The sequence below is a fragment of the Schistocerca nitens genome, chromosome 12 (assembly GCF_023898315.1).
Source record: "Schistocerca nitens isolate TAMUIC-IGC-003100 chromosome 12, iqSchNite1.1, whole genome shotgun sequence".
Lineage (NCBI taxonomy): Eukaryota > Metazoa > Arthropoda > Insecta > Orthoptera > Acrididae > Schistocerca > Schistocerca nitens.
The window spans coordinates 16,630,185-17,183,750 of record NC_064625.1 but is presented as its reverse complement, the minus strand read 5'-3'; the positions used below and the strand labels follow the sequence as shown (position 1 = coordinate 17,183,750).

General features: G+C 43.0%; 2 protein-coding genes and 1 pseudogene across 5 annotated transcripts; 1 reads left to right on the top strand and 2 right to left on the bottom strand.

The window, feature by feature from the left end:
* Positions 1 to 37,525: 37,525 nt before the first annotated feature.
* On the bottom strand, positions 37,526 to 106,110 carry LOC126215320 (multiple epidermal growth factor-like domains protein 10). Its single transcript, XM_049942001.1, has 5 exons — positions 106,057 to 106,110; positions 86,183 to 86,314; positions 53,025 to 53,236; positions 40,205 to 40,451; positions 37,526 to 37,610 (listed from the first exon to the last, which is right to left on the bottom strand). Exons 1-5 carry the CDS (start codon positions 106,098 to 106,100, stop codon positions 37,526 to 37,528), a joined length of 720 nt encoding a protein of 239 aa, XP_049797958.1. The 5' UTR covers positions 106,101 to 106,110.
* A 24,194-nt stretch (positions 106,111 to 130,304) lies between these two features.
* Positions 130,305 to 526,922, bottom strand: LOC126215383 (protein draper). 4 transcript variants are annotated; one of them, XM_049942079.1, is made up of 20 exons: positions 526,733 to 526,922; positions 306,542 to 306,667; positions 239,326 to 239,452; positions 229,986 to 230,154; positions 224,474 to 224,720; positions 219,071 to 219,191; positions 214,575 to 214,712; positions 207,554 to 207,765; positions 205,672 to 205,838; positions 198,256 to 198,384; positions 180,085 to 180,192; positions 176,064 to 176,228; positions 171,484 to 171,690; positions 166,834 to 166,989; positions 158,944 to 159,120; positions 147,749 to 147,859; positions 145,162 to 145,362; positions 139,881 to 140,081; positions 137,680 to 137,835; positions 130,305 to 132,145 (listed from the first exon to the last, which is right to left on the bottom strand). In XM_049942079.1, the coding sequence occupies exons 2-20, from the start codon at positions 306,643 to 306,645 to the stop codon at positions 132,009 to 132,011; spliced, it is 3,033 nt and encodes a 1,010-aa protein (XP_049798036.1). In that variant the 5' UTR covers positions 306,646 to 306,667; positions 526,733 to 526,922; the 3' UTR covers positions 130,305 to 132,008. The 4 variants fall into 4 exon arrangements, with proteins under 4 accessions (XP_049798036.1, XP_049798037.1, XP_049798039.1 ...); XM_049942080.1 differs by lacking the exon at positions 526,733 to 526,922 and adding an exon at positions 374,623 to 374,794; XM_049942082.1 differs by lacking the exon at positions 526,733 to 526,922 and adding an exon at positions 363,165 to 363,263.
* Positions 249,346 to 249,464, top strand: LOC126215545 (5S ribosomal RNA; annotated as a pseudogene).
* Positions 526,923 to 553,566: the final 26,644 nt, after the last annotated feature.

Here is a 553,566-nt window from a genome sequence, read left to right as displayed (position 1 = left end):
TTTGTAGACTTAGAGAAAGCTTTTGACAACGTTAACTGGAATACTCTCTTTCAAATTCTGAAGGTGGCAGGGGTAAAATACAGGGAGCGAAAGGCTATTTACAATTTGTACAGCAACCAGAGGGCAGTTATAAGAGTCGAGGGGCATGAAAGGGAAGCAGTGGTTGGGAAAGGAGTGAGACAGAGTTGTAGCCTCTCCCCGATGTTATTCAATCTGTATATTGAGCAAGCATTAAAGGAAACAAAAGAAAAATTCGGAGTAGGTATTAAAATTCATGGAGAAGAAGTAAAAACTTTGAGGTTCGCCGATGACATTGTAATTCTGTCAGAGACAGCAAAGAACTTGGAAGAGCAGTTGAACGGAATGGACAGTGTCTTGAAAGGAGGATATAAGATGAACATCAACAAAAGCAAAACGAGGATAATGGAATGTAGTCAAATTAAATCGGGTGATGCTGAGGGGATTAGATTAGGAAATGAGACACTTAAAGTAGTAAAGGAGTTTTGCTATTTAGGGAGTAAAATAACTGATGATGGTCGAAGTAGAGAGGATATAAAATGTAGACTGGCAATGGCAAGGAAAGCGTTTCTGAAGAAGAGAAATTTGTTAACATCGAGTATAGATTTAAGTGTCAGGAAGTCGTTTCTGAAAGTATTTGTATGGAGTGTAGCCATGTATGGAAGTGAAACATGGACGATAACCAGTTTGGACAAGAAGAGAATAGAAGCTTTCGAAATGTGGTGCTACAGAAGAATGCTGAAGATAAGGTGGGTAGATCACGTAACTAATGAGGAGGTATTGAATAGGATTGGGGAGAAGAGAAGTTTGTGGCACAACTTGACTAGAAGAAGGGATCGGTTGGTAGGACATGTTTTGAGGCATCAAGGGATCACAAATTTAGCATTGGAGGGCAGCGTGGAGGGTAAAAATCGTAGAGGGAGACCAAGAGATGAATACACTAAGCAGATTCAGAAGGATGTAGGTTGCAGTAGGTACTGGGAGATGAAGAAGCTTGCACAGGATAGAGTAGCATGGAGAGCTGCATCAAACCAGTCTCAGGACTGAAGACCGCAACAACAACAACAACAACAACAACATATTCATGTGTTAATGACAAGAAAACCTTTATAAATTTTCTGCCTTATTGTAAGACTAGTGTGCTTTGAGATTGTTATCCAAGGCTCAGTGGGATTTATAACTGCCTAATAAGGCAGTTAACAGTGTGTGAAGTTTTTATTTTATGAAGTTGTAATTTTTATTAACTAGTGTCCTACATAAAATCGAAGGGAGAGTTTACTTGTGTATAAAATACTTTGAGAATTAATCTTTTTGCTAAGAACTGAGTAATACATCAGAACATCATACAACTGTCCAGCAATGTTGATTCCCATTTGGGCTACTAATGTCAAATAAATGTTTTTAAAAGTTTCTGATGATATTCAGTGAACCTTCAGAAGTTCCACCTCCCTAAAGCTGTGTCCTGCCATTGTTGTAAGGGTACACAATGACATTTCAATTACTTAAATTTTATTAATCATTATACAACATGTTGAAAATCAAATTTTGGTTTCCCCTGGAAGCTGTTAGATATGTAACTTGCAACTGTTACCTTGCACAATGAACCAGATTAACTGTTCGTCAATATACAGGGTGTTACAAAAAGGTACAGCCAAACTTTCAGGAAACATTCCTCACATACAAATAAAGAAAAGATGTTATGTGGACATGTGTCCGGAAACGCTTGATTTCCATGTTAGAGCTCATTTTAGTTTCATCAGTATGTACTGTACTTCCTCGATTCACCGCCAGTTGGCCCAATTCAAGGAAGGTAATGTTGACTTCGGTGCTTATGTTGACATGCAACTCATTGCTCTACAGTACTAGCATCAAGCACATCAGTATTTAACATCAACAGGTTAGTATTCATCACGAACGTGGTTTTGCAGTCAGTGCAATGTTTACAAATGCGGACTTGGCAGATGCCCATTTGATGTATGGATTAGCACGGGCAATAGCCATGGTGTGGTACGTGTGTATCGAGACAGATTTCCAGAACTAAGGTGCCCTGACAGGAAGACATTCGAAGCAATTGATCGGTGTCTTAGGGAGCACGGAACATTCCAGCCTATGACTCGCGACAGGGGAAGACTTAGAATGACGAGGACACCTGCAATGGATGAGGCAATTCTTCGTGCAGTTGACGATAACCCTAATGTCAGCGTCAGAGAAGTTGCTGCTGTACAAGGTAACGTTGACCACATCACTGTATGGAGAGTGCTACGGGAGAACCAGTTGTTTCTGTACCACGTACAGCGTGTGCAGGCACTATCAGCAGCCGATTGGCCTCCACGGGTACACTTCTGCGAATGGTTCATCCAACAATGTGTCAATCCTCATTTCAGTGCAAATGTTCTCTTTACAGATGAGGCTTCATTCCAACGTGATCAAATTGTAAATTTTCACAATCAACATGTGTGGGCTCATGAGAATCCGCACGCAATTGTGCAATCACGTCATAAACACAGATTTTCTGTGAACGTTTGGGCAGGCATTGTTGGTGATGTCTTGATTGGGCCCCATGTTCTTCCACCTATGCTCAATGGAGCATGTTATCATTTCATACGGGATACTCTACCTGATCTGCTAGAACATGTGCCTTTACAAGTACGACACAACATGTGGTTCATGCACGATGGAGCTTCTGCACATTTCAGTCGTAGTATTCGTACGCTTCTCAACAACAGATTCGGTGACTGATGGATTGGTAGAGGCGGACCAATTCTATGGCCTCCACGCTCTCCTGACCTCAACCCTCTTGACTTTCATTTATGGGGGCATTTGAAAGCTCTTGTCTACGCAACCCTGGTACGAAATGTAGAGACTCTTTGTGCTCATATTGTGGATGGCTGTGATACAATATGCCATTCTCCAGGGCTGCATCAGCGCATCAGGGATTCCATGAGATGGAGGGTGGATGCCAACGAAGGACATTTTGAACATTTCCTGTAACAAAGTGTTTGAAGTCACGCTGGTACATTCTGTTGCTGTGTATTTCCATTCCATGATTAATGTGATTTGAAGAGAAGTAATAAAATGAGCTCTAACATGGAAAGTAAGCGTTTCCGGACACATGTCCACGGAACATATTTTCTTTCTTTGTGTGTGAGGAATGTTTCCCGAAAGTTTGGCCGTACCTTTTTGTAACACCCTGTAGATGAAATTGTAAATGCCATATGTAATAACATATACTGTTTCAAGCATAAGTTCAACTTTTAGGCAAATTATACCTCATTTCAGGCTGTTGTGAATCAGCTGTCCATAAATTCCTGTTACATAGTAGTGTTCCTTCAGTAAAGATTCCATAGTGTTTGTCTTCAAACACTGATTTTACACATATGGAGTTTTAAATAAAAGAGAAAACACACATCCAAATTTTAGAATCTTCTTTTGTAGTTGTAACCCTTCCAGTTGGGTTTTATCTACCGTAAAGTTGATATTTACTTGATTTTAAACCAAGATATCTTCACTTTCAGAAGAACAGTAAAGATGAGCACAGTTTGATAACTACACATGTTGTGGTCTAACATGGTATTCTTAGGAATAACATATTCCACTTTTATCCTCTTAGGCTAATGAAAGATGTTCGTGAGAACTGGAAATTTAGTTTATCAGCTCCAGACATCAGCAAGGTGTGGCAGTGAATAAACCTCTCCACCTGCTGTGTTGGAATGCTTGTCTTTGGGGGTCATAGCTTGGTGGTGCCTTGGAAGTCAAGAAGCAAAAAGGCATGTGCAAGAATGTACAAGGGTTGGAACTTTCATAGTGGCAACTATTTATTTATAGCTCGTACAAATTACACACATGTTTCAAAGTTTTGCTGACCTTCATAGTAGTCACCAGCATTGTGTATAAACCATTCCCAGCAATGTGGAAGGATACTCTTAGCAGTGCCAGTTGTGTTGACAGTTCGAGCGGTGCGGTCTATTGCCTGACGAATTTGTAGCAGTTCTGAAGCAAATGCTGTAAAGTGTTTCCTTCAATTTAGAAATAGAGTTGAACTCATGAGGGCTCAAGTCAGGGGAGTGCAGTAGGTGGTATAGCACTTAGCAGCGCCATCAGTTAAACAAATCAGTAACAGCTTGCACTGTACGTGCTTGAGCATTGTCATGCAAAATTATGGTCAGGTCCTGCAGAAAGTGTCGTCACTTCTGTCTCTAAGCTGGATGTAGGTTGTGTTCCAAAAATTAACAGCATAGATACAGAAGTGATGACACTGTATGCAGGACCTGACCATAATTTTGCATGACAATGCTTAAGCACGTACAGTGCAAGCTGTTACTGATTTGTTTGACTGATGGGGCTGCTAAGTGCTATACCACCTACTGCACTCCCCTGACTTAAGGCCCTCGTGAGTTCAACTCTATTTCTAAACTGAAGGAAACACTTCATGGTATTCACTTCAGAACTGCTACAATTTTGCCAGGCAATAGACCGTTCCGCTTGAACCGTCAACACAACTGGTACTGCTAAGAGTACCCTGTAACTTCCACATCGCTACATCGCTGGCAATGGGTTATACACAATTCTGGTTACTACTTTGAAGGACAGTAAAACTTTGAAACACTTATCTATTTTGCATGAGCTGTAAATAAATAGTAAATAATAGTAAATAAATAGTTCCAACCCTCATACATGATGATAAACAACTGAAAAATTGTTATAAGAATTGTCTTTATCTAATCACTCATGTCAAAGCAAGACATGTATATAATAGAATGAGATTTTCACTCTGCAGCGGAGTGTGCGCTGATATGAAACTTCCTGGTAGATTAAAACTGTGTGCCGGGCCAAGACTCAAACTCGGGACGATTTATATAATAGTTTGTCATGAGCTATAAAGTAAAAATTCTGTTGACGCATCATTGTAACTGAAGCTGTTTGCGAAAAACATTGGTTGTAAAATACAAAAGAGTTACCATTAAAGTTTTTTAATCATCTAGTAGCTTGGACAGATTGGAGGACTCTTCCAGCACCAGCACATTGCAACAAGGCGAATAAATGCAATGGTATGGTTCTGCTGCACTATGCTGCAGGATCAAAAAAGGAGTTAACTTTGATAATGGGAACTGTAAATTAAAGTTGAGGTAAAATTGACAGACACACCTCATGCTGACATATAGTACATGAAGTAGAATTCAAACCAGTCATGTAACACTAACAGTTGAAGACAGATGTCCTTGATGATGCATGCTGGAGTTGGTGACATTTGGTCCCACCTGTCAGAAAGTATTAAAACAAAAAAACAACATTGATTGTTAAGTAGGTTTTGGTTTGGAAACCATTTCAGTCATTTGTGCTACACGGTTTCCACAGAGATGTAAAAAATACAAAGTTGTACGGTGATTTCCCTATTTCTTCTGGACTGGAAGACGTGGTGAGATTAAAGCACATTCAGGTGCTGTTTTTGGTGATCCTTTGCCATCGGTGATAACTGTGAGCCACTGGTTCAATCAGATACACTCTAGGCATTATGAACTGGACACAAGTAAAACAGGTAATCTGGATAGGGAAACAACAAAACAAGAATACTCATGACAATTCAACATGCAATCGACCCTCACAGAGAGGTCAACAGGTTACAGCTTGCCAGGAAAGCAGGCCGTGGAGGACTTTGAGGACTTTGAGCGAGTGAGATGGAAGAAGAGAAGCTTGCATTGGCAGACCATGGGCAAGATAGCGAAATTCAGCTCTGAATGGAGACAACAACAGAAGGTTTCTCAGAGTCCAGCAAACAATGAACCAATACTGGAGAGCTAGTATTCCAATTGTGGACTGACAGCCTGTGCAGTAAAGTGTTGTGTGAGTAGTTGCTGGAGAAGACTGAGGGCAAAATAAGTAAGGAAAAAGCTGATCTTGGTGGTTCAGTGGAACCCTAAAGAATGAAACTGAAGGACTGACAAAAAGCTGGAAAGGAACAAGCCATCATAACTAATTCCGTCAGAGACAGAATCAAGAGATCAGCAGTAGACCCAAAGTGCAGACTCTAGAAAGAAGCTGAGGAAGCAAGTGATCATTTCTTGAGCTGTTGCAAAAGGATTGCTTAGACTGATTGCAAGCAGATGCAAAGAATTGGTGGGGCCACAAGACAGAAAAGTTGCCAAAAGAAACATACCAAATTACTGAGATACTTCAATATTTATGACTGTTGAAGAAAAAAACGAGGAAAGAAAGAAAATGTGGATCATTGACAGGTGGTAGCAGAAATAATGAGAAACAATTCGGAAAACCAGCCTGATATGAGGAGTCCAAAATCGAACTGCAGCAACTCTGGTTTAAACAAGCGAAAGTGGTCCCCGTGGTCCTTGGCACACTGGGGGCATAGCCAAAAGTTGTTAGTAGGCACCTGACAACCATTGGCAGTGCTACAACATCCACGTGCAACTACAAAAAACCACTTTATTGGCAACTGCACACATTAAACACCAATACAGCACCCAGTCCCACATACGTCAAAAGTGTCCGAATTGTGATAAAATACAAAATCCAGCATTCTGAACAATCAGCTGTATTTACTGTAATAATAATAATAATAATAATAATAATAATAATAACAATAATATATTTAAAAAAGATGATGTGACTTACCAAGTGACTGGTAAGTCACAGCATCTTTTTTTAATATATTTTTGCCATATGGAATGTTTCTTTCTATTATAATAATAATAATGATAATAATACAAGTAACAACAACAACAATAACAACACTGTCATCATCACTGCCACTATCACCATCACCTTCGCCACCAATTTCAAATACACTACTATGTTGTTACGGTTATTTGTAATACTACTATCACTACTAATCCTACTGCTGCTTCCACCACCACAACCACCACCACCATTACAGGAGTGCTTTGGTGGGCATCTGTCTACATGACTGGTAAAAACCTTTTTTTTTTCTCAGGAACAGATACATATATCAAGTTGAAATTTATGTCACATACTGAGGTCTATGTACCCTTGGTGGTGCAAAAATTTAAAGCTTCTATCTCAACGCAATCAAAAGGAACCACCATTTGTATCATATATTTTAATACTCATGGACTCATTAATCAAAACCTATGTTGTTGTTCCCAATTACATAGAATCATGAAATTTGGCGAGAAATTTGATTCACCACACAAGTAAAGGAAAACATCTGATAACTGTTAATTTGTAATCACATCATACAAAAACATTTCTTTTCTGCATTTTGGGTGATGGGGTCACAGTGCTAAAATTCAGACATCAGTTAAGGAATGACTTTACCCACCATCAGATATTCAAGAGTGATTACTGCACAAAGACATTGTGTTTCAAGTCTTATGTGAAACAAACATTCATAGACTAGACTGTGTGTGTGCGCAATAATCACTCCTGGATATCTGATGATAAATAAATTTCAAAATCAGCAATCAATGAGCAATAAAATCATAGCTTACCTGATATAGCAGCGTGGTCTGCCTGAATGACAAACTGCTGATTATCAGAACAATGGTTGGCTGCCTCCTGCGTGATTTCATGTCACATTTATATCATTGAAATCTCTTGGAGTTGTATCTTCCCAGTATCAGTCTTGATAACATGCAAAAATGCTCAAGATTCTCGATTCCCAGAATGAATTAACTATCTGTTCACATAATTAAGTTTGTACAGAACCCACTGTGCGAGAGTCATACTCGCACCTGGCCAATTTTTTTTCTGAAATTCAATTTTGATGAATTAAGGCCTGTACAGTATGGTGAATTAAGGCCTATGCAGTACCCCAAACCGTGGTCAAGTTATGTGTGAAAACTCCATGAAAACTGGTCTAGTAATTTTGGAGATAAATGTGTCCAAAGGCAAGCATACAGGCACGATATTTTTAAAGATTTGTTATTAGTATAGATTATGCCTGTTTCATAGCGAGAACAGGTGTTTTAGCACTTGTGGATGTGGGACCTACCCTGTCTCCGCTGAAACCAGGCGCACACTCACAGGCGCCGGTGATGTGGTGGCAGGAGGCTCCGTTGAAGCAGTCGCACCTCTCACTGCAGTCGCGGCCCCACAGCCCGGCAGGACAGTGGTTGGCACACACTGGACCCTAAAGCAATGTCACTGTGATGAGCACTCATCTTGCAATGCCACTCTGTTGCACATTTTGAGAGGATTGACAACTTATTATCATCTCATTTTTGAAACAGAGATAAATAAATAGAGAGAGAATCTTGAAAGTGAATATTTGTTTAAATATTCTAATTTTGTATTTTTCAGTTTACTGAACTTATACTGCATGAACTGTAAATTTTTGAAATTATGAAATGTTTATTTAAATGATAGAAACTCCATTTAAGGAATGCCAACAATGTAGGAAAAAAAAGATTGCTACTTACTGTAAAGATGACACATTAAGCTGCAGACAGGCGCACTTAAAAGACACATAAACAGCTTTTGGCCACAGCCTTCATCAGTGGAAGAGAAACACACACCATTCATACACACAGGCAAGCACGCCTCGTGCACACATGACCGCCACCTCCAGCATCTGACCTGATATGCTGGAGGAGGCAGCCATCTGTGCATGAGGGGAGCTTGCCTGTGTGTATGAATGGTGTGTGTTTCTCTTCCACTGATGAAGGCTGTGGCCAAAAGCTGTATATAAGTGTCTTTTAACTGTGGCTATCTGCAGCTTAATGTGTCATCTTTACAGTAAGTATCTTTTCCCAGATACACTGTGCGATCAAAAGTATCCAGACACCTGGTTGAAAATGACTTACAAGTTAGTGGCGTCCTTCATCAGTAATGCTGGAATTCAGTATGGTATTGGCTCACCCTTAGCCTCGATGACAGCTTCCACTCTCACAGGCATACTTCCATTCAGGTGCTGGAAGGTTTCTTGGGGAATGGCGGCCCATTCTTCACGGAGTGCTGCGCTGAGGAGAGGTATCGATGTCGGTCAGTAAGTTGGCATTCCGAAACATCCCAAAGGTGTTCTATAGGATTCACACTAGGACTCCGTGCAGGCCAGTCCATTACAGGGACGTTATTGTCGTGTAACCACTCCGCCACAGGCCGTGCATTATGAACAGGTGCCCGATCATGTTGAAAGACGCAATCACCTTCCCCGAATCGCTCTTCAAAAGTGTGAAGCAAGAAGGTGCTTAAAACATGAATGTACGCTGTACACCTGTGCTGTGATAGTGCCACACAAAACAACAAGGGGTGCAAGTCCCCTCCATGAAAAACGCGACCACTTCATAACACCACAGCCTCCAAATTTTACTGTTGGTACTACACACGCTGGCGGATGACGTTCACCGGGCATTTGCCATATCCACAACCTGCAATCGGATCGCCACATTGTGTACCATTATTCGTCACTCCACATGACGTTTTTCCACTGTTCAATTGTTCAATTTTTATGCTCCTTACACCAAGTGAGGCGTCATTTGGTATTTACTGGCATGATGTGTGACTTATGAGCAGCCACTCAACCATGATCCAAGTTTTCTCACCTCCTGCCTAACTCCCATAGTACTTTTACTGGATCATGATGCAGTTTGGAATTCCTTTGTGATGGTCTGGATAGATGCCTGCGTATTACACATTACGACCCTCTTCAACTGTCAGTAGTCTCTGTCAGTCAACAGACAATGTCAGCCTGTATGCTTTTGTGCTGTACGTGTCCCTTCACATTTCCACTTCACTATCACTTCAGAAACAGTGGACCTAGGGATGATTAGGAGTGTGGAAATCTTGCATACAGATGTATGACACAAGTGACACCCGATCACCTGACCACTTTCGAAGTCCGTGAGTTCCGCGGAGTGCCCCCATTCTGCTCTCTCGCGATGTCTAATGACTACTGAGGTCACTGACATGGAGTACCTGGCAGTAGGCAGCAGCAGAATGCACCTAATATGAAAAACATATGTTTCTGGAGGTTGTTGTTGTTGTTGTTGTTGTGGTCTTCAGTCCTGAGACTGGTTTGATGCAGCTCTCCATGCTACTCTATCCTGTGCAAGCTTCTTCATCTCCCAGTACCTACTGCAACCTACATCCTTCTGCTTAGTGTATTCATCTATTGGTCTCCCTCTACGATTTTTACCCTCCCCGCTGCCCTCTAATACTAAACTGGTGAACCCTTGATGCCTCAGAACATGTCCTATCAACCAATCCCTTCTTCTGGTCAAGTTGTGCCACAAACTACTCTTCTCCCCAATCCTATTCAATACCTCCTCATTAGTTATGTAATCTACCCATCTAATCTTCAGCATTCTTCTGTAGCACCACATTTTGAAAGCTTCTATTCTCTTCTTGTCCAAACTATTTATCGTCCATGTTTCACTTCCATTCATGGCTACACTCCATACAAATACTTTCAGAAATGACTTCCTGACACTTAAATCTATACTCGATGTTAACAAATTTCTCTTCTTCAGAAACGCTTTCCTTGCCATTGCCAGTCTACATTTTATATCCTCTCTACTTCAACCATCATCAGTTACTTTGCTCCCCAAACAACAAAATTCCTTTACTACTTTAAGTGTCTCAATTCCTAATCTAATTCCCTCAGCATCACCCGACTTAATTCGACTACATTCCATTATTCTCGTTTTGCTTTTGTTGATGTTCATCTTATATCCTCCTTTCAAGACGCTATCCATTCCATTCAACTGCTCTTCCAAGTCCTTTGCTGTCTCTGACAGAATTACAATGTCATCGGCAAACCTCAAAGTTTTTATTTCTTCTCCATGGATTTTAATACGCACTCCAAATTTTTCTTTTGTTTCCTTTACTGCTTGCTCAATATACAGATTGAATAACATCGGGGAGAGGCTACAACCCTGTCTTACTCCCTTCCCAACAACTGCTTCCCTTTCGTGTCCCTCGACTCTTATAACTGCCATCTGGTTTCTGTACCAATTGTAAATAGCCTTTCGCTCCCCGTATGTTACCCCTGCCACCTTTAGAATTTGAAAGAGAGCATTCCAGTCAACATTGTCAAAAGCTTTCTCTAAGTCTACAAATGCTAGAAACGTAGGTTTGCCTTTCCTTAATCTTTCTTCTAAGATAAGTTGTAATGTCAGTATTGCCTCACGTGTTCCAGTATTTCTACGGAATACAAACTGATCTTCCCCGAGGCCGGCTTCTACTAGTTTTTCTATTCGCCTGTAAAGAATTCGTGTTAGTATTTTGCAGCTGTGGTTTATTAAACTGATTGTTCGGTAATTTTCACATCTGTCAACACCTGCTTTCTTTGGGATTGGAATTATTATATTCTTCTTGAAGTCTGAGGGTATTTCGCCTGTTTCATACATCTTGCTCACCAGATGGTAGAGTTTTGTCAGGACTGGCTCTCCCAAGGCCGTCAGTAGTTCTAATGGAATGTTGTCTACTCCCTGGGCCTTGTTTCAACTCAGGTCTTTCAGTGCTCTGTCAAACTCTTCACGCAGTATCGTATCTCCCATTTCGTCTTCATCTACATCCTCTTCCATTTCCATAATATTGTCCTCAAGTACATCGCCCTTGTATAGACCCTCTATATACTCCTTCCACCTTTCTGCTTTCCCTTCTTTGCTTAGAACTGGGTTTCCATCTGAGCTATTGATGTTCATACAAGTTGTTCTCTTATCTCCAAAGGTCTCTTTAATTTTCCTGTAGGCAGTATCTATCTTACCCCTAGTGAGGTAAGCCTCTACATCCTTACATTTGTCCTCTAGCCACCCCTGCTTAGCCATTTTGCACTTCCTGTCGATCTCATTTTTGAGACGTTTGTATTCCTTTTTGCCTACTTCATTTACTGCATTTTTATATTTTCTCCTTTCATCAATTAAATTCAATATTTCTTCTGTTACCCAAGGATTTCTACTAGCCCTTGTCTTTTTACCTACTTGATCCTCTGCTGCCTTCACCACTTCATCCCTCAAAGCTACCCATCCTTCTTCTACTGTATTTCTTTCCCCCATTCCTGTCAATTGTTCCCTTATGCTCTCCCTGAAACTCTCTACAACCTCTGGTTCTTTCAGTTTATCCAGGTCCCATCTCCTTAAGTTCCCACCTTTTTGCAGTTTCTTCAGTTTTAATCTACAGGTCATAACCAATAGATTGTGGTCAGAGTCCACATCTGCCCCTGGAAATGTCTTACAATTTAAAACTTGGTCCTAAATCTCTGTCTTACCATTATATAATCTATCTGATACCTTTTAGTATCTCCAGGGTTCTTCCATGTATACAACCTTCTTTCATGATTCTTAAACCAAGTGTTAGCTATGATGTGCTCTCTGCAAAATTCTACCAGGCGGCTTCCTCTTTCATTTCTTAGCCCCAATCCATATTCACCTACTACGTTTCCTTCTCTCCCTTTTCCTACTACCGAATTCCAGTCACCCATGACTATTAAATTTTCGTCTCCCTTCACTATCTGAATAATTTCTTTTATTTCATCATACATTTCTTCAATTTCTTCGTCATCTGCAGAGCTAGTAGGCATATAAACTTGTACTACTGTAGTAGGTGTGGGCTTCGTATCTATCTTGGCCACAATAATGCGTTCACTATGCTATTTGTAGTAGCTTACTCGCATTCCTATTCATTATTAAACCTACTCCTGCATTACCCCTAATTGATTTTGTGTTTATAACCCTGTAGTCACCTGACCAGAAGTCTTGTTCCTCCTGCCACCGAACTTCACTAATTCCCACTATATCTAACTTTAACCTATCCATTTCCTTTTTTAAATTTTCTAACCTACCTGCCCAATTAAGTGATCTGACATTCCACGCTCCGATCCGTAGAACACCAGTTTTCTTTCTCCTGATAACGATATCCTCTTGAGTAGTCCCCACCCGGAGATCTGAATGGGGGACTATTTTACCTCCGGAATATTTTACCCAAGAGGACGCCATCATCATTTAACCATACAGTAAAGCTGCATGCCCTCGGGAAAAATTACGGCCGTAGTTTCCCCTTGCTTTCAGCCGTTCACAGTACCAGCACAGCAAGGCCGTTTTGGTTATTGTTACAAGGCCAGATCGGTCAATCATCCAGACTGTTGCCCTTGCAACTACTGAAAAGGCTGCTGCCCCTCTTCAGGAACCACACGTTTGTCTGGCCTCTCAACAGATACCCCTCCATTGTGGTTGCACCTACGGTACGGCTATCTGTATCGCTGAGGCACGCAAATCTCTCCACCAACGGCAAGGTCCATGGTTCATGGGGGGTGTCCGGATACATTTGATCACATAGTGTAGTTGAAACTTTTATTTAAGATGATATGGAATAGGGTTTATTATTTAAAAGTTTGGTTGCATTACCTCGTTAAAATAATCTAACCACTCTAAAGAAGAATATGCTATTAAAAGAAAATTCTCATAAAGTTGTAACTTAAGCAAGTCACTTTCCATACCATTTCTATGTAGTAAAAGTGTTTTTTTTTTATTTAATTGTCATGTATCTTATTTAAAGGCTAGTATTTTTTTAGACCAAAGTTTTACTCTGTTTAAAAACAGATTAGTTTAAAAGCTACTGATATACAAAATTCCATGTACCAGAAATTTCTAACTCTAAAATGAAATTTCTTCCAGAATTCATTATTATAGTTTTATTGTCCTGAATTTTCTGTTAATGAATATGTGCAAGCTTGTTAAAATTGATATTTTCACTATTCACTTTACAGTCATTGTAATTCTTAGTTTCTGGACTCTTCTCATGCCAAAAGATAAACACAGGACGAGTTGATTGACATTATTACACAGTTCGAAATCACCCTGACTACTGTCAGACGATTAGTGGCTGTTGTGAAGTCTCCTCTGCAGAAAGTACAGGATCTATCATCACCCATCCACTTGACTGCAAATGGCTTGTCAATGGTAGATGCAGGCATCCTGTACAGGGTGGACAGGGACCAGGGAGGACTCAGGGTGTTGTACCTATCCCCCTAACCAACCAGTCTGAGGTGCTGTCTTGCAGTGAAACTGAGCCAGTGGGACTCACATCACCTGTTTTGGCGAAACTTAGTTTGTCTGGTGTCAGGAGGAAGCAAACCAAAAGTGCATGGGTTTATTAATCACCTGCAGTTCAAATGTATGGCGAATGATGGTACTGCACTCAGTGTGTGTGTGTGTATATGCCTTCAGTATGCTGAAGAAGCTATTCTGGCTGCCACTTTGGGAACAGGGTGCAACCAACTACAGATTGTGGTGCACATTGGAACGAATGATGCCTGTCATCTGGGATCCAAGGTCATTCTTGGGTCATTCCAGGGACTGGCACAGAAGATTGAGAAGACAAGCCTCGCATGTGGAGATTCAACAAAGCTCACAATTTGTAGCATTGTCTCCAGAACCGTTTGTGGTCCTTTAGTTCTGAGTTGGGTGAAAGGTCTGAACCAGAGACTTTGAAGGTTCTGTGAAAAGCTAGGCTGCAACTTCCTGCACTTGTGACATAGGTTTGAGAACTGTAGGATTCACCTAAGTAGGTAAGGTGTGCACTACATATCAGAGGCTGCGACAAATGGGAAATGGAGTTGGTGAGTTTGTCACGGTGGAAAAGAAACTCAAATCCACCAAGGTAGAAATATGAGATTGTCTGGGCAAGACTCAATATCAGTGGTGGGCATAAAATGAAAATTTGATCCTTCTATTGCCCACCAGACTCATCTATTGATGGAACCAAAAACTGTAGAGGAAACCTCAGTTTAATTGTGCGTTAGTTCCCCAGTGGAGACTTTGATCATCCAACAATTAATTGGGAAAATTACAGTTTGTTAGTGGTGGGCGTGATAAGACATCCTGTGAAACTTTTCTAAATGCCTTCTCTGAAAACTACCAGGAACAGGTAGCTAAGGGCCCCGCTAATCAAGGAAATATATTGGATTTAATGGCAACCAATAGACATGACGTCTTTGAGGATGCCTACATTGAAACTGGTCTCAGTGACCATTATGTTGTTCTGGCAACAATGATTACCAAAGTACAAATGACAACTACAGCAAGCAGGAAGATATATATGTTCAGTAAACTACATAAAATATCAGTGAGGAACTTGAAACTTTCAGCACAGGACAGGAGCATGTAGACAAACTCTGGCTGAAGTTTAGAAGAATAGTTGACTATGCACTGGGTACACAGGTACCCAGTAGAACAGTTCATAATGGGAGACAACATCCACTGCATACAGTCACTGTAAATAAACATCTAAAGAAACACAGAGTACTGCATAATAGGTGCAATACAAAGCATAGGGTTATAGATAGAGAGACGCTGAATGAAATGCGTTTGGCTGCCAAGGCAGTAATGTGTGATGCCTTCAATGACTACCATAGCAGAATATTGTCAAATGATCTTTCACAGAACCCAAAGAAATTCTGCCCATATTTAAAAGCCTGTTAGTGACACTAAAGTTAGTGTCAAGTCCCCAGTGAATGAGACAGGAACAGAAGTTGAGGGTAGGAAAGAAAAAGCTTAACTCCATTTTCAAATGTTCTTTCACGAAGGAGAACCTGTCAAATTCTATAGTGAACTTGTGGCTGAATTAGCCTGTCTTCTATCTATAATTTATTGTAGATCCCTCAAACAAAAAACCATGCCCAGTTCATGGGAAAAGGCACAGGTCACAACCATCTACAAAAAGGGTAGGGGAAGAGATCCACAAAACTACCGTCCAATATCCTTGACATAGATATGTTGCATTCTGAGTTCAAACATAATGAGACACTTTGAACAGAATGACCTGCCCAGTACCAATGAGCATGGATATTGGAAACATCATAATGTGAAACCCAACTTGCACTTTTCTCACATGACACACTGAAAGCTTTGGATCAAGGCAGTATTTCTTGATTTGCAAAAAAGTATTTCACTGAGTACCACACCTACACTTATTGGCAAAAGTACAATCATGTGGTGTATCAAGCGAACTTTGTGACTTGACTGAGGAATTTTGGGCAGGGAGGATGCTAACTGTGATTTTGGATGTAGAGTCATCGTCAGATGTAGAAGTAACTTTGGGTGTGCCCCAGGGAAGTGTGTTGGACCTTTGCTTTTCATATTATATATTAATGACCTTGCAGACAATATTAATATTAAAATCAGAATTTTTGCTTATGATCAGTAGTTTATAATGAAGTACCATCTGAGAGAAGCTGCATAAATATACAGTAAGATCATGATAAGATTTTAATGTGGTGCACAGGATGGTAACTTGCTCTAAATGTTCAGAAATGTAAAATTGTGCATTTCACACAATGAAAAAATGTAGTATCCTATGACCGTAATATCAATGAGTCACTGTTGGAATCAGTCAACTCATACAAGTAACTGGGTGTAACAATTTGTAGGGATATAAAAGGGAATGATAACATAGTTTCAGTCATGGGTAAGGCAGGTCGTAGAGTTTGGTTTATTGGTAGAATAATGGAGAAGTGCAATCTGTCTACGAAGGGGATTGGAGAAGTGCAATCTGGCTACAAGGGAGATTGCTTAGAATCACCTGAGCAACTGGTTCCAGAATTTTGCTCAAGTGTGTGGGACCCATACCAGATAGGACTAACAGTGGATATTGAACATATACAGAGAATGGCAGGACAAATGGTCACAGGGTTGTTTAATCCGTGGGGAGTGTCACAGAGATACCGAAGGAACTGAACTGGAAGACTCTTGAAGATAGAAGTAAACTATCCCAAGAAAGTCTATTAACAAAGTTTCAAGAACCGGCTTTAAATGATGACTCCAGGAATATGCTGTAGCTCCGTACATATTGCTCTCATAGGGACTGTCAGGAAAAGATTAGAATAATTACTGCATATGCAGAAGCATTGAAACAACCATTCTACCCACACTCCATATGTGAATGGAATGGGTAGAAACCCTAATAACTGCCACAATGGGATGTACCCTCTGCCATGCAGCTTATGGTAGTTTTCAGAGTACAAATGTAGATGTAGGTGTAGGTGTAGATAGCTTATAAATACTAGCAAAGTGTGGCAAGATGTGTCCAAGCATCAGTCTTTCGTCTGCATCACATAAACATTGTATCACTTCTCTCAGTTCTGTATTCTGTGATGTTTTTTTTAGCAATACAGAGACAGAAAAAACAATCACAACATCAAGGAGGAGTTGTGAGACAAAAACAAAAGTTGGTAGGTATGTTTCTGTGGTGTCACCACCAGACACCACACTTGCTAGGTGGTAGCCTTTAAATCGGCCTCGGTCCGTTAGTATACATCTGTTGATGTCTTTGCTACATCCGCTGCATCAGGTTCCTGTGCAGCGGCAGACACCTGCTTTTGCCCCAGGCGACGTTGTCTACTACCGCCACTATCGAGGTTCACGGCTTTGACTCGAAGGGCGCATTCTTCACTACCTCGGACGCACTATGTATCTGGTTTTGGGGGCCTCTGGTGAGGTGCGCTGGCATCTCACTCAGCTGCGCCTCTGTCGTCGCACGGGATCTGCCGCTCCCCGTCTGCTTTCAGCGATGGTGCCGTCCGGTCAGCACCCCGGGGACCCATCTACTGGCTCACCTCAGCCCCGGGTGTAACGGATGCTGCCTCCCATTTTGCCCCATGGCGACGCACCGCCGCCGCCGGCGACGCACGCAGTGGACGCGTCTCTGCAGCCGTCGGGCGCCTCCCTGGGCCATGCGCCGCCGATCGCTTCCAGTGACCAGTTGTCCTCCGACATGGAACTCTTGCCCGCTCTGGACCATATGTCGTCTTCGCCCGTCGGGTGCCCCGGCCCGATGGAGGTCGACCCTTCGGGCCCTCCTGTCTCTCTACGGGCGCATACACCGCATGTTGGCGTGCACCCTGGAGTAGGTTTTCAGGCGTTCCCTAGCTCCCTGCGGTCCGAATGGCAGGGTGCAGGTGGCACAGCCTCGCCTGTTGTTAGGCTCCCCACCTCGTTGCATACGTACACATGGTGTCTTCCCCAAGGCGGGCGGAGGCCTTATACCACAACCGTATGCCGATTTGCGGGGGGAGGAATGTGGTGTCACCGCCAGACACCACACTTGCTAGGTGGTAGCCTTTAAATCGGCCGTGGTCTGTTAGTATATGTCGGACCCGCATGTCACCACTGTCAGTGATTGCAGACCGAGCGCCGCCACATGGCAGGTTAGAGAGAGTCCCTAGCACTCGCCCCAGTTGTACAGCCGACTTTGCTAGTGATGGTTCACTGACTACTTACGCTCTCATTTGCAGAGATGACAGTTTAGCATAGCCTTCAGCTACGTCATTTGCTACGACCTAGCAAGGCGCCATATTCAGTTACTACACTGAACAGATAATATTGTGAATCATGTACCATCAAGAGCGACGTTCATCATTAATGGATTAAAGTTAAGTATCAAAGTAATTACGTCTGCTTTCTGAATTCTAATTCCTTGTCATGTTCCAGACCTCACGTCAGTGTAGTTCTTCCCTCCTCATGCCAGCCTGCGTGAGCTAAAACTCGTGCATTTCGGCCTCCTCTTGTAACACGGTGTTGGCTCTTCAGCTGACACAACAGTTTCTACATCTGAAAGATGTCTCTTCAAATTTAATGCCAGTCGCTAAGAGTGGCACTAGTATCACCATTATGAAGATGCAAATCAGGTTTGCTTCAAATACATGCTGTTAACAGTCACGATCATTAGTTACCTTTAAGACTGGAGATAGTGAGTTGATGTCAGCCATTATCAACACCTCACCGAGTTTGAATGGGGTCGTGTAATAGGGCCATGAGGAGCTGGATTTTCATTCCACGATATTGCAGAAAGACCTCGCAGGAATACAGCCACTGCACGTGATTGCTACCAGCGGTGGACAGAGAATGTACAATCGCAAGAAGATTAGAGTTCCGGACCGCCACATGGCACTACCGTGAGGGAAGACCATTGTGTTCTGCGTGTAGTTCTGGTACAGCCTACTCCATCTGCAGCAGCAATCTGAGCAGCAGTTGGCACCACTGTGATCAGTTGCTTAAAGGACATCTCTGAGCCAAATGCCCTGTGGCACGCATTCCACCAACACCAAAACACTCCAGCGGCATCTAGTGAGAGCTCGCCGGATGGTAGGGTCGAGGTCTGTTGTGTTTTCTGATGAAAGCTGGTACTGTCTCGATCCCAGTGATGGCCACGTGTTGGTTAGAAAGACGCCACATAAGGGTCTGCATACAAGACACACTGGACCTACACCTGGTGTTAAGGTCTGGGGTGTGATTTCATATGACAGCAGGAACACTCACGGTTATCCACACAACCTGACTGCAAAATTGTATGTAAATCTGGTGAATTGACCTGTTGTTCTACCACTCATGGACAGTATTCCAGGGGATGTGTTCCAACATGAACACTCACCCATATACCACTGTTGTAACCCAACACGCTTTACGATCTGTCTCCAATCGAGTGCGTATGGGACATCGTCGGATGACAGCTCCTGTGTCATCCACAAACAGCATTAACCGTCCTCGTGTTGACTGACCAAGTGCAACAGGCATGGAACTCCATCCCACAAACTGACATCTGTCACATGTAAAACACAATGCATGCATGTTTGCATGCTCACATTCAACATTCTGGCAGTTATACTGGTTATTAATGTACCGACATTTCAGATTTTCAATGGTTTATATCACACTTACATTACCTGTTAACTTACAATCTTACTCACTTAAATATTTTCCCTAGACAAATGTACTCCCAAAATTTCATAACTCTACACTAATTATTTTTTGGTGTTGTGATTTTTTTTTTTCTTACGATGTATTTTTGGAAGAAAACAAATGTCAAGAGAATTACTGCAAAATGGTGGCCGAATTTACTCAGTAAAAAATATGGGACCTAAGGCATAGAAGCCTACTAACTTATACAAACAAACTTCTAAACAATGAGAAAAAGCTAATTACAACATAAATGTTACTTGTACTTACTTCCCACAGAGATATGTCAAATGCTCAGATTACTGTTATCTATGCTAAAGGTGCACATAAAATTATCCATATTGGATGTTTTCTGTAACACAGTTTAGCAACATGGAATCATTTGGAGATTAGAGGAAATGAACATTATGAGGGACACAGTCATTTCTGAACCACTTTCCCTGACATCAGTTCATGTCATTGCACTTTCCATTGACTTCAGCCCTACAGCGCTGGTTATTTTTATGTACATACCGTCCATCCGGAGGTGCAGTAGCACTGGTGAGATGTGTGGTTGCAGATCCCACCATTCTGGCAGTGGCAGTCCAACTCACAGGCCTCCCCATGCTTGCCTTCTGCACAAGGTTCCTGGCACCTGCAGAGCAAGGCAAAACATCATTCAAACTGTGCTAACATGTAATGTATACATACCACATTGACAACTACTGACTGAGATATTACTGTAGAGCATATTTATATCTATATCTACATCTACATACATACTCTTCAAGGCCACCACACGGTGGACGAGGGACGGTACCCTTTACAACTTTTTCATTTCCTTTCCTGTTCCACTGGTTTGTGTGCCCCCATACGAGCACTAATTTCTCTCATCTTATCTTTGTGGTCCTTATGCAAAATTTACACTGGCAGCAGCAGAAATGGTCTGCAGTTGGCCTCAAATACCAGTTCTCTAAATTTGCACAATATTGTTTTCCGAAAGGAGTGTCGTCTTCTCTCCAGATATCCCCATTTGAGTTTACAAAGCCTCTCTGTAATACTTTCATGTTATTCAAACCCGACTATAACAAATCGAGCAGCTCTCCTCTGAATTGCTTTAATGTCTTCCTACAGTCCAACCTAGTGTGGCTCCCGTACACTTGAGCAGTACTCAAGAATGGGTTGTACTAACGTTTCATATGCAGCTTCCTCAGATAAACCACACTTTCTTAAAATTCTCCCAATAAGCTGAAATTGATATCTCGCCTTCCCTACCACAATACTCACATGCTCATTCCATCTTTTATCACTTTGCAACATTATGTCTACATATTTAATCTATGTGACTGTGTCCATCAACACATCACTAATGCTGTATTCGAAAATTATGGGCTTGTTTCCCCTACTCATCCCCATTAACATACATTCCCTGCATTTAGAGTTATCTGCCATTCATCACACCAACTAGAAATTCTGTGTAAGTCATCTTATATCCCCCTACAGCCACTCAATGACAACACCTTCCTGTACACAACTACATCAGCAGCAAACCACCATAAATTGCTGTCCACCCTTTCTGTGAGATCGTTTATACGTATAGCAAACAATGGTGATCCTATCATACTTCCCTGCAGCATTCCTGAGGATACAATTGTCTCTGACGAACACTTGCCATTGAGGAGCACATACTGGGTTCTATAATTTGAAAAGTCTTTGAGCTACTCACATATCTGGGTATGTAATCTGTATGCTCAGACCTTTGTCAACAGTCTGAAATGGTGCACCACATCAAACTATTTTCAGAAATCTAGGAATACGGAATCTGCCTGTTGCTCTCCATCCATGATTTGTAAGGTAACATGTGAGAAAAGGGCAAACTGAGTTTTCCATAACAATGCTCGCTTGATATATACTGCTTTGTGGACAGATCTTTTTCTGTCTTGATGAAATTTATTATATTAGAACTCAGGATGTCTTTAAGAACTCTGCAGCAAACCAGTGTTAAGGATAATGGTCTGTAATTATGCGGGTCCATTCTTTCATCTTTCTTATATACTGGAGTCACCTGTACTTTTTCACAGTCACTTGGGACTTCACACTAGGTGAGAGATAAACTAAGTAAAAGAACAATGCCACAAAATACTCTCTGTAAAATCAAATTAGGATTTCATCTGGATCTGGTGAATTATTTGTTTTCAATCCCTTCAGTTGCTTCTCTATGCCACAGGTGCCTATATGTATATCCTCTATGTGGGTATCTTTGTGTATACACAAATGGTACAATGAATATGTGACTAACAAAACCTTGAATGTACTACAGAAATGAAAATAACATCCGCTGTGCTCTAAGGAATCTTAAAAACTTCTAGTATTGTCCATATACGTCAACAATTTACCAGATAGTGCTGCTGATCCTAGTGATGATACATCTGATTGGTTTTAACAGTGGTCTGGACAGCCAATTGTTACTTTCATTCAGTCAGCGTTTTCAGTTGACTGAAACAACTGAATGAAACTAGTGTTTGTTGCCATATCAGATATATGATTGTTTTTTCATTCACTTTCCAGGTTTCGGTGGTTTCACTTAATGAGAGAGAACTGATCAACACAAATTTTCTCTAACTCCAAGTTCCTGTGGTCACAGTTACACAATTTTTCAGCCTTTTCAATTTTACATGAACCGGGACTAGAATATCCAACCTTTTAGAGCCAAATGATGTACCATATTTCAAGGAGAGGTGAATAAAACTTACGTTACTAAATATTTATTTATTTCCAAAATTTATGTCTTCACTTGCTTGAAAATAAAATTTTTGTGCTAATGACACTAAATGCAAATTTGTGGTTGTTTTAGAAGGTTAATAACAGGTGCCCCATTACAAATTTATGTTCAAATGAATAATTACTTTTTCATTTAAATTTATTGAAGCTCTGCCTCTTCTCACTGGTTTCCACAAATCACTGATAATTGCTTTGTAAGTAAGTACTATTCTCAGATTTTTTTCATTTTTGGGAAAAATATTTGTGATCATTCATTACTTTTCCTTAAATTTCTTTTATTAACATAGTTTCAGAATGCAAATCATCCTGGCAGATGGTGTGTATCACAATGAATTTATCTTAAGGATCACTGTTTACCCAGTCATATAATTTCTTCCATTTCCAGATCACTAAGCATTTTAGTATTTTGATCCAGACTCTCAGTTCACTATTAAGTAAATGCCTATTCATAAACATGGATGAAAAACTGAACTGAAAGATGGTTATTGACATTCAATGAAAGTCAATTTGAAACAACAATAACAGTGACAACAGATGGTAACAGAGCGCAGTCAACAATAATGACTTAAGTGCCAAAATGATCGAGCATTTCTGCTCAGAACTGAATGTGCAGGGATGAAGATTGGTTGCTGCCACATACTGATGTCCCTCAAAAGAATTGAGGAATAGTCCAACAGATATCTGAAATTGCAACCATCTAAATCAACTGTCTTCATTTGGTTGCTCCCAGAGTCTGATTTCACTCAAAAGAATGAATGAATAATCTAACTTATACATAAGATTACAACCAAATGAGTTGACTGTTTTCCAACAACTGACTGAATCAATTCTTTTTAGTTATTCCCAGCAGTAGCTGATACTGTCAGATTGTTAGTCAACTGCACTATTATCTACAGAACAGTGTTGTCATTGGATACGATTTGTCATGTGGTGGATGAGGTGCACTGAGAACACAGCCTAGATAAATAATGCACAGTAGTAAGTACACAGACCAAAATCTCCTTCCTGGAGTTAGTTAACTACAAGAACTCTTTGTAGTAGTTGGTGGTAATTGCTGAATTCCCTCATGTTTGTAAATGGGCAAACGGCACAAATAATGGATAATGTTGAAGTCTGCGAACATTCCATAGTGGAACAGAAGCAACATAAGATAATGTAAACAGCCAATACCAAAGTCCTCAGCAGTCTCGAATGTAAAGACAACTTCTTGGCAGCTCCTGAGGAGGTCACTTGTGGCTCCGCATTCAACAGTGACTGGTGGTGGCTAAACGTCCAAAGTTCCATAGGTTTGTTTAACAAGAGCTCCGACCAATGGCAGCTGCGACGGTCAGCACCTGGCCCAGAGGATCTAGTTGTGGTCACCTGACTCGTGGACCCAAACATGTCCACTGGGTCTGTGACCTCTTGTGGCACTCACCATACTGCCTGTCAGCCCCGTGAGCATGTACAATCTGTCATCTGCTGGTGTGGCCCCTGTGACTCCACCAGGTTAGGCCACACAAATGACACAGGTGAGAGGCTGGTTGCCAGTAGAAAGAGAGCACAGCACAAACCAATTGACACAATTGTAAAAGGTACATTTAGATGGGTCCGATTTTGCCAAAATATTTGGCCTCAATACCATTGGGCATCACTGCAGCAATGTAACTGCAATACATGGCAATGTTGTGGTAGGAATGGAAACATTACCGATGTTTCAAGCTGTTGCAGGTAGCTGCTGATGTATTGCTGAGGGGTTGCCCTGTTATCCACCAAGGGTGGAGAATATTTTGTATTGCAGTGCAATATCTCCCCCCCCCCCCCCTCTCTCTCTCTCTCTCTCTCTCTCTCTCTCTCTCTCTCTCTCTCTCTCTCTCTCTCTCTCAAATACACAAAAATACTTAAAAAAAAACACACACAAACCAACAATGTAGAAAAAGATACGTCACTACTGACCATAAAGGAGACACATTAAGTTGCAGACAGGCACAACTGAAAGACACTTACAGGCAAGCTTACGGTCCCAACCTTTGTCAGACAAAGAGGAACACACACCATTCATTCACAGAAACAAGCACACCTCATACGTGCATGACCAACACCTCCAGCAGTTCGGGCCAACAACTTTATGGTAAGTAGCAACCTACCTTTCCTATATTGTTGATATTCCTACCTGGAGTTTCCATTGTCATAAATCTAAGCTCTTCAGAATGGTTGTGCATGTCCATCCTTTCCCGTTTGTCCGTCTTGTGTGTTCGTGGGCTGCTCACATTTGATCCCGCCGCACTTTCATTCGTGGCCACCCCGCGACCAGAACAGTCACAGTTACAACATTTTGGTGATGAGGTAAACGGTGGTAGTTGTTGGCAAGGAGGTGAAGTGGGCCTGTCTTCTGGAGCAACAGCAGCAGCTCGTGTAGCACCAGTAGCTCCAGTTAGACATCTTACAGCAGTCGCTGCAGTTGCTAATGGACAAAGTTGATGCATGGGACACACTACCACAATACCACAACAGCTTCCGAGTCCTCAGGTGTCCGATGCTTTCCCACATCTGCTGTCATTCCCCCCATTTAATGACGCTAAGGAAGACTGGGAAACATACTTACATCAGCTGAAACACTATTTCACGAATTTTCAAGTCACACACGACTCCTTGCAGCGGTCATCGTTTTTGTCTTGGGCCTCCCCAGACACGTTCTATGTTCTCCGCACATTGGCACCGTTGTCCGATCCTGTGGCTCTCTCTTTCCAGAGATAAGCCTTTTGCTGATGAACTATTATTCACAACGCTACCATGTGGTCGCTTCTCAGCTAGAGTTCCACCAGTACCATAAACATCCTGGTCAATCATATCGTTCCTGGGTCACGGACTTGCAGGGTCTCAGCCATCCATGTGATTTTATGCGCACCAACCAGCAGTGTAAGGCTTCGTATGCAGACTCCCTGATCCGGGATGTGATGGTTCAGCTGGCTTCCGATCCTGAGGTCTGCACTGCGGCGCTGAAACTCGATAACCCCTCCTTGGAAGAGATTCTCTGCATTACCCACTCATTTGAAATTGCTCGAGCAGCTAATGAGCATCTCACGGTGCAGCCGTAAGTGGCAGTGATCGATGCGTCTCGGCGGGTTTGACCCTCGCGACGTAGACGTGGCCGTGGCCCAGCCAACGGAGGCCAGCGCCGTCGGGACTCCTCTTTGTCCGACGTCTCTACGGCATCGGCGCCTCCGGTCACAACTCGTCACTGGTCGTGCGGCCCACATCCATCTTGCCCACAGTGCTTTACCGCACATTTTCGAGCTGAGTGTCCCCACTGCTGGAAAACGTGCACACTTTGTGACAAGGAGGGCCACATCCGATCAGTTTGTTGTAGTCGCTGGAGCTGCTCCAGTCCTGCCCCTCCTGGGCCTCAAGATACCATACATGCTCTACAGTCTATTGTCCCACTGGATGACCCATTGCAGCAGGATCTTTTCCTCACGCTCCGCCTTTTCATTGAGGATGTCAGTTTTCAGGTCCACACTGGGCCCACTGTCTCCCTGATTAATATGGCAACATATTGACTGGGCTCTCCTGAATTGTCACCTCCCTCTCGGTGTATGGTTGCCTATGGCAACAGTTCCATTCCCCTTCACGGGCAATTCGTCATCCAGGCGACGTACAAACATGTTCCCCGGCTCCTTACCCTATTTGTCATCGACCATCCGTCGGCTTCAAATATTTTTGGCCTGGATGCGTTTCAACTGTTTGGCTTTTCAATTTCCGTTGAAGTTAAGGTTGTTTGCAAGGCTGTTCCTTTTCAGGACTTGGACAATCTGTGCTCAGCTTTTGTGTCGTCGTTTGCAATGGATCTCGGACGTGCTTCAGATTTTCAGGTACACATCACACTTTTGCCGGATGCACAGCCTTGCTTTTTCTGGGTCGGATCCCTTCCAGTAGCCTTGCAGCCAGCAGTCCAGGAACTTGAATGGCTCAAGGCTGCTGGCATCATTCCTCAACAGGAAGACCTTCTCGCCAAGCTTGCCAGGTGAGAGTACTTTTCAAAGATCGACCTGGCTGAGGCATACCACCAGTTACCCTTCAATGCAGATTCCCAGTACATCTTGGTTATCAACACACCTTTCTGATTATACAAGTACAAGCGCTGTTGTAACGGCGACCGGAACAGTCGCGGGGTTGAAGTGACGGAAAACTCGACAGGACCCGTGGAGTGGCCCGCGAACAACAACACAACGAGAGAGGACGGTCACGATCGACGAAGGACTTTACGACAACAACAAGAACGAAACAACAGAGTCAATAAAACCTAACTAGACAACCACGTCCACTCGTAAACAAAACACAAAAGTAAATACGGTGTCTAAGGCGAGGTGATATAACCCCAGGACGTACGCAAGGTTAGACTGGCAGGCTGAGCGAGACGCAGGCGCTTAAGTACTCTATCGGGGAGGCCGCTATTCTCTGCTGTGGCGTCTTCACTCTAAATGCGGGCCAGGAGGCGCACGCCGCCACAGCTTACGGCGCAATGGTGCAGAGACCTCTAGGGATCTTCGACGTTCGTGACGTCTGGCGGGGGTTCAAATTCCGTGGTTTGTGGCACCAGATCCCTCCCCCCTTAAACTTGCGTGTGGGGGCGGAAATGCCGTGGATGCTGCCGAGGTGGGCGGCAGTGGGGAGAGGAGCCGGGCAGGCGAGGAAGGGATGCCCAAGGTATCCGTGACAGTCCGGGCCAGGGGAGGGAGCTGCCGATCCACCCAGAGGCGGAGAGGGCCGGTGGCAGGCCCTCGGGGAGACGGCAACCGGGGGCCGGGACTGTGACTCGAGGACCGTGTCCGTACCTGAAGGAGGTAGGGAAAGAGGCGGCGGCACGAGTCATGTGGTGGCACGCGGGTGGAGCTGATTATGATAGTGGCACTCCAACCCTTTCGACGTCACACGCCGCCCATGGGCCGTGACGACCGTGGCGGGTCTCCAACCCGCCTCGCGTCCTTACTCGCGGGCCAACACAGCCGTGCGAGGGGCATACCGATGCGAGGGCCAGGAGTTGTGGCGGGAGGAGGATGGCATTGGCAAATGGAGCAGGGTCCGCAGCTGTCTCCCATGAAGGAGCTCTGCCGGACTGCGTCCATCAATTGGCGTAGTGTGACAGGTGCTCAAAAACAGGGTGAGGGCCAACATTGTTGGAGATGTGTCAACCGCCTTAGTCAACTGTTGTTTAAAAGTGGGGACAAGCCTCTACGTCGCGCCATTGGATGAAGGGTGGAAAGGGGGGCTACGGATATGCTCGATACCGTCGGCCTGACAGAAGTCGTGGAAGGAGGACGCCGTGAATTGGGGACCATTATCGGAGACCGATGTGTGTGTGGCAAACCATCGATGGCAAGAACCTGTGCCAGGGCCATGACTGTAGCCTCCATGTTGGTGGATGCCATTCGTACAACATATGGGTATTTGGAGTAGGCATCAACGATGAGTAACCTCGTGGACCCCAAAACTGGGCCTGCAAAATCGATATGGATGCGATCCCAGGGCCAGCGAGGCACAGGCCAGGGTGCAAATGACTGAGGTGTCTTGCCTTGTGACGCGCACAGATAGTGCACCCACAGACCCGGTGCTCAACATCGCCATCGATGCTAGGGCCAATACACATGCTGGCGAGCCAAAACTTTCATACGGGACATACCACAGTGCCCGCGGTGTAACAAATCGAGCACCCAAAGCCGCAATTCTGGAGGGATGGTCACCAGATGGGCATCCGACTCCGTGGCCAACAGAAGGACATCATCGACGATGGAGAGCCTGTGGGACAGGTGGCGCCAGGGACTGAAATCGGACTGCATCCGACAAGTAACATAGAATGGCCACCCGTGGACCAACAGTTGAGAACCTGCCGCAAGACAGGGTCGCGGCGGGTAGCCGCAGCAATGTGAGCAGCCATAAGAGGCAGACCGTCCAGCGCATCCCAGTAGTCGGAATCAATGTGAAAGCAGAGGACCTCCTGTTGGTCAAAGGCAGGATTGGGGCCCACTGGGAGACGTGACAAAGCGTCCACAATGGTGGGTGGTGGGCTTATACTGGATGGTGTAAGCGTAATTACGTAAAAACAATGCCCAGCACTGGAGACGTTGAGCCATCCGCTCTGGAAGGTGAGAGTGGGGTCCGAAAAGTGTAAGCAAGGGTTCATGGTCTGTCAGGAGGCTGAACTTTGCCCCAAAGAGATAGGTGTGAAATTTTTGGACAGCGAACACGATCACCAGAGGCTCCTTTTCAATCTGGGAGTAGTTCTGTTGTGCTGGGGTCAATGCCTTAGAGGCATAGACGATGGGCTGTTCGGAGCCATCAGCATTCCTGTGCGCAAGGACAGCCCCAATGCCATATGCCGACACAACAGCTGCCACAACGAGGGGGCGGTCCCGAGAAAAGGGAGTAATGCAAGGGGCGGACTTCAGCATTGCCTTTAAATGGAGAATAGCCTGGTCAGAGGCAGGAGTCTAATCAAAAGGTACCCCTTTGTGACGCAAGTGATTGAGGTGTTGAGCAACGGAGGCAGTCTGGGGCAAGAACTTTAAGTAATAAGTAACCTTGCCCAAAAACACCTGGAGTTCAGACAAGTCCTTGGGAACAAGGAAGGGCCTCAATGGCTGCGACATTACGACCCAAAGGGCGAATGCCATCTTTGCTAAGCCAGTAGCCTAAGTATTACACTGCCGGTCGAAAAAAACAACACTTGTCCAACCGACAACATAAACCAGCAGACTGCAAAGCATGTAATAAGGCACTGATGTTTTGCTAATGTTCCTGGCGGCAATGCCCGGTGACCAAGATGTCATCCAGATAATTCACACAGGCAGGGTAGGCTGTGTAAGCTGCTCCAGGAATCGCTGGAAAATGGCCGGTGCCGAAGAGACACCAAAGGGAAGGCGCTTGTACTTTACAATCCGAAAGGCGTGTTGATAACAATGCTGTTCTGAGATTCGGTATCCAGGAGGAACTGGTGGTATGTTTCAGCCAGGTCGATCTTGGAAAAATACTCTTCCCTGGCAAGCTTGGTAAGAAGGTCTTCCTGTCGGGGAATGGGGTAAATGTCAACGAGGGACTGAGTATTTACTGTGGCGCGGAAGTCCCCCACAGCAAAAGGGACCCATTGGGTTTCTGTATGACCACCAGTGGTGACACCCATCCACTGTAAGTTACAGGCTCCAACACACCAGCGGCCTGGAGGCGATAAAGTTTTTGCTTAACTGCCGGTCATAAGGCCACTGGAAGGGGCCGGGCCTGGAAAAAGCAAGGCTGTCCATCCGACTGTAGGGTGATGCGTGCCTGAAAGCTGGAAGCACATCCGAGATCTGGGGCAAACAACGACGCAAAATCTGAGCACAGATAGTCCAAGTGCTGAAAGAAACAGTCGTGGAAACGACCTTAACTTCATCGGAAATTGAAAAGCCAAATAGTTGAAACGCATCAGGGTCAAAAATATTCGAAGACGATGGGTGGGCGACGACAAAGAGGGTAAGGAGCCGGGGAACACGCTTCTACGTTGCCTAGACGTCGAACTGCTCACGAAGGGAAATGGAACCATCTCCGTAGGTGACCAAACGGCAAGAGGGAGGTGACAACGCAGGAGAGCCCAGCCAGGTATATGTCGTCATATTAATCAGGGAGATGGTGGCCCAGTGTCGACCTGAAAACTGACATGCTCAATGAAAAGGCGGAGCGTGAAGAAAAGCTTCCGCGCTGACGGGTCGTCCTGTTGGACGACCGATTGCAGAGCATGGACTGTATCTTGAGGCCCAGGAGAGGCAGAACTAGATCGAGTCGAGCGACTACAACAAACCGATAGGATGTGGCCCTCCTTGTTACACAGCGTGCACGTTTTCCAGCGGTGGAGACAATCAGCCCGCAAATGTGCAGTAAAGCACTGTGGGCAAGACGGAAGTGGGCCGCACGACCAGCGACGAGGGGCGACCGAAGGCGCCGACGCCACAGAGACGTCGGACATAGAGGAGTCCCGACGGTGCTGCTTTCTGTCGGCCGGGCCACGTCGACGTCGCGAGGGCGGAACCCGCCATGACGCTGCGATCGCCGCCACCTGCGGTCCCGCCACAAGACGCTCGTTAGCCGCTCGAGCAATTTCAAAGGAGTGGGCTATGCGGAGAATCTCTTCCAAGGAGGGGTGGTCGAGTTTCAACGCCACAGTATGGACTGTTTACCTTGTCGCCAAAATGTAATTGCGACCAGAACAGTCACGGGGTTGAAGTGACGGAAAATGTGGCGGGACCCACAGAGTGGCCTGTGAAAATTAACACAATGGGAGAGGACGGCCACAACCAACGAAGGACCTTACAACAACAACAACAAGAACGAAACAACAGAGTCAGGAAAACCTAACTAGACAACCACGTACCCTCGTAAACAAAACACAACAGTAAATACACTGTCTAAGGCGAGGCGATATGTCCCGAGACGTACACAAGGTGAGACTGGCAGGCTGAGCGAGAGGCAGGCGCTTAAGTACTCTATCGGGGACGCCGCTATTGGCTGCTGCAGCTACGTGTTCCACTGTAGCGCCCTAACTCTAAATGTGAGCCAGGAGGCGCGCGCCACCACAGCTTATGGCGTGATGGTGCAGAGACCTCTAGGGGTCTTCGACGTCCATGCCGTCTGGTGGGGATTCAAATTCCGCAGCACACAGTACCAGAAGCGCCTTCCATTTGGTCTCTCTTCAGCGACGGCCATTTTCCAGCGGTTCCTGGAGCAGCTTACGCAGCCTATCCCTGCCTGCGTGAATTATCTGAATGACATCGTGGTCACCAAGCGTTCCCGCCAGGAACATTTGCAAAACATCAGCGCCTTATTTCACGCTCTGCAATCTGCAAGTTTATGCTGTCATCTGGACAAGTGTTGTTTTTTTCAACTGGAAGTGGAATACTTAGGCCACAGGCTTAGCAAAGATGGCATTCGCCCTTTGGGTCGTAATGTCCCAAGGACTTATCTAAACTCCAGGTGTTTTTGGGCAAGGTTACTTATTACTTAAAGTTCTTACCCCAGTCTGGCTCCATTTCTCAAACGCTCAATCATTTGTGTTGCAAAGGGGTACCTTTTGATTAGACTCCTGCCTGTGGCGAGGCTTTTCACCATTTAAAGGCAATGGTAAGTCCGCCCCTTGCCTTTCTCCCTTCTCTTCAGATTGCCCCTCGGTTGTGGCGGCTGACACGTCGGCATATGGCATTTGGGCCGTCCTCGCGCATCAGAATGCCAATGGCTCATAACAGCTCATCACTTAAGCATCTAAGACGTTGACCCCCAGCACAATGGAACTACTCCCAGATTGAAAAGGAGGCCCTGGTGATAGTGTATGCCATCCAAAAATTTCACACCTATCTCTTTGGGGAAAAGTTAATCCTCCTGACAGACCATAAACCATTAGTTACGCTTTTCGGACCCCACTCTCACCTTCCAGAGTGGACAGCTCAATGTCTCCAGTGCTGGGTGTTATTTTTACAGAATTACGCTTACACCATCTGGTATAAGCCCACTGCCCACCGTGCTAACACGAACGCTTTGTCTCTGCTTTCACATTGATTCCGCCCACCGGGATGTGCTGGACGGTCTGCCTCTTATGGCTGCACACATTGCCACAGCTACACGCCGAGACCCAATCTTGCGGCAGGTTCTCTGCTACAGGATCCACGAGTGACCCTCCTATATTACTCGTCGGATGTGGGCCGACTTCAGCTCCTGGCACACCTATCCCACAGGCTCTCCGTGGTTGATGAAGTCCTTGTGTTGGCCACGGAGTCGGATGTCCATAGGATGGTAATCCCTCCAGATTTGCGGCATCAAGTGCTCAGTTTGTTTCACCGCAGGCACACGAATGTTTTGGCTCGCCGGCACGTGTATTGGCCCAGCATCGATGGCGATATTGACCGCCTGGTCTCTGGGTGCAGTGTGTGTGCGTGCGTCACCAGGCGAGCCCTCCTGGCCCATCGCCCCCTGACCTGTGCCTCGCCGGCCCTGGGATCACATTCATCTTGATTTTGCGGGCATGTTCTTGGTGTCCAGTGGTTACTTATCGTTGATGCCAACTCCAAATACCCATATGTCATCTGCACGGTGTCCACCACCACGGAGGCCATACTCACAGCTCTGACCCAGGTTGAGGGCCTGCCACACACTGGTATCCGATAATGGCTGCAATTCGTGGCATCCCCCTTCCACAACTTTTGTTCAGGCCAATGGCATCAAACATATCTGTGGCCCACCTTTCCACCCTTCCACCCTTCCTCCAATGGTGCGGAGGAGAGGCTTGTCCACACATTTAAATGACAGTTGACGAAGGGCGACTGAAACCTCTCCAACCACGTCAGCCTGTTCTTCAGCACCTATAGCACCACGCCAATTGATGAACGTAGTCCAGCAGAGCTCCTCCATGGGTGACAGCTGCGGACCCTGCTGCATTTTCTGATACCATCCCCCTCCTACCCCACTCCCAGCCCTCTCAGTGTTATGCCCCTGGCGCAACCGTGTGGGCCCACGTGTACGGGAGCAAGGTGGGTTGGACGCCTGCCATGGTCGTCGCAGCCCGTGGGCGGCATGTGACATCAGTGCAGCGTCGAAAGGGTTGGAGTGCTGTCATCATAACCAGCTCTGCCCATGTACCCCCGCAGGACTCCCGCCACCTCCTCCTCCTCCTCCTCCTCCTCTGCTACCTCCTTCAAGTACAGGCGTGGTCCTCGGGTTGCCACCACTACCCCCAGTTGCTGCCTCCCTGCCTTCCCCACCCCCAGGTGGATCAGTGGCTCCCTCCACTGCCCTGGCCTCTGGGTCAGCCGTCCTGGACACCTTGGATGTCCCTTCCTCCCCACCTAAGGCGGATGAAGAGCCCAGGTCTTCTAACACCTGCCAACCACCACGGCACCGTCTGAGGCGTTTCTGCCCCTACGCGCGAGTTTCAGGGGGGAGGGATCTGGTACTGAGTGCCACAGGTTTTGAATGCGTGCCAGATGGCATGGACCTGGATTACCACTAGATGTCTATGCAGCCGTCTTGCCCTAAGCTGAGGCTGCGCGTGCTCCTGGTGCGTGTATAATGTGAGGGCGTCACTGTGGAGCACGTGGTCCCAGTGGCCAATAGCGACATACCCTATCATGTATTTAAGCACCTGCCTCTCACTCAGTGAGGCAGTCTAATATTCGTGTGAGTCTCTTGATATCTCGCTTACAGACATTGTGTTTACTTTGCTTATTTCCATGTACTAGTGGACGTTGTTGATTTCATGAGGTTTTCGCTTGTGACCCCGTTGCTTCTTGAATGGAGGTGTTCTTGGTGTCTTGCTCAATCATCTTTCATTGTGCATGTCCATCCTTTCCCTTTCATCTGTCTTGTCTGTTCGCGGGCCACTCCCGTTCAATCCCGGCGTGCTTTCGTTCACAGCCACCCCGTGACCGGAATGGTCATAGTTACAACAGAGATGATTTGTTAATGTTATTAATGCAGCAAACGAAAGAAGCAAAGGAACAGATGGGATAGATTAGGCAAGAAGCAAAGGAACAGATGGGACAGATTAAAGATATTGGTCAGCGAAGTCTATAGTTGAGTTAGCAATTCAGTGAACAAATGGCGGAATTAAAGAATATTGTTACCGAAAATACTAAACAGACAAGGGAAATCCAGAAGGGTTTGGGGGCACTAAGAATTCCTGTTGAGACAGGACAGGGTGAACTCAGTACTCATGTAGGAGCAGTAGAAGGAAGGTTAGAGATATTTGAAACTAATTTCGCACAAGAGTTGTCCAAAAATGAGGAGAGATTAGAAAAACTAGATAAACATGTAGAAGTAGTAAATTCTAAGTTTAAAGTAGAGGTTGTTCAGACTAGGAGAATCTTAGAAGAAACAGAAGCTTACAAAAGGAACTCTGAGTTAAAACTTACAGACATTTCAAGCCAAATAAGTAATGCGGAACTGAAGTGTGATGCAAAAATAGATTTGTGTAAAAATTATGTTGTAGATTTAAGTAAGAAAGTTGTGGAATTACAAGAGAGCGTAGCTCAAAGAAATTTTGTTAGCAATATTAATTGGGTACGGGGTGGCATACCTTTAAAATGCTTTCCAGGAGATGGGAAATTGCATCCTGTTGATTTTTTACAGCATTGTCAGGATAATTTCAGTAATGACACGACAGACAATGTTAAAATTAAATTTGTTAAGCGATTTTTGGATGGAGAAGCAATCTCATGGGCCAATCAGAATGTAGATTCTATCATGTCATATGATGAATTTGAAAGAAAGTTCTTAAACAAGTTTTGGTCAGAATCTGAGCAATCTAGGATTAAAAGTGAGTTTTTGAATGGTCGAATGTATAGGGAAGGTGATGGTAGCGTGAAGTGTTTTTGCAAAAACCAATTGAGGAAATTAGTAAACTTAGACAAACCTTTTGATGAACTAATACAAATAGATGCTTTAAAAGGAGATTACCAAAAAGAGTACAGTGGGAGCTGATTTATGGTCCAGATGACTCTGTAGATCAGTTCTTGAGTTACGTAGATAAGTTGGGTAGAGCCTTTGAGAGAAATGAGAGGTTAAATAATGGCAGATTTGGCAGATTTGGCAATCAACCACCTGAGGGGTGGAATCACAGCAGGAATCAAAGCAAGAGTGGTAATGAAAATCAGAATAATAATAGTGGTTACAATGGAAGTGATAATAGATGGATCAACCATAGGAATGAGAATGGAAACAGAGGATGTGACAACAGGGAGAGACCTTGGGGGAATAGTAACAGACAATTAGATAATCGCCAATCAAGACAAGGCAATGTAAACTGACGGACGCCTCATTGGGAGCCTGTCAGTTTGGGGCGAGAAATACGTACCAAAATCAGGCTAAACACCTCCAGCCTAGAGACATTGAAGGTAGATACATAAGACAGAGTGATCAAAGATATTGCAATGGAAATGACAAAACCAATGTAAGAAGAGCACATCAGATTAGCAAATTACAGTTTGACAGCAATTTCTGGAAAAGTATGAATGAAAGTATACTTGAAAAAAGAGACAGCATTGGTCGTATATTTTTTATTATTGCAAAATCGATTTTCTGTCACTGAGTGACCATCTTCAGTGCTATATTGTATACCTTAAATTGGGATGCACTGTTGTCACTAAGCTTACGGCAATGTGATTGCCGTAAGCTTGGTGACAACAGTGCATCCCAATTTAAGTTATACAATATAGCACTGAAGATGGTCACTCAGTGACAGAAAATCGATTTTGCAATAGTAAAAAATACACGACCAATGCTGTCTCTTTTTTCAAGTATACCTGTTATCTGGTCGTAGTGCACAAGACAACATGGAGTCGCCAATCAATGAATGAAAGTGTTGAAGATAGAAGTAAAAGCATGGGTAAGAATGTTGAAAAAGTTCCCTTAGAGGAGGAAACTATGTCAATTCTATATAATCAGTGTGACAAGGAAGTTTGCAAAGAAAATGTTGGTTGTGATAATAATATTGATGAGTTTGGATTAAGTAAATTAATGGAGGAACAACCTATCCCTGTTAAGCACTTAAGGGATGATACTTGTATTAGTGTACTTGTCAACAATTCTGATGATCATTGTAAAGATGTTGTAGAAGTGTCTAGTATTGGAGATGATAGCATGTGCGGTAATATTGATAGTGGAAGTGTCAGTAGTAATGATGAATGGGAGGAAGAATTAGATGGCATGGTGTATATGGAGGTTCAAGAAGATTTAATTAATGGTGAAGATGATGATGTCAGTACTATTTGTGAAGAATATGAGAACCAGATTGTGCCAATGGAAACCGGGAAGGTGTCGTCAGTAAGGAACATGTGGAAAGCCAATATGATTTAAATGTGACGCTAGAAACTTTAAAGGATACTTACAAGGGTTATAGTGACAATGACAGTGTAAAAAGGGTCATCAAGATTATTTGTGAAGGACTGCATTCCAACTGGGAAGGTATAACCAATCAGCAGGCTTACAGTGAGATCAGTTCTGGGAAAAATAAACAGCATGTAAAAGAGGGACATGACATCAAACAGTCATCTGATTTAACTCTAAGTAAAATACAGACAAGTAAGAGAAATTGTGCAGGCAAGAATGGTATAAATGACTGACTTTAGAGAGATTGAGGATGATATATTGCACGGTGATGAAGAATGCAGTGCGAAGACAAGTATGCTGAATTAGTGGCCACCAAACTAAAGGAAGCTGGGAGTCTAGAAAAAGAGCAGACAGATCAATTAGGTAGTTTGGTGTGGGAGTACAAAGATGTGTTTAGTGAGAAAACTGGGAAAGTGAAAAACTATGAATGTAGACTTAATCTAAAACCTCATGAACCATTTTTTATCAAACCATATGGAGTGGGTGTCAAAACACCAAGAAAAAATAAGATGATGTAAATGCCCTCAGGAGGACACCACATCTTTGTATCAAGTGCATGGCGAGCACTAGGTCTCCGAGCTACGTAGCATCCTATTTTCTTCTTTTCGTATTTGGATGCTACATCTTTTACTCCTCTATAAACCTCTAATGAAGTTATCTCTTACATTAATACTATACATTCCCTGTAGTATAAATTTTCTGTATGTAATATGAATTTTGAGTGACATTACTTGAGGAATAATTTGGAAATGTAAACTGTATACTAAAGTACTACTACAGTAGTGATTGAACAATTATTGTAGTTACACTCTGCAGAGCTTGTATTTGATTTGTGGGTGCTTCTTTGAGAATTACAGACATGATCATGATTTTATGAGATGTACATATGGACAATGCTAAAGATGTACATGTGTTAATAAATGGACAAGTTGCACTGTGACAAAAGACATTTTGTGAAAAGTTTCTCATTACAAGGTGATGTGATGATGAACAGTCTGTGAGTTTATGTTTGATATGATAAAGAGTTAAATGAGATCTGGAATAGTGGAATGTACTGAAATATTAATCAAAAAGAAAAGATTTTTGTTCATTGACTTTAATCTGTATATAGCTAAATGTTTACAGTTTATATATCCTTATCTTTGTGTAATTTTGTTTATAAATATGCTAATAGAATAGGATAATATGTGAATGATTTTGACATATTTATACCTGATGTGCCCTTAATTGTAACCTGCACGAGTACCTTGAGTAATGAGTTCATCCCTGTTACTACCTAGAGAACTGTATCCAAGATCCTTACCTGACCTGGAAGTAAAAATTAAAAAACTGTAAAACTAATAGTGGACTGTGCTATTGCAGCATAGAGACTGCCAGAAAAAGAGGGGTTGCAGACACAAGATGTGCACAAAAAGACTGATGATTGTGAGCTGCCAACACCTTAAGATGTGCATTGTGAACCAGTGACTAGAGTGACAGCTAAGAATTTTTTTTTATATTTTTTCTATGAAAATATAAATGTACTGGATTTTATGTATGTATTTATGAGCCATTCATACAAGTAATATTTGTAAGAGTGGCTGGAGAGGTGTATAATGATACAGCCTCCACCAAGATTAATATGCATCCGGGCCGTTATCGGACGATACCATGTCTCCTAAGGGCTTGTATGTGTATCTTTATAGGTATCAACCTATCAAATTTGCTAAAACACCAAATATTTTTGTGAAAACATATAGAATATTCTGGAAGGATGCATAGTCGCAATTGTCAATAGATTGTTGTCATTAAAAAAATTATGTACAAATGCTACATCAAATATCTAATTGAGAAATTGAAGTAACAAATATATAGCAATAAATGTTAAGAGGCTGTGGAAATGTTGGCATAAATAACTAACACCTCTAATTGCCATAACTGCACTTGATTAATGAGTTAACACAGAAAACCTCACTGTCTTGAGAAACAGCTTAAAAGTTATTACCAAGTGATGTGTTTTTGTTTGGTAGCTATTTTTATTCCCGGTAATTAATATTCTTTGAAATTACACTTCTAATTAACCCTCCAATTGTTTACATCACACAAATTTTCGATTTCCACAATTTCGGGCCTTATTTGTGCATTTTATGAATGTAATCAGATAAAGCACTGAATGTTGGTAACCAAATCCAAACTGTAATTAATCACGTAACTAAAATAATACAAGCGAAATTATTGTTATTAAAGTTCAGATTGATTTTCTTATGGAAATCTAGAGCTATTACTACAAAAAATTAAGCCATTCAATAATATATTTTTTACCTTATTCGGCTGTAACATCAGTTTCTTTACATTTTGTAAATTTTAATTGTAACATCAAATATGCACAAAATTGATAATGGGTTATTTTGAAATTTATTGTTAAAATTCTATATAAAGCAACACAGTGATGCTGCAAGAAGGTCAGTCAGTCAGTGTTTTGTTTACATGTGGAGTGTCTAGTTCTGTTGTCAATAAATTACGTGAAGCTTGAACTCTTGTTTTCAATCATCAACGAATCCCAGGCAAACGAAATTTAAGTTAAGTGTTAACGATCCGAGGAGAATGTTACAGCTGCATCAAACCAGTCTTGAGACCCAACAATAACCTATTTTTAAATTACATGCAGAAAAAATTTTAAATTTGTTGATTAGTGTTAATGAATAAATTAGTTCTCTTCTGGGTATGTTTACAAAGGAAAAGACATCCGTCTCTCTACCTGTTTAAACAGCGGCCCAAGACTGAAGCTGGCCATCAACAACATTATAGTGTGAATAAAGTGGAAGGAGCCCCTTTTAAATTTATCTTTAGTCTGATCTCCATTATTTGGTGTTATCCTTCATAATATTTGTATCCCAAATATCATTTCAGTACATAAAGATTTGAGACTTCACGTTACATAAAACTGAGTGCAACATCAACAGCAGATACATCTACATCTACATGATTCCTCTGTAATTCACATTTAAGTGCTTGTCAGAGGGTTCATCGAACCACAATCATACTATTCCACTCCCGAACAGCACACAGGAAAAACCAACACCTAAACCTTTCTGTTCAAGCTCTGATTTCTCTTATTTTATTTTGATGATCATTCCTACCTATGTAGGTTGGGCTCAACTAAATATTTTCGCATTCGGAAGAGAAAGTTGGTGACTGAAATTTCGTAAATAGATCTCGCTGCAACGAAAAACGTCTTTGCTTTAATGACTTCCATCCCAACTCGCGTATCATATCTGCCACACTCTCTCCCCTATTACGTGATAATACAAAACGAGCAGCCTTTTTTCGCACCCTTTCGATGTCCTCCGGCAATCCCACCTGGTAAGGATCCCACACCGCGCAGCAATATTCTAACAGAGGACGAACGAGTGTAGTGTAAGCTGTCTCTTTAGTGGACTTGTTGCATCTTCTAAGTGTTCTGCCAATGAAACGCAACCTTTGGCTCGCCTTCCCACAATATTGTCTATGTGGTCTTTCCAACTGAAGTTGTTCGTAATTTTAACACCCAGGTACTTAGTTGAATTGACAGCCTCGAGAATTGTACTATTTATCGAGTAATCGAATACCAACAGATTTCTTTTGGAACTCGTGTGGATCACCTCACACTTTTCGTTATTTAGCGTCAACTGCCACCTGCCACACCATACAGCAATCTTTTCTAAATCGCTTTGCAACTGATACTGGTCTTCGGGTGACCTTACTAGACGGTAAATTACAGCATCATCTGCGGACAACCTAAGAGAACTGCTCAGATTGTCACCCAGGTCATTTATATAGATCAGGAACAGCAGAGGTCCCAGGACGCTTCCCTGGGGAACACCTGATACCACTTCAGTTTTACTCGTACGTTACACATCAGATAACGGACAGCACAAACTCACAGGGAGCCGGTCCAGCCGGGCGCACAGTGGCAGGCACCCGAGATGTGGTGGCAGGAGCCGCCGTTCTGGCAGCGGCACTCCTCGCTGCAGTCCTGGCCGTAGTGAGAGGGCGGGCACTCCTCGTCACAGAAGGTGCCGCGCCAGCCCTGCGTACAGTGACACATCCCACTGTACGGGTCGCAGCTTGCGTTGTTGCGGCACTGACACAGCTGGTGGCAATCCGGGCCCCAGTGACCCTCTGGGCACGCTGTAGGCAAACAGAGCACTCTGTTAGCCGACTCACGTAACATTATTTCTGCAAAAAAATACATTTCAACTCACAGGTAAATCACAGAACAGGACACTGAAAGTAAGGTAATCGAACAATGGAGAACCTGGGATGGAATAACACTACATATAATAGAAATGGATGTATGTATATGCACAGCTCAAAAAAAATTAGCACTGTTTCTGAATAGCACAAGCTCTTCCTATACAGGGTGTTACAAAAAGGTACAGCCAAACTTTCAGGAAACATTCCTCACACACAAATAAAGAAAAGATGTTATGTGGACATGTGTCCGGAAATGCTTAATTTCCATGTTAGAGCTCATTTTAGTTTCATCAGTATGTACTGTACTTCCTCGATTCACCGCCAGTTGGCCCAATTAAAGGAAGGTAATGTTGACTTCGGTGCTTGTTTTGACATGCGACTCATTGCTCTACACTACTAGCATCGAGCTCATCAGTACGTAGCATCAACAGGTTAGTGTTCATCACAAACGTGGTTTTGCAGTCAGTGCAATGTTTACAAATGCGGAGTTGGCAGATGCCCATTTGATGTATGGGTTAGCACGAGGCAATAGCCGTGGCGCGGTACGTTTGTATCGGGACAGATTTCCAGAACGAAGGTGTCCCAACAGGAAGACGTTCAAAGCAATTGACGGCGTCTTAGGGAGCACGGAACATTCCTGCCTATGACTCGCAACTGGGGAAGACCTACAATGACGAGGACACCTGCAATGGACGAGGCAATTCTTCGTGCAGTTGACGATAACCCTAATGTCAGCGTCAGAGAAGTTGCTGCTGTACAAGGTAATGTTGACCACGTCACTGAATGGAGAGTGCTACGGGAGAACCAGTTGTTTCCGTACAGTGTACAGCGTGTGCAGGCACTATCAGCAGCTGATTGGCCTCCACGGGTACACTTCTGGGAATGGTTCATCCGACAATGTGTCAATCCTCATTTCAGTGCAAATGTTCTCTTTACAGATGAGGCTTCATTCCAACATGATCAAATTGTAAATTTTCACAATCAACATGTGTGGGCTCACGAGAATCCGCCCGCAATTGTGGAATCACGTCATCAACACAGATTTTCTGTGAATGTTTGGGCAGGCATTGTTGGTGATGTCTCGATTGGGCCCCATGTTTTTCCACCTACGCTCAATGGAGCACGTTATCATGATTTCATACGGGATACTATACCTGTGCTGCTAGAACATGTGCCTTTACAAGTATGACACAACATGTGCTTCATGCACGATGGAGCTCCACACATTTCAGTCAAAGTCTTCGTACGCTTCTCAACAACAGATTCGGTGACCGATGGATTGGTAGAGGCGGACCAATCCCATGGCCTCCACGCTCTCCTGACCTCAACCCTCTCGACTTTCATTTATGGGGGCATTTGAAAGCTCTTGTCTATGCAACCCCGGTACCAAATGTAGAGACTCTTCGTGCTCGTATTGTGGATGGCTGTGATACAATACACCATTCTCCAGGGCTGCATCAGCGCATCAGGGATTCCATGAGATGGAGGGTGGATGCTAACGAAGGACATTTTGAACATTTCCTGTAACAAAGTGTTTGAAGTCACGCTGGTACGTTCTGTTGCTGTGTATTTCTATTCCATGATTAATGTGATTTGAAGAGAAGTAATTAAATGAGCTCTAACATGGAAAGTAAGCGTTTGCAGACACATGTCCACATAACATATTTTCTTTCTTTGTGTGTGAGGAATGTTTCCTGAAATTTTGGCCATACCTTTTTGTAACACCCTGTATATCAGTTATTGACCTGTACTGAAACACCCGTATTAGTACACTGTGTAGCCTCGACAGGCAGCAATGCAGGCACTGACACCAGCATCCAGTCTATCATACAGACAGTAAATACTGTCCCGGGACACATTATTCCACGCCTGCTCGATCTATTCACGTAGTACCGTAAGACTGCCGGTCGACAAGTCACTCGAGTCACTTCTCGTCTCATCAGATCCCAAACGTGCTCAACTCGAGACGTGTTTGGAGATTGTGCCGGCCAGGGAAGTTTCTGCAAGCCTTGCAGAGCATGTCACGTTTCACAGACAATGTGTGGATGAGCATTATCTTGTTGGATCGACACTTCACCTTCCTGTTCCAAGAACGGAAAAAAAAACGGTTCTAATGACATTCTGCACATACTGAGCACTGTTTAGGATCCCCTCTAGAAATACCTAAGTTGAATGAGAGTTGTACCTTATCGCACCCCGGACTATAAGGCCCAGATGGAGCCAGAGTGTCTTCCACAAATGCACTCTACAAGACAGCACTCACCAGGTCTATGTCGTACGTGGAAACAACCGCCACTTGCGTGCAGGCAGAGTCTGCTTTAATCACTGAAGACCACAGCACCCATTCCATCTTCCAAGTGTAGTCGCGCCACCCACGTTGATGCTGTGGTGTGTGTGGAAGACAGGCTACTAGAGGTGTGCAAGCCCGTAGTCCAACTGCTAATAATCGGTTCACAGCAGTTCACGTTTACACATCTCAGCTCACAAACCATCTTATCTGTGTTGTGGTAGCTGTACAATCTTCCACCGCCATTCTTACAACAGAACAATTCTGGTGTGCACCTGTGTTGCGTGGATATCCAGAACTTCGTCTACAAGTGTGAGAATGTTCGTGTAGCCACTGATACCGGTATTGTCACACGACTGATGTAGCACATCCAGCTCATGTGGCAATTCTCCAAAAGAACCATTCCACTACTCGGAAAGCCACAATTTCACCTCTTTCAAACTCACTCAGTTTGCTGTAAGAAGCACAAGTGCATCTCTGTTGCGTAGCTGTCTCCTTGATTCACACTGAGCCTTCTGGCTGGCTGAGAATATTCCCTATTAAAGGGCAGATAGAGATGGTACTATGGTAGCTACACACGACTGGACAATACCGAAACTGATATCAGTAAACCTACTACTCTCAGGTGGCATACACAGTCATCGAATCAAAACCAACATCATCTTTCCAGGTTTACGAATTGTTTTTTGGCACTGTCATTTTACGTTGATGATGCATGCTTTGTTTACTTATTGTTATATCTTTGCAGTTTTCAAGCTGCTAGGTTAGTTTTGTTATCACTGCCATGCTGTTAATCGAGACTGCTCCGCTATCTATCTGCACCAAAGAAGAGCAACATTCAGTGATCTGTTTTTCGTGATCAGAAGGTGTATCGGGAGCTGAAGTTCGTTGAAGGCTTTTGGTACAGTACAGAAACAGTGTTTTGCCACAATGGAGTGTCTAGGAATGGATTGAAAAATTCCGAATTGGTCACCCAAGTGTTATACATGATGAAGAAGCCGAATGACCATTTACTGTCACAAATGAAGAAACCATTGAGCGCTCACGTGAAATGATTCTCTTAGACAGACAATTAACTATTGACAAAGTGGCACATCGTCTGCAAATTGGTCACAGTTCTGCCTATGAAATTATATGCAACAGACTTGGGTTACATGAAGTTTGTGCAAAATGGGTCCCAAAACAACTCACACAGTTGCATAAAAATATGCACTTGGACATCTGCAAAAAACATTTGGATCGCTATGGTAATGAAGCGGACAACTACTTAGACAGGATTATTACTGGAGATGAAACATGGATCCATCATCATGAGCCAGAGAGTAAACGGCGGAGTTTGGAATGGAAACATCCAAATTCGCTGTGCAAGAAAAAGTTCAAGACCCAACCATCTGCAGGAAAACTGATGCTTATGGTTTTTTGGGAATTGCAAGGTCCAGTACTGGAACATTATGGGGAAAGGGGGCACAACAATAAACATTGTACATTACAGTGAGATGCATACTGCCAGGCTAAAGCCTGTAATTCCAAGCAAACGCCGAAGATTGCTGTCAAAAGGTTTTGTGTTGTTGCACGACAGTGCCCGTACACATACTGCTGCCCACACTGCTGAAATGCTCCAGAAACTGAAGTTTGAAGTACTGGATCATCCTCCATATAGCCCCAGTCTTGCCCCTTCTGACTATCACTTGTTTGGTCCACTCAAACGGGCATTAAGGGGCAGTGAAAGGAGCGATGCTTTCCTGGCTTGCAGCTCAACTGAGAACCTTCTTTTATGAGGGCATCAGGAAGCTTGTACAATGATGGACCAAGTGCACTGAAACACAAGGAGACCATGTCGAAAATTGATATTCTTGTAAGTTTCTTATTTGATTACAATAAAATTTTATAACTACTTCGTGGATAATAATTGACTTACCCTCGTATATATGTATCTATGTATATATATACCACATCTCCTCCTAAACCATGGGACCGATTTCAACCAAACTTGGTACATGTGTTCCCTTACTTCCAGGCAACAATTGCTGTGGTAGTCAGAACCACCTATCTATCATAGCTTAGGAGAAATTGTGTTACAAACATGGAGATGCCTGAAAAAATACCGTATCATGCATGAAGATTTAACACATTCATTCTTTACTACTAAGACACGCCTAAAGTCAAGTGAACGTAATGAAATCCCTGACACATGGCAGCATTTTTGTGTCATCTTTCAACTGTTAAGCACAAATGCCTGTAAGCAAAAACAACATCTGGCTATAGACCTATCAAGAGGCATAGCCACAAAGACTTTACAAAATCTCATTGTGGACATGCAAAGCAGCTGCACCCACCCTATAGAAACTGACTGGGACCATTTCACACAGGCCTACTGCAGGAGTAGATATAAGGTTTCATTTCTAATAGAAAATTGGCAAAATGTATACCTGGGCAATGCTGACTCTGTCAGGTAGTAGTATAATAATTTTCTTTGGATGACCGCAATCTGCAGCACCTATGAGGGCAGTTTGAAAAGTTCTCAGAACAGAATAGAAAAAAAGTAATTGCATCACTGAAACTTTTTTTTATTTTTCAATGTAGTCTCCTTGTAGGTTAATGCACTTGGTCCAGTGACGTTCCCGTGCCCTGATCCCATCTCAGAAATGAGTTTCCTCCAGGCCTGCAAAATATTTGTCATCTCTTGCTATCAATTCTTCGTTTGAAGCAAATCTTCATCCACCAAGAAAAATTTTAGTTTTGGGAAGAGATTGAAGTCTGGTGGAGCCATATCAGGTGAATAAGGAGGGTGTGGCAACAATTCATACCTTAAGCGGGTATTACACAACGATGCACTGTGAAGGGTACTGATCTAGCAAGACAGCCATCTAATGGTAGAATGGGTGAAACTACAAGAATAAGCAGACACATTATCCATTCTAAACTGTTGTCAGTCCGCACATGTGCACTAGGTGTCAATAACTCGTGCATGTGCAGAAGTGGATGTCTCAATGCTTTCTGCTTGTTAGTTGCTTATTGTTTGGTGACTAGCAGCTAATTTCAGTTTTTGTGTTGGGGATTTTATGCGTTTTTTTTTTCAATAACTAGTTTTTCATAAATGCAGAAAAAAACTTTTTTTTGCCAGTAGACTTTCTTTAATACTACCTGTTTATGAAAGCATTTTTCTTTCCATTACTTCACATTATAAAAATGAAATGGAGCAAAGAGGCATTAAGCATCTTAATTCAGGCATACTGCAAGGAAAGTTGTCTATATTACCTGCAATATCATAATACAGTATGTTGGCAATCGTTCCTTTCTGAGTAATATGCGCATAACGTTGCATGGTGACTTTTCATTTGTATCGTAATGCCTTAGTTTATGAAAGTACATGTTTGATTTGACTGCATCTCTTACTTTATTTTAGCATGCCAGAAAAGAGAAAGTCTGTGCAGTTTTGTCCAGTGTGACCAACAACTTTTGAAAGGGTGGGCTGTGCTATTCTGTGGCTAAAAGCCACACTCTTAAATGATTCCCAGCTGCCAGGTAACAATGTTACGACCAGCGTGCAACATAACAGGGCACGTGCTGGTATTTTATTAATTATCTAGGTTGGTATGATCACAAAACATATAAACATATGATTTAATTCTTACTTTCAAGAAAGTGAGATAGCCTTCCTCACGACTGTGTCACAGTCGCTAGTTCCATCTTCTATTATAGACAGCAGCTTCTCGAAACAGGTGATGTCCATCTTCACGAAATTCTAAAATTCTTGCGGATCTTCGGGCCTCAGTTCTTTCATAAACAATATAATCCCCTGCCTTTGTTCCTTCTTTTCAGCCATCATCTGGCTTTTCGTTTTTGTCATCGTTCTGCCCTAATCCAAAGATTTACTGTCGCTGCCAGGGCAATAAATCCAAAAACAAGTGGGTCCACCACGTTCAAAATGTAAATTTAGATACACATGTACCTGTGTAATCAAGTGTCATAATAGAAAACTAACTTTTGAGTCTTTTATTCAGAACAGTAGTATGCTACATAATAGGTTACAATTACTTAATAAATAATGATTAACAACAATTTATTATTAAATAGGAACCTTGAGCTCACTTAAATAGTTTGAACGAATGACATTCCAATATGTCATACAGTCCCCCATGTGTTATAATGGTAGAATGAATGACTTTAATGAGATCAGATGGTTCTATTTGTGTTTTGCACATTATTATTGTCTACTGTGCATGTGTGTCAGATATATCCTGCACGGATGGTGTAATCGGGTCTACATGAACCAGCCTGTAGTTACAGATATACACGCTTGGGGCACTGGTGCATAGGTTTATGGCTAATGCACATCATGTAATAGAGACTTTAGTTCATGTAATTTTGCCATGGCGACAGCACATGTGTGCGGGTGCGCATCAATAATCGTGGCACCCATGTTGCAGATAATTTTTTCGTTTCTAATTCTTCTGTTAAAATGTGATATACCCTTTCAGATGACATCTGGCAAGCGTGAGGAATTTCACACGCTTTCAATCAGTGATCCTCCATGACCATGATTTCTGGAGTAGTCACACATCTTGGATGACCACTGCGGGGATCATCATCTACACTCTCCCAACCAAATTTAAATTCAAATGTCCACTTGGCAACGGTTGAATATGAAGGAGCAGAGCCCCGAGTGTATTCTGGAAATTGGCACGAATGTCCTTTTCTTTCATACCTTTCTTTACAAAATGCTTAATCACTGCTCAAATCTCAATTTTTTCCATAATCGCAAATCACTATCTGGGAACAACAGAGCCACATCACCACCACAGCTCTCCTCCAAGAGCACTGATGTGGCACATGTTTACAGCCAACAAAAAATGGCTCTGAGCACTATGGGACTTAACTTCTGAGGTCATCAGTCCCCTAGAACTTAGAACTACTTAAACCTAACTAACCTAACAACATCACACACATCCATGCCTGAGGCAGGATTCAAACCTGCGACCGTACCAGTCGCGCGGTTCCGGACTGTAGCGCCTAGAACCGCTCGGCCAATTTGGCCGGCTACAGCCAACAGTCCAATGAATATGTGCTAGTGCTGACCTCTCATGGTGATTCCAAGAACTTTTCAAACCACCCACTTACTAATACCAATTGAGGCCTACAGCACACCTGTCAGTGATTTTGATACTGTAGCATGTATCATCGCCTGACGTCTGCTGATCTTACATTGAACCAGATTTATCTATATCTGTAGTCCCACATGGTATATATGAATATTCACAAAAAGCTGTCTCACTGATTTCTAGAATATTCATTTTGATATGGGCCCAAATCACAAAACACTATTTTGTTGCTCTGTGTTGCTAAATTGTAAATGTTGTGTTTACACCATGTATGCTGTAGTAATACCACATAATCAGATGTGTGTCAGAAGCTTTATCTGAACCTGAACTCATAAATGTGTTTCTTGAAAATGACAATAACAAGGACCATGATGTGTTAAAATAGGTCATAACTGTGTGTATGGTGCACTTATTATCTGTTCTTTATGTTCTGTTCTTGTTTCACATTTTATTTTACAACTATGATCAGATCCATAAGAGGAAAATAAAAATAAAGATGTTTCATAACATGGAAAATTAGTAAACCAATGCCTTTACAAAAGCAGTTAACACAGACTATGCTTGATCACCAAGTGAACTGCGGGATGAATTTTTACTCTGCACCAAACCGTAAGAAGATATGAATATTTCCTGACACATTACTGTGGTGTGCCACACGGGAATTCAAACCTAACACCTTTACCTGTCGCAGGCAAGTGCCTCAAACTAGGAAAGGGGTAATGTCATAAGTAAAGCTTTAAAGGTGTGTCATGGGTGATGCCTAGAGATCTCAGTCAGTAGATCATTTGCCAGTGAAACTCAAAGGTTCTAGGTTCAAGGTACGATCAGGCTCACCATTAACTGAAGTGATCAATGATGTAAGTGATATTTAAATAATGAGTAAAAGCTACAAATCATGGCACTAGTAGCTATGGGGAGCTAACAAAAGTCCAGCCTTCACTCCCCTCTCACTTACGACACCGCACCCGCAGCACACAACACACACACATATTTTCCACAAGGACTGCTGCAGAATATAAAATGTCTTACTTACACACATTACAGATGGGTCCGCCATAACCACGGGAGCACTGGCAGGTATCAGGAGCAACGCATGTCCCGTATAGACACTTGTCAGAACAGACTGCAATGCATTTGTCACCTGCTGAGCTTTTTGTGTACCCATGACAGCAGTCTTGTACTTGCCTGGTTTTCACAAGAGTCTGGAAAAATACAGAGAACAAAAAGTATGAAAATATTAACTGCTTTTGACAAATGTCAAACAATATTAAATCATCAGAAAAACTGGCACATTAATGTGAGCCTTGGCAGATGGGATGGGGTGGTGAGGGCGGAGAGGATTTGATAAAACAAATTATTGCAGTTAAACACAGTTCAACTTCAAGAGTTTCTTGTAACTCCAGGTACAGGCAAAAACCTCAAAAATGAAACCTTGTTGCGGACAGGTAAGTACGGTGTGGAATGAAATAGCTACTATAGAAACTCAGTCATTATATATCAAATAAAAAAAAATTGTGTACATATGTTTTGCTGCAAACTGAATTATTCAGGCTTCATTTCTGTTCTATATACAGTGCATACTACTCTGAAACCACTAAAAAACTATCATTTCACCTGTAATCTTGAAATATAAGAGAGATTTCTTGAAAAATGTTGGTATCAAACATTAAAGCTGCACTGTAATCTGAGGAAAAGACTTCTTCTGAAGGTATCTGTCTGGAATATAGCCTCGTCTGACAGTGAGATGTGGACTATAATCAGCTCAGACAAAAAGAGAACATGAACTTCTGAAATGTGGTGTTACTGGAGTAGGTTAAAGATTAGACGAATAAATCAAATAAATAATGGGGCTGTACTGAATCAATCTGGCGAAAAGGAAATTTGTGGCACAAATCTGTGATATAGTAGACTAGGGCAATATTATTTTTAACAGAAAGTACGATTCCATAAATATTGGAGAATGTGACACTGCCGTGCAGTATTTACTTGAAGTTGCATAAATGCTAAAGCTTGAATTGTAACACTGCTGGATTATTATGTTGATGGGAATAAGTAGACTTAAGATAAACTGTGATCAATTAAGATGGATTCTGATTAATTTATACAAACAATACATACCAAATTAAAAGTAGGTCAGAAACAATGTTTTATAATTTATGACAATATAATAAAAATGAGCAATTGCTTATGACCATATAATTTATACAAACAATAAATACCAAATTAAAAGTATGTGAGATACAATGTTTACAAAATTCCAATTTATAATTAATGACAATATAATAAAAATGAGCAATTGCTTATGACCATATTGTGAATATGTGGAATTGCAGGCCTTCTGGCTGAAAGCTTAACTCTTTAACTGTCTCTTTGTTATGCCTGTCTATAACTCAGAATCTCCACTATACAGTGAGTAGCAATCTATCCTTTTCATAATGCTGCTGTTATTCCACCCTGAATTTTCCGTTGTTTAATTTATAGTTTGTGGAATTTATATCAGGGTTGCCCAAGTTTTCCCACGTGAAATTCTCTGATATTTCTCCGATTTCCAGATGAGTTTTAGCTTTTTTCCCTGACAAATTTTGAGATCTCAAGGGTAAGTAAAGATGTAAGTTGATAACAGATCTTTGCAGATACAGCACAAGAAAAAATAGACCCAAATAAGGAAATGTCTAAATAAAACTTGCAAGCAGATGGCATTTCCTAATGTAAGCAAAAATCTGAAGTACTAACATCAACATCTTTTGTAATGAACTGTTTTTAGATGCAGAAAGCAAGCCAAATGGTATATGTGTTTCATTAAGACCAGTGAAGTTATTTTATTTCAATAAAGCAAAACCCATTTGGTGACAAAAATAAGCAATTCCTTGGTAGAGCAAGACACATTTAAAATACCTTCACTGATTCCAGAAATAGCCACAGAAAGAAACAGGCCTCTTGAAAGAAATGTATAATATGGGGAAGATATAGGTGACTGCCACTAAAATGTTGTTACTACCATGTTCATTATTGTTAGTTACTGCCCACTGTGTTATATCTATTATTTTACAGGTATTAGTGTGTTTTCTTTTGAGAAATATTTGAGTACACACTGTACAAACTGCCAGCGACTGCCACAATTTTCTTCTTCTCATTGCCCATACTTTCTAATATATAAACCACTTTCAAAGTGCCAAAATGTACTCGAATAAATAAAATGTCTATAAAATGCCGCACTGCACAATGTATTTGTGGTGAACAGTTGCAGTTTCTGAGATCCATCACCTGTGGCCTCTGGCCTGCCGAGGAGCACTGCAATCCTCGGTCCACAGATAAATTGTGAAAATCCACTGCATTACACAACATACAAACAGACCGGGCCTGCGGGCAGTTGAGTGAGACTACATCTGATGGGCAGGACCTGTACATTAGTGGGTCTCAACGGTCTCATCGGGTTAGGGAAGGATGGGGAAGGAAGCCGGCCATGCCCTTTCAAATGAACCATCCCGGCATTTGCCTGGAGGGATTTAGTGAAATCACGGAAAACCTAAATCAGGATGGCAGGACGCGGGATTGAACCGTCGTCCTCCCGAACGTGAGTCCAGTGTGCTAGCCACTGCTACATTAGTGGGAAACGAAGGGCTTCAGATTGGCATGCTCAATCCATTAGAGATACCCGCAGAAATGACCTGCGGTTTTGGCCCGTCTGAGAAATCCACTCGTGTGGCCAACTATTCTGGAGTCACAGACAGCGTGTTGATGAAATGGGAATGCAGTGATCAATCCATGCAACAGGTAACTTATGCAAATACTCTGAGAATCAATAATAATGACAATATGTAGCAACTTACTGTAAAGATGATCGCTGAGCTGCAGACAGACACGTAGGAAAGACAATCGCTCTCTCACAACTAAATTTTCGGAAATAGCCTTTGTCAGAAAATGAGAGCACATGCACATTCACACAATCACTCACACACAACTCAGGCACACACAACTGCCATCTCCAGCCGCTACATCTACAGTCTCTGAGAATCAGTTCCGAACAAACCACTCCTCGCGCCTCCCTACCTCTCTTCAGCAGCTGCTAGGCTAGCAGCAAGGTGTGGTGGCAGCACTGACTGCAGGCTGAGGGGAGTGGTAGGGAGGGGGGAAGCAGTAGTAACGAGGGAGCAGGGAAGTGGTGCATGTGCTCAGCTACATCCAGCCAGTGACTGTGCATATCTCAGTAAGCAAACCATTTCATCTACTGAGGCAAAAAACGAGATTTTTTTCAGTGTTTTTTTTTCCAAATCCCTGATATTTCCTTGATTTTCCTGACATGTTTGAAATTCCCTGATATTCCCTGAACCTGTGTCAACCCTGTATATAGAAAAGTTGTGGTAATTACAATACAATCCCCTCTAAAGGCACAGGATTTCTGTCATGAACAAAAGTTACATTACATTTGTAGGGTAATAAACACAAGTAATTCAGACATTGTTGTTGATGCATTTTATACATAACTTTAACACGAGAACTGTAATGTTTCAACTTGATAACTGTTTCAGAAAAGTTGTTATAACGAGTTTTGAGAAGGAATCAAAATGTTAGTTGCAAATTCAATTATCATCAAGTTGAACAATGTAACTTTGTAATTACTGGAACCTATATAAGCACCCATGGTGGTGGACACAGGGCACCAGTCTTATTTTATCTTTTAGGCACAAAACTCATGCTAGTCTTTCCCCATCTCTCTACCCCACAACCTCCTGACACTGTGCCCATTAACAGTCTAGTCCCTCCACATTTCACCAGACAGCATTCGTCTCTCTCCCCACCTGTGTGCTACTATCCCTTCCCCTTCTCCTTCCCCACTCCTTTCAGATTGCTGCTTGCACCCCACATGATGTTGCACTCCGGCCTGAGATGTTGGAGTTGGGGATCACATGTGCATGACGCATTTTGCTTGTGTGTATATGTGTGAATGTTGTATTTGTGAACCTTTTACTGATGAAGGCTGTAGTCGAAAGCTACATGTGAGTGTCTTTATTTGTGGGTCTAATAGTTCCTGTAGGTATATTTAGTCAACATAAAATATGAACATACTATTGTGTTATTCACAGCTGTGACATAGCAGATGGTCTGCAAAACACATACATTCGCTACGAATAATATGCTGCCCTAGGGAGACACTTTTGAGCAAGTAAACAACAGAATACTTCTGAATATCATAGAAACTTGCTTGAGTCTTGTAGACAGTCTTGAAGTTCAACTTGTACTTTGAGCACCTCGGTGGGATGTTGAAGCACCACGTGTGCTCTCTCACTTGGTAGGCCTTGCGCTCAGACACCCTCGTTGTCGTCGTGTACCTGAAAATTATTTTTAAAGATCTGCAGTTATCAACACCCATAAAAAAGACAAAAATAGTACCACCTATTTACAGGTTCTGGTCACCATTAACTGAAATGGGTCTTCTCTTACAGTAATAATAGTGATGTCTAACTGCTTACATTTCCCATTAGGAATAGCATCAAATTGTACTTCAGTGTCCTATACTGATGCAGCAGGCTGCATCACACCAGTCACAAGCCTGATGATTTAAAGAGAGACTAGAGAGTCTTAAAATGATACATTATTTTTTTATCGTGTATTCAGCGAAAAAGTCCTTCCTTTATGTTTTTCTATAGTCTTTGTAAAAGCAACATGGTTAGTAACTGATTGCAAGAATAGTCTGACAATAATACAGAATGGCTGTCACAGCCATTCTGAGGTAGCCTCCATCATGTTTAACATGAATGATGTGGTAAAACCCACAGAAAAAGTATTGGGGGCTGTCAAATGAAAATGAGACAGATGGAAAAAAGCTGTGAACTGTTTATTATTTCGAAAGTAATCACCACAACTGCTAATACATTGACTGCACTGACAACCAAGATGGTTAATGCCTTCATGGAACAAAATATTTGCAATTTGCCTACAGAACCATAATTGTACCCAGGTGTGCACCTCTTCATCCAAGGCAGATTGGTGGCAACAAATGCCTTTCTTCAGGGCTCTGCAAATGCCTTTCTTCAGGGCTCCCAAAGTATGGAAATTGCATGAGGAGAGTTTCATTTGTATGGAGGCTGTGTTGAGGTTTCCCACCCCCACCCCCAAAACTTTTGCAGCGTAGCCAAAACAACCTTCTTAACATGTAGGCAGGCATTCTGTTGACAGATTGTTTCAGCTAAACTGCAAAAGTTTTGGGGGGAAGCTCAACACATCCTCCGTACAATTCCAATCTCTCCCCACACAATTTCCATAATTTTGAAGCCCTGAAGGAAGACATTTGTTGCTGTCAATTTGCTGCGGACAAAGAGGTGCACGCATGGGTACAATCGTGGTTCTGTGGGCAACTCCAAACATTTTTCCGTGAAGGCATTGACCATATTGTCTCACATTCGCATATATGTATTAACAGTTATGGCCATTACTTCTGAAATAACAGAAAGTTTACTACTTTTCCTCCATCTGTTTTGTTTACATCTGATTGCCCCTTACATCATTTTGGTTGAAGTTGGACTTGAACCTTACTTTTGCTCTCATAAAATTAACAACTTACAAAATTCCACTTCTTAATGAATACCCATGAAATAAGTTAAAAATGGTTGTTTGCAAGGTTAAAAACTTCCTCCTCACACAAATGAGAAATAAAGTTATTTTCCTATTTAAAAATACATATAAATGTGATTTCAACATCCATCACAAATTTCAGTTTTGCTACAGACAAAAGCAAAATCCCAGTGATTCCTGGAATTTAATTACAATGTAGAACAGCAAATGTGCTCCACAAATTTGTGTGTAGCCATAACTGTGAGCATTGCTGTTACAATGTGAGCATTGCTTCTGTCAATATAGAAATTTACTTTTTTGGGTCATCACCCTACTGGCAAGTTTGCAGCTTCCCACCACAATTTTCTCTCCTGTGCCAACCTCTCATCTCAAAGTATCACTTGCAGCCAAAGTCCTCAATCATTTGTTTGAAATATTGTGATCTCTGTTTTCCCCTAAAATTTATACAATCCAAGGTGCCCTCCAGTACCATCGAAGTTATTACCTGCTGTCTTAACTCTCAGCCTGTGGGTCAACTGTAATGTGTGATTCCAATTCTCTGCTTTGGGTGACGATATCTTACGTGACGTCACGAGTTGACGAGAAGGATGTCAGTTATTAAATGTTATATTTTGTTGTAATTTTGATTAAACATTGTGTCTGTATTTATAATGAAACTGACAGCTCTTTTCAACAGATGTATGTTGTTGTATATGGAACCTGATATAAATGTTTGGGTGTTACTGCAGATTATCGCAAAAGTCACATATGCGGCAATAACACAAAATGGACTACGATGTTTTCATGATCTTCTGAAGGTCTCGTATGGCAGTGGCAGAAGGATAATTTGTGGCATTCAATCAAGTATGGATCAAGGTTAGAGGGACCCCCCCTTGGGCGAAACGATAAAATACCTGACGGCTTACCAGAGAGAACATCAGCATCGTTGATAAAGAACGTCCGTCCTCAGAGACCAAAAACAGGAAAAGTTAACGTAATATTGGTAAACTGCAGGAGTATCCAGGGCAAGGTTCCTGAATTAGTATCGCTTATTGAAGGAAATAGTGCGCATATAGTATTAGGAACGGAAAGTTGGTTAAAACCGGAAGTGAACAGTAACGAAATCCTAGACACAGAATGGAATATATACCGCAAGGATAGGATAAACGCCAATGGTGGAGGAGTATTTATAGCAGTAAAGAATTCAATAATATCCAGTGAAGTTATTAGCGAATGCGAATGTGAAATAATCTGGGTTAAGTTAAGTATCAAAGGTGGGTCAGATATGATAGTCGGATGCTTCTATAGACCACCTGCATCAGCAACCGTAGTAGTTGAGCGCCTCAGAGAGAACCTGCAGAACGTCGTGAAGAAGTTTCGTGATCATACTATTGTAATAGGGGGAGACTTCAATCTACCAGGTATAGAATGGGATAGTCACACAATCAGAACTGGAGCCAGGGACAGAGACTCTTGTGACATTATCCTGACTGCCTTGTCCGAGAATTACTTCGAGCAGATAGTTAGAGAACCAACTCGTGAAGCTAACGTTTTAGACCTCATAGCAACAAATAGACCGGAACTTTTCGACTCCGTGAATGTAGAAGAGGGTATCAGTGATCATAAGTCAGTGGTTGCATCAATGACTACAAGTGTCATAAGAAATGCCAAGAAAGGAAGGAAAATATATTTGCTTAACAAGAGTGATAGGGCACAAATCGCAGAATATCTGAGTGACCACCATCAAACGTTCATTTCTGAGGAAGAGGATGTGGAACAAAAATGGAAAAAATTCAGAAACATCGTCCAGTACGCCTTAGATAAGTTCGTACCGACTAAGGTCCAAAGCGAGGGGAAAGATCCACCGTGGTATAACAATCATGTACGAAAGGTACTACGGAAACAAAGAAAGCTTCATCATAGGTTTAAGAGTAGTCGAATCATAGCTGATAAGGAAAAGCTGAACGAAGCGAAAAAGAGCGTAAAGAGAGCAATGAGAGAAGCATTCAACGAATTCGAACATAAAACATTGGCAAACAATCTAAACAAGAACCCTAAAAAGTTTTGGTCATATGTAAAATCGGTAAGCGGATCTAAATCCCCTATTCAGTCACTCGTTGACCACGATGGCACCGAAACAGAGGACGACCGAAGAAAGGCAGAAATACTGAATTCAGTGTTCCGAAACTGTTTCACTGCGGAAAATCGTAACACGGTCCCTGACTTCAGCCGTCGCACGGACGCCAAAATGGAAAATATTGAAATAAACGATATCGGAATTGAAAAACAACTGCTATCACTTAGTAGCGGAAAAGCATCCGGACCAGACGAGATACCCGTAAGATTCTACAGTGATTATGCTAAAGAACTTGCCCCCTTTCTATCAGCAATTTATCGTAGATCTCTGGAAGAACGTAAAGTACCTAGCGACTGGAAGAAAGCGCAGGTCGTTCCCATTTTCAAGAAGGGTCATAAATCAGATGCGAATAATTATAGGCCTATTTCGCTTACGTCAATCTGTTGTAGAATAATGGAACATGTTTTATGTTCTCGTATTATGACGTTCTTAGATAATACAAATCTCCTTCATCATAACCAACATGGATTCCGCAAACAGAGATCATGTGAAACTCAGCTCGCCCTATTTGTCCAAGAAATTCACAGTGCCGTAGACACTGGCGAGCAGATTGATGCCGTATTCCTGGACTTCAGGAAGGCATTTGATACGGTTCCGCACTTACGTTTAGTGAAAAAAATACGAGCTTACGGAATATCGGACCAGGTTTGTGATTGGATTCAGGATTTCCTAGAAGAAAGAACACAACATGTCATTCTTAACGGTTCAAAATCTGCAGATGTAGAGGTAATTTCGGGAGTACCGCAAGGAAGCGTGATAGGACCTTTATTGTTTACAATATACATAAATGACTTAGTTGACAACATCGGTAGCTCCGTGAGGCTATTTGCAGATGACACGGTTGTCTACAAGAAAGTAGCAACATCAGAAGACTCGTACGTACTCCAGGAAGACCTGCAGAGGATTAATGAATGGTGCGACAGCTGGCAGCTTTCCCTAAACGTAGATAAATGTAATATAATGCGCATACATAGGGGCAGAAATCCATTCCAGTACGATTATGCCATAGGTGGTAAATCATTGGAAGCGGTAACGACCGTAAAATACTTAGGAGTTACTATCCGGAGCGATCTGAAGTGGAATGATCACATAAAACAAATAGTGGGAAAAGCAGGCGCCAGGTTGAGATTCATAGGAAGAATTCTAAGAAAATGTGACTCATCGACGAAAGAAGTAGCTTACAAAACGCTTGTTCGTCCGATTCTTGAGTATTGCTCATCAGTATGGGACCCTTACCAGGTTGGATTAATAGAAGAGATAGACATGATCCAGCGAAAAGCAGCGCGATTCGTCATGGGGACATTTAGTCAGCGCGAGAGCGTTACGGAGATGCTGAACAAGCTCCAGTGGCGGACACTTCAAGAAAGGCGTTACGCAATACGGAGAGGTTTATTATCGAAATTACGAGAGAGCACATTCCGGGAAGAGATGGGCAACATATTACTACCGCCCACATATATCTCGCGTAATGATCACAACGAAAAGATCCGAGAAATTAGAGCAAATACGGAGACTTACAAGCAGTCGTTCTTCCCACGCACAATTCGTGAATGGAACAGGGAAGGGGGGATCAGATAGTGGTACAATAAGTACCCTCCGCCACACACCGTAAGGTGGCTCGCGGAGTATAGATGTAGATGTAGATGTAGATGTAGACAGACTGAATGGGACTTGTGTTCCCTTATTATTCTTGTTATCATTCATTATCAGGTTTACCATGAGGTTTCTGAAACTACTGTTACTGGTTTTCCTTTTTTAGAGAGGTGTGTGGGGAGTTTATTAAGTACTGAATATTATTAGGAGGCTTGAGAATCACAGTGGAGGTGGCCAAGTCATGTTTTGGGAAGAGGAATTCGTAAGGGTGCAGAAGGTTAGGGGTTTCTGGAATAGTTGTTGCTGGGGGCAGGATTGTGCTGATGGAGTTTTCTGGGTAGTAGAGAGTCATACTGAGCTGGTTTTGGCATCCAATCCCTTTTGCTGCTGCGGGCATGTACACAAATCATGCTATAATCTTCACCAGGTATTGTGATCATGTATATGCACACCACTTCGGTTTTCCTGCAGTGCTACAGATGTATGAATGCATCCTGAGCCACCAAAGCTCTCACTGCCATGTACAAGCTACTTCCATATCTTGCAGTATAAAAAAAGTTTACCGTATTTATCATACAACATATACTGATTAGCCAGAATATAATGACCAGCTACCTAATAGCCGGTCAGGCATGGATGTGTGTGATGTCCTTAGGTTAGTTAGGTTTAAGTAGTTCTAAGTTCTAGGCAACTGATTACCTTAGAAGTTAAGTCCCATTGTGCTCAGAGCCATTTGAACCAGTTGACCACAGGGGCACTGTGGGGCGTGGTCACCGGACAACAGGTAGCGGTGGCTAAATCAGCAATGCCCAATCCGCAACCTGGCCAAAATTACCTCCTCTCGCCGGGAAGGGAGTGAGGAGGTCATCCAAGCTGTCGGGATTGATGCGTCGGTTTGATGCCCTCTCATGGAGAGAGGAACAAGCCTCATGCCACAATGATGCAACGCACCGACAAAGAACCCCACTAACATCAGTTGATGGGACACAAAAGGAAGCTGTCCGTGGCAGCAGGACAGCATCCTTGGCCACCTTCGTTCCCAGGCACACCAACGTGGCCAGGAATCCACAAAAGGAGGACACGAGCGCCGGTATCAGCTAGCGACTGAAGGGACCGTTGAATTCGTTACACGAGAGGGTGGTCCGAATATGGGTCACGGAGACTCTGAATGGCGCTCAAAGAATCAGAGCAAATGGCATAGGGAAAAAGACGATGGTGGCGGATATACTGAGCAGCCTGATAGAGAGTAAAAAGCTGAGCTGTAAAGCTCGAACATTGGTCAAGGAGCAGGTATAGAAAGGTATCATTCCCAACCACAAAGGCACATCCAACACCAGATGTAGTCTTGGAGCCGCCTGTGTAAATAAAGACGTTATTAGCGAGCCTCGAACGAAGTTCGACAAACCTCGAACGGTATATCGAATCCACGGTCCTCTCCTTTGGGAGCGAGCTGAGGTCAAGGCGAACGCGAACCCGAGCCTGGAGCCAAGGTGGCGTCAGGCTCTCACCCACTCGAAAAATCGTAGGGAGGGTAAAATCAAATTGCTGAAGCAGGCGACGAAAGCGAATTCCAGGAGGTAACAGAGCAGAGACATACAGCCCGTATTGGCGGTCGAGAGAGTCGTCAAAGAAGGAGAAATATGACGGGTGGTCGGGCATTGACATCAGTCAGCAGGCGTACCGACAAAGCAACATATCGCGCCGATAGTTTAGCGGTAATGCGGCAGCTTCGGCATACAGACTCTCAATAGGGCTGGTGTAGAATGCTCCAGTCGCCAGACGTAACCCCCGATGGTGGATTGAGTTTAGATGGCGTAAGATGGACGGCCAGGCAGAAGAGTAGACAAAAGTCCCATCATAATCCAGCATCGATCGGACAATGGACCGATATAAGCGAAGCAGGACCATTCGATCTGCTCTCCATGACGTACCGCTGAGAGCACGGAGGACATTTAGGGAATGGGTACAACGAGCAGCCAAGTAAGACACATGTGGAGACCAGCAAAGTTTCCTGTCAAACGCAAGACCTAAAAATTTTGTTGTCTCCACGAATGGGAGAGCAACGCGACCGAGATGTAAGGTTGGTGGAAGAAACTGTTTGTAACGCCAGAAGTTCATACAGGCCGTTTTCTCACCAGAAAAACGGAAACCGTTGGCGACACTCCAGGAATATAGACGGTCTAGACAACACTGAAGACAGCGCTCCAGGAGACATGTTCTCTGAACGCTGCAGTAGATCGTAAAGTCATCCACGAAAAGGGAGCCTGAATCGTCAGCTGGAAGGCAATCCATTATTGGATTGATAGCTATGGCAAAAAGGGCCACGCTCAAAACGGAGCCCTGGGGCACCCCATTCTCCTGGCGAAAGGCATCTGACAAAACAGAACCCACACGTACCCTGAACATTCGATCCACTAAAAATGCATTAATAAAAAGAGGGAGGTGACCACCAAGGCCCCAAGTGTGCATGGTGTGGAGAATGTCCGCCCTCCAACACGTGTCGTAGGCCTTCTCCAAATCGAAGAACACAGACACCGTCTGGCGCTTACATAAAAAGTTGTTCATAATGAAGATCGACAAGGTAACTAGGTGGTCGACAGCAGAGCGGTGCCTACGAAATCCACATTGGACATTGGTTAGGAGGCGTCGAGAATCAAGGAGCCAAACCAATCGAGAATTGACCATGTGCTCCATCACCTTGCAGACGCAGCTGGTAAGGGAGATGGGGCGATAACTGGAAGGAAGGTGTTTGTCCTTTCCTGGTTTGGGTATGGGAACAACAATTGCTTCACGCCAGTGTGTAGGAGCATGACCTTCAGTCCAGATGTTGTTATAGGCGCGAAGAAGAAAGCCTTTACCTGCAGGAGAAAGGTTCTTCAGCATCTGAATATTGATACCATCTGGCCCCGGAGCAGAGGATCAGGACCGGGCGAGTGCACTTTCGAGTTCCCGCACAGTGAAGGTGGCACTGTAACTTTCACGATTCAAAGACTGGAAAGAAGATGGTCGTGCCTCCTCTGCTTGTTTTCGGGGGAGGAAGGCAGGGTTGTAATAGGCAGAGCTCGAAACCTCCGCGAAAAAGCGGCCGAAGGCATTTGAGACATCCTCAGCACCCACTAGGACTGAATTCGCTACAGTCAAGCCAGAAATCGGGAAGTGGACCTTGGTGCCAGATAGCCGGCGCAGGCCACCCCAGACAACCGAAGGAGGAGTAAAACTGTTGAATGAGCTGGTGAAAGCCATCCAGCAAGCCTTTTTGCTTTCTTTGACAACACGACGACATTGCGCACGGAGTCATTTGTAACTGATCGCCATCGTAGGGGTGGCGTTGGAAGGTGCGTAAAGCACGTCGCCGAGCACGAATAGCGTCGCTGCATGCTGTAGTCCACCAGGGGACAGGGACTCGACGTGGAGAAGATGAAGTACGAGGGACGGAATATTCAGCAACAGTGAGAATAACGTCCGTGAGGTATGCGACCTGACTATCGCAGCTGGAGAAGTTTTATCATGGAAGGTCGCCAGGGAGGTGAAAAGCCCCCAGTCGGCTTTGGAGATGTTCCAGCTAGTGCAACGTGGAGAAGGGGTGTGATGCAGGAGATGGATTACGCAGGGGAAATGGTCGCTCCAGTATGTGTCAGACAGAGCATACCACTCTAACTGATGTGCAAGTTGGATAGTGGATATTAAGAGGTCCAAGTAGGAATAGGTATGCGTTGCGTCCGAAAGGAAGGTGGTTGTTGTTGTTGTTGTTGTTGTGGTCTTCAGTCCTGAGACTGGTTTGATGCAGCTCTCCATGCTACTCTATCCTGTGTAAGCTTCTTCATCTCCATGTACTTACTGCAACATACATCCTTCTGAATCTGCTTAGTGTATTCATCTCTTGGTCTCCCTCTACGATTTTTACCCTCCACGCTGCCCTCCAATGCTAAATTTGTGATCCCTTGATGCCTCAGAACATGTCCTACCATCCGGTCCCTTCTTCTTGTCAAGTTGTGCCACAAACTCCTCTTCTCCCCAATTCTATTCAATACCTCCTCATTAGTTATGTGACCTACCTATCTAATCTTCAACATTCTTCTGTAGCACCACATTTCGAAAGCTTCTATTCTCTTCTTGTCCAAACTATTTATCGTCCATGTTTCACTTCCATACATGGCTACACTCCATACAAATACTTTCAGAAAAGACTTCCTGACACTTAAATCTATACTCGATGTTAGCAAATTCCTCTTCTTCAGAAACGCTTTCCTTGCCATTGCCAGTCTACATTTTATATCCTCTCTACTTCGACCATCGTCAGTTATTTTGCTCCCCAAATAGCAAAACTCTTTACTACTTTAAGTGTCTGGTTTCCTAATCTAATTCCCTCAGCATCACCCGACTTAATTCGACTACATTCCCTTATCCTCGTTTTGCTTTTGTTGATGTTCATCTTATATCCTCCTTTCAAGACACTGTCCATTCCGTTCAACTGCTCTTCCAAGTCCTTTCCTGTCTCTGACAGAATTACAATGTCATCGGCGAACCTCAACGTTTTTATTTCTTCTCCATGGATTTTAATTCCTACTCCGAACTTTTCTTTTGTTTCCTTTACTGCTTGCTCAATATACAGATTGAATAACATTGGGGAGAGGCTACAACCCTGTCTCACTCCCTTCCCAACCACTGCTTCCCTTTCATGCCCCTCAACTCTTATAACAGCCATCTGCTTTCTGTACAAATTGTAAATAGCCTTTCGCTCCCTGCATTTTACCCCTGCCTCCTTTAGAATTTGAAAGAGAGTATTCCAATCAACATTGTCAAAAGCTTTCTCTAAGACTACAAATGCTAGTAACGTAGGTTTGCCTTTCCTTAATCTTTCTTCTAAGATAAGTCGTAAGCAGTGTGCGATTTGCAGGGGGGGATGGAGGGGATTTCCCCCTCTCTGCATCAGACCATCCCCTCCTCTGGTTTTAGTTTATGCATCCAAACCTGGGATGTTTGTTTCCCACGCACTGGAGTAAAACTTTACATATAATTTAAATTTGTGGAGCGGAACACTGAAAGTTTTTATACAGTCTTACTATTAATACTATTAATATGTTTGCTTATTAATTTTGAAAAAGTGTTATCTAGTAGTTATTGTTGTTGTCTTCAGTCCAGAGACTGATTTGATGCAGCTCTCCATGCATGTAGTAGTTAAGCACTTCAAAACGTTTAGAACTAAATCATCATTAACATCTTGTCATTGTTGCTTTCGCCTAAGGTGCGTCATCCGTTTACTTGCGAGCTTGTATCATGATGGACGAAAGTACAACGGTTTCCAATAAAACTTGTTTAATAATATACATACGTTTGTCCTTTGAGGGCGTTGCTTGTGATTATTTTTTTGACATTGTTGAATGAGAAAGTGGGACAGGAGAATGCATTTTCAGCACACTGTTACAGCTCTTGAAAAGTATGTCATTACAAATGATGAACTAAAAAACCACCTTGTAGGTGTCGCAACAGATGGTGGCTCAACAATGCTTGCACCTTACAAAGGCGTAGCCGCTCTACTGCGTAGTCATTTACATAAGGATTTAACTGTCGTTCATTGTATGAACCACAAAATGAAATTAGCTGTCCACGATGTTATGAATGATGTAGCAGATGTATACCATATAAAGGTTTTTTTAGATTCCTTATATTCTCTGTTTTCTCGAAGTCCCAAAAATCAGACTACTACAAAGTATTTCAAAAGAATTATCCTCGCAGCTATTAAAACTAGGCCATATTTTTCGCGTACGTTGGGTTGCTTCCTCATTTAATGCTTTTCGAGCTTTTCTTGAAAGTCACAGTTATCTTGTCCATCTCTTTGAAAAACTGAGACATGATGGTTCCTGATCAACTCAGGAGAGATCTAAATTTGAAGGTTTACTAAAACATCTCACAAAATGGCTTTTCTGATAGTGCATACGCGTGAATAGTGAGTTTCGGCATTAACATCTGTTTATAAATAACTGTTTATCCATGGGTAACGCCACGGTCCAAACTAGTAACATATATAATTATACTAACCCCCTAAGACATTCCTCCCCCCCCCCCCCCCCCTGGTAAAAGCACAAATCGCACACTGGTCGTAAGATAAGTATTGCCTCACGTGTTCCAACATTTCTACGGAATCCAAACTGATCTGCCCCGAGGTCGGCTTCTACCAGTTTTTCCATTCGTCTGTAAAGAATTCGTGTTAGTATTTTGCAGCTGTGACTTATTAAACTGATAGTTCGGTAATTTTCACATCTGTCAACAGCTGCTTTCTTTGGGATTGGAATTATTATTTTCTTCTTGAAGTCTGAGGGTATTTCACCTGTCTCATACATCTTGCTCACCAGATGGTAGAGTTTTGTCAGGACTGGCTCTCCAAAGGCCGTCAGTAGTTCCAATGGCATGTTGTCTACTCCCGGGGCCTTGTTTCGACTCGGGTCTTTCAGTGCTCTGTCAAACTCTTCACGCAGTATTGTATCTCCCATTTCGTCTTCATCTACATTGTCTTCCATTTCCAGAATACTGTCCTCAAGTACGTCGCCCTTGTATAGACCCTCTATATACTCCTTCCACCTTTCTGCTTTCCCTTCTTTGCTTAGAACTGGGTTTCCATCTGAGCTCTTGATATTCATACAAGTCGTTCTCTTATCTCCAAAGGTATCTTTAATTTTCCTGTAGGCAGTATCTATCTTACCCCTAGTGAGATAAGCCTCTACATCCTTACATTTGTCCTCTAGCCATCTCTGCTTAGCCATTTTGCACTTCCTGTCGATCTCATTTTTGAGACTTCGTATTCCTTTTTGCCTGCTTCATTTACTGCATTTTTATATTTTCTCCTTTCATCAATTAAATTCAATATTTCTTCTGTTACCCAAAGATTTCTACTAGCCCTCGTCTTTTTACCTACTTGATCCTCTGTTGCCTTCACTATTTCATCCCTCAGAGCTACCCATTCTTCTTCTACTGTATTTCTTTCCCCATTCCTGTCAATTGTTCCCTTATGCTCTCCCTGAAACTCTCTACAACCTCTGGTTCTTTCAGTTTATCCAGGTCCCATCTCCTTAAATTCCCACCTTTTTGCAATAGATTGTGGTCAGAGTCCACATATGCCCCTGGAAATTTCTTACAATTTAAAACCTGGTTCCTAAATCTCTGTCTTACCATTATATAATCTATCTGATACCTATCTCCAGGATTCTTCCATGTATACAACCTTCTTCTATGATTCTTGAACCAAGGAAAGGAAGGTAGGTGCACTGGTATTTAAGCAGACTAGATAGAGGTGGTTGAAAAGGTCTGCCAAGAGGGAGCCTCTCGGGCAGGATGCTGGAGAGCCCCAAAGGGGATGGTGGGCATTAAACTCTCCAATCAACAAAAATGGTGTAGGAACCAGAGCAATCAGTTGTATCATGTCTGCCCTAGTAAAGGCAGACGATGATGGAGTGTAAACAGTACAAATGGAAAAAGTGATAGTGGGGAGAGTAATTCGGACGGTAACTGCCTGCAGATCCGTGTGCAATGTGATTGGATCTTAGCAGACATCATCCCGAACCAGCACCATGACTCCTCCATGAGCCGGAATACCTGCCACGCGGGGTAGGTCAAAACGCACGGAGGTATAGTGTGCCAGGTAAATACGATCGCATGGGCGTACCTTCGTTTCTTGGAGACCTACGACAAGCGGGCAGTGCATTCGAAGGACCAATTTTAGTTCCTCTCAGTTGGACAGAATGCCGCGAATATTCCATTGAAGAAGTGCCATTGTGAAAACGAAAAGAAAAAGAAGAAACAAGAAATGGTCACTTCGATGGCCGCTGAGGGCCTGGCTTCGAGGGGCACTGATGCTGCAATCGATAGGTGGTGAGTCACGGTCCATCAACTCAACAGTTGCATCTGCCACCTGCCTGAGCTGGTCAGGAGGGGCAGCTTGCTCCGTCGGTGAAAGGCCAGATGATCGGCTACCAGCAGTGCGGCCTGGCGAAACAAGATGGCCGGAGACGGCAACCGCTGGGTGGCGCAGGACAAGAAACGCGCCTCGGCGGTGATGGAGAACTCTTTTTTTTTTTTCCTATGAGCCTTCTTTGAAGAATTACGTTTTGTCGAAAGAACAGTTGATGGCTGTGAAGTTTGTGTACGCAAGAAATCTTCGCGAGAACTGCGTGACCGTTGGCAAAACTGCGAAGATGCCATTCCGCTGTTACGCGTTGGCTTTTGATTTCGTTCCTCCTTGCCGCGCTTCCCCCTCATCACAGGAAACTAAAAAAACTTTACAAGGAATAGTGAGTGGCCCATGCGTATTATAAGTTATACTTCTAATTTGCATGGAAATGACATATGCGCTACAGATTGTTAATCAGCAATTCAAAAACTGTTAAATGTAATACTCAAGGAGAACAGATCTGTTCTCCATGGTAATACATCAGACTCGTTCATTTCCTAAATATGGCGCAATGTTCTCTAAAATTAGCGCTTCTGTTCGTAGATTTTTGTGCTTTTTAGTTACAGTTCAAATTTCTAAAACTTTGACATAAACGCAACATGCCTGTGAATTTCCTATTACTAAATAAAATAATTGTTTCATTGTAATAATGCAATTCATAAAAAATAATTAGTTGGTAAAGCCTATCTATGGAATTCATTTCAACTAAGTTTCGAATTTTGCGCACTACATGGCAATGAGCACGAGGAAGCCCAATGGAAACAAAATATTTTTTTCTCATTGGTATTAATTTTCGTTTCAATGGCCTTCAGTCCCACAAAAATTGACCGAATACTTGCAATTGTTTACTGAAAGTCTGGGCTAAGCTATCCCTAAATAAAAAGTTATTTAACTGGAATAGTCTACTCTATGGCTAGTTCGCCGGGAATCCGCGTGGAACAAATTCCGTTTTTCGTATTTGATGTCTCTGACTGCCACAAAAGCGAAAATACTACTCAGCCAAGACTAGATGGCCCCTTCCCCCGACGCTTACCGACAATTACCGAACTGAAATCATACGCTGCCAACATATGCAGTCTAACTAGCGTGGTGCTGTATTATTTCAGTAGGTGTTTCATAATAAAGTAGCCACACAATTGAACATGATCACATATGCAACGCTCTTTAACGAAATCAGGCGATCATTATGGCGATGTCAGGCCTGAGCTCACAGTGCGTCAATAGTTCAGCGCAGGTGTGTTTCCGGCGCTGACAATAGCCCGCCTCACCGTATTTTCTCTGTTCCTTACGTGTAGTATTGTGTCTCTTGTGTAGTTGTTTGTGCTACATATTTACCTTTTTTTTTGTCATCAGTCTACTGACTGGTTTGATGCGGCCCGCCATGAATTCCTTTCCTGTGCTAACCTCTTCATCTCAGAGTAGCACCTGCAACCTACGTCCTCAATTATTTGCTTGACGTATTCCAATCTCTGTCTTCCTCTACAGTTTTTGCCCTCTACAGCTCCTTCTAGTACCATGGAAGTCATTCCCTCATGTCTTAGCAGATGTGCTATCATCCTGTCCCTTCTCCTTATCAGTGTTTTCCACATATTCCTTTCCTCTCCGATTCTGCGCAGGACATCCTCATTCCTCACCTTATCAGTCCACCTAATTTTCAACATTCGTCTATAGCACCACATCTCAAATGCTTCGATTCTCTTCTGTTCCGGTTTTCCCACAGTCCATGTTTCACTACCATACAATGCTGTACTCCAGACGTACATCCTCAGAAATTTCTTCCTCAAATTAAGGCCGGTATTTGATATTAGTAGACTTCTCTTGGCCAGAAATGCCTTTTTTGCCATAGCGAGTCTGCTTTTGATGCCCTCCTTGCTCCGTCCGTCATTGGTTATTTTACTGCCTAGGTAGCAGAATTCCTTAACTTCATTGACTTCGTGACCATCAATCCTGATGTTAAGTTTCTCGCTGTTCTCATTTCTACTACTTCTCATTACCTGCGTCTTTCTCCGATTTACTCTCAAACCATACTGTGTACTCATTAGACTGTCCATTCCGTTCAGCAGATCATTTAATTCTTCTTCACTTTCACTCAGAATAGCAATGTCATCAGCGAATCGTATCATTTATATCCTTTCACCTTGTATTTTAATTCCACTCCTGAACCTTTCTTTTATTTCCATCATTGCTTCCTCGATGTACAGATTGAAGAGTAGGGGCGAAAGGCTACAGCCTTGTCTTACACCCTTCTTAATACGAGCACTTCGTTCTTGATCGTCCACTCTTATTATTCCCTCTTGGTTGTTGTACATATTGTATATGACCCGTCTCTCCCTATAGCTTACCCCTACTTTTTTCAGAATCTCGAACAGCTTGCACCATTTTATATTGTCGAACGCTCTTTCCAGGTAGACAAATCCTATGAAAGTGTCTTGATTTTTCTTTAGCCTTGCTTCCATTATTAGCCGTAACGTCAGAATTGCCTCTCTCGTCCCTTTACTTTTCCTAAAGCCAAACTGATCGTCACCTAGCGCATTCTCAATTTTCTTTTCCATTCTTCTGTATATTATTCTTGTAAGCAGCTTCGATGCATGAGCTGTTAAGCTGATTGTGCGACAATTCTCGCACTTGTCAGCTCTTGCCGTCTTCGGAATTGTGTGGATGATGCTTTTCCGAAAGTCAGATGGTATGTCGCCAGACTCATATATTCTACACACCAACGTGAAACGTCGTTTTGTTGCCACTTCCCCCAATGATGATATTCACCTATAAAATGGAAATGAGCGTGTGGCATTGTTGGCCGGGAGGGCCCTATTCATGGAAGTTCGGCCGCCAAGTGCAAGTCGTATTTCAGTCGACGCCACACTGGGCGACTTGCACGCCGGTGATGACAATGAAATGATGATGAGGACAACACAACACCCAGTCCACGAGCGGAGAAAATCTCCAACCCAACCGGGAAACGAACTCGGGCCCACTTGCATGAGAGGTGAGAACGTTGCCACACAGCTAAGCAGGCAGACACCTATTCACCTATAATTATGAGTGATTGTGAGGAAAACAGTGATCATTCGTGTACTCTAACTACACAAAAAAAAAGGTGGCTGGACAAGAAAAAGGGAAGGTATCGCAGCGTCTCTCACAAAATTTTAAACATCAGTGATTAAAGGATCAGGCTTTTAAGGACTGGCTTTTGCCAGACACCAATGATTCAACTAAAGCCAAGTAGCTGAAATATCTAATTTGAAAACTCACGCCACTACCAAAAAACATATAAATAACAAACCTGGTTCCACAAAATGAAGAAAAAGCATGTGCAGAAATTAAACTTGCCGCTTTTTTTTTTTGCGAGTATAACATTGCATTTTCGATTGCTGACCATATGATACCGTTATTAAAAGAAGTTGCGACAGATTCTAAATTAAGGAAGTAGAGGTCAAACGAACTAAACTAACAGCAGTGGTAAAGAACGTTCTTGGAAGTGGTCATAAAGCAGAATTAGCCCAAAAACTACAAAAAAATAGATTTTCGGTCATGACGGACGAGACAGACATTTTAACGGTCAAAACTGCTTGCGTTGTGGTACGCTATTTTGATCACTATGCTCAAAAAAACATATAATACATTTTGGGAGATGCACAAAGTTTTTAAGGAAAGAATCGTTGCTGCTTATATTCCCATAGCCAGTGCCGTGTGTTTATACAGATCTCTTATCGATTCATTCACCAGTTACAATGTTCCACTGAAAAATGTTACAGGCTTTCGCTCAGATAGGTATAACGTCATGATGTGTGGAAACGACTCCGTAGAAACTAGATTACAACGTGATTTTATAGGAATCACAATAGTGAAATGTGTTTGTCACTCAGCCCATTTGTGTGCCATCGAAGCATGTGAACAGTTACCTGAAGCCGATGTGCGAAATCGGGCCGCATTTATTTTTGAAAAACTCAGCAACCTATTCTACAAACTTTATTTTTGTTTCCTTGAATGGTCCATATGTTAAGCGGCAAGCCGACAAGTCTAAATACGTGTGCAAGCAAGAAGTTAATCGATTATGGAAAGAAGCTAAGCTGAATTTCGCCAACAATAATTGTGAATCAAGAGATACAAGATCGTAATGATATAGTCCATAGGAAGGTACACAGTGTTGTCTTTCATCTGAAAAGTAAGTAAAGGTTCAATGACATTTAATGGGTGTAATATACCAATAAAAATATTATTGTTTAGCGATTCATCAAAACTTAATACTACAGAGTGTATAAAAAAATCATTTGATTTTAAAAAATCGTAACTATTACGTTATTTGAGATATTTGAGTGAACAAACTCTCGAGTTTTACATGGTTCCCGCTGGGCAGCAATGCGCGCACTTCAGTTCTAGTAAAAATGGGGTCAGGACAACACAAAGCGTTTTGTGCTCTATGCTTTGCGCAGTGCGATTCAGTAATAACTGTTCAGCGTCACTTTCGTACTACGTATGGGGTGGATCCTCCTACAGCACAGAGCATTAGGCGATGGCATGAACAATTCTGAGAAGCTGGTTTTTTGTGTAAAGGCAAATTGCCGGGCCGTCCCCGAGTCTCTTGACGCAGACGTCGAAGGCATCTGTCACAGTTTCACAAGGAGTCCGCAGAAATCCGTTATCCGTGCAGCTCGACAACTCAATATGCCCTCGATGCCGTGTTGCGTCGACGTTTACGCATAAAACCATACAAAATTTAGCTACAGCAAACTCGTCGTGAAGATGACAAACAACAACGTGTGGAGTTCTGTAGTTCCGTTTTTCGCAAGATGGAGTATGACAGTTTTCTTCTATGCTTAGTGTTTCGTGATGAGGCAACATCCCGTTTAAATGGAAATGCGCACCGTCATAATGTGAGAATATAGGATACGGAACAACCACATGAAGATGTACAACATGAGAGGTACTAACCATAATGTAATGTATTTTGTACAGTTTCATGGGAAAATGTTTATGGTCCATTTTTCTTTGCCGAGATCACTTGCGTGAGAACTTTCTTTTCCCACGCTTGGAGACCGATTCCAACGACTTCATTTACCAGCAGGATGGAGGACCACAACCCTGGCATCTGAACGTGCGGGTAACTTTTAAAGCCGGCCGGTGTGGCCGTGCGGTTCTAGGCGCTTCAGTCTGGAACCGCGTGACCGCTACGGTCGCAGGTTCGAATCCTGCCTCGGGCATGGATGTGTGTGTTGTCCTTAGGTTAGTTAGGTTTAAGTAGTTTTAAGTTCTAGGGGACTGATGATCACAGATGTTAAGTCCCATAGTGCTCAGAGCCATTTGAACTATTTAACTTTTAAATCAAAGGATTACTGGACGATGGATCGGTCGCACTGGACCAAATGATTCAGCCTCATATTACTTGGCCTCCAAGGTCCCCGGACCTGACTGTCTGTGATTATTTCTTGTATGGTTTATGGAAGATTCTGTTTATGTGCATCGGTTACCAACAACAATGAATGAACTGAGACATGGCATAGCAGCAGTTGTGGAAGCGGTAATTCGAGACATGCTCGTGGGGGAACATGCCCTGTGGGAACAATTTGAATACTGCGCTGACATATGCCATGCATCAAGGGGGTCATATTTAACATTTATTAAGAGGTATGAAAAGAAATTAAGTGAGTTCCCCGTTATTGAAGAAACAAAATTCATTGTATGTGTTTATTAGTTGACGTGCCAAATCAGATGATTCTTTTTGATACATCCTGTATTGTCGTGGAGCTTTGTTGTTCGTCTGTCAGTCCCTCTGTCTGACCGAATATTGCTTACGGTTGTCATGTTTAAACCAATGTGTTCTTTAATACAGTCTACAAATAAAAAACGGTTTTATTGAGTTTGTTGTTGTTGTTGTTGTTGTTGTTTTGTGGTCTTCAGTCCTGAGACTGGTTTGATGCAGCTCTCCATGCTACCCTATCCTGTGCAAGCTTCTTCATCTCCCAGTGCTTACTGCAACCTACATCCTTCTGAATATGCTTAGTGTATTCATCTCTTGGTCTCCCTCTGCGATTTTTACCCTCCACGCTGTCCTCCAATGCTAAATTTGTGATCCCTTAATGCCTCAGAACATGTCCTACTAACCGGTCCCTTCTTTTTGTCAAGTTGTGCCACAAATTCCTCTTCTCCCAAATTCTATTCGATACTTCATCATTAGTGAGTATTTTGATCAATTTTTAAAACAAAAAAAATCATTTTAGATACTTTTACCCGACCACACGGTAAACATCACATGAGGAGGATGGAAAGGGATGCGGGGGGGGGGGGGGGGGTGTCCCACCACATTTCACCAAGAGGGGAGGGAGGAACCAAAATTTAAAGAAAGCTCCACAGTAATTAATAGACATCCCCTAAACATTAAATTTTTTTGCTTTCATTCTTTTGTGGGGGTGAGGGGGGGGGGGAGTGGAGGGCTGTCAGTGAGAAAAAGTTTCATGAAGGTGCGAAATCATATGTAATGTTTGTTGGACGTCGCAAAGTGCTCTCAATCTCAAATACCGAATGAATCATGACCCGTGATGACCGTTTAGTGATACAGGTCGAAGGTTGTGCGAGCCCTCTCCGCTTCGACACTAACAGTACAGAGGAACTTCCTCTGCTATCTTGTTTACTTTTGTTGTTGACATGAGCTGCGTCAGGGATTGTGTGGACTATCAGATATTACTACAACGTCCATACGAGAGTTAATAACGAGCATCAAAACCGATTCAAGGATTAGTGAACACAGGGTTGTCGTAGCGAGATTGAATATTGTAATCCCCAAATCCCCGAAAAAAAAAGGGGGAAAAATATACCTATTCAAAAAAGGAGATAAAAATTCACCTTACGCCTTACTGAGAGACAATCTCCACTCGTTCCAAATTAATAATATAAGTGTAGACCAGATGTGGTTTAAATTCAAAGAAATAGTATCGGCAGCAATTGAGAGATTTATACCAAATAAATTAACAAACGACGGAGCTGATCCTCCTTGGTACACAAAACGGGTTAGAACACTGTTGCAGAAACAACGAAACAACCATGCCAAATTTAAACAGACGCAAAATCCCCAAGATTGGCGATCTTTTACAGAAGCTCGAAATTAAGCGCGGACTTCAATGCGAGATGCCTATAACAGTTTCCACAACGAAACGCTGTCTCGAAACCTGACAGAAAATCCAAAGAGATTCTGGTCGTATTTGAAGTATGTTAGCGGCAAGAAACAATCACTGCCTTCTCTGCGCGATAGAAATGAAGATACTATCGAAGACAATGCTGCCAAAGGAGAGTTACTAAACATAGTCTTCTGAAATGCCTTCCTAAAAGAACGCAGTAAATATTCCAGAATTCAAATCGAGAACAGCTGCCAACATGAGTAACGTCTAAGTACATATCCTCGGAGTAGTGAAGGGGCTTAAATCACTTAATAAAAGCATGTCTTCTGGTCCAGACTGTGTACCAGTAAGGTTCCTTTCAGAGTATGCTGAAGCAATAGCTCCATACTTAACAGTCATATACAACCGTTCGCTCGGCGAAAAATCCGTACCTAAAGACTGGAAAGTTGCACAGGTCACACCAATATTCAAGAAAGGTAGTAGGAGTAATCCACTAAATTACAGGCACATATCGTTAACGTCGATATGTAGCACGATTTTAGAACATTTATTGTGTTCGAACATTAATTACCTCGAAGAAAACTGTCTATTGACACACAGTCAACGTGGGTTTAGAAAACATCGTTCCTGTGAAACACAACTAGCTCTTTATTCACATGAAGTGTTGAGTGCTATTGACAAGGGATTTCATATCGATTCCGTATTTCTGGATTTCCGGAAGGCTTTTGACACTGTACCACACAAGCGGCTCGTATTGAAATTGCGTGCTTATGGAATATCGTCTCAGTTATGTGACTGAATTTATGATTTTCTGTCTGAGAGGTCACAGTTCGTAGTAACTGACGGAAAACCGAGCGAGGTGGCGCAGTGCCTAAATCGCTCCAGGCAAATGCCGGGATGGTTCCTTTCAAAGGGCACGGCCGACTTCCTTCCCCGTCCTTCCCTAATCCGATGAGACCGATGACCTCGCTGTCTGGTCTCCTTCCCCAAAACAACCAACCAACTAACGGAAAGTCATCGAGTAAAACAGAAGTGAATTCTGGCGTTCCCCAAGGTGGTGTTATAGGCCCTTTGCTATTCCTTATCTATATAAACGATTTGAGAGACAATCTGAGCAGCCGTCTTCGAAAAATGGCTCTGAGCACTATGGAACTTAACATCTGAGGTCATCAGTCCCCTATAACTTATAACTACTTAAACCTTACTAACCTAAGGACATAACACACATCTATGCCCGAGGCAGGATTCGAACCCGCGCGGTTCCAGACTGAAGCGCCTAGAACCGCTCGGCCACAGCGGACGGCAGACGTCTTCGGTTGTTTGCAGATGACGCTGTCGTTTATCGACTAATAAAGTCATCAGAAGATCAAAACAAACTGCAAAACGATTTAGGAAAAATATCTGAACGGTGCGAAAAGTGGCAGTTGACCCTGAATAACGAAAAGTGTTTCATCCACATGAGTGCTAAAAGTAAGACGCTAAACTTCGGTTACACGATAAACCAGTCTAATCTAAAAGCCAGATGGTAGAGTTTTGTCAGGACTGGCTCTCCCAAGGCCGTCAGTAGTTCTAATGGAATGTTGTCTACTCCCGGGGCCTTGTTTCGACTCAGGTCTTTTAGTGCTCTGTCAAACTCTTCACGCAATATCGTATCTCCCATTTCATCTTCATCTACATCCTCTTGAGTGACATGCCAGCAACTAAATCGCAAAAATTCTGCTATGCAGATGTCAATGCAATAGTCACTCAGAGCAAGACATTCGAAGAGGTGGAAGCTACTCTGTCAACGGACCTTCAACTTCTTAACCTATTTTATACGAAATGGAGGCTCTGCCCAAATCCAAATAAAACTGAGGTAAGCGTATCCCACCTGAACAGTCAGGGGGCAAGACGATAGTTACAAGTAACTTTCTGCAATGAGCGACTGACGCACAACAGCCATCCAAAATATCTAGGAATCACTCTTAACCGGTCACTAACCTATAAAAAACACCTAGAAATAACCAGTCAAAAGATGCAAAATCGAAGTAACATACACTCCTGGAAATGGAAAAAAGAACACATTGACACCGGTGTGTCAGACCCACCATACTTGCTCCGGACACTGCGAGAGGGCTGTACAAGCAATGATCACACGCACGGCACAGCGGACACACCAGGAACCGCGGTGTTGGCCGTCGAATGGCGCTAGCTGCGCAGCATTTGTGCACCGCCGCCATCAGTGTCAGCCAGTTTGCCGTGGCATACGGAGCTCCATCGCAGTCTTTAACACTGGTAGCATGCCGCGACAGCGTGGACGTGAACCGTATGTGCAGTTGACGGACGTTGAGCGAGGGCGTATAGTGGGCATGCGGGAGGCCGGGTGGACGTACCGCCGAATTGCTCAACACGTGGGGCGTGAGGTCTCCACAGTACATTGATGTTGTCGCCAGTGGTCGGCGGAAGGTGCACGTGCCCGTCGACCTGGGACCGGACCGCAGCGACGCACGGATGCACGCCAAGACCGTAGGATCCGACGCAGTGCCGTAGGGGACCGCACCGCCACTTCCCAGCAAATTAGGGACACTGTTGCTCCTGGGGTATCGGCGAGGACCATTCGCAACAGTCTCCATGAAGCTGGGCTACGGTCCCGCACACCGTTAGGCCGTCTTCCGCTCACGCCCCAACATCGTGCAGCCCGCCTCCAGTGGTGCCGCGACAGGCGTGAATGGAGGGACGAATGGAGACGTGTCGTCTTCAGCGATGAGAGTCGCTTCTGCCTTGGTGCCAATGATGGTCATATGCGTGTTTGGCGCCGTGCAGGTGAGCGCCACAATCAGGACTGCATACGACCGAGGCACACAGGGCCAACACCCGGCATCATGGCGTGGGGAGCGATCTCCTACACTGGCCGTACACCACTGGTGATCGTCGAGGGGACACTGAATAGTGCACGGTACATCCAAACCGTCATCGAACCCATCGTTCTACCATTCCTAGACCGGCAAGGGAACTTGCTGTTCCAACAGGACAATGCACGTCCGCATGTATCCCGTGCCACCCAACGTGCTCTAGAAGGTGTAAGTCAACTACCCTGGCCAGCAAGATCTCCGGGTCTGTCCCCCATTGAGCATGTTTGGGACTGGATGAAGCGTCGTCTCACGCGGTCTGCACGTTCAGCACGAACGCTGGTCCAACTGAGGCGCCAGGTGGAAATGGCATGGCAAGCCGTTCCACAGGACTACATCCAGCATCTCTACGATCTTCTCCATGGGAGAATAGCAGCCTGCATTGCTGCGAAAGGTGGATATACACTGTACTAGTGCCGACATTGTGCATGCTCTGTTGCCTGTGTCTATGTGCCTGTGGTTCTGTCAGTGTGATCATGTGATGTATCTGAATGTGTCAATAAAGTTTCCCCTTCCTGGGACAATGAATTCACGGTGTTCTTATTTCAATTTCCAGGAGTGTATTAAGGAAGCTGACTGGAACCTCCTGGGGAGCTCAAGCTATCACCCTACGCACCGCACCACAATCTCTTGTTTACTCGGTGGTAGAATACTGCGCCCCAGTCTGGTACAAGAGCACACGCATACGAATAAAATAGATATCCAGCTTAACACCACCATGAGGATTGTCTCAGGAACTCTGCAATCAACTCCACTTCCCTGGCTTCATGCCCTTTGCAATATAGCTCCTCCCTCCCTCGGAAGGCAACAAGCAGCTATCCGAGAATGGAAGAAAAATAATGACCCCTCTGTCTCTGGAGATATACCTATCCGAAAAATATTGGACCGTCTACCAACTACCCGCCTAAAATTTCAGGAAACTGAAAGGTGGCTACACTGAGTCATAGCGCCAGAGATTGCGCCAAAGAGTTTTATTCCGCCGTCTCCACTAACAGTGCTTTTTCAGAAGTTGTGGTGGTTAGTGCTTTGCTGAGAGGATGTTGATAGCTGTACTTTTTGAGGCCATGTCGTGTGCAGTTGTTTTGATGGGCTAGACACCAGATGTTGTTCGAATGGAGATGTTGTAATGATCAGAGTGGATTTTTAGTCAATATATATGTAGGTAAAAAACATTTTTTTTAATTTTTTTTAAATTTCCTAACTAACAATGCCTCTTGGTCACAGGTTCAGTCAACAAAGCATCTGGCTTGTGTTCATGTATTAGACTGTAATTCGGGTTTCTATGTGCAATTATAGTATTTCAGTTTTATTTAATTAATTCAGTGTAAATGGTATTTAAAATATCTTGTCTTATTGAGGAAGAACCGTGCCAGATGTGTACGTTGAATGACACTTCCACACACAGAACAGTTACACTTGTGCTTGTTGTTCGTAGTTTTTGTTTCGTAGCTTTTATAGTTGCTGGGGACTTAATTAATTAATTGTGGTAACGGAAATTTCCTTTCATTCTTTGTTGTTATTCTATGCAGTCAGATTGCGTACTAATACTAGTCAGGGCCAAACGGTTACGAGACTTCGTAATCGGACAGTCAGCTACTAAAATTAAAAATATTTGCATTCTAAATAATTAAGCCCCCATGCACGTGGCGACCGCTGCTTCGGATCGTCCTTTGGAAATCTTCTGATAGTAAAATAGCAGACAGTAGTATTGTTGAAGTAATTTGTAGTTTAGTAATTGTAGTCTATATTGCATGTGTAGATTTGGTAATTGAACATTTGTAGTTGTCTTTCTTGTAATGGTATTTTTGCAGAATTTAATTTTTGATGTCTTGTATACGCGTTTGACAATTTTGTGCAATTTTGAAGGTTTTAATTGTTCGTTAGGCGTGTTTGTCGGGAAGCATTTCGTGTGAATGGTATTGTTGGTGATAAAGTGTTATATTGTGTGTAATTTTCGTATAGTGACGAGTTTTGTACATTTTGTAAATGATTACGCGATCGATGAAACAGGCAAAAATGATGAATAGTGAGAATGACGAAATTGGTAACATGGCGAACTCGCCAACACAGGAGAACAGTATGATGATTAATGAAGTAGAAAACAATTTAATAAGTCGGGAAAATAGTCCGGAACCAGTTCAAAATTTTTCACAATCAAAAAATTTACAGAATACGAGATTAACGACAGAAGATTCTGGAATAGTGTCGAACACAGATAGCATTACAGCTTTGACGGAAGAAGTTGATTTTGCGGGAAATGTTAGGGGCGAAAAGAATTTCGAACAAGTTAATATGGAGCAGTTGATGAGTGCAATATTAAATTTGGGATCACGGTTAGGATCACAAATAGGAACAATTAAAACTGAGATGGGATCAATGGAAACACGGTTAGACTCACGAATAGGGACATGTTTCAAATTATGAAAGATGAATTAAAGAAAGAAATTAGAGAAGAAGTACAACCGATTTTGAATGCTCACAATAATAGATTAATTTCAGTAGAAATTAGACAAAAGGAACAGGATTGAGAACAGGAAGAAAGAGATCGCGTGATAGTACAAAAATTTTCAGAGTTACATTTACAATGTGCACACGATAAGGAAGAAATATTTGAAAGAATCGAGGAATCAGTACCAATTGACAGAATAAATAACCTAACACAACAATATGAACAGTTAACTACTAAATGTGTCAATACTGAAACCAGAGTTGCGACACTTACGGAAGACGTAAATAAACAGAAAGAAAAAATAGGTGACTTATCGGAAAGAGTTGAGGAGATTTCAGATAAATTGACAAATCTTAGTTTACATGGGGACAGAGATTCAGATGATACAGCTCCATTGCCATTTGCAGAAACAGAAGAGTACCAGAACATAAATAAACATGTTGAAAATCAGGGAAAATTTAATGAACGCGTTAAAAGGGAAATTGAGGCATTACGAAAGCAAGTCAAACAAATTGAAGGCGAGATCGTAGGAAAAGACAGCAGAAGAAATTTAGAATCACAGATAGCAGAGGGCTTTGAAGAAAATAATTTATTTCATTTACGAGATGCAAGAAGAGAGCGCCAGGCGCGCGAACTTGACAATAATCGACATTCGGACTGGGACAGACGCGGTAGGTCTTTGTCGACACGAGGCGAAAACTTTGACTACAAACACTTTTTAACCGTTCGGAAATTTAAGATCTTACGCAAGTCTAATAATGACATACATCCATGTTCATGGTTAGATCAATTTATGTACGCACTTCCACCAAATTGGCCACTAAGTCACAAACTGGAATCTATGTGTGGCTATTTGGGTCCTCAGGCGATTCATAAACTAAGTGAATATGTGCCGTAGCGTGCACAGGGCCCCAAGCTGTAGTGGTGCTATTTCCCTTTTAGTTTTCTGCACCGCTGCCTACTCTTTTACTATCCTTTGAATCTATCAAAACAACTCTTCAACTATCAATCTATCTAGAGAAGGAGTCAATCACTTTAAGATATGGATTGCACATTACTGTCAGTCGCGTAGTTTAAATTTTCATTTCGAACGTAAATGCTCCAGTTGCTATAGTACGTTGTTGTCAGGTGCGCTTTGTCTGGTGTTTCGACAGACATTTGTTTAAAGCATAACAAAATTTTGGATTCATTATTTAGTTCGCAATGATATTCTTTTTAAACGAAAATCGGTCGACAACTCTGTTTGGTTAGTTTGTATTCCTGATGAGTGGGTTAATAAATTGATTTGGTATACACATTTCAGTTATGCACACTTTGGTCCCAGAAAATGCTTTCATAAATTACGAGAAAATTGCTACTTCTGTAATATGGAAAAACGTATTCGATCTGTTCTTGCCAAATGCAAATTATGTCAAAAGGCTAAGCCGCCAACTATTTCTCACAGAGCACCGTTGTTTCCAATCATTCCAGTGAAATTAAAGGAGATGGCTGCAGTCGATTTGTTCGGTCCAGTGGTTCGTTCTACTAATGGTTTTGCGTATATTTTGGTAGCAGTGGAATTGACACCAAAATATGTGTGTTTTACACCTTTACGTAAAGCAACAGCTCGTTCAGTATCTAATGCTTTCATCAAATATTTTCTTAAAGAAGTGGGTCATGTTGATAAGGTTATATCAGATAATGGATCACAATTTCGCTCTAAAATTTGGCTTCGTACTCTACGGCGTCGTAAGATTAAACCAATTTTCATTTCACTTTTTCACCCTCAATCTAACGCTTCAGAGAGATGGATGAAGGAAATCAATAAATTGTGTCGACTTTATCGTCATCAAAATCACAGAACATGGGATCAGTATCTTCATATTTTTCAAAACATTCTGAATGAACTCCCTAATGATTCAACTTCTTTACCGCCTATATTGATATTAAAAAATAAAGCACCGACAAATCGCATTTCTGAAATCGTTCCTTTTCCGCCTTCACGGAAACTGCGGCATTCTGAAGTTGTGAACCTGGCTCTGCAAAATATTGCATCTGCGGCTGCTAGAAGAGAGAAATCAGCTAAACTTCCTGGTCGTTTAAAAACCTTGTCAGTTGGTCGAAAGGTGTTAATTAAGTCTCACCGTTTGTCTCACAAAGGAAAAGGCTTGTGTCGCAAATTTTTTCTGCTTTATAACGGTCCATATAGAGTTCGCAAAATTATTCATGATAACACTGTTGAAGTAGAAACTCTTAAATCTCGGCGCTCTAAGGGAATACATCATATATCGAACGTTAAAATTTTTGTGGAATGACATACTTTTGAGAAACTAACAGTTATACGTAAACACACGGAGAGTACAAGGATACCGCGCCGTGCTCCGGCGGCGGCACATACTCAAAAGCAACAGTCAAGTCTGCGCGGCGCAGAAGGCAATCGTTGACCGCAAACAATTACTTCCTACGTCACGCGTACCTACAGCTGATCGAGCGCTCAGTGCGAATGCACTGACAGCCGTAAACAAATACACAGTGTAATTTCTCCGATTAAATTCAGTATAAAGCTATAGTGAGTTGATAAATTATGTTATTAACGTTCAGTATTTTTCAGGATACGGTTGTATAAAATATTTAAGAACTTCAGGTAAATTCTGTGTGTGTCCGACGTTAAGAGGACTTGCTATCGAGAAAATTTCAGGAAGAATGTAATTTCGAAGAAGAAAGTAATAAACTAAAAAGGTAACTATTAATTGAGTTTATTTTTCAGGTAACATATTTCCACTTAGGTACGTACTTTAGACATAATTTGCTGCTCGCGATTACGTGATTTATACTTTGTGCTAAATTTTATGTTCTATGAATTTACTTGTGAAGCGACGTGCTTGCGTACATTTGCTGATTTTTGTCAATGTTTTATTAATGAACAGGGTTGTTACTTGTGTATATTATGCATCGCTTGGCTGCACTGCTTTTTCACTGATGTCATATTTTTTTATTGTGTGCCTGCTGTGCTTATTTATTTAAATTATAATTGTCACATGATTAATTGTGCTGATATGGTTATGTATGTAAGTTATACCTTGTGATTTATCTGCTTGCGCCTTCATGTTTACTTATTAAGATTACATATGAACATTTATTTGCTTATGCTGATATGATGCTAATGACCTGTTCATTATGTAAGATACATATTTGCTGCTTTGCGTATGGATTTCATATTTATACATTTCTGTTTGTTGTCAAAACTAGTCTTTAATTTGGTATATAGAAATGCTGATACGAACATGGAGTTTAGGCCACAGTATGGTGTTAATTATAGATTGTTCGCCTGGCAGAGCCTCGTTGTAGGGATTGTGCTGCATCCACTTGTTGACATTCTGTTCTCTACTGGTATATTTACTCGCTATTGCATGTTTTGCTTACGCTCAGTGCCTTATATTTTAAGATAAGAAAATGAACTGCTATAATGCTACGAACGACATTAGTACAAGAAACTTCATTGAAGTCACATGACCTGGAGGTTTTATGGAAGCTGTATAAATTTATGCTAATAGGAAGGAAGCTAACGACATGACACACCAACACTAGGTTTAGACCATTGACAGTTATTACACTGCATTCTTCGTGAGCAATTGAAATAGCAAGTGACACTTGACAAGAGAAATACTCCACATGTTTGCTTCTGTTTTGCCATGATTCTTAAAGTGGTGTACACACTGTGAATTATTACTATCCTTAATACTCCGTACTCGTACTTACTTACTGAAAGTTATTCAAACTAAAGGCTGTTAGAGGTCATGTATGCATTTCTTTTATTTCATGATGGACAAGGTAACCAAAATGTATTTTATGATTCATAATGAGTAGAAGATTTGGGTCAGATGGATTACACAGAGGTTGTGTGTGGACATTGTGTCTTCGGATTGTATGGGATGATGAATTGAAGTTTGCACTAGAATTTTATCTGTACTTGTTCGAGGAGACTGACTAGAGGAAAGAGTTGTTATAGAAGTGAAATGATATTGGCGATAAGGTTTATATGTATCAACGTATTGAAGAGGTATTATTGAGGTATTGAGATTGTGTGAAGTTGATGATAAGGTTTATATGTATCGACGTGAGAGGTATTATTGAAGTATTACGATTATGTGATGCTGATGATTATTGGAGTTTTGGTGGATAAGAGGTAAAGTAAGTGAGGAGCATATTTTTTTTTGATGGTTTATATGGAACAAGGAGGATGAAGATGGCAGACTAGAACACTCAAGTGGAAGGAAGATTGTCTACACTTTGTTAAATCACTAAGCAGTATATACTTTTTTTTTGAGAGAGGAAGCATTTGCATATCTTGGCACACTGACAGTTGTTCAGCAACTGTACATTTTGATCTGGCTTGGCAAACATTGGTCTTGACAAGATGACTATGACGTTGACTAACTATTATTGACTGTTATACACTGCTGCCACTACTACTTGATACACATGTCGAACATCAAATCTTTGACAGAATTGCATTTAATCAGTTAACACTATTCAATTACACAGTAGTACTTAATGTGGATGAAAGGTGAGTGTGTGTGTTTTCCTTTCCTAATCCCAAATAATTGGTACCGACCTATCTCCTAAATATAATTTTACTTGTTTGTTGTGGCTTGCACTGACACCCATGAATATTATAGGTTTACTGATATTTGTGTATTTGTAATATTTAATATGACAATTATCTGATATCATTTGTGTGTTTATTATTATTTTTGTTTAGTGTAAGAGCATTGATGATAATTTTGTAAAAGCAATTGTGTGTGCATTCAAACTGTTATTCGTGCTTGCACCTATTCAACATTGATGGGTGCCACTTACAATGTTTAATTTATGCTAATGAACTCTTATGAACTGTCTAATTAGTGATAGTGAATATTATGGACTGTTACCTGCACTTGTTCAACATGATGGGTGCCACTTAGAAATGTTTAATTTCTGCTGATGAACTCTGATAAACTGTCTGATTAGTGATAGTGAATATTATGGACTGTTACCTGCACCTGTCAACATTACTGGGTGCCACTGATGGAACTGCTTCTACTGAAATAATGTCACTTGTTGGTGTTTGCACCTGCTCAACATTGCTGGGTGCCACTGATGTTACTGTTTCTACTGAAATAATGTCACTTGTTGCTGTCTGCACCTGTTCAACATTGCTGGGTGTCACTGATGGAACTGTTTCTACTGAAATAATGTCACTTGTTGCTGTCTGCACCTGCTCAACATTGCTGGCTGCCACTGTTGGAACTGCTCAACCAGTGATGAGATGTCACTTGTTGCTGTCTGCACCTGTCAACATTACTGGGTGTCACTAATGGAACTGCCTCTACTGAAATAATGTCACTTGTTGCTGTCTGCACCTGTTCAACATTGCTGGGTGTCACTGATGGAACTGTTTCTACTGAAATAATGTCACTTGTTGCTGTCTGCACCTGCTCAACATTGCTGGGTGCCACTGTTGGAAATGCTCAACCAGTGATGAGATGTCAACCCCAAAGCCAATAATCGCACGGACTGAGGTCTGGGGACCTGGGAGGCCAAGCATGACGAAAGTGGCGGTTGAGTACACGATCGTCCCCAAACGACGCGCGTAAGAGATCTTTCACGCGTCTAGCAATATGAGGTGGAGCGCCATCCTGCATAAACATCGTACGTTCCAGCAGGTGTTTATCAGCCAGGCTGGGGATGATGCGATTCTGTAACATATCGGCGTACCTCTCACCCGTCACGGTAGCAGTTACAAAACCAGAATCGCGCATTTCCTCGAAGAAAAAAAGCCCGATAACGGTAGACGTGGTAAATCCAACCCATACCGTGACTTTCTCGTCGTGCAATGGAGTTTCCACGACCGTTCTAGGATTTTCGGTAGCCCAAATTCTGCACTTGTGGGCGTTGACAGAGCCTCGGAGCGTGAAATGGGCTTCGTCGGTCCATAACACGTTACTCAACCAATCGTCATCTTCCGCCATCTTTTGAAACGCCCACACCGCAAATGCCCTCCACTTCACTAAATCGCCAGGTAGCAGTTCATGATGCCGATGGATTTTGTACGGATAGAATCGGAAGGTACGCCTAAGTGCCAACCAAACAGTAGTGTATGGAATGCCGGTGCGACGTGCGACTGCACGAGCGCTGACTTCCCCGTGCATAGACGAACCCGCTACAGTCTCCATTTCTTCCTGAACGCCTTGTGCTCGGTCGGCCACTACGGGGTCTATCGTCTAAGCAACCCGTGGCTTCGAACTTCGAAATCATTCTCGCCACAGCTGCATTTGTCAACGGACCTTTACCCGTTGGAATCCCCTTCCTATGGCGATAAGATTGTAACGCTGAACTAGCACATTCCCCATTCTGATAAAACAACTTCACTAAAAGCGCCTTTTCAGGTAACGTCAACATGCTGCGACTGCTGGCGCATCTGATTCTCTCTCTTATTATAGCTCCTTTTATACACGATTGTCATGCGCAGTCACTGACGTTTTGCTGTTCAGCGTCACCTGTCGGACATTTTGTGAACTGTTTTTTTTTTTTTTTTGGTTCTAATAAAACTCCAAGTAATTCCAAGCATGTGTGTCAATTTTTACCTATCTAAATTATTCCGTGGTTTATTAAGTTTTCAAATTTATACTGACTTTTTGATCACCCAGTACATTTATACTGGCGCGAATCAAGTACGTGTTGCCTACGAATATTTGCTAACAAAAGTTGCCTTTTGCCAGTCAGACAATAGGATGAGTCTAAGGGTCAAATACTGTCTTTCGGTAATTTTACAATGCCAGGAAATGTTGGTATCAATGAGTAAATCAATAACTTTGGCATAACCGAAGAGGTACGATCTTGTACGAGCTATACCGACTGCACGCTCAAGTTACAGGTTGTGCGCCATAATCAGCACTCGTCGATAGGATGCCTTTCGATCTATTCATGCGGTAGACCACGCTCTTGTGCCATTAATAGTTAGCTTATGATTAGAATGAAGAAGTTCATTTTACGGTGTTTCTTAAAAAATGCACAATAATGGCATCCTATGTAAAAATTATGTGCATGAAAAACTTCTTTCCGCTTCATTATGTAAAACGTAGACAATAGTATTTACATTTTCAGGATCCGACGGCTCTGCTACGGTTCTGTGACAAGACAAACTACGAGAGCATCTCCACTTAATAGGTAGGAAGAATTCCTGTGTGGCAGCTCACTAAATCAGTTCAAGGACGGACTGGCTTAATTATTGCGAAACTCAGATGGGTAAGGGCCATTTGTGGATTCACCGGCTGAACTGAGTCATTTCTGGAGGTTTAGTAGGAGCGGAGCGTTCTTGCAAAGTTAAGTGCGCCGTAAAGCTGTTGCAGCGTATTATTGCTGAATCGATGTGTGCGTAATGCACAGCGTAAAAGGTATCCTTTATAACGTACTTGACTGTACTCGAGACTGCTTCGTTTGCGCTCCACGTGGAACGAAATCCAGTGAGATTCCAGCAAACGCGGAAGTATACATAGTGTAATGTTTACGTTACGTTTATTCTTACGATAAAGGCAGTGTAGTTAGTGTAGCTCCTTACACTACTACAGAGTGTACTCACGGCTCGTCCCTCACACACACGTTTGGTCCCTCTAGGCCGGACACAGGAGCCGCTATGACGCACACCAGCGCCACCACTAACGTCGCGGCCGTCGCTGGAAACATATTGCTGCCGTTGCCCCGTCTCCTGAAACTAAAGAACGCGGACTGGTTAGATGATGGGAGACAGTTACCGAAGTACGTGCACACCGCCTCTGACAGGACAAAACGGGATGTGGACGAATATACCCAAGAGCTTAATTACGGCTGGAAAGGCGTTTCGGCTCCTCCTATGGATAATTTTTGTAACTCACTGGCAAGTCAGAACTGGAGATTTGAAAACGTATACGGTTATTACACTGAGGTCACAAAAGTCATGGGGTACCTGCCAACGTGATGGACCACCTCTTGATCGACTCGACGTGGTATAGACTCGTTGAAGTTCCCCTGCAGCAATATTGAGCCATGCTACCTCTAAAGCTGTCCATAATTGCGAAAGTATCCGAGTGCAGGATTTTCTGCACAAACTGACCGCTCCATCACGTCCCATAAATGTTCCATGGGATTCATGTCGGGCGATCTGAGTGGCCAGATCATTGGCTCGAATTGTCCACAATGTTCTTCAAACCAATTGCGAATGATGTGGCCCAATAACATGACACCGTTGTTTGGGAACATGAAGTTCATGAATGGCTGCAACTTGTCTCCAAGTAGAGAAACATAACCATTTCCAGTCAATGACCTGTTCACTTCGACCAATTCATTCCATGTAAACACAGCCCACACCATTATGCAGCCACCACCAGCTTACACAGTGCCTGAGAAACTGAATCCAAGGCGAGAAACTGAATCCAAGGCTTTGTTGGGTCGGCACCACTCTCGAGCCCCATCATCAGCTCTCACCAACTGAAATCTAGTCTCATCTGACCAGGCCACAGTTTTCCAATAGAGTCTAACCGATATGGTCACGAGACCAGCAAATGTGCTGCAGGCGATTGACGACGCAACCTTATCCGTGCTAGTAAAGGGTTTAAATTTTTCACCCACTCCGAAGAGTTTGCCGGTAGTTGATTTTATTCGTCCAATTGAACAGGCAGTTTGCAAACTACCTCCTGACGCTGCAGAGGAGGTTAGGAGGGAGGCACGCCGTGTTTTGACTAGGGATCGTCCACCCAAGACTAATGTAACAGCAGCAGAGAGGGCTGCTTTCGCTCTCTCAAAGTTGATCCTCATATTTTACCTGCGGACAAGGGCAATGCCACCGCTGTTTTAAATAAACATGATTATGTACGAAAGATGCAACGTTTGCTATCTGATTCAGCGTATCGCAGAATCGATGCTGACCCCACAAAAAGTGTTGAGAGAAAGACCAACAGCCTCCTGAAGAAAAGTGGTTTGTCTCAGGACACTATCAAAACACCTATACTGCTATTCCCCCTAGGTTATATGGCCTTCCGAAGGTTCACAAGGAAGGGGTTCCTTTCCGTCCTATAGTGAGTAACATCGGCGCTCCGACATATCGTGTAGCCAAGCATCTTGCTTCTCTGTTGAGTCCACAAGTAGGTCGGTGTGAACATCATATCAGGAACTCAGCTGATTTTTTACGTCGTTTGGAGGGACTGCAGTTGAATGACTCTGATATTTTAGTGAGTTTCGATGTGGTCTCTCTCTTCACTCGTGTTCCTCTGTCTGGTTCGTTGCGGTTAATTGAGGCCAAGTTTGTTGCTGAATTAACTAATGTCTTTCAGCATGTGTTGACATCCACTTTCTTTTAATTTAATGACCAGTATTACGAGCAGACAGATGGAGTTGCGATGGGTAGTCCGTTGTCTCCTGTGATAGCAGCCGGCCGGAGTGGCCGTGCGGTTCTAGGCGCTACAGTTTGGAACCGAGCGACCGATACGGTCACAGGTTCGAATCCTGCCTCAGGCATGGGTGTGTGTGATGTCCTTAGGTTAGTTAGGTTTAATTAGTTCTAAGTTCTAGGCGACTGATGACCTCAGCAGTTAAGTCGCATAGTGCTCAGAGTCATTTGAACCATTTTGTGATAGCAAATTTGTTTATGGAAGACTTCGAGGAACGTGCATTGGAGTCGGCGCCTTTGAAACCCGCCTGTTTCTTTAGATACGTTGACGGTACCTTCGTTGTTTGGCCTCATGGTAGGAAGAATTTGAATGTCTTTCTAGAACATCTGAACTCGATCCACCCGAACATTCGCTTGACGATGGAGGTGGAAGAGATGATTGCCTTCCCTTTCTTGACGTGTTGGTTAGGAGGAAGGATGATGGATCATTGGGACATGCAGTCTACAGGAAACGTACTCACACCGACTTGTACTTACAGGCTAATAGTTGTCACCATCCGGCTCAGCGTGAAGGGCTACTTCGTACCTTGGTACACAGGGCACATGTCGTTTCTGATGCTGAGTGTTTGCCAGCTGAGCTGTCCCATCTTGAAGTTACATTTCGTCAAAATGGTTATAGTGATAGGCAGATTGAACGTGCGTTGTGCTATCGGCCAACAGTACATCGGGTGGTTGATAATAATTCTGAGTCGACACCTAAGTCTACTGCCTTTTTGCCTTACGTAGGAAACACGTCCAACAAGGTCGGTCGTATTTTACGGAAATACGATGTGAAATGTGTCTTCCGACTTCCATCTAAAATTACAGCACATTTGAGTTCCGTTAAGGATGATCTTGGACTGTGTAAGGCGGGTGTATGTCTTATTCCTTGTAGCTGCGGCATGGCATATATTGGTCAATCTATCAGGACCGTGGAGGACCGATGTACTGAGCATAAACGGCACACACGATTACAGCAGCCACGTAGATCTACTATTGCCGAATATTGGTTGGATACTGGTCACCCCATGTTATATAACAACACCGAGATATTGGCATGCCCGTCCAGCTAATGGGACAGAGTTATTAGGGAGGCAGTTGAGATTAAATTAACGAGCAACCTCGTTAACAGGGGTGGAGGTTTCTGTTTAAACTCTGGAATCCGGCTCTCTCCCTTGTAAAAAAACGGACAGAGTCAATGCTACCTCACCTGCGAATACATAGTCTCAGTATCGGTAGCTCTGACTTTGGTCATCTTTGGTGGCACTAGTGTTCAGTGTGTGTTATCTTTCCTGCTTCAGTCCGAGTATCGAGGTTTTAAATTTGCATGCACGCCGCCTGTCCGTTGCAGTTTGTCTTGAAAATGGCGGGGTGTTCTCCCGCCGAAATATCGGCGGTCGTGAAAGTGTTACCTGGCTGATTTCCCGGAAGTTATTTGAAAGATGTCATGCTGTTAGGAAAGGTACTCGTGTCGGTCGTCTGCTGCCAAAGCCCTTTAACGTCGAATCTAACAGCACCGTCGTAACGTATACGGTCATCGCACATCCCACATTGTTTTTTGCCATTATTTCATGCAGTGTCGCTTGTATGTTAGCAATGATAACTGCACGCAAACGCCGTTACTCTCGGCTGTTCAGTGAACGACGTCAACCACTGCATTGTCCGCGGTGAGACTCTAGACATTGTAGGTCTCCCAAATATTGAATTCGTTAACGTTCTCCGGAATGGAATGACCCAAGCGTCTAGCTCCAACTCCCATTCCGTGTTGAAAGTCTGCTAGTTTGTGACATGTGACCATAATCACGTCGGAAATCTTTTCACATGTATTCACCTAAGTACAAATGACAGCTCCGCTAATGCACTATCCTTTTGCACCGTATGTACGCTACTTATGTGCATATTGCTACATAACTTTTGGCAGCTCATTTTAAACCGCAACCTAACTGTAAGCTGAAACTTTCTGGCAGATTAAAACTGTGTGCCGGACCGAGACTCGAACTCGGGACCTTTGCCTTTCGTGGGAAAGTGCTCTACCAACTGAGCTACCCAAGCACGACTCACGCCCCGTGCTAGTTCTGCTAGGTTCTCAGGAGAGCTTCTATAAAGTTTGGAAGGTAGGAGACGAGGTACTGGCAGAAGTAAAGCTGTGAGGACGGGGCGTGAGTCGTGCTTTGGTAGCTCAGTTGGTAGAGCACTTGCCCGCGAAAGGCAAAGGTCCCGAGTTCGAGTCTCGGGCCGGCACACAGTTTTAATCTGCCAGGAAGTTTAGTATCAGCGGACAGTCCGTTGCAGAGTGAAAATCTCATTCTGGTAACTGTAAGTAGCCGCTGCACGAACACCCGAAACAACGTGACGTGATGGGCGGGGGCCTGGGATGAGATACTCTGTGTGTGTGTGTGTGTGTGTGTGTGTGTGTGTGTGTGTGTGTGTGTGTCCGCGAGAGCGTGGCACACCCAAGATAAGTTGAGCTACGTTCCGAAATTGTCATCAGCACACATCGGTAACATTCGTGTCGACTGTCTTCTTTCGACTCAGAGACCTACAGTAATAAGTGGCCCCTAGACGGTCAAACATACTGTGCAATATTATTGACTTCCTATAGTGTTATTTTTAATTCTACTACAATGTGATTGTCACCACTGCTGTCGACTCTCTGGTGTTTGTCTAACTGGGCTTTTTATTACTTTTTGTGTTTATACGCTAAGATCTTAATTTTGCACTATTCTGCTTTTTTTAATACGTTTCTTTCGCACTTTATAACCGTTTTTGGCTGTATGGGCCCTGTAACCAAAAGCAAAAAAAAAAAAAGAAGAAATAAAAAAAAAAGTTGACTTTCACCTTCTTAGACTGCTCAGTAATATTGTCAATCATGTTGTACAATAACACCGTGGTTCGGAGTGCTGGAAGAACAGAATACTGTGATAATTGCTCTGCTTTGTTGCAAGCAGCTGAAAGGTGGATGAAAGTTGGTTCAAGGAGCGTCAAAGATCACTTTCGAAAACTTTTTCGGAGAACTGAGGTTGAACAGAAAGAGATTATCGTAACCTTCCTGTGTTGATACAACACTTGATTCATTATTGGAAAAGGTTCTTCCATACACTGCCAACCCCATACATACGCAAGTGCCCTCAAATCCCTGCATAAATTTCTGATTTGATTTACACTACTGGCCATTAAAATTGCTACACCACCAAGATGACGTGCTACAGACGCGAAATTTAACAAACAGGAAGAAGGTGCTGTGATATGCAAATGATTAGCTTTTCAGAGCATTCACACAAGGTTGGTGCCGGTAGCGACACCTACAACGTGCTGACATGAGGAAAGTTTCCAACCAAGTTCTCATACACAAACAGCAGTTGACCGGCGTTGCCTGGTGAAACGTTGTTGTGATGCCTCGTGTAAGGAGGAGAAATGCCTACCATCACGTTTCCGACTTTGATAAAGGTCGGATTGTAGCCTATCGCGATTGAGGTTTATCGTATCGCGACATTGCTGTTCGCGTTGGTCGAGATCCAATGACTGTTAGCAGAATATGGAATCGGTGGGTTCAGGAGGGTAATACGGAACGCCGTGCTGGATCCCGACAGCCTCGTATCACTAGCGGTCGAGATGACTGGCATCTTATCCACATGGCTGTAACGGATCGTGCAGCCACGTCTCGATCCCTATGTCAACAGGTGGGGACCTTAGCAAGACAACAACCATCTGCACGAACAGTTCGACGACGTTTGCAGCAGCATGGACTATCAGCTCGGAGACCATGGCTGCGGTTACCCTTGACGCTGGATCTCAGACAGGAGCGCCTACGATGGTGTACTCGACGACGAACCTGGGTGCACGAATGACAAAACGTCATTTTTTCGGACGAATCCAGGTTCTGTTTACGGCATCATGATGGTCGCATCCGTGTTTGGCGACATCGCGGTGAACGCACATCGGAACCGTGTATTCGTCATCGACATACTGGCGTATCTCCCCGTGTGATGGTATGGGGTGTCATTGGTTACATGTCTCGGTCACCTCTTGTTCGCATTGACGGTACTTGGAACAGTGGCCGTTACATTTCAGATGTGTTACGACCCGTGGCTCTACCCTTCATTCGATCCCTGCGAAGCCCTACATTTCAGCAGGATAATGCACGACCGCATGTTGCAGGTCCTGTACGGGTCTTTCTGGACACAGAAAATGTTCGACTGCTGCCGTGGCCAGCACATTCTCCATATCTCTCACCAATTGAAAACGTCTGGTCAATGGTGCCCGAGCAACTGGCTCGTCGCAATACGCCAGTCACTACTCTTGATGAACCGTGGTATCGTGTTGAAGCTACATGGGCAGCTGTACCTGTACACGCCATCCAAGCTCTGTTTGACTCAATGCTAAGGCGTATCAAAGCCGTTATTACGGCCAGAGGTGGTTGCTCTGGGTACTGATTTCTCAGGATCTATTCACCCAAATTGCGTGGAAATGTAATCTCATGTCAGTTATAGTATAATATATTTGTCCAATGAATACCCGTTTATCATCTGCATTTCTTCTTGGTGTAGCAATTTTAATGGCCAGTAGTGTAGTCATCCATCTTCATTTTCCATGCAGTTAATGTCATTTTACATACATTGTATTGCTTAACATGTTGATAATATATATGGTTTATACTGGACACTCTTATTTTAACAAGAGAGATATGCTTCACAGGACATGCTACTCATTTCTAAAGAGGCCCATGGCCCATGATAAAAAATAATATAATACAATGGGAGACGCGGTTCCAGCAAGTCAGCGTAGCTATATGTACTTTTATTCATAGCTTTGCAATGATTAAATTTTTTTAAAACATCTTCCTTTGCGGCCGTTCCCTATACATTCTGAGTAACAAACCATACGATTCATCATTCTTAGCATCTACATCTACATGGATACTCTGCAAATCACATTTAAGTGCCTGGCAGAGGGTACACCGAACGAGCTTCACAATTCTCTATTATTCCAAACTCATAAAGCGCGCGGAAAGAACGAACAACTATATCTTTCCGTGCGAACTCTGATTTCCCTTATTTTATCGTGGTGATCGTTCCGCCCTATGTAGGTCGGTGTCAACAAAATATTTTCGCATTCGGAGGAGAAAGTTGGTGGTTGGAATTTTGTGAGAAGATTCCGTAGCGAAAAACGCCTTTCTTTACCTGATGTCCAGCCCAAATCCCGTATCATTTCTGTGACACTCTTTCCCATATTTCGCGATACAACAAAACGTGCTGCCCTTCTTTGAACTTTTTCAGTGTACTCCGCCAGTCCTATCTGGTATGGATCCCACACCGCGCAGCAGTATTCTAAAAGAGGACGGACAAGCGTCGTGTAGGCAGTCTCCTTAATAGATCTGTATATTTTTCTAGTGTCCTGCCAACAAAACGCAGTCTTTGGTTAGCCTTCCCCAGAACATTTTCTATGTGTTCCTTCCAATTTAAGTTGTTCGTAATTGTAATACTTTAGGCTGATTTATCGTGTAACCGATGTATAACGAATCCCTTTTAGCACTCATGTGGATGACCTCACACTTTTCTTTTTGTATTCATGTGGTCTAACATTCCACAATGCCGGCAATGATTTATACATTTCAAAGCAATCCAATAATAATGCTCTTTCACCTTGTTTTGAACTAAGGTTCCAGACAACAACAAATATCTCAACGTGAAACCTCCTTGGCCTATGGAGAACGTGACTGACTGTGAAGGGTATTATTGCCAATACTGCCCACAGACGGTACAATATTTCCAGGCAGGGCAATATATTTCCAGAGTTTTAGATGTTTTCAATATAATTGAGCAACCTCGTAATGGTTCAAATGGCTCTGAGCACTATGGGACTGAACTGCTGTGGTCATCAGTCCCCTAGAACTTAGAACTACTTAAACCTAACTAACCTAAGGACATCACACACATCCATGCCCGAGGCAGGATTCGAACCTGCGACCGTAGCGGTCGCGCGGTTCCAGACTGAAGCGCCTAGAACCGCTCGGCCACCCCGGCCGGCGCATTAGTGCACATCCCGTAAAGTAAACATTTGAATAAACATGTAACACCATGTCTCATCGTGTTTTGTTTTTCCCCAAGTCTTCGAGAAGCCGGAATTGTGTGTGGGTCCGATGGGCCAGTAATATCATCTTCACTCGTCGCTAAATGCTTTACAGTAAAGTGGAGAAAGTCATGGGATAGACATATGCACATATACAGACGACAACAATATCGCTAACACTCGGTATAAATGGGCAGCACATTGCCGGAGCTGTCGTTTGTATCCAGGTGACTCGTGGGCAGGTGTCCAACCTGATTATGGACGCACGAATGTAATTAATAGACGCGATAGTTCGAGCGAGACACCTCAACAGGTTACTATGTGGTGTGCGTTGTCCACTCACGGAATAATCGGTGCGATGTTCCTTGGTAGTATGGTGACAACCGAACGGTACGTGAAGGTTTTGGAAGATGAGTTGATCCCTATTTTATATATATATATATATATATATATATATATATATATATATATATATATATATACAAAAAAACGAAAAAAGAAAAACCAAATTGGGGTAATGCAGGAGTAGGTTTAATAATGAATAAAAAAAATAGGAGTGCGGGTAAGCTACTACAAACAGCATAGTGAACGCACTATTGTGGGCAAGATAGACACAAAGCCCACGCCCAGTACAGCAGTACAAGTTTATATGCCAACCAGCTCTGCAGATGATGAAGACATTGAAGAAATGTATGATGAAATAAAAGAAATTATTCAAATAGTGAAGGGAGACGAAAACATGGATAGTCATGGATGACTTTAATTCGGTAGTAGGAAAAGTGAGAGAAAGAAACGTAGTAGGTGAATATGGATTGGGGCTAATCATAGCTGACACTTGGTTCAAGAATCATAAAAGAAGGTTGTATACATGGAAGAAGCCTGGAGATGATAAACTGACTAAACCAGAGGTTGCACAGAGTTTCAGGGAGAGCATAAGGGAACAATTGACAGGAATGTGAGTGAGAAGAAGAAGAATGGGTAGCTTTGAGGGATGAAGTAGTGAAGGCAGCCGAGGATCTAGTAGGTAAAAAGACGAGGGATAGTAGAAATCCTTGGGTAACAGAAGAAACATTTAATTTAATCGATGAAAGTAGAAAATACAAAAATGCAGTAAATGAAGCTGGCAAAAAGGAATACAAACGTCTCAAAAATGAGACCGACAAGGCCGACAAGTATGGCCATGCGGTTCTAGGCGCTTCAGTCTGGAACCGCGTGACTGCTACGGTCGCACGTTCGAATCCTGCCTCGGGCATGGATGTGTGTGATGTACTTAGGTTAGTTAGGTTTAAATAGTTCTAAGTTCTAGGGGACTGATGACCTCAGAAGTTAAGTCCCATAGTGCTCAGAGCCATTTGAACCTTTTTTTTTTTTTTTTGGAGATAGACAAGAAGAGCAAAATGGCTAAGCAGAGATGGCTAGGGGACAAATGTAATGATGTAGAGGCTTATCTCGCTAGAAAAATTAAAGAGAGCTTTGGAGAAAAGAGTACCACTTATATGAATATCAAGAGCTCAGACGGAAACCCAGTTCTAAGCAAAGATGGAAAAGCAGAAAGTTTAAGGAGTATACAGGGTGTTACAAAAAGGTACGACCAAACTTTCAGGAAACATTCCTCACACACAAAGAAAGAAAATATGTTATGTGGACACGCGTCCGTAAACGCTTACCTTCCATGTTAGAGCTTATTTTATTACTTCTCTTCAAACCACATTAATCATGGAATGGAAACACACAGCAACAGAACGTACCAGCGTGACTTCAAACACTTTGTTACAGCAAATGTTCAAAATGTCCTCCGTTAGCGAGGATACATGCGTCCACCCTCCGTCGCATGGAATCCCTGATGCGCTGATGCACCCCTGGAGAATGGCGTATTGTATCACAGCCGTCCACAATACGAGCACGAAGAGTCTCTACATTTGGTACTGGGGTTGCGTAGACAAGAGCTTTCAAATGCCCCCATAACTGAAAGTCAAGAGGGTTGAGGTCAGGAGAGCGTGGAGGCCATGGAATTGGTCCGCCTCTACCAACACATCGGTCGCGTACGAACACTTCGACTGAAATGTGCAGGAGCTCCATCGTGCATGAACCACATGTTGTGTCGTACTTGTAAAGGCACATGTTCTAGCAGAGTATCCCGTATGAAATCATGATAACGTGCTCCATTGAGCGTAGGTGGAAGAACATTGGGCCCAAACGTTCACAGAAAATCTGTGTTGATGACGTGATTGCACAACTGCATGCGGATTCTCGTCAGCCCACACATGTTGATTGTGAAAATTTACAATTTGATCACGTTGGAATGAAGCCTCATCCGTAAAGAGAACATTTGCACTGAAATGAGGATTGACACATTGTCGGATGAACCATTCGCGGAAGTGTACCCGTGGAGGCCAATCAGCTGCTGATAGTGCCTGCACACGCTGTACATGGTACGGAAACAACTGATTCTCCTGTAACACTCTCCATACAGTGACGCGGTCAACGTTACCTTGTACAGCAGCAACTTCTCTGACGCTGGCATTAGGGTTATCGTCAACTGCACGAAGAATTGCCTCGTCCATTGCAGGTGTCCTCATCGTTCTAGGTCTTCCCCAGTCGCGAGTCATAGGCTGGAATGTTCCGTGCTCCCTAAGACGCCAATCAATTGCTTCGAATGTCTTCCTGTCGGGACACCTTCGTTCTGGAAATCTGTCTCGATACAAACGTACCGCGCCACGGCTATTGCCTAGTGCTAACCCATACATCAAATGGGCATCTGCCAACTCCGCATTTGTAAACATTGCACTGACTGCAAAACCACGTTCGTGATGAACACTAACCTGTTGATGCTACGTACTTATGAGCTCGATGCTAGTACTGTAGAGCAATGAGTCGCAAGTCAACACAAGCACCGAAGTCAACATTACCTTCGTTCAATTGGGCCAAATGGCGGTGAATCGAGGAAGTACAGTACATACTGACGAAACTAAAATGAGCTCTAACATGGAAATTAAGCGTTTCCGGACACATGTCCACATAACATCTTTTCTTTATTTGTGTGTGAGGAATGTTTCCTGAAAGTTTGGCCGTACCTTTTTGTAACACCCTGTATAGAGGGTCTATACAAGGGCGATGTACTTGAGGACAATATTATGGAAATGGAAGAGGATGTAGATGAAGATGTAATGGGAGACACGATACTGCGTGAAGAGTTTGAAAGAGCACTGAAAGACCTGAGTCTAAACAAGGTCCCGGGAGTAGACAACATTCCATTAGAACTACTGACGGCCTTGGGAGAGCCAGTCCTGACAAAACTCTACCATCTGGTGAGCAAAATGTATGAGACAGGCGAAATACCCTCAGACTTCAAGAAGAATATAATAATTCCAATCCCAAAGATAGCAGATGCTGACAGATGTGAAAATTACCGAACTATCAGTTTAATAAGTCAAAACTGCAAAATACTAACGCGAATTCTTTACAGACGAATGGAAAAACTGGTAGAAGCCGACCTCGGGGTAGATCAGTTTGGATTCCGTAGAAATATTAGAACACGTGAGGCAATACTGACCCTACGACTTATCTTAGAAGCTAGATTAAGGAAAGGCAAACCTACGTTTCTAGCTTTTGTAGACTTAGAGAAAGCCTTTGACAATGGTGACTGGAATACTCTCTTTCAAATTCTAAAATTGGCAGGGGTAAAATACAGGGAGCGAACGGCTATTTACAATTTGTACAGAGACCAGATGGCAGTTATATGAGTTGAGGGGGCATGAAAAGGGAGGCAGTGGTTGGGAAGGGAGTGAGACAGGGTTGTAGCCAATCCCCGATGTTATTCAATCTGTATTTTGAGAAAGAAGTGAAGGAAACAAAAGAAAAGTTCGGAGTAGGTATTAAAATCCATGGAGAACAAATAAAAACTTTGAGGTTCACCAATGACGTTGTAATTCTGTCAGAGACAGCAAAGGACTTGGAAGAGCAGTTGAACGGAATGGAAAGTGTCTTTAAAGGAGAATATAAGATGAACATCAACAAAAGCAAAACAAGGATAATGAAATGTAGTCGAATTAAGTGAGGTGATGCTGAGGGAATTATATTAGGAAATGAGACACTTAAAGTAGTAAAGGAGTTTTGCTATTTGGGGAGCAATATAACTGATGATGGTCGAAATAGAGAGGATATAAAATGTAGGAAAGCGTTTCTGAAGAAGAGAAATTTGTTAACATCGAGTATAGATTTAAGTGTCAGGAATTCGTTTCTGAAAGTATTTGTATGGAGTGTAGCCATGTATGGAAGTGAAACATGGACGATAAATAGTTTGGACAAAAAGAGAATAGAAGCTTTCGAAATGTGGTGCTATACAAGAATGCTGAAGATTAGATGGGTAGATCACATAACTAATGAGGTGGTATTGAATAGGATTGGGGAGAAGAGAAATTTGTGGCACAACTTGACTAGAAGAAAGGATCGGTTGGTAGGACATGTTCTGAGGCCTCAAGGGATCATCAATTTAGTATTGGAGGGCTGCGTGGATGGTAAAAATCGTAGAGGGAGACCGAGAGATGAATACACTAAACAGATACAGAAGGATGTATGTTGCAGTAGGTACTGGGAGATGAAGAAGCTTGCACAGGATAGAGTAGCATGGAGAGCTGCATCAAACCTGTCTCAGGACTGAAGACCACAACAACAACATCCAAAGTGACCCTGATTTCGACAAGGTGTGTTTCATGCAAGACGGAGCTCGACCCCATCGAAGCAGGGGAGTGAAGTCCTGGTGGAGCACTTCGGGGACCGCATTCTGGCTCTGGGATACCCAGAGGCCACTGGCTTGGGCGTCCATTGGCCGCAGTATTTTCCGGAACTGACACATGCGACTCCTTTTTATGGGGCAATATTAAAGACAAGGTGTACAACAATAGCCCCAAATCTATTACTGAGCTGAAAACATCCGTTCAGGAGGTCATCGACAGCATCGATACTCCGACTCTTCAGCGGGTCAGATAGAATTGCGCTATTCATCTGCGCCACACCATCGACAATTATAGTAGGCATATCTAACACATCATAGCCTAAATCCGATTATCTGTAGTGACGTTCACATGTGAATAAAGTGTGTCCACACAGTAGTTTGTAACTAATTTACGTTTTTCTCATGTAGTTCAATAACTCTCACCCTGCATGTTAGACTGTGCTATTGCTGACAGCCGACAGAGGTTCATTCCACCGCCTCCATCGGCTGTTGTAGCTGGCCGCGGCAGTGTACAACTTCATGCTGACAACACGGCCGAAGGCGCACGGGCTCATTCTGGCGGAAAATGCGGGACGCACTCTCCGCGAAAATGCTCTACCGGCTTTCACAATTTGCTAGTCCTCGGCTGTCCATCACTACAGAGTCTTACTAAAGTTTAAAAACCTCCAAAGTGACGTAGATCATATTAAGGGCTTATTTCAACAATGGTACAAATTCATTACCTCCACGTTTTTGTCTATAATGCTTCTGAAATCGATGATCCAAACAGATTGATTGGATTGAAGAGTTTCTAGATAAGAGAACGCAACATGTCATTCTCAATGGAGAGAAGTCTTCCGAAGTACGAGTGATTTCAGGTGTGCCACAGGGGAGTGTCGTAGGACCGTTGCTATTCACAGTATACATAAATGACCTTGTGGATGACATCGGAAGTTCACTGAGGCTTTTTGCAGATGATGCTGTGGTATATCGAGAGGTGGTAACAATGGAAAATTGTTCTGGAATGCAGGAGGATCTGCAATGAATTGACGCATGGTGCAGGGAATGGCAATTGAATCTCACTGTAGACAATTGTAATGTACTGCGGATACATAGAAAGAAAGATCCCTTATCATTTAGCTACAATATAGCAGGTCAGCAAATGGAAGCAGTTAATTCCATAAATTATCTGGGAGTACGCATTAGGAGTGATTTAAAATGGAATGATCATACAACGTTTATCGTCGGTAAAGCAGATGCCAGACAGATTCATTGGAAGAATCCTAAGGAAATGCAGTCCGAAAACAAAGGGAGTAGGTTACAGTACGCTTGTTCGCCCATTGCTTGAATACTGCTCAGCAGTGTGGGATCCGTACCAGATAGGGTTGATAGAAGATACAGAGAGGATCCAACGGAGAGTAGCGCGTTTCGTTACAGGATCATTGAGTAATCGCGAAATCGTTACGGAGATGATAGATAAACTCCAGTGGAAGACTGCAGGAAAGACGCTCAGCAGCTCGGTACAGGCTTTTGTTGAAGTTACGAGAACATACCTTCACCGAGGAGTCAGGCAGTATATTGTGTCCTCCTACGTATATCTCGCGAAGAGACCAGGAGGATAAGGAGAGATTAGAGCATACACAGAGGCATACCGACAATCTTTCTTTCCTCCAACAATAAGAGACTGGAATAGAAGGGAGAACAGATGGAGGTACTCTCCGCCACACACCGTCAGGTGGCTTCCGGAGTATGGATGTAGATGTAGATGAAAGAAAGGTTCATCTCTAGCAAGAAGCCATATGCTTGAATATTTCTGATATTTCAACTGCAGATTTTTCAGCGCTCATTTAACTTTACGACACTGTATCTCAAAATGAACTAAAATGTGACTTGTACCACTATTGAAATAAGACCTTCATATAAAAGGCAATATCCTGATTGAGTCATCATCGCCCAGCCTAAACCGCTTAGGACAGAAAATTGAAATTTGAAGACTGTGTTGACCTTACGCTATGGGCATCGTTTAAGTAGGGATTTTTGGAAACTCTACTCCTAAGGTGGAAATAGGGAATGAAAGGTTTCTTGAAAATACGTCGCTGTTTAAAGCAATTTTGAAGCCATACCTACGAATAGTAGTATTTGGTCTCTCGGTCAGAAATAGAGAAAAACATGTTCATCGTTTTTGGAAATCCAACCACTAAGCAGGTAAAATTGTAGGTGAAAAACCATTTTTAAATAAATTATTAAATAACTAATAATGTATTTTTAAAGCTATATCTATGAAAACTTGCAATTGTCATCTCGGTTACAAATAAAAATATACGTGTTTCAGTAATTTTGGAAATTCAAACCCTATGGTTGTGAAACAGGGGATGACATGTTTTTCGGAATATTTCATTATGAAAGCATTTTCCAAGCTAAGTCTTTGAAAATTTGAATTTGTCTTCTCGGTTAGAAATTAAAAAACCGGTAATTCACTGTTTTTGGAACTTTAGTCCCTATGAGGGCGAAACAGTGAATGAAAATTTTTATGGACACATTTCATTATGCAAGCATGTTTTAAGCTATAACTATAACGATTTGTATTTGCATTCTTTGTTAGAAACAGAAAAATACGAGTTTCATTGATTTTCAAAATACAACCCCTAAGGGGGTAAAATAGTGGGTGAAATGTCTTATGAGAATATTTCACTATGGAAGAATTTTTGAAGCTAAATCTATGAAAACTGGTACAACAAAAACCTGCCGTATTTCGTCACAAGTAAATGAGTTTAAGCTTCCGAAATGTGTCATTACTAGTAAATAGCTTACGTTTTCCTTACTAAATAATGTATGTGAACAAAAAAGAAGGAACAAAAGCAAAGAAACTGCTTTTACTTCGTTGCAGTGAGGACAATTTTGTGAATAATAGCTTTACAACAGACCATATTTACAAAAGGTGTTCGATATTTGCACCTTTTGGTCAAAAGCAAATACTGCGTCTCCGTCATCCCTTCACACCCAACCCAACCGCTGCACGCACACCGTGGGATGTCATCCATTTTTGGGTCATTTCCCGACATTTGCAGCCCCTTGTGTCTCAAATTACTTGTCTCAGCGTCATCTATGTTGCTTCGGAGGTTTTTAAACGTTAATAAGACTCATCCTGTATATGAGGATGACATACGGAAAGCTTGTAAGGATGTTGCAGGGGACATTCTGCTGATAAATAATTGTTAAGCAAAATATTCTATACGCTCCTCCGTTTCCGAGTTATTTATCACTGAAGTTAGCTTATCAGGTCGTAGCGCGCGCACATCCAAGCGGCCCGCATTCGGGAGGAAGAGGACAGATCCACACACACGTTCGGCCAAACTGATTATATATTCCGTGATTTCCCTAAATCACTTCAGGCAAATGCCGGGATGGTTCCTTTACAAGAGCACGGGCGATTTGCTTCCCCATCCTTCCCTAATCCAACAGAAACGATGCCGTCACTGGTCCCCTCAACAAATAGAGCGATCTAACTGCCGATCGGTCAGTCAGTCTATCATTCGATCAAATGATAATCTATTAATAGATCTATCGACCTATCTACCGAACTACTGATGAATCGATACATGAATCGGTCTATCGCCATCTACCAATAGATCTAACGACGTATCAATATCCACATGAAGCACGTTGTCTTTATATCTATCGACAAATGAATAAATCGTTTTTATCAGTCGAACTATGTATCAGTATATCAGTCGATACGTTGTACATAGCAATAATTAAACCAATCGACCTATCTATGCAATGACCTAACGATTTATCCAGAGATCCATCTATCCGTTAAACGACGTGATGGTCGATTTAATAAACTATCGATGAACAAACATATTCAGCTATTTACGAACAAATCTATCGATATACCGTCAAACAATTCTATGTATAGAGAGAATTATCGGTTTTCTTTGGTCTGTCAATCAGTCGATCAATACATCGCTTACCAGATCTATAAATAGGTTTTTCGAACTATCAAACTGTCTGCCTATCTGTGTTTATTGACCTATCTACCGATTTTCCGTACATCTGTCGGCTTCTCGTCCCATCAGTGTATCGATATATTGATCTAACTGCCGATCTATAGATTTATCGAGTTATTGATGTACCGACAGATTTATCGATAGGCCCCCTGACTTATCGATCCATTATCGGCCTACCGGTTTTTGATCGCCTGGTCCGTCCGACTTTAGATTTATTTATCTACCATATGTAATCTACCAACTTATCGATTCATTTGTCGAAATTAACGGATGTGTATCGCTTTATCGATCTATTTCGATTCATGGGTCTATGTATAGGATTATAGGTCAATCAACCGATTTATTGACCTATCTAATGATTTATCGATCTATCAGCTCGCCAGTGAATCCACTCATCTGTCGATTTATTGATGTTTGGGTTATATATCCACCTGTCGATTCATCGATCTGCTTGTCGGTTTAGCGGTTTGCCGGCCACCAACATTCCGTTCTCTGTGGAAACCGACTGGAAAACACACACACACACACACACACACACACACACACACACACACACATATATATATATATATATATATATATATATATATATATATAATCGGAATGTAGTATCTATATGGCTAATTGGCTTTTGTTTAGTATACTACTATAGGATCTGAATTTGTAATAACAACAAATTAAGGCTATAGGTCAGAGAGACGAGGGAAAAGGAGGTGAACAGGCAAGGGAGATAGGAAATGGATGTAGAGAGGGGTAGGGAGGAGATGGACAGAGAGAGATGGATGAGAGCAAATGGACAAAGACAAGGGGAGGAAATGGCGGATAGACAGAGAGAGGGGGAGTAGGATGAGATGGACAAAGGGAGGGGGAGTAGGAGGAGATAGATAAAGGGAGAGGGAGTAGGAGGAGATGGACAAAGGGAGGGGGAGCACTGTGGGGTTCGCTAGGATATAGTAAAAGCACGATAGCGTTAAATGTTTAGATATGAGAGGATACGTTTCTGCTGTTCTGTTTTAGTTTGTCTAACACTGTTCAGGATGGGAACATGCGAGCTTCCGACTATCTTACTGCCCCACCTTTGTTAATATTCTACCACAAAGTCTGAGAGGAATATCTGTTGCATACGGCGGAACTTCGAAAGGAGGAACAAATTCCAAAGCCAGCAGGACTAACTATAACTTCACTAATGTTCCCCAATGACAAGGGGGACCACATGGCAATCCGATTTTTGTGTTTTGTTTTTATATTTATTACATTTTATATTTATTTCAGAGCTCTAATATCAGTCATCAAAAGTAGTTTGATCGAACTCAAAAATTCTCGACAAAATCGAGTACGAACTTCTCCGACCACCTTTAATATGCTAAGGACAGGTCGATTTATCTCGACAATAGTCGGGCGGTGTCGTAAAATGGTCACCTACCACGGGACTGGACTGGCGCAGTATATTCCCATGCCCGTCAACATTTTAAACTAAGGTGCATGTTCCATTAACATTTCCATGAAGCGTGAAACACGCAACGAAGAAAAAGAATTCAATTTGTAATATTTTTTAAAATTTAAACAAGCTTTTATAAACGATCAGTAATCATATGTATACTACAATGTAAAGACAAATAGGTGTTTAACGATGTTGCGAAAAATCTCTAAAAGTCCTTCACCGATTTACTTCAGATGTTCACACGATTAATAAACATTCGACAGACATAGGTAACCTGTTTTTTAATCAACAAGGTACAGGTTTCGTATTATAATCAACTGCGAGGAAGAAAATGCTGTGCTGCAAAATGTTTGGTTTCGTCTTGTTTCTCGCAGTCAGTTCAACTACAGTAGCAGCACAGATTAGAACTATTCAAAAATCCTATCATTGTAGCTACTATCCTTTAATATCCAGTAGCAGGAGGGGTTTATCATAGCCTGTATACTAATGATACTAACCGATTAATGCATTCATTTTAAGCAACTTCAGTTCCCAACAAATGTTTGTTGCCCCAATAACAAACAAGGATCAAGGTCAGAGAGAGAAGGGGGAAGGCAACAGGTGGACAGAGATTCACAGAGGAAATGGACACAGACAGGGGAAAGAGAAGATTGACAAGGAGGGCAGGAAGTAGGAGATTGTCAGTGGACGGGGAGGGGGAGGAAGAGGTGGAGATAGCTTGAGGGAGGGGGGAGGAGGAGATGAACAAAGAGAGATCGATAAAATGCGGGGGGGGGGGCAAGGAGATTAGGACGTATTTCGAATTCCAGTACAAATTTAGCAATGGTGAATCATTGTCGATTTTACTGGTCATTTATATTTAGAACGAAAACTGAACTTTTGTGTGATACGTAATAAGAAATAATACGACTAGTATTTTTCATAAAAATAACAATTTGATATATGTTAACTAGCAAGTGTGAGATTAATTGTACATCTGAATGACGTAGGTAGTCGAACTGAGTATTTTTCCGTGTAATATAGTTACGAATTAACACTTGTTTATTTTTTTCCCTTTATTTGTACTTTGGAGCCTTTCTTTCTGTCATATTCTGTGGTAAAGGGTTAACGGGAAGTGCCCCATAGGTTTTGAGGAGTAAATTTGCGAGAATCGTAATATGTGGCATAAATGGCCGCATCTTTCAACCGTATTGATGTAGAAGCTTAAATGGTTTGGAACACCGAGCGACTGTAGACCTTAGTACAGGACGTAAATTTCGACTTGATAAGTCTACACGTTCCTAAGAAAAAGGGTTTTTAACAGTCGGACGGACAAAGTCATTTCTTAACGGTTGTGTGTTCTGCGGTTGCGATACGGCACACTAAAAGAATAAATTTAAACAAGCCTCGTGAGATAATTATTAATGTCACATTTTCAGGAAAGAGATAGGCTACACTTTTGTCTTCATATAATCACCGGGTATTTCATGTGCAGGCCTGCAGAACAGAAGCTTTCCAAATGTGAATTTTCAGCTCTAAAATGGCCAACGGTACCTGGAGGATGGTAAATTCATTCATTTGCTTCAATTTCATGCTAAAACTGCTTCTCATCGCACGGTTGTTTAGAATCATACACTAAACGAAGAATTTCAGTACACACACCGTGATGCCAACATTAAGAACAAGATAACAGCAAGTAACCCCAATTATAGTAAACCTTCGAGTGCCCAAAGTTTCGATCAGAAGAAAACTTGATTGTACGTTCCGTCAGATAATTCGTATTATTCATTCTAGTAGCTCACAGGAACGCGCCTGTGAGCAGAATTAACAGCCGACTAACCTCGCAAGCTGCGTCCCGTTTCTTCGCCACACGTCCGTCCCCATCGACGGCTGCCGTTCAACTGTCCGACAACGCTAGGCCGCCAGGTCCGACGTGCAGCACGACTTCGTCCATATCGGTTGTCTACTGAAACATTTAGCCGAAAAAGCCCGTATAAAAATAATTACTACTAAACTTTTTTATTATAAGCAGGCACACGCCACAACACTGATACAAAGATATTTTTATCACCTTTCCGTACATCAATCGGTAAAATCGGAACCCTTACTTGATCGTTCTGTTGTCCGTCTGTCTCTCTTTCCGCGCTGTTGTTAAGAACCCTTTTTTTTTCTCAAGAACAGATATACCTAACGACGGCCCCATGGTGGTGTAAAAATAAATAAATAAATAAATAAAACCCTCATAAGGCAATGCAATCGAAGGCTACCGCCATTTAAGTCACAAATTTTGATACTCGCAAATTCAGTCATCAAAATCAAATCAGTCCGTCTGTTAAGACCCCCTTTTCTTCTCACGAACAGGTTGACATATCAAGTTGAAATTTACGTCACATACGAAGGTCTGCGGTTCCTTGGCGGTATAAAAACTATAAGCTCCTAAGACTATGAAATCAAAACTTGCGGTCATTTAAGTCACACATATATTGATACTCGGAAATTCACTCGTCAAAACCTGCAGGATACTCCCTGTTGACCTAGAGTCATGAAATTTGACAAGAGGTAAGGTTTCACAGCACAAGTAAAGGAAACCCCCCGAAAGTGTTAATCTGTAATTATTTCACGTTAGTTGTTACATAACTGTCTGCCCATCAGTTAAGATGCCATTTTCTCAGGAACCGGTAGACGTATCAAGATGAAATTTGTGACAGATGCTGGGGTCTACGGTCCCTTGGCGGTGTAGAAACTTTAAGCTTCTACGTCAGTGCACTCAAAAGATACGGCATTTTTTTGTCACTTGCAAACCCATTCAAAACTACCTATAGGCGTCTTCATTTACTGTATGTGGCCATATTGTCCGTAGTTGCTTTACAAATTTTGAGAGTATTTTTGTTCTATCGCTGCAACTACAAGAATGCGTCCTGCAGAACAACTAAAAATTAGACCAAAATTATCAGTGTCTAAAGAAGAAAAACATCAACGATGTGCTAGCAGGCGGCATTTCCCGATGTAAGCGGGAAATCAAGCGAAAATCGCCGGAATACAAATCAACATATTCTTAACGATAGTTTTTGGATCTTAAAGCGAACCAAAATGTAAATAACTTGATTACAGACCACTAATGATGCTTGACCTCAACAAAGCGAAACACGTCCGGTGAAAAAAAAAAATAACGTATTTTTGTAGTTGCAACGACAGAACAAAAATACCCTCAAGAATCTATAAGGCACTTCCCATTCACCTAGAACTATGAAATTTGACAGTGAGCGAGGTTTCACAGCACAAGAGAAGAGAAAAATCCAAAAACTGTTAATTTGTTATTACTTCCATAAGAAATATTAATTGATATTATAAACTTACATAGAATGTGTAACCCGTTAATGTCAGGAACTACAATACGGGCTTTGATCTGGTTTTCAGTAATAGGTGGAGTAATTCACTAGGAAGGGCTGTGTGTACAGTTCACAAATATTTCGTGCTAATTGGCTGAGCTACGACGAACTGAAGTCGCCCACCGCTGTGAAACGACGCCTTTGCCATCTAGCGGTGACGGGCGGGTGGTCGTCCAACACGCTGACAGTCTATACCTACGATAATGTTTCTATCCAAAGTAACACTGGTAACTGATTCAGGGTTACAAGTCCATTGTTTGGGATAAGGTTACGATATCCCGTAAAATATCCCCTGAAGCTTTCCACAGAGCAATTCGACATTTACGTAACAACAGTAGCCCAATGGCCGGTTGTACTATGTTCTTCTCCGGATCACTTACGTCAAGCCGGCCGATGTGGCCGAGCGGTTCTAGGCGCTACAGTCTGGAACAGCGCGACCGCTACGCTCGCAGGTTCGAATCCTGCCTCGGGCATGGATGTGTGTGATGTCCTTAGGTTAATTAGGTTTAAGTAGTTCTAAGTTCTAGGGGACTGATGACCTAAGAAGTTAAGTCCTATAGTGCTCAGAGCCATTTTGAACACGTCAAATCGTAGCAGTAATCGCAACACGGACGAGAGTAGACCAAGTCAACTCACCTGCATTGCTATTTAACATAGCGTGTTAATGTGACTCAAAAAATTAACAATTACAGTAGCAAATAATCAATTTCTACGGAACCTCCCTGAATTGTTTCACCTACATATTTAAAACGTGAAACTCGTTCAATTTTGTCACATTTAGCGCGCGTGAGCTTTAGTGCTTGTTTGTTGCACGTCACGTATTCTGCCCTTTCAAAAGACTTTCTATATTTCAGTTGTTTGTGGTGCTTAAATAGCCTGGTCATAAATGCAGTTCTGTTGCCATTTACGGAGGAGTAAAACGCCTAAGTTGCATCAGGAAGTGGTCGCTACGCTTCGTCAGTGTTAACAGTATGTACACCGATGACGTTCACATCTCCACCTATTCGTGTACAGTCACTCATAGTCCATAATTAGGCTTCCGTCTTCTGACACGAGATTTTCGTACGCGTGCCGTTAATCCCAGTCTAATCTGTTGTGTCGGTAAACACATGCTGATTACTCACACAGCAGTCGTCAGTCGATAAATATTTGCTTTTTATCAGTGCTCTTGGCATGCACAGACAGAAATGTGTAGAGCAATGGCCGTCAAACTGCGTGTCGCCAATCACATATGCGTGTGGCGCACGGCTCTCAGATATATTCTATAACTAGGCGAACACGACAATGCTTTGCAGCTGCTAAAAATGTATTGGAATCTCTTTACATATAAAAGGCAATATCCTGACTGACTGACTGACTGACTGATCATCGCCCAGCCCAAACCGCCAAGGAAATAAACTTGAAATTTGGAGGGGAGTGGATCTTATACCGTAGGCGGTGTTTAAGAATACATTTTTTGAAATTCCATCCGTAAGGGGCGCAATAGGAGATGAGATTTTTCACGAAAATATTTTATCATCAAAGCGTTTTTAAATTAAATCTATGAAAATTTTAATCTGGCTTCTCAGTTAGAACTAAAAAATATGTGCTTCACTTTTCTTGGAAATTCAACCCCTATTTAGGTGAAATGGGGGATGAAAACTTTCACGGAAATATTTGATTGTGCAAACATTTTTGAAGTTAAATCTATGAAATTTATTTGGCTTCTGTGTTAGAAGTAGCCGGCCGAGGTGGCCGAGCGGTTCTAGCCGCTACAGTCTGGAACCGCGCGATTGATACGGTCGCAGGTTCGAATCCTGCCTCGGGCATGGATGTGTGTGATGTCCATAGGTTAGTTAGGTTAAAGTAGTTCTAAGTTCTAGGGGACTGATGACCTCAGAAGTTAAGTCCCATAGTGCTCAGAGCCATTTGAACCTGTGTTAGAAGTAAACATACGCGAGTCACTGTTTTCGAAGCCGCACGGGATTAGCCGAGCGGTCTAGGCGCTGCAGTCATTGACTATGCGGCTGGTCCCAGCGGAGGTTCGAGTCCCCACTCGGGCATGGGCGTGTGTGTTTGTCCTTAGAATTTAGGTTAGGTAGTGTGTAAACTTAGGGACTGATGACCTTAGCAGTCAAGTCACATAAGATTTCACACACATTTGAACTTTTTTTTTTCGAAATCAACCTCTAAGGGAGTAAAATAGTGGGTGAAAGTCTTTTTGAAAATAAATAACTACTAAAGAACTACTAAAGGAGTTTTAAGGCTACATCTATGACAGTTGGTATATGGTTTCTTAGTTAGAAATAAAACAAAAACTGTTTCGCTGTTTCTGGAAATTCAACCACTAAGGGCGTGCAACAGGGAACGAAAATTTTTAAGAAAATATTTCCTTATATTAAAAAATTTTAAAACGTAAATTTATGAAAATTGGTGTTTCACCTGTCGGTTAGATATAAAAACTATTTGTTAGGGGATGAAAGTTGCTTTGGAAATACCTCCACAAGAACACAAAAGGCATGATTAAGAAAAACTTTAGACTCCAGCTACCAGAATCGCATTTTGGTCAGAGGGACATGCGAAAAAGACCATGCTTCTACGGCCTTCATTAGCGTGAAAAGCGTAGAAGGTGTTACGATTTGTTAGATGTTCATGAAGTGCGCCCTAGATAATAGAGCGAGGCACGCCTCCCAATGGGCCTGTGTGTACTCAGCATGGAAGATACGGGCTCACAGGCTACGTCCATCTGCTAAAACCATACCAGAATATCGTATCACTTGTCGAGTATTAGGCTTCCATTGCTAATAAGTGGTGGAAGAGAGAAAATGTACGACACCATTCGTACGTACAAACATCGCAATACCAGCAAACAGATACGGGAATCTTCGTTTGGAAAAAGGTAAAAAACCATGATACGTATCCAGGGTTGACAGTACTGCACAATAAGGCACACAAAGACGACTAAACTAATGCAGCCTACAAAACGACTCGAACCACACAACTGACCGCAGACCGCCTAATGGTAGGTAGTACTGTGGATATCTTAATACCCTGCCAACACTTTTGACTGAGCGACAATGCAACGGCTGTGCTAATATCCGCACCCAAGCGTCGCGCAGCGCTTCCTAGACAGGTGTTTATCTCGGAAAGTATGCGTTTCCGGGCCCATGTTTAGTGGACTTATTTTTCTTGTTTCAATTAGTACTGCCATCTCTCGAAGTATTCGAGATTTCTTTTTTTAACACCCTCTATAAAATCCCGTTCCAGTGTGCAAAATCACACATTAGCCAGACGGTCTGCACTGTTAGAGACAGATGCGATGAACATAAGTCAGCCAGAAAAGTTTGTTGTTGGTGAACAACGTCTTGACAAGGGACGTAGCATGAGCTATGGAGAAACAAAGATTATTTCGTCCACCTCCACCTACTGAGACCCGCTCATTAAGGAACCAGTCGAAATACGTACAGTGCGCAAAAAAGTGTAACTTTTCGAAACCCCATAATTGTCTCCCATTGCGACGCTTAAGTTTGAAATTTGGCTCGAAGGTGCCTACAGCATTCCTCTGAAACTGTGCGACTTCATCCTCTGGTTCCGCGAGTCTTCGAACACCAACTTTTCGAAATATGCGAAAAAAAAGTCCAAAACTTAGAAATTCATGTGAGCTGTAAGGCGCGTCAAAGATCTCACAGTGGCACCAAATTTCATCAGAATTCTGCCCAGCTTCACCGAGGACGTCTCACACTAGGAAGGAAACCCCTCTTACCCACATTTCACCCCTTCTTTTGCCGCCTCTGCTATCAAGGTCAGAACCGCGACACCCATCGTTGAAGTCACGTGATTTTCTGATGTGTGGCCGAGAAAAACATTTCAGAGACACCGCCGCCCTCAGGGTGTCAATGAAACCACCCCTTTCCTTGTGGCGTTGACTCTCATACACAGTGGCGGATTAAAAAATTTGCGCCCCTAGGCACACCATATTATATGTCCCCCCCCCCCCCCCAAAAAAAATGGTTTTAAATAATAACTATTACCAGATCACGTCACAATTGCCGTTTTGGGTGGGAGCGTTGTAAGCCGTTTCCGTATTCTGCTATTCGTTGTTCTGAGGCTACGGCCACACGAGCGTTTTTTTCACGCGCGTTTCTGCCGGCGTTCACGCCGACATCATAGACCACTGCGTGTTGAATGGGGCTGGCCACAAGAGGCGTTTTCGCACCCCGCGGGCCCTTAAACTTCGGCGTTCCCGCCGAGCGAAAGCTCTGGGGTGCATTCGTTTTGCGTGTTTTCCACGCTGGGCGCTGGCCACACGGGCGGGAGACACACTGCGGCAGAGTCCGGAACCTCAGCCCTTTCCTCTGACGCTTACCGACAATTACCGAACTGAAATCGTAGCGATGCCAACATATGCAACAATGCGTGGAGCAGTATTATTTCAATAGGTATTTCCTAATAAAGAACATATGCAGTCTAACAATGCGTAGTGCGATATTATAAAAAGTAGGTATTTCATAATGAAGTAGCCACACATGACTTATTTTTGGTTTTATAGCATGTCAAATGCACGATAAATGTACGTGGTTTGAAAGCCAAAGTACGAGATTTTAGTTGTTTATGTACGAGGAAAAAAGTTCTATGGTTGGCAACCCTGCTCGGCAGCTCGCTGTTCAGTTTACGGACAGACTTTGCCGTCCTCGCTTCGTTGTTATTGTAGCAGTCTTGTATTTTATAAAGTGCCAGAATGGAGCGTCTGGACAGTGAAATCATTATTATGGAAGTGCAGAAACATCCATGGCTGTACAATACAAGGGATCCGGAATACAAAATTAGAGAAAGAATAAGAGAATCGTGGCGAGCAGTTACAGCGGCCGTTCTGGGAGAAAAATAGGGTGGAATGGATAACAAGCAAAAATCAGATCTAGGTAATTACAGACAGTAAATATTTTATTAATTGGTATAAACAGTGTACAATAAAATTTATACATGATAAAAATGTTAACAAGCCAATACAAAAATTCATCCGAAGACGTTTGCATAATGATCTTGCCATGGTACAAACCCTTGAGGGGAATAGAAGTAGTTGATCTGTCGCTTAATATGGGATGAATCCAGTATTTTTTTTCCTGCCGTCGTTTCCGACGCCTATGTACAACTAACGCAGCACATACTGCAAGAACTGCGTTCTTGTTTAATGTATTTCCGCTCGTAGTTGACACAAAACTGCGCACAGTGGATGATGTCACAGCTTGCACCAAAGCACTACTGGCGTTTCGCTGGGCTTCACGCCGCGTGACAGAGGCGGCCATGTGGCCGCGCGTGTTGCGTGAATTCTGGCAGAAACGATCGTGGAAAAAACGCTCGTGTGGCCGTAGCCTGAAGGGCGCGTCAGCGGTCTTAAAAATTGGTTCAAATGGCTCTCCCTGTCTATCTTCTGCAATGATGTTTTCATTATTTATCATGTCAGTAAAAAAAGAAAGTAAATCGTTGCAACCTTTTCTTTTAAACAAAAAAAAAGAGGCTCGGATTATTGGCGACTCGAACTACCGAGACTCTAACTACCGAGACTCGAACTACCGAGACTCGAACTACCGAGACTCGAACTACCGAGACTCGAACTACCGAGACTCGAACTACCGAGACTCGAACTACCGAGACTCGAACTACCGAGACTCGAACTACCGAGACTCGAACTACCGAGACTCGAACTACCGAGACTCGAACTACCGAGACTCGAACTACCGAGACTCGAACTACCGAGACTCGAACTACCGAGACTCGAACTACCGAGACTCGAACTACCGAGACTCGAACTACCGAGACTCGAACTACCGAGACTCGAACTACCGAGACTCGAACTACCGAGACTCGAACTACCGAGACTCGAACTACCGAGACTCGAACTACCGAGACTCGAACTACCGAGACTCGAACTACCGAGACTCGAACTACCGAGACTCGAACTACCGAGACTCGAACTACCGAGACTCGAACTACCGAGACTCGAACTACCGAGACTCGAACTACCGAGACTCGAACTACCGAGACTCGAACTACCGAGACTCGAACTACCGAGACTCGAACTACCGAGACTCGAACTACCGAGACTCGAACTACCGAGACTCGAACTACCGAGACTCGAACTACCGAGACTCGAACTACCGAGACTCGAACTACCGAGACTCGAACTACCGAGACTCGAACTACCGAGACTCGAACTACCGAGACTCGAACTACCGAGACTCGAACTACCGAGACTCGAACTACCGAGACTCGAACTACCGAGACTCGAACTACCGAGACTCGAACTACCGAGACTCGAACTACCGAGACTCGAACTACCGAGACTCGAACTACCGAGACTCGAACTACCGAGACTCGAACTACCGAGACTCGAACTACCGAGACTCGAACTACCGAGACTCGAACTACCGAGACTCGAACTACCGAGACTCGAACTACCGAGACTCGAACTACCGAGACTCGAACTACCGAGACTCGAACTACCGAGACTCGAACTACCGAGACTCGAACTACCGAGACTCGAACTACCGAGACTCGAACTACCGAGACTCGAACTACCGAGACTCGAACTACCGAGACTCGAACTACCGAGACTCGAACTACCGAGACTCGAACTACCGAGACTCTACTGTACATGAGTATTTCTGGTATCTCAACTGCAGATTTTTCAGCGCTCATTAAACTTTAGGACACTGTATCGCAGAATGAACAAAAATGGACTTGTATCACTATTAATTGAAATAAGCCCTGCAAATGAGCAAACGAAAGTTGGTTTCTTCTTCTTTTCTTGCCACAAAAAGTAACTAAGTAAATAAATAAATACAATTCTTAAAATGTTGTGAAATACATTTCACACATTATTAGATATTTTGCCAATGTTCTTTTCGTTAAACATCTGTTTAAAATGTAAAACATTCCCAGTATCAACATGTTTTGTTAAATGGGTGTCACTAAATCAAAGCTCAGATATTGAAGGCCACAGAGCTTTCACATTAGTTACAGTAATGAAGGGTTGACTTGATACTTCCCCGTAATTTATACAACAAATTTAAGTAGAGTCGGCTTTTACATACTGAATCTTTCTTGATCTATTATGGACTGTTGGACAACGGCTATCATATATTTTTTGGTGCAATAATTTACCAACAGCCGTATGTATTGCAGAAATTTATGAGATTTACGTACTGGGGCTAACACATGTTACAGTCTGCTGATTAGTTTATCAGAGCTTTTGAGGTGTCCCGGTATTTTCAAGGGGGAAATATGGTAGGGTTAAGTAGAAGCCGACAACATTCTCGGAATAATAACGTTTCAAACATTGTGTTGTAGAGTGCCGTCCTGACAGCTTACTTAAAAATATTTTAAACAATCATGAAGATGGTACCGGACCATTCAGTCACCAATTAAACTATGTACATTTCCAAGCTTGTATTGTCGAATTTCGTTCTTAAGGCTTATTTAAACTAGCAAGCTGTTCAACAATTATAAAAATTTTGTCGTTTTTAAGCGCAGTTATTTTAAAACTTAAAAAAAGGTTAAAATGAGTACAGAGCAAAAAATGCCCCCGTGCCTAGTGGGCCTGTAAGTAAATCCGCCATTGCCCACACATTTCGCGGTCTAAAACGACAGTTCGCAGTCCAGTGAGCAATAGTACGACGTCCTTTTACAGTATTCGACGCTGCTGATCCCCCCCTCCCCCAGACGATTTAACTGTGCTACCCTGCTCTAAGGACATGGTGGAACTACAACCCCAACCGACGTACCCAGACCCATTTGTAGTGCGACAGAAATTTTTGCTCTGGTATACGGGGTAGAACCACTATGACCGATCAAAACGATTCGACGAAATTGAACCTGATTCGCAGCAGCAAAGGATGTTCATGCTGTTTCAGTCCCCCTGTTTCGCAGCCTCCTGTTGCGTGATCATGGACTGGTGCAGCACTGACATGTGCGTAAAAAAAATGGCAAAGGATGCTCCTAAGAGTTCCCAGTTGGGCAACATCCTCGGTGCCACACGTGCACCCTTACTGAGCACATCAAATCTGCACTTGTCAGAGACTTTCACACAACAACTGCCACCACCCGACTTCCCAGAAACTTCGCTCAGTGGCAGAGGGTCAAAATAAGCGAACACGTGTCAAGGCTTATCATAGATACTCGATCGTTTCTGAAAAACCGACGGCCAGTTTTCGACGTATTTTCCAGGTACTTTATGTACGTTTTACCGCATGATATCATCACACGAAATGGTGGCACAGTGGTTAACATCGTGGCTTCGTAATTTTACACCCCATGTTCGAAACTCGATTATTACTTTTATTTTTGTTTTCCATTTAACTGCCCAAGTCTGTAGAAGATTACTGCACGAATGTTTTGCAGTGAATACTGATATAACGTTGTCCTTATTCATCTACTAATTGTATGTCGGATGAATGAATATACAAACAAAGAGAAAATTATTTGTAATTTTTTTCGCTTATATTCCTGTAGTATATCTTGATGCATTTCGGAAAAGTGATCCATAATGCATGATTTTCCGCGAAATTATTAACAACGCGCGAAATCTTCGCCATTGTTAACGACGTTTCTTCCCTGAGTGAGATTCATACGAAGAAATGTCTCTGTGGCAAACCTGCTGTCGTGATATTCATAGTATCTGTGTTTTGAATGTGTCTATGATCGGTATCAACTGAAGGAATGTACCAACTCTTCCTGAAGAATAAACATGTGAATAAAATATAAGATTAATATAAGAATTGGTATCAGAACGAATTTTTTAAAAAATTCTCATATTCTGACATTTCTTTGTCATACCAATTCTTATATTAATTCTTATCTTACAATCTTTTTGAGTGTAATCCCTCAACATATATATATATATATATATATATATATATATATATATATATATAGACACACACACAGGTTATATCAAAAATTTGTCATACTTACGGTTGTAATGTTACAAGAAATCATTTTATGAGAAACATTCGTATACTAGGCACTAACCTTCTACGGACATGGGTAGATAAATACAAACAATAAAAATAAAACAAATAAAATATAATCGGGTTTCGAACATGGGGCGCAAAATTATGAAGCCAAGATGCTAACCACTGAGCACCACCATTTCGTCTGAGGATGTTGCGCGGCAAAAAGCACATAAAATACATTGTAAATATGTAACTTCCTGGCAAATTAAAACTGAGTGCCGGACCGAAACTCGAACTCGGGACCTTTGCCTTTCGCAGGCAAGTGCTCTACCATGTTTTAAATTTTGTTCTATATTGATCGTTGAATTTGTTCGGGGCGGACGTCCGATGACACCCGTTTAGGTTCTTCGTTGATCTATTCACTCTGAGCTACCCAAACACGACTCACGACCCGTCCTCACAGCTTCAATTCTGCCGGTACCTCCTCTTCTACCTTCCAAACTTCACAGAAGCTCTTGCCCGCGAAAAGCAAAGGTCCCGAGTTCGAGTCTCGGTCCGGTACACTGTTTTAACCTGCCAGGAAGTTTCATAAAAACGCACACTCCGCTGCAGAGAGAAAATCTCATTCAGGACCATGTAAATGCCTCGAAAATTTTATCGTCGTTTTTTCAGAAACGGTTGAGTATCTACAGATAAAACTAGATATGTGTTCGATTATTTTGACAATTCTTACACTGAACAAAATTTCTAGGAAATCCTGTTATAGTACTTGCCATTTCTCCCTCTTAGTGGTGCCTCGCAGCTGCTCCCGCGCAATCCCACTTGCAGGCTGACCAAGGGACCTGTTTTGCTTGGCCGATTGTGAGCACCGAGCATTTGCAAACCGGCCAATAACTGTGCGCACACGTCATCGATTTGTTAGTCTGTCAACAGCGGTTATAGCATTCTCGAAAGTAGTGGAGAATATTTCACAGACATCTCAAACAAATACAGAGTTTTGTGAAAGCTTTATAAAAATCTGTTACATGCTTCATAATTTCTGAGACAACATGATGGTGAACATATGGAAGACAAGGACAACATTCCTGCAGAAAACTACTTCTTGGATATTTCCGCAACAAATGGATGTGCTTCATGAGTGACTCAAGATAATTGTAACTATTGTTCTGAATATTTTACTTCACCAGCAGGATCCGTTCATTGAGAATATGACCATATATACTTTTATCAGTAATGTGTTTTATAATTTACGTTCCGAAATATTTAAATGTAACATAACTGTATTGCAGCACTCCTCAATGATTTATCCAACATTTGGTGTATAAATTTAATATACATGTATGGTTAATAGGTTTAGTAAAAATGTTTGCATTTTTTCACCAGAGATTAGTTTGGTGCATCTTGGTGTCAAAGTTTCACAGGTTTCCAACCATAATCTATCTTTTACTTGGCAATCACTATAACATTCCAATTTTGTGACATACAGCATGGATCGATATTCAGTCCAAAGAAATTAATTCCTTGTTATTAATATTTTCCACTTTTAGGGCTATAACATTGTACAATCAACAGCCAAGCAAAAACAACAGACGCATGTCTCATCATGCAATATTGTATGTGTTACTTCTTTGGCTGATAATTTTGTGTCTTGCTACACACTTTTTTGTTGGCTATTTGATAGGGCATGCACCTACTAGTAGTATTGTAAAAAAAGAGTGGGCACAGATAAATATCTTATCACATCTGGTGCCATGTTATGCACCCAGTATCAGGTTATCCACTTGGGAGACTTATCTTCAAAGTCAACCACACTCTCTTGCCGCCCCGGGGAACCACCGGAAAATGATCAAGGGACCCAGGAGAAATCTCCTCTACCCACCCCCCTCCAAGGCAATTGTTCGAGTTATACAAGGGCTGTTCGAAAAACTGGTCATGAAATGGAAACCACAGTGAAAATTAAAAATGCTTTACCTGCAACAGTTTGCTACACTTTCCAGCTGCTTCTCTGCATAGTTGCCGCTCAGACTTAGAAACCTGTCATAACACTGTACCAACTTCCCAGTAGCCTCATCATAGATCACAGCAACCTGTGCTTTCTGTTGCTTCTCTACACTGATCTACAGTTCACTGTCTGACCGAAAATGTTGTCTTTATAGCCAGGGTTGGTTTCACCAGAGATGAACATCAGGGAACCATGTCCAGGCTGTACTGTAGGTGACCATACACTTCGCATCAAAAACGCTGTAGGGGTATCCTCATTGCTCGTGCAGTGTGCAGCCGAGAATTGCCACGAAGAAGAAAATACATCACAGTTACATTATATGGGGGCTGCTTGAAATCGGGCAAAACCTCTCAGTGGACACTTGCCGTTAGAGACTATTGTTCCAGGCATCTTTACGTGCTCACTTCTGCTCAGAACTGAAAAGAGCAAGGTGGTACGTTCAATGGGCATGCTACAAACACTGCCCAACACGTCTGTTCACAGCTTCATCAGTTTTTCACTGTTGTTTCCATTTCGTGACCATCGGATCTTACTTTCTGAATAGCCCTCATATTCAAGGTCATGACATAACTTGATAGTGGTCATGTAGTCCTAGCAACACTCCTCATGCAAGTGGACCCAATACTAATCATGAGATATAAACTTGGCGGGAAACCCTCTCAGTCAGTGGGAGCACAATAAAATGATGGAAAATTCATCCCATCCCCATGAACCACTGAGGATCAAGCACTGCCTCCTCCGCCTCCTCTCCTGTTCCCTCTCTCCATTTTCATTGTTTATAACTGGGACACTTGAATGGGTGGAGTTCACTCAGAAGTTGGGTAGCATAGGGAGAGAATCAGGCTGTGCTATTTGTTAATAATAAATTACGTTAAGTCACATCACTTGTATTCCAGGGTGTTGCTGTTTGTTACTAACAATTTCATATTATATCATTTGAGAATCCAAAAGATACCACACCCTGGCAGCTATGTAAGTACTCTTATTCTTCCATAATTTTACATACTTATCCATATTTTCCATATTTTTTTCATATTTTCCTCAGTTATATGTACCTGGTGATCAAAAAGTCAGTATAAATTTGAAAACTTAATAAACCACGGAATAATGTAGATAGAGAGGTAAAAATTGACACACATGCTTGGAATGACATGGGGTTTTATTAGAACCAACCATATTGCTAGACGTGTGAAAGATCTCCTGCGCGCGTCGTTTGGTGATGATCATGTGCTCAGCCGGCACTTTCGTCATGCTTGGCCTCCCAGGTCCCCAGACCTCAGTGCGTGCGATTATTGGCTTTGGGGTTACCTGAAGTCGCAAGTGTATAGTGATCGACCAACATCTCTACGGATGCTGAAAGACAACATCCGACGCAAATGCCTCCCCATAACTCCGGACATGCTGTACAGTGCTGTTCACAACATTATTCCTCGACTACAACTATTGTTGAGGAAGCGTGGTGGACATATTGAGCATTTCCTGTAAAGAACATCATCTTTGCTTTGTCTTACTTTGTTATGCTAATTATTGCTATTCTGATCAGATGAAGGACCATCTGTCGGACATTTTTTGAACTTTTGTATTTTTTCTGTTCTAATAAAACCCCATGTCATACCAAGCATGTGTGTCAATTTGTACCTATCTATATTATTCCGTGATTTATTCCGTTTTCAAATTTCTACTGACTTTTTGATCACCCAGTATATTTCCACATTTCTCTTATTTTATCCAATTATGCAAGCTCTGTCCCACTATTCCCAATGTTCTGTGGATGTAATGATGCTCTCAGGCAATTATAATGTGCCCGAACTGGTTATCACTGCTATTGAAGAACACCTCTCCAACTCCACATTTTATAACTTGGGCACCACAGGGACAGGTTGTAGGCTGTGTATGTTTTTTAATAACAAATTATATTAATTCACTTGAGGTCTAGGCTATGACTGTTTTTTAATAACAATTTAATATTTCATCATTAGAGGCGCCAGCAAAGGCTCCATCCAGGCAGATATGTAAGTTCTCTCATTCTTCCCAAGTTTTAGGTATTTTTCAGGATTTTCCACAACTGTATGCATTTTATTCAATTAAGCAAATTCCAACTCACTGCTCTCAATGTCACGTCAACACTGTATCACATCGCATCATGACATCCTATCACAGCATCGTGCCACTTCTCGCCTTGCTGCAGAGTCACATCACAATGCATCGTGTTGACGTCATGATGCTCTCAGCCAAGCACAGTGCAGCATGGTCCTAATTTATGTATCAGTGTTAAATCACTAACACATTGCTAGTGTGTGTGATGTCATAGTATGGGTGTTAGAATTGAACACATCAGTAGAAATAATGACATCATGTCATACTAATAATGTCATAGCAAATTGTGTAAGCACTACTGATTTCTAACCAAAGTTAGTGTATGTATAAGAAATACCACACTGCAGTGGGCAAACCCCTGCCAGACCCCACTACATTACTAAATTGCATGACATCACAGTAAAATTCTGGTGCTTCTATCCAAAGATACTATTTGTGTAGCACAGTGCTACAAACTACACCTCTAGAGAGGTGAGCAATATCTGCAACAAATGAATGCATGTCATCTGCAGGACAGTTCACCACTTGAACTTCATTGCTAGTAATGGCTGAGAAGACTTATAATCTTCTCCGGTCTGGTGGCTTACACAAAAGGCATAGGCGCTTTGTCAGTTCTGACTGAGGCATCTCCCACCCACAGTAATAATGACAAATAGATCTCAACATGTCAGTGGATATATTGAAGATGGCTGCCAACACACACCTAGATTACAAGGAACTCCCACCGCATTAGCAAGTTGAGCAAGGCAAGTCAGATGCTGGTAATGTATGGAAATCCTCAAGTGGCCACAGCCACAGCCACCATGGAAGCCCTTGCTGTGAACGAGAGATCTCCACTTATCTGCCCAACACTAGCCAGATCATCTCCCCAGGCATAGTAGAGAAATTTGCATTATTTAAGCAACATGTATGTGTAATCATATTTGATCTGCTAGCTGGCACAGAAGACACACAGTCATTCAGGGAGAGGGCATACCATCTAGGCAAACCAATCATAACTGTGGACACCTTTGCATGTAAACATTCCTAACAGCACCAAGCACCCCCCTTCCCTCCACCCTTTCTTTTGGACCAATCAGAAACAAGATCCTCCTCTTCCCCCAACCATCATGTTTTTGAAACATGCATCGGTGACCTACTTTCATCAAGGTAGCATTCCCAGGTGGAATGAAGACACACAATTATAAATATGATATCGAAGCAAAATAAACCCTGTAATATTATTACTAAGAATGAAGATCAAAAAGTAATGCACAATACTTTTATCACCAAAAGGATTAATAGGTAACAAAACAAAAAAAAAAACACAAATGAACTTACATCTCTTACCTACTTTTCTACATAGTCACCAATATTTTCAACATTTCTTTCTGTTGTGGTACCAGTTTCAATATGACCTGTTCGTAGAAGTCCATTTGGTTGGAGTACAGCCATATGCAGACTGTTGATCTCACATCAGTATCTATCGCAAAGTGTTGGCCGGTCAAGAATTTCTTCACGGGACTAAACAGATGGTGTAAGGGTTGGACTGTACGGAGGATGCTGGAGCACCTCCCAACCAAATTTGGTGATTTTCTCACTAACAGGAGTTGCAACATTGGGGAGAACGTTGTCATGAAGAAGTTGACACCATCAGCATTAATGTTGTGGCATTTGTTACAGAGGGCATGACACAGGCTAACGAAAGTTTTGATGTAAGCTGCAGCATTCACAGTGGTCCTGTGTCCAACAAACTCCACCAATAACACCATGAATATTGCAGAACACTGTCACAACCACTTTCCTAACAGACTAAGTCACTATGAATGTTTTTTGTACTGAAGAACCAGCATGTTTCTACTCTGTAGAGACCTGCTTGGTTTGGGCTTGCACTGATACAGCCACAACTCTTAATTCCTTTCAGAAAGTCATGGCTTTTGCAGCGTAATACACGAAGTGATCCAAGTTTGTCATTTGCTGACCCTTATGGCTGTCCGTCAGGTTCTTAGGCACCCGACAAGCACAAACATTATGAAATTTCAGTGTTTCATGAACAATACTGTACACTGTACCACAGGAAATGTTCAACTGCTGTGATCAGGTTCATTCATTGCAGCTGCTACCAGCTGCTCCGAGTGTGGCGAATCACTAAGGTTCACAAGGCCCTCTTGGAGGAATGCATACCACCTGGAGACATTGTTACACTCCATCCAGTCATCCCTGTAAACTTCACTCAGTTTACGCCCTTTGGCCCACCAATATTGACCCACACTTCACTGAAACAGTACCACATTTGCCATGTCTGCTTTGTAGTTCAGGCTTCTCTCATTAGTGCTGTACATGAAAACAAAATATTGTCTGTAGCACAAACTTCGACACATATCATGGTGAAATTTTGCATTTGAGCTGCAATACCAGCAGAGAAAAGAATTATTCTGCTTTACTTTAAGTCTCATATATTAATTGCAGTGAAATTTGAATACAGACATTGCTATGAACATAGTTTTGACAGGTGCACAGAATTCCAAAGACACATGCAGGACAGAAAGCATACTGAAGTACTTAAAAAATTACTGCTACAAAAACTTATCTGCGCATTAATAATGAGTGGCATCGCATAACACAAATGAGTCTGAGCAATGGTGACAGTGCAGTAAAAATAAGCTGTTATACAAACAAGGTCATAGAGTCACGGAAGTCACGATATCTGTTTTGCTGTAATATAAAATGCGAGCTTAGAGAGCTGCAGAGTTTGCACATCTTCAGTCAATAAGCATATTCTCTAAAATACCAGTTATTACATTTAACCTACCACCAACATGATTCAAATTGCGAACAACACAAGCACAGTTACTGCTGGAAAAATGAGCTGCACATACCTTATAACAGCAGAAACGACACCACATTTATGATGATATGCTGCTTCTCTCTCTTGACACTTCCAGTCCAAGGGCTGCAGGCACTGATGTCAATACTGTGGGCCTGCAGCCAGACATGTGAATACTGACCAGATTTCAGCCATACAAGACCCTTCTCGCTAGTTCCGCAGAAGAGCCATCTCACTAGTTCCAAGTACCCACGAAAATTATTCCAAAGAAACTGAGAAAGGCGGGGGGGGGGGGGGGGGGGGGGGGGGAATCACCAACATGTATACCAGCCTAGTTAGCAACATCAACATGTGTGAAAGCCTTCACAGCTTAATAAGATGGTTTCAAAAATGTTCAAATTGTGTGTGAATTACTAAGGGATCAAACTGCTGACGTCATTGGTCTCTAGACTTACACACTACTTAAACTAACTTATGCTAAGAACAACACACACACCCATGCCCAAGGGAGGACTTGATCATCTGACAGGAGGGGTCACCCAATCCATGACACGATGCCTCAAACCACACGACCACTCCATGTGGCTAGATGGTTTCCCTGTGACTGTCAAGAGAAAGAGAAGCCGAGAAAAACCAACTCTTTGCTGGTATCTGAGGAAGCCAGTGCTTGATAAAGTTGACAGCGTGTATCTCCTGGCAAAGATCAGCGTCAGCCAGAGGAAACTGTATGAATAAAAACTGAAGTTCTCAATTAGGATGAATGGGCATAGACTGAGGGTGTATACTGGCAACACACTGGCCTCCCACAAGACCTCAATTTATGCTAATTTCTTTGGTCTCCATATTTCTTCTGAGTAACTATTACTTTCTTCATTCCATTTTAGTTTTCTGTATCTTCTATTTTCTGAACCGTCTGTTTTTTTTTCCACCAACTGGCTCTAACACATACAATGCAGTTGGCTTTCCACTCTCATTAACTTATGCACAGTACGTTGAGGTGACAAAGAACATGGGATATCAACGTGCACATAGACAGATGGCAGTAATATTGCATGCACAATGTATAAAATTGCGGTGTATTTGTAGAGGTATGATTTGTACTCAGATGATTCAGTTGAAAAAGTTTCTGATGTGATTATGGCTGCACAACGGGAATTAATAGACTTTTTACGTGGAATAGTAGTTCGAGCTAGGAGCACAGGACATTCCATTTTGGAAATCCTTAGGAAATTCAATATTGCGAGATCCACAGTGTCAAGAGTTCACTGAGAATACCAAATTTCAGGCATTTCCTCTCACCGTGGATGACACAGTGGCTGACGACCTTCACTTAACGACCGAGAATGGCAGCATTTGCATAGTTGTCAGTGCTAACAGACAAGCAACACGGTGTAAAATAACCACAGAAATCACATCAAACATATCCATTGGGATAGTGCGGTGAAATCTGGTGTTAATGGACTATGGAAGCAAACGAAAATGCCAGTGCCTTTGCTAACATCATGACATCGCCAGCAGTGTATCTGCTGGGATTGTGACCACAGCGGTTGTACACGATTGGAAAACAGACCGCCTGGCTAGATGAGTCCCGATTTCTTTTGGTAAGAGCTGATTGTAGCATTTCAGTGTGGTGCACACCCCATGAAGCCATGGATGCATGTTTTCAACAACACACTGTGCAAGCTATAGGTGGCCCTATAATTGTATGGGCTGTGTTTATACGGAATGGGCTGGATCCTCTGGAACAACTGAACTGATCATTAACTGGAAACGGTTATCTTTGGCTATTCGGTGAGCACTTGCATCTAAACAAAGATGGAATTTTTGTGGATGAAAGTACACTGGGTCACAGTTGTTCACAACTGGTTTGAAGAACATTCTGGACAATTTGAGCAAATGATTTGGCCACCACGGTCGCCCGACAAGAATTCCATTGAACACTTATTGGACATAATCGAGATGTCAGTTTGTGCACAAAATCCTGCACTGACAACACTTTCACAATTATGGATGGCTATAGAGACAGCAGGGCTTAATTTTTCTACAGGAGACTTCCAAAGACTTCTTGGGTCCATGCCAAGTTGCTGCACCATGCCAGGAAAAAGGAGATCTCACAACGATATTAGGAGATTTCTTCTTCTTCTTCTTCTTCTTCTTCTTCTTCTCCACACTTCTCGGTTATTTGCTGCTCTTTTCCACCCCCGGACTCCCATATTGCTGATATCCATTATTACCTCATCGATCCATCTTCTTCTAGGTCTCCCTTTACGCCTAACTGAATGGATCATACCTTTCATCATTTTCTTTGGAATTCTATCCTCTGCCATTCTCTCCAAGTGTCCTAGCCATCGTATTCGCTGTGATTTCACAAATTTTACTATGTCCCTGCCTTGTATTAACTCTTGTAATTCGGCATTGTAGCGTATTCTCCAGCCTTCTTCCTCCCTTATTGGCCCATAGATTTTGCGTAGTATTTTCCGCTCAATGCTTCTTAGAGCATTTTTATCATGTTCTGTCAACGTCCATACCTCTGAGCCGTATGTGATAACTGGGCGGACTAGGGAATTATATATTAGCAGTTTAGTTTTTCTTGTAACAAGGCTATTTTTGGAAAGCTGCATATTTGCAAAGTAAGCTCTGTTTCCTGCTTGTATTCTTTCCCTTATAGCCTTTCCAATACTGTTATCATTTGTTATTAGGGCTCCCAAGTAGTTAACAGAGGACATTCCATTGAAGCATTTCCCATTGACGTTTAGGTTTTTAGGGGTTCTTCTGGCCTCAGATTGTGACATTACCATATATTTTGTTTTGTTTTCATTTACTATGAGGCCAATTTTTAAGGCTTCTGTTTCCATTGCCCGGTATGTTTCTAGGAGTGTATTGGTATTTCTTCCTACTATAGCAATGTCATCAGCGTATGCACATATCTGGCTAGTTTTCATTAGGAGATATCCTATGATTTTTGTCACCACATTGTATTTTGTGAGTAAAAGCTGTCATTCATATTATCCAATCTTCCATTCTTAAGCTCTCTGGTCCCCAACAACCATTCTTTCCTTCTCATCTGATCTGGGCAGCTTTTCCAAACCCTCCCCATTTTCTAAACATCACCAGTCCTTTTCCTTCATCTCTTCCTTCCCCTTCAATCTGTCTGCCAGTAGAAGGACCCATTGACTCCGAAAGCTTCTGATTAATAAAAGGTGTCCACACAATATATTACATTAAACAAAATATTACATGACACTCAATGTTTTTGATTTTTTTAAATTTTTTTTTTTTTTTGAAGTTACCCACTTACTATATCCAAAAATTCATCTAATGAGTAGAAGGAGTTGCCATTAAGAAATTCTTTTAATTTCCTTTTAAATGCTATATGGCTATCTGTCAGACTTTTGATGCTATTAGGTAAGTGACCAAAGACTTTTGTGGCAGCATAATCTACCCCCTTCTGAGACAAAGTTAGATTTAACCTTGAGTAGTGAAGATCATCCTTTCTCCTAGTGTTGTAGCCATGTACACTGCTATTATTTTTGAATTCATTCGGATTGTTAATAACAAATTTCATAAGTGAATATATGTATTGTGAGGCTACATTGAAGATTTCTAGCTCTTTAAATAAGTGTCTGCAGGATGATCTTGGATGAGCTCCAGCAATTGTGCAGTCACGAGAAGACCAGGCTCCATATGATCTCTTGGCACAGCTGAGAGGAAAGACCCCTGTGTTCGGCCTCTGGCTCTGGCACATTGTACTGCACCGGCAGCAGCAATTCGTGCAGCAGTTGCCACCACAGTGACACAACGAAATGTAACAAATAGGTTACTTAAAGGACAGCCCTGAGCCAGGCACCCTGTAGCATGCACTACACCAACTTCAGTGGTGTCAAGCGAGAGCTCAATGGAGGCCAGGGTGGACGTCTGTTGTGTTTGCTGATGAAAGCTGGTTCTGCCTGGGTGTCAGTGACAGCCGTGTGTTGGTTATGAGGAGGCCAGTTTAGAGTGTGCAACCAATCTGTCTGTCTGCATGCTAGACACAGTGCAACTGTACCTGGGTTTATTGTACAGGGTGTGATCTCATATGACAGTAGGAGCACTCGCGTGGTTATATCATGCACCCTGACTGCAAATTTGTATATCAATCTGGTGATTCGACATACTGCGCTACCATTCATGAACAGCATTCCACGGGGTGTTGTCCAACAGGATAATGCTCACCCACCTATTGCTGTCGCAACCCGACACGCTCTACAGTTTCCGCATGCTGCCTTGGCCCACTCAATCACCAGTCTGTCTCCAACTGAGCACATTTGGGTCATCACTGGATGACGACTCCAGCATCATCCTCCACCAGCGTTAACGGTCCCTGTATTGACTGAAAAAGTGCAACAGGCACGGAACTATATCTCAAACTGACATCCGGCTCATGTACAAATCAGTGCATGCACTTTTGCATTCAACATTTTGGTGGTTACACTGGTTATTAATATACCAGCATTTCACATTTTTCATATTTTATCTCATGCTTCCATTAACCTGTGATTTTGCATAGTTAATCACTTAAATATCTTATCTAGGTAATGTAGTTCCCAAAATTTCATTATTCCACATTACGTATTTATTGGTGTTGCACTTTTTTCCATCAGTGTATATACACAATGGTCCATTGATAGTGACCAGGCCAAATATCTCACGAAATAAACATCAAACGAATAAACTACAAAGAACGAAGCTCGTCTAGCTTGAAGGGGGAAACCAGATGGCGCTATGGTTGGCCCGCTAGATGGCGCTGCCATAGGTCAAACAGATATCAACTGCGTTTTTTTAAATAGGAACCCACATTTTTCATTACGTATTCATGTAGTGCATAAAGACATGTTTTAGTTGGACCACTTTTTTCACTTTGTGATAGATGGCGCTTCAGGTTCTGGCCAATGGAAACTGATCTCCCAGAGAAGCTCAACATTTGGCGTGACTCAGAGGGCATGTATGGGATAATTAATGCCATGGACATAGCAAGCATGTGACCCACCCCTCTCTCCCTGCCTCTAGTAGCAGGGGGATACAGTGGTAACCTGAGAGCCAGTATCTGCTGCCTTTTGTCCTACCAATGTACAAAGTGAATTTTGTGTTATTCTCCCCCCCTCCCCATGTTCCTTGGATCATATTTGTGACAACCAGCCATGATGTGAAATGTGTCAATTATAAACCCATTAAGATTAATTTTTTGTGGTGGCCATTCACTAAACTGAATTTTTGTTTTAATCTGCAAAAAAGGCAATAAAAGTGATGCAACCACACAGATATTATCTTCCCAGAAATACATCTATAGAACAGGAGTTGTCAAATGGAAATGATTTAAATTTGTTTTTAAAGTTTTGCTATTTGCCAGCACTTTTAATTCACAAGTGATGCACATTTGGCTCCTTTCTGTGCAAGAGTTAGGCTAGTTCACCTTTTTCTTCCTACTGTTATATTTACATCAACAGCCTTGCTTCAGTGGTAACACCGATTCCTATCGGATCACAGAAGTTAAGCGCTGTGGGCTTGCTAGCACTTGTATGGGTGACTGTCTGGGTCTGCCAAGCGCTGTTGGCATGTAGAGTGCACTCAACCCTCAACCCTTAACCCTTAACCCTTGTGATACCAGTTCAGGAGTTACTCAATTAAGAAGTAGCCCCTCCAAATCCACATCCAGTGACACCTATCAGTTGAGGATGATATGGCAGTTGGTTAGTACTGTTGGGTCTTCCGAGACCTGTTCAGAAGGAGTTTCATTTTAGTTATGTTTATGAATTTTTGTGTGTATGTACGGAACTGCCCATAAAATGAACAGAAGTAACCTAATTTGCTACAGCTTTCATCACCAAAATCACCAGTTATGCAGAGAACAAATGTTGTTGAATTCACTTGTTTGAGAAGTTTTGCACCATGGTTGCCAATTTGAGTTCATATCAATATGTACACCCAGGAATCGTGGATAGTAGTATTTATATATTCCATATCCCCACCCCTCCATCTCACCGACTCTGAACTGTTGTAGACATTTCATCTTGCCTTGTACACAACTGAATAAACTGTGTTTTATTCCTAAATTAAGTGATAGGCTGTTTAGCACTTTGGAATATTTTATTTACTGCTCTTCTTGCTGCTGACCTCGATTATGATGTTTTTATGATCATAAAGCAGCACCATTTCTACTTCACTGATAAAGCTCCACAATATTACTCTTTGAGAATTCATGTTGAGATGTGCAGAAGGTTTTTGGCCTCCAAAAAGGGTCATGATTCACCAGCATTACAGGTGATCTCTAATGCTTTAACGAATTATCATTATTAATACAGACCTATAGTTGTATGCCTCAGTCTGACAACCCTTTCAGAAAACTTGAATTATCTACCCTTTTTTCTAATTGCATGGATTGCATCATTGCTCCAGTGACCTACAATAAACAGGTGCAAGAAGAATAGTCAACTCTAACATATAATTAACACTGAATTGACTTATATTGTAAGTTTCAGTTACTTTAACTCTGATGGGTGATCTTGATTAATATTTCTATTTGATCATCATTAACATCAATGTGTTATTTTGGGTTCATCAGATGAGTGAAAAAAAACACTATAGTATGATCCATCTTAATGATACATTTTTTGTAGACAGAGAGAATACAGGCAACTGATTTAAGAATGAGAGTTGCAGTCATTACATGTATCAGTCATCCAAAGTCAAGAATGCCTTAGGCTTTTTCATTGCATCAAAAAATAAGGGGAGAGCTCTCCTTGATGTGTTGCAAAAGCTATTGGCTACATTAACTCTCTCATGTACATATTTAAATATTCATTTAATATCATACTAAGACAAGACATAGAATTTGTTATAGTTTTATTAAAAACAGCATTGTTTATTAAACATGCCATCTTCTGTATGAACAGTAAACATTATATACATTTCATTTAGATTTATTGCCAACTTGTTTCAGTTATTGCCACAAGATGTACAGTCACCTCAACTTAAGAATATAAGAAAAAGGAGACAATTTTTTTTTTCAAGGCAGGTTCTTGGTCCTGACTTCACAAGAATGTGACCACAGCATTACTCACATATAAATGTTTAGCAGCCAATACCATTCAGCACAGCACCCACCATTTCTTGTAATTGTACCCTAGGTGCATTCTGGAATGTCTGAACAACTATTGCAGTCACAGTCGGTGGCTACCATTATTATGTAATCGACATATAAAATAGATATGTATCATTTACTTAAAACTATTTACAGTGAACAATTATACTAATTTGTTTAATCACAGTTCATTTGGAAAAATATAAATTATTTTATTAGCAACAGTCCTTCTCACACGGATGAGAAAATTCACCAAACGTCACAAGCATTTCATACTCATTACTCTAAATACACCCCTGAACTAGCAAATGAGGTAAACACACAATCCACTTCTACTCTCTGTAGGATTATATTTCATTCACAACAGTTCATTACACTACATTGTATTAACACTTGTTCATGAACTCTTGTGCTTTCTCTGTAGAATGTTCACATTTTTGACTCAGCACAATTTTTCAAACACTCCAAGCATTACACCGTGTTTAATATTAATACACCCTGTTTAATATTAATCAGTTCCCAGGTTAGCTTTCTTGGAATCAGTTCACATCAAACATACTAACCTCATGCAATTGTAACTGTCTTGGTGTAAATTTCAATGTAAGGAGTTGTACAAGAACAACTGTAACTGAATGAAGAAAATTAACAAGACAAATGACAGGTGGAGGTGGAAATATAACAATGTTAGAGTTATGGTGTAATCCACTGAGCCATTTTCATTAATTTAAATTTCAGATTTACATTCAACAGCAGACTTTATCATCTTCTGAATTCAACAGTCATGTCTCTGAGAGGGCAATGATAATTCCAACATTTTCAATGACATCAATTTTGACATTTCACACCTCCTAAAACCTCTTAAGAAGACTTAGAATTCTAATTTGTAAGGGTGAAATATTCAGTCATCTCATGGGCTCTGTAACAAGCAGATGTGAACACGATTGAGCAGCAGAAACTTATTACTACATTAGAGCTTGCTATGAAGGGGAGAATCCTAATTGTGATCATATTTTAGAGCTTTTTTCAGTTTGTAATGCAAAATTAAGGTTTGAAAAACTTATCACTCCAGAGAGACTCATTCACACACACTGATAAGGAACTTGCTTGACAGTTTCTAGTTAGAACTGGTGTGGTTTGCCTCCTTTATGCTTATATAATCATTTTATCAAGTCTGACTGCTATAGCCACTCCACATGATTCTTGTGTTTATTCATGTTTCTCACCCTTTGGTTAAAATTATCCTGACACAGAGACCACAAAAAATTATCAGAATACCTCTGTCAGTAGTAAGTAGCATTACACTTGAGTCTTTCAGATCAGATGAAACAGATCTCTCACAGGGGTTGTAACTGATCACATCCTCCTATTTCTGAGATTCACAAGCAGTTTATCTTGGAGAGCAGAACAAAATCCGCTTATGTGCTACCTCAGCCCTCGAAATATGCGCACATTCAGTCTGACGACTTGGAAGGCTTGTCATCAGGGGCATTTGGATCTTTTGGGGGTCCAATACCATTGGCCATCCTCTGGTAGTGCGGTTTCCATGAGCTTGCTGGTCTGCTGTAGTCCAGATGATCATACTCCATGTCTGTGAATTTTACAGTCCACATTGTAAAAATAGTTTTTACAGCTATAGCTACTAACAACAATAAAAAGAAAACAAGCAAACAGAGATCCACATAAAGGAATGGTAAGAGATTTACTTAACTAGCTAAGTAACAACACAACATGTATTGGGGTTGTGCATAAGTTTGTGCCAGTTTCGTTTTGTATGCTGGTATTCCAACTGCTATCGGTTTATTTATCAACTGTCAGTTTTTATATGCAGTTCACTGTTGCTCTCTGAGTTTCCATATTGTCACTTTGACATCTGGAGATAGTGAGTGGAGCTGTACATGATAGACAATAGAGAGCCAGGTGAAGAATTCTGAACATTTCCGACATATTCTTCTGCTTGAGTTCAATAGAGGGGTTCAGGCAGAACAGCCAGAAACATTTGCACAGCATATAGGGATAATACCACAGCACAGAGCACAGTGAGAAAATTGTTTTCTTGTTTTAAGGAGGACCATTTTGACACTAGTGACTCTGCACGTTCAGGATGACCTTAGGGGTTTGATGAAGATCATTTAAGTGTATTAATCCACAATGAGCCACATCAGTTGATCTGTAATCATTCCATCATTGTGTGACATTTGCATGCAATGGGGAAGATTCAAAAATCAGGCGTGTGGGTACCACATGCTCTAAGCCAAAAATCACAAAAATCAGTGGGTGGCCCTATATGCAGCTGTGCTTCCTCATCATCATCATCATCATCATCATCATCATCATCATCATAGTCAATTGGCTAGTGGAAAACACTGACCATTCCTATCTTGTATTGTTACTGGTGATGAGAAATGGGGTATTCATGCTGACCTACGGAAAAGAAAGGAATGGTTGAGCCCAAACAAAGCAGCAATTCCCTGTACAAAGACCTAGACCTGCACCTGCACCTGCATCTCACAGAACAGCGATACTGTGATGCACTACGAATTGCTTCTCTGAGGTGTAATGACCATGGCCAACATTTATTGTCAACAACTGTGACATCTTGCAGACGCAATCCAAAAATGATGACCAGGAAGACTGCGTGAAGTGATGCTACTCCACGATGACGCCTGTCCACATTCTGCTAGACTGATAAAAAGGATATAAAGGAGTAGGTTGGGAAGTCATTCCACACCCATTTTATTCATCTGATCTTGTGCGCTCAGATTTTCACCTTTTCTGCTCTCTATTGAACAATCTTCAAGGAACTTCCTTTCCAGATGAAGATTCGCTCCAAACATGACTATGAGTTCTTCGTCTCAAAACCTTATGGTTGCTACTGCTGTGGGATCTGAAAGTTACCTCTCTGTTGGCAAACATTTATAAACAGAATATATTATTCAGAATGAGATTTTCACTCTGCAGTGGAGAGAGTGCTAATATGAACCTTCCTGGCAGATTAAAACTGTGTGCCGGACCGAGACTCGAACTGGGGACCTTTGCCTTTTGCGGGCAAGTGCTCTACCATCTGACGTACCCGAGCACGATTCTCGCCCCGTCCTCACAGCTTTACTTCTGCCAGGACCTCGTCTCCTTTTGCAGGAGAGCTTCTGCAAAGTTTGGAAGGTAGGAGACGAGGTCCTGGCAGAAGTAAAGCTGTGAGGACGGGGCGCGAGTCGTGCTTTGGTAGCTCAGATGGTAGAGCACTTGCCCGCTAAAGGCAAAGGTCCCCAGTTCGCGTCTCGGTCCGGCACACAGTTTTAATCTGCCAGTAAGTTTCAGAATGTATTATTGATGACTAAAGTTTCTATAATGTGTATCTGTTGTGTTTAGTAAACTTACGGAGAAATGCTACAAACTTATGCACCAAACCATTATCGAGGTCTTAGTGTTGTAGGTTTCAGTGTGGAGATTGGTGTGATGTAGGTATGGAAGCCTCTTCATAGCTACCATAACCTACATAAATTTGAACCTGCTTAATGTTATTTGAGCCTTGATCTCATTCCAAACCCCCCTCCCCCCCCCCCCCCCACACACACACACACACACACACACACACACACACACACACACACACACACACACACACACACACACACACACACACACACACACTCTCTCTCTTCCTTCCATTACTAAGCTGATGGATCCTTTGATGCCTCAGGATGTGTATTATTAACCAATTCCTTCTTTTAGTCTAGTTGCGCCATAAATTCTTTTTTCCTGAATTTGATTCACTGCCTTGTCATTATTTGGCCAATCTACTCATCAATCTCCAGTGTTCTTTCTATAGCACTACATCTCGAAAGCTTCTATTCTCTTCCTGTTTGAAATGCCTATCATCCACTTTTCACTTAAGACTTTTTATCACTTAAGTCTGTATTAGAGATTAACAAATTCCTGCTCTTCAGCAGCACTTTTCATGTTGCAGCTATATGTATTTTATATCCTTTCTACTTCAGCCACTGTCAGTTACTTTACTCCCCAAATAGCAAACCTCCTCTAATAATTTTAGTGTCTCATTTCGTTAACTACAATCCACCTCTTTAGCTGAGTGGTCAGTGCAGCTGACTGCCATGTAGAAGGCCTGGGTTTGGTTACCAGCTGGGTTGGAGATTTTCACTGGCCAGGGACTGAACATTGTGTTGCCCTCATCATCAATGACACGTAAGTCGCCCAATGTGGCACCAACTGAAAAGACTCTTAACTTGGCAGCTGAATTTCTCCTGGTGGAGACTCCAGGCCGTCAATGCCACATCATCATTTCATTTTTTCCTAAACTAGTCAAGTCTTCAACAACTCTAGTTGGTGCTCATCTTTTAACTCATTCCCATTCCATTCAACTGTCGTTTCAAGTCTTTGACTGTCTCTGATGGAATTTCATCATCATCGTCAAACCTCAAAGTTCTTGAAACTTCCTGGCAGATTAAAACTGTGTGCCAGACTGAGACTCAAACTCAAGACCTTTGCCTTTCATGGGGAAGTGCTCTACTGTCTGAGCTACCAAAGCACGACTCAGGCCCCGTCCTTACAGCTTTACTTCTGCCAGTACCTCGTCTCCTACCTTCCAAACTTCACAGAAGCTCTCCTGCGAAACTTGCAGAACTTGAGGAGGGGCCTGAGTCATCCTTGGGTAGCTCAGACGGTAGAGCACTTGCCCGCGAAAGGCAAAGGTCCCGAGTTTGTGTCTTGGTCTGGCACACGGTTTTAATCTTCCAGGAAGTTTCATATCAGCGCACACTCCACTGCAGAGTGAAAATCTCATTCTGAAAGCTCTTAATTCTTCCTGAGATCTAAGTCCCTTTCAAAACTTTATCATTACTTTCCTTTACTGCTTTCTCTATGTAAAGATTAAATAACATCACAGGCTCCAAGCAAATCTCCCTCCTTTCTCAACTACTGCTTCCCTGACTTCCTTTGACTGTTATAAAGGCAAGTTACTTTCTGTACAAGTTTGTATACAACCTTTCGCCTCCAAAAAAATTCACGATGCTTTATCTTCCTTTTATTCCATGCCTAATACACGCTATAGATTGCTTGTTAATAGAGAGACGATTACAGTGTAACTTCAGGTTTATGTTCTCTGATTTTATGTTATTCGCAATTCTGCACCATAAATTCATAGACCCTGTGAAAAACCCATAAGATGAATGCTAAAAATTCCCCAATTTTACATTTCTTCCTAGTAAGTTCTAACTGTACATCTCACTTGACTTTGTTCCATTTTTTTTTCCTCTTGACATTTGATGTTATCAAGATGGTGGTGTTAAAGGAATATTTTAGGCCATTGTGGAGAAGGGAGGCTTGAGAAAGTAAATGCTGACTTAAACCACAATAAGTGTTACCAACACAATTTGCAACATTTAGCTCCACTGTGCAATTATGATACAACTACTGCTAAGTTGCAGCCGTAATGGAAAAACAAGACAGCCAACATGAAGTGCTCCGGACTGAGCCAATATGTGACCACCTTTTCTTGTGCCATTTATAACTCAGTTTCATCTTTTTGCATTTATTTCTGATGTACTGCATTCCACAACAATATCAGTTACCAACCTTTTAAATTCAAGCACTGAGTCTGAAAGAATATGCTCATTCATAGTCAAGGAAACATTTCCCATTTCTGGCCAGTGAACTCTTATTGGCTGGCAATTTGTTGACTCACTCAATAGTCAGCACAGCCACCATACCACACAAACACATGTAAAATGAGTTCGCGTACTTGATGTGTGGAGAGAGGGAGTGGACCTTCAACAACAGGAGTGCAGGTAGGGGTGAAAGCATTTTGTGAAGTACTGAAAATATACTTTTTGTGTAGATGGTGTGCCATGACAGAGATGTCACACGGAAATAGGCAAGGGTTTTGAAATAGTACATTTCAAAGAGTTTCATGTTCAAATCTGACACAATGCAGTTGCAACAACTACATACAGTACTGACATATTTACTTTGCACCTGAACACACACCACACACTGTAGGTTGTAAAGATTGGCAGCGGTGATACAGGGCATGAAGCGAAACTGTAGCACCTGATCCTGCTTTAAAATTTACGTTTTACACAGTTTACAGAAATTCACTAAGCCGACATCTAATAAGCTTGTAATGTCAATTGGAGAATTTTCAAGTCTTTGTTCCACTCGTCAAGCCTAAAATAACACTTTAATGGTGGTTAGCATAGGAAATGCAGCTCTTAACAAAAGCATTGAACAATAACAGCAATGGTGATAAAGTTTGTGATTATGTGGATTTCTGCATCTATGCTTATGGTTTAACCACTTAGCTGCTGTGATGGTTTTGGCTTAATTCAACATATTCACCAGTTTTTTATTTTTAAGGGTGATCGCATAGGATTATCTCTCAAAAATGTGTGTTTTGAATGTATAATCTGTGGTTGCAGCATGTCATAAAATGGCTACATTACCTTGTACCCAGATACCAATTTCAATTTTTTGACGAGTTTTTATTTTACTGTTACACATCTGTGATTTTTTAAGAGCAGATTAAATTCATTACTGCAAGTTATTGTATAAACATCATACTGTATATTTAATTTCCTTCACTTGTAGACAGATTTTATGCAAAGTATTGGAGAGGATTGTGATTTTTAATCATATATGCCATTTACATGTGTTTTACTCGTATTTTGGAGGGTTTTAACATTTTCCTTAGTTTTTCATTTTTTAAGTCTGGACTGCACGAAAATGTGGAACAGGAGTTTCTTTTTTTTCCAGTCATTTCCTGACATACATGGTACTTGCTTTAAAAATAAATAAATAATAAAAAAAAACATCCTTGCAACTTGACACCACGTTATGTCAGGTATCTGGTAATTCATATTTCTGCCACAAAAATGTTTATATGACACATGAAGATAAGAAAGCAATCACTGTGTTGGCATAGTTACATTTGGGAGAGAGAGGAAAGAAATACTGCAGTAAAGCATGATAACTGGCAATTAAATAAAAAAAGTTAATTTCTACATTTCCAAATTTTCAAATTTCTTGTTATGATCCTCCTTTCTCTTGAACCCTGCCATCTGTGATTCCAACTTAATGTTTCAGAAACATGATCAAAATGTATCTACTTACCCTGACCTTCTTTCTGTTTAATTTCATCATAAACATGCTCCACTTTGGAATTACTCAGATCTTCAATACTGTGGTAAACATTCACATTGGGATTACACGCATCCGCATCTTTGTTCTTTGCTGATGCTGGATGCTCGTATGACAGACCGTATGCACCTGAAGAATATTATTATCCACATTCATTACTTTGTATGACAACAGCATATCATACAACTTTTCAGTGAGTAAATGTGATTCTTAAATATAATAATAAGCAACACATTTAAGTGTTTTAAGTAATTACATACTATGTACACAAAGGTGACATTACTGTAAAGAAGTAGAAGACATTTTACAAGCGAATATATTGACTACTAGTAGAGAGAACATTTATTACAAAAACAAACAACACTGTAAATGCAACAATGTGTGTGTGCCAACAATTAGAAATTAGAGAAAAAGAAATAAAAGAATTTTGGCAAAAGCTTACAGATGTACAGGATTCTCTCTTCCTGTGCAATTCTGAGTTAATTAAAATAAAACACTTTAAGAAAGTGGTTGCTGGTTCTTTTTGTGACTGTCAATAAGTGGTTATGAACGGGCAGTTTACTGCCTGGTCATCTGAAGGTACTGCAAGGGTTGCGATTTACACAACGTAATCCTTTTAAGTGCTACATTTTTAAATACAGGCAGATTTCTTTGACTAATAAATAATTTAATAATAAAGATATAAAATGACAAATCTTGATTGTATTCGCAGTAGTGTATGAGTTATATTTGTGTGTAGTGTGCCTCTAAGCTTCTGTGTGATGCAGTTGGGTGAGATGAGATGGTCAGTGATAACAAGACAACCCACTGTACATTAGTGATGGCAGCTATCACTGAAACAATCAGTTTTCAGTTATATCGACTGTTTTCGATGACAATTTAACTGGAGTATAAAAACCACTTAAAATAACTGGTTTCTGAAGTAATCAATTTTCAGTTTTTTATTCCTATTTGTTCCTGTAATAAACATAGAAATCAAACAAAGACTGAAAAATTTTGAGTTCTTCAGTTTCAAGATACACAGAACCAATATATTAAGTCAAATATGCAAATAAAAGAAAACTTAGTTCATCCAACGTTTGCCACTTTTCTTGAAAAGAGGTAAGTAAGGTGCTGATTACTACTTAAAAAATAAAAAAAAGCAACACAAATATTCTCCTATTGTACTTAGATTTCATACCACTATTTGGACATTACGAATAGTCAGTGATAAAGGGTTAAAACTGGAGCTGAAGAATTCTTATTTTTTGTGCTTATTTGTCAGTTTTGAAGAACTGCAAGGAGATAAAAGCATGGTATGTACACACAGGCAGCAGACCAGCTGATTCCTATTGTAAACTATGGATGAACTGTTAAGTTTTACTTTTTTTCCTTATATTGTCAAAAGTTGGTAGTGGTTCCTCCCATTTTTTTCTTTCAAAGCTAATGAAGCACGCTACTTCACTGATACCACACTTCATAAAATAATTTCAGACTAGGGATGGTGCCATTCTGTAATACAACTGATATCAGACGATGACAGTGGGAAATTACCATCTGCGCCACGAGGGGCAAGTCTTGCACACTTCATGTACATGCGTATCATTTAATAGGACGTGCCACATGGTAACAGTTACATTATTGTCTCAACAATGCTGTACCAATTCTTATGCCGTGTGTTTGTTGCTCATTTCCATTGGCATTGTTATTAATGTAGCAATGTTGCTTTTCTCATTTTCTATAATAAAGCAATATTTCAAAGCAATGCAAAATTTATGAATAAAAATTATTCCTTTTTAAAAAATGTTTATTTAAAAAGAAAAAAAAATTAGCATTGTCATTATGGCTAATTGATATTTCTTTTCTTTTTTTTTTTTTGCCCGGTTATTAGTAAAAAATAAAAACACCTGTTGTAACCAAGACCAAACATATACCAAAAAATACCAGTTATTCAGAACTAAAATACCAGTATCGGTTTTAACTGGTCAGTTTTTCCCATGCCTACTGTACATGTGTGCATGATAACTGCAGTTTATTTCAGTAATCATGGAATGTTCTATTAAGCACTCATTAACAATATACAGCTTTGTAGCACAGTACTAAAGTCTGCAAGAGTGGCCCAGCAGAAACCTCCTTAAGAAGTGAACAAATGTCAGAATCGCACTGGAATAACATTGGCACAGAGAGGCAGTCACCTGTGCAGCTGCCTGTATCTTCGTCATCAGCAGTGCATCCTGCAAGTCCCAGCTTCTGCTGCTCGAACTTTGTGTTGTTGTTCTTGTAGCCGAGATCATTGCGAATCTTGTGTACGTTGTTCAGGAGAAGTCCCGTTCCGTCTTCCACAGTGCGCGGACTAGTCTGGTACGAATAGACTGGATTGTCGAAGTGGTGTCGGTCTGCAAAGAATTGGCAACAGAAGTGGGTCATTAGCTTGTACGATATCATTACTGCACTTAGCCTTCTACAGCAAGTACAGACAGAGCCACAAATGATTTCTTCAGTGAATAAAAGATAAGAATCGTTGGGGAACAGTTGGTTCAAGAATAATGTAATCCGATCGCCCAGGACATTAGATCCAGGGTGACAAGCATAGCAATGCAAGAGGGAATGCTAACAAATCACGTTCACTATTTACTATTAAAAACAGTCTTGATCACTATTTATTTATCAAGGTGACCGGTTTCGACCACTACTGTGGTCATCTTCAGACCTACAAGTTGTATACAAAGCTTTAATTAGAGGGCTACATACATTAAAGAAAATACATAAAGCTATAAAACAATGAATATACCATTGAGTAGGAATCTCTTTCTTTGAATAGATATCACACTTTTAGCTATTAGGATGCAATGTAAGTTATGACTATGATAATGACATCTCCAATAAGTTTCAGAATGGTATGTGGCACTATACACAGAACATTAGTGAATAAACACAAGAAAGATACAAACACAAAATTCTACAAAGCAATGGCAACACCTACACACACATAAGGAATTGAGACCTGAACAATAACTAAGAAAGACCAAAGAGGGATACAGTCAGCTGAAATGAAATTTTTAAGCAAAGAAAATGGAAGTACTCAGCAATCAAATAAAGAGTTCTGAAATAAGGAATGGTTAGACATATTTTGCATAAATAGAAGAATAGAAAATGAGATAACAAAATGGAAGAGACACATCGAAAGAATGCAGACGGGAAGAATAGTCAGACGTGTAATAAACTATAGACCTGTAGGAAACATAGGTAAAGAAACACCAAGCAAAAGGTGGCTTTTGTCACGCTAGAACAGGCTGTAAGCCTACTCTCTGAAGTGAAGAAGAACAAATTTGCTAAACCAAGGAAACCACAATTCCTTCTCAGTACATGGTGTTGAAAACTTCTATACAGCTTCCTCAATCCTAGGGTGTGTTGGGGCCCACTCGCAGTTGATCACAAATCCCAAATATTGTATCTCCACTAATCAGAAATGGAATTTTTTGCAACTCAGTGTTAGACATGCTAGGCACAGCTATTTAGTACTTTCCTTAACCATACCACATGTTCTGTACATCTTTCAGAAATTACAATAATGTAATCCAAACAAAGAATGCATTGTTTTGGTTTTAACCCTCACCACTTAAAACTCTGAATTGTTGCTCACGTATTCTTTAAACTAAATGGCATATACCAGTACTGGTAGTAGCCCGATGGAATGGTAAATGCTGTTTTTAGATCTGGTGCTACCTCCAGCAAATGGTGCCACTCCATGGAGCCATTATTGCAAAGTACCTGCACTGTCTCAAGTTACCCAATATTACTGTAATGCTGGTGACATGGTGTGCATCTTTTATTCAGGTATCTGTAATCACAACATAACAGATACACTTTTGTTCTGTTAGTACTCTTTCTTGGTACAATCAGAACTGGTACACCCCACGGACATGTGGTTTTTTCAGTGACTGTTGGTTGGTAAACATATTCATCATAGGCTGGAGGTACCTGATATGTTTTCTGATATACAGGCAATTCAGTCCTAGTTAGGATTCAGTGCTGTGCTATTGGAGTCATTGGTGAAGCCTCAGGCAGAATAAACAAGTCTTCATATTCTGCCAGCAATTCTTCCAAGTCTGTCCTAACAGTTTCCTCTAAATGAGCTACTTTTCCATGTAACAAAATGAAACTGTGCAAATCTTCTTCCTATAAAACCTCTAAATTAGCTATCAGTAATCCACATCCACAGTTCCAAAATTATTTACCCTTACCGATACCACCAGATTCCCATCTAGCTCATATATGCATAGCACACTTTGTCACACGAGACACCATGTCTTGTTGAGCTCCTCATTTTTCTCCAATGGTTTTACTAACAGAATGTTCAGCAACCACACAAAATGTACTGGCATGCTAATTAGTTCCTATGTCCACCGCGAGTAGCTTCCCCATACCTTGTGACACATTATTTTTTGAATCAACTTTCAGTCACTGTACTCACAGTTTCAATGGCTGATAGATAAATTAAACAGTCTGGCATTTGCTATGTGAATCTTAGCCAATATAATCACATACAGAACAGATAGTTTAGCATAGCTACTTTGAGGCAATCATGAAATACGGTATTGTCTTTTGGGGTAATGCTAACAATCTGACAAGAATATTAACATAACAGAAAAAAACTTGGAGTTGTGAGCAGTGCAAAGTCTGGAGACCTAAATGTGAAGTAATTCTCTTCACAAATAATAATCCTGAAAAGCTTCTTCAAAGTAACTTCTGGCATATGTATGAAACTAGATGCAAAGGAAGTTTCATGCTTCGTAGACTTTTATTTTTCCCCACAGACCCCCTTAACATATGAGAATGAAAATATGCAACAAGCTAAAAAAAAAAAAAAAAAAAAAAAAAAAAAAAAAAAAAAAAAAAAAAAGAGGGGGAGAGAGAGAGAGAGAGAGAGAGAGAGAGAGAGAGAGAGAGGGGGGGGGGTACAGAAATGCCATTACTCGATCTGATCATTTGAGGAGGACACAAAATCAAATTCAGATTTTGGAGATAAATACTGCATTCCGGGTATCCTCTCTTACAATTACTAGTTGACAACTCTCCTGTACACTAAATCAATTATTTGACTAGCATGTTACAATACAATAAACTCCAGATTCCCATTGGCCTTATGGTAAACCTCAACTCTCCTGTACACTAAATCAATTATTTGACTAGCATGTTACAATACAATAAACTCCAGATTCCCATTGGCCTTATGGTAAACCTTTTGGGAGTCCGGCACCTATGGCAGTTTCCCCCAAACTGAATGATATCCCATCGAGCTGTTTGAGATTAATTATGGAGTGCTGCTTAAGCAGAAATTCAGGTCTCAGTTCCATGCCATAGCCATTATTCATGTGAGGTAAGACTTCCATGCGTACTCAGAAGTTCTGCTCTACTACCCAAAAATTGAAAAGAGTTGATCCCAGCAAATGTACATTCTTCCTGCCTGTCCTTCTCAGTGTGCAACACAGTGGATTCAATTATGTAACCTGCACGATGTTCAAAACTTACCACTGTTATCAGAGACACACCTGTTAGCCCATGTCCAGCAGAAACTTATGCTTCATTTCCCCACTGACCTGGGGGGAAAGAGGGACAGGTTGGTATACTCCACCCACATCTATAAAGGGTCTTTCAGAAGGAAGATCATGTAATTTGTGAAGCGATTCTACATGTGAAAATAAACTGAGAAAGTCCTATGCATATGTGTCCAATTTTTGATAGTGATGGGACTGGAGTGGGTTTAAGACTACACACATCCATGAATGATTATGAAGACAAGTGTGAATATTACTAACCAAAATGCTGTGTAGGTGCTGTGGTGGACAGAATAATAGTGGAATAGATGACTGATCCAATCTATAAGAGGTGCCATCTCAGTGCATTTGTCAATGTGTTGGAGCACGTGTGGGGTTGCACGTCAAATACCATCTCGGCAGGCTTTAATGTGGGCAAAAGCATTGGTGATGCAAGTGTCGAGTTCTTCAGATGTATCTACTTTTGTAGTGTATACATCCCCCTTCAACCAGCTCCATAAACAGAAGTCTAACTGGGATTAGGTCGGGTGATCTGGCAGGCCAGTTAGTGAGTCCACCATGGCCAATCCACTGGTTGAAAAAATGTGTTATTCACATACTGGAATACTTGTCTGGTACAGTGAATCTGTGATCCATCATGTTGCAGATACATTTGCCATCTTTCCTCTAATGTCACGTCTTCCAAAAGAGAGATCTATTAGGAAAAGTGCATATACTGCACCTGTCACGCAATTTGGCAGGAACACTGGGCCTACCACCAGGTGATCACTCCTACCAGATGTTCACTGAGAACCTAACTTAGAATTTTGTTTCCCAAGTGTCATGTGGGTTCTCCATCATCAATGTGTGTGAACTGTGGGTGTTCACAATACCACTGTAAATAAAGTGTGTTGCACAACATCTCTGCGTACAGCCATCCATTCACAAAATTGTTGTCTACTTAACGAGTCATCTGGATGCAGATGTCACACGGGCTGCACACGGAGCGGGTGCGAGCCCTCAGAATGTTACGTACGCCACACTCACATTTGTGGAATATCGAGCCGACTGTTATTGTGCCATATACTGGTGGTGGGACTCCATTGTACCATTGCAATTATTTCTTCACTTTTCTCAACTGAATGGGCAACCTCACATTCGGATGTTACATGTACAATGGGTAGCGTTCCGAATTCACATAATGTTTGAAAAACCCTGGGAAATACCTTGGCACAGGAGTTCATCAATAAGGGAAGCACTTCTGGTACTCTGTCACAGACGGACGGGCACTGCCATTACGGTACCCGTACACAAGCAACATGTCTGAGTATTCTGCACGGGTGAGTGTATGTGGCATGTTAGTATTCACGGATGCAACGAACTTGCTCAATTAAACAACACTCAAGCAGGACACACATGGCTTCATGACTGCTCACCGATCCAACCCACAATTGTATACTTGGTACGCTTGCAGTCATTGCCCGAGTGTGACATCACAGTGCTGCCATCTGTTGAGAGAACCCTCATACCTCTTGATGGAGGGATCATTCATCTGTCCCACCATTATTCTGTCCATGAGAGCACCTACACAGCATTTCAGTAAGTAATATTCACAACTGTCTTCGCATACATTCACAGACGTGTAGTCTTCAACCTGCTCCAGTTCCGTAGCGACCTAAAATCGGACACGTGTTCATAGGACTTTTTCAGTTTATTTTCACATACAGAATCACCTCACAAATTGTGTGACATTCCCCCCAAATCACACTGTATAATGCAAGTATATGTAAGTTTATTTGAACACGAATGATATCTCAGAATGCAAATGCATAGCAAAATGTTATTCAAAGTGCTCAGAAGGTTCTTCAGACTCCAAATTTGCTAAACTCGTGTCACTGGGACTGTCATCCATCTGTACACAAAGCGGTGCCTCCCTTACCTGGTGCACTCTGTGGGTCCGCGATGTACTGTACGTGGGCGATTTCAGTCTTGAGGTTGTGGACGCGCCGCCGGAAGTAGAAGAGCAGACCGATGATGATGGCGACCAGGATGAGAGAGATGACAATGCCAGCCGCCACGCCACCATAGCTGGCCGTCTCCTGCTTCTGCTGCTGGCTCAGTGGGATGTCGCAGTTGGGGCCTGATAGGCAAAATCAGAATTAATTCACTGTACAACTCTGCCTAGTTGTCACACGACTTATCTAGTGGTTCTAACACTAATGAGAATAGGATGCTGTCATCTGACACGACCTTTCTTGTAGTTTTGGTGCTACAAAAATATGATCAACAGTAAGTTTATTGTCAACTCCAGCAAGTGAAGACACATTGTTCAACTTACAAGTGTAAGTGACTAACAGTACTTCTGAAAAATATAGCAAACACTAGTACACTAAATGTAACTTGTCTAAGAATTTTGACTGTGAACAATTTCAGGATATATGTTTTTTTTTTTTTAAATTGCAACTAAATACAAGCTAACATGGAAAGAGAAAACAAAAACAGTAAAAGAGTGTGTTTCATTAGAACTTTACTAAAACAAAAATCAGCAATAGGAGCAAGAATCAATAGAATATAATGAGAATCTTGTGCCACTGAGAATTAATATGAACAGAGATGTATCTCTGGAAATACAAACCTCAAGCATTAACCTACAGAGGTTAGACCTGAATCTTTAAATGCATGTGAATGCTTTGCTATCAGTTATTGTCTGGACAAGTCAAGAAGATTTCCAGGAAAAATATAAACAGTGGAAGATACACAACAGCTGGATGTAAAATAAGAGGTAATACGAAAAATTTAGTGAAGTCTACAGAATATATTGAATACAATGTCAAACTGAAGGTTGATCCTTATTATTAGACACCTATTTCTGAGTGAGGACATGTCAGCCCTATAAATATTCCAGTAATTTTGTGAACAGAAATATTCAAAAACTTTGACTGCAGAAGCCAAGGGTTGAATAAACCAAATAACATCTGGAAACAAAATGAAATTGAAGAACTAGGAATAACAGAGAAAAAATTCCACAATTTGAAGGGTACAAACAGAAAGAATTAAAAAACGGGAACAGTTTTCAAGGCAAAACAAGGAAAAGATAGAAAATTATAGGAAGTTCAGGAAATATTTGAGGGTTGGAATTTAAATAGTGGCAACTATTTATTCACAACCCATACGAAAGAGTTACATGTTTGCACCTGTTACTGTCCTTCAAAGTAGCCACCAGCATTGTGTAGAACCCGTTGCCAACGATGTGGAAGGCGTAGTATACCATGAGCAGGGCCTGTTCTGTTGATGGTGCGAATGGAGTGGTCTACTGGCTATTGAACCTCTGTAACAGTTCTGAAGTGAAAGCCACAAAGTGGTTCCTTCATCTTTGGAATCAGATCAAAGTCACAAGGACTTAAGTCCAGGGAGTACGGTGGATGGTGCAGTACTTCCCAGTCCCATCGACCGAACAGAGGAGCCACAGCTTGCGGTGTATATGCCCGCGCATTGTCGTACAAGATGATGGGTGGGTTGCACAGAAATTGTAGCTGCTTCTTTCGCAAAGCTGGTCGCAGGTGATGCTCCAAAAATGAACAGTAATACTGTGCATTGACTGTCTGCCATGGAGGAACGTAACGCGTTAGGATAACACCACCACAGTCGTACATAAGAATCACCATAACTTTCACCATACTGGTGCTCTGGCGCACTTTTGACTTTTGCAGCGACCCATATTGACGTCATTTTTTGGATTGGCATTTCGGTTTTGGCTCATACAATGTGACCCATGTCTCATCCAGTGTGACAATATAGTGCAAGAAAGCCTCTCCTTCATGTTCATAGTGCTCCAAGTGCGTCTGAGCAGCATCGTAACGCATCCATTTCTGCATTTCCGTCAAGTCGTGCAGAACCCATCGTGATGCAATTTTTCACATGCCCAGGCGTTCCTTCAGGATGCGAAGTACAGTCGTATGCACTAATCCAGTTTCGTGGGTGAGCTCACGAATTGTATGGTGTCAATCACAGTCCACTAATGCGGCAACAACATGCACTTCTCCTTCAGAGACACTAGGACGACCTGCCCAATGCATGTCTACCACAGTTTTCTGACCTTCATTGAAGGCTTTTACCCAATGTGCCACTGTTCTGTGCGGCAATGCCGATTCCCCACATGCCTCTTGAAGACCTAGATGACACTGTCATGCTGTACAACCTCTGGCACTTTCAATCTTGATCCAACTACATTGTTCCTGTTTCGAAAACATAGTGACACCATTACGTTAGAGTTCTCACTCAAAATTGACTGTGCTTCCCTTGATTGTGTGCATGCTGGTGACGTGGGATGTGCGAGTCCATTTGCTTGGAGGTAAGGTAGGTATGTCAATGTGTGCTATCAGTGACAATACTATATTCCATTTCATTTCATAGTGTGTCCATAGCAGTGTTGCCACTATTTAAGTTCCAACCTACGTATATACACAAAATGAGGTGGACTATTGTTACGGAGGAGTTTGTCAGAAGTTATCAAATACATTCCTTACCCGTGTATGCATGGCGGCACACACAACCATCAACTGCATGACAGATAAAGTTCTCATTCTTGCATTCACATGGTTTCATGCAGTGATCTCCATAATAACCTTCAGGGCAGACTGGAAAAAAAGAAAAAAATAAATAAATAAATTTAAAAATTCACATTATACATATTGCGGAGACAGACAGGCACACATATCTTTTGTGTAACTACACAAATGTGTCATCCACAATAGTAAAAGTTTGATCATAACAATACTGTTCTAATGACTTGTGCTATATCTTTTTAATAAATATGTATAGCAAGGAAGAAAATGAAAACATACAAATAAAAACAGCGGTAGACTTTTGGAACATGCAAGCACTTTCTCTCTGGTTCCTTTTTACATAATTCTGTAAAAATCTCGAAAATATTCCAATAATATATGAATAATATTTGTGTCAGCTCTTTGTAGATATTTGACACCTATGACCCGAACAATTTTCTGCAAAACCAACCATGAAATTTGTGGAAAAATGAGACATGAATATACAAAAAGACCTGTAACTTACATATATTTTAAATACAGAAGTTGCAGTTTTCCTGAATTCATCTTTTTTTTTTAATTATGTGTAATCTCTGTTGGAAGTCACTAAGTGCTGTCATTCTCAAACTTTGGAAGAATGATTTCCAGGTATTTGTGCACCGTCAGTTACACTACCCCAAGACAGACACACACAATATCTACCTGTAATACTTTTCTTATTGAGTAAATTTTTAACATAATATTACACCTCTTAATGAGTAGGTTATGACAGCATTTTGAATTTTTAGATTCCACCAATACTTATGCAAAATATTGAAAATCATATTTTTGTTGCCCTTACACTGTAACTGGCACCACAGTTCCAGGAGAGTGATTTAGCAATATAGATTACAATTATTTCTAATGACTTGTTGTTTCTACTAAATTCCTAATGATGTTCTACAAACAGGTGTTCAGTTTTAGGACAATAATTTCACTGACACTGAATATATTTTTGTTTTCAAGTTAGTGTCCATGCAATTCTGTGTACTAAAATCAAACACCTTTGTGTAGCACAACATTAGGAATGAAGAACAAAACAAAAAACTGTGATTAATAATGAACTGTCATTTAATACTCTTTAACAGTACTAATTTAAAACATGAGGTCAGTTTACATTCCTGGCAAATAGATTTTTAAGAAAAACCACATTCTTGCAAAGAGCGCTGAAGATGCTTTTAAATAAAGTGAAATAGGTGTGGACTAAATAAATCTTTTATTGTGGTCACAAAAGATAGTATGTAACCAATATAATTCATGTAACTGTGTCTGTGGAAATGAGGCCTAACAACAAAAAGGGCAACAGGGTAGGGGATGCTGAACCAAGTAATGTTTCCATATAACTATAGGTCAGAATTGGATTACTATGGAGATACAGCTAGAAAACTACAACCAATTAGTGATGAGACTATGTAAGTTTGTCTGGTATGCAAACATTTTTGTGTGTGTCTAGCAATGAAGTTTTGTCTGACTAAGCTGCTGCTGTTATGTTGTTGGTTACTGTGCTCCACTGGGAGAACATTCTTGTTCTCTGTGTGACTTTTCAATTTGATTATTAATAACACTGCTCCTTACAATACCACATCTTATGGCACTGCTGTTTCTGCAGTACAACTTACCATCTTAGCAAATTACTGGCACTGTGGTGCTTTTCGTGTAGCTGGATTAATAGTCATGTGCTACACAGTAAACATCACAGGAAATTCACATCTCATGTACCCAGCCACGGATTGCAATTTAAAGTATGCCTGCGTGTGTCTGTTTATCTGAAAATATCATCTTCAGCTAATTTAATTACAAGTGCACTTTTTAGCATAACAGGTATTAGCTGGAGCAATTGAGCTGAAACGTGCACACTTAGGCTCGACAAATGAGAGCAACTTACGACCGCGCACGCACAGCTTTGTTTCCTCGCACCCGTTAGTGTGAAACAATGGAGCCACAGACTACAACAGGGAAGCTGTGGACTCTTCACAAAGGTGCAGCGAGAGAATTGTGCTCGTCAACTGCGGCTGCTTTGCTACAGTCTCCCCAATGGCTACGAAGCAGTTGTCGTCACGGGAGAATTGGGCAGCGCACAAGTGTTGGCCATACCAGCAATAGCCATCACCAGTATGCCACGCATGCAACTGGTCTGAATATGAACTATGGCTTTGTGTAGCAATGAGTACCGTGATAAAATTAAGAGGAGAGCCGCGTAATCTCAAGTGGCAGAAAGTTCTGTGAGCATTTTGCTGCAAAATTGTATCAGCAGAAATATGATAAAGGAAAGTAGAACTGTTAAACTATTCTATATTCGTTTGCTAATGGTGGCATTTTTGCTCAAATGTGGCCGCTCAAAAGTTTAAATGGTCCTAACTGGCAAATACTTTACTCCCTGGTGCGACGCCTTTCATCTGAATGCACAAATTTTCAGCCCGTAACAACAGTTTAATATAAATTCTGTTATTTCAGCTGGTACAGCATTATCACTGCTTTATTGTATAGCAACCACACTACCCTATTTCTTCTGCTTATGTCCATACTGGTTCCCTTCCAATCAAGCACTGCTGCACAATAACCACTGCAATGTCACCAAGTGTGTACTGAAACCGTGGACAACTATTACTCGTTTGTGTGGCTCCAGTTTTGCGTGCACTCTTCACCGACTGACTACATTTTTTGGTCACAGTGCCACAGTTATCTGGAAAGCTTGAGTCAACCACAATGGGCAGTACCTGTCACTATCTTTGGTTCAGGATGTAACTGCATTGTATTATATGACATCATGGTTGCATGGTTGTACAGCATAGTCGAAATGGACGTGTTTTGAAGAGGACATTGTGTAGTATATGGTGTCACGCTTTACGTCAAGTGATGATGTTTCAAAGTTGCTTTTGAGTGCTGTTGTTGTATGACTGGCCTAGTGCAGAGGAACTGTTAAATCAGTATGTTGTTAATGGTTGGCAATTTAATTTCTTCTTTGCATTTGTAATTGTTGTGGTTATGATTCTGAATATATGGTATGTGCATTTAATTAGTGTTTAATTTATATGCACGGTTGTGTTTTAATTGTATACAGAGTTAATGGAATTTTTTACGAATGTGTGTGTTGTGTTATTAGTTGCAGTTAATAATGATTAATGAAGAATGGTGGGAATCTTAAAGTGTGTTCTTGCTATTTCACTCAAATCAGGTTTTTGGTAATAGATCAGTGAGATTTGGTTTTTTCATATTATGAAATCTGTTGTAGCTGTTTTGGTTAAGTGAGATTTTCAGCAATACAGGGCTTCTATAACTGATCCATTTATTTTCAAAACACTATATTTTCTGAATTATTACTTGTACAAAGAAGACTGATGCACAAATAGAACTGTAAACTCACCAAGTCTGTATTTTGCATTCAACAAATGTTTTATGAGTGCCCCTTTGATCACGACACACATCCAAGCAACAATCAAGTTTGTTCCATGCCTCATGTAATAACATCCTATCAATAATCATCACAGCAGCATTGATGCATTCCCTGACCTGTTCCAGAGTTCCTGGCAATAGGGGTGCATAAATATGCTCCTTAATGTACCTCCAAAGGAAAAAGTCACAAGATGTCAGGTCAGGTGACCTGGGAGCCAAGGGAACAGAGCCAAATCATCTTCACAACTACACCCCATCCAGCTATGCAGAAGTTCATCATTTAGGTAGCAAAGAACATTGGCAGTCAAATGAGAGGATTTCTCCTTTTGTTCATAGATACAATTTTTGTAATCAGCAGTCAGTTGTGGAAACAACTACAACTGCAACATACCAGGCTAAGAGGTGCCTGTCACAGTCTCCTCACAGAAGAAAAATGGCCCATACAACTTTGTCTCCACAGAAAATATTAACTATCACCAAATCTCATTCATATGCCACAATTTCATGAGGGTTTTCAGTGCTCCACACACTCACATTTTGGTGATTAATCTTTCCAGATAAATGGAAAATTGTTTCATTGCTGAATATCAGCTTGGAGACGAAATGTTCTCTTTCTTTCTCTGTTGCCATTTTGTCAAGGCACTGCAGTTATAACTCCAGCTGTGGCTACAATGACAACTCAGTGATTCTACAGTTCTATTGATGTATCAATCATATTTGTACATGTAATACTTCAGAAAATATAGACTTTTCGAAACAAGTGAATCATATATAGCAGCCCTGCAATTTCCACAGCAATTTTTTTTACTTATTGTGGAGTTTTTTGTAGCTATATAGGTCATATGAAGTATTTGGTATAAGCTTTTGGAGCAAGCTGTGGTTTTATGAAAACATTAACTTTGTTTGAACTGTATGTGTCAAGTGAAGTTTTCAGTACCATGTTTTTTTTTTTTTTTCTTTTTAATTTATTTGTGTGTAGGTACTGTAGAGTTCAGTTTATCTATTAAGTGTGTTAAAAGTTGGTAAAACCAATTTTGTGTAATGTTGTTGTACTGGATTTTTTGTAAGTTTTGCCTGGCTATGTATTTTTTATTGGGAATTTCATTTTTTTTGTCCCCTAATTCCCATGATTGTTCCCAATAGTTTCACGTTCTCTTCAAATCATTTTGATTATAATATATATAATCAGATTGTTTTCATCTGATAGCATCTGTGATGTCACACTGTGTAAGAACGAGATGGAAGTGTACACTATCTTGATGATGTCACATGTCAATGCCAATGGCAAGTATCGGACAATTCGACGCTTTTGAAAACAATGCTCGATGTGACATTCCCTAGGCCACACTGATCTTATTATTGGTTAGTTTCCTCCACCCTGTATAATAATGTAAAACACTTATTTGAATGAGGGCTATGAAAGCTGGCAGTGAAGAATGTACAACATACATCCTTGGAACTTCAGGCTGAAACATAGTGAATATATGTACTGTATTTACCCAAGTATAAGATGACCTTAAGACTTATCTTAGAAGAAAGATTAAGGAAAGGCAAACCTACGTTTCTAGCATTTGTAGACTTAGAGAAAGCTTTTGACAGTGTTGACTGGAATACTCTCTTTCAAATTCTGAAGGTGGCAGGGGTAAAATACAGGGAGCGAAAGGCTATTTACAATTTGTACAGAAACCAGATGGCAGTTATAAGAGTCGAGGGGCATGAAAGGGAAGCAGTGGTTGGGAAGGGAGTGAGACAGGGTTGTAGCCTCTCCCCGATGTTATTCAATCTGTATACTGAGCAAGCAGTAAAGGAAACAAAAGAAAAATTCGGAGTAGGTATTAAAATCCATGAAGAGGAAATAAAAACTTTGCGGTTCGCCAATGACATTGTAATTCTGTCAGAGACAGCAAAGGACTTATAAGAGCAGTTGAACGGAATGGACATTGTCTTGAAAGGAGAATATAAGATGAACATCAACAAAAGCAAAACGAGGATAATGGAATGTAGTCGAATTAAGTCGGGTGATGCTGAGGGAATTAGATTAGGAAATGAGACACTTAAAGTAGTAAAGGAGTTTTGCTATTTGGGGAGCAAAATAACTGATGATGGTCGAAGTAGAGAGGATATAAAATGTAGACTGGCAATGGCAAGAAAAGCGTTTCTGAAGAAGAGAAATTTGTTAACATCGAGTATAGATTTAAGTGTCAGGAAGTCGTTTCTGAAAGTATTTGTATGGAGTGTAGCCATGTATGGAAGTGAAACATGGACGATAACTAGTTTGGACAAGAAGAGAATAGAAGCTTTCGAAATGTGGTGCTACAGAAGAATGCTGAAGATAAGGTGGGTAGATCACATAACTAATGTGGAGGTATTCAATAGAATTGGGGAGAAGAGGAGTTTGTGGCACAACTTGACTAGAAGAAGGGATCGGTTGGTAGGACATGTTCTGATGCATCAAGGGATCACAAATTTAGCATTGGAGGGCAGCGTGGAGGGTAAAAATCGTAGAGGGAGGCCAAGAGATGAATACACTAAGCAGATTCAGAAGGTGTAGGCTGCAGTAGGTACTGGGAGATGAAGAAACTTGCACAGGATAGGGTAGCATGGAGAGCTCGATCAAACCAGCCTCAGGACTGAAGACCACAACAACAACAAGATGAAAATGATTATAAGGTGACCCCCTTTTTTTAAGAGGCTTCTTGGAAAAAAAAATTTAATATATTCAGACTGATCAAAATTACAAACTGTTTTATTGACAAAGTATCTGCCTAAAAAGGTAACATTGTACCTAACCTAAATTTGTACCATTTATTGACTGTCTACATTTTGATAATATGAGGAGAAAAAATAACCAAAAGTAAATTGTTCACATTAATCTGTGGAGCATTTTCTTTTCTACGTTTTTCACTTACCAACCCTGTCATCTATGGTATCAATATTTTTAATCATCATTATCTTAACAGTACAACTCTGAAATTTGTATCTTCATGATCACCATTTCTTTCAAATATGTTGCAATGTATCTTGCTTCCAAACATATCATATGCCCACTGTTCTCTCATTGGCTGTGCTGTGTAGAACCAGCAGCTGACACACACCCTTTCATTCCCGTCGTATGTCACGATGAGCATCAACAACATTGCAGCAGTAAACACATGTGCATGCCAATGGGCCCTATCTAGAATTTTACCATCTGCTGCAGAAATGAGTACCACTGTTTGGTATTTGTCAATTTTTAAAGTCAGTTCAATCCAGACTACAATAGACTCGTGCAAACTTGATGTTAAACATGGTAGATGTTCCTAAAAAGCCAAAGAACAGTGTATAGATTTCCATGGTTGGCAACATGACATAATTTGCTGCCTGCTCACTAGTCCCTCCCTGCACTTAACTGAGTTGGCAGCCAGGCTGGTATAACTGTTCCCCTCCAAGCCTTCTGCGCACTGTGCCTGAGCAACTATGAAACGCAGACTGCAGTATCTTCTACAGTGCTAGTCATATGTAATAACAATGACTAATACATAAATAAATTATTGCAACAACAACTGAGTCCAATTCTTGAAGTCCCAATTGTCCAGTGATGTAGTGTTACTATCTCCATGAGAGTTCTTGCCACTGTAATTTATTCTCGGGGCAACAATTAGTTACTTTAATTTGATTTATTTCATTTGTTAGAGATTTCATTCTCGATTAATTTTCTTTCTTGTTTCATCTGAAAGTCACCCTCAAGTGTTTTAAAGCTGATTAAAAGCTGGTAATGTAAACTGGTATTCTAATACGCGAACAGTGACTGAATTTCTCATTTGCAACCACTTACAAAATCATCACAGTCTCTCATAATCGAGTAAAATATTGATCTGTGTTTAGAATCAAATAATGTTTTTTGAAGACCAAAATTTCCACTTTTGAATGTTGTTGTTGTTATTGTTGTTGTGGTCTTCAGTCCTGAGACTGGTTCGATGCAGCTCTCCATGCCACTCTATCCTGTGCAAGCTGCTTCATCTCCCAGTACCTACTGCAGCCTACACCTTCTGAATCTGCTTAGTGTATTCATCTCTTGGTCTCCCTCTACGATTTTTACCCTTCACGCTGTCCTCCAACACTAAATTTGTGATCCCTCGATACCTCAGAACATGTCCTACCAACCGATCCCTTCTTCTAGTCAAGTTGTGCCACAAATTTCTCTTCTCCCCAATTCTATTCAATACCTCCTCATTAGTTATGTGATATACCCATCTAATCTTCAGCATTCTTCTGTAGCACCACATTTCAAAAGCTTCTATTCTCTTCTTGTCCAAACTAGTTATCGTCCATGTTTCACTTCCATACATAGCTACACTCCATACAAATACTTTCAGAAACGACTTCCTGACACTTAAATCTATACTCGATGTTAACAAATTTTTCTTCTTCAGAAACGCTTTTCTTGCCATTGCCAGTCTACATTTTATATCCCCTCTACTTCAACCATCATCAGTTCTTTTGCTCCCCAAATACAAAACTCCTTTACTGCTTTAAGTGTCTCATTTCCTAATCTAATTCCCTCAGCATCACCCGACTTGATTCGACTACATTCCGTTATCCTCATTTTGCTTTTGTTGATGTTCATCTTGTATCCTCCTTTAAAGATGCTATCCATTCCATTCAACTGCTCTTCCAAGTCCTTTGCTGTCTCTGACAGAATTACAATGTCATCGGCTAACCTCAAAGCTTTTATTTCTTCTCGATGGATTTTAATACCAACTATGAATTTTTCTTTTGTTTCCTTTATTGCTTGCTCAATATACAGATTGAATAACATCGGGGATAGGCTACAACCCTGTCTCACTCCCTTCCCAACCACTGCTTCCCTTTCATACCCCTCGGCTCTTATGACTGCCATCTGGTTTCTGTACAAATTATAAATAGCCTTTCGCTCCCTGTATTTTACCCCTGCCACCTTCAGAATTTCAAAGAGAGTATTCCAATCAACATTGTCAAAAGCTTTCTCTAAGTCTACAAATGCTAGAAACGTAGGTTTGCCTTTCCTGAATGTTTCTTCAAAGATAAGTCGTAGGGTCAGAATTGCCTCACGTGTTCCAACATTTCTACGTAATCCAAACTGATCTTCCCCGAGGTCAGCTTCTATCAGTTTTTCCATTCGTCTGTAAAGAATTCGCGTTAGTATTTTGCAGCTGTGACTTATTAAACTGATAGTTCGGTAATTTTCACATCTGTCAACACCTGCTTTCTTTGGTATTGGGACTATTATATTCTTCTTGAAGTCTGAGGGTATTTCGCCTGTCTCATACATCTTGCTCACCAGATGGTAGAGTTTTGTCAGGACTGGCTCTCCCAAGGTTGTCAGTAGTTCTAATGGAATGTTGTCTACTCCGGGGGCCTTGTTTCGACTCAGGTCTTTCAGTGCTCTGTCAAACTCTTCACGCAATATCATATCTCCCATTTCATCTTCATCTACATCATCTTCCATTTCCATAATATTGTCCTCAAGTACATCGCCCTTGTATAGGCCCTCTATATACTCCTTCCACCTTTCTGCTTTCCCTTCTTTGCTTAGGTTTCCATCAAAGCTCTTGATATTCACGCAAGTGGTTCTCCTTTCTCCGAAGGTCTCTTTAATTTCCCTGTAGGCAGTATCTATCTTACCCCTAGTGAGATAAGCCTCTACATCCTTACATTTGTCCTCTAGCCATCCCTGCTTAGCCATTTTGCACTTCCTGTCGATCTCATTTTTGAGACGTTTGTATTCCTTTTTGCCTGCTTCATTTATTGCGTTTTTATATTTTCTCCTTTCATCAATTAAATTCAATATTTCTTCTGTTACCCAAGGATTTCTACTAGCCCTCGTCTTTTTACCTACTTGATCCTCTACTGCCTTCACTATTTCATCCCTCAAAGCTACCCATTCTTCTTCTACTGTATTTCTTTCACCCATTCCTGTCAATTGTTCCCTTATGCTCTCCCTGAAACTCTGTACAATCTCTGATTGTTTCAGTTTATCCAGGTCCCATCTCCTTAAATTTCCATCTTTTTGCAGTTTCTTCAGTTTTAATCTACAGTTCATAACCAATAGATTGTGATCAGAGTCCACATCTGCCCCTGGAAATGTCTTACAATTTAAAACCTGGTTCCTAAATCTTTGTCTTACCATTATATAATCTATCTGATACCTTTTAGTATCTCCACAGTTCTTCCATGTATACAACCTTCTTTCATGACTCTTAAACCAAGTATTAGCTATGATTAAGTTATGCTCTGCGCAAAATTCTACCAGACGGCTTCCTCTTTCATTTCTTACCACCAATCCATATTCACCTTCTACGTCTCATTCTCTTCCTTATCCTACTATCGAATTCCAGTCACCCATGAATATTAAATTTTCATCTCCCTTCACTATCTGAATAATTTCTTTTATCTCATCATACATTTCTTCAATTTCTTCGTCACCTGCAGAGCTAGTTGGCATATAGACTTGTACTACTGTCGTAGGCGTGGGCTTTGTGTCTATCTTAGCCACAATAATGCGTTCACTATGCTGTTTGTAGTATCTTACCCGAACTCCTATTTTTTATTCATTATTAGACCTACTCCTGCATTACCCCTATTTGATTTTGTATTTATAACCCTGTATTCACCTGACCATAAGTCTTGTTCCTCCTGCCACCGAACTTCACTAATTCCCACTATATCTAACTTTAACCTATCCATTTCCCTTTTTAAATTTTCTAACCTACCTGCCCAATTAAGGGATCTGACATTCCACGCTCCGATTCGTAGAACGCCAGTTTTCTTTCTCCTGATAACGACGTACTCCTGAGTAGTCCCTGCCCGGAGATCCGAATGGGGGACTATTTTACCTCCAGAATATTTTACCCAAGAGGACGCCATCATCATTTAATCATACAGTAGAGCTGCATGCCCTCGGGAAAAATTAAGGTTGTAGTTTCCCCTTGCTTTCAGCCACTCGCAGTACCAGCACAGCAAGGCCATTTTGGTTAGTGTTACAAGGCCAGATCAGTCAATCATCCAGACTGTTGCCCCTGCAACTACTGAAAAGGCTGCTGCCCCTCTTCAGGAACCACACGTTTGTCTGGCCTCTCAACAGATATCCCTCCGTTGTGGTTGCACCTGTGGTACGGCTATCTGTATCGTTGAGGCACGCAAGCCTCCCCACCAATGGCAAGGTCCATGGTTCATGGTGGTTTTTTTTTTTTTTTTTTTTTTTGAATGTTACATTTACTTAAAAAGCAGCATTAATATTTGAACAGGGTATCAATACATGTACGAGAACTTTTGTTACAAACTTCTGAGTTACAGCAAGAGTTTATAAGATAATAGAATATAGTGCTATATCCTTCAGTGTTTCACAAAAGTAGTGGCTAGTTCATAGTTTCTCGCGTATCTCTCGGATAAGCGCCGCACGAATCAAGTGTCACACTATTGTTAGAGCACTGTTAATACTGTATCAAGTGCTTTGGCATGTTGGGAAATCGAGAGCCTCTTGAACACAAGCCCTGGCCTTATGAATTCTTCAAAATAAATCTGCATGTGACCTCAGTGGCCAAAGCTTCATCTGCAAATGTAAGACAACCCCTATGAACCCTATTAAAGAATGTAAAAATGTTAACCTCAACAGCAATAGTTTAATCTACGAGTATGTATTTTTTGAAAGACGAATTTTGGATAAAATTGGCCTAATATTGTAGTAGGTGTGAGGCCAATACCAGAGGGTCCTGCCCCATCCTCACCTTTGGTGCAGTGTTCCCCCATCCAGCCGGCAGCACAGTGGCACGCACCATCATTGCGGCGGCACTTCCCACCGTTCTGGCACTTGCAGTGCTGGCTGCAGTTCATGCCATACGTGTTCTCTGGGCATGGCAGCGAGCAGTTGACACCTGTCCAGCCGGGTAGGCACCGACACACTCCTGCAGGCAAAATTGTCAGACATGTGTTACTCGTATAGGGTTGTAATAATCATAAAAAAAGTCTGTGTAGTGCCAACACTGTAGTAATCTCCAGCAGCTATCTATAGGCAAATTTCATTTAATAGACTGACTTAGCAAATGTCATGATGAGAGGCACCAAGTAATGCTTGGAGCCTCCTGTGGCCCAGCAGACTGTAATGAAATGCCATGCAAATGAGTCTACAAGTCCCTGGTACTCCTCAGGAAGCAGGTGACACCAAATCACTTGCAAAGAGACAGCCAATTCCGGTCTGTTCACGGGTACAGGATCAACGGCACGGAGCCTGCATTCCGTGACACCCCAGATATGTTCGATGGGGTTCAAATTTGGGCTCCCAGGGGGCCGTCACAATCTTCGGACCTCCCCTGCACATTCCTGGAATCATTTCTGGGTGACGTGGAAGCGATGTGGCGTTGCGTTGTCATCTTTAAACAATGCAGAACAGTCAGGGTGTTGGAAGGCCAAAAATGGGTGCAGATGGTCCCCGAGCAGCTCAACATACCGTGGACCATTCAAAGTACCTTCCAGAACAATTTGGGGGTCCCTCCATACCAGGAAAATGCACCCCCTACCTTATCAGAGACATCACCACCTTGGACTACACCTTCTTGTCAGATGGGATCCATTGATTTATGTGGTCTGCCACAAATGGTGCCTCCCATCAGCACAACGCAGTCGAAATTGTGACTCGTCTGATCATATCATACTATGCCATTGTTCCAGTGTCCATCTCTAGTGAGTGGCAACAAATGCAAGCCGTTATGCCCAGTGACATTGTGCAGCAGTGGCTCCCACACCCCCACAGAATCCGTGTTTGTATGAACTGTCCACTGGGGGATGTTCCTAGCACATGCTATGTTGAATTGAGCTGTATCTGTTGCACTGTTGCTCTTCTGTCACTATTTACGACCTGTCTCAGATGTCTCCTGTCACAGTCATTGAGGGTGGCTGGACCAGTCATGATACACCCTGGATACGGTTGAAGATGTGAAGTGGAATTTGTGCACCACTGCCGACATCGAAATTCCCATACGTCTGGGAGGCATCAGCTCATGACGTCATCACATGTTACAAAAATCACTTGCACAACCACTTCTCAGAAGGTCTCCTATACTATTGCAGCTGGCACGGAGGGAGTATGGTGCGTATACAACACACCTGTGGCATCTGTGCCCCACTATCCCATGATGTTTGCTAAGTCAGTGTACACTGCCACAGGGTTCTACAGTATTACTAATGAATAAGCTTAATCTTTTAGTACAATTACCTTACAATATTCAGTATAATGTGACAAAAACTGCAGCTACATTTCCTTTGGGTCAGGGTCACAGAAGTGAAAGCAGGAGGAACCCTGGTAGGGAACTGAGTGCTGACTAATCGTTGTTGTTGTTGTGGTCTTCAGTCCTGAGACTGGTTTGATGCAGCTCTCCATGCTACTCTATCCTGTGCAAGCTTCTTCATCTCCCAGTACCTACTGCAACCTACATCCTTCTGAATCTGCTTAGTGTATTCATCTCTTGGTCTCCCTCTACGATTTTTACCCTCCACGCTGCCCTCCAATGCTAAATTTGTGATCCCTTGATGCCTCACAACATGTCCTACCAACCGATCCCTTCTTCTAGTCAAGTTGTGCCACAAACTTCTCTTCTCCCCAATCCTATTCAATACCTCCTCATTAGTTACGTGATCTACCCACCTTATCTTCAGCATTCTTCTGTAGCACCACATTTCGAAAGCTTCTATTCTCTTCTTGTCCAAACTAGTTATCGTCCATGTTTCACTTCCATACATGGCTACACTCCATACAAATACTTTCAGAAACGACTTCCTGACACTTAAATCTATACTCGATGTTAACAAATTTCTCTTCTTCAGAAACGCTTTCCTTGCCATTGCCAGTCTACATTTTATATCCTCTCTACTTCGACCATCATCAGTTATTTTACTCCCTAAATAGCAAAACTCCTTTACTACTTTAAGTGTCTCATTTCCTAATCTAATCCCCTCAGCATCACCCGATTTTATTTGACTACATTCCATTATCCTCGTTTTGCTTTTGTTGATGTTCATCTTATATCCTCCTTTCAAGACACTGTCCATTCCGTTCAACTGCTCTTCCAAGTCCTTTGCTATCTCTGACAGAATTACAATGTCATCGGCAAACCTCAAAGTTTTTACTTCTTCTCCATGAATTTTAATACCTACTCCGAATTTTTCTTTTGTTTCCTTTACTGCTTGCTCAATATACAGATTGAATAACATCGGGGAGAGGCTACAACCCTGTCTCACTCCTTTCCCAACCACTGCTTCCCTTTCATGCCCCTCGACTCTTATAACTGCCATCTGGTTTCTGTACAAATTGTAAATAGCCTTTCGCTCCCTGTATTTTACCCCTGCCACCTTCAGAATTTGAAAGAGAGTATTCCAGTTAACATTGTCAAAAGCTTTCTCTAAGCCTACAAATGCTAGAAACGTAGGTTTGCCTTTTCTTAATCTTTCTTCTAAGATAAGTCGTAAGGTTAGTATTGCCTCACGTGTTCCAACATTTCTACGGAATCCAAACTGATCTTCCCCGAGGTCTGCTTCTACCAGTTTTTCCATTCGTCTGTAAAGAATTCGCGTTAGTATTTTGCAGCTGTGACTTATTAAACTGATAGTTCGGTAATTTTCACATCTGTCAACACCTGATTTCTTTGGTATTGGAATTATTATATTCTTCTTGAAGTCTGTGGGTATTTCGCCTGTCTCATACATCTTGCTCACCAGATGGTAGAGTTTTGTCATGACTGGCTCTCCCGAGGCCATCAGTAGTTCTAATGGAATGTTGTCTACTCCTGGGGCCTTGTTTCGACTCAGGTCTTTCAGTGCTCTGTCAAACTCTTTACGCAGTATCTTATCTCCCATTTCATCTTCATCTACATCCTCTTCCATTTCCATAATATTGTCCTCAAGTACATCGCCCTTGTATAAACCCTCTATATACTCCTTCCACCTTTCTGCCTTCCCTTCTTTGCTTAGAACTGGATTGCCATCTGAGCTCTTGATATTGATACAAGTGGTTCTCTTCTCTCCAAAGGTCTCTATAATTTTCCTGTAGGCAGTATCTATCTTACCCCTAGTGAGACAAGCCTCTACATCCTTACATTTGTCCTCTAGCCATCCCTGCTTAGCCATTTTGCACTTCATGTCGATCTCATTTTTGAGACGTTTGTATTCCCTTTTGCCTGCTTCATTTACTGCATTTTTATATTTTCTCCTTTAATCAATTAAATTCAATATTTCTTCTGTTACCCAAGGATTTCTATTAGCCCTCGTCTTTTTACCTACTTGATCCTCTGCTGCCTTCACTACTTCATCCCTCAGAGCTACCCATTCTTCTTCTACTGTATTTCTTTCCCCCATTCCTGTCAATTGTGTCCTTATGTTCTCCCTGAAACCCTCTACAACCTCTGGTTCTTTCAGTTTATCCAGGTCCCATCTCCTTAAATTTCCATCTTTTTCCAGTTTCTTCAGTTTCAATCTGCAGTTCATAACCAATAGATTGTGGTCAGAATCCACATCTGCCCCTGGAAATGACTAATCAACATTCCTAAAATTCACACAGCTTGCATTGAATTATCCAGTCATTCACACACAGTGACACAGTCATGTCACATGCTCTATGCTGTGATTGGCTGACAGAAGGAAACCGAGCAGCTGAAATTCTGATTTAAGTGTTTGCAAAACTAAACACTATATTTGGTCCTTTTTATGTTCTTAAGATTTGGTGCAAAACCAGTGTTGTAGCCCTGGAGAAATGCATGACACACTTTGTGCTGTCTTACAATATTTTTATTCACAACTGGTTTTGATCATGGACTATCTTCACAGACCTAGCACAAAATGGATACAAAGTGAAAACTGTGAATATCAATGCAAATTACATTTCCGTGAAAATAATTAGTCAGAAAAATTAAGTGTACTTACGAAAAAATCCTTTCTGCTTAAATAGCGTGCATGACGTACAAATTTATCCCAACAGTTTTTTTTTTTGTTCACTTAATTCTTCCAACCAATAATTCTCATCAAAATGTAACTTGTGATGATATTCAAAGTTTTCACTTTGTTTCCTTCTTTGTGCTAGTACTGTGAAGATAGTCCATGATCGAAACCAGTTGTGAATGAATATACTCTAAGGCAGCATGGTGTGTATCATGCATGTCTCCAAGTATATTGACACTTTGAACAAAAGTTGTAGCACTCTGAAGTGTAGAAAAGAACCACTAGATCCTAAACACTTCTGACCAGTTTCTGCCCTTTGCCAACTGCATAATGCCTAGAAAGGTTGACCATCAATCAGATCTCACAAGATGCCAATAAAAACGTTGATAATGAGCAGTCAGGTTTTTGCCCAGGAAAGTTATGCCGTGGTCAAATACTTGCAAGTTACTGGAATTGCATTAGTAGATCCATCAGTAGCATATGGCAGCATCAACCATAAGAAACCGATTCCAAAGCTATATTCCAACACAAAAGACTACTTTTAACACTGTTTACAAATGTTCGCTGCAAAACAGGAAGTTTTTTCATTTTGTATAATAAGAGGAGCCAGTCTTTAAGAATGACTTCCTTCAGGGTAATGTATTGTCACCCGTGCTATACAAGTGCCAAACAACCAAGCCCGGAACAAGATGATTTATTTGTCTAGATGACACAGCAACTGCAGACAAAACCTTTGAGGAAGTGGAGACTAAGCTGACAGCAGTCCTCTGAGAGATTGGCAAGCATTATGAAATGACAACCTAAAGCCAAATCCCAGAAAAACACAGGTCTTTGCCTCTCATCTGAGAAACCAGGAAGCCAAGAGAAATTTAAATACGTCCTAGAAAGGACAACAAGTATGCCACTATGATACTCCAAAACACCTGAGAGTACAGCTGGACTGAAGTCTCACATACAAAGATCATTGCCAAGAAACAAAGCTAAAAGTACAGGGTGCTTCAAAAAGAATACCACAACTTTAAAAATGTGTATTTAATGAAAAAAACATAATATAACCTTCTGTTATACATCATTACAAAGAGTATTTAAAAAGGTTTTTTTTCACTCAAAAACAAGTTCAGAGATGTTCAATATTGCCCCCTCCAGACACACGAGCAATATCAACCCGATACTCCAACTCGTTCCACACTCTCTGTAGCATATCAGGCGTAACAGTTTGGATAGCTGCTGTTATTTCTCGTTTCAAATCAATGGTGGCTGGGAGAGGTGGCCGAAACACCATATCCTTAACATACCCCCATAAGAAAAAATCGCAGGGGGTAAGATCAGGGCTTCTTGGAGGCCAGTGATGAAGTGCTCTGTCACGGGCTGCCTGGTGGCCGATCCATCGCCTCGGGTAGTTGACGTTCAGGTAGTTACGGACAGATAAGTGCCAATGTGGTGGCGCTCTATCCTGCTGAAATATGAATTGTTGTGCTTCTTGTTCGAGCTGAGGGAACAGCCAATTCTCTAACCTCTCCAGATACTGTAGTCCAATTACAGTAGCACCTTCGAAGAAAAAGGGACCAAAAACTTTATTGGCTGAAATGGCACAGAAAACGTTCACCTCAGGCGAGTCACGTTCATACTGAGTTGTTTCCCGCGGATTCTCAGTGCCCCATATACAGACATTGTGACGGTTGACTTTCCCGTTAGTGTGGAAAGTTGCTTCATCACTAAACACAATCTTTGAAACAAAAGATTCATCTGTTTCCATTTGAGCAAGGATAAAATCACAGAAATCGATTCTTTTAATCTTATCAGCTGCAGACAGTGCTTGAACCAATTTCAGACAATAAGGTTTCATAACTAACCTTTTTCGTAGGACTCTCCATACAGTTGATTGTGGAATTTGCAGCTCTCTGCTAGCTCTGCGAGTCGATTTTCCTGGGCTGTGAACAAATGCTTGCTGGATGCGTGCTACATTTTCATCACTCGTTCTCGGCCGTCCAGAACTTTTCCCTTTGCACAAACACCCATTCTCTGTAAACTGTTTATACCAACGTTTAATACACCACCTATCAGGAGGTTTAACACCATACTTCGTTCGAAATGCACGCTGAACAACTGTCGTCGATTCACTTCAGCCGTACTCAATAACACAAAAAGCTTTCTGTTGAGCGGTCACCATCTTAGCATCAACTGACGCTGACACCTAGTCAACAGCGCCTCAAGCGAACAAATGTACAACTAAATGAAACTTTATAGCTCCCTTAATTCGCCGACAGATAGTGCTTAGCTCTGCCTTTTGTCGTTGCAGAGTTTTCAATTCCTAAAATTGTGGTATTCTTTTTGAATCACCCTGTATTTTCTTGACATGTCACCATCTGTAAACTTACTGGCACCACCTGGGATTCACAGCCTAACATGCTCCTACAACTGCACTGTCACTGTGCTTAATATGCAGCACCAGTCTGGTGGAATTCGACACATACCAAACAGATGGTTATGGCAATGAATGAGATTGGGCACACTGGGCACAACTCCTGTCATCAAAATTGTCAGATTATGAGAACAGTGCCAACTGACATCCACAGAATAACAGTCACATAAATGGAAAAAAAGAAGCAGGAAGTCGACCCCAGGCATGCCCTGGTTAGATACAAACCACAAAAACTTGGTTGAGGTGACAGAGGACTTCATGCACACATCATCAGGAATTGTCAGCAACTGGAACTCACCAAACAAAGCTACAAAGCTACAATAAAATTCATTAAATAGAATGGTTGGGGAGAACATCAGTGAGGAACTTGCCACAGGCATTCACATGCTGTTTGTGACACAGAAGGCACTTAACTGATTGAGGACAGGAGTGTCACGATAGAAGGTGAACCTCAGGAACTGAGGCTTCACGACTGAAGATGGGGTGCTGTGTGTGTGTGTGTGTGTGTGTGTGTGTGTGTGTGTGTGTGTGTGGAGACCTGTAGTACCTACAACATTACCTGGTGTGTAGAATATCGTCGAAATCTTGGAATTCTGTGTTAATCAAATGCAAAAAGTTCACCGAGAGAATTCTCTACAAGGAATCAGATAAGGGGGACTAGGTGGTTATAATTTCTTTATTATCACTGATTTTAGATGACAATTTGACAATATAAAGTGGTACTCATCTACTGTACCTTGCTGTTGCCATCTGCAATTGGTGTGTGTGTGTGTGTGTGTGTGTGTGTGTGTGTGTGTGTGTGTGTGTGTGGGGAGACCTGTAGTACCTACAACATTACCTGGTGTGTAGAATATCGTCGAAATCTTGGAATTCTGTGTTAATCAAACGCAAAAAGTTCACCGAGAGAATTCTCTACAAGGAATCAGATAAGGGGGACTAGGTGGTTATAATTTCTTTATTATCACTGATTTTAGATGACCATTTGACAATATAAAGTGGTACTCATCTACTGTACCTTGCTGTTGCCATCTGCAATTGGTAATCACGTAAGTCATGGGAGAAGAGATGAAAATGTCTCCTTGATAGCATATAACTTTAGACAAAATGTTCTATAATAGCATGAATGTTTAACAACTGTGCAGTAGCACTGAGGTAAACTTTTTAATTTTGTATGGCAAACTCGAAAATTCTTTTGATTTGTGGAATCGTGAACATCCTCACTTTACAACCGTATACACACACATAACTTATAATCTCACTGTATACTGACCTGTAACATGGTGACAGTCCGCCCCATTCTTGCAGGTGCATTTATTCTGGCAGTTGAGGCCGTACGTACTGATAGGGCACGGATGCTCGCAGGTGAGTCCTATGTAACCTGGCCGGCACAAGTACTGCCCAGTAACGTGGTCGCATGCACGAATACCTGCAGAATAAAACCACAAAGCTCAGTGGAACCAGAAGCACTGGTAACAATTGGCAAAACACTGAAATGAAATCTGTATACCGAAAGAAGGTAATACACGCACATTTCAGTTGTTCAGAGCAATGAGGCAGATAACACCTCGGAGCTGCAGACTAAACCAGATATAAGTTAAAGCACCCACTAATGACACTTTAGCAAGGCTTAGAAATACATCTAACTTTCAGATATGACGTGCAAGCTATGAAAGCTCTCTCTAGTATGGCTAAGGAAATTGAGAAGGTGCTGCAAGCACAGAGATGTAGTAACAAGAGCAAAGGAGGAGAACAGAATGAAAGAGAACAAAAGATCATGTTCTGCCATACATTGGTGCAGCTACGACAAGAATCAGCCGATCGAGCTCGTATTCATTAAAGACAAAAAAGATGCACCATAAAGGAATTATCCAAGTGGTACGTAAATCACTAGAAATGTACATGTACAGACAAACAAATGATTATAATTTCAGAAAAATTGGATGATTTATTCAACAGAAATATCTTCAAAAATTGAGCAAGTCAATAACACGTTGGTCCACCTCTGACCCTTATGCAAGCAGTTATTCAGATTAGTATTGATTGATAGGAGTACCACTCCTGGTTGTTACAGCAATACTATGGGTGACAGTCAGGTTGGTGTCCCATCGTTGTATAGAGCATCTCCAGACGCATCGTCAGCCTGAAGTCCCATTGACTGTAGTAGAATTGTCTTCAGAGAGTCCTGCTTTGAACAAAGTCCTAATGAATAATGAAGACCTCTCTGGACATGCCCCAGACAGCGTTGGAATAACAACCTGATTGTTGCCCACCACACAGCTTGACAACCAGAAGGTATTATCTGGGGTGCCATTTCATTTCATTTCATAGCAGTACCCCTTTGGTTCTCACGAGCGGCATCCTTACAGCACAGTGGGATGTCAATGATATTCTGAGCCCTGTTTTGTTGTCCTTCATGGCAAGCCATCCTGGAGTTACATTTCAGCAAGATAATGCCCGCCCACACATGGTGAGAGTTTCTATTATTTGCCTTTGTGCTTGCCAAACCATACCTTGGCCATCAAAATCCCTGGATCTCTCCCCAATTCTGCACATCTGGAGCATTATGGGCAGGACCTTCCAACTGGATGGAATTTGGCACAGTATGTCTCAGGAGGACACATCCAACAAACCTATCAATCAATCCCAAACTGAATGACAGCTTGTCTAAAGGCCAAATATAGACCAACACATTATTGACTTGCTTAACTTGTGAGGCTCTTTCTCTTGAATAAATCATCCATTTTTTTCTGCAATTGTAATCATTAGTTTGTCTGCACATTTATACCATATCTACCAATTTCTGTCCCATTTGGACAATTCCTTTATGGTTCTTTTTTTTTTTGTCATGGAGAGTATGTCAACCACCTGCTAAAAATGAAGAACTTTCTATGCAGTGTAAAAGGTAGCCTTGGGCTTCATACATCTTGGGGTCTGTCACATTATATGGAAATATAGAAAAAGTGACATCAGACAAATGCAGCACTGTCTTCCTACATTAGATGGAACGTATATGTAATGTAAGTGTGCGCTTCTGCTGACACCTTTCTACTGACTGACACTACCCAGCAATGACGGAAAACTCCCACTGAGTCTTACCAGTGCAATTAACTTTCACCACTGTGGTTCACCCTGCTGCTAGCACACTTTCTCACCAGGTGATGATTTTAAACTGGTTTGTGTTTCACGTTGTGACCTTCACCCCATGTTCTGAAACTTGAGCTGTGATTGCCTGCTTCGAGGTGACTCTACCAGTGCTGTGTTTGACTGTTCTGTGTTAGGCAGTTTCTTGCACTGTGCACATCTACTTTCACATCTCCATCTACATTCATATTCGGCAAGTTACTGTGAAGTGCATGGCAGAGGGTACTTCCCATTGTACTATATATTAAGATACAGAGCACGGGAAGAATGACTTGTTAAATGCCACCCTGCAAGATACAGTTACACGGACAGTTTCAAACGTTTGAAGAATCACCACCAAAACATGAAGGCGTTCCCATGCAATAATAGGTCATCCTTTATGAGTGAGCACCTGACGCATCACAGCTCTGGGTAGAGATCTGTGATGGGACTTCTCTTTGCTGTTGTTTCCATGTAATGATTGAGAAGACGGGAAATTTAAAAAAAAAATAATAATATCATTTAAAAAATCAAGATGTGAAAAGTCATTAAGTACCTCATAAAGTAACATATGAAAGAAAAGGAAATTCATGCCAATTTCCTTCAAGTTTCCAAGTCGACAACAGAGTTTAAATTTGGTTGTGACAGCTTAGATGACGATGCGTGTAGTGATCGACCAACATGTGCCTCTAGCACAGAAATTATTGCAAAAGTGCATAAAATGGTCATGGAGGACTGCCACTTGAAAGTGGAGAAACTGCTGATGCTGCAGAGATGTCACCTGAATTAGCATATCACATTTCAACAATGGAATTGGATATGAGCAAATTATCTGATAGATGGGTGCCACAACTCTTTATGTAGGATCGGAAATCCATCAGAATGGAAATGTCCAAACAACATTTGAACTGTTTTTATAGCAACCAACAGGACTTTTTGTGCCAGTTTGTGACCACAGAGGAAACTTGGGTCAACTACCATATCCCAGAGACAGAACAACAGTCGAAACAGTGGAAACATATTGATTCAATACCAAAAAAGAAAACTAAAGCAGTAAAGTCGGCCAGAAAGATCATGGCATCAGTTTTCTGATATGCAAAAAGGATTCTGCTGATAAATTATCTTCCCATTGGTCAAACTATTACAGGACAATACTACACTAACTCCACATACCAATACAGCATAAGATACATGAAAAAAGGCCAGGTTTCGTAAGGAAGAACGTCACCTCCCGTCAATACAATGTGCACCAACATGCAAGTGTCATTGCTATGGCAAAAATATATGAAATAAGATACGAATTGCTGTCAAACCTGGCTCTGCCACCTGATTTGGCTCCATCAGGCTTCTATCTCTACTCAAAGATCAATCTGTTCTTGGTGGACAGATATTCTCTTCAAACATAGAACCGACAGTCTTAGCTGATGGGTATTTTGCAGGCCTGGATCAATCTCATTTTCAAGAGGGGATCTAGCCACTGGAACATCACTGTACCAGGTGCATTAGTGTACACTGAGACTTCACTGAAAAGTTTCACTGAGGTAAGTCATTTCTTTCTGTTCCATTCCAAGAACTTTTCAAATTACCCTCATAGATTACGCGTATCTTTGCAATCACTGCAAATCAATACAGGGGGGGCAGCCAAATGAAAATGAGACAGAAGAAAAGGCAGTAAATAAATAAGCTGATCAGTATCTCGAAAGTAACTGCCATAACTGTTAACACATTAATCACACTGTGAGACAAGATGGTCAATGCCTTCATGGAAAAATGTTTGCTGTTGCCTATGGAACCACAATTGTATTCAAGCACACTCCTCTCTATTGAAAGGAAATGGACAGCCACAAGTGTCTTTCTTCAAGGCTCCAATAAATATGGAAATCACAGAGATAGGGACTACATCAAGGAAGTGTAAGGGCTTCCCAGTGAAACTCCTGTAGTATATTCTAAACAACAAAATGCCTGCCCACACGTTACCAAGGTTGTTTCGAATACGCAGCTTATTTAAAATGTATTGGTACTGCTAGTATTAACTGTAGTTGCCGCTTCATATGTAACAATTAGCCATCACACTTTTCATTTTCTGTACGCAGCTTTTGTTTTCGTGAAAAGCAGTAAAGGAGTAGTGTAGTGGGACTTTGAATTTCGCCGCGCTACACTCGTTCCCTCAGATAAAAAATATCCCGTCGCAGCGGTATGAGCGCTCGACGGCAGAGAAAATACCAAAATTGTAACCTTTTTTGTTTTTCTATCCGTTTTCAATTGTCTCTTGATAGCCGAAGCTGAAGGCAGACGTGATCGGATGCTGACGTAAAAACTTAATGACTAATCTTGATCTGATTGTAATGTGTAGACATTGTGGAAGTTATTAAGAAATTCGGTGGATGGAATTAGCAAAGTGAATTAAATTGCATACAGTATCAAGATGATTTTAATTGGTATAAATTAGTGATCCCTGGACTATTGCAAGATTTCGGAGCAGATTTTTTCACACTGAAATGAAGGAGATTTTTGAAGACGTGGACATCGCCCGAAAGAAGACCAAGTTAACCTGGTAAAGGATGATCTCTCATCTACGCCACTTCCTCCTGTCAGTTACATTCTGTTATTCTCTGTTTCTTTTCAATAATTTTTGTAGTGGAAATTGGTTTAACTTTTGCTCAAAAACGCCACAAGGACCACCCCAACTATAGCTTTTCTGTAATACAAAGTCCAATTTGCTTTTTATTCTTTCCCTTTTTCACGGTCTCTCTCTTCTCCCCACTACAGTAGGAATGTGTATAGCTGGTTCTGGACGCACCGTATATGACCTCAGGGCATCTCTGCTTGCAGCCCAGCCCGTAGAAGCCGAGCTTGCACGGCTGTGTGCAGTCGGGGCCCTCCCAGCCAGCAGCACACACGCACTCCCCGGTCTGCGGGTCGCACGAGCTGTTGTTCTGGCAGATGCAAGTCTCCGAGCAGTTCTCCCCGTAGCTGCCTTCCTCACATCGGGTCTCGCAACTCACACCTGTTCCGGGGAAGACAACACCAGGCCAATGTTACAGCAACAAACATACAAATGCATGCACATATGCACGCAATATAAAATTGATTTAAGTTATCTGTCCTTTCTCAAACCTCCATGAAACTTCTCTTGCTGACAGTCCCACAAGCACCCCCCATCCAAAAAACACACACACACACACACACACACACACACACACACACACACACACACACTTTTTTGTGTCAGTGATACGGACGCACTCTATATCCAATAAATTCTTCACAAGAAAGACCCTTTGTCCGTCATAACCTAAATTTTCATGTAATAAAAGCTGGTTCTGGTGTAACGGAGCAGACCCATTCAAATGAAAGATAAAAATGCTTAAAGCTGTCTGTCTCTTTTCCAAATCAGTCATATTACTTATCTATATTACCAAGCAACCATCCCAGAACCAAGACCCAAGACCCACTTGCAGGGTGCATATCTAATGGCTTGTGGGGGGAAGGGAGGGGTGAGAGGGGGGAATGGAATATTTTGCATGATTATTGACCGAATTTAAAAATTTGAATTCTGTCATAATCTACTCATTAAGAGACATAATCCTGCACTGAAAGTTCAACAGAATAAGACAAGTATTAATGACAAAAATTGTGCGTAACTGACGGCAAGGTAAAATCCAGACTTTATTGATCCAGTATTTGAGAATGAGAGCACTCAGGGACTTTCAACAATTTTACACATAATTTCAAAACTTTATGAAACTTTTTATCCTTGACAATCACCCCCTCCCCCACAACGATATGGCGAAAGGAAAAAGTTTATCACTTGCCAGTGCCACGCTTTCTGTTTTCATACACTAAAACTTCAACATCAGACACGACTTTTAATTTATGCTTCTTTACTGTCAACTCTATCCCACAACACAGTTTATGGACAGTATCCACATATACCACTAAATTTACCTGCAAAATTATATCACTGCATGACACACAGTTCAGGAGGTAAAGCATCATAAACACAAGATGCAGGAAAAACTAGTTTTTGCTTAAAACAGAGTGCCTTGAACAATAAAGATTTTACATGCTAAGTGTCAAATATTTAACTCATTAATTTGTAAATTAATGTGACGTTTGAAGCTGTTTTGTGCATTCAAGTTCAGTTCTTTAAGCAATCTGGAGTTTACTGGTAGTTACTCTATCAGGTCTGTCTCTGTTGTTTCCCTTTACCAAAAGCACAGTAACCCTGCCACCCCCAATTCTCTGAAGAATCAAACTCCATTGAATAAAACAAGTTCAAATATCTGATTATTTTAAAAATGAATTAATGTGTTACATACTTGGTATTAAGCATTAAAACATTTCAGCAAGAAAATGTTTGAAATTAAGTGTACAGTTTATTGGAAGTCACTATACCTGGATGAGAACAACAAAGTGACTGACATGAAGCTGTTTACAGAGCTGCTACCATAGGAACAGTTAATCAGAGAATGCAATTGATCGCACCTTCTGTTCCATTCAGTATTGTTAATTCTCTATGCTACAGCTACTATAACCAGTTGCAGACATTTGAAGCCAGTAGCCTAAACAGCTGTGATCCATTTCCTTGTGTGCTTTGTTTCCCTTTGTTACGAGATTATTTTGTGCCATAGAATGTTTGAAGCCAGCAGCAGAAGGGTACAGAAAAGTATGTCTGCTAAACAGAAAGTTCAGTGATCTTCTCGTGTTTTCCGTGACCAGACACATGAATATTGGTATGTGAATATTTTGAGAAGGAGAAGTTTGATTATATTGTCTCTAATGAAGATTGTCAAAAGAACTAAAGACACTTTGAAGATCAAAATTTATAAAGATAAATACTGTGCAGAAGGGAAAGAGCCTAGCTCATCCAAACTGTGGACACCAGGTAAAAGGAGAAGAATAGAACAACAATTAAGAAATTTGGGCTCATTCCAACAAGATGCTATTCATTGCAATGTACACAAATATTGTCATAGAACAGAATAACCAACTATAAAAAAAATATGCATTACTCTTCGCAAGGCAGAATTATTCAGTGGCAGCAAGACTTCTTTATTAATGTTCGTCAGAGTCCTCTGTTTTTGGTGAAGTTGGAGTGTGGCATTTTCGATTTTTAATAAACACTGTTAAAGTGTCGTTCAAAGATATTGTATGGCTCAATCACATGTAGATATATGCCATCATTCCACCAGAAAAGACTGGACAGACAATAGTACATGCAGAAGTTCTGCTGTTCTTCCAGGGAAGGGCAAAAGAATTATTATGTTGGCATGCCGAAATTTCATCTGGTTTCATACCTATCTGACGGCTCATTTACAAATCGAGGAAAACAAACGTCTATCACGAGGAGATAAACCATGATAGTTTTCTTAAATGGTTCACAGCAAACTACTGGAAAACTTAGACCAGCTGTCTGTCACTGTAATGGCTAATGCTGCTTACCATTCAATTACTGAAGATAAAGCTCTGACAATGGCAACATTGTTGAGTGGCTGAAATGCTACAATGTGAAAGTTCAGGATGATTTCCATCAGATGGATACAGTGAAAACAAATAAGCTACAGTTTCAACAGTTTGTTGTGAATGAAGTGGCTAAACAACGTGGCCACACATTCTCAGGCTTCCACCATACCACTACCACTTCACAGCCATAAAAATGTTTTGGGAGGACATTAGCATTATTTGGCAACAAATAACAAAAACTTCACTGAGACAGAAATTCAGAAACTGTTAGAGGAAGCAGTGGCACAAATAACAACAGAGAAGAGAAGTAATGTTTTACACCACACAGAAATGGTGTAATCAGCAACTCTTGCACAGATTAGAACACACACAATGGTCATACTGATGAAGAAAGTGACTTTGAACTATGTAGCATTTGTCCTTTGCCATAATTTGTTTTTATTTTATGTGTTTGTGTTTCATATTTTTAACTGAATGGTGTATACTGCATTTCCTCAATAAATATCATCTTCTTATTAAGGAATGCCCCCCTGCACAAGTATTATGTACTGCATGCACACTACAGTATTCGTAAGTATGCAAGTAGTTTATACTATTTTACGTTTGTGAGTTATTGTATTTAAATGAACATTTCAGTTCTATTTCACCACCCCTTTCATATTGAAAACATCAATTAAATGTATATTTTTCTGATTATTGTAAAAAAACAGTCTGCTTCCTGTTGCAGTTGTTGAGATACATAAATAACAGTAAAATAGAATCACAGGAACGCATTCATTAAGTGACAAGGCTATTACGATCCTGCAAAGCGAACTCAACACTGCACGTTAAAATGCATCATGAGAAGGTAGTCAGTACGCAACTGCACAGCTATTGCACATACAGCCATGTGGCGTGCGAACACACCTGCTAACAAATAACATTGCACCTTTACACACTCAACTGTCTTCCAGTGTCGATTGCTTTGTTGTTCCAAGTCAGGTATAAGTGCTCTCATTATCAAACGATGGAAGAGTATACTCTGGGTAATTTGTGCTCCATTTTAATAAAACCTAATTTATCATGCACGGCAACATTTATGACATCATACATCCTGAACTGTTTGTCGGGATTTGTTGATACTGGTCCAAAAAGAAGTTGCAAACAGAATTACTAGTAAATTAAAATGTTGTGCCCGATAATGAAGTTTTGTTTTCTCTCATTATTTTGCAAGGGTCGTGGGAGTGGGTGGTGTGTCAGTGAGCAAAAGTTTTGAAACTGTGTACAAGGCTTACTGGAAGTTAGTAAGTGCCCTCATTCTCAAATACTAGAAAATATAATCTGGGTAATTTGCATGCTGTGAGTTATGCTTCCTCGAGATATAGACATAGTTTCTACTTTCAGTATTTGACTCACTGTGTTACACTTTTAAGAGATTGTATCTCTTAATAAGTACTTCACAACAGCATTACAGGAAAAAATATGTTTACATAATTGACCTCATCAAAAATATGAAAAAAAAAATGCCTCAAAGTACCTGAACAGACATTTACAAAAACAATTTACAATATAATTTCTACCAATTAGAAATTACTATATAATGACTAATAGAATGGTCTATCAATGACGACCGACCCCCCCCCCCCCCCCCCCCGTCTCCAAGCCCCCGTAACAGGTGTCCCATGTCCAGCATGGAATCTATGTCTTCAACTGTCCGTGCTTTAGCATGTCAAAAAGGCTAAGCCAGCATCCTTTCAGCTCAGGATAGACAGAAATATTCAGTAGTTGTGGTCAATGACGTTTTGTCAAGTCACGTACTACTGCACTATTTCCCCGTCTTCAAGGAAAAAGAGATTTCATAAGATGCAGACATACTCTACAACTGTGCCAGCAGAGCTAAGTAACTACACTGGACACAGAGAGGTTCGGACTCACCCTTCCACTCGGGCTTGCAGATGCAGCGGCCCGTCTCCGGGTCACAGCCGATGCTGTTGTCATCGTGGCACTGGCAGATCTGCGTGCAGCCGTGGCCGAACCAACCCGAGTCGCAGCGTCGCTCGCATACTTCCCCGACATAACCAGGGCGGCATGTGCATGTTCCTGCACACCAGATGTCTCAAGTTAACTACTCTCCTTCCTGCAGACACAAGTGCTCTTTTTATATCGATAATCTTTTGCATGTAGAGGCCCACAGCTGACATGAATTTCTTGGAGGAAGTCACTTTCCTGAATAAGCAGTGGCTTTATTTTTTAAATAAAGCATATCAAAGTAAAAATTGTTAGTACATACCATAAAGCAAAAATATATCTAAAAACAAAGATGATGTGACTTACCGAACGAAAGCGCTGGCAGGTCGATAGACACACAAACAAACACAAACACACACACAAAATTCATGCTTTCGCAACAAACTGTTGCCTCATCAGGAAAGAGGGAAGGAGAGGGAAAGACGAAAGGATGTGGGTTTTAGGGGAGAGGGTAAGGAGTCATTCCAATCCCAGGAGCGGAAAGACTTACCTTAGGGGGAAAAAAGGACAGGTATACACTCGCACACACACACATATCCATCCACACATATACAGACACAAGCAGACATATTTATATATATAATAGAGGGAAACATTCCACGTAGGAGTGCAAGGACCAGAGCCCTTTGAAATTACTCTGTCTCCAAAGATTTCATCTGAAAGTCATAGGGACTAGAGTGCAGTATCAGCAGTAGCATTGTCTTGTTGGAAAAATGAATGACAGATTTCATTTTAATGCATAAATTATCTGGGAACAATAGACATTGGAAATGAGCATATTAACGAAAAAGATCAGCCCCGTAATTCACACTCGCATTATGGGAACCCACACTCTGATTTTATATGCATGCAATGGTGTTTCTTTTAAGTCATGTGAATTTTCTGGTGACCTAATTCATGAATTTTGGGAATTAATGTGGCGATATAGGTGAAACCAGGCCTCATCAGTGAAAAAGTTTAGATCTAAACACCAAATCCATCCCAGTTAACTAATCGCTGAAACCATTCACAATATGCTATTTGTTTTGCATGGTCCTTATTGGACTCCACAACATGATGTCTGAAATGTCCTCAACCTTCTATTTTGTTAAAAGTGCGGTCCTGCCAGTTCGTGGTACGTCGTGAACTGAACAAACTGGAATTTGTGAATTAAATCACATACAGTGTCAGAATGTGGATATGTTGAAGCACAATAACTCAACCTAAATTGCAGCCTCACATGTTCCATATCACTTCCTCCTGCACAAAAAACCACTTCCATTAAAAATGCTGTCTCTGCAATAGTAAGCATTGTCACTCCACTCACCTTATACAAGACAATAACACAACTAACACAACTAACAGATGCAACACACACGCAACACTACTACCCCACCCTACCACTGCAGGTCCACAGAATACATGCAGGCAAGATCTGAATGTGCTGTCAACCCTATGTGCCCTGCAATGCGAAACTCGCAAGCCATGCTGCTGCGGAAAGACTTTCTGGATGCACAAAACTGGATGATAAAAGTAGTAGATGAGCTTTGTTATTTGGTCAGAAAACAACTGACGATGGACAAAGTAGAAAGAATATAAAATGCAGATGGGCTATAGCATGGGACTAAAGCTTTTCTGAAAAGAAGAATTTTTTAACATCTATAAATTTGTGTGTTAGAAAGTTTGTTGTGAAGGTACCAATAAACCTCCAGTTCTTTAAAGAATCAAACGCTCATGTATAAAACAGCTTCAAACACCCGACTAGAAATAAGTTACAGTGGTAAATATTCACTTTAAGCATCTAAGAGAGACGAAGTTTAGGAATTGTTTGAAAGCCTGTTGTATGAAGTCCCTAACTGCTCTCATTATGAAACACTGGATGAGTACAGTCTGGCTAATTTGCACTGCATTTTAAGATAAAGCTAGTTTATCACACATCTCAATATTTACAATGTCATATCTCCTGAACTGTGTGTCATACAATGGTATAATTTTGCAGGTATACTGAGTGAAATGAGGGCTGTCCAAAAAATATCAAACCATAGTTTTTATTGTTGGAACCAACAATGGTATGAGGACAGTATGCTCTCTATGTCTTTAGGCATATGTAGTGCACACCCCTGACGTTTTTCATGCTTGAGGAAATGACACTCACTGGCTAGCTGTTGAAAAGTAAGTGGTAGTTATGATTTTGTGTTGGTGCAAAATGACAGAAAAAGAGGAACAATGTTAGTGCATCAAATTTTGTTGGCAATCCTCATGTTGAAACAATCCGCAAGATTCAACTAATGTTTCAGGACAAAGGAATGAGTGCCACATGGATAAAAGAAAGTAGAACCATTTCAAAGATGACTGAACATCAGTGAAGAGTGAAGCACCTTCAGGCAGGCTCTCAACATCCACAAATGAGGTTGTTATTGATCATGTAAGAATGCTAATGATGCATGATAGATGAATTACAATCAGAGAACTTTCAAACGAGGTTGTAATTAGTACTGGATCCATTCATTTCATTTTAACAGAACATTTACATCTCAGGAGAATCTCAGCAAAATTTGTGCCAAAGTTGCTAACAACTGAGATCAAACAACTTCATTTAGAGACACTGGAAACTGTGAACAGTTATCCCAACTTTCATAACACAGTGATCACTGGTGGTGAGTCCTTGGTTTATGGGTACAATACAGAAATGAAGATCGAGTCACTGCAATGGAAGCATCCATCATACCCAAGACCCAAAAAACAAGGCAGTTCTGACCACCTTTTTCTAACTCCAGTGGCGTGGTCCATCAAGAGGATAGCCCAGATGGTGCTTATGTCAATAAGGTGTACTACCATGGGGTCCTGCATCACCTTCATAAAATGGTGAGATGCAAATGGCCAGACTCTATGGCAGTGGGCACCTTCACCACAATGAAGCACTCACTCATCATTCTCAATAATTCAGAGTTTTTTGGCCAAACACAACACAGCTATGGTTTGTCAGCCTCCCTTTTCCCCCGATCTAGCACTGAGTGACTTGTGGTTTTTCCATAAACTGGAAAAAGACACTGAAACGGACCAGATTTCATAACAGGGAAAGGCATTATGCAGAATTCGACAGGGCAATTGCACACCTTTCAAAGGACTCTTCCCAGCAATGCTTCCATCATTGTGAGATGTGTGTAGAATCTGAAGGGGACTACTTTGAAGATCATCAGCCTCAAACATCAGTATCATAATAAAGACTGATCTTATTCTTATAAGTAAAAGTCTGATACTATTTGAACAGCCCTCATACATGTAGTTAATGTCTGCAAAGTGTGTTACCAATGGAGTTAGTAGTACCAATTCAAAAATAACAGTGAAGTGCATAGCTGCAACACTAGAAGGAAAATTTCTCTGGTATCTTTCTTCGTACTTGTACTGCAAATGTTGGAGCATGCCCTTGTAAAGTTCTCTCAGATATTTGTCTGCTTCAGTGAACAATTTTTGCCACTTTTTCACATCTGTTTCTGCTTTTGAGGTTAATGGATGTGCTGACTTCGCTCATCTTCTACCAAGTCCATTTTTAAATTGCTCATACCACTTGAAAACTGTCTTCAGCATTATTATCGCCATACCCCAATTTCAACATTTAACGATTTTCTTTGGCACTTCTCTGCAGCTTGGAACACAACTTAATGTTCAGGCATTGTTTGTAATCCACAACATGCAACACACGTGGCAAACACCTCCTCACTCTAGTGTCTCTGGATGCTGATTAATAAGTCAGACTGTGTTCTAATTCAGTGCTGTCTGTCTCATCAGATAAGACGGTCAGACAAATTACATCAAATCATGGAGCATCAGTAGCAGCTGCTAAAAAAGTTCATTCACCGTAATTTTTGAGCACATCTTGTACGCCCACTTAACAACTGAACAGTGATTGTCTTACCTCATTACATTTACAAATTCACCATCAACTCACCATTCTGCGGGTTGCAGGCGGCACTGTTCAGACAGCGGCACTGTTGGGAGCAGTCCTTGCCGTAGTGCTCCTGATTGCAGGGGCGGTCGCACTGCGTGCCCTCCCACCCTGTATTAAAAAGAAAAAGAGTGCTCAAATAAGTAATTTAAAAGCTTCACTGGGTGCTCTAAGTAGAGCTATGCAAGATAGAAAGTGTATTAAAAGGAAAATTCACTAGTGAAAACTGTAAAACTATGAGACAGTAACTGTCAAGTAATTACCTTAAAGAGGTAAAATATTTAGTATTGCTGACAGACACACACTCATGAACCAAAACATTATGACCACCTGCTTAATAGGGTGTTTGTTTACCTCTGGAATGCAATACAGTAGGAACTGTATGTGGCATCAATGATATTCATCTTCAGTGGTTTCTGGAGCTATAAAGTACCATCACGTCAAGGGCACCAATGCGATAGTTTGTAGGGAGAGGGTGAGGGTGGGAGGGTGGGAGGGGGGGAGGGGGTGGGGCTAGACCAGTGTGTATGGCGTATTTTTAATATTTCGAAAGACAAATGGCACCCTTAAGTAGCCATAAAAAATTTTCAGATTCGACCATGTTAAAAACCTGTGCCATACTGACTTTTAAATTGTTTTCATGAAAGAAAGAACACCTGAATACACTATATTTTTTTTCCTTTCTCCAAGAGCTGGGCTGGACAGAGCAGGGGGGTCGCACAGTCCCTCCTTGTCCATAGATATGGGTGTCCTTACACAAGATGCCAATGCACAAGGCAAACAGTTCTCTTAATTATAAGCTGGTGGTTTGTGGGCACAAAGCTGACACCCAATACCAAACCAGGTGCGCTCCATTGGGCTCAGATCAGGCAAATTTCTCAGTCACAACGCCGTGATTTCACTATAGTCGTTCTCAAAGTACTGTAGCATGATTCTGATCTCGTGATACAGACAGTTATCCTGCTGCCAGATGACATTGCTATCAGGGCAGACTTCAAGTGTGAAGGGATGCACCTGGTCTGTAATAATGTTCACATAGTCCACAGTTTTTGTGGTGCCTGCAATTACTACCATAAGCACCATGAAAGCCCAGGTGACTACCCCACAAACATAATATAGCGTGCACCTGTAGCAGTGTACATATTTTGATCAGCATGAATGATGTGTTTAATATTTTAATGAGGGGACTTCCTACAGCTGTCACAAACATAAAGACCTGCATTTTTAATCATCAGCTGTACAATAAACCTTAATTCTCCACCAGTTTCAGTCATTCAGACTGTCATCACCGGAAGAAAATGCAAATAGAGGATGTCCGGGAAGTAGAGACGAATATTAAAGTGCTATAGAACATACAAAATTTATTGAAAATTTAATGTTTTTTCTTTCCAAATACATTAAGTAACTTCTCTCATTTATGTATGAAAAATGATATCCTCCATATGACCACCCAACACCGCATGGCAATGAGCAATGCGTTCACCGAAGTTCCCAATGACGTGTACACAAACATATGGTGGGATGCTGTTAGTAACCCTTTTCTTTCATCCTTTAATTGGTGTCGTGTTTGTAGTTTGCTTATGTACACTTTTGATTTTACAAATCCCCACAAGGCGTAAGATTGCATGATCTGCCAAGTCATTCCTGGTTGCCACATAAAGAGAGAATTTTTTGAGGAAATTTTTCACTCAGCAGAGCAATCGCTTCGGGGGATGTGTCACACGTCACACCATCTTGTTGAAGCCAAAAAACCATCATTTTCATCAATAAGAGGGGAAAAACCAATCAGAAGGCATGTTCCATTTACAGTGATGGCAGCTCCCTCATCATTTTCTAAAAAGTACATGCCGATCACTCCTCTTGCCCAAAACCCACACCACACCACACAGTCATGGGCTGCGGATGCATTTCATCTCCCACAGCCACTCACAGGTTTTCATTACCCCTAATTCTGCAGTTGTTCTTATTGACATACCCACAGAGGTGGAAGTGTGCCTCATCTGAGAAAACTATTCTTTTTGTGAAGCTTTCATTCTCTACTTGTTGAGCCAAGACCCAATGAGCAAATCGATGCCTCTTTCTGTGACCTGCACGCTTCAACTCTTGTGTAAGTTGAATCTTGTATGCATGCATTTTCAGATCTCTTGAAAGGATTTCACGCAGTGAACTTGGTGATAAATTGAATTGTCGAGATGTCGGCGAAGCGATTTTCTGGGCCTTATGGTCACATTGCCACACACTATAGTGATATTTTCTTGTGTAAAAAAAAAAGAACATGGTCATCCTATTTTCTTAACGTTAAGGTTAACAGAACCTGTGGTCTCAAGCTTCTGGAGCAGCTTCTGAACTGATGATTCTTTTGGAGCAGCATTATGTCCGAGTGTCACACGCAATTCACGAACAACTGCCGTGGTGCTTTCACTGTTTTTGTAAGAACTTTTCAGCACTTGGATATCTTGCTCAGTTATCATCTGCTCCATAATAAAAATAAACATCAAACAACAATGCTCACCCTACAAAAGCTATCAGGCTACTAACAGGAAGGATCGCGGATAATAAACATGTAAAAACCACGGATGCCAACCGTCATAAGAGAAAATGGCGCAAAATTCAAATTCATCCTCACTTCCCAGACCATTACATTAGATGGAAAATCAACTCATCTTTCTATTTGATGTTTCAAAAGTTCTCGATGTTACAGTGACTGTAAATGCCCATGTATTACGTACTACGACATTAAATAGTGACAAATTGGTGTTACAATAACACACAACCAAATGTAAAGGACCTATCATGAAGACTGATCCTAGTATATTCCCACGAGGTCCACACTATTGTGCAGCTTTTGCTGCATTTACGAGCTGGCCAAGCACACCGTGTGTGGCAAGGGATGACCAAATATGTAAGCTCTAAGTACGATGGCTCTGAAACTTTCCCTCTGTGCTTCTGCTAGCCTTTCCCTATACACGGACCAATACTTGCCGAGACGGAAAGGTCCAGAGTCACTTTGCTCGGAGCTCGTGTACTCGGTCACCGAATCAGTGCCCTCACTCATGGTGCGCTCGGCCAGTTCGCAAAAGACAGTAAAAGCCACACACAGTCTGGGATCAGTCTTCACGATAGGTCACTTACGTTCGGTCGTGTGTTATTGTATGGTCAGTTTTTTGCTATTTAAAGTCATGATACATAATAGATAAGCACATAAATAATTGTCACACTGAGGGCTTTTGAAACATCTAATAGAAACATGAACAGCTTTTCAATCTAATGCATTTGCCTTTCTTCCAGTGATGATGGTCTCTGTGCTAAAACTTGTAGAGAATAAAGGTTTATTTATACAGCTGATGGTAAAAAATGCAGTTCTTTATGGATGATGTGTATCCAGACAGAACCATCAACTTGGTGTAACAATAAATATGATTCAAACAATGGAATGTCCAGGTTGGACTATTAACAACATTATGGAAAGGATAAATTGCTACTCACCGTAAAGCTGACTCATTAAGTTGCAGACAGGCACAAGGAAATGACTGTTACACACCAAGCGTCTGGCCAAAGCCTCCTTCATAAAAGAAAACACACACATCCACACAAGTAGGCACACCTCTCACACACCCAACTGCTATCTCTGGTCGCTGCAGCCAGAATGCAACTGGCACACTGAACAAAAGCAGCAATCCTCTCCAGAAATCATTCGAGCCTCGACTTACGGTACCCTACTGTCCCCACATCCTCCACCCAACAGTTTCTGCCCTTCTGCCCTATCACCACCTTCCAACCCACATCCCCTCACACTCATTGTGTGCCACTGTCCACCAGCGCACTCACTGGTCTCTTCCACTTCTCTAATCCTTTCCTTCTCCACTCCATGTTCCCCTTTCTCCCGCACAGCCTCTTGACACTGCGCCTGGCAGCCTTATCGTGCTGCTGTTAGTCGCTAAATACACTGCCAGACAGCGCTCTCCTCCTCCTCCTCCTCCTCTACCCCCACCCCATCCCCTTCCCTGCCCCTCTCTGCATTGTTGCTTTCATTCAACATGACAGTTGCATTATGGCCACAGCATCCACAGATAGTGGCCACCTGTGCGCGGGGTGTGCCTACTTGTGTGTTTTCTTTTCTGAAGAACAGTTTGGCTGAAAGCTCAATGTGAAATAGTCTTTTCCTTGTGCCTGTCTCCAACTCAATGTGTCGTCTTTGCAATGAATATTAATCCACCCTTTTCACAAGAAACACGATTCATCAGATCAAATGCGACATTTTCATTGACCCACATTCCAATCTCAGTGACCTCCATGCTCATTGCACTCGAAGCTGCACCTACTTGTGACTTCAGCATCCTTAAACCATTTTCCACAGATGCTTGTGGCAGTAGCACAGAAACTGCTGACCAGCTTTGCCATTTCCTAGGTGCTCAGCCCCAGGTGCCAGGCCATAACAATCTGCCTTTTGTCAAAGTCTCTTATGGAAGTGAATTTTCCCATCTGTGGCCAGTACTGTCAGAATGATTCCACATTTATCTCTGCTCTGCTTATATACAACACAGGATCAGAAAGTAAAACACAATAATCTTTTCTCCCGTGGTATTACAGTTGGAATGCTGAAATTTCATGACAGTATAGTTTGAAGTTTGCACCACAGAAGGCATTTTGTTTTTATGTGTGCAAAATGAGAGAAATCTGAATTACGAAACAAACACGGCACACGTGTTACTTTTGTCTGCTTGCGAAGAGCAGCAAAGTGTAGTTTGATACCTGTGGACCTAGAGGCATAAACTGAATGAAATCCACAGGGACAAGTGTGGCACGTACAGAGATGACTGTATGGATTGTAGCAGGCGGTGCGCATTCTTCCGAGAGGGTTGCATGAAACTCGATGATTCACAACACTGCCGGCGGCCAGTAAAAGCTGCAACCCCGCAGAATGTTGGAGCCACTGAGGCAGCAATTTTGAATGACCAGTGTGTGCAGCTGCAAACCATATCACAACAGTTCAAAATATCCTGGTACTGTGTAAAATATTGTTCATGACATGTTGAAATTTCATAAAGTTAGTGCTCACTGGGTGCTTAAGAACCTGGCAAGGACAAGCGAATAATGACAAGTTTCAATCACTTGGCGCATTACACCTCAGAAGGGCACGGCTTTCTGAAAGGAATCATCACTGGTGACGAGTCGTGGGCGTACCACGACATTCAAAACCCAGCAGGCCTCTACATAGAGGAAACATGCTGATTCCCCAGTACAAAAAAATTCAAAGTGAGTCAATCTACCAGGAAAGTGCTTGTAACAGTGTTCTGGGATATGCACGGTGTGTTACTGGTGGACTTTGCTGAAAACAGGACCACTGTGAAAGCTGCAGCCTACATTAAAACTTCAGTTACATTGTATTGTGCCCTTTGTGACAAATGCCACAACATTAACGATGTCGGTGTCAAACTTATTCGTGACAATACTCGTCTCCATGTTGCTGCTCCCACTTGTGAGAAAATCATCAAGTTTGGGTGGGAGGTGCACCATACAGTCTGAACATTGAATTGTCGGACTTTCACGTTTGGTCTCATCAAGAAATCCCTGGCTGGTCAACGCTTTGTGACAGATGAGGAAGTGAAATTGGCAGTCTGCAGATGGCTATACTTGAACCAAACAGACTTCTATGACCGGGTCATATTATAAGTAGGTAAAAGGCATCAAATTATTGTGCATTACCTTCCCACCTCTACTCGTACTTTCCTTCCTGCATCATGTGCCTGTCACACCACCAGGTGGTATTCATTACTGCCACATAGAGCGGCCGCGTGGTTTCAGGCGCCAAGTCTGAGATTGTGCAGCTAATAGTTTCAAAACCTAGAACAGCTGCTTGTTCTTTTACATACGTTTATTAGTACTACTATATGGACAAACTAAGTTGAAACCATGGTGAATGATGGAATCAACTGTGAAAGGGAAACGCCTTTACGATCACTCTAACCAGCCACTGCACCAAGTGTCAATTTGTCTTTGCATATAGCACTATTTCGACAGTATTATGAAAATGATAGACTGCTACTCACCATGTGGAGAAGATGTTGAGTTGCCGACAGGCACAACATAAAGATAGCTATATATCTTACCTTTTCATCAAAAGGTCTCCTTCAAAAGTACAAAACACACAGACACACACCAGTCCAACTGGCACACATACGACCATTGTCTCTAGCCACTAAGGCTGGGTGGTCACAGACCGTGGTCTCTCTCTCTCTCTCTCTCTCTCTCTCTCTCTCTCTCTCTCTCTCTCTCTCTGTGTGTGTGTGTGTGTGTGTGTGTGTGTGTGTGTGTGTGTGTGTGTGTGTGTGTGTGTGTGTGTGTGTGTGTGTGTGTGGTTTTTTTTCCTTCTTCAGAAGAAAGCCTTTTGGCCAAAAGCTCAAATGTATAGCCCTGTTTTTGTTATGCCTGCGTGCAACTCATTGTCTCCTCTAAATGGCTAGTAGTGCAACCTATCCTTTTCGTAACACTGTCATTATACCATCCTTGACTTTTCACTGTATGATTTTGCCTAGTGGCTTTTCTTCCATCCCACATTGTTAGTATTCTCTAATGCATTCCTTTACTTAGTGTTCAACCTTTATCAGGGATGAAGGTCACTGGAATCTGATATTGTAAACAACAACACATTAATAATATAATCTCCATGAAATCAGTGTCACACAAAGCCTGAACATTCATTTCAGTGCTGGAATTCATACAATACAAATAACAGCCAGAGAACAAGTGACCATAGTTTAAATGTGTATCATACACCAACATACCACAAAATTTCCCCAATATTACCGAGACCGCGACAATAATCTATTTGCAGAACCAACCCCTGTCCTTTACTACCTGCACGTATGACCAAGAAACACAAAAAGAATCAAGAACAACAAAAATGCTCACAACTTTTCTGTATGGTAAAGACGTAAAAACTTTCCTTCCTGTTTAAGAATATACCTGGCCTCCCGTTAAGACTGTAATAAGAAATAAAAAAGCAAGCAACCAGATATCACAAATATCAATGACTAATTTATTCCAGACATATCCAGACACAAGAAATTAATTTCACATTTCATTTATATCTACAAACAACATGTAGTGTTGACTATATAAGCTTTTCTGACATAATAATTAATTGTGTTATCACATTTGCCATAGGATGCTGCACCAAGTTTAGTATTGCAGTGATTCATATTGTCACCATGTGCACAAGTTGCTGCATCGATGTCAAACCTCTGCCTACAGGAGAGAGAGAGAGAGAGAGAGAGAGAGTCCAACAACATTACAGCCCTGATGACAAAAAAAAACCCCGCCAGTCCAGGTAAAAAGCATTCTATATAATTTCAACATACAGAGGTGGAACAGTGATTAGGTAGATGCTGTGTTCCTTAACTTGCGGAAGAGACTACGACCTAATGAACAAAATATGAGAATATGGAATATCAGACCAGCTGAGTGACTGGACTGAAGAGTTTCTATCAAACAGGAGACAACATGTCATTCTCAATGGAGAGAAGCTTTCAGATGTGAAAGTAACTTTAGGCATGCCCCAGGAGAGTGTTATAGGACCATTAATTTTCAAAATATAGTTAAATGACATAGTAGATGACACTGAAAGACCCTCAGGCTTTTCACAGGCGATAAGAGATATACAAAGAAGTCATGATGCTAGAAAAGTGTAGCAAAACGCAGGAAAACCTATATAAGATTGATGCTTGAGGCAATTAAACCTCAACATAAATAAATTTAACATATCACCAATACAAAGACAGAAAGATCCTCTATTGTATTACTACAAGTTACACAGCAATCATCAGGAACACAGTTACTTCCATAAAAATCTAGCAATATGCATGAAGTGTGATCTTAAGTCGAATGACCACATAAAACTAATCACGAATAAAGCCGATGCCAGATAGATTCATTGGAAGAACCCTCATCAGTATGGGATCCATACCAGACCATGCTAATAGAGGAAACAGAGAAGATCCAGAGGTGAGCAGCACATTTCAACAGGTTCATTTCGTCGGCATGAAGGCATAATAGAAATGTTCAGCCAACTCCAGTGGTACATACTGCAAAAAAGGCGTTCTGCATCACGGTGTGGTCTACTATCAAAGTTATGAGAGTGAAAATTCCTAGAAGAGTGAAGCAGTACATTGCTGCTTCCTATGAGTATCTCACAGGAGGACCATGAAGACAAAATTAGAGAGATTTGATCCCACATGGAAGCTTATCGGCAATTGTTCTGCTTGTAAACCGTATGTGACTGGAACAGGAAAAGGGGTTAGTGACACTGGTACACAAAGTACTCTCTGCCACACACCTTAAGGTGGCTTTCAGAGTATAGACAGATGTAAATATCCATGTATGGGAAACATTCCACGTGGGAAAAATATATCTAAAAACAAAGATGATGTGACTTACCAAACGAAAGCGCTGGCACGTCGATAGACACACAAACAAACACAAACATACACACAAAATTCAAGCTTTCGCAACAAACTGTTGCCTCATCAGGAAAGAGGGAAGGAGAGGGAAAGACGAAAGGATGTGGGTTTTAAGGGAGAGGGTAAGGAGTCATTCCAATCCAGGGAGCGGAAAGACTTACCTTAGGGGGAAAAAAGGACGGGTATACACTCGCGCACACACACACATATCCATCCACACATATACAGACACAAGCAGACATATTTATATCCTCTCTTCCCATTATCCACCAGGCCTCAATCTCCGCTAATTTCAAGTTGCCGCCACTCATACCTCACCTGTCATTCAACAACATCTTTGCCTCTGCACTTCTGCCTCGACTGACATCTCAGCCCAAACTCTTTGTCTTTAAATATGTCTGCTTGTGTCTGTATATGTGTGGATGGATATGTGTGTGTGTGTGTGTGTGTGTGTGTGTGTGTGTGTGTGTGTGTGTGTGCGCGCGCGCGAGTGTATACCCGTCCTTTTTTCCCCCTAAGGTAAGTCTTTCCGCTCCCGGGATTGGAATGACTCCTTACCCTCTCCCTTAAAACCCACATCCTTTCGTCTTTCCCTCTCCTTCCCTCTTTCCTGATGAGGCAACGGTTTGTTGCAAAAGCTTGAATTTTGTGTGTATGTTTGTGTGTCTGTCGACCTGCCAGCACTTTCATTTGGTAAGTCACATCATCTTTAACTACCAGTTTCTATACCAAGTACCATCAGTAGGCAATCAGATGATGATGAACATCAATGTCCACGATTAAAATTCTATTTAGTTTACACTAACCAAAAAATATCCATATAATAGCTAAAGTAACCATGGCACACAGTCATCAGAATTGTTTCCCAGAGTAGGTCTGCTATTGCACTATTAAAGGCCAATGCTGTGTGATAAATAGACACACAGCCACCACAAGACACAAGGAAGCCTCTTATGTACAAAGATTTGTTTTTCATATAATACTGCATAGCACTAACCTCCTCCATTTCTGTCTACAAACTGTGTACAACCTCTTTAATAATTTTATCTATGTACTTTAGTTGTGACCTCCGTCTAGCCCTTATTCCGTTGACATATACCTCTGACATAATTTTTAGGAGCCTTTCAGTCTCAATGATGACCAACAGTCTTAATCCCATAAATTCCCTTTCTTTATAACACACAATCATCCTTTTACAAAACTGATCATTCAAGATCTTATGTGCGTATCTGGCAAACAAAACATCTCAAACAATTCTGTGCTTTCCTTTCCTCAGAGTCCAGGTCTCACAGCCATACAATGACACACTACAGACTAATGCTTTCAGAAACTTTTTCTTGTACTGTAGGTTATTACATTTTCTGATTAATTATCTTCTTCTTTTCACTGAAAGCACTATATGATTGGGCAGTTTTCTTCCTTGCTTCTTCCATGTGCAGTGATCTTGCTTCCTAAATAAGTAAACAAGTCAGCTCGTTAACCTGGCACGAGTGAGGCTGTGTACGTCATACCCAAAGTGTTTTGAAGTGCTGATTATAGAATGTCATTGTTGCCACACTAATATTGCTGTCACAATAGCTGGAGGTAAGGGAGAGGGGGGCAAGATGCATTGTCGAGTTTATTGTTGCGCCAGTGTCAGAGGGAGATACATGTGTGCAAAGGTGGCAAGGGTACGTCAGACCCCAACCTTGTAGTCGGTGTCACATTTTTGAGCTGTCAGTAAGTTTTTGAGATATATAGTTATTTATAGTATTCTTTCATTTTTTTTATATTTTATATTTCTCAAGATGTCTCATGAAAAAAATGGACATCGGCTACAAGAACTACTTGAAGAAATTTTAGAAAACTGTTGAAACGCTAATTCCTGTGACTCCGAGAGTGAAGAAGAGATTTACAAGTTTCTCAAAGAAGTGAAGAAAGTGATTCAGAGCAAGAGGGTATTTTGTATTATTCAGAAGAGACAATATCTGCGTTAGCGGCTCCTAGTCAGTCACCTGAGGTACGTGGGATTTTTTATACGTCCAAAGATGGTACAAAACGGATGAAGGATTGTCCTGAGCAAAGTGTTTGTATTTGTTCAGAGAATATTGTTACCAATTCTCCATGCATAAAAGGTGCTGCAGAACATGCGAAAACAGAGACTGAATATTGGAGTCTTTTTGTAAGAAACAGTATGTTGAATACTATACTTACATATACAAATAATCAAATAAGGAGTATCAGGGGAAAATATCGAGAAGATAAAGATCAGTACCACATGAACGATGTAGCTTTGGAGGATTTGAAGGCATTTCTGGGACTTTTGTTTACAGCAGGCCTAAACTGCTCAAACAGACAAAACTTGAACGATATGTGCTGTACAGACAGTGCTGGAGTTGCAATCTTTCGGACTACAATGTCACTGCAGAGATTTTACTTTCTCCAAAATTGTTCGACATTCTATGATAAGAACACCTGAGATGAAAGGAAAAAGACTGACAATCTGGCCGCTATAAGAGACACTTTTGATAATTTTGTTTAAAATATTCAACAACACTATATGCCGTCTGAGAACTTTACTATTGATGAGACGCTGTTATCTTTCCGAGGAAGATGTCCTTTCTGTGCATACATGCCAAACAAACCTGCCAAATACAGCATAAAAATATATGCTCTTGTAGATGCGAAGACATTCTGTATCCTCAAACTAGAAGTATACTCAGGAAAACAACCACCATGACCTTACCAGCTTAGTAATAAGGAATATGATATTGTAAACCATTTAGTGGAATAGGAATTTGACATTTGATAATTGGTTTACTAGTTACCCCCTTCTGATCCATCTCTTGAAAGAACATTCATTGACTTCTGTCGGCACAGTCCATAAAAACAAGACAAGTGTACCTGAGATTTTCAAAAAAGTAACAGGAGTATAGAGATCTTGATTTGGGTTCCAGAATGATGTTACATTGGTGTCCTACGTACCTAAAAAAATAAAGTTGTGCTAGTTGTGTAAACTTTACACCACGATAAAATATAGATCAACTGACAGGAGCTAAAAGAAAACTGGAAATGATTACTTATTACAACGCAACTAAAGCTGGTGTCGCTGTTGCAGATGAACTGAGTGCCACTTACGATGTTACCCACAACAGCAAATTTTTATGGTATATTCAATATGGCTGCCATAAATGCCATCACAGTCTACAGAGAAAATAACAAGGGTGACAAAACATGCATGAAGTGCCGAGATTTCATTCATAATTTAGGTTTGAATCTGATAAATGACAATCTTTAAATATTTGACTGGTAGATATGTCAGGTGTGGTAATTGTACTGGAAAAAAGACAGGAAAACAAACCACTGTTGTTCAATGTGTGAGAGAGCCTAATATTTATGAAGCACACGATTTTTATGTGCTGATTTGTACGTGTAATGTTGATGCAGAGCTAATTGATCTCATAAGACCTTTTATTTTCTTTTTCTGTTTATAATTATAAGATAATATCATTATGTTAATTAATCAAAGAAACTGTATTTTGTTCAAATTTTGTTGGAAAAAATGTTAAATTTCTGAAACTTATACTTTTTCTGAGAAAATATAGACACTTCATAATTTCATCCAAAAAAAGTTTTGTATCTTAAACAGTGTATTTTTCTTACTCATCTTGTTTTATAGACACCATTATTAATATCCCAAGTAAAGAAATACTTAATACACAATTATAGTACCAAAAATTTGTCATCAGAGTTTTGGGTATCTCGTACCCACCTCATAGCTGATGCAACAATTTCTCACCTCATTCACACCAGGTTAAATTAGCTTGCCACATAGATGTTCTCTAGTTTTCTCTTGCCCTCCTTTGTCAAATGCCATCAACTTTGTTTTAGACTTGTTTACTTTCATGTTATATCCTTCATCTATAACATTATCTTTTGTACTTGACGATTTTCACAAAATGAAGAAAACCACAACAGTTGTTGGTCCAATACAATTTTATTGTTTACAGCTGGTTTCAGAATAAAATAATTCCATCTTCTAGTGTACACTGTACTGATGGCAACAATTATGGGTAAGCAGTCACGAAAAGAAAATTAAAATTTAACAGCAAACATGACTGGGCATTACTCACATGAAGCATATAAGAACCTATGTTACCTGTGGAGCAAAAGTTCTGTGTCCCACTTCATAAAACAGTGAACCTAAGGAGTTACCAAAATAGAAAAAGACCCTTTAGAAAACCACCATTGCAGAACCATGAAACACCTAAGAAATATTAAAAAGAACATGTGGAGAACCACACAATATGTGAAAGACACCTACATGGGAGCTCAGCCACTGTCATGCTCATATGGCCGAACTGACAACAAAACTGTAATCAGCTGAGAGGGACACAAGTATGAGCATGCCCTACATGCGATGCAAACTAAGTTGCTGCATGCAGCTATGGTAGATGGAAGGTTTAAAGTCGCAAATGGGAAAACCAAATATGGATACTCTTAAGACTAAGGAAGCAGAGAACATGTACATTTAGATACAAAACCTGAAGGTGTGCAACCACCATATTAACAAATTTGATATAAAATTGACTTTTACAGAAGATGAAATTATATTATTCTAATAATGGTTGTAAACAATAAAATAGTGTTCAACCAACAACTGTTCTAGTTTCCTTCAGTTTGTGAAAAAGGAGGTGTACACTTGCAGCTGTTCTATGAGAAGAACTTCCTATTTTCTACTCAACACAGCATCAAGATAGTCTCCACTTTCAGTTGAACATCTTTTATTTTGCGATGTATTATTCCATCTATCTCTACCAATTCAAGTTCCTCCTCTTTGTGAGTGTGTTGCAACTAGCAGGAAAGGAAGGTTAGTGTTTAATGTTTTGTCAATGGTGAGGTCACAAGAGATGGAGCACCAGCTCAGATAGGTGAAGGAAACCAGCTGCCTCCTCTTCATAGAGAGTGTTCCAGTACATGCTTCAAGTGGTTTCCATAAACCATGGAAAACCAAAAGCTTGATGTCCACACAGAGATCTGAACTGTTTTCTCCTAAACACAAAACACATGTGCTAACCAATGTACAGTTGTGCTCTATGCCTTCTAGAAGAAAGAATAATCCAAAGAAATGCTTTAGACATAGCCAGAAAGAATCTTTCACTCTGTAGATGAAGACAATGTTCTGGTTTTGAACTCCTACACTGATAAACTAGTTTTTATCTTTCTGGAAGTTTTCCAAAACCTTGTTTGCATGCCTATCAGCTCCTCATCATTTCCCCTATGCAGTGAACAAAAAGGTATAAAATGAATCCGCAAATGCCCAAAAACAGAGGGATCATTAAAAAATTATGATATAAATATATTTTAATATACATACGAAAGGATTTCAAAATGTACATTACAAATATTATCCCACACTAAGACCATTGTACAAAAACAGCCGTGGAGCATCGTCAGAGGAGACTACATGTTCTGGGTTTCCTGAGACACAGTTCCGCTGCAGTACAGATAATGGGTGCACCACAGTGAGTGGGTTAAATGGCGTTGCAACTTGAAACATACTCCAAAGGTGAAGTATGTGCGGTTCCAGAAGGCATGTGTGGTGAAACAGACACTGGGTCATGACTGTTGTATTGAAGAACATGCTCTCTCCAACAGGATATTACATGCTGCCAGTATACACACTCTATCTGTGCACATTCATTGTAACTAACATACTGATGCATAACGCCAAACCAAGTCTATACAAAAGATGGTACACAAAATGTGTCAATTCACACGTGGTTCTTCCTTTGGCAGTATATGTTTTACCAGTTACAGAGCTCGTCTAGGGGCAAGTCTGACACCAGGGACTGTCTCAGGAGCAGGATCCACAGGATAGGGAAATGGCTGCTGAAGGAGCACAGGGTCTCCTCACAGATATGCAGAGATTTGGGAGTGGGGAAGGGAGGGGGAGGGGTGGGAGGTGGGGCAGGGATGAAAAGCTATTCTGAGTGTGGTGGGCAGAGTGTCAGATCGAATGGACCTCATTTCTGGGTATGATTTTAGGAAACCATAGCCTTGTCAAAGTAGCTTCTTTGACAAGACTATGACTTCCTAAAATCATGGCCTGAAATGAGGCCCATCCTGTCTCACACTTTGCCCACCACACCCAGAATAGCTTTTCATCCTCCCTCACCACAATCCGATCTGCATAATACCCCGGTGCCCACTGTATTCCTTCTGCACCCATTTCCCTACCCTATGTCTCCTACACCTACGACCATCCCCACTGTAAGACTTGCCCTATGCACCCTCCCTCCTACCACAATCTATACCAGGAACATAACTGGCAAAAAAATGCTATTAAAGGAAGAGCCACCTGTGAAACAACACACGTCATGTACCAGCTGTTATGTAAACACTGTTCAGCTGTGCCAGTACACATGCCATCTGGGTTCTTCCCGATAACATCATGTTATCAGAACTCCACAGGTAGAAACTGGTGTTACATCTTTGACTCTTGTCACCCACGTGGCCTAAATGTATGATAATTTCCTTGGTCTCAGTGTTTCTTCTCAGAAGCTATTCCTTTCTTCACTCCCTTTTAGTTTTCTGTATAATTAAGTTTCAAACCTGCCTATTCTCCCCTTGACTCCCCCATTCCCGGCAACCTGTCTATTATGTATTACACACTTGGATTTCTGCTCTTATTAACTCTTTCACAATGTTTTCGCATAATCTGTCTTTTTTATTATATTATCTTCCACTTTTCAGCTCTCAGGCTTTCAAATCTCATCCAGTGCAGTCCTCAACAATCAATCATTCTCATCCCATCTGGTAAGTCTCCCCCGACACGGGGTTCTGGATAACTTTTCTATAACTCTCCCCATTTCCTAAACCTCACCAGTTCTTTTCCCTCATCCCTGTTCCTTTTGCTTCAACCCTTCTGCCAGAAGATACAGCCCTGTGGCTCCTTAAGCTTGCACATTTCCATAATTTTTATGTGCGTTTTCGCCTGCCATTGTTTGGTAAGTAGATTTTTATCCATCCGGTTATACTGTACTACTGCTGAGTGAGGTTTCAATGATGATAATATACCAATGCTTTGTTTTCTTGAAAAGTCTTATCTACATTATGGCTCCAGTTATCCCAACACTGACTCCAAACCTGCCCTCGCAGCTTTGCTTTCACCAGTACCTCATCTTCTACCTACTGGTGGAAGTAAAGTTGTGAAGGCAAGTTGCGAGTCATGCTTGGATAGCTCAGTGAATAGAGCACTTGTCCACAAAAGGCAAAGATTCCAGGTAAAAGTGTTGGTCTGGCACACACTACACTGTATAGCTTTGATGTTTCACATACAACAGTAAACCACAAGGTAACAGGAAACTGACACTCTATACAGCTGAATACTGTCTAAAAAATGTTGCAGTATTACTGGTAATGACAGGTTACTGTAATTACTTAGATTTAATTCAATAGCTACAATTTTATTTATGACAGTAAGTAAAAGAGCATTTTTAAATGGAAAAGCTAAATGCATTCCACACAAGCAACTACACAATTTTATAGATTATTTGTGTTAGACGTCTGTTGGTGCACTGTTGTTATTTCTGGTCCACAGTATCACAATAAATGTCATCAAGTAAATGTCTAAGGGTAACATAAGACCTAATCATTTGAACATCTGGCAGCTATTAGACAATTTGATCTAAGGATAATTTCAATCAATATACTAATGATGAATCCAGGATAGAATGTAAATATCATAATGGGATTAGATCAATACTCAATGAAGTGGTAAAGCAGAGAGCAACAAACTAGGCATGAACAAAGATGGATTATGAGATGAGGTAACAAATTCAGTATTGCCATGGAAAGAGCATGACGAGTGCGTATGTGTGTTGGAGGGAGGGAGAGGGAGGAGGGGAGAGGGAGAGGGAGGAGGGGAGAGGGAGAGGGAGGAGGGAGAGGGAGGAGGGAGAGGGAGGAGGGAGAGGGAGGAGGGAGAGGGAGGAGGGAGAGGGAGGAGGGAGAGGGAGGAGGGAGAGGGAGAGGGAGGAGGGAGAGGGAGGAGGGGAGAGGGAGGAGGGGAGAGGGAGGAGGGGAGAGGGAGGAGGGGAGAGGGAGGAGGGGAGAGGGAGGAGGGGAGAGGGAGGAGGGGAGAGGGAGGAGGGGAGAGGGAGGAGGGGAGAGGGAGGAGGGGAGAGGGAGGAGGGGAGAGGGAGGAGGGGAGAGGGAGGAGGGGAGAGGGAGGAGGGGAGAGGGAGGAGGGGAGAGGGAGGAGGGGAGAGGGAGGAGGGGAGAGGGAGGAGGGGAGAGGGAGGAGGGGAGAGGGAGGAGGGGAGAGGGAGGAGGGGAGAGGGAGGAGGGGAGATGGAGGAGGGGAGAGGGAGGAGGGGAGAGGGAGGAGGGGAGAGGGAGGAGGGGAGAGGGAGGAGGGGAGGGGAGAGGGGGGAGGGGAGGGGAGAGGGAGGAGGGGAGGGGAGAGGGAGGAGGGGAGGGGAGAGGGAGGAGGGGAGGGGAGAGGGAGGAGGGGAGGGGAGAGGGAGGAGGGGAGGGGAGAGGGAGGAGGGGAGGGGAGAGGGAGGAGGGGAGGGGAGAGGGAGGAGGGGAGGGGAGAGGGAGGAGGGGAGGGGAGAGGGAGGAGGGGAGGGGAGAGGGAGGAGGGGAGGGAAGGGAGTACATTTAACCTTTTCAGACTTCTAATAGTGTATTACACAATCTATATTTTTAATAAAGAACGAGTCATTTCAGCATACTGGCAAATATAAATTTGAAGACAGTTAACACTTTCAGTTAATAACTCGAATATTTTGCATCAGAGATGAAGTTTGTAGTAGTATTTGACATTAACAAGTTTAAAGAAGTAGACTGAACATTGTCACAAGAAGTGTGTTAAAAATTGTTTAAGTATGGTACAACTAATTGTTAAAACAACTACTACCAATGTAAGAAATACTTTAATTGTTGAAAGATAGATTTACAGTTGCGATCACAGAGCTCATTAGTGTCTTAGGCTCAGTGTATTTATGTATTTGTTCGGCGGGGTATCATATATTGTTCACTTAAGAGTGATTTTATTGGTTATTTTTATAATGTCCAAAGTAATATGAAGCAGAAATATTTCATGTCTAGACTCATGCACCAAGATCCCATGACTGAAAAATCACACCCTGAATGAGCTAAGTTAACTATACAATATTTGTTTTGAGTTTATAATGTGACACTCTGCAAATAATGTTAATGAACTAAATAAGCAGTTAACTTTGTTAAAAAGTGCTCCCATTTTCACAGTTATTTAATAAAAAAATGTGTACACAACATTGTTCACATATATTACAGTGCTTAATTCAGGTGTGTGTGTGTGTGTGTGTGTGTGTGTGTTTTGTTAACTCTCTGGGAGAAGAACTTTGTCCCAAACCTCTTCTAGCCATTGCTCTTTTCTAAGAAATTTGTCTGTAGCCCACTGCCTTTAATGTTTAATGATTGTAATCTGTCCCCATACAGATATTCATTCATCCAATCCTTTATTCACATACGATTAGCAATGAAGATAGTTCTTTTCTAGTCAGTATTCTCATGTAAGCGACTACGGATGTTCCTAATTTACGGAGCTTGCACATACAAGGGTTCAAAAATTAGGAGTTCTAAACAGGGCTGACATTTTTAGAAGTAGCCGAAAGTTCACATAAGTATCACTCTAATTTGGTACTAAGAGCCATGGTGTTGAAACAACTTCTAGCAACAAACTTGCCTGGCGTGCAGATGCAACGACCATTTTCTGGTAAGCATGTGGCACCATTCTTGCAGTTGCAGCGATGTGCACAGTCCTCACCAAAAGTGCCAACAGGGCAGTGTTCACTGCAATTGGCCCCCCTAAACCCTATGACACAAAAAAAAACAAAAAAACTAAAAACAAAAAATAATGACGCTAATTACTACCTGTTATTAAAGGCACGTTGGAGCAGCCTCAGTAGCAGAGACGTGTCTTGTGAATGCATAATCCGATTTTTAAAATAAAAACAAAATTAAATTAACTGGAGATTGTCTCTCTGCTATACAGGCAGTGACACGTGTCCAAGGTCTTTAACGTAAGTAACGGAACACTATTCATGTGAGTAAATCTAGCAGTCTTACAGAAGGTTATCTTATTGACTTGTCCCCTTTTATTTACAGGATATGAAGATTAATGCCTGGGCATAAATTTCCTAAAGCATCTCAAAACACTTCCAAGACATTGCCTTTGAAGATTTTGAACACTGTCAATACAAGAAAATTTGATGTTCTTTACAGATTCACCTGCAGCTGCATGTATAGTGTTCTTGTCTTGTAGTCACAAGGTTGCTGGTTTCATTCTTGCTAGACACACTGTTTTACCTGTTATTTGAATTACTTATTTATTTATTTATTTACTGTCAAATTGAGATGGCTATTAATAAATGTGGAATCATAATTTTGTAATAAAATAATGCCCTTTTTCAACTTCCAATCACATGAAAATGCGAGTATACACAGTAAATTAAAATTTGATCGAAATATGTAAAACATCAAATAGAAACTAATTTTTTTTATTTCTAGAGATTACAAATAACAAACACAATATCACAGACAGTATTATTGATATATCAAGGGTATTCAAAAAATGTGTCACCTGTGCCTACAGGTGGTAATATTGGCTCAAACTAGAAGAAAAGTTCCTATAATCATATATCTGGAAACCAATATCTGTTGACACATGGGTCAATCGGTCCTCTCATTCCCATCTGTCCCGTAAGTAGAAGAAGATAATGTAGGCAGTGTTGCATGTGGTTCCCATGCATCCTGACACATCCTTCTGCCATTCTACCCAATGAATTTCAGTAACACCCGTCTCCATTTGGATTGCATCACATGCATTTGTCATACATTCCTGTAATGCCTGCACATTGTTAATAGGTTTGGCATACACCAATGCCTCTAAATGTTCCCACAGCCAGAAATCCAATGGACTCTGGTCCAGTGAATGAGAAGACCACACTGCTGATCCTTCTTCATCAATCCATCACCTGTGAATAATTGTGGTGAGGTACTGTTTCACAATCCATAGAAATGGAGCCCTGCCCCATCTATATAAAGGGATTTTCTCTGCCTCGGACTGGGTGTTTGTGTTCTTATCATTTCATCATCATTTGTGAAAGTATGAAGTTTGGACTGTGTACAGATTGGGACTTTGTACGGGTGCTGACGACTGCGCAGTTGAGTGCCCCGCAAACCAAACATCGCCATCACCAAAAATCACCACCACCACCATCATCCATCATCATCATCATCATCATCTATATAAATAAAAATATAAATGTTCATTTGTTCAAAATTTCATGTCTCCAAAACTTCGTGACTGACTGCTTTGGAATTTTGACACAAACTTGCATTCTAATATAGGTATGTTTTTAGGTTCCTTATAATGTTGAGATTTTTTGCAACATTTTCATATTATTAAATTAATAAAACATTATATATTATATATATTAGATACACAAAAAATGCATATTCCAATGCAACATTGTGTCAAAATTTCAAAGCCTTTGGTCAAAAACTTTTGGACATCTGCGATTAAGAACATTTACAGTTTCTGTAAGTACAAACATAGAAAACATTGTTACCAAAAATTAGGATGTATGTTCAAATCCCACACATATTAGAAACATGTACTTTCTCTTTTCTTTCTTTTCTATTTAAGCACAGTGAGCTACAGCAAAGTGTGGCCAGGTAGAGATAGTAGTGCATAAACTGTCGTCACCATATTCCTGCAAGGGTAGGTATTCTCTTAAATTGTCAGTAATTCCTTGTGCAGAAACCAGTGATATACAGCACCCGTTAATCTGCTTGATAAAGAACGTGGCCTAATGAGTGTCACTGACAATTCCTGCCCCTAAAATGATACGGAAGTGATCCTGGTACTTCAACTCCACAACTGTTCACAGATTGGCTTCTGCCCACACAGGCCTATTGTGGTAATTTACTATGCCTTCTCTTGTGAGTCCTGCCCACACCACCAAACAGTAAACATAATTCATCGCAAGTAAAATGGCCCATATGTTAACAGGTATTGGTTCTTGGACACCAATTGTACATGGTATTTGCCTTTAGTTTTGAGCAATACTAGAACCAGTAGAAATGTGTGCTACTTTTTTTAAACATCATGTAGATTTTTCTTATCTTACAATACGAAAATTTGCATTTTTGTACATTTTGATTATTATGAATACTCACATTTTCATGCAATCAATAATTAAAAATAAAATATTATTTAATTAAAAACAATATTGTTCAGTATTTGTTAATCAACATTTCAATTTGATGATAAATACAGAATTCAAATAAAAGAGAAAAATGTTATGTCTCATCAGAACTGAACGGGCAATCTCATGATTAGAAGACAAAGATGCTACACACACATCTTTGAGCAGCTCTGTTAAAAAGCTCTAAGTTTTTTGTATTTAATACTGGCACTGGGATCTTCAAAGGTCATATTTTTGAGGTTCCTTTTTATCGTACTACTTTAGGAAATTGAAAAGCAGGCACTGACCTCCAAATCCTGTAAAAAAATTGAAGAGGTCCAGTCCATAGCGGCCCCTCATAAGTCTTATTATGTCTTAGTACAAAAATAAAATCTGTGACACCAGCAGCTTTTACATTCATGAAAAGCTCATGCTGAAAATGACACAAAATAACACAAAAAGCCAGACCAAAAGTCACAGGGTGAAATGGCGAAAGCAAGAAAGGAAATTCGAAATGAGCCTGTACCACAAGACAGCCGCAAATCCTTCCTTGATAAGTAAGACCATATGAAGCCAATTTGCTTTAGCACATGCAGAAGTTCATATTGCTGCCATTCCCCTGATTTTTACTCCTTGGTAAGTTTGAATCCTTGCTGTGCCACACAGGAAAATACAGTCACACCTCTTTCATATCTACATCAATAGTATTGATGTTGTACAGTACATATTACTGAAACTGACAGATTGTTACTAAACTCGAAACTTATAAATCTTCACCAAGAGCCAATTCTATTGACCACGAAAACATAAATCTATGTTTAAACCCATTACCTGAACTTTAATTTACAGGATGTTTATATTAATAGAAATAAATTAAATATATTGCTGATTTTTGCATTTCCCACAGTGTTATGTCACAAATGGATAGTGTAAAGTCTTCAGAATGTATGAACATAATCTCTTAACATTTTTCCTTGGGTTTATGCAGATATTTACATTAAAAATAAATGACAATGAAAATCAAGATACAGATACATTTTTGATTAATTTTCTTGAGTAAGACAATTTTCAGTTACTTGTTTACTTGTTCTGTATGGATGTATATGTATGAAGTTTTATTTGGTTTGCTCAGAGTCCATCTTTAGCCATGTTTGTGGGAATATTATTGCATTTTTCAAATTGAAAATTGACCTATTCTCATCCCCTCAAGCAGTTATGTAACTGTAACATCACTGTCTAATCACAAAATTGCAACAGCTGCCAGCAGAACAAGCATTTGTCATTCTGATGATACGTATCATGACAATGCACACATGCGCTCTCTCTCTCTCTCTCTCTCTCTCTCTCTCTCTCTCTCTCTCTCTCTCTCTCTCACACACACACACACACACACACACACACACACACACACACACACAACATGCATTTGTACCCCATGCAGTGTTTTAACATGCATACCTTTAGTTATCATGCACTGTCCAAAAAGGATTTTCCTTACTACTGGTGTCAATTTAATTAGTTCTGAACATGCCTCAACCAAGAGTTTCAAACAATGCAAGTTATATTATACCATTTCTTCATGTAAAGCTTTGAATATACATGATGATTACCTATTAACACAAAAAAGTCTTAATTGCATTCATGCACAAGTTCCATTTGACACACTTTTCTAAGAGAGAGCACAAAGCTTGCACTTTCAGTAATGTTGTGATTTGCAATATGTCAGAAACATGAAAATATTTTAATGTCGTTTATCAAAATTATTTGAAATATTGTCCAAGTGGCTAGAAGAAAGCTTATAAGCTGAAAACTGCAGTGTGTGGGACTGACAATTAATATCAATACTGTTGTAGTGTTTTGACAGTTCATGTTAAGAGGAAAAGCCAGAAACAGTTCTCCTAAAGCATTTGCAGTCACAGCAATGAGCAGTAAAAATACATTTCTATGATGGAAAATTTTCTCAAGATATCTGCTGTATGCCTAGTTAATTCTTGTATGGATTTTATTTCAATCTTTGAGATACAAAAAAATGTTGTTTTCAATCAAATAACGCACAAATAGAATCTAAAGGCCGCAAGATTAGAAGACTCAGGCAAGCAGAAAACATAGCCAATATGTGTTTCTTTCTGTCAAGCAATTTTTTTTTTTTTTTACTAAGGTCAGGACCATCTAAAGTATTATAAAATCCAATATAATAGCGAACAAACATGTGAAACACACAATCAGAGAGAATCGACAGACCTCATCAGTCATAAAACATGCTGAACAGGAAGAATTTGTTCAAATGTTAACAGTTGACACACACTTTGTTTTTGTAACAGATGAAAGCTTTAAGAACACTGGATGCAACATAAAACAAATTACAAATTAGAAAGTAAATATATTACCAATTAAACATCTTACTTTACACAATATCAGAAAATTTATTTGTAAACCGTTTGCAACTACTGCATTAATTTCACTGCCATGGCTGGATGAATTACAGCATCTAATTAAATTTGCTGCTGAAACTTTGTATCTCAATAGCTGTTGAGGTTTAACATATTTCTTCATGTGAAATTTGCTTGCAATTTGTTAAAAGTTAACAACAACACAGTAATAAACTACTACTATAAGACTGAATCAATCACTCATTTATGCTTTAGAAAAGAATATTTGAACAGAGACTACAACCAAAGAAAATAAACGAGGGAGGATTGGAAAATAAAGCACAATAATTTTTTTCTGCCGTGGTACTGCAGCTGAAATGTTGAAATTTCACAACAATGTATTCTGAAGTTTACGCTACAGTGAGTGTTTTGTTTTCATGTGCAGCTCTTGTGAGAGAAGCCTGAACTAAGAAACAAAAATGGCGTGCATGTTACTGTTGTCCATTTGTGAAGAGCAGCAAAGTGTAGCTCAATATTTGTGAGCCAAATGGCACAAACAATGTAAAGTCCATAGGGGCACGCATGTCATGTAGAGTGACAACTGAATGGACCATAGCAATGCCTCCAGGTGGCCTGCTTTCTTCCAACATTCTTCAACATTCCAGCTGCACTACAAGGGGAGGAAAAATTATTGTGTGCTACTTTCTAATCCTCCTGCAATGAGAAAACGTATTCTTAATCATTTCTCATTGACATACACATTAACAGAAAATAAAAATCACCTTATCTTTCAGAAGAGGAAAGGAGATGAGATTTTAGTGAGAGGTAAATCAACAACAAAATGCTGGCAGTTCAGATAAATAAAAATATTACCAATTACAAGGGAAAAATAGCTCTGTCAATAAGTTATGGATATGCCAGAGATAACTACAAACAACCAGTAATTGGGGGGGGGGGGGGGGAGAGAGAGAGAGAGAGAGAGAGAGAGAGAGAGAGAGAGAGAGAGAGAGAGAGAAATAAAATCAATGATCAGTTGGTGTGAGAAGAGGACTGGGATTATTAAACATTGCTGACAAAAAGATCACCAGCAACAGAAAAAATAAACCAACAGTAAATGGTGATGGCAGAGAGAGACCAAGGCATGGTGTTACAACATATCATACAAGAAAGAGAGAAGCGGAAAGGGAATAAAAATGGAAAATTGTATGATCGAGAAAAGCAGTTACTATGATGGAGCTTACACTCCATCTCAGATGAACTGAAAAAGTTCCATTGATAGACACAATGGAGAGGTATCTGTCGAGACACCACACTAATCTCAAGTTCCTGAAGAGAGGCAGCAGCCTTTTCACTAGTTGCAGGTGCTACAGTCTGGGTGATTGACTGCTCTGGCTTTGTAACATTAGAAAGCAGGCCCTGCTACATCATTACTGCTAATGGCTGAAAGCAAGAGGATACTACAACATTGTATTTTTGAAAATATGTAATCCTCCTTGGAAGGCAGGATCCATAGATTCGTGTGGGTTTGCACCATACACGGTGCCTCCCATTGGCACGGTACAGATTAAATAGTGATTCATTCAACTGTATCACTTTACGCATTTGCTCCAGTGTACATCCCTAGCAGTTGGCGACAAATGCAAGCCACTAGGTCCAATGACGTTGGGTTAACAGTGGCACCCGTGTGCAGCAATGGCTCCCACACCCCACGGAACCCGTATGCCTATGGATTGTCCACTGGGTGACATGCCTAGCATGTGCAGTGTTGAATTGAGCTGTGATTTGTTGCACTGTTGTCCTTCTGTCACTACTGAAGATCCACCTTAGACATCGCCGGTCACCGTCATTGAGGGTGGCTCGACGGCCAGTAGTTCATCTGTTGTGGACTGTGGCATCATCATTCAATCATTCACGATACACCCTGCACATGGTTGAACCAGTGAAGCCAAATTCCTGCACCACTGTCAAAATCAGAATTCCCATCCTTCAGGCACCGCACACTATACCCATTTGAAAGCCATCAGCTCACAATGATGCTGCATGTTACACAAATCATTTGCACAACCACTTCTCAGAAGTGTCCTATACAACTGCAGCTGGCACAGAGGGAGTGTGGTATGCAAACAATGCACCTGCATCATCTCATGATATTTGTTAAGTCAGTGTAGTACAGACAAGAAGATAACAGACACATTTAAAATGTAATGCTGCAGAAAAAAGCTACAAATCAGATATGTGGTTAATGAAGAGGAAATGAATAGAATCACCGAGAAAAGAAGTTACAGACTAAAAGATGGGAATTGTCGATAGGACGCATTCCGACGGGAAAAGGAGATGAGGCTCATCTCAGCAGATAACGTGCTAAGAGCCGATTACAAGCTTCCACCCCTGGCGTCCTCTGCTCAGGAGCCGTGGAAAGGTGTGCAACCTGTACTCTGATGGCCGATGCAATTAGAACATCCAGAACACGAATGTAAGCTTGCCAGAGGTGAGAATGCCAAGAGAAGTGTGCTCCGACAGCCGGCCAGCACCCGTACAGACCTGCGGCACAGATGCACGTCCCGTTGACGGGGGAGCACTGGGCGTCGTTCTGACAGTCGCACTGCTTGTCGCAACCCTTTCCGTACGTGTAAAGTGGGCACGGCCTCGAGCAGGTCACGCCGTCCCAGCCCGCCTTGCAGTCGCACGCTCCTGTCCACGGGTGGCACCTGCACAAGTGTAACCAGCTGCCACAACCGAACGACACTACGATAACGTATTTCCGTAAAACAAAAAAGAAATAGCAGTTGATAAATTATGAGACATAACTGCTGACCAGTACAAAGATAATGTCACCAAGAAAAGTATCTTTCAATGTCAACATATTTGTAAAAAAGCAACAGTGACAATGTTATCTTATTTTTCATAACTGGGAGGAGAGAGAGGAAAAGGATCGGGGGGGGGGGGGGGGGTTACAAAATTCAGTAGAAATAAATTTTGGGGAGTTTCCTGTGTGTATTAAAGATACTGAACTTTCTGTACATTGTTCATCTTTAAATGAGTGAATGGATGTTAAAATCAATTGTATAGTATAATTTAATATCAACTGAAAGGAACAAAAACATGCAAATATCCCAGAAAGTTCTGTTATTTATACATGGATGACAATCCTTTATATATCCCATTACTTGTTATGTGTGTCAACATTCTGTTCTAGGCACTCCCTGGAAAAAGTGTGACAGACGGAGCGAGTCGGCATAAATTCCATCTCACAGATAATGTTTCATTAACCTCCAGTGAGTTAATGATCCTACAAAAAGTAGGTAATGTACCAGTTTTTTTATTATTTCAAACAAACAAAACCATCATGGTCCACATTCTGGAGCAAATAATAACAAGAAAACGAAATCTTCAGAAATCTAGATGTAGCATTACAATGTGTGTGTGTGTGTGTGTGTGTGTGTGTGTGTGTGTGTGTAGGGGGAGTGGGTGAGTGCGTGGGTGGAGAGGCTGGGGGAGGGGGAAGAGGACAGGGAGTGGGAACAGCAGGGGGGTGGGGCTGAGAGATGGGGGAAAGGCTAGGAGAGGGGGAGAGGCTTGGGGACAAGGGAGAGGGTGGGGGAGGGGGGGGTAGAGGCAGAGGGAGGGGGGAGAGGATGGGGGAGAGGGTAGGTTGGGGAATGTGGAGGAGGAGGAGGAGGAGGAGAGGTTGTGGAGGGGGCAGAAGCTGGGGGAGGGGGCAGAGGCTAGAGCAGGTGTGGTATCAGGAGGAGGGGGAGTAGCTTGGGAGAGGGGGGAGAGGATGAGGGGAGGGGGAGTAGCTTGGGAGAGGGGGAGAGGATGAGGGGAGAAGTTGGGGGATGGGGAAGATGCTGGGAGATGAGGAGACGATGTGGGGAAGATGCTGGGAGATGAGGAGACGATGAGGGGAAGCATTTGGTGGAAAATGTTGAGGGAGGGTGAGAAGTTGGGGGAGGGGAAGAGTGTGGAGGAGGAGGAGGAGAAGTTGGGAGGGTGTGAGAGAGAGGAAGGGTGTGGGGAGGAGGGAGTGTATGGGGGAGGAGGGAGAGGGTGGGGATGAGATGGTGGGGAAGAAGGGGAGGAGAGAGGTTGGGGAAGGGAAGAGGGTGGGGAGAGGGTGGGGGGACAGGACATGTTGGAGGGTACAGGGTGGGGGACAGGAGAGTGTGGGGGGAAGGGGAGAGTGTGGATGGGAGAGAATAGACAAGATGGGAGAGAAGAGGGGGCAGGAAGGAGGAAGGGGTGAGGAGGAGAGATGAGGATAAGGAAAAAAAATTGAGTTTTGTTCACTCGAGGAAAAATCCTTTCACAATTTGTTTATTAATCACATTATGCCTCCACAAACCAAACTGTTTTGCCAATACCTCTAAATAAAGACTACTGCAGTCAACACCATATAACCTTCAGAAACACACTGACTTACATGTCAGTGTTGTGGGGGTCACATTCACAGACGCTCTTGCATCCCGGCCCGAACAGCCCATCAGGACACGCACGCTGAGAGCAGTCGGTGCCCTTCCAACCGTCCGTGCACTCACAGGAGCCATCGACAGCTGAGCACTGTGCGCCGTTCTTGCAGGTGCAGTTCTGGGAGCAGTTGGCTCCAAACTTCCCCGCTGGGCAGGTCTCCAGGCACTGCAAGATATCAGTTCGGTGTGAGATGTGCAGAGAAGTGCCAAAAAGTGGCAATGTGATACATTTACCTTATAGTGTCGATAAATTATAGAACGTAGGGAATTCAGGAATTGCATAACACACTTTGTGCCACATTAATACCACTGCAGAACAAGACTGGCGAATTGTCAGAAGTGAATACATTTTCCAACTTTCCTCAGATACAGTTCTGCTGCTGCATAGGTAACAAGTTTGCCAATGCAACTGTGCTGCTGCAGGAAACATAGTACAAAGCTCAAGTATGTGGGACAGTATGATTTCTTTGGGCAAAACATATGAACTGCACACAGATTCTCCATCAAATTCTCACAATACATGGAGCAAATACAAAGTTGTGTCCATATGCAGTGGAGTGATACCAACACTTGGGCGAAGGCCGTACGGATAAGGGTGATGCTAATACAAAAGTCCATATCGTGTACCGTGTGACTTTAATTTTTTCTGTAAGCTGAAAGAACATAAGGAGGGTGAGGGGGTGTTCCAACAATGAGGACATTCACACAGAGGTTCTCGAATGGCTCGGAGACCAAGGAGCGTGTTTCTGTCGTCAAGGTAGAAACGATTCTTAGAATGTTCCACTCGTTGTTTACAGACTTGTAACTAAGCTGAAAAATAGTGTCATTTAACTGTGTCAAATTGCAGTGTGCCATTCAACAGAAGTTACTTCACCAACCACCATAAAGTGTAACTTACTTTTTGAATACCCTTGCAGTAAATGAAGTACTCAACCCCGAATGGCTAAAGGCGAATAAAAATTATTTTAAAATACAGACATCTGTGTGTTCTACCACCAACCGAGGTCATTTCTCCCCGTAAAACTTCCCACTTTGTATTGGTGTACAAACTTCCCACTTTGAATCTTAACAAATCTCGAGACAACAGAACCACAAGTTGCTGGATAACAAATACCGGCTAACAGACAATTTTTGACCAACAGGTTCACAGGACTCATTATGAGGTAGTATTTTCACGGGAAGTTAAACATTTAATTCGACCAGAAGCTAAACATTTAATTCAACCACTATGTGTTAGCACATGCAGCATTTATAAACTCATATTTTGCAAAATAGGAGTGATGTCTTGTTGTATGTTTGTTCCTTGTCTGTAATCGAAAATTGGATATGAAGTCTCAGTGGAGTGACTGAAATATAGTGAAATGGAACACCTCATACTAAAAACCTGGATAGTGTCACCACTGTGGCTTTTGGTATCTGATTACTGCAGTGCAGATAAATTAAAAATAATGTAGGAAGTTAACATGCTGCCCTTTTCAAATTTGTATTCTATTCCACTGGATTATGTTTTAATCCCTTCACTGATACTTCACATTCGCACTTTGAAGACAAATATGGGAAGAAGATCACAGCCAGACTCAAGAAATTGGCAGAAGACCCAACATTCTGACTCTGCAAAGCAGCTGAAGAAACAGCTGACCACACTCGGAGCTGTTGCAAAAAGATCGTTCAGACTGATTATGAGCAGAGGCACAATGCTGTGGCATGAATGAGCCAATAGATTTTTTACCAAAATTAACATCAGCTGGTGACGAAGAACTAGTAGGACCACAAACCGGAAAAAGTTGTCAAAAACAAACTTAACAAATTACTGTCAGACTTCCCAGGAAGTGTCCATCACTGACATTTCCATCCCAGGTGATAGCAGAATCAACATGAGACAACTTGAAAAACTTACCAGATACAAGGAATTGAACAGCAAACTGTAGTGACATGTAAACCAGTGAAAGCGGTCCGAGTGGTTTTCAGCACACTGAGAGCAGTGTCAAAAGATCTTAGTCCACATTTGAAATGGATTGATATTGGTGAAATATCCTTCTACCCATTACCAAAGGTCACTTTACTGGGATCTGCACAAATTATTTGCTGAAACAGCACACAATCCTAGACTCTTGGGAAGTTTCCAATTAGTGACAGAATACAAAATCCAGCATCGTGAACTCATATCCTGTATTTACTGTTGTTGTTATGACAATGACAACAGAAACAACAACAACAACAACAACAACAACAATAATAATCATCACTAAATAACAGCAGTAAGGTCACCACCACCACCACCACCACCACCACACCACCACCAATCTGAAATCTATTGCTGTATTATTATTATTATTGTTATTATTATTATTACTACTACTATTATTACAATATTATGAAAAGGATAGTTCCTACTACTCACCGTATAGTGGAGATGCTGAGTCACAGATAGGCACAACCACAAGACATTCAGAAAGTGAGCTTTCAGCCGACAAGGTCTTCATCAGAAAAAAACACACACACACACACACACACACACACACACACACACACACACACACACACACACAGTCTGACTGCTCTTTGAGCTGCATTGTCTATTTACGCCATATGGTGAGTAGTAACTACCCTTTTTATAATATTGTTACCTTCCATCCTGGATTTTCCATTGTTTTATTATTACTATTACTACTGCTATTACTATTATACAAGGTGGCACACATAAAAGTAGCCCAATCAAGTATAAAGGAACTGTAATACAGGGTGTTCATAAAGTCCCTTTACAACTTCAAAATTTTATTACAATGGCACTTGTTGAAATATTTTAACAAAATTTCTTTTATTTTAATCACTGTTTACTAAAGTTTTTATATATACTAAAATTCTGTGTTTCAGATACTCTGTTGATGGAAGGAACTGAACCTCTATAAAATGGCAACTCCTCAAGAGAAAGCACATGTGTGTCCTGGTTTATTGAGATAAAATCAGATGTTCAGACTCGACAAAACTTCAGAACAAAGTATGGAAGAGGTCCACCATCACACCCTTCAATCCGTTCATGGCACAAAAAATTTATGGAGACAGGGACAGTGTTGGATAAAGGGAGGAGCGGGCGACCAAGGACATCCGAGGAAAACATCGACCACTTTTTAAACGTCTTCACTCGTTCACCTACAAAGTCCATCCGCAATGCTGCCAGACAGTTGCAACTACCATGTTCAACTGTGCATAAGGTCCTCCACAAGAACTTATGGTTGTACGCTTACAAAGTGCGACTGTTACAGACACTTGAATCAAATGACAAGCCAAAACAGACAGAGTTTGCACTCAACATGTTGGAATGCCTTTTGGAGGATGAAGCATTCCTCAAGTGAGTTTGTTTCAGTGACGAGGCAACTTTTCATGTTTCTGGGACATTAAACAGACACAGTGTGAGAATCTGGGGATCTGAACACCCCCATGTGACTAGGGAGCTTCACCAGGATAGTCGAAAAGTGAATGTGTGGTGTGGAATCATGTGCAACCAAATAATTTGTCCATTTTTTCTTCAACGAGTCAACAATTACTGCATATGTTTGCCTCGACCTTCTGACCAAATATGTAGCACCACAATTGATTGACTTGCAACCAACTATCATTTTCCTGCAAGATGGTGCACCACCACATTGGGGACTGCAGGTTCGTCTGTTCCTCAACGAAAAACATTTCCAGGCACATGGATTGGGAGGGATGGGCCAATTCCTTGGCCATCGCATTCACCAGATATCACTCCCTTGGACCTTTTTTTATGGGGCTCTGTGAAAGATATATTGTATCAAACACAGATACGGGACATTGCTGACCTGAAGCAAAGGATTCGTAATGCCATTGCCACAATTGACGACGCTATGCTATAGCGAACATGGCAAGAAATAGAGTACCATCTTGATGTGCTTCGTGCAACTAAACTCTGTCAAAAAAAAACTCTTATAAACACTGATTACAATAAAAGAAATGTTAAAATATTTCAACAACTGCCGTTGTAATAAAATTTTGAAGTTGTATAGGGACTTTATGAACACCCTGTAGAATTGCAGAAACAAAAATACAGTAAAAAAAAAATCTATAGAAAATGTTGAAAGTGACATTCAGATACATCTGGCATAAAATTCGGATATCAGTGGTGGCAACTTCACGGCTGATGCTGTCTTTCATCTTTCAGTTCCTGTATTGTATGTGGATTTGTTTCATAGACTCCACGCGTCAAGTGTCCCCAAAGGAAGAAATTACATGTTGTTAGATCTGGGGAACATGGTGGCCATACATGTTTGCGGACAGTTTGTTCCTCAATGAAGACATCATGGACTCGTTGTACAAATACCTTAAACGTGTGGCACATTGCCCCATATTGATGGAAGAAGCAGTACTGTGTTTCATATTCAGTGAGATAAGCACAAAATGTACTGAAAATTTTCATATATTCATCCTCCTGTAATTGCTGCACAGCTGTCACATGATATAGCTTCAAAATAAGAGTTTTCAACATCCACTGGCAACTCCTACCATCTTACATGCACCTGTGTGGCCAATTCACGTCTAACTACTTTGGGCTCTGAATAATTTTTTGACAAATGTCTGCAATAATTTCTGGTGTGCAAACTGAAGGAAATCTTTGTTGTTATACATTTTGCACAAATCCGTAGGCATGCCAGTTTTTATACAGACACTGTATTGTCCTCTTTGCTGGTAGTTTTCTATCAGGATACTTGTTCCTGAAAACTTTGCGAGTTTCCTTAATTGAACCTGTTTTCACATAAGCTTCCACATTTTGATTCTTTCTTCTATTAAGAAAGTCATTTTGCAGCCTGCAAATAGAAACGTCTAACTTCACTGATGATATAAACAAATACTGAATAAAGAATGCTAACAATTGATTATTGCATAAAACTGTCCATTGTTGTAGCTGTTTACTCTATTTCAGAAATTGGAATATTTCATTCACATTCAATATAGAGGGAAACATTCCACGTGGGAAAAATATATCTAAAAACAAAGATGATGTGACTTACCAAACGAAAGCGCTGGCAGGTCGATAGACACACAAACATACACACAAAATTCAAGCTTTTGCAACAAACTGTTGCCTCATCAGGAAAGAGGGAAGGAGAGGGAAAGACGAAAGGATGTGGGTTTTAAGGGAGAGGGTAAGGAGTCATTCCAATCCCGGGAGCGGAAAGACTTACCTTAGGGGGAAAAAAGGATGGACACACACACACACACACACACACACACACACACACACACACACGGAAAGACTTACCTTAGGGGGGAAAAAAGGACGGACACACACACACACACACACACACACACACACACACACACACACAGATATATATATATATATATATATATATATATATATATATATATACACACACACACACAAGCAGACATATTTAAAGACAAAGAATTTGGGCAAAGATGTCAGTCGAGGCGGAAGTGCAGAGGCAAAGATGTTGTTAAATGACAGGTGAGGTATGAGCGGCGGCAACTTGAAATTAGCAGAGATTGAGGCCTGGTGGGTAACGGGAAGAGAGGATATATTGAAGGGCAAGTTCCCATCTCCGGAGTTCGGATAGGTTGGTGTTAGTGGGAAGTATCCAGATAACCTGGACAGTGTAACACTGTGCCAAGATGTGCTGGCCGTGCACCAAGGCATGTTTAGCCACAGGGTGATCCTCATTACCAACAAACACTGTCTGCCTGTGTCCATTCATGTGAATGGACAGTTTGTTGCTGGTCATTCCCACATAGAATGCATCACAGTGTAGGCAGGTCAGTTGGTAAATCACGTGGGTGCTTTCACACGTGGCTCTGCCTTTGATTGTGTACACCTTCCGGGTTACAGGACTGGAGTAGGTGGTGGTGGGAGGGTGCATGGGACAGGTTTTACACCGGGGGCGGTTATAAGGATAGGAGCCAGAGGGTAGGGAAGGTGGTTTGGGGATTTCATAGGGATGAACTAACAGGTTACGAAGGTTAGGCGGACGGCGGAAAGACACTCTTGGTGGAGTGGGGAGGATTTCATGCAGGATGGATCTCATTTCAGGGCAGGATTTGAAGAAGTCTTATCCCTGCTGGAGAGCCACATTCAGAGTCTGGTCCAGTCCCGGAAAGTATCGTGTCACAAGTGGGGCACTTTTGTGGTTCTTCTGTGGGATTGTTATTGTCACTGTTGCATTTCGAAATCTTTCCTGTCGTCTTATTTTCTCTTTGTGTTTTTGCCATATATATGTGGACATGTCCAAAAGAACAGACATGACATATATACTTGATCAGATATGCCTCAATGGGCACATGGCTGTTTCAATGCAAATGCATACCATCATTTGTCCCCTTGCAGGAATACAGTCAGGCCGCAATAAATGGGGAAAACGACTGGGGTAACAACATAAGTGGTGAGCAACACTTGGGAATTTGGGTAGGCCATGAAGCCTGTCTGGATGGCTGAGGCAGTTATGGCAACTATCCTAGAGAAGCAGAGCATCCACGCCCTGTTCCCGGTCTGGCGTAAATTTTCAAGTGTAGTAGTTGAATTTTTATTTGATGGAGACACAGACGTAAATTTTTTGAATGATGCTGCTGCTGCTGCTGCCGCCGCCATTTGACTATAATAATTTTTTATTTTAATGTTATGTGATCTAGATTTCAATCTTAGGCGATTTTCAAGTACAAAAACTTATTTATACAGGTATATCAAAAGACATCGGACTGGTGTGAGTTTTTGTTCTTGAAACTGGCCTAATGCTGGAATCTGAATCATATAGCAATAAAATAAAAAATTATTACAGTGAAATGCATCAGAAGAAGAAGTAGGAGGAGAAGGAGGAGGAGGAGGAGGAGGAGGCGGCGGCTATTGAATTTGCCCAAAGCAGCTATGTCACATCGATTTGTGCCTGTCAGAGAGAACCATTCACTATAAACAGATGTTTTAACACACGTGGGTGTGCAACTCACCCTGTCTCCCCTGAAGCCAGGCGCACACTCGCAGGCGCCGGTGATGTGGTGGCAGGAGGCTCCGTTGAAGCAGTCGCACCTCTCGCTGCAGTTGTGGCCCCACAGCCCGGCAGGACAGCGGTTGGCACACACTGGACCCTACAGCAATGCCACTCCGATGTACACAGATCTCTGATTGTACACTAACATTCAAAAAATGGCACCTCACATACTGATGATCTGAAAAATAAATACTGGTTAGTGAACTGCATCAGGCAGTGTGTACTTGTTGCCCTGGGCAGAACGATATTTATTCATACATAATTGCGAACAGTGTAATTAATTAAGACTTTTATGATTTCTCGAAAGACTAATGTAAAAATGTACAGAAAAAATATTTATCATTCAATGCGGTAGTATTTAAAAAAATATCAATTTATTATGTGGATTATTCATTGTTCTACATAAAAAATATTAATAACTGTGAAACAGCTGAATGATCTTATGTAATTACTTACTCTGGTCTTGATCTTGGATGAGGACAGATGTGAGAGACACTGTAAGTGTACTTATGTTGCATTTTGGTAAAATGTGTGTGTTTATTTGTACCTTTAGCATCCCTGCTTGTTAGGAAACTAATAACTTATTTTTTCAGAGTATTGAAACATGCAATACAGTGTGAGCCTACAACTGATTGTTGTCAGCCATTTGCACAGCCTCAACAGTTTATTTGAATATTGCCAATATTAAATGGCACAGAGCTCCAGAAATAACTTACAAAGTTTGCATTTTAATTATATTATTTACTTGATTGTGTTACCCTTTAAGATACACAGACACAAATGTGCCAGTAAAACTTTAAATGATGACACAAATGGCTGGCCTTCTAAGCCTGAAATTTTTCTAAGTGGCTGGTCCTCAAAGTGTTAAGTTTTGAATGACAGTCAAATGCTCCACGATTTAAGACGTTCGTCACACATTCCCACACACAGTACAAGTCATTTTGTATAAAATGAAATTTTCTTTGAAAGTAATACTTCTGAAACCTCCATTTGCACTATTTTCACACAACCTGTCAAATGTAAACAGATGTAGTGCCACCCTCGTCGAAAGCACCTTCTTGTTACAAAGTATCCCATAGTTTCCGTCGGAAGGCCTTTGACATGTTTTGCTGTTGGCAGACGCTTGAGTGTGCAGTATTTTTTTTTAAAGAATATATGGTCCACTTCCTTTGCAACTGATGTTTTGTTTTGATGTGTCTCTCTCTCATTTATGTTTCATTGCTGCAGTACTCATTATTCTGTAGTAGTGTGCTAAAGTAAAATTTTTGTTAGAGTATCAGTTCTTACAAGCCAAAATTATAAAAATTTAACTGAAAACTAAAACAATGAAAAATTTTCAGAATTCTAAAAAAAAAAAAAAAAAAAAAAAAAAATCCATCCTGAGTTTTTCCCAGTTTTCTCCCAGATGAAAAATTCCCAGGTTTTGCCCAGATTTCCCAATTGTCATATCCCGAGCTATCATCCCATTGACACACCAGGTTACAGATACCCATTTCTTAAAACACCATGTCCTGCTGCGTGAAGAAGTCTGAAACTGGTCGTGCACGTCCTTGTCTGACAAGAATCGTCAACCTTCCGAGGCCTTTTCTAAGGGACTGAATGTGTGATAATCACTTGGGAAGACATCAGGATTATAGGATGGTTTCTCAAGTGCCCCCACTTGAGTTGATCTGTAATGAATGAGGCAGGCCTCCCAGATCAAGGGGCATCTCGTGTCAAATCACAATGAGCACGGAACTTGGCACACAACAGACTTGCTGCCTCTTATGCGTTCTTCATTCCCCAATGGATTGTCCTTCAGCGGTCGAGAAAATATATCACCATCATGTTGGCCCTGTTGGATGCATTTCGTAATAATGTTGCTGCAGGCCAGGCACACAATATGTTCGATCCCATTAGCTGGCCAGGGAAGGATGACACAGACCTCACAGCCACGAAAGGGTTAACTGTTTGTGTATTGTATTCCTTGAGGCAGAATTTGGGGACCAAAGCCTAAGCCTAAACGAGCATGGAAAGTCACACTCAGGCTGGGCAGCGTAGAGTGTGCACAGAATAACGTGGTCGGTAGATGGGCGGTCGGCAGGGCATGGCTGGGGAGAGCAGTAGTGGTGGGTGTTGCGGCCAGGCACTGCAGAAGGAATGCTGAACACTGGAGGGTAAGTGCCATTCTGAATTGAACCCTATGCTCAAATTTTTTGCAAATATTAAGTGGAGCCTGTCCATGCCCACATTTACATGGTGTTCACTCAAAAAGATCAGCTTTGGTTAGTACATAAAAAGATTTCTGCTGAAAATGCAACAAAAGCAACAATTTATTTTCACCTAGCATGTTAACCATTTGTAACTCTCATAGAAGCATCACAAGTGGCGAATTTTGAGCAAAACCTACATTTCTCTTGTTGCCATGTTAACATTTGCTTCTTTTACTAGAACACAGCAGAGTTTACACAATGGCGCCTCACTAACATGTCATGCAGACGCAATTGCGAGAAAGTTCTAAAATGGAGGTTTATTAAATTTATTAAGTGAAGAAGTGAGGAGAAGTAAGGTAAATAGCTTACAAAAAAAAGCACATCCTCACTACAAAAATAAATGTGTAATGTCTTCATTTCTTGTTTTACCAGCTATCAATGGACATTAAAAATTGCATTATTTCAACCAAAACGTCTGTAATTAGTGGAATAACACAGTAGGTAGTGAAGTTTTGTATAATAACCATGTGACAAAATACTCTCCTCTTTTCATGCTATCATTTGTCAAAATCCTGTCTCGATCTCTCGAACGGATTATGAGATATGAGAAATGTTATGGGTATTTCATTCTGACTTTATTGCTGGTATGTACAATTGCTAATGAGTGTGATAAATAAAATCAATTTTTTTTAGATTTTTGACAGGTAGAGACCTTCACCCACGTCTAAAGAAAAATTCAATATATTAGCTAAACTTCGTATGCACCAATATATTATGTAATATGTATCAAATGCAAAATCATAGTGACCCCTATTTTTCATAGCAAACTTTTTCAAATTTCATGCAGTGTCTTATTCTCATGCAAATATCACAATAACTATGTCCACTAACGAAATGACAGGCAAATCATCTTGAATCTGACATATAAAGCTGTAAGTAATTCAAAAATGAATTTTTTTTTTACCGAATGTTTTCTTGCTCGAGAAAGCTTGCAGGGAGTTTGCATCGATTTTGTTATTGCGGACCAGCTGAAAGGGCAAGAAACAATGTCAGCTTCCCTGTCTGAACAAACACATGAACTCGCCCAGCACTTTGACAAAAACAGGTCACTGTGCATCGACCACCGTATGCTGTGTCGACTCTACCACTCTACCAGACTCCGGTTGTCAATTCGCTGTGTGGATTCAGTCCAGGTCAGCTCACTTTCTCATCCCACAAGACAGTGCACTGGACATTATGATATATAATCAGGTAGCTCAATTGACTTCATAGCATTTAAAAGAAGCCGACCCCTTCTGAGAGTGGGCACTGATAGGCAATAGCTGGTGTGTCAATTAGAGCTAAGTGCCAGTGTAAATGGTGCTGTATTTCCGTATCCAAGTAATGGTACAGTCACAACAATGGCAGTGATCATACTGGAGTGCTTCAGATACAGTGTATTAACTGGAAGTCGACTGGTGGCCAGAGGAGGGTGCAGCTTAAAACTGTACTTTTCGCTTCCCTGTAAGTCGTACCCGGAGACAACAATCACCTGAATGTTGTTTATGATTGAAACTGAAATCATCTTATGTATTTAGAGTTGTCACCTTTCTGTTGTCAAAATAATGGATACTTTGACCTGTCAAAATGAATAGGATCAATTTTTTTTCTTAAATCTTAAAATAGGTTTATTGCACTTGTGCAGTTTGCTTTACATATTTGGTTACTATCCTCAACTACTAATTTCATCGCAGATTTGTTTTTGTCATAATTGATACTAGCATTATCTGCACTATAAGATGAAATGTTATTTACATTTAATGAATGACATTCAAGACTGTTATGTATCAAATCACGTATACCAATAGCACTCTCATCTGCTTGTTCCAAAAAAACTAACAGTTTATTTCCGATGCCAACACAAGGTTCTACCTTAATGCTACTGGAAACAAATTCCCGTTCTTGTAATTCCACTCTCTGGTTGAAGCAAACCAGCTACAATGCATGAAATGTCAACTTATCAAGTAATTTTAATCAGACTACATTAATGAGCACCCAATTAAATGGTGGGAAACAGTTACAGGTAGATCCCGGATTACAGTGTTTAGAGGAGGAAACTTCAGACAGCATAATGATTCCGGCAACTGCCTACAATAACCAAGAAATACAGTTTAGAATCGCTAGTGCAATATTATATTTGCCTGAGCATTTCACGTAACAGACTTCACCGCTATCGATTTCACATTTACTTCAGTTATTACTCAGAGTATTTGTGTGTACGTACGGTCCATCCAGTGGTGCAGTAGCACTGGCCAGATGTGGGGCTGCACGTCCCGCCGTTCTGGCAGCGGCACTCCGACTGACACTCGTCCCCGTGTTTGCCTTCTGGGCACAAGTCCTGGCACCTGTAGTGTGAGCCAAAACATCAAATCAATTACAGTTACTGTAACTGTAACTGTGCTAAAATGTAATCTCAATAAGTTTCATCATTTCAGGTGAAGCAGCCAAATTTTATTGGGAGACAACTGAACTTTCCATCCTGGCTGTTATACAATCAGTGCCATTTATCCTACATTTCGCTATTTTTGGCAATTTGCCATTTTTAAGTACATATTTCTATACTCATAAATTTACATCACCACCCACAGTGGGTATATAAAAATGTACATTTGTCATTTTAATACATAACTGCTGTCTTAGTAAACATGAGCAAGAATATTATTCTGTATCTCTCAATGCTCTGAAATAAAACTAGTGCTGTAGTTGCACAGGTACAAGGTGACAGTTATTGAACTATACAGAAAAAATGTAAATTAGTTACAAACTATGGCATGCACACACTTTATTCTATGTGTAAATTTCACTACACACATTCGGATTTAGATTATGATATGTTTGATATGCCTCCAGTCATTGGCGATGTGGCGCAGACAAATAGCAAAATTCTGCATGGCCCGCTAAAGTGTCGGAACATCAGTGCTGTTGACAACCTCCTCAATGGCTATTTTTGGCTCAGAAATGGTTTTCGGGTTATTGCTCTACACCTTGCCTTTAATGCAGCCCCACAAAAATGGATAATATGTGTTCGTATCTGGAGAAAGTGGCGGTCAATCTAAGCCCATGCCAATGGCCTCTGGTCACTGCAGAGCCAAAACGCAGTCTTCAAAGTGCTCCCCCAGGACATAAAAAACTCTCCTGCTGCTTTGATGGGGTCGAGCTCCATCTTACATGAACCACATCTTGTCGGAATCATGGTCACTTTGGATAGTGGGGATGAAATGTTCTTCCAAAACCTTCATGTACCATTCGGTAGTCACCGTGCCATCAAGGAATATCGAACCGATTATTCCGTGACTGGACATTGCACACCACACAGTCACCTGTTGAATGTGAAGAGTCTTGTTGATGACAAAATGTGAGTTCTCAGTCCACCAAATTCTATATTTGACCAGTTGTTTATGGTAAACAGGACAGTGTCAAATCAACCATGATAGAGCAATGTACTGTGCGATATATTCTGAGCGTTAGTGTTTACGTACATATGCCACTATGAAAGTAATGTTATTTTGAAGTGTTGACAGCTATGGAACACTGTTCTCACTTGAGTTTATATAAACCACAAAGAGAGGCAGTGTAAATTTATATGTGTAGAGGTATGCACTTGGAAATGACAAACAGTGAAAAATCATATGATTTTGGTATAAAAGAAACTGATTATATAAAACCTGACCACTTTGCAACAAATAATCCTGAGTTAAGAATGAGTATCAAAACGGATACAGCAATTAGTGAACACAGACTTGTCATAGACAGATTGAATATAGCAACCCCAAAATCCTCCAAAAATAAACAAAAAATGTACCTATTAAAAAAAAATTAACTTGGTGCCTTCCTGAGAGACAATCTCACTTCTTCCAAATTAATAATATAAGTGTAGACCAGATGTGGCTTGAATTCAAAGAAATAGTATAGGCAGCAATTGAGAGATTTATACCAAATAAATTAACAAACGGCAGAGCTGATCCTCCTTGGTACACAAAACACGTCAGAACACTGTTTCAGAAACAATGAAACGAACATGCCAAATTTAAAAAGACACAAAATCCCCAAGATTGGTGATCTTTTACAGAAGCTCAAAATTTAGCGCAGACTTCAATGTGAGATGCTAAATCTCAAATCTAAAGTCCGTAAATTCAACTAAATATCTAGGAATTACAATTATAGACAACTTAAACTGGAAGGAACACACAGAAAATGTTGTGGAGAAGGCTAACCGAAGACTACGTTTTGTTGGCAGGACACTTAGAAAATGTAACAGATCTACTAATGAGACTGCCTACACTACGCTTGTCCATCCTCTTTCAGAATACTGCTGTGCAATGGGGGATTCTTACCAGATAGGACTGATGGAGTACATTGAAAAAGTTCAAAGGGCAGCACGTTTAGTATTATTGCGAAATATGGAAGAGAGCATCACTGAAATCATATAGGATTTCAGCTGGACATCATTGAAAGAAATGCATTTTTCATTAAGATGGAATCTTCTCATGAAATTACAATCACCAACTTTCTCCTCTGAATGCGAAAATATTTTGTTGACACCGACCTACAGAGGGAGGAACAATCATCACAATAAAATAAGGGAAATCAGCGCTCGTATGGAAAGATATAGGTGTTCATTCTTTCCATGCACTATACGAGATTGGAATAATAGAAAATTGTGAAGGTGGTTCGATGAACCCTCTGCCAGGCACTTAAATGTGATTTGCAGAGTATCCATGTAGATGTAACTTCCAGGGTGGAAATGCAATTGTCCTGTAACTATCTGTACCACATTGTCAACTACTGACCAAGATTTGATCGCACGGAGTATCATTGCAGGCATGTGACTGGCTCAAAGAATACAACTACATTTACAGCTACATTATACTCCACAAGCCACCGCACAGTGTGTGGCAGAGGGTACTTTGTTCATCCCTCTCACTTCCCGCTTTCCCTGTGCCAATCACATGTGGTTCGTGGGAAGAACAATTGCTGGTAAGACACTATCTACCTAGTTTAATTTTCAGGACCTTTCATGAGGTACATGAAGATGTAGTAATATATTGGTTGATTCTTCAGAGAATGTATATTCTCACAATTTTATTAGTAAACCATACCACAATGCAGACTGCATCTCTTACAGTATCTGCCACTCTGACCACCTCCATGATGCTTTCATGCTTACTGTATCAAGCTGTAATGAAATGTTCAGCACCTCTTTGGATCTTCTCTAATCATTCTATCGATCGTATCTGGTACAGATCCCACACTGACAAGCTATATTCAAGTATTGATCAAACAAATATTTTGTAAGCTAATTCCTCTGCTGTTGGACTACATTTCCTGATGTTTCTTCCACTGAATCTTAGTCCGACATCTGCCTTGCCCATGACTAAGTTTTATACGATATTCTACTTCAAATCGCTCTGTACGCATAGTCCTACATATTTTATAGAAGTAACTGCTTCCAGCAATTGTGTGCAATCCTGTAACCATACAATAATGGGTCTTTTTGTCAACTTGTGTGCAATATACTAATTTTTTCATGATGAGAGTCAATTGCCACTCTCTGTACCAAGTGTTGAACTGTACCAAACACCTTCTGGAAGTTAAGGAACACAGAATCTACCAGGGCCTCATGGATGAACAGAGGAAGCAAAGTTTCACAACAGCTTTGAGAAACCATGTTCATTCCTGCAGAAGAGATCAACATGAACTAATAGGATGTATTATGTCCTACTGGGCAGCTAATTTAGCAGGTATCACATTGTTTGTCAACAATACTGGTGTCTGCAGGAAAGTATAGTCACTGGACAGCCATAAAAACATGTGGAAAGACTTGCTTTAACGAATGGCAGCTCTATTTAAATAATTGCAACAATATTTATAACAAAGAGATAGAACCACCCCCCCCCCAACACACACAAACTAGATTTTTAGCCAAGTAGTAGTAAAAATAATGTGATTGTACGGAGTATCACTGCAGGCATGTGACTGGCTCAAAGAATACAACTACATTTACAGCTACATTATACTCCACAAGCCACCGCACAGTGTATGGCAGAGGGTACTTTGTCCATCCCTCTCACTTCCCGCTTTCCCTGTGCCAATCACATGTGGTTCGTGGGAAGAATCACTGCATCTTCTGCCAAGTGGGCAGTCAGCTCTTGTAGCACCTACTATCCTTCTGTACACAAAATGCTTAGTCTCTCCCGTAAAAAAGAAGTCTGTAGAAGTAAGGTGGGAAGAATGTGATGGCCACGACACTCGCTCATTGCTCTCATGCCATCAATTGGGGAAAACATTGTCTAAATGTCCTCTGACCTCAACAGAATAGGATAGTGGGGACCCATCATCCTGGGACCATAATCACAGCGGGACCGATGACCTCTGCAGTTTGGTCCCTTTAATCCTTAAACCAACCAACCATAATCACAGCCAGACTGTTTCTGGGACCTCCTCTGATGTTTCAGGTAGTATTTCAAGGATAAAGATGTGGTAAGTAGGCAGAAGATATGGCCCAATCATATGGTTGTGAATAATACCTGTCCTTACATTTTGGGTAAATCCCTGTTGATGATGAAAAAGTATGTGATGCCTTAGGATTTTCCAACTCCCAGACTTGGCTATTGCAGCTGTTGAATACTCCTTCACTTGTGAAGGCAGCCTCATTTGTAAACAAAACACATGTTTACAATTTGGCAAAGATATCACTCACAGAGTTCCACATGCTGGGAAAAAGTCATCGGCTGATAGGTCTTGTACCTTCTGATAGAGGAATAGAGGCATGCCATCCTGTCCAGGACGTTCTATGCATTGGTGTTGGAGATATCCAATTACTTGTTTAGATAGTGTGTGCTGGTACTGGGGTCATGCTCAATCCATAGTAACACAGCTTCCTCAAACAAAACAGTTCACACATTCCAGTTTCCTGTCGGTCTTCAGAACTGCTACAAATTCGTCGGGCAATAGACAGAGCGCCACTCAAATTGTCAACGCAAATGGCACTACTAAGAGTATCCCACAACTTCCACATAGCTGGCAATGGGTCATACACAATGCTCACGACTAGTCTGAAGGTCAGTTAAACTTTGAAAAACGTATCTATTTTGTACGAGTGGTAAATAAATAGTTACCACTATTAAAGTTCCAACCCTTGTATTTTCACAAGGGCTACAAATCTATGGTGTAGAATCACAAAAAATGTAAAATCAAAGTTCTACTGTACATACAATGCAGGTTTTCGTGGTTAGTATTTGCATTTTTGTGATATTTGTTTTATGGGCATTAATTCATTTAAAAGGCATATTTCTTTAACAATGCTGGAGTCATCATCAGAGGCTATTGCAATTCAGAAAGCAGCTGCAATCTCATAGAAGCTCCACATCTGATGACTACAAGAACCAACTGTTGCCTGGATGCATACGAACAATTCACCTTGCTAGCTCGTATTGCAATGTAACTGCTTTGCGAGTCATTATAACCTCTGGCAATGTCGACAGCATCAGAAGACAAAATGTTAGGCAGAGAAAAATGCCTCGGACTGTGGTCTAATGACCGTAAAACAAAAATCCCCAAGAACTGTCTGTTAAAACATTTTGAAACGCTGGGACTGGAGCAGCAGCAGTGGTGGGCAGACACTCACAGAGGGCCGGTCCAGCCAGGCGCACAGTGGCAGGCACCCGAGATGTGGTGGCAGGAGCCGCCGTTCTGGCAGCGGCACTCCTCGCTGCAGTCCTGGCCGTAGTGAGAGGGCGGGCACTCCTCGTCACAGAACTTGCCGCGCCAGCCCCGCGTACAGTGACACGTCCCACTGTACGGGTCGCAGCTCGCGTTGTTGCGGCACTGGCACAGGTGGTGGCAATCCGGGCCCCAGTGACCCTCTGGGCACGCTGTGGAAAAACAGACAGCTCGCGTAACATCGTAGTCCAAAAATGTGTACCGTCTCGCAGGTGCGTCAAAACTACGACACTCCTGGTGTAAAACCTGTCCCATGCACCCTCCCACCACCACCTACTCCAGTCCTGTAACTTGCAAGATGTACATGATCAAAGGCAGAGACACGTGTGAAAGCACCCACGTGATTTACCAACTGACCTGCCTACACTGTGAAGCCTTCTATGAGGGAATGACCAGCAACAAACTGTCCATTTGCATGAATGGACACAGGCAGACAGTGTTTGTTGGTAATGAGGATCACCCTGTGGCTAAACATGCCTTGGTGCACGGCCAGCACGTCTTGGCACAGTGTCACACCGTCTGGGTTATCTGGATACTTCCCACTGACACCAACCTATCAGACTCCGGAGATGGGAACTTGCCCTTCAATATATCCTCTCTTCCCGTTACCCACCTAGCCTCAAGCTCCGCTAATTTCGAGTTGCCGCCCCTCGTACATCACTTGTCACTCAACAACATCTTTGCCTCTGTACTTCCACCTCGACTGACATCTCTGCCCAAACTCTTTGCCTTTCCGTGTGTGTGTGTGTGTGTGTGTGTGTGTGTGTGTGTGTGTGTGTGTGTGTGTGTATATATATATATATATATATATATATATACCTGTCCCTTTTTCCCCCTAAGGTAAGTCTTTCCGCTCCCGGGATTGGAATGACTCCTTACCCTCTCCCTTAAAACCCACATCCTCTCGTCTTTCCCTCTGCTTCCCACTTTCCTGATGAAGCAACCACGGGTTGCAAAAGCTTGATATTTGTTTGTGTGTTTTTTGTTGTGTCTACTTACCAGCGCTTTCCTGTATGGTAAGTCACAGCATCTTTTTTAATATAAAACTAGAACACTGTGAGACAAGATTTGAAAGTCTGTGAAGCAAACACAAAGCAATGTAGAGGTCTTCTGACACTGGATGCCAAAAACAGCAGCGAAAGTCACCGGCAAATGAAGATGTGGTCACACCAGACAGATTATCGACACGCTATCACATCACTTAACCTAGTACTGATCGGTGAAGATGAGGTTATCAAACAATTGGAAATCAGGGATGGGATAGTGACAATACAAAACGTATGTGCATTTCCCCAACCCCCAATCCCTGATTCCTTAGACAATCAGACTACCATGTATAAAACAGCTTCAAACGTCTTGATTACCACAAATGAGTTAGTATGTTGAATGTTTCATCTTAAGAATTTTGAGCCTTTAACACTGAAGATACAAAATCTTAATTTTTCTGACCTGTTGTAAAATGATATAAATCTCTAGGTATCTTCAGTGATATATGTGGATACTATCTGCAAAACGGGTAGCAAAGAGGGTTAGTACTAAAGAAAAAGAAAATTAAGATATCTTGCTTGATGCTGCAGTTTCAGCATACAAACAATGAATATTTGGTAAGCAATAAACTATTTTCTTTTCATTATTTTGTGGGGCTATAAGTGAGAAAAAGTTTTAAAAAGGTTTGAAATGATGTTAAAGTTTGTTGGAAATTCCTCGGTGCTCCCATTATCAAACACTGTATGAGTATAATGAGAGTAATTTGCATTATGTTTTGAAAAAATTTACTTTCTTGTACATCTGAAAGTTTATGACATCAAATTTTATGAAATATGAGAGAGGGGGAGGGGGGCGAGGTCGGGCCAGGAAGGGGAGGGGAGGGGAGGGGAGGGGGCAGGTGAGTGGAGAGGAGAGGGGGCGGGTGAGTGGAGAGGAGAGGGGGCGAGCGAGAGGAGAGGGGAGGGGGCGAGCGAGAGGAGAGGGGAGGGGGCGAGCGAGAGGAGAGGGGAGGGGGCGAGCGAGAGGAGAGGAGAGGGGGCGAGCGAGAGGAGAGGAGAGGGGGCGAGCGAGAGGAGAGGAGAGGGGGCGAGCGAGAGGAGAGGAGAGGGGGCGAGCGAGAGGAGAGGAGAGGGGGCGAGCGAGAGGAGAGGAGAGGGGGCGAGCGAGAGGAGAGGAGAGGAGAGGGGGCGAGCGAGAGGAGAGGAGAGGAGAGGGGGCGAGCGAGAGGAGAGGAGAGGAGAGGGGGCGAGCGAGAGGAGAGGAGAGGAGAGGGGGCGAGCGAGAGGAGAGGAGAGGAGAGGGGGCGAGCGAGAGGAGAGGAGAGGAGAGGGGGCGAGCGAGAGGAGAGGAGAGGAGAGGGGGCGAGCGAGAGGAGAGGAGAGGAGAGGGGGCGAGCGAGAGGAGAGGAGAGGAGAGGGGGCGAGCGAGAGGAGAGGAGAGGAGAGGGGGCGAGCGAGAGGAGAGGAGAGGGGGCGAGCGAGAGGAGAGGAGAGGGGGCGAGCGAGAGGAGAGGAGAGGGGGCGAGCGAGAGGAGAGGAGAGGGGGCGAGCGAGAGGAGAGGGGAGGGGGCGAGCGAGAGGAGAGGGGAGGGGGCGAGCGAGAGGAGAGGGGAGGGGGCGAGCGAGAGGAGAGGGGAGGGGGCGAGCGAGAGGAGAGGGGAGGGGGCGAGCGAGAGGAGAGGGGAGGGGGCGAGCGAGAGGAGAGGAGAGGGGGCGAGCGAGAGGAGAGGAGAGGAGAGGGGGCGAGCGAGAGGAGAGGAGAGGAGAGGGGGCGAGCGAGAGGAGAGGAGAGGAGAGGGGGCGAGCGAGAGGAGAGGAGAGGAGAGGGGGCGAGCGAGAGGAGAGGAGAGGAGAGGGGGCGAGCGAGAGGAGAGGAGAGGAGAGGGGGCGAGCGAGAGGAGAGGAGAGGAGAGGGGGCGAGCGAGAGGAGAGGAGAGGAGAGGGGGCGAGCGAGAGGAGAGGAGAGGGGGCGAGCGAGAGGAGAGGAGAGGGGGCGAGCGAGAGGAGAGGCGAGCGAGAGGAGAGGAGAGGGGGCGAGCGAGAGGAGAGGAGAGGGGGCGAGCGAGAGGAGAGGAGAGGGGGCGAGCGAGAGGAGAGGAGAGGGGGCGAGCGAGAGGAGAGGAGAGGGGGCGAGCGAGAGGAGAGGAGAGGGGGCGAGCGAGAGGAGAGGAGAGGGGGCGAGCGAGAGGAGAGGAGAGGGGGCGAGCGAGAGGAGAGGAGAGGGGGCGAGCGAGAGGAGAGGAGAGGGGGCGAGCGAGAGGAGAGGAGAGGGGGCGAACGAGAGGAGAGGAGAGGGGGCGAGCGAGAGGAGAGGAGAGGGGGCGAGCGAGAGGAGAGGAGAGGGGGCGAGCGAGAGGAGAGGGGGCGAGCGAGAGGAGAGGGGGCGAGCGAGAGGAGAGGGGGAGCGAGAGGAGAGGGGGAGAGCGAGAGGAGAGGGGGAGAGCGAGAGGAGAGGGGGAGAGCGAGAGGAGAGGGGGAGAGCGAGAGGAGAGGGGGAGAGCGAGAGGAGAGGGGGAGAGCGAGAGGAGAGGGGGAGAGCGAGAGGAGAGGGGGAGAGCGAGAGGAGAGGGGGAGAGCGAGAGGAGAGGGGGAGAGCGAGAGGAGAGGGGGAGAGCGAGAGGAGAGGGGGAGAGTGGGTGGAGAGGGGGAGAGTGGGTGGAGAGGGGGAGAGTGGGTGGAGAGGGGGAGAGTGGGTGGAGAGGGGGAGAGTGGGTGGAGAGGGGGAGAGTGGGGGGAGAGTGGGTGGAGAGGGGGAGAGTGGGTGGATAGGGGGAGAGTGAGAGGAGAGGGGGAGGAGAAGAGGAGAGGGGGAGTGTGTGAGGAGATGGGGAGGGGGGAGTGTGAGGAGAGGGGGGAATGTGAGGAGAGGGGGAGGGGAGAGTGTGAGGAGAGGGGGAGGGGAGAGTGTGAGGAGAGGGGGAGGGGAGAGTGTTTGGAGAGGGGGAGGGGAGAGTGTGAGGAGAGGGGGAGGGGAGAGTGTGAGGAGAGGGGGAGGGGGAGAGAGTGAGGAGAGGGGGAGGGGGAGAGTGTGGGGAGGGGGAGAGTGTGAGGAGAGGGGGAGGGGGAGAGTGTGCGGAGAGGGGGAGGGGGAGAGTGTGAGGAGAGGGGGAGGGGAGAGTGTGAGGAGAGGGGGAGGGGGAGAGTGTGGGGGAGGGGGAGAGTGTGAGGAGAGGGGGAGGGGGAGAGAGTGAGGAGAGGGGGAGGGGGAGAGAGTGAGGAGAGGGGGAGGGGGAGAGAGTGAGGAGAGGGGGAGGGGGAGAGTGTGAGGAGAGGGAGAGGGGGAGGGGGAGAGTGTGAGGAGAGGGGGAGGGGGAGAGTGTGAGGAGAGGGGGAGGGGGAGAGTGTGAGGAGAGGGGGAGGGGGAGAGTGTGAGGAGAGGGGGAGGGGGAGAGTGCGAGGAGAGGGGGAGGGGGTGAGTGTAGGAGAGGGGGAGGGGGAGAGTGTGAGGAGAGGGGGAGGGGGAGTGTGAGGAGAAGGGGAGGGGGAGAGTGTGAGGAGAGGGTGAGGGGGAGAGTGTGAGGAGAGGGGGAGGGGGAGAGTGTGAGGAGAGGGGGAGGGGGAGAGTGTGAGGAGAGGGGGAGGGGGAGATTGTGAAGAGAGGGGGAGGGGAGGGGGAGGGGGAGAGTGTGAGGAGTGGGGGATGGGGAGAGTGTGAGGAGGGGGAGGGGGAGAGTGTGAGGAGAGGGAGTGTATGAGGAGAGGGGGATGGGGAGAGTGTGAGGAGAGGGAGTGTATGAGGAGAGGGGCACGGGGAGGGTGTGAGGAGAGGGGCACGGGGAGGGTGTGAGGAGAGGGGCACAGGGAGGGTGTGAGGAGAGGGGCACGGGGAGGGTGTGAGGAGAGGGGCACGGGGAGGGTGTGAGGAGAGGGGCACGGGGTGGGTGTGAGGAGAGGGGCATGGGGAGGGTGTGAGGAGAGGGGCATGGTGTGGGTGTGAGGAGAGGGGCATGGTGTGGGTGTGAGGAGAGGGGCATGGGGAGGGTGTGAGGAGAGGGGCATGGGGAGAGTGTGAGGAGAGGGGCATGGGGAGGGTGTGAGGAGAGGGGCATGGGGAGGGTGTGAGGAGAGGGGCATGTGGAGGGTGTGAGGAGAGGGGGAGTGGGGAGGGTGTGAGGAGAGGGGGAGTGGGGAGGGTGTGAGGAGAGGGGGAGTGGGGTGGGTGTGAGGTGAGGGGGGAGGGGGAGAGGAGAGCGGGAGGTGGGATGAGAGGGGCGGTGGAGAGGTGAGGGGTAGAGGAGAGGGGGGAGGGGGAGAGGAGAGGGGGGAGGGGGAGAGGAGAGGGGGAGGGGTGAGGGGTGGGGAGGGCAGGGGAGAGGGGAGGGGGAGAGGAGAGGGGGAGGGCAGGGGAGAGGAGAGGGGAGGAGGAGAGGTGAGGGGGAGAGAGGGAGATTCTGTAAGCAGCTGCTGCAGTTCATAAAGTTTTTTACTTACACACACTGCAAGTGGGTCCACCATATCCATGCAAGCATTGGCATGTATCAGGGGCAACACATGTCCCATGCAGACAATCGTCAGAACAGACAGCAATGCATTTGTCACCTGTCGAACTCTTTGTGTAACCGTGACAGCAGTCTTGTACTGGCCTGGTTTTCACCAGAGTCTGAAAATAAGAACAAAAAACGAGATATCAGCCTTTAGTAACTCTCAAACAACATCAAGTCATCAGAAAATTGATACATCAGCAAGGGCCTCGACTGGCGGGAGATACAGTATAAAAAAGTAAAAACCTGTTTGAGTTCAACACAATTCAATCACAAGAATTTCTTGCAACTCCAAGAATCATTAACAATTTACAGGTACAGACAAAAATATTGAGGGTGAAGTCATGTTCTGAAGTGCCAGTAGAACTAAAAAGCCTTGCCAACTCTCAACTAAATTACCCCATTTCAATCTAACCCACAATTTCTCATCACAACCAAGGTTACACGTAGGGTGCTGCAGAGTTCCAATATCACACTTCAGCCTGCTTTTCCAATGCACAAACAGTCATTTTTATTCATTCCCCACTCACTCATCATATTCTGTGGATCCCATCAAGAAGTAGAACCTACAGGGACGTGGACCAAGTGAAAGTATACAGTTAATCTGTACACTGTATAATCTGCTGCTTAATGCTATTAAACTCTGTGCTGGTTAAACTGAATCAGAATAAGTTGGGGTAAAAGCTGTTGCTTCCTTATTTATACTAAAGAGCAGTCGCAGCTTCATAGTTTGTGGCACAGTAACAGATCAATAAAATTCTGAGCATGCAGCTGCCTCACAAATTCCATTTGTTTGTGTATTTTTTTGGCCATATACCTTTTGGCCATCTTCAGTGGAGCCCATAACAATACATCGACCTCCCACCGGGGATAAACCACTTAGCCACAGATTCAATTAATGCACACGTTTTTGCTGCCAATCAATATCTCACGCACTCGTGTTTCTGTGAACATGTGCATAGCAGTGTGGTCTGTGGGTTTAAAAGGACAGTGAGTGCTATAGCATCCATCATTTGTCTCACACTGAAGACAGCCAAAAAGTATACAGCTGAAATATTATAAGAAATGTCATTTATGTGGCTACATGCCTGAAATTTAATAGATCATTATACAGCAGCTATAAATCCCCTATTAGTAGCTTCTTATTTACTCTATTACAATGGTACTTAAAAAAATTACATGTGTAAATACAGAGCCCTGTTCACAATTCATTAGTACTTGCAACACAGATTTATAACAAACACTGCTGCTCGCCATGAAGCTAATGAGGCTTTTCCATATTTGGATACCTTTGTTCATATTTTTTATTGACAACGTGTCTAATGAGGTTGGTTGTGATTTCCAATTTATTGTCTTATGTTAACTGAGAGCTTATTGAATATCTTCAAATGAGAACACATAACATCACTCTGAATTCTACATGGTGAGGGAGAGTCTACATACTATTTTTGTTTTTTGTATTGAGGCCGTGCACATCAAAGGTCAATTGAAAAACTCTTAGCGTCAGCAAAGAACGCAATTTAGGAGTAAATGCATTGCGATTAAGTTCCAAGCCAACTTAGACCTGTGCTAGACTTCAGATCAGTGTGTCACCACAACTTATATTTCAAAAATTGATATTTTTTGGTGGCTGAAGACAATATTAAGGATAAATCAAGGTACCACCACATTTCCCACCTTAGTGGATATTAAGAAGCTGACAGACAAACCATTCTAGACACTTAAGCAGAACTCATAGTAGAGAGGAAGACTAGAAAACTAATCTGCCAGACTCTCACAGACATAATCTTAAATGAAATTTCTTTGTGAAAAAAGTGTACAAAAATTCGACAAAGAGATGGCTTCTCCCCATCACATAATGTTAGACACAGTCACCAGAGAATGGGGGAAAAGAGAATACAAACCTCACTGTCTCAGGACAGAGAATCAAACTGTAGCGCATATCTTTTGCTGACAATTTATCTATCTTCACTAAGCCTATCTATAAACCAAGTATGCCATAGAGAAATTACAAGAGACAGCACCAAACACCCTCCAATTTTATGAGAAAACTCATTTGATGGAAAATTTACATCAAAATATAAGAAGATCCCTACCAGAAATGATATATGAGAAATTTCATAACTGTCTTCTTTTAAATATCTCAGACAAATCCTAGTATCTTTTTGAGAAAAAATAAAAACTTTGAGGTTTGATGATGACATGTCCCTTGGAGACAGCAAAGGACTAGGAAAAGCAGTCGGATGTAATGGATAGTTCTTGAAAAGAGGTTATTAAGATTAATATCAACAAAATTAAAACAAAGGTAACAGCATGTAGTCAAATCACAGGATGATGCCAGGATTAGATTGGAAAAAAAAGTTGGAAAAAAAGACACTATAATTTGTTATTCGGGCAGTAAAGTAACTGATGATGGAAAAAGTGGAGAAAATATGAAATGTAGATTGGTGATAGAAAGAAAAGCACTTCAAGAACCAGGAATTTGTTAACGTAAGTTTTAGAGAGTCTTTTCTCAAGGTAAAGGTGGTTACAATTAAACTTTTGCTACTTGAAAGGACCTTATGAAAAACAAGTGATTACTGAGCAATGAAACTTTGTGGAAACATTTGTAACAACATGCAGAAGAGAAATAATGAATAAATCACTGAAAGAACCATATTTTAATTTTCACATTAGATGGTAACATTTGTTACTTGCATACCATGTTTACATTCCAGGTTACAAATGTTGCTCAATTTGATGACCATTCTGTGCTAAAGATTACTCTACAGCTGCCTGAAATATCTTGCAAAAAAAAACTGACCAATTTGCCTCTCCCAGGAATAATTCTAACTTCCAAATCATGTTCTTTGATCCTGGAAGCAAAACAAGGACATCTCCATATTCCTTGATACTCGCGAAGAGCAGAAGTACTATTGTTGTTGTTTTGGTAAAAAAGTTTTATTAGTAAGGCCCTGCTCACCTCACCCAGACTCACGTTGACTGTCTGCAACTGCAATGCACACTGATACTTGTATTCCGAAGCTAAGTCGCCGTAATAGGATCGGGGCCTGATGGCAAGTCATGACACTAACACTACTAACAATGCAAATCTTGCAGTGCATGGCCTGAACATCATTCCTATGAAGTTACATACCCAAATGGTAAATAGTTTTCCACTACACTGGCTCAAGTAATGAAAGTTTGATTATAATCACACTGTATCTGTCTGGAGTGTTGCCCTGTACAACAGTGAAAGGTGAACTATAAGCAGTTCAGGTACAAAGAGAAGAGAAACTTTTGAAATGTGGTGCTACAGAAGAGTGCTGAAGACTGGATGATAGATCAAATAATTCATGAGAATGTACTGCATTAAACCGGTGAAAGAAAAAGTTTATGGTGCAACTTGACTGAAGGAAGGAATCCTTTGACAGGACACCTGCTGTGGCATCGAGGTACGAGGGTGGTTTGAAAAGTTCTCAAAATGGAATAGAAAAGAAGTACTTACATGCCTGAAGTTTTACTTTTTCAATGTAGTCTCCTTGTAGATTAATGCACTTGGTCCAACAATGTTCCAGTGCCTTGATCCCATCTCGAAAATGAGTTTCCTCCAGGCCTGCAAAATAGTTGTCAACTCCGGCTACCAATTCTCCGTTTGAAGCGAATCTTCATCCACCAAGAAAAATTTTCAGTTTTGGGAAGAGATGGAAGTCTGATGGAGCCATATCAGGTGAATAAGGTGTGTGTGGCAACAATTCATACCTCAGTTCGTGTAATTTTGCCACGGGGACGGTACATGTGTGCAGGCGCGCATTGCCTTGATGGAAGATGATTTTCTTTCTTGCTAAACCTGGCCTTTTTGTGTGGAGGTTAGCATAGTATTCACCAGTAATTGTTTCCAACTGATTCCACGGCCTTTCCCGCCAAAGGAATTTCTTTGGTGGCGGAGAATCAGCATGTTTCCAGTGCTTTGACTGTTGTTTTGCCTCTGGGGTATAATACTGCACCCAAGATTCATCTGTGGTCACAAACCGGTGCAAAAACTCTTGTTCATTTCTCCTAAAATGGGCCAAACATTGTTCCGATATGTCCATTCTCGTGTGTTTTCGATCCAGCGTCAAGAGTTGTGGCAGTTATATTTTGATTTCAAATTCTCCAGTTAAAATGTGATGACATCTGGCAAGCATGAGCAATTTCACACGCACTTTCAATTGGTGATCCTCCATGACTATTTTCTGCACTTTTGTAATGATTGCTGGAATAGTGACACATCTTGACTGATCCCTGTGCTGATCACCTAAGCTCTCCCGATAAGATTTATATTCATTTGTCCACTTGGCAACAGTTGAATATGAAGGAGCACGGTCCCCCAGTATATTCTGGAAATCACCATGAATGCATTTTCTTTCATACCTTTCTTTAAGAAGTACTTAATCAGTGCTCGAATCTCGATTTTTTCCATCTTCGCAAATCACTATGCGAGAATAACAACACAGCCATGTCACCGCCACAGCTCTCTTCTGAAAGCATTGACATAGCACGTGTTTACAGGCAACAGTCCAATGAATATCATGTGAACAAATCGTTGCATTGGTGCTGACCTCTTGTGGTGATTCTGGGAACTTTTCAAACCACCCTCATATCATCAATTTGGTAACAGATGGGAGAAAAGAGAGTAAAACAAAGAGAGAGAGGTGGAGGGAGGGAGACGGGGGGGGGGGGGGGGGGAGGGGAGAAAGAAAGAGAGAGAGAGGGGGGGGGGGGAGGGAACTAATTGTAGAGGGAGACTGAAGCATGAAGACATGAAGCTAGTTCAAATGGATGCAGACTGCAGCAGTCATTCAGAGACAAAGAGGCTCGTCTAGAGTATATTAGCATGAACAGCTGAGGGCAAACCATCAAACTGTGCAGCAGGAATGGACATCACAGAGGGAGCTGTCACCATATCTGCATTTTGTTTAACATAAATGGATGTGTGCAGATGAAGCTGTGGAGAACATTTGCTCGATTATTTTCCCCCATGTTTAATTGCAGTCTTTGTGTTTCATGCTGACATAATAATACTACAAATTTTCAAATAAATTAAGTGTTCCTACATGTTTTATCATTCAATTAAAATTTGTGTTCTTTATTTGAGACACTACACTACACAAGACAGTAATATGGAAGACAGCTTCTCAGTGAGTGTTTCAGTGCCACTATCAAACCGTGTCCCATGGTCAAACTTTGGCATTACAGCAGAGCAGAGATGCAGGTTTGGAACTTTGAACTGACTGGTTCACTTCTGAAGCAAAAAGCCTAGTGGGTCACACTACTGCCAAGTGCCTCCCAGAATATCATTAGATTAGATTAATACTAGTTCCATGGATCATGAATACGATATTTCGTAATGATGTGGAACGAGTCAAATTTTCCAATACATGATATAATTAAGTTAATTTAACAACATACTTAAGTTAATATAACAACTTTTTCATTTTTGTGGTTTTTTATTTTTTTATTTTATTTTATTTTTTTAAATTTATATCTAAAAATTCCTCTATGGAGTAGAAGGAGTTGTCATTCAGAAATTCTTTTAATTTCTTCTTAAATACTTGTTTGTTATCTGTCAGACTTTTGATACTATTTGGTAAGTGACCAAAGACTTTAGTGCCAGTATAATTCACCCCTTTCTGTGCCAAAGTTAGATTTAATCTTGAATAGTGAAGATCATCCTTTCTCCTAGTATTGTAGTAATGCACACTGCTATTACTTTTGAATTGGGTTTGGTTGTTAATAACAAATTTCATAAGAGAGTATATATACTGAGAAGCTACTGTGAATATCCCTAGATCCTTAAATAAATGTCTGCAGGATGATCTTGGGTGGACTCCAGCTATTATTCTGATTACACGTTTTTGTGCAATAAATACTTTATTCCTCGGTGATGAATTACCCCAAAATATGATGCCATATGAAAGCAACGAGTGAAAATAGGTGTAATAAGCTAATTTACTAAGATGTTTATCACCAAAATTTGCAATGACCCTTATTGCATAAGTAGCTGAACTCAAACGTTTCAGCAGATCATCAATGTGTTTCTTCCAATTTAATCTCTCATCAATGGACACACCTAAAAATTTGGAATATTCTACCTTAGCTATATGCTTCTGATTAATTGCATCAATGCCTTGTGAGGTCCCATATAAAGAAGTCTTCATCTTCTGAAGTGAAAACATGCCTAATCATTGCAGCTCTGCATTAAGGAATACTCCATCAGCTTTAATTATATTTGTACAAACTTCCAAGAGTGCCAATACTCAATCCTAATGACTGTGTCCTGTAGCTGCAAATTTGTGAACAAATGTTGGCTGAAGTCAGTGGGGATGCAAACTTCATTTAAAATCTTTGGAGGTCTAATTTTCATGTCATAGTTACCCAAATAAGGTGGTCTTCCAACACTGGGCTATGGGCACCACACTCAGCTACACCAGTGTCTATAACACAGTACAACATTAACCACACTACACAGAGTGCAGTATAATCTCATGGGCTAATAAATTATTTTTTTAAGGATGAACAAGACACTACTGTTAATGTGACATCTGAACATTATGTCAAAACATTAGAGACATATCTGTCTTTTAGGTTCCAGACATCTCCAAATCTTGACATTCAGCACAAAATGGTTTCAACTTTATAGAGCCTATTCTCTCTCTCTCTCTCTCTCTCTCTCTCTCTCTCTCTCTGTGTGTGTGTGTGTGTGTGTGTGTGTGTGTGTGTGTGTGTGTGTGTGAGAGAGAGAGAGAGAGAGAGAGAGAGAGAGAGAGAGAGAGAGAGAGAGACTACACCAGCAGTAAGAAATTTGCTTGGGGATTGCAAATTTTTGAAGAATGGCTACCTCATTTGGCTACCCCTGTACCCAGACATTTCAGCCTATTACTTGTGTTCCCAGGGATATCAGAAGAGTATCATGTACCAGACTAAACTGAGAATCATAGCTCTGCTCAAGACTCAGACTGAACAGAAAATCTGCAACATCCTAGCTGACGATTGTGATGCATTGTGCAAAACCTACAGCCGGCCGCAGTGGTCTAGCGGTTCTAGGCGCTCAGTCCGGAACCGCGCGACTGGTACGGTCGCAGGTTCGAATCCTGCCTCGGGCATGGATGTGTGTGATGTCCTTAGGTTAGTTATGTTTAAGTAGTTCTAAGTTCTAGGGGACTGATGACCACAGATATTAAGTCCCATAGTGCTCAGAGACAGTTTTTGCAAAACCTACAGTGACAGCTACCTGTTTGTGTGCAGCTAAATGGATAGCATTGGACTGCCTTTCTTTTTAAAAAAGTGATACCTGAAACAGTTTCCATTACTGTGCAACAAATTCTGAACCTGAAAGTTTTTCTTATTACTTCAAATTTTCCAGTTTCACTGTGCAACTCTTGTATAAGGGAAATCTCCAGCTAATCCAGTATCACTCGTTTCTTATAAAATGAGCTGCAAAGCCACACAAGTGAAAGCAGCACTCTTATCTGCTGACAAAAAAATGGTCAGAACCAAACATGCTGTACTGTAAAAAATTTATTTGTCAGGTCAAAGTTCCTGTCAGTGTGTTTCATCAACTTATAAATATACTGTTGTATTACTCACAGAAGTGGCATTTAGCAGATGGTCTTCAAGTGACGTGCATTTACTGTGACTAATGTTGGTTTCAAATATGCAAGCAACAAAACACTGACATAAGACAACAGCTTAAATGACGCAGTGGCCATGTGGCTTTGCTGTCACATTGTATGTGTCTTTACACAGCTGTACTGTTGGCATGAAGCCACTGGCAATGATAGAGAGAGGGAGGGAGGGAGGGAGGGAGGGAGAGAGAGAGAGACAGAGAGAGAGAGAGAGAGAGAGAGAGAATTTATTCACAAGAGCTATTTCATTTTGACTATGGTGTTTTTTTAAATTTTTTTATCTCAATCTTCCCTGAAAAAAGTTAATCATATTGTGTGTGCCAACCTTAATAAGCTATCTGTCATCAGCACACTGTCAAGGTCTGTGAATCCAACTATTCTGGACCCTCTGTTGTTTCTCGTATACATAAATGATCTTACACTTGCAGTTTCAGAAGATGCAAAATACGTCCTCTTTGCATACTATACAAGTACTGTAATACATTGAGGTGACAAAAATCATCGGCCAGTGATACGCACGTATAAAGATGATGGCAGTACTGCATACAAAAGGTATAAAAGGGCAGTGCATTGGGGAACTGTCATCTGTGCTCAAGTGATTCATGTGAAAAGGTTTCTGATGTGATTATGGCCGCACTTTCGACACAGATTGCTAGTTGGAGCTAGTCGCACGATACATTCCATTTTGGAAATCATTAGGGAATTCATATTCTGATATCTGCAGTGTCAAGAACATGCTAAGAATACCAAACTTCAGGCATTAGCTCTCGCCATGGATAAGACAGTGGATACCACCACGGATAACTAACATACAAGTAACACTGTATGAAATAACCACAGAAATTGATGTGGGATTTGAAACGAATATATCCACGAGGGCAGAGTGGTGAAATTTGGCGTTAATGGACTGTGACAGCAAACAACAGACAAGTGCCTTTCTTAACAGCATGACATGGGCTGCAGCACCTTTCCTGGGCTAGTGACCATAATGGCTGGACCCATGAGCTGGTCAGATGAGTCCCAATTTCAGTTGGTAAGAGTAGGGGTCCAGTATGGTGCAGACCCCATGAAGCCACAGACCTGGGTTGTCAACAAGACGCTGTGTAAGCTGGTGGTGGCTCCATAATGGAGACTTCCAATGAGTTTCGGAGTTGATGTCATGTCTAGCTGCTGCACTATGCCAGGCAAAAGGAGGTCTGACATGATATTAGGAGGTATTCCACGACTTGACACCTAAGTGTAAAAAGGAGTACCTGTCCCTTTGCTGAAAAGGCGGATAATGAATATTCAAAAACCATCAAGAGATGGTTGAAGGCAAATTAATTACCTTTGAATTTTGACAAGACTTGGTAGGCCCTATATACAGTTCTCATATAACTCCACAAGCTATGAAAAATAGTCTTCTCAAACAAAAGAACTGTAGGTAGTAGAAGTTTTTGGGATCACAGAAGGTCGTCAGCTCAGTTGGAAAACCAACTGCTTGAAACTGAATACATAAATATAGTGTATGTTTTGACTAAATCCATGAATGGAGACTGTCTCAAGACAAATGAATAAATAAGTGGATAAACATATGCTCTGTACTAGATTTCATGTAGCACTCTTACTTAGCAATGAGCTTTTCTAAATATCATAGAAACTTACTTGAGTCTTGTAGACAGTCTTGAAGTTGACCTTATACTTTGAGCATCTTGGCGGGAAGTTGAAGCACCACGTGTACTCTCTCACCTGGTAGGGCTTGTGCTCAGATACTCTCACCGTCGTCGTGTACCTGAAACATTTCAAACAAACCTGTAATTAGCAACGGACATCAAAAAGGCAATAAAAATAACATTTATCTACATGTTATGAATCCAGGTCTTCCCTTACAATGATAATAGTAAGTATAACTGCTCACATTTCCCTTATTACGTATTGTATCCAACTGTAAATCAGTGTTATATACTAATGGGTGTGGATTGCATCAAACTTGTCTGATGACTGACTTCTTCAGAAGAAAAAAAACCTAGTGGGGATTAAAAGAGTAACTTAAAAATATTTATTTCCTTTCTGTGCCTTTAGTAGAAAATTCCCTTCCATATCTTTGTGTATCCTCTTTGTGAACAGCAACATGTTCAGTTACATATTTCAAGCACAATTTGATAATGATACAGACTGGATAAGCTACAGCATTTTGAAGTAACCTTCCTCGCATTTATCATGAATAACTTAAAAAAAAAAAAAACAGAAAAACTAGATCAAATTGATTAAAGTTGGATTAAAATTTTCTTATGTTACATTCAGTTTTTCTAAATATGCATGTTGCTTAATTGTTGGTTGGTTGGTTTGGGGAAGGAGACCAGACAGCGTGGTCATCGGTCTCATCGGATTAGGGAAGGATGGGGAAGGAAGTCAGCCGTGCCCTTTCAGAGGAACCATCCCGGCATTTGCCTGGAGTGATTTAGGGAAATCACGGAAAACCTAAATCAGGATGGCCGGACACGGGATTGAACCGTCGTCCTCCCGAATGCGAGTCCAGTGCCTAACCACTGCGCCGCCTTGCTCGGTATGTTGCTTAATAACATAACAAAAATATTTCATCTTGCTTGAAACAAAACCCCAGTGATTGAAAGAAATTGTAAATGATTTGATTCTAACGTTGAAGAGACAATGTGCTCAATAGATTTGAATGTAATAATAATAGTGAGGGTTTCTTCTGCCACTACAGAACTTTTATTTTGAGGGTCATCAGCCTTCTGACTGATTTGAAGCTGCTCACCACAATTTCCTCTTCCGTGCCAACATCTTTGTCTCAGAGTAGAACTTGCAGCCAATGTTTTCAATTATATGTTGGATGTATTTGAATCTGTTTCTCCCCTCTGAGGCTTCCCCTAGCACAACAGAATTTATTCCCTGCTGTCTTAACATGTCTTATCAGTCTGTTCTTGTGATCACTGTTTTCCACATACTGATTTCCTCAGCAATTCTGCAGAGGTCCTTGAAATTTCTTATAGAGGCTTGATATTTCTTATCAGCATCCTTCTCTAACACCACATTTCAAACACTTTCCATTCTTCTTTAGTTTTCTGTCAGTTCACAAGCCACTTCCATACATTTCTGGTCACCAGACAATCATTTCTGACAATTTTGTTTCGAAGAAGCCAGTACACCACCAGCCTCAAACAAGCTAGAGGGTTGCTATGTGCACTGTCTCCAGCAGACATCTATGGTCTGAAGATGATCTTATAATACGATCGAAACCGATCACCACATTTTAAAAAAAAGTGCGATCAAGACTGCTTCCAGTTTATTTATAATAATTATAGATTGCTGTTTCTTATAATAAGAACTATGTTCTTTAAAATATTTTGGTGAAACAATTTAAACAGCAAAAACATTCCATAACAAGTCACAAAGTTTTTCTGTAGATTTAACTACTCAATGGTTAAAGTGTACCCCACTCAGTAATTGGTCTTTTAGTTCCCTTGGGACATACTCCCTGTAAGGATTGCAGTTGTTTACCACTAGAAATTATCTGAGTAATGAAAATATATGACTTCAAGCAATATGGTAGCTTTTTCTTTTGAGCCCTAAGTTTAAACAGCCTCAAAGTCTATTACTGCCAATCAAAGTTGTTAATTTGAAAGCCAATTTTCTGACAAGGAACAACGAAATTACTTGGTATTATGAGAATGCTACATCTCTCTATTGTGTTTACCTTCGATCGTATACACCCTACCAACAGCACTTGAGACCATATTAACTTTAACCCATCAATAATTTAAAAAAATGCCAATATGTATCAGTATATTTGTGTACTGGGTGCTTCCTTCATGTATCTTAGCTACTAAAAGAAAACCAGTCCGATAGTGTTCAAATTTCAAAACAGAAGAACTATGTAACGATCACACTCAAAGAGATTGTCATCATTACTCGTTCATTATACTTTGCATAGGGTAAAGCTCATAGCACGTGCTAGCAGTAATGTGTCAGGGTTAGATTATGCGTATAATTTGTGCTACATTAACTGCAGTACTGATGATATCGCATAATAATTCAGTGCGGTCCACTGGGCTGGTCTTTCAAATCGATGTCACTTCGGCAGTTATCCAATCGGGGAAAGGGAACCCACAGTTTAACGTGGAATTCGAACCTAGTGTTCTTTATGGCGGGTCTTCACATCGTTGAGAGTGAATACTGGGTTAGAGAGCGGACTGAAAAATCCGTACATGAAGTGTATTCGCAATTGCAAATATGGACAATCATCAGCTGTAGAATGGGATGACGACAACGCTAATTTTCGCCGGACCGCGTCTCGAATCCGGAATTCCCGCTTATCGCGAACGTTCACCTTACCATACTTTCTTTTTTTTTTAATCTCATTTTTTTCGTTATTCGTCGTTGCATTTATTCGAGACGGACGTCGCATGACACCCGTTCAAGTACATCATTGAACCAGTTACCTAGTTTTTTTTTCTTTTTTATTGCAGATGACAGTTATCTCTCTGACCGAACACACTGAGCTACCGTGCTGCTACTATTTGGCTATCCGTACACGACTGACGGCCAGACACGTCAACCACATGTCGACAAACTGCGAATACATTTAACGGACTTCATAACGGCTGTAGTCACTGCAGTGCCTGTTCCTTTGGACGTGCATGCGCCTCCATAGGAACTTTGCATCGTTTTCGAAATACCACAGGCACTGCAATATTGTACTTATCTGCCGACACAGGGCAAACGACTTTCAAGTAAAATGTCTTGCCTGTGAGGGAACATACACAATGGATGTATACGGGCAGGTTGTCGACACATAGTTGAAGACATATGAAAGTTTAGGTTTGCCCGTGAGTCTTGCACAGATAGCCCAAATTGTAAGGCGACAGTTCGCAATACGCGGGAAATCGGGGTCCGTGTCCGGTCCGGCAAAAACTGTCATTGTCATTCCGTTGTACAGCCGATGGTTGTCCATATTCGCAATTGCGAATATGTATTTCATAACGGCAGTAGTACGCGCAGGCCATACCATACTTACAATATTTCGCAAAATTGACCGTAGCATTATAACGTGGTGTAAATCTGTTACAGAAATGAAAAAAGTGCCTCACGAAAGTCAGACGATCAGAAACAGGCAACTGATTAATGACGGCCGATGCCATAATTCTTCAGTGCTGCCAAATTTCTGAAATGAAATTACTCTCATATTTTTATGAAAGAAAAACCTAATCCGGTTACCCCCCAACTAACCTTAGTTCAAATGGCTCTGAGCACTATGGGACTTAACTTCTGAGGTCATCAGTCCCCTAGAACTTAGAACTACTTAAACCTAACTAACCTAAGGACATCACACACATCCATGCCCGAGGCAGGATTCGAACCTGCGACCGTAGCGGTCGCGCGGTTCCAGACTGTACCGCCTAGAACCGCTCGGCTACCCCGGCCGGCCAACTAACCTTAGTGATTTAGCTGATGAGAACTAATAAAATGTCACATTCACACTCTAGTTCGCCGTGTTGCGTCTATTTCATTGGCTTTCATGCACATGGCTTACTGGTTGGTCTTGTAAACACTCCAAAATCGGGTCTGGAAATCCATTTCTAGCTGCCGGTTTTCCTCTTCCACAATCGACTTTCTCTCCTATGTAAAAGCACAACCGTTTTTGAAACTTGCTTGGATTGACAGATTGCGTCTTTTCGACTAATATGGATGGGGTGACGTATTTTGTAGTGATGGAGAAAAAGGAATGTTAGACCGAGCCAAAACTGTCTACCTCTAATAAATCAAGAGAAACAGCGAAGGTGCGGACTAAATAAGAAGATGGGACAGCTGTTTTCCAGGTGCCATACGGCCAGTAAATCCACTTCAGACCTTAACATCTAAACACAAGAGCGTAAAGCGGTATCCCAAATTCGGTTTTCGTTTTTCGGAGACGTGTTTCATGTAACCGTAGTGAGTGACTAAAATCTGGTGTCTGTTACGCTACTAAGTGGTTTGGGAAAATAACTACCGTAGCACAATACACAGATGCGCACACAGAGGATGTTGTGTTTCAGAAATATTGGTTTATAAAGACTGATTTTAGAAGAGTGAAGAAATTCAAGTAATGTTGCCGTTGTGTTGCACGCTCGCGCATAAATTATGTTGAGTTTAAGAAAGGCAAAATTTTCGATGTGATTTCTCCTTACTGATTTTGGTCGGTTAGTTTTGTTATCGAGACAAGATGAAACAAAATTATCTGCTCACATTCCTTGGACTCAGTCACAGATTCACCACACCTTTACCATTTCACTAACGAGATACATGCCAGAGTTATACTTTTTTTATATAAGAAGTGAATTTTCTAAAGACTGTTGTAATTATTAAAACTGTTTCACAATACAGCTTTTTTCTTTTTATTTTTTTTAGTGCTAGTCACTTGAGTCAGTACGTTCAGTTTCTTTCACTGCCCCATTACTAACGTTTTATTTTTCATCGAGTGTCACCGCACTGCGCTTTGCAGAAACAGTTACTTAAAGTATGATGCGCTTCGTGTAGTTCCTTTTCCTTGTTCTGCACTTGGGAAAGGTTTTCTTTAGCTTGTTTTCTGCTGTGCTGCATTTTAACATCCACCATTTTCGAGCAGTACCGAGTTTCCCTTGGCACAAGGTACGACACGAAAGTTCGTCACGGGCAGTTTTATACCACTGTTAGGACAAACTAGTATTATTTACAGTCAAGCATTGCATCATAAATTATCATCAGGCCAGTCCGCCCCCACGCTGCGTGATCAGTGCGCAAAATGCTATGCTAGAGGTCCTGGTTCGATTTCCGGCCGGGTCGGAGTTTTTCTCCGATAGGGGAATGGCTGTTGTGTTGTCTTCAGCATCACTGCGTCGTCATCGAAATGCAAGTCACCGAAGTGGCGTCAACTAAGAAGACGCACCAGGCGACCGGCCTACACGACGGGAAGCTCTAGCCACACGCACATTTCATCAGGGTCAGTTCGGTTGAAGTTCATTTCAGATCTCTTACTCGTACAGTGCTGTGTTACATGTTCGCGTGTGCGACATTCATTTACTTAGTCCAGTAGTGCCCAAAAAGGGAATAACGAAATTTTCTGAGGAGTAAAAATTAAACGACTCGATTCTGTTTGTCAAGAAACTAAATTATTTTCAAAAGATCATTTCTATTATCACAATTTTATAAGACGCTAATACTGATTATATAAGCTATCAACAATTTCTGTTTCTCAGTTAGTAGCATTAATGGAATTGTTTCATTAATCACTTCGAAACAGATAAACGAATTAATTGACAGCACGGTACAGCAGCAACTACATAATGGTTGCTATAGTGCCGTACACAGTTTTATTATTACTATTAGAGTGGTTCGACACAACGCATTAAAAGCGTGAAGTCGTCCGATGTCTGCCAGTTCAGGAGTAAGGCGTGCAGCAATGAAGTGAATTACAAACTGTAAGTATAGTGCACACATCTGAACTTGTTGGATTTTAAATGGGGCGGCAGTGTGCAGGTCAAGCAAGTGCCGCAATTGAGAGGAGTAATGCAGGGGAACCTGGTTTTGTAACAAGTGTGGATAATTAGTTTTGTTTTCTGAGAAGGAGTTGTGGATAGCACTTGAGATGCAGCACGAAATCCTTCAACATTAATTCTAAAACACACACACACACACACACACACACACACACACACACACACACACACACACACAAAAATAGCTTTCATTTTAAAAATAAAAGTTTTCCAAGGGCAGTCTTTCATTCTACAGTTTAGTTAGGTGCTGAAGTCGGTTATAATGTGGTGGAGGGGACGGGGGTGCTATCTAATGTCTGATTGCACTCAATGGTAATGGTCTGTGAAAGGTCACAGTTCGTAGTTATTGACGAAAAGTCATCGCGTACAACAGAAGTGATTTCTGGCGTTCTCCAAGGTAGTGTTATAGGCCATTTGCTGTTTCTTATCTATATAAACGATTTAGGAGACAATCTGAGCAATCGTCTTAGGTTGTTTGCTGATGATGCTGTCGTTTATAGTCTAGTGAACTAATCAAAAGATCAAAACAAATTACAAAACTATTTAGGAAAGATATCTCTAAGGTGCAAAAATTGGTAACTGACCACAACTAATGAAAACTGTGAGGTCATCCACTTCGGTTAAACGATAAATCAATCATATCTAAATGCCGTAAATTCAACTAAATACCAAGGAATTACAATTACGAACAAGTTAAATTGGGAGGAACACACAGAAAATGTTGTGGGGAAGGCTAACCAAACACTGTGTTTTATTGGCAGGACTCTTAGAAAATGTATCAGATCTACTAAGGAGACTGTCTACATACACTACGTTTGTCCGTCTTCTTTTAGAATACTGCTGTGCGGTATCTTTACCAGATAAGATTGACGGAGTACATCGAGAAAGTTCGAAGAAGAGCAGCACTTTTTGTATTATCGCGAAATAGGGGAGAGAGTGTCACTGAAATGATATAGGGACTGGGGTCGACATCATTAAAACAAAGGCGTTTTCCGATGCGGCGGAATCTTCTCACGAGATTTCAGTCACTACGTTCACCTCCGAACGCGAAAATATTTTGTTGGCGCCGACCTTCATTGGGAGAAATGATCACGTTAATAAAATAAGGGGAATCAGACCTCTCACGGAAAGAAATAGGCGTTAGTTTTTTCCGCGTGCTGTAGGAGACTGGAATAATAGAGAATTATTGTGAACGTGGTTCGATGAATCCTCTGCCAGGCACTTAAATGCGATTTGAAGAGTGTCCATGTAGATGTGAACCACTGACTTAGTCCGTTTTGGGTGCGTAAATTTGTACTGAGACGTCACACTTTGTGGCACTGTTCACTGCACTGCAGAATACAGTTTCACATGATGGCATCTTTGGTACACAGTTATAGTTTTTTTAGTGACAGTTAACTGGAAAACAGTTACACAATTTCAAGTGGATTTGGCGATTCCTTTCATCAGATAGCGTGTATGTAAGCATACCACCCGCACTGTCCAGTTGAAAGAACGTTCACATTACAATACGCACAAACACGAAAATTAAGAATAGAGGACCTTTATACAAGATAAATAAAACAGTTACACACTTTGTGATAAAAACTGTGTCTGCCGACAACAGTGTGTTTCGACAAATGTAGGCTAAGTCTTCACAAAAAAAAGATTAGTACACTTCATCACTCATAAGAAAATTATTCTTAAAATATCTCAACACAGGGTCGTACGCTGTTAATGGCTAACATCTTAGCCTTCTGCTCTATAACACCACTGCAGACCATCACTTCGACCTCTTCTCCGAACCAAAAAATGAAATACAAAATCTGTATCTTGCAATACTACATCGCTGGAAATGCCATTCTACAACTTCACCCTGCAAATTAAAGGAACTCCATTTCAGTATGAAACAATGCCATCAAAACTACTATTATTTCCCAACAAACACACGACGCACCAAAAAATTTTGAAAATTAGTGAAAAGGCGATCATATTTTCTAGATCAAAGCTCTGAACACTTTACAACTTTTGAGATTGGCAAGAAAAAGGGAAAGATCATAAGTAAATGTAATAAATACAAAAATCGCGTTAATTTGTTACAAAAGCACATTGAATTATAATTTATTACTTCCATCTGAGATGGAATAGTGCGAGCACCCGCTGTATTTATTAGTGCTGTGAATTTTCTTCAGCCTGTCTATATTCTTCAACAGCATATGAAAAAAGAATTAACACAAGTTTCATCAAAATTCAGTTGATTCACTAACATGTCTTTCATAGTTTCTACAGCAAACTGGGTTGTATCACTGGTCCATATAGTACTCATGTGAGGAAATACTCTTTCAGTAGCAAGGCAGAAGACAAACTGTACTAACTTTGTTGAGAATGGCATATGATCCTGCCTGAAATGAGAAATTATTTCAACCCATCTTTGAGCTGGCGAAGTGTTGTCAGCAGCCCATTCGCTGCTTTTCTCACAGGCTACAAGCAGTTTGACACAGACATAGCAATTACACACTTTGTTTGCAAACTGAACATATTTTTAAAAAAAAACTAGGATAGAGCAGTTTCCTAGAAAAAGAGCATAGCCTCTCCTAGAAGCGGACCATTTTTTTTTTCAAGCATTTCAAGAACTGTTTTACCGCTTTAGGGAAGAAACAAATCTTCAACTTTCCACTCCAAGGCAGTTTTCTAGTTAATAATACAGTCAATCAACTTGAAGAAAATAGACTAAACTTTACTAATACAATATAGCCTAACACTACATCATTACGAAGTGTCGTATTCATGATCTATGGAACAAGTATTAATCTAATCTACGTAGCACACAATACAATATCTTGTAACTTCGCGCGTACAGACAGCATAAAGAGATAAGTGGCTACTCTTTGGTAAGTGTAGAATCTCTTTGTCTAACAGTTTCGCTAACTTAAATAAAACTAACAATAAAATATACCGACACGAGTGAAATAAATATCTAATTCTCGATAAATCGTTTCATAACATTGTTAAATTCTGGATAGATAGACACTTGGAACTACCGTTGAAAATATATAGAGCTACAAAAATCGCTACTGCCCAGAATACAAAAAACAGGCAGGTGGCCTGATGGTCACCTTATGAGTGACCGACCTTAAAATTCACGATAACGAAGCCAGTACAAGTAACCTCACGCTCTCCGTTTCGAAATCGTATCTGACGAATTCGCATCTTCCACCGATAGAGGACATTAGATTGAGCATTTCTCATTCGATGCTATATAATATAACCCGATCGCCAACGCCTGTTTTGCTAACACCAGCACGCAACGCAAGAGCCAACGACACCGTATTTGCTTTTATAGTTTTAAATATTTACAGTATTTGGAGTAAGTGTGCTTTTTGGGATAATGGTGGTGGTTGTTGTTGTTGTCTTCAGTCCTGAGACTGGTTTGATGCAGCTCTCCATGCTACCCTATCCTGTGCACGTTTCTTCATCTCGCAGTACTTACTGCAACCCACATCCTTCTGAATCTGCTTAGTGTATTCATCTCTTGGTCTCCCTCTACGATTTTTTCCCTCCACGCTGCCCGCCAATGCTAAATTTGTGATCCCTTGATGCCTCAGAATGTGCCCTACCAACCGATCCCTTCTTCTAGTCAAGTTGTGCCACAAACTCCTCTTCTCCCCAATTCTATTCAATACTTCATAATTAGTTATGTGATCTACCCACCTTATCTTCAGCATTCTTTTGTAGCACCACATTTCGAAAGCTTCTATTCTCTTCTTGTCCAAACTAGTTATCGTCCATGTTCCACTTCCATACATGACTACACTCCATACAAATACTTTCAGAAACGACTTCCTGACACTTAAATCTATACTCGATGTTAACAAATTTCTCTTCTTCAGAAACGCTTTCCTTGCCATTGCCAGTCTACATTTTATATCCTCTCTACTTCGACCATCATCAGTTATTTTGCTCACCAAATAGCAGAACTCCTTTACTACTTTCAGTGTCTCATTTCCTAATCTAATTCCCTCACCATCACCCGATTTAATTGGACTACATTCCATTATCCTCGTTTTGCTTTTGTTGATGTTCATCTTTTATCAGTTGTAGGAATATATAGAAAATATCTTTAAAAATGAATCAAATGGCGTAAAATATCAATCATGATACTTGTATACAAGCCAACGCGCTTGCCGCAGTGGTAACGCATGTTCCCGTCAGATCACCGAAGTTAAGCGCTGTCGGGCTTGGCTAGCACTTGGATGGGTCACCGTCTGGGTTTGCCGAGTGCCGTTGGCATGCAGGGTACACACTGTCCTCGTGAGGCCAATTGAGTAGTTTCATTATGAATAGTTGCGGCTCCGGATGAGGCGAAACAAGCGCTGTATCACTGTAAGAGGTACAGAGGCGAGCGAATGTGCCGGGGCTCTCCCGAATTCATCACTGCCAGCGACACGTCGCCACAACGTGCACTCACTCAGTCCTTGTGAGGTCAATTGAGAACTTACTTAACTAAAGAATAGCGGCTCCAGATGAGGCGAAACAAGCGCTATATCTTTGTTAAGTGGTACAGAGGAGAGCGAGTGAGTCGGGGTTTACCCCAATTCTCTGCTACCAGGGCCACATCGTCCATACCGCGCCTGTGCTTAACATACCAAGGATTGCACTGTAATCCAAGGGTGAAGTTAAGAACTGGAATAACTTTTCCAAACTCGATCAGTTTATGCTAAAGTAAATCCTCCTGACAGATTAAAACTGTGCGCCGGACCGAGACTCGAACTCGGGACCTTCGCCTTCGCGGGCAAGTGCTCTACCATCTTTTTCTTTCATTTTGTTCGCTATTATTTGTTGTGTTTGTTCTGGACGGACGTCATATGACACCCGTTCAAGTTGATCGTTGATTCCTTTGCACAGTTATTTTATTACAGAGGGCCGCCGGCTCTCAGAACCGAACACGCTGAGCTATCGTGCCGGCTACCATCTGAGCTACCCAAGCACCGTCCTCACATCTTTACCTCCGTAAGTACCTCGTGTCCTATGGTAAAGTATATTAATGTTAACATGGTAAACTCTCAGAATGATCAAATGAATATACCGGGTGATCAAAAAGTCAGTATAAATTTGAAAACTTAATAAACCACGGAATAATGTAGATAGAGAGGTAAAAACTGACACACATGCTTGGAATGACATGGGGTTTTATTAGAACAAAAAAAAAAAAAAAAAAGTTCACAAAATGTCCGACGGATGGCGCAGGACAGTAAAACTGCTACCGTGGCGGGTGAGAGGTACGCCGATATGTTACAGAATCGCATCATCCCCAGCCTAGCTGATAAACACCTGCTGGAACGTACGATGTTTATGCAGGATGGCGCTCCACCCCATACTGCTAGACGCGTGAAAGACCTCTTGCACCCGTCGTTTGGTGATGATCGTGTGCTCAGCCGTCACTTTCGTCATGCTTGGCCTCCCAGGTCCCCAGACCTCAGTGCGTGCGATTATTGGCTTTGGGGTTATCTGAAGTCGCAAGTGTATCGTGATCGACCGGCATCTCTAGGGATGTTGAAAGACAACATCCGACGCCAATGCCTCGCCATAACTCCGGACATGCTTTACAGTGTTGTTCACCACATTATTCCTAGACTACAGCTATTGTTGAGGAATGATGGTGGACATATTGAGCATTTCCTGTAAAGAACATCATCTTTGCTTTGTATTACTTCGTTATGCTAATTATTGCTATTCTGATCAGATGAAGCGCCATCTGTCGGACACTTTTTGAACTTTTGTATTTTTTTGGTTCTAATAAAACCCCATTCCATCCCAAGCATGTGTGTCAATTTGTACCTCTCTATCTACATTATTCCGTGATTTATTTAGCCTTCAAATTTATACTGACTTTTTGATCACCCGGTATATCAGGAAAAGTATATAATTTTAAGAAAAGAAAGTTAAAAATTGATGAGAGTAAGCGAAATTAGGTCACAATTAAAAGTGACAGGTGTCAACATGATCAGAGCGGTATTTCGGTCAAAATTGACATTTTTACGAAAAATTGAAGGCACTAAATATTAGACTCAGAAACGTGAAAATTCGTATGTATCCTCAGTCTGATGTAAAAACATTAACTATGTGGCACCAGTAAGCTATCTCTTATTTTTCAAGTTATTTACTAAAAACCAAATTTGGAACGAAAACGTCGTTATTCGTAACAGATTAATTACCATTTTTATTTGTCACAGAAAGTTCCACTTACAGCACTCTATTACATTCAGAAAATAAGACAGCTGTACCAAGTTTCAAGACTATATTGTAAACAACGGTAGTTACAAGTAATCATAAAGAGGCAGTTCAGGAGTCACGCTCTGCTGTCGGTTCCGTTCTAAAAATTCTAGCCAGCAAAGTTTAAATGCAGTCGCGCTAAAACTTTTTCAGTATCTAAAACAAACTGAAGTCTACGTATACAAAAATTAAGAAGACTGTAAATTGTTGAACGACAGTAATATTAACTAATACATGTCCGAGAAAGGGGCCATTTAGTACTGCTAGTTGTGCCTATAGGGCGGTTGATAGCCGATGTTCCGTTTGGCGGTCCGCTGCGCCCATGTATCAGTACGGCCAAAGGGGAAATTGAAAGAGAGACTTCACACCGAGATACCAATCTGTCATCGTCAGTCAAACGCCTGCGTGCTCTGTGCGTTAGATGACCTCAGAGTTGGGCAGCTATCAAAAGCATTTTTGGTAAACGTAGGAGGCGAACTCATGAGGACTGTGAACCATCCTGGATTACTTGGTTTTCAGTGGTCAGATAATTTCCCCTTTTATGTCGAGCAACTAACTCTGGTGATTAGAAGTCAGGGTGATAGACCATTTTACTTGTTAACAGTGCTGTTTTTGACAGGCGTATTATTATTATTTCTTTCCTTTCTCAGACCTTAGGTCTGGTTCGAAATGAAAATGACGCTGACCTTGATCAAGCGTGACTTCCTTTTAACTGTACGGTATATGTTACATTGCGTTTAGGAACTTTCGGGTAATTGAACATGTATCAACAATTACGGATTTCTGTAGTTGTATATATATGTTTGGATGTAGCTGTATTGCGTTGATGTACTGGTGGATATTGTGTGGTATGACTCCTGTAGTTGATAGTATAATTGGTATATGTCAACTTTATCCTGATGCCACATGTCCTTGACTTCCTCAGCCAGTTGGATGTATTTTTCAATTTTTTCTCCTGTTTTCTTTTGTATATTTGTTGTATTGGGTATGGATATTTCGATTAGTTGTGTTAATTTCTTCTTTTTATTGGTGAGTATGATGTCAGGTTTGTTATGTGGTGTTGTTTTATCTGTTATAATGGTTCTGTTCCAGTATAATTTGTATTCATCATTCTCCAGTACATTTTGTGGTGCATACTTGTATGTAGGAACTTGTTGTTTTAAAAGTTTATGTTGTAAGGCAAGCTGTTGATGTATTATTTTTGCGACATTGTCATGTCTACTGGGGTATTCTGTATTTGCTAGTATTGTACATCCGCCTGTGATGTGATCTACTGTTTTTATTTGTTGTTTGCAAAGTCTGCATTTATCTGTTGTGGTATTGGGATCTTTAATAATATGCTTGCTGTAATATCTGGTGTGTTATTGTTTGATCCTGTATTGCAATCATGAATCCTTCCGTCTCACTGTATATATTGCCTTTTCTTAGCCATGTGTTGGATCCGTCTTGATCGATGTGTGGCTGTGTTAGATGATACAGGTGCTTGCCATGTAGTGTTTTCTTTTTCAAATTTACTTTCTTCGTATCTGTTGATGTTATGTGATCTAAAGGGTTGTAGAAGTGGTTATGAAATTGCAGTGGTGTAGCCGATGTATTTATATGAGTGATTGCTTTGTGTATTTTGCTTGTTTCTGCTCGTTCTATAAAGAATTTTCTTAAATTGTCTACCTGTCCATAATGTAGGTTTTTTATGTCGATAAATCCCCTTCCTCCTTCCTTTCTGCTTAATGTGAATCTTTCTGTTGCTGAATGTATGTGATGTATTCTATAGTTGTGGCACTGTGATCGTGTAAGTGTATTGAGTGCTTCTAGGTCTGTGTTACTCCATTTCACTACTCCAAATGAGTAGGTCAACATTGGTGCAGCATAAGTATTTATAGCTTTTGTCTTGTTTCTTGCTGTCAATTCTGTTTTCAGTATATTTGTTAGTCTTTGTCTATGTTTTTCTTTCAGTTCTTCTTTAATATTTGTATTATCTATTCCTATTTTTTGTCTGTATCCTAGATATTTATAGGCATCTGTTTTTTCCATCGCTTCTATGCAGTCACTGTGGTTATCCAATATGTAATGTTCTTGTTTAGTGTGTTTTCCCTTGACTATGCTATTTTTCTTACATTTGTCTGTTCCAAAAGCCATATTTATATCATTGCTGAATACTTCTGGTATCTTTAGTAATTGGTTGAGTTGTTGATTTGTTGCTGCCAGTAGTTTTACGTCATCCATGTATAGCAAATGTGTGATTTTGTGTGGGTATGTTCCAGTGATATTGTATACATAATTTGTGTTATTTAGCATGTTGGATAGTGGGTTCAGAGCAAGGCAGAACCAGAAAGGACTTAATGAATCTCCTTGGTATATTCCACGCTTAATCTGTATTGGCTGTGATGTGATATTATTTGAATTTGTTTGGATATTAAGTGTGGTTTTCCAATTTTTCATTACTATGTTTAGGAACTGTATCAATTTAGGATCTACTTTGTATATTTCCAATATTTGTAGTAACCATGAGTGGGGTACACTATCAAAAGCTTTTTGGTAATCAATGCATGCGTAGTGTAGCGACCTTTGTTTAGTTTTAGCTTGATATGTCACCTCTGCATCTATTATCAGTTGCTCTTTACATCCTCGTGCTCCTTTGCAACAGCCTTTTTGTTCTTCATTTATAATTTTGTTCTGTGCTGTATGTGTCATTAATTTCTGTGTAATGACTGAAGTTAATATTTTGTATATTGTTGGTAGGCATGTTATGGGGCGATATTTAGCTGGGTTTGGTGTGTCTGCTTGATCTTTAGGTTTCAGATAAGTTATTCCATGTGTAAGTGTATCAGGGAATGTGTATGGGTCTGCAATGTAACTGTTAAATAATTTAGTTAGATGTGAATGTGTTGAGGTGAACTACTTTAGACAGAAATTTGCTATTTTATCTTTTCCAGGGGCTTTCCAATTGTGAGTAGAATTAATAGCTTGGGTGACGCCATGTTGCAAAATTATCACTTCAGGCATTTGTGGTATCATCTTGTATGTGTCTGTTTCTGCTTGTATCCACCGTGCATGCCTGTTATGTTGTACCGGGTTTGACCATATGTTGCTCCAGAAGCGTTCCATGTCTGTTATGTTTGGTGGATTGTCTATTTTAATGTGTGTGTTATCTATTGTCTGGTAAAATTTCTTCTGGTTTGCGTTGAATGTTTGGTTTTGTTTCCTTCTATTTTCACTTTTTTTGTATCTCCTAAGTCGCTTGGCCAATGCTTGTAATTTCTGCTTCTTCTCATCTAATTGCTCTATCGCTTCTTGTTGTGAGATATTACCTAACGTTTTTCGTTTTTTTTTCTGACATTTCATTTCTTATAAATTGTGTTAGCTGTCCGATGTCCTTTCTCAGTTTTTCTATTCTGATCTGTAGCCTGTGTTGCCATGCTGGTTTTGTGGGTTTCTTCTGTGTGTTGGTTGGTTCTGATCTCTGCCTAGTGTGTATATTTAGTGTAGTGAGTGCTCCTATATAAACCAGTAGTTGTAACTCTTCCATAGTTGTATATTCATTTATTTTGTTGTGTATGATTGTGTTGATAGTTTTTATTGTTGTTTCGACTTGTGGGTTACTTGGCAGTCTATGCAAGAATGGTCTAATGTCTGTATTTGTGTCTTTGTATTCTATGTATGTCAGCTGAAATTTTTCTTCTATATCTAACATGTGTGTCACTTCGTGTTCTATTTGTGCTTGTTCTGGTGGCTGTCTTAAGATGTCGTTTTCCTCTGATTGTTTAATTGATGCGTGTTGTTCTTTGTTTGTTTGCTCTGGGATGTTTGAGTCCATTACTGTATTTTCTTCTTCTTCTGTTTGCACATTATTTTGTTCCAGTATTTGTTGTACTTGTTGTTTGATGTTTTCTAATTCTGACTGGGGTATCCTGTTATTTTTGATTATTACACGGATCTGATCAGCTAGTCCTTGTTCTGTTAAAAATTTTAATTCTGGGTATCTGGTAATAAATGTTGTGTATACTTGTGATCTGTATCCAGTTGTGTTGGTTCCTAGGTTTGTTGCTTGGTAATAACAGAACATGAGGTGTCGATTAACTTCATCTGACCATCTCATCCTCTGCCTTTGTTTTCCTTCTAGGGTGGTTGTAGGAAGCATATCCTGAAAAACACCTCTATTTGGATTTAAATCATTTTCCAGTTGGCTAGCAGTGTCGTTACCATTGTGGGCGGGCATAGGGTTCAAGCGTCGTCCCCGACCATGACGGCGCTTGTCCGAGGCTTCTTTAGTTCTGTCCTGAACCAACTCATCACACTAAAAGGGGGGTTAGCCCTATTAGTGGTTTGTTCTTTTCGTCGCCTTTTACGACTGGCAGAACATACCGGAGGCCTATTCTTTTCCCGGGCCTCCACGGGGATTATTATTATTATTTCTTTACTTTCTCAGACGTTAAGTCTGGTTAAGAATGGAAAGTGACGCGGACCTTGATCAAGCGTCACTTCCTATTAACTGTACGGTATGTGTTATATTGCATTTAGGAACTTTCGGGTAATTGAACATGTATCAATAATTACGAATTTCTGTAGTTGTATATATATGGTTGGATGTAGCTGTATTGCATTGGTGTACTGGTGGATATTGTGTGGTATGACTCCTGTAGTTGATAGTATAATTGGTATGATGTCAACTTTATCCTGATGCCACATGTCCTTGACTTCCTCAGCCAGTTGGATGTATTTTTCAATTTTTTCTCCTGTTTTCTTTTGTATATTTGTTGTATTGGGTATGGATATTTCGATTAGTTGTGTTAATTTCTTCTTTTTATTGGTGAGTATGATGTCAGGTTTGTTATGTGGCGTTGTTTTATCTGTTATAATGGTTCTGTTCCAGTATAATTTGTATTCATCATTCTCCAGTACATTTTGTGGTGCATACTTGTATGTAGGAACTTGTTGTTTTAAAAGTTTATGTTGTAAGGCAAGCTGTTGATGTATTATTTTCGCGACATTGTCATGTCTTATTATTATTATTATTATTTCTTTACTTTCTCAGACGTTAAGTCTGGTTGAGAATGGAAAGTGACGCGGACCTTGATCAAGCGTCACTTCCTATTAACTGTACGGTATGTGTTATATTGCATTTAGGAACTTTCGGGTAATTGAACATGTATCAATAATTACGGATTTCTGTAGTTGTATATATATGTTTGGATGTAGCTGTATTGCATTGATGTATTGGTGGATATTGTGTGGTATGACTCCTGTAGTTGATAGTATAATTGGTATAATGTCAACTTTATCCTGATGCCACATGTCCTCGATTTCCTCAGCCAGTTGGATGTATTTTTCAATTTTTTCTCCTGTTTTCTTCTGTATATTTGTTGTATTGGGTATGGATATTTCGATTAGTTGTGTTGATTTCTTCTTTTTATTGGTGAGTATGATGTCAGGTTTGTTATGTGGTGTTGTTTTATCTGTTATAATGCTTCTGTTCCAGTATAATTTGTATTCATCATTCTCCAGTACATTTTGTGGTGCATACTTGTATGTGGGAACATGTTTTATTGGTTTATGTTGTATGGCAAGTGGTTGATGTATAATTTTTTCTACATTGTCATGTCTACTGGGGTATTCTGTATTTGCTAGTATTGTACATCCGCCTGTGATGTGATCTACTGTTTCTATTTGTTGTTTGCAAAGTCTGCATTTATCTGTTGTGGTATTGGGATCTTTAATAATATGCTTGCTGTAATATCTGGTGTTTATTGTTTGATCCTGTATTGCAATCATGAATCCTTCTGTCTCACTGTATATATTGCCTTTTCTTAGCCATGTGTTGGATCCGTCTTGATCGATGTGTGGCTGTGTTAGATGATACGGGTGCTTGCCATGTAGTGTTTTCTTTTTCAAATTTACTTTCTTCGTATCTGTTGATGTTATGTGATCTAAAGGGTTGTAGAAGTGGTTATGAAATTGCAGTGGTGTAGCCGATGTATTTATATGAGTGATTGCTTTGTGTATTTTGCTTGTTTCTGCTCGTTCTATAAAGAATTTTCTTAAATTGTCTACCTGTCCATAATGTAGGTTTTTTATGTCGATGAATCCCCTTCCTCCTTCCTTTCTGCTTAATGTGAATCTTTCTGTTGCTGAATGTATGTGATGTATTCTATATTTGTGGCATTGTGAACGTGTAAGTGTATTTAGTGCTTCTAGGTCTGTGTTACTCCATTTCACTACTCCAAATGAGTAGGTCAATATTGGTACAGCATAAGTATTTATAGCTTTTGTCTTGTTTCTTGCTGTCAATTCCGTTTTCAGTATTTTTGTTAGTCTTTGTCTATATTTTTCTTTCAGTTCTTCTTTAATATTTGTATTATCTATTCCTATTTTTTGTCTGTATCCTAGATATTTATAGGCATCTGTTTTTTCCATCGCTTCTATGCAGTCGCTGTGGTTATCCAATATGTAATGTTCTTGTTTAGTGTGTTTTCCCTTGACTATGCTGTTTTTTTCTTACATTTGTCAGTTCCAAGAGCCATATTTATATCATTGCTGAATACTTCTGGTATCTTTAGTAATTGGTTGAGTTGTTGATTATTATTATTATTATCATTATTATTATTATTATTGACATTACTATATTTTGAGCATGTGAACTCTTAAAGAATGTATCAATCAGTTAGAAATCAAAACTTTTACATATGGTCATAATTCCCGATTCCACTGACTAAATAGCAAGTAGAAACGATTTCTTTCAGTGAGCAAAATGAGTAATTTGGACATACAGACTATCCATCGCTTTCTGGCTGACCGTAAAAATAGTGTTGAGGCTCTTGTAAACGGCGAAGATAGATGTAAAGTAGGCACAGAGAATTTGAGTGTCTTTTCATAGTGACACAGAGAAACATCGATCAAATGATTATTTACCCACCGCCCCACACAGTCACAAAAACTAACGATGGCTGGGAGAGCAGTGTGCTGACCACATGCCCCTCCATATCTACATCCATTGACACCTACTGGCTGAGTGGTGAGGACGACACGGCAGTCGGTCAGTACGTTTGGGCCTTTCGAGGCCTGAGAATTTGTGTATTTATTTCCATTTGTCCAAAAATGTGTTTTGCATTCAGAATGTTTGTTCCGGCTTACACGACAGTCTGAGATCAAGGTCTGTATGTGGGGTCACAAACTATAATTTTAACTTGACAAACATTTTCAATTAGAGTAGGTCGTAGTAGCAGTAGATAAATCACAATTCAAGGTGACAATGGGAAATATGTTCGTCGTTTCGGAATGTATATTCGCCTAGAATAGTCAACTTGTACGGCGCGCGGAGATAATGGGCTACCGCAGTGGTCATGGTTTTTATCTACGACAATGCTGTATACAAATTATCCAGTTAATAAATTAATAAGTACTTTGAAACAAATAAACTGATAATTGCAATAAGGTAATATAACAAGGGAGTCTCCTATTCGTGATTAATAACTTTGCTTTGGCTCTGAGCACTATGGGACTCAACTGCTGTGGTCATAAGTCCCCTAGAACTTAGAACTACTTAAACTTAACTAACCTAAGGACAGCACACAACACCCAGCCATCACGAGGCAGAGAAAATCCCTGACCCCGCCGGGAATCGAACCCGGGAACAATAACTTTGCTTTGTAAAATGGTAAGTGTGAAGCTGGGTATCCACGATGCCCCTTTGCCTTTAGCATTAAAATTTTCCACAAATAGTACGTTTCAGCGCAAAATCCGTATGCTGTGTCATAAGCCAGTTAGAAACGTTTCTAACGATACCTTATTCAACCCTTTACGATTTTGTGTGTTGAGAAAAAGGAACGTTGACTTGAAAAATAATACACCCTTCGTCAGAAAAGTTACAGGACAGGCTTTCAATTTCAGAGTTTGCAGTACTAAAAAGGAACAACAATGCTGTTTTTATGTTACCTAGTATGTGTGCGTACTTGAAATGACCTCGGCCATGTTTCCGCTCCAACTCACCAGGTGGCAGTTTTGTAGTGTAACACACTGACTGGGTTCTTGGCAAATTAGTTACGGTGACACAATGGATGCTGGTTGTCAGCAAAGATTGAACATGTTCTGCATTAAGTTCGGAAAAACCGCTAGTGAAATGTGGACAATCATTAAAGCAAGCATATGGAGGAGGGGCACATTCAAGAAGTCATGTTTTCGAGTGTCACAAAAGGTTTCGTGAAGGCAGAGATTCAGTAAAAGACGATCACAGAGTTGTTCGCCCGTCTAGAGCATTCAACTATGCAAACGAGGAGCGTGCAAGGCAGTTGTTGCAAGAAGTTTGTCCTGTAACTGTGAGTGCGATATTAGAACAACTTAATTCAAATCGTGATGTGTGCCGTAATATTTTACGTGAAGATTTAGGGAAGCGGAAACTTAATGCAAAACTCGTCCATCTCACACACACACACACACACACTAATAGACGAACAGAAAGAGGAAAGGCGAAGAATTTATGCTGACAGATATGATCCCTCATTTCTGTCAAAGATTTTGCTGGGGATGAAACTTGGTGCTAACACTATGACCCTCACACAAAGCGTCAAAGTACTGAATGGCGGAGTCCTGGATTACCAGCCTCGAAAGATGCCAAACGGCAATCTTCGAGAACAAAGGCAATGTCGATCGTATTCTTTGATAGTAAAGGATAAGTTCACCATGAGTAGTTCCTGCAGGTCGAACAGTGAACGAAACTCTTAACGTCGAAGTTTTGCAACGTTTGCGACAAGCAATTAGACGTAGACGCCCTGATTTGTGGTGTTCTCAGGACTGGTTCTTAGGTGGTCAGTGCTACACACAAGGGATTTCAAATTGATTCCCTGTTTCTAGATTTCCAGAAGGGTTTTTACGATATCACGTGAGTGGCTTGTAGTGCTTATGGTCTCAGTTATGTGATTGGAATCGTAATTTTCTGTCAGAGAGGTCACAATTAGTAGTAATTGACAGGAAGTCATCGGAGAAAACAGAAGTGGTTTTTGGCGTTAGCCAAGGGAATGTTATAGCTTCCTCCTGTTGTTCCTTATTTATATAAGCGATTTAGGTGACCATCTGGGGAGCAGTCTTAGGATGTTTGCAGATGACACTGTCGTTTATCGACTAGTACAGTGATCAGAAGATGAAAACAAATTGCAAAACGATTTAGAAAAGGTATTTGTATGGTGCAAAAATTGGCAATTGATCCTAAACAACGAAAACTGTGAGGTTATCCACATCAGCGCTAAAAGGAATCCGTTAAACTTTGATTACACGATAAATCAGTCAAATCTAAAGGCCGTAAATGCAACTAAATACCTAGGAAAGAATACGTAAAAAATGTTGTGGGGAGGGAAAACTAAAGACAGCATTTTACTGGCAGAACACTTAGAAAATGTAACAGATCTACTACAGAGTCTGCCTACACTACGTTTGTCCGTCCTCTTTTGAAGTACAGCTGTGCGGTGTGGGATTCTTAGAAGACAGGATTAACGAAGTACATCGAGAAAGTTCGAAGATGAGCAGCATGTTGTGTATTATCGCGAAATAGAGGAGATTGTGTCACTGACATGATACAGAAGTTGGGGTGGACGTCATTAAAACAAAAAGTGTTTTTCATTGCGGCGGTAACTTTTCGCGAAATTTCTATCACCATCTTTCTCCTCCAAATACGAAAATATTTTGTTGAGCCCGACCTTCGCAGGGAGAAACGATCATAATAATAACGTAAGGATAACCAGAGCAGTTATAAGAGTCGAGGGACATGAAAGGGAAGCAGTGGTTGGGAAGGGAGTGAGACACGGTTGTAGCCTCTCCCCGATGTTATTCAATCTGTATATTGAGCAAGCAGTAAAGGACACAAAAGAAAAATTCAGAGTAGGTATTAAAGTCCATGGAGAAGAAATAAAAACGTTGAGGTTCGCCGATGACATTGTAATTCTGTCCTACGCTCGCAGGTTCGAATCCTGCCTCGGGCATGGATGTGTGTGATGTCCTTAGGTTAGTTAGGTTTAAGTAGTTCTAAGTTCTAGGGGACTGATGACCACAGCAGTTAAGTCCCATAGTGCTCAGAGCTATTTGAACCATTTTTTTGTAATTCTGTCAGAGACAGCAAAGGACTTGGAAGAGCAGTTTAACGGGATGAACAGTGTCTTGAAAGGAGTATATAAGATGAACATCAACAAAAGCAAAACGAAGATAATGGAATGTAGTCGAATTAAGTCGGGTGATGCTGAGGGAATTAGATTAGGAAATGAGACACTTGAAGTAGTAAAAGAGTTTTGCTATTTGGGGAGCAAAATAACCGATGATGGTCGAAGTAGAGAGGATATAAAATGTAGACTGGCAATGGCAAGGAAAGCGTTTATGAAGAAGAAAAACTTGTTAACAACGAGTATAGATTTAAGTGTCAGGAAGTCGTTCCTGAAAGTATTTGTATGGAGTGTAACGTGGACGATAAGCAGTTTGGACAAGAAGAGAATAGAAGCTTTCGAAATGTGGTGCTACAGAAGAATGCTGAAGATTAGGTGGGTAGATCACATAACTAATGAGGAGGTATTGAATAGAATTGGGGAGTAGTTTGTGGCACAACTTGACAAGAAGAAGGGACCGGTTGGTAGGACATGTTCTGAGGCATCAAGGGATCACAAATTTAGCATTGGAGGGCAGCGTGGAGGGTAAAAATCGTAGAGGGAGGCAAGAGATGAATACACTAAGCAGATTCAGAAGGATGTAGGTTGCAGTAGGTACTGGGAGATGAAGAAGCTTGCACAGGATAGAGTAGCATGGAGAGCCGCATCAAACCAGTCTCAGGACTGAAGACAACAACAACCAGAGCTCGCACGGTTAGATAAAGGTATTCGTTTTTTATTTTCGCCATCTGTTTGAGATTGGAATAATAGAGAATTATTGTGAAGGTGGTTCGATGAACCCTCTGCCAGGCACTGAGGTGTGATTTGCTGAGTTTCCATGTAGGTATAAGGTCTGTTAGCGGGTATCTGGCCAGACATTTAGTTATTGCCATCCGACATCCCCCATAGTAGGCCGACCTTTCGCCTTGCGATTTTTTCCTTGTTTCCGCGAGTGAAAAGACAGCTGAAAGGGAAGCTTCATCAAGATGTCGCAAACATCCAACGGGCTGCGAGAAACGAGCTTACAAGCGATGCAGTTGAAAATTTCCCTGCTTGCCTCCACGACCTCCAGAAACGTTGTCAACTGTGTATAGATTGTCAAGGAGACTACTATGATAGTAGATGGGATCATTATATGGTAAGTTCTTTTTTTTTTTTTTAAACCTGCGCTGGAACTTTTCTGACAGGGGCAGTATCTATGATATTTGGTGTTGGGGGAGTCAAATGCTTTCTCCATGTTGGAACATTTAACTAAGGCGAAGGCTTTGTGGTGGTTCTGTATGTATTGGTTTTTATACGAGGGTAAGTAAATTATTATCCGCAGTTTAGTTATATTTATGTTTATTTTGGTAGTACTGTCATTTTACTTTGATGAAGCATGCTTTGTTTATTTGTTGTTATATCGTTGTAATTTTCAAGCTGCTAGGTTATTTCGTTATCGCTGCCGTGCTGTTAGTCATGGCTGCTCCGCTTTCTATTTGCACCAAAGAAGAGCAACGTTCAGTGATCCGTTTTTTGTGGTCGGAAGGCGTATCAGGGGCCTAAATTCATAGAAGACTTTAGGTACAGTATGGGAACAGTGTTTTGCCACAATGGAGTGTCTACGAATGGACTGAAAAATTCCGAAATGGTCGCACAAGTGTTGCGCACGATGAAGGAGCCGAACGACCGTTTACCGCCACAAATGAAGACACCATTGAGCGTTCACGTGAAATTATTCTCTTAGACAGACGATTAACTATTGACGAAGTGGCACATCGTCTGTAAATTAGTCACGGTTTTGCCTATGAAATCATCCACAACAGACTTGGGTTTCATAAGGTTTGTGCAGGATGGGTCCCAAAACAACTCACACAGTTGCATAAACAAACGCGCTTGGACATCTGCAAAAAACATTGGATCGCTATGGTAACAAAGGGGACAACTTCTTAGACAGGTTCATTACTGGTGACGAAACGTGAGTCCATCATTACGAGCCGGAGAGTAAACGGCGGAGGTTGGAATGGAAACATCCGAATTCGCCGTGCAAGAAAAAGTTCAAGACCCAACCGCCCGCAGGAAAACTGATGCTTATGGTTTTTTGGGACGCACAAGGTCCCGCACTGGAACATTATGGGGAAAGGGGCACAACAATAAACAGTGCACGTTGCTTACTGCCAGGCTAAAGCCTGCAATTCGAAGCAAACGCCGAGGATTGCTGTCATAAGGTGTTGTGTTGTTGCACGACAATGCCCGCCGCATACTGCTGCCCACACAGCTGAAACGCTCCAGAAACTCAAATTTGAAGTACTGGATCATCCTCCATATAGTCCCGATCTTGCCCCTTCTATCACTTGTTTGGTCCACTCAGACAGACATTAAGGGGCCGACGATTTGCCTTTGACGAAGCAATGAAAGGAGCGGTGCATTCCTGGCTCGCAGCTCAACCGAGAACCTTCTTTTATGAGGGCATCAGAAAGCTTTTACAACGATGGAAGGAGACTGTGTCGAAAAATGATTATCTTGTAAGTTTCCTATTTGATTACAATAAAATTTTAGAACTGCTTTGCGGATAATAAGTGACTTAATCTCGTATACTATGAAAAGTTGAAGTTAGTGTTATTGTACCTGTTTTCCAACTGGAAAATTACTTACGTCAGTGGACTGCTACGGTCCCAGGTTCGAATCCTGCCTCGGGCATGGATATGTGTGATGTCCTTAGGTTAGTTAGGTTTAAGTAGTTCTAAGTTCTAGGGGACTGATGACCTAAGATGTTAAGTCCCATAGTGCTCAGAGCCATTTGAACTTACGTCAGTGACTCAGTTGTGGTGCTTCTCGCAGTTAATTTGCCCGACACGATATATGAGCGTATGGCATTGGTGGCCGGGAGTCCCCAGGCGGGGCGGTTCGGCCGCCGCTCCACAAGTTCTTTAACGCCACTGAGTATGAAATTATGATGAAAGACACATAACACCCAGTCATCTCGAGGCAGAGAAAATCTCTGGCCCCGCCGGGAATCGAACCCGGGACCCCGTGCGCGGGAAGCTAGAACGCTACCTCAAGACCACGAGCCTCGGACACAGACACGATGATTTTATATTAAAAAAACGCCACCGGTCCAATACTCAAACAATATTCTAGATAAATGACTGTATTTGTTGTTAAAACTGATTTTTGTGAATTATTTTTACTTTTGTAAGAATTCAAGACTAAGGAGATTTCGTTAAGCGAGGATCGGAAAAAAATTACTGAACTCGGTTTACTCAAATATGATTCAATATTGAAAATATTGATTACTTTTATTGTTGCAAAGGAAGAACTTCTAATCAAGAGAAATCTCATATACTTACACTTATTTTTATTATCAGAATTAGAAAATATTAAGATAACTATTGTGACTCTGAACGTTTATCATTTAGAACAATGGCGCTGACCTCTGCACCAATGCTCTCCTATAAAATGTGCGTAAAGAAATTAATTTCACCACTTCATGAATATGGGAGCTGGAGCATATAGAACTGGCAACACTTTTAAGTACTATTTGATTATATTTAGGCTAAACATTACATGAAACTTACAAGTTTCCATGCCTCGTCACAAAACAGCTTCTTACACTACGAAAACAAAGGACGAGAGAGAATCTTCTTGCAAAAAGTACAGAGATTACAATTACATCTGCAGATCATATTAATTGATTACAGAGTCTTCGTTATTTTTCTGAGACGAGATAATATTTATATCTTTGAAAGTTCACACAATATTTCGCTACGACATCAGTTTAGGTATATTTGCGAAGTTATTAAATACCATTTTTATCACGCTATGTGATTTCTTTCTTTCTTTCTTTCTTTCTCAGCTGGTGGAGTCTCATGATTCGCCGCAGCTGCTCGTCTGAAAGCCCTGAGCCAGAACATAAACAAAGCTTGAGGCGCTGTTACTTTTCTTTTTGCTCCGCGTGCTGACGCAGATGCTAGCATATCATATCAACAAGTGTGGTGAAGACGACTCGTCCGGACGCCTGTTGCTAGTTAGCGCTCTCCGTAATCGCCTTTCCGCTGACAAGTGAGTGTGCTCACCGCGATAGGCGTCTGTCTCGCTGAGCATGGCCGTGATTCAGACATCTCTGTCAGCTTCCTGTGAATCACTCCGCGCTGATGTGACAGCGTTCAGGCGTACCGCCTGCATGTATCAAGAACTGTACTGACGTATTTGTCTGCAGTGCACTGCTTGTGCGAACAAAGAACACCGGAACAAGCGATCTACACTCCTGGAAATTGAAATAAGAACACCGTGAATTCATTGTCCCAGGAAGGGGAAACTTTATTGACACATTCCTGGGGTCAGATACATCACATGATCACACTGACAGAACCACAGGCACATAGACACAGGCAACAGAGCATGCACAATGTCGGTACTAGTACAGTGTATATCCACCTTTCACAGCAATGCAGGCTGCTATTCTCCCATGGAGACGATCGTAGAGATGCTGGATGTAGTCCTGTGGAACGGCTTGCCATGCCATTTCCACCTGGCGCCTCAGTTGGACCAGCGTTCGTGCTGGACGTGCAGACCGCGTGAGACGACGCTTCATCCAGTCCCAAACATGCTCAATGGGGGACAGATCCGGAGATCTTGCTGGCCAGGGTAGTTGACTTACACCTTCTAGAGCACGTTGGGTGGCACGGGATACATGCGGACGTGCATTGTCCTGCTGGAACAGCAAGTTCCCTTGCCGGTCTAGGAATGGTAGAACGATGGGTTCGATGACGGTTTGGATGTACCGTGCACTATTCAGTGTCCCCTCGACGATCACCAGTGGTGTACGGCCAGTGTAGGAGATCGCTCCCCACACCATGATGCCGGGTGTTGGCCCTGTGTGCCTCGGTCGTATGCAGTCCTGATTGTGGCGCTCACCTGCACGGCGCCAAATACGCATACGACCATCATTGGCACCAAGGCAGAAGCGACTCTCATCGCTGAAGACGACACGTCTCCATTCGTCCCTCCATTCACGCCTGTCGCGACACCACTGGAGGCGGGCTGCACGATGTTGGGGCGTGAGCGGAAGACGGCCTAACGGTGTGCGGGACCGTAGCCCAGCTTCATGGAGACGGTTGCGAATGGTCCTCGCCGATGCCCCAGGAGCAACAGTGTCCCTAATTTGCTGGGAAGTGGCGGTGCGGTCCCCTACCGCACTGCGTAGGATCCTACGGTCTTGGCGTGCATCCGTGCGTCGCTGCGGTCCGGTCCCAGGTCGACGGGCACGTGCACCTTCCGCCGACCACTGGCGACAACATCGATGTACTGTGGAGACCTCACGCCCCAAGTGTTGAGCAATTCGGCGGTACGTCCACCCGGCCTCCCGCATGCCCACTATACGCCCTCGCTCAAAGTCCGTCAACTGCACATACGGTTCACGTCCACGCTGTCGCGGCATGCTACCAGTGTTAAAGACTGCGATGGAGCTCCGTATGCCACGGCAAACTGGCTGACACTGACGGCGGCGGTGCACAAATGCTGCGCAGCTAGCGCCATTCGACGGCCAACACCGCGGTTCCTGGTGTGTCCGCTGTGCCGTACGTGTGATCATTGCTTGTACAGCCCTCTCGCAGTGTCCGGAGCAAGTATGGTGGGTCTGACACACCGGTGTCAATGTGTTCTTTTTTCCATTTCCAGGAGTGTATATCTACATCCACATCTGTACTCCACGAGCCACCTCACGGTGTGTGGCGGAGGGTTCTTTCTGTGCCACCGCCACTTTCTCTTTTCCTCCACCAGTCGCGAATGGTGCGCGCGAAGAACGGTTGCTAATTATACCTTGATTGTCTTTTCGCGAGATATACGCTGAGGTGAAGAAAGTCATGGGATATTTCCTAATATCGTCCCGGAGATTCCCCTACCGGGCGTAGTGCACCAACTCGACGTGGTATGGACTCAACAAATCGTGGGAGTCCGCTGCTGAAATACTGAGCCGTACTGCCTCTACAGCCGTCAATAACTGCGAAAGTGTTGCCGGTGCAGCACAACCTCTACATTACGTCCCATAAATGTTCGATGAGTGACCAAATCATTCGCTCGAATTGTTCAGAATTTTCTTCAGCTCAATCGCGAGCAATTGTGACCCAGTGACACAGCGCATTGTCGTCTATAAAAATTCCATCGTTGTTGGGGAACGTGAAGCCCATAAACGGCTGAAAATGGTCTCCAAATAGCCGAACATGACCATTTCACACTCAATGATTGGTTCAGTTGGATCAGAGGACCCAGTCGATTCCATGTAAACACAGCCTACACCATTATGGCGCCGCCATCAGCTTGCACAGTGCCTTGGTGCCTCGTTGACAAGTTGCCTCCCAGGCTTTGCGGTTTCTGCGCCTCACTCTGACACCACCATGTGCTCTTACCTACAGAAATTGAGACTCATCTGACCAGTCCACGGTTTTCCAGTCGTCTAGGGTCCGACCGATATGGTCAAGAGCGCAGGAGACACGTTGCAGACGATGTCGTGCTTTTAGCAAGGGCTCTCACGTCGGTCGTCTGTTCCCATAGCTCATTAACACCAAATTTCGCCGCACTGTCCTAACGGATACGTTCGACGTACGTCCCACACTGATTTCTGCGGTTATTTCACGCGGTGTTGCCTGTCTGTTAGCACCGACAACTCTACGCAAACGCTGCTGCTCTCGATCGTTAAGGGGGCCACACGGTGGTTCAGGTCGAAAAAAATGTATTTTCGGTTTTCATCATATTTTGATAGATTAAGATTTTATTTAAGTACTCTGAATAGGATTTTGCTGAAAAAATTTTTCTTCCGGTACTTAATGAGCGTTTTCGTACCACGTGTGTTTATGTACCACACCCACTTTTCTGTCACCCACTTTTCTGCATATATATTTTAGATCTTTATATCCCCTACAATGTACGTTAGGGATTTTTTTTTTAACTCCCGAGTGTGTTGGCTATCCTTGGAATGCAACGGTCGGTATTCTTTTGTTTCTGCTGTTTGTAAACAACACGCTTTCAAACCCACAGAAAGTTTGGTTCAAGTGTGATTGCGAGTAGTTGTTATAGAAAACTTGCAGGTATACTATGGGCAGGTAATTAGGAGAAATAAAGAAAATCTGGAGGCAATGAAGAGAGATGTTTGCGCCATATTGGAAGTAAGTCCTCAACTGCTGATAAGCCGTGTCATGGATTGTGTCCATCAGGAGAAAATTTGTGGTGCAAATACAATAGGGCTCAGGCAACTGGAGAATCTTATTCTCACCAGCATTCTCTTCCTGCTGCTCTTGTTATAGCAATGAAACCTATATTCAGAGACTTGCCTCATCCTGACCTAAGGAAATGTCTGCATGGGCAGACACGGAACCCAAATGAATGTTTGAACGACATAATTTGGAACCGCCTTCCCAAAATTGTACTTGTAGGCATGCATACAATGAAACTAGGAGATCATGATGCTGTTATTACATTCAATTGTGGTCATATTGGAAAGTGTTGGGTACTGAAAAAGCTGGGAACTAATCCTGGCCGGCCGGAGTGGCCGTGAGGTTCTAGGCGCTACAGTCTGGAGCCGAGCGAATCCTGCCCCGGGCATGGATGTGTGTGATGTCCTTAGGTTAGTTAGGTTTAATTAGTTCTAAGTTCTAGGCGACTGATGACCTCAGAAGTTAAGTCGCATAGTGCTCAGAGCTATTTTAACTAATCCTGGTGAAAATATGATCACTGGGCTGCAACACTGCGATAAAATGAGGATAGCTGATGCAGACAAGTCTGGCCAAGAAAGCAGGACAAACATCTATGGAGGTGATAAAGAAGTTGGAAGATCTGCTAGAGGCCAAAGAAGGGCCATCAAATGCAGCAGGACAGTTTTAATTAACTGTAAGTAAAAAATTTCAAAAGTTTTTTCTTTAAAGTCAATTTTCCGAAAACTAAAATTTTCAGTACATATGCCCCATTATATCAGAAACTATCATAGATAAATGAATGAAATTTTCAGAGACTCTGCATAACATAAACAGCCACCTCTGGTACCACATTCACTAATATTCCCCCATTAGGAAGCTCACAAAAAGATATTTTCTGCAGAAAAAAATATTTTTGTTAAATTTAAAAAAGTATTTCTTAAAAACTATAAAATGGATAAAGTAGATTTTAGTACAGTTGACTGTATTAGCATCATGTAACACACAGTAAAAATATTAAGGTCCAGAATCAAATACTTTTTTCAGAAATGTGTCTAATACTTGCCTAAATTAACATGGGTTAGATAGGCAGGGTTTGGTCCCCTAAGTGAAGGCTATCGGCCACTGTGTCGCCTGAAATTTGGTATTCTCAGCACACTCTCGAGACTATGGTTCTCAGAATATTTAACTCCCTAACGATTTCCGAAACGGAATGCCCCATGCGTCTAGCTCCAATGTGCTTAATTCCGTGATAATTTTCTTTTGCATTCTTAAAGTTCACTTAATGCACTTTTCATTAATTTTCATCATCGGTACCACTGTCACGAACATTTGCACAGATATTACACATAAATACCTCACCATCAGATGAATCGATGGATTGACAACTTTCATGGAACCATTGCAGACCATAAACAACATTGAATCCAAGCACTATTATTTTTTCCACTGCTGTAGCTCTCTTTACAAATGGCGCAGATGCTAACATTTCTTTTGTTCTTTGACCTTTGTTCTCCCTTAGACACTGATTTCACTGTGCTACAATGATTGGTAGATTACTCGGTTAACGTTCAGGTTGAGCACTGTTTCCTTCATTTGTGTTATGATATAAACTAATTTAACTTCAAGTTGGGAAAATGGTCTATCCATTTTGCCATTGGTCACATAGTATTCGGCACCACAGTACCCCATGGAATGGAGAAATGCTTAGCAGCTTTTTATATCGTCCAGTTTTCTTTCTGAAGTGCGCCACTAAGGTCATTCGTTGAATGACATTATCTTGTCTTGCTCACATAACCTATTTCTGGCTTCTTGTTCTTTGTACATTAACTAAGAGATGGAGCTATTGTTTCGGAAATGGACACATACCTTAAGAGTTGTCGCCGCTTTCTTAAGCGAATGGTTTAATAATAAGTCAAGTAGGTCCAACTATGATGATGATTAAGATTATAAGTATATTCCACTGGTAATACAACTGCATGTAAGTGTCTGACTAATTACTTGAACAACTTACTTTAATGGAATTGTATTGCAGGATAAGAGCATCAAACGACGTATATCCCTCCACATAACAAACAAGAACTACCTGCTCCGCACACTGCGTTCTTTCCCGCCCAGAATATCTTTTCCGTGTGATGATATTCGTGACATTTGTTGAGGTCGGTTGGAACTGTGTGTAGAAGGCCTACCTTCATTAAGAACGGAGAAATAAAGTATGTCATGGAGTTAGATATGTTTACCCTATACCTTGGGACAGTGTAATTCATGGAACAACAAGGTTTACACATGTCAAACCTTTACGGAACTTTTTCTCGCTGACACCATGTAATAATGGAAGGAAAAAATTTGTAATTACTAAATTTCCGCTGTTCGCGCAGTAAAACTTCAGCGTATGGCATGACGTTTTAATTGATTACTTCTTTGCTACTAACACTGTTTGCAACCCATTTTCGACACAGTATCCACACATACCACTGTATGTACCTGCCAAATTATACGTATCACTGTATGACAGGACTTAAAGTTCAGGGAGAAGAAATAAAAATTTTGAGGTTTGCCGATGACACTGTAATTATGTCAGAAACAGCAAAGGACTTGAAGGAGTAGTTGAACGGAATGGACATTACATTAATTTTTGTTCCATAGATCATGATTACGACACTTCGTAATCATAGAATGAAGGCTTTCACGACCGTATGACATAGCTGCTGGTAAAGACTCAGCGGAGGAGCGCCTCTGAAGATGTCCAGCGCAGTCCTGGATGAAACGTCAGGAACGGAAGAGTTTGTTGGACCACGACCACGCATCGCGAAAGGTTTACCAGCGACACTCCGCGATGATGTGAAATGTGTCACCTTAACGTAAGTTTTCTAACAGTTACTATTTCATATTTAAAAATTCATGTGTTGAGTAGAAGAGTTCTCATTCAGAAATTAATTTGAAACTTCCTGACAGATTAAAACTGTGTGCCGGACCGAGACTCGAACTCGGGACGTTTGCCTTTCGCGGGCAAGTGCTCTACCAACTGAGCTACCCAAGCACGACTCACGACCCGTCCTCACAGCTTCTGCCAGTAGGCAAAGGTCCCGAGTTCGAGTGTCGGTCCGGCACACAGTTTTAATCTGTCAGGAAGTTTCATATCAGCGCACACTCCGCTGCAGAGTGAAAATCTCATTCTGGAGAAATTAATTTGTTTTTAAATGATAGTTGGCTATCTGTCAGACTTTTGATGCTATTTGGCAAATGAGCAAAGTTTTTTGTAGCAGCATTATTCACAATCTGTGGCAAAGTCAGATTTAACCCAGAATAGTGACGATCATTCTATTGTAGCTATGCACTTCGCTATTATTTTTTAATTGGAATGGTTTTTAATAACAAATTTCGTAAGTTAACGTATGTATTGCGAAGGTACTGTGAATATCCAGAGTTCCTTAAATAAATGTCTGCAAGGTGATCTTGGATGGGCTCCAGCTATTATTCTGATTACACGCTTTTGTGCAATGAATAATTTTTTGTTAATGATGAATTACCCCAAAATATGATTACATATGAAAGCACTGAATGAAAATAGTCATAGTAGGCAGTGTTTTGAAAGGAGGATATAAGATGAACATCAAAAAAAGCAAAATAAGGATAATGGAATGCAGTCGAATTCCTGTGTGATGGTCTGGATACATGTCTACCTATTACACATTACGGCCCTCTTCAACTGTCTCCGGTCTCTGTCAGTCAACAGACGAGGTCGGCCTGTACGCTTTAGTGCTGTACGTGTTCCTTCACGTTTCCACTTCACTATCACATCGGAAACACTGGACTTAGGGATGTTTAGGAGTGTGGAAATCTAGTGTACAAACGTAAGACGCAAGTGACATCCAATCACCTGACCACGTTCGAAGTCCGTGACTTCCGCGGAGCGCCTCATTTTGCTTAATGGCTACTGAGGTCGCTAGTATGGAGTACCTGGAAATAGGTGGCAGCACAATGCTCTTAATATGAAAAACATATGTTTTTGAGGGTGTCCGGATAGTTTTGATGCCGGCCGCGGTGGTCTCGCGGTTCTAGGCGCGCAGTCCGGAACCGTGCGACTGCTACGGTCGCAGGTTCGAATCCTGCCTCGGGCATGGATGTGTGTGATGTCCTTAGGTTAGTTAGGTTTAAGTGGTTCTAAGTTCTAGGGGACTGATAACCACAGCAGTTGAGTCCCATAGTGCTCAGAGCCATTTGATAGTTTTGATCGCATAGTGTATATAATGAAGAAGCTTGTTCGTTTCGGATGTCACCTTTTGCTTGCGACACATCTGTGTAATTCTCGGAGCTAAGTACTGTCATTTACTTTTCCTAGTAAAACTCATTAATACGATTTGTCTTGTCTAGCGATCTTACAAGGGAACCTCCCCATCGCACCCCCCTCATATTTAGTTATAACTTGGCACAGTGGATAGGCCTTGAAAAACTGAACACAGATCAATCGAGAAAACAAGAAGAAGTTGTGTGGAACTATGAAAAAAATAAGCAAAATATACAAACTGAGTAGTCCATACGGAAGATAGGCAACATCAAGGCTAGTGTAAGCTCAGGAGCGCCGTGGTCCCGTGGTTAGCGTGGTCCCTCGAGTGAAAAGTTTAATTTATTATTTTCAGACAATTATTATCTGTCCGTCCAAAGTAGCGAACAGTCAACTGCCAGCCAGGGAGCCTCGTTAGCAGGAATACTCACTCTTCCGTGCGCTGTAGTCGACTGACGTCGTGTGTTTCGATGTGTTTTTAGGTGTAGCGTCCCCATACTACGGCGCAATTACCTCGCATCGGACGGACGGACAGATAATAATTGTCTGAAAATAAAAACTTTTCACTCGAGGGAACTCTTGAACCAAGGACCTCTCGTTCCGCAGCTGCTCACGCTAACCACGGGACCACGGCGCACCTGAGCTCACGCTATCCTTGATGTTGCCTATCTTTCGCATGGACTACTCAGTTTGTATATTTTGCTTATTTTTTTCATAGTTCCACACAACTTCTTCCTGTTTTCTGACTGATCTGTGTTCAGTTTTTCAAGGCCTATCTACTGTGCCAACTTATAACTAAATCTGAGGGGGGTGCGATGGGGAGGTTCCCTTGTTAGAAAACAGGTTTCCTAGGCACCCCATATTCGACGGCTAGGGAGGATTAACAGAAAGTAGCGCCAGCAGATTTCAAGCCATTGTAAAGGCGAAATGTGAACACAGTGTACATTAATCTCCACTAATAGGCGTCCGGATACTTTTGGTTAGTGTATGTCGCGAATGCAGAGCTTCAATTGCTAGAAATGAAACGAGAAGCAGTCACATTTAAAGTGATGATTATCAGTTACGGTCTGGTACTGTTTCCACATTGCTAACGAAACTTTAGTTTTGCTGACAGACTGACCTGTAGCGTAGTCCGAGGTCTAGGTTACGTTGAATGTTGTAAACTTGTTGGAGAGTTTGCGAAACCTACGAATGTTAACACCAAAACGAGTAGTTAGCATACTGGAGTCGCATTCGGGCGGGGGACGGTTCAAATCCGCGTGCAGCCACCATGATTTAGGTTTTCCCTAAATAGCTTCAGGCAAATGCTGGGATGGTTCCTTCCAATGGGCACGGCCAACTTCCTTTCACATATTTCCGTAATCTGCTTGCTCCCCTCGCTTGAAACAACCGACCAACCAAAGCAATGATTATGGTCCAAAATAAATGCGTAGCGTAGCCCGAGGTGTACGCCTCACACCGCAAGTGCACTTTTACTCCGTACAGAAAGTCTAGCGTGGTGGCGCGAAGTGCTCTTGATGGCGCATGTTTGTGGAGCTCACCGCTGTTGGCCAGAGGTTTTTGTGGGCCAGCTGGCAGAGCGGCAGAGCAGAACAGACGGCGCGGCGCAGTGGGCCGCAATTCTGGCCTATTAAGCGGCCCGCATTGAGCGCGAGGGAGCCACGCTACCCCGGCCTTCCTGGGCGACCCGACGCACCAACGCCGCGGCCCGGACAGCTCCACACTACGTCCGTACAAAAACACTGAACGCGCAACCACACGGCAATATTTGGTCGTAATAGTGTTGCCGTCAACATTGCTGCTATGTGGCAATATTTTGGATGGCTGGGCAATATTGTGGATGGCCGGGCAATATAGCTGATGGATCAGGCTATAGCAAGTAGTCCCTACAATATTGTAGGGGTTGCCGGTCTTGTGCACCAAGGGTGGAGAATATTTCGTACGGCTAGGTAATACCTACCTCCGTCATTGTCTTCAAACTCTTCCCTCTCACTCTCAGCCTTGCCCCCTGGAGGTGGCGCTCGACGCAGGGTACCAGTTCAAATCCCGGAGGTGGAAAATATTTTCACCGACGGCATTTGGCCAGCAAGGGAAGGAGAGGTGTTGGCATGAAGTTCCTGACCACCACACTCTGCGCCAACGGTTTAAATACCAAACCTCACCTCAGTGTCTCATCGAGAGGGGGCATGTGAAGCCGTCGATAGTTAGCCGTCCGTCGGGTGCGGACTTTAAGCTTGGCGGCCTGCTTGGTGCTATTCGAGAGAAGCAGGCCATGTGCCGGCATCGGGTTTCACCCTCTACTTTCTCCCATCGTCGTCATACAACACAAATATAACACCACTGGCCATTAAAATTGCTACACCAAGAAGAAATGCAGATGATACATGGGTATTCATTGGACAAATGTGTTATACTAGAACTGATATGTGATTACATTTTCACGCAATCTGGGTGCATAGATCATGAGAAAGCAGGACCCGGCACAACCACGTTTGGCCGTAATAACGGCCTTGATACACCGGGCATTGAGTCAAACACAGCTTGGATGGCGTGTACTGGTACAGCTGCCCATGCAGCTTCAACACGATACCACAGTTCAGCAAGAGTAGTGACTGGCGTATTGTGACGAGCCAGTTGCTAGGCCACCGTTGACCAGACGTTTTCAATTGATGAGAGATCTGGAGAATGTGCTGGCCAGGGCAGCAGTCGAACATTTTCTGTATCCAGAAAGGTCCCTACAGGACCTTCAACATGCGGTCGTGCATTATCCTGCTGAAATGTAGGGTTCCGCAGAGATCGAATGAAGGGTAGAGCCACGGGTCGTAGCACATCTGAAATTTAACGTCCACTGTTCAAATTGCCGTCAATGCGAACAAGAGATGACGGAGACGTGTAACCAATGGCACCCCATACCATCACGCCGGGTGATACGCCAGTATGTCGATGACGAATACACGCTTCCAATGTGCGTTCACCGCGATGTCGCCGAACACGGATGCGACCATCATGATGCTATAAACAGAACCTAGACTCATCCGAAAAAATGACGTTTTGCCATTCGTGCACCTAGGTTCGTTCTTGAGTACACCATCGCAGGCGCAGTCCCACAACAGTCCTTTTGTGCAGCACAGCCAATATGCCAAGGGCTTGGAAATGCTGTTTTTCCTATGACATGTACACTTCCATGCAACACAGACCAATAAAGCAGGCCGATGTTGCCCCATCGCAACATGATTCTTGTGCTGAGCAGCCTACATATCGGGGATTGGAACACTGTTCTTGTCCCTGGTGCATAGGCTGCCCTTCAAAATCAGATATATAAAGCAGGGTGACACTACTCCCACGCAGTGAATCTGTCACGCAAGACAGCTTGTACAGCAGGGACTAAAAAATGTCATGTCTCTATCTCCATTAAAATCCCTGTGTGCCAAATTTGGTCCACTTTGGTCCAGAGGTCTGAGAGGAGTTCTTACATATACATACAAAATCTCAGCTTTATATAAAAAGCATTCAAAGTTGGAAAGGATTAGATGTGGACAGTGCAGGATGTTTGTCATGGCCTTGTTAGTGGAACCATCCAAGCATTCAGCTTGGAAACTTGGAGGAACTGTGGAAAACCCAAGTAAGGGTTTTTCTTTTTAACCCCTTCCCTTGTGGAATGCCAAAGTGGAGCAGTCATAGTCGGCTCCATGCAAAACTGTTCAGCGTGCAAACATTGCCGGATAACAGTGTTGGCGACAGTATGATTATACGGTAATGTCTATGGGCCAAATTGCAGGGCTGTACTGTCGGCAAAATGCCGTTTTCGTGTCATGTGTAAAACATACCTTAACATAGGGCAGAAAGTGTTCTTTGCTGCTATTGGCTGATGCTGCGATGTCACTAAGGAACAGCGCTTCAACATGTGATCCGCGGATTTTCGCGTTGTATTTGTGAACTACTTTAGCTTCCACTGAAATAATGACACACAAATTTCTACTCTGCCACTGCTAGTACATTACTGCTACATTCTTTAGCTTGCACAGCTTTTAAACAGATACTGGCGACCTAAAGAAAACTGAAGCAACTATCACATGGAAACACACACACTGCCTCAAAACACCAATATACAATGTGAAATTTTCTCAGAGAATGAGAAAATAAGATCTAGATACCACGATATTATTTGTATGCGTCAGAAGTATAAAAATTTCAATTGTCGTGTCAAGTGCCTTAATCCTAGAAAGCATTTTAATTAGGTGATCTAACTCATGCACAATCTCTTATACGTTTACTCATACCACCACCCTTCGGATTTTTTTTATCAAAATGGGTTGAGAATGTTGATTCAAGGTTTTTAAATTCATCCCTCTAAATCGTAATGACTAGGAAATTCCAAAAAGTTAAACATTATTATGGGAGGCTAAGCAATGCCTACGAATTGAATGCTGCATTACACTTCAGAGTGACAGTAGTCGAGATGAACCTTTATTCACTGACAGGAATAATTCGTCAGATTTGACAACGATTGTCTGTTTTTGACCCGGTACAACAAGAAAAGCGATTCATCCGATCAGATAACAAGTTTCCGTTGATTCAGCGTCCAATTTTTACGATACTGCACCGATTGCCGTAGTAGCTGACGATAGTGGGCCAACAGGGCGACACCGGGGGTTGTCTGCAGTATATTTTGTGAAAATAACTATATATGACGGTAGTATCTGTTCCCGAAAGAACAGTTACCGTCGATGACCATGCAGCTTTGCTCGAAATGAAATGATAATTAAATAGACACCCTAGCTGCAAGCAGGCGTTGATACACTTCATTGGGGACATGTTGAAAATGTGTGCCCTGACCGGGACTCGAACCCGGGATCTCCTGCTTACATGGCAGACGCTCTATCCATCTGAGCCACCGCGGGCACATAGTGCGTCTGCAGGGACTTATCCCTTGCACGCTCCCCGTGAGATCCACATTCCCAACATGTCCACAACACTACATTCGTAGTGCGCCTAATAGATGTTTGCCCATCATACTCATTACTCGTGGCAGATTAATCTACCAAGTCCCGTACGAGTTCGGGCATAGCGTGTGCGTTCGCACAAGAAGGTCAAAGGCCGGGACCCCATATTTTTAACTATATATGACGGTAGTATCTGTTCCCGAAAGAACAGTTACCGTCGATGACCATGCAGCTTTGCTCGAAATGAAATGATAATTAAATAGACACCCTAGCTGCAAGCAGGCGTTGATACACTTCATTGGGGACTAATTCCATTTCCATGGGGACCACATCCATAGAACAGACATCAGTATCTCCCATTTTGTTGTTGTTTATGTGTATTATGTACCGTTGTTTCATTACATGTTCTACAGCTCACTATGGATCTATTGAACAAATCTGTGTTACTAAATAGCTAAATATGGCACCCAAATCCAGTTGCATATTGCGTACCATGCTTCCAGAAACAAAACTTTTTATTTTTAGTATTTCACACAATTATTGACTAAATTTAAAAAGTTTAATACTGTCACCATCTACTCGTTAAGAGAGATAATATGTTAATGTTTTAACAAAATGACATTTGCACTGACTTTAGAAACTGTGGATATGGTTTGAGACGGCATAATTTGCTGTGCACAAATTGCCCCAGAGCATATTTATCCTGTATTTGAGAATCATAGTATTTAGCCACTTCCAACAAGCTTTACACATAATTTCGAACCTTATCGAAACTAGTTCCGACACACCTCCTCTCCCAAAAAAAATAATGAAAGAGAAAAAGTTTATAGCTTACTACTATTTTGATGTGAATACAGTGCAACTTCAGCATCAGATATGACGATTTAATTTATTATATCTTTACTACCAACTCTATTTGCAACAAATTTTGCAGCCTCTACGTATACCACAGAATATACCTGCAAAATCATGTTATTGCACGAAACACAGGTCGAGGAGATACGACGCCATAAACACTGAGATGCGAGATAAACTAACTTTTCTTAAAACGAAGAACAAGTTGTCCACACTATAATCATCTACTGTTTGACAATGAGAGCATTTACCGACGACCAACAAATTTTCAACGTAATTTCAAACCTTTTCCGAACATTTTTCGCGCTTGCAGCCCCACAAAATAACGAAAGGAAAACAGTTTGCCGCTTACTAAAAATTTGTTGCTCATGCGGTAAAACTTCACGTCAAGGTTGACCTTTTAATTTATTATTTCTTTACTGCCAATTCTATTCGCTACCCATTTTCCAGAGAGTATCGATATAAACTGTACGACACACAGTTTCGGTGGGAAACTAGCTTTCCAGAAAAATATAAATAGTTCTCAATACTGATTGGATAAATAGCTGTAGAAGTAACGTACAAAATTTAGCAGTTGATTAATTTGTAAAGTATTCGAATGTTTGATGCTGTTTTGTACATGGGAGTCTGATACTGTAAAGAATCAGGAGGGGGGGGGGGGGTGTACATTAGTACAATGTAATCTAATGTCACCACTTGGTTGTTCTACGAATCTCATTCCCAACAGACTCGTTCAAATTACATATGGAGAGAAATTAATTACGTTAACAATGCCTTGCAGTAATTTTATTCCAGAGACATTTTTATTGAAACACTGGTTCGCAGGAGAGCTTCTGTGAAGTTTGGAAGGTGGGAGACGAGGTACTGGCGGATGTAAAGCTGTGAGGACGGGGCGTGCGTCGTGCTTGGGTAGCTCAGATGGTAGAGCACTTGCCCGCGAAAGGCAAAGGTCCCGAGTTCGAGTCTCAGTCCGGCACACAGTTTTAATCTGCGAGGAAGTTTTGAAACTACGTTAATTATCGTCTATAAGTACAGGGCCCAGAGCGTTCACGGTTAAAAGCGACTAGTTGGCGACAGTTGCGCGCATTCAAGTGACCACTGGCCTTCAGGGCTATGATTGGCCGGTATGTTCATTTGGAACCGACGACTCCTGGTGAAGTCCTACTCGAGACTGGGGTGCTCCAGTGTATGCTCCGCTATCGAGGCACCCCACACTTAATTTTCCACCCCTCTGTCCCGGACGCCTCATTCATCTCCACCCTCCCCACCTCCCTCCCTTCCATCCGCCACCACCAGACTAGCGGCTGCAAATTCCCCCCTCCTGGACCGCCCCTTGGTCTTTTCTTCGACACCCTTCCGACTGCGGCAACCCTCACCCTAAATGTAAAGAGCTTCTCATTGTCCAGACGCCTCATCTACGTTCCGCTCCGTTGACCACCCCAAAAGAACGAATTAATGGCCCTGCCCCGTTTCATCCTTTGTGCTACTGCCAAGACACTCTGGAATACAAAACCACCACCAATCATGCAGTTTATGAAACCGAGCAGATACATTAATTCCATGTACATCTGTACTCCGCAAGCCACTTTACGGTTTGTGGCGGAGGGTACTTTGTGTACTATTGTCCGTTCCCTACTCACCTGTTCCAGTCGCGCACAGTTCGCTGGAAGGAAGTTTGCTAGTGGGCTCCAGTTTCTCTGATTTCATCCTCACTGTCTTCTCGCGGGATATTCATAGGAGTAAGCGCTATATCGATTGACGCTTACAGGAACTTTCTCTCTCAGGACTTCAACAGTAGACCGTACCGTGATGCAGAATGCCTCACTTGCAGCATCTGCCAGTGGGCTTAACTGAGTATCTCTGGTACGCTTTCGTGCTTACTGAATGAAACTGTAACGAAACGCTCTGCTCCTCTTTCGATCTTTCTCCTCAATCAGTCCTGTTTGGTACGTATCTCACACTGACGATCAGCATTCAAGTATTGGCCGAACGAATGTTTTGTAAGCTACCTCCTTTCGTGATGAACCAAGTTTCTGGAGGGTTCTTCCAATGAATCATTCGGGCATCTTGTTTACCTGCATTATTTTTATGTGATCTTTCCACTTCATCTCGCTACGTACCCGTATTCTATATTTTTCAAATTTAAGGGTGTAACTATATTCGTGTAAAACACACACACATTATATATATATATATATATATATATATATATATATATATATATATATATATATATATATATATGGCGTTACAAAACGGTACGGCCAAACTTTCAGGAAACATTCCTCACACACAAATAAAGAAAAGATGTTATGTGGACATGGGTCCGGAAACGCTTACTTTCCATGTTAGAGCTCATTTTATTGCTTCTCTTCAAATCACATTAATCATGGAATGGAAACACACAGCAACAGAACGTACCAGCGTGACTTCAAACACTTTTTTTTTTTTTACAGGAAATGTTCAAAATGTCCTCCGTTAGCGAGGATACACGCAGCCACCCTCCGTCGCATGGAATCCCTGATGCGCTGATGCAGCCCTGGAGAATGTCGTATTGTATCACAGCCGTCCACAATAAGAGCACGAAGAGTCTCTACATTTGGTACCGGGGTTGCGTAGACAAGAGCTTTCAAATGCCCCCATAAATGAAAGTCAAGAGGGTTGAGGTCAGGAGAGCGTGGAGACCATGGAATTGGTCCGCCTCTACCAATCCATCGGTCACCGAATCTGTTGAGAAGCGTACGAACACTTCGACTGAAATGTGCAGGAGCTCCATCGTGTACGAACAACATGTTGTGTTGTACTTGTAAAGGCACATGTTCTAGCAGCACAGGTAGAGTATCCCGCATGAAATCATGGCGGTGAATCGAGGAAGTACAGTATATACTGACGAAACTAAAATGAGCTCTAACATGGAAATTAAGCGTTTCCGGACGCATGTCCACATAACATCTTTTCTTTATTTGTGGGTGAGGATTGTTTCCTGAAAGTTTGGCCGTACCTTTTTGTAACACCCTGTACATATCTGCGTGTGCTCCAGTTGAGATTACCTAATAATGAACGATGTACAAAGGATATAAATGCAGACTGGCAGCAGCGAGAAACATATTTCTGGGAAAGAAAGATATTTTAACATCTAAAATAAAATCATGCATTAGAAAGTCTTTCTGATAATATCTGTCTGCGGTGTAGCTTTATATACTTGTGAAACATGGACGATGAACAATTCAGACAAGCAGAGAAGAGAAGTTTTGAATTGCGGTGCTACAGGAGATAGCTGATTGTTTCGTGGGTGGATTGGATAACTAAAAAAAGATGAAGTACTGAATCGAATTAGGAAGAGAAGAAATTTATGGATCAACTTGAGTAAAATAAGCGATCTATTGATAGGACACAGTCTGATAAGAAACTACTCTGTGACCAGTACTAACTGCATTTTAAATGTCTTGAGTATTACGTGATATCTGAGATCTGTATGACCCTTCCGCCAGCCTGTTGCGAAAGCAGAGACGCTTTGCTCCAAAAATCACCTGGCATCGCAAAATATAGTTCGCTGTCCGTATCATGACATTGTGACATCCGATTCGTAACGCGAGCCACCTGTCGTAACAGTGAAAGTGAGTGACTGCCGGGGTATAATTTCACGCGGCGATCCTTTTCCAGGCGCCTCGTTAACTGTGGAGTAGAATTAGCCACGAAATTCCGGAGGTACGAGGGAGGGGGCAATGCCCTTTATGATAGACTGGGGGACGTCACAGAAGTTTCCGGCTGCGCAACTCAACGGAACCCCAGACCGTCTGGCGTGCCGCAAGTTCACTACCGTGACGAGTAGCAGTCTAGAATTAAACAGGACGAAACGAAGGCGTATGCAGCAAGCTTTGACTACACAGTCAATGAATCGCTACTGGAATTAATAATTCCATAGCAACGGATCATTCTCGTTACTGTCGTCACCGTCGCGTCACTGTAATTGTCGTCATTATTAAAGTCATCGCCTCGCTGCCGTCGCTGTCATCGTCAACAAACTCTCCGACAACGTCGCCGCCTCGTCGTCGTCATTCTCTCGTCGTCGTCATTCTCTCGTCGTCGTCATTCTCTCGTCGTCGTCATTCTCTCGTCGTCGTCATTCTCTCGTCGTCGTCATTCTCTCGTCGTCGTCATTCTCTCGTCGTCGTCATTCTCTCGTCGTCGTCATTCTCTCGTCGTCGTCATTCTCTCGTCGTCGTCATTTTCTCGTCGTCGTCATTTTCTCGTCGTCGTCATTTTCTCGTCGTCGTCATTTTCTCGTCGTCGTCATTTTCTCGTCGTCGTCATTTTCTCGTCGTCGTCATTTTCTCGTCGTCGTCATTTTCTCGTCGTCGTCGCCGCCGCCGCCGCCGCCGCCGCCGCCGCCGCCGCCGTTGTCGTCATTTTCTAGTCGCCGCCGCCATTCTCGTCAGCATCATAGTAGTCGCCATCCCGCCACTGGCACACCTTGATTGGAACACATTTCCCGAGCACATTTCCTTTACTGCTCGGGCCAGGCTGCCTCCTCTCTTCCCAGTGGTTTCCTTTACTTCTCTTAGTCTCTTGCCCGCCATCTGCATCTCGTGCACCTTCCCTAGGCTCCTCATCTCCTCTTCAAATGGTCAACAGTGTCTTAAGAGGTTGTTGCATGAACACCCATGGTCTGTCACGTCTTTGACTAGTAATCAAAACGACCTGGGTTCCTTTTTTGAACACCGCCACTGCATAAATTCTGAATAAAAATAATTAGCAATGTCGGCCTTAGACATAATGTTTGTGTGTGTGTGTGTGTGTGTGTGTGTGTGTGAGGGAGAGAGGGGGGTACGAAGGGCGTGGGGGGAGGGGGGAGGGGGGAGGGGATGCAGTGCAGATACACCCCACGCGAAAGAACTCATCCAACCCGCGTGTGCTTACGTTCACTAGAGACGGGAGATGCTGTGTGCAGAGTGAAAGCATTTTGCCCGGTACTCCGAAACCCTGATCCCTCCCGACGTACGCCATCAGACGGCAGCACCTACATTCCGTGGCTCCCTGCCGTAGTGGCGTGATGGAAAAGCCGATCTCTTTTGTACGGAACCCTACTGGCAGCTCCCCCTCCAGTCTAGGGCGCTATTAACGGATGAGAGTGACAGGCTTGCGATGGCCGCCACCACGTCCTGCCTTCGGCGGAGCGCGCGCGGCGTCTTACGAAACCGCGGCTGCTTCCTTATCAGCGCGCGAGCGGCCGAATGCGGCGGACCGCGTCAACACCCGCAGGCGATAGCGATCGCAAAGGCAAACACGCACAAACGACAGTAAACGCCGAAACAACGCAGCTATCACGTCAAGCGATTTACTCCACACACTGTACCCCCTCAAGCCCCCTTCACCCAATTCTCTGGTATAACTGCTAGGCGTCCACCATAGAACACTAAGTTATAGTGCGTGCAGTGTTAGTGGCCGAGATTCACCTATTGGGTTAGTGCATAGATAAGTTCGTGTGTTGTGTTGTCTTCAGTCCAGAGTCTGGTTTGATGCAGCTTTCCATGCTACTCTATCCTGTGCAAGCTTCATTTCCCAGTACCTACTGCAACCTACATCCTTCTGAATCTGGTAAGTGTATTCATCTTTAGGTCTCCCTCATCGATTTTTATCATCCATGCTTCCTCCCTTGATGCCTCAGAACGTGTCCTACCAACCGATCCCTTCTTCTAGTCAAGTTGTGCCACAAACTTCTCTTCTACCCAGTTCTATTCAGTACTTCCTCATTAGCTACGTGATCTATCCATCTAATCTTCAGCATTCTTCTGTAGCACCACATTTCGAAAGCTTCTATTCTCTTCTTGTCTAAACTAGTTATCGGCCACGTTTCACTTCCATACATGGCTACACTCCGTACAAATACTTTCTGAAAAGACTCCCTGACAAATAAATATATACTCGATGTTAAAAAATTTCTCTTCTTAAGAAATGCTTTCCGTGCCATTTCCAGTATACATTTTATATCCTCTCTACTTCGACCATCATCAATTATTTTCCTCCCCGAATAGCAAAACTCCTTTATCGATTTAAGTGTCTCATTTCCTAATATAATTCCCTCAGCATCACCCGACTTAATTCGACTACATTCCATTATCCTCGTTTAGCTTTAGCAGATGTTCATCTGATATCCTCCTTTCAAGACACTGTCCATTCCGTTCATCTGCTCTTCCTGGTCCTTTGCTGTCGGACAGAAATACAATGTCGTCGGAAAACCTCAAAGTTTTTATTTCGTCACCATGGCTTTTAATTCCTACTCCAAATTTTTCTTTTGTTTCCTTTACTGCTTGCTCAATATACAAATTGAATAACATCGGGGAGAGGCTACAACCCTGTCTCACTCCCTTCCCAACCACTGCTTCCCTTTCATGCCCCTCGACTCTTATGACTGCCTTGTCGTTTCTGTACAAATTGTAAATAAGCATTTCGCTCTCTGTATTTGACCCCTGCCACGTTCAGAATTTGTAAGAGAGTTCCAGTCAACATTGTCAAAAGCTTTCTCTAAGTCTACAAATGCTAGAAACGTAGTTTCGCCTTTCCTTAATCTATCTTCTAAGATAAGTCGTAGGTCAGTATTGCCTCACGTGTTCCGACATCTCTATGGAGTCAAAACTGATCTTCTCCGATGTTGGCTTCTACCAGTTTTTCCATTCGTCTGTAAAGAATTCGCGTTAGTATTTTGCAACCATGACTTATTAAACTGATAATTCGGTAATTTTCACACCTGTCAACACCTGCCTTCTTTGGATTTGGAATTATTATATGCTTCTTGAAGTCTGAGGGTATTTCGCCTGTCTCATATATCATGCTCACCAGATGGAAGAGTTTTGTCACGGCTGGCTCTCCCAAGGCTATCAGTAGTTCTAATGGAATGTTGTCTACTCCCGGGGCCTTGTTTCGACTCAGGTCTTTCAGTGTTCTGTCAAATTGTTCGCGCAGTATCCTATCTCCCATTTCATCTTCATCTACGTCCTCATCCATTTCATAATATAGCCCTCACGTGCATTTCCGTTTTACGGACCCTCTATATACTTCTTCTACCTTTCTGCTTTCCCTTCTTTGCGTAGGATTGGTTTTCCATCTGAGCTCTCGATATTCATTCAGTATCTATCTTTCCCGTAGTGATACATTCTTCTAAATCCTTACATTTGTCCTCTAGCCAGACCTGCTTAGCCATTTTGCACTTCCTGTTGGTCTCATTTTTGAGACGTTTGTATTCCTTTTCGCCTGCTTCATTTACTACATTTTTATATTTTCTCCTTTCATCAATTAATATCTCTTCTGTAACCGAATGATTTTTAATAGCCCTCGTCTTTTCACCTACTTGGTCCTCTGCTGTCTTCACTATTTCATCTCTCAAAGCTACCCATTCTTCTTCTACTTTATCTCTTTCCCCTGTTCTCGTCAGTCGTTTCCTAATGCTCTCTACAGCATCTGCTTCTTTCAGATCATCCAGGTCCCGTCTCCTTAAATTCCTACCTTTTTACAATTTCTTCAGTTTTAGTCTGTAGTTCATAATCAATAAATTGTGGTCAGAGTCCACATCTGCCCATGGAAATATCTTACAATTTAAAACCTGCTTCCTCAATCTCTGTCTTACCTTTATATAATCTATCTGAAAACTTCCGGTGTCTCCGTGTCTCTTCCATGTATACAACTTTCTTTCATGGTTCTTAAACCAAGTGTTAGCTATGATTAAGTTATGCTCTGCACAAAATTCTACCAGGCGGCTTTGTCTTTCATTCCTTACCCCCACCCCCCACACCACCACCATATTCGCCTACTACTTTACCTTCTCTTCCTTTTCCTCTCTTCCAGTGCCTCATGACTATTAATTTTCATCTCCCTTCACGATCTAAATAATTTCTTTTATCGCATCATACATTTCTTCAATCTCTTCACCATCTGAGGAGCTAGTTGGCGTATAAACTTGTACTACTGTAGCAGGCGTGGGCTTCGTGTCTATCTTGGCTACAATAATGCGTTCACTATGCTGTTTGTAGTAGCTTATCCGCGTTCCTACTTTTTTATTCATTACCCTTATTTGATTCTGTATGTATAATCCTGTATTCACCTGACAGGAAGTCCTGTTCCTCCTGCCACTGAACTTCACTAATTCCCACTATATCTAACTGTAACCTATCCATTTCCCTTTTTAAATTTTCTAACCTACTTGCCCGATTAAGGCATCTCACATTCCACGCTCCGATCCGTGGAACGCCAGTTTTCTTTCTCCTGATAACGACGTCCTCCTGTATTCCTCGCCCAGAGACGGAATATTTTACCCAAGGGGACTCCATCACCATTTAACCATACTGTGGTGTCACCGCTAGACACCACACTTGCTAGGTGGTAACTTAAATCGGCCGCGGTCCTGTAGTACATGTCGGACCCGCGTGTCGCCACTGTGTATTCGCAAACGTAGCGCCACCACAGGGCAGGTCACAAGACACGGACTTGACCTCGCCCCAGTTGTACGGACGACATAGCTTGCGACTAGACCTACCAAGTATTCCTCTCATTTGCCGAGAGACAGATTAAATAGCCTTCAGCTAGTCCATCGCTACTACCTAGCAAGGCGCCATGTGTATCATTGCTAATTGCTTACTACTATGCAAGAGATGTATTTCAACAAGAACAAGACTACATTAAAGTTAAGTATATTAAAATCTCTCTTCTTTTCTTTATAGTTTTCATCCAGTCTCCTGTTTCAGAATTTACGCTCGTCTGCGTTAGTTTCGCGTGCACCTAGCCACTCATTGTGTCGAGACCTTAGGGAATCGACACAACAATATTTTGGCGACGAGGTGTGGTGCCGCGCCCACGTTGCAGTCTTTGTGTTATACTTGCTCTAATTTGCTTGTGTCATGGCTTCGCCGCATTCTCCAGATGTACTGTCCGAATTTTTTCGCTTGCAGAATCAGCAGACGCAGGCGTTATTGGAAGCCCTTGGACAGCTCGTCCAGGGTCAACGTGCGCTGCAAACCGATGCGGCACCCGCCGCTTCATCGCTACCGCAGCCACACAACGCTGTCGCACCGCCATTTAGGCCCTTTGAGGCCACAACCGAAAGCTGGACTGAGTGGGCCGATCAGTTCAACTTCCACCTCACTGCTTATGGAATTCAAGGTAAAGAGCGGCAGCCGTTTTTGCTTTCTTGTGTCGGTGTGTCTACCTACCGTGTGATAGTGAAATTGTTTCCCCGACGCGACGTAGCAACTCTGTCCTACGAAGAAATTTTGTCTGCTTTGGATGCCTATTTCAAAGAAACAGTTAATGTAGTTGCCAAACGGTATACGTTTTTTCGTACAAAACGTACGGCCGGTCAGACTAATAGGGAGTGGGTAGCAACTTTGCAAGGACTTACTAGAGACTGCGCGTTTGCCTGTGAATGTGGCCTCCCATATTCAGATACTATGGTGCGTGATGCAATTGCACAGAACGTTTCTGATGTTCGCATAAGGGAACAGATTTTGAAACTAGTTGATCCCTCCCTGCAACAAGTGATAGACATATTGGACAGGCAAGACACACTTGACTTTGCTCAGGCATCATTTGAAACTTCGCCAGCAGTGTGTCACATTAATCGGCCCGCCCGGCCCGCTGCACGGGACGCTAAGCGGCCCTCGCGCCCGACTTCGCAGCGGCAGCCTCGCTTGCAACCGCGTGCGCCGCGTAAGCCAGCAAATGCAGTGAAATCATGCCCGCGGTGTGCAACTAGACATTCGCGTGAAAATTGCCCGTCACGCCAAGCTATTTGCTTTTACTGTCACAAGAAAGGACATGTACAAAGTGTTTGCCAGAAAAAGTTAAGATCAGACAATCACACAAATTCCAGGCCCTTTGCTTCGCGCCGGAATCGAACCCAGGACAATCAGGCTCGTGGACCTTCGCCCATGGACATTCATGTAGTTCATGCCCACCCGTCCAGTGACACTTTAGCTAACAGTGACTGTGTTCGTCCCACCCAAAGTGTGCGTAGACGTCGCCGGCAATCCCGTAAAGTTGCAAGTGCTTCTGGACCTGTATCAGTTCAAATTGCACGAGACAGTCGCTCTTGTCGTCAACAAGACAATAAACTTTTTGTGGACTTAGACTTTGCAGGAAAAGTGATACCATTCCAGCTCGATACCGGAGCTGCAGTTTCCTTGCTCAATCACGACACGTACAAACAACTGGGCGCCCCGCCATTGCGTGCCGCACGTGTTACGTTAACTAGTTACTCAGGACAGCATATACCTGTGTTAGGACAGTGCAGCCTTCTTGCCACATACAAGGGACAGACAAAACTTGTGTCATTTTATGTTCTTCGTTCCTCTAGTGCAGTGAACTTGTTTGGTTTAGATTTGTTTCAATTGTTTAATATGTCTATTGTAAATCAGGTCCTATCAGTGAATCAGACTGTGCCTTCCGCCAGTGTTTCTAGTCTTTGTGAAGAATTTGCAGACATTTTTGCACCGGGCCTTGGTTGCGCTAAGAACTATGAAGCGCATTTGGAACTGAAAGACAACGCGCAACCGAAATTTTTCAGAGCGCGCAATGTTCCCCACGCATTGCGTGATGAGGTCGCACGAACATTAGCCGAATTAGAATCTCAAGGTGTCATTGAACGTGTGCAGGCTTCTCTCTGGGCCTCACCCTTAGTAATTTTGCCAAAACCTTCCGGAAAATTGAGACTTTGTGTGGACTTCAAGGCAACTGTGAATCCACAACTTGTGACTGCTACTTTTCCTTTGCCCCGCCCGGAAGATCTTTTTGACAAACTGTGCCCGGGAAAATATTTTTCAAAATTGGACCTAGCAGATGCGTACTTGCAAATACCTGTGGACGAAGAATCCCAGCGCGTCTTGGTGGTCAACACGCATCTTGGCTTGTATCGCTTCAAAAGACTGCCATTCGGGTGTGCATCCGCCCCTGCTTTATTTCAGCAATATTTACAAACTATTTGTGTGTCGGTCCCTACTGCTGCGAACTATCTGGACGATATTGTGATCTCAGGAAAGACAGAAGCCGAACATTTGCAGAATCTCCGAACATTATTTCAGGTCTTGCGTCAGAATGGTCTTCGCTTGAGGAAGGACAAATGTGTGTTTTTTGCTCGTGACTTACCGTACCTGGGGCATGTCATAAATGCCCAAGGAATACATCCGAGTCCAGAGCACCTTCGTGCCATTCAGGACTTGCCGTCACCGCAGAACTTAAAACAGCTACAGAGTGTGCTGGGTAAGGTAAATTATTATCACCGATTTGTGCGCAATGCTTCTTCCATTTCAGCTCCGCTTCATCGCTTACGCCGTAAAGGTGTTCCGTTCGTCTGGACGACGGAATGCGAACGCGCCTTTCGCCAGTTGAAATCGGCGTTACTTTCAAATACTTGCCTTACGCCATTCGATCCCCGAAAACCCCTTTTGTTGATGGTAGATGCCTCGGATTTCGGGATCGGTGCTGTGCTTGCGCACAAAGATGGCTCGCATGATCACCCTATTGCCTTTGCGTCCAAATTGCTCTCATCTGCGCAAAGAAATTATTCACAAATAGAGAAGGAAGCTTTGGCTCTTGTGTTTGGTGTTTCAAAGTTCCATGATTTCTTGTATGGTCGTCACTTTACCATCATCACGGACCACAAACCGTTGACATCACTTTTTCATCCGAACAAGCCTGTACCTCCACGTACAGCGCAGAAATTCATTCGCTGGTCACTTTTTCTCTCGCAGTACCGCTACGATATCTTGTATCGGTCCACTGCTAAGCACGGCAACGCTGATGCGTTGTCCCGTTTGCCTGTTGCTGAGGATAAAGCATTCGATTCTTCCGAACTTGCTTGCATGTTCATTGATTCGGAAGCCGATGACGTGGTCGCATCGTTTCCGATTGATTTTCGTCGTGTCGCTACTGCCACAGCTGCTGACCCTGTCCTTGCTTCCGTTTTGCGTTTTGTTGCTACGCAATGGCCCTTGTCAAAGTCACGGATCGAGGATCCTTTGGTTCGTCGTTTTTTTGCTCACAAGGAGAGACTTTTTGTCCGACGTGGTGTTTTGTTGTTGCGTTCCGATAATGATCAATCCCGAGTCGTGGTCCCACGATCGTTGCAGTCCTCTGTCTTAAAGCTTCTTCACCAAGGACATTGGGGTATCGTGCGAACGAAACAACTTGCTCGACAGCACTGTACTTGGTTCGGAATCGATGCTGCGATTACGGATATGTGCTCCTCTTGTGTGGCGTGTGCCGAACAACAATCCGCACCGCCGCGGAAATTCTTTGCATGGCCGAAAGCCACTTCCCCTTGGCAACGCTTGCACATCGATTTTGCTGGTCCAGTCTGGAATGCTCGATGGTTGGTTGTGGTCGATGCTTTCAGTAATTTTCCTTTTGTTGTCCGGATGTCTTCCACGACGTCTTCTGCCACCATCCAAGCCTTGTCTGCTATCTTTTGCATTGAAGGTCTTCCGCAGACTATTGTTTCCGACAATGGCCCACAATTCATGTCCGCAGAATTTCAGTCGTTCTGCAAGGCCAATGGTATTCAACATCTGACATCCGCGCCGTTTTCGCCTCAGTCAAACGGTGCCGCTGAACGATTGGTCCGGACTTTCAAGTCACAGATGTTGAAGTTGAAAGAATCGCATTCTCGGGAGGACGCTTTGTTGCTCTTTTTGTCCTCCTATCGCTCTCAGCCCCGCGATGGTCGCTCGCCGGCTGAGTTGCTCCATGGTCGTCCTCATCGAACTCTGATGTCTTTGCTGCATCCGCCACATCAGGTTCCTGTGCAGCGGCAGACTCCTGCTTTTGCTCCTGGCGACGTTGTCTATTATCGCAACTATCGCGGTTCACAGCGTTGGCTCGCAGGGCGCATTCTTCGCTGCCTCGGCCGCGCGATGTATTTGGTTTTGGGGGCCTCTGGTGAGGTGCGTCGGCATCTCAATCAGCTGCGCCTCTGTCGTCGCCTGGGTTCTGCCGCTCCCCGTCTGCTTTCAGCGACGGAGCCGTCAGGTCAGCGCCCTGGGGACCCATCTACTGGCTCGCCTCATCCCCAGGTGTTACCGACGATGCCTTCCATTTTGCCTCATGGCGTCGCGCCGCCGCAGCCGCCGCCGGCGCCGCCAGCAGCGGACGCTTCGCTGCAGCCGCCTCGCGCCTCCCTGGGTCACGCGCCGCCGCTTGCTTCCCGTGACCAGCCGTCCTCCGCCATGGACCTCTTGCCCGCTCCGGACCAGATGTCGTCTTCGCCCGTCGGGTGCTCCGACCACATGGAGGTCGACCCCGCGGCTCCTCTTATATCATTCCGTGCGCAAACACCTCATGTTGACGTGCACCCTGGACTAGGTTTGCAGGCGTTTCCTAGCTCCCCTCGGACCGAATGGCCGGGTGCGGGTGGCACAGCCTCGCCTGTTGTTAGGCTCCCCACCTCATCGCATTCGTCAACATGGGGTCCTCCCCACGGCGGGCGGAAGCCTTATCTCACGACCGTTCGCCGATTTGCGGGGGAGGAATGTGGTGTCACCGCTAGACACCACACTTGCTAGGTGGTAACTTAAATCGGCCGCGGTCCTGTAGTACATGTCGGACCCGCGTGTCGCCACTGTGTATTCGCAAACGTAGCGCCACCACAGGGCAGGTCACAAGACACGGACTTGACCTCGCCCCAGTTGTACGGACGACATAGCTTGCGACTAGACCTACCAAGTATTCCTCTCATTTGCCGAGAGACAGATTAAATAGCCTTCAGCTAGTCCATCGCTACTACCTAGCAAGGCGCCATGTGTATCATTGCTAATTGCTTACTACTATGCAAGAGATGTATTTCAACAAGAACAAGACTACATTAAAGTTAAGTATATTAAAATCTCTCTTCTTTTCTTTATAGTTTTCATCCAGTCTCCTGTTTCAGAATTTACGCTCGTCTGCGTTAGTTTCGCGTGCACCTAGCCACTCATTGTGTCGAGACCTTAGGGAATCGACACAACACATACAGTAATGCTGTATGCCCTCGGGAAAAATTACAGCTGTAGTTTCACCTTGTTGCTTTAAGCCGTACCGGTAGTACCAACAGATCACGGCCGTTTTAGTGGATGTGACAAGACAGGGGGAGAGGGGGGGGCGCATTATAAAATTTGAGGATCGCGACACAAAAACTATACTGGTTTCATGTCATATATGTGTTTTCATTTACATCTGCAGGTTTGAGAACAAAATGATGCAAAATTTGAAGCAAATGAAACGTTTTGTGTGCAATGGATTTAACATCAGTAACGATACAATTAATATAATACCAATTTCCACTCATTTCACAAGGTTCTCGTAAAACCACTTATTCTCCTCCTTCACAAATGGAATCATTTTAGCTAAAACCCTCCTCTTTCCTACAGAAAACCTAGGTTCACAGTGTAGTGTTTCCAGCTACACCTGTTTAACAGTGGAAGACTTCACATTCCTTATGAAAATGTAATGTTCCTTCAACACTTCAATTCCATTGAAAGTTGACCGATGTAACAGTAATCCTAGCCATTCAGATGGCAGTCTGATCCACTGTGCTTTTGAAATACGGACATTTGTGAAATTCATATTTTTTCTGCGCCTGAATTCATGTCGTTTAAATCTCTTTCTTGCGTAACAGTCACTGTGTAAGGTGTTGTGCACGCAGATTCGGTGATGAGGCTAACTAAATTCACTAATTTCACACACAGTTAGCCTCTTTCGTTTCTCAATGTGAGCAGTATCACAACTGCAAGATATTAGAGTGAGTGCTTTCATCAAAAACTTGTGTTCTATTTCCGTAAAGTAACCCTTTGCTGTTAGGTAAGATTTCATGCAAGTAATTAACCATTAACTGCATAATCATAACGATGATTTTCGTCGACATGAAATTCGTTTCAATAATAAACTGAACAAATGGAAATACTTTAACATTGCTTACGTTGATTCCAAGCCTTATAACAAATGTTAAAATGACAATCAAGGTTTGCCTGATGCTTGGGAGCCCATGGTGTCAATTCCCTCCAGCACTACTTCAGACATTAGTCGAGTCCGTGCCTCGTCGTGTTGCGGCACTTCTGCGTGCTCGTGGGGGCCCTACACGATATTAGGCAGGTGTACCAGTTTCTTTGGCTCTTCGGTGTATGCAGTTCAACTTTCCTGTAATGTAAGGCTGATGCAAGAAGGAACGATGCAAGCTGAGGAGGAGGATTACTGAATTGCTAGGGTAGGAAATCTACAATTCTCTTTCTGCATCTACGTCTGTACTCCGCAGGATACCTTACGCTGTGTGGCAGAGGGTACTTTTTGTATCACATGCCAGTTAACCCTATTCCTGTTTCAGTCGCGAATGGTTCTCCGGACGAGCTGTTGACGGTACACTCCCGTGTGAGCCCGAATCTCGCTAATTTTACTTTCGAGCTTTCTCCGCGAGATATACGTAACTAACAGCAATAGACTGACTGACTCTTCTCGGAACGTACGGTAAACCTCACCGTGATGTGGAACGCCTCTCTTGCAGCGTCTGCCATTAGAGCTGGCTGTGCACCTCCGTGATGCCTCCGCGTTTACTAATTGAACCTGTGACAAAACGCACTGCTCTTCTTTGCACCTTCTCTATTCCCTCCATCAATACCGTCTGGTACAGGTCCCACGCTACCGGACAGTATTCAAGTATTGGCCGAACGGCTGTTCTTTGTAAGCTGCCTCCTCTGTGGCTTGCAGTGGACCGGCATCTGCGTTACCTGCGATTAACTATGTGGTCGTTCCACTTCAAATCGGTCCGTGCGTATACCGCCAGGTATTTTATGGATATGGCTGCCTGCAGTCATTATTCTGCAATCGTGTAATCATACAACAATGGCCTTTTCTGCCAGTTTATGCGCCATAAGTTCCTTCTGTTTACGTTGAAGGTCAGCTGCCACTCCCTACACCACGCGTCCTATCCACTGCAGGTACAGTTTTCTACTGCTGCGACTTCTCTGTACACGACTGAATTATCTGCGAAAAGTCTTACGGAAGATCCAACGTTATCTACTATTTCACTCTTACACTATGTGATCAAAAGCACCCGGACACCTGGCTGAAAGTGACTCAAAATTTGTTCGGGGCGCCCTCCATCGGTAATGCTCGAATTCAATATGGTGTTGGTCCACCCTTAGCTTTGATGACAGCTTCCACTCTCAGAAGCATACGTTGCCAGGTGCTGCAAGGTTTCTTGGGGAATGGCAGCCCATTATTCACGGAGTGCTGCACTGAGGAGAGGTATCGATGTCGGTCGGTGAGGCCTGGCATGAAGTCGACGTCCAAAAAGTCCCAAAGGTGTTCAGGTCAGGACTCTGTGGAGGCCAGTCCGTTACACTGAGGTGGTCCTGTACCATGGCCTGCTCGATCTCCAGATATGTCCCCTCTGGACTTTTTTGTGTGGGGAGAGATGCGCAACCTTGTTTACGCAACTCCTGTTGCATCGGAGGAGGATCTGGTTGACTGGAAAGTAGCAGTAGCAGGAACAGTTGACGATACTCCTGGGGTTTTTGCCCGTGTCAGACAGAACATGATCTGACGGTGTAACCTTTGGTCGGTCGGTGTGGCCGAGCGGTTCTTGGCGGTCCAGTTTGGAGCCGCGCGACCGCTACAGTCGCAGGTTCGAATCCTGCCTCGGGCATGGACGTGAATGATGTCCTTAGGTTATTTAGGTTTAGGTAGTTCTACGTTCTAGGCGACTGATGACCTCAGATGTTAAGTCCCATAGTGTTCAGAGCCATTTGAACCATTTGGTGTAACCTTTGTTTACGTGTCAATAGAGCTATTTTTGAAAATCTACTGTAATTGAAATTGGGTTGCGTTAATGTGTTGTGTCTTGATCATAAAAAAAATGGAAAAGTGCTTGTTGGTTTAATAAATTTGCCGCCAGAGAAATCTTCCTCTACCGCTTTAAATACTCCTCGTAGGAAAAAATGACATTAGGGAAAAATATTTGTTTTGATGTCCCCTACAACCTCCCAGAGTTTGTCGGTTTAAATACTTTTCACCCTGTATATTGCATATACGCTGCAGTAAGACCCTCAGACGGAATTCTATCGCCATACAGATGTATATATGAACACTCGCTGTGGAGGACAAGATACTGCGTTCTACGTATTACGTAAGAAGTCTTCGAGCCACTCTCATAAGTTGGGAACCTATTCCGTATGCTCGTACCTTCGTCAACAGTCTGCAGTGCGGCACTGTATCACAAACTTTTCTGGAAATGTAGGAATGTGGAATCTGCCTATTGCCCTTCATCAATGGTTCGCTGAATATCGCGTGAGGAAAGGGCAATCTGAGTTTCGGACTAGCGGTGCCTTCTTAATCCCTATTGACTTGTGGACGGAAGCTTCTCTTCTGTATCCTAGAATTCTTCAGTAAAATACTGCTAACAGGAAAACTGCTTCCGGGTAACAGAACTGTTCACTATCACAAGAAACTGGAAATAACGCTGGAATGAACAACCATCCTAGAGCGCTCACCTAGTTGTAAATCTGACGAAGAGACAGCGTGTGACTACTCGCTGCTTGGGACGGCGGTCGTCACTCAAACAGCCGGTTTGCGGGTATACCATTTTTTCCCCACTGAGTTTAACGTGACCGTTAGAACCGCTCAAAGTGGCCGGTTTTCTGAAATAATCCATCTTCGGTTTATTATTCCTACTATTTCGTGAAATAAACGAAGCAATCGAACAAAGATTAAAAAATTATAACTGTCTCAGTTTCAAGATACATCGAATCGAAATGTTATATTAAATAGGCGAAATGTTAAATTAAATAGGAAAATAAAAGAGAACTTAGTCCATCCACTGTTCGTTGTTTTTCTCGAGAGTTGGTAAGTGGTTGAATACTACAAAAAAATCACCTTTGTTCTCCTGTTTATTCTAATTTTTTGAAACTATGCTCAAAAATCATGTTGTAACCGGGAATCATAGCACTATTTGGGCTTTACGAATAGTCAGTGTTAAAAGGTGAAAACTGAGGTTGAAGACCAATATTTTTTGGGTTAATATGTCCGGTGGTGGTGGTGGTTAGTGTTTAACGTCCCGTCGACAACGAGGTCATTAGAGACGGAGCGCAAGCTCTGGTTAGGGAAGGATTGGGAAGGAAATCGGCCGTGCCCTTTCAAAGGAACCATCCCGGCATTTGCCTGAAACGATTTTAGGAAAATCACGGAAAACCTAAATCAGGATGGCCGGAGATGGGATTGAACCGTCGTCCTCCCGAATGCGAGTCCAGTGTGCTAACCACTGCGCCACCTCGCTCGGTAAATATGTCCGTTTTCAAGGGCTATAAGCAGATAAAGGCATTTTATGTAGACGTAGGCAGCAGATCACCTACTTTCTATTTTTATTATATACTATGAATGAATTGTTAAGATCTTAATTTATTACTGTTATAACATAATTTCATTCCATTTTTATTATTTTCATATGACAGACAAATCTTAAACCTTTTAAAGCAAATGAATCGCTGTACTTCACTGCTACGTCACTTGGTAAAATTACAGGGTGACAGTTATTGAACTACAAGAAATTAAATCGTCATAACTTCTGAACGATTTGCGTTAGGACGGTCAAGCTGCTCGGTTGGCCGCGGGGCATGATAGGAATTTGTACGCGCTATATGGTTTGGTTTCACGACGAAGCCTGTTTTCCTTTGGATGAGCTCGTCAATAAGTAAAACTGGTGCATTTCGCGATCGAGAAGTCTCTTCATCCTCAAAGGATGTCTGTGAGGTGTGCAATGTCCAGTCACGGAATAATCCGTGCGATATTCCTTGATGACACGGTGACTATCGAACGGTAGATGAAAGGCTTTGGAAGATGAATACATCCCCGTTTTCCAAAGTGACCATGATTTCGACAAGATATGGTTCGACCCCGTTTAAGCAGGAGAGAGTTTGACGTCCTGGAGTAACAGTTTGGGGGCCGCATTCTGGCTCTGGGGAACCCAGAGCCCATTGGCACGGGTATCTATTGGCGGCAGTCTTCTCCGGATCTGAACACAAGCGACTGCTTTTTGTGGGGCTACATCAACACTTCGCCGTCCGCACGTCTCGTACAAATTTATTCGCTTGGCGCCGGCAGTACTAATTCTCATTATGGGGTGTAGAAAAATATCCGCTACGAGTCACAATTAAAGGTTATTTATTTCTCATACGACCGGTTTCGGACTTGCGCCCATCCTCGGGTGGTTATACGTTCATGTACATGTTTATGAATGTATGAACACCTGAGGATGGGCGCAAGCCCGGAACCGGTCGTGTGACAAATAAATAACCTTTCGTTGTGACTGGTAGCTGATATTTTTCTACACCCCATAAAGGAAGGGTCACGGAGTTCGACAGCATCCACTACGGATAAAATTCATTTAATTATCATTACTTGGCTTGTCGCCGGCCGTTCTTGACATTATCGAGAGAATATAAATTGTTACGTTTTACTAATCTCATCAGTTCTCATAAGTTCTCAACCCTATTCCCCTACATTCATGAAATTTCGAAGATATACATATGTAAATAAATACAGAGTTTGTTTGTTTCATATATTTGTTTATTTGCGTTGTCTTTGGTACATAGTATTTCTCTCTCATATGATGTGCAGCAAACTAAGTCTCAAAGATGTAACGCAACTTCGCAAGACTTGCAGATGTAGGTTTGTTTTTTTTTTTTTTTTTGGGGGGGGGGGGGAACATACATAGCATTCAACGTAAATAATAGTATCGTCTCTTTCGTCTGCAATGATGAAAGGGCACAAGTACTTACAAAAACAAAAAACTTGTTGACGTGTGTGTAGCTTATTGTTATCTAAACAAAAGACCAACAGAATGCGAAAGATACTGAAGTGCTGTCGCCAGCCACTGAGTGGTACTATGCAGACGACACCACTGCGGTGTCGCCGGCCATTGACCGCTATTTCTCGCCCGACACCACTGTGGTGTCGCCGGACGGCAGAGTGTTAAAGACGAGGTATACAACAACAGCCCCGAAACTATTGCTGAACTGAAAACAGCCATTCGTGAGGTCGTCGACAGCATCGAGGTTCCGACACTTCAGCGGGTCATGCATAATTTCGCTATTCGTCTTCGCCACATCATCGGCGATGATGGCAGGCATATCGAACACGCCTTAACCTAAATCTGAGTATCTGTAGTGACGTTGACATGTCGAATAAAGTGTGGTCACGCTGTAATTTGTAACTAATTTACGCTTTTTTTTCCTTCATCTAATTCAATAACTGTCACCCTGTACTTCCAGACTAGGGTTGGTGTCATTCTGCAATACAACGGATATCCGGCAATGACAGCGAGAAACGGCTGTGTATACCAGGTGGGGGCAGACTGCACGTACACAGACGTTCCGCAAGCCATGACACACGCCAACTTAGGATATTACTGTCTCAACAATGCTGTACTAATTCTTATGCCATGCGTTTGTTTCTCGTTTCTGTCGGCATTGCCACGCTGCTGCTACGGTCGCAGGTTAGAATCCTGCCTCGGGCATGGATGTGTCTGATGTCCTCAGGTTAGTTAGGTTAAAGTAAGACCTGAGTTTCTCCTGGCGTATACAACTTTCAAATAACTTCCGGAAATTCAGCCAGGTAACACTTTTCAGCGACCGCCGATATTTCGGCGGGAAAACACCGCGCCATTTTCAAGGCAAACTGCAACGGACAGGCGGCGTACATGCAAATTTAAAACCTCGGTTCTCGGATTGAAGCAGGAAAGATAACACACACTTAGGTGTTGACTCAGAATTATCATCAATCACCCGATGTACAGTTGGTCGATAGCGCAACCTACTGTCTTTATGCCTCACGTAGGAAACACGACCAACAAGATCGGTCGTATTTTAGAGAAATACGATATGAAATGTGTTTTCCGACCTCCATCTAAAATCAGAGCACTTTTGAGTTCCGTTAAGGATGATCCTGGACTGCGTAAGGCGGGCGTATATCGTATTCCTTGTAGCTGCGGCATGGCATGTTGTTGCTGTTGTTGTTGTTGTTGTTGTTGTGGTCTTCAGTCCTGAGACAGGTTTGATGCAGCTCTCCATGCTACTCTATCCTGTGCAAGCTTCTTCATCTCCCAGTACCTACTGCAACCTACATCCTTCTGAATCTGCTTAGTGTATTCATCTCTTGGTCTCCCTCTACGATTTTAACCCTCCTCGCTGCCCTCCAATGCCAAATTTGTGATCCCTTGATGCCTCAAAACATGTCCTACCAACCGATCCCTTCTTCTAGTCAAGTTGTGCCACAAACTTCTCTTCTCCCCAATCCTATTCAATACCTCCTCATTAGTTACGTGATCTACCCGGCATGGCATATATTTGTCAAATGTTGCAACACGTGAGGCAATACTGACCCTACGACTTATCTCAGAAGAAAGATTAAGGAAAGGCAAAACTACGTTTCTAGCATTTGTTGACTTAGACAAAGCTTTTGACAATGTTGCTTGGAATACTCTCTTTCAAATTGTGAAGGTGGCAGGGGTAAAATACAGGGAGCGAAAGGCTATTTACAATTTGTACAGAAACCAGATGGCAGTTACAAGAGTCGAGGGGTATGAAAGGGAAGCAGTGGTTGGGAAGGGAGTGAGACAGGGTTGTAGCCTCTCCCCGATGCTATTCAATCTGTATATTGAGCAAGCAGTAAAGGAAACAAAAGAAAAGTTCGGAGTAGGTATTAAAATCCATGGAGAAGAAATAAAAACGTTGAGGTTCGCCGATGACATTGTAATTCTGTCAGAGACAGCAAAGGACTTGGAAGAGCAGTTGAATGGAATGGACATTGTCTTGAAAGGAGAATATAAGATGAACATCAACAAAAGCAAAACGAGGGTAATGGAATGTAGTCGAATTAAGTCGGGTGATGCTGAGGGAATTAGATTAGGAAATGAGAGACTTAAAGTAGTGAAGGAGTTTTGCTATTTGGGGAGCAAAATAACTGATGATGGTCGAAGTACAGAGGATGTAAAATGTAGACTGGCAATGGCAATGGTTGGTTGGTTGTTTGAGGTTTAAGGGACCAAACAGCAAGGTCATCAGTCCCTTGTTTCAAATATGGTCCATTCCGCTAATGGGACATCTCAGGAAAGTCAGAACAATAAAAGGGAAAAAGGTAAAAGGGCAGTCATGTTGTCAATGGTAAAAAATAAAATGAGGAAAGTCGGCAACAGAACGAACCCAACGCTATGCTGAAGCAGTATAGGCAAGACCACCTGTGACTTAAAAGGTGCAACCTCTAGAATGTAGAAATACGTATGGGAAAAGGAGACTAACCAATCGTTAAAAAAAGGGGTAAAAACAGAGTAAAAGGGGAAGGAAAGAGGATCTCGGTCAGGGAGGTGAGTCGGGAATCTCCAGACACGGCTTACAGTGGGAGACACCCAAACACTCACCGCCCTGCCCCAACACCAGAGAGAGATTAAAAACCTTAAAACTGAGAATAAAAACCACTTTCCCGGAGGAAACCGAGAACCAGAGAGACCATCCGGGAATCGTCAGCCAACATCAAAGGTAAAGTGTGGGGGAGTCTGTACTTAGCACGCAGAGCCGAAAGAAGGGGACATTCAACCAAAATGTGGGCTACTGACTGGAAGGCTCCACAACCACAAAGTGGGGGTGGCTCATCACGCAAAAGAAAACCATGGGTCAGCCTGGTATGGCCAATGCGGAGACGACACAGTGTGGTCGAGTCCTTTCGGGAGAGGCTAAAGGAAGAACGCCGCGGGCCTGGTGTTACCTTAATCGCACGAAGTTTATTAGACAGGGGAGTAGCCTCCCAAGAATTGGCCCATGACTGTGCGAAGTGGGATTTGATGTGAAGCCGTAAACCCGCTGCAGGAGGGGTTACAGAAAACGGGGGGTAGGTGACTGCTCCCCCAGCCAAACGATCAGCGAGTTCATTACCCGGGATACCCACATGGCCAGGGACCCAAAGAAAGTCAATGGAACAAGCAGCACGGTGAATATCAGCGAGATGGTCATGGATGGCAGAGACCAAGGGATGTCGCGAAAAACACCGGTCAATAGCAAGAAGGCCACTCATCGAGTCCGTACATAACAAAACGCGGTTGTGTTGGGACTGTTTAATAAAGGTAAGGGCTGGGAAATTGCCATCAATTCCGCAGTAAACACCCCACATGTAGGTGGCAGCAGATGATTTTCCGTTCCAACAGAGGACGTGAAGGTATACCCAACATGATCGGCAGATTTAGAGCCATCAGTGTAAAAAACAACAGCATCCCGAAACTCCAATAAAATTTGGCGGAAAAAGGAACGGAACACCACTGGGGGGATGGAATCTTTCGTACCTCGGCGGAGATCCATCCGAATTCGAGGCCGAGGAACTAACCAAGGAGGGGTGGATGGGAGGGAGCGAGGAAGATAGGACAAAGAAGGAAGCTGAAAATCACAGCAAAGAGACGCAAGGCGGAGCCCAACCGGTAAACCCGCCCGAGGGCGGGAGTCGGGTGGGCGACGTCCATGGTCTGGGAACAGGATAGAATAGGAAGGATGAGTGGGAGAGGAACGGATAGTGAGTGCATAAGACACCAGAAGCTGGGACCGCCGAACAGAAAGGTGGGGGGGGGGGGGGATCCCAGCTTCAACCAGGAGACTATCAACAGGGCTAGTAGGGAAGGCACCGGTGGCCAAACGGATACCACGATGGTGGACTGGATCCAGCACGTGCAGTGTGGAAGGAGCAGCTGAACCATAAACTTGACAATCATAGTCCAAGCGAGACAGAACTAGAGCACGATAAAGACGGAGAAGGAGGGAACGGTCCGCACCCCAAGAGGAGTGGGCAAGGAAGCGAAGGACATTGAGTTTACGGAAACATCCTACCTTCAGGATTCTGATATGGGGCAGCCAAGTGAGCTTGTTGTCGAAAAGAAGACCCAGGAAACGAAACTGTGGGACCACAGGCAATCGCTGTGCAGCGAGATAGAGCTCTGGATCAGGGTGGATCGTAGTACGGCGACAGAAGTGGACCACCCGCGATTCTAAAGGAGAGAATTGAAACCCGTGTGAGAGGGTCCATGCAGGGGCACGCCGTATAGCTACCTGGAGCTGCCGTTATGCAGATGCCATCGAGGAGGAACTAACCCAAATGCAGAAATCATCCGCATACAGGGCACGGGCGACCGACAGAGGCCACAAGTCCATCGATAGCAATGAGGAAAAGAAGGACACTCAAGACAGAATCCTGTGGGATGCCCGTCTCCTGGGTCCGTGGAGAACTAAAAGCTGTACCAACTCGAACTCTGAATGACCGATGGATCAGGAACTGGCGGATAAAAATCGGGAGTGGGCCCCGAAGACCCCACTGATGAAGGGTAAGTAAGATGTGATGGCGCCAGTCCGTGTCATAGGCCTCGCGAAGGTCAAAAAACACTGCAACCAAATGGCGGCGCTGGGAAAAAGCCTGCCGAACTGCGGATTCCAAGCGAAGTAAATGATCGATTGGAGACCGTCCCTCTCGAAAGCCACACTGGTAAGGGGACAATAGATCCCGAGATTCGAGGACCCAATTGAGCCGACGGGCTACCATCCGTTCAAGTAACTAACAAACAACATTGGTCTAACTAATTGGCCGATAGCTGTCAACAGATAGGGGGTTCTTACCAGGCTTAAGGACAGGAACTACAATGCTATCCCTCCACTGAGAAGGGAAGTCACCCTGGAGCCAGATACGGTTAAACACCCGAAGAAGATGTTGCCGTTGTGGAGCACTGAGATGTTGAAGCAGTTGGTTATGAATGGAATCTGGGCCAGGGGCCGTATCATGAGAAGAAGATAGAGCAGAAAGAAATTCCCAATCAGGAAAAGGTTCGTTGTAAGATTCTGACTCACAAGGGGTGAAACATAAGGTGGGGCAATGGCAATGAAAGCGTTTCTGAAGAAGAGACATTTGTTAACATCGAGTATAGATTTAAATGTCAGGAAGTCGTTCCTGAAAGTATTTGTATGGAGTGTAGCCATGTATGGAAGTGAAACATGGACGATAAATAGTTTAGACAAGAAGAGAATAGAAGCTTTCGAAATGTGGTGCTACAGAAGAATGCTGAAGATTAGATGAGTAGATCATATAACTAATGACTAGGCACTGAATAGAATTGGGGAGGAGCTTGTGGCACAACTTGACTAGAAGAAGGTATCGGTTGGTAGGGCATGTTCTGAGACATTGAGGGTTCACCAATTTAGTATTGGAGGGCAGCGTAGAGATCAATACACTAAGCAGGTTCAGAAGGATATAGGCTGCAGTCTGTACTGGGAGATGAAGAAGCTTGCACAGGATAGAGTAGCATGGAGAGCTGCATCAAACCAGTCTCAGGACTGAAGACCACAACAACAACAATAGTAAAAGCTGCCATTTGCCTTCAGATCACCCAATTTAAGCGGTGGTTTTGGCAAGCGGGGTGCACTCAGCCCTTGTGAGACCAATAGAGGAGATACATGACTGAGAAGCAGCGGTTCCGGTGACGAAAACTGACAACGGCTGGGACAGCGGCGTTGTTACTACACGCGGCCGGTCGGTACCGTTGGGCCTTCAAGACCTGTTCGGACGGTGTTTGTTTGTTTTATTGGTAAAACTAAAAAAAGCCCTTTTATAACCGGGACAAAACAAATAATGAAAAGTAACGGTTATTCAAAAATAAAATGCGCGTACCGGTCGGTTTCTCCCACCCCTACTCGGTACGGTACGCGACACTAGTTAGTGTAGCTGCCCTACACTGTAGTATAGAATGTACTCACTAGAGATGGGTAGTTCGCGAACGAACGGGTGCAAATGAACGGTTCACCAAGATAAACGAAAGGACCGAGTAACGAATTCCAAGGAACGATCGGTTCATAGTTCACTTCGGTCGCGACGGTCACTTCGGCAGTTCTCGTTCCAGCCTCGGTCGCGTGCTCGTCTCAGTCTCGGTCTCCCTCGGCCGCACACGTCGTTCTTCGCATGACCACCTGTCTCAGTTCCACTGCCGACTGCTCCTAGTTGTTCAGTATCCAGTTGTTCGTTTCGTTCACTGCGCTCGCCTATTTTACATGTGTTCCAAACTGTTCTTGCACTTGGGACTGGCAATTCAGCGTCCACGACCGGTAATCAAATGGCTCTGAGCACTATGGGACTCAACTGCTGAGGTCATTAGTCCCCTAGAACTTAGAACTAGTTAAACCTAACTAACCTAAGGACATCACAAACATCCATGCCCGAGGCAGGATTCGAACCTGCGACCGTAGCGGTCTTGCGGTTCCAGACTGCAGCGCCTTTAACCGCACGGCCACTTCGGCGACCGGTAATCAAAAAGTATTTTACAGTTACGTAAATTACATAAAAATTACGTTGTATGTAATAGGTACGTCTTTTCATGCAACAAAAGGGCATGTCAGCTCACTTCATTATATCGATGAACAGCCGAAGACATAACAAGGCAAGTTTTTTTTTTTTTGTTATTCATATATTTTTTGGTTTCATCGACTTGATTTAGCAGCTAACTTTCAATAATTTGCTTAGTTTTTAGTGTAAGAAAATTCGTATAAAACGATTTTCGTGTATCTTTCATGTACAAAACATTACATTTAGGAAGGCTCTAATTATTTTGAAGTTTAGTTATTTTCTCAATTTGCGTTACCTGCTAGTTTGGTTTCTTTGAAGAAAAAAAAAAAAGTAGGTTGTGGGTCATTTTGGCTCAGTAGTAAAAGCGGTGCCTCTCCATTTGAAAAGACATAGATTGCCATAAAATCGTATTTACTTATTATCTCAAAAACATTTGGTCAGAAGGAGCTTTCAAACCAAAACCTTTATTTCTGCGAACTTAATTATTATTATTATTATTATTATTATTATTATTATTATTATTATTATTATTATTATTATTATTATTTTTGCTGCATTAACTCTAATAATGCAACACAAAAACCTAATTTTTACTAAGCGTGTGACGCAAGTATGAGAAAACCACATTTTATTTTATGCTTCCATAAAGTCTCTACTTCGCCTACGAACTCAGAGACAACGTGAAGTATATATAAGGTGTAAACGATTATTGTTTACAACGTAGCATAGCTATGTAGTGGAAGTCGAAACGAAGAATTTTGTACAAGACACTTGTGGTCTATTAAGTTGGGAAACAGCCACCAACAGGTTTACAAGACTACATGAGCTATAGACCACGCGCGTCGCGTGAGATTTTCATGTTCTCTTCTCCAGCTCTCTACACATCGTCATCGATTCTTTCGCATTAGCTTGTTATTTCTTCACTGCCTAATTATTACATGTTTGTTTGTTGTATCTGCTCGTAACGGGCAACACATCGTCCGTAATTGGCGAGCAGTCTGTACTCGGGGACGGTTTTCCGTGCGCCACCCTGTATTATTTCCCTGCGATCAGCAACAGAAGGCTACGGTTGGCTAAACGACAGATTCTGCAGAATCACAGAAATTATTTCTAAAAGTGTGTAAGAATTCTGTAATGAATAAAAACTCTATACTCCAGGGGGGGGGGGGAGGCAAGTGCCCCCTCTTGGTGCCCTCTATCCTTCAGTCACTTACACTACTAGTTTTCAGTTTTTCATAACAACCATATACCAAGCACAAATGAACGGTGAACGAGTAAAAATGAACGGTTCCCAAAAAAGAACGATCAGCAGTGAACTAGTTCGAAAGGATGAACGAGTTTGCCCATCTCTAGTACTCACGTCTCTTGTCGCACGCAGACGTTGGGTCCCTCGAGCCCGGACGCAGGAGCTGTCACCAGGCACAGCAGCGCCGCCGCTACCGCCGCGGCCGTCGCTGGAAACATCCTGCTGTCGTCGTCACGTCACCTGAAACAACAGAACACAAACTGAGCTGACGATCTGAGATTATTACCGAAATGCATACACCGTTCCTCTGACGGAGGCAAAAGTGTGCCCTAGACGGCGAGGCATAGGTATATAACCTCGCCGGACAAACACAGTAGTCATCACAGTGCGCACGCGCTGATCAATCTTTTTTACACATCTTGTAGCTATCGTGTCACGTGCTCAATCACGCGCCCACTGCCTCCTAAGTGAGCGAAAAGGGGACATTGCTAGTTCATCAGATCTTCAGTATGAGAGGTGGCATGAGCCCCCTCTCATATTTCTTACTCTGAGTAATTCGATTTTCCTCTCTAATTGCATGCAGTGAAGAGTTGCTATTCCTTCACACGCTGACTTCCCACGCAGCGTCTCTCGTCACCCGGGTGGTCCGATGACAGGCGGGTTCTGCTGATATTGAAAGGGTTAAGCCGACGGGTGTGAGAGAGTCGAGTAGATGCTTTCCAGACGCCGACATTGTCATAAGAGCGGACGCGACACGCCCACAGGGGCCTTACGGAGTGGCTGGGCTAGAGATTCCGTTACTTCGTAGAAACTTAGTGAATAAACTTCCTAGCTGGCTACCAGCGAGGCGTGGGAATGACTTGTGTTCCCAGGCAGTCTTGACGGGCAAAATCCCGCGTTTTCTGCAAAATCGTAACTGTGATTGGCTTGCTCAGGGCATAGCTCCGTGACGTAGCAAAATCGGCGCAGAAATTGGCGCCAAGAATCTCCACTGGTGGAATGGTAGTGCTTCGGCAATAGAGTGGTATTTTCCGTCGGTTTTCGAGTTGCTGATTGGAACGTTTAACCACGGCCACTGTCGTGGGGGCGGGAATGTGCTGTGTTCGGCTTGTACGGGTGCTCTTGAGTGAGTCGGCTCTCGCCTTTCGGTCGGAGTAGGTTACAAGACTGAGCTCTCGCTGCTCTGGACAGCCTGCCTTCCATTGGCTGTCTAATATACTTTCATTTAATTGTAACTGTTTGCTGAAGTTTCGACTTCAACGTAACTTTCCGAGTACAGTTGGCAATTGAGCGTTCTGCGTACAAGCGGCCTCTGTTTTCCGTCTTGAGCAGTTTTGGCTAAAGTTGGCTGTATCGAAGTTACTGTGTAACTTCGCTTGTTAAACTCAATCACTGTACCGTCAGTGATTGTTTGGCGAGCCTTCTTCGTCTCCCTCAGAGGCGCATTTGTATTGATAGGAAGTCTTAGGCTGGAACAACCAGACCAGGAGAATTTGTTTCGGGTTATACTCGCGACATTATCATCACCACGACGGGACGTCGAAGCAACCAGCCATCGCTTCTGGTACGCCAGATCGTGTCCTTGCAGTTAAGAAGACAGCTTGGTAATGTATGTCCGCAGCACCGGCAGATTAGGGAATTTTGTTCTGTGATAATCAGAACTCAGCAGAGCGCGCCTGTTCGCGTCTTTTCTTACGTGGTTCTGTCTTGGATGTTCATTGTCTGAGTTCTCACTACTGTAACAGCAATTAATGGGTTGGCTGGGTGTTTCTCTTAAGATTTGAGTTGCAAGGAATTGGCTCCACATACCACTTGGTCATAAACTTCACAAGCTAGCTTACGGACAACTTCACCTTCACAGCATTTATTTGAGTATCTGATTTGATGTAGTGTAAATGTTTCATGTGTTTTTGTTTATTATTTTGAGTTCAGTCATAATAAATGAAATTGTTATTTTGTACATAACTTTCATTCTGTGAATCGGTAAAGCAACCCTTTCATTTCTCACTACGTTAATGAAACTTTCCTTTAGCTAATTAATTTCTATCCAATTAAATTATTGCAGGTGCCAAACTCTTTTCTACTCCACTTGCAGGGTCGATTACAGTCAGTTCGCGTTTCTTCTTAATCCATGTGCAACAGCAAAAGTCGGAGTTAGAAAGGGGGGGGGGGGCTTAGAGCATCATTTCCACATGAAGATTCTAGAAGAGTTTAGTGTTAAATACACTGCTAGCCCCGGCCCCTCGCAAGTATACTGAAGCGACTTCATACCAACATTGACAAAATTCGTCAGTTGACAACGAGATTTTACAAGGATAACACGTCAAACACCGAAACGAAAGCGAGTGCAGTAATTACACCGAAGCGCCAAAGAAACTGCTATAGGCATTAGTATTCAAATACAGAGATACATACGCAAGCAGAATACGGCGCCGCGGTCGGCGGCTCCTATGTAAGACGACAAGCGTGTGACGCAGTTGTTAGATCGGTTACTGTTGCTGCTACGCCAGGTTATCAAGATTTAAGTGAGTCTGAACGTGCTGTTATTGTGGTATCGATAGCTACGATGCCACGGCGTAGGTGCACGTTCTTAGGTTGGCGCTACGACAGACACCGACGACAGCGCCCCCTAGCCGGCGCTGTGCGCTCCAGATTCAGCCCACCTGATGCCGAGCAGACGACCGAGCAACACTGTTTCTATTTCATAGTGGGCGAGACAGTACTTGTAACTTTGTAACTCGATGTACAGCTTCGCACCTACGTGTTCATCTCAGCCAAAATTAAGTTGATAGTAAAACCATTTTTATTTGCAGTGCCGAGAGTTCTACCTCACCTGCTCCTCCTAGCTTCCTACATTCGACCTACCGTCAGTTTTCAGGAGCAGACCCATGCGCCGCTTTCCAGGAGGGATACAAAAGCTATAGTTGGCGCATGAGCGATTGGACACAGCGTCTCCGAGGTATCGACGAAGTGGGGACTGTCCCTTACGATAATTGTACCGTGAATGTCAACAGTGTGGTAAAACCCCAAATCTCCGACATCGCTGCGGCCAGGAAAAGATCCTGGAAGAAGAGGACCTACGACGACTGGAGAAAATCGTTCAACGTAACAGAAGGGCAAACCTTCCGCAAATTGCTGCAGATTTCAAAGCTCGGCCATCAACAAGTGTCAGCATGCGAACCATTTAACGATATGTTGTGTTGGCAGACGAGCCAACACCGTGTTACTAGAGGAGCCCGAAGTGCACGCGTTTTAGCTCACGCAGGCTGGCGTGCGGAGGGAAGGACTGAACAGACGTGAGGTCTGGAACATGACAAGGAATTAGAATGCAGAAAGCGGACATAATCAGTTGGATACTTAACTTTAATCCATTAATGATGAACGTCGCTCTTGTCGGTACATGATTCACAATATCAATATCAATAGTAACTGAATGTGGCGCCTTGCTAGGTAGTAGCAAATGACGTAGCTGAAGGCTATGCTAAACTGTCGTCTCTGCAAATGAGAGCGTATGTAGACAGCGAACCATCGCTAGCAAAGTCGGCTGTCCAACTGGGGACGAGTGCTGCCGTGTGGCGGCGCACGGTCTGCAATCACTGATAGTGGCGACACGCGGGTCCGACGTTTACTAACGGACCGCGGCCGATTTAGAGGCTACCACCTAGCAAGTGTGCTGTCTGGCGGTGACACCACACGATACATCATCGATATGGGCTTTCGGAGCCGAAGGCCCACTCGTGTACCATCGATGACAGCACGACATAAAGCTTTACGCCTCGCATAGGTCCGTCAACACCCACATTGGACTGTTGTTAGCTGGATACATATTGCCTGGTCGGACGTGTTTCGTTTCAAATTGTATCGAGCGGATGGACGTGTACGGTTATGGAGACAACCTCATGAACACATGGACCCCCATGTTAGCAGGGGACTGATCAAGGTGGTGGAGCCCCTTTAATGGTGTGGGGCGTGGGCAAATGGAGTAATACGGGACCCATGATACGTAGAGATACGACTCTCACTGGTGACACGTACGTAAGGGTTCTGTCTGATCACCTACATCCATTCATTTCACTGTGCATTCAGACGGACTTGGGCAATTGCAGCAGGACAATGCGACACGCCACACGTCCAGAATTGCTACCGAGTGGCTCCAAGAACACTCGGTTGAGTAACTGAGTTTTCTCTTTTGATGCTAGTCAATTGTCAGGATGTGCATCAATGCAAAGGACATTTGATTCTAAAGCATTATGTCAGGATGAAACACACTAAATAAATTACTTTTTCTCTCTTAACAACATGTGGGCAGGGTGGGTTCTTCCTTGGCTTGGGTATGAGGTAGAATGAAACAGCATTTTTACATAAGATAACTTTTATTGAAAGTTTTGTACAACCGTTTTCTTACTGGACTGTTTTGGCTGGGAGAGCGGCAGCTGTGTCGTTTGCGAAGCCTTCCGCTGCGTGAGCGGCGGCGTCTGATTACGCCTGGCGGTATCTAGTGTTGCCGTTTCGCCCAGTTGACTGGAGACGCGCATCGTGAGGTGGCCCGTTTAATTATTGAGAACGAAGTCGTGAATCGGATGGTGATACCTTTGATGTGGCGTCCCAGTGTTTCTCTTCTCTAAGCGGCTGCGTGTGTCAGTGTTGTGTGTCGGCCAGCAGAGCGGCGCGGCGGGGGAAGGCCAGTGTCCCGGACTCGAACAACGGACTCCCGCTTGCCAGTCTTCGGCTGTCAAATCTTCATCCCAGCTCACAGGTGACTGCTGATGTGAGGCCGTCTCCTTCCCGTCCTCTCGAGTCATCCGGGTACGTAAAAATCAGTCTTCAAATACTTTCTAACTTCTGGCGCCGAGGCTGCTGTTTGCTATTCCATTACAGCAGCGGACTCGGTGCTTCTTTGTACGATGTAGTCTCTTCCTGCATGACGGTCTTCAGCACCGACTGAACTGTACTGGAACTGAACTCGAACCGAAACTGAACTGAAAACTACTGTCAGAGCCACTGTGTCTCTCGTATTTATTCACTTCAGTTCACTGGAGGTGAACGACTTCACGGTCATTGCCTCTTCTGTCACGTTGAAAAGCTTCTCGAAGAATCTTCTTAATGTCGGTCATTGGCTCTTGGAATGTAGGCGAGGGCCTTTGATCACACGTGACAGCTGAGAAACACGTGAGCCGGTCGGGCAATGCCCTGATGGCTGAATCGACAGCTTCCGCTTATGTGGGGAGGGCGATGGCTTTTCTTGAATGTGCTGACTTGCAAGTGCCAGCCGTCGCCACTGCTGCTCTGCCCACTGTTTCCCAGTGTGTACTTTTCTAAACTAAGTTTGTTTATTTTCTAATTTCTACTTCACTTCACATTGATTTCACTAATTTATTTACCTATCTTATGTACCACTGAACAGTTCAAACTCTTCCGCTGACCACCAAACTCGACAGACATGAACATTATTGAGCATATCTGGGATGCCTTGCAACGTGCTGTTGATCTCCACCCCCTCGTACTCTTACGGATTTATGGACAGTCTTGCAGATTCATGGTTTCAATTCCCTCCAGCGCTTCAGACATTAGTCAAGTTCGTGCCACGTTGTGTTTCGGTACTTCTGCGTGGTCGCGGGGGCCCTACACTCTATTAGGCAGGTGTACCAGTTTCTTTGGCGCTTCAGTATAAATCGCGCCGTCGTAATGGTGGTGTAGCCAGGACGGGGGGGACGGGAGGGAGGTGGGGGGGGCGGCAAAACCGTGCCTGTTGCAATGGTGGTGATGGTGGGGAAGATAATGGCGACGAACCTAATGTCGGGCACAGGTGACTCAGGCGTACTGGCTGTTAGTTGCGGGGTCCCACAGAACCTCATTATGCAAACGTCAGCCTCCCCCAATAGGACGCATAAGGAAGGAACGCGAAAACAAGGCGCATGGTTTATTGGAATCGCCGCGAAGGAAAACTAATAATTTAGGGAGGGAGCCCATCGTTATAGACAGTTACACAAAATCGGTCATTCGACAAACGATGGAGGACTTTTACATAAACCAAAAAATAGTACCCACGTTACGGAAATTACTTACTGCCGTGAAACAAAAAGTACATTTTCCTTCAAAGAAAGATGTTTTACACAAGACAATGCGTGAAATGGGATTTACCTGCAAATACTTTTCAGACATGTTTACGAAGACAGTGACAAAAAAAAGCAGTGCGAATCGAACTAATACAACAGACGAAATTATAAATTTCCGGTTACTTTTTAAACACTCTTCATGTTGCAAGAATTGTTAAGTTTCAATGCAGCCCTTCAAAGAAAACTTTTACCTTTTAGTAAAAACACAAAGTAAGAACAAGCCTTAAATTCTACAGATTGATTGCACTATATCTGCCTATTCATGTGAATGTATGTTTGTAGTAGAATCCTGACTTCCGTTAATATTATTACATGTTAATATTATTTACTGTATAGTGTTTTGTTTCGAAGAAGCTATCGTCTTTTGTTTTCCTTATACTCTTAACGCATTTGCCTAAAAATAAACGCAGCCGGGACGTATCTGCACACGGCGTCGCCACAGATTTAAAGCGGGCGCCGCGGCAGGGCCGGTACTGCGTTGTGAAACAGCCTGTAGAAGCGCCCTGTGACGTAGCAAGGTAGGCAGAGTGGGGACTCGCTCGCTCGCTCTTCAGTTTGCCGACAGACTGTACCAGTGCGGCGTAGAGTAGAACGAGGAGCCCCGCAAGGCACAGCGAGGTGCGGCAGCCTCGTCCCGCGAGCCTCGGGGCGGCAGCAGGTGTGTCAGCCGTGCGTGCGTAGCCTGCCGAACGAAGCCTCGCCCGCCACGGACACGCACTGCGTGCCGCGTGCCAGCGCGTGGGCCGCCGCTGATTCAGCCGCAGAAGGCCGCGCGGCACGCACCGCCACAGCCGACCACACTACTACTGTGCGAGCCGCTGACCGCAGTTCTGGAAGCCCGGCAGCAGCCGCAGGTGCGCTGCCAAGCAGCCTTCCGCGCCTCGTGAAGCAAATACCGCCTCCAACGCGGGTGCGACGCCTTGGGCTCATGGGCAACAAAGTGGCGGCTGAAATTCAACGCCACAAAGAGCCAGGCAGTCCTCTTCACCCGAAGACTTCGGCCGCCAGGGCTTACGCCGGTCGAAATCCTGGGAGAACCTACCCCATGGAGTGGGACGGCGAAATACCTAGGAGTTACCATAGACCGTAGGCTCACCTGGAAGCATCACATCCGTGATGTGAAAGGGAGACCAATAGGACGCCTCCGCGCCCTGTATCCGCTGCTAAACCCGTAGTCGTCATCGCCACCGCAACACGGCATCACGCTTTACCTAACACTGATTCGCCCACTGTTAAGAGTATGCGGCCGTGGTCTGGGGGAAAGCCGCAGATGCTCACATTGTGACTCTGTAGCGGATACAGAACCGCGCCCTGAAGACTTCTATGCATCTTCCGAGGCTCTTCTCGACGCGCCAACTCCACGAGGACACCGGGATCCTGCGTCTCCGAGACAGGTTTCACGCCATCGCCAGGAAGTTCTACGAGAAGACGGGACGCTCCCGCAACCGGCTCATCCGTGGACTGGGCCAACAACCTCATCACAGGCCAACCACGAGTTGGCCCGACATACTGAGGGATTAAGTTTTACTGATCCCTCAACAGAGTGTGTCTTTCTCTTTTTCAGGTTACACCAGCTATGACCAATCAGCAAGAGAGGTAATATATATCTTTCTCTCTTTTACAGGAACCGCAGGAATGACAAATTTTGTCTAAACTGCACCACCACGAGCCAAGGACAGGCTCGTCATTTCAGCGTCATCGTCAGCAAATCAGTTTCACAGGACCTTCGCTGCCGAATCCGTGCTGTCATTCAGAGGAGTTATTCAGTCTCGAAATGCCTCATACGTGGACACGGCCAGCTCCACGCATTTTGTCATCCCGTGCGATGATTATTTCAAGCTCTGCCATCCCCCCCCCCCCTTCACCCTTAGCGTTTTCTGATACAGACCACTTTCTCACCTTCATCCATGACACCTTATTTTGACGTCTCACTTAGTTTCTGACGCTAATAATAAGAGCCATCGAAACGGAAGTGAAACGTTTACTTTGCATATTTTATTTATTAATTTCAAAGCGATAGGTTTGTTTATAAACAATTAAATCTTCTTCTGCTAGTCACGATTTTTCTTTATTTTACTATTCGCACGACGCGTTTCGAGAAATAGTTCCCATTTTCAAGTGCGTTTTTTGTGTGTATTAAGCCATTTCTTTTGATGTTGTTAGTGTATGTTGGTCTGCTCCATTTTGTTGACTTAAGTTTTCTAATGGTCCGTTTGTGTAGAATCTCACACACGCGCAACATCACACACAACTTGTTGTACACTTTACACATCGAAAATATCTTATATATATCCCAAGGAATAATCATCAGATTACTTGGAAGAATGCAGAATCATAAGTAGACACTAATATGCTTCGTTGTTGGATCGTTTGAAACTTGCGTTGCCTGAAAAAAAGAGCAAAATTGGTTCAGAAAAAGGCGCTCTTTCAGCAGGATAATGCAACATCCCACACGCCAGCAACAACAATGGCGAAAGCGCACGAACTGGGTTCTGAATTCGTTCCTCATCCACCCTATTCGCTAGACTTCGCCCCAAGTGACTTCCTCCCGTTCTCTGCCTTCAAACTTTGGCTTGCTGGGAGGAGATTTTCATCAAATGAGGAAGTCATAGTTGCAGTCAACGTGTATTTTGCAGACTCTGGCAGAACGTATTTTTCCGATGCAGTGGTGAAGCTGAAGGATCGCTGGAGCAAGTGTGTATCCGCCAAAGCAGAATATGTCCAGAAGTAAGGTGAGCTGTTCACGAAACAAACTCTTCTGTTACCTTTTTGACAGTTGTCAAACCATCCTCGTTCATTCTTGTGCTTTCTGGAGCGCACACTTTTACGACGGAGAACATTTAAAACACAGTGACAGTGTTTGCATCACTTCCAAATCATACCCAGATTGACTGAATAACATACTGTAAACGTTGTAAAAAGGACTTAGTACATAAGCTTTTGGTAAGGAACCCATGTCCAGAAACGTGCCGTTTCGACGTAAAATGAACTGAATTTGAAGATCTGCCGCGTCACGGCACACATGCAACGGAGTCAGTGACCTCTGACCCGTGTGCTCTATAGGAACTGTTCCACGCGGCCACTCTGCCGTTCGTCGCACAACGCGTATCTGCGACGCAAGTTTTCATACACACGATCCACAATCCCTTGTGCACGTCCGTGTAGTGCCACAGTTGCGAACGTACTTGCTTTCGCAGCCGTCGTTGTAGTCTGAGGAAAATGGTATGTGACGGACTGAGGCGTTCTCGATACACGCGTTGTGCACTCCCACCCATTACGTACCATGGCGTGAAGTGGCGGATTTCAAAATGACCCGATCTTCAAACGTATTTTACATTCATGCGGTGCCTTTCCGAACATGGGTTCCTTATCAGAGCATTGACTGCTAAGTCCCTCTACTACTCTTAGAAGCCTGTAGTAGAAATTGTTAAACCATTGTAGGTAACGTCACATCCGCGAGGTGATTAGTATACTACGTGACACTCCCTTGTGGTCTGAAACTGTGTACCAGACTAGGACTCTAACCTGGGACTTGAGCCTTTCGCGTGCTAGTGCTCTGCCGACTGTGTTACTTCAGACTTCCCTAGTTCTTCGCAATATCCTTCCTTGCGGGGGTCCTCGTCCTGCAAGATATGCGGGAGAACTTGGTTGAAATGTGGAAGATAGGAGAACATTTGCTACCGGAACTGCGGGTGTGAAGGTGGGTCGTGAGTCGTCTTCGAATAGCTCCGTCGGTAGAACACTTTCCTGCAATAGGCCAGGGTCCCGAGTTCGAGTCTCCGTCAGGCACACAGTTTTAATCTTCCCCGGAAGTTTCAAATCAGCGCACCTCCGCTGCAGAGTGAAAATTCAGTCTGAAAATACAGTGTGTGCATGGGAAAATTCCCGGACTTTGGAATGCAGTTACAAGAAAACAAACTATGAGACATAGATACCTGCAGGTTGGGGCATCATAAAGCAACTCAAAAAGCTTCGTAAAATTTTTTTCTGTGCGATTACTTTTGTTTCAGGCGCTAAGTAATTACCAGAAATGACTTTACCTTAAGAAACAGCCCAGCGCGTGGTGCGGTATGCAGAAATGAAATCACCTCCATTGCCGTCCAAAGATATTTACGATGTGGATTTCAGAGGGATTAAGAAAGTTTTGGTGTGACGAGCTCCTATACACGGGGAGAGTAAACAGACAGACAGGTTCTGACAGAAAACACACGTCTGATGAAATGGTACAGCACATCAGAGAGACCTTCCAAAGTAGCCCGTCACAGTCAGTTCGCCCAACATCGCGAGCGCTTAACATACGTCGCTCAACAGATCACAAGGTGCTGCACGAATGACATCGCTTATGCGTTTACAAAGTGAAAATAGTGTAAGCACTGAAGCGAAGCGAAGTAGTACAGCTTTGCCACGACTTTGTCGTTAAGGCGTTGCACCCGATCGGGAAAACCCCAACTATCTAGGAAACGTTGGTTTGCCTGACGAAGCAACTTCCTACACATCTGAGAATTTTAATCGGCACAACATTCGCATCTAACTTTCGGAAAACCCCTACAATTTTCGGAAAATATCAGGGACAGTGAAGAGGTGAATGCGTGATGCGTGCTGATGAAAGACGGAGTAGCTGGATCAGTTTCCTTCATCGATCAAACAATTACAAGAACCGTTTATCTGGACGTGTTTGAGCAGTTTTATGTTTTACAGCTTCTTTCTTTTTTGCGGAATGTGATCTTCCAGCAGGATGGTGCACCATCGCACTGGAGTTGCATGTTTTTGACATCCTGGACCGAACGTCTTCACAGCGATGGAGAGTGTACCGTCTCTTGGAAAGTCGTCTAAAAACCGTAATAAAATGTTACGATAACCACAAGTGAACTGGGACAATAACGAATAAAACTATGCGTGTTTATGTAGGGGAAATGTGCTATCAATGGTGAAATATTATTTTGGAACGCGAAAACTCTCCCTCTTTGCGCGTTTTCAACATTTCTGTGTAACAAACACTAAGAATAACGAAGACTACAAATATATTATGTCATGAAATTTCTGTATAATTATGGGACAAAGACTTGGATGAATAAAATGATTATTTTGGTGTCAGCTCTCGAACCTATTAGAGGCTTTTGTGTGAACTTGCTTCCGGACGCACTATTTTGATAATTCACGTAAGTTTTTTTTTTCTCTAACCTCAATTCCTACATCTCCCTCCACGCAAATACAATTAAGTGTAAATAATTATCGCTAAAATTCAAGTTTTATTATTGACCATGTGCCAATCTTTTGTCGTAATGGCGCATTTGCAGCCATTACGTGAAATATAATTAATCACATGACTTTCGGGCTTCATCCCCAAGATCACAGGAAAAAGTACTTTAAATGTTTTTGCTTTCAGGAAAAGAATTTAATTTTATTTTTCTTTCTATTTCATTTTTTTTGATTTTTTTATTTTATTTTATTTTATTTTTTGCAGAAACGCAAAGATAATTAATAATAATACGAGGAGGTTTGCTTATAAGTAAATCGCTGACGGGTAAAAAGATCTTTTTCACTGCCGTAAATATTGTTAAAATTATAATTAACAGTATAAAAGGTCAGTGTTTAACAAAGAATTTACGTAGCATTGAAAATAATAGTGCAACTGCATAGGTTATTATATCGTGTCTGTCGCTCTGCAACAATATTTATTTCTTGCGCATTAACTACTACAGTTATAAACAAACCACGCGTATTTTTGAGCTAGCCGTATATGTTGACAAGATAATTAAATTGTTACAATCCAACCTAGTACCTTTACTCGGAATTATTTGCTACGTAGCTACACTGATAACTGTTAGTGTATAATTTAGCCGATACTACGAGTATAAGAAATATATGCGACGTGACAACTTAGAAATATTTTCATCCACGGTTCCCAACAGAAAAGGAAGTGATGGACCAACCAAGCGGCCACTGCGTTCTCCCTGGATTTCTTGCTGAAGGATTACGTGAGAAACACAGTATGACTCGCCTGTACGTGGCCTGTATGTGGATGCAATAGCGCCCATCACTGCACACACGCTTGTGCGCAAATGAGTTAAGATGGAATAGCGACCAGACGTTTAATAGGTTACGGAAGATACCCCATAGAAGTGTATTAATTTTTTTCAAAACGTTTTGAGTTACTTTACATGGTGCTGCAAATAGTTAGGTCTCCTGGCTTTTTTAAAAATTGCGTTTGGAAATTAGTGGAGGAATACTGTGAAAACTGCTCGACTGACAGAAACAAAGTCTCCACACGAATGAATTAATTAGATGTACCCATGCGGAAACAGGAAAACAACACGGACAGACGGAATAAACGCCGGACTGTTGAAATACGGAGGTCTTTCATCCACATCTTACTAAGCTTTGTTGGATTGTAAGGTACCTACGGAGCGGAATTTGCTAAAATTTTCTCCATATTCAAAAACGAATGAGTAGAGACCGAAAGGACTATAGAGGAATAAACCTTGTTCACACAGACTGTAAAATGGAAAGCACTATCACAAATATAATATAATAATATACAGCGTCCTATATTTGATTTAAATTAGAAGAAAAATTGATTTCATTAAACAACGCTACAAAAAATGGTTCAAAATGGCTCTGAGCACTATGGGACTTAACATCGAGGTCATCAGTCCCCTAGAACAGAACTACTTAAACGTAACTAACCTAAGGACATCACACACATCGATGCCCGAGGCAGGATTCGAACCTGCGACCGTAGCGGTCGCGCGGTTCTAGACTGAAGCACCTAGAACCGCTCGGCCACTCCGGCCGGCTAGTTTTCCGTCTACACTGGCCCAAGCAGAGAAAATTTAATTACAATCAACCTGTAGACAGAACGCATGAAACTAGACACCCAAAATAGACTAGAAATGTAGAGGTACAATACAGAGGGGAAGACTACGAAAGAGATGGTTCGGTCTTGTTGATCGCACTGACGAAATTACCTAATCCAAGAGGGGGGGGGGGGAGGAGGAGGAGAGGAAGAAAGGGAGGTTTCACGAGGACACTCTGTACACAACATGATCAGCAAGTGCCCAACAAACGGTGGTCGACATCTCCAAGATAACACGCCGCGTCTCGCTTATCAAGATGCCGGAGCCAAGCGAGTGGTTCGTGTATAAGGGGCTTTAGTTAAGCTCTTCTACGGAGGCGGGCGGCTTTAAGAACTGCCTGTAGCTGCATCTGGTGGGCGGAGAAAGGCCGTGCAGCGTAGGAGTGGCGGAGAGTGGAGCAGCCCAGGAGGTGATCTGGCAACGGCGCGCCCGCCACGTCCGCGTCTCGGCCAGCGGGGCGTTGTGTCGGCAGAGCAGGCCGGCGCGGCCTTGGAAGGCAAGAAGAGGCGAGGCCAGTCGCCGTCCGCCGGGCACCCAGCTCTCAGCTTCCAGCTTCCGCGTCACGTCTGTCCGCTCCTGGCACGGTCGCCATCGACTCGCAACCAGCGCCGCACCGAGGGGGTGGGTAGATTCTTCCCCTCGCAAGGGTAGATGTGCATGGGTCTCCTACCTTTCCTTCGTCCTACGAGAAGAAACCAGTCTCTTGCCCCATGAATCTAGGCACACGCTCTTCTCAACCACTGCTTCCCTTTCGTGCCCGCCAACGCTTATAACTGCAGTCTGGCTTCAGCACGAGTACACTGAAGAGCCAAAGGAACTGGTACACCTACCTAATATCGTCGAAGGCCCCCGTGAGCATGCAGGAATTCCTTACCACGACGTGACATGGACTCGACTAATGTCTGATGTAGTGGTGGAGGGAACTGACACCACGAATCCTGCAGAGCTGTCCATAAATCCGTAAGAGTACAAGGGCTTCGAGATCTCTTGTGAACAGCACGTTACAAGGCATCCCAGATATGCTCAATGATAATGTCTGGCAAGCCTGGTGGCCAGCGGAAGTGTTTAAACTCAGTTCCTGGAGCCACCCTGTAGCAATTCTGGGCGTGTGGAGTGTCGCATTGTCCCGTTGGTTTGCCCAAGTCCGATGAAATGCTCAGTGGACATGAATGGATGCGGGTAATCAGACAAGATGCTTACGTACGTGTCACCTGTCAGAGTTGTATCAGGTGTCCCATATTACTCCAACTGTACACGCCGCACAGCATCACAGAGCCTCCACCAGCTTCAACAGTCCCCTGCTGACATGCAGGGTCACGGATTCATAAGGTTGTCTCCATACCCGTCAAGACCATCCACTCGACACAATTTGAAACGAGACTCGCCCGAGCAGGCAACATGTTTCCAGTCATCAAGAGACCAGTGTCGGTGTTAGAGGGCGACGCGTAAATCTTTGTATCGTGCAGTCATCAAGGGTGCAGGAGTGGGCGTTCGGCTCCGGAAGCCCATATCGATGATGTTCCGTTGAATGGTTCGCATGCCGACTGACACTTGTTGATGGTCCAGAACTGAAATCTGCAGCAACATGCGGAAGGGTTGCACTTCTGTCACGCTGAACGGTTCTCTTTAGTCGTCATCGGTCCCGTTCATGCAAGATTTTATTCCGGCCGCAGTGATGTCGGACATTTTATGTCTTACCAGAGTCCTGATATTCACGGTACACTCGTGAAATGGTCGTACGGGAAAATACCCACTTCATCGCTGCCTCGGAAATTCTGTGTCCCATCGCTCGTCCGCCGACTACAACACCACGTTCAAACTCACTTAAATCTTGATAACCTGCCATTTTAGCAGCAGTAACCGATCTCACAACTGTGCCAGACACTTTTTGTTTTACATTCGCGTTGCCAACCGCAACGCTGTATTCTGCCTGTTTCTGGATACGCATCCCTATACTAGTTTTTTGGGCGCTTCAGAGTATCTTATCTTCTTCCTAGGAGTAGAAACCATTCTCTCGGCCCACGAATCTAAAGGCACGCTCTTCTCAACCACTGCTTCACTTTCATGCAATCAGACACTTATAACTGCAGTTCGGTTTCTGTACGAGTTGTAATTTTTCGCTCCCTGTATTTAATCCTCACTACCTTTTACTGATATCTCTGGGAAGAGTCAACCACAACAAAACAAGTGAAATCTCCTCTGGGTTGAAACAAAAACGGAATAATTCCAGTTCGAAAGAAAGGAGATGCTGGCAGGTGCGAATGTTACCGGACTATCAGTTTAGATATATAGATACCGAACAATCCTAAGCAAAGAAGGGAAAGCCAAAAGGTGGATGAGTATATACGAATGCGATATACTTGAGGGCAATATCAAGAAAATGGAAAAGGATGTAGATGAGATGCGATATTTGATACTACGTAAAGAATTTGATAAAGCACTGAAAGACAAAGTCGAAACAAGGCCCCGGGAGTAGACAACATTCCATCAGAATTACAGATGGCCTTGGGGGAGCCAGCCATGAGAAAACTCCTTTAATCTGGTGAGGAAGATGTATGAGAGAGGCGAAATACCTCAAACTTCAACAAGAATACAATAATCCCAATTCCAAAAAAGGAGATGCTGACAGGTGTGAAAATTACCGAACTATCAGTTTAATAAGTCACCGCTGCAAAATACTAACGCGAATTCTTTACAGAAGAATGGACAAACTGGTAGAAGCCTACCTCGCGGAAGATAAGTTTGGTTTCCGTAGAAACGTAGGAACACACAATACCGACCCTGCGACATATCTTAGAACCCAAGTTAAGGAAAGAGCAAACTAACGTTTCTAGTATTTGTAGACAGAGAAAGTTTTTGACAATGTTGACTAGAATACTCTCTTTCAAATTCTGAATGTGGCAGGGATCAAATACAGGGAGCGAAAGGCTATTTACAATTTGTACAGAGACCAGATGGCAGTTACAAGAGTCGAGGGGCATGAAAGGGAAGCAGTGGTTGAGAAGGAAGTGAGACAGGGTTGTAGCCTGTCCCCGATGTTATTCAACCTGTACATGGAACAAGCAGTAAAGGAAACCAAATAAAAATTTGGAGTAGGAATTAAAATCCAGGGAGAAGAAATGAAAAACTTGAGGTTCGCCGATGACATTGTAATTCTGTCAGAGACAGCGAAAGACTGGGAAGAACAGTTGGACGGAATGGTCAGTGTCTTGAAAGGTGGATATAAGGTGAACGTCAACAAAAGCAAAACGAGCATAATGGAATGTAGTCTAAATAAATCAGGTGGTGATAAGGGTATTAGATTAGGAAATGTGACACTTGAAGTAGTAGATGATTTTTACTATCCTGGAAGGAAAATAACTGATGATGATAGAAGTAGAGAGAATATAAAATGCTATGGCAAGGAAAGCGTTTCTGAGGACGAGAAATGGTCAACATAGAGCATAGATTTCAGTGTCAGGAGGTCTTTTCTGGAAGCATTTGTATGGAGTGTAGCAATGTATGGATGTGAAACATGGACGATAAACAGTTTACACAAGAAGAGAGTAGGTGGTTTTGAAATATGGTGCTACAGAAGAATGCTGAACATCATGTGGGTAGATCACATAACTAATGGGGAGGTACTGTATAGAGTTAGGGATAAGAGGAACTTGTGCCACAACTTGATAGACGAAGGGATCGGTTGGTAGGACACATTCTGAGGCATCAAGGGACCACCAATTTAGTACTGGAGGGAAGCGTGGAAGGTAAAAATCGTAGAGGAAGACCAAGAGATGAATACACTAAGCAGATTCTGAAGGATGTAGGTTGCAGTAGTTACTCGGAGATGAAGCAGCTTGCACAGGACACACTAGCATGGAGAGCTGCATCAAACCAGTCTTAGGTTGAAGACCACAACTACGAGAGCTACTTTTATAAATGCTATAAATGTCTAAGTTTGTCGTTCGTTAACCTATCTTCTAAGATGAATCGTACAGTGGTGTTGTTTCCTGTATTCCCACATTTATCTGGAAGCCAAACTAATCTTCCTCGACGACGGCTTCTACCAGGGTTTCTTTCTTTCTCCCTCTCTCTTTTTTTTGTGTTCTTCTGTAAATCACTCGTCCCACTATGTTGCAGCAATGACTTATTACACTGATGGTGCAGTAATGCTCACACCGGTTACCACCAGTTTTCTTTAATACTGGGGAGAGTACAAGTGTGTGTGTGTGTGTGTGTGTGTGTGTGTGTGTGTGTGTGTGTGTGTGTGTGTGAACACTCCCAATGCAGCCGACTGCCTGTGCATGTACCTATGTTAACACGATGACTTCGGCAACTACGTCTGAAACGGGCACGTGATCATCTGCACTTAACGTTGGCCCAGTGGTACAGCGTTGAATGGTCTGATCAATCCTGGTATCTTCTTCATCATGCCGATTGGAGGGCGCGAATCCATCGTCTTCCAGGGAAACAGCTCCTCGATACCTGTACCACAGGACGGCTACAAGCTGGCAGATGCTCCATTATGCTGTGGGGATCATTCACGGAGGTCGTGCAAGGCGTCACGAAGGACGAGTATCGTACACTAGTTGCGGAACACGTACACCACTTCGTGATGAACATGTTTCCAACGGCAGTGACATTTTTCAGCAAGATAACGCGCCATGTAACACGGCCAGGAGTGTGATGGAGTGGTTCGAGGAACACAACGGCAAGATCGAAATGGCGTGCTGGCTAGAGATGGGCAAAGTCGTTCATCCTTGGGATCTAGTCGCAGTTCGTAGTAATAGACGGCAAATCATCGAGTAAAACTGAAGTGATATCAGGTGTTCCCCAGGGGAACACCTGGGACCTCTGCTGTTCCTGATCTATATAAATGACCTGGGTGACAATCTGAGCAGTTCTCTTAGATTGTTCGCAGATGATGCTGTAATTTACCGTCTAGTAAGGTCATCCGAAGACCAGTATCAGTTGCAAAGCGATTTAGAAAAGATTGCTGTATGGTGTGGCAGGTGGCAGTTGCTATATAACGAAAAGTGTGAGGTGATCCACATGAGTTCCAAAAGAAATCCGTTGGGATTCGATTACTCGATAAATAGTATAATTCTCAAGGCTGTCAATTCAACTAAGTACCTGGGTGTTAAAATTACCAACAACTTCAGTTGGAAAGACCACATAGATAAGATTGTGGGGAAGGCGAGCCAAAGTTGCGTTTCATTGGCAGGACTCTTAGAAGATGCAACAAGTCCACTAAAGAGACAGCTTACACTACACTCGTTCGTCCTCTGTTAGAATATTGCTGCGCGGTGTGGGATCCTTACCAGGTGGGATTGACGGAGGACATCGAAAGGGTGCAAAAAAGGGCAGCTCGTTTTGTATTATCACGTAATAGGGTAGAGAGTGTGGCAGATATGATACGCGAATTGGGATGGAAGTCATTAAAGCAAAGACGTTTTTCGTCGCAGCGAGATCTATTTACGAAATTTCTGTCACCAACTTTCTCTTCCGAATGCGAAAATATTTTGTTGAGCCCAACCTACATAGGTAGGAATGATCATCAAAATAAAATATGAGAAATCAGAGCTCGAACAGAAAGGTTTAGGTGTTCGTTTTTCCCGCGCGCTGTTCGGGAGTGGAATGGTAGAGAGATAGTATGATTGTGGTTCGATGAAACCTCTGCCAAGCACTTAAATGTGAATTGCAGAGTAATAATGTAGATGTAGTTCACTGGTGACCGCTCTCTTTTGGGAACCGTTCATTTTTACTCGTTCACCTTTCATTGTGCTTGGTATTATGATTCTCAAGAAAAATTGAAATTTAGTAGCATAAGTGACTGAAGATGGAAGGCGCCAAGAGGGAGCACTTGCCGCCTCCTCCTTCCCCCCCCCCCCCCCCCCCCCGAGTTTTTATTCGTAACAGAATTCTCACAAACTTGTAATTTTCGTGATTCTGCAAAACATCTCGTTCAGCCACCTGTAGCGTTATGTGGCTGATCGCAGTTAAATAATATGAGGTGGCGCACGAAAAAACGGCACGGACTACAGACTGCTCGCCAATTACGCACGATTTATTGACCGCTATGAGCAGAATAGATAAACACTAATTATGCAGTGAAGAAATAACAAATAAGCTAAACCAAACAACTTCGAAACAATAGATGACGATTGGTAAGCGACAATGAGCAATGTAGTACTTGGGGCCAATTTTTCGTGCGCCACCCTGTATCACAGAAATAACATTGTAGAAGTTATCGTCTTCTTTTTACAAAATGTGACACCATACACTCGATTACAAAGCGCAGGCTTCATTCGGTTGTAAGTCGGTCTGCCTTCTGTAGCAATGAACATGCTCTTTTATCTTGGATAAAAAAAAGAAGACGGAAAATGGCCACTTGTGTGTGCCGTGTCGACGTCCTTTGCATGTGTAATAACAGAAAAATCTTGCCCTTTTACGAATATTTCTTCTGCTGTTTATGGAAATAGTGATGTAAGCTGATACGCCGTTTTTTTACCTGAAAAGATGTTTGTATCACATACCAAGCAATTTTTATGTAGTTTACCTAATTATAACAGACATTTTTATTACCGGTCGTGGACGCTAATAGAATACGAAAAGAACCAGGAGTTCAGAGTTCAAAAAAGGTTTGAAACAGATCTAGAATGGGCGTGCGAAGCGAAAAAAAACAAACAACAACTCGATCTGAACTTTGAGCAGCCGGCAGTGGAACTGCGACGAGCGGCCACCCGAAGAAGGACGAGTCCGGCCGAGCGAGACCGAGAAAGACGGGAACAGGACAGAGGCTGGAACGAGACCGACCGACGTGCCGTTCGGGAACGAGACCAACCGTTTCCCGTTCCCGGGAACTTTAAGTAGAAAGCCGCGACCGAAGTGAACTATGATAGACCGTTCCTTAGAATTCGTTCCTCGCTCATTCCGTTCACCTTGGTGAACCATTCCTTTGGATCCGTTAGTTCGCTAACGATCCGTCTCTAGTGCTGGCGCCCCAACTGGCCGGATCTTAACTCGATCGGACACATCTGGGATGTGATTCAACGTGGCGTCAGAGCTCATCGTCCCCCTCCCCGGAATTTACGGGAATAAAGAGACGAATGGGTATGTGTAGCTGTCGTGCCAACTCCCTCCAGCGGGCTACCAGGGCCTCACTGCTTCCATGCCACGACGCGTCGCAGCTGTCATCCGTGCCAAAGGTTGACGTACCGACTATTAGGAGGTGGTCATAATGTTTCGGCGGATTGTGTTTCATTGGGCAGATGTTCTAATGGTGGGCTACGGCAGAAATGCATCATCAAATATACACTACTGGCCATTAACATTGCTACACCACGAAGATGACGTGCTACAGACGCGAAATTTAACCGACAGGAAGAAGATGCTGTGATATACCTATCATTAGTTTTTCAGAGCATTCACACAACGTTGGCGCCGGTGGCGACACCTACAACGTGCTGACGTGAGTAAAGTTTCCAACCGATTTCTAAAACACAAACAGCAGTTTACCGGCGTAGACTGGTGAATCGCTGTTGCGATGCCTCGTGTAAGAAGAAATGCGTACCATCACGTTTACGACTTTTATAAAGGTCGGATTGTAGCCTATCGCGATTGCGATTTACCGTATCGCGACATTGCTGCTCGCGTTGGTCGAGATCCAATGACTGTTAGCAGAATATGGAATGGGTGGGTTCAGGAGGGTAATACGGAACGCCGTGCTGGATCCCCACGCCGTCGTATCACTAGCAGTCGAGATGACAGGCATCTTATCCGCATGGCTGTAACGGATCGTGCAGCCACGTCTCGATCCCTGAGTCAACAGATGGGGACGTCTGCTAGACAACAACCATCTGCACGAACAGTTCGACGTCGTTTGCAGCAGCATGGTCTATCAGCTCTGAGACCATGGCTGCGGTTACCCTTGACGCTGCATCACAGGCAGGAGCGCCTGCGATGGTGTACTCAGCGACGAACCTGGGTGCACGAATGGTAAGACGTCATTTTTTCGGATGAATCCAGGTTCTGTTTACAGCATCACGATGGTCGAATCCGTGTTTGGCGACATCGCGGTGAACGCACATTGGAAGCGTGTATTCATCGCCATATTGGCGTATCACCCGGCGTGATGGTATGGGGTGTCATTGGTTACACGTCTCGGTCACCTCTTGTTCGCATTGACGGCACATTGAACAGTGGACGTTACAAAAAAATGATTCAAATGGCTCTGAGCACTATGGGACTTAACAGCTGAGGTCCAGTCCCCTAGAACTTAGAACTACTTAAACCTAACTAACCTAAGGACATCACACACATCCATGCCCGAGGCAGGATTCGAACCTGCGACCGTAGCGGTCGCGCGGTACCAGACTGAAGAGCCTAGAACCGTTCCGCCAGACAGGCCGGCGTGGACGTTACATTTCAGATGTGTTACGGCCCGTGGCTCTACCCTTCATACGCTCCCTGCGAAACCCTACATTTCAGCAGGATAATGTACGACCGCATGTTGCAGGTCCTGTACGGGCCTTTCTGGATACTGAAAACGTTCGACTGCTGCCCTGGCCAGCACATTCTCCAGATCTCTCACCAACTGAAAACGTCTGGTCAATGGTGCCCGAACAACTGGCTCGTCACAAAACGCCAGTCACTACTCTTGATGAACTGTGGTATCGTGCTGAAGCTGCATTGGCAGCTGTACCTGTACACACCATCCACGCTCTGACTCAATACCCAGGCGTATCAAGGCCGTTATTACGGCCAGAGGTGGTTGTTCTGGGTACTGATTTCTCACGATCTATGCACCCAAATTGCATGAAAATGTAATCATATGTCAGTTCTAGTATAATATATTTGTCCAATGAATACCCGTCTATCATCTGCATTTCTTCTTGGTGTAGCAATTTTAATGGCCATTAGTGTAACTTTTAACAACAACCGATCTGTTGACTTCAGCGACCTGATGATGCAGTGATGTGATGCAAGACGCTGTCAGAATTTACATAATGTTCCCAGGTCTCCTTTGCGGCTTTACGTCGTCAATTTAAGATGATCTGAAGTGACAGAGGGTCATGCTGCAAACAGATACAGCTCGTAGCCTGCGTCATCTGCCAACACTTATCTTCCTTGATAAAAGCAAGTTTGAAGCACTGTTTCGTGTCGCAACCCAGGACTAGACACCATGTAAGCATGCAACTCGTCGTAGTGTGCCGCCTCGGTGGAATTCCACCTCCACACTTCCGCCTGCCTTTCCAGCTACCAAAGGTCATCGCACGAGTGGCTACCGGCACACACATCATAACTCCAGGAGAAAGTCCGTAGTGCTGCGGTAGCCGGCAGTTCCGGCTGGCCCGCATTCAGGGCCCAAGTGAAAGTAATTACGGAGTGCTTCACTCGCCTACCATCATCGCAACGGAACAGGCGTTCCCTCTAGCAGTCCAACAGGCGCAATTCCGGCGAGCTAATAACAAGGCGACCGGTCCCACGAGCACCACGCTCCAAGCTGTCTACTGTTGCAAAGTCTTGCAGTCTGAGAAGGAACCGTGCTACGAAACTGCTATCATCAAAAAGTCAGTACCTAGTTGTGTCATTCTTCAGTTTGCTCTCAATCCATATTGTAGAACGTTTGTTCCTCTCATCATTTCCTGTACGAGGGGGTACCCCGAACAAACCGGAATTATTTTTTAGAAGCTATATATTTCCAAATTCTTTACAAAACAACCTTATGCCCTTCAAAATACTTTCAATTACAAATAATACGTCTGTCCCATCAGTGGTTCCACAGTTCGAAAAACTTTTTGTAGTCCACTTTAGAAATGGCTGACCGCTCCTACTCCGTTTTTTCTCTTGACTTGTCCAGTGTTGTCAAATCGGAGTCCGTTCATGCTCCTTTTCATGCGTGGAAATAAGAAAAAGTAGCACGGAATCAGGTCAGACAAAGGTGCGTGGGGGCAGCGGAACCGTGCCATTTTAGCCAAAAACTGTCTAACAGAGGTGGCTGTGTGTGCAGATATGTTTTCGTGTTGGACGAACCAGTCTCCTGTCTGCACAAATCGGGTCTTGTTTGACGAACGCTGTTGCTCCAAGATGCCCACTAATCTCTGACCGTTGATCAATTGTCTGTCGATGGTCTGTGAGCACAAGCTCTCGAATTTTTTCTTAAGATTTTTTGTCGATTCGGGTAGTTGATGGACGTCCAGAACGAGGTTTGTCATCAATTGACATGTCGCCATTTTTAAATCGAGCAAACCACTTGTACACTCGAGTTTTTCCCATAACGTCATTTTGGTAAGCTGTTTTCAACAGTAAAACAGTTTCAGCAACATTTTCACCGAGTAGCAAACAAATTTCCACAGCCGCACGTTGTTCTTGCCATCATAAAAAAACGAAACAAGAAAAAAAACAGCGCTAGTGCTAACAATGGCCGCAGATAAACAGAGCAAGCCAGGTCGACAACAAAGGCGGCGCTGAAATGGCAATGAGTTGCGATATACACGCCTAGCGGCAGAAATGTGTACTACACAAGATCCGCCCACGGCAATGTTATTTCTTTTTTTTTTTTTTTTTTGTTTACCCCCTCGTAATTCTTCTTCACTTTCACTGGCGGGGAGAACACGACAAGTGCCATAATCCAATTTCCCAGTACACTTTCTTTGCGGAAGAGGAATCGAAATAAGTAAACATGTGTCTCGGCTTATCCATAGATACTAGACCATGTATATGCACACGGTCGAGTATCTACGGATAGGCCATATATATTTTCGTCCCTGTTCGAAGTCCGATTATTACTTTTATTTTTGTTTTTCATTTATATACCCATGTCTATAGAAGATTACTACACAAATGTTGTCCAGTATATACTGATATAACGAAATCCTTATTGGTCTACTAATTGGATGTCAGATAAATGAATGTAAAATAAGTGGGAAAATTATTTCAAATTGTTTTCCCTGAAATTCCTGCAGTGTACCTTGATTCATAATCAACTGCAAGCGCCAGTTCGCGGAAAATTGATCCGTTACGGATGTTTTGCCGCGAAATTATTGTCAACGCCAGTAACAACGTTTCTTTCCCGAGTGTGTCAACGCCAGTAACAACGTTTCTTTCCCGAGTGAGATTCATATGAAGAAATGTCACTGTGGCAAACCTGCCTTCGTGCGACTAGTGGTATTCAGATTGTCTGTGTTTCGAATGTTTCCACGATCGGTATCATCCTAGAGAATATATCAAATCTTGCTGAAGAATAAATGTATGAATAAAGTATAAGAACTATTATAAAACTGATATGAGAATGAAATACCAGAACATGAGAATTTAAAGATTCTAACCCATCAACATATTGTACACACATACAAGGTGAAAAAAAAAAAATGAGGCACAAATTACAGGACACGTTTCTCACACGTAGACGAAGGAATTATGTTATATGAACATAGGTCTGGAAACGCTTTGTTTTCATGTTAGATCTCATTTTCTCTAACTCATTAAACATGGGAAACACACACGAACAGAACGCACCAGCGTACCACATGCAAATCTTTCTCTCCGGAGATGTTCAATATGTCCGCCTGGGGCATTGATACATGGATCAACCCGCCGTCGTAGTGAATCTGCGATGTGCTGGTGTAACCCTGGAGTACTGCGTTATGATTTCGCAGCCTTCCATAATACGGGCATGGAGACACTGAAATCTTTTACTGGGGATCCATACACAAGAGCTTTCAAATGCAAAATTTCATGTGTTTAGGTCCGGAGAGCGTGGAAGCCAGGCAACTGGTTCGTCTCTACCTATGCATCTGTCACCAAACCTGTTATTTAGAAACTGACGGACAGGACATTGACACTAAAATAAGGTGGTGCTCCATCGTGCATGAAATAGAGGTTTTGTCGCACAGTTAAAGTCACATCTGCTGAATGATCAGATAGAACAGCCTCTACGAAGTTATGATAACTTTGTCCGTTGAGCTTGAGTGGGAGAAAGTGAGGCTCTACCAGTCAGTCATCAACGTTGTCTGCCGAAACACTGACAGGAAATCTCTGACTTGCTTCAAAAGTTGCTTGAGGACTGGCGTATGTCCATATATACCGATTCTGAAAATTTGATCTGATTGAAACGAGGCCTCATCTGTAAACGGTGTCGTCGTACTAAGAGTTCGTTGAATAAACCATTCAGAGAAGAGTACCTGTGCAGGAAGATGAGCTGCTGATAGCGCCCGCACACGCTGTAAATGGTACGGATACAGCCGGTCGTCGTGTAACACTCGCCAGAAGCCATGTCAACAATCTGTGTAGCAGCTACAATTCTTGTGCTGGCACGAGGGTCGTTGTCAACAGCGTGAAGAGTTGCCGCCTCCCATTGCAATGTCCTCGTCCTTCTAGGCCTGCATCCTCCGGTCGCAAGTATCAGGCTTAAATGCCTCATGTTCCCAAGATCGAAGATCAATGGTTTCAAACGTTTTCCTGTCAGGGCAAACGCTGAGCGCGACCGCCACTGCCATCAGCTGATCCATACATCAAATGGGCCATCTGCCATCACCGCATTTGTGTACACCGCCACTGCACGAGCCAAGTCTGTGATTAACTCTACGTAGTAGCCCGCGTCCGGGCTCAAACTGACATATGGTGGAGAGAGCGGTGTACTCGTGACATGCCGCTTCGTATCCGCACCCAGTAACACCCGTGGTTGAGGATGACACGGCGGCCGGTCGGTACCGTCGGGCCTTCATGACCTGTTCGGGAGTACAGTTTTTAGTAAAGCGTGTGCTTGCAACGGTCATACTGATCGCTGTAACAGTTAATCTTACTTGTAGACAAACAATGACGTACGTCGCGTGGCAACCGGTATATGTAAAAAAAACATTGGCGGTGCAGCACAACCCAACCAACCGTGCATCTTCCTCATTATTCTAACGTTTTTGTGTGTATCCCACGATTAATGAATTGTAAGATGGAAACAAAGTGTTTCCAGATCCATGTTCATGTAACAATTTTTTCGTCTATTTGTGAGGAATGTGTCCTGCAATTTCCGCTATTTTTTTTTTACGTCCTATATTTTATATAGGTTGACACACTGTGAAAACCAGTTGTAATTTTAAAATTAATATAACGCCCTTGTATCCCCTACGAACTGTAACCTCCCTGACACGGAATCACAAATCCAGTCGCATAACTGAGACGATATTCCATAAGTAAGCAATTTCACTCCAAGCCGCTTGTGTGGTACAGTGTCAAAAGCCTTCCGGAAATCCAGAAATACGGAATCGACAAAAATCCTTTGTCAATAGCACCCAACACTTCACTTAATGCGAATAAGGAGCTAGTTGTTTCACAAGAACGATGTTTTCTAAACCCATATTGACTGTGTGTCAATAGACCGTTTTCTTCGAGGTAATTCATAATGTTCGAACACAATATACGTTTCAAAATCCTGTTGCATATCGACGTTAACGATATGGGCCTGTAATTTAGTGGATTACTCATACTACCTTCCTTGAATATTGGTGTGAACTGTGCAACTTTCCAGTCTTTGGGTACGGATCTTTCGACGAGCGAACGGTTGTGTATGATTGTTAAGTACGGAGCTAATGCATCAGCATACTCCGAAAGAAACCTAATTGGTAGAGAGTCTGGACCGGAAGACTTGCTTTTATTAAGTGATTTATGTTGATTGGAATATTCTCTTTCAAATTCTGAAGGTGGCAGGGGTAAAATACAGGGAGCGAAAGTCTATTTACAATTTGTACAGAAAGCAGATGGCAGTTACAAGAGTCGAGGGGTAAGAAGGGAAGCAGTGGTTGGGAAGGGAGTGAGACAGGGTTGTAGCCTATCCCCGATGTTATTCAATCTGTATACAGAGCAAGCAATAAAGGAAACGAAAGAAAATTTCGGAGTAGGAATTAAAATCCATGGACAAGAAATAAAAACGTTGAGGTTCGCCGATGACATTCAAATTATGTCAGAGACAGCAAAGGACTTGGAAGAGCAGTTGAATGGAATGGACAGTGTCTTGAAAGGAGGGTATAAGATGAACATCAACAAAAGCAAAACGAGGATAATGGAATGTAGTCGAATTAAGTCGGGTGATGCTGAGGGAATTAGATTAGGAAATGAGACGCTTAAAGTAGTAAATGAGTTTTCCTATTTGGGGAGCAACATAACTGACGATGGTCGAAGTAGAGAGGATATAAAATGTAGACTGGCAATGGCAAGGAAATCGTTTCTGAAGAAGAGAAATTTGTTAACATCGATTATAGATTTAAGTGTCAGGAAGTCGTTTCTGAAAGTATTTGTATGGAGTGTAGCCATGTATGGAAATGAAACGTGGACGATAAATAGTTTGGACAAGAACAGAATAGAAGCTTTCGAAATGTGGTGCTACAGAAGAGTGCTGAAGATTATATGGGTAGATCACATAACTAATGAGGAGGTATTGAATAGAATAGGGGAGAAGAGGAGTTTGTGGCACAACTTGACTAGAAGAAGGGATCGGATGGTAGGACATGTTTTGAGGCATCGAGGGATCACCAATTTAGTATTGGAGGGCAGCGCGGAGGGTAAAAATCGTAGAGGAAGAGATGAATGCACTAAGAAGGATGTAGGCTGCAGTAGGTACTGGGCGATGAAGAGGCTTGCACAGGATAGAGTAGCGTGGAGAGCTGCATCAAACCAGTCTCAGGACTGAAGACCACAACACAATTTGCTTCTCTACTCCGAGGATATTTACTTCTACGTTACTCATGTTCACGTAGGGTAAGGCCCGGACAAGAGGTAGCGTACAGTTGAAATAACGTGGTCCGGAGGTGGCCAGTGCGAAACGGATGTGCGGAAAAATGAGAAAGACGGGGAGAGCCGATTTGTGCGAGTAGTGGTAATCGCGCGGTAGCGATAAATCTGGATGAAGAGGCGCCTCCACTTATCCTTGGGTGTCGGGGACGTGCAGCTGAGTGGTTGGATATCCAGGCCGCTGGACCTGGAGTGGCGTAGTGTTTAAACAGCCGCGGCGCTAGTCGGGCCGGGCCAATGACGCACGAGGCTGGTCGCTTTTTTCCGCGGCATCCGGCAGCCAATTGCACACGTGTGCCAGTGAGCGTGTCTGTGTGTCTGGCTGCTCGGGCCGGGGTTTTTGTTTACACGGGAGCCGAGCCTGGCGTCTTAAGCTGCTCTCGTCCGCCTTGTACGGATTCCGCCCCGGCCGGCTAGGTGACTCACCGGGAACTGGTCCGCACCGCTGTTTCTGTGGACAGAGCGGCCGAGCCCTTACAAGTCCCGCCGCAGTAGTCCCGAACGAGCGTAAAGAGGCCTGCACGCGTTCAATGTTTAATTGACAAATCTACACAACTGGCCATTAAAATTGCTACACCAAGAAGAAATGCAGATGATAAACGGGTAATCATTGGAAAAGTATATTATACTGGAACTGACGTGCGATTACATTTTCGCGCAATTTGGGTGCATAGATTGTGAGAAATCAGTACCCAGAACAACCACCTCTGGCCGTAATAACGGCCTTGGTACGCTTGGGCATTGAGTGAAACAGAGCTTGGATGGTGTGAACAGGTACAGCTGCCCATGCAGCTTCAACACGATAACACAGTTCATCAAGAGTAGTGACTGGAGTATTGTGATGAGCCAGTTGCTCGGCCACCATTCACCAGACGTTTTCAATTCGTGAGAGATCTGGAGAATATGCTGGCCAGAGCAGCAGTCGAACATTTTCTGTATCCAGAAAGGCCCGTACAGGGCCTGCAACATGGGGTCGTGCATTATCCTGCTGAAATGTAGGGTTTCGCAGGGATCGAATCAAGGGTAGAGCTACGGGTCGTAACACACCTGAAATGTAACGTCCACTGTTCAAAGTGCCGTCAATGTGAACAAGAGGTGACCGAGACGTGTAACCAATGGCACCCCATACCATCACGCCGAGTGATACCGCCAGTATGGCGATGACGAATACACGCTTTCAATGTGCGTTCACCGCGATGTCGCCAAACACGGATGTGACCATCATGATGCTGAAAACAGAACCTGGATTCATCCGAAAAAATGACGTTTTCCCATTCGTGCACCCAGGTTCGTCGTCGAACTGTTGCAGATGGTTGTTGTCTTGCAAACGTCCCCATCTGTTGACTCAGGGATCGAGACGTGGCTGCACGATCCGTTACAGCCATCCGGATAAGATGCCTGTCATCTCGACTGCTCGTGATACGAGGCCGTTGGGATCCAGCACGGCGTTCCGTATTACCCTCCTGAACCGAGCGATTCCATATTCTGCTAACAGTTATTGGATCTCGACCAACGCGAGCAGCAATGTCGCGATACAATAAAGCGCAATTGCGACAGGCTACAATCCGACCTTTATCAAAGTCGGTAACTTGATGGTACGCATTTCTCCTCCTTACACGAGGCATCACAACAACGTTTCACCACGTAACGCCGGTCAACTGCTGTTTGTGTATGAGAAATCGGTTGGAAACTTTCCTCATGTAAGCACGTTGTAGGTGTCGCCACCGGTGCCAACCTTTTGTGAATACTCTGAAAAGCTAATCATTTGCATATCACAGCTTCTTCTTCCTGTCGGTAAAATTTCGCGTCTGTAGCACGTCATCTTCTTGGTGTAGCAATTTTAATGGCCAGTAGTGTAGATTTGTCAAACCTTCGATATAATGAAACGACCACCGGCGCCGAATCTAGCATATTTCCGAACCCGGGCAAAAACTTGATAGTGGCGCCGCCCCCCCTCCCCCTCCTCCTCCCACTCGAGCGTTTGAAATACGTCAAAAATTAAAAAAAAACAGATTTTTCAAAAATATGCAGCGTTTTGCTGCATGGAAAATGAAAATATCGTTGTCTAATACTGAGAAAGCTGTTAATACGAATAGTGCCCAAGAGGGGTATCGTATCTCGAGTTGATTGTATCTGTTTTGTCACTGTCTGCTTAATAAAATGACATAGGGCTCTGTAATGCTGCAGCAATTGTAAAACACGCCAACTAAGCGACACTGTTTTGGCACATATGGTCATTTTTACCTACCTCATTTACGTAAACAACACGACAGAATATAATTCACGAAGTACCAATATCAAATGCGTATTAGGCCTATTACAAGCGAAAAACTTTTGGTTAAGAAATAGTTTCACATTTCATTCATACGGTCCAGTTTCTCAAGCATCAGATGGAAAAGTAGTAGTACGAAATTTTTATATAAATTTGGAGTCGTCGTATTCTTCCATATGATTTGTATGATGCCCCGTTTCTTCTCCTTCCTCGTTCTAACAAACAAACTTCTCATATTAATTCTGTAACTATTCCTGCCATTGTTAAAACTTATTCTCGGTTAACTTCACTAACCCTGTCCGAATCACCTGTTCAGTAATCCCGCATTATTCTCCGGTTAGGCGTTATTACGTGTTTGTACAATGCGTTTTCCGCGCTATTCCGAGAACATAACTTAAGCGGCTGCTAACCGGGGACTGTAGAACTGGCCCTTAGTAGTGTAGCGATGTGGCAAAATTTTCTGACAAATTTTTTTTTTTCTTGGATACACCGAGAGGATTAATATGTAATCTCTCTTACCTGTTATTCCTCTTATTCGTTTATTTCCACTGTGGTAGTCTGAATCTATGGATTTCGCTAGTGATTATAACAATGCTTATTTTTCGCACACCCAATCAACCACAGTAGGAAACAGCTATTATTATTCGCCCGTTGCGGTTCATACCGCTCAGCTCGTGTAGCCCCCTTCCCTTTTGTCTGAGGGGAAGTTTCTTGATGCGACGGGGACTCCCCTGGCAGACTCATCACGTACACTATGCGTGCATTCAGAAATCAGAAATCGGCTTAGAATATGTTCAAAAACGAACAAGGATGCGTTTCAAAATCATATGAATAATCGATAGACCAACGTGCGCGTATGCTAGGCGCTTTGCGAACCAATCTTTTTTTCTTCAAGAATATGAATTTGGCGCCCGCTAAAATTGCCGCCCGGGGCAGATACCCCGGTTTACCTCCCCCAACCCCCCTGATCCGGGGCTGACTACCTTACGCTATCAACAACACTGGCAAAAAACTGTCAGCTGCTGAGAACGCGATTTTACAGAGTTGAAATACATAAATAATTTTTTTACACCAGTTAAGAAATAAAATAAGCACTATTGATTCGAAAAGATCAAGAACACACTAATTAACAAAACTTTTACCAAGAATTTGATATTCTTTAACTGGAATCACTGTCTTCAGGAAAAGCACAGTAATATGTCAACGGTGGTGGACTGTGTCAGACGTGTATCTACCATCGACGGTGTTGCTGAAATTTTATTCTGAACACTCTGGATGACAGCAGAAATGCTAAATTGTTTCTTGGGTTAGCTCTTTTATTGCGAAATTAATTGGTGATGGAAGGACGACCTCAAAGAAACTGCGAAAAACATTTGTAAACTATGTTTTCTGGACGCTGCTGATTCCTAAAAACTGAACAATGCGTTCTGTAACATTTTCGTTAGGCCATCTCAATAGTACGAGAGGCGTTCAACAACTTTTTTTTCCTGGAAAACAGTCTAGTTTTGCTCAGGATTCTAGTACACCATATTATTGCCCACTCTTGTGGCTGCAAAACCCTGTTCCTCAACGTAATCTCCGTCCAATGCGACAGCCTTACGCCACCTTACTGGGAGGGCCTCTATGCCCGCGTGGTACCACCATACTGGTCGACGCCGGAGGCAACGTCTTGCTTCATCGATAACCTCCCCATCATCCACGTACTGCTTCCCCCAAAGTGTATCCTCCAGTGGGCCAAACAGATGCAAGTCGTAAGGTGCGAGGGTGGGCTGTAGGATGGATGAGAAAGAACAGTCCAGTGAAGTTTTCTGAGCTCCTCTCGGGTGTGCAGTCTTGTTTGAGGCCTCGTGTTTTCATGGAGCAGCAGAAGTTCGTTTGGCAGGAACCCAGCGCGTACACGTCTTTCCGTATCCCATCTGGTGAACGAGTTTGACAGCACTACCAACAGTGACGTTCAGTTGAGCTGGGAAGTGTTTGATTGTTATCCGCTTACTGTCTCGAACGAGAGTATCCACATGTTCCAACACTCCAGGAGTTCAAAATGGCTCCGAGCACTATGAGACGTAACATCTGAGGTCATCAGTCCCCTAGAACTTAGAACTACTTAAACCTAACTAACCTAAGGACATCACACGCATCCATGCCCGAGGCAGGATTCGAACCTGCGACCGTAGCAGCAGCGCGGTTCCGGACTGATGCGCTTAGAACCGCTCGGCCATGGCGGCCGGTCACTCCAGGAGTCACAGCTGTGAGCGGCCGGCCAGCACGCGGGAGATCGGACAGGTCTGCACGACCTTTTGCGATGGTGACGGACACCTCGACCAACGACTCACCGCGCTTTTGTTGACTGCCAGCCCCAATAAATACCTGCGATGCTCTGGTTCCCCGCAAAAGAAACTCAATAACAAGTCTCTGCTTGGAACACAGTCCCGTTACAGATGCCATTTTGAAGGTTACCTATAGCGCCGCCACCGATCGGAACTTCACGAAATTATAGCACCTTGTAAGTAGGCTGTTTACGTTTTTATGTTGGTAACGCCACGTAGCGCTCTGTGTGAAAATCACTGACTGTGCTGTGTGCAGTCTGTGGCTGGTTTGCATTGTTGGAATATTCTAGTGTTGGGCAGTTGGATGTGAATAGCGTGTAGCATTGCGCAGTTGAAGGTGAGCCGCCAGCAGTGGTGGATGTGGGGAGTGAGATGGCGGAGTTTTGAGAGCGGATGGTCTGGACGTGTGTCTATCAGAGAGAGCAAATTTGTAAGACTGGGTGTCATGAATTGAGATATATATATATCTTGACTTTTGAACACTATTAAGGTAAATACATTGTTTGTTCTCTATCAAAATCTTTCATTTGATGACTATGCCTATCAGTAGTTAGTGACTTCAGTAGTTAGAATCTTTTATTTAGCCTGGCATTATTGGCGCTCGCTGTATTGCTGTAGTTCGAGTAACGAAGATTTTTGTGAGGTAAGTGATTCATGAAACGTATTGGTTATTGTTAGTCAGGCCCATTTTTATGTAGTGATTATTGAAAGTCAGATTGCGTTGCGATAAAAATATTTTGTGTCAGTTTAGTGTTGATCAGAATAAGTTAAGAGAGCAATGTCTGAGTAGGTTCAGTTTTGCTCAGCTGTTTGAAAAGCAAATAACGTAAGGGGTTTATCAGCACAGTAATTCATATATTTTTCCAAGGGGAAGTCTCAAGGTCTGCCCAACCTTTTGCGATGATGACAGACACCTCGCCAAACGACTCACCGCGCTTTTGTTGACTGCCAACCCCTATAAATACCTGCGATGCTCTGGTTTCCCGGCAAAAGAAACTCAATGACAGGTCTCTGCTTCGAATGCAGTCCCGTTACAGATGCCATTCTGAAGGTTACCTATAGCACCGCCACCAATCAGAACTTCACGAAATCATACGAGCTTAACCGGGAATATACCACTGTGTCCCTCAACAAATTCCGTATTTTTCCAACCGTAATTGGCCGAGGAAAAAAAGCCTTGCTGCCTTAGTTACCCATCACCTCTCGTAGTAAAGAAATTTTGTAAAGGTCATTAGTGAAACCTCAATTTTTCACAATAAACTGTAAACAAACTAGCCACAAAAATGTTCATATGTGTGTGAAATCTTATGGGACTTAAGTGCTAAGGTCATCAGTCCTTCAGCTTACACACTACTTAACCTAAACTATCCTAAGGACAAACACACACACACACACACACACACACACACACACACACCCATGCCCGAGGGAGGACTCGAACCTCCGCCGGGATCAGCCGCACTGTCTATGACTGCAGCGCCTCAGACCGCTCGGCTAATCCTACGCGGCAACTAGCCACAAATGACAAGCTTTGAGCAGGTAGGAGTGTCACATCTCAGTACTGCCCCGTAGTGGTCGCTCGGGAATACTTGATAAAGGTGACCGTCGTACAGTATAGAAGTGGGGCTCAGCTTTGTGTTAAGAGAGAACGTGAACCTAGTCGCTGCTGAGACTGTTTAGACAGGCGCCTGCAGCAAACAGCACGCGCAGCTGCCTGCCCCTGCCCCTGCCTGTACCGCTGTGGCTTTAAACGCAGCTGCTGACGACAGCAGAGTAGCTGGAACATGCCGCGTGTTTACAGCGGGCCCGGGCTCTGCCAACATTGGGCGCCCGGCTCACGGCGTGTGCGTCAGTTTGTTGGCGCCTCCCGCGGCCGCCGCCGTGCCAGAGCGGCTCTGGCGGGCCTCCAAGCAGACAGCAGGTCAGGCGCTCTGTGCCTCAAGGCGCGTCGGAGTGAGTCGTTAATTCCGGACAGTTTATAGTGGGGTACTGCGACCCTTGCTAGAGAAAACTAAGGCTGCGCGAACAAGGTCAGACGACGAAAAAGTGCGCAAGGTCGCATTAGAGAGGAAAACACGATTAATTTTTCCCCCCAAGATACAGGGTGGTCCATTGATAGTAACCGGGCCAAAGATCTCACGAAGTTAGCATCAAACGAAAAGATAAGAAGAACAAATCTGTTCGAGCGTGACATGGGAAACCGGATGGCGCTTTGGATGGCCCACAAGATCGCTCTGCCATAGGTCAAATTGATAGCAACTGCATTTTTTAAAATTGGTTCCCCCATTCTTATTGCATATTCGTTGTTGTTGTTGTTGTTGTGGTTGTGGCCTTCAGTCCAGAGACTGGTTTGATGCAGCTCTCCATGCTACTCTATCCTGTGCAAGCTTCTTCATCTCCCAGTACCTACTGCAACCTACAGCCTTGTGAATCTGTTTAGTGTGTTCATCTCTTGGTCTCCCTCTACGATTTTTACCGTCCACGCTGCCCTCCAATACTAAATTGGTGATCCCTTAATGTCTCAGAACATGCCCCACCAACCGATCCCTTCTTCTAGTCAAGTTGTGCCATAAATTCCTGTTCTCCCCAGTTCTGTTCATTACCTCCTCATTAGTTACGTGATCTACCCATCTAATCTTCAGCATTCTTCTGTAGCACCACACTTCGAGAGCTTCTATTCTCTTTTTCTCTAAACTATTTATCGTCCACGTTTCACTACCATACATGGCTACAATCCATACAAATACTTTCAGAAACGACTTCCTGACACTTAAGTCTATACTTGATGTTAACAAATTTCTCTTCTTCAGAAACGCTTTCCTTGCCATTGCCTGTCTACGTTTTATATCCTCTCTACTTCGCTACGGAAAATCGGCGATAGCTGCTACAAGTGGAACATCAGCGACCCTGGCGGGTTAATGTATGGGAGGACATCTAATTGGCCCTTACTTTATCTATGGTAATCTAAATGGTGCAATGTATGTCGATTTTTTAATTAATGTTTTACCGATTCTACTACAAGGTGTTTCACTTCATGACAGAGTGCTGATGTACTTTCAACACGATCGATGTCTGGCACATTGCTCACGTGCAGTTGAAGCGGTATGAAATAGAATATTTAATGACAGGTGGATTGGTCGCGGAAGCACCATAACGTGCCCTGCACATTCACCGGACCTTACATCTCCGGACTTCTTTCCTTTGGGGAAAATTGAAAGATATTTGTTATCGTGATCCACCGACAACGCCTGAAATCATATGTCAGCGCATTGTCAATGCATGTGCGACAATTACTGAAGGCGACCTACTCGCTGTTGAGAGGAATTTCGTTACGCGTATTGCCAAACGCATTGAAGTTGAAGGACGTCATTTTGAGCATTTATTACATTAATGGCGTTGTTACGGTTGCTCTCGCAGTAACAGCATGCGTCCCCATAATTTATGATAAGGTCACAAGAGTAAATGTATCACACTGGAACAACAGAAATAAAGTCCAAACGTGACTACTTTTTATGTTTTAATTTAAGAAACCACGTGGCTACCAACTGTTGATCTAAATGACTCAAACATATTAAAAGTGTTAGAATATTACAGCGCCATCCATCTGAAAGCGAAACAAATGTGTCAAATCAAACATTTCTATTTATTTACGTACTATACGAATATGTAATAAAAATGGGGTACCTGTTTCTTTTCTTTTTTTTTTTTAAATGCGGTTTCTATCAATCTGACCTACGGCAGCGCCATTTAGTGGCCCCCCCGTCACGCTCGAACAGCTTTGTTGTCTTTCGTTTGAGATATTTGGTCCGGTCACTATCTCTGGACGACCCCATAGTATGTTTACAGCCAAACTGTTGCTTAAGTCTAATGTAAAATCCTTAATCAGGTTTCCTTGATGATCATGGTTGTTGTTATTGTTTTAGATGAGCGGCGCTCTACATTATGGTCATCAGCGCCCTGACGAAAATTCAGCATGCCAATCTCAGGGGTGGGGATGAAGTCTGTCCCACTTTTTTTTTTCCATCAGTCTTCTGACTGTTTTGATGCGGCCCGCCACGAATTTCTCTCCTGTGACAACCTCTTCATCTCAGAGTAGCACTTGCAACCGACGTCCTCAATTATTTGCTGGATGTATTCTAATCTCAGTCTTCCTCAACAGTTCCTTCCCTCTATAGCTCCCTCTAGTGCCACTGAAGTCGTCTTATCATGCTGTCCTCTTTATCAGTGTTTTCCACACATTTCTTTCCTCTCCGATTCTACATCTACGTGATTATTCTGCTATTCACAATAAAGTGCCTGGCAGAGGGTTCAATGAACCACCTTCAAGCTGCCTCTCTACCTTTCCACTCTCGAACGGCACACGGGGAAAACTAGCGCTTAAATTTTTCTGTGCGAGCCCTGATTTCTCTAATTTTATCGTGTCGATCATTTCTCCCTACGTAGGTGAATGCCAACAGAATATTTTCGCAATCGGAGGAGAAAACTGGGGACTCAAATTTCATGAGAAAAATCCCGTCGCAACGAAAAACGCCTTTGTGTTAATGACTGCCACTCCAATTCAGGTATCATGTCTGTAGTACTATCTCCCCTACTTCGCGATAATACAAAACGAGCTGCCCTTCTTTGTATCCGTCAGTCCCACCTGATGCGGATCCCACACCGCACAGCAATACTCCAGAATAGGGCGGACAAGCGTGGTGTAAGCAGTCTCTTTAGTAGACCTGTTGCACCTTCTAAGTGTTTTGCCAATGAATCGCTGTCTTTGGTTTGCTCTACCCACGATATTATCTATGTGATCGTTCCAATTTAGATTATTTGTAATTGTAATCCCTAAGTATTTAGTTGAATTTACAGCCTCATTCCTTACCTTATTAGTCCACCTAATTTTCATCATTCGTCTGTAGCACCACATCTCAAATGCTTCGAGTCTCTTCTGTTCCGGTTTTCCCACAGTCCATGTTTCACTACTGTACAATGATGTACTCCAGACGTACATTCACAGGCTTTTCTTCCTCACATTAAGGCCGATATTTGATATTAGCAGCGGTTCTAGGCGCGCAGTCCGGAGCCGTGCGACTGCTACGGTCGCAGGTTCGAATCCTGCCTCGGGCATGGATGTGTGTGATGTCCTTAGGTTACTTAGGTTTAAGTAGTTCTAAGTTCTAGGGGACTGATAACCACAACAGTTGAGTCCCATAGTGCTCAGAGCCATTTGAACCATTTGATATTAGCAGACATTTGGCCACGAATGCACTTTTTGCCATTGCTAGTCTGCTTTTATGTCCTCCTTGCTCCGTCCTTCATTGGTTATTCTACTGTCTAGGTAGCAGAATTCCCACATACGGAGTTAAAGTCTGCGTCCCTTCCCCACCAATTTAGGGATGAGGCCTGACAGTTCAAAAAAATCACCAACCTTGTAACCCTGAAATCAGTATCTGCGAGGATGGTGAGCAGATCGTCGAAACTGAGGGCTGCCCTGATATCAGTATATGAGACACACGTTTCCAAAACGTCCTGAGCTGAAAGAGGCACACCACAAGCCTGACAGTAGTAGATCCTTCCGCCGGAGAAGGAATCCATGTGTCAAAGTGCTAGGTCCGATGCGATGCACGGCCTGGTAAGCAGAATTTCCAGCGGTGAAATGTTTTTTGGAAATTTGTGGTAAGGTCTTATGGGACCAAACTGCTAAGGTAATATGTACCTAAGCTTACACGCTACTTAATCTAATTTAAACTAACTTACGCTAAGGACAACACACACACACACACACACACACACACACACACACACAAGGCGCCCTAGACCTTCCAGCGGTGAGGCTGACATGAAGTCCGCCGTGCTGGCGTGGTCAATTTGAGCAAGTGCAATTTGCTTTCTGTCACCTTCAACCTTTCAGTCTCCCACTGATACACGATGCGTCTGTCAGAGAATGAGATAACGGCCTGCAAGGGGATGGGACATTGACGGACACCACCATCCCGGAATGCTTCCTTGGCTGCTTTGTCGGCTAAGTCGTTTCCCTATATCACAATGAGGCCAGGTACCCAGCAAAAGATCATCTTGCCACGGTGTTGGAGCCTCTGTAAGGAGCCATGGACGAGCTGATTCAGCTGGTCTACCGGATACGTTTGGTGAAGTGCTTGTTGGGCACTGAACGAGTCGGAGCAGACAAGAAACTTTCTACGGTGATGTCTATGAATCCTCTCCAGTACCATCACAACGTCATGTAACTCCGCAACATAATTTGTTAATTCTTCTGGAAAGGGACTTTGAAAACTCTATCCAAGAAAACAGCCGAGGGCACTCTCTTGCTGGGATCCATCTGTATAAGCACCGATGAAACTGTGGTACGTACTTAAAACAGAAGAAAACAGAGTTGTAAAAACATAAAGCGGAGTACAAGTTTTCTTGTACCGCGTCAAGCTTAAAACCACTTTGGGCCGCCGAAGACAACAATGCGTTCCATCCCTGGCTGTGTAACCGGAGGGCTGATACATCCAGTTCCTTGGAACGGTCAGCAGAACGTATCCCGGTCGGTTTGGTCGCGTGGGGCCGTTTCCTGAAGAACGATTCAAAGGTGGGTTGGACCTCTGCAGTAAATGTTAATGACCGAGGTGATGAAGAGATTTTCAGTGCCTGACTAACCAAATTGTATGTCGCCGAATCCACAGTAGTGGCGCAGACACACTCTGAACTGGGCTGGTCCGAAAGGCTCCAGTCGATATCCGAATGCCCTCATGTTGGACACAATTTAAAATCTTGAAATAGGAAATACTGGTTGATCCACAGAACACGCTGCCCTAATCTAAACGTGATCGAACAAATGCCCTATAAAACTGCAGGAGGCGGCACCTGTCAGCTCCCCATGATTTCCCGCTAGGGCATTTCAAAATATTCAATGACTGGAAGCCTTCCGTTCGTAGGTCTTTCAGATGTGGGAGCCAAGTTAACTTCGAGTCAAATAATAAACGCAAAAAGCATACCGTTTCCTGAAACCATAGTCCCCCATCTCTAGTATTGGTTGGTTAAAACTTCGACGAGCACGGTTAAAATTGACACATGTAGTCCTTCTTGTATGAGATTTTGATACCACGGGTATCTTTTACATAAGAAATTCACATAAATTACGTGACGTTAAAATTGTGAATAAACATGGTGAGCTACGCAGCTCAAGTCAAACAGTGGAAAATGTGAAATAAAATCCTCCGTGAGGAGATAAAAGTTGTTAGAACAGGTACAGCTTGTTAAGAGAGCAGGCATTAGAGTCTAATGTCAACAAGCTGTACCTGTTCTAACAACTTTTATTCTTCCCGTGGAGGCTTTTCTTTAATATTTTCTGCTCTTTGATTTGAGCTCCTTAGCTCTTAATTTACGCTACGTATTAAGGTCTACGGTCCCTCTGCGGTGTAAAAAATTGAACTTTCTACGTCAATGCAATCAAAAGATACGGGTATTTATGTCACATAATTTGATACGCGCAAACTGACTCATCAAAACCTATAGTGTATGTTCGTTGACCTGAAATAATTAAATCTGGCAAGAAGCAAGGTTTCACAGTACACCTAAAGGAAAATATCCGAAACTTGTTAATTTGTGATTATATCTTACGAAAAAAGAAATCTTTTTTTGTTGTTCGTTAGTCGACTGTCCGTCCATCTATGAAGACCCCTTTTTCTCACGAACGGGCTGACGTATCAAAATGAAATTTACGTCACATACTAAGCACTAAGGTCTCTTGGCAGTCTCATAAATATATGCTTCTCACATACTAAGCTCTAAGGTCTTTTGGCAGTGTCATAAATACAGAGTGTTTTTAAATGAATATCGGGGTTTTAACGCTTTATAATATTTATTATATTAAACTTAAAGTTATAAATGATATGTCAAATGAAAGAGCAACTCAGTTTTACCAAGAACCTTATAAATGTTCAATGTGTGCACCGTTTGTCACATGGCACACATCAAGTCTATAGCCGAGTTCTTCCCAAACTTGGTGTGTCTTCGGTGATTGTAGCAACAGCTGCTTCAATTCGGTTTCTTAATTCAGGGAGGTCTGCTGGTAGCTGAGGCACGTACACACGATCCTTGATGAAGCCCCAAAGGAAAAAATCGCATGGCGTTAGGTCGGGTGAACGTGGAGGCCATGCAAAGCAAGCCCTGTCATTGGGCCCCTTGCGGCCTATCCAGCGCTTGGGTACAGTGAAGTTCAACCAATCGCGTATTACGGTGGAAGCATTGCGCGCTGCGCATGCGCACTGGTGCCAAACAACTGAGTTGCTCTTTCATTTGACATATCATTTATAACTGTTAGTTTAATGTAATAAATATAAAGCGTTAAAACCACGTATTCATTTATAAACACCCTGTGTATGCTCGTAAGTCAATGCAGTCAAAAGATAGGGCTGTTTATGTGACATATTTTAAAACTCGCAAATCCCGTAGGATACTTCGCGTTGACCTAGAACCATGAAATGTTGGCAAGAAGCAAGTTTCACAATACTAGCAAAGGAAAAAAAAAAATCAGAAAATTGTTAATTTGTAATTATGTTGTTGTGGTCTTCAGTCCTGAGACTGGTTTGATGCAGCTCTTCCTGCTACTATATACTGTGCAAGCTGCTTCATCTCCCAGCATGTACTGCAGCCTACATCCTCCTGAATCTGTTTAGTGTATTCATCTCTTGGCCTCCCTCTACAATTTTTACCCTTCACGCTGCCCTCCAATACTAAATTGGTGATCCCTCGATGCCTCAGAACATGTCCTACCAACCGATCCCTTCTTCTGGTCAAGTTGTGCCACAAACTTCTCCCCAATCCTGTTCAATACCTCCTCATTAGTTATATGATCTACCCATCTAATCTTCAGCATTCTTCTGTAGCACCACATTTCGAAACCACCTTTTCTCTTGTCCAAACTAGTTATCGTCCATGTTTCACTTCCATACATGGCTACACTCCATACAAATACTTTCAGAAACGACTTCCTGACACTTAAATCTATACTCGATGTTAACAAATTTCTCTTCTTCAGAAACGCTTTCCTTGCCATTGCCAGTCTACATTTTATATCCCCTCTACTTCGACCATCATCAGTTATTTTTCTCCCCAAACAGCAAAACTCCTTTACTACTTTAAGTGTCTCATTTCCTAATCTAATTCCCTCAGCATCACCTGAGTTAACTCGACTACATTCCATTATCCTCGTTTTGCTTTTGTTGATGAATTTGTAATTATATCACACAAAAAATATTTCGCTTGTCATTTGTCCGGCATCGAACTTAAAAGGTTTCTTGGAAGTCTTGGAATTTCTTGGACCGATATAATGCCAGTATCAATGTTGATGTCTGGCAAGAAACGTCGACATGCGTGATTCTCGGAATGGACGAACTGTCTCTGTGCACATAATTAAGTTTCTACGGAACCCTCAGAGCGCGCGAGTCCTACTTGTACCTGGACATTTTCTCTTCTTCTCGTCGCATCTCGTGGTCGTGCGGTAGCGTTCTCGCTTCCCACGCCCGGGTTCCCGGGTTCGATTCCCGGCGGGGTCAGGGATTTTCTCTGCCTCGTGATGGCTGGGTGTTGTGTGCTGTCCTTAGGTTAGTTAGGTTTAAGTAGTTCTAAGTTCTAGGGGACTTATGACCACAGCAGTTGAGTCCCATAGTGCTCAGAGCCATTTGAACCATTTTCTTCTTCTCGTCAAAGGAACCATCGCAGTATTTGTTTCTCTCGTCCTCACCTTCACCCCCCTCCCCCTGTAACACTAACACAATACGTCACGTGTTACATGCAGTACGTAAAAAGGTAAAGTCTGGGGAGCAAGTCCGTGACTGGGCATAACCCGCTGCTCCTCCCCCCCCCCCTCCCCCTTCCCGCGACACCAAAGCCCTCCTCACATCACTTTCAAAGACTCTGCAGGAATAAATAAAGAAAAAGACAGGCCCATTATGTACAGTATAAAGAAGACACCATCACAGGGAAAGAAGAAAAAGGACTGGAAAGAAATAAAGGAAGGAGGAGTGAAATTACTGCATGTGGTTCTCAGTAGGCCATGACAACAATAAAAAGAAAGGGGAAGCAGTACTGTCGGATGCTACATGACAAATAACCTGATCGATCTGGTAGCGCTCCTCCTCTATTTATCGCCTTTACATCATCTGTATTAGCAACCGCACAATAGAAGTAACAGGAATTGCTGGTTTCGTGCATACACCACATATATTTACTTACCGTACGACGTACCAGGAGCGTTATGCTATCGTAAGCGTAAGTGAGGCCAATCTGATTACGTACCTGCAAGAGAGAGAAAGAAGTGTTTTAATTACATTTGTTACTAGTAGTGTGTTAACACAACATGGGTAACAAACAAGACTAGATATAATGCGATATAAAAAAAAAGAAATAGTACAAAGAGACCAGAACACACATACACAATGAGAGATGTTAACAATTTTGTCTTTTTAAGGAACGGTTTTCTTGCTGTTGCCAGTATGCATTTCATATCACCTCTACTTCCACCATCGTTTGTTACTCTGCTGCTCAAATAGCAAAACGCATCTACTACGTTTACGGTCCCAGTTGCTAATTCAATTCCCTCAGCATAATCTCACGTAATTCCATTTCCATAGGTTCGCATACTTTTTAGTAATTTTATTACACTACTGTTTCTGTAATGCTGTTTTAATGTAAATTTTTTAACATGGCAGGTGCCTTCGGGGTTGGCACCGTTACTTATGTAGTGCCACCTGAGCGTAATTTCTGTGCTGGTTTGTGCCTTCTGTCCTGTTAGTTGTCTGCTTCTGTGTATGATAAACGTGTCGTTAGATTTCATATGAATTATTTTACTGTTGACTACGCCTTATGGCTACGCCACGGCATTTAAATCGATCATTTTACTGTTAACTATACCTTATGGCACCGTTTCTCTTTTCACGCAATGCGGAACAAGTAATTTTTTTTTATATTTCCACTGTGCGTAATTCTGTTGTTTCTTTTTGCTGTAGGGGGAGGCGGGGCTAGACGGGGAGGCGGGGCTAGACGGGGAGGATGGGAAAGACGGGGAGGCGGGGCTAGACGGGGAGGATGGGCAAGACGGGGAGGCGGGGCAAGACGGGGAAGGGCTATAAGCTACAGTTAGAGCGCTGCCATCTGTGGATAGCTACGTCATCATCATCAATACACAGGTCCCAGAGTGTTGACATTGCTGGACCTTAGTTTGACGGCGGTTTCTGTGAGCTTTGCAAGGTACGTGCAATTGTTATACTGATTTGCAACGTTTTACAACTTTCGAGGTCCTAAAACATGTGTTTCGTGCACATTTGTCCAGAATGTATATATAGCACTGAATAGTACGTCTTATTAACAGTAAAATGCTGTATCAGTAGTCAATGTTCACTAAATACTGTTCATGTAGGCGTAACATAACCTGACAGCATGGTAGGGGGCAAGACGGGGTGGGGCAAGGTTTTGAACACGTACATTATACGTTGAATACAATTGTAAATAGAATGGTATTCGTTATTCCAACGTTTCCTAATTAATTACAAAGTATGCCTTAGGCTATTATATGGTGAATAATAACACACAAAATGAGCAAAGTTAGTATTCTTGCTATGCTTTAACGACTGACTATTGGAAATATGGTATTTACTGTATAATATAGATTACCAGGAATGATCTGACTCAATAGTACGTTCCACGTGTTTTATTTCAGATGGTTCGCAAGTATCGGCGACAAACGTCTAGGCAAGATTGGTCATTGGAGTCAATGAAAGGCGCTGTAAGTGCTGTTATAGAAGGTCATATGGATTCTTTCAGGGCTGCTCGACAGTTCAACGTGCCACAGACAACGATTGAACGACATGTGGCAAAGAAAGTGCTAATCCTGGCTATACAGTTGTGAAAAGGTTAGGACCAATCACTAGTGTGTTTACCCCAGAACAAGAGGCAGAACTTAAAGACTACCTAACACAGATGGAAGGACAGTAGTTTGGCCTAACACTTAAAGAACTTTGTGAACTTGCTTTTCAGCTAGCTGAACGAAACAACATCAAACATCCATTTAATACAGCAGCCAAATCTGCTGGAAGAGATTGGTTAAATGGGTTTCTTGCACGAAATCCTACTTTAACAATACGAAAACCAGAGGCCACATCAATTGCACGAGCAATGGGGTTTAATCAAGTTGCTGTAGATCGGTTTTCCGATTTGTTAGAAAGTCAATTAGATACATTCAAGTTTACGGGAGACAGAATTTTCAATTGCGATGAGACTGGTTTAACAGTCATTCCAAAAGGTCACACAAAGGTGGTTACTTCGAAGGGGCGCAGACAGGTGGGAGCAGCTACTTCAGCAGAAAGAGGCCAGACTGTGACTGCAGAAATCTGTGTTTCAGCGTCGGGGTGCTACGTACCACCTGTGTTAATTTATCCTCGAAAACGAATGCAACACGGGTTTGAGACTGGCCTGCCCCCTGGTGCCTGGGCAGAAGTCAAAGAAACTGGTTGGATGACGAAAGAACTATTTATGACTTGGTTTAAGAAGTTTATTGCATTTACTGGAGCGTCAAAGGAAAGACTAGTACTTCTCATATTGGACGGCCACAAAACGCACACCAAGAATTTAGAACTGATAGATGTGGCCCACGAAAATGGGGTTGTCTTGCTGTGTTTGCCACCACACTGCTCACACCGTCTTCAACCATTGGACGTGGCATTTATGAAACCTCTCAGTAAATTTTACGAAGATGAAATTAAGATCGTGGCTTCGCACCCATCCTGGAAAAGTTGTTACGCTGCATCAGATCGCAAGTTTATTCGGCAAAGCCTTCATTCATTCAGCTACAATATCCACAGCAGTGAACGGGTTTCAGAAAACAGGCATTTGGCCTGTAAACAGAAATGTGTTTCAAGAAAGTGATTACCTTCCCTTTTCAACTACAGACATTCATCAAGCTCACAGGGAAGACCAAATACCAGAGATGTTGTCAAGACGTAAAACAGCTGAACAATTAACAACTGACGATCAAGCCCCTGTTTCGTCTAGCTTTCAGGTTACCAGCGCTGAAATGGTCTTAGCTATTCCAAAGGTGGATAAAAAAACCAAAAGGAAACCATCTAACAGGCGTGGAAAACCCGTTGTTTTAACCGAATATCCTTATAGGAGTGAACTATCTGAAGAAATTAAACGAAAAGCAGTCCCAAAACGTGCTGCGTGTAAACGAAAACTCTTCTCAAAGACGTTTAATAAACCTGGGATACCAACAAAAGGACGTAATGACAACGAAAAAGTGACGAACGTTACTGACTTCTTAACCACCCCTTCATGCTCGAGGGATAATAAGCTGAGGTCGAATGACAACGAGGAAGAGAGTGAAGAATGTTTACACTGCTATGACTTCTCTGAAGGAGGCTGGATACGGTGTATTAGCTGCGGACGCTGGGCCAACGACACTTGTGCAGGGATAGAAAAGCTGTCCGCACTTGTGTACTATGTGAAAGTAAGAGGCCTAAATAAAACGGAATACCAGATTCTACAATTCGCAGACCCACGTTTCGAAACCTTATCGTCACATGATTTCGTTATTCCAGTCCTTATTTAAGCTTTGGAGATGAATCCATGATAGTTCCCCATCTTACCCCACATTATGTTTCAAATCGAGATATTTCTAACTAAATGTAACAAGTTTGCAGGTTTATATGCATGCTATTGTAATTCAATGATGAAGTAAACAAATGATAATCAAACCTACTTGAATTTGTTTATTTTTGTCCCTTTCGTAATGGTTTAAAGTTAGCTTCCCAATCTTGCCCCACCTCCCCCTACATATGACTTCCATGTCATATCCTATTTTTTAGTGTTACTTTTTCTTCTGAGGAAGGTAGTTTTACACTGATATGACAAAGGTCTTGGGATATCTCCTAACTTCGTGTCGGACATCCTTTTACCCGGGGTAGCACAGCAACTCGACATGGCGGGGACTCAATAAGCTGTTGGAAGTCCCCTGCAGAAATATTGAGCCACGCTGCTTTTATAACCATCCAAAGTTGCGCAAGTGCTGCCCACGTCGGATTTTGTGCACGTGCCGACATCTCGATTACGTCCCATAAATGCACAATGGGTTTCATGTTAGGCGATGTGCATGGCCAAGCGACACGGTCGAATTGTCGAATCGGTCGCGAACAATTGTGTGTAAGTAGGCTGTTTAGGTTTTTATGTTGGTAACACCACGTAGCGCTCTGTATGAAAATCACTGACTGTGCTGTGTGCAGTCTGTGGCTGGTTGGCATTGTTGAAATATTCGCTATTGTAGTGTTGGGCAGTCGGATGTTAACAGCGCGTAGCGTTGCGCAGTTGGAGGTGAGCCGCCAGCAGTGGTGGATGTGGGGAGAGAGATGGCGGAGTTTGGAGAGCGGATGGTCTGGACGTGTGTCCATCAGAGACAGTAAATTAGTAAGACTGGATGTCATGAACTGATACATATATTATGACTTTTGAACACTATTAAGGTAAATACATTGTTTGTTCTCTATCAAAATCTTTCTTTTGCTAACTATGCCTATCAGTAGTTAGTGCCTTCAGTAGTTAGAATCTTTTATTTAGCTGGCAGTATTGGGGCTCGCTGTATTGCAGTAGTTCGAGTAACGAAGATTTCTGTGAGGTAAGTGATTCATGAAACGTATTGGTTGTTGTTAGTCAGGCCCATTCTTTTGTACGGATTTTTCCAAGTCAGATTGCGTTGCGCTAAAAATACTGTGTGCCGGTTTATTGATGATCAGAATAAGTAGTGTGAGAACTGTCTGAGTACGTTCAGTTTTGCTCAGCTGTTTGAAAATCAAATAACGTAGAGGTTTATCAGTATAGTAATTCAATACTTTATCTAAGGGGACGTTTCATGTGGCCTGGTGACATGGTGCATTGTCATCTATCTACTGTACTTCCGAACCGGGACAATACTAGATAGTGGCACCTAGCCACACTTCTGTAACCAGAAGCAACTGCGCATGCCCAAGAGCCCGCCCGCAACTTCTCAAACGAATCTAATTTAAACAGTTGTCAGGTCACGCTCATCGGAGGCAATTTGTTGTTATGAAGCATTGCATAGTCTTTCCAAAGCCTTTGACATATTGTGCTGTTGGCAGACGCTCGTCTGAGCACTATGTTTTTTTTGTTGTATATGGCGCATTTCCTTTGAAATTTAAGTTTCATTTCCATTTTCTTTTTTCTCTCGTTCATGTTTTGTTGCTGCAGTATTATTCTGCAGTAGCGGGGTACAGTAATATCATTTCTTAGAGTATAGGTTCTTACCAGCCGAAATCAAAAAAATTAAACTGAAAACTACAACAATGAAAAAACCCGGAATTCTAAACAATTCCCGTGATTTTCCCGGTTTTCTTCCGGGTGAAAAAATTCCCGAATCTCCCGGTTGTCCGGGGTCGTATACACCATGCATAATGACGTCCGTGACCTTGCCACACGAATCAGCTTAGTACAAATGACGGCTCTACCAATGCACTGCCCTTTTATACTTTCTGTGCGCGTTAGTACAGCCATCTGCGTGTGTGCGTATGCCATCTGCGTGTGTGCGTATCGCTATCCCGCGACTATGTCACTTCAGCGAACAGTAAACAACGCGAGGCCTCTGCCGCTGTACCACTGTGCAGTGGTCATTGCTCCACGTTTCGCGGAAAGCTGATTTTCCGGAACTGGGCCGATTGCCTGCGGTCAGCCGTCCGCTTTCACACGCGACTCTCAGCTCGGGAACCTGCCCGTCGCTAATCCACTGTCGGCGGGTTTCGCGTTTCCCTCCGACTGTGTGTCCGTTGCCCGCCGCTAAACGCCTGCGTGTCTCGAGTTACATACGGTACACCACGCAGCTTACTAGCTGGAGCAGCTTTTCTGAGAAGCAGTACGCAGCAACACGAGGAACTGACTACTGTTTATAGTGGGTGAGACCAGCTGGCGCAGTGTATAGGGCAGAGAGAGCCGGCCAAAGTAGCCATGGTGGGGCAAAGTGACCATTGCGGTCCTGGGGGCAGTAGGCTGCTGTGATGGTGGGGGAAATGCTGTAGCATATTCTCCCTGGAGAGCCCCCAGTCACCTAATGAACCGTTTGCTGTGCCAATCCTTACTTATTTTTCTTTCTCTCGGCCTTTGTCCCTCGCCAACGCGTAGTTAGGACGAATTTGGCAGTGGCCGGATGCCCTTCCTGACGCCAACCTGAACCCCCCTTCCCCTGGGACGTAAGTAGTGCACCCCAGCTGTCTGCGTCTAGCTTAAGTCATGAAATAGTGCCAATGTCTGCCAATGTCTGCGAGTCGTGTAACTGAGGAGGAACGTGGCGACCAGCCCGGTATGCACCTAGTGGGATGTGGAAAACCGCCTAAAAACCACATCCACGCTGGCCGGCTTACCGACTCTCGTCGTTAATCCGCTGGGTGTATGCGATCCAGAGCCAGGGCGCTTATCCGAGTCCAGGAATCGGCACATTAGTGCTCTCGGCTACCCTGGCGGATTGCTGTGCCACTCCTCATATAATTTTGTCGAGCAGCTCGTTGGCTGCATGATTCTCATAGATGGCGGCAGTACCGCCTGCACAAGATATGGCACGTATGAAGAATGTCACTGTTAGGACAGTGAAGCGAAATTCGGCGTTAACGGTCTGTGGCAGCAGACCACCGACGCGAGTGCCTTGGCTAACAGCACATCACACCACAATCAGCACTGTGAAGGTACTTTGCAGAAACTGCGACGCACCACAAAGCCAAAATGCCCAGGAATGCTGTCGGACGAAATCATGCTGTTGCACGATGGAGCCCGCCCCCACAATGCCAATAAGACGAAGGCTACGCTTGAGCGATTTGGGTGGGAGGCACTGCAACATCCTCCGAACAGCTTGCATCTTTGATCGCGTCATTTTTCACATCTCTGGCGACCTGCAGAAAGACGTGCTGGACATGTATTTCAGTCGGACGAGGATGTGCCCGAGCGAGTGTGGATGTGGATCCGCCAGCAGCTGCCCGCGTTCTACGGAACAGGAACTAACAGTCACCTCTCCTAGTCGGATAAATGTCTTAACGCATCCGGTGATTGCTTTTGAATGGAACCATTCACAGTCGCCTTGTGGCGAATGTCCTGTTTTCATTTCCGAGCTTCAGGAAAGGATGATACTACACTGAAGCGCCAAAGAAACTGGTACAGGCATGCGTAATCAAATACGGAGATATGTAAACAGGCAGAATACGGCGCTGCGATCGGCAACGCGTATACAAGACAACAACTGTCTGACGCAGTTGTTAGATCGGGAACTGCTGCTACAATGGCAGCTTGTCTGCTTCTACATCTACATCCGTACTCCGCAATCCACCATACGGTGCGTGGCGGAGGATACCTCGTACCACAACTAGCATCTTCTCTCCCAGTTCCACTCCCAAACAGAACGAGGGAAAAATGACTGCCTATATGCCTCCGTACAAGCCCTAATCTCTCTTATCTTTGTGGTCTTTCCGCGAAATATAAGTTGGTGGCAGTAAAATTGTACTGCAGTCAGCCTAAAATACTGGTTCTCTAAATTTCCTCAGTAGCGATTCACGAAAAGAACGCCTTATTTCCTCCAGAGACTCCCACCCGAGTTCCTGAAGCATTTCCGTAACACCCGCGTGATGATCAAACCTACCAGTAACAAATCTAGCAGCCCGCCTCTGAATTGCTTCTATGTCCTCCCTCAATCCGACCTGATAGGGATCCCAAACGCTCGAGCAGTACACGAGAATAGGTCGTATTAGTGTTTTATATGCAGTCTCCTTTACAGATGAACCACATCTTCCCAAAATTCTACCAATGAACCGAAGACGACTATCCGCCTTTCCCACTTCATATCGTTCTGCAATGTTACGCCCAGTTATTTAATCGACGTGACTGTGTCAAGCGCTACACTACCAATGGAGTATTCAAACATTACGGGATTCTTTTTCCTATTCATCTGCATTAATTTACATTTATCTATATTTAGAGTTAGCTGCCATTCTTTACACCAATCACAAATCCTCTCCAAGTCATCTTGTATCCTCCTACAGTCACTCACCGACGACACCTTCCCGTTCTCCACAGCATCAGCAGCAAACAGCCGCACATTGCTATCCACCCTATCCAAAAGATCATTTATTTAGATAGAAAACAACAGCGGACCTACCACACTTGTCAAGTGACTGAACGTCGGCGCACGAGCGATGCGACAAACTATCTCCGAGGAAGCGAAGAAATGGGGACTTCTCTGTACGACAATTTCACCAGTGTACCGTGAATATCAGGAGTCCGGTAAAATATCAAATCTCCGGCGGAGAATCGTTCAACGCGACAAAAGTGCCACCTGTTACGGCGGAAGGTACATTACTTTTTTTTACCTGGGTTCATCAGTCTTCTGACAGGTTCGATGAATCGAGTCACGGATTGTCCTCTTGCGCCAACTTCTTCATCTCAGAGTGGGACTTGTAACCTACGCCCTAAGTCATCTGTTGCATGTCCTTTCTTTGACGATTCTGTGGAGAACCTCCTCATTCCCTACCTTACCAGTCCATCTAATTTTCAACTTCTTTGTACAGCACCTCCTAGAAGAGCTAGAGATCTTTTGCCACCACAAAAATGTTAACTGCAACCTCATTAATAATCAGATCATTATGAAAAATTCGCAGTTTTCAGCATTTTTTGAAAACTGCCTAATTGGAAGCAGTGAAACATTTGACCAAGGGGATACGAAATAGCTTCTTCTGTCTTGCAAATATGTTGCAGCCACTAACATAAATAATGTACGAGTACGACAGTTATAACATTGAATCTACACAACTTTCTCCATGGTACGTTAGTTTGGACGCATGTACATTGTTAATAGCAGCAATCCAGTATATTGGTTTTGTTGTGTATATAATTGAAATCTGTTTGAAATGGCACAGAGGTTGGTGCTCTCTACAACCGTAACGGAACGGCAAGTCACACGAACTATCCATCGTGCTGACATTTGGCTCCATCTACGAACTGTTCAGTAAATAAGAGGAACCACGTACCTGTCAGGATGATTAAATGAAGGGAAAAACAGTACAAAAGATAAAAATATTTAAAACAATTCTAATGGTCGCAGCATACAGCATGTGCCTCCTTCTGTTTCATAATTTTTTTTATAAGTTTTACCAATCTGACGTCAGATATGTGTTTTAAAGAATAACAAAACAATTGGCTCACAAGGAGTGACTCTGTAACTTTTTACATCTCCTGTGTTTACTGTTAAATATGGCAATAAGACAGTAACGAAAATAATTTTGCTTGTATTTTGCGTTATTCCTACGCAAACTTGAAGTTTTTTTTATTAGAGACCATGGCTGTTTCTCTCCTAGTGTTATAATTACCTAGTTCACATAGAGGGCGCCAAATGAAAACACACCTGACCTCTTAGCAACATATAATCCTGAGTTAATAACGAGCATCAAAACCGACTCACGGATTAGTGAACACAGGGTTATCGTAGCGAAATTGAATATTGTAATCCCCAAATCCTCGAAAATAAGCAAAAAATATACCTAGTCAAAAAAGCAGATAAAAATTAACTTCACGCCTTCCTGAGAGACAATCTCCACTTCTTCTAAATTAATAATTTAAGTGTAGACCAGATGTGGCTTGAATTCAAAGAAATAGTATCGGGAGCGATTGAGAGATTTATACCAAATAAAGTAACTATTGACGGAGCTGATCTTCCCTGGCACACAAAACAGTTCAGAACACTGTTTCAGAAACAGCGAAACAAACATGCCAAATTAAAACAGAGGCAAAATCCCCAAGATTGGCGATCTTTTACAGAAGCTCGAAATTTAGCGCGGACTTCAATGCGAGATGCTTATAACAGTTTCCACAACGAAATTTTGTCTCGAAACCTGGCAGAAAATCCAAAGAGATTCTGGACGCATGTGAAGTACGTTAGCGGCAAGAAACAATCAATGCCTTCTCTGGGCGATAGCAATGGAGACACTATCGAACACAGTGCTGCCAAAGCAGAGTTACTAAACACAGCTTTCCGAAATGCCTTCACAAAAGAAGACGAAGTAAATGTTCTAGAATTCGAATCAAGAATAGCTGCCAACATGAGTAACGTGGGAGTAAATATCCTCGGAGTAGTGGAGTAACTTAAATCACTTAATAAAATCAAGTCTTTTGGTCCAGACTGTATACCAATTAGGTTCCTTTCGGAGTATGCTGACGCATTAGCTCCATACTTAACAGTCACATACAACCGTTCGCTTGACGAAAGATCCGTACCCAGAGACTGGAAAGTTGCACAGGTCACATCAATATTCAACAAAGGTAGTAGGAGTAATCCACTTCATTAAAGGCCCATATCGTTAACGTCGATATGCAGCAGGATTATGAAACATATATTGTGTTCGAACATTATGAATTACCTCGAAGAAAATGGTCTATTGACACAGTCAACATCGGTTTAGAGAACATCGTTCTTGTGAAACACTATTAGCTCTTTATTCACATGAAGTGTTGAGTGGTATTGACAAGCGATTTCAGATCGATTCCGTATTTCTGGAAGGCTTTTGAACTGTACCACACAAGCGGCTCGTAGTGAAATTGTGTGCTTATGGAATATCGTCTCAGTTATGTGACTGGGTTTGTGATTTCCTGTCAGAGGGGTCACACTTCGTAGTAATGGACGGAAAGTCATCGAGTAAAACAAAAGTGATTTATGGCGTTCCCCAGGTAGTGTTATAGGCCCTCCGCTGTTCCGTATCTACATAAACGATTTGAGAGACAATCTGAGCAGCCGTCTTAGGTTCTTTGCAGATGACGTATCGTTTATCGACTAATAAAGTCATCAGAATATCGAAACAAAATGCAAAACGATTTAGAAAAGATCTGAATGGTGCGAAAAGTGGCAGTTGACCGTACATAAAGAAAAGGGTGAGTTCATCCACATGAGTGCTAAAAGGAAACCCGTTAAACTTCGGTTACACGATAAATCTGTGTAATCTAAAAGCCGTAAATTCAACCAAATACCTAGAGTATTACAATAACGAACAACTTAAATTGGAAGGAACACACAGAAAATGTTGTGGGGAAGGCTAACCAAAGACTGCGTTTTATTGGCAGGACATTTACAAAATGCATCTAAGGAGACTGCCTACACTACGCTTGTCCGTACTCTTTTAGACTACTGCTGCGCGGTGTGGGATCCTTACCAGATAGGACTGACGGAGTACATGGAAAAAGTTCAAAGAAAGGCAGCACGTTTTGTACTATCGCTAAATATGGGAGAAAGTGTCACTGAAATGATACATGATTTGGGTGGGACATCATTGAAGGAAAGGCGTTTTTCGTTGCGATGGAATCTTCTTACGAAATTCCAATCACCAACTTTCTCCTCCGAATGCGAAATTTTTTTGTTGACACCGACCTACATAGGGAGGAACGGTCACCACGATAAAATAAGGGAAATCAGAGCTCGTACGGTTCATTCTTTCCGCGCGCTATACGAGATTGGAATAATAGAGAATTGTGAAGGTGGTTCGATGAACCCTCTGCCATGCACTTAAATGTGATTTGCATAGTATCCATGTAGATGTAGATACAGCCAACCGATGTGTTCTCCGCGTAGCCTACCTTCATTATACGGTAATCTTGAACGGGATGTGGCAGAAGCCCGAACAACAGGGAACTCACGTACTGGGACGTCCACTGATACTGTTCTGGCGTAACCACAATCGCCGGAACCAAGACGAAGAACGCATGAGAAAAGAAGGCGGTGGAACGACGTCGGCCAATGGTGGTGCGCTGATCAGGACCGCGCCACGACGGGAGCGACACCTGAAAGGGGTGAATACAAACGCCGTTCCTGCCAGCCTCCGCCGAACATTAGTGGACAGAATTCGCAGAGTATTAGCAGGGCCTAACAGAGTGCTAGGATATCAGATTGTAGTGATGCATGTCCATTGCTTGTCTGAACGTTGGTATAGCAAGAACTCGGATTTACACTACTGGACATTAAAACTGCTACACCAAGAAGAAATGCAGATGATAAACCGGTATTCATTGGACAAATGTATTATACTAGAACTGACATGTGATTGCATTTTCACGCAATTTGGGTGCATAGATCCTAAGAAATCAACACCCAGAACAACCACCTCTGGCCGAGTCAAACACAGCTTGGATCGCGTGTACAGCTACAGCTGCCCGTGCACCTTCAACACGATACCACAATTCATCAAAATAGTGACTGGCGTATTGTGACGAGCCAGTTGCTCGGCCACCATTGAGCAGATGTTTTCAATTGGTGAGAGAGCTGGAGAATGTGCTGGCCAGGGCAGCAGTCGAACATTTACTGTATCCAGAAAGGCCCGTACATGACCTGCAACATGCGGTCGTGCATTATCCTGCTGAAATGTAGGGTTCCGAAGGGATCGAATGAAGGGTAGAGCCACGGGTCGTAACACATCTGAAATGTAACGTTCACTGCTCAAAGTGCCGTCAATGCGAACAAGAGGTGACCGAGACGTGTAACCAATGACACCCCATACCATCACGCCGGGTGATACGCCAGTATGGCGACGACGAATACACGCTTGAATTCATCCGAAAAAACGACGTTTTGCCATTCGTGCACCCAGGTTCGTCGTTGAGTACACCATCGCACGCGCTCCTGTCTGTGATGCAGCGTCAAGAGTAACTGCAGCCGTGGTCTTCGAGCTGATGGTCCATGCTGCTGCGAACGTCGTCGAACTGTTCATGCAGATGGTTGTTATCTTGCAAATGTCCCCACCTGTTGACTTAGAGATCGAGACGTGGCTGCACGATCCGTTACAGCCATGCGGATGAGATACCTATCTCGACTGCTAGTGATACGAGGCCGTTGGGATCTAGCACGGCGTTCCGTATTACCCTCCTGAACCCAACGATTCCATATTCTGCTAACAGTCATTGGATCTCGACCAACGCGAGCAGCAATGTCGCGATACGATAAACCGCAATCGCGATAGGCTACAATCCGATCTTTATCAAAGTCGGAAACGTGATAGTACGCATTTCTCCTCCTTACACGAGGCATCGCAACAACGTTTCACCAGGCATCGCCGGTCAACTGCTGTTTGTGTATGAGAAATTGGTTGGCAACTTTCCTCATGTCAGCACGTTGTAGGTGTCGCTACCAGCGCCAACTTTGTGTGATTCCTCTGAAAAGCTAATCATTTGCATATCACAGCATCATCATGTCGGTTAAATTTCGCGTCTGTAGCACGTTATCTTCGTGGTGTAGCAATCGTAATGGGCAGTAGCGTATGTTAGATATCACCCATCGCTTGCGACACCTTTGTACATTCAAGGTAACTATTGTCAACCTGCTTTATTGAAATAAAACTGCTAATGTTATTTGTTTAGCCCGCATCTCGTGGTCGTGCGGTAGCGTTCTCGCTTCCCACGCCCGGGTTCCCGGGTTCGATTCCCGGCGGGGTCAGGGATTTTCTCTGCCTCGTGATGGCTGGGTGTTGTGTGCTGTCCTTAGGTTAGTTAGGTTTAAGTAGTTCTAAGTTCTAGGGGACTTATGACCACAGCAGTTGAGTCCCATAGTGCTCAGAGCCATTTGAACCATTTGTTATTTGTTTGAACTGTTGTATAGCATTCCGAGAACGCAGCATCCTTTAAGGCACCCTATACGAGACGAGTGGATAAGATGCCACAAACACCATGAAACAGTTGTATGTAATCTAATGTATAAGCCATACAGGTTATGCCACGAGTTGTAACTTTTTATACTATCGCCTAACTATGTACTTCTTGCATTTTTTAGCGTTGATAATGGCCAGGTACTAGCCGAAATCTAGATTTGCCTAATAAAACCTGAAAGAAAAGAACGGTTAATTGCTGTGCTCTGCCATTTGAAAGTCGTATCACAGTCGTTGAGTGCACCCCACATTCCTAATGGAAGGTAACTTACTATTTAAGGACTCCAAGATAAAGAGTCCACAGGACTTTTTACAAACTGACTGCGATATTCACCAAATTGGATTCGTGAAAAAAAATCATGGAACTGATGTCTAATACTGTGTATTCACCCGATTGATCGTTAGACGACATCCTTTCATTCACTGATGTCAATAAATAAATAAATAAATGTGTACACCGATTTTCATCACTTCACTTCATGAAGCTATTGAACCCATCCAGAACTTGGGTGAATAAAGTTTCCAGAATAGGTTCAGACGCATGCAAACGTGGGAGAGACTAATCTGAGAAGCAGTAAAACGATTTGTAAGAAAAAAGTTTTGTTTCTTTGTTTTGGTGGCTGACACACTCAGATGTCTCACTACATTTATCTCACGCTACAGCTCCAAAGAGCGGGGAGTCCCGCCACTGACTGCTTGCCAGCATCTGCCGGACAAACGGGTGAATCCCCTCCAGAAGCCGCCAAAGCTGCCCACTTGTCGAGGCTAAGTGTTGGCCCTCCAGTCGCAGAACACCGTCTGCCCACACACTAACGGGTAGCCCCCCCCCCCCCCCTCCCCAGAACCAACAGGCAGCGTCCGTCAGTGCGCTCGCTACTCATCAGTCCTCTGACAGGCGGTGCTGAACCTAGATGACCGCCCAACACGATTGCCGACGTCAATCCGCAGCAGAGGCCACGCGGACCAGGAAAGTGCCGAACCAGATAAGGAACGGCATAGATATACTCGGAATGGTGATGTGTACAAATATAACTGGCGAAACACGCGAGGAACTGCAGGCGTTGTGCAATGTCCAATAGCGAATTAGTTACGGAATGAGCTCTTCTCTAAAAGACCATACGCGTTTTGACACGTCCAGACAGAACAGATAACGGGTGACTCAAGATCTGTCGAATGAAAACCGTATATTCAACCAACACAGTTGCACACAAATAAGTTAACCGGACGAGTCACACTGGTTGCTTTAGAGCGCTGTAGTTGTGTAGGCCGTGTGTGTGGGGGGGGGGGGGGGGAGGGAGGGAGGGACAGAGAGGGAGGAGTGGAGCGCCATGATGATTCTCGCGTTTCCTGGGTAGGCGCTGGGGAGCCGTCGAGTCGCGACTTTCCGATATCAATGATTTCTGTGAGTGGTACTTTTCGGTAAACGCTATTTCTGGTTGCGACTTGTACCCTACCAACGTTGAAATATCACTTTTGTAGTTTTATCATCGTAAATGATGCACTGTGATTAAGTCAGAAGCAGCAACTACGCACGGGCGAATACGTCCGCTAGCTGGTATATCTGGCCAGGTGAACTTTGTCATCACAACTGAAGTGATAGTAAGGTGGTCGGTCATGTCACTTTGATTTTTGTAAGTTTTGGATGTGCACGTCAGAGAGAGAGCCAATTACAATCTTTGCTCTTGTCGTGGCACAGTCTTTGCCTCTGCGCAATCTGATACATTCTTAGTTGAAGTGTGGTACGTGATGTACGTATATAGTAGTGCTGCCTTGTGATTGTATGTGTTAGATGAAGAAAAATTCACTATAAAGGAAAGCAACGGTGAATACGATATATCTACTGAAAGGAGAATTACGATTTTTTTCTTTGTTAAGAGAAGAATTTTGAGGTAAGACTCCAGCAGTGCGTAGCTAGTTTGTCAGAGTGATTGTTGTAAGCTAGTTAACTTTGTTCAGAGCTGAGAGAAAGACCACGCCACTTCCCTGAGTCGTGCAATAACACATCAACTGATTAAACTCTTTGCTCATTACAGAAATTCTCTGTCAACACTGTACCCTTTTTAAACCATTGTTCACTTTGTTAAGCGTAGTATTATTCAGACCAATGTTATGTATGAAGATTAGGCGCAATTTTACTCTGTCTTTTTGATTACATATTTCATTCTAAAATCGTCGCCTCGGAATATGATTTCATAAGAATAGTTACTCTTCCCATCCTGTTCTTTAAAGAAGGTTTATCATTACGCATTACCACATTGTACCATATGGTATGCAACAGTTTAAGTACTCAGAATGAGATTTTCACTCTGCAGCGGAGTGTGCGCTGATATGAAACTTCCTGGCAGATTAAAACTGTGTGCCGGACCGAGACTCGAACTCGGGATATTTGCCTTTCGCGCGCAAGTACTCTCCACTTGAGCTACCCAAGCGCGACTCACGTCCCTTCCTCACAGCTTGACCGCGAAAGGCAAAGGTCCCGAGTTCGAGTCTCGGTCCGGCACAGTTTTAATCTGCCAGGAAGTTTCAGTTTGAATATTGTTTGGAAGTTTTGTTTAAAAATAGAAATCTAGCTCATCCGCTGCCTGCTTGTGGTTTTGTACTTTCGACAAATCTGCAACAATGTTGTCAAGACGTGAGGTAAATGGAAATTTTGAATAGGTCCAGATAATTGTTCTACATAATTGTTTTACTTCAGTTGCGTTTTTAATACGAAGACAAGTTGTATTGGGACCAGTTACAGTTCAGTTCAAATGAGGTTCTGTTTACTCAAAGGTTAGCATACGAGTTTAAGTGGATTAACAGTTTGTGGGAGGTAAATTTGGGCTACATTTCATACAGAAACATCGTGAGGAACTTATAAATGTTCCAAAATACTACAACAGACGGTTCTGTGCGTCTGTTCGGCGGCCCTTCTAGAAAACGGGAATGAAGTGTTTTACTTTTTATCCGACCGCATCGCTCTTCTAGAGGCCTACGACCCACTGCTGCTGAAAGAGGAGCAAGCTCTTTCGCATACCCCGTGTAGAATCGTATTGGCATCGCGGCAGGTCCAGCCGCAATACGCCAAGGTTTCTCGGGAAGAATGTTTCGAGGGGGCACTGACGGAGTCACGTGACATCTCCCTGTTGCTGCCGGCAAGTAGCACGTCCAATTTGTTTTGTTTAGTTCACCAAAACGACCCCTGTAGACAAACCTTAGGCGAACTATCAGCTTATGCTGTGCTGATATGGGACGCCTAAATCTTTAATGTTTCTTCGTAATTTTTATTTGTGTCTTATACAATGTACATACTGACACACAAAAAACTTAAGTTTGTCTTTACAACTGAATATCCAGCCCTTCAATCCAGCGCACTGCATCTGGAGTTGCTAGCAGGAAGTCCTCTTTGGCGCCGTGATACGCTCGAATCCTACATTCGCTGGCAATGTGGTGAACAGCCTGGTGTGGAGCCCCGCAGTCACAGGCTGGACCAGGCAGCTTCTTCCACTTAAAGAGAGCATCCCTGCATCGCCCATGGCCAGTACGGATTCTGCTGAGAGTAGTCCAGGTCCAACAGTAGTCCAGGTCTTGCGTGGTAGGTCGAATCCACTTGGAAGTTTAGCACCTTAGAAGGTGTTATGCAGGTGCACATCTGTCACTGCTTCCCACCGACCTTTCCATTCTTCAAGAGGTTTCAAATCCCTAGCAACCATGTCAGCAGCATCGCACAGAGTTGGATGGCGTGATTTCAGTCTCTTACGATTTAAAAGTGGCAGATCGCTGTGCAAAGGTAGGTTAGAATTCCTGGACATCTTGTGGAATTCTCTGATAAGGGCAGTACATCAACATAGATCGGGGAGGCATTATACCGGTTAACACGGAAGCCAATAAACTGGAGTAGATCTGCGCCAGATATTATGCGCACTGTCGTATTCAGCTGGGTATCAACAAGCCTTGTATGATGGCTGTTCGTCCAGACAGACATTCATGATACGTCTGTATTAGCCATAAGCTAAATAAATAATAATTTGTGTCTTTCTCAACAGGTAAAAGAACTGTTGTTTAGAGATTCTGAAATATTTATAGAACTATGACCCCTCCTCTTCCGGATCCTTGTGAAGAGTACGTAGCTCTCCTTCACAGTCTCGCTTTTTTAACATTTGTTGTCTAACGTAAACACTTTTTGCCCGCTGTTCTTGATCCTCAATGGTACAACAGCAATCACTGCAAGCTGCGTTAAACCAAATTTCGGCATTTTATGACGATCTACAGTGAACTACGAAGTAGCGCCTTCGTTCTTTGGATGTTTACGTGGCTTGTAATGTGGATGCTCAGGAATTCCTCTGACCGTCGACGCTCAAAAACGTGACAGTGAAGTTCTGCAAGTGTGAATCTACATTAAGAGTCCGACGATGATACTGAACCGGAATCTGATGGGCCAGATTGCACTGGTGTTCACAAACAGCGATGACCTCTTGTTAGTTCGGTTGGTCTGGCCGCTAAACGGCTGTTTGAAGGCATTAGTGTGTCCCACAGCCTGGTTACAAGAGAAATTAGAGTACCGTTACGCTGTTATATACTACTGTGTGACCCGATTGTACTTCTCAGCATATGTGTTACGAAACAGCTAGTTGGTCTAGGTGATTTGATTTTAGTAATTTGCCCAAGTTTTACTGTTCATGTGTCTTTTGCCCATTAAGAAGTGACTTAACTTCAGTTGGATGTAGTTTAGTACGGCGTTCATATTTAAATAACTATCATGTGCCGTTGTTGTTGTTTTACCGTATTTTAGATATTTTGTGCTTGAAAGTAAGTTGCTTTCCTCAACCATTACGTAAAGATTAGCTGGGTGGATGATCACTGAATTGTTTCGAATTCTAGTGCGATTAAGTGGGCTGACCCTGTTGCTTCTCGTAAGCCGAAGATGTGTTTGTGAACTAGCTGTTGACTTACTGAGTGCGTGTGGAATACGAGTAACAGGCTTAAACTGTTTGCACTGCTGTTGATCCAGAATTGTTTCAGAAAGTCAAGTGCTCTTGTTTGCGTAGGTGTAATAGTTATTTCTTATGTGAAGTGTCTGGAAGTCATTCGAGTTGTTGGGTTGTTAAGTCGGTATCAAAGGGAACATTCATCTATTGGCATAATTCACAGACGGCTAAACTGAAAGGTTAAAATTAAATAGGTTTGTGTCGTTTAATACCAAGGGATAATTCTAATATTTTTAATTGTTTCTCGTTGCAAATTCTCTCTCTCTCTCTCTCTCTCTCTCTCTCTCTTTCTCTCTCTCTCTCTCCCTCTCTCTCTCTCTCTCTCTCTCTCTCTCTCTCTCTCTCTCTCTCTCTCGTGTGTGTGTGTGTGTGTGTGTGTGTGTGTGTGTGTGTGTGTGTGTGTGTGTGTGTGTGTGTGTTGCCGTTGTTAAACACCCTAATTAAGCGCTTTTGCTTTTTGTCTATTCCTGGTGATAACAGGTTTATGTTACAGGTATCAGTCTAACTAGAAGCTCCAAGACGGGAGCTATAATAAAGAGAAGGGCCAGCAGTGTACTGAAGGACCTACCATTTGTAAACTTTAAGTACTGTGGTTTATCCCTTGGTTATCAATCGATTCGCAAGGATTGTATCTGTTGTTTAATTGACTGTCTTGAGTGATTTCTCTAGTCAGCCGTTCGTGAAATTATGAGACGTAATTATCTGTTTTAAGGAGAAATGTCATACTTGAAGATTCTTGGAATTCTTTGTACATACGTTTTTAATGTCAGCAGTCAGAGTAGTAAAGTTGATAATCTTCAGCTGTTTATCAGAGATTGTTTTTAAAGTTTTCTGAACTAGCCATGTGTGTTCAAGAGTTTAAACGTTTGAAGAGACTAACAATAAGCACGTTTTTTAAGGTATGTTTGTAAAGTGGCTTGGCACCTTATGACTCCCCTCCCACTCTGACCATTTCGGGTCCCACTCGTCAGAGGGGGTCGGCGGCAGATGAAGTCTACCACCACATGCTCTGAACCACGCGCACAGTATAAAGGCTTGCGGGGAGCAACCGGAAATGCGGAGAAGGCATGTTGATATCAGCCCGTAGAGTACTACAGGTTTTCTCCGCGCACCTTACACTCCTTAGCGAGCAGAAAGGGGACGCAGCGCGCACTGGAAGCAGTTATGTAAATGCAGAGTACCGGAGGACCCAGCATAGTGGCGTGAGGAATCCAGTCAGTCCGTGTACTTCCGCTCCGGTGTAGCCGCATTCTTGGCCCGCTGTCTCCCCCCACCTAGTATGTGTGTGTGTGTGTGTGTGTGTGTGTGTGTGTGTGTGTGTGTGTTCTGCCCGCTGGGCGGAACGTGCGTGTGTGTGGCGGAGCAGCCGCTAACAGCCACCAATTTGGAGCCGGACAATGCCGCCATTGTGTCGCCCTGCCGCTCAGCCACTGCTGTCCACAGAGCTGTCTCACAAAACCCGATTCATTTCTCTCGGAGCGCTGTGCATCCACATCTGAACAGCAAAGTCTAGCGTTGATCCATTGTTGTTGTTGCGATGAGGATGACGGGTTAACCCTTTATTAATTATTACAGATTCACTTGAATGTTCGCTAGAGTGAATCACAGAGCTACGACGCCAAGCACCCAAAGTACGATTATAAATATTTTAAAAATAACTTGTTCTTAAAAAACAAACAGTGATGCACATGAAAAAGAGTAAAATAAACAACAACAAAACATCTACATTAGACTGCTTGAAACGTCAAAGAGAACTGATATCAAATGACGTGATGGAAAAGGCAGCAATAGACACTGTTGTTGTTGTTGTTAGTCCAAAGACTCGCTTCATGCAGCTCTCCATGCTACTCTGTTCTGTGCAAGCCTCTTCATCTCCGAGTAACTACTGCAACCTATATCCTTAGTACCCCCCCCCCCCCCCCCGCTTCCCTCCACTACTAAGTCGGTGATCCCTTGATACCTCAGAATGTGTCATATCAACAGAGCCCTTCTTCTAGTCAGATTGTGCCACGAATTTGTCTTCTCCCCATTTCTGTTCAATACCTCCTCATTAGTTATGTGATCTACCCATCTAATCTTCAGCATTCTCCTGTAGCACCATATTTCAAAGGCTTCTATTCTCTTCTTGTCTAAACTATTTATCGTCCATGTTTCACTTCCATACATGGCTACACTCCATACAAATACTTTTAGAAAAAACCTCCTGGCACTTAAATCTATACTCGATGTTGAACTTTTTTTCAGAAACGCTTTTCTTGCCACTGTCACTGTACATTTTATATCCTCTCTGCTTCGACCATCATCAGCCATTTTGCCTACCAAATAACAAAACCCATCTACTACTTAAAGTGTCTCATTTCCCAGTCTAATTCCCTCAGCATCACCCGACTTAATTCGACTACATTCCATTATCCTCGTTTTGCTTTTGTTCATGTTCATCTTATATCCTCCTTTCAAGACACGGTCCATTCCGTTCAGCTGCTCTTCCTGGTCCTTTGATGTCTCCGACAGAATTACAATGTCGTCGTCAAACCTCAAGTTTTTATTTCTTTTCCATGGACTTTAATTCCCACTCCAAATTATTCTTTTGTTTCCTTTACTGCTTGCTCAGTATACAGATTGGATAACATCGGCTACAACCCTGTCTCACTCCTTTCCCAACCACTGCTTCCCTTTCATGCCCCTCGACTCTTATAACTGCCATCTGGTTTTTGTACAAGTTGTAAATAGCCTATCGCTCCCTGTATTTTACCCCTGCCACCTGCAGAATTCGAAAGAGAGTATTCCAGTCAACATTGTCAAAAGCTTTCTGTAAGTCTAGAAATTTGCGAAAAACGTCTTTGCAGTTTACAGCTTTATCTACTTCGTGTGGTATTCTCTAAAACGTATTGGCCTGCACAATTTGGAACTTATCAGACCAGTCAGTAGATACGAGAGCCTTAGTCACGTGACCAGGTATTTTGCAGCCTCACTTCAAGAACAAAGAACTCACGACTTGAGCAGTACAACTACACTGGAACAACAACATCTATAAAAGATACCAGGTCAGTGGATTGTAACAAAAGCTCTGTTTTCTACTTGAAGCGACAGAACACTAACAGGATCCTCGCATGTTCTGCATTTCCAGTACAAATGCAGACAGCTACACGTCACGGTACCAAGGCGTAGGATAAGCGAAGGAAGAATTAATGTGGGGAATGAGCGTTGATTTGGAAACATTATTATCGCCATGTTCGGTACTTAGTTGTCGTTTTTATAGGAGGGAACCCCATAGCGCCCCTCATTTGTAGTTCATTTCCATTTATTTCCCCCCCCCCCCCACCTCCTCTCCTTTTCGTCCGTGCCACCGGAAACTATGAACGTTGGGGGCCTAAAGGAAGTACAGCGTCAAACACTTCAAAGATCTCTAGCTGCGAAATGGCACACATGTGGCGTAACAAACTCTGCACACTGTAGCCTAGATATGGTAGCCAGAATCAGTCTGAAATTCTTGTAAGTGTGTTGTGCTGAGATAGAAGGCGGTTGCGCGCGCAGATACAAGCGGCCCGCCAGATACAGTTAGTCGTTCTCATAGCGTAGATGATATCACGTGAGACTGCTCAAGCCTTTGGCTCGGGTTCCATCCTTTCTACTGTACCGTGTCTAATCTTTGAATCGTTCTGTTCTTCAGTTTTAGGAAACCAAACAAGGTATAGGTTTGCAGAGACAGTTTTTGGCGGACAGCTTGAATGTGCGCACGCAATGGCCCGACTGGCTAACTTGAATGCTACAATACTGGCCATTAACATTGCTACACCAAGAAAAAATGCAGATGATAAACGGGTATTCATTGGACAAATGTATTACACTAGAACTGACATGTGATTACATTTTCAAGCAGTTTGGGTGCATAGATCCTGAGAAATCAGTACCCAGAACAACCATCTTGGCCGTAATAACGGCCTTGATACGCCTGGGCATTGAGTCAAACAGATCTTGGATGGCGTGTACAGGTAAAGCTGCCCATGCAGCTTCAACACGATACCACAGTTCATCAAGAGTAGTCACTGGCGCATTGTGAAGAGCCAGTTGCTCGGCCACCATTGACCAGACGTTTTCAATTAGTGAGAGATCTGGAGAATATGCTGGCCAGGGCAGCAGTCGAACTTTTTCTGTATCCAGAAAGGCCCGTACTGGACCTGCAACATGCGGTCGTGCATTATCCTACTGAAATGTAGGGTTTCGCAGGGATCGAATGAAGGGTAGAGCCACGGGTCGTAACACATCTGAAATGTAACTTCCACTGTTCAAAGTGCCATCAGTGCGAACAAGAGGTGAATGAGACGTGTAACCAATGGCACCCCATACCATCGTGTCGGGTGATACGCCAGTATGGCGATGACGAATACACGCCTCCAATGTGCGTTCACCGCGATGTCGCCAAACACGGATGCGACCATCACGATGCTGTAAACAGAACCTGGATTCATCCGAAAAAATGACTTCTACCATTCGTGCACCTAGGTTCGTCGTTGAGTACACCATCGCAGGTGTTCCTGTCTGTGATGCAGCGTCAAGGGTAACTGCAGCCATGGTCTCCGAGCTGATAGTCCGTGTCGCTGCAAACGTCGTCCAACTGTTCGTGCAGATGGTTGTTGTCTTGCAAACGTCCGCATCTGTTGACTCAGGGATAGAGACGCGGCTGCACGATCCGTTACAGCCATGCGGATACGATGCCTGTCATCTCGACTGCTAGTGATACGAGGCCGTTGGGATCCAGCACGGAATTCCGTATTACCCTCCTGAACCCACCGATTCCATATTCTGCTAACAGTCATTGGATCTCGGAAACGGGAGCAGTAATGTCGCGATACGATAAAGCGCAATCGCGATAGGCTACAATCCGACCTTTATCAAAGTCGGAAACGTGATAGTACGCATTCCTCCTCCCTACACGAGGCATCACAACAACGTTTCACCAGGCAACGCTGGTCAACTGCTGCTTGTGTATGAGAAATCGGTTGGAAACTTTCCTCATGTCAGCAGGCCGTAGGTGTCGCCACCGGCGCCAACCTTGTATGAATGCTCTGAAAAGCTAATCATCTGCATATCACAGCATCTTCTTCCTGTTGGTTAAATTTCGCGTCTGTAGCACGTCATCTTCGTGGTGTAGCAATTTTAATGGCCAGTAGTGTAATTAACTCGGAAACGGCGCGACATTTTTTTCTTAACAACTATCTCTCAGTAACTCTCAGCCAACCTTCAACACCCTTACCAGCTTTTTAGACTGTTTCTGACCACGCTGTATAACGTGATGTCCCGTTTCTCCTGACAATTCCAAATAACTTGGTGTCCACAATCGAAATAAATGTATCAAGCAAATGATGTTTAGCTACCAGCGGGACAATGACGCCGATAAAATATGAGATAGCACTCTATGATTTTTATTCGCTAATCCACATATCTCCTCGTGACCTGTTTAAAAAACCTATCACAGAGCGCCATTGACAAACATGACGTCGTCAAAAACGTAACATAAAACTGACTGACTGTCGTGTGCTGGCACACAAAGCAGGTATCCCGGTAACGTAAGGCGTCCACTCACTAGAGCTGACAGCAAATAAATGCAAACACGAAGGAAATACACGTCCATCATTCAATTAACCGTCTTGGAGGTTTGCTAGAGTACAATGTACATCAACGAAGAGAAGGTAGAAATGCTACCCATTTGTGGAGAATGACGGTTGACTGGAATAGTTCAAGCCGTGGGCCATTGACCAGAGAGTGATAAACGTCCATTGTGCGCTGACGTATGTACCGGAAGTGTCGCAGCTATCTGTTTGTAAACAGTATCAGTTATTCCGAGCAAGTGATTCAAAAAATTTTCTTCAGTGAGAGCAAATGCATGCCGGTGCAAGGCCTATGAAGATGAGGAATAGAGGAGGTGAAGGTTGGGGGTGCGAAGTACCTTTCATAAATTAGCCCGAAAGAAAGTCTGCTACAGCAGTGCAACCCGAGGCAGAAACTGTGTAACGCCAGGGAGATCGCAAATAAAACAATTTAAGTTCCTCTACAGTGCCACTCACGGCGTGTTTTTCTCTTGCGTGCGCTGCAATAGAAGTATCAGTCCTTGGGAATGAAGCCAAGCGAATGCAAAAGAGGCAAAAGCCCCGCAACATTCACCGCTATATGAATAGTTAAACACAATATCGGCTGCTACGTTCAGAAAACGATATTTCCTCGTATTTCAATATGAAACTACAACACACTCAACTTCACAAATTAACTGGAGAATATACAAAGACGGACACGGTAGACAAAATATGAATACAGTAAGTTTTCTTCCCCCAAATAAAAAAGAGCAGTTTTTCGCTTCCACTGGTTATGATCACTTTTGGGGTTAAACGATGTTATCGCTAATATCTTACAAAATCTACACACAATTCCGTGACTAAACAGCCCATTTACCGTATAAAAAATTCCGCTATTCGTTTATATCTGTGACAGATAAATATGATGCGGTGAAACGAATCTCATACACCCCGCAAACTACGTAAATTATGAAGCAGGTGCAGAAACTCTTAAAACTTATTTTACGATCACTGTGCCTAAACTGAGTGACCTGGAAACTGTACGTGCGAGGCAATAATCTTTGTAATTCTGAAATTACCACGAATAAAACATAGAAAGCTTTCAAGGTTTATATATCACGAGAAACTGCAGTTTTTCTTTGGATCGTTTGTTATTAGATTTCTCCATTGAAAGATAAGTAATTGTATTTGAATGGGATATATTTCTTATCTGTAATGGGGAAAACAAAAATGATGTCCAAACATTCAACAAAATGCACAAGAATATTAAATTCTCCAGTGAACAGGAAATAAATAACACAATTAACTTCCTCCATTTAACCATCTGCAAACCAGATAACAAATATGTCTTTCAAGTTTGCAGGTAACCAACCGCCACAGACATAAACGTACATGTTTGCTCCTGTCACCCCAACACACACAAACTAGCAGGTAACCGCGCAATGATTCAGAGAGCTCTAAAAATCCCACTGAGTAATGAGAGTCTCCAGAATGAAATAAAAACCATAAAACAAATACCTGTAGCTAATGGGTACAAACCCGCATAACATACAATTTCGTTAAAAGAATAAAAAAAGAAAATGAACAAAATAACCATCGAAAACCAAGAAAATACACTAACATGCATCTCCTTCCTCGGTAACATCCCTCGAAAATAGTATGAAGGCTTTCACGACCGGATGACGTATCTTCTGGTGAACCTTCCGGGATGTAAGGTCGTGGTCCATGAAACTCTTCAGCTCCTAACGTTTCGTCCAGAGCTGCGCTGAACATCTTCAGAGGGTTGTTTCTCCTCCGGTGAGTCTTGCCGACTGACGGGTCGGACGTCTGAGAGCGACTTATATATCGTAGAAAGTGGGCGTGACCAGAGTTACACATGATATGCAGAGATAATCTTTGCCAGAGATAAAACTTAACTATCGATCGTAATCTCGTCACGGATAAAACTATCTAGCAATTCTGTAGTGCTACTGTCCAAATATCACTAAGTTTCATGGTCTCTTCTTTCCGATTAAAATTATCCCTATGTTTATATATTTCAATTGCTTCTCTACAAAGCCGTGGGTAATAGTTCGTCGTCGAAGATAAAATTTTTGTTTCGGAATACCTCACTTGATGATTTCCTGACTGAAAAGCGTGTTCTGCTACAGCCGATTTATCTGTTTTTCCTAATCAGCAAAGACTTCTGTGTTCTTTTAACCGTGTATTTACGCTTCTTTTTGTTGTTCCAATATAAACTTTTCCACATGTACACGGAATTTTATATACGCCACTGGCTGATAGAGGAGCGCGTTTATCTTTTACAGACGGGAGAACATGACAAATTTTCTTCGTTGGTCTAAAAACAGGTCTAATATCATGTTTACTTAAAATCTTTCCAATCTGATCCGTTACTTTCTTTATGAAAGGGAGAGAGACTATTCTTCCATCGTTTTTCGGGCTTGTCCTTAGGCTTTTTGTTGTTTGGGTGCAGAATTCTGCTTACTTCTTTCTTTGAGTAGCCATTTTTCTCAAAAGCGTGCTTCAGATGTTGTAATTCGACGTCTAGATACTCCGGCGTGCAAATCCGTCTGGCTGATTAAAACATCTGAAGCACGCTTTTGAGAAAAATGGCTACTCAAAGAAAGAAGTAAGCAGAATTCTGCACCCAAACAACAAAAAGCCTAAGGACAAGCCCGAAAAACGATGGAAGAATACAGTCTCTCTCCCTTTCATAAAGAAAGTAACGGATCAGATTGGAAAGATTTTAAGTAAACATGATATTAGACCTGTTTTTAGACCAACGAAGAAAATTTGTCTTGTTCTCCCGTCTGTAAAAGATAAACGCGCTCCTCTATCAGCCAGTGGCGTATATAAAATTCCGTGTACATGTGGAAAATGCTACCGTCCCTGTAGGGACAATTCACTGTTAGAAAGTCGTGTCTTTTTAACCTTTAAAGTGCCTTTTCTCAATGAACAACATTTATCATTAGCAAAAGACATAAAATAACTACACTGCTCTTAGTCTGCGACTGTGAAAAGTCATCTGTACTCTTCACCAACACGTCATGTAAACAAACAGTTCTCCAGCTGAAAATGATGGTGTGAAGCATCGAAACGCGTAGTGGCAAAATAAACATGACGCACAAACTATTTTATTTGTAAAAACCGACAGATGCGAGAGCAATTTTCAGAGTACCTCATGGAAGTGTGATATGACCGTTACTATTTGTACTGTCTATAAATGATATATTAGAAAGCGTCCGATGCTCTTTGAGACTGTTCGCAGATGGTGTGGTTGTCTGTAACAAAGTAGCAACGCTAGAAGATAGTATCGATTTGTAGAATGACCTGCAGAAGTTTGATGAACGTTGACAGTTGACCGTGAACATAAAGAAATGTAACGTATTGCGCATATATAGGAAAAGAAAGCAACTACTGTAGAACTTCACTGTTGTTGTTCTTGTTGTGGTCTTCAGTCCGAAGACTGGTTTGATGGAGCTCTCCACCCTACTCTATCTTGTGCGAGCCTTTCCATCTCTAAATAACTACTACAACCTACGTCTTTCTGAATCTGCTTAAATGAAACAAATAGTAGGAGAAGCAGATGCCACTAAGAGTCATAGGAAGAGCCTTAAGGTAACTTATCTCATCCACGAAGGAAACGGACTATAAGGCTTGTTCGACCGATTCTTGAGTGTTATTCGTTTGGGACCCTTCTCAGGTAGGACTGATTGAAGAAATCGAAAATATCCTAAGAAGAGCGACGCGTTTCGTCAGGGGATCGTTTAGTCGACGCGAGAGCGTTACCTAAATGTTCTACAAATTCCAGTGGCAGACCCTAGAACAGAGGTGTTGTGTATCGCCGAAAGGAGAGAGTACTTTCCAGGAAGAGACAGACAACATATTACTTCCTCCCACATACATATCACGTAATCACCACAAAGAAGAAATTCTTTCCACGTGCTATACGCCAATGTAACAGGGTAGGGAAGGGGGGGGGGGGGGGAAAGAGACCAGTTAGTGGTACCAGATGTACCTCTGCCACAGACTAGTATTTCCCTTGTGGAGTGTGATGCAGATGTACACTGAAGAGCCAAAGAAACTAATACACCTGCCTAATATCGTGTAAGGCTCCGCGAGCACGCGGAACTGCAGCAGCACTGCGTGGCACACACTCAACTAATATCTGAAGTAATGCTGGATGGAGCTGACACCACGAATCCTGCAGGGCTGTCCATAAAACCGTGAGAGTACGACGGCGTGGAGGTCTCCTCTGAACAGCACGTTGCAAGGCATCCCAGATACGCTCTGGGGAGTTTGCTGGCGGAAGTGTTTAAACTCAGAAGAGTGCTCCTGGAGCCACTCTTTAGCAATTCTGGACGTTTGGGCTGTCGTATTGTACAGTTGGAATTGCCCGTCGGAATGTACAATGGACATGAATAGACGCAGGTGATCAGACAGGATGCTTACGTACGTGTCACCTGTCAGTCGTTTCAAGACGTATCGGGGCCCCATATCACTGCAACTGCACAACCCCCACACCATTACAGAGCCTCCACCAGCTTGAACAGTCCCCTGCTGACATGCAGAATCCACGGATTCATGACGTTGTCTCCATCCGTTCGATACAATTTGAAACGAGACTCGTCCGACTAGGCAAAATATTTCCGATCGTCAACAGTCCAATGTCGGTGTTGACGGGCCCAGGCGAGGCGTAAAGCTGTGAGTCGTGCAGTCATCACGGGTGCGCAAGTGGACCTTCGGCGTCAGAAGCCCCTATGTATGATGTTTGGTTGAAAGGCTCGCTCGCCGTTGATGGCCCAGCATTGAAATCTGCAGCAATTTGCTAAAGGGTTACAATTCTGTGACGTTGATTCTCTTCCGTAGTCGTTGGCCCCGCTCTTCAAGGATCTTTTCCCGGCCACAGCGATGTCGGAGATTTGATGTCTTACCGTACTCACAGTACACTAGTGAAATTGTCGTACGGGAAAATCTCCACTTCATCGCTGCCTCGGAGATGCTGTGCCCCATCACTCGTGCGCCGACTATAACGCCACGTTCAGACTCACTCGAATCTTGATAACCTGCCATTGTAGCAGCAGTAACCGATCTAACAACTGCGCCAGACACTTGTTGTGTTACATAGGCGTTGCCGACCGCAACGCCGTAATGTGTCTGTTTACGTATCTCTGTATTGGAATACGCATGCCTATACCAGTTTCTTTGGCGCTTCAGTGCAGATGCAGATGTCAAAGGAGACCAAGGTTTGATTACAGTAAGTACGTTGAAATGGACGCAGTTTGCAGCAGTTATTGGGAGATGAAGGGCGTTGCACAGGACAGAGTCGCGTGAGGAGCTGCATCGAATGTCTCTGGACTGAAGACGGCAGCGACAACAGCTCGCAATTCTTTTCCACTTCGAGGAATGCAGCAGGCTGTGTTCGTAATCACGTTTATTCTCCCTTGGAGATTACTTCCCATCGCGCGAGTTGAGTCCTGCGCACTGCTATCAACGAAGGAGAAAGAAGTTTTAGCACAGTGGAGATACACAAGCTCGAGCCCGTTTCATCATGCTGGTATCTTCTGCAATGCATATAGTCATAGGGCACAGGAAAACACAGACTCTTATGCCCTCTGACGTCTAATGGACCCGTAAATCTCAAGAGCCACGCGATCACGCGGGGAGCATAAGTGACGGTGCCACCGGCGAGTGTTAACAGGTTCACGCCACGGGTTATCTACGGCCGCCAGCTGTCGCCGAGCTATCACAAGGCGACGTGTCGAGGTCATCGTCTCCTCGGCTGGCACACAGGGCCAACTCTAGTAAACAGACCGACTCCGCTGCAAAAACTTCGCAGCCGAGAAAAAAAGCCAGTTTCTAATTATCCCCATGGTGACATTTATAAATTACGAACGACTGTCTCACACACACACACGCACACAAAACCATTCAACTGGTCTGTGGCTGACCTTTAGTGAATAGGGACGCTAGTATTTTTATGCTACGAGTGTTTCAGTCTTTCATCTTGTAACTTCCAGATTCTCTAAAACCGCCAACACTAACAGATATCAGTGGTGCTTTGTTAGAAATATGACGCGAGTAATATAAAAATACACGAGAATGAGTAACGCAGTTGATACCTACTTAATACTCATCCCGATTATATGCTGAGTTGAATCTTCTTTGATCTCGTTGCTTCTTAGTTCGTTAGGTCTGCGATTAGGGTATTACGAAGTCTGATATGCCCATAATGTTCTCCATAAACAAGTAGGTCAGGTCACTGGGTGTCACTTGTGTCATACGTCTATACGCGAGATTTCCACACTCCTGAACATCCCTAGGTCCACTGTTTCCGATGTGATAGTGAAGTGGAATAACAATACTAATAGTATGAGTATATACAATACATGATTTGTTTCTACTAAAATATTCGTCAATGGAGTAGAGGGAGTTGCCCACTAGTAAGTCTTTCAGGCTCCTTTTAAACTGATCTTTATTTGTAACTAAATTTTTTATGTTTGCTGGCAAACTGCATCAGGATCCACTTCAAGTACTACGACAGTTAGGCAGGAGGTCAGAAAACTTGGGTTCCATGGTCGAGCGGCTGCTCATAAGCCACACATCACGCCGGTAAATGAAAAAAACGACGTCTCGCTTGGTGTAACGAGCATAAACGTTGGACTATTGAACAGTGGAAAAACGTTGGGTGGAGTGGAGAAACACGGTACACAAGGTGGCAATGCGATGGCAAAGTGTGGCTATGGCGAATGCCCGGTCAACATCATTTGCCAGCGTGTGTAGTGCCAACAGTGATATTCGGAGACGGTCATGTTATGGTGTGGTCGTGTTTTTCATGTTGGGGGCTTGCAACCCTTGTTTTGTGTAGCACTATCACAGCACAGACCTACATTGATGTTTTAAGCACCTTCTTGCTTCCCACTGTTGAAGAGCAATTCGGGGACAGCGATTGCATCTTTCAACACGATCGAGCACCTGTTCATGATGCACGGCTTGTGGCGAAGTGATTACACAACATCCCTGTAAATGGACTGGCCTCACCGACCGACATCGCTACCTCTCCTCAGTACAGCACTCCGTGAAGAATGGGCTGCCATTCCCCAAGAAACCTTCCAGCATCTGCTTGAACGTATGCCTGCGAGAGTGGAAGCTCTCATCAAGGCTAAGAGTGGGCCAACACCATATTGAAATCCAGCATTACCGATGGAAGGTGCCAGGAACTTTTAAATCATTTTCAGTGTCCGGATAGTTTTGATCACATAGCATATGTCCTTTGAGGTAGCGCAATACACTGATTTTTTCATCCAGTATTTCAGAATGCGATCACTTAGCGACTTGAGCAAACTGTACACATAATTTCAAACATTTGTGAATCTCTTTCTCCATGACAACCCCCCCCCCCCCCCACACACACACACACAATGATGAACGGAAGAAAGTTTATGGTTTACATTTTCAGTAAAACTTCATCAGGCGTGGCATTCTAATGTAGTACATCTTTACTAGAAACGTAATTCGCTATACATTTTGCAGACCGTATCCACATATACAACCGAATGTACCGCCAGAATTGTACCATTGTACGACACACAGTTCCTGAGGCACGACACCATAAAAATTCAGGTGGTAGAGAAACTAGCTGTTGTTTACAACGGAGCGCAGATTACCCGCACTATACTCATTCAATGTTTGATAATGTGAACATTTGATAATGGAAACACTTAGCGTCTCTCAACAAACTTTAATCGTAATTTGAAACGTTTTCTTAACTTTTTCTCGCTAACATGTTCAACGTGAAATACTGAATGCATTAAGGGCAGATGTAGTGCAAAATAGCGAAAAATATGAAATTATTTTTAATGCTAATTTATTAGATTGGTGATATAAGAAAGACATTTCAAAATTTCATAATCGAAATCTGGATGGAAATATGCTTTAAAAAATTTTCTTTTGCGCTTTGCGCCCGCCTCTCTATGCTGTGATCCACACAATCTCTACTCTAGATATTCTTTTGTGTTGATTTTTCGGCCGCACAATCGGAACGAACTGCAGATGTATTTAGAAGTCTGCGTAAGAAATGAAGGGCAAGAAATCAGAAGATGTAAAGCCACTCTGAGTTGCTAACAGATTGATAGATAAAGAAGATCACACACTACAAACATACTATGGGAAATCCATCAGGGACAACGTGCGTAGCGTGAAAATAATGTAGCAAGCAGTGTGAGCGATACTCTTTCACAAAATGTCTACAAATAAGAATCTTCAGCACTTCCACTGTGGTGCAAATATCTTCAGGCAGGAGCCATACACCCATAAGCAGGGTTTACCACTCGCTGTATTATATGTTGTATAGCCAACTCTCGGATACCTAGTCAATTCTAAACTGCTGGAAAAACATGAATGAGAGTGAGAGAGAGGTTCAGTCGCCTTATATGAGTGTCTTGTCCTAAAACAGTATGTGTCTCCTCAAATTTTGTGAAGATAGCTGCATGTGATGCTTCTCTAGTGTTTAATAGTGAAAATGTAAGTAGGATTAAGAGTCTGCACAGATTACGCTTCCGTCCAGGTGCATTCGCACTAAAGCTACCCAGAAGCATCGATGAAGCACAACTTGCCAAAGAAAGCCCAGACAGCAGAAAATATGCAGAAGTTTGCTAGGGAAAGGAATCGGACGAAGAAAATATTCCAGGAAGAGAAGGAAGAGCAGGAATATTATCGATATTAATAAAAACTTTAAATGAAATCTGCCAAACAGTGATTTTTTGAGCTATAATATGCCTTTCCTCGGGAACTATAAAAGCTAACATCCAGGAATTCCGTACCATTCTTAAAAATCACTTATTCAATAATCTCGCGCAGCACTTTATCTTGTGTCTAAGAAAAGTTCCCCTCTACTGCATGGGAAAAATAGAGCAGTCACGGTTAATGTAGAACTGAAAAATTAATTTTACCATTCCTTTTATGCAGATGTAAGCTGTAAAGTTTCAATGTTAATGCTTAATTAGCTTATGATAAAAGGTACATTACATGTACACTGTTAATCAGAAATTCAAATTATTATAAAATGAATGCCCATAAAGATAAAAACTGCATTATGCATTATGTTGTACAAAATAGTCTCAATTTTCAGCACTTTAACTACAGTATTGTAGTATGTATCTATGTTTAAATGGCAGTACGGATTTTGGCCTACATCTGCCATTAGTGTTGGGTGCTATTGACAAAGGATTTCTGTCGATTCCGTATTTCTGGATTGCCGAAAGGCTTTTGACACTGTACCACACAAGGGGCTTGTAGTGAAATTGTGTGCTTATAGAAAATCTTCTCAGTTATGTAACTGGATTTGTGATTTCCTTTCAGAGAGATCACAGTTCGTGGTAACTGACGGAAAGTCATTAAGTAAAACAAAAGTGATTTCTGGCGCTCCCCAAGGTAGGGTTATAGGCCCTCTGCTGTTCCTTATCTATATAAACAATTTGGAAGACAGGTTGTTTGCAGATGAAGCTCTCGTTTATCGGCTAATAAAGTCATCAGAAGATCAAAACAAACTGCAAAACGATTTAGAAAAAATATATGAATGGTGCGAAAAGTGGCAGTTGGCCCTAAATAACGGTAAGTGTGAGGTCATCCACATGAGTGATAAAAGGAATTCGTTAAACTTCGGTTACACGATAAATCAGTCTAATCTAAAAGCCGGAAATTCAACTAAATACCTAGGTATTACAATAACGAACAATTTGGAAGGAACACACAGAAAATGTTGTGATGAAGGCTAACAAAAGACTGCGTTTTATTGGCAGGAGACTTAGAAAATGTAGCAGACCTACTAAGGAGACTGCCTACACTACGCTTGTCCGCCCTCTTAGAATACTGCTGCGCGGTGTGGGATCCTCACCAGACAGGACTGACGGAGTACTTCGAAATAGTTCACAGGAGGACAGCACGTTTTGTATTGTCGCGAAATATGGAAGAGAGTGTCACTGAAATGATGCACGATTTGGGCTGGACATCGTTATAGGAAAGGCGCTTTTCGTTGCGACAGAATCCTCTCACGAAATTCCAGTAACCAAATTTCTCGTCCGAATGCGAAAATATTTTGTTGACACCGTCCTACATCGAGAGAAACGGTCAACAAGATAAAATAAGAGAAATCAGATCTCGTACGGAAAGACACAAGTGTTCGTTCTTTCCGCGCACTACGAGATTGGAATAATAGACAATCAAGAAGATGGTTCGATGAACCCTCTGCCATGTACTTAAATGTGATTTGCAGAGTATCGATGTAGATGTGGAACTGACCAGATAGCGAATATGGACGGAACCCCTCTGATGTTTGATGTGCCGAGTAACAGAACTGCCGCCACGAAAGGGGGCTACAACTGCAACAACTACAATACACGAACAAATGGAAAAATTTGGAAGTTTGCGGTAAGTTCTGTGGGACCAAACTTCTGGGTTCATCGGTCCCTAGTTCAAATGGTTCAAATGGCTCTGAGCACTATGGGACTCAACTGCTGAGGTCATTAGTCCCCTAGAACTTAGAACTACTTAAACCTAACTAACCTAAGGACATCACAAACATCCATGCCCGAGGCAGGATTCGAACCTGCGACCGTAGCGGTCTTGCGGTTCCAGACTGCAGCGCCTTTAACCGCACGGCCACTTCGGCCGGCCGGTCCCTAGTCTTACACACTATTTACTCTAGCTTAAACTAACTTACCCTGCGGTCAACACACACACATCCATGCCCGTGGGACGACTCGGAGCTCCGACGGGGGGGAGCCGCGCGAACCGTGGCAAGACGCCTAAGACTACGTGGCAAGCACGCGGCGAACAAGTTCAAATGGTCCAAATGGCTCTAAGGAATATGGGACTTAACATCTGAGGTCATCAGTCCCCTAGACTTAGAACTACCTAAACCCAACTAACCTAAGGACATCACACATGCCCGAAGCGGGATTCGAACCTGCGACCGTAGCAGCAGCGCGGTTCCAGACTGAAGCGCTTAGAACCGCTCGGTCACAGCAGCTGGCGGCGAACAAGTGGGAAAAAAAAACGCTATACTGTTGTCCTCCAGTGTTGTGCTGACGGTACTAAACTTAATCCAGTGATCATTTTCAAGCGCAAAACAATGCCAAGACCATCTGAAATACCGCCAGGTGTTGTTCACATACATGACAAGGGTTGGATGGACGAGGCTGGTATGAAATTATGGATTAACGAAGTGAGAGAAGGAAATGTGCTTCATTGAATGATGTGTGTGAAATCTTATAGGACTTAACTGCTAAGGTCATGAGTCCCTAAGCGTACACACTACTTAACCTAAATTATCCTAACGACGAACACACACACCCATGCCCGAGGGAGGACTCGAACCTCCGCCGGAACCAGCCGCACAGTCCATGACTGCAGTGCTTTATTGAAGAAGAGTTCTCTTCTTGTGTTAGATCAGTTTAGCAGTAATTTGAAAAATTCTGTGAAAGAGAAATTGAGACAGGGAAATACAGAGCTTGCTGTTATTCCTCGTGGACTTGCTACCTCTTGTCATCTCCATAAATAAACGATTTAAAGTGTATATGAGAGAAGAATGGAACAAATGGATGAAACCCAACATGAATTTGAAACGACCTACAATGAAACACGTGCGTCAGTGGATAAAACACTCGTGATCTAGAGTGAGAGAATTAATTATTGTAAAATCTATCAAAAAGTGTGGCATAAGTAACGCTATCGATGGCAGTGAAGGTTATCTTGTAAGGGAGTTCGAACTTTAATAGTGAAAACTATTTATTTAACTCGTAAAAAATAGATACGTGTTTCAAAGTTTTACCCACCTTCAAAGTAGTCACCAGCACTGTGTATAACCCGTTGCCAGCGATATGGAACTTCAAATGGCTCTGAGCACTATGGGACTAAACTTCTGAGGTCATCAGTCCCCTAGAACTTAGAACTACTTAAACCTAACTAACCTAAGGACACCACTCACATCCATCCCCGAGGCTGGATTCGAACCTGCGACCGTAGTGGTCGCGCGGTTCCAGACTGTAGCGCCTAGAACCGCTCGGCCACACCGGCCGGCGATATGGAAGTCGTAGGATACTCTTAGCAGTGTCAGTTGTGTTGACAGTTCGAGCAGAGCGTTCTATTGTCCGACGAATTTGTTTCCTCCAGTTTAGAAATCGAGTTGAACCCAGGAGGGCTTAAGTCAGGGGAGTGCAGTAGTTGGTATAGCACTTAGCAGCCCCATCAGTCAAACAAATCAGCAACAGCTTGCACTGTACGTGCTTGATCATTGTCGTGCAAAATGATGGTCAGGTCCTGCAGAAAGTGTCATCGCTTCTGTCTCTATTCTTTTGATACGATAAATAAATAATAATAATAATAATAATAATCGTTACCTGAAGTTTACCCAATTTTGAAGGGGACTGTATAAGATTCTCTCGAAAATCATACGGACCTTGTATTTATCCATTCCCAGACGACTGGAAGCTGGTTTGAATACCAGACGTTTTGCTACACCTCACCTGGCACTGCAGTGTGTTGTGTTTTTGGTGTTTTCATTTTTCTGTCAGTCCCCTGTGCCCTGCGTGTGGGTACTGCAACCGGTCGGGCATTTGCTGGTGAATGCACTCAGCGGCTTAAGTTCGCGCTGGAAGGAGGAATAAGTGGAGAGTGCAAAAACTGTTGATAAGCCGTGAGTCATCTTGTGGGACGGGGTCCTGCCCATCGGCGTGTTTACGTCCGAGACGTGAGCGGTCGGCCTTCGAGAGGGACCGTCTTTTTGCTCTGCTTGGGCACAGGACGCTGCCTCGCCCGTTAACATACCACTCGCTGCAGCGCGCCTTCATCAAAGACTTTCCCTCTCTCTGCCATCAGCTTTACAACAGTTTCTCTCAGAGCCCCACGCTTTGCAGCACTCTCTCCGGAAATGATGCACATAACTTCGTCACGATAACGCTAGTTCGCATTTTTAAACGTACTGTGAGGTCATTTCTCAGAAATAGGTTCTCTAGTACCAATTTGTAACGCTGATTTTGAAAACTCTCATTTTGTTCCATCACTTCAGGATTTTTCAGAAAGTAAGATCTCATATCCAGAATGAAGTGTGCACTGATCCGAACTCGGGACCTTTTCCTCTCGCTGGAAACATACCCCAGCCTGTGGCGAAGCTGTCTCCGCAATAGCCTTTCCTCCAGTACTGCTAGGCTTACCAGTTTCACAGGAGAGCTTCTGTGAAATTTTGGACTTTGTACACGAGGTACTGGCGAAAGTAAAGCTGTAAGGACGGGTCGTGAGTCGTGCTTGGGTAGCTCAGCTGGTAGAGCACTTGCCCGTCATAGGCAAAGGTCCCGAGTTCGGGTTGTAACCTCTCAACAGATAAATAATATGTCTAATAACCTCCCAACAGTAAAAAAAAATAAGTGTAACATTGACATTTAGCGTAACCTCCCAATAAATAAATTGCGTAACCTATCAATAATAAAATGTGACTAATCTTTCAATAAAAAATTGTGGCTCACCTATAACCTTTCAATAATTGACTGTGAATTTAAACTGGTAAATTTTGGACGTTAGCAGTGCTGCGTCATGGCCCTGAAAGATCATTCTGAATAAATTGAAAATTCTTACCTCAATAAGGTCGCCGGATAACGCATATATCTCTGCTCCTATAAGAAATTTTTCTGGCACAGCCGAGTGCAATGCCGGCCGATAGATTTGTCATGTATAAAAAGAAACAACTGATTTTTCTTTGCAATAATCGGGATGACCAAGGATTGGAGAAATTAGTAAATTCTTTAAATTGAAATGAATGATTGTCAAAAGTTACTTTTTATGAGAAAGATTATTATTAAGAGATTTTTTTAAAACATTTACATGGGACTTGATATAACAATACTATATATGCGCAAGGCTGCTTTACCTTATACTACAACGCTCAGGCACCGCCATCGCTCCACCATGACCGGTCCAGCCAACACGACACACCAGACTGCTTGCTAGCAACTACTTACTCCTACTGCTACTGCTACACAGTTCCTACTGCATACAACATTGCTCTTTGGTCTGAGATTCTCTTATAGCTTACATATCAAAGGCAGCGCGAGCAATCCACCGAAATTACATCTGCTCGAGTGCGCTAGCAACAAATTCCTTAATCATGGACCTCTTACAGGGTCTCGGTCCGACAGACAGTTTTAATCGACAGGAATTTGCAAGACCTCATAAGTGACTTTTTAGTCGCGTCTTGCAGCAGTGACAACAGCAACTACCACCACCTGAAGATGTCGAACAGTTGTAGAGATGAAATATTGTGGGACTTGCACAAAATGATCCGATAGCAAACTCGAGAAGGGTATTTGCAAGATCCCATATTTTACAGATTTCAATAATTAAATTATGCCTGGAAAAAACACACTACACTGGTACAATATTCTACAATATTTATTATCTGCAAGCCACTTTTCGGCTGGTGTGCCATCGCCCGACGCAAAGACAGTGTGGCCGCGAAATTTTCGTGGGGTCAAAGATTTTAAATTAGATTCATCTAAAGAGTGCCAACGGCCTTGCTGCAGTGGTAACACCGGTTCCCGTCAGACCACGCGAAGTTCAGCGCTCTCGGGCTTGACTAGCACTCGCATGGGTGACCGTCCGGTCTGCCGAGTGCTGTTGGCAAGCGGGGTGCCCTCAGCCCTTGTGATGCCAACCGAGGAGCTACTCGACTGAGGAGTGGCGGCTCCGGTCTCGTAAACTGACACACGGCTGGGGCAGCGGTGTGCTGACCACACGGCCCTCCATACCCGCATGCAGTGACGGCTATTGCCTGAGGATGGGACGGCGACGGTCATTACCTCTAGGGTCTTCTGATAACCTGTTCGGACGGAGTTTAGTATCAAAAAGAGTATCTCGAATGGTTTTTCGAATATGGCGATTGCTATTGTCTCATTTAAGACTAAGCGAGAGGGGTTGAATCAATGCCTGAACGAGCACCTCATACGACTCTGCTGGGACCGTCGACGATTTTAGCCATTGAGTCGTGTACACTGTCGAGTCACATTCGTGTGACCACCAGTCAAAAGCCTGACTAACCACTTTTTGCAGCGTGGACCACTGCGAGACGTGCTGGAAGAGAATCCGTCAGGTTCTGGATGCTACCGACAGGAATACTGTGCCACGCTGTGAGAAACATTGCATTGTCCTGCTGGAAGATGCCATCGCGCCAGTGAACTAACTTGGTTATTGTACTGAAAGTTGTTAGATTTGAGAGATAGGGAAGTGTACTGTTTGGATGTTGAGAACTTCATTAAATTTAGAATCCGCCTCGAGCTCTTTTTGTCAATATACAAAATACATAGTGTTCTCATTTTTCTGCATATTTCATTTTCTTACCAACCTTTCTATTACAATTCTTTTTACCGCATCATCCAAACAAGTGTGTTCGATAAACAGTTCGATTTGCAATTAACAGATAACTCATTGCACCTCTCGAGTGTGTGTGTGTGTGTAGATACAGTAATCTGCAGCTTTAGCATAGCGGAGCGCAAGACAGAGCAGTACTGCAACGTGTAATCGAGATTTGCGCAAATTAGAGGTAAGCAGAAACGGTTATCATTTTCGTTTGCCGGCCTGTGTGGCCGTGCGGTTCTAGGCGCTTCAGTCTGGAACCGCGTGACCGCTACGGTCGCAGGTTCGAATCCTGCCTCGGGCATGGATGGGTGTGATGTCCTTAATTTAGTTAGGTTTAAGTAGTTCTAAGTTCTAGGGGGCTGATGACCATAGATGTTAAGTCTCATAGTGCTCAAAGCCATTTGAACCATTTGATTTTTGTTATGTTTATTCAATTAGGGCCAATTTGTGTTATTCACAGACAGTTCTTGTGATCAGATTTTGCAAAGCCAATGACTCTAGGTTTCATGTCAAAGTTAATTATTCAGACAGTTTATACTGTTCAAAATTCTTGCAGTCAGAGTGCTAGCTTTTACAGTATGAAAGACTTCCTTTTCATTACGACAATTAATTATTTGCACAGTGCAGCTTGCCTTTCTCATTGCGAAATTAAAAGTTTCAACACGGCGGTTCATTCATTATCACAGAGGCCTACAATGGGAAACAGATTACTTCAGTCCAAATCCTAAGGGCCCGGGTTCGATTCCCGGTTGGGTTGGAGATTTTCTCCGCTGAGGGGCTGGGTGTTGTGTGGTACGGCCGCAGCACAAATTTTGAAGCTGGCACAGTAGCTCAGCGTGTTCGGTCAGAGGGGTTAGCTATCTACTGTAATAAAAAAAAAAGTGAGTGAACGGATCAACGATGAACCTAAACGGGTTTCATCGGACGTCCGCCGCGAACAAATTGAACGAACAAAATGAGATTAAAAAAAAAAAAATGGTAAGGCGACCGCTTGCACTAAATGGGAAGTCCGCGTTCGAGTCCTGGTCGGGCACAAATTTTCACTGTCGTAATTCCATTCCACAGATGATGTTTTTATTCGCGATTGCGAATTCATTTGACATATCTATGGCCTACTGGGTACCACGTTTGCCTCGGCGGAAATTTTCGATAGCCCCATTATATCAGTCACAGTATAGTTCAACCATGGCGCCAGGTGAACAGTTAAGAAACTTAGCCGTTTCGGAAATGCCTGCACACTTGGTCCAAAAGCCAATGATCGTGCTCATATGGATGCGATATAAATTGCTCCGTTTCCGCAATGTTTTCCGCGTCCCCCGGATACGTTTTATATACCCTCCACCGCTAGTGCTGTGAGTGGTTATTGCACGTTGACGTCGAACATACGCGATGGTCACATTTATGTGACTGGACCGGGTATTAAATGTACCAGAAAGCCAAACAGTGCACTACAAAGTACTCAAGTGGAAAATGAACAAACAGGTTAAGAAATTAAACACAGCAACAAGGTAGTGTTATAGGCCCTTTGCTGTTCCTTATCTATGTAAACGAATTGGGAGACAATCTGAGCAGCCGTCTTCGGTTGTTTGCAGATGACACTGTCGTTTATCGACTAATAAAGTCATCAGAAGATCAAAACAAACTGCAAAACGATTTAGAAAAAATATCTGAATGGTGCGAAAAGTGTGAGGTCATCCATATCAGTGCTAAAAGGAACTCAAACTTCGGTTACACGATAAATCAGTCTAATCTAAAAGCAGTATATTCAACTAGATACGTAGGTATTACAATTACGAACAACTTAAACTGGAAAGAACACACAGAAAAAGATGTGGGGAAGGCTAACCAAAAGCTACGTTTTATTGGCAGGACACTTAGAAAATGTAACAGACCTACTAGGGAGACTGCCTACATTACGCTTGTCCGTCTTCGTTTAGAATGCTGCTGCGCGATGTGGGATGCCTACCAGATAGGACTGACGGATTACATCGAAAAAGTTCAAAGAAAAGCAGCACGTTTTGTATTATAGCGAAATATGGGAGAGAGTGTCACAGAAATGATGCAGGATTTGGGCTGGAAATCATTAAAAGAAAGGCGTTCTTCGTTGCGACGAAATCTTCTAACGAAATTCCATTCACCAGCTTTCTCCTCCGAATACGAAAATATTTTGTTGACGCCGACCTACGAATGGAGGAACGATCACCTTGACAAAATAAGGGAAATCAGAGCTCGTACGGAAAGATATAGGTGTTCATTCTTTCCGCGCGCTGTACGAGATTGGAATGATAGAGTATTGTGAAGGTGGTTCGATGAACCCTCTATGCCAGGCACTTAAATGTGATTTGCAGAGTATCCATGTAGGTATAGATGTAGCAACAAGTTGAGGCGAAAAATGTGCATAGTGAGGACAGGTAGGTAGTATGGTGGCTTACGAAAAAGTCTGAAGTAGACGCTTCGCATGGTCCCCTAGTGGCTTGTTGTTGTTGTTGTTGTTGTCGTCTTCATTCCTGAGACTGGTTTGATGCAGCTCTCCATGCTATTCTATCCTGTGCAAGCTTCATCATCTCCCAGTATCTACTGCAACCTACATCCTTCTGAAACTGTTTAGTGTATTCATCTCTTGGTCTCCCTGTACGATTTTTACCCTCCACGCTGCCCTCCAATGCTAAATTTGTGATCCCTTGATGCCTCAGAACATGCCCTACCAACCGGTCCCTTCTTCTTGTCAAGTTGTGCCACAAACTCCTCCCCTATTCTATTCAATACCTCCTCATTAGTTACGTGATGTACCCATCTAATCTTCAGCATTCTTCTGTAGCACCACATTTCGAAAGCTTCTATTCTCTTCTTGTCCAAACTATTTATCGTCCACGTTTCACTTCCGTACATGGCTACACGCCATACAAATACTTTCAGAAACGACTTCCTGACACTTAAATCTATACTCGATGTTAACAAATTTCTCTTCTCCAGAAACGCTTTCCTTGCCATTGCCAGTCTACATTTTATATCCTCTCTACTTCGACCATCATCAGTTATTTTACTCCCTAAATAGCAAAACTCCTTTACTACTTTAAGTGTCTCATTTACTAATCTAATTCCCACAGCATCACCAGACTTAATTCGACTACAGTCCATTATCCTTGTTTTGCTTTTGTTGATGTTCATCTTATATCCTCCTTTCAAGACACTGTCCATTCCGTTCAACTGCTCTTCCAAGTCCTTTGCTGTCTCTGACCGAATTACAATGTCATCGGCGAACGTCAAAGTTTTTATTTCTTCTCCACGGATTTTAATACCTTCTCCGAATTTTTCTTTTGTTTCCTTTACTTCTTCCTCAATATACAGATTGAATAACATCGGGGAAAGGCTACAACCCTTTCTCACTCCCTTCCCAACCACTGCTTCCCTTTCATGCCCCTCAACTCTTATAACTGCCATCTGGTTTCTGTACAAATTGTAAATAGCCTTTCGCTCCTTGTATTTTACCCCTGCCACCTTCAGAATTTGAAAGAGAATATTGAAATCAACATTGTCAAAAGCTTTCTCTAAGTCTACAAATGCTAGAAACGTAGGTTTGCCTTTGCTTAATCTTTATTCTAAGATAATTCGTAAGGTCAGTATTGCCACACGTGTTCCAACATTTCTGCGGAATCCAAACTGATCTTCCCCGAGGTCGGCTTCTACCAGTTTTTCCATTCGTCTGTAAAGAATTCGCGTCAGTATTTTGCAGCTGTGGCTTATTAAACTGATAGTCCGGTAATTTTCACATCTGTCAACACCTGCTTTCTTTGTAATTGGAATTATTATATTCTTCTTGAAGTCTGAGGGTAGTTCGCCTGTCTCATACATCTTGCACACCAGATGGCAGAGTTTTGTCAGGACTGGCTCTCCCAAGGCCTTCAGTAGTTCTAATGGAATGTTGTGTACTCCCGGGGCCTTGTTTCGACTCAGGTCTTTCAGTGCTCTGTCAAACTCTTCACGCAGTATCGTATCTCCCATTTCATCTTCATCTACGTCCTCTTCCATTTCCATAATATTGTCCTCAAGTACATCGCCCTTGTATAGACCCTCTATATACTCCTTCCACCTTTCTGCTTTCCCTTCTTTGCTTAGAACTGGGTTTCCATCATGCAAGTGGTTCTCCTTTCTCCAAATGTCTCTTTAATTTTCCTGTAGGCAGTATCTATCTTACCACTAGTGAGATAAGCCTCTACATCCTTACATTTGTCCTCTAGCCATCCCTGCTTAGCCGTTTTGCACTGCCTGTCTATCTTTGCCTGCTTCATTTACTGCATTTTTATATTTTCTCCTTTCATCAATTAAATTCAATATTTCTTCTGTTACCCAAGGGTTTCTACTCGTCTTTTTACCTATTTGATCCTCTGTTGCCTTCACTATTTCATCCCTCAAAGCTACCCATTCTTCTTCTTCTGTATTTATTTCCCCCATTCCTGTCAATTGTTCCCTTACGCTCTCCCTGAAACTCTGTACAACCTCTGGTTCTTTCAGTTTATCCAGGTCCCATCTCTTTAAACTCCCACCTTTTTGCAATTTCTTCAGTTTTCAAGTGGAAAGTGAAGTAATTGAACACAGCAATGTGAGGCGAAAAAAGTGCATATGAGGACAGGTAGATGGTGTCTTACGAAAAAGTCTGAAGTAGACGCTTCGTGTGCCCTAGTGGCTTATAAGTGTATAATAATAATAAAAATAATAATAATGATAATAATAACAGAGAACTCCGCATTATGTACAACACTGCACTGGCTGTCACTGGACACCGAAGGGTAGCCGCTGACGATGGCGTTAGCGCGGAGGCTACGGTACGCAGGGCTAGTTGTCAGACAGAAAGCCAGAAATACACGGAGGAGAGGGGACTGCGTCGCCTTTGGAGTCTGGCCGACCCGGAAAGCTGCGATAAGGCGCTGCGCAGCGTTGCCGTGGGACTGGCCTCGACTCCCACGCGACGTCACACCGAGAGACAACACGAAACGGGACGGCAGAGAACAATGGGCGCAGACGCATTCAGAGGCCGCGACGGTGCTGGGCACACGCCCACTCGCTGCGCTGCACAGGTACTCGGCCGACTCCTTCGACCAGATACGTCCACTACATGCACATCGACAGCATTTAACGCCAAAGTGAGGGTACTAACATACCGGGTGATCAAAAAGTTGGTATAAATTTGAAAGCTTCATAAACCACGGAATAATGTAGATAGAGAGGTAAAAATTGACACACATGCTTGGAATGACATGGGGTTTTATTAGAACCAAAAAAAAAAAAACAAAGTTCACAAAATGTCCGACAGATGACGCTGGACAGCACAACTTCAGTGACTGCGCTTGACAATCGTGTATAAAAGGAGCTGTAATGAGAGAGAATCAGATGTGCCAGCAGTCGCAGCATGTTGACGTTACCTGAAAAGGCGCTTTTAATGAAGCTGTATTATCGCCATAGGAAGGGGATTCGAACGGGTAAAGGTCCGTTGACAAACGCAGCTGTGGCGAGAATTACTTCGAAGTTCGAAGCCACGGGTTGTTTAGACGATAGACCCCGTAGTGGCCGACCGAGCACAAGGCGTAATGCTGCTGAGACAGTTCAGGAAGAAATGGAGACTGTAGCGGGTTCGTCTATGCACGGGGAAGTCAGCGCTCGTGCAGTTGCACGTCGCACCGGCATTCCATACACTACTGTTTGGTTGACACTTAGGCGTACCCTCCGATGCTATCTGTACAAAATCCAGCGTCATCATGAACTGTTACCTGGCGATTTAGTGAAGCGGAGGGCATTTGCGGTGTGGGCGTTTCAAAAGATGACGGAAGATGACGATTGGTTGAGTAGTGTGTTGTGGACCGACGAAGCTCATTTCACGCCCCGAGCGTCTGTCAACGCCCACAACTGCAGAATTTGGGCTACCGAAAATCCTAGAACTGTCGTGGAAACTCCATTGCACGACGAGAAAGTCACGGTATGGGTTGGATTTACCACATCTACCGTTATCGAACCTTTTTTTTTGAGGAAATGCGTTATTCTGGTTTTGTAACTGGTACCGTGACGGGTGAGAGGTACGCCGATATGTTACAGAATCGCATCATCCCCAGCCTGGCTGATAAACACCTGCTGGAACGTACGATGTTTATGCAGGATGGCGCTCCACCTCATATTGCTAGACGCGTGGAAGATCTCTAACGCGCGTTGTTTGGTGACGATCGTGTACTCAACCGCCACTTTCGTCATGCTTGGCCTCCCAGGTCCCGAGACCTCAGTCCGTGCGATTATTGGCTTTGGGGTTACCTGAAGTCGCAAGTGTATCGTGATCGACCGACATCTCTAGGGATGCTGAAAGACAACATCCGACGCCAATGCCTCATCATAACTCCGGACATGCTTTACAGTGCTGTTCACAACATTATTGCTCGACTACAGCTATTGTTGAGGAATGATGGTGGACATATTGAGCATTTCCTGTAAAGAACATCATCTTTGCTTTGTCTTAGTTTGTTGTGCTAATTATTGCTATTATGATCAGATGATCTGGGTATTCTGACATTGGCCTGTCAATATTATATATATATATATATATATATATATATATATAACTTTACAAACGAGATTGCTTACAAATCTCTAGTGTGACCGGTTCTAGAATATTGCTCAAGAGTGTGGGATACGTACCATATACGACTAGCACGTGATATTGAATGCATGCGGAGGACAGCACGAATGGTCACGGGTTTGTCTGATCCGTGGTAGAGTGCCACAGAGATACTGAACGAAATGAAGACTCTTTAAAATAGGTGTTAACTATCCCGAGAAAGTCCATTAACAAAGATTCAAGAACCGGCTTTAAATGATGTGTCTAGGGACATACTACAACCCTTTACGTATCGGTCACATAGGGATCTTTATGATAAGATTTAAGTAATTACTGCATGTACAGAGGCATTCAAACAATCATTACTCCCACGCTCCATATGTGAACGGAACGGGAAGAAACCCCAATAATTGGTTCAATGGGACGTACCCTCTGCCAGCGTATAGATATAGATGTAGACACGTCGCAAGATTTTTGTCGATTTTCTTTGAATTTCTTTAATTAATATCGTTAGAGATACTGTTGTTGTTGTCTTCAGTCCTGAGACTGGTTTGGTGCAGCTCTCCATGCTACTCTATCCTGAATCTGCTTAGTGTATTCATCTCTTGGTCTCCCTCTACGATTTTTACCCTCCACGCTGCCCTCCAATGCTAAATTTGTGATCCCTTGATGCCTCAGAACATGTCCTACCAACCGATCCCTTCTTCTGGTCAAGTTGTGCCACAAACTCCTCTTCTCCCCAATTCTATTCAATACCTCCTCATTAGTTATGTGATCTACCCATCTAATCTTCAGCATTCTTCTGTAGCACCACATTTCAAAAGCTTCTATTCTCTTCTTGTCCAAACTATTTATCGTCCATGTTTCACTTCCATACATGGCTACACTCCATGCAAATACTTTCAGAAGATAATGTAGCAATGCGTTTATCTTGAGGACCACTTTTTATCCGCTTATGTAATTCCTTATATTCTCACGCCATTGAGAGTTTCGGTATTCCGATTCACGCTCAATGTCCACAATTAAGAATATGCCTGTTCATAAACGAGGACGAAAACTCTACTAGAAGCTACTTAACGGCACTAGATAAAAAGCAATGATCTCAACGGCAACATTGGCGACTGGCGATGACAGAATGTAGCCAACAATGGCGCTTCAACAACGGCAAAACTATCTAATATTTCCGCTCACTACTGAACGCACCTGATTGTTTTAATTCGGTTGCTCCCCCACAGACTGATTTCACTCAAAAGAAAAAAAAAAATGAATCAACAATTGAAGTGAGCCGGCCGGGGTGGCCGAGCGCTTCTAGGCTCTACAGTCTGGAAGCGCACGACCGATACGGTCGCAGGTTCGAATCCTGCCTCGGGCATGGATGTGTGTGATGTCCTTAGGTTAGTTAGGTTTAAGTAGTTCTACGTTCTATGGGACTGATGACCTCGGCACTAAAGTCCCATAGTGCTCAGAGCCAACTGAAGTGATAGTTACAGAGGGTGAGCAAAAATTTGAAAATACCACAAACCCAACACTTTAGCATTCCCATTACGGTGCAGGAAACCCGTTGGCGTTCAGAACACCTTCTAGTCTTCTCGGAATGGATAAATATACGTCCTGTATGTTTTTCAAGACAATCTTATACCATTCTTCGTGAAAGGCAGTGGAGAGTCCAGATAACGGTGACAGATGTGGACAGCGACCACGCAGCCCTCTCTCCAAAGTAGACCACAAAGGATCAATAAATTGGCATCAGGTGACTGGTGGCCAGGCAAGATGCGACAGCCCAGCCTCTTGCTGAGAAAACCAGTCCTGGACGGTGCGAGCCGTGTGAACAGGGAACAAAACCGTCTTCGACCACAACACCACCACTGAGGAACTAACATTCGAGCGCTGAATGGACCTGGTCAGCCTTAATGGCCACACAATCCTTTCCAGGAACGCGGCCTTGCAGAGTAACCATGGGGTACCACGGTATGACTGCCCAAATCATCAGCGAACCCCCAGCATGTTTCACTCTTGTTACGTGAAATTACTTCCTTCCGCTGCTGTGTAGACCAGACTTTATGGCTTCGGCACCACATTTCCTTGTACTAAAATATGCATAACTGATGAGCAATTTTGTAATTCCAGTTTTCCCTGCTATTTCCAGCTGATGGCGATCCTTGTGTGTTGTTTTGGTGCTGACAGGTTGGTTGGTTGGTTTGTGGGATTGAAGGGACCAGACTACTATGGCCATTGGTCCCTTTTTCCATGAACTTGAAACCCCCACAAGGAATAAAAATAAACAATGGAGAGGACATGAGACGACACAGGACAAGAAAGACACAGACAGAGACCAGAAAAAAGGAATTAAAATCACACAGAGTGTGACAGTGATTGGCTGACCATAGAAACAAAAAAGCAAAAGCCAACCACCAAGAAACGCACTAAAAAACCCAGTCTAAAATCGTAGGCCGAAGGCCAGACTCAACACAAAAAAAGGACAGGCTTCGAGAAAGCGAAATTCAGTTTTGCAGTGAGTTTTGCAGCGGTCATCTATTTGCAAATCGTCACTATCCTCTTCAGTCCGCCTTGTGACTCAGCGGCTGATGATTCTCCGCTTTCCTCGTATGCGGTATAAATCTTCGGTGGACACCAGATACTCCTTGATTACGGAAGCACCCAGCATGCGATCACAAACAATTTGACCGCGCTGGCATTCACTTAGCTCCGACGTAATGCACACACGACTACAAAGAACGCTGTTCTCACGACGTCTGATACCTGCAACGTATTGACGACACTGTGGTCAAACGTAACAGCGCAACCTGCAGGCTGATACAGTCTGATTTCCTCCTCGTCTGTCAGCTGTTGATTTGGTGAAAGTTTTAGAACGTTTCCTTCGCTGTCATTTGTGGGATATTTGTGTGTGTGTGTGTGTGTGTGTGTGTGTGTGTGTGTGTGTGTGCGCGCGCGCGCGTGCGCTATGCTCTTGATGGTCTTTTTGGGTTGAGAGTCCTGTCGTTTCGTTTGTTACTACTCGGAGAGTAGTGATTTTGTATAGGTTGAATTCCCGGTCATTCTGACCTTTGTTGTCTATTAGTTTGTTGCGCGAGGTTCTAGCTTTGGCACAGATTTGTTCTGCGAGGGTGTGGAGCCGTGTTTGTGATGTCCGCAGCAGCGTGGATATCTGCTGTGGGGAATCGCGGGGAGACGTGTAGGGCACTTCGGAAGGCTCTATTTTGGACGTTTTGTAGTCGCTCTGTCGTCGATTCGGCTTTGTATCCTCATGCAGGGCACGCATATTCCAGTACCGGTCTAATAAGGTATTGATAAAGCACTACTCTTGTACTGGGGTCAGGGGAACCGTTGGCCTTCAGGACGTAACAGAAGATCCCGCCGAGAGCGTTTTTCCAGAGCTCCTCGATGTGGCGGTTCCAAGTCAGTCTCATGTCCAGCGTCACACCGAGGTACCTGGCAGTGTTTCTCCAGGGGTGATTTTGCCCTTGCAGCAGTTGGATGGATTGGTTGGATAGTCTTCGGGGTCGGGGTTTTCCTAGACTTCTAGTGATCATCGTTGCTTGTGTTTTCTCAGTATTGCCCAGCGTCTGTATTTATATTCAAGTATTCATTTGTCACAGCGTTTTCCTATTTCTGTCCAACCCTTTAAAACTACAGCCCAATGGGTGGACTGTTTTCCACCAACAGAGTATTTTAGTTTCGTTACGTCATGTTCCGTAGATCATTTTTACGATTATTTTATAAATATGATGTGGAACAAGTCAGTTTACAAGATTTCTAATATTAATATTACTGAAGTTTTTAGTTCTACACATGCAACTGCATTTAGATGTACAATTCTCTTTTTTTTCTTTTTTTACCAGTCCTGAAACAGAAACTCGTCCATGAAATAGAAGTTGTCCAAAATAAATGATTTTAAGCTAGATTTAAAACTTGATCTGCTACCTGCCAGACACTTTATGTTGTTGGGCAAGTGAGCAAAGATTTTTGTTGCTGAATAATGTAATTCTTTTTGAACAACTGGCAGCTTCAATAACGGATACGAAAGGTCATTTTTCCCCTCTAGTGTTGTACATATGAACACCACTGTTCTTCGCGAATTGAGATGGATTATTTATAACGAATTTCATTAGCGAATATATGTACTCTGATGGTGCAGTTAAAATAACTAACTCCTGGAATAGGTGCCTACATGACGTAATTGGGTGAACACCACTAATTATTCTCACTGCTCTCTTTTGTGCAGTCAATACTTTATGTCTAAGTGGTGAGTTACCCCAGAAAACTATTCCATAAGACATTATTGAGTGGAAATATGTAAAGTACGTTAGGAGGCTGATCTGTTTATTAGCAAGGCTAGCGATTATACGAAGAGCGAAAGAAGCTGAACTTAATTGTTTGAGAAGCTCAGTAATATGCTTCTTCCAGTTCAAGTTGTCATCAATGTGAACACCCAAAAATTTGGAGAAATCTACTCTGTTAATTGAGTCCTGTTCATATGCTACATCAATTGTCGGTACGACTATTCGGTGTACAGAACTGGATATAGTGAGTTTTTTTTTTTTTAAATTCAAGGAGAGTCCATTTTCTGAGAACCACTTTGAAAGGCATCCTCAACAATATCTTCAGCTGCTTTTTCTGGAATCGGATTTTTTAAAACACTCGTGTCATCTGTAAAAAGTACTAGTTCTGCTTGCTGAACGGTGAGAGGTCATTCACGTGAATAAGGAACGGCACAGGACCCAAAACTGAACCCTGTGGGACTCCCTTTGTGATAACTCGCCGTTCACTAGAATTTACCACCCTCCCAACATTATTTGTGATATTCAGCACAACTTTTTGCTTTCATTCTGTTGTTCCAGCCGCTACATGACAGTGCTGAGAATTCTGCTGTCCTCTCGCGGTACGCTGTCGGTAGTGGCGTGCATCGGGTCTAGAGCAGAGCTGTCGGCGAGGCGAGAGTTGGGAGTGTGGGGTGCGCTGACGGCCTTTGTTTTGGCTGGCTTTCCTGCTCTCCCGCTGGCGCCTCGGCTTCGTACAGTTTTGACGCGACAGTTCCGGGAAGCTGCGACAGTTCACAAAGGTAACACGACTCAGCCACCGGACTCACTCCACACGTCAAGCGCCGCCTCTACACAGCATCTCCGCTCCCCTGGCCCAGAAAACCGACTCGGTCACCACGCTACTCGAAACAATTGTTTGAAGGGGGGTTTGTAATGGATTTTGGCCCAAAAAAATCGATTTTTCAAAAATATTACTTTCTTGATCTACACACTTTAATCTATGCTGCGTGTGAATTTTATCGCGAGAGCAGCTTCAGAAATGCCTTTAAATTGTTAAACTGATTTACTCTGCACTTGCGGCCACTCCCACCAGTACGTTGTTAGATATACTAAATACTTCGGTATTGCGGACTCCTCTTCGTTCAAAGCTGTAACAGAAAAATTCCGTACAATACAACAGTAGAAAAGTTGGAATGTGTTGGGCACATCCAATAGAGGCTTGGTGGTAGGCTTCATCGCTTGCTGTAAGAGAAGAAAGGTGAAGTACTTGAGGCTGGAAAACCACTAGCAGGGAAAATGCAGGCTTACTCTGAAAGAAATTGATTCTCTTCAATTATTTTATGGGGGAGCTATCGGGAAAAACACACCTAATTTCTGCGCGGTTTGAGGCGCCATGTCGCGGATTGCGCGGCCCCTCCCGCCGGAGGTTCGAGTCCTCCCTCGGGCATGGGTGTGTGTGTTGTCCTTAGCATAAGTTAGTTTAAGTAGTGTGTAAGTCTAGGGACCAATGACATCAGCAGTTTGGTCCCTTAGGAATTCACACACATTTGAACATAGTTTAGAGGAAATGAGGCGTGCTATGTGTGCAGTTTTTTTTCCCCCCACAAACTATCCACTGACCGAATACCGCAATCTGTGTCCGAATTCAACAACAGAAATGAGACGTATCCGCATAAAGACTCATTACCAGAACCTGTTATGAATGCAATGAAGCCCACATTCAGGATTCTCGCAAACCCTGATTTATTGACGAAGTGTCTTCACGGAAATACACAAAATGCAAATGAAAGCCTCAATAATAATAATTTAATTTGGATTAGATGCTCAAAAAGGGCTCAAAATGGTTCAAATGGCTCTGAGCACTATGGGACTCAACTGCCGTGGTCATAAGTCCCCTAGAACTTAGAACTAGTTAAACCTAACAAACCTAAGGACAGCACACAACACCCAGCCATCACGAGGCAGAGAAAATCCCTGACCCCGCCGGGAATCGAACCCGGGAACCCGGGCGTGGGAAGCGTGAACGCTACCGCACGACCACGAGATGCGGGCACAAAAAGGGCATTCTGTGGACTCTAAGTACTCAAAATAGGTGTCTATGATGCAATTTCAAGTTACAATAACGGAAATAATGTAGAATTGAAGTGCTGAAGAGAGTCTGTATAGATCCTGGTGTGTTTACAACAAAAGCGTTTTACGCCATCGACTAGAGCAGGGTCAAAAACGCTAACCGAGTCTTGCCTTCAAATACAGGCCGGGCAGATTCGAAGAGGAGAGAAGAGAAACCTGGAGGATGAGGACTATTAGTACGGAGGATTTTAAAATTGAGGTTAGATTATTACATGTAGCAGTATGATAATTAAATCGTTGAACCTTATTTTCTCTGTTTTGCATTCTTTACGTTATTAGAAGCCTTTTTCTCAAAACATATATGCGCTAACGCTATGAAATTTTGAGGTACTGTTCGCAATGTGTTGCTGTCTCCTTGGAAAAAAAAAAATTTACAAGATCCTGCAATTACATTCTGACTTTTAGATAACTGTATGTAAAAAAGCCAAGTACTAATTAATTGTTTGCGTATAGTGGTTTATTTAGGAACTTTAGTAGTCTTCAACCGGTGTTCTAGGTGTTTTCTGGTGAAATAATTTCAGAAGAAATTTTTGGGATCTGTTTTCAGTGTCGTTACTGTGTCATTAGACGTTTGATTTTCTTTCTATGTTAATATTCTGTTATATCCTCATTTGTTGTTGATTAATACTGTTAATAATAGTAGTTACTCCCTTGTAGAGTAAGTTTGTGATCATTGTAGTCAGTTTTTTAACATCTTATTGTAGTAGCGGAACTTACTTAAAGTAGTTTTCTTGTTTCAATAACTGTAAAATTTAACCATGAGTGAGAAGTGTGGGCTTTGCCGTAGGTTCGCGAGTAGTGGATTGCGGTGTGAGACTTGTTCGAAGTATTTTCACTGGGGGGAATGCAGTGGGGAAGCCAGTGGGCATTCTGGAGAGGTCCTATCCTGGAACTGCAGGTTATGTAGCAAGAGTAAGTTGATAGAGGAGCAGGAGCGTAAGATCTGTGCCCTTCAGGTGCAGTTGAAAAACGCACAGGAGCAGCTAGATAGGATAAGGAGGGAGAAAGGGGTTGGGGAATGGGAGCTGGCTGTTGGCAAGAGATCTGCTAGGAGGAGGAGATTTTCAGATAGTTTTACTACTGGTGTTTGTAATAGATATGACCAACTGTCAGAGTCTAGTGGAGAGGAATCTCTAGTAGCTGTCGATGTAGGAAGTATGCAGCAGACCTCAGCAGTTACGGTGGCTACGACAGTTGCAAAGTCGAAGAGAAAGAAGAAGGTTCTGCTGTTAGGTAGTTCTCATGACAGGGGTGTAGGCCAGCAGTTGCAGGAAGTGTTGGGGAGTGAGTACCAGGTCACCAGCATTGTGAAGCCCAATGCAGGATTGGCTCAGGTGACTTAACATAGGGAGGGGTTATGTAGGGATTTTACTAAAGAGGATCAGGTAGTGATTGTGGGTGGGGCTGGTAATAGTATTGATAGGGATGGGGAGTATAACATAGATGGTGACCTGGAAAAGATAGCCACTCAGACTGGCAACACGAATGTGCATTTCGTGGGACTGTTTCAGCGTCACGATCGGCCTCATCTTAATACAGCCGTCAGTCGTAATAACATGAGACTTGGGGGTGCGCTGATGACAGATGGCATGGGTCACATTTCAGTGGTGTCGGTGGAGTCTATCAGCAGGACGCGTTTCACTAGACAGGGCCTGCACCTCAACAGGTATAGGAAGGGGAGGTTGGCAAAGCTTATAGGTGACAGCATTGGTGGGGGTGGTGGGATCACTCATGGGAAAATTCCTGTAGTAGTGGGTGTTAGAGCTGCACCTTTTTTAGATTGAAGTCATAGGTATTCCTGCTTAAGGGAAGTGTCTCTAACAAAGGAACCACTTTCGACAAAGCTTAGGTATCCGAGTAATGAGGGAATTAGTATATTTCATCAAAATATACAAGGTATTAGAGATGAAGTTAGTGAACTGCTTATAGATGTTGACTCTGAAATTATTGGTATATCTGAACACTTCTTAAATAAGGAGACAATTCAGAGGCTTCCTTTACCAGGATACAGGTTGGCTGGCAGCTTTTCTAGGTGCTCTTTGCGGTGTGGGGGAGTAGCCATGTATGTGAAAAACGGCATCCCATTTGAGTCAATTGATGTTTCAAAGTACTGCACTGAAAAGGTGTTTGAATGTTGTGCAGGTGTGGCTAAATTTAGTGGAGCTAAACTTCCAACTGTTGTTATTTATAGATCCCCAGACTCCGATTTCACAACATTTTTGCTAAAGCTAGAGGAGGTTCTTGGTTCACTTTATAGGAAATACAAAAAGTTGGTTAAATGTGGTGACTTCAATATTAATTGTATAACTGATTGTGCAAGGAAAAGGATGCTGCAAACCGTATTCTTTCCAACGAGAGGGCAAGGGAACAGTAGAACAACCACAGACAACATTTTTGTTCATTCTGTTAGCAAAAAGGTGAATGGCCTTTCAGATCTTGATGCACAAATTTTAACTCAAAGATTTATGTGCTGCAACACATGTTAAATATAGTTATCAACTTTTTAGGAAAGCTGATCCAGTTGCTGCAGAGGCCTTTGTAAACCTTATCAAGGAACAAGAGTGGCAAGATGTTTATACTGCTGATACAGTAGACGAAAAATATAATTCTTTCCTCAAGACTTTTCTCGTGCTCTTTGAAAGTTGCTTTCCGTTAGAACGTTCAAAACAGTGTACTAGCACAAACAGGCAGCCTGGGTGGCTGACTAGAGGGATAAGAATATCCTGTAGAACAAAATGGCATTTATATCAAAACGTTAGAAACAGTCAAAATCTAAATGCAGCAGCCCATTACAAACAGGTGCTTAAAAATGTTATTAGAAAGGCAAAAAGTATGTGGTATGCAGATAGAATAGCTGAGTCTCAGGGTAAAATTAAAACCTTATGGTCAGTCGTAAAGGAAGTGGCTGGTCTGCAGAGACAGGTCGAGGATATAGAATCAGTGCGTAGTGGGAATGTCCGTGTTACTGGTAAGTCGCATATATGTACAGTATTTAATAATCACTTTCTGAATATAGCAGGTGAACTAAATAGAAACCTAGTCCCAACAGGGAATCTTATAGCGCTCGTAGAAAAAAGTGTTCCGAGACTGTTGCTTGAAATGCTCCTCCATGGTACTGACAAGAGGGAGATTGAGTTAATAATTAAATCACTAAAGACCAAGAACTCATGGATATGACGGGGTATCTAGCAGAATACTGAAGTATTGTTCTATGTATGTTAGCCCAGTACTTAGCCATATCTGTAACTTTTCCTTTAGGAGTGGTCGGTTACCTGACCGATTAAAGTACTCGGTAGTGAAGCCACTTTATAAAAAGGGAGACAGGGATAATGTTGACAATTTTAGACCTATTTCTATGCCTTCGGTGTTTGCTAAAGTTATCGAGAAGGTTGTATATACAAGGTTACTGGAGCATTTAAATTCACATAATTTGCTGTCAAATGTACAGTTTGATTTTAGAAATGGTTTAACAACTGAAAATGCTATATTTTCTTTTCTCTGTGAGGTTTTTGGACGGATTAAATAAAAGGTTGTGAACGCTACGTGTTTTCTTTGATTTAACTAAGGCTTTTGACTGTGTTGACCACAAAATATTACTGCAGAAGTTGGACCATTATGGAGTAAAGGGAGTAGCTTAAAATTGGTTCGCCTCTTACTTTAAGAACAGAAAGCAGAAAGTAATTCTCCGCAATATTGAGAGTGGTAGTGATGTTCAGTCCCAATGGGGCACTGTTAAGTGGGGCGTTCCCCAAGGGTCGGTGCTGGGGCCACCGCTGTTTCTTATTTATATAAATGTTATGCCTTTTAGTATTATAGGCGATTCAAAAATATTTCTGTTTGTTGATGACACCATCTTGGTAGTGAAGGATCTTTTGTGTAATATTGAAACAGTATCAAATAATGTAGTTCTTGAAATGAGTTCGTGGCTTGTGGAAAATAATTTGATGCTAAATCAGAGTAAGGGTCAGTTTTTGCAGTTTCTAATTCACAATTCAACAAGAACCGATATTTTGATCAGACAGAATGGGCATATTATAAGCGAGACGGAGCAGTTCAAGTTCCTATGCATTCGGATAGATTGTAAGCTGTTGTGGAAAGCCCATGTTCAGGATCTTGTTCAGAAACTAAATGCTGCTTTATTTACCATTAGAACAGTATCAGAAATAAGTGACAGTTCAATACGGAAAGTAGTCTACTTCGCATATTTTCATACGCTTATGTCGTATGGTATTATTTCTTGGGGTAATTCTTCTGATTCAAAAAGGGTATTTTTGGCTCAAAAACGGACTTTTCGAGCTATATGTGGTGTAAGTTCGAGAACCTCTTGTCGACCCTTATTCAATAGTCTGGGAATTCTGACATTGCCCTCACAGTATATATTTTCTTTAATGTCGTTTCGTGTTAGCAATATTAGCTTATTCCCAAGAGTTAGCAGCTTTCACTCAGTTAATACTAGTCAGAAATCATATCTGCATGTGGAATGCACTTCCTTGGCTCTTGTGCTGAAAGGAGTGCAGTGTTCTGCTGCATCCACTTTCAATAAGCTACCACAAGAACTGAAAAATCTTAGCAGTAACCCAAACGCTTTAAGTCTAAACTGAAGAGTTTCCTCATGGCTCACTCCTCCTATTCTGTCGAGGAGCTCCTGGAGGAGCTGAAAAATTAAGCAGATTCCCGTGTTGATTTTCTTTATTTAAACTTACGAATTGTCGCCTGAATTCGTTTCTTATATTTCATTTTATCTGTTTCTACTATCGTGTTACAATTTCATGTATTGACTCGTTCCATCACCATGGAGACTTCATTTGGTCCCAAGGAACAATAAATAAATTAAAAAAATAAAAAAGTTAATTTTGGATGTGCAAAATAACTGTTAATGATACAATTTTACCATAAATTAAAAATTGTAGTTCAGTTATCTTATAACCTTCTCAGGACATTACAATAAAATTTTCAGATTTATTGGATGATTACAATTTGAGTTATGACTTCTTATAGAAAAGACAATAAAAAATTAAAAATTCAAAATGTGCCAAAATATCATTCCTGCATGTTTTCATTCATTTCATTCATTCATGTTATTTTTTCCCTTATGGACAGTGTTTGAACTCAAATATCTCATGATGACACAATTTTCACTTCTTTCCTTTCTTCCTTTTCTCTAAAAATCTCTTCATCCTCTGACTATGCTCTTGTTTCCTCTGTTCCGTCCATAATGCTCACGTCTTCCTCTTCTCATTTACCATAAATTTTGCGTTCCTGAATTCCTTTCTGTCTTTTATCACTTGTTCGTTGATCCCCAGCTGCCTTATGTCTTCCTCTATTTCATGATACCAATTTGTTTTAAGGCTTGAATGTTTTACTACATCATACTACATCAATGATTCTCTTTGTAAGTCTGGTGTTGTGCATTCTCTGTATGTGTTCGATTTAGTCTGAGTTTTCTAATCATGTATGTGAGTCTGTCAGTGTGTTGGTATAACTCATTGGTACGTGTTTTCATCCATATGCCATCTTTGTGTATTGGTCCGAATATTTTCCTGAGAATTTTGCGTTCTGTTTTTTCTGTCTCTATAATGCCTGATGCTCCAATTGTGGTCGTTCCTGACGCATATAGTGCCTCTTGTAATGCAAATGTTTCGTAGTGTCTAATTTTGGCCTGTCTTGATATGCTTTTCTTATTATAATGTGACCATGTGAGTGTGTATGCTTTCTGGAGTCTTTCTGTTCGTTCTGTGTTGGATGCCTTGTTTGATCTATTTGTCTGCTTTTTCAGTACGCCTGTGATAGCTGCGAACGCTCCAGGGTATTGCATTTTGAGTCCTGGGACAGCGGTGGCATTTGGACGGCATCTGAGCTGGCGGCGCCTACGCACGTGGTGCGGACTTTCTGTCGTGCTTATCGCTGCGTCGGCAGCGCTTTGTGGAGTCTGGCTGCCGCCGAAGCGGCGAACGCACTGGACAAAGGCAGGCGTGCGGCCACAGGCGCGGCGTTTGCGTCGGTCAGCGAGCAAAGCGAAGCGAAGCGGCGATACGCGACCGGCTCCGCTTCCACCGCCCACGCACGCGAAGGACCGCGCCGCCCACCACCCAACGCCGCCAATCCAGACCCTTCTGTGGCGCGGGGTGAAAGAGCCGACGGCACGATTCTCGCCGAAAGGGAGCAACTCCTGCACGACACCTGTTGAATGGACATACTGTGTTCGAACCATGAAAATACTGTGTAAGTACGAAAACTTTCTAGCCGAGATAGTTACCATAATGTCTCATACAAACAACAACACCTAGTTTTACGGTGACCCTTTGTGGGTATGCACGTCAAATTTCGCGGCTCCAGTTTCGTTAGTTTTACCGCTAGGATGCGTTGTATACCGTAGTGTAAGCAAGATGGCGAATATCCAGAGAATCAACAGCCGTGCTGTGATTGAATATCTGCATTTGAAGGGTATGACACCCGGGAAATTGCGGAGGACATACGGAATACACTTAAGGGCAGTGCTCCGTCTTATGCAACAACGTCTAACAACATTGCAGCACATTGAAACCACATGGGGAATCTCCCATGGGCGTGCTCGTGACGTTCTTGTGAATATTTTGGGAAATTTTATATCTGTGACTAGATCTTTCAATTCTGTGCTTGTGTATTTTATTGTGTTGGCAGAAGAGCAAACGCCGTGTTACTAGTGGAGGCCGAAATGCACGCGTTTTAGCTCACCCAGGCCGGCGTGAGGAGGGAAGAACTATACTGACGTGAGGTCTGGAACATGACAAGGAATTAGAATTCAGAAAGCGGACGTACTTAGTTTGATACTTAACTTTAGTCCATTAATGATGAACGTCGCTCTTGACGGTACATGATTCACAATATTGTCTGTTCAGAATTCATTCTAATTACTGAATATGGCGCCTTGCTAGGTCGTAGCAAATGACGTAGCTGAAGGCTATGCTAAACTATCGTCTCTGCAAATGAGAGCTTATGTAGGCAGTGAACCATCGCTAGCAAAGTCAGCTGTACAACGGGGGCGAGTGCTAGGGAGGCTCTGTAGACTAGACCTGCCGTGTGGCGGCGTTCGGTCTGCAATCACTGATAGTGGCGACACGCGGGTCCGACGTATACTAACGGACCGCAGCCGATTTAAAGGCTACCACCTAGCAAGTGTGGTGTCTGGCGGTGACACCACATTTTTTTCTCTACAATTATATATTCTTTGTAAACAGGTGCTCTCGATGGCTAAACAGAGTCCTAACTCTCAAAGCCAAAGCCAGATAGAAACAAACAAGACTGTGGCGTTAACAATGGCTCTGAATCGTCTAGGGATTGAAGTGGACTGTGCCTGGATGGCAGCTACGGGTATGTCATTTCATACTGCTCCATCTCTATGGCACAGTTCTTCAGTCGTTCTGGCTGGCGTACCAGTCTGCCCACAACCCGTGGTCAGATATTTCCAATGGCTGAGAGACGTGCAGAACGTATTGGCCAGAGCAATAGTCAGGCAGTCTGTATATCGAGATTATCACGACACCACAAGTAAATTGTGTTAATACGAATAGCACCCAAGAAGGGTGCGGTTTTTAGATTTGATTACATCTATTTTATCACTGTCTGCTGGATAAAAGGGAATAGCCATTTCTAATATTAGCTCATAGCGAGGTTATCGAAAATCTGTCTTTCTACATGTAGCTGAGGTGACCTCTATAGGTGAGTAACTCGCATTGTAGGTCTACAAAACATCACTTTTTGCTGTAGACGTCTGGACGTGTTGCAGTGCAACAGTAGTGAAAGAGGTGTGTGTGTGTGTGTGTGTGTGTGTGTGTGTGTGTGTGTGTGTGTGTGTGGTCACACAACCATTATTCAAAACGCATTATCAGAAGGAAACCAGGTTGCAAATGACTATACTGCACTATGCCGTGGCACACTTACTACAGTAATACACTAAAGGAACTGTACGAAAAAAGTCACTAAGGGCCACACACACACACACACACACACACACACACACACACACACACACACACACACACACACACACACACATTATATATATAGAGAGAGAACGAACAAAGATCGAATTTGGCGCGAACCTGATGTGAGACCAAGTGAACGTCAACATTGAGTGGACACACTGTACTTGATGAAGTTAGGCGAAATATGTGTAATGTTCTGTGTGCATTTCAAGAGCAAATGAGAATGGTGGTTAGAAAGGATGTTCCAATCGGAAAATATCGTTGTGAAATATTTTCGCACAATAAAATTACGTTTGCAGGTAAAGTTATTAAGCCGCCAACCGATCTCATTTAACTGCGAATGGCAAGCGGCCACTAATCCAATAACGCAGAGTTGGTGCTACATAACCCAATAATGCAGAATAATTAAGTTAATGACGACAACAACAGCAAATACTTTTTAAACCTAATTTTCGTTTGAGTAATTATCACTTAAAACCTGTTTACATTTTGCAGAATGGAATAAATAGTACCCTCTGACGACGACACAAAAATGCGGAAACACGTTTTGGTTTTTATGGAAAAGTTGTTGGCGTAACAGACGGACCTTATATTCAGTAATTTTGTTTTACATCACGTAGCAGGTTAGCTTCGGGAAGAACAGAGGCGGTGGCTGCGAGATAAGGCGGCCCTTATCTTGAGTCGGATCCTACGACCTGTGCGCGCACCACTTCCTCTGTGCCCAGTCTGAGGTTCCACAGGGAACAATACACGGGCCGGCTGAAGTCACTGCTGCAACCACTAGCGAAGCAGTTATATGCAGGGTGAATATTACTGAACTTAAATCAGTTTCAAACTACGGCGTGCGCACACTTTATTCAACATGTAAACGTCACTACAGATATTCGGACTACCTATTATGATACGTTCGATATGCGTGCCATCATTAGCGATGATGGGGCGCAGACGAATAGCGAGATTCTGCATGACCTGTTGAAGTGTCGGAACATCGATGCTGTCTGTGTGTTCAGATCCGGAGAATACGGCGGCCAATCGAGGCCCGTGCTAGTGGCCTCTGGGTACCCCAGAGCCAGAATGCGGTCCCCAAAGTGCTCCTCCAGGACATCAAACACACTCCCTGCTTCCATGGGGTCGAGTTCCATCCTGCATGAACCACATGTTGTCGAGACCAGGGTCACTTTTGCTAATGGGGATGAAATCATCTTCCAGAACCTTCACGTAGCGTTCGGTAGTCACCGTGCCATCGAGGAATATTGCACCGATTTTCCGTGACTGGGTACTGAACACCACAGAGTCACCGGTCGAGGGTGATTTCTCGATCGCGAATTGCGGATTCTCAGTCCCCCAAATGCGCCAATTTTGCTTACTGACGAACCTATCCAAATGAAAGTGGGCTTTGTCGCTAAACCAAACCATACAATCCCCACAATGCCCAGCGACCAATGGTGCAGTTTGAACGTCCTAACGCAAACAGTTCAGAAGTTATGACTATTTTATTTCATATATTTCAATAATCGCCATCCTGTATTTCGTAGCTGGCGGGTATGCCACCGTCGTCGTCATTTTCTACTTCAGACGTTTCTGCTTATGCAAGTCTTCCACACTCTTCTCCTCTCCCACGCTGTATCGTTCAACATTTCCTCCCATTGCTGTCCTATCTGGTTCACATCATCCTCCACCTGGTATCTCTATGTAGTTCGCCATCTCCCACTTGGTCTTCTTCCAGATTCTGCCCATTACAGGATACATCAGAAAAGATTTACTAACATTTAAATCTATATTTAATGTTGGGCTAACACATCTATTCTTCAGAAACGGTTTTCTTGCCATTGCCAGTCAACATGTGAAACTGCCTCTTTATTTATTTATTTTTTTTATTAAACACAACCTACCGAATTAAACACATCTCAAACGTAACCTATTAATTTATCACCCAATGCAATCTGACTGCTATACATTGACAACATGATTTCCAATAATTAACACAAAAGAATGGCCCTGAATTGCTATAAATTCTAACAATAATATAAATCCAAATAATATGAAATTCAAGAAATATAAAACTACCTCCAACTCTGTTAATTACCTAAACTCATTTCAATGACGAATCCCGATAGTGGAAACTCCATTCTTTTTCATATGCACTTACCTCTCAGAAAATCTTCGTAACACGAAGTACAGCAATTACAGCAAGTAGCAACAGCAGCCAGCTAAATAAAAAGATTGTAACTACTATAGGCTCCAACTACTATGAGGCATATGGTTAGCGAAAGAAAGATTTTGCAGAAGAGGAAACAACGTATTTAGAGAATTTTACCTCATACATATGACATCCAGCTCCAAAAATTATGAAGTTGTCAATACTTCCACTGCCCAAACATTATCAACCATACATCCATCCTCCTACATTTCCTTGCTTATTTTCTTATAAACACATCGTTTCATCTCAATTTACAATGCATGTCCTGCCAACACAGAGTCTACACTAAGAACATCATATCCATACACTTCCCTATCCTCTCGCTAACTGGCAGTCCGTCCAACCGAATCTCTTGTCGAGGGCGCAGAGTACTGTCAGCGATATTAACACAGTCTATAGCGCTGCCAACATACAAACAGCCTACTCACACATGTTATGTCCTCTCTAGTTCCGTCATCATCAGTTACTTTGTTATCCAAATAGCAAAACTCATCTACTGCTTTCAGTTTCCCGTTTCTTAATCTAATACTCAGCATCGCCTTAATAATTCGACTATATTTCATTACGCTTGTTGCGCTTTTGTTGGTATTCATCTTATTTTTCCCTTTCAAGAGACTCTCAATCCCCTTGAACTGCTGTTTTGAGTCCTTTGCTGTTTCAGCCAGAATTACAATGTCATCAGGAAATCTCAAAGTTTTTATTTCCTTTCCCTGTACTTTAATCCTTTCCGAAATGTCTTCTTCGTTTCCTTTTTTGCTTGCACAATGTATAGGTAGAGTAACATCGGAGACAGACTACAACCCTCTCTCAGTCCCTTCCCAACCACTGCTTTCCTTTCATACCCTCGTCTTCCGGTTTTTGCACAAACTATAAATCGCTTTTCGCTCCCTACATTTTACCACTGCTACACTCGGAATTTCAAAAAGTGTACTGCAGTCAACATTGTCGAAAGCTGTCTCTGAGAATACAAATGCTATAAACGTAGATCAGCCTTTTCTTAACCTGTCTTCTAAGATAAGTCGTACAGTCAGTATTGCCTCGCGTGTTCCTGCATTTCTCCGTAATCGAAAACGACCTCCCCCGAGGTCGGCTTTTACCAGTTTTTCCATTGTTCTGTCAAGAATTCGTGCTTATATTTTGCAACCATGATTTATTAAACTGATAGTTCGGTAATATTCACACCTATCAGTACCTGCATTCCTTGGAATTGGAATCATTATATTGTACTTTAAGTGTAAGCGTATTTTGCCTGTCTCATACATCTTGTGGAATAGTTTTGTCATGACTGGCTCTCCCAAGGCTACGAGTAGTTGTGACGCAATGTTGTCTACTTCAGGGGCCTTGTTCCACCTTAGGTCGTTCAGTGCTCTGTCAAATTCTTCTCGCAGTTTAATATCTCCCGCCTCATCTCCATCCTCTTCCTTTTCTATAATATTGCTTTCGAGATCACTTCCCTTATACAGTCCTTCTATATACTCCTTCCACCTTTCCCTTCTTTGTTTAGTACTGGTTTTCCATCTGATCTTCATACAGCTGTCTCTCTTTTCCCCAGAGAGTTCTTTAATCCTATGGGTGATATCTATCTTTCCCCTTATATGTATGCTTCTATATTCTCGCATCTATCCTGTAGCCAATCGTGCTTAGCCATTTTGCAGTTCCTGCCGATTTTATTTTTTAGTCGTTTATATTCCCTTTTACCTGATTTTACCAGACTATAAACATATAAATACTCACAGTAACGTTCTTTCTCGTCAGTGGGGTTCGCAGACACTTAAGACGGAACGGCTCGTACGACCGTCCGTCGTATACTGTCCTCTGTTGGCAGCCAGAGTGAACTATCGCAGCCAAAGCGTTTCCTGTGCTACAGCAGAGGTACACACATGTCCTGACGTAACACTAGTGCAGGAATTCGACTCTGTGCTGTTTTACGACTCTGATGTCTAAGGCTGTTGGTTTTTTAAAAATATCAGGAATGCAGTATATCGATATTCAAAAAAGTATCATTATTGACCCTCGATGTACCAAGAAAAGGAATAACCTTGACCACTGTTTCGACGGATATAAACCAGTGCTCTTCAGAAGGACAGACGAACTTCGCATTAGCAATTCACTAAATAAAAACTGTGGACCGAAAGGGGCAAAAATTGAAAGGAAAACTGTGCACGTTGACGTCTGGCGATAACCACTTTGCTAACAATGGTAACTTCACACTGAAAGGTGTCCCACGGGTCCAACGTTCGGTGTCGTCACAAGTCGGATGTATCCTGAACACTTCATGTCGACTTCCCCATTATTTCATTTCTGCCAACGCCAGCGACCTAGCAGTTGTAGTTTCAAAATAGCGTGGTGAAGTTAAACGCTACAGTTTCTGTTTGTAGCGCCGATTACGTCAGCATTTCCCCTCACACGTCTCCACCCATCGCAATGGCGAATCTCGTCACTTAGATTTTTGTTCATCAAATTAAGCCACCGTTTTTGAAGAATGCCAGTGTGAAGAAATAGCACACTGTTGTTGTTATGGTCTTCAGTCCAGAGACTGGTCTGATGCAGCACTCCATGCTACTCTATCCTGAGCAAGCTTCATCATCTCCAACTACCTACTGCAACCTACATCCTTCTGAATCTGTTTATTCATCTCTTGGTCTCCCTCTACGGTTTTTACCCTCCACGCTGCCCTCCAATACTAAACTGGTGATCCCTCGATGCCTCAGAACATGTCCTACCGACCGATCCCTTCTTCTAGTCAAGTTCTTCCACTAACTCCTCCCCAATTCTATTCAATACCTCCTCATTAGTTATGTAATCTACCCATCTAATCTTAAGCATTCTTCTGTAGCACCACATTTCGAAAGCTTCTATTCTCTTCTTGTCCAAACTGGTTATCGTCCACGTTACACTTCCGTACATGGCTACACTCCATACAAATACTTTCAGAAACGACTTCCTGGCACTTAAATCTATACTCGATGTTAACAAGTTTCTCTTCTTCAGAAACGCTTTCCTTGCCATTGCCAGTCTACATTTTATATCCTCTCTACTTCGACCATCATCAGTTATTTTGCTCCCCAAATAGCAAAACTCCTTAACTACTTTAAGTGTCTCATTTCCTAATCTAATTCCCTCAGCACCACCCGATTTAATTCGACTACATTCCATTATCCTCGTTTAGCTTTTGTTGATGGTCATCTTATATCCTCCTTTCAACACACTGTCCATTCCGTTCAGCTGCTCTTCCCAGTCCTTTGCTGTCTCTGACATAATTACAATGTCATCGGCGAACCTCAAAGTTTTTATTTCTTCTCCATGGATTATAATTCGTACTCCGAATTTTTCTTTTGTTTCTTTTACTGCTTGCTCAGTATACAGATTGAATATCATCGTGGAGAGGCCACAACCCTGTCTCACTCCCTTCCCAACCAATGCCTCACTTTCATACCCCTCGACTCTTATAACTGCCACTTGGTTTCTGTACAAATTTTAAATAGCCTTTTGTTCCCTGTATTTTACCCCTGCCACCTTCAGAATTTGAAAGAGAATATTGAAATCAACATTGTCAAAAGCTTTCTCTAAGTCTACAAATGCTAGAAACGTAAGTTTGCCTTTCCTTAATCTATGTTCCAAGATAAGTCGTAGGGTCAGTATTGCCTCGCTTGTTCCAACATTTCTACGGAATCCATACTGATCTTCACCAAGGTCGGGTTCTAGTTGCATTAGAACTTTGCTTTTTAACGCAACTCGAGTGCTATTCTTTCACATCGGTGAACTTGGCATTCCATTCACACCGCCCCCCCCCCCTCCCCCACTACAATGGGACTACTATCCCCCATATACTTGCTTTACACTGTCAGAGAGAAAGACTGGACGTGGTGAAAGCTAAAATTAGTAAGACTCCTTCAGACAGTTGAAGTAAAATTATATCCTGCTACAATTTCAAAAGAGCAACTTTAAATATGTACCGAAAATTGTGAAAAAAATATAGTTTAAAATAGATGTATCGCCACTCGTTATTGCAATTTTGATATCGTTATGTCTGAGGAAAAATCTCGCATATGTATATCTTTTTTTTTTTTTGGAAAAAATATCGGTATGTCGATATTTTATCAGCAGCCCTAGTGATGTCTCCTGGGACGACTAAATTTCTGTGCCACATGCTTAGCAGGTACGTGGATAATGTGCTCGGTGAATATCAACGGCTTACGTAGCGCGTTAAAAACCGCTCTGACGCCGCGCCACGGCATCAGCGCGGCAGCGTTTGCATAGAACTTGTGTCGGTGTTATGCCGCCCACACAAGGAGCTAGGCGCCTGCCTTCAGAGGTGACACAATGGGCAACTTTAGTTTGGTTTAAAAGACGCGACAAATGGAAGGGAGTAACACGTTATCCCTTCCATCTTGAGGCTGAAGACCACTTTTCATCCGTGTTAGCTTGAGCAAAAACGATTTTCTTCTTTTTCACCCATTCATGTTTGGTAAAATTTCACCACCACCAATGGGTTCACTTTATTACGATATAAAAGCACATACTGGTACTGAGTTCGTTACACGTTCTATAAATTATTTGAAACATTTTATCTAAATCATGTGGCATGACCAATTTACACAATATGTGTTGTAATAAATCCCTACATCAGTAATCGAATCATCATGCTACAAACAGAGCGTATATCTTTAATGTACAGTTGGCGTTTTCAATTTATCCAATATCAAAAGTTCTACTTATCTGTTTCATTTATGTACTTCTGTTGTCGTCCACGTGATGTCTCCCCCCTCTCTAATGACTAACATTCGAAGGCTCAATTCGCAATTTCAATCATATTTATTATTATTATTCTTTGAGGGATACATTACAGAATGCATTATTACTGTTAACATTAACCAACACATTTTAGTCCTATTCGGCAGTTACACTCAATAAACTAGCTTTTTTTAAATTTTTTTTACAGGCTTCCATTTTTAGATGCAGATTCGTGCTTGGGATACAAAGAATTGTCGGGAAATTATCAGTGTTTTGTTGCTGCGTACTGAACTCCTTTCTGAGCCACTGACATCTTTAACAAAGGGCAATAAAGTTCGTATTTTCCTTCAGTAAGTTTGAGTAGTGTGTAAGGCTAAGGACCGATGACCTCAGCATCTTCGTCCCTTAGGAATTCACACACATTCGAACCTTTGTTTCCGTTCACTGTGGCGGCTCTGTATTCGTCAAGAAGGCACAACGGGATGCTTGAAGTCGAAAAACCATTTATGCGCTCGCCATCGTAAGCCCATCACAACGCTGCCGTGTGTTATGGAGCGACGCCGTCTTTCCATATTAGGTAAACCAGTGGGGACATAGTACAGCATAAAGAACTGACATCTTTGACCCGGGAAACCGGTTCCACAGCTGCTGCTGCTGCTGCTCTGTCTTTTGCGGCGATGGCATCTGCTGTTGCGCAGCGTGAGACAGCAGAGGTCAGTGGCTTAACCCCTTACTGCATGATTTTTTTTATTTTTCTGAAAAAAATGTTACATGTTATGTTCGATATTCTGATTTTATAAAAAATGCTTAAAAAATTCTAAATCTTATGTAGGAGCGGTTATTTTAGAATTAAGGGTTTGTGCCATATATGGGACAGCATGCAGTAACGACTAATACCATGTGTTACCAGTTTTGGGATTGATGATGCACAATGTGGAAAATACACAGTAAGATACGTACGTACATGCACTAGCAGAACTGTATTTACGTAAAACAATTACACTTTCTATTCATTACAATACACACATTTTGAGAAAATAACACACATTCTGTTTCCATTTTTCTCTATTCATTATGAAACTTGATGAAGCAATTTCTCTCCTTATTCAAGCACAATGTTGTACTGCACTTCATACACGCTATATAGGATTTTCCCTTGCGTTCTGGATACTTGCAACGACCACGGTTTTCCAGCCAGATAGGCATGTGATGTATCCCATCCAGTGGCACCTGACGCTGTGGAAGATCTGCTGTAGAGCCTCTCTTCTTCTTGCAGTCAAGCTGTTTTTGTATTTCATTGCTTGGACTACCACATTTCTTGGATAAGGATTTCCCAATTTTACAGAGATCCTCTGCAACTGCGACCTTGAAATCAACAAGGGGCATGTAGTCCGTATTTCTTCTTCTCCATAACATCCAGCTGTTCACACAAGCCAAGTCAACTAGATGAAAGAATATCTTCAAGTACCATTTCTTTGATCTGATTTGAATTCTATAATATCCTAGCATAGAATCTAATAGATCGACACCCCCCATGTAGTCATTGTAGATCATCACAGAGAGTGGACAAGGTACCATTTTATATTCTTTTTCCTCCCTGAAAAGCCTCTTGATCTCGCCTTCTGGTTTGCATCCAACGTAAGTTGACAAAGGGTTGACTACTTATTATCAAACCAGGAGACTACTGACAGTTGCACACCGTCTACTGTTGTTATCTTTTCCTCCATGCTGCCTCGACCATTCATCTTCATTGCTGCCTCCTTAGGTGAAATGCAACCACGTACTCGATTGGACCGGACTGCAAGTTGTGCCATATACGTCACAGACCTATTTTTCAGTATTATATGTATTCTAATGAACAAATATATAAACTTACCTATTTATAACTGTCCACAGATGTCCTTTTTCCTCTGCAAATAATATAAACACTGAAATCAATCGTTTACTGTACCTGATTGCAACTGTTTCTGTGACCAAACTTGGATGTAAACAGCTAGCAACACAAAGATTCATAACACGTAATTCCTTACTCACCCAGCAGATGGCATACACTACTTGCACAGCTGCTCTTGACTGTGTGCCATATCTGTCCCAACATGCAGTTTGGAAATATATTCTCAGATACGAGATTGGCAAAGAGAAAAGTGGTATGTGCCATATCTGGCACATTATGCGGTAAGGGGTTAATACGGCTTTCTGGGACCTTTCATTCAATTTTCTTACACTTTCAGAGAATTTACAGCTAATTCCCGGGTCTCTTACGTACCCGGTAAACCATTCTACTCGCAGTAGCTAATGCCATGAGTCGTTAAAAAAAAAAAAGTTTTGATGTGATAAGCCGACAGCAACTAAGTCGCGTGACTCCATTAATCAATAGTTCATGTTTATGTGCGCTACCATCCTCACGAAATAGCGTCGGTAGAGCTAATGTAGTAGGACAGGGTGACACAGAAACACGGGAACATTTTCACAATACAATAAAACTAGAAGTGATGAAGGAAAGAAATTACATTCAAAGTAACTGAAACCTTACAACTTTGCCTGTTACGAAACATTGATGCCATTTATCATTTTTTTAAAAAAATTACGTCATTTAGATGGCGTCCTCCTGTACGAATACATTCGTGGTATCTGCTGTTGAGACTCCTCATTGACCGCTGCAACATCTCAGCTGGGATACTGTGAACTGCATCCCGAATTCTCTTTAACTCATCGAGGGTCTCTTGGTCAAGTCGTGTAGACTTTCCTCTTGAGGTAGCCCCTCAAGGAAAAAAATCACAAACGGATAAATCTGACGATATACGGGGCCAGGGAATGTTACCGAATCGTGAGATCACACGCTTGCTAAACAGTTCTCGCACATATGCCATCGATTGCCGTGCAGTGTGTGAGTCGCTCCGTCCCGGTGAAACCAGGCTTCTTGAACGTTTGGAAAGTTGTTCAATGCAGGTGAAACGAAAGTTCGTAACATCTCCACGTAACGATCGGCATTGACAGTTACTGTGTTTCCCTGTTCATTTGCGAAAAAAATGCAGTCCGATAGTCCCATGATGGATCACCACACCATACTGTCACTTTACTTGCGTGTAAAGGGCGCTGAGGAACATCTTTAGGATTTGTGTTTGACCAGTAACGGTAGTTCTGTTTATTCACATAACCTGTAAAGTGAGAATGTGCCTCATCTGACATCCACAACGTGTTTAGAAATTCATCGTCATTGCTTATTTTTGTTATCATTTCTTGACAGAATCCTAATTGTTGTCGGTAATCGTTGTTCTTCAATTGCTGCACCATCTGTAGTTTGTACGGATGAAATTTTATATCAAGATGAAGAATTGTGCGAACACTCTCGTGGGACATTCCAACCACTGCTGTTTGCTTACGAATTGAACGCTGTGGGCTCCGTTAAGACAGACTCGCGTACAAAATCAATATTCGCTGGAGAACACACACTTCTTGGTCGGCCTGTTGGTTTTTCTTGAGGGCAGATCCAGTCTCTTCAAAGTTACTAATCCAACATTTTATCGCGTATTTCCACGGAACGGCATTATGACGTCCTAAATGATAAAAGCATCGAAACTCCCTTTGTGTCGCTACCAAACTATCATCGTTTTTATAAAACATTTTTATGGCTAACGCACGCTGTTATATGTTCCACTGGTCCATGATTACTGAAATGGCGGATTGTTTACTCGCTAACTGTCACGAACCCGCAGTGTTGCCACCCGCCCATGGCTGCCACTACTCATTTCAGACATTCCCGTTATTCTGTGCCATCCTGTAAATACTCAGGTTGGTTGCAGAGACTCGTAGAAGTCGCGGCATAGCGACTTCAAAGACGAGCAAACTCGTAATCGAATCCAAGGCCCTAATGAACAATGTGCTCCCATATCATCGGCAGATTCCATCACAAAATGAGCTGACTCGTTAGAGTATGAACTGCATTTTTATCCAGCCACATTCGGACAACAGTAAATACGAGGTCTGTTCAAAAGTTTCGGAACATTCATAATTTCGCGCCAGTGGTGTGTTGGAGCGAAATGCGGTTGGCATTCCTGCACGCGCCTGTGTTTAATGAGCAGCTGTCGGAACTTTCATTGTTGTGTGTCTTAATTATTGTTTAGTGCTGTATTGAGAAGAACGTTGTGCCGCACAGTTTTCGATTTTCGAGATGGCGGTGTTAGACGAGCAACGCGTCTGCATTAAATTTTGCGCCAAAATCAAGAAAACCTTTACAGAGACACACCAAATGATGCACAAAGTCTACAGTGATGAGTGCTTAAGCTGTACCCGATGTTACGAATGGTTCAGACGGTTTAAAAATGGTCGGACGGAAGTTAAAGGTGATCCTCTTTCAGGACGCACTTCGACGTCTACCGACGACTCTTATATCAGAAACGTCAACGAAATTGTGCGTGTCATTCGAACACTGACTGTCCGAGAAAGTGCAAAAGAATGTAACATTGCAGCTTGGTCACGCCATGAAGTCCTGACACAGCAGCTTGGAAGCATCGTGTTCCCGCAGAGTTCGTTCCACGGCTGGTAATTCAAGAGCAGAAAGAAGTTAGCCTCACACTTCGTGAAGATCTTTTGGATCGCGCAAATGAGAACGAGATGTTGCTTAAGACAATTATAACTGGTGGTCAGACATTAGTCTACGGCTATGATGTTGAGACCAAGGTTCAATCTGCACAATAGGTCGGGTAAGGTCCTCCAAGACCAAAAAAACACGTCAGGTCAGGTGAAATGTCACAGCCGTGCAGACAGTTTTCTTTGACTGTGAAGGATGAGTTCATCGTGGATGCCAGCCACAGGGATAAACTGTTAATCGATGGTACTGTAGGGACGTGTTGCGACGCCAGCGATAAAATGTGAAAGGGAAAGGGCTGAAATGTGGCGGTACAATTCATGGCTCTTGCATCACGATCACGCACTCGTACCTTCATCCCTGTTGATGCGTGACCATTGTACAAAAAACGTTATCATTGTTCTGCCTCATCCTCAGAAATCTCCAGGCCTAGCTCCAGCGGACTTTTTTTCTATTTACGAAGTTGAAAACGCCGTTGAAAGGACGAAGATTTGCAACGATAGACGAGATAACAGAAAATTCGCAGACAGCGCTTTGCTCGATCTAGCAAGACGCCTACCTAGACTGCTTCCGAAAGTGGAAATGGTGTTGGGAGCGGTGTATCAACTGTGCAGTCAAGTATTTCGAAGGAGACCATGAACAATAACGAAAAGGTTACCGTAGATTGATTTTGTGGACAGAGTTCCGGAATTTTTTGAAAAGACCTCGTACTGAGTACAAATGGGAACAACACCTAGGTTGAACACTGGGAGCTTATTACTAGTGACGCTTGAAACTGTGTAATCTGGGTTTCGTGGGGTAAAAGGGACATCTTCAGCAGTCTGCCACTTCAGGTTTTTGAGCAGTTGCGTGATATTCTTCTGCGCATCAAAGAAACACGCGATAGTGTTTTCCTTCTTAGTGTATATGCGACACTGCCTGGTACTCTTCACACACTTGAGCAATATTGTAGAATGTCTCAGACAAGTGTTTTGTAACCTATCTGCTTGGTACACCGATTGCATTCTCCCAGTTGCCTGACAATGAGTCAAAGTCCATCTGCTTTACCTGCTATTGCCAGGTGTCGAGACGTGTGCATCGGTGGTCGCGTATAGCAGTTTAAAAATGAAAAAGGCCCCAATTAATTACACTCACATATATTCGCACGGAATGTGGATCCCATCTTTGCAACTAACATGATGGCGCACTTCAATTTTAATTCCCTATCTGTATAATTTTAAATGCAGACTAGCGAGCCCGGCAGTGCTCCGCAATTCCTAAGTATGTATGGTAATTGCATATTCATGCTAAATTACTTGCCCCCCCCCCCCCCCCTCTCTCTGTTCATTTCTGTCTGAATGTTCAGTGGAGTATCATGTAAAAATCTAAAGTAAATCGATCAAGATATTGGTAACTACACTTCCCCCTGTATATATACATAGCCTATGTCCGTCGTGTAAAAATCTGTAGTAACTCTGTCAAGAATTTCACAAGATTTTTCGGTAACAACGTTTCTCGTTTATATATTACGGTAACTGTCAAACTGTTTTTCTTTGTTATGAAAATATGTGATAGCAGAACTGTCAAACTGAATGCAACTTTTGGGTACCACAAATACCATTACCATCCACACGTACGAACACAAAAAAGAACAATCGAACCGGTCAAGCCGTCCTCAGACGATGATCTTTCATACATGCGACAATTGATTTCTATTTATACAGATTACGCCCGGTAAGAATGATCAGAGGTAATGGAGACTATGATTGCTGGGCTTCTTACGTACTGGACAACACTATCCTGGAACTTGTGTAAACCTAACTAAAAAATAATTTTTTGTATGTGCATAAAACTTCAATGTATCGACTAACCGTCAGAGGTTTCATGTGTAGCTGCTTGTGTAATAAAAAAGAGGCGTGGCCTACAAATTTTTTAGAGAGCAGGTATAAGGACCCTGGCTGTTCCCATTTGTCGTTCTTCTTCCAGCCGTCAGAATGTAAGCTTCGTTAGCTGTGGCTATAAATTATTTCTAATATAAAGAACTTGTTTTGACTTACCAACGCCAAAATATTATTCTGTTGGGACGCACACTGTTATTGATGAAATGTTATTCCGTGGCAGGTGTCCCTTCAAGGTCTTCATGAAGGAAAAACCTGGTAAATACGGTATACTCACACGCATGCTCAGAGACGCTAAAAGCTGGTATGTTATCAGCATCGAGCCTTATGCTAGGAAAAGAAATGATGGTACACAATAATCAAATTCCGATGCAGCTGTGGTCAAACGCGTGGTGGTCCTTTACATAATTCAGGGCGAAATGTCACCACAGACAAGTATTACACTTCAATTGATTTGACCGAAGATCTATGCAGGAGTCACAATCTAATTCTCGTGGGAACATTACAAGCAAAAACGTATACCTGAGAGACATCTCAAGACGAGAATTATATTCTAGTAAATTTGCTTTCAGTGATACTAGTACTGGAAATATTCCATTCACAATTGTTTCCATGTCCCCCGTGAAAAACCTAAACTAAATTTGCTGTTTCTATCATCTCAACATTATGACGCTGCAATTGGTTCACCTACTGACACTAAGAAGGAAACAGTTACAAATTTGTATTAGAATGAGACTAAAGATCAAATGATGAGGAAATATTCAACTAAGAGGGCTACTAGAAGGTGGCCGCTGTCTGTTTTCTATCCTCTTGTCGACATAGCAGCGCTAAATAGTTATACACTATTTTTGTTGAACTTCCCCGACTGGAATAAGAAAAAAACGTAGTAAGCGTCGACTTTTTCTTCAAGAGTTGGGACTACAGCTCACGAAACCATACATTGAAGGAAAGTCTACGAATATTTGCATGATTGCCAAAGCCTGTAGTTTCCAGTATGGAGCCGAGTGGTGTAAGGCGGTGCAGTCATGGACTGTGCGGCTGGTCCCGGCGGAGGTTCGAGCCCTCCCTCGGGCATGGGTGTGTGTGTTTGTCCTTAGGATAATTTAGGTTAAGTAGTGTGTCAGCTTAGGGACTGATGACCTTAGCAGTTAAGTCCCATAAGATTTCACTCACATTTGAACTTTTTTTCCAGTATGGAGGGTATTCTCGGACGGAAAAGCAGGTAGAACTTCGGTGCAAAGGAAGCTCAGGGAGGTAAAGGTAGTTGGTCCGGCCGCTGTGGCCGAGCGGTTCTAGGCGCTTCAGTCCGGAACCGCGCTGCTGCTACGGTCGCAGGTTCGAATCCTGCCTCGGGCATGGATGTGTGTGATGTCCTTAGGTTAGTTAGATTTAAGTACGTGTAAGTCTAGGGGACTGATGACCTCAGATGTTAAGTCCCATACTGGTCAGAGCCAGTTGAACCATTTTGGTAAAGGTAGTTGTCATTTCTACGTTAGTGAAAGCCGTTCAAAAGCAGAAATGTACAATAAAGTGAATAAAACAATAATCTGCAACAATTCTTACATATGCACATGTAAACACAACAAAAATCACTGTTGTATGTTCCAAGTGTGAAGTAGATACCGAAGGAAGTAGTAAATAATTCTTCTCGCAAAAACATGTTATGTACCTAAGCTATTTGTATATTACCTCAAGCTTTTGTAATATTTTTTAATTATAGTGAAGTGTACTTCAGTACCACTATAACGACTTTTAGTACTAATTTTTCTGAAGACAATTAAGACTTAGTAAACTTAGATGACGAAGTAAGTGAAAGATATAAAATGCATTTTTAAGAACAGTTTGAAAAGAAATATTCAGGTTCTGGATCCCGATCATGCGTCAATAGATCTCTCAACAGTATGTTATTCATGAACAATTAATGAATTTTATTTATTTCAATTTTTTGTGATGGGCGCAAAGTACACCCCCCCCCCCCCCCCCGCCCTTGGTAATACACGTTACTAAAAGTAGCTTGGTACTGCGAGGGCTAATCGGACTGTAGACGCACTGTGTGCAACATGAGTGTAGTACAGGTGTCTCCAAACTACGGGGCCCGCGTTAGCTCGCCGGACATCCCCGGTATCCGGTCCGCCAAATATTTGAGGTGGTACCTATACTGCCAACAATTGAGTTTCGAGGCCTATCGCGACCAATACAGCGCGACATTGTAGGAGCCCTATCTTTACAAAGCGGAAGGTCACGGTTAAACTTGTGGCTATCCACAATAGACAAGGCCATTCTCCGTGCGATAGTGAAAAAAGAAAAAAAAAGACGGTTATCAAACTAGTTTGGCGAAAACATTTTACGTAAAAAAATTCTTTGCATTTTATTCTACTCAACGAGTCTGGTGAATGTCTTTGAAATGGACGCCACTTCTGCGACTAGCCTTTGTAATCAATCATTATGGAAGATGCTGCTTAAGCGAGGTTTCACTTTCTTTTGATTACGTTGTAAAATACACATAGCAAGTAAATCGTATAAAATATTTAGCCTTACATTACGGCGATCATGGAGTGCTAGGGTGCTTTAATCCCACTAGGTTGATCTTGGCCCTTATGACTTCGTGGAGGAGTCATTGTGGCCCGCGGACTAAAGAGTTTGGAGACCTCTGGTGTAGTGCAATGTGTACGTGAAACTGACTGACTGTGAACAGGCGCGCCACCTACTTGGTGGGTCAGTAGTGGCGGTGTTGAGGTGTGCCACTTAACGCCGGCAGCTGTTCATACCGGCTCGGCGCCGCCGTATAACGGTGCATTCGTAACTGCTGTTTGCCCCGCTTCTGGCGCAACCCGCCATATATACCTGACCAGCTACTTCGCTGCAACACAACACTGCAGACGGCTAGCACTCTCACGACTCACTTCCGTTCTAGCAGCCGTCAACAAACTTGAAGGTAAAACCATACGTCCAAACCACCTGATGTCAGACACTCAGATCGGTACCAAAAGTTTTATGTCGATAGAGTTTCAACCAATCTACTCTATCGACATAAAACGTTTGGTATCGATCTGAGAGTCTGACATCTGGAGGTTTGGGTGTTAAGAGATAGCTAGACAGCGTGGCGGGGTAGTTACGCCTTCCTTAAGATGGGACGTTCATGAAATCGACTGAAAATGTCGATTTTCAATTCTTTCTTTGTTTATTAATAGAACTCACGGACATTTCAGTTGAGAGTAGCTGATGGTACAGCACACCCCACGAGGCCAAGGACTCAAACTGTCAACAGCAAATATCCAGGAAATATTGTTCTTATGAAACACAGCTAGCTCTCTATTCTCACCAAGTAATGAGTGCTATTGACAGGGGATATCAAACTGATCCCATATTTTTAAATTTTCAGAAGGCTTTTGACACGGTTCCTCACAAGAGACTCCTAATCAAATTGTGTGCCTTTGGAGTGTCGGCTCAGTTCTGCAACTGGATTCATGATAATCTTTCAGAAAGGTCACAGTTTTCAGTAACTGACAGGAAGTCATTGAGTAAAACAGAAGTAATTTCTGGTGTTCCCCAAGCAAATGTCATAGGGCTCTCTGCTGTTCTTGACCTACATAACCGATTTAGAAGACATTCTGAGCTGCCTACTTAGATCGGTTGCTGCTGAAGTTGTCATTCACCATCTTCATAACCCATTAGATGACCAAAACCAACTGCAAAATGATTTGAACAAGAAATCTGTATGCTGCAAAAAGTGGGACTTGACTCTCAACATGAAAATTGTGAGGTCATCCACATGAGTACTAACAAGAATCAGCTAAATTTCGGTTACATGATAAATCACACGAACCTGAAGGCTGTAAATTCAGCTAAACACTTAGGGATCCATAGTGGTGTGGGCTGTGTTCACGTGGAATGGCCTGGGTCCTGTGGTCCAACTGAACGGATCACTGATGGGAGATGGTTATGTTCGACTACATGGAGACCTTCTGAGGCCATTCGTGGATTTCGTGTTACCAAACAACGATGGAATTTCTATGGTATTGATGATAATGCGCCACGTCACCGAGCCGCAGCTGATCGGTGATCGGACTGAAGAACATTTTGGACAATTCGAGAGAATGATTCGTCCACCCAGATCACGCGACATGAGACATAATCGAGAGGTCAGTTCGTGCACTGCATCCCTACACCAGCAACAGTTTCGCTGCTATGTACGGCTTGTAAGTAGGCTGTTCAGGTGTTTATGTTGGTAACGTCACGTAGCGCTCTGTATGAAAATCACTGACTGTGCCGTGTGCAGTCTGTGGCTGGTTTGCATTGTTGGGCAGTTGGCTGTTAACAGCGCGTAGCGTTGCGCAGTTGGAGGTGAGCCGCCAGCAGTGGTGGATGTGGGGGGGGGGGGGGGGGAGAGATATGGCAGAATTTTAAGAGCGGACGATCTGGACGTGTGTCCGCCAGAAAGAGTAAATTTGTAATACTGGATATCATGAACTGAGATTTATATATATATATATATATATATATATATATATATATATATATATATATATAATATTTGAACAGTATTAGTTTAAGCACAATTTATAATTTTTCTAAGGGGACGTTTCAGGCTATATGGGCAGCATGGCTAAATATTTCCGTAGGAGACTTCCAACGAGTTCTTGTGTCTATGGCACGTCGAGGTGGCGCATTACGCTGGACAAAAAGAGGTCTGAACCGGTATCCCATGACTTTTGTCACCTCAGTGTCTAGCACGGACGGAATTGTAGGGAAAATGTAAGCACAACTGTACTCTTCAACCAGACCAGTTGAAATATAGATGCAATGACCCATTCAGTATGCCAAATCAGTTTCTCGGAAACAGTTTGGGATTAAAATTAAATACCATATTAATATTGCATTTTCGCATGTTTCTATTGGCACAACACCCAAAACTTTTGATATTCATCATCAGTGATAACATCCGCTAAAGTTTTAGAATTCTTCATTTCCTAAAAAGAAAGTGCAACCTGGTTTCGGGACCTGTGTCCTATCTTCAGGTGGATCTGAAAAGTTATAAATAAATAATTTTGCAAATCAAACTGCCTTTTCCTGTTTCTAGTTACTTTATTTATCCCATACGCGTTTTGCCTTCTACTGTTCTAAGGCATCATCAGTGGGATCTGTAACGATACAGTTTTGTTAGTTATAGATTATCAAACAGTGATAAAAGTGGTAGTGCGACCTCCAGACCAGATGTGAGGAAACGCAGATCAGCAAATCGTAAGTAATTAGTTTTTCCAAAAATCGCGAAGTGAACTGTTCGATAATCCATAACCAACAAAACTGTGTTGTTATAGATCCCACTGATGATGCCTTAGAACAGGAGAAGGCGAAACGCGTCTGGCATAAATAAAATAACTAGCAGCAGGAAAAGGCAGTTTGATTTGCGAAACAAGTATTTATATGCTTGCTGCGGAGGATGGCCACACAAATAAACTTGTTAAATAAATAAATATGGTGCACCCTTATGCCCGGACTTTTAAGTTTCGGAATGAGGATGTGGGATGTTAGGTCGTGTAACAGTTTATATTTTGATTTTGTTTACAGTGGTTCCGCTCTTTTAATTTGCGTAGGTCACGCTCTGGGAGAGACTTTCCGGCAGGCCTGGGAATTGAAAGGCTTCTTGTTGTGCGACAGGTACCACGAATGCACTATTTTAACCTACTGTTATTCGACGACTCATTTTATGTACGTAAATGGCGTTTATCTTAATATTTTTGGTATAAGTTCTGTTTAGCTTTATTTATGTTAACAATTTGAACAGGCGCCATTATCTGGTATCTACAGGAGTGCCCCAGGGAAGTGTGATAGGAACACTGTTGTTCTCGATGTACATAAATGATTTGGCGGACACGGTGGGCAGTAACAGGCGGTTGTCTGTGCTGATGATGGCGTGGTGTACGTTATAAAGGTGTCAAAGTTGAGCGACTGTAGGTGATACGCGACTTAGACAAAATTTGTAGTTGGTGTGATGAGAGACAGACAGCTCAAAATGTAGAAAAACTTAAGTTAATGCAGAAGAGTAGGAGAAACAAACGCATAATGTTCGAAAACAGCATTAGTAGGATCCCTGAATATGTGGGCGTAACGTTGCAAAACGATATTAAATGGAATGAGCATTTAAGAATTGTAGAAGGTAAGGCGAATGGTTGACTTCGATTAATTGGCTCAGTTTTGGGAAAGTGTAGTTCACCTGTAAAGGAGACCGCATGTAGGATACTAGTGCGACCCACTGCTGAGTACTTGAGTACTGGTGGAGTCTTCGGCATCCGCACCAGGTCGAACTGAAGAAAGATGTCGAAGCAATACAGAGGCGCGCTGCTAGATTTGTTACCGGTATGTTCGAACAACACGTGAAGTGTTGCGGAGATGCTTCGGGAACTCAAATAGGAATTCCTGGAGGGAAGGGGACCACCTTCTCGAGAAACGCTATTGAGAAAATTTAGAGTACCGGTGTTTGAGGCTGACTGCCAAGCGACTCTACTGCCTGCAACTTATTGCGCGAAGGGCCATGAAGATAAGATACGACAAATTAGGGCTCATACGAAGGCATACAGACAGTCGTTTTTCCCTCTCTCTATTCGCGAGTGGAACTGGAAAGGAAGTGGCTGGTTGTGATACAAGGCACCCTCCGCCATGCACCGCACTGTGGCTTGTGGTGTATCGATGTGGATGTAGTTATAAATAACTTTGCAGATGCGTTTGAGAATAGGACACGGTCCCAAAACCGGGTTGTGCTTTCCTTTTAGGAAATAAAAAAATTTACAACCATAGCTGATATTATCATTGATGACTGCATTTTCTGTTGGTATGTATTGTTTTACGCTAGTTCGTGGCCTACATTTACAACATGCTTCACATTAATTTTGCTTTGTTTCTTTTCACCTAGCGCCGCCATTATAACAGTGTGTTAGCTAGTCTCTGCTCGGTTTGATACGGCACCATATTCTGTTCTCTGTCGTGTGTCATTTTCGCGACAGAGAAAAAGAGTTGCCGACGTGTTTACGAGTTTTATTTACTTTACATTCCACTGTAGTGTAATGAATTTATCGTGACGATTGGAAATTTGCTGCAGATAGTGTAATGGTCAAGGCAGCAGTTGGCGATAAACAGGAACTCCGAGTTCTAGTTTCTGTCAGTCGTGATTACTGGTTTAATAACACTGCTCTCGAACGCCAACTAGTTCTACCTCATTATGGTTTACTGTACTTTTGAAATTGGCTTGATCACTCACACCGGTAGTACCGTTGAGCACCATATTGTTTAGCCTCAGTATGCTGGGCACATGTACACTTAATCTTTTAATCTGAAGGAAAGAGCGCCGGCCGCTGTGACCGAGCGGTCCTAGGCGCTTCAGTCCAGAGCCGCGCTGCTGCTAAGGTCGCAGGTTCGAATCCTGCCCCGGGCGTGGATGTGCGTGATGTCCCTAAGTTACTTAGATTTAAGTAGTTCTTAGAAGAAAGATTAAGGAAAGGCAAACCTACGTTTCTAGCATTTGTAGACTTAGAGAAAGCTTTTGACAATGTTGACTGGAATACTCTCTTTCAAATTCTAAAGGTGGCAGGGGTAAAACACAGGGAGCGAAAGGCTATTTACAATTTGTACAGAAACCAGATGGCATTTATAAGAGTCGAGGGGTATGAAAGTGAGGCATTGGTTGGGAAGGGAGTGAGACAGGGTTGTGGCCTCTCCACGATGTTATTCAATCTGTATACTGAGCAAGCAGTAAACGAAACAAAAGAAAAATTCGGAGTACGAATTATAATCCATGGAGAAGAAATAAAAACTTGGAGGTTCGCCGATGACATTGTAATTCTATCAGAGACGGCACAGGACCTGGAAGAGCAGCTGAACGGAATTGACAGTGTCTTGAAAGGAGAATATAAGATGAACATCAACAAAAGCAAAACGAGGATAATGGAATGTAGTCGAATTACGTCAGGTGATGCTGAGGGAATTAGATTAGGAAATAAGACACTTAAAGTGGTAAAGGAGTTTTGCTATTTGGGGAGCAAAATAACTGATGATGGTCGAAGTAGAGAGGATATAAAATGTAGACTGGAAATGGCAAGGAAAGCGTTTCTGAAGAAGAGAAACTTGTTAACATCGAGTATAGATTTAAGTATCAGGAAGTCGTTTCTGAAAGTATTTGTACGGAGTGTAGCCATGTATGGAAGTGAAACATGGACGATAAATAGTTTGGACAAGAATAGAAGCTTTCGAAATGTGGTGCTACAGAAGAATGCTGAAGATTAGATGGGAGATCACATAACTAATGAGGAGGCATTGAATAGAATTGGGGGAAGAGGAGTTTGTGGCACAACTTGACAAGGAGAAGGGACCGGTTGGTAGGACATGTTCTGAGGCATGAAGGGATCACAAATTTAGCATTGGAGGGCAGCGTGGAGGGTAAAAATCGTAGAGGAAGACCAAGAGATCAATACACTAAGCAGATTCAGAAGGATGTAGGTTGCAGTAAGTACTGAGAGATGAAGAAGCTTGCACAGGATAGAGTAGCATGGAGAGCTGTATCAAACCAGTCTGAGGGCTGAAGACAACAACAACAAGTCTAGGGGACTGATGACCTCAGATGTTAAGTCCCATAGTGCTCAGAGCCATTTTGAAAGAAAGAGCACACGTCCCACTTCTTTAGTGGCGACCATCACCGCTGCACGTTCGGAACCAGATCGATCACGTGTATTTAACTACCACGAAGTTCGCAAACGAAAACTGAGGTACTGGTCAGAATATATTTCTGTATCTTCTGTAGGCGCGAAAGCTACATTCCTCTTCCACCACTTTCACACGTGTATCACCAGTCAAATACGTAGATAAAAGCGTGCACCAGCTTACCAACTAGGCCAACTCGTTGTAGTAAGTATGTGCACAAGTAATTTACATTATTATTATTGTTATTATTATTGTTATTACGTACTCCAATAAGCAGACAGGTCAGCCACTTCACGCTATACGCTGAGCAACGGCAGCAGTGCCTTGTACTTGTCAAACACCACATACCTGAAAAGAAAGACATCGCTTCAGTTATAAAATGTTCTATAATAGCTACAACACACTGAATAAATGGTATATATTTAAAACACCGTACTATTGGTTGTCACGGTTTCGAACATTTTCATCATCTGCAGATGGGTGCAACGCACTCACATGATGAATTATTGATAGTTAGTTACGTGTTTGCAGTGTCATAATGCTAATTTTACCACGCAGCCAGGGAACCTGCAAATGCCATCTACTGGCAAAACAGCTAAATACCTCGATTATTCGGCAGCCTATGTTGTCTTGTCTTCATATTTAAAACAGTTATATTTTGATTGATTTTCTTACGTAAAGAGAGAGATAACGGAATGACATTGCTGTGGGCGGAGCTTGTGTAGTACCCACTTCTGCCGCTAGGCGTTATAGCCCAACCCATTACCAATTCTGTGTGTGTGTGTGTGTGTGTGTGTGTGTGTGTGTGTGTGTGTGTGTGTGTTTTAGCATGGCAAGCTTAAGGGACAACATGCAGCTACGAAATTTTGTTTTCGGTAAGAATGTTGCTGAAACTATTTTAATGTTGAAAACAGCTTACCAAGATGATGCTGTGGGAAAAACTCAAGTGTACGAGCGGTTTGCTCGTTTTATAAATGGCAACATGTCGGTTGATGACAAAAGTCGTTTTGGACTTCCATCAAAGGCGTAGTTCAATCAGAGTTTGTTCCACCAGGTCAGACCGTCGATCAAACCTTTAATTTTGAAGTTTTAAGGAGATTGCGCAACAGTGTTCGTCAAGAGAGACCCGATTTGTGGCAGATAGGAGACCGGTTCTTCCAGCACGACAACGCACATGCAGCACACAGCTGTTACACAGCTTTTGGTTAAAACTGGCACGATTCCGCTGCCTCACGCACTTTACTCGCTTGACCTGGCTCCGCGCGCCTCTTTCTTATTTCCACGCACGAAAAGGGCCATGGAAGGACTCCGATTTGACAACACTGAAGAAGTCAAGAAAGAAACGAGGGAGGAGCTGTCAGCCATTTCTAAAGATAAATCTTTCTAACAGTGCATTCATCCGTAGGACAAATGTATTAGTTGTAATGGAGAATATTTTGAAGGGGATGAGATTGTTTTGTAAACAATTTGAAGATATATAGCTTTTAAAAAATAATTCCAGGTTTTTAGGTACCGCCAATGCTTCACAAAAGACGCGGTATAAATTTGGAATTCTTGTACCGTTTTTCTCTCTAATTTTGGTTACTGTGCCACCTTGACGGATAAGCATCTGCAGAACGAAGTTCTGTTACTTTTTTCATATTGTTGTTACTAGTAGTAATTCAGTAGTTCGCCTAGTGAAATTTCCAGTTACTTTTTCTCACATCCTACAGGAAAATCGATTCCAAAAATCGCGCTTCTTTCACGTGACACACTGAAAGCGATGGATCAGGGCAGTCTGGTAGAAGCAGCATTTCGTGACTTCTGGAAAACATTTCACTCTGCACTGCATCGAAGATTACTAACGAAAGTACGATCATATGGCGTAAGGGTTGAGGATTTCTTGGTAAGAAGCGCACAGAGTGTGGATAGAGTGCCATCGACAGATGCAGAAATAACTTCAGGTGTGCCACAGGGATGTGTGCTGGGACCCTTGTCGTTAGTGTCATATATGAATGTCCTGTTAGACAAAACTGACAGTAACCGCAGACTTTTCTTTTATGGTGCAATTACTTATAGAGGGAGCGGGGGGCAGTCAGCTGAAGACATGACAGACGAAAAATCAATTGGCTAAGTGCTTGTAGGACTGATCACGTGAGAGCTCCATAGTAACTTACTTATGGATGTACATAGTTCATCCACCCCAGGAATCTAGTCTCGACGACTTTTTGCCATTATCGATATCGGTAGTAGTAAGACATTCCAGGAATTCCGAGACTTTCGAGAACGTTTTAATTTCAGTTTTAAGTTCAAACGTTTTGTGTACTTTCGCATTTGCTGTTGTAATTCCCGAGAAACGAGGTCTTGACAGATTCAAAAATATACTTTTTGTGTTATAGTATTACAAATCAACAATTTCGAATTTTACTTGTACTGTGAAACCTTGCTGCTTGCCACATCTCATGATTCTAGGTTAAAGGCAAGTAACCTACTGATTTTGATGAGTGGGTCTATGATATGTGACACACATGCCCGCATCTTCTGATTGCATTGACGTAGAAGCTCTGTATACACCGCCAAAGGACCGTACACCTTCGCCTGCGCCCTAGATTTCAATTTGATGCGTATTCCCGTCCTGGGAAGAATTTTTCTTAACAGTCGGAGAGACAAGACAGACAACGAAGTGACTATAAATGTTCTGTTTTTATCGATTGGGTTACGAAAACTTTTAAAGTGAACTGTCTATTATTTCAAAAGCAATGGCCATAAATGTTAACACATTTAACCCGCTGTGAGACAAGACAGTCAATGACTTCGCGGAGAAATGACTACGGTTGCCTAAGGAATCATGATCGCACCCAGGCGTGCATCTCTTCAAAGCAAATCGACAGCCACGAATGGGTTTCTTCAGGACACCAAAAACTTCAAGGGGAACGCTCTTGACTGTATGGGTGATGTGTAAGGGCTAGTCAGAGGTATTGCATTCTCTTGACGTAGAAATCACGCACACACAGACACACAAGGTTGCTAACGATATACGCGTATTTCATACACAGCTCCGAACACTATTGGATCCTTCCGCACAAGACGCTATACAGCGTCATATCACGTAGGCAGTGTACTAACTTGCCGTGCTGGAGGGCGTAGGTTCGAATCTCGTCAAATTCACTTAACATTTTTGGATTTCTAAATTTAATCAAAACACTTTATTATTTTTGGTCAGTTGCGAGATTTAAATGTAATGTTTTTACTTCTAATACTTTGTCGATTCATTTTCAAAATCTTATTGACGTTTTCATTTGTCCTCATATTTCTTCCTGTTATTCTCTTTTCGTCTGGAATCGGCCTGTGTCTTGCTTTTACCACTGAAATTGAAATTTTTCTGTCTTGACTTTGCCCGTAGAGGTCAGATTTAATAGTCGTCGCCAACAAAGCGATCGTTACTTTAGTTCTGCCCCAAACTGCTGATCGTTGTTTTCTTAGATACATTCCACGTGACGAGGTTGTTAGTTTAGGACACGAGTTTAAATTTAGGAATATAAAACACGCCTTCTGCGTCTGCGAGCATCAAAACGTTTACAGAGATTACTGAAGGCAGAGTTTTCGTAGCAAGAGTGAATACCGTAACTACCAAATCCACCAAAAATCAACGAAAAATATATGTATTAAAAAAAAGCAGGTAAAAATTCGCTTGACGCATCCGTGAGAGAGAATCGCCACTGCTTCCAAATCGATGTGGCTTGAATTCAAAGAAATAGTATCGACAATAATTGACAGATCTGTACCACATAAATTAACAAACGACGGAGCTGACCCCCCCCCCCCTCTCTCTCTCTCTCTCTCTCTCTCTCTCTCTCTCTCTCTCTCTCTCTCTGTGTGTGTGTGTGTGTGTGTGTGTGTGTGTGTGTGTGTGTGTGTGTGTGTGTCGGGTACTGTAGGCAGTTATAGGTGGCGAGTGACGGCAAAACCACGGCGCACTGTGTTAGCTGTTATCGGGAAGGGGCAGGTTTTCTTGCTCACTCTCTGCACTGTCGGAGGGGGCCAGGCAGCAGCGAAGAGTGGTCGGGCCTGGCGTCAAGAGGCCGATGGCGGCTGTGGCGGTGAAGAGGGGGCTGGAGAAGGGCGGGGGGGGACTGAACAACGGTAGGGAGCGACTAACCATTTGAGGGCGCGAATGAACAGTCTCACTACAACGCCGTCAACACCGACACCGCTAAACGGATCACGTACAGCTTTGCCACCACATGCCAGGTCCGATTCTCGAGCACGGGCTGCATGCTGCAGCCTAGCGGCCCAGGACACTGGAAATTGTTGTTGTGGTCTTCAGTTCGAAGACGGGTTGACGCAGCTCTCCATTCTGCTCTATCCTGTGCGAGCCTCTTCAAATCCGAACATGAATCCTTTATGAATCTGCTTACTGTATTCATCTCTTGGTCTCCCTCTGCGACTTTTACCCCTCGCACTTCCCTCTGGTACTAAACTGGTGAACCCTTGATGTCTCAGAATGTTTCCTGTCAAACGATCCCTTCTTTTAGACAAATTCCACAACAAATTACACTACTGGCCATTAAAATTGCTACACCAAGAAGAAATGCAGATGATAAACGGGTATTCATTGGACAAATATATTATACTAGAACTGACACGTGATTACATTTTGACGCAATTTGGGTGCATAGATCCTGAGAAATCAGTACCCAGAGCAACCACTCCTGGCCGTAATAACGCCATTGATACGCCAGGGCATTGAGTCTAACACAGCTTGGATGGCGTGTACAGGTACAGCTGCCAGTGAAGCTTCAACACGATATCACAGTTCATCAAGAGTAGTGACTGGCGTATTGTGACGAGCCAGTTGCTCGGCCACCATTGACCAGACGTTTTCAATTGGTGAGAGATCTGGAGAATGTGCTGGCGAGGGCAGCAGTCGAACATTTTGTATCCAGAAAGGCCCGTACAGGACCTGCAACATGCGGTCGTGGATTATCCTGCTGAAATGTAGGGTTTCGCAGGGATCGAATGAAGGGTAGAGCCACGGGTCGTAACACATCTGAAATGTAACGCCCACTGTTCAAAGTGACGTCAATGTGAACAAGAGGTGACCGAGACGTGTAACCAATGGCACCCCATACCATCACGCCGGGTGATACGCCAGTATGGCGGTGACGAATATACGCTTCCAATGTGCGTTCACCGCGATGTCGCCAAACACGAATGCGACCATCATGATCCTGTAAACAGAACCTGGATTCATCCGAAAAAATATGACGTTTTGCCATTCGTGCACCCAGGTTCGTCGTCGAGTACACCATCACAGGCGCTCCTGTCTGTGATGCAGCGTCAAGGGTAACCGCAGCCATGGTCTCCGAGCTGATAGTCCATGCTGCTGCAAACGTCGTCGAACTGTTCGTGCAGATGGTTATTGTCTTGCAAACGCTCCCATCTGTTGACTCAGGGTTCGAGACGTGGCTGCACGATCCGTTACAGCCATGCGGATAAAATGTCTGTCATCTCGACTGCTAGTGATACGAAGCCGCTGCGATGCAGCACGGCATTCCGTATTACCCTCCTGAACCCACCGATTCCTTATTCTGCTAACAGTCATTGGATCTCGACCAACGCGAGCAGCAATGTCACGATACGATAAAGCGCAATCGCGATAGGCTACAATCTGACATTTATCCAAGTCGGAAACGTGATGGTACGCATTTCTCCTCTTTACACGAGGCATCACAACAACGTTTAACCAGGTAACGCCGGTCAACTGCTGTTTTAAGGACACGTTCTCATATTTTATCAATGTAAGCCTGTTTTTACTAAATGTGACGTTCTCCCACGATCATCTACTTATCGGTTACAAGATAGCGATTTTACATCTGGCATTTCGTGGGAAACCAATATTTTTCTTAGTTTATGGCCATCTCTGAGCTTGCCACCATGTTAACTGTCCTGCAGTATGTGTTAAAGTCATAAAATCAGATACCTGAAAATGGGATAAAAGGCGAAAGCCTGGGTTGTACTTAAATAAACAATAAAACAGTCATATGGCGGTGTGTTCCTTCAAAAAATATTTTATGTCTGTTGTTCAGCAACATCGAAAACAGTATACTTGTCATTCAGCGTTTAATATGGAATTGCTCTACCAAGCGGTAACGGAAGAATCCATAAATCAGCTTCTTTTCCCTTTTTATCTAAACTGTTTATCGTCCATTTTTAAGACACATGCCTTCAAGATACACTACCTAATACTTAAATCTATATTCGATGTTAACAAAGTTCTCTTCTTCAGAAATTCCGTTCTTGTCATTCCCAGTCTACATTTTATATCCTCTTCAAGTATACGTCGGCCGATGACACTTCCAACCGAACGACCGACCAACGGTCGTCCCGCTCCAATCTCCCTCCGTCGGACAGTTGATGTGTGTCGCCAGCGGTCGGCGAGCACTGGCTGGGAGCCTCAGCGGCGCTCCGTCCCCCGACTTCACTGCTGCTGCGTCCCGACAGTACTGCTGGTCCGTCCCGAACTGACTGACTGACTGACTGACAGATACACAACGACCCGGAAATACTATCGGTCGCTCCAGAGATGGTACGACAGTGCACATATCGATACTATCTGCTGCTGCCGCTCACGGGCAAGTAAGGTAGGAAGCTAGTGACGCGAGTAAATGTAGTAAGAAAACGTGGCGGTAGTACCGTAACAGAAGATGACAAACAGCAAATGGGATAAACGCGAGCCGTGCATGGCTCAGTGGTCTTTCTGTCTATGTATTCGCAATGAGTTACATTTTTTACTTGTTGACTGCCACTCTCTGCATCAAAAGTCGACTCTCGGTAAGTGTTCCTGCATTTCGCTATAATATTGTAGTGCAGAGTCTATCTCCATACGTACACGAGTGCATCAACAAATAAAGGTTCAGTTCACCATGACTGCGTATTATCCCTCGTTTTCACCTCGCGGCAAATGTACCGCAATGGTTATCCTAATTATTAGTGTTCCTGTCCGAAGAAACATGACTGGTAGCGATACAACTCTGGTGGTAAATTAGAAATAGGGCACAGTCAGAGAGACTGAAGGAAAGGAAGGAAAGATAACAGACATCAACGTCTCGTCGACGGCAGGATTATCAGAGGCCTGCAGTCTGGCGTTCTCCCGTGGTTTATTACAGGTCCGCAGTACTCTCGACGTCTATTTCTATGACACCCCTGAGAAGCGCATCGTACTAGAACAGAATGTCTAACATATATGTGCGGCAATCGTGCGAAACGTGAGCAAACACAGTGAGGCGTTGCGCGTACCTGTCCCGTGTGAAGCTGCGCATACGGCGGCTCCAACAACGGTTTATAATACCATCGCCAGAGGTCGCCCTATAACAACTCGGTCCCATATCCTTTGTCAGCTTTTTGGTGAGATGGATGCTAAGACTAGAACGCAGCTTTTGTTATTAAAACTTTTGTGACGGCGTTCGTAGCGACAACACTTCGCTGTAGAAACGGCCTACGAAGTCACCGCCACACTTTTAATAGCGGGCCGACCGGTCCGCTGGAACAGTGAACAGAAAGATGAAAACCCAAACACTCGGATTAAATGAAAGTCGGTACTTATCTTTATTAACGACGATACAGAACACAGTGGTGAACATGGTCTACAGAAATCTGTCTAGTTCGAGTCGGAGCGGCTTGGTCAGCGTCGGCTGACGACAAACAACAACTCTGCTGCGATGAACACACAACTGACTAGCAGTACACAATTCGGTGGCGAGTATACAACTGAGCGGCGAATCCAGAACTGTCCTAGCGCTCGCGACTCCAGCGCTTAAGAAGCCAGGAGCCAGCGGTGGCGCGCGCAGACTTGCGGCGATTTCCTGTATCGCTGGCGCTGCTTATGCGGACGGCGTCCGGACTTTGATGCTGCCAACCTTTTTGGCAGCGGGCTCGGTTGGCATTACTGGCTAGGATATAACAAAAACGACGCCTAATGCATGTGAATCGACAAAGGAACGTAGTGTATGCCGGACACTCTTTTCTCAGTTGCTGGATCAACCACACAAGTTTGACGAATATATTAGAGATAACTTAGCGCTCGCGTGCACTGCATAGCCTGCAGACAATTTTCCTTTGGTAGTTCTTCAGTAATTATTTATTTTCAAAAACAACTTTCACCCATTATTTTACATCCGAAGAGGTTGAATTTTCACAAATGCTGAAACACGTATTTTTTGTTTTCTGACAGAGAAACCAAATAACAGTTTTAGTAGTTAAATACCGAATTTTTACGTTATCTACAAATCGCAACACTTTGTAAGCTTTTCACACTAATTAACGCCATATAAGCATAGTCTTTCGCGAATGTACTTCTGGCCAAACAGATTCTGCAAGCTGCAATCGAAAGTCTTTTTTAATTGTCTTTTGCGTTCTTGTGGAGCTGGTCTAGCGGTTCTAGGCGCTCAGTCCGGAACCGCGCGACTGCTACGGTCGCAGGTTCGAATCCTGCCTCGGGCATGGATGTGTGTGATGTCCTTAGTTAGGTTTAAGTTGTTCTAAGTTCTAGGGGACTGATGACCATAGATGTTAAGTCCCATAGTGCTCAGAGCCATTTTTTCTTGTGGAGCTATTTCCGTGGCAACTTTCATCCCCTAAAAAATATTTACTTGTATCTCACCGAGAAGTGAAATACCAATTTTCATAAATTCAGCTTTAAAATTTTTTTAATCTAACGAAATATTTTCTTAAAAATTTTCATTCGCTATTGCAATTCCTGATGGGTTGAATTTCCAGAAACACAAACACACTTTTTTTGTTTATAACCGAGAAGTCAAATACCAATTATTATCGATGTACCCTTAAGATCCTTTGGTAGTCCTTTAGTAATTATTTATTTTCAAAAACAACTTTCACCCATTATTTTACATCCTAAGAGGTTGAATTTTCACAAATGCTGAAACACGTATTTTTTGTTTTCTGACAGAAACCAAATACCAGATTTAGTAGTTCCAGCTTCAAAATTCCCTTGTTAGTGACATACTTTCGAAAAGCCTTTCATACCCTATTTAACCCCCGTGGGAGTGGAATTTCTGACAATCCCTTCTTAAATGATCCCTACAGTGTAAGATCCATACCCTCTCCAAATTTCAAGTTTCTGTCCTCAGCGGTTTGGGCTGGGCGATGGTGAGTCACTCAGTCTGCTAGGACATTGCCTTTTATCTATAGATATGACGAGAAAGACGTTGTACTGCGTGATTCGGATGATTTGCAGTGACACTGAAAAGTAATCCGACTTCACAAAATGCATTTCAGCTGAAGATATGCTAGTCGTAACTCGTGTGAGGGTACTTAGACGAGAATTAATAATTCGGGAGTTCGCAAAACTGATGTTTTTGACAGATCGTGTCTAGTTCGTATGCAATCAAGTTTAAATTATGTTGTTAGGGTCAGTCGGAATATTGAGCCGATTCTGGGTTCGTTGTGTTTATATATTTTGTTACAGGTGCTCCTGGGGCGTCGTGCGGCGGACAAAGACCGTTTTAAACGACGAACCCGTGTGATCGCAAGTAGCCAGAGACTGTACAGCCCCATGAAGCCCATCCATGATGAAGTTCCACGATGATGGTCAACGCTGACCCACGAGTGCCGAATGAGGAGCCTACGATTAGCCTTGGAACAGTTCAGTAATGCTTGTACTGCTGACGAGTTGTAACTTGAGTTGTGAATTCAAGTCTGTCTGTAGTCCGAAAAATAAAACCAGAAATCTTCCAGAACACTTAAATAGTTCTTCTTTGTAAAAAGCAATCTTCAGAAAGAACTTCTGGAAGAAGGGGTTAGTTCTGCCAGCTGAAGACAAAAGTATGCATTCGAGATGGTGGAACCCTCGTACCCCACACGATAAGTTTTTTTGTTTTTTGTTTTTGTACCGCATGTCCATCCTTTTGACAGGAGGTCTTTGACACCATGGCCTTTCACTATTGTAAGAAAATGAAACGCCTACAGCTACGCCGCGTGTCCTTTCTTCCGGCAGTGCTAATCCTGCAGGAGAACTTCTGTCAAGTTTGGAAGCTAGGAGGCAAGGTACTGGCGGAAGTGGAGCTGTGAGGAGCTGTTCTGAGCAGTGCTAGGGTACCTCAGTCGGTAGAGCACTTGCTCGCGCACGGCAAAGGTTCCGAGTTCGAGTCTCGGTCCGGCACGAAGTTTTAATCTGTCAGGGAGTTTGCCATCAGCGCACACTCGGCTGCAGAGGGAAAATTTCACTCTGGGTAACTGAAATTTCTCGCAAACTATCTGCTTTCTTCAATTTATGCAACTAGTTAGCTGTAAGCGAATAATTTTATATAGGCTTCACATATATTCCGTGGTTAACAAAGAACTGAAATGACAATGGAATGAAAATAATTTCGTTACAAAAGTATCGAATAACATTTTACAAATCATACAACGATGTACGAAAATATATGTCTTACTCGGTCAAGTCCAAGAAAATTATTATGCGGTTCATACCACAATTTTCAATTTAATGTATTACAAGTAAGGTTTCTGAATTTTTCCAGGCCTCAGCTTCAACAACATATCCCTGTCCTGGTATTTCTTATCTCTAAGTATTCCTATCTTTTAGTAAACAATCCATGTTTCGCTTTTGGGAACATCGACAGCTACATATATACTCCGCTAGCCACCAAGCGGTGTGTGGCGGAGGGCACAATTCGCGCCAAAGTAATATTCCCCCCCCCCCCACCCACCCACCCCTCTGTTCCACTCGAGGATCGCGCGAGAGAAAAACGCCTGTCTGAACGCCTCAGTACGAACTCTAATTTCCCTTATCTTTGAATGGCGATCATTGCGCGTTTTGAAAGTTGGTGGTGATAATATATGCTCTACATCCTCGGCGAAGGTCGGATTTCGGAATTTAGTGAGCAGCCCCTTCCGTTTAGCGCGCCGTCTATCTGCAAGTGTGTACCACTTCAAACTTTCTATGAGATTTGTAGCGCTCTCGCGATGGCTAAATGTACCAGTCATGAATCTCGTCGCTCTTCTTTGGACCTTCTCAATCTCTTGAATCACATTCAACTGGTAAGGGTCCCATACAGACGAACAGTACTCCAAGACTGGACGAACTAACGTATTGTAAGCAATATCCTTTGCTGAAGGACTGCATCGCTTCAGGATTCTATCAAAAAACCGTAATCTAGAGTTCGCCTTGCTCGTTACTTGTGTAATCTGATCATTCTGTTTGAGATCATTACGAATAGTCACATCCAGATACCTGACGGACGTTACCGCTTCCAAAGACTGATCATTTATTTTGTACTCTTACATTCATGGGGATTTTCGCTTTGTTATACACAGTAGGTTACACTTACTAATATTGAGAGATAACTACCAGTCATTACACCACGCATTTATTTTCTGCAAATCCTCATTGATTTGACCACAACTTTCGTGTGATACTACTTTCCTGTAGACTACAGCATCATCGGCAAACATTCTAATGCCGCTGTCAATACCATCAACCAGATCGTTTACTTAAATCGTAAAAAGCAGCGGACCTATTACGCTGCCCTGGAGCACACCTGAAGTTACGCTTGTTTCTGTGGAAGTCACCCCATTCAGGACTATGTACTGCTCTCTGTCTGTTACAAAACTTTCCATCCAACCGCATATGTCATCGGACAGACCGTAACGCTCACTTTTTGGAGCAAGAAACAGTACGGAACTGAGTCGAATGCCTTTCGAAAGTCGAGAAATACGGCATCAACCTGGGAGCCGGTATCTAGGGCCTATTGTATATCATGCACAAAGAGGACTAGCTGTGTCTCGCATGACCGCTGTTTCCTAAAACCGTGCTGGTTTCTGCAGATGAGCTATTCAGAGTCTGTCTGAACACAAAATACGTTCAAATATTCTACAACAAATGGATGTCAGTCAAATTGGCCGGAAATTATGCGCATCCGATTTTCTCCCCTTTTTATAGTTTCCGATGACCTGGGCTTTCTTCCAGTCCCATGGAACTTTCCGCTGTTCCAATGATCTCTGATCTGATAGTTGATGGATAAGAATGGTGCGTGTAGCACAGTCAAAACAATCTTACGGGGATACCGTCTGGGCCAAATGCCTCCCTGACGCCTAAGGATCTTAACTGTTTTACAATCCCAGATACACTAAACACTATGTCAGCCATTCTTGCGTTTGCTCGATAGTTGAAAGGGGGATGGTGCTGCAGTCCTCGCCCAGTTCGACCGGAGAACAGAAACTGATCGGAACTTCGCCGCCGCGAACGTATGTTCCGGCGGTGAGATAGGTTGTGCATCGAGACGGCGAACGTTCCGGCGTTACTGATTTTCCAATGATCGGCTGTCTTCGGCCGATGTTGGTTATCGGCAGAATCCACCGATATTCGTGCCACTATGAACGCAGCAAACTCTGTCAGTGTTCATTAATTAAAACTTCCGGGTTGAATTGCCGTGGTCCATATATAAAACTACTACTCCTTCCTGACGTTTCGTTGCCTACTGCGGGCAACATCTTCTGAGGTGAGTCGGCGACTGGCTGCTAGGCGCTGGTGGTCCCGCTTACGTAGAGCGCTTAGATGGCGCCAACACTCATCACGTGCTTTCGACTTTAAAACCATCTCTGGCTAGTGCCATCTCTCTCGGTTACAGGTAATCGATTGTCACTTCATTGGTACAAAGTCGACCGCCATATCTTGTCTAGTTTTAATCCTCCTCCTTTTCTATTAAAATTATTTCCGTGCTTGTAGATCTCTACACATGCGGGTATAATAATGTGAGGTTGCCCGCAGTAGGCAACGAAACGTCAGAAAGGAGAAGTAGTTTTCTACAGGGTGTTACAAAAAGGTACGGCCAAGCTTTCGGGAAACATTCCTCACACACAACGAAAGAAAATATGTTATGTGGACGTGTGTTCGGGAACGCTTACTTTCCATGTTAGAGCTCATTTTATTACTTCTCTTCAAATCACATTAATCATGGAATGGAAACACACAGCAACAGAACGTACCAGCGTGACTTCAAACACTTTGTTACAGGAAATGTTCAAAATGTCCTCCGTTAGCGAGGATACATGTATCCACCCTCCGTCGCTTGGAATCCCTGATGCGCTGATGCAGACCTGGAGAATGGCGTATTGTATCACAGCCGTCCACAATACGAGCACGAAAAGTCTCTACATTTGGTACCGGGGTTGCGTAGACAAGAGCTTTCAAATTCCCCCATAAATGAAAGTCAAGAGGGTTGAGGTCAGGAGAGCGTGGAGGCCATGGAATTGGTCCGCCTCTACCAATCCATCGGTCACCGAATCTGTTGTTGAGAAGCGTACGAATACTACGACTGAAATGTGCAGGAGCTCCATCGTGCACGAACAACATGTTGTGTCGTACTTGTAAAGGCACATGTTCTAGCAGCACAGGTAGAGTATCCCGTATGAAATCATGATAACTTACTCCATTGAGCGTAGGTGGAAGAACATGGGGCCCAATCAAGACATCACCAACAATGCCTGCCCAAACGTTCACAGAAAATCTGTGTTGATGACGTGATTGCACAATTGCGTGCGGATTCTCGTCAGCCCACACATGTTGATTCTGAAAATTTACAATTTGATCACGTTGGAATGAAGCCTCATCCGTAAAGAGAACATTTGCACAGAAATGAGGATTGACACATTGTTGGATGAACCATTCCCAGAAGTGTACCCGTGGAGGCCAATCGGCTGCTGATAGTGCCTGCACACGCTGTACACGGTACGGAAACAACTGGTTCTCCCGTAGCACTCTCCATACAGTGACGTGGTCAACGTTACCTTGTACAGCAGCAACTTCTCTGACGCTGATATTAGGGTTATCTTCAACTGCACGAAGAATTGCCTCGTCCATTGCAGGTGTCCTCGTCGTTCTAGGTCTTCCCCAGTCGCGAGTCATAGGCTGGAATGTTCCGTGCTCCCTAAGACGCCGATCAATTGCTTCGAACGTCTTTCTGTCGGGACACCTTCGTTCTGGAAATCTCTCTCGATACAAACTGACCGCGCCACGGCTATTGCCCCGTGCTAATCCATGCATCAAATGGGCATCTGCCAACTCCGCATTTGTAAACATTGCACTGACTGCAAAACCACGTTCGTGTTGAACACTAACCTGTTGATGCTACGTAATGATGTGCTTGATACTAGTACTGTAGAGCAATGAGTCGCATGTCAACACAAGCACCGAAGTCAACATTACCTTCCTTCAATTGGGCCAACTGGCGGTGAATCGAGGAAGTACAGTTCATACTGACGAAACTAAAATGAGCTCTAACAAGGAAATTAAGCGTTTCCGGACACATGTCCACATAACATCTTTTCTTTATTTGTGTGTGAGGAATGTTTCCTGAAAGTTTGGCCGTACCTTTTTGTAACACCGCGTATATGGACCACGGCAATTCAGTGCGGAAGTTTTAATTAATGAAGACGCCGGCCGTGAAAGCTTACATGTTATGATCTGTCAGTGTTTTTCTGATACAGCCAGTGCAGGCTCTGTAGGTTTCGTTGCTACGCAGGCTGACGGGAGATCACATCTCAACGACAGCCAATAGAGTTACCGTGACGGGCAACACGTCGCCATGACAGACGAGCATTCTTCGCGGCCTGGTTGACAGGGGCGGCATAACCCGGTTAGCAGGCGGCTGCTAATGGCTCAGACCCTCACTCATCACCACATCACATCACATGGCCAACGTGTCACTAACTGGCGCACTCTGGCGTTCTTGGAAGCTGCCCGCGTGCTGCTCACCCCCACAGCCACTCACCTCCCGTTTGCGTTCCCTGGCACTGGGCAGCACGTGGTGCTTCCAGGGAGTGCGTTCAACGACGCGCGCCTCTTCGTCACGACCAACTCGCTAATAGTGCGTGGGGTTCCTCAATTTGTCCGCTCCTGCACGTGGCTAGCACGCGAGGCTAACGTATGGAAGCGGCAGAGCTATGGATGGACACGAAAAAAAAAAAAAAATGCAATGACAGTTACGTTACATTAATGCTTGTACCATAGATCATGAATACAACATTTCGTAATGGCATTGAACGTATCAGTTTAATGTAAATTTTCTTTAAACAATTACTATTTCATATCTAAAGATTCATCTGTTGAGTAGAAGCAACTGTCAATCAGGAATTCTTTTAATTTGTTTTTAAATTTGTGTGTGTTTGTAGGTGGGGGTATTCAGCCGCCAAGTAATTGTTAAAATACATGGTGAAACCTTCAGCTGTCATTTGTTTTGCACAATTCGCTACTAGTTCCGGTCAGTGACTTATCAGGCTTAGCTTGGAACGAATAAATCACCATTAGAGATTACACAGTTTACAGGGAAACTGAGGTTACACTTACTGGTGGCATAAACGTTAGGTAACTTGAACCATTATTTGAACAAAAGTAATTTGTTGTTACAAGCCGACCATAGTACATAAAAAAATCTCACAATAATAACTGACAAGGGAACCTCCCCATCGCACCCCCCTCAGATTTAGTTACAAGTTGCCACAGTAGATAGGCCTTGAAAACCTGAACACAGATCAATTGAGAAAACAGGAAGAAGTTGTGTGGAACTGTGAAAAAATAAGCAAAATATACAAACTGAGTAGTCCATGGGCCACATAGGCAACAGCATGGACTACGTGAGCTCAGGAGCGCCGTGGTCCCGTGGTAGCGTGATCAGCTGCGGAACGAGAGGTCCTTGGTTCAAGTCTACCCTCGAGTGAAAATTTTACTTTCTTTATTTTTGCATAGTTATTATCTGTCCGTTCGTTCATTGACGTCTCTGTTCACTGTAATGAGTTTAGTGTCTGTGTTTTGCGACCGCATCGCAAAACCGTGCGATTAGTAAGACGAAAGGACGTGCCTCTCCAATGGGAACCGAAAACATTTGATCGCAAGGTCATAGGTCAACCGATTCCTCCACAGGAAAACACATCTGATATATTCTATACGACACTGGTGACGGCATGTGCGTCACATGACGGGAATATGTTGTCGACCCACCTAACTTGTACACTTGGCGAATGGGTAAAAATATTCTTCTACCTTGCCCGATTTAGGTTTTCTTGTGGATGTGATAATCACTCCCAAAAAAGTGATGAAAACATAAGAGTTTGTCACATAAATTGAAAATAAAAAATTAAATTTTTCACTCGATGGAAGATTTGAACCAAGGACCTTTCGTTCCTCAGCTGCTCACGTTACCACGAGACCACAGCGCTCCTGCATTTCTAGTGTCCTTGATGTTGCCTATGTTGCCACGAACTACTCAGTTTGTATATTTTGCTTATTTTTTCACAGTTCCACACAACTTCTTCCTGTTTTCTCAATTGATCTGTGTTCAGTTTCTCAAGGCCTATCCACTGTGCCAACTTATAACTAAATCTGAGGGGGGTGCGATGGGGAGGTTCCCTTGTGAGTAACACAATTGCCGTCAAGATGCAAGTCCACATCGACAGCGAGTACCACACAGCTAGTAACACATCTGTCGGAAGGTGCGAAATCTGGGCTGTAGGGTGGATCAGAAAGAACCGTCCAGTGAAGTTTCGTGAACTCCTCTCGGTTGGGCACACTTGTATGACGCCTTGCGTTGTCACGGAGAAGTTCGTTTGCCAGAAATCCAGCAGGCGCACACATTTGGGTACCTCAAACAGATGGACAGGACTACCAACAGACTCTCGAGTTGAGCAGCGAGGTGTTTTACTGTGATCCGTCTACCACCTCGAATGTGTTGTAGCTATGAACTTTGCCATTATCTTTGAACTGGGATGGTTTACTAACTACAAATTTCGTGAGTGAATATATGTTTTGCGAGGGTACTGTGAATGTCCCTAGCTCAAAAACAAAGGTCTGCAAGGTGATCTTGGGTGAGTTCCAGCTACTATTCTGATTACAACACTGCAGGAGTCACAGCTACGTGCGGCCGGCTGGCACGCTGGAGATCAGGCAGCTTTGCGCCATCTTGTTGCGGTGACGAGAGACGCCTCGCCCAACGACTCATCCCGCTTTTGTTGACTGCCAACCCTTATGAATATTTGCGAGCCTTTGGTTTTCCGCCAAAAACTCGATGACAGCTCTCTGCTTGGAATGCAGCTCGGTTACAGATGTCATTCTGAAGGCTACATATAATACCGCTACCTATCGGAACTCCACGAAACTATAGTCACTGAAGGAGTATTTCATGGCCCACAACAAATTCCGTATTTTTTCAGCCAATATTGGCCGAGAAAAGAAAGTTCTGAGTTACTTATTGACAAAAAAAGCCACTCCGTCTTCAGGCCACAAGTGGCCTACCGGTACCATCCGACCGCCGTGTCATCCTCAGTTGAGGATGCGGATAGGAGGGGCGTGGGGTCATCACACCGCTCTCCCGGCCGTTATGATGGTATACTTGACCGAAGCCGCTACTATTCGGTCGAGTAGCTCCTCAATTGGCATCACGAAGCTGAGTGCACCCCGAAAAATGGCAACAGCGCATGGCGGCCTGGATGGTCACCCATCCAAGTGCCGACCACGCCCGACAGCGCTTAACATCGGTGATCTTGCGGGAACCTGTGTATCCACTGCAGCAAGGCCGTTGCCCTAGTTATTGACAGCAGCTCGTAATAATACGATCGGTACATGCGCGGTCCGAGGTGTCAGCCAATAATGTCGGTGCTGTCTTTTGGGTTGGTTGGTTGGTTGGTTTGGGGAAGGAGACCAGACAGCGAGGTCATCGGTCTCATCGGATTAGGGAAGAGCGGGGAAGGAAGGCGGCCGTGCCCTTTGAAAGGAACCATCCCGGCATTCGCCTGGAGCGATTTAGGGAAATCACGGAAAACCTAAATCAGGATGGCCGGACGCGGGATTGAACCGTCGTCCTCCCGAATGCGAGTCCAGTGTGCTGTCTTTTGGGCAAAAAGCCTTTACAAACGATTACTTTAGACGATGGGTGTAAGTTTTTTTTTTAAAAGTTGTTTATACCTGTGTTCTTGTTTCGTTCGAGCTGTTGTAGTGGTCCCTTGTGAGTACAGGGGAACTGGTGGACGCGTCAGACAGAGGTTCTGCAACCTGTGGCGAGTGGAGTGTGTCAGCAACGTGGGCCTGGTCGGCCGGCCTCTGCACTGTACAGGAGAGCCGGGCTGCAGGCGCCCCGCGTCGCTCGTCGCCTAATTTGCGAACAATGGGCGGCGAAGGCCGTCCGTCCCCCACAGCACGGCCAGCTGGGCCCAGTTTCACTCCACTGAGCAGGCGTCACTGACTGTCCCGCGATGGGCCCCCGCAGCTGCAGGAGACACGAGCTGCATTCACGCGTAGCAGCTCTCCACGCTACCCTACCCTGTGCTGCAACCTACATGCTTCTGATTCTGCTTACTGTACTCGTCTCTTTGCCTACTTCTGTGGTTTTTACCCTCCACACTTCCTTCCAGTACTAAATTGGTGATCCCTTGATGCCTCAGAACGTGTCCTACCAGGGGTTGCGACACTTGTGAGGGGGGCGACACTTGTGAGGGGGGCGACACTTGTGAGGGGGGCGACACTTGTGAGGGGGGCGACACTTGTGAGGGGGGCGACACTTGTGAGGGGGGCGACACTTGTGAGGGGGGCGACACTTGTGAGGGGGGCGACACTTGTGAGGGGGGCGACACTTGTGAGGGGGGCGACACTTGTGAGGGGGGCGACACTTGTGAGGGGGGCGACACTTGTGAGGGGGGCGACACTTGTGAGGGGGGCGACACTTGTGAGGGGGGCGACACTTGTGAGGGGGGCGACACTTGTGAGGGGGGCGACACTTGTGAGGGGGGCGACACTTGTGAGGGGGGCGACACTTGTGAGGGGGGCGACACTTGTGAGGGGGGCGACACTTGTGAGGGGGGCGACACTTGTGAGGGGTGACACTTGTGAGGGGTGACACTTGTGAGGGGTGACACTTGTGAGGAGACCCGGCCGAACAGGTAGCAGGCGGTCTACAGGGACATCAAACAGGTTCACTACTGCTGTGGAGACCAACCACCAGAAACAACTTAGTTCAATTTCTTCTGTTTACGCCGAAGAAGTAGAGCCGCTGAACAGTGAAGGATACGACATGTGTCACGTCACTGCCGTCACACAGGAGTGCAAAACGATCGCTGCAACCCATCAGGCAAAAAAGCATGGGATCTACACAAGATCCGACAGATTCTGCAGCATTTTTGTGTAGAGCGTTTTAGAAACAATGTCTGTTTGAGTGGACGATGAATATATCTTGTTTCAATACTGTTGTGTACATAGTACCGTGTAGTCAGCGTGTACGCAACTTTCCCACTAGAGCGCACCCCACTAAGCACAACAGTGCAGGCGCAGCACTCGTCCGTCTCTGCACTACGAGATGGCGCTGCCTTAGAGACGGACCAAATTCTGCTTCCGCCGATCCGCGTATTAATATGTAACGCAGCCAATGAGATTGCTGCTAACCTAGAACCTTTTCTCCTCGCGGATCACACTCGCGCAGTGATACCTGAAGGCGCGAGGTATTATAACGAGTGTACAGACCTCCGATTAGTCAGTCTGCGTCAGTCTGTACCAGTCTGCATTTGTCTGCAGTCAAGTTTCAGTCTGCGCCTAATAAGATTACCATATTCCTGTACATAGCCATGAAGAGAAATGTATAGACACTTTGTCAAGTATCAGAGATATATGAGAATAAGATTAATGTACCAAGACCAAAGAGACTTCAGATTGTCAAGTGTAAATAGCATCCAGAACCAAGTTACGTAAGGTTTATGCTTGTTACTATTTTAATAAATGTGTGTGAAAATTAATCAAGTTCTGTTTAAAGTTGGTCACCGTCAATCTGCTACTCTAAGCGTGCAAGTGGCATTTCTATCGTCTGAACTAACGGCAGAAGATAAACACGCCACGATAAGACCACGAGACATATTGCTGACACTCGCCTACTTCGTTAGAGCGACAAGTCAAATAATCTGATGGTGTGTGTACTGAAGGTCTTGCAGTACGCGCACCACAAATATATAAATTGCATTCCTTAACGCTAATTCTATTTTGTCTAAAACTGACATGATGGGACCGTGGCTGTGTACAATTAATGTAGGTTGATTTTTACAAAGAAGAAGACAACAACCAGCCACTATTACTACTCCTATGTATTTAACAAAATAGCGCCGTAACCGGTTTCGAACTGACTAGTTCATCATCAGACTGCTGTTCACGAGGTTTGCAAGATACGCTTTACATAATCGTCAGTGAACAGCCGTCTGATGATGAATTTGTAAATTCGAAACCTGTTACAGCGCCATTTACTTAAATAAATAGCAGTATTAATAGTGGCTGTTTGCTGTCTTCTTCCTTGTAAGAATAAACCTACGTTAACGCTAATTGCTAGCAGGACTCACATTAGATCTCAGTACACTTCCCTGCGTGGTACGGGAAAATTGAGGTTTATTTCGCAATAATTAAAGAAAAAAGTTTCTATCGAGAACCAAATTCTTTAGTTGGCTCCTCTTAATGTATGGTAAAAGGTTGCCACTCCTATCATATCAAATTCTGGGTGAGGGGTTGAAAGATGGAAAACATTTTCGGTTTCTATACTTTCTGTAAAATACATCGTTAAGTATGAGATTGAGCGAAAGTTATGTCCTATGTAAGATTAATCAGAACAAAAATAACTGTGCTGTAACTAATAGTTGATATGATATCGTGGGGGCAAAATCAGCTCCGATTTCTAATTTGACTAAGGCTACTCTTCCCTGAAATAATGTAACCTGGCTGCACTGGAGGAGTGTGAATGTCCCTCGGCAGCAGCCCGGGCCGGCACAAGCCGAGCGCTCAGTCGCACCAAGCGGCAGCAGGTAGTGGCCGAGCAGGTAGTGGTGCAACATTTGCGACACACCCTGTGCCGGTCCCCCAGCATCGCGGATTTCTCACAAGTGTCGCCACATTCCAGTTTCTCACAAGTGTCGCTCCTCACAAGTGTCTACAGCTCGTCCTACCAATCGATCCCTTCTTCTAGCCAGGTTCTGCCACAAATTTCTCTTCTCCCCAATTCTATTTAGTACCTCCTCATTCTGTAAGGTGGCTATAATTTCGCGCCTTACAAGCACTCATCTACATACTTTGCCGTGATCCACAACCACAATTAAGTATCATTTGATAGGTTGTACATCGTATATATGAATATTTAAAGAAACTGACATTGTCACATACGCCTTGTAAATAATTGTTAACGCTTTTGCATGAAAGGTGACGGGGTGTCTTTATTATCAAAACGGCGTAATGAATTATTGCCTTTACTAGTAGAGGTTGGAACGCCAGACGAGATGAAACGGCAAGCGGAACCCAATCCCTGGGTGGAAGGTCCGCACAGGTGTGTTGGTGCTGTTTAAACACAGGAAGTAGGAAGACGGACGTTAGGGCATCTGAGCGCTGGAGCACAATAGAGTCACGGCCGGCCGATTTGTAGCGGGACTGGAACGATAACCAGGAACTCTGCAAATCTTGGACGCAGCTAAGAGGAACGAGCAAGCGACACCTTTAAAATCACGCGGGCTGGGTTACTTCCAAGTATTTTTACTCTGAAGCGTACCATTGTACGAGTATAGGTATTCCCTAGCAAACTTTCCGCGCTGGACGGCAAAAGACTAAAACATGGCTGGTTGGCGTTCGGAAGAATCTGTAGAGAGGGAGAATATTTCGGGTTTCGAGAATATGATTCGCCTTCTGCAGTTACGAGGGAGTGGAGCCGAGTCTTGCTGGGAAGCCAGCGGTGGAGAGGAAAGGTCTTCCGTTTTTGAGCGCCCGTGTGTGACGGACGCTCAGTATCAGCTTTGTTGGAACAGGCGGACTTGCTGTCTTTGCTCTCAGGAGAGTTTAAGCTAGAACGGTTAGGCACTGTACTGCTGCGAACTTACACGATTGTGGACTTCGCCTCCGGGTTGGAAGTCGTCGTTGAGTACATAGCGTTCAGTGAGTGAGAGCACTACTTCTGCCTATACTTACGTTGAGACGTTATCTGAACTCCGTCCTTGTGACTGGGAGTTCGCGTTTCTCGTCTGTATGAGGCGGAGAGGAGAAGACAGTATTAGAGTATATTAGTCAGAGGACCGCCTTCTGCCGTCCTAAAGAGTTTATTTGTGGCTGGAGTTCTTCCACCGTCGCAGACGTGTACGAGAACCGTCACTCCAACGAACTGGACGCAGTAAAAATGGTTGCACTAATTGCTTCGGCTTATTAGGGCTATAAAGCTAAACAGCTGTCATGATGCTAGTTTATTTCCACTGAGGTTCCACACAACCTTAGATCATCTTTTAAGGTAGTGTCCTCTAGTGTTTGTTACGTATTTGATGTCAGTCATTTCGCGTTATTTATGTTAGATCGCGAGGCCATAAAAAATGGCAGAGTTGGGCAATTGATCAGCAATTTTTAGTCAGGAAATACAGACAATTGTAATATAAAGGGTTGTTTTTTAATCTACAATAAATATACAATGAGAAACAACGTTTATCATTTAGTATTATTAGTTCCCTTAATCATTCATTTATGATGAGGTTGTAATTTATATGCTAAAGAGCATTAACAGGTCCAAGATCTGCTTCAGGGGATAGACAGGGCCAAATCACCATCTTAGCGTTCAGTATTTTCCGTTGCGCACATGCAGTTTACACCCACCTGGAGTAGCATCTTGGAATTAATTACCTTATCTACTCATCTAATCTTCAGCATTCTTCCGCAGCACCACATTTCGAAAGGTTCTATTCTATTCTTGTCTAAACTGTTTATCGTCCATGTTCACCTTCCATACATGGATATATTCCATACAAACACTTTCAGAAAGTATTTCCTGGCACATCTATATTCGATGTTACAAATTTCTCTTCTTCAGAAACGCCTTCCTTTCCACCGCCAGTCTACATTTAATATCCTTCCTACTTCGACCATCATCAACTACTTTGCTTCCCAAATAGCGAAACTCATCCACTACTTTGAGCGTCTCATTTACTAATCTAATTCTCTCAGCATCGCCTCGATTTAATTCGATTACATTCTATTATCCTTGTCTTTATTTTATTGATGTTCATTTATATCCTCTTTGCAAGACACTGTCTATTCCGTTCAAGTGCTCTTCCTTGGCTGTGTCTGAGAGAATTACAGTGTCATCAGCAAACTTTAAAGTTTTTGTTTCTTGTTCCCCGACTTTAATTCCCACTCAACATTTTCTTTTGTTTCCTTTACTGCTTGCTCAATACACAGATTGAATAACATCGGGGAGAGGCTCCAACCCTAACTCACTCCCTTCCCAACCACTGCTTCCCTTTCATACCCCTCGACTCTTGTAACTGGCATTTGGTTTGTGTACAAGTTGTAAATAGTCTCTCTCTCCCTGTATTTTACCCCTGCTACGCTCAGAATTTCAAAGAGACTATTCTAGTCCACATTGTCAAAAGCTTTCTCTAAACCTACAAATGGTATAAACGTAGGTTTGGTTTTACTTAACCTCTCTTCTATGAGAAGTCTCAGTGTCAGTACTGGCTCGCATGTTGCTACATTTCTCCTGAATCCAAACCGATCTTCCCCGAGGTCGGCTTCTACCAGTTTTTCCATTCTTTTGTACAGGATTCGCGTTAGTATTTTCGAACCGTGACTTATTAAACTGATAGTCCGGTAATTTTCACATCTGTCACAACATGCTTTCTTTGGAATTGGAATTATTATATTCTTGTTGAAGTCGGGGGCGTTTCATCTGTCTGATACACCTTGCTCACCAGACGGAAGAGTTTTGTCATGACCGGCTCTCCCAAGTCTATCAGTAGCTCTAATGGAATGCTGTCTACTACTGGGGCCTTGTTTCGACTTCAGTCTTTCAGTGCATGACCATATACCGGGTGATCAAAAAGTCCGTATAAATTTGAAAACTTAATAAACCACGGAATAATGTAGATAGAGGGGTGAAAACTGACACACATGCTTGGAATCACATGGGGTTTTATTATAACCAAAATGCAGGATTTCGCTCTGCCCCATATTGGTAGACGCGTGAAAGATCTCTTGCGCGCGTCGTTTGGTGGTGATCGTGTGCTCAGCCGCCACTTTCGTCATGCTTGGCCTCCCAGGTCCCCAGACCTCAGTCCGTGCGATTATTGGCTATGGGGTTACCTGAAGTCGCAAGTGTATCGTGATCGACCGACATCTCTAGGGATGCTGAAAGACAACATCCGACGCCAATGCCTCACCATAACTCCGGACATGCTTTACAGTGCTGTTCGCAACATTATTCCTCGACTACAGCTATTGTTGAGGAACGATGATGGACATATTGAGCATTTTCTGTAAAGATCATCATCTTTGCTTTGTCTTACTTTGTTATGTTAATTATTGCTATTCTGATCAGATGAAGCGCCAGCTGTCGGGCATTGTTTGAACTTTTGTATTTGTTTGGTTCTAATAAAACCCCATGTCATTCCAAGCATGTGTGTCAATTTGTAGCTCTCTATCTACATTATTCCGTGATTTATTCAGTTTTCAAATTTATACTGACTTTTTGATCACCCGGTATTCATGTAGAATGGATACGCGTAATCCGAAACCACTTTCAATAGGTGAAAATTTAGTTTGTGAAGAACAAAGACACCGAGCGAGGTGGCGCAGTGGTTAGACACTGGACTCGCATTCGGGAGGACGATGGTTCAATCCCGCGTCCGGCCATCCTGATTTAGGTTTTCCGTGATTTCCCTAAATCGCTCCAGGCAAATGCCGGGATGGTTCCTTTCAAAGGGCACGGCCGACTTCCTTCCCCGTCCTTCCCTAATCCGATGAGACCGATGACCTCGCTGTCTGGTCTCCTTCCCTAAACCAACCAACCAACCAACCAACCAACCAACCAACCAAGAACAAAGGATCTTCTTTCTGAAGCAATCGGCTATTAGGAGATCGAGTGGTCTCATACTACGTATGGAAAGAACGGAGAATTCAGTAGATCTGTATTACACTTCCTCCAAAGCGCGCGACTATCTCCAGAAGTGAAGTGCCTCGCATTGGTAAACGTATACGGGTCACGTTTCCACGCGGCGTAATTTGATTTGCGCGCCGTCAGAGGGGGGGGGGGGGTGTTGCCTGGTCGGCAGTGGTGCTGCGCGCGTCAGCGGATATGCTTGTTTACGGCGCTGCCGAGACGCGAGCAGCGGTTTTCGCGTTTTTTGCTGCGCGCGGTTCTCGGGTTACGCCAAGACGCAGTCGGCCAGGCCCGGCACTTGGCCACACGGCGCTGCACATCCTGTTTCCCTCGCCTACAGCGCTCTCCAGCTCGCCGCCCCCACATCCGCGCACCGTTACGATGCTACACCACTCGTCTCTCCAGCTGCGGTACGCAGCGCTTTCCAGCACACACCGACCAGTCAGGTCACTGTGCCCGACTGCTCGACAGCGTATTGGTCCACCTTCGGGACGCAGTGTAGCAGAGATTCTGCTTGGCACATATTCGCCAAGTAAGTTTACGGAGGTGTGTAGTAACGGGTAGATCACTCAGTTGGCGTGAATTATCGGGCAGCTCGTTTCTGGGTGCGGATTTGCCGTCCAGTAGCGTCCCAGATACGCTCCACCGGATTCAAAAATATGGTTCAAATGGCTCTGAGCACTATGGGACTTAACATCTGAGGTCATCAGTCCCCTAGAACTACTTAAACCTAACTAACCTAAAGACATCACACACATCCGTGCCCGAGTTAGGATTTGCACCTGCGACCGTAGCGGTTGCGCGATTCCAGACTGAAGCGCCTAGAACCGCTCGGCCACATCAGCCGGCCACCGGATTCAGATCAGGCGAATATGGTGGTCACGACATCAAACTATAGTGCTGCTCAAACCACCGTATCACTACCCACCTTGTCGTGTGACCAGGGCCTCCCGTCGGGTACACCGTTCGCCGGGTGCAAGTCTTTCGATTTGACGCCACTTCGGCGACTTGCGCGTCGTCGAGGGTGAAATGATGATGATTAGGACAACACAACACCCAGTCCCTGAGCGGAGAAAATCTCCGACCCAGCCGGGAATCGAACCCGGGGCCTTAGGATTGACATTCTGTCGCGCTGACCACTCAGCTACCAGGGGCGGACACTACCCGCCTTGTGACACTGATAATTATCGGGACGAAGGCGCTTATATACATATATATACACATATATATACATATACATACATATATATCAATTTATTCAAGAGAAGCACTTCACAAATTGAGAAAGTCAGTAACGCATTGGTCCAACTCTGGCACTTACGCAGGCAGTTATTGGCGATGGCTTTGATTCATAGATTGATAAAGTCCTCCTCAGGGATATCGTGTCACATTCTGTCCAATTCGCACGTTAGATGGTCAAAATCCCGACATTGTCGGAGGACCCTGCCCATAACGCTACAAACGTTCTCCATTGGGAAGAGAGGTACGGTTTGGCAAGCACTAAGACACGCAGTAGAAATTCTCGCTGTGTGTGGGGACTGGCATTATCTTGGTGAAATTTAAGCTCGAGGTGGATTGCCATGAAGAACAGCAAAAGTGGACGTAGAACATCGTCGACGTATCTCTGTGCTGTAATGAACGATTCCTGCTTATGGAAACAAATGGCATCCCAGACCACCATTCCTGGCTGTCGCGTCGTACGGTGGACGAGAGGCAGGGACGTCTGCAGACACATTTTTGCTGCTTATCCGGGGCTTAAGCAGAAGTCGAATCCTGCCTAGTTATCAAAGATGGGGGTCTATGAAACCTGCTTCTCGGATAGCTAGACAATTCAAGCAAATCGTGTTGATGAGTTTTATTATGGAAAGTACATGACAGTTCTGAACTCTGTGTTAAACAGACGTGTCGCAAGCAAAGGGCAGCAGAGAAAATAAACGATGTTCTTCAGTATAAAGGGTGGTCCATTGATAATGACCGGGCCAAATATCCCACGAAATAAGCGTCAAACGAAAATTACAAAGAACGAAACTCTTCTTGCTTGAAGGGGGAAACCAAATGGCGCTATGATTGGCCCGCTAGATGGCGCTGCCATAGGTCAAACGGATATCAACTGCGTTTTTGTTATATAGGAACCCCCATTTTTATTAGATATTCGTGTAGTATGTAAAGAAATATGAATGTTTTAGCTGGACCACTTTTTCCACTTTGCGATAGATGGCGCCGTAATAGTCACAAACATATGGCTCACAATTTTAGACGAACAGTTGGTAACAGGTATGCTATTTAAATTAAAATACAAAACGTAGGTATCTTTGAACATTTTATTTTGGTTGTTCCAATGTGATACATGTACCTTTTTGAACTTGTCATATCTGAAAACGGATGCTGTTACAGCGTGATTACCTGCAAATATCACATTAATGCAATAAATGCTCAAAATGATGTCCGTCAACCTCAATGCATATGGCAATACGTGTAACGACATTCGTCTCAACAGCGAGTAGTTCGCCTTCCGTAATGTTCGCACATGCATTGACAATGCGCTGACGCATGTTGTCAGGCGTTGTCGGTGGATCGCGATAGCAAATATCTTTCAACTTTCCCTACAGAAAGAAATCCGGGGACGTTAGATCCGGTGGACGTGCGTGCCACGGTATGGTGCTTCGACGACCAATCCACCTGTCATGAAATATGGTATTCAATACCGCTTCCACCGGACGCGAGCTATGTGTCGGACACCCATCATGTTGGAAGTACATCGCCATTCTGTCATGCAGTGAAACATCTTATAGTAACATCTGTAGAACATTACGTAGGGAATCAGCATACATTGCACCATTTAGATTGCCATCGATAAAATGGGAGCCAATTATCCTTCCTCCCATAATGTCGAACAACACATTAACCCGCCGAGGTCGCTGATGTTCCACTTGTCGCAGCCATCGTGGATTTTCCGTTGCCCAATAGTGCATATTATGCCGGTTTACGTTGCCGCTGTTGGTGAATGACGCTTCGTCGATAAATAGAACGCGTGCAGAAAATCTGTTATCGTCCGTAATTTCTCTTGTGCCCAGTGGCAGAACTGTACACGACGTTCAAAATCCCCGCCATGCAATTTCTGGTGCATAGAAATATGGTACAGGTGCAATCGATATTGATGTAGCATTCTCAACGCCGACGTTTTTGAGATTCCCGATTCTCGCGCAATTTGTCTGCTACTGATTTGCGGATTAGCAGCGACAGCAGTTAAAACACCTACTTGGGCATCATCATTTGTTGCAGGTCGTGGTTGACGTTTCACATGTGGCTGAATACTTCCTGTTTCCTTAAATAACGCAACTATCCGGCGAACGGTCCGGACACTTGGATGATGTCGTCCAGGATACCGAGCAGCATACATAGCACACGTCCGTTGGGCATTTTGATCACAATAGCCGTACATCAACACGATATCGACCTTTCCCGCAATTCGTAAACGTTCCATTTTAACACGGGTAACGTATCACGAAGCAAATACCGCCCGCACTGGCGGAATGTTACGTGATACGACGTACTTATACGTTTGCAACTATTACAGCGGCATCTATCACGAAGCGAAAGAAGTGGTCCAACTAAAAGATTCGTATTTCTTTACTTACTACACGAATATGTAATAAAAAATGGGGGTTCCTATTTGAAATAACGCAGTTGATATCCGTTTGACCAATGGCAGCGCCATCCAGCGGGCCAACCATAGCGCCATCTGGTTTCCCCTTTCAAACTAGGCGAGTTTCGTTCTTTGTAGTTTTTTTCGTTTGATGCTTATTTCGTGAGATATTTGGTCCGGTCACTATCAATGGACCATCCTGTATACAATTCCTAAGTCGCTGGTCTTTAAGTGCTAATTTTGACGCTGCAGTAGAACTGGGCCGTGGCCGGCCGGCGCGGCGCCTATGTCCTCTTCGCACACAGGCCGCTGCCGTCGCGTTGTCGTCCTGGAGAGGCGTCGGTGCCATTGGCTGACGTCGTCTTCACAGCCCTCTTCTTCGACTGGAGTGCCGGCGCTTGACTTTACGCCCTTACATCAGGAGCAGAACTCATCACTGAAAACAATTCTTCTAAAACCAGTGAGCTTCCAGGACCGAAGACGTGGGATACCAACCTGACGGTCGCCCGACATACGGCCCGACAACCAGGGGTGCCATTTCATCTCATACCACGACCCATTTGTACGTCGACGATACTGTACGCCTAGTTTTTTTGCCCTTCATGGCAAGCCGTCCTGGGCTTACATTTCAGCAAGATAATGCCCACCCACACACGGTGCCACTTTCTACTGGTTGTCTCCTTGCTTGCCGAACACTAGCTCGGCCAGCAAGGACGCCCAATCTGTATGCACGAGGGAGATTCAAATGAAAACCTTAAATTTATAATAACAAATCGAAATTTCGTGCCGTTATGCTGTAAGTTGGTAAGCGTGCTACAAAAAGCGTGCAGAATGGCCTGTAGGTGGCAGCATAGTGCAGATGCAACACATACCGTCGCAGTATCAGTATAAAGATGGCCGCCCCACTTGCGACTTGCACCAGGCAAGAACAGCGTTCTGTTATTCGGTTTTTGCGTAGTAAAGGTTGAAACCTATTGAAATTCATCGACGAATGAAGGTTCATTACGGTGATGCATGTTTGTCACAGCAGCAAGTCTACGAATGGAGCAGCAAGATCGCAAATGGCGTGACTTCAGTGGAAGATACTCCTCGTCCAGTTCACGCACAACGAGTTGTGACACCACAGGACATTGCAGCCGTTGAAGCAATAGGGAAGGAAAACCGCCGAGTGGCACTGAATGACATTGCAGCATGTTTACATATTACTCATGGGTCGGCACACCACATTGTGCACGTTGTGCTCCAGTTTCACAAAGTGTCTGCAAGATGGGTGCCACGGCAGCTGATTCCTGAAATGAGAGAACGACCTGTTGATGCTTGTGAAGAACTTCTTCGGCACTTTGAACGAGAAGGTGATGGCTACCTTGCAAGAATCGTTACTGGGGACGAAACCTGGTTTCACTACCACCAACCGGAAACGAAGAGAGCGAGGAAGGGATGGCGCCATTCCTCACTACCAAAACCAAAGAAGTTTCGAACAGAACCATCAGCAGGGAAGGTTATGCTGACACTCTTTTGGGACGAAAAAGGCGTCGTTTTGGAGCATTACATGCCTAGAGGTACCACTGTCACCAGTGCATCATACACAGATCTCCTAAAAAATAATCTGTGGCCTGCAATCACATCAAAGCGATGTCGTTTGCTGTCAGCAAGTGTCCTTTTGCAACATGACAATGCAAGGCCCCACACTGCCCGTACAGCAGTTGCAAAAGTCACAGACCTGCATTTTGAGTGTCTTCCTCATCCACCATACTCCCCAGACCTTGCCCCAAGTGATTTCCATATGTTTGGACCACTCAAAGACGCAATGGGAGGAAAGAAGTTCCGTTCTGATGAAGAGGTACGCCAGGCGGTGCATGAGTGGTTGCGCGGACTACCAAAAGAATTTTTTTCTAAAGGAATTTATGCACTTTGTAAGGGCTGGAGGACTTGCATTGAGCGTGGGTGATATTATGTTCAAAAGTGATACAGTTTTGTACCACTTCTCAACAATAAATAATATTTTTTAAAAAAATTTAAGGTTTTCATTTGACTCACCCTCGTGCATCACATCTACCGACTTGCGTCCCATTCGGATATTTTGTTCGTGGTCCGCCCCAATAGCTGAACGGTCAGCGCGTTGGAATGCCATGCACGGGGGCCCGGGTTCGATTCCCGGCTAGGGTGGGACTGGGTATTTTCTCATCATCATTTCATCCCCATTGTCGACACGCAAGTCGCCCAGTGTGGCGTCGCACTCAACAAGACCTGCACTTGGCGGCCGAACTTCCCGCCTGGGAACTCCCGGCCACTGACGCCATAAGATAATTTCCATTTCCAATTTGTTCGCCGGCCAGAGTGACCGAGCGGTTCTAGGCGCTTCAGTCTGGAAACGCGCGACCGCAGGTTCGAACCCTGCCTTGGGAATGGATGTGTGTGATGTCCTTAGGTTAGTTAGGTTTAAGTAGTTCTAAGTTCTAGGGGTCTGATGACCTCAGAAGTCCCATAGCGCTCAGAGCCATTTGAACCAAATTGTTCGTGGTGCATTTTCCTTTTTTTTTCCCCGAATAAGTTCCGCGATAATTTCGGTAACATGCTACGTGAGGCTGAACCAGTAGGAGGTAAGTATGCTCTCTACGGTAGAAGCAGAACTTGTAAGGGGCCATATTGGATTTCGTCGTTTCAACTTGAAGCCCATATTTGGTAAGCTTTATATTACAACTTAAATCGTGTGACTATATGCCGTTCAAAGTACAGCACTCGGAGCGTGCCTCGAAAACGCGTCGTTATTGGTAGGATTTGCTGTAATAAAGTGACGGAAAACGTCACACTAGTGGTTAAAGAATTTTCATGTAGGGTTAGTTCATGTTACTACTTGCGTGTTATGAAAATACGCAGTTTTAAAGGTTGGGTTGGGTTGTTTGGGGGAAAGAGACCAAACAGCGAGGTCATAGGTGTCATCGGATTAGGGAAGGACGGGGAAGGAAGTCGGCTGTGCCCTTTCAGAGGAACCATCCCGGGATTTTCCTGGAGCGATTTAGGGAAATCGCGGAAAACCTAAATCAGGATGGCCGGACTCGGGATTGAACCGTCGTCCTCCCGAATGCGAGTCCAGTGTGGCAGTTTTAAGGGAATGGCGCACTGAAGATTCATCATAAACGCGTTGTTCATAGTAGGATTTGTTATAATGAATTATTTAATAATGTAGTAGCCATTAAAATCTTCAGAAGATCGAAAATACAAAGATTATTTTATGGAAGTTCAGTGTAGTGCAGTAGGTAGAAGTGCAGAATTACGAAATAACGCGTAGCCGTTTTCTGAAAGGTTGTGGTGTTTTCTTATTAAATTGATAGAAATATTTTCTGAAATATTCAATACTGTGGAAAAATAAGTGCGCTCTCTGTGATGAGTAAGTCTGTCCAATTTTGCGAAGTTTAATAAGCTTATATCCTTACTGATTGGACATGGAACTTATTTAAATATGTCTACCATACGGACAAGGGAGGAAAATCATGCTTCAAGAGAGCTGACGTAGAGAATTTTACACGAATCAACTTTCGTAAACAAAGCGCGCGGTTTGCGAACGAAATTCAGCAGACGACTGCCGCTGGAGAGCGCTGAAAGTGCACAATCGCGGTAGCCAGCTCGTCACGAATGACGTGGGCGCGCTGCCTTGTGAGGTTGGTGTTAGTGACCTCATTCGCATCAACGTCAGCTGCCCCCTCCCGTGCGAGGACGGCATAAGGACGCCTGTATGCGAAGCCCAGTTCACACAGAAATGGCGTGGCGTTGTTTCGCGCCACCTCCCTGTTAACAAATGGACCAGTCGACAAGAGATGGATGGCGTGACAGGGACGCGTCGCTTCGTGGTCCGCCACACCCGTCTCTGTAGGCAGTTTCTCAGTAAAACTTTTACTTTTTGCATAAAAAATAGAAAAACACTGCTTCGGGATTCGCGCCGCGCGCTTTCTCCGTTATGTCTTCTCTCTCATTCGATTTTGAGGAAATTACACGGCAATAAATAAATAAAATAAAAAATTTAAAAAATAAATAAAAGAATTAAAAAATGAATTGACAGTTATTGTGATACGTCCCAAATAAGTGAAGTACCGGGCATATTTTGAAAAGTTGGCCGTGAAGAACGTACTCGCTGGCCAGTTTAAGTGTGGTTGGTTTTCGGGGTTAGGTTGCTGTGTACGAAACAGCTAAGATATCGATGTTTTGTTTAACAGTGCAAAGAGAGCGATACCTATTTCCAGTCTCGAGTAAATAAGTGATATATTCTGATGTTTCGTTGACGTTACGGCCGCGCGCTAAGCAGATTTGTGGCTCTTGTGTATGTGGATTACGAAGTGAGTTACAATCACATTTTAGGTTAATATTGCATTAATAATTGTCTTCGTTTTACAACTTGAGGTAGACGATCAAAGATCCAGCGACAGAGTTGGCTATACAGGGTATAAGAATTACAGACGTTCTAAGTTACAGTATAACCTACCTTTAAAAAAAAAAAATGGCATTAGTCCTCCTCACAACTTGAAAACAAGGTGGAAACCTGCGTTGTCAACTCAAACCATAAAATATGGAACATCATAAGCCTATCACAAGCCGGTGCATCCACCGTTCCCGAGGTACAGTTACGAAATGAAAGCCGCTGTCATCACCTACCAAAGATGATATTTACTTACAGCCTAATGCTCAGCACCAACGACACGATAAAACCTTTGACAAATGCATGTCTGGTACTATCCCATTCTAATTTGAAACTACCTCTGCGCTGCAATCTGAACGGAAATAGCATGCGTAAATCCACTGTCACTAGGTAAAATATGTTGCTGGCTGGTGCTTAAGGAGGACATCGGTAAAGTGTGCCCAGAAGTGCCCATTCGTTGGCGGATGTAACAGGGTTGTTTCACGTTGAAGAAAAAGGGTGGTTGCTATCAAATTTAGGAGGCAGTGATATATTGTGCCTTGAAAGAGGGGTGCGTCGCGTTTTAAATGAGAGGACGGAAGTGTGTATTTCTGGGCAACTACAGCGATATTAAACAAAACCTGACGTATTAATTTCACAGAACGGGCATATGATTAGTGATACTGAACAGTTCAAATTTCTTGGTGTTCTGACAGATAGTAAGCTGTCGTGGAAGGCCCACGTTCAGGATCTTGTTCAAAGACTTAATACTGCTATTTTTACTATTCGAACGGTATCAGAAGTGAGTGATACTTCGACACGAAACTTAGTCTACTTTCCTTATTTTCATTCGTTTATGTCGAATGCTATTATATTTTGGGGTAACTCTTCCCATTCTACAAGGATATTTTTGGCTCAAACAGGCGGTTCGGGCAGTAAGTGGTGTGAGTTCACGAACCTCTGGTCGACCTCTTTTCACGAGTCTGGGTATTTTGACATTGGCCTATCAATATGTATATTCCTTATTGTCGTTTCTTGTTACCAATATTAGTTTATTCCCAAGAATAAGCAGCTTTCACTCGGTTAATACTCGGCAGAAATCAAACCTGCATTTGGATCGGACTTCCTTAATTCTTGTGCAAAAAGGTGTGCAGTATACTGCGTCATCCATTTTCAATAAGCTGTCACTCGAATTCAAAAACCTTAGCAGTAATCCACGCGCTTTCAAATCGAAACTGAGGAGTTTCCTCATGGGTCACTCCTCCTATTCTGTCGAGGAGTTCCTTGAAAAATTAAGCTGATTCTTATTGTATTGCTGATAGCGTTTACTTAAAGATACGGACCGACTTTTTTCAGGTTCATGAACGTTTATTTTTATCTGTTATTACTTTTATGTTGTAATTTCATGTTCTGACACGCTCCATGACCTTGGAGATTTGCTCCTCAGTTTGGTCCTACGGAACTTTGCGTGTAAATAAAATAAATAAATCCTCCTTGAGAAGCATTCACCAACATATTGTACCTAGTGACATGGATTTACGCATGCTATTTCCGTACACACTGCAGCGTAGGGGTAGTTCTAAGTTAGAACAGGCTAGGAATAGACAGATATTTCTCAAAAATTCTATGACAGGTAGTAGCAACGATGGTGCTAAGCATTAGACTTTAAGTAAATATCATCGTTGGTAGGTGATGGTAGTGCCTTTCAGTTCGCAACTGTACCTCGGGAACGGTGGATGCACCGGCTTGTTATGTTTTATGGTTTCAGTTGTCAATGTTCTGACGAAGCCTAATGGCATAAAATATTTTAAGGTAGGTTACAACTCAGGACGTCTGTAATCCTTATATGTCTGTCGGAATAACGAGGACTATTTCATCTTGTTATTTAGCACCTGAAAATGGGGTACTGTTGTCCCGAAACATTTTGTACCAATGATCACACGATTGACATATGCGCTGAATATCCTCAATATTGCTTGAATAACAGTTGTACAAGGTGCGACAATAAAGTAATGAGACTTATTTTCTTTTCAAGATGTGGCAACCCTGCAGGATTGCGTAGGCACAATATCTTTGACTTTGGTCTATAAGCTGCTTCTAAGTCCAAGCGGCATATCGATGCAACTCATCAGTCGTGAGTTGTGCTGTAATAAGTTAACAAGTGTTTGTGTCTCTTGTCACGGAAATGGAACCGCATAATATTGCGCAACGGTATGCCTTTTCTTTTGCGTTAAATTGGGTGAAAACGCGACGACAACTTATGGTAAGCTTCAGAAGGCTTTTGGAGCGGAGGTTATGTCAAGAGATCATGTTTTTCGTTGGCATAAAATGTTTAGTGAAGGCAGAACGAATGTTGAAGATGAAGACCACAGTGGACGACCATCAACCTCGCGAACGGATGTCAACTTGGCCAGGGCGCTTGAACTCGTACGGTCTAATCGAAGATTATCCGATAAAATGATTGCAGAAGAACTGAACATCAATCGAGAAACGGTTCGTCTAATAATAACTGAAGATCTTGGTATGAGAAAGATTTGTGCAAAAATGGTCCCCAAAAATCTGACACCACAACAGCGAGAAACATGGAAAAATATGGCAGCCAAACTGTTACAGCAAACGGCAAACAATCCAGAATTGTTGAGCCGTTCAAATGGCTCTGAGCACTATGGGACTTAACTGCTGAGGTCATCAGTCCCCTATAACTTAGAACTACTTAAACCTAACTAACCTAGGGACATCACACACATCCATGCCCAAGGCAGGATTCGAACCTGCGACGGTAGCAGTCGCGCGGTCCCACACCGTAGGGCCTAGATCCGCTCGGCCACTCCGGCCGGCTGTTGAACCGTGTTATCGCTGGCCATGAAATTTTTTTTTTTTTCAGTACGATCCAGAGACAAAACGTCAAAGTTCGCAGTGGTGTTCAAAGGGATCACCCAGACAAAAAAAAAAAAAAAAACCTCTCATGTCAAAGTTAAAAGTGAAATGCCTGCTTGTGTACTTCTTTGATTCCAAGGGAATTGTTCGTAAAGAGTGGGTGCCTCCTAGAAAAACAGTTAACCAGTATTACTACAAAGAAATTTTATAAAGACTTCGTAAAAGAGTTTTTCGTGTCCATGCCAACACTGCCGATAATTGGATTCTGCTTCACCATAATGCGCCATCCCACACTGCTCTACCAGTACACCAATTTTTAACCTCGAAACAAATTTCAGTACTACCACAGCCATCTTATTCACAAGATATCGCTCCGTGCGACTTTTTTTCTATTTCCAAGAGTCAAAACGGCGGTCAAGGGACACCATTTTCAAACAACACAAGATGTCCAAAAAGCTGTGACGAGGGCCTTGGACGATATTACAGAAGATGAGTTCCAGAAATGTTACCATCAATGGCAGAAGCGCTGGAAAAAGTTTCTGAAATTAGGAGGGAACTACTTTGAAGGAGACAACAGCAAACTTGACTAAAACTGTAAGCAACATTTTTTTTCACGTCAGTCTCATTACTTTATTGTCGCACCTCGTATGATTGCTTCACGTCAGTTATCCTTATATCTGTGAGAGTTGGGCCTAACGGCGAGTCACATGCTGAACCTCTTCATGTTGCGTCCAGCACCTTCTTTATGTTTTTAACTTTTAACCTGGCGCAGCAGTGGTTCGAGGCGCTACAAGTGCGCAGTCTGTGACTCTAGTAGCGGCCGTTGGCACCTGGCGCTTGTTCGCACGTAGCCCACGCCCGGGACTCGGCTACGTGAGGCGAACACAGTACGCCCAACGAACGTCGGCCGCGTCGAGGTCGTTCCAACCGCTTCTGCCAGCCACGTCTGCTTCCTTCCAGCACAGCGTCCCTACTACTAAAATCAGCCTTGCTTGGGTGGATTTAACAGCAAGTCTGTCTGACCAGTAACCCTCCTCCCCTCCCCCCCCCACCCCCCCGTTATATCTCTTAAAAAAAATGTAACTAATATTTTTAGAGGATATTCTCGTGGTAAATTTGTTTGTCCTTTGATTTATCATGATCTGTTACTGATTTTTAGTGAAGTTAGTTTTTACGTTTAGCTTTCAAAAAAATACAAAAGAGATATAATAACCAAAATAATGAATTTCGTAAGTTGCCAATTACGCATTATATCTGGAGCGCCAGGCTCCCCACAAATTACTGTAAATGCAATAGCGTAATATCAGTCAGCTCCAGTTCACTGATCTGAAATTATTACTATCACAGAAAATAGACAAGTTTTAATAAAATTATTTCACTGGATTCCTTCAATTAATCTCACTGAATATTTTTACATAATTTCTTCCGCTCCGGCTATCAGACATTGTGCTGTGAAAAAATATTTTTAAATGTACCGCGTAATGGCGGCTAATTGTTAACAGTCAGAGATCACTGTTCCGCGCTCCACAGCAGCTGGAAACATGCTAAATTATTTTCATTAAATATTCTTTTCATAAGATGAATCTGGCGTAGGTTCTTGAAATAACACACCGAGATCACTTTATACTAATATATTCTTACTAGGACATAGTTTACACCATTAAATGTTTGCAATTACGTTACGACAGAAACAAATGCTAGCGCAGCACAATAGCTTGCGTACCTTATTCCAGCTAACACCAGAACGAACAGAACAAAACAGACTAGACAGAAGAATGAGCATTGCACTGTGTTTTAGAACCAACCACATCCGAGTATTCTGGTGGTCACGATCTGGTGCACACTGCTACAATGACTTGCTGATATTTTCATAGTTATGCCCAACAGTTGGCAGCACTTGAGTTAGATGAAAAGGATGAACATTCACAGATGTGTACCTCAGGTTCGGAAAAAATACTTTAGTGGCAGCTAAGGTACAGTAAAAGCTAATGTACACAATTGTCGCCAGAGGGTCTGAAAGGGTTAATGTGGCTTTTATAAATTTCAGATTATTCGACCAGAAACTAATGAAAAGTTGAAACTAAAACATAAAACATGCGGGATGATACTAAGTCTCTCATTATGAAACATCGTATGGATCTACGAGGATTATTCGGGAAGTGAGTTCCGATAGATCGCGAAATCGAAACGACAGTGAAAATCCTATTAAGCTTTGCACAGATGCGTTGGGCAGTGACTCTAGTATGCCTGTAGATCGCTTCACGTCGCTCTCTTCCCTTCTGAGCGCACGGTGAGCGCGCAAAAATGCCTGGCAAATAGTGTCTCCTACCAAGTTTGAGGGCCTCGTGAGAAATTTCGTCTGATTCCATGCAGACCAACAAAACGTAACCGTCATGCGTTTCCTTCTTCGTGACAATTATCAGCCGCACTCTGCAGGGGCAATGAAGATGCTCCTACAGCGTTTCCGATGGGAAGTGTTCGATCACCCACCATACAGCTCTGCTCACATGACCCGCTCTCTATGTGGACAGCATTTTGGCACTGATAACGCGCTGAAGACCAGTGTAGAGGCTCTGGCTCTGAGCACTATGCGACTTAACTTCTGAGGTCATCAGTCGCCTAGAACTTAGAACTAATCGAACCTAACTAACCTAAGGACAGCACACACATCCTTGCCCGAGGCAGGATTCGAACCTGCGACCGTAGCGGTCGCTCGGCTCCAGACTGTAGCGCCTAGAACCTCACGGCCACTCCGGCCGGCACCAGTGTAGAGAATTGGCGGAAAGCACAGGAGGCGCCTTTTATGACGAGGGTATTGGAAACTTGGTGCAACGCTACGACAAACGTCTAAGTCGGAGCTGCAACTAGGCAGAGAAGTGGCTGGAAGATGTTGCTAACTCTTGCGAATAAAACATATTTGTTTTTCACAGCGGTTTCCATTTCACAACCGATCGGAATTTCCGAATAGCTGTCGTAGTATCGGTAACATCCGCTCCATTTTAAGCAAAACCTAATTTTCACGCTTCTCAATATTTATGACATCATTGCTCCTCAACTATGTTTCGTGTAACAATATTATTTTGCTGGTACATTCAGTACTGTATGTGGATACGATCTGCAAAAAGTGTTGCGAAAACAGTCACTAGTGAAGAAGTAATAAATCAAAACGTCGTACCTGATGCTAAACTTTTACTGGATAAAAAGTATTATTGTAACGATAAGTTTTCTTCCTAGCATCCTTTTGTCCAGCTTGCCAGCGAGGAAAAAAGGTTTCTAATTATGCACGAATTTCGCCGCTAACACCAAGTGTACTAGCCGGCCGGTGTGGCCGAGCGATTCTAGGCGCTTTAGTCCGGAACCGCGCTGCTGCTACGGTCGCAGGTTCGATTCCTGCCTTGGGCATGGATGTGTGTGATGTCCTTAGGTTGGTTAGGTTTAAGTAGTTCTAAGTTTTAGGAGACTGAAGACCTCAATTCTTAAGTCCCATAGTGCTTAGAACCTTTTCAGCCATTCAACCAAGTGTACTCATCCTCAAGTATACTGAGCTGACAAGAAATCATTGGATAGCGACACGTACATTAACAGAAGGCGTTAGTATCGCGTATACAACCTGTAAAGGTGCAGTGCATTGGCGGAGGCGTCGTTTCGAATCACGTGATTCATGTGTACAGGTTTCCGACGTGATTATCGCCGAACCACCGGAATTGAAGGACTCTGAACGCAGAATTGTCGTTGCAGCTACTAGGCGCAAGAGCACTGCAATTCAGAAATCTTTAGGGAATTCAAAATTCCGAGACCCACAGCGTCAGAGCGAGAATACCAAATTTCAGGGATTGCCTCTCACCACGGACAACGCAGTGGCCTTTACATAAGGACTGGGAGCAGGGTCAACTGCCACTTTGAGCCCATGTAGATGTCTTCTCTAAATCGTATACTAATTCGTTTTGACCTGTTGGTTACTTCACTAGACGGGAAACGACGGAATCATCTGCATGCAATGTAAGTGAGCTGTTTGGATTATTTTGTAAATCGTGTACATAGATTAAGAACAGCAGAGCGCCTATAACACATCTATGGTAAGCCCTAGACATGTTCGGCTTCACTAGATAACTTACCGTTCAGCAGTGCAAAACTGTAACTTTTCTCACAGGGAACCACGAATCCTGTTACAACATGCAACAGTAAGACAACAGAAAAGTTTTACTCTTACGAGAACATGCACACAGGTGAAGACAATAAAATAGTTTACAGAGACACAGTTGGTAACATGTAACAGAAATTAAAGTGTTGGGAAGTTTTCTCTGGAAGAATCTGAAGAGAGTATCGCCTCGTACGGAAGTGTAAGGTCTATGACAAACAGTTCAGACAAGAAGAGAATCGAAGCTTATGAAATACGGTGTTACAGGAAAATGCTGGACGTTATATGGATGGATCCGATAACTAAAGAAAAGGTACTGTGTTTAAAGAGGTATAAGGAGCTAGTGGTAGAGTTCAATGGTGGGGTTATTCAAGCTGAAAGTATATGAATGATAAGATTCGGTGGTAACAATGCTACTCTCACTGGAAGTGAAGAGGAATTAGTGGGACTGGTTGAATGGAATGAACAGTCTAATGACCAAACAATATGGACTGAGAGTACACCGAAGGAAGACTAAAGTGATAACAAAAAGCAGAAAGAACAGCGAGAAACTTGTCGTTGTTGTCTTCAGTCCTGAGACTGGTTTGATGCAGCTCTCCATGCTACTCTATCCTATGCAAGCTTCTTCATCTCCCAGTACTTACTGCAACCTACATCGTTCTGAATCTGCTTAGTGTATTCATCTCTTGGTCTCCTACGATTTTTACCCTCCACGCTGCCCTCCAATGCTAAAATTGTGATCCTTTGATGCCTCAGAACATGTCCTACCAACCGATCCCTTCTTCTGGTCAAGTTGTGCCACAAACTCCTCTTCTCCCCAATCCTATTCAATACCTCCTCATTAGTTATGTGATCTCCCATCTAATCTTCAGCATTCTTCTGTAGCACCACATTTCGAAAGCTTCTATTCTCTTCTTGTCTAAACTATTTATCGTCCATGTTTCACTTCCATACATGGCTACACTCCATACAAATACTTTCAGAAACGAGTTCCTGACACTTCAATCTATACTCGATGTTAACAAATTTCTCTTCTTCAGAAACGCTTTCCTTACCATTGCCAGTCTAATAATAATAATAATAATAATAATAATAACTGATATCAGTAGCTTACAAAATTCTATCCCAGTGCCTTCACGATAGAAGCACAACAACGATGTAGTTTGCACATTTATTGACTTTAAAAAAGCCTACGATTCTGTTGATCGTCAATCATTATTCCAAATATTAAAAGAAGAGGGTTTAGATCTGAAAACACTTGCAATGATACAACAGACATTAATAGACACAAAATCTAAAGTCAAATTTATGGGGGAAATCTCTGAACCTTTTCTGATCAAAACAGTAAGACAAGGAGATTGACGCTCTCTACTACTGTTCCACTGCGTCCTTGAAAAGGTGATACAAGAATGGCGCAAATTGAAATCATTCCTCAAGATTGACCAACCAATTACTCTCGGCAGAGGAAAATTAACAGTAGATTGCTTAGCATTTGCAGACGATCTAGCCATCTTAACTCGCGATATTTCAACAACAAAAAAACAGACTGAAGTCCTGAAAGAAACTGCGGAAAAAGTATCTTTTGAAAAGACAGAATATATGACTTGCTACAAACAAGCACCAAAATTCATGGAGACTAAATATGGCAAAATTAAACGAGTCCCACAATTTAAACATCTCGGTAAAACGATTCAGGAAAATGGAATAGAAGCGAAAGCCAGCGAAGTCAGATGCCAAGTGATGGACACTGCTTCTCGACTCACACAAAATATCTACAGTGAAAAATGTGTCTCCAAGCACATAAAACTATGACATTACAATACAGTCATAAAACCAGAATGCCTATATGGATCAGAGACACTAATTTTAAACAGGAAAACAAACATAGAAAACATTCAGAAAAAGGAACGGAAGATCATAAGAAAAATTTTAGGCCGAAAACTTTTGGATGAACAGTATCGGCTCAGAGGCAAACATGAAATCAAACAATACTCTAATATTCACAGTGACATTAGAAAACGCGGATTAAGATTCTATGGACACATGAAAAGAATGAATCCGGACAGACTTACAAAGCAAATAGTTGAATTCTATGAAAACAGGAGTAAATCTAAAACAGACCCAATGAAATGGATTGGCGAAATGAAAACAGATCTGAAACTAGCAGGAATTACACCAGAAGATATCCAAAACAGGGAAATCTTCAGATGCAAAACTTACTAGTGGCCACACAGACATACCTTGCACAGAACTATTTCCAGTTCCAAGGGACTCTTTATAAACAATTAGATGGCTTAGCTATGGGTTCCCTCTTACTCCACTGTTGGCTGAAATCTTTATGGACCAATTTCAACAAAATTTTCTAAAAACAGAACCTTTGAGTGCAAACATCAAATACTGGTTTAGATATGTAGATGATGTCCTGTGTATGTGGGCTTGGTACTACAAGACAACTCAATACATTCTTGAAAAACCTAAACAGTCAACATAAAAATATCCAGTTCACTATGGAAATTGGCAACAAATCCATAAACTTCTTAGATCTCATCATTGACATTAGTACACACACACACACACACATTGTTTCAAAATTTACAGAAAAACAAGAACTACAGACACAGTAATACCTTCTTGCTCACAACACCCCATAGCTCGCAAACATGCAGCTTTCCACTCAGTACACCGTCTCATATCTATCCCCACGTCCAGAGATGATTTTAAAGCAGAGTTAGATACAATATAATTTATTGCCACAGCCAATGGCTACAATCCAGTTCTTATTGACCACATCTTGCACAGGAAACAAAAACGGAAAATTATACCCCTCCTCTATGCCCCACCTGCTTCCACATCCACTGTCTGCAAGAAATGGTGTACACTACCATTTCTAGGTCAGGTATCACAGATTGTAGCCAAATCACTGAAATCCTACAAGTATAGGCTTTCCTACTATGTCAGGAACACGACAGCGCAGTGTGTTTTTAATAGCAAAGACAAGATCCAGTTATTAGCCAACAGTGGGGTATACAAAATCACCTGTTCTGATTGTGACAAATTTTACATTGGTCAGTCAGGCAGAGACATATTAACTAGGCTGGCTGAACATGAATGCAGCTGGAGGTTGCAGAATTCAGACTCTGCATTTGCTGAGCATGTACTGAGTGAGGGTCACAACTACCAGCCAGTGCCCCATGTACTTCACTTAGCAAACAAAGGCCATAAACTCAACCTGCTGAAAGCCCTGGAAATTAACAAACATCTTGCTCACAGTCCAGATCTCATCTTAAATGACCAGACACAACTCAACACTTCCCCTCTCCTAACTTCAAATAATCATCTTTGTTGTTTTTGCAAAAAGAGACAATGTCTTATGGGATAACAGCAATCAGTGATTGTATAATGTTACTTAAAATCCGTCTTGATTGCAAATTTTTTATTCGTATGACCGGTTTCGGTTCATTCAGAACCATCTTCAGATCTGATATTTCAGTTACAGGAGTAACCCGTCCAAATCCAGCAACTTTCACACCGAAACCGGTCATACGAATAAAAAAATTGCAATCAAGACGGATTTTAAGTAACATTATCTTTGTTGTTCATTACTTCCCACACTCTCTCTTCCTACATACTCCCATTTTCCTGTGTTCATTAAGTTGTTTTATTTGTTGCAGTTGTCTTTGTATTCCACATAGACTGTAGTTTCAATAGTTAAGGCTTTCTTTTAAATGGTACTTGTATTACTGTCCATGTTTCATACCCCTTGTAATTGTCTCATCAAATACTGTTCATATTTTACTTTGCTCGTTTATTTAATGAAAACTGTTACACAGCCACTGCTTTGATTATAATGTTAATGTTAAAATGTAGTACCACCACACTCTCAAACTGTAGGTTTCCTCAAAGATCTCAATTTTCCTGCATTTATTTATTTCTGTTTATCTTATTGCTCAAGTTCCTTACGTATTCTGTAGTTACATTGATAACTGTCTCTTCTTTTAATTGGTTGCGTATCACTCTCCATGTTTCATACCTCCTGATACAGCCTTGTCATTTTATTTTATTAGTTTTTTTATTAATAGAAACTGTTATGTAGCCATGCTATTCCTATTTTGTGCTAAAGGTTTTCCTATCTACTCTATTGTTATTTACGTACTGTTCAGTTTTTACTTTTTCATTGCAAAGATGTTACTTACTGTATGTTTCTAATTCAGTCTATATGTGTTACATCTTTTCCAATGTTGTCTGCTAACATTTAACTTCTTTGGTGAAAATACTCAATAAATGTCTGAAGGTGGCCTTGTAAGCCGAAAACCGGTTAGCAGTAAAAGTAATATTGTAGAACAAAAGCAAACTGGTGCTTTTCATTTATTACGAGTGGCAAGTTGACCAAGAGGAGAAACCAAAGAAGACTGGAACAACGTGGTCTCAGGAAAGAAAAGAAGTCTACACCAAAAGAATGATAGAAGTATGGGCACAAAGAAAGGCAAATGCAGGCCACTAAGTACTCTGTGTAGTCCTAATGGGCTCATTCGCAAATATATGTATATAATAAAGATGGTACCGCTTGGCTGAATGAAGGAATGCACTGTTTGGCGTCATCCTGAGTGAAGTTCAAAACGCAGCACTGGTTAACTTAGATGTAAATACCACTGAGTCACGGCCAGTGGTGCACCGCCAACTGAGCGCTCCGGTGTCCTTGAGGCGCAGGCGCCAGTGGCGACCACATTGGAGCCGTAGTGCTTTCTGCCAATGAGCTAAGTTGAGGCGGCAGTCGAGCAATTGTCGGCCTGAGGGGTAGCGGCGTGATTGGCATAGCGGCGATGCTTCTGCTCGGGGCCCTGTAAACAACCTCGAGCTGGTGTTACACGAATAGCTGCCGCCGCTACTGATTCTCCGTATCCTCCTGTCCCGCCTCGGCCACCTACAAATACACGTGTCGCGTCTGCGGCGACTGGTAGCACAGTGTGTGGTTACAGTTCACAGACAAACCTACCTTTATAGCATTTCTAGCTTTTGACAATGTTGACTGGAATAGCCTCTTCGAAATTCTGAAGGTAGCAGGGCAGAAATAAAAGGACCCAAAGGCTATTACAATTGTTGATGGTGTTAGGACAGCAACCAGCCACAAATTTCCTTTCAGTTCCTTTATTATCCTCGTTGTTGCACACGTAAATAGTTCTCACTGAACACTATTTACGTGTGCAACAACGAGGATGCAGTGGGAATGCATTTACGTCTGTTGGACGAATGTTATGAAAACAAACACTCGAAACCGACGTTTCACGTAAGTCACATGCAACGAAAATCTGTAACGCAACTATCTGTGTGTGGCGTGTTTATAATTATGTATTATTTATATTTTAGAACAATTGATCTGTAAAAACATACCACATGTCATAAAGAAAGCGTGTAAACCGTCTGAGGATGAATCACAACGTTTCGAAACCAGTAACGGTATCCTTTGAATAAAGGAACTGAAAGTAAATTTGTGGCTGGTTGCTGTCCTAACACAATCATCAACATTTGTCTTCAAACAACAGCCACGGTCTCCATCATGTCATCATATGACAAAATTGCTTTTACAATTTGTACAGAAGCCAAACGGCAGTTGTAGAAGTGGAGGGGCATGCAAGGGAAGAAGTGGTTGAGAAGGGAGTGAGACAGGGTTGTAGTCTATCCCTTACGTTATTCAGTCTGTACACTGCACAGGCAGTAAAGGAAATCAAACGAAACATTGGAGTAGCAATTAAATGTCAGCAAAGAAGAAATGAAAACTTTGAGGTTCGCCGATTACATTTTAATTCCGTCGGAGACAGCAAAGGACTTGACAGAGCAGTTGAACGGAATGGACAGCGTCTTGAAAAGAGGCTATAAGATGAACATCAACAAAAACAAAACAAGGATATGGAGTGTAATCTAATTAAATCATGTGATGCTGAGGTAATTAGATTAGGAACTGAGACACTTAAAGTAGTAAATGAGTTTTGCGATTTGGGAAGCAAAATAACTGATGATGGCCGAAGTAGGGAGGATATAAAATATACAATTGGCAATGGCAAGAAAATCATTTCTGAAGAAGGAACATATATTAACATCGAATGTAGATTTAAGTGTTAGGAAGTCTGTAGTGTAGCCACGTCAAACATGGGCGATAAACTGTTTAGACAAGAGAGAGAATAGAAGCTTTCGAAATATGGTGCTACAGAACAATGTTGAAGATTAGATGGGTCTATCACGTAGGCAATGAAGAGGTGCTGCATAGAATTGGGGAGACCAGAAATTTGTGAGACAATTTCACCAGAAGAAGTGATCGGTTGATAGGACACATTCTGAGACATCAAGAGATCACGAATTAAGTACTGGAGGGAAGTGTGGAGGGTACGAATCATAGAGGGAGACCAGAGAGGAAAACAGAAAGCAGATTCAGCAGGATGTGGGTCGCACTGGTTATTCGTAGATGACGGGGCTCGCATAGGATAGAGTAGCATGGAGAGCTGCATCAAACCAGTCCTCGGACGGAAGACGCCTGCAACACACAGTTCAACTTTTCGTGCTTGAGAGCCCCCCTGAAAAACGGCTGATCGCAGGACAATGAAACTTCGTGGGAACGTCTGTTAGGACACGCCGAAGAGGAATAACTGATAAACCACTGAAAGTAAAACGTTTTAATTTCCACGTGAGAGGGTAACGTTTGTTAATTGCTCACCACGTTTACGTTCCAGACTACAAATGACTATCTGCATCCACGACAACCTGTCCTCCGCGTAACCTCACAGCCATAAACCACACGCCTTCAAATCTGCTGACCAACTCGCCACTTAATTCGCACTTCCGAATCACATTCTTCAACCCCGGTACTCCTTTAATGCGTCGATACTCGTCAACAGCAGCAGCCATAAACCACACGCCTTCAAATCTGCTGACCAACTCGCCACTTAATTCGCACTTCCGAATCACATTCTTCAACCCCGGTACTCCTTTAATGCGTCGATACTCGTTAACAGCAGCAGCATTATGGCTGTTATTTTGATGAAACAGCTTTACGACTGAATTTCATGTAGCACTGTGTTCAAGAATTACATTAGGAGGAGGTACGCATGGAGAAGGCCGGGAGACACGGGAGGATTTCAGTTAGATTACATAATGGTCAGGCAGAGATTCCGAAATCAGATACTGCATCGTAAGGCTTACGCAGGAGCACATATAGACTCAGATTACAATGTAGTAGTGATGAAGAGTTAAGAGATTACTCAGGAAGAATCAACACGTAACAAAGTAGGTTACAGAAGTACTAAGGAATGGCGAAATACGCTTGAAGTTATCTAAGGCTATAGATATTGCAACAAGGAATAGCTCATTAGGCAGTACAGTTGAAGAGGAATGGTAATCTCTAAAAAGGTCCATCACAGAGATTGGAAAGACAAACATAGGCACAAAGATGGTAAGTGCGAGGAAATCATGGAAAACAGAAGATATACTTCAGCTGATCGATGAAAAGAAGGAAGTGGAAAAATATTCAGGGAAATTCAGGAATACAGAAATACAAGGCGCTAAGGAATGAAATAAATAGGAAGCGCAGGGAATCTAAAGCGAAATGGTTGCATGAAAAATGTAAAAGAAATGATTGTCGGAAGGAGTGACTCAGCACACAGAAAAGTCAAAATAACCTTCGGTGAAGACAAAAGCCCGGGTGGTAACATTAAGAGTGCAACGGGAATTCCACTGTTAAATGCAGAGGAGAGAGCGGATAGGTGGAAAGAATACATTGAAAGACTATGAGTGATAAGATTTGTCTGATGTGATAGAAGGAGAAACAGGAGTCTATATAGTAGAGATAGGGAATCCAGTATTAGAATCAGAATTTAAATGAGCTTTGGGCGACTTCAGATCAAAGAAGGTAGAAGGGATGGAAAATATTCCATCATGAGGATGTAGCAGATGACGATCAGTTTGGCAGTTTGGCTTTAGAATAGGTAAAGGCACCAGAGGCAGTTTTGACGTTGAGATTGGAAAATTTGGAAATTTGTGGTAAGTTCCTACGGAACCAGACTGTGAGGTCATCGGTTATTTCATTAGAAGTCATTGGCAGGCTCGATGAAGCCTAATCAAAAATCTTCGTATTTAAATTTTAAAATGCTAATGTTTTGGGAAGCAATGAAAGATCTGTATCGACAAAAAAGTTAATCGCGTATTGTTTTGTTTGTGAAATTTTGGAGTGCGACCTTGCTAGTGCCGACCTGTACAGATCGACGCGGTCGTCGCTTTCTCGGTGGCCGAAGCCTTGGCGCCCGACGGGGACCAACTGGTGGGGGGAAGGCTGCAGGAAGAGACTCGTTCTTGACCGCCTGCCTGCGACCTTGGCGTAGGTATACGGGGAGCAACGCACGCCGGCGTGTCTGGGCCCTGCTGTGTTTGGACGTCGGCGGTGGACGCGGGGGAACTTGACAAAGCAGCTCTGCGCTCCGCAACGGGACGTCTGCCAAGGCGAGGAGGCCAGAAAAGATCCCGTGGCGAGGGAGGCAGGGCGACCCCAGGCAGCAGACGGCAGGCAGGATACCACGGAGGGCGACATTCGACAGAGACTGGCACTGCACATCGCACTGGCGAAGCTTCCGATAGGTGTTGTAAGCGCTCTGTAAAAACTTGTCTACGCATGAAAATACTGGATGTACTTAATCCAAAAAACTTTCTTCTCGTGGAATGTGTGCTTTTAGATATCGTATTCAATTACTGAGCAATACTGACTGTCGGTTGGCACAGAGTTGGACTGTGAACAGCGTCGTGAAACAAAACCTTACTTAGCGAAATACTCAATTTGAAGTAGTGAAAACTAATCTAATTAATTACTTACAGCACTAGAAGGTGAGGATGCAATTATGTATGTAACCAGTTAGCAATGGAATACAGAAACTGCAGATTGGAGATTAATTACCAGAAAACAGAATGCCTCACTAATGATCCACCGACTTACACACAGAAGGAAAGAAAATTAAGGAGGTCAGTACTTTCTGATATTCGGGATCCGTTTTAGGGATGGAGGGGAAATCAGAGGACAAATTAATAAAATAATTCGAAGTGGAAGAAACGTCACTGTGATGCTCAACTCAATCTTATGGAGGATAAATGTAATGAACCAAACCAAAAGTAATCATACGTGTATATAAATCGATAGAATAGTTATGTATGGAGGGGAGACTTGGGCTGCTAATTTGGAACACGTAAAAAAAACTGCAAGCAGTAGAAATGGACTTCTGCAGAAGTTCAACGAGAATTTTTAAGAAAGAGAAAATAAGAAATGACGAAATAATAAAGAGAATGGAAGTAAGGGAAAGAATACATGACGTGGTGGATCGAAGGAAGTTACAATGGTATGGGCATGTCAGAGGAATGGAGGCTCAGATGGCTCTGAGCACTATGGGACTTAACATCGGAGGTCATCAGTCCTCTAGAACTTAGAACTATTTAAACCTAACTAACCTAAGGACATCACACACATCCATGCCCGAGGCAGGATTCGAACCTGCGACCGTAGAGGTCGCGTGGTTCCAGACTGAAGCGCCTAGAACCGCTCGGCGACACCGGCCGGCTAGGAATGGAGGAAGCCAGAATACCGAAAATGATCCTGGGATGGTAACCGGAGGACAGGAGAAGAGGTCGCCCTATGACCACCTTGCTCCAAAATGTACAATTAACAACGAGAAGATCTGGCGCAAAGGAAGAAGATGCGCAAGATGGGGCAATCTGAGAAGATAACTTTAGATTTTATCCAACAGATCTATTAATTTCCGTGTACTTATGTTGAAGAAAAACCTTTGTATAGAGGAAAGTTCAGTAAGTAAAAAATCTAATTAAACGCCAAAAGTAACAGATTGTGCGGTCATGGGAACAACATAAATAAAACTCTCTACTGAAGAACATCATGAAAGTTGCGAGACACGAAGTGCAATTTATCACTTGAGACGTCCACGAAAATAACAAACTGCTCCCCTCAGAAGAAAAATAACTATTTGCGATTACCTACACTGTTCAATAAATTAATCTGCTCGCTTTGCACAACACCTGATAATACTGACAGCGAATGTTTTCCTCATAAGAATGCATAGTCACGTAGACCACGGAATAAAAGTAACTTACCTCATGCTCGGCATGTTGTTTTGTGTCTGCTCTACTGACGTTCTCAAAAGCAAACAGAAATCAGAAGATGTAGGAAATAAAGGAAAAATAAGCTACTCAGTACGGAATTTGTTTTTTGCCTGTCAGAAAGGATCCGTGACTTCGTGTGGCATAAGATCCAATGCACACACGGGGAAATATCAGAATCTTACTAAAAATTATGTAGGACGGTTTTACTTTAAAGAAAGTTCTTCTTGAAAATTTAAACTCTGATTGTCAAAAAAGACTGTACAGCATAAGAGAACAGTAACAATTACGAAATTCTCTCGATACAAAAATTATAGACATGCCAACCAACTGCGCTGTTTGTGATATAACGAAAACAAAGAGATCAGATTAACACTAATCGTGAATGTTATTAATTATCTGAGGGACAAAGATTTCCTTCAGGTAATAGTGCTGACATACATACGTCTCATTCTTGCGCATGCACTGGTTACATTTAAAAATCCTTCCGAGAATTCTTCTCCATCATCAGAATCAATAACTGGAAGTATGAATTAAGAAACGCCTTCAGTCGAAAATGTTCTTGTTTTATTAAATACACGATCCATTTCGGACCCTGTGGGTCCATCCTCAGGTGTAAGTTATCTTAATACATGATTTATTTTTTGCTCTTGACTAAAGTGACATGCATGTTCCTGTCACAAAGGGGTTTGATGTTAGATTCTGAATCTCGCAAGTCAAATGCGGAAAATTTTCGAAACAGCGGAAAAAATGACCAGTGTAAACCCATCACATAATCCAAAAAAGCAAATGGAATCATATTAAGACAACTCACGCCTGACGATGGACCCACTTCGTAAATGCATAGTATATGTAATTAAACACGAAAATTTTTGACTGAAGGAATTTGTGTAAATTCGTACTTCCAGTGTGTTGAATAAGGTCAGCAGCTGCAAAATGTAGATGAAATTGAATAGAATCAATAAAACGTGTTTACAAACACGTTTCCATCTCCATAATAAAGTATCCCAGATAATTCCTCTCATATTCACAAACATGAAATCTTCTCCTCTAAAAACTTAACTGCTCGCTATTATCCCTCAGATAAGAACGCCCCAGCGTTGCATAACTGACACGAGATCAAGCGAACCACAGATAAACGTAGAGTCAAGGATCTTACTCACTAGGTTGCAGCGCTGTCGTTGATCTTAGTCCCAGTGCAGTAAAGGTGCACTGTTTACAATGGCAGAAAACATATGAAAACCTTACAGTGTATATGTTGACGGGGGATGTGGTCCTACACGGCGGTAGCAACGCTAGCACATCAAGTAAAGCACCAGCCAAGTACACCTTGCACTGCGAATTCAGAAGCTATTGCTATCTTTTCGTACCTCGCAACTGAGAACCAACGAATTTAACTCAAACGACTTTCATGAGTTTTGTTTTTGTAGACAGAAAAAGGTGTTCATGGAACACCTCAACGGCTAAAACAGTAACATCCAGTTTACCGTGGAGGTAGAAAAAGACGGTGCATCTCTCTTCCTCGATGTTCTCGTCCGCTGCACACGAAATGCCCTCGCCACAGCGTCTTTAGAAAACCCACCCACACCTACCTGTACTTGCACGCCATCAGCCGTTATCACCCGGCACAGTAACGCACTGGTTTACAAAAATTGGTGCATCGTGCAAGAATGATACCAGACGCTGATAACTTGCCCCCACGAACTGAGCCACTTACGCAGTCTCCAGAGTCAACGGTTACAACGTCCATCAAATAAATGAAGTGATTTCGAGAATCACAACAAGGCCACCGACGAGGAGAAGGGAAAAAAACTTGCTCTCTTGCCTCCTGCGGCAAGATAATCCGCCTGCTGAAACGACACACGATCAAGTCGATCATCACGCTCCCGACGAAAATCCCTCGGTTTCCGAGACCAGTTAAAGGCTGAGCAGATTTCAGAACACCTGGGGTCTACAAGATACACTATGTGATCAAAAGTTTCCGGACACCCCCATAAACATACGTTTATCATATCAGGTACATTGTGCTGCCAGTTACTCCATATCAGCGACTTCAGTAGTCATTAGAAATCGTGAGGGAGCAAAATGGGGCGCTCCGCGGAACTCACAGACTTCGAACGTGTGGTCAGGTGATAGGGTGTCACTTGTGCCATACATCTGAACGCGAGATTTCCACACTCCTAAACATCCCTAGGTCCACTGTTTCCGATGTGATATTGAAGTGGAAACGTCAAGGGACACGTACAACACAAAAGCGTACAGGCCGACCTCGCCTGTTGCCTGACAGAGGCCGCCGACAGTTGAAGAGGATCGTAGTGTGTAATGGGCAGACATCTATCCAGAGCATCACACAGGAATTCCTAACTGCATCAGGATACAGTGCAAGTACTATGACAGGCGGGAGGTGAGAAAACCTGGATTTCATGGTCGAGTGGCTGCTCATAAGGCACACATCACGCCGGTAAATGCCAATCGGCGCCTCGCTTGATGTAAGGAGCGTAAACATTGGGTGATTGAGCCGGCCGCTGTGACCGAGCGGTTCTAGGCGCTTCAGTCCGGACTGCGCTGCTGCTACGGTCGCAGGTTCGAATCCCGCCTCGGGCATGGATGTGTGTGATGTCTTTAGATTAGTTAGGTTTAATTAGTTCTAAGTTGTAGGGTACAGATGCCCTCAAAGGTTAAGTCCCATAGTGCTTAGAGCCATTTGAACCATTCGGGCGATTGAACAGTGGAAAAACGTTGTGTGGAGTGACGAATCACGGTACACAATGTGGTGATCCGATGGCACGGTGTGGTTATGGCGAATGCCCGGTGAACGTTATCTGCCAGCGTGTGTGGTGCCCACACTAAAATTCGGAGGCGGTAGTATTATGGTGTGGGCGTGTTTTTCATGGCGAGGGCTTGCACTCCTTGTTTTTTTTGCATGGCACTGTCACAGCGCAGGCCTACATTGATGTTTTAAGCACCTTATTGCTTCCCGCTGATGAAGAGCAATTCGGGGATGGCGATTGCACCTTCGAACACGATCGAGCAGCTGTTCATAATGCACGGCCTGCAGCGGTGTGGTTACACGACAAACATCCCTGTAGTGGACTGGCCTGGTCAGAGTCCTGACCTGAATCGTATAGAATACCTTTGGGATGTTTTGGAACGCCAGATTCGTGCCAGGCCTCACCGACCGACATCGATACCTCTCCTCAGTGCAGCACACCGTGAAGAATGGGCTGCCATTCCCCAAGAAACGTTCCAGGACCTGATTGAACGTATGGCTGCGAGAGTGGAAGCTGTCATCAAGGCTACGGGTGGGGCCATATTGAATTCCTGCATTACCGGTGGAGGGCGCCACGAACTTTTAAGTCATTTTCAGCCAGGTGTCCAGATACTTTTGATCACATAGTGTACCTTGCGAGTGTGGCCAGCCTTATGTCGGACAAACAGTAAGCCCTGTGGAACAACACAGGAAGGATAACGAGAGGTTTTATCGCATACGCTATCCCGAGAAATCTGCTTCAGCTGAGCATGCTTTAGGAAACGGACTCCGGATAAAGTTTGACGAAACATGCGTCGTGTGTTCCGCACAAACGGCTTTTGGGGTTGTGTAATTAAAGAAGCTATTGAAATAAAAATCACCGATGACACCCTGTACAGAAACGGTGGCCTGCAGTTCAGTAACACATGGGGTCCAGCGATCGCATGGCTGAAGCAGGCACATCGAACGCCGAATAAACATACGCCGTTATATATGCCTGCACTGCAGGCACTAGTGACGTCACAGCCAGCAGCTAGTGTATAGAAGGAGCGTACCAACAGCACACTGGCTGTCGTACCACTTGACAATGGCCAGTGCAGTGCTTGGCCAAAAGCTCATGTAATTTTAATTAGATCAAATGGTTCAAATGGCTCTGAGCGCTATAGGACTTAACTTCTGAGGTCATCAGTCCCCTAGAACTTAGAACTAGTTAAACCTAACTAACCTAAGTATGGTGTCACCGCCAGACACCACGCTTGCTAGGTTGTAGCCTTTAAATCGGCCGCGGTCCGCTAGTATACGTCGGACCCGCGTGTCGCCACTATCAGTGATTGCAGACCGAGCGCCGCCACACGGCAGGTCTAGAGAGATTTCCTAGCACTCGCCTCAGTTGTACAGCTGACTGGTAGCGATGGTTCACTGACAAATTACGCTCTCATTTGCCGAGACGATAGCATAGCCTTCAGCTACGTCATTTGCTACGACCTAGCAAGGCGCCATTATCATTTGCTATTTATCTTGTAGTGCACGTACCATCAGACAGATGTTCACCAATTATGGATTAAAGTTAAGTATTCCAGAAGCTACGTACTATTTTTGCTACTATAAAGACCTTGTCATTTTCCAGACCTCACGCCAGTCTGCGTGAGCTTTAACGCGTGCCTTTCGGCTTCACCTCATAGTGGCTTGGCTGTCTTGCCAAGTCACAACACTAAGGACATCACACACATCCATGCCCGAGGCAGGATTCGAACCTGCGACCGTAGCGGCCGGGCGGTTCGACTGTAGCGCCCAGAACCGCTCGGCCACTACGGCCGGCTTTAATTAGCTCACCTGGTTGGAAATCCGAAAGGTTTTTATTCAAGTTCCTCGCTAGTAACCCACTGTAGGCAATAAACAGTTCAGCCAAGAATACAGTAGGATTTTTAAAAACGTAGTGTTACAGAATAATGCTCAGGATTAGAAGGGCAGATCATGCAAATGATGAGGTACTGAATAGAACTCTGGAGAAAAGAAATTTGTGGCACAACCTGACTAAAAGAAGGGATCGATTGACTGGACAGATTCTGCGACATCGAGGGGTCACCAATTTCGTATTCAAGCGAAGTGTGTGGGGTTACAATTGTAGAGGGAGACCAAGAGATGAATACAGTAAGCAGATTCAGAAGAATGTAAGTCGCTGTAGGTATTCGGAGGTGAAGAGTTTGGCCCAGGATAGCATTGAGAGCTCCACGAAACCAGTTTTCGGACTGAAGACCACAACAATAACAATCCTAGGTAAATCTGAGCAAACAGCATACGCTTGTGTTCTGTTCGCATTCGCTTGTGTTCGCTAGTGTTCTGTTGGTTGTCGTTCTTTTAGCGCATCATCAAAGAAAGTTCACGTCCTCTTGTAAGACCCCTCCGTATCTAGTTTTCTTTTTCTGTGTTCTGTACGTAAGGTTTAAAAAGTACGTCATGAGAAAGAGGGTCGAAGACCGCGGTAGTGATATTTAACTTGAAGTAATAAGATCGCTTATAAATAATGGATGGGATTCATGTTGGGCGACCTGGGCGGCACTCACACGAACTGTCCAGAATGTTCTTCGGACGAGTCACGAACAACTGTGGCCTGGTGACAGGACACTGTTTTTTGGGAACAGGAAGTCCATGAATGGCTGCAAATGTTCTCCAAGTAGCCTAACATTACCATTTCCAGTTAATGGTGAGTTCAGTTGGACCAGAGGGCTCAACCACTATGGAGCCACCAACACCTTGCACAGTGCCTTGCTGACAACTTGAGTCCATCGCTATACGAGCCTGCGCCACATTCGAACCTTACCGTCAGCTGTTACCATCTGTAGTCGGGACTCATGACCAGGTCGCGGTTTTCCTGTCATCTGGGGTCCAATGACGAGTCCAAGAGTGGCGCTGCAGGGTGGTGTCGTGCTTTTGGTGGAAGCAATCGTGTCAGTCGACTGCTTCGACAGCCCATTAACGCCAAATTTACGCCGGTCTCTCCGAACGGCCACGTTCGTCTTACGTCCCACACTGATTTCCGCGGTTATTTCACGCAGCGTTGCTTGTCTGTTAGCACTGACAACTCTAGCCTAACGCCGCTGCTCTCGGTCGTTAAGTGAGAGCCCTCTGACACCGCGTTGTTCGTGGTGCGAGGTAACGCCTGAAATTAGATTTTTTCGGCGCACCCTTGACATTGTGGATCTCAGAATATTTAATTCTCTAACGATTTCCGAAATGGAATGTTCCATGCTTCTAGCTCCAATTACCATTCGGCGTTCAGCGTCTGCTAATTCCTGTCGCGCGGCCATACGGTTCAAATGGCTCTGAGCACTATGGGACTTAACATCTGAGGTCATCAGCCCCTAGAACTTAGAACTACTTAAACCTAACTAACCCAAGGACTTGTTTGAGCAACAGAACGAAGGGAACCTAATAAAGAATAATTTGAATTAGAAGACCACCCAGCAATCATAACAGTATAAACATCTAATCTAGTACAGCACAGAAAAGACAAAAATCCATAAGAAAAAGAACACATATAAGTTAAGTAAGGGAAAATTACTCAAACAGCCAAAGAAATCATTAAATTAAAAACAGAAGAAAAATAATAAAGTAAATAATTAGAAATAATAGGAATAGACTGCTCCTTACAAATCAGCTTAATAGCATCGCTAAAGGGCTGTGGGATCCCAACAAATCCTACTTTATATGGACCCTTAAGAATCTGAATATAACCTAAAACCTTACGCTTCAACAAAGTTAAAAAAGCAACACTAATTAAAACACAAATAACAAATAAAAGAAAATTTAAAATAAACATAAATAAATCATAAAATATCAATACTATTTGTAGAAAAAATCTACATAAATGAATTCTAAATTCAACACATTAATCTGTCAAAATAGTAAATTAATTAATATTAATCATTATAGTAAAAAATATTTTAACCATATGGTCCTTTAGTACTAATATGGATTAATAGTCTTAGGTCCTGCCCGACGCACGATTCGAACCTGCGACCGTAGCGGCCGCGCAGTTCCAGACTGAAGCGCCTAGAACCGCTCGGCCACACCGACCGGCGCGCGGCCGTAATCACGTCGGTAACGTTTTCACATGAGTACAAATGACAGCTTCGTCAACGCACTGCCCTTTTATACCTTGTGTACGCGATACTACCGCCATGTGTATCAGTGCATGTCGCTAGCCCATGACTTTGTCGTCTCCGTGTAACCTAGTTAAGGATGCCCAAGTGCTGTTCTAAACCTTAATGAAAACAGCAGTTACGTCAGTTTCTCGAAACAGGCATTTTTCGCGCTGGAAAGGTTTTCTTGCTTGAGAGCTGGCAGACACTACTGTAGTGAGGCAGTGCTGGTTGCCTACACTTGCCCCTGCTGTACTGCTGGCGGTAGCAGCCTAGCCCGCTCGCAGTCAGATGGCGACTGATTTAAACGGGACTTTTAACGCAGGTGGAAGCCTACTTACGAGACAAACCAGACGGCGGCTCGCCCCTCGGATGCGTGGGTGTCGGCGCGAGAAACCTGCCCCTGCGTCCCTGTCGCAATGGCACGGAGCAACGCACTCTTGCTTCGCTGTCGCGCTCTGTTCTGTTCTGTTCTCTTCTGCTGACACCGCCGTGGAAAAACCGACCCGCACAGTTTCGCAAGCGACCCTCGCACCGAGCTTACAGGCGAGCGACTGCGTGATGTTGCTGCTGTTTCCTTCACTCACTGCGCCTCTATCCAGTGCAAGCCTCTTCATGTCTACACGGCTGTTACAACTTACGAGGTGGTACCCAAAAATAATCCGGAATTGTTTCTTTAAAAGCTTTATAATTTCAAACTGTTTATAGAACAATCTCACCCCCCCCCCTTTCAAAATACGTTATTCAGAAAGTAGGGAACATTTTGGCCACACATACAGAGGGAGCCCCACAACAATACTAGCCTTCACAGAGGAGCTATACAGATGCAGACAGACTCTATAGAGGACAACACATGGAACACAGACTGCGCTATGCGTCTCCCGTATGTGACCCAAATACTTCCCAAACGAACATCCAGAAGCACTGCTGAACTCAGTACTGTAGTGTTTCCTTATCCTCGGGGTTCTGCCGTGAAAATACAAAATAGAAAATCTGATTGGGTTTTGAATTCTGGTGGTTTCAGTTACGGATAAGGCGGGCTTCGTATTATTGATTGAGATTGTGCTGTAATTTGACCGTGCATGGCAGACCGGGTCGGCAACACTACAAAAAGCGACTGTACGGAAATAGCATCAGAAATTTACCTAATAATTTTGTTAGAAACGTAGTATTAATTATAATATAGTCTTCGTGGCTGTCCTCCTAATTCTCTTGTAGGACGACCCGTCTTTCACTTTTCTCCGTCTGTTGAAAACTTCAAGTTGTCACTGTCATGATCATTTTCCAAATTCGGCGATAACCATTTCGAATCACTATTGAAACAACTTCGTGCGGTAATATAATTTTAATTTCCACCCAAAAGCATATTCAACACAGCGCCGAAAAATACACGTCTTTCGTATGAAGACAAGAAAGAGAGAGAGAGAGAGAGAGAGAGAGAGAGAGAGAGAGAGAGAGAGTAATCAATTAGTTGTTAACAACAAAACCTAGGCAAAAGTAAAAAAAAAAGAAGAACAAAAATATTTATAAAAATCGGTCGCTGGCGCAACGCTCTTCTGCGTGCGCGATCGTAAATTATATCTTTGTATTAGCGGAGGCGCGGTAATCAAAGTACCGTTACAGTATCTGGTGAATACGGGTGAGCTGAACTGCGACTTTCCAATCTCAGGGATTTCTGTGGCTGCTGCTTTTTGGTAATTCCAACTTTAGCTGTGATTTGTTACAGTTTAGAGTCATGAATTCGCGATTTGTATGCCTCCACACTTCACTAACGATAAAACGTGATTTACGCGATTTATTACTTTAGATGTTGCACTGAGGAGAAAGACGAGGTTAGTGTTTAACGTCCCATCGACAGTGAGGTCATTGGAGCAGAAACTCGGAGTAGGGAAGGAGGGAGAACGAAAGCGGTCGTGCCCTTTCGAAGGAACCATCCCAGCATTTGCCATAAACAGTTTAGCGAAACAGTGAAAAAACTAAATCAGGATGGCCAGACGTGGGTTTGAACCATCGTCCCGTGCAAACGACTGCGTTACGCGGTGATCAGTCGCAGCTAGCAACTAACAGGCACTGGCAAGTATATCCGATAAGTGGTATTTCTGGCTGGGTGAACTGTGTGAGCGCAACGAAAGTGATGTGTCCTCGCCTCTAAAGTGTGCGAACTGAACGTTTCAACAGTGTGTCTTTGAAGTCGTTACGCAATTTGAAAGTGATGATAATTGTAAATTGCTGTTAATAAGTGTTGCACACATTTCTCTCATAGTCTTGCCTAACCTATTCGGCCCTGTGACGAGGCTGTATACAGCAGCTGCGTGCAAGCAAGACGCCTCATAAACAACAACTGCTTTCAGCGGCAGGGGGTTCTCTTCCTGCCACATTTATATGTTTTGACGCCAACTGCATTTGGTGAGCACCGTACATGTTGTCGGCATCCTGGGGGTGCAGCTTCGGGATCGATGCGCTCCGAGAAGTTTCAGTCGTAGTTACTGAGCGGGGACAGAGAAAGAGGCAGGGAGGAACACACACACACACACACACACACACACACACACACACGAGAGAGAGAGAGAGAATTGGACTGCAGCCAAGGCCACGCGGACGAACCCTCGCCTCATCTCCCCAAGGCCAGGCAGCCTTTTCAAGACTCACCCTACAGCATTCTGCAGCTCGACCCCCCCAAAAAAAAAACTGACCCCCTCTATCCCCTATCCCCCACCCCACACGTAGAGTCACGTGAGCGCTTGCTAAAGTCACAAAACGCTTCGGACATAAACGAATAACCAGACTCATGTTCTATCTCGGAGCGCTAATTACGAGTACATGCAAGAGGTTGCCACGAAGTTATAAGAAGTACCACCTCGAACAACTGAAGTCGTCACAATGAAATCTGCTGACGACACGAGTCCTCTTCACGCACCGACTCGCCGATGACACATGTTTTAACCACGGATGGGTAACTGGACGACATCGGTTGTAGAAGCCTCCATTCACGTTCTTTCGGATATGTCTGTATTACTAAACGGCTAATCCGGTTAATGCTGCGCAGACGCATGTGCTGGTTGCCTATCTGACTGCTTTCAGGGTCAACAAAAATTTGCTTTTCAGCACAGTACTTCATACAACTGACAGTTTAAAAACTTAAAATTCTGTCATAATCTACTCATTAAGAGGTATAATATTTAACTAAAAATTGACACAGTAAGAGAAGTATCGCCGCACGTGAAGCCGTTTCGCTTGGTAGTGAACGGATGACTGAGCGATGTAATTCTTTCATTCGAGCTTATATATATGAGCGAGGTTTCTGCGGCTGCCGCCGCCTTTCGCATCCCAATCTCCATCGTTCACGGTCATTCCAGTCTCCTTCATTAAGACCTCTCGCCGCCATTGCTTCGTTGACGTCGTCTTTCCAGCATGTCGCAAGTCTACCGCGCTTTCTTCTTTGATGTGGAGTCCATTGCCACACCCGTTTTGACCATCTCGTGTCTGGCATACGCTGTAAGTCACCATACCAGAGTAGGCGCTTCCTTTCTATGTAGACTAGGATTGTGTTTTTGACATTCATAACCTCTCTGATCCTATCATTTCTAATATGGTCAAGTCTGGAGTATCCACAACGCCGTCTCCAGAAATCCATCTCGACAGCCAGCAGGCGATCTTTCTGCCTCTGAGTTAGTTTCCACAACTCTGCACCATATGTTGTGATACTTTCAATAATTGAGTGGTAGATGGTATGTTTTGTTCTGCGCGTTATACCATTCAGTTGTTTTATGGCTCGCTTGCCCTGGCCTATTTTATTGTTTACATCATCCATACTTCTACCATTGGACGACAGTGTCACTCCCAAGTACTTAAAATTATGACACCCTTTAACAGTATCAGAACCGAGCTGTAAGTCGTTAACAGTATTTTCTCCCACTTTCAGATATTCTGTTTTACATACGTTTATGACAAGACCCCATTTTTCATATTCTTCTTTTAATTTGCGGAGTATGTAATTTGCATCTTCCTCATCTCCAGCTACTAACACTTGGTCGTTAGCAAAAACTAGAGTGAACAAGATCTCGTCGTCTATAGGGGCACCCATTCCTCCGCATTTCCTTTTCCATGATTTTAGTGCCTCCTCTAGGTAGACCTTAAAGAGTGTAGGGGCAAGTGTGCATCCCTGGCGTACTCCCTTTGTCACCTCAAACTCTTGAGATAGTTGATTTCTCACTTTAACCATTGCCGTACAACCTTGGTAGAGGAGTCTGACAGCTTTCACATAGCTCGGTGACACACCATTATCAATTAGACTTGTCCATAGCTTGTTCTCATTCGAGCAAACGGTGCAAATTTCGAATACTTCATGTAAATGAGATCTGTTGTAAATGTCTTACAAAATTATTGTCCACGCTGTAAGCTGTTCTTATTTTGTGTTTATTTCGTCTGGAGCCTTCTGTTTTTGTTTACACATCATTAGTAAGGAAAACGTGGCTCATTTACTGCTAAAGGCGCATTTTGGAAGCTTATATTCATTCACGTTTGATGCAGTACGGGAGGTTTTTACTGTAGTGAACTTTGCAATAAACCAGCAGAAGCCGCGACACCGGTGTATAAAACAGTAAACCTTACTTCAATGTAAACACTCAGTTGTCTAACAGAATGACAAAAATGCTATTATTCTTTGTCGATGTCAATGGGGAAATAAGCGAACTGTTGGTTTAAATCATGTGTGGATAAAAATCCACAATCAAGACCGCAGATGTTCTTTATCGACTACCAGTTTCGGCTCATTGACGAGCCATCATCAGATCAATCTAACATGTTCATGTTCAGTGTGTGGCAATGAGTATAAATTCTTAGAGCATTTCCTACTACAACTGTTCATTTTAGGGCGCCTTAGCTATAAGGATACGACGATGTGTGATCGTCGTCACAAACTGACAACATTTTAGATTGATCCTGACGATGGCTTGTCAATGACCCGAAACCAGTAATCTATAAAGAAAATCAGCCATTTTTACCAAAACATGTTTCACAAAAGTATTGGCTGTCAGGCGCAAGACTGGAACCCTGAGCCGCACGTGTTAAAATCGCACACGTGGGCCCAGAGCCACACCGACGTAAGTACTTGGCTTGGGTTGCGATGATCAGGTGCGACAGACTGATGAGCTCCAACGCTGCACGTGTGGCGAGGTACGTCATGTAGTGAAGTCACACGATCAATGTTTATCACCCACCTTTGAGGTAGTTCCCAAAATTTGCGACCCATCTGTCTTATATTAAATTTTGTTTCAGCCTCTTATACGTCACTTCGGAGAATTTTAAACATTAATAAGAATCACCCTGTGTATATATCTTCCGACAGCGTAACTGACGCCGCGAAAATATCCGAATTTTATTCAACCTGTATTTAAGAATGAGAACATTCAGTGATTTCCAACAAACTTTATACACAATTTCAAAACCTCCGAAATTTTTTCCCGCTGACACCGCCTACAGTATGATGAAAAAAAGAAACTTTATAGCTTGCTACATTTTTCGCTGTTCATATAATAAAACTTCAACATCAGGCATGATGTTTTTATTACTTCTTAACTACCGCCTGCATTCGCCAGCAAAAAAATGGTTCAAACGGCTTTGAGCACGATGGGACTTAACATCTGAGGTCATCAGTCCCCTAGAACTTAGAACTACTTAAACCTAACTTACCTAAGGACATCACACACATCCATGCCCGAGGCAGGATTCGAACCTGCGACCGTAGCGGTTCCAGACTGAAGCGCCTAGGACCGCTCGGTCTCACAGGCCGGCTCATTCGCCAGCAGTTTGCGGATAGTATCCACAAACACGATAGAATGTACCTGCAAAACGATATCACTCTGCGAATCATATCCAAGAGATATGACGTCATAAACATTGAAAAGTGTGGAAAACTAGCTATCGGTTTGAACAGAGCGTAAAATTACCCGGGATTATACCCACTGAGTACTTTATAATGAAAGAAATTAGGGACTCCCAACAAACTTTAAACCTAATTTCAGTCATTTTTCTCGCTTACGTTCTTAACGTCAAATATTTAACCCATTAACTCACTTTAAAAGCAGTCAAACGTTTGAAACTGCTTTATACTCGGGAGTCACTTCGTCATTCTGGAAAAGCGTCCCACGCAAAGTTTTCTTCATCATACGAGGAAACCGGAACGAGTTACTGTGTGCCAGTACTGTGGATATGGACGGAGGAGGAGGAGGAGGAGGGAGAAGACAGCCCATTGTGACTGTGTGCTGTGCATAGCTGTGTGGGTATTTAATGTGTGCCGTACCTGTCCCCAGCAGTATGTTACAACACCAAGGTAACAGGTAGGGAAACGACAAACAAAGTCGTTACCACCAGACGTGTGGTATCGCTCTTCAGTCTAATGACTTCATTAAATACGGTAGCGTGAGGCTTCTCATCTGAAGGCATAAACGCGACCATCGAACTCACTCGCGCAGAATAGCGGTGAACACCAGAAACCTTGACGCCGTGACACTAAGTACCACTGTAGCCAGTCGACACTTTTTCACAGTCAGACGTGATAGGTGCAAAGTGACCGTTCGTCCGTAGAAGCAGTATTTAGAACCTGCAGAAACAGACACATCCATCATTAGGAAACACGTACAGGGGACAGGCAAAATAACGTGGGCAGTGGTAGTAATGGAATGGTTGTCTTTAACGGTCAACAACAGACGTAAGGCACGTTTCTTGTTGAGTACGGACTAGGCATCAGTGTAGGTTGTTTACGAGTAGTGCATACTTCATATTTGCATTCACAGGCCGAGGTCGACGTGCAATGAAAATCCTAACACAGTTCCAAAGAGGGCAGGTTGTGGGGGCCCGATTAGCTGGAGCATTAGTAACCGAGATAGCCAACTTGTTGAATGTTTCAAGAGGAACTGTTTCAACAGTCATGACACCTTACAGAAAACATGGAAAGACATCATCGTGTAAAGGTAACAGTGGGCGCAAATCAAAACTAAATGACAGAGATTGTCTTACGCTAACACGAATTGTGTCAAATAAACAAAACTACGGTGGCTAAAGTGACTGCAGAGCACAGTAGCCATGTTCGAGACCACATAGCTATCCACACTGTCCGCCGAGAACTGCATAAAGCGAGTGTTCGTGGACGAGCTGCTATACCGAAACTATTAGCGACGACAACCAACGCAAAAAAGCGTAAAACAAGGTGTCAGGAGCATAAATACTGGACGGCTTTAGCGGTGGAAACACGTCATACGCTCCGACTACTCAACGTTTTCGTTATTTCCAACATCGAGTAGGGTTCACGTCTGGAGAACGCCAAAGGAAGCCTACAGTCATGATTGCTTGATTCCAACGGTTAAGCGTGGAGGTGGAAGTATGATGGTGTGGGCAGCCATATCGTGGTATTCTGCTGGTTCCATCATTACTCTCAAACGCCGTGTTACAGCTAACGGTTACGTGAACATTTTAGGTGATCAGGTGCACTCCACGATTCAAATATCGTTCCCCAACAGTGACGCCATGCTTCAGGACGGTAATGCACCCATTCACACAGCCAGGACAGTTCAGTCGTGGTATGAGGGGCCATGCAGCTGAACTGCAGCGTCTTCCCAGGCCAGAACAGTCCACGGACTTGAACATTATTGAACCTTGCGGGCGGTATTGGAGCGCAGACGCCGGAGCAGATTTCTGCCTTCCTCGTCAGTACAGGAGTTAGAAGAAGTTCTGATCGAACAGTGGCATAACATTCCACTGGAGACTATACAATCATTACATGCCAGTATCCCATGAAGAATCGCAGCCGTATTACGGGCAATTGGGGGTCCAATCCATTATTAATACACCATTCCCAAGCAAGTACGGGTGATCACATTATTTTGCCTATCTCCTGTAGCACTTAGGGTCCCACACCGTTCGAACGCTAGAGCATCGATCATCTGGAAACGAAGCTTACGTGATTGGTCGAGTTTGGTGTGGAAATGCCGTGCTTGCCTTTGACCAGTCAATTACCCATTCCAGCCTATTTTCAGGGGAACAGAAAATGACTAACTTAACCGAGGGGTACCATGTTGTTCCGTTTTGGGTTAGTTGCTGTTATTCATGTACTACTGGCCCCTGAAATGCTTGGCAGTTGCTAAATTCGTGGGTATGGCCGTATGTATGGGAACTGGATGTTCGCTCTGATCTCTCTCTCTCTCTCTCTCTCTCTCTCTCTCTCTCTCTCTCTCTCTGTGTGTGTGTGTGTGTGTGTGTGTGTGTGTGTGTGTGTGTGTGTGTGTGTGTGTGTTTCTGTTAAAACGAAGCAGGACATTGTTGTGTATGCAGATAATGTTTAAAGTCGCATATAAGAAGGAAGAGGAGTCACCATTTGTGTAATGGTTTAAGTGACCTAATTACGTGGAAAACTAAACCACACATTTTTCACCCACAAATAAAATTATAGCCTATGTCCGTCTGAATACTTACTAGAAATCAGTGAAAAAATTTGAAGTTAAACGTTCAAGAACTTTTCGATACTTTTGGTAACAATTTTGATCTATCTATCTTTATATAGTAGTACAGATATAACTACACTGCCTTCGGCTTGTGAGATGTAAGCATCGTGCACTGTAGCTGTAACTGATTTCATAAGGCACGAGCTTATCTTGAGTTACTTAAGTGTCGTTTTATTACTAATCCACCAGTTCACATGTGTATATGAATGTTTATCGTATTACGAGTTTTATTTTTCAACATTTCTAGCAGGAAGGGAACCACATTTAGATGTTGCACCGATTCGCCACTGGCGTGATTTCATTTGCAGTATGCATTTTTTCTTGTTGTGTGTACGGAACCTGCAGTCATTTAGAGAAGAAGTCAGACGTTTTTAAATGGACCGTATCACATAGAGAGATTACCAAATCGCAGTATGCAGATTATGTTTTCTAAAACCCAATCAGTCCACAACGTCTGAAGTGCGGCTCCCAGCACTAGTCTGGGATAACAACCTTCATTCTAGCACCAAAATTTTGAACTATTTAGGTTGGTGGGAGATAGAAGCCAACTCACAAGACGTGCCGATTCTGTGCGTCGCCTGGAGGCAGATGGGAATTCCTGCCATCCTTCCCACGGACCGGTTCAACGCGGAACCAGCGGTCAGGGGATGCACGAAGCCTGCAGCGGCGAAAACTGAACAGCCGATGACGCATGCCAGACTACCGTCACACCAAAAGCTGTGAAGTTCCCTCGGCGAACAATGTTTTCAGTCGCACAGACCCGTGTATTCCCTCCAGGCTATAGCAGGTCATCAAATGCGTTTAACTGGCCAATAAATGGCACATTGCGGCTGTAATAGCATGCTGCTCCGTCTGTGTAAGGCAGTGGTTGCCAATCTTTCTTAGACCATTACTCCTGAGTGCAGTAAGACATTAGCTAGCACCATCCCCCCCCCCCTCCCCCTCCCTTTACACCACCTTATCACCAACTTTAGCACCTGACTAAACTGTAGAAAGAATTTTCTTGCAACATTTTCGTTTTTAAAATGACGAAAGGTTTGAAAGATGAAGGACATTTAGTGTGAGTGTGTGCAATTTGCAGTGCGTCGGGACAGGTTCCATCAGACTGGACGAAAGCAGTAATCACACCAATCTTTAAACATGCAAACAGAAAAGATTGTAACAACTACAGAGGTATCTCTTTAATGAGCGTTGTGGGTAAAATCTTCTCAGGTATTGCTGAAAGTGCGAGTATTAGTTGAGGACAAATTGGATGAAAATCAGTGTGGGTTTAGGCCTCTTAGAGGTTGTCAGGACCAGATCTTTAGCTTACGGCAAATAATGGAGAAGTGTTACGAGTGGAACAGGGAATTGTATCTATGCTTTATAGATCTAGAAAAGGCATATGACCGGGTTACTAGGAGGAAGTTATTGTCTGTTCTACGAGATTATGGAATAGGAGGCAAACTTTTGCAAGCAATTACAGGTCTTTACATAGATAGTCAGGCAGCAGTTAGAGTTTACGGTAAATTGAGTTCATGGTTCAGAGTAGTTTCAGGGGTAAGACAAGGCTGCAACGTGTCTCCACTGTTGTTCATATTATTTATGGATCATATGTTGAAAACAATAGACTGGCTGGGTGAGATTAAGATATGTGAACACAAATTAAGCAATCTCGAATATGCGGATGACTTAGTTGTGATGGCAGATTCGATTGAAAGTTTGCAAAGTAATATTTCAGAGCTAGATCAGAAATGTAAGGACTATGGTATGAAGATTAGCAATTCCAAAACGAAAGTAATGTCAGTGGGAAAGATATATAAACGGATTGAGTGCCATATAGGAGGAACAAAGTTAGAACAGGTGGACGGTTTCAAGTACTTAGGATGCATATTCTCACAGGATGGCAACATAATGACAGAACTGGAAGCGAGGTGTAGCAAAGCTAATGCAGTGAGCGCTCAGCTACGATCTACTCTCTTCTGCAAGAAGGAAGTCAGTACCAAGACTAAGTTATCTGTGCACCGTTCAATCTTTCGACCAACTTTGTTGTATGGGAGCGAAAGCTGGGTGGATTCAGGTTACCTTATTAATAAGGTTGAGGTTACGGATATGAAAGTAGCAAGGATGATTGCAGGTCCTAGTAGATGGGAACAATGGCAGGAGGGTGCCCACAATAATCTCTATAGATGTAGCAGTCAGGGCGAACAGGCTTAGATGGTGGGGTCATGTTACACGCATGGGAGAAGCAAGGTTACCCAAGAGACTCATGGGTTCAGCAGTAGAGGGTAGGAGGAGTCGGGGCAGAACAAGGAGAAGGTGCCTGGATTCGGTTAAGAATGATTTTGAAGTAATAGGCTTAACATGAGAAGAGGCACCAATGTTAGCACTGAATAGGGGATCATGAAGGAATTTTATAAGGGGGACTATGCTCCAGACTGAACGCTGAAAGGCATAATCAGTCTTAAATGATGATGATGACGCAAGTGCTACCCACAACTCCTCCTCAGATAAGAAAGCTAACTATCCGCAGTGAGAATGGACACTTATGCTTGACCTGCACACTGCAATCTCACTTAAAATCAATCACCTTCAGGTGTGTACACCGTACTTACTGAATGAGATTTTCACTCTGCAGCGGAGTGTGCGCTGATATGAAACTTCCTGGCAGATTAAAACTGTGTGCCCGACCGAGACTCGAACTCGGGACCTTTGCCTTTCGCGGGCAAGTGCTCTACCAACTGAGCTACCGAAGCACGACTCACGCCCGTTACTCACAGCCTTACTTCTGCCACCGTACTTACTGTTTGTCAATCATCTTTTTGCTGGAATCCTTACTTCTGTACTGGCACGAATTGGATGACTTGAGGCTCTCAACGCTTTGTGTCTATCCAGTCTCATAATAGCAATAATAATAATAATAAAAATACTGCATTCAGCCTTACTCCTGAGTCGTGCTGTCAATTCATTTATCTGTTTCGAAGTGAGTAATGAAGCAATTTCTGGACGACTGTAGGTACTATCTACAATATGAATAAGACATTTTCTTGAGACATTTAGCACCGTTACGTATATGTCTCACTTTTATCATCAGCAATATACAGAACAAAGCGCAACATACTTTTACAGTGGTTGGATTATGTCAGGAACCTGTAATCTCCATTGGATTAATGCTGCTAACTGAGAAAAAATAGTCATCGTTAATTATGTAATCAACATTAGAGTCTTAAAAATAGTGATTATAGTAACTATCTCTTGAAAATAATTTAGTTTCGTGACAAACAGAATCTAATCGTTTACTTTTACCCCTCAGCAAATTTTATTTTACCCATAAGGTTTCCGTCATAGGAAACGACAAAGAAACAGGTGGGCCGTAATTTGTCCGAAGGCGCCAGACGGATACTGATACGGCATGTTTATTTGTTTTGTTCATCTACCTATCACACTGCATGGGACCACGCCAGCCACACACACTTGATCACGGAGCGAGTCAGTTTTTCTGTCAGCAGTCTTCTAACTGGTTTGATGCAGCCAGCCACGAATTGCTCTCCTGTGCCAACCTTTTAATCTCAGAGTAGCTGCTGTAATCTAAGTCCTCTGTTATTTGCTGAATGTGTTCCACTATGTCTTCATCTACTCTTTCTACCCTCTACAACTCCCTACTGCACCATAGAAGTTATTCTGAGATATCTGTCCTCCTTTACGTCAGTTTTTTTCCGCGTATTCCTTTCTTCGCCGATTCTCTAGACCCTCCTCAGTCCTTACCTCATCAGCCCATCTAATTTTCAACATTCTTCTATAGCACCACATCTCAAGTCCTTTGATTCTCTTCTATTCCAGTTTTCGCACAATTCATGTCCACTACTATACAATGATATGCTTCTAACGGACTTTCTCGGAAATTTCTTCCTAAAATTAAGCCTTACAAAATACCAGCAGACGCCTCTTGACCGGGAATGCCCTCTTTGACTGTGTTACTCTGTTCTTTATGTCATCCTTGCTTCGCCCGTCATAGGTTATTTTGCTTCTACAGTACCAGACTTCCTTCGTCTTCTTTGTGGTCACAAAATTTGATGTTCAGTTTCTCACCATTCTCACTGCTCCTACTTCTCATTTCTTTCGTCTTTCTTCGATTTACTCTCAATCCATATTCTACAATTAGCTTGTTCAATCCATTTGACAGATCTTGTAATATTTCTTCACATTTTTCTGAGGATAGCAATGTCATCAACGAGTCTCCTAACTGGCATCCTTTCACCCTGCAACTTAAACCCTCTCTTAACTTTTCTTTTATTCCTGTCACAGCGTCTTCAATGTATACATTGAACAGCAAGAGCAAAAGACTGGATCCTTGTCTTACACCCTTCCCTGGTTTTCCAATATTCCTTCTTTGTTCTTGCTCATACTGTACACTATCCGTCTCTCCCCTAGCTTACCGCTCTCACTATTTCGAACAGCTTGCACAATTTTTCAACTGGCGATTAGAAAATTTATAAACAAAAGAAAAAAACTGAGTAGTATAAGAACAAATAGTACATCATAATGACGACTTCACAGCTACTGCAAGAAACTGCCGTTCAGAATAGAGGGAGTCTTCGGAAAGGAAACTTTCAAACACAGATTTGAAGACTTAGGGTTTATCATCCAATTTTTTTCAGGTCTGTTGAAAATGAAATCTGCTGAGTAGTGCACACATTCATGTGTAACGCTTAAGGAGATGTTACCCAAGTCCTTGGCGTTTCTCCGTCTCGCGTTCACTGCGTGAATGTTGCAGTGTCTTCGGAATGAATGAGTATTGTCAATAACAATTCCCACGATGGAATACACGAACAGGGACGGCAGACTAACAATTCCGTGACAGCTGAACAAAGGGGTGTCCAGCCTGTTAGCTTACTTGGGCCATATCTGAAGAAGGCGAGTATTTTTGGGTCCCACAAAACATACTAAACACTAACTGCTAAGAAACGACAGAGAAAGAAAGAAAGAAAGAGAGAGAGAGAGAGAGAGAGAGAGAGAGAGAGAGAGAGATTGAACAATGAGAGAATACATCGTGTGGCGGGAGGAAGATTTCGTTTACCGTAACTTTACACAAATAGAATTTTATTGACTTCTTTTACCGATCTTGTCATAGTTGCTGTCTTCTATGGCCGAAATAATACTTGCTTTGTGCCGCACGTATGGCCGTGCGGTTCTAGGCGCTTCAGTTTGGAACCGCGTGACCGCTAAGGTCACAGGTTCGAATCCTGCCTCGAGCATGGATGTGTGTGATGTCCTTAGGTTAGTTAGGTTTAAGTAGTTCTAAGTTCTAGGGGACTGATGACCACAGATGTTAAGTTCCATAGTGCTCAGAGCCATTTGAACCTTTTTTTATTTTTTTTTTTTTGGCCGCGCGTTGGGCAAGTTGGCGAACTGACAGCGTACGCCGGTCCGAACGCCCGCGTTTATTCTTGGTGCCCCAAAACATTACGCCACACGAGATAATAGAGTGAAAATGAGCGAAGTACACAAGCTTTCGCGTTTCAGTGTCAGACACAGCGGAGATCATCCTCATAGTGAAGACAGCAACATACAGTTTCTGCACACGATCTTGAACGAGCTACTTCCAAAATAGCTCTCTCTCCACTTTCAGTGCTAAGAATTTAAAATGGCAGTCTTCGTTCTCCGTCTGAGCATGCTGGTACAGTAACGATTCGCTCATAAAAAAAAGTTCCGTTTCAGAAACTGTACGCATTGAAGATACAGGGTGATGTAGACAGGTAAATGTACCAACTTTATGTAAGGCTTCCTGTATCGGAAACGAATGAGTCTAAAGGTATAAGCGAAAGTCGTTCAGAGACCTCTCACAGTAGAACACATGTACCAGTACTGATGTTGCCAAGATTGTAGGTATGGTCCAAAACAAGAAAAAAATATCTAGTAAATGTAGGATCTAAAATGCAAACCTTAACATCTGTCAGCACCTGCTCACATTCGCTACTGTGAAATACATCTCTTCTACTGAACAAGTACTCATCGCCCTTAAATTATGCATTTTTGAGCCAATATTTACTGGATATTATCTTCCTTCTTTTGGTCCATACTGACTCCTCCAAAAATATGGAAACCAAAGAGCTTGCAGTAGAAGAGATGAATAAGTGCCCATAGCTCTTAAGGTACGCATTCTAGAGCCTATGTTTACTTTATAATTTTTTTCTCGTTTTGCTCCATACTACCTCCTATGATAGTTGCTCAACCTAAAGTAGTACCAACAACAGTCAGAGATGTCAAAATGATTTTCGGCCGTTGCCGGACCAAGGTTCCTTATCTCAGATTAATACATTTAGCCTTCATCACTCCTGAAAGACTGAATCATCATGACGGTGTCATCCTCTACTTTCATGTCACAAACAGAAGCAGGCACATTCAAGTCTGTATAGCTCTGCGCATTCTTCATGTAAGTGCTTTACCATAGTATTTTTTTTTCTGATCTTCAGTCTAGAGACTGGTTTGATGCATCTCTCCATGCTACTCTATCCTGTGCAAGCTTCTTCATCTCCCAGTACCTACTGCAAGCTACATCCTTCTGAATCTGTTTAGTGAAATCATCTCTTGGTCTCCCTCTACAATTTTTACCCTCCACGCTGCCCTCCAGTACTAAATTGGTGATCCCTTGATGCCTCAGAATATGCCCTACCAAAAGATCCCTTCTTCTAGTCAAGTTGTGCCACAAATTTCTCTTCTCTCCAATTATATTCAATTGCTCCTCATTAGCTATGTGATCTACCCATGTAATCTTCAGCATTCTTCTGTAGCACCACATTTCGAAAGCTTCTATTCTCTTCTTGTCCAAACTATTTATCGTCCACGTTTCACTTCCATACATGGCTACACTCCATACAAATACGTTCAGAAACGACTTCCTGACAAAATCTATACTCGATGTTAACAAATTTCTCTTCTTCAGAAACGCTTTCCTTGCCATTTTATATTCTCTCTACTTCGACCATCGTCAGTTATTTTGCTCTCCAAATAGCAAAATTCGTTTACTACTTTAAGGGTCTCATTTCCTAATCTAATACCCTCAACATCACCCGACTTAATTCGACTACATTCCATTATCCTCGTTTCGCTTTTGTTGATGTTCATCTTATACCCTCCTTTCAAGACACTGTCCATTCCGTTCAATTGCTCTTCCAGGTCCTTTGCTGTCTGACAGAATTACTATGTCATCGGCGAATCTCCAAGTGTTTATTTCTTCTCCATGGATTATAATTCCTACTCCTAATTTTTCTTTTGTTTCGTTTACTGCTTGCTCAATATACAGATTGAATAACATCGGGGAGAGGCTACAACCCTGTCTCACTCCCTTCCCAACCACTGCTTCCCTTTCATGCTCCTCGACTCTTATAACTGCCTTCTGGTTTCTGTACAAATTGTAAATAGCCTTTCGCTCCCTGTATTTTACCCCTGCCACCTTCAGAATTTGAAAGAGTGTATTCCAGTCAACATTGTCAAAAGCTTTCTCTCAGTCTACAAATCCTAGAAATGCAGGTTTGCCTTTTCTTAATCTGTTTTCTAAGATAAGTCGTAGGGTTAGTATTGCCTCACGTGTTCCAACATTTCTACGGTATCCAAACTGATCTTTCCCGAGATCAGCTTCTACCAGTTTTTCCATTCGTGTGTAAAGAATTCGTGTTAGTATTTTGCAGTCGTGACTTATTAAACTGATAGTTCTGTGATTTTCACATCTGTCAACACCTGCTTTCTTTGGGATTGGAATTATTATATTCTTCTTGAAGTCTGAGGGTATTTCGCCTGTCTCATACATCTTTCACACTAGATGGTAGAGTTTTGTCAGGACTGGCTCTCCCAAGGCTGTCAGTAGTTCTAATGGAATGTTGTCTAGTCCCGGGGCCTTCTTTCGAGTGTAGGCGTAGTATATACCGACGGAATAAAAATCGCAACATCAAGAAGGAGTCGTGTGACAAACGAAAATTAGTAGGGGTGCTTCTACATCTGAAAGATTGTGTCTATTCAAATTTCGTTCCAGTCGCAAAAGACGCGCTAGTGGCGCCACTATAATTCTGGAAGTCAGTTTTGATTTCAATACATGCTCTAACGGTCGTGAGCGTTAGTTACCTTTGAAATCGGACGCGGTGAGGTGATGTTAGTCAAGAATGTCTTTAAGGCGGCAAAGATGCCAATATCAACACCGAAAGTTTATTTTAAAAGAATTCTTTGTTTCCATAATAATAATAATAAGTATACAAAGTAACCCACCACCTTAATGATTAGTGGGTCTTAATTTTCTTAGTGTTATAATAGCAGCTACTACATATTTACTTTACTACAGACAGTACTACATTTTTATTTAAGGGACAGACTACTTCTAGTGTTAGCATAATTTCTAATATGTACGAGTGATTAGTGTTGACTGCCTGCAGCGTTACATGTGTGCCAGTGTTAGTATAAACCTACTTGGGTGCCTGGCTCATAGAGCTAAACCCTATGAGCATGCCCCTGGCACAGGGCAGGCAAGGAGTTAATTATCGCTGCAAGTTCCTAATCTACTATCCTATTCTATTCTATTTAACTAAAATCTACTACCTATTCTACGTCATAGTCGGTGCGTTTGTCAAGTTCGTGAAGTGGATCACTCCAGTCCCCCTAGTCCTGCACGTGTCGGATTCCAACTGTTAAGTCGACCTATCCACGAGCAGGCGGTACGGGATTGGAGTGCTGGACGCGATCGGTGATTACTAACTAACTAGTCACGAAGGTCTCTCAGGAAAGTTGTTAGTACTTTTTGTGATACATCGTTGGCTAGCGTGTTCAGTCTCTGAAGGTCTCTTCTTGTCTGAGTAGGTCATAGGTGTTGTTACTTGGTAGTTGTCTTAGTGCGGCTGCTACATCATCGAAAAGGGGGCACTCGTAAACCACATGGTCAGGAGTACCCTCCGATGCGCCACAGTCACACGCGGCCGTCGCCCTTTTCCCAAACCGACATAGGTATCAGTAATTAAAACTTCCGGGCTAAGAGGCCGTGGTCCAATAGTAGAAATACTTCTCCCTGACGTTTCGTTGCCAGCTGACCTCAGATGATGTTGCCCGCAGCTGGCAACGAAACGTCAGGGAGAAGTATTTCTACTATTGGACCACGGCCTCTTAGCCGGAAGTTTTAATTACTGAAGACGCCAGCCGTGAAAGCCTACACGCTATGATTCGACATAGGTATGTCGGATAGGGGCCATGACCAGTGAGGAAGTGGAACAGTCCTCGAGTTGGCTCAAAGTATCTCATTCTCAGTCTTTCCTTTACATTTGGTAGTAACTGAAAAGATCTACCCGTTTCATCTGTCTCCCATAACTCCTGCCATAGATCCTCCCCCAAAGTTTGAACGATATCGTGTAATAAGGCTACGAGAAGCTGGATGTTCCTTCTGGCGGGAATGTAGCCACTGTGTACGACTGCTGGCAGCGGCGGTCACGAGAATGTACGGCCGCAAGAAGACCGGGCTCTAGACGGCCAGTTGGCTCTACTGACAGGAAAGACCGTCGTTTTCGGGGTATTGCTCTGGCGCACCGTACTGCATCTGCATAAGCAATTTTAGCAGCAGTTGGCACCACAGTGCCACAACGAACTGTTACAAATCTGTTACTTCACGGACAACTCCGAGCTAGACGACCTATAGCGTGAATTGCATTGACCCCAAACCATCGCCATTTGCGACTTCAGTGATGTCAAGCGAGAGCTCATTGGAGGCCAGGGTGGAGGTGTGTTGTGTTTTCTGATGAAAGCTGGTTCTGCCTGGGCGCCAGTGACGGCCGTGTGTCGGTTAGAAGGAGACCAGTTGATGGTCTGCAACCAACCTGTCTGCATGCTAGATGCGCTGGACCTACACTTGGAGTTATGGTCTAGGGTGGCATTTCGTGCGGCAGCAGGACCACGCTCTAGGTTATGCCACGCAGCCTGACTGCAAATCTGTACGTCAGTCTGGTGATTCTATCTGTTGTACTGCCATTCATGAACAGCATTCCACAGGGTGTTTTCCAACAGTGTAACGCTCGCCCACTTAACGGTGTTGCAGCCAACATATGCTGTACGGAGTGTTGACATGTTGCCTTGGGCTGCTCGACCACCAGATCTGTCTCCAATTGAGCATATATGGGACATCGTCGGACGATAACTCCAGCGTCATCCACAACCAACATTCACTGCTCCTGTATTGACTGACCAAGTGTAACGGGCATGGAACTCCATCCCACAAACTGACATCTGGCACGTCTGCAGGCTTGCGTTCAACATTCTAGCCGTTACACCGCTTGTTAATGTACCAGCATTTCACATTCACAGTGGCTTTTCTAGCGCTTATGTTAATGTGTGATCTCGCAATCTCTATCGCTTGAGCCTTGTCCCACAGTTACGCAGGGTCAGCCATGGTTAATCGGATTGCCCCCACCCAATACCCCCCGGGACGGAATTAGCGTACCCCAAGTGTCTGCGTCAAGTGTAATCCATGGAATAGTGCGAATGTGTTCAGATGTCTGCAAGCCGTGTAACTGAGGCGGAACATGGGGACCAGCCCGGTATTCACCTAGCGGGATGTGGAAAACCGCGTAAAAACCACATCCAGGCTGGCCGGCACATCGGCCCTCGTTGTTCATCCGCCGGGCGGATTCGATCCGGGGCCGGCGCGCCTACCCGAGTCCAGCAAGCAGCGCGTTAACGTCTCGGCTATCCTGGCAGGTAATCTATGATCTCGCAATGTTATCATTTACATATGTGACCTACACAAATGTTGTTGTTGTTGTGGTCTTCAGTCCTGAGACTGGTTTGATGCAGCTCTCCATGCTACTCTATCCTGTGCAAGCTGCTTCATCTTCCAATACCTACTGCAACCTACATCCTTCTGAATCTGCTTAGTGTATTCATCTCTTGGTCTCCCTCAACGATTTTTACCCTCCACGCTGCCCTCCAATACTAAATTGGTGATCCCTTGATGCCTCAGAACATGTCCTACCAACCGATCTCTTCTTCTAGTCAAGTTGTGCCACAAAATTCTCTTCTCCCCAATCCTATTCAGTACTTCCTCATTAGTTATGTGATCTACCCATCTAATCTTCAGCATTCTTCTGTAGCACCACATTTCGAAAGCGTCTATTCTCTTCCTGTCCAATCTATTTATCGTCCATGTTTGACGTTCATACAAATACTTTCAGAAACGACTTCCTGACACTTAAATCTATACTCGAACCTACACAAATGTATTCCCGAAAATTCATTACTCTACACTAATTGTTTTTGGGTTTGCGATTTTTTTCTGACAGTGTATTACTATTGCTGAAAGTGGGAAATTATGTTTTGCCGATATGTGAAAACAGATATAGGGCGTGTGGGAGTTTTTTTTTTTGAAAGAGCGGTGGACCAGGAACAAGCTATACGTAACTTGTGAGGAAACACGGAAACGGTGAAGAAGGGAAAGGGAAATAAGGTCACGGACAGCAATTTTTAACTGGGCGACTTTGCGGCGGTACAAAGACAAAGCGCGCGCGGCAGCCGCGGTGCTAAGTGAAGGTTGCGCAACGCCGCTTCTCAGCCGGGCGAGTGCCGTCAGCGGAAAAACACGATCCGGTGCACTGTTCCCTCTCACACACGCGCGCCCGCCGGATTCCGCCACTCACACATAAGAAGGTCGAAACAAAAAGACTCCCACATCTTGCAGCTGGAGTGCAGGCGAAATCACTTCAGCGGGATTTCTTGTTGTGCTTCACGAACTAGATGATGCGACATTCTCACACGTACCAACTTAAAATACGACGCGGAAAACATGCTTTCAGCAGTCGTCATTCAATCTGCCTCGCAAGCCTCACGTATCTCAAACCGTTCCGCGGAGCCGCTCGGTTAGAGGCGCCACGTCACGAACTGCACGGCCCGTCCCGTCGGAGGTTCGAGTCCTCCCTCGGGCATGGGGGTGTGTGTTGTTCTTAGCATAGGTCAGTTTACGTAGTGTGTATGTCTAGGGACCGATGACCTCAGCACTTTGGTCCCTTAGCAATGTACACACATTTGAACATTCGTTCCGCGGAAATTCTAGTCATAACGACTGTTTGCCGCCGACTTTATCTTGTGCACCTATCGGGCAACCAACTGTACAGTTTCGTTGCGACGTTCCTATTACTTCTGCCTAATTTCTATCGTTCGTCGAGCAACTAAAATGTTCAAATGCTGTCAGTTCATAAGGGACCAGGTTCGAATCCTGCCTCGGGCATGGATGTGTGTGATGTCCTTAGATTGGTTAGGTTTAACTAGTTCTAAGTTCTAGGGGACTTATGACCTAAGATGTTAAGTCCCATAGTGCTCAGAGCCAGAGCCATAAGGGACCAAACTGCTGAGGTCATCGGTCCCTAGACTAACACTACTTAAACTAACTTATGCTAAGAACAGCACACACACCCATGCCCGAGGGAGGACTCGAACCTCAGGCGGGAAGTGCCGCACAATCCGTGACATGGCGCCTCAAACCGCGCGGCACCGAAAAATTACAGCCGAAGAGATGGTTTCGAGGTGCCTTAATTGGGATGCCTGGAAACTAATTTACATTTCGTTCTCGCACTTACAGCTCGGTGAGAAGCCTGCATGAAAAAATTCAGGGTGGATAGGGCCACAATGTAGAAACGCATTGAATAAATGAAGAGATGCTGTGAGAAAAAAGCGGACAACTGTGAATAAGGTTGCCGCCCAGTCCCAGGAAGAATGCTCAACATCCAGGGGTGTAACAGCAACGATGATTCGAAGCAAAAAAGTTAGTAAACGTGAGTTCTAATATGCATATTTTAAGAGTTGTGAGCGCTAGATCATCTCAGATGCTGTGAGACGAAAGTCTTTTACTGCAACCTCTTTGCTTTCCATATTTTGGAAGGATGAAGTATGGACCAAAAAAAGAATAAAGTGCCTAATAAACATGGCTTCTAAAACACATACTTTAAGAGCTAAGATCTCTGGTTCGGTAGAAGAGATGTGTTTGGTATTGGGAAAGATGAACATGTATGCATTTAGATCCCATGTTTACTGATCTTTTGATCCACACTCCCGCTCTCAAAATATGGAAAGTGAAGAGGTTGAACCAGAAGAGATTTATTTCTGAGTATCGAAAATGAAGAACTGCTCGTAGCTCCTAAAATATTCAAATCGGAGACAATGTTTACTGCACGTTTTTGCTTCGAATCATTGTTCCTGTCATAGCACTGAACATTGACCATACATCCTTGGTCATCGTGTGTTGACAGTTCATCTACAGGTTTGAATGAGTGAGTTTCTGAATATCAAAATATGACTTAAATGGCCATATCTTTTGATTGTATTACCTTAAAGCATAATTTTTTTTGTAGCGCGAAGGGATCTTAGACCTTACTATTTGACATAAATTTCAATTTGATACCTCTACCAGTTTCTGAGAAAAACAGACGGAGGTCTAGTTGCTGTAGGCTGCGACTGTACTCCACTCCCTGGTAAGCGGGCCGGAACAGCGGAAATCAAACCGTGTCGCCTGCCGTGGCTGAGAATAACTGCTTAAAGGCTTCCGTGCGCGCTGTGGAAGGTCTCTTTCTGTCCACACGGCTCTCACCAGTGCGATGCGTTAGGGCACAGGAGAGAAGGATGGAAGGGGGGGGGGGAGAGATGGTGAGAGGTATTTACGTGTGTACGATAAATCCCTGCCTTAGGAAATTTCCTTCCTTCATACCTCCTCTGTATTACCAAAGATAACGTGCATCTGATCTGTATGCAAATGACTGTGCTGTGTGCAGTCTGTGGCTGGTTGGACTCATTGTTGGAATATTCGCTTATGTATTGTTGGGCAGTTGGATGGGAACAGCGCGTAGCGTTGCGCAGTTGGAGGTGAGCCGCCAGCAGTGGTGGATGTGGGGAGAGAGATGGCAGAGTTTTGAGAGCGGACGATTTGGACGTGTGTCCCTTAGAAAAAGGAAATTTGTAAGACTTGATGCCATGAGCTGATTATATATATTATGACTTTTGAACACTATTAAGGTAAATACATTGTTTGTTCTCTATCAAAATCTTTCATTTGCTAACTATGCCTATCAGTAGTTAGTACCTTCAATAGTTAGAATCTTTCATTTAGCTGGCAGTATTGGCGCTCGCTATATTGCAGTAGTTAGAGTAACAAAGATTTTTGTGAGGTAAGTGATTCATGAAAGGTATAGGTCATTGTTAGTCAGAGCAGTTCTTTTGTAGGGATTATTGAAAGTAAGACTATGTCTGTTTAGTGATGATCAGAATAAGTAAAAAGAGAAATGTCTGAGTACGTTCAGTTTTTCTCAGCTGTTTGAAATTCAAATAACGATAGAGGTTTACCAGCACAGACATTTATTGCCGGCCGAGGTGGCCGAGCCGTTCTAGGCGCTACAGTCTGGGACCGCGCGACTGCTACGGTCGCAGGTTCGAATCCTGCCTCGGGCATGGATGTGTGTGATGTCTTTAGGTTAGTTAGGTTTAAGTAGTTCTAAGTTCTAGGGGACTGATGACCTCAGAAGTTAAGTTCCATAGTGCTCAGAGCCATTTGAACCATTTTTGAACAGACATTTATAATTTTCTAAGGGGCGTTACAGATCTTGTTGTACAAAACCAACAGTACACGTTGAGATGCCCAGGTGCTTCCACCGCCCAGAGTGGATTGAGTAAGTTCTGAATAATGTTAACCAGCATGCAGTCAAAAAATGCTTCAAATGGCTCTGAGCACTATGGGACTTAACTTCTATGGTCATCAGTCCCCTAGAACTTAGAACTACTTAAATCTAACTAACCTAAAGACAACCCGAGCGTTTCGAAGAATACAGAAAGCTACGGGAGTGAAACAATGCATTCGCAATGCTAAAATCAGGCACGCTCGCTCCCTTGTATGCAGCGATCTGACGCCCACGACTCTATGGAGAATCTCCGTAGCTTGGGGGTCGGAAAGGCAAAATCGGAAACTACTTTTCATGTGTCAGCTAACGAATTAAATGAATTCTTCTCTGCACCTCTGAATACCAGCACAGCTGATAATTACCGTCCACAAGAATCCCCAAACAGGATAACTAACAACGATACCTTCCATCTAAAACATGTAACAACAAATACGGCAAGAAAAGCAATAATGAGAATCTCTTCTGATGCAATAGGCAACGACAGTATCGGTATAACCATGATTAAGAATGTTGCCGATATCTTAGTACCTGTCTTAACTGACATATTTAATTTTTCCCTCGTGAACGAAATATACCCCACTGCATGGAAAAGAAGCATAATTCGCCCCATCCCTAAGATCGAAAACCCGCAACTGCCTAGTGATTACCGACCAATTAGCATACTGCCTGCTGTTTCCAAAGCACTTGAATATATTGTTCATGACCAAATCACTGAACACTTGCATGAATTCAGCCTATATGACAAATTTCAATCCGGTTTCCGTAAACATCACAGCACAAACACTGCTCTAATTAAAGTAACTGATGACCTGAAATGTGCCATCGACAATCGAAAGGCAACAATATTGACGCTACTGGACTTCAGCAAAGCTTTTGACACTTAACTTTGACATATTGCTCAGAAAAATGCAACAGCTTAATTTCTCTGATAGTGCAATGAGATGGTTTGAAAGCTACTTAAAAGACAGACAGCAATGTGTTGTCTGCGTAAATGAAAAATCTTCCTGGAAACATGTTTCCTCAGGAGTGCCACAAGGATCAGTCTTAGGACCACTTTTGTTTTCTTTATATGTCAACGATATTTCGTCGGTTCTGTCCTCCTGTAAATATTTCTATGCCGACGACCTCCAGCTCTACCTAAGCGTCAGACCTGAAGATGTAAACACTGCAATCGCTCAGATGAATGATGATCTGTCTTCAGTAGTGACATGGACGAAAAACTTGGGGCTTAAACTAAATGCAAAAAAGACGCAAGTAATCTTAATAGCCCATCAGAAATTAATAAGTTCATATTTCCGCGAACGGCTACCTCCTATTCTGCTCGACGGTACTCCAATACCGTATCAGGAAACAGTGAAGAACTTGGGTGTAACTTTGGATGAGCATCTCAACTGGGCGGAGAATACAGTCGCAGTGTGCCGAAAGACGTCTGCTTGTCTCTATGCTCTCAAAAAGTTTCGGAACATGTTTCCACAGGACTCGAAACGCCAGCTCGTGCAAGCACTCGTTCTATCGAACCTCCACTATTGTGATTCAACAAGGCATGAGTAGTGAAAACAAAAGACGGCTAGAGCTAACTATGAATGCCTGTGTGCGTTACACCTGCAACATTCGCCGATATGATCATGTTAGTGCTTCATACTCCGAGCTAGGGTGGCTGCGGCCGGACAAATTGCGTGACTACCACACTGTATACTTCACCGACTCCTCGTCGCGCAAGCACCCCAGTACCTTGCTTCAGAGATTAAAAACCTGTCATGCCATCATAATCGAAACACGAGGTCACTCTTATTTGGTATCCTAACTGTGCCCACTCACAAAACAAAAACTTTTGCAAACTCCTTCTCAGTTGCCGCTGTCCGCCTCTGGAACAAACTGCCCCTGACCTTGCGCAAAATTCAATCTCCTGTTGCTTTTAAGAAGAAGTTGAAGCATTTCCTACTATCATCCTCATAAAGTTCTCCACAAAATTAATGTACCAGGTCAATCCTCTCATCTGTCAAATAGCAAAGCTAGCGTCTCCTATCTTGCTCCTGAGATGCCTTCCTCTTCATCTATATTAGCCACGCAATCTTCTTTTCCTTTATATTTCCTTAATCATGTCTCTCTATTCTTCTCCTCCCTTCACCATGAGTCTCCCTCACACTCCCTGCTGCCAGCACTCGTATCTAAAATTTGTCTCTTCAAAAAAAAATGGTTCAAATGGCTCTGAGCACTATGGGACTCAACTGCTGTGGTCATAAGTCCCCTAGACCTTAGAACTACTTAAACCTAACTAACCTAAGGACATCACACACATCCATGCCCGAGGCAGGATTCGAACCTGCGACTGCAGCAGTCGCACGGTTCCGGACTGCGCGCCTAGAACCGCGAGACCACCGCGGCCGGCATTTGTCTCTTCAATAATGTCTAATTATAACAGTACTTATGATCTACGAATATAAACTCTATATGTATGTATTTTTCCAGGTGTACCTTTCTAATTGTTTATTTTACTTTTTGTACTAGATGTAGTTTAACATGCCTACTAAAACATATGAATGTAAAATAAGTAGAATGCCTGGTTAGATGTAAGAGAGGGCCTGATGGCCCTAATCTTGCCAGGTTAAATAAATCAATAAATACATAAATAAAAATAAACACACACCCATGCCCGAGGCAGGATTCGAACCTGCGACCGTAGCGGTAAACCTACCTGCAGTCATCTACACTGATCGAATGTTATGACCACCGACTTACTATCGATATAAACCCAACCAGACGATAGCAGCGTACCCGGGGAGGAATTTCGCAGACTGCACGATTGTCGGGTGTCCGAGGAGTGCTGTGGTGTCTTCAATACGTGGCGAAACCGAGGTGAAACAACGTCCAGACGGCGTGAGGTTGGGTGGCCACTGTTCATTACAGATGTTGGACGTCGTCGGCTGGGCAGGTGGGGACCTGTGGCGGAATCAACATCAGACTTCAGTGCTGGGCAGAGAACAAATGAGCGTGAACACACAGTGCACCGCACGCTGCTAACGGTGGGCCTCCGTAGCCGACGACCTTCGCCTGTGCCAATATTATTTCCACGATATCGGCAGCTGCGACTGAAATTGGCACTGGACGTTGGCGCAGTGCCAGAGCGTTGCACTGAATGCTTGCAGGTGACAAAACGAACTACGGTCGCCCAAATCGGCCACACAGGCTTGGCGGACTTCATGTCAGTCTCACCGCTTGTAGGAGACTCTGCCTACCAGGCTGCACCTCAGCCCTTTAACAGATGGCTTCCTCCTCACCACTCTGTGAGCCTTGTGGTGTGACTCTTTCAGTTCAGCGTGTTTTGGCAACGTGTGTGTCATATATACCGATATCGGTGCAGCCCTCACTCCCGATGGAGGTCTGCCCACCGTCCTCACCGATGATTCCAGTGTTACAAGAGTGCTGACATTTCGTGAACTGAACTGTCAGGCCTCAGCCCTAAATTGGCGGGAAAGGGAGGCAGTCTCTGTCAACGCCCAGGAGACTGGCATGCTGACTTTTCGTCAGGGCGCTGACGACTATGATGTTGATCGCTCCTCACCTGAAATCATCGTCATCAATGGCCTGACACTTGAGCAATAGTCTAGGATAGGTTTGCACGAATGTTTAGTCAGCTATCTCCTTTGGAGACCGGTCATGTTGTCCTAGCACGCTATCAATGAACGTAAATCCGCCACCCGCTTTACCTACTTTCGAATCTACGTGATCGTTCCATGGATTAAATAATTAATGACACGGAACTGAAGAGAATTGGGGAAAACGAAGCTTGAAGGGCAACTTGACTAAAAGAAAGGATCGGCCGAGAAGTATCAAGGAATGATCAATTTGGTAATACAAAAAATGCAGATGGCACAAAACTGTAGAGGGAACCAAGAGAAGAATGCAGTAAGCAAGTTCAAACGTGATGTGGGTTGCAACGGTTATTCCTAGATTAAGATGCTTGCACAGGATAGGATAGTGCGGGAGAGTTGCAACAAAACCAGTGTTCGGACTGAACACCATAACAAATGGCTCTGAGCACTATGGGACTTCTGAGGTCATCAGTCCCCTAGAACTTAGAACTACTTAAACCTAACCAACCTAAGGACATCACACACATCCATGCCCGAGGCAGGATTCGAACCTGCGACCGTAGCGGTCACGCGGTTCCAGACTGAAGCGCCTAGAACCAAAACACCATAACATCCAGACAGAACTATGATAAAAAGAAAAACGCCACTGAAGGCGATTTTTTAATTAAAATGTTATTTGACTTAAAAAGATAGTCAAGAGTATTGCCCACTGTATACAAGGTTTCTGGTTGGGATCGCGGGATGGTACACAGTTTTAACTGCCACGAAGTTTCAGTTTTCAGTCTTTTTTACGAAGAAGAGACTAAAAGAACAGTTTATAATTGTTTCCGGCTTATCAAGCTAAACCGTTCGCAATGCGCTTCAAAATAACATCGTTGTACACCAGGTACAAATTCAGAAACGTGCGTTTGTCGAGACAGTGGCCGTAGATTCGGGAGGATGAAGGCTTAGAGGGGATTTGTCCACCCATCCTAATTCAGGCAGGTCTCCCTAAATCATTTCAGGCAAATGCCGGAGTGGTTCCTTCAACAAGGCCACGGGATCCTTGGGCGAACATGTCAAAAACACTACTAGTTGGTCGTACGTCGGCGAAACCAACGAATACCAACGCAAAATGAAGGTTGTGATATACAGGGTAATCTGGAGCGCAGTCCGAGGTATACATGCGTTCGCTATACAGCGCACGTTTTAGAAGTAATTAAGCTGCAAGGTAAATTCAGTAAAGCTGTACGGCGCTGGAGACAATTAGCGACGACACGCCGGTCCATTGAAGACGTCTTCAGGATTGCGGTGACGTGAGCCTCAAGGAATGAGCAACAGGTGTCGTCACTAACAACACGAAAACACTAACAGCCTTCTCGAAAATATCACGCTGCATTGACTGGACAGTTTCCACCAGTAAAGTAAATGTAACTATGGAATGCAGCATAAATGTATAAAAAAGATTTTCAGCGGACATTCGCTGGCTTTGACCACACAGAACCAAAGTGTCATCTTATAACCTAAACCTGACCTCGGACTGGTTCCACAACAACATGAAACGACAGTACTGCAAAGTTCAATACACACGCCATCTGCACCAGAGCTATTTAAGTCCAGTAAACAACATGACTTAAGCCCACCACCACCACCCACAAAAACTAAACGACATACTGTAAATAAAGCACACGAACGGTAGTTACAACCGAACCACACAAAAACATCAAAGGCGCTATCTACACAATATATGAAGCCACACTGTTGGCTCACTAGACACCGCAAGAATTTTGGTACATTTTCATACACCAACTGCGACAACGCTAATAGGAAGTGACAACGAATAAAAAATTGATATCCGTATCACAACCGAACGTCATTCCCCAACCTAACCTTGGCCCCCGCAACGCTAGACACAAGCAATACTTTATATTCTTGAGAGCATTACTGATTGATTCTCGATAAATCTTCTACCAATTTGCCGGCCGAAATGGCCGTGCGGTTAAAGGCGCTGCAGTCTGGAACCGCAAGACCGCTACGGTCGCAGGTTCGAATCCTGCCTCGGGCATGGATGTTTGTGATGTCCTTAGGTTAGTTAGGTTTAACTAGTTCTAAGTTCTAGGGGACTAATGACCTCAGCAGTTGAGTCCCATAGTGCTCAGAGCCATTTGAACCATTTTTTCTACCAATTTAGAAAAATACATACATAATTCACTGTACAAGACGACATATAGTATCATTGATAACGATACACTATGTAACGGAATGTGTAAAACCGATTCTTTAAAACGCCTGTTTTTGCATATTAATCAGAAGCCCGTATTATGTAACTTGGCAAGTGTTTGAGTTCAGCAGCATTTGCTCTGCGTGTAATTACTAATTCTGATGATGAAAAGATCAGGAAACTAGATTAAATTACGTACTTCCATCCGTTGATATATTTTTGTTTCCCCTCTATCCAACATTTGGTCGGGTTGTGGTATTAATGGTACTTCGCCACTTTACTCGGTCTTTCCACCATTCTTCTTCCACAATTTGGTTCCATTGTAGGTTTCTCCTCCTTACACTCATCTTTATTGTTTCAGTCCATCTTGTTCTCGGTCTTCCTCTTGGCCTCTTGCCCTCAATCTTCATCATTCTTTTTGGTATTCTTTCCTCTCCCATCCTCTCCACATGCCCAAACCATTTTAATCTATTCTTTTCAATTTTCTCAGTCAACTTCTCCACCCCAATTTCCCTCCTAACATCATTTTTCACTCTGTCTCTCCTCGTCTTCCATAGCATACTTCTCAGAAACTTCATTTCAGTGGATTGTATCCTACTCTTCTCTTTCTAGTCATAGTCCAAGTCCCTGAGCCGTAAATTAGTATGGGTGTAAAGCAAGTCTTGTATAGCACCAGCTTGCACCTCATTGGCACTTCCCTTCCCCACACCGAGCCCCTCACACACTGGTAAAATGTACTACTCTGTTGTATTCTTTTGGTAATTTCTGTCTCCAAACGAGCATTCCCAATTAATACACTTCCCAAATATTTAAAGTTGTCCACTATTTCAATACTTCGTCCCTTAATATGAATTTGTCCCTTGCAATCTCTATCCCCTCTGATTACCACCATGGTCTTGCTTTTCTCCACACTATATTTCATTCCATATTTCTCGACCTTATCATTTAGGATGTTTATTTGATTTTGTACCTCCGTACTGCTTGTTCCCCACACCACAATATCATCCGCAAATAGTGGTAGCATTTATAAAGAAAACAATACCAACAATAATAATCTCCACTATGGACAGGTTAGTCTTACTTTCTCACAGAACGGAGCAAAGTATGCAGTCATGAAAGCACTTCCCCTGTGAATTGACGGTCCTTGGGGCAACAAAAGTTTTAAAAACAAATTGAAATCATATCTGCTTGACCTCCCGTCCTATTCTACATCTGAATTTCCGAATATATGCTGTATTTACCCAATATTGTGGCATATTAAGATTTAAAAAGAAATCCAGTTATGTAAATGGCCAGTATGAAGTCAAGATTTCACAGAGAAAGCAGACCTTGTTTGCAAACATACTGACACGTTGCAGATCGTGGAGAGTTGCTGGGAACATGCTTCATGGAACATGCACAACAGTAAGTTCCCGGCAAACACTTATCAAAGAAACTAACTGACATTCATTTGCAGACAACAAGAAAAATCAGTCACAAACTCAGTGCCGCTGAACGACCTACGTCTGAAATTTGAGACCTCTCATATAGGATAATAGACAGAACGATAGGTCGCGCTAGAACTGACAAGACGTGGCGTTAATTGAACTCTGAATCCGCGACTGAGCTCCCTATAGCGAACACGCGGTGCTAAAAAATGGCGATCACTTTATGCGCAGCAGTTATCACATGTGGCCGGTCAGCGCGCAATTATGCCGATGGAAATTAACCGTGCTTGGTGGCTACTAAGTCCGCAACAGCCACTTTCACTATTTCCTCGGAACAACTCTCTCCCCAGCCCGCCCTGACCGCGCTTTCCTACTTCTGACGCACGAGGCGTTCACGATCACGCTCGTCCAGTGATCGCACTGGCTCGATCTTGCTGCGCGCGAGATTCGCCGAACGGCCACCGACGCGAAGCGGAAGGCCGCGAAACCATCAACAGCTGCGCCTGTTTACTCACTCGCAAGCATCTGCGCGATGATACATCTGCGTGCAATCTGGACGCCGGGAAATTCCAAGGATTACACAAGAAGTCAGCGTGGTAAAAACAAAAAAAAAAAAAAAAATACACAGCCATCAACAGAGCACAGTATAACACACGTCCGTCTCCGTGCGCATAAGATGCGACCGAGGATAATACAAATTGAATGGCAATGCTGGTGCTCAGATAAATGGAGACACACGCTCGAATAAAGTATAAAAGATAGGGACAAGCACTATCTCCATAGGAAACGGTTGAAATTAATCGAAAAAGATTCCCGTAACGGTCGGGAAGATTTTATACAATGAACCACAACTGAGAATAAAACTCACTGAAAAGGCATCTACACTGAAGAGCCAAAGAAAGTGATACACCTGCCTAATATCGCGTAGGGTCCCCGCGAGCACGCAGAAGTGCCGCAACACGATGTGACATGGACTCGATTAATGTCTGAAGTAGTGCTGGAGGGAATTGACACCATGAATCCTGGAGGGCTGTCCATAAAGCCGTAAGGGTACGTAGCAGGTGGACATCTCCGCTGAACAGCTCTTTGCAAGACACCCCATATATGCTCAATAATCTTCATGTCTGGGGAGTTTGGTGGCCAGCGAAAGTTTTTAAACTCAGAAGAGTGTTCCTGGAGTCACTTTGTAGCAATTCTGGACCTGAGGGGTGTCGCATTGTCCTGCTGGATTTGCCCAAATCCGACGGAATGCACAGTGGACATGAATGGATACAGGTGATCAGACAGGATGCTTACTTACGTGTCACCTGTCAGCGCAACATCTAGACTTATCAGGGGTCCCATATCACTCCAACTGCACACTCCCCACACCATTGCACTCCACCAGCTTAACAGCCCACTGCCGACATGCATGGTCCATGGATTCATGAGGTTGTCTCCATACCCGTACACGTCCATCCGCTCGATACAATTTGAAACGAGACTCGTCCGACCAGGCAACATTTTTCCACTCATCAACAGTCCAATGTCTGTGTTGACGGGCCCACGCGAGGCGTAAAGCTCTGAGTCGTGCAGCCTTCAAGGGTACACGAGTGGGCCTTCGGCTCCGAAAGCCCATATCGATGACGTTTCGTTGAATGGTTCGCATGCTGACACTTTTTGATGGCCCAGCATTGAAATTTGCAGCAATTTGCGAAAGGGTTGCACTTCCGTCACGTTGAATGATTCTCTTCAGTCGTCGTTCTTCTCGTTTTTGCAGAATCTTCTTCGGCCGCAGCGATGTCGGAGATTTGATGTTTTACCTGAGTCCTGAAACACGCGGTACACTCTTGAAATGGTCGTACGGGAAAATTCCCACTTCATCGCTACCTCGGAGACGATCAGGAAACTGCGCCAGACCCTTGTCTTATACAGGCGTCGCCGACCGCAGTGCCGTATTCTGCCTATCTACATATCTCTGTATTTGAATACACATGCCTGCACCAGTTTCTTTGGCGCTTCAGTGTATATTCAGAAATTAGTCAAGAGGGTGTTTAGTCTCCTCCTTTCTATACAGGGCTAAGCATTTAAAACTGTTTTTGCAAATATCTGGAAAACTACAAATTGGATTATAAAAAGGTTGTAACAGAATTAGTTAGCCTGAATGGGGGACATCCAATGATACTAAGCTCGACCCCGTAACCCACCCCCAAAGGGGACGGAAGGGAGGTCAACTTCGAAATCTTAAATAATGAGTACCGTTTTTTATTGTGGGTTCCCGGCGGGGTCAGGGATTTTCTCTGCCTCGTGATGACTGGGTGTTGTGTGTTGTCCTTAGGTTAGTTAGGTTTAAGTAGTTCTAAGTTCTAGGGGACTGATGACCATAGCTGTTAAGTCCCATAGTGCTCAGAGCCATTTGAACCATTTTTTTATTGTGGGTTCTGATTCTTACTGAATAAGTAAGTAACTTTTGTATTTAACACTTTTGCGTTGCAAAAATCAAAGCAGCTGAAAAACATTACGCAAATATTCTAAACAGCACAATTTTTGCGATATCTTTTTATTGTACACATATTATGAAAATTGTGTTTGTGTCCATGTTTCACATCTCCTCCTAAACCACTGGACCGATTTCAACAAAGATTGGTACACCTGTCCCTTACTGTCAGGCATCAATCTCTGGCGGGATAAGAACCAGCAACCCATTACAGTTCAGGATATGTTAAGACATAAACACTGCGATGTGAGAATAACTGCAGCATTGTGCATGACGTTTAAATTTATCGCTTCTTTGCTACTAACACTATTCCCAACGTATTTCGTAGACAGTACCCACGTGTATCATTGTACGAGACACAGTTCAGCAGGTATGACGTCATAAACACTGAGGTCCGTCAAAAGCTGCCGCATCGTGCATAAAGTTTTAATATATTTACTCTCCTCCACTTGAGGAAATCCCTTGACCCCTGGCGGCTTTCCACAGTTAACAATCGTCACCTGTAGAGCTATGATGATAGAGACGTTTACAAAATCGCGTTGTAGACACACGAAGAAGCTGCGCCCAGCTTACAGAAACTGTAGGATATTACACTAAAAAAGCAGCTCATTTCATGCTTTCGTTTTTGACAGAAAATTGGCAGAATGAGTATCCGGACAATGCCTAATCTGTCAGACAGTTCATTGATAAACAAACCAATGAAATTTTGCAACAACTTTCCATTTCACCTACGTGTGTGAAAGAAATTACACCAATAGTGTTGCCAAAGTTGTGTGTTATGTTCTGGAGAATCAAGTTTTTTTTTTGGTGTAAAACCGACATATCATCAAAGATTTTAGAACAACTGCATAACTGAACCCCTGGAATCTTAAGACGATGTGTCTTTCTGGAGACACTATAATATTTCAACAGTTTTTAACCCATTTTCATTTTTTGTCGGTTTCAGCGGCACCTATTACGCAACCAAAAATGATAAAACAGTAGTTAGTATTTTATCCAGGAGAATCCGAATCCACAACAAAAAATGGGGGGTTCCTATTTAAGATTTCAAAGTCGACTCCCCGCTCCTGTTCCCTGCAGGTGGTCTAGGGGAGTCCAGTTTGGTGTCACTGTAGGCTCCCCTTCGAGACGAACACCTTTTATTACACCCTTTTCTTAATCCGATTTGTAGTTTTCCACAAATTTCCTAAGACAGATTTAAATGTCTTACCGTGCATTGCCTCAAAGAGTACCTCTAAGCTAAACAGTAGAAACGTTCCTCTTCGAACAAGGAATCAGTAAGACGTGTGTATCCATAAACTAGGAATGGTAAATATGAAATGTGTATACTTTCTCCTTATATACAAATAATCCTGCTGCTGCTTGCTCCTTGTTTTGTTTGCTCCAGGTACTTTGAATAGACATGCAGCCAATAAATGAGGTGGCCAGAGTGAAGACCAGGGAGACCAGGGAGTGCATAGCGTACATTGTGAAAAGACAGTGTCTTAAGTGTGCCTGTCGATCGCTTCACGTCGCTCTATTCAATTCAGGCCGCAAAGTGATCGTGTAGAAATGCATGAAAGAACATTGTCTCCCGTCTAGTATATGGATCTGGTGAGAGATCTCGGCTGACGCTATGCAGCCTACGTAACACAAATGTCACGCGTTACTTTCTCAGCCGCATTCTGCAGGGGCAATAAAGACGCATCTGTAGCGTATCTGAAGGGAAGTGTGTGATCACCCACAACACAGTCCTTAATTGGCTCCCTCCGTTGTTCATCTCTGCTCACATGAACCGCTGGCTAAACATTTTGGCACAAACAACGAAAGGCAGACCAGTGTAGAGAATTGGCGGGAAGCGCAGGCGCTTGCTTTCTGTGACGAGGGTATTGGAAAGTGTGTACAACGCCACGACAAATGTCTAAGTCGGAGCGACGACTGTTTAGGGGGGTAGCCGGGAGGTTTGGCTGACTGTTGCGTAAAAAACTATTTTCACTGTGGTTTTCATTTCGCGCCGATCGGACCTTACTTTCCGAACAGCCCTCGTAAAATATGTAACTGTCGGATTGGTATTCGAGCACAAGGCTCATCTCTAGCGCACGTCCATACCAAATGGCGTGCATTTCAGATATAGTACCCCTGATGACGAATGTGTGAGTGAATTCGAGCATACACCAAAGCGTGACTCCTTACGTTTTTATCTTAACCAGTCTTTGTTAAGGATGTACTGGTTTGCACTTGCGTATTCACCTAATTGTAATTAAATCAACTATTGGCTGAATTAAGAAATGTCTGCGTTGTGTTATATGTACAAATATAACTGAAATCGTGAAAGCCAGTGCAACATCTCTACAACAGAAATTGACTACAAATGAAATAACGAACGAATAAAAAAACAAATGATTTGACTCAGGGAAGGCGTAGATCATGTATCTTTGTTTACGACAAAAAGCACGATTAGTTCCCAAGGCACAGACAGAGTGCATAAGGTCGAGATTAGCAGACCACAAATTGAAACCTGTTAGTGAGTATAGGCGTAATATTTCGTTTCAAACCCTCTCCAGCGACTCACACATAGCAACAGGTGGGCAGGAGACACTAAAGATCATACCGAGCTGCACACATACGAGCACAGCGTGTTTAGATGGACAGTGTGTTTAACAAAAATTACACCGACAAACTTCGAATGAATGTAGAAGGTGTCCTGAGGAACAAAATGAGGATAGGAACCTGTGTCCGGAAACGTCATGCAACGACGCTACGGAGTGTCGACGTTATAGACGCAGGCAGGGCAATTCCATGATGACAGTACACACTTTCGGGGATGATGGAGTCGGATAAATGTGTCAATTTGAAGTACGGCACCCTGGTCTCGAAACGAACGAGTCGAAAGTTACAAGCGAAAATCGCTTGTGGGAATGGAATACATGAACCGGCATTCTGGTTGCTAAGATTGAATGGTAGGTGACTTTCAGAAGTAGCACTATGGTCCAAAACAAGAACAAAAGTGACCAGTAAACAAGAGCTCTAAAATGCATACCCGGGGAGCTATTAGGACGTGCTCATCTTCGCTACTGTGAAACCCATCTCATCTATTGAACAAGTCTTCGTAGCTGTTAACGTATGAATTTTAGTGCTCACGTTCACTAGACATTTTTTCCTTGTTTTGGTCTACAGTACCACATCTGAAAGTTGCCTAGCGATATATCGGTAGCAAAAGTACCGTACATCTGATCCGTTGTCAGAGGTATCACAAAGATTTTCGCTTTAACTTCCGACTAGTTTCCGGACAATGCTTCTTTATATCAAATTGATACATTTATCCTTCTGCGTCATCCCTGGAAGCTTGAAGCATTCGACGTTCTGCAGCGTCGTTTAATGACGTTTCCGGACACAGGATCCTATCCTAATTTTGTTTCTGAAGACACACTACAACCCCTCGAAGTTCGTCGGTGCAATTCTGAAACACTATGCACATTAGTTGTCACTTGTTTCTCTTGTCTATCTGAATCACACTCCATCTTAAAGAGTTGTTACTTTTATTGAGAAAGTGTACTCAGCAAAAACTGCATACGTAACACATTCCTGTGTTCTGATTGTTAACAGGCAGGAATGTAGGTAGTGGCGGAAGCAAAGGCTTGAGGGCAGATCGTGAGTCGTGCTTGGATGGGTCATTCGGTCGAGAACTTTGCTCGTAAAACCCAAAGGTCCTGGGTTCGAGTCTCGGTCTGTACAGTATTAATCTGCTAGGAGGCAGTATCAGATAAATAACATTTGTTGCCTTTGAATGTGGTGTACAAGTTACTTACGACACTTAGGCCTTCTTTTACGTGTTTTGAAGAAGAGGAAAAAAATCCACGTCAACACAAACACCGTGAGTAAACTGTGCCACATGTTAGACCTACAGAACAACTACTGATAATGCTGTGTCAATAATAGCGAAACGCATCTGAACGCGAAGGACTAATCACTTATTTACCTAAAAAACGACACACAATCTACAAACAACACTCATCAAAACAAAACTGTATCACTCTAGATCCCAATGATGATGCCTTAAAGTGAAAATGGCGAAACAAGTCTGGGAGAAATAAATTACAGTGAAGCAAGAAAGAACGGTTTTTATTTACAAACAAATATATCTGTGCTTGTTGCGGAGGATGGCAACGCAAACGAAATCAAACTATATATACCTGTCATTGCCCGTAGTTTGACACAACGCTTCATCACTCTTACAGATGGATAAATACTTAGGGTGTGTTGAGAAACGTAATTAAATTACCCAGAGGACATTCCTTGTCAAGTAAGAAGTAACTGATTACACATCTGGACAGAACACTGCGTCATCCTTTAGGTTACGTTATTATCGTACTTGCGTAACTTTCGAGACAAAGACGCACATTTGCGTAGAGAACAGCTAATGATTTGCCACCGTACAGACGGTAAAGCCCACGAAATAATGAAACAGATCTATTTCGCCATGATGTTAAACCCATGTGTTTTTAGCATTAGAGAAAATAAAATTTCACAACGCAAGAAGGTATTCGAAGCGACAGTATTGCCTGCAAGACTTCTTTACCAAAGGTATTCTTTGTTTGTTCATACACCTCCCACAAAAATCGCCACAAAGCATATAGTGGCACATTTATCACTGACACTTGCAGCTACTTGCTCTATTAAGATCGAAAAGAACCGCCATCTGTGCATAGACGTGTGAAATGGGTCAAATGTGTGCCAGAAGTGCGTCAAAGCATCTCCGAGACAGTAAGCGAACGTACTGACGTATCGGAGCACTTAAATGTAATCAAGTCGGTCCTATTCATTACTACAAATTCCTACTCCGCTTCACATATTCGCTGTCTTATTTCTACGCTTGGGAAGCAGGGAGTTGCTTTCCCTAATTTACAATTACAACTAATCTAAACACTTTATTAAAAAACAAGATAACTATTTAAAAATTTTAGACTCAACTGGCTACTTCGTATTTTTTTTTGAATGGTATAAATTTGCCCCTTTTCGTTGCTACTGTTGTAATGAAACCATTCTTTAATTTTTCGTTTTCACTGTGCAGTCATTCTGAAATGTGAAGCATAACTCGTTAAACGCTCGTGCACTTGTTACAGGTAATGCTTTCAATTAGACTCACGAACTGTACTTTTCCCTTTAACAGGAATTGCATATGAAGTAAAAGGATGATTTAATCCCAACGGCGAGAGTGGCAAAAGTCATTTATGACGGCTTTGGACTACGTTTCAACTAAAATACATGACCACTCCCCGCAGTTTTCAAACCGGCCGTTATGGTTATTCGTAGGAGATTGCAATAAAGGCGGAAGCTTCTCAGAATGTACCTTGTATCTGGAGTTTTATCTCCTACGCTTGCACGACGTCAAAAAGACAGCTGTTTGTAATCGTGGAATTGCGACTCACCGAGAAAGTTAACGCGCTGCTCCCTCAGTCTTCTGGTGTCCGTGTCCCTCAGAAGCGCCAGCTCTTCGCTCGTGGAAAACACACACACGATCACGATAACAATCACACCCACGACCAGCGGACACGCGCGCGATCAGAGGACTGCTGGGCGTCGCACTCACACAACCCACCGCCCGTTCCCATCGCAGGTCGGACGCGGACTGAGCGGCCGCTCGGCAGCTGGTCCCCCCGCCTCCGCTCCTCTCCCCACCCCACCGCCGCTCCTCAGCCAAACAGCGTGCAGCGTCAGCTGTGACGTCACAGCGGACGCGCGCAGGGAGAGCCTGCCAGCCGGCCGGGACAGGAATCCTCTCTCGCAACAGGGCCGGCCTGTCTCCCCTGCGGCGGCCAAGCGAGTGGTTGTCATGGAAACACCTGCAGCTTCACCGGCCGACGCGGCGTCAATGGAATGCAGGGGGAGATGAACGCGCCGTAATACAACCACGTCTACAGGGCAAGGATGGGGAAAACGTACCGCTTAAACCAATGACGGTATTTTAGTTCTGTTACCGGTATTTTTCTTTGGTTGGTTTCGATTACAACGGGTGTTTTTATTTATTTCTAACAACCGAGTACAAAACCGAAATATCAATTAGCCATAGGAGCGGCGCTAAGATTTTCCGTTTTTAAATAAACCGTCTTTGAACAAATAAATTTTATTCAAAAATTTGCACTTGTTTGAAATATTACGTTATTACACGTAAAACATGGGAAAAACCGTCAGTCCTACTTTGGTAACAGTACCGACAGAAAGGCGCAAAGAACGCTGGGTACAGCAGCGCTGAGACATTAATGTTCCTGTCGCCGTGTGTAGTGGCTTAAGAAACGTGTGCACGTGCAGTCCGCAAGACTCCCCCCCACCTGATTGGTTCAAACGGCTCTGAGCACTATGGGACTTAACTGCTGAGGTCATTAGCCCTCTAGAACTTAGAACTATTTAGACCTAACTAACCAAGGACATCACACACATCCATGCCCGAGGCAGGATTCGAACCTGCGACCGTAGCAGTCGCACGGTTCCAGACTGTAGCGACTAGAACCGCTCGACCACTCCGGCCGGCGCCCCCACCTGGTCTGTACCGTAGTTTCCGCATATCGTCGCCGCACATCCGTTGTATTGCAGAATGGCACCAACCGTAAACTGGAAGTGACGTAGCAAGAATAAAATACAGTGCTTCATTTGCTTTAAAAGATTGAAGAGCGTCTGTCGTTTCTACGAAATAATAGAAGAGGAAGGAAATTATGGTAATAATAATAAGTTAAAAACTTAATAACAGTTCGTTGATAGTATAAAATGAAAACAGAAAATAGCTGTTCTGCTGTCTGCGTCTGCATAACATGGCTTTATCTTGAAACTTACCCGTCTCCTCTATATATTTCTTATGTTACGCAATAATCGTTTCCTCTATATCTCTTTTGTTACTTAACTTTCCCTTCTACAATAATCTATGAAACCTTCCCTTTGGATTTCTACCTCTTGCTTAGTAATAACAAATGAAATCTTCCCTTTGAAATTAATTCTCTTTCTCAACCTTCCCATACAAATTTAAATGCTGCTTATTAAAAGTTATTTTCTGATTATTTCGACGAAACATAGAATGTGCCGTCGTCGTGGCCCTCAGTCGTTACCTGCAATAACCCAAAACTGTTCTTTACCTTTTTTTACTGTTACTGGATCGCCATCTGACTGCTACATAGAACTGCGACATGAATATACTTACTCTGTTTTACTATACTCTATTAACTGCTGGTGAGCTTTCATAATAAGTGGCTGTATTTATTACCAAAGCTGACGTCATTCTTTAATAGCAAAGCTATTCTTTAATTAATTTGACTGAGGTTACGTAATTCATAGTTAAACTTTTTCTTAACAACAATAAAATTTTGCAAAGTTTTACGTTGATGGTTTTTGGGATGCATTATAATCAGAAATGCAATATTGCTGGCAAAAATTAATTATATTCTGAATGAAATGATTTTACAAACGTTCAAATGAGACTTACTTTTTACAATAATCTTACAACTAGCATTGCGCAAACATACCTTCAGTAGTCTTGAGTTTCTCAAAAAAATTTTACTCAGTCGCCCATGCGCTCTTCAACTACTATGTTCTTAATTTTTATATGTCTGACAAACCCTGTTCTCAGGGCTATGTTTTATTTGGATTAACTGAGTTATGTAAATGTTTGCAAAAACGACTAGGATACTTCACTCCATGTTAATGTAATACTGTATCAGCAATCCTTCTCACATGTTGTAATACAAGATTCTCCTAATATATGTTATACTTTATTCTTGACTCATGTATCTTACCTTGAATATAAATTATGATGTTCATTGTCCCCAGGCCGTCTTCTGAAGAAGATAGATTTATATCTATTGAAACCTAGGTAAAGAGTACTTTATCCTTTGCAACTGGTCGGCTGTTTTTTTTAATCTTTTGACGTGGAACCGTTGCTGTAGCGCAGCTATGGTTAAAATACTGAAATTCCTGCCCGCCGAGGTATCAAAAGCTGCATCCAGGTATATGGACATCAAATTAAAAATTGTGAAAGCAGGTATGGCTATTGACTTTAAGCACCAGTGCCTAGAGAAAGACATTATTCCTGATTATGTGAAAGCGTACGTAAACCTTAAACAGTGTAACAGAGTTCCTTCTATTAAAAAGAAGCTAGTGCAGTTAACTATTTCGGAGAGCACAGTAAATTTGTACAAGAAAAAAGATGTTCTTAATAGTGAAGCCTACTGTATACATCTGTTTTTAACTAAAGCCTTTAAAGATCTTTGTAATTTTCAAATTGACCACCTGTGGAATAGTATTAATGAATGGCTCTTTAATCGTAAAGAAGTAATCAAAGCTAGACATGAAAAAAAGCTTTTGAAGTTTAGTAATAGGACCACAAGTAAAAGTGTTAATACAGCAGATAATAGTGTCAAGCACCCATTTTACGATAGAGTACTAAATAAAACCAATATTACGTTTACACAGGCTGAAAATGACTTGTTGTGCAAAGGCCTTAAATATAACTTACCTGCTAAACTCGATAAATATCCTGCTGTTTGTAATCTCATTGTAGACCTAAAAATCGGTTTAGAATCTCTGAAATTAGAGAAAACAGAGCAAGTCAAATGTGCCTACGAATGTAATAACATAATAGAAAAAGAAATTAAATTATCCCCTAATGTGCAATCGGACGAATTTAGTATTGTAAAAAGCATTAATCATAAACTTAGAGAGCACGATGCCTTAGTCACTAAGAGTGACAAAGGGAACACCACCGTCGTGGCGTATAAAAATGAATATATAGAAAAGACTGTAAAGTTTTTTGAGGAAAACGATATCACTGAGGTTACTGTAGATCCTACTGCTGAACTGCAAAATGAAATCCGGCGTACTTTAACTAATTCCGTCAGCCTGTTCAATAAGTTTCAAAAGAAAGAGCTTATAAACATGAACCCAAAACCACCCGTGCTCAGAAGCGAGTTTAAACTGCATAAACGAAATCACCCTATCCGCCCTATAGTGAATGGTATAGGTAGTCCACATCATACGCTTGCTAGGCGCCTCCATTTTAAAATTAAAGATGCTTTCACATTTGAAAATAACTTTTCCATAAAAAACAGTAAGGAATTAATTAACAATATTCAGTCTATACTTTGTATACCTGACACTAGACTGGTGTCCTTTGACATCGTCAGCCTTTACACAAATATCCCGGTCAATGAAACCATAGACCTTGTAAAAGAGAATCTTCTCAAGCATAAAAAATTAAGTGAAACACAGATTGCGGAACTCATTAGTTTGCTTAAGGTCGTTTTAAAATACAATTATTTCACATTTAATGGGAAAATGTATGTACAGCCAGATGGTCTAGCAATGGGTAGCCCACTTGCCGGTATTCTAGCAGAGATTTTCATCAACGCCCTGGAAACAACGTTCTTCAATTCTAGTTCAGAATTACGCCAAAAAATCCGCTATTATGCACGTTATGTTGACGACATTTTCATTGCTTTTGATGGCACTGATTATGATTTAGAGCTTCTCTTTAACACTTTCAACGGTTTACATGAAAAAATTTCCTTCACTAAAGAACTTCAAAATGATAAACGCGAACTAAATTTTCTAGATTTAACAATTTTTATACAAGATAATACCTTCCATTTCAATATCTTCCGCAAAGAAACATATTCAGATAATATTATTCCTGCTGACTCAACTCATCCACAAGCTCATAAACTGGCATTTTTTCATTCCGCCATTCATCGAATGGTAACCACTCCTTTATCACCTGTAGCCCAAAAAAAAAAAAAAAAAAGGAATTGAATGTCATCAAAGCTATTGCAGTCAATAATGGGTACAACCAGAATATGATCGATTACCTGCTCAATAAGAAAAATTCCCAAAATTGCTCGACTTTGAGAAATAACTTCCCCACGTATCTTATAGGATCAAACGTCTTCTAAATAAAAAATATAACTGTAACGTCTCTTTCTCTACAAATAACAGTTTAAAAAGAAATCTTGTACAGTCAGTAGAGATTGCCAGGGATTGGTTTTCTAATTCAGGTATTTACAAACTAACCTGTAATAACTGCCCCTCATATTACATTGGTCAAACAGGCAGAGCTGTGAAAACACGATATAAAGAGCATCTATTAGGTAAAAAAGGAATGAATATTCGCAACTCTACTTTTGCTGAACACCTCTTGATAGCCGGCCATACGCCTAAACAGTTAGAAGACACGGTTATCCTACACAGACAAGTCAAAGGACGGAGACTAGATCTGTGGGAAGAGTTATTTATTTTTAAACATCTTGAGCTCAAAGACGGCAATATACTGAATGATCAGCTGAACCTTGCCTGTAGACAATTTTTCGAAGGCTTTAAACCCGTACTGTTTAATATATAACATAAATGCTAGTAACCTCAGTACTCTATTTCCTCAGGAAGCTATAATGCACTTTCTTATCTTTTAGCTCACTGCCTGTTATATAATATATCTTTCTCACGATGTATGGCTGCCACTATACGGGCCTTCATGTAATAATTTTTTCTCATTCTAACATATGTATTAACTGGATTGTAGCCCAGGTTTCATAATTATGACTCAAGAGCCATTACGATTTTCTTAAATTTTTACTTATATACATCCTATGTGCTTCACTATTATGGTAACATAACCTTTATATTCTGGCTGTATATGCCACTACATATTACTCACGGCGAAAGCGCCACCTGCCTTTTTTGATGAATGTTCTACGTATTGCTCCTATAACTCCCAGAATGTCACAACGGGAGTGGTAAATGATTTTATTTATTTTTGTAACTCTATCTAAGGATGCATTTAATATTGATACTTCACGTGTTACTTCAGTACGCCAATCGGCAAATAGTTTGCGACCTGAGCGCCACCTGCCCTGGCCGCAGTGCTACTACGCTGGCCGATTTTACTCAGTCGCCCATGCGCTCTTCAACTACTATGTTCTTAATTTTTATATGTCTGACAAACCCTGTTCTCAGGGCTATGTTTTATTTGGATTAACTGACTTATGTAAATGTTTGCAAAAACGACTAGGATACTTCACTCCATGTTAATGTAATACTGTAAGTATCAGCAATCCTTCTCACATGTTGTAATACAAAATTCTCCTAATATATGTTATACTTTATTCTTGACTCATGTATCTTACCTTGAATATAAATTATGATGTTCATTGTCCCCAGGCCGTCTTCTGAAGAAGATAGATTTATATCTATTGAAACCTAGGTAAAGATTACTTTATCCTTTGCAACTGGTCGGCTGTTTTTTTAATCTTTTTCAATAATATTAGTTCCTCTTATGATAATAGTAAGCTGATGTCTCTCTATATCCGTTTATAATCTTCTGTAAATCATAGCTGGTGGCTGGCAGGCACACCGCTCCTCTCAACCTCTCGCTTCAGACCTGCTACCGACTCGCTTCACTTCTCGCTTACTACTGACTTCCTACGAACGCTGAAGTGCGGTCTCTCCTGCCAACAATGCTTTCTGGTGCAGGCAATCCCTGCTACCATTACAAAATGTATCAATGCGCGGTCTTTCTCGTTCTTTTCTTAAAATGTATCCATACGCGGTCTCTCCCGCCCTTTTTAACATTATATCAATCTGCTGTCTCTCTTGCCAACAATACTTTGGCGCAGACATTCCCTGCTACCACAATTATTTCCAACATGACAAATATGAATTATTCCTACTTAATCCTATTAATAAAATATAAACATCTTTCACAAATTGTTGTTTGACAATAGAAATATACACGTCTTACAATCTGCTTATAGCCCCTGCAAACGGACAAATTCCCACGGAAAACAATTATTCAAACTCAGTTTTCACCCTTTAGCACAGACTATTTGTACGCTCCAAATACTGGTATGATCCCCGATTAAAACATGTTTTCTAAGCAGAGTTTCAAAAAACTAAAACCAACGGGAGAATATTTTTTTTCAACCACTTATCACTCTCGAGAAAAGTAGCTGACGATGGACGGAAGCAGTTTTCTTTTATTTGACGTTTCAGCTTAATAATTTGATTCTATGTAACTTGAAACTGGGGGAGTCAAAGTTTTCCAATCTTTGTTCGATTTATAAATTTTTACAGGAAAAAAGCAGCACTAAAGAAACGAATTTTGGTTATTTCAGAAACCGGTTATATTGAGTGGTTTTAACAATCTGGTTAATACTGTATGGAAAAAAAGATATAACCGGAAACCGGTTGTTTCAGCGATAACCGCGCTCTCTATATCGTAATCAACAGAGAAAACTGATACGGCTGAACGTTGTCATTGTTGTTGTTCTGGTATTGATGTCTGAGCTATTTCTCTTTCGGGTATGTTTACGAAGGAAGAGATACTCTACTCTTCACTTATTTCAGTTGTGACCTGTAAAACTGGAACTAGCCATCAAAAACGTCGTTGTTGTATTCTTCAGTCCGGAGACTGGTTTGATGCAGCTCTCCGTGCTACTCTATCCTGTCCAAACTTCTTCATCATCACGAATAACTACTGCAGGCTACATCCTTTTGGAGCTGCTTACTGTATTCATATCTTGGTCTCCCTTTACAACGTTTAACTCACACATGTTCCCTCCAGTACTAAACTGATGAATCCTTGATGTCTCAGAGTGTGTTCTATCAATTGAACCGTTCTTTTAATAAAGTTGTGCCTCAAATTTCTTGTCTCCCCATTAGCTACGTCATCTAACCATTTGATCTTCAGCAGTCTTCTGTAGCACCACTTTCTCTTTTTGTCTGAACTGTTTATCATCTGTGTTTCAAATGGTTCAAATGGCTCTGAGCACTATGGGACTTAACTTCCGAGGTCATCAGTCCTCTAGAACTTAGAACTACTTAAACCTAACTAACCTAAGAACATCACACATATCTATGCCCGAGGCAGGATTCGAACCTGCGACCGTAGCGGTCGCGCGGTTCCGGACTGAAGCGCCTAGAACCGCTCGGCCGCCCTGGCCGGCATCTGTGTTTCACTTGCATACAAAGCTACACTCCAAACGAACACATTCAGAAAAGAGTTCCTGACACTTAAACTTAGCAGTACCGTACAACGAAAAACCAGCCAGAGTTACAAATTTCACTTTTTTTTATCCGCTTGATGAATAGTTCCTGGCCAGGACCCTATTTTCAAATCAACATAACAGGTAATCGAAATGGTATTATCGAAAATGCAAAAACTATTTCAACAATGTATACATATTAACAGTTATCTGCAAGTGCTGCATGCATTTGCACTTCATAATACATATACGTTTTTGACACGGTTTTTCCATTTTCTGAAATACCATTTTGAATATGTGTTACGACGATCTGAAAATGGGTCCTGGCCCGAAACTACTCAGAGAGTGAATAAAAAAAAAGTGAAATTTGGAACTTCGGCTGGTTTTTCGTTGTACAGATTAACAGAAGATGTTGACTAACAATTATTCCAGCATGCTGTACGTTCGTACTTAAACTCACGTTCAGTGTCAACATATTTATCTACACTCCTGGAAATTGAAATAAGAACACCGTGAATTCATTGTCCCAGGAAGGGGAAACTTTATTGACCCATTCCTGGGGTCAGATACATCACATGATCACACTGACAGAACCACAGGCACATAGACACAGGCAACAGAGCATGCACAATGTCGGCACTAGTACAGTGTATATCCACCTTTCGCAGCAATGCAGGCTGCTATTCTCCCATGGAGACGATCGTAGAGATGCTGGATGTAGTCCTGTGGAACGGCTTGCCATGGCATTTCCACCTGGCGCCTCAGTTGGACCAGCGTTCGTGCCGGACGTGCAGACCGCGTGAGACGACGCTTCATCCAGTCCCAAACATGCTCAATGGGGGACAGATCCGGAGATCTTGCTGGCCAGGGTAGTTGACTTACACCTTCTAGAGCACGTTGGGTGGCACGGGATACATGCGGACGTGCATTGTCCTGTTGGAACAGCAAGTTCCCTTGCCGGTCTAGGAATGGTAGAACGATGGGTTCGATGACGGTTTGGATGTACCGTGCACTATTCAGTGTCCCCTCGACGATCACCAGTGGTGTACGGCCAGTGTAGGAGATCGCTCCCCACACCATGATGCCGGGTGTTGGCCCTGTGTGCCTCGGTCGTATGCAGTCCTGATTGTGGCGCTCACCTGCACGGCGCCAAACACGCATACGACCATCATTGGCACCAAGGCAGAAGCGACTCTCATCGCTGAAGACGACACGTCTCCATTCGTCCCTCCATTCACGCCTGTCGCGACACCACTGGAGGCGGGCTGCACGATGTTGGGGCGTGAGCGGAAGACGGCCTAACGGTGTGCGGGACCGTAGCCCAGCTTCATGGAGACGGTTGCGAATGGTCCTCGCCGATACCCCAGGAGCAACAGTGTCCCTAATTTGCTGGGAAGTGGCGGTGCGGTCCCCTACGGCACTGCGTAGGATCCTACGGTCTTGGCGTGCATCCGTGCGTCGCTGCGGTCCGGTCCCAGGTCGACGGGCACGTGCACCTTCCGCCGACCACTGGCGACAACATCGATGTACTGTGGAGACCTCACGCCCCATGTGTTGAGCAATTCGGTGGTACGTCCACCCGGCCTCCTGCATGCCCACTATACGCCCTCGCTCAAAGTCCGTCAACTGCACATACGGTTCACGTCCACGCTGTCGCGGCATGCTACCAGTGTTAAAGACTGCGATGGAGCTCCGTATGCCACGGCAAACTGGCTGACACTGACGGCGGCGGTGCACAAATGCTGCGCAGCTAGCGCCATTTGGCGGCCAACACCGTGGTTCCTGGTGTGTCCGCTGTGCCGTGCGTGTGATCATTGCTTGTACAGCCCTCTCGCAGTGTCCGGAGCAAGTATGGTGGGTCTGACACACCGGTGTCAATGTGTTCTTTTTTCCATTTCCAGGAGTGTAGATACATACTCTGCAAGCCACCGTTCGTTAGGCAGTGGAAGGTATCATGTACCACTTCTAGTCATTTCCTGTCCAACTCGGAAACAGAGCGAGGGAAAATGACACTATATATGCGTCCATATGAGCAGTAATTCTTCGTATTTTATCTTCATGGCCCTTACTCGAAATGTACGCTCGACAGCACAAGAAGTGGGCCACCCATGAATTCCAACCTGTAGCGTGCACCTGAATGTATGCTACCAACATAGCACTGCTGTGTCGCAGGTTCTCTAAACACTCTCTAGTATAGTAGTTTGACAGTACAATGCCTACCACAAGAGACCACTAGGCAGGACTGCTCATTATGACAGCCTGTCCAGATGCGTACCAGTACTTACAACAAATATTAGAAAACATTTTATTACAGATGAGACAGTGATCAACACCTGTAAATTAAACTTCATTACAATAAGTGACACTGCAGAAGTCTCATCACAATCATTAAACGATATGAAAAGTTAATTTGAACCCACTGTTAACCAAACAAAGCTTGTGTGTCTGATCGAGACTCGATTGGGCATAAAGAGTCTTAAATACCGAAGTGTTTACCAGCATCGGTTTAAAAGGCTGAATGTCCAGACCCGGAAATAAAAGACGATATGTTTAGCAGTGCACTGGGAATTCCATGAATCTCACTCATATCAAGCCCTTGAGAAGTAACCACGAAAGGTATGTAATAAAGTGGAATGTAAAAATGTGAAACGACATGAAGAACCCAGTACCTATATGATTTGATAACTAAGCATAATCAGATGTCAAATATCAAACATGTTCACCAGTTGCATGATACTGGAACCTGAAAAGATGATATAAATGATTTTTGCCTGGCAGGGATTCGAATCCGGCACCTTTCGCTATTGTTTTATAGCTACGAATGGGCACGGAATATTTGTTGTTTCTTCACAAGTAGGCGATGTGCTCATGTTCGGCTACAGGTAACGCGACCAATCGTTCTGCGCTGCCTGCGACTCCAACCCAGCACATATCGCCATTGTTGACCCCAAAAGAAGAGGTAGTATCAACTATCAAATTCCGTTTCACTAGTAGTTAGGATCGCGATGTTCGTAGAGACTTAGAGGAGTTTAGCATCGTGAGGAAACAACGAAATGATGGGGCAGTATCATCTTGAAGGGTTCAAACCCAGTGAAAAACTGGAATCATAGCTGGAATCCCAGTCTAGTGCCAGTACTTTCAAAATCTAAAAGTCACTTAAAGCAAGAAATAAAGGTCCCATGACCTTACCTGACGAGTGGTTCGTGAACTAAACTAACATTACTGTTGTAAGAAAGGTTACTAGGGACAGAGTCTCTACAAGCAGCAACTTCTGCCTCTGACTGCCGAAAGTAATCCAACTCTGTTCCAGTTCTGATTTCTTTAGTTAGGATTACTGGAGGCGACGTTTGTGGCTGTGAAACACTGGGACCCATACTTAAGCCACTGGAGGCGAAAGGGTATGTTTGTGGCTGTGAAACACTGGGACCCATACTTAAGCCATTACAAGGTAAACAAGTTAAACCAGCCACTGAACTTCACACGTGTTACCATCGAGTTTTTGTCATAAAGGGGTGAGGCAGCACAAAGTACGGGAAATGTTGATTTCCACTTGACCTATTGTAATGAATAACCTACTTGTGGTCTAGTAGTTAACGTCATGTAGTCCGAGCGCAAAGCCGTAATATCAAACCTATCCTTTTCTTCCTTTTTTTAAGCCATATTTCGCCGCGCGGGGTAGCCTAGCGGTCTAGGCGCCTTGTCACGGTCCGCGAGGCTCCCCCGTCGGAGGTTCGGGCATGGGTGCGTGTGTTGCTCTTTGCGTAAGTTAGTTTAAGTTAGGTTAAGTAGTGCGTAAGCTTGGGGACCGATGACCTCAGCAGTTTCGCTACACGAGACCTTACCACAAATTTCCAAATTTAAGCCGTATTCCACCTGTCTGCTAAGAGCATCAGTCTGACAGAAGATCAGAGACAGTTTCGTCAATTTTTTAACCAGCCAGTAATAGAAAAATCTTGCGCAAACATGTCTGTGAAAGAGCTCGTGGGTGTCGGTCATGGCAAGACCAATTTAAGCGCGATCAGCCAACGCCGACTGGATACAGACCGGCGACCATCCACGTGATCACGGAAAATCACGCATAGAGCCTCTGATCCTTAGTGGACTTTTCTGCGCTCGAATTAACAAGTACAATTAACAAGTACAACATTATGTAACGCTGCATATGATATAATACTTTGTTTCAGTATTCTTCGTGGCGATTTTGTATGGTGTGTTGCTGTAAGCGTATTTAACTATGGTCTGATTTTGATCAAATTTGTAGTATAGCTCGTGCCACAAGAATTTGAATATTTCTCATTGTTGGCGTTAAAAGAAGCCTCGTTTATGCATTAGGAAACGGTCTCTAAAACGGAGAAAAGTCTAACGTTTGTGACATTGTGTTCTGTTTGTGTTTAGTAGAAGGGGGTGGATTCTCTTCAACTGTGTCCTCGAAAAGGTGGTGAGAGAATCGCGCAAAGAACTGACCAATTTGGGTGTCCAAAGTGGTGTCTACATGGGCCGTAAGAACTAAGGACTGATTGTAGATTGCCTGGCTTTTGCAGACGACATGGCACTGATTGCTGATTCTCTTGAAAAGGCAAGAATGCAGGTAAACTGCCTCAGAAAACAGGCAGCCGAAGCGGGTCTTCAAGTTCTTCACCAACATCAAAGAAGGTAATAAAGAGATGTTACTAGACCAGGGAAGGATCAAAAGGACTGAGAAATTTAAGGGTCTCGGCGAATGGATTGAACCCAACTTATCAGAAAATAAGAAGTTGGAACTAGCCTACCGACTGACTATGAATCCCTACAACAAGAGATGCCTGTCACATCATCTGATTTGGTGAAGACTGCCAGTCTCGCAGCATCGTCGACAGGACTGACTGCGGACCTTTGGTACAGGGCCGAGTGGAGGGTCTGAATCAGAGGCTGAGACGGTTCTGCGACCGTGTGGGCTGCAGATTCTTCGATTTGCGCCATAGGGTGGTGGGATTTCTGGTTCCGCTGGATAGGTCAGGAGTCCACTACACGCAGCAAACGGCTACACGGGTAGCAGGGGTTGTGTAGCGTGAGCTGGGCGGTTTTTTTTAGGTTAGATGGCCTCGGGCAAGTACAGAAAGGGCAACAGCCTCATAGGGTGCGGGGCAAAGTCAGGCCAAGCAGCAATCGGTATTGTAACTGTAAACTGTCGAAGCTGCATTGGTAAAGTACCGGAACTTCAAGCGCTGATAGAAAGCACCGAAGCTGAAATCGTTATAGGTACAGAAAGCTGGTTGAAGCCAGAGAAAAATTCTGCCGAAATTTTTACAAAGGCACAGACGGTGTTTAGAAAGGATAGATTGCATGCAACCGGTGGTGGCGTGTTTGTCGCTGTTAGTAGTACTTTATCCTGTAGTGAAGTAGAAGTGGATAGTTCCTGTGAATTATTATGGATGGAGGTTACACTCAACAACCGAGCTAGGTTAATAGTTGGCTCCTTTTACCGACCTCCCGACTCAGCAGCATTAGTGGCAGAACAACTGAGAGAAAATTTGGAATACATTTCACATAAATTTTCTCAGCATGTTATAGTCTTAGGCGGAGATTTCAATTTACCAGATATAGACTGGGACACTCAGATGTTTAGGACGGGTGGTAGGGACAGAGCATCGAGTGACATTATACTGAGTGCACTATCCGAAAATTACCTCGAGCAATTAAACAGAGAACCGACTCGTGGAGACAACATCTTGGACCTACTGATAACAAAAAGACCCGAACTTTTCGACTCTGTAAGAGCAGAACAGGGAATCAGTGATCATAAGGCCGTTGCAGCATCCCTGAATATGGAAGTTAATAGGAATATAAAAAAGGGAGGAAGGTTTATCTGTTTAGCAAGAGTAATAGAAGGCAGATTTCAGAATACCTAACAGATCAAAACGAAAATTTCTGTTCCGACACTGACAATGTTGAGTGTTTATGGAAAAAGTTGAAGGCAATCGTAAAATGCGTTTTAGACAGGTACGTGCCGAGTAAAACTGTGAGGGACGGGAAAAACCCACCGTGGTACAACAACAAAGTTAGGAAACTACTGCGAAAGCAAAGAGAGCTTCACTCCAAGTGTAAATGCAGCCAAAACCTCTCAGACAAACAGAAGCTAAACGATGTCAAAGTTGGCGAAAGGAGGGCTATGCGTGAAGCTTTCAGTGCATTCGAAAGTAAAATTCTATGTACCGACTTGACAGAAAATCCTAGGAAGTTCTGGTCTTATGTTAAATCAGTAAGTGGCTCGAAACAGCATATCCAGACACTCCGGGATGATGATGGCATTGAAACAGAGGATGACACGCGTAAAGCTGAAATACTAAACACCTTTTTCCAAAGCTGTTTCACAGAGGAAGACCGCACTGCAGTTCCTTCTCTAAATCCTCGCGCAAACGAAAAAATGGCTGACATCGAAATAAGTGTCCAAGGAATAGAAAAGCAACTGGAATCACTCAACAGAGGAAAGTCCACTGGACCTGACGGGATACCAATTCGATTCTACACAGAGTACGCGAAAGAACTTGCCCCCCTTCTAACAGCCGTGTACCGCAAGTCTCTAGAGGAACGGAAGGTTCCAAATGATTGGAAAAGAGCACAGGTAGTCCCAGTCTTCAAGAAGGGTCGTCGAGCAGATGCGCAAAACTATAGACCTATATCTCTGACGTCGATCTGTTGTAGAATTTTAGAACATGTTTTTTGCTCGAGTATCATGTCGTTTTTGGAAACCCAGAATCTACTATGTAGGAATCAACATGGATTCCGGAAACAGCGATCGTGTGAGACCAAACTCGCTTTATTTGTTCATGAGACCCAGAAAACATTAGATAAAGGCTCCCAGGTAGGTGCTATTTTCCTTGACTTCCGGAAGGCGTTCGATACAGTTCCGCACAGTCGCCTGATAAACAAAGTAAGAGCCTACGGAATATCAGACCAGCTGTGTGACTGGATTGAAGAGTTTTTAGCAGACAGAACACAGCATGTTGTTATCAATGGAGAGACGTCTACAGACGTTAAAGTAACCTCTGGCATGCCAAAGGGGAGTGTTATGGGTCCATTGCTTTTCACAATATATATAAATGACCTAGTAGATAGTGTCGGAAGTTCCATGCGGCTTTTCGCGGATGATGCTGTAGTATACAGAGAAGTTGCAGCATTAGAAAATTGTAGCGAAATGCAGGAAGATCTGCAGCGGATAGGCACTTGGTGCAGGGAGTGGCAACTGACCCTTAACATAGACAAATGTAATGTATTGCGAATACATAGAAAGAAGGATCCTTTATTGTATGATTGTATGATAGCGGAACAAACACTGGTAGCAGTTACTTCTGTGAATTATCTGGGAGTATGCGTGCGGAACGATTTGAAGTGGAATGATCATATAAAATTAATTGTTGGTAAGGCGGGTACCTGGTTGAGATTCATTGGGAGAGTCCTTAGAAAATGTAGTCCATCAACAAAGGAGGTGGCTTACAAAACACTCGTTCGACCTATACTTGAGTATTGCTCATCAGTGTGGGATTCGTACCAGATTGGGTTGATGGAGGAGATAGAGAAGATCCAAAGAAGAGTGGCGCGTTTCGTCACAGGGTTATTTGGTAAGCGTGATAGCGTTACGGAGGTGTTTAGCAAACTCAAGTGGCAGACACTGCAAGAGAGGCGCTCTGCATCGCGGTGTAGCTTGCTCGCCAGGTTTCGAGAGGGTGCGTTTCTGGATGAGGTATCGAATATATTTCTTCCCCCTACTTATACCTCCCGAGGAGATCACGAATGTAAAATTAGAGAGATTCGAGCGCGCACGGAGGAGGCTTTCAGACAGTCGTTCTTCCCACGAACCATACGCGACTGGAACAGAAAAGGGAGGTAATGACAGTGGCACGTAAAGTGCCCTCCGCCACACACCGTTGGGTGGCTTGCGGAGTATAAATGTAGATGTAGATGTAGAACCTGAAACTGAAGCACTACACACCAGGAAGTACGACCAGATGCCCTGTATGCCATGGAGTTTCTTTCTATGAACCGGAGAAGTCTTATGGAGAAATTGGAAGTCAGAGAGAGGAGAATCCTCGGGGAGATCCTAGACCCGGTAGAAGAAGCTGAGGAATTCAGAAGGCGGCATAACTCGGAGCTTTACGAACATATCGAGAGGCTCTCTGACTGTGCAAGAAAAAGAAGGGTAGCTTTCTATAGCCATGTTGCAAGATTTCCTACAAACAGATTTACCAACCGTCTGTTCACCTTCTGGAAAAACAAGAAGGTTCGCAGCACTTGGCTGACGGAAACCGAGAAGGACATTAAAGAACTGGGAATAACTGATGTCCAGAACAGACAGTCTGTGAGACACACCTTGAAGGAAATCCGAGGATTTCAGGAAAAGCCCCGAAGAAAAGATACCCCCTGGACAGAAGAAAGGGAGTTACACCGACAGAGGATGCGACAGCACTGGGCAAAGATCAAAGACCAACAGTTGAACAAGCGTGGTCCAAAGTAGGCCCATTCGAAACAAGAAGAAGAAGAAAAGGGTGACAGCAGTAGAGACGATTCGAAACACCCGTGCGCTGTATGGAGTGAGTGCTCCTGAGGAAGTCAAGTTGTATCGTTTCAAATACGATCATTTTGAGATAAATTAATCACCACATTCAGGAAGACAAACAGGTGTTTATGAAGAACGTTTCTGCGATTTGCCAATATGTTCAGTGACAGTGTATTTGGTAACTGGCAAGTGGGACGACTAACTGACCTCGTGCGACACTTGCCTTCAGCAGTCATATTGAGGTTTAAAGAAAGGAAGGAGGATCGTGGTATAACATCTCGACGGAAATGAAATTAGATGTGAAGTAGAATCTTAAACTGAGAAGGATGGGAAAGGAAGTCGTCTTTGCCCTTTCAAAGGACTGTTCCTGGCATTTTCGATCACAGATTTAAGGAGGTCATCGTAAATTAAAATCATTGCAGTCTGATGGCGATTTGAAGTACCGTATGATAACTTCATAAACAGAAAATAGTGAGTAAGCCATAACAAACATTATCTCAAACGATGGCCAGTGTATGTCCACAAAATGTATTGTTATTCTATACATCTGGTGGCACAAAGGTGGTGTTTTATGTTACGAACAGCTTCACAGCGACTTGTACTTCGCAGTTGACGTTTGTTTAAATGTTTCAGAGCAGAAGGGCAGTTGAGGTGATAATCTAAGAGAGGCGAGAGTAAGAGAGAGAAGAGAGGGGAAATTAACAATGAATAAATATAAGACCAAATCTTTTTCATAATTTTTGGAGGATGTACTAATGGATGGAGGCGAAGAGAGAGACGTGTTTGAAATAACACAAAATACTTTTAAAGCGTCCATCTAGAATGATTACTTTGTAAGTATCTAGACAGGCTAAAAATGAAATAAAAATAGATTATTTAACAAACTGTATATTCAAAAGGATCTCACATCAATCAAATAGTTAACTAAAAGGAAAACTAACTCAAATTTTATTTTATTTGTTGCCAAGTGATCTTCTACTGGTTCTCAGTGAGAAAAAATGAAGAGAAAGATGTAACAAAACGTTTATCCGGAATCTCACATTATTTTGTACTTCTATCATGCGTCTTGGCATAGAATCTATAAGCCTGAAGGAGACAGGCTTGAATAACACAGCCCCAAAAACTGCTGCAATTGGTTGGTTTCGTAGCCAGTTCTCCGTTAACGTTCTGGCGACCTCAGCCTCAACCCACATGCTCTGCGTAGGTTTCACATCAGCAGCTCATGATGGCCAGTCCATGACTTTGACGCCAACCGTGAAGAGCTGGTGCTGAACGGATGCAGACTTGTGAAAGGGAGAATGGTCTTCTTGCAGTGTGAAGTCGCCTTCTCCGTACAGCTTTCGCACTGACAGAGCCGTACATTTTCCAGTGTGTGGGTGTACTGCTCACTGTCTAGAGTTCCTTCTGTTGTCGTTGTTGTTGTGGTCTTCAGTCCCGAGACTGGTCTGATGCAGCTCTTCATACTACTCTATCATGTGCAAGCTTCTTCATCTCCCAGTACCTACTGCAACCTGCATCCCTCTGAATCTGCTTAGTATATTCATCTCTTGGTCTCCCTCTACGATTTTTACCCTTCACGCTGCCCTCCAATACTAAATTGGTGATCCCTTGATGCCTCAGATCATGTCCTACCAACCGATCCCTTCTTCTTGTCAAGTTGTGCCACAAATGTCTCTTCTCCCCAATTCTATTCAGTACCTCCCCATTACAAAAGAAAAAATGGCTAACATCGAAATAAGTGTCCAAGGAATAGAAAAGCAACTGAAATCACTCAACAGAGGAAAGTCCACTGGACCTGACGGATACCAATTCGATTCTACACAGAGTACGCGAAAGAACTTGCCCCCCTTCTAACAGCCGTGTACCGCAAGTCTCTAGAGGAACGGAAGGTTCCAAATGATTGGGAAAGAGCACAGGTAGTCCCAGCCTTCAAGAAGGGTCGTCGAGCAGATGCGCAAAACTGTAGGCCTATATCTCTGACATCGATCTGTTGTAGAATTGTAGGTTTTTTGCTCGCGTATCACGTCATTTCTGGAAACCCAGAATGTACTCTGTAGGAATCAACATGGATTCCGGAAACAGCGATCGTGTGAGACCCAACTCGCTTTATTTGTTCGTAAGGCCCAGAAAATATTACACACAGGCTCCCAGGTAGATGCTTGACTTCCGGAAGGCATTCGATACAGTTCCACACTGTCGCATAATAAATAAAGTAAGAGCCTACGGAATATCAGACCAGCTGTGTGGCTGGATTGAAGAGTTTTTAGCAAACAGAACATAGCATGTTGTTCTCAATGGAGAGACGTCTACAGACGTTAAAGTAACCTCTGGCATGCCACAGGTGAGTGTTATGGGACCATTGCTTTTCACAATATATATAAATGACCTAGTAGATAGTGTCGGAAGTTCCATGCGGCTTTTCGCGGATGATCCTGTAGTATACAGAGAATTTGCAGCATTAGAAAATTGCAGCGAAATGCAGGAAGATCTGCAGCGGATAGGCACTTGGTGCAGGGAGTGGCAACTGACCCTTAACATAGACAAATGTAATGTATTGCGAATACATAGAAAGAAGGATCCTTTATTGCATGATTATATGATAGTGGAACAAACACTGGTAGCAGTTACTTCTGTAAAATATCTGGGAGTATGCGTGCGGAACGATTTGAAGTGGAATGATCATATAAAATTAATTGTTGGTAAGGCGGGTGCCATGTTGAGATTCATTGGGAGAGTCCTTAGAAAATGTATCCATCAACAAAGGAGCTGGCTTACAAAACACACTTTCGACCTATACTTGAGTTTTGCTCATCAGTGTGGGATCCGTACCAGATCGGGTTGACGGAGGAGATAGAGAAGATCCAAAGAAGAGCGGCGCGTTTCGTCACAAGGTTATTTGGTAAGCGTGATAGCGTTACGGAGATGTTTAATAAACTCAAGTGGCAGACTCTGCAAGAGAGGCGCTCTGCATTGCGATGTAGCTTGCTGTCCAGGTTGCGAGAGGGTGCGTTTCTGGATGAGGTATCGAATATATTGCTTCCCCCCTACTTCCCCCCTACTTCCCCGAGGAGATCACGAATGTACAATTAGAGAGATTCGAGCGTGCACGGAGGCTTTCCGGCATACGCGACTGGAACAGGAAAGGGAGGTAATGACAGTGGCACGTAAAGTGCCCTCCGCCACACACCGTTGGGTGGCTTGAGGAGTAGAAATATAGATGTAGATGTACTTATATGATCTACCCATCTAATCTTCAGCATTCTTCTGTAGCACCACATTTCAAAAGCTTCTATTCTCTCCTTGTCCAAACTGTTACGTCTATCCTGCGATGAATTCCTGCTCATCTTGAGAAATCCATCCCCAGCGGGATGTGCCCCCACTACTTCTCGTCGTGGTTACGTATTCGCGTCGATGGCGAGTCCCTTGAGGCTTGTAAACGACTCTTGGACCATCGTTACTGATGGAAAATACCTTCTCGTCAGTGAAAATGGCGTTTTCTCACGACGAGCTCAGCTGGAACTCTGGAAATGCCATCTTGCGTGCAGTCCAGCCTTCGGTGAATCGTGTCACTGGAGGCGGGGAAGTTGGTCTCCTGCAGCAACTGCTTTGCGTTCAGAAAGGGATTTTTTCTGCTCCTTGTTCTACTGCCTGAGCCAGGAGCACTGTTGGTAGTGCCCCTCTGAAGGTAGTTGCTCCACCATCTCGTTGCAGTGGTATGGAGCACGCTGTACCTTCTGCCAGCTTCTGTGACTGAATATCCACCTTCATCAGTAAGAGCGACAATGTCTCGAGTTGATCTCTCCCAGTGATCCATTGCAACAGACGACCTGATGTGTATTTCTGGTTGCCGCTCTTATACTGGTGCCACGAGAGGAAGTGTTTACTTTTAGGTCAAGAGGAGCGGCAGGGGCAGAGCTATGCGCTGTGGCCGTGCTGGTCCATTCCGGGTGGGTTGGGCGGGGGGGGGGGAGGAGGGGTAGTGGTCAGGGGGGGGGGGAAGGGAAGGAGGCTGTCTTCCCATCACTTCTGGCTCACTCGCTTCGGTCTCGTCTCGGCGCCAGGCTGTAGCTGGCCAGCCAACCCGTCAGCCGTCCAGTCTAGCTAGCCCGCAGCTCGCGGCCATATTCCTATGCACGAACGGTAGCGGTCCGCGCATGTCGAGGCATGGAAGGGGATTGCATTGTTGACGATTGTAGGCGACAGTTGCGGTACGCGCATGCGCGTGCTGTCCGCTTGAAGGAAGCATACATCCTCCAAATTATGTCTCTCGCTTACTTAAGCACAATTTATCACTTAACACCGCCATCAGCGATGTCAACGCGCAACAAACGGAATCGAAATTTGCTAAACACCTTTCAACAATCACGTTTAATGTTCGGATTAGCTACGGCGTCGACAACAGAGCGCTTAGAACGTACAGAAAGCTCATTGGCTGTCCGAGCAGACGTGACTTAATGCGCAGAACAAGCCTAAGCTCGACCGCTATCGTTCGTGACTTCAAATATAGTGCAAGCTCAGCCCGCAAAGCCTTTGAAGGATCAAACGTTTCATCTGCCCTAGCCAATAGTATAATCTAAGACTGATAGATCTATTTTGCTATGACATGAGCATGTACATCTATTTTTGACGTTCCATTCAAATATTTAATAAAAAAAATAAGTACAGTTCAAGATGAACAGACATGAATGAGATTTTCACTCTGCGGCGGAGTGTGCACTGATATGAAACTTCCTGGCAGATTAAAACCGTGTGCCGGTCCGAGACTCGAACTCGGGACCTTTGCCTTTCGCGGGCAAGTGGTCTACCAACTGAGCTACCCAAGCACGACTCACGTCCCGTCCTCACAGCATTACTTCTGCCAGTACCTCGTCTCCTACCTTCCAAACTTTACAGAAGCTCTCCTGCGAACCTTGCAGAACTAGCACTCCTGAAAGAAAGGATATTGCGGAGACATGGCTTAGCCACAGCCTGAGGGATGTTTCCAGAATGAGGTTTTCACTCTGCAGCGGAGTGTGCGCTGATATGGAACTTGCTGGAAGATTAAAACTGTGTGCCGGACCGAGACTCGAACTCGGGACCTTTGCCTTTCGCGGGCAGCAGATGAAAGGAGGTACAACAATAAATATTTCGTGTCTATTCCTAGCTATAAGACAACAGCGGAATGTGCCGGGTTCGAATCTCTGCCAGGCAAAAATCATTCCTATTGTCGTTTCAGGTTCCAGTATCACGCTAACATATGTAATATCTGTGATTGAGCTTAGTTAAGAATTCATATGCGTGCTGAGTTCGACTTCCCGTCCATTACCACGACTTTACTTCATAGCGTTTCAGATTTGTGCGTTGCAATTTATTTCATACCTTTCATGGTTACTTCTCAGGGACAATATAGGCTTAATGAGGTTCCCAGTTGAGTGCTAAACGTATCGACATTTATTTCCAGATTTCGACATTCGGCCTTGTAAACTGATACTGTTGAGCAGTTCGATATTTTACGTCTCTTCATGCCCAGTGGAGTCTCGATGAGACAGGTAAGCTTTGTTTGGTTAGCAGTGGGTTCAAAGTTAGAACACGAACAAAAACTCGTCATGTCATCTAATGAGTGTGACGAGAATTCTGCAATGTCACTTATTGTAATGAAGTTTAATTTAATATTTGTTGTATCGCGGAATAAGTTTACATCTGCACTGTCTGCCCTAATGAGCAGCGGTCTCCAGTGGTCTCTTGTGGTGCCCACTGTGTGTAGTCAAACGTCTGTCCTGCAGAGAGTTCAGAGGACCAGCGACACAGTTACGTTATGTTGATTGCATACAGCAGTGGCCCAATTTTGCTGCCAAGTGTACCTTGGTGGTGGAAGAATCGTTTTGCAGTCAACTTCAAATGCGACGTCCCTAAATTTTCTCAATGTCAATTGAGAGATATACAGGGTGAGTCACCTAACATTACCGCTGGATATGTTTCGTAAACCACATCAAATACTGACGAATCGATTCCACAGACCGAACGTGAGGAGAGGGGCTAGTGTAATTGGTTACTACAAACCATAAAAAAATGCACGGAAGTATGTTTTTTAACACAAACCTAGGTTTTTTTAACTGCAACCCCGTTAGTTTTGTTAGCACATCTGAACATATAAACAAATACGTAATCAGTGCCGTTTGTTGCATTGTAAAATGTTAATTACGTCCGGAGATATTGTAACCTAAAGTTGACGCTTGAGTACCACTCCTCCGCTGTTCGATCTTGTGTATCGAAGAGCACCGAATTACGTAGGGATCCAAAGGGAACGGTGATGGTTCTTAGGTATAGAAGAGACTGGAACAGCACATTACATCCACATGATAACACCTTTCTATTGGTCTTTTTCACTGACGCACATGTACATTACCATGAGGGGTGAGGTACACGTACACACGTGGTTTCCGTTTTCAATTACGGAGAGGAATAGAGTGTGTCAAAAATGGTTCAAATGGCTCTGAGCACTATGGGACTCAACATCTGAGGTCATCAGTCCCCTAGAACTTAGAACTACTTAAACCTAACTAACCTAAGGACATCACACACAGCCATGCCCGAGACAGGATTCGAACCTGCGACCGTAGCGGTCACGCGGTTCCAAACTGAAGCGCCTAGAACCGCACAGCCACAGCGGCCGGCTAGAGTGTGTCCCGACATGTCAGGCCAATAGATGTTCAATGTGGTGGCCATCATTTGCTGCACACAATTGCAATCTCTGACGTAATGAATGTCGTACACGCCGCAGTACATCTGGTGTAATGTCGCCGCAGCCTGCCGCAATACGTTCTTTCATATCCTCTGGGGTTGTAGGCACATCACGGTACACATTCCCCTTTAACGTACCCCACAGAAAGAAGTCCAGAGGTGTAAGATCAGGAGAACGGGCTGGCCAATTTATGCGTCCTCCACGTCCTATGAAACGCCCGTCGAACATCCTGTCAGCCTAGTGTTAATTGCGGAGTGTGCAGGTGCACCATCATGCTGATACCACATACGTCGACGCGTTTCCAGTGGGAGATTTTCGAGCAACGTTGGCAGATCATTCTGTAGAAACGCGATGTATGTTGCAGCTGTTTGGGCCCCTGCACTGAAGTGAGGACCAATGAGGTGGTCGCCAGCGATTCCGCACCATAAATTTGCAGTCGACGGTCGCTGTCGCTCTACCTGTCTGAGCCAGCGAGGATTGTCCACGGACCAGTAATGCATGTTCCGTAGATCCACTGCCCCATGGTTTGTGAAACCCGCTTCATCGGTAAACAGGTAGAACTGCAACGCATTCTCTGTTAATGCCCATTGACAGAATTGCACTCGATGATTAAAGTCATCACCATGTAATTGCTGATGTAGCGACACATAAAACGGGTGAAAGCGGTGACGATGCAGTATGCGCATGACACTACTTTGACAGTCCACCGGCTCTCGCAATGCCCCGTGTACACATGTGTGGGTTCATGGCAACAGCAGCTAACACACCAACTGCACCCGCTTCTCCTGTGACGGGCCTGTTACGGACCCGTTTGCGTGCTACGACCATACCTGTTGCATACAGTTGGCGGTAGATGTTTTGCAATGTGCGGCACGTTGGATGCTCTCTGTCCGGGTACCGTTCTGCATACACCCTGCAGGCTTCAGCTGAATTTCGTCGACACTCGCCATAGATGAGTATCATCTTCGCCTTTTCAGAGCTCGAATACACCATGGTCACAGTTCCTACAACACTACACTATCACAGACGTCTGGTAACACGGTGTACTACAGTTGGTCTGCGTGCGGAGACGAATGCAGAATAACAATAGCAGCAAGCGCTACATGCGGACATTGCGACAGCTAGACCAAACCACAAAAGTGCACTACAGCCACACTCGTAAACACGGTAGTCATCGTAAACATGTCCCTGCAGATGCTGCTCGCCGACCGTGGCCCGTGTTGTAATTAACATTTTACAATGCAACAAACGGCACTGATTACGTATTTGTTTATATGTTCAGATGTGCTAACAAAACTAACGTGGTTCCATTTAAAAAAACGTAGGTTTGTGTTAAAAAACATACTTCCGTGCATTTTTGTATGGTTTGTATTAAACAATTACACTAGCCCCTCTCCTCACGTTCGGTCTGTGGAATCGGTTCGTCAGTATTTGATGTGGTTTACGAAATACACTCCTGGAAATTGAAATAAGAACACCGTGAATTCATTGTCCCAGGAAGGGGAAACTTTATTGACACATTCCTGGGGTCAGATACATCACATGATCACACTGACAGAACCACAGGCACATAGGCAACAGAGCATGCACAATGTCGGCACTAGTACAGTGTATATCCACCTTTCGCAGCAATGCAGGCTGCTATTCTCCCATGGAGACGATCGTAGAGATGCTGGATGTAGTCCTGTGGAACGGCTTGCCATGCCATTTCCACCTGGCGCCTCAGTTGGACCAGCGTTCGTGCTGGACGTGCAGACCGCGTGAGACGACGCTTCATCCAGTCCCAAACATGCTCAATGGGGGACAGAGCCGGAGATCTTGCTGGCCAGGGTAGTTGACTTACACCTTCTAGAGCACGTTGGGTGGCACGGGATACATGCGGACGTGCATTGTCCTGTTGGAACAGCAAGTTCCCTTGCCGGTCTAGGAATGGTAGAACGATGGGTTCGATGACGGTTTGGATGTACCGTGCGCTATTCAGTGTCCCCTCGACGATCACCAGTGGTGTACGGCCAGTGTAGGAGATCGCTCCCCACACCATGATGCCGGGTGTTGGCCCTGTGTGCCTCGGTCGTATGCAGTCCTGATTGTGGCGCTCACCTGCACGGCGCCAAACACGCATACGACCATCATTGGCACCAAGGCAGAAGCGACTCTCATCGCTGAAGACGACACGTCTCCATTCGTCCCTCCATTCACGCCTGTCGCGACACCACTGGAGGCGGGCTGCACGATGTTGGGGCGTGAGCGGAAGACGGCCTAACGGTGTGCGGGACCGTAGCCCAGCTTCATGGAGACGGTTGCGAATGGTCCTCGCCGATACCCCAGGAGCAACAGTGTCCCTAATTTGCTGGGAAGTGGCGGTGCGGTCCCCTACGGCACTGCGTAGGATCCTACGGTCTTGGCGTGCATCCGTGCGTCGCTGCGGTCCGGTCCCAGGTCGACGGGCACGTGCACCTTCCGCCGACCACTGGCGACAACATCGATGTACTGTGGAGACCTCACGCCCCACGTGTTGAGCAATTCGGCGGTACGTCCACCCGGCCTCCCGCATGCCCACTATACGCCCTCGCTCAAAGTCCGTCAACTGCACATACGGTTCACGTCCACGCTGTCGCGGCATGCTACCAGTGTTAAAGACTGCGATGGAGCTCCGTATGCCACGGCAAACTGGCTGACACTGACGGCGGCGGTGCACAAATGCTGCGCAGCTAGCGCCATTCGACGGCCAACACCGCGGTTCCTGGCGTATCCGCTGTGCCGTGCATCATTGCTTGTACAGCCCTCTCGCAGTGTCCGGAGCAAGTATGGTGGGTCTGACACACCGGTGTCAATGTGTTCTTTTTTCCATTTCCAGGAGTGTATATCCAGCGGTAACGTTAGGTGACTCGCGCTGTATAGCACATAAATGAATACGCGATGGTACTGATCCCCCCTGCTCACTAAACGAGTCAGAACAATGTTGCAGAAGCAAAGAGAAAAGCATGTCAAATTAAAAAAAAAAAAGGATAGGCGAAATTTTACTGAAACGCGACATTTAGCGCCAACTTCAATGCGAGATGCTTTTAGTAGTTTCAACAACGAAATTCCGTCTTGAAACGAAATCTGGCAAAAAACCCAAAGAGATTCTGGTCATATGTAACGTACACCAGCGGTAAGATGCAATCAATGCCTTCACTGCACGGAAGCAATGCTTATGTCACTGAGTAAGGCAGAGTTATTGAACACGGTTTTCCGAAACTCGTTCACTGAAGACGACGAAGTAAATATTCCAGTATTCAAATCTAGAACATCTGCCAACATGAGTAACTTAGAAGTAGATATCCTCGGTGTACTGAAGCATCTTAAATCACTTAATAAAGCCAAGTCTTCCGATCCAGATTGTATACCAGTAAGGTTTCTTTTAGAGTATGCTGATACAGTAGCTCCATATCTAACAATAATATACGAGGGTTATTCATAAAGTAAGGAGTGATCAGTCGCGAAATGGAAACCACCGTAAAAATCTGATGAGGCTTTTTTTCGCACATTTTAGGCAGTGTCCCTAGTATGCTCGTCGATCTCATCAAGACGCTCTTTTCAGTTGTGAGAGCACTGTGAGCGAGTAAAGGTGCTGAGAGCAACGATGTCTCCTGCAAAGTAGGAGGGCCCGCTGAGAGGCTTCGCCTTAATGAATGCAGCCCACCTAACACAACTGCCACGCACTTCCTTCTTCGTGGCAATTCGCAGCCGCACTCTGCAGGGGCAGTGAAGACGCACCTGCAGCCTTTTCGATGGAAAGTGTTCGATCACCAACAACACAGCTCTAGTTGGCTCGTCCGGAATATCATCTCTGTTCACATGAAACGCTGGATACGAAGACAACACTTTGGGCGCAGGCTACGCTCTATAGACCAGCTTAGAGGATTATCGGAAAGCACAGGTGGCTGCCGTCTATGACGACGGCGTTGGAAATTTGGTATAACGTTCCGACAAATGTCTAACTCGGAGCAG

What these genes read in the sequence shown, in the direction of transcription:
- LOC126215320 (XM_049942001.1), bottom strand. Translation starts at nt 106,100, where the DNA reads ATGGGGACGGACGTGTGGCGAAGAAACGGGACGCAGCTTGCGAG. An exon ending in AACGGGACGCAGCTTGCGAG is followed by an intron (nt 86,315 to 106,056) that starts GTTAGTCGGCTG and finishes CGCGTTCTTTAG; the next exon opens with TTTCAGGAGACGGGGCAACG. An exon ending in CCCGGCTGGACCGGCTCCCT is followed by an intron (nt 37,611 to 40,204) that starts GTGAGTTTGTGC and finishes TTTTACTTCCAG; the next exon opens with GTCAGGTAAGGATCTTGGAT.
- LOC126215383 (XM_049942079.1), bottom strand. Translation starts at nt 306,645, where the DNA reads ATGTTTCCAGCGACGGCCGCGGCGGTAGCGGCGGCGCTGCTGTGCCTG. An exon ending in GACCCCCACAACACTGACAT is followed by an intron (nt 205,839 to 207,553) that starts GTAAGTCAGTGT and finishes ACACTTGTGCAG; the next exon opens with GTGCCACCCGTGGACAGGAG. An exon ending in GTGCCGCCATGCATACACGG is followed by an intron (nt 145,363 to 147,748) that starts GTAAGGAATGTA and finishes TTTGCCTATCAG; the next exon opens with GCCCCAACTGCGACATCCCA.